We start from the raw sequence: 576,716 nt of genomic DNA on the forward strand, positions 1-576,716 counted from the left end.
GCTGAAGTCTGGCGAGCTGCGAGGCTGCAGCCAGCATCTCAAAGGGATGCCTACAACAGGCAGTCTTTGAGTGTGCTGGATTTCATCTCCAGATGTAACAGATGAAAACAATTACAGATATTAGAAAACATAAAGTGGCATTGAAAGACTCTCCTGAAGGAAAAATGCACGTGGTTGATTGGAGGAAAACTTAGTCGGTGGTTATGGCAGACAGCATGTTGACTACATATAGATTTTAAAATAGGAGCATGTGATAAAATAATCTATTTTATATTTTGCTTTCATGTTGTTCCATTCCCTTATTCATCACATTTATATCTCTCAGCCAGTAAGTTATTTTATTTTTTCAAACATAGCTACTGTCTTGCTGTGGAGTCACACATAGAAGAGAATACTGCTGAACACAAGGGCACTAAGAAACATGATCTTGTTTGTATTGGGGAATTTCTTTGTGCAAGAACGCTATGACTTCCCACCTACGGCTCTGTAACCCACACCAACAAGCATCCAGTGCCATTAAGGAGAAAGATTGCTGTGAGGTCAACTCACTGCAAGGACAACAGCTTACTTGATGCTTTCCTTTGTTTTTTACTGTTGAAACGCAGACTTATGCTTGGTAGTGGGGAAGCTGGCTAGAAAATATTTAAACAGGACATATACAAGTCCATGGCACCTGATGGGATGCACTGTTGAACACTGGGGGAGGTGGCTAACACCACTGCGAAGCCACTCGCAATTATCTTTGGAAGGTCATAGTGATCAGGGGAATTTTCTGGGGAACGGAAGAAAGCAAATCTTCCTCTTCACTTCAAGAGGGGTAACAAAGAGGATCTCCAGACCAGTCAGCCTCACCTTGATCCCTGGGAAGGAACAAGTCCAGGGAAGGGCCAGAAAGATGAATAAGGGACTGGAGCATCTCTCATGTGATGAGAACCTGAGATGCGATTGTTCATCATGGAGAAGGCTCAGAGGGATTTTATCCATGTGTATAAATACCTGACGAAAGAGTATAAACAAAATGAGCCGGATGCTTGTCAGTGGTGCCCAGTGAAAAGAAGAAATGGACACAAAGAGAATCTGGTAAATTCCATTAAACATGAGAAAAGAATCAGAACACTTTTTTACTGTGAGGATGGTCAAACCCTGCAACAAGTTGCTCAGAGATGTTGTGGAATCTCCATCCTCTAAAATATTCAAGACATAATCAGACAGGCTGTTCAGAACAGATATTGTTATGAACAACCTACTCTATAAAGGTCCCTTCCAACCTCAACAATTTTGTATGATTCTGGTTTTCTGTTAAATCTGGACACTTTAGTTCAGACTAGATTATCCTGGTTTTTTTTTTTTTTTTTTCCCTAGAAGACTTTCTGAAGAATTGCAAGTTCTTTTCAAATCTAAGGTCTTCATGTTTGAAGACCTTCGACTTGAAAGGTCTGCATTATGAACTATCATACTAAAGATTACCTTCTTCCAAAACATTTTTTCCATGAACACAGGGTGCACATAATTGCAAGTAAGAAGTTAGATGTGATCTCTGTGGTCTCTCCCTTTCCCACTTTGTTTATTTCTTTCTTCTCTAGACTTTTTGATGCTGTAGTTCTTGCCAACAGTCTCCTAGAACGAGACAACTGAAAGTCCCAGGCTTCTAAAGTTTTTCAAGTGGTCTCTATATAACATCAAGTTGTATAATGACAGGTTATAGATAATTTTTTTTAACATTTTTAACATTTGTGCTCTTTACTGTAATATTCCAGATAGCACAGGGAACTCCGGCTATATTATTTTCTTTGACTTAATATAACATTCATTAATTCCAATTACTTTAAACTACAAGGCTCTTGGAAATTAGCATAACTCCACTGAAATCAGAGGAATTATACCAACTGACTTTAGAAGATGATCTGACTACTAATCCCAGTGCAACAGAATTTTAGGTTAAGATCTGAGCATGCAGGTCTTTGGTGACAGCCAAAAGGAATCTGATTAAAAGCAATTCTGACTTGACTCCAGAGCACAGAACTTTATTTCAAAGACTTCTCGTGAACCTAAGGGCTTATAGGACTACCTGACAGCTCAGTAGTTTCAAATCATTTAAAAATAAATCCCATGAGCTTTCCTTGGCCTTTAATAATATCAAGATCGGAAGTATGGGCTATAGCACCTGACCCCGTTACAAAATCTTTCCACAAAGTGATAAGGCTTTCAGTTTTTGATATTGCTATGCCTACACTACTACTACTTTGAGGTTTTTCTTCTAAGTTCTAAACATCAGTTCTCAGATCCTGCTTATTTGTTTTTACTGAACTGGTTCTACACCCAGCCTCTGTTGTTACCTCACAGTGTATACTTAAGAGAACAATTATTTTGCCAAAGTAAACCAGTTAATCTGCTTAGTCTTCACTTATAAGACAGGTTTTCCACTCCTCTAGTGTCCTATTAGCCTTTTTCTGTACCTTTTCCAGTCGGAGTTAATCCTTTCTGAAAACAAATGACTAGAATCATTCATACTGTTTAAGACGAAGTTAACTTAGGACCCTGTGCATAGCCCCATCACCAGTGGAAAAATACTGCCCAATATTTTAGGTTCACATTAATCTCACTTACAGTGACAGTCATCCTCCAATCAATTAATATATTTACGCCTTGCTTCTCCTTTTTCAAATGTAGATCTCCAACAGTATATAAGAAACTATTACTATTACTAGTCCCCAACAGCACAGACCTATTCTGTGTACTGTGGAATTTCTGTTCACTTTGTTAGTTCAGTCCTTAGAGGTCTCTTGTTTCTCCTGTATATTTTGATCTTCTAAGTTTTGGATCTATTTTCTATGTGTACTCCCACCTACCTATGTCATTAATAAAAATATCAAACAAGATCAGTCCATCTGTAAATCTCCTCTAGCCTTTACTTCCCCCGCTCAGCATAACCTACTGCATTTCACATTCAGCTGACTTAACAGTTCTTGCCCTTGTCCATATCTTCATCATCTTGACTATAAAGTTCCCATCTGGCAGGGCCACATGGGTTGCACGCTTGCTGACACACAAAATACATGTGTGCAACCAAGGAATGAAAAATGATTACCAAAGAGAACAGAATGAAGGCTCATTTTATGTGTCTTATTAGTCATTGTTACTTTTTGGGTACTTTAGGGATGAATATCTGAAGACGCAAATACCCGACCATTAATTTTGGAAATTAGGTATATGATAAAGTTGACTTTGCATTATATCAACCCAACAGTTTCAGCTTTGACTAGATTTATGTCAGGCGTGCCTTTTGCTCACACATCTGGAGGCAAAGACTGAAGAGAAATCACCAAGCACATGAATGGGACTTGGGAGACGTGGCTTCCAGCGCCATTTGTGCCCAATTGATTTCCTTTCCATCTACGTCCAGCCCTGTAAATTGGCAATAGTGTCTGTTAATGTATCATTTGTTCAGTCCTGCCAGAACTATGAATGCGGAGTGATCTGTAGAAAGAACTATATTCTCAAGTGTCTGCTTTTCCCACTTGGACTTAGAACCACTGCTCACATATGACTGCAACAGTGTTAGTGGCACAACCTGGAATACAACATAAAGCATCCAAGACAGTAAATGCACAACATGAAAAAAAAGTGAAGCTCAGCAAATGCACAACATGAAAAAAAAGTGAAGCTAAATTGTATGTACTTCCTGAGTTTAACATCATATATACCCTTGGGATTAATTATTCCTATCTATCTTTTCGACTACCAAATTCATTGTCAAATACCATGTGAAATGAAGAGTGCTTGTGTCCATTTTGTTCACCCTGTCAGATGGTGTGTACTACAGTATGGTGTAAGCTTGCTAGAAACTAAGTATGATGTATCAATTATCATAACAGCAGAGAGGATTTCCTGTGAGGAAGTTCTTCCTGCATCTTTGGCACCACAGGGTCATCATCTTGTCAATACCGTGCTGTTTCCCCTGCACTATGTAACACAAATTTTGTGTGCTGATTGCTGCCTCTAAAGAACCAGAGATTGATACCAGAGGAGAAATGGGAAGAAAACAAAGTGCTATGCTGGTGCTACCATAGCTGCCTGCTCCCCTTACAGAGCACACCCAGAGCAACATGCTGGCAAGGAATTGAGGAAAGCAAGCCTCTCCTTGGTAGTAAGTTCCTCACACTTATCCGTGAAACACCAATTATAGATTCTATTATATCAGTAACAACAGAAAATCATGACTCAGCAAGCTTATTACAGGAGCGACAGCAGACTGAAAACCTATACCACTTTTGTACAGTTTATAATAAACAGAGTGCTAAAGACCTGAACCTGGAAGGACATTTTTCAAATATTTGTAATTTTTCTGTTCTTTAGTCTCTCCCTAACAAACCTTTCAAAAAGCATGAACCAATCCACTAATAACCACTGTTCCAGTATACTGTGCTTCTTTATCAGGTTTTACAGCACGTTATCAGCTTCTTTAATAAGCACTATCATTAAATTGCCCTGCGAACATTTAAGGGCAGCACGTCTCAGAGGTAAATTATGCAAAAGATTATGATCTCTCTATAGATTGTTTTTCTGACCAAATCACTTGGCTGGACGCAGGAACATTCAAGACGTAGGGCTCAAAGGCTCCTGAGGTTGGGCGATGGAGCGGCGGTGAGCGAGCCGAGCGGCGAGGCTGGCGGGAGGGCAGCGGGTTCTCGGCATCTCTGCCAAAGCAGAGAGGTGCAGCCGCACGGACACACCTGGGAAATACAGCCCTCTGCCAGGCTGAGCCCTGAGACACCGGCAAAGGACACGGCCTTAGGAAGCGTGCTTATTATAAACCTCATTCTCTCACATACAGCGCTGAATCATTTGTTAAGCCCCCCACAACAAACGCAAAAGACAAACGGAAACAACTACAGGGCAAACACCCACCTGCTGCTTTTGAGCTGGAAGAAAATGAAGTACTTTGTATATTAAAATCTTTTGTTCCATGAAATAATGCCCTTGTTCTAGTTAAACAATCTACACCTGGCAAGAGCTCATCCCCATTGTTCCCAGCGCTTCAGAGAGTTTGCAGAGTAGAGGAAAAACTGCATCGCTAATGTTTCATTTCATCCCCTTCCAACACATGTTGTGAATGACTAGAAGTCAAACACACCCCTACTGGGTTTAAAAATGATAAATTATTATAATCCTCCTACTGGTGGGCAGAATGGCTAGCAGGAGTGTAAATGATCGGCTGGTACTTTAGCACAGTAAGTAATTGTGAACAGAAGAGGGATGGAGGGTTGTGGACACAGTCACACAGGAAAACGTGCCATGACTGACAGCCGTGCTGTGAAGAAAGAAGGAGAAAGCCACATGCCACCTGGAAGAAATGTGTGTGCTTTTAAGGACTTAAAGAGAGCAATGCATGTTTCTCTTTACCAGCAAAATTTGCAAAGCAAGAAAAGGAGAGCAGCCACTAAGTTACAGTTACAAGCAGGCGATGCATTACATGATCACAATTTTTTTTTTTTTAACAATTGCAGTATTTTTCTTATTTTACTTCTTTTCTGCTCCTGACACACAATAAGTGTGTTTTGTCTACATTGAACATTTTACTAATGCCAGAGTATTCTCTAAGCTCCATGTGCTCAATGAATCATTATAGTGGAGATTTTGGAGTGGAGATTTATTCACAGTAGTTAGAAATCACTCCCCAGTCTTCTCTGGAAGAGGTGGAGGCTCACACGTCCACCCTTGCACAGTGTCTAACCACCCCCAATCTGAAAAGCACATGTTCTGTCAGAGAGCACTTTGCTCCCAAGCTATCAGTTTTCTAAATCAGTTCTGGAGCCTGCACTCAACGGGCAGATACTCCCCACTTTTTAAGCGTGGGTACAAGTCAGTCCTGAGGAGACACTGATTGGACACAAGAGGGAAATTTTTCATGATGAGAAGAATCAACCATTGGAACAGTCTCCCTGGGGGACTGGTGGATTCTCCAACATGGGATACTTTTAAGTTTCAGCTGGACAGGGTACTGGGCCATCTTGTCTAGACTGTGCTTTTGCCGAGAAAGGTTGAACCAGATGATCCTTGTGGTCTCTTTCAACCTGGTATTCTATGATTCAGGCTAGACATGAGGAAGAAATTTTTTTACATGGGTGGTAAAACAGTGGCCCAGGTTGCCCAGAGAGGTGGTGGATGCCCCATCCCTGGAGACATCCCAGGCCAGGCTGGACAGGGCTCTGAGCAACCTGATCTAGTTGAAGATGTCCCAGCTCATTGCATGGGGGTTGGACTGGATGAGCTTTGAAAGGTCCCTTCCAACCCAAACTATTCTATGATTCTATGCTGCTGTGCTTACTTAGTACAGTGCCAGCAAAACCACAGGGTCATTTGGCCTATTACTGGAGAGATGCTTCCCTGTCGAGCCCAGAGGAGAAGCCTGGAAAGGGACGGGGCTGGCAACACAAAGCCTTCTGGGTCCAGCTGCTGTTCAATGTACAGTACAAACCCCATGCATGTTTCCAAGGAAAAAAAAGGACTTGAATAGCCCATGCTCTTGGTTGCCTCTGTAGAGTGCTTCTTCAAAATAAACCTGCACAAGTAGCTACTGAAACCTTTGTACTCATTTTGATGATGAAGTGAGGTAGATTTAGAAACCCATTTATATGCTGCTGAGCAGTTGCCAAGATTCATGTTCAGAAGGGTTTCTTTCCATGGGCTGAAAAGTTAGTTGTTCCATTTAGATGAAAGTTTAGCCTCTGGAGAAGTGGATGGCAGCAACAGAACTCTCCCAGGAAACTACTGTGCTGGCAGCCTTCTCATATTTTCCAGGGCAGAAGGATTTTGCAAGCCTGTCAGAAATGAACTGTGCTTACTACCTGACTTCTAGGTGGTTTACATTTTGAACCCTTTTACACTCAGATGAGTATATTTGACACTGATGCTTTAGAGCTATTAGTAGAGCTCATCAGCACCTATTTTAGTGTTTTTGCCTTTGCTGAGCACAGATCCTACACTGGTTTTTGTGTGCATTTCTGCTCCAAACCTGTCAGAAGGTTAATAAACGCGTTAGCTGGCTCTGATGCGCTAGATGACCCCAGTTTATTTGAGAGCTGACATTTCTCAGTGCCATCTCCCTCCTGCCTCAGGTACCAGATCAAACCAACCAAACCTATTTCTAGTTATGCTGTTCATTGTACTCAGCAGGAATCGGGTAGCTGCTGCTTCTTGCTCATGTCAAGAATTTGTCCACCAGAGAAATTCCCTTCTGACATTTCTCTGTGATAGCCAGCATTGCTGAAGAAACACCACACTAGGACTGTCCCTGTGCAAGCCCACGTTTTGCTGTGGTCCCTAAACAGGGAGAGGAGGCCCATGGGTTTGACAAAACAGTTTCAATCATTTTGCAGAGGTCTAAATCAGAAGGACGCTTCCACAGCCTTCAACTCGAAAACCTTTACATAATGAGGATCTTATTTTTCGGCAGTATGAACTTCAACTACAGACTAAATAAATGTTTGATGAATGAATTTTGGTTCTGTGGGTCTGCTTTTTCTTCTAGATTACATGGATTAGCAGTCCTTGAAACAGTTTATCAGATAAGACTTCAAAGTGGATGAATTGCAATAATCAGTAATTTCAGACACCTCATACACAATATCATCAATTGCCATAAACAATTCTCCTTAGTGAACACAACCTATTTATCTATTTACTTCTTAAGATTACCAACCAAGTAAAAGCAGGACAGTAATATTTCAGAATATTAGCATGTTCTGTTCTGTTACACAAAGCATATATAGTTTGGAAAACTGATATTGTTGGTCTTGATAATAAACGTTGAGAAAGCTGCTTCATTTTCAAGTTTTAAAATTTAGTGAAGCAAAAACTGATCAAAGTGGACTGGGCACTTTCCTCTTTGGTTCTCCATCCCAAATGTCACTTCCATTTAGCAGCCATTCCTGTGACAAAGAATACTGGGAATCCAGCATAAATAATGCAGTCCAGATCTGTGTAAACCAGGCAAAACAAACCAAATATCCTGCAGAGACAGAGAAGACAACTGCTCAGTTTCATCATAGAAGAGATACTACCCAGTGCCTTACATGTAATAGCCTTAGCTAAAGGTTTGCTGTCAGCTCAGCCCAGAACGACATTTAAAATCATTAAGTGCTGGACCTGGCAGGCAATGGGAAATCTGCTAGACAGTGTCTAATGCAATGAAAGGATTTAGTGTGTGTTCTGCATTTTAATTTTTTTCTGTATAAATTCTAATTCTAGAAATAGTTTAATAAAAAAGAGAAATATCAGACATCGCTATGATGGAATAATGAAGTCAAATGAGGCTAGCACAGGCATCAAGAAATGCATATGAAACAGTAACAAGACGCAGTTATAATGACCACATCAGTGTGCTCTGAGAGACAGTTAAGTAAAACCAGGGACACCGATGTTTCTAATTCATCTCACCAGTGGATCCAGAAGCGGTTCTTAAAAAGCAAAGGCCCAGTTAGTGGCCTGCTGAAGCTTTATTACCTCCTTTGCAAGCAACATCCGCATAAGGACCAAACCCAAAGACATTGTACATGAACTGGAAAAACTCAGGATTTATTTCCAATGGGAAACTCCAATATTTTGTGAAAGGCTTTGTTCCGAATTAGAACAACAAGAAGAAGTTTAGAAATATCCAGAACTAAGGACATTGTGGGGGGGAAAAAAGGCAGAGAAGCCAAAACTTTTTTTTTTTAATTTCTGAATGAAACAGAAGAGTTGATTGCTCCCAGCTCTCGAGCGTTTTCTGCATGTTTTCTCACCCTGAGGGACTTTGCAAGAAGTCCTTGTTGTCAGTGGGACCTTACATAGCAAGGGGAGGACAAAACCTTGAACAAGGGCCTCAAAGGTTCTCTGCCAAGGAGAGCAGAGTGAGCCATCTCACACTGAGGCTGAAGGGCCCAGAGCTTCCCATTTCTAGATCCTGCACCCAAGAGCCCAGAAGGCCTGAGGTCCCAAACTCTCAGCAGCCCACATGCAGAGCCTGCGCTTCAACTGCGAGTCCTTCGGCTCCCCAGCATCATCAAGGCAGCAAGAAACCACGTAGTTCTCTATTAGAAACACACGAACATGTCAGCAATAGGTTGTTAAACAGCCAGGTTTCCTCAAACATTTTGGTTTGACATAACTGACATTTTCCAACAAACCCCCTCTCCTAGGGTGGGAAAAAAAAGTTCTTGGAATGTTCCCATCCAACTGTACTTGTGATATACACTTACTGAAATAGCCCTGCATTTAAAGCCATTGCAAGCTTAATTTATATGAACCCTACAAAAAAAAAAGAATACAACCGTATGTGATGAGTGCCTAATAGTATGCAATATCCTCCTGTGAAATAGCATCTCCAAGAGAGTTCAGTGCATATACGTAACATTCATGCACTGCAATCTGTACGTCTGGCTCTTAGTCACTGAAATAACACCTTGGTATTTCATTTTTGTGACTGCTAATTAGAGCATACTACCTTGCTTTGTGGTATTCTCATGCACAGCTTGACATAACAGTGCACACAGATTGCCCAGAGAAAAATCAAGCTTTTTTTTTTTTTTTCAGTGTCATAATTCATCTGAACTTGCCTGCATTCATCTCCCTCAAGATGCTTCAGATTAAATGAATGAGTCTCATAGCTGCAGAAGAGCTGAGTATTAAAAGGATTATGCTCACCGGAAGAGTCCCACTACTCCTACATCCATGATCACTTTTACACACTTGCTATCTGCCTTTCGAAATATGATGTCTTCTCACTAAACGTCAGCAAGTTGTGGAGTTCTACTGAGTTTAGAGGTAGAGATGCACTGACATATTTTGCTCAGTCAGATTGCATACTAAGAAGTACTGTTAAGGTTAGTGACCTAATGGTCAACTGCACAATTCACCTTTGCAGGCAGAAGTAGTTCACTAACGGAATTACTAAAATGACGACGAATTTTGGTCTTTTCCAGTTTTATGCATTACTGCACCTCAGGAACATGCAACCTCTTCCCAGAATCATGACGGGTCATTTACCAGTGATGTTTTTTAAATCTAATGAAGGCTAGACAACCCTTTGTCATTTTTAAGATGTAGAATCACTGTCTGAATAACACTGAAATGATTTTTTTAAAATGTAGGATGGAACTAGCAATTATATCCTCTTAAAAAAAAAAAAAAAAGTCATGAAACAGTAATTGCTACAGGTCAGCAGTATAGATTTTGCCAGCATTGGAGCAGAGGAGATGCTGGCAATGGATCAAAGCAAAGACACCAGCAGCAGGTACAACATCCTCATGGGAGCGGCAGAATCAGAATTATGCTCTTTGCAATGGATGTCCCTCCCTGCTCGAATGGAGCCCTGGGAGCAGACCCAGTCTTGCAGACCTCTCTGTCTAATGGCCTCTGCTCTTTAACCTCCCACCTGCCAGTATCTGATTCAGGCACAACTTCCCTTTCTCAGCAGCATCTCACTCTCTAGATCCAGTCCAGATCTCATAGAATAGTTTAGGAGATCATCCTCTCTAGCTCCCTGGCCAAAGCACCTGGTTGCATTCAGGCCCTTTGCCAGTTGAGTATCTCAAACCTCCCAACAACCCCCACACTGAGCCTGCACTTGAACTGTGAGCCCTTCAGCTCCCCAGAATCAACAAGGCAGCAAGAAAACAGGTGTCCACTTTCCATTACGATACAAGCAATCTCCTTTAGTTCAGAGAGGTGTCCTCCAGAATCTGAATTTTAACTTCGTAGGTTTTGTATTCATACATTCATATTCATGCATTCCTATTAACTGGGGTGGAACATTGTTGAGGGACAAGTCATAAAGTCCCTTGCCAGAAGCTAGGCACAGAAACAAAATAGTCGGGATAAGGATTTTAGCATGCTCTTTACTGCTTAAACTACCCATGAACCAGACAGTTGGTGTTGGGTTACACCAGAGACAGAAAGCGAGACCAGCAAATTGATGGGGCACATCAAATGAGAGACTGCAGAGAACTACCTAGTCACTGCTTTAAATATATGCACTAGATGGTATTTTATAGAGGAAAGTGTTTCCATTAGAAGAGGCAATCAAATCAGATAGCAGAAATTACAGGCACCCACGCATTCTTCTACTGACTTTCCCTATTTGTATGCCAGAAATAAGAGAAAAAAAGAAACCATTTAAAGTTTTCACATATGCTCCCTCCCTTGCCTACATCTCCAAGCAAATGAAAAGCCATCCTGTAGCCACATTTTTCCTGGGAGAGATGACTTAGATATGTCATCCCATCCTTCCTACACACATATGCACACACACACACACACACACAAAAATCACCAAAACTCCCCAGCTGTGGCCACTGAATTATGGCATCTTTGTGTTTACAGCATCCAATTCACCACGGGACCACTCAGACCTGATGGTGCATCCACTCCTCTTTCCACAGGGGAGTCACTGACTCCACAAGCCACTGAAACTCAGATATCTCCTGTGGGACAACAGCACCTTCTTCACTCTATAGGGCAAGTCTGCACAACAGGCAGGGCTGGAAAGAGACCACCACCAGATCCCACTGAAACCGCAGGGGCACCACTCCTACCAGGATACCAAGCACAACAAAAATGACCAGAGTGGAGCCAACACACACACTTTTCCCAAGGACATCATCAGATCAGTATTTGGCTGTAGCACTCAGTGCCTAGAAACGTGGCATCACACCTTGTCCCCCAAATACACTGTAAAACAACGTTTACACTAAGCAGGAGATATTGAATTGAACGCATAAGATATAATAAAATGGGACTGACAAAGGCTGGGGACTACGCAAGAGCACTTTAAAATTTATTGCCTGCATTTTAACTGTATCACCCAATAACCCTTTCTAAAGGGGAATCACTATGGCCACAAAATCAGCACCTGTGTGCATGGGCTGGGGGGAAGCTTAAGTGAGAGAAACAGATTGCTCTTTAAAGCTCTTTTACATAACACAGCTGCAGAATCCCTCAACAGCTCTGAAAAACACTTCAACCAGAAAAACACACTGGATGGATGAGCAGCACAGGGGGAACAAAGCGTGGCTCTATTCCCAACCTGATGTCTGTGAAACTTTTTAGATGGGGGTGGTATGGGAATCTCTCACGCTTGTGCTGTGCATCAAATTCATGATCAGACTCCATGGGAAGCACTCTGTTAAGGAATCAAAAGTATCCAACACCTCCAGTGAGCGCGGGCCAGGAGCGACAGGCAGCTTCAGTATGCAGATTTGACAGTGGGCATGTGTGAAAATTATTTTGGTTTTAATGGGGTTGACACAAGAGGTGACCTTTCGACATACTAGCATTAAAAAACACTGACTGTGTTGACACAAGGTAATGTTGAACTATTTTTTCAAGGCATGGGGTTTTTTTGTTTGTTTTAAAAAACATACGATGCATCGGAAAAAATAAATGCTTTGGGAACCAAAAGCTGGCATTAAAAGGCTATTTAGTTTTTTCCTCTTTGTTTCTAAGGAAAGTTTCAACCTTTTGGTAGAAAAATGAGATGCCAGGTCTATCAGTTTTCCAGAAAGACATTTAACTAGTTCTTGAGTAAATACCCTCTGCTTAAAAGGGAACTCTCCCAAGTGGTTCCTTGCCTGCCTGTCCCACAACTAGGCAAATTCACCTGTAGGTCACTTCTTGCAAGGATGCAATTCTCTGCTGTCTTAAAACACAATCGAGCTGCTATCTGTTCATTTCTCAGTGATGCACTGGATTTCCTGCTCTCTTCTGCTTTTTTACAACAGGCTCCCTACTAGGGTGAAGTTCAAACTGTTGGCTAAGCAGAGAGCAAGGTTGGAAAAACAAAGAACAGGGCTGAAAAACAAAATATTTCAAGGAATGAAAAACAGACTTTTATGAAATCAGAACAAGATTAAAATTGCTCCATTTGAAGTTCTGGAAAAATATAATTTAGCTCTAGTGGTACCCACGTGAGTGTCAATAAAAGCACTCCAATGTTATTTCATACTTAATGTCAACGCGTTACTATTCTTCACGCAGGTAAGCTAGAAAGGAATATTTATGGCCATCACACACTGACAAATATGTAACTCAAGTGAGCTGTGAGAGTGTGTTAGACTTTGAAAAATACAGCATCTAGACCAAAACCAGCCACCCTAGGTCCGTTCGCTGCCCAAACAGGGGAAAATGACTTTTTTCATCGTTGGAGCTGCACGCTACCAGAGAGCTTTGTCTGGCAGAAGCATGGGCTCTGTTTATTCAGGTGGGACCAGTGCTCTTGTACCATTTCAGGAAGGAACTGGCACATTCATTAGTTGCTCTTTCGGGAGTTGCAGATGGCATCCCTCCAGAACAATATGGTTTTCAAGTACCAACATGAAAACCCTTGAGACAAAAGATACATACAGCACAAGGCTAATATCAATAGCTCCGCTTGGGCTGGCTCCAGCGTAGCTCCTTCCAGAAGCAGACACCCTTCCCAACGGGCACCACATCAGGCACAAAACTAGGTCACTATGCCTTTGCAACAAAAGTGGAGACATATAGACAAGCAGAAAAAAAAAAAATCCCACCACAGCAAAACAGGTCATTATTTTTCATTTAGTAACAAAATACTTTGCAGATGGTGTCATCATCACCTGTGGAGAAATGAAACAAACCGTTCTTCTCACTGTGGATGGCACAAACCCATCACCACTGCATGGTTGGGAACTTCACTTTAGCAAAACACACCACCCACCCTGGCCCCATCTCTAACAGCATTTAAATTGTGTATCTGTGCTGCAGGGCCATCAATAGAGCCAATGCACTGGGGAGGAGATGAGAGATTTCTGGGGCAGTGTGGTTCTCATTTTAACACCAGACACCTTGCTCACTACCAAGAGAAAAGCTGGGACATTTAGCTGCTTTAGCTGGGTTGTTTGGCTGTTGTTTGAACTTAGTCTTTGTGTGAGAGGATCGCAAGAAATACACTCGATAAACTCAGGTTGAACTTAGATCTTGCTGTACTCAAGGCACAGTGGGTATACGAAGGCTAGAAAGACAGACCAAAATTTTTGACTTTTCGAGATGCTAAACCAAGCATTCTCAAAGAACTGCCTACAAGTAAAGTTGCAAGCTCTTGTGAGGCTAAATCCCAGTACAACACTTGGCTGAATGTTACTTAAGCTTAATTTATTTTCTTTCTCCAGTTTTTCAGTTCACCTCAGTGGTTTCTCAAAATAACTCAGTAACTTGGATGATACAACAGGTTTTTTTGCTAGTGATTCATATTACTTAGAGTTAGAAGACTCACTAAAGCCACTTCAATGCTGCTGCTTTGATGCTGGGAGATGTCGTCAGTTTAGATCTGATGATTTAAACAATGCAGGGCTGGAGGGGGATCGCTGTTCTCACTGCACAGCAACACACGTGGGCATCAACCTGCCTTTCCGCAGCTGTTATCCCAGACCATCTCTAGTGCAGGATCTACAGCCACAATTGGGAGCCAAAGGGGGAGCACAAGCGAGACGGTTATGCTCTCACTTCACTGTGCAAAAGTAGATAGAACAAAGTAATAAAGCCAGTGGTCCTAAGCCTTGAGTTTTGGGAAGTTCCTCACTTGTTGCTTCCTTTTCTCACGAGCTGTGGCCAAACACCCCTCCTTCTGCATGCAACCTCTCAACGCTGCTCACCCAATTAGTGCCTCTCCTCATTCTCCAGGCAAGCGAGCCACTCCTGCCCACCCTTACAGAAGAAGCCTTTAGTTTACTTCGTGGGTACAACCTAGCAATTGGAGAGGCGCAAAGCAGATCCGACATTTTTATGTAATGGTACATCTATTACTTATCTGCTTTTGTACACGTAGATCTTAGGTAGCAAGAAAACTTGTCCCTACTCAGACAAACCCCCTCAGACTACAGCAAACAGAATTAGTGAGAACTGACTTGCAACACTGGGACATTCTCCGAAAACAGTCTCCAAAGGAAAGGCTTGTTTTCTTGGCAGAGGGGGATGTGGCATACAGAACAGGAGGTCTAGGGCTGGTCTCGAAGTGGAAGAAAAGACTGAAGGAAAAAAATACTAGATTCAACTAGTTATGCAGCATAAATGAAAACACTTCATAAAGACCTCAGGCAAAATAGGTAACAAAAGGCAGACAAGAAAAACACTCATCATGGATAACAGCGTGGCTTATGCGGTCTTCAGAAATATGATCACGTGAATGAAATAAATTGTCCAATATGTTGGCAATTTAAATGAAAAGCTTTGGATAAAGAAATATAGTTTAATGTTGCAACAGTGTAGAATATGTTGTCCTCCGGGCAAAACAAAAGCCAGAATATTTTTCTATGTTTCTGCTTTAATTACTTCTTCGGAAAGAAATGGCCACATCAAACTAGGTCAAGATGACAAATCACAGTAAATAAAGCCTGCCGTGTTGGTTCATCAAAATTAGGCTCTGCAACATGTTCTTGGTCTAATTGGGATTCCACAGTAACTAGTGAACCTGGCTGGGCAGCCGAGCCAACCCGCAGGAGCAGGGCACCAGGAACAGCTCATCATGCTGAGATTTTGGAAGCTGCACTGGTGCCTGCAGAACAAGCCAATTTAGTATTCTCCTTTCAGGGAGGAAGTAAAGTCTTCCCACAGACCAAACTGAAGTGTCATTAACACTGAACAAAAGTACAATAGCACTCTTGAGTAGGAAAGAGTGATTTCACAGCACTTGCAGATGAAAGACAACATGCCCCGTAACACAGCATAAAAATATTCCCAGATCTCCTACTTTACAAAGTGATTCAGTGAAGAGCTATAAATAAGCAGGAGAGTCAGATGTTACAGGGAGAGAAGCTGGTGACTTAACAACACATTAAGCTGATTTGGATAGTTAAGAACCAGTGAGTATGCTCACATTGCAATAACATGAATAAGCAAATAAAAAAAAAAATATATAAGCTTTTGCAGTGGCTCTTGACAAGTAGAGGTAAACAGAGAGAACATTTTTTCTATATACACTGATAAGATTATAAAAATGTGACCAGATGTCTTCTATGCTTCATAATACCCCATGAACCTTTGAGATATCTGTAGAAAATGCTTTGAGGATAATAATTTTGATATGCTGCCTTCTGCTTCCCTTCACTAACATTGTTTCCCTTAACAGTGGACACAGAGATTGACTTCAAGCAGCTGTTCAACCCAGAGCAATCCGATTCTCTTCATTTTAACAGGATAAGGAGGCTACAATAAGTGTATTCACTTGAAGGCCCTAGAGGAATAGTTTCTTGCTTAAATAGTACTCACACTGACAAACAGAATCAATACAAAATTAAAAATGTAGAACCTGCCCCTAACAGATTATGTTTGTATTGCAAGGTTAGTTGCACAGCATCTTCAGAAACTTTCAATATTTTTCAATTCAATATCTTTCAATATTTTTTTATGCTGAGTGGTAGAACTTAACCATCAACATAAGATAATTTTTGTCTTATTTCATCATCCATATGAAGCTAGCAATAAAGCTACGGATGACTTAAGGATTGGCTTAATGTGCCATGTCTGATCCACTTAAACCAATTGCTCATGAGCCACTGGAGCCAAGATCAGTAGTCATCAGACCACTCATTACTTGAATGAGGGCTATGAAAACAGCTATTTGCATTGGTCTGCCCACTGACTATTTGTTGGTTTAATAATGCTATTTTATTTTTAATTTGATTTCAGGTTGTTGCAAAAAGTTTTGGTTTAATTTTCCGAGAAAGCTAAAAGGATTGGAACAAAATATCTGGACAAAATGTCCAGACCTGCCAGAGACAGCAGCACTGGTTCTGCTGAACCCAGATTAGTGTTGCTTGTTGGCCTCTGAAGCAAGCTCCAGAGATTCTACCCCTCCAGCACAGCAGCCCAGGGGCCTGCGGGGACTTCAGCAACTTTTCAAAGACCCAGATAAGGGAAGGCATTTGGCATTTCATGTGTCAGACAGATGGATGGGAGGAGTGGTACTTGGAATTTCAAATAGTGTGAATGAAGCATTTGGGGATGGATTTAAAACGTTATATAGTGAGCATGGTGTACTGACAAAACCATTGGGGCTGGGGAATCTGGCTGTGCTTTAACAGAGCAGCCAATTAGTTAAGATTTTATTTTGGTTTTGGCTCTAGGTTTGCCTCTGTAGCCTTCACTAGACACCATTCCTACTAAAAGTCAGTTGTATTTATAACATGGCTAAAAAACACATTGGTGAGTTGCTAAGGCTCATTTTAAGAAGAACTGAAAAAGTAAGTTTTAACGAAGAGACAGGAGACCAGAGAGAGAACGTTATTTAGATGAATGCGGAGGAGTAAATCTGCATTTAACCCTCAAAAAGTCAAGATAACTTTGCAGTTAAGGATTAATACAAATTCTCAAACTAGTTTTCTGTATATGTCTGTACGAGGAAGAGAGAAACAGGTGGGGTGTCCGAGATAAAATTATTTTCCTTCTTTTGTTTTGCTCTGATTTGAATAATCAAACAAGTGATGAAGATAGCTCAAAATGCACATTCTGCAAATTGCCATAAAAAGGAGTTGTATATGGGACTTTGTGGACTCTTATTTAGTTGTTCCCTCTTGTTTATTGTCTGGACTATTATAATGCAGCTCTAGCTTTCATTAAGGTCTCTCGAAAGTCTCCCTTGACTGAAAGCTTCCTTGCATATTCCATGCTTGGACATTGCTATGAGTTGTCACTCTCCAAACTCCCTTCCACTTTGTGACCATTAGTTTAAAAACATCCTGATACAACCATAAGCATCTTTTTTTTCTTCCATGTTTGCCAACAAACGCACAGTCCAAGTAGTTCTTCCCTAAAACTTTTATTTCTGAGAAGCTGAGTTACATCAGAGAATTCTTCAAGCCTGTGGCACCAGATCCAGGTGAAGACTTTACATCACTGACGTCCAATCTGGACATGCTGCTGTGTCATCACTGCCAGTGATGTCTGGATCAAGGTGGAAAACACCAGGGTTGCCAGAATTTTTTTTTTTTTTTTAAAGAGATAATTACTTTGCCAATGACCTCCCCATGACCTTGCACAAGCTGCTTTCTCTCTGTTTTACTTTGCTTCTACTTTTACTTGGCATTTAATATCTTTGCAAAAGGGACTGTCTGTAAGTAGGCACGGCACATACCACTGTGGATCCCTCATTTCAAAGCAATAAGTGCCAATATCAAACAATGACAAAGGTCTCACAAACCGCAGATAGAAGACATGGTGTATAAAGTACGAGAGAGATTTAGCATTGCTTCGCGAGAATTTTCCTCATGCTAGGTTTAGAGCATACCCAACAGTGCTTTTACAACTCATCTACGCACAAGACAGTATTTTATATTTGCACATGCTTCTGTTTTACCCAGGCTTAAGTAATGAGTTTGTCTGTAGTAAATTGAGGGGGGAATCCTTAGTACAGTGCAATAGTAAATCTTGCAGCCCGTGGGATGGAGGGAGCTGTTTTTGCTAGCAATGCTTTTTGAAACAAAAGTGAAACTTGGGGATAAAACTATAGGTGAGCACAGCAGTGTTCCTCACAGCCAGGCTCTCCCGTCACCCACCCTCCTGCCCTCCAGGAGGGCAGAACAAGCACAATGGTCTTTTTTTATTTCCCAGTAGAAGAAATAGTAGAGTGCAATAATTAGGACGAAAAAAATACATACGTTCTTCCCACTGAACAGCCAGGTAAGGGCTCCTGCCGGCAGGACTCAAGCAGCCACATCAGGCCACCTCTGCTGCTGCCGAGGGGGTAGAGCAGAGGGAGACACAGCTGGAGATCGTTAACCTGATCAAGCGACTGCAAAGTAAGGAGGTTACCCTGATATTCTCATTTCTGAGCTCTGCTCAGCTAAGGACACAACACAGTCAAGTTTAACTACGGCCTCATCAGAGCAGGTAACAAACCGCGCAAGCAAAACACCTCCAGTCAGAAGCAGCCGTGGGCAGGCGGCACAGACAACCGAGCGGCCCTGGGAGAGCAGGAGGCGCGGGAGCTCTGCCCCAAGCAAAGCCCTGGCCATGCTGCGGCTGCTCGGCGCTAACTGCGTCACAACGACGGGGAGGGGGGAAAACAACTCAAACAACCCCAAATCATCACTGCCCGCGGGTGCCAAGGCCCTGGGTGCTCCCCAACACCCAGGTGAAGGGTGGGGGAGCAGCCGCCATTTTCTCAGTGAGCCCCAGGTGTGCTCGTTAGCAGGAAAATGGCGGCAGGTTTGGGGACGAGCCCCAGGTGCCCGCCAGCCCGGAGGCCTTCCCCTGCCTCACTGCATGGGGGTGGAACATAGCATTGTGTCCCCTCCACCCTGCTGTCATGGACACGGGTACATCACAAAGGGTGTGTTTTGGGGCAGGAGAGTTATAGTTGCAGCCGTGATCTGGGCCCCTGAGCTCCGCAGCCCAGTCTGCGCCCTGAGGTGGGAACATGGCCGCCCCACCAAGGCACTTTCACAGAATCACAGAATGTTAGGGATTAGAAGGGACCTCGAAAGATCATCCAGTCCAATCCCCCTGCCGGAGCAGGAACACCCAGATGAGGTTGCACAGGAAGGTGTCCAGGCAGGTTGGAATGTCTGCAGAGATGGAGACTCCACAACCCGCCTGGGCAGCCTGTTCCAGTGTTCCGTCACCCTGACTGAGAAGTTTCTTCTCAAATTTCAGTGGAACCTCCTGTGTTCCAGTTTGAATCCATTGCCCCTTGTCCTATGATCGGCTGTCACCGAGAAGAGCCTGGCTCCCTCCTTGTGACACTCACCCTTTACATATTTATAAACATTAATGAGGGCTGTGTCTGGCCCTGTGTCCCGACCCTTGTCCCTTGGGGACAGCCACCACACAGTGACAGTGCTCACTATGGCCTTCCCCTCCACGTGTGGGGCAGATCTGGCCTTTGAAGGGAAAGCATTCCTTTCCCAGACCCACGGGGAGTGGGTGAAAATGCCTGGCCCGACACATGTGCAATGTTGGTGTCCTGAAAGGAGTGTGCGCCTGTCCTTTGAGGTACCATTATTTTATAGAACATAATACTTCAAGAAGCCACAGAAATGAAAGCATACCTTTCATGAAGTACTCCAGGGAGAAAGAAATTCCTTGCCTTGAAATCTCTTCAGTACTATGAGAGGGAAAACTTACGTGTCTTTCTTTGTTTTGCTTCCCCGCCCTTTTTTTTTCAACATTAAGTGCATTTTTCCTCTTCAGCTGTGATATCAATTTATTCAGTGTTTGCTTTTCTGCTGGCTCTTGTGTATATATGTTTTCTTTTAACTGAATTGTTTCTCCACTGCAGTCGTATTTTCTTTAGTAGACACAAGAGACGTCCAGCTTTGCAAGGAAATTTCCATGTAAGGTCCAAACCAGGCACCTGTGCGTGAGGGACAGGCAACCTTTTTGGAGGGTTGGGACAACGCCAGTCTGTGTTTCCTAACCTATATTTGAGCCCTAAACTGTCACTAAAAACAACCTTTTTCTTCTCCAGATGACAGTCACTCCGATGAGAGGACCACAGGGGACCATTCCAAGGTAGGCCAAACTCTCTAAATGTGTCTTTTATACATAGCAGCCTTAAAGTGTATTCCTGGTAAGCATCAATAGCATCTATACACCTGCTCTATTTAAGTTCCTTTTAATTATTCCAGTCCCCATTGATGTTTTTGTGAGATTTTGTGTGAAAAGAGTTCAGCAAGCCTAGTCCTGGAAATCAGAGAGTTTACTAGGTATTTTTCCACTATCATTTTTCGCTCCCGTTTCCTCAGCTAACCTTTGTTTCCCCTTTATTTGTTCTTCACTTTGTCTAGTCCTTTTGCAGTTGCTCACTGTCTTGGATATCATCTCTTTCTCTGTGTTCATCATCTCCTGTCTTCTTCTCTCAGGAGAAAGAAAATGCCACATGACGCAACAGTCCAGTAAGTTACTTGCAAATAAATCAACTCAACAGTTGCTGGGTTTTTTGAACTCTTTACAGGGGTTCTCTCTGCATTTTGGTCATGAATGAGAGGGTGTATTGCTGAAAGAGCAAAAGATAAACCAATGATATTTAGTTTTCATGTTGCCAATGACTGTTCATTAGTGCATCTGGAGAAAGATGAGAAGCAAGATTTAAGGGGTTTGGTACACGCATCTGCCTTAATATGGAAGTGATCTTGGTCAAACTACTTGGCATTAGAATAACCCTCAGTACAAATTGCTTGAATTAAATATCTAAGTCAAATGTGGACACTTGCACATAGTAGGGCTGCTTAAAAAAGGAAATGTCTGAGGGAAGCCATTAAGAGAGGAAGAGAAGCTGAAAGACTCTAAGGAAGGTTAAACCTCACTAAAGAAAACCTGATAAAATAAATCCTCCATCTTCTCCCCCGCTGCATACGTGGACGTTTGCCAACCCCAGTGGAACATGACAGATTACAAAGGAATTTCTTCCAGAGGGTATCTTCAAAGGATGTGCACAGATGTATTTTAAAATAAATGGGGTGGGTATTGAATTCACATCATTATACTATATATACTGCTCGTTTCTTCCTTAGTGGATGACTCTTGGGGATCCTTCTCTCATTAGGTCCCAGACAGGAAAAAAACCACTTATTCATTAACTGGAGGACTGTGTAATCTGTTTTATTCATTGATCAATTAGTCATCATCCACAAAGACCATAAGCTCCAACAGGCACCACTTTCAGTTTCCCATGGATAGGCTCTCTTTGGTGAAAGCAGGATCATTTTCAAGTGTTCTTTATACAATAAAACATGGGTTAAAAAAACCTTAAGCCTCCACCTCAGGTGATGAGTTAAGTGTACTCTCTACTCCACGTGGCATAATAAATTTGTTCCTCTGTATAATTTGTACTGCAATGAAGAAAGAAAAGGTGAAGCCTAACACAGAACCAAACCCAGTACTCTGTATTCTTGAGAGAAAATATTTACCCTTCAATAACATAGACAATTCAATTCATATTTTTCTGAGTATCATGAATTTTCCTGACAGGTTGTGAATTTTCCTTCATGTGTAATAATATAAGGTGGCAATAACAGGAGTAGAATCTGAGAATGTTTTTGCACTGTAACTGTGACTTCTCTCTGGTGTCAGTGTATAACCTCCATTTTGCTCCATGAATCACATTTTACAACTTCCTGCTTAGCTTACTCAGTCCAAACCTATTTTTTTCGTATACAGGACAAACAAATTAATAAAGATGCCTTTGTGTAGTTTCATTGCTTTATTCTATTATTATGATCTGCTCTTCTTTCTCATTTTTTTCCCCTCTACTCCCCTCCAAGATAGTTTGAAAGCCTGAGGCCAAGGCAAAAAAATGAGGAATTTGGTGTTGATGAATTTAAGTGAGAGCTTGACACTGGGGGAAGGAATATTTCACCTGCCTTACACTGTGCGTACACTCTAGGACCCTGCTTAAGAGCCTAGATGAAGACTATTATCAAAAGTTGGTAGTGTTCTTCCTCCTGAATGGCTTTGTTCACTTCTAGACCTCCCATTAGGAAGGAAAAGGTAGAGCAGATACCAGAGTTCAGAGACAGGTGCTATCTACTGATAAGAGACAGGAGGAAAACTCCTCTTAGTAGAGAACCGAAAGAAGATCTAGAGGGATTATTTTAATGAGAGGCTATTATAAAGATATAATGATTAGGAAATAGCATGCAAAAGGTTAATGAGGATCTGCTGTTATTCTAACTCTGAATACAAGAATAAAATTATTTTCTGGAAGAGGGCTTGGATCTAGCAGCATGGTTCAAAATGGCTAGACAGTTCAATATGAGAAATGGAAATGGAAATGTTTACAAAGCAAAAGGGGTATCAAAACCAGGTTAGGGTTTCACCATGACCCAGGAAAACGTTGTGAACTCTGAACAGAATATGCACTGCACAGCATGGTACAAGGATGTATATACATTTGGGGGACACCAGATCTATTGTCACAGCAAATCCAGAGCACAAAGTTAAATCCTGGAGGTAGATTAAATGTACCCAATGCATGACTGATTCCATTATTCTCCTTTATGGGTTTGTGGGGTTTTTTTTGTACTTTCCTCCTATCCTTCGTCTTTTCTATTTTCTCTTCTGGGATAGGTTATTTTAGAGATGGGCCACCAGAACACCCAGGAATTATAATGCTTAACCCTTCACTCGTGGGACGAGCTGATAACTCTGAGTAATGCCTTTTTTTTTTTTTAGCTCTTCATTTCTTCACATCTATTTAATTATAATTCCTTCCATTTAGTGATTTGCCTTCTTTCTAAACTTTATGCTTATTGATTTCTGAAGATAACCATTAAAGACATGTACTCATTTCCATGTACCATGAAGTCATTTGGGAGTTCTCAAAAGAACATTTGCCCAAGTAATGAGGACTGACAGTTCACTGACCTTTGCTCATGTGACAACCCAGAGTACCATCTTAAACCGTCATTAAAGTGAAGCACCTTGAAGTCATTCATTAAATCACTGCCTGGCTTTGTTCTTAATAAGCGATGAATTAAGCTCTCATATCTAACCCTGAGTCTGTAGCTCAGCCACTATTAACTTTTCTGCAGCCTTGTGTCCCAGTCTGGTTCCCCAGAAATGCTAGTAGATTTTTTCTTTTTTTTTCCTTGAATAAATCCTAGATATGTTAGGGACTATGAGCTTAGGTATCCACAGGGGAGTGTCCATTGTAGCAGGCCATTATGAAACATTCCACAGTGGTTTCCTCTTTTAGCTGTTTAAATCATGGCCACAAGTTATTTCTGGGTGCTTTTTCAGGAGAACAAAACATAAAAAGGCCACAGTGAGCTCTACTTGTCTCACACTGTGAGAATCCACAGCCTTCTACCGCCCAAGGAGCAAGAGATGTGCCCAGAAATGTATAGCAAGGAGCTGCCTAAGCAATGGGAGGCTGAGGCATCTTAAGCTCTTCCACTGGGAGAAAGATCCCTTTTTGGAAATATGTTCTTCCCTTTTGAATTTGCTGTGTGAACCGTCCCTTTGCAATCTGGTAGATGAACCAGCTTTTCTCATAAAACCTTTGAAGGCCTGAAGCAACTTGCTGGTACATACATGTGTTCCTGCACAGCTAGGTGTCTATATATGGAAAGAGAAATAGATAATAACAGCGCAAGGCTCCTGCTGCACTGATCTGTCCATTCGCAAAACAAGCCTCATTTCTGGAGCAGAGCGGAACACTGAGTGACAGGAGGGCGGGAGGTGGCTCCTGGCTGCCAGTGTGGAAGAAAGGCAAAGGGAGAATGACCCTGTAGCCATGCCCTGCATCATCCTGAGGCCACTTTTGACTCCAGTATTAGTATTAGAGTTTGAGGATCTCAGTTTTGGACGTAGCTGCTTACTGGAACAAAGCAGGTAGCACTTCTATAACTAGGTTTTTCAGTCAATATAGGTTTGATGCTTGATATTATTGTGTGTGCTGCTACATCTTTCTGTCTGAATGAAGCACATTTCTAGGTTCTGCTTTGCCTAAGGATGAGTGATTGGGAGTTAGCAGGCAGCATCAAACAGAAGGAATCATATTCCTATTAGCTCATTTTGCTCTGTGCAAACATCGGTCTTGTGCTTTTGACTTCTTTTTCAGGCAAAATAAGCTGCTTCTCTTAGTTACTTGGATATCTGTGGGTGTGAACATAATCTTATGAGTAACATTAGGAAGCCAGTATTTACCAGTACATTTACTTCTGAGAATTCCTGTTCTGCCTCTAAGAAAAGGTCAGGGTAGTTACCACTGTGTAGTAAGTTAGCGCACGCTGATGCTCTTAATTTGTGTTGATTTTTTTTTTTTCAGATTTCACCCATGGTAAATATAATTTCTTCTTTGCAATGAGAAAAATGAAGGCTCTGGGAGGTTAATGAACCTGTTTGTTCACACTGTTCTAATGGATTACATGCCAAAGTAGGAGCCAAAAACATGAGTTCTGATTGTGGTTCTGACATGCACTTGCAATGTAAGAGTACCATTCCCTGAGGTTCATTTTCCCAGACAGACAATGAACTATGGGTCTGTTCATCTGAGGTTAATTGGAGTCTCTGTACCTTTCCTTAAAGAAATGCCCTAAGGAAATTGATGCACTAAATGTGTCTCAAGAAGTTTACATCCAATTTAAGGTGGAACTGAGAAAAGAAAGACAAGTGATAGGTGGTGACCACAAGCTGAATGCATCAGAGAAACACAGCAGTACATACCAGGTGTGCAGGTAACACAGGTACTTGCCAGGGAGAAGCAAAACCGCCGCCACTGTTAGCGGTTTCTAATCCTGAAAGATCTGAGGAAATCCACATTTTAGACCCAATAGGACTAGGATACTGTCTAGTTCTGCAGACCAACTTACTCTCTAATGAAAAATATTGATTTTGCTGCTAGAAAAGTCTGCTCACTTCTGGCTGAGAGAAAAGAGGGCAGACACCACAACAGTTTGTGCAATACAATAAAGGGAGCAGGCTCCTGCCACCCCAGTGCTTGCCTGAATCAACAGATAGCGGGTCATACGAAAAAAGGCCTTTTCTTTTTAAAGGACGGCTCTGAAGCTGAAGGGTTGTTTCAGGTCTAATTCATCCTTTTTTGTTGCTGAGTGGAGGAAGATCAGCATAAACTTCTCTCCCTTCCTTCATGCCCTGTGGGAGCATCTGTATTGTCTGTGTGTACCTTGAGAAAGGGACTGGCAGCTTGCTGCAGGACCCACTGTGAACCCTGGGGTAAAACACTGCACCTTTCCCCCCAGGCAGAAGAGAGAATGATGCCTGTGGAACCACGGGATGCAGCCCCATACAGAATGAGTTTTCTGTCTACTCTGTGGGGACTTTCAAGTTCTGGGTGTTACCTTGGACCAGTGACTGCACAGCCTAAAGTCTGTAAGGTAATGCTGAGTAGCCACTGTGTGTGAATAGGGCTCATGCATCTGGTGTAATCTCCTCTCTCTTGCTCTGGCAAGTTACTTTCATCCATATGTTGTTTTCTTGAAAACACGCAAGATGGGAAAGTAGTAATCTGTAGTTGTAGGACATAAACCTGTAGGTGTAGGACATGGGTTTCCATTGCTTTTGGAATTCCTTCTTTTTTCTAAAGTTAACTCTGAGTCTCCTTGAAGACATGATAAACACAAATAAAACCTGTCTTTTTCTTATATAAGCAGGAGTATTTTTGGTTTGCTCTTTTAGGATGGTGGTAGTTAATACTGAGTTCCTGAGTTAATAATGATTTCACAAGTGTTCTTTCCAAAAAAAGATTGTTTATTTTCAGCTGTAAAGCTGAAGCGTAGGAAGACTTCCTACACTGAAGTCATGCTGCCTTTCTCGATATCATATAAGGCAAGCCATCATTCTGATAAGTCAGTGGTTGTATTTGTAGCTGCACCATATTGGAACCCCTGGGACAAGCTAGGCTAAATCCACTCTTTTTTCCAGGGTTTGGATATGACAAATTCTATATATGTTTCAGAGCCAAACTGACACATTGCTTAAAACCAAAATCAAACATCCAACAACAACAAAAACACGAGGAAAGATTTGGATTTCTGATGGAAAAAGCATCAAAGGGATCATGTACGATTACAACCGCTTCTGTCATTAGTCTAGCAGAAGGGCTAGTTGCTCAATACAATTAAAGGTCTTCAGTCAAAGATATGAACTCCAGCACCACTATTAAGAAACATCCTTGAGGCATCTCATCAGATCTGATGTATTTTGTGTATTTTTGGAAAATAAGTACTGAATCAGGTGAGAGGCAAAGCCTTTAAATAACACTACAAATTTGAACCGTCAAAGCAGCACTTCTTAAAACATCTTTGGGAAAAGAAACAACATCCTTTGAAGTGGAGGCAGGTTGGATTTCAGAATGAAGCAGCTTCACAGATTTAGACACCTGCTTAATTAGAGGATGAATGTGAAATCCTTAAACTTAAAAGGCTTTTATGAGGCAGCACTTCAGAGAACAAGCATTCCTCTAGCATCGGCAGAGAAGAGCTGTTGGCTATTATCTTTGGAGCTGGGTCAAAAATGAATATATTAGCAAAAAGGACTCTCCATAGATGGTGAGATGAGCTGTATGTAATTCCCAGACCTCAAATAGGAAGCATTTCGAAAGAACTGAGGAAAGCTGGAATCACAGATGCTTTAAGAGGCAACACTCAAATCATCATGCAATCAGAAAACAAAATAAGTAACAAAAAACTAGGTAGGTAAATAGCAGGTACGCAGTCATTTAAACACTGTAAAGGAACTTTTTTTCGTGATACTGTTGTGGTTCAGCAGTCTGTCCGATAGTTTTTATGCAATCCATTCGAGAATAATACAAGAGGAGCTCCTAAATACTACCAAACCAGGAAATAAGAGAGAGAAAACAGCTAATGCCTTTCACACCAACTTTTAAGCAGGAAAAAAGCAGCTGTTTTGACAGAGAAGTGCAGAGACACTCCTGAAAAGTAGCTTTAACAAATGCTTATAAGAGCAAAGCTCTCTGCTGTATCACTTTAGGGAATGGTAGAGACACAACCACAATAATCAGCATCTGACAGAAAAATACCAGATTAGGGTTTTTTCCCCTCAAAAGAAGAGAAACTGCAAAGTTCATAACTGAGAAGTGACGAAAACACTAAGCTGACAGCAGGGAGTTTCCTTTTTCTAGTACACTGGCCTACGTGAAGACAGAAAAGTAATGCAATCATAATCAAAACCAAGGGCAAAGCTTTTAATATGGCACATAGTTATTGAAGACCTGGGTCAATGGAGAACTCAAGATATGATTGTTTATGTAGGAATGGACGTTTGATGAAAAAAGTCTTACCTGTTGTGTGGAAGTATTTACCCAGGAGACTGCTGCAAGGATTGTGTCTCTTCAATAATATTAAGAGCTCCCAGAAGAGTCGGTAGGCACCTTTACATCTCACTGTATTTATTGCAAGAAAAGAAGAGCAAGGAAGAAGTTATGTGCTGAAAAAAATGGACCTTTCTTTGCCAGACTATGACCAAAATATTAAGAGTTCCTCAGCAGTTTTCAGGGTCTGCATCCTTTATTCAAAGCATCATCTGAACAGATTAAAACAATTTTATTTAAGATTTTATCAGCTTTGTAACTTACAACAAAAATGGTGAAAAACATTCAGAAAAAAATACAAAAGTTCTAATAGATGACAACGATTTCCTGTTGTGGATTATTTATTTTTATTCCCATTCCTAGTTCACCGTCCTTTACAAAACACACTGTTTACTATAACTTTCGAAAGTAGCCTTTTTCTTCTTTTAAGATATTGTTTTCAGACCGTTTTTTAAAATTGTCCATATCATATTCAATGCTGAAAACAAACTGAAGAAAATTGACAGATTTATTCAATAAAAATAAAAGCAGATATACTGCAAATAAAACACGTGCTTGGGAAACAGAAATAAGTATTAGAGCTTGAATACAGTTTAGGCCAAAACCAATCTATTGTGGAAATTACAATACCCTTGATGCAACTAATGTAAAATACAAATATAAGCAGCCTAATAATTCCTGTAAAAGAAAATGAACTTAAAAAGACTAGGAGGCCATAAACTAATTATTTAAAAAGCTAAAAAAGAAAGCACATATTTTACTAGAATTTCTACCCCAATGTACTGTAAACATTCACACTGTATTAGTTCTGATATCGAAATACAGTAAGTGGTTGTATTATGCAAGGTTTAGTGTGCTGGCTTCCATTTTTATCCTAATACTGCCCCATATCATAAGTGGGATACAATAAACATTTAATACAGTATTGCTGCTACATTAGCCTGCTCCCACATGCAGCTGCAGTGTTTTGGGAGTAGGTTTCAACCCTCTTGTTCATCTCTAATGCAAAAGCTCAAATGTTTCCGTTAAATTCATTTTCTCATGTTTCAGTGAGAACACCACCAAATGTCTTATTACTTTCTTCACTGCTTTGTGGACTTGTCTACAACTTTTGCCTGTAAATGATTTTTCATCTTTGAGCCATAAACTCTAGCTTTTCTCAAAAATAGCCAAAGGGTGGACATCCTCTTTCATGACAAGCAATCTCTGACACCAATATCACTACGTGCCCCAAGAGCAACCCCACTCAGAGGAATCTGTGTCTTTGTGAGGCCCAACACCCTGTTTTGGTTTCATTCCAAGTTCGATTTTTAGCATAATATAAAATAAAAATAAAGAGCCTTCTTTTTGTTTCTGCTTAGAAGGAAATTTCATTTCTTCCTCATAGAAGAACAACAGGCTACATTAACTCTCAAATTCGTCACCACTAATCTGGAAACTCACAGATAATTTTATCTGAAACTGAATGCAAAGATACACAAGCTTCATCTGAAGCAGAATATGGCTGCATGCCTTCTGTGCTGTTCAGACTTCTCTGAAAACATCAAAGCCACAATCAGTTCTCTCCACAGAGTCTCAGTTAGTTTCTGAGGCCAGTTTAAAACCCAGATCCTATGTTTTAACATGAAACAAAAATCAAACTTCATCTGCCTCAAGGCCTGATCTGTATCAACAAAACTTCTCTGAGAAAGATTTTCCACCCTAGGAGATACTCACAGTATGAACATCTCCTTGTAGCCCCAAATCACACCAGCTGCTTCTGGAAAAGGACCCCGCTGTGCCCCTGGAAAAGACTTAAGGTATCCCATGTGTTACAGATTTTCTTGTCAGGCATGAAGATACTATCTGATCAGTGGCCCAGGCAATGTAAAACTGTTATGCAAATTTTGTAATCATTGCAGTTACTCTTGATTTTCTGCACCTGCAGAAAGATGGGAAGGAATTCACATTCTTGGGCTAGATACTATGCTGGGGTGAATTTACATAGTTAAACTGAAATCAAAGGAACCGTACAGATTTGTGGGAGCTGAGGGTCTGTTGCAAGATTTCATAGCCACAGAAAAGTCTCAAACCCTTTTTTGATTTCCCAATTTCATATGTGTGGAGGTTGTAAATATTTGATATTGGCATTCTTGTTAGAAAGTTTTTTTCAGATCTGCTTTCTAAAAAGATCAAATGATCTTCCTCAATATACTATGCATTTAAATAGAAAATTACTATTTATCTAGAAGCTTACTTACGAGACTGAAGCAACCTGGTTTAATTTCTACAATTTTAACATAGTATCCTTGACACTCCACCATAGCAATGCTTTTGATAGTCTCTGATTAGTAAAACTTCTTAACTCTATATGCATATGCAGAAATGTGAAGGTTACACTAGGATCTATACTCTTGATGTCTTATTGCTTTCCTTTTTCATTACTGAATAAACCAGGCTACAAATCTGGGTACTATACTTAATTATGGGAAAGAGTTATCTATTTCCATTTTAACGGAACTGAAAATGCCAGTACCTATTCTAGGTCTAAAAGCCTGAAAACATGATTTTGTATTCCCCTGAAAAGTAATTTTTACAACTGTGTATTTGCAAGGAGTTCACAAAACCAGCGGTGCATTTATTTTTCAAATGAAATGTCCATAGCCTGTAGAATAATTCAAACAGGTGCTAATTAGGTGTACAGAAAGGCCACTGAGGATAATTTATGTATTCCCCTTGCAACAGAAAAAAAAAAAAAAAAAAAAAAAGTTAATTGCTTATATTATGCAACAAATGATTTTTAGGATGGCACTAAATTAGCTGCAAATATTATAATTACAAAGTACTGGGTAATTTACTAAAGATTAATTGAAATGATTAAATACAAACTGCATAATTTTGCAAGGTAGTATGAATGCTTTCTGCACAGAAATGATAAAACCAACCCGTGGTTGTTACTGGCTATCTAATGAAGTACTTTATGCACCCCTTGAAGCATCGGTGGCCTCTCTTTTATGCACCCTTCTATTGAAAGGGTATTACATGATTTTCATGGGGGGAAATCATTGTAGTGTTGATAATAACCAGAACGTCTAAACCAGCCTGTGTTAAGGACTAAGTCTGATCTCAATGACATGGGAGCAACACGAAAATATTGCTTTAAGCTCGGTGTCCAGCAGCCTTTTCTGAAAGCGGCAGCAACTGTGGCTGTTTACTGAATAACAACTTAAGCAATTGCACGTGCAGTTTGAATGCATTCCTCATAATCAGCAGGAGGCGGCCCACTTTAAGCAAGACACTTGGAAATTTGACCACAAAGCACTAGTTTTAATTCACAGTCTCCTGCACGCAGGCTTCATCTTGTGCTGTATGGAGGTGGAAGGGGATGGTGATGAATCTGGAGTGGGGGAGAGCGACTTCAAAAATTGTTTTAGTCCAGGAGGGTTTTCTTAGCTAGGAGTGTGCTCTACTTTAAATGCAGGATACTTTTCTGAGTTTATTTATTACAATCCCTTGGCCAGTATTTCTTTTTTTGTTGTTTTGTTTGGTTTTGGTGCTTTTTTTTGGTGGCTTAATATTTAATACAATTCAAATGTAGTTAGAGAGAGACAGTGGAAACAGAAGAGAATTCAATATTGGGAATAATTCTTGACTTCTGAGGCAATAGGAAGAAGAGATTATCATGTTCTTTTTGACTAACACGTGTCACAGCTGTAATGACACTGACTGTGAGATGTTTCACTTTTCATTAACACACATGCCATATGTCATTACAAGAAGCACTGTGAGTACTGGCTTTCTATAAATGAAAATAAATGTCTCATGCTTTTGGCTAGCTGTAACAGTAAGCACTTATGATGCTGTGATGCTCAATGTGCGGGACACATTCTAGGGAATGACTTTGATTTCTACAGACCTAAATTTACCCATGTGCAGAGACATACGAGAAGCATGTCTATCAATTCATTCCCAAATGGGTAGACTATTTATCCATTTTCAATACAAGGCTGAAATCCTCTTGACACCATGCTAGTTATAAAATTTTGGCTGTCATTTCAGCTAAGCCTTAAGATCTGTTTAATATGAAGAGTCGAATTCAAGAACATAGGGACTTTCTGGATTTTTGTCCTACTCAGTATCTCACTTTAATGTGTGTTTCAGCTCCTTTCACTTGAACAGGTCTTGCTTAAACCTAATCATGTGCAATAGTGAACAAGAACGGCTCGGTAAATCAGGGCAAAAAGGCTCATCTAACATTAAAATGAAGTCTGCGCATAACATCCATTAGAACAATATTGAGAAGACCCATACAGGCATTAGAAAGTCAAATTTAAAATGATGAGATACATTGCAGTCTTGGTAACAAAAGGAAATAGGGATGCATTAAATGCAGATCTGATTTAAGAGATCAAAGAGATGTGAATCGCATAGGCAGATAACCATAAGCAGAGCCTCTGAAGTCAATGCAGCTGGACATTATTATTTGTGTTGCCCTTATCAAGCTCTGGCAGATATTTGTACCTCAAAAGGTTCATTACTGAGAGATCAGAATCACGATTCCTTATGCAAAGTACCTGGCACACTAGAAGACAAGGCATAACACTGGCGATATGCAAGCCAGCAAAAAAGTGCAAGGTTGAAAATGAGAGGCCAGATTCTGTAGAGCATCTGAATTGTAAAGAAAGTGCAATTCATAGCAGGTGTCTGTGAAGCTGCCCGAGAATGCAGTCTCTAGATTCTCTGCTGCTCTTTGTCTGGCCAGTCTCCATGTGTTGATTTGGAGAGGTCTAAAAGCTGCTTGAAGATGAGCTGAGAACACCGAGCTCAGGGCCTCAGCAAAGACAGCTGGAAGATGCCATGCACTGGCACATTGCAGCCATCCGTGCTTTTGTCCACCCACCTCCACCCTTCTCCCAGACGCTTTCACAGCCAGGCAGGGGACAAGCAACACATGAACCTCTTGAACCCCTTATATGAACCTGCCGTATCGTGGAGCCCAAATAACAGTGAAACACCACAAACCGACGCTGCGCCCATGGCAATTTTGTCTTATTTGGGAAGAAGCCTGCGTCACTATCAAGAGAAAATTATAGATGGATTTTACCCACAAATGTACGACAGCAGTTACTTTCCAATGCTGGCATTCACAAATGCTGGCACAGCAAAATATTAAAAGAAAGTCATAGCAAAACAATAAACATTCCAAAAGCAGTGGCTAAATACAATTCATAACTGTTAGGCAAAACTACAGCAATGCTGTTAGACTGGTACCTTATTTTACACTGAGATTACATAGACAAGTTCAAAAATAGTTTGAATTTAGACCTTTGTAATTACATCGTAATTACAGTGTCCTGGATAACAAAATAAGATTTTGTAAAATAGGTATCTTATTCATCTGAAAAGAAACACTTCCTTTATCTGACACAGACGGTTGTTTTTGCCTTTGCTGGTATAAATTTTTGTTTGATGGAAAAATATTTATTTTAATACATAAATGCAACTGATCCTGAGGAAAAAAATCATAAACAATCAGTAAAAATATACTGCATTGCCCTTTAAAGCTGCACCATTTCCGATACACATTATGAACATATTTCATGCTGGTTTGACCAGTAGTACTCTTACAGTGGAAAAGCATATTAGTGTGAAATGCATTAATAGGGGTGGAGTCCTCTGCAGTCTCTTCCCTCATTCCATAACAATTTGCATATATTCAAATACTGGTTGAATCCAATGAAATGAGTTGAATCTACCTTACCAACAATTTGAACTTGTTTGGTTTTGGTACAGAAATTTTAAAAGGGTTGTCTCGTTTAGCTTGAGAGATGAATGCTACATCATACAAATATTTGGCAACCAAACCCAAAATTCAAACACCTGATTTTTCAGAAGTTTTTTGTTTAGCTAGATTATGACATTTAGCAACAAGAAAAAAATCCCCTGGGTGAGTTATTCCATACATGCCACTGCAGGGCTTCTGCAGCTTCCTCTGCTGCAGCTGAGTACTCGGCTAGCTGGGTCACTGCTCCAAGCCAAAAGCACAAGACCTTTTACAGAGAAAACCTCAAAAAGACACCTAAGTCTGAGTATTCTAGTTCCATCTCTGCAGGTGAGATGAACTGAAAACTCCAGGCTGCACAGCTGATATTTCTGGCAGCATCAGAGCCCAGCCCTGAGACCCCAGCCCTGAGACCCCAGCTCCATCCACAGGAATCTTGAAGGAGACTTAAGTGTGCGAACGCAGATGCCTGAATGGTGACTGAGCATCTGAAGTGTGAGAATACTAAGTTAGGGGTCAGGTTCATGACAGCAGGGGGGTCAGGTCAGCAACAGATACTGATTGCTTCAGTGAAGCCACCGTGGTTGGTATTACCTGAGGAGCTGGTGGTAAGTGTTGGCACCTGACGGACATTTCTCTGTGCACAGAGACCAACCTGTCCAACAGCAGCCATCGCAGCTGATCCTTTTAAGACTGCAGTGAATGACAGTGTCCTTTCACTGTACAAATTACGTGACTTACACTCTCCTCAGGTAAAAGTGCACTTTTCCAAAAGGCAGTGAAAATTAATACAAGAAGCGGCTTTTTAAATTACGGTTCAATAGACTGGTGCAGTTCACAAACCCTGGAAAACACAGGACAGCCATTGTTGTACTTTTGGGAAAACCAATTTTCACTGATATGATTGGAAAGCACCACTTAGGGATATTAATAACCTTACCATTTTGAAAATTCAGAATTTGAATATAAAATATTTTATATTAGTATCTTTTCTATTTTATCTCCTTGTTTCAACATTAAAACTGAATGCTCTTTTAGAAAACTTAGCTCCTGCTACTTTAGAGACACCTCCTTTGCAGCTGGGTGCGTTGATGGTTCCGATTATACCTTTATATCTATAAATATGATCTAAGAGCCCAAATTAAAAACAAAACTCAAGATCCACCTCTGCAAACATAATCTGACATGTTCACTAATACTATCTGAAAACATATCAGTGAGTCTTTGTTCACTTACTGTATGCTTGTTCTGTATATTATTGCCACTTGCTGTATAATGACATCCAGTAGTATTACTGGAACATGGCACCTTCTTTGATTCAGGCTGTAATTTATAAAATCAAATTTGCTGATAAAATGCCTGAAGTTGGTTAGCAAGACACAGGGTTCTTCTTTTGAGTTATGTCAGTAGCTGTATAACTCTTAAGTATCAAAGAGGTGTTTTATAAAAAAAACAAAGGCAAGTGTTTTACATTAAATCTTATAAAACTGTACATAATAATAGTCTACAACATGAAAATTGCCATTAAACTGTTGTAGTAGTTATGAAATGTAGTAAATATAACAATTCTAATGTTTCATATATTTATCATATTAATCACTGTATTCATACAGTCGTGTTTGTATATATATATATTCAATGGCACAGAAACACTTGTTGGAAAATGCACATTAACCCTTAACCCATTAGAAGTTATTATAATATTTTTTCATCCAAAAAGTTAACAAATGAAAAAAGAAATAGCCTTGTAATACAATGCACTTTTGGACATAATCTAGGGTAGCAATCAAGATGACACATAACAGAGAATGTTCTAGATTTCAGATTGCTTTACATTTACACCTACTGTCATACAAAATTTTAAACATTAAATGTAATTAAATAATACACAGTTTATGAAACAGTTGATTTCAGAGATCCACAATGCACAAAATCTAGTTAGCGTCTAATAGGAGTTCCCAATAATTTATATCTCTGGGACCTTTATGGAAAATTTAAGTTGGTTTCTCTTTAACATCACATAGGCAAAGTAAGTTTGAACTGTTTGGTTTTTTTTTTCTCTATGCAGAGCTGCATTCAAATGGATAAAATATTACATTTATTTATGTTTCCCATTGCTGGACATTCATCCAGTAAGCCTTGAGCATATGCTTAAGCATCTGGTAATGGCATTTTGTGGGGCAGGGAAACTCACTATCTATATCCCTCAGTAAACAAAGTGTTTCTAATTTTTTCCATAGTTAAGGCAACTATACTGATATATTAGACACACCATATGCTTTTACGTTGCTTCCTAAAATCTAAACAGTAAGAGTGAAAAGAAGTTTCAAACATGCTTTGATCTTCCTAACCACTTAGGAATTGCATCAAGCTGGTGGAGAGTACTTCACTTTTACATGGTTTACAACTGTAGACACAGCTTGTTAGCTGCTCACTAGAAAAATAAAGTATGTATTGGCTTGAATTTGAAGACCGACCATCCACATAATTTATCAGAAAAATCAAACAAAACCAGCCAGTCAAATTCCAGTGAATGAAATTTAGAAAAACAATAACACACACATGTAAAATTTATGTGTTTTCAATTGTTTCTACCCCGTAAGTTAAGCTACTCAGACCCTTGTCATCATTCCCTCTGTATCTTGGGTGGGCTTTGTCAAAGGCTATCTGCAGACACTGTAAGCGATGACACTTGGTATCTGCCAGCTCCAGCACATCATTTAGCATTTATTCTAGCACATCACATAAACTAGAGAGCCATTTACATTTGTTTTCTGTCGGGTAAGGCTGTAGGTATAAATGACAGAACCGCTTGTGTCGTGGCTGCGAGGCAGTGCAGCTACAGCAGGCAACGGCACAGAAATGCCAGTGCTGTCAAACTAACAAGTGAGGAACTCGGGGCTGGACTGCTCCCATTTCCAGTTACACTGTGTTTAGAGGATGACTTGACAGTGCTTGTGGTGGTTGTGGTGTCAATCTTTTTCACAGTTGGTTTTGGTTCGTTTCTGTTTTCTGGATGGGTTTTCTTGTCCTTGAGTATATCTGCAAACATGAAAGTAAACGTAAGATTAATCACATGCCTTGTAAATACTGGCTTTAAATTCTGTCTGTTGCGGGAACATGTTGTGCACTAGTCTGAATGACTGAATTACGTATGGAGAGTGATGGGGCGGCACTTGTGTTAATGTTTTAGTTGGACCTAGTATGGCCACTGGGCCCTTGGCACCCACTGTTGTGCTCAGCAAGTTGTCTCTCACTGGCCTGCTCTGCTTGTGTCCCTGTAGACACAGCCTGAGCAGAACAACAGGTATTCTGCATTGCAGTGGCTGGTCTCGGAACCCAGTTTTCTCTCACAAAACGTACCTTCAGTTTCACCTGGGATGGAACTGGCTCATGCTTTAAAACATGATTGAGTGGTTTTGTAACATGCCCCAGCGAAACACTCGCTAAGTTGCTGAGTTGCTGCAGGAGGAGACTGGAGAACATACCGGCTTAATGTAAGAGTCAACTTCCCGGCTTCTTTTTGCTTTGCCACTACCCTTAACTTTAAAGCAACGTGCGACCCTTGATACGGTAAGACAACCTGGCAAGAAAGATGACATGAGGAAATACATAGGTGTCTCATAGGCCTTGTTCATCAACATGGGCAAAAAAACTGGCTACAAAGAGAAACACTTCAAGTTTTGTTTCATTGTTCTTCCTAGCAAGTACAAGGATTTTTTTGGTTTTGAGCAATACAATATCACTGGCATTTATTTCCCCCTCCAGATGCATTTTGGGGTAACTTGGGGCATTTTTTAATGTAAAGGACTAGATTCATAAGAAAGTATTAGTAGTCCTTTATTGCAAAAACATAGATTTTTTTTTTTTTTTTTAGTGAGAAAATGACTGATAAGGGTCTCCAGTTACCTTGACATTCCCAAGCTATTTGCAAGTATTACTGAGATCATACCGTCCTTGAACCCTCTCATTGGCATTGGGGAGGGGGAAAAGAAAATAATTTTTTTTAAAAAAATCACTATTTCATCTGATGATGGGATGATGATTTTACAGTCAATCTGTAAAAGCATTCCCAAGTGCCTGGCAAAAAAACCCAAAACACTTAACTGGAAGAATTTATAAATTAACAATAATTTTTCAGGTCCAAGCTTAAAGGATTTGTGATACTAATGAATGCAGTGCACATACACAAGAAAGCAAAAGGCATAGCTCTGTAACACAGATGAAACAACAGTCTAATCTTAAAATAAAAACTCTGAATCACAGAAGCAAGTTCCTGGCAGAAACTGGAAAGATGGAAAGTATTCCAGAAATGTAAATGCAATCTGAGATCATTGTCTGCATGCCAGTAGTTCTGAACAACCATCAATAAACTCACTTGATAATAAAAATGAGCTATTGTATTGGGAAAGCACACATTGTTCTTTTGCCAGTATAAACTGTAAAAAAAAAAATGCAACGAGTTCCTCCATTTTATCATAATATCAACATTAATCCCAGAAGCAGCTGTGACTCCTAGGCCTGGCTCAGGGGTGACTGCCAAGAAGGGGCACTGGCTGGCAAGGTGTGCAGTGGTGGAACAGCGCAGCCTGCCACTGCGCTCCAATTTCATTCTGGCAAAATGTGGCCATAGCACCTCTTCAGTTCCAGCTTGGCAATGGAGCTAACAAAAAGGGGGAGAAAAAGCATGCTTTAAATGTTTAGAAATTATCCGTATTCTGAGGACACAAAGAAAAATGGACAACCTTCAGACTGTCATTAAAGTAAATTAAGAATAAATCATGGAAATAGGTGTGTTCTGACACTGCCTGGACTCCTTTCCATCACTGTCATTTTCCTTTTCGACTGCGGTAAGGGCACTATTTCTCTGCTGCCTCTTATATCATCCCAGCCTGCTGACTTCAGCTCTCTGGGGCCAGCTGATTAAATTAAGACCTCACTCAGGTAAATCTATTCCCCTCTTTCAGTTGGCCATGTCCAGCATTGTAACTTCATTGGCCTCTATAAATCCGGCAGACTGAAATGTTTTAATTCGTTTATTTTCTTAATATTGACTTAACCAAAAATCTAAGGTAAGATTTAATGCTATCAGAGAGGCTGTTGGTTTTTAAAAGCTTTCCTCTCAGTGACTGCTTAATGCACTACGTAACAAGCGTTAAATAATACATTAGAAAATTCTGCCTTTATCCTTTCCATGGGAAGGACTACATTCTGAATTCAGTCTCTGTCTTTACAGCAGAGGATCTTCTGATGCTATTCATGGCCAGATCTAATTTGGGATTTAATTGTCCCAAACTGGCATTTCATTTAAAATGCTCTGTTTTCTCTTTTCTTAAAAATAAATAGAAATAGCTTCAGTCCTAATTCAGTTCGAGATCTTTTTCAATCCTATATTTAGTTTTTAAGGCACAAGTTTCAGCAGTGTAAAGACTTCATGTTTTATTCCGGTTTCCTCAGTTCCTGTTGCTTACTCACTTGGAGGTTTTGGCTGAGGGACTCCAAGTTAAATGAGTTTTTCCTCTTAAATCTTTTTCTCAGAGTGAAAGATGGTTATGTTCAGTCTACTACTGACATTCAAAAGCAAAAAGATAGTGAGCATGCTAAAAAAAAAAAAAAAAAAAAAAAGTCATCTCCTTCCTTTCTCCTCTCCTTTCCCATACTCTCCTGCCACAACTGCTTTATCCTCATGGGTGAAAACAAACAGAACTTTCTTCTAACAGCTTAAGACTTAAATTAGGCTATTTCTGAGAGAAAAGGCAGGCCAGAAACCTAGTCATTTTAATAAACAACCAAATTTAACTTTACACAGGACTGAGCTGATAATCAGTTGATAATATCTGAGAGTAATATCTAATTTATAATACTGGTATCACAGATTAGATTTTCCAGGCTGTCCAGTTGATGCACAGGAGAATGCCAGGTCTCTGGCATGTCATTTTTCAGAATGGCTCCTGATAAGCAGTGCTGTATGTTAAAAGCCAATAAACATGCTAACATCTTCTTCTATCTTCCAAATATCTACTGAGCCAGGTGCAGGGGTACAAGGCTGAACCTAACACAGTTAGGTTTAAGTTTAAGTTTAGTGTGAAGACTATCACAGAGCTGAAACTCCAGACTCAACAAAGCAAACCCCAGATGTTCAATACTCATGAATAAAGCCCTCGGAGTATGACTTCATCAAACCAAACAAAGAAACTCCACAGCTTTGGTTTATTCTAGTATTTACATTCTGCATTTTAAAGGCTATGGTTCCCAATTAAAACCTTTCTCCATCACTAGAGCCTTTCTTTCCATCATCGGTCCTTCTCTCCTTTCCAGAAATGGAGCAGTTAGAATCTTTGAAGGTTTCAGCTAACCTCAGGCTAACACGTGTGATGGCCTTTTGGCCACTGGCATATGAATATTGCTCTCCACTGTTTATTTCTCACTGCATCATGATGGTGATACGGCCACTGTAGTAGCTGCTGTGCTGTTGCTGTATCCAGACTCCCAGTGTGAATATTCAAACCGTGCTAACAGGGGTACTTAGCGAAAGCAGCTGACCGCCAGAGCAGCCTTTGTGAACAGCCTTGTGGGACTCTTGCCGAGGACGAGGTCTCTTGGGGTCAGGGGATGGCTCAGAGTCCCTCTAGGCCCCGTGATTACTGTGAGTACAGAGAACAGCTCCATTAGTCCACGGGACTGAGTCCACTTCCTTAGCTGAACCTTCATCCCTGTTCGCTGTTGTTAAGTTCACATCTTGACAACATAAACAAAGCATATAATGAAAATTACTTGACCTCAGTGTTAGAGCATTTAGGATTATCTTCACCTCAAAGATCTAACCACAGATTGCTACGCAGTAATGCATGTGTCGCTCAGATAGCACTGAACTTCTCATAAATACTTACATAGATCAATACTATTCCTCAGAGAGACTAGCTAGGATAAAAGGGAGAGTCAAAACTCATACTATCATTGAATTTAGGAACAGGAAACCTCCCCTGTAGTGAGGGCTGAGCATACACACATTGAATCCTAGAATGGTTTGGGTTGGAAGGGACCTTCAAAGGTCATCTAGTCCAACACCCTGCAATGAGTCTGTCCCCATCTTTCTCACAGGCTCCTTTTAAGTACTGAAAGGCCACAATAAGGTCTCCTCGGAGCCTTCTCTTCTCCAGGCTGAACAACCCCAGCTCTCTCAGGCTTTCCTCACAGGAGAGGTGCTCCAGCCTGTGATCATTGTGGCCTCCTCTGGACTCTCTCCAACAGGTCCATGTGTCTCTTACATTTGAGGCCCCAGAGCTGGACCCAGCACTGCAGATGGGGTCTCACCAGAGTGGACTAGAGGGGGAGAATCACCTCCCTCGACCTGCTGGTCATGCTGCTTTTGATGCAGCCCAGGATACAGTTCGCTTTCTGGGCTACAAGTGCACATCGAGGGTCATGTTCAGTATGTCAGACATAGCCAGTAATGATACAGGGGAAAACTAATGTGACTATTATTTTTTTAGGTTATTACCAGGTTATCTGACACAAGTTGAAGCCATATTGGCACCCCAGCTGTTAGTTCCCCCTCCCTAGCCTAAACAATTTGCAGTTTGCTACTGGTAGGGATTATCAAAGATGTAAATACTTATTGGTGTACTTGCAAGCTATTGCTCTCCAATGAACAGCATCAGCAAGGTCTGCTTAAAAGTCTGCTGAGGTTTCCTGTTGTCCTGCTAATGGATGAACAAGCTCATCTGCTCAATGCAAACTGGGTAAATGCAAGCTGCTGCTGACAGGAAGAGAAGGTATTTCTGGAATGGAAGTAAAAGGCAGGAAGGGAAGGACAGTTGAATGGGTTAATCTCATGTTGGGGGGGAAGCTGCATTAGTTTTGGAGAAGCCTGTGTTTGAGCTGTCCCAGCAACTTTCAGATCCAGCACTTGTTGCCCTTTGCCTCCCATGGCTGAGCAGACTCTGCTTTGTACAGCGGTCCAAACGCTAAGGTGCTTGGGCAGCGTCCTTGTGCCTCAGGACCTCTGTTCCTCAGGCAGCATATTTCTGATTGACCAACAGCCATGGTGCCTGCAGACATCTAAGGCTACAGATCATCACACCAGACGAGTGTACAACCCCTGTGAGGGAATTCTGAATACAAACAAAATAGAGAGATTTGCCAGGCTAGTCCTCTAAATGTTAATTATAGCAGCCCAGTTTCTAATGGAGTGGAGCACTGAGAGCAGAGAACTGATGCTCATCAGACCAGCATGCCCACAACAGAGGGGAGATTTTGAACACATTTCCATTGCTTTTACACATGAACTGCTAGGCAGAACTTTCAATCTAGCTATTTTAGGGACAGACTGGAGGGGAGAAAAGAAGGGGAGATTGTTTATTTCTGCTTTCACACATCAATTACATGAAGTGAGACCTGCCCGTTTCTTCCTTGACTTTCATGCAAACACTGTGCTTTAGAAGGACAGAATGTCAACAACTACGATAGCAAATTAATGCCTTGGACTTCAATGTATCATCATGGTTGTAATGATACTCATAATGCAGGTTTAAAGTGAACCGGTCAGTACCTGCATTTATTCTGCACATTGTAGCTCAGATGCTTGATAAATGTCACTTCGATCCCAGGTTTGGTTTTGGCTGACAGCTTCATAAGAAAATTAAAGCTAGGTGCAACTTGGTGGAACAGGCTCGTAAATTACAGTAGATGCTGCAGTGTTATTATTAGCTTTTTATCACCTCTGGTAGCAAAAGCTGAAATTACTTTTACATATTCAAAGGAAGGAGCTCTGAAATTGCAAAACTGTGCTGTCGCCATAAAATGTACCAGCAATTTCCAAATAATCTATTATCCTGACATTAAGACCAGCACTAATTATTTCCAGTTACAGCTGCAGCAGACAAATGGAAACAGGAATGCTATGGAAATGGGAATGTGCGAACCCCCAAAGTGTGATGAACTCGTGATGCAATTCTGCAAATTCTGGAGTCTGTTATCATCCGGTATATAATACAAGTCAGTAAAAGGCAGGTGTAATATATCCCTTTTTGAGCCGGCAGAAGGGGGTAATTAACAGCTCTGCAGCCTCTCATGTATGAACTGCTCTACTCCTTTTTATTTCAGCCTGAGAATATGGTGCTCATATAAGCCTTTTCCCCACAAACCTTCTTATGGAAACTTGGCTTTAGGAGGAAATATTCTTTAACCAGAAACGGGAAGAACAACTACAGGAGTTACAACCGAATAGATCATCTCACTTAACTACTGAGTTGCATTAGGTTTAGGCCAGCCTCGCCAGAAGGTTCATGAGAGAAGATTACGAGGGTTAACTGATTTTGGTTCTGCGATCTTTCCATTTCTCTTTTTTACGAGTGCATGACTGAAGAGAAGTTGGCCTTGCGGGGATAGTCATGAATTGGGACTAGGATTATCTGTGTCCAGTTTTTAATTCTGCATTAAAATCCGTGTAATTTTTGGCAGATCACTTCTCCCTGTAGGTCAGTGAGAGATCTACTTTATTTTCTACACATTTTGCACACTCTGGATGTAAATTCTTCAGGCTAAGAAGAACCATACCAACTCTCCTCAAGAAATAACATTGGCCGAAACTTTCAGGAACTACTGTTATAAAAAAGTCAAAATGCAACAAAGAAAAAAATGCAATAAAGTCAGGAACAACTGTGAGACAATTTGAGATGTCGGGTGTGCGGAAGCCACACTTACATGAAATGGCAACTCCTCCTCCCATTCCCAAACAATCTTTTGTCTATATACATTTGAATGCAATATATACATACAGAGAGAGAATAGGACATCATCTCAGCCATACTGCTCTAAGGAAACCCGTCACTGTGTTTATTTGGCTTCTGATATACAGCTACCAGAGCAAAGCCTGCATGATTTTCAGGAGCCACAATAAAATTCTATTAGTTCTGAGGGCTACAAAGTAAACCCACACATGTAACTGCCTCAGCTCCTGCCATGGTAAATGTCAAGCTAGAACAATCCATCTTTTCCTTGTGAAGAAATAACCTAACCTAACAAACCTTGTGTGATTCAGCAAGAGCTCCATTAATCAGTCAGTCATTTGCAAGAAAAGGTTTTGTCATTTTGTTTATATTAATACGGGATTTATTCAGACAGGCTACAAGTATAAGCTTAAAACATACCAAACATCTTTTACATTTCCTGGAAACATCTGTTTTTAGTCTAGTCCTAGGCACATGTTTGTGGTTCCATGTTTAAGCTTGTTTAGTTTGCCAGATACCTCATGCATACTGCAGCACAGCTGACACGATATCCTGAAACACAGCATGGAAGTATCAGTAAAACATGATGTTCCCAGTAAATCTGTTGAACTTTTGTTGTAACTTTCTTGTAATGAAAGAAACAACTAAAAAGCTCTGTGACAGCCTTCTGCCATCACTGCGTGGTGCAGTTAATTAGTTAAGTTTAGAAATTCTGTACATGCCTCACTGGTAATATCCAGAAGACCGAGAGCGATCTTGATACCGCAATGCCTCACAAGCTCAGAGCTCCTATTAAACTTAATGGGAGTTTGGGGGGGATGTGAGGAATGCAGGATTGACCTTTATGGTTAAAGATGAATGTGTGCTTGAGACTTCAAAGATTAGGTGCCCCTGCCAGTCTGGAGCGTGCAAGTGATCAGCACGCCAAGTGCCAAAGGCATCTGCTAAATATCACACCACAGCTCAAAGCTGTAATTAAGGAAAATATAAACTGGCTCAAGGAAGAAAAATATTAGTAATAATTGAAAATGCTTTGGCTGTTGCTTTTGTCCTGATGATCTCATTAGTTTTGGTTACAGAAACAGTTCTCACACTGGCTGACGTGGGGCATGCTTTGTTTGTGCTCTCATTCTACCCACATCTTTCCCAGTTAACTTTTATTGCTCAATACAAAGGTCAAATCGAAGGCTTAATTAAATTGTGTATGGGGAAACTATAACCTTATTTTGGAAGGGAGTACAAAAACATTTAAAGCCATCCCAACTCCTCTCCCCCAGATACTCCTTAATTTCTCGAGAAGAAAAAGAGCATGTGTTGTTAGCACTCTTTCCCTTAAGGGGAAACTGCACCTTTTCTTGCTTTAAAATTTACATGTTACAAATAACCAGCCTTTTCATAAACTGCTAATTGTATTTGCAATTGACATTTGTAACCAGGCTTTTAATTTAGCTCTGCAGCTCTGAACAAAGCTCCATTTTGCGAAAAGACTGGCTGTGATCATATGCTAGCAGCAATGTAAATTCAGTTTACAGCAAGGATTTGAACTTCATCTGCTTAACTTTAAACAGAGATTGTACCACCAAAATAAATACTATTTCCCACCTGTTTGAAGTTAGGCATATGTCTTTCAGCCCTGAGGCCTAAAACTGAAAAGCAGTATATGTCTCAGCTGAAAAAACTCACAGGTCATATGTAAGCACCATTTACAGTTTCTCCATGCCATAAGAAGAAAATCACATAGCTTGAGAGGCAGGTCAGGCTTGAGTATGCTGTGCACCAGCAACTCCAATCCACCAGACAGTCTGTGACAAGTTAGCTGCCAGAGTTGAGCGTTTTTGCACCACGGAGATTCTCAAAGCTCCCATTCAGCTGTTGTCTAGCCCTAGGGGCATAACAATTTTCTAGATCCTTCAGTATCCACCTCCAAAAGCCCTACAAGGTTTATGTCTCTGCAGCTGACTGTGTGGGCAAGCCCCAGGGAGCTGTGAGCTCCACGGCCCTTGGGACGCTGCGATGGAGGTGAGGGTGGCCCACAGGGCTCCTCTCCTCGGCCAGACCCTCAGCACAGGCTCGCAGGGTCACACCAAACGGCAGGACAGCAGGCAGGCACCTGCCAGCTAGGCCAGTAGGTAAAATGGGCACCAATGACAGCCAACAGCCAGGTTCAGATCCTCCCTCTGGCAGATTTAGGAGTGGGTCTTGAGCCCAGGTCTCTTGTGCCCTACCCACTCAGAACAGGTATGCAGAGACAGGCGTCTCTGAGACTGATGCAGGCTCTGCAACGTTGCTACACGCTCTAACTACTTGTGTCTACTCTGAGAGCAACCTGGCCCAAAATACCCAGGAAATACCTACTCAAATTAAGTAACAGGGTGTCAGCAAAAAGAGAAGAGCAACAGAAACTGCATCTGTGCCACTGAATGAGGTCTCTTCATGCCTCCACGAGGAGACACCAGCCAGGGGTGGGAAGATGGACTGCCCTCTGCTTAGCAAGCCATACTATGACAATTTAGCATAAACGTGTCATATCTGTAATGAGTGGGCAGGAGAAAATAAACCACAGAAGAGTTCCCCTCCCACCAATGAGCTCTGTGACTCAGGGCAGAGGCCTTTAGCTCACGGTTGCCTTTGTGAGATTCAGCACATGCACTTCAAGCAGCCCAACTAAATCCCTGAATAGAATAACCACAAACAAGGCATCAACTTCCAGCATGGCACACAGAATAACAATCACAAACATCCCTAAAAGACATCTGAAAGGTGCTTTTCACCTTGCAAACATGCTGCTCTCATCATTCCTCACTCTTTAAAAAAAGTCAGTCAAATTCTTCCAATTATTCCCATTTGTCCCTAAGAAAATTTAGCAGATGTGACTCCTGCTGCAAGATTTTGAAGTCACCAGGTACCAGTTTCATTCATACTAATGATAGTGGCTGTGAGGATTTAAGATGTTTCCTGTATTCTGTCATTTCTTGAGCACAGGTAGAGCCCTATACTCAAAATCTTTTAAAGAGATTCTAATACAACATAATAATAACTGATGTTTAGTTATAGAATAAACATTGAATTCACTTCAATCCACATATGATCTGATTTCTTCTAATCTAGATTACAAGAAGGATTAGTTACAGTGCCAAAGGACAGTTCTGGTCCTTAGATCAATCAGTAGGAAGCATTTGTTTTTTGAATCTTTCCAGTATTTCCATTTCAGTCAGAACTGAAATCAAAAGAAACTGTGGCAAGATATTGCCGTAGATTAAACATTTTAGACTTAATATCAAGAATGGTAAAATAAAACATCACAGCATTTGGCTTGCTTTAGCTCTAGTATGGCGAGTTTAAATTAGTCTTTTCTCCTGCTCTAGTTTGGGAACTATTCTGCATACATATCCTCTATTTCACACTGCAAGGTTTATCCGGCCAGCCAGAACCCCAGCTCTATCACACCTGACAGTTATTGACGGAGAGGATGATTAGAGACATCACTCTACTGAGTATCTGTAGCAAGAAGAACATGTTTCATGTGAAAATACCAAATGGCTTAAAAGCATTATCTTATTAGTAGCATGCAGTGAAACTGATGAACCCTTATCACAGGCAGCAGGATGACGAATACCCAAATCAACACAAACGGAAAGGGGATATAAAACCAGGAGTGAAAAATAAACTTTTCTAATAAAATGTCTTACAAAATGAAGCACCACCATTAACATACACAGAAGACTAGGCTTAGTTGATGTTCCAAGCTGTGGAGCAAATTAAAGGAAGGAAATTCCCGTTTGGATCTGGCAATGATCCCATTCCCAAGTTCTGTTCTGAGAGGGTGGGAACTGCTCCTTCCAGTTTTCATGGGAGACATCTACACCAAAACCACCGGGACTGAATTTAGCTAGTCTGCTAACACTGTGGTCTGTTATGGACTGAGGGCTATAAATCTTCCCCCTTGTTCAGGGTAACACCACTGCTAAACTTTACGTTGGCCAGGAGTGACTAAGTGGTGACTACTTTCTTCTCCCACTCGGCCCTGTGGAAAAAAACACTTCTGGCCATAGCCCACACATTGGATAAAAACCCCATGAGGTATTAAATCCATCATGAGAATGATAAAAACACCATTTTGAGAGTGATGAACATCGCATTAGACCTCAAAGGCCTGCAGCTTTCAACTGGCTTCTCTCTACGCTGATACACTCAAGCCTGACTGCTCAGGTGAGACTAGTGACAAAGCCTGCGTGGTTCCCAAAGGCCTTCTCCAGGCACATGCAGCATCCCTCCAACAGATTGTGCTGAGGGTGGTGATAAGAAATTTGGTTAGTTTTAAAGAGGAGGAAGTTGGAGAGCATGAAAGCAGCAGGGTGTTGCTGCGAGTGGACAGCAATGAGAGACTCTAGACCAGGAATGAACTTGAATGAACAATAAAGGACCATCGCTGCTTGTTTCTATGCACAGAATTGGCAGAGACATATGCAGCGCACTTCTTAGGTGACTGAGCACGTGGCTTGATTTCTGTGTGCTTCTACCCAGCCAAAGCAGCTTTGACAGGCACTCAGTCTTCTCTGAGATCTATCAGTTATTGCCAATTTCTTTTTGTCATAAGAGCTCCAATAAAGGGAAAAACCTGCTGGAAGTTCATGAGAGCTGACACCGTGTGCTGCGATGGATCTGTTGGCACTGCTGCAGTCGATTATGCAAATATGCATCAGTGGACTTTGTAAAACATAAATTATGTAAATGCCCATTTAGAGACTCTTCAAAATGCAGATTACTTGCCTGATGTTTGGAGACAATTAACATCTCTGACGTGAACCTGCACTCAGGGACAGCTATGCTACAGCCTGTCGATGTCTAGGCCTAGCAAACCTTATTTTGCATGCAGATTCAATCTTGGTACGATGGACTTTTGCTGCGAAAGTCAACTGTGTCACGATCTACTTAAGCCACATATCGCTGACACCATAGGTTAAGAGACCCTTCAGTTTGCTATTGTAGCAGTGCTCTGAAAGATCAGACCTGGAATTCAGGTATGCACTTGTTCATTTGGGATTACAAAGGGTTTCTCTTTTTAAATAAGACTTTGTATTTTCATTGATGCATGCCATGTACATCTCTGCATGAAGCCACATGGCTGATTCTTCTGTGGGGGTAAGAGCTTGAGTCCTGGTTCTCCATTTGCAATCCTGTTCCTGGCCTTGGGTCAGACTTGACTCAAAGTCAAAACATAACCAGCACAGACGAACAGGACTTTGTGCTACACTACAAGCTCAGGCCACAAGCTTGACCCCATGGATATAGGTCAGTTCCTCAGGGTGCTTAGTACTCATTAAGAAGGCTGGGCTCCCACTCAGGAATTAAATCAAGCGATTAGATTTTTTTTTTAGAGCACAACCAAGTATCTTAGATTGTTCTTAGTAGGCTCACTGCTGGCATCTGAGAGTTTTTAAAAATCTAGGCTAAGCGATATATCCTTTGCTAGAAAAGAAAACATCATCGAGTATCTATCTGCCTAAAGAATTTGCAGAAACTGGGTTTTCAGGAGTAGTAAACTCAGCATCTGTTGGACTTCATTAAATTCTTGTGTAACTTGAGTTGAGATGGGTGAAATGAACCTTTATACCTCAACTGTGCTCTTACTATTTGAAGCAGTTGAATCAAAGAGGCTTACCAAAGGCATCTTCTACTTTATAACATCAAAGAACATTTATTCAGAGATAGCATGTGAGGATCACATAATTGGAACCATCTGATGGAGAAAGGGCGGCATACTGAGCTAGCTAGGGAAAAAAACACCTAATTTAAGGATAGATTTGAGATCTGAAGCGAAGTTCATAAAGACTGGTGTGTTACAAAGCAGAGGTAACAGTTTCCCAGTCTGGTAGAGACAGTGCAAGGTGAATGGGAGAGTCCATCTAATCACTCTTGGCTGAATAGTATTCCCTAAGCAATGAACCCGTTCGTAGAAAAACCAAGGAGCTTAGAAGACAATTTGCAAGCACTTTCTTTACTGGCCTGTGTATGCTCCTCAGGACATGGACAATAATTTCTGTGGATCTACAGTAGCTAAGCATCACAGGGTCATGATCCTGATCGAGGCACTCATGCATACTGTCAATTAATAATGGGAAGGTGCATACCTTGATAATTAGAAGACAGTAAAGAACAGTGGACATTTTTTATTTAATTGAAACCCAACATTTACTGGTATCCAGAACAGTTCCCAAGTTACCAGCCATTTAGTAAGGTTGTGATCAAACCTTACACTAGAAGCCCCACAGATTTATAGCCATCTGGTTACAAATTTAGATTAGAAACATTCAAAATAATCATAAAAGATAGGACAGTTCACTTCACTGAACCATCTTCAACTGATAGGCTTTGGGATACGCACTAAACAACATCCATCCATCACTGACTTGGTACACTCAAGCAATGCAGGCTAGTAACATCTTCAAAGCTTAAAGCAAGTCGAGGCAGGTTGTTGTAATGGGAAATAGAGATACACCTGTGACATGTCACCAAGCCACAAGAAACTGTAAATTCTGACATGGCTATTTCATACAGCAGAAGATACTGTGAGATGATAGCTAGCAACACCCAGAGCATTTATTTCCAGCTATAGTGTGGGAGAAGAAAAGGCAGGAGGAAAGATGATTTTGTATCTGTCTCTGTGCAACAAATTGTTTCACCTTGCTGATTACCAACAGGCAGTTTAGTTCTACCATTGATAGTAAATGAAAAAAATTGCTGTAGAATGACAGCGGTCATGTAACTCTACGCAAGTCTAAACCCATAGTTTTCTTGTAAAATATCAATGGGCAGAAAACTTGTTTGTAAAAGGATTACTGTAGTATTGTCCCTTAAGAGAAAAAAGTCCCTTGTATATGGGCTGATGTTCAATCTCTTCTCCCACCACGACATTTCCACCGGTTTCCATTTAAAAATTAGAAGCAAATTCATTAACTTATAAATTATAATCCTTACACCAAGGCGAGTTTGAAACTAAACTGGGAGCTAAACTAAACTGGAGCCTGAAGCTATCTTTGGACTTTACTATTACTAACCAGATACACAGGGATTTTTTTTGGTAATAGGTTTTGCTTAAAACTGAGCATCTGTCAGAGCATCTGGAAAAACAGAAATAATTTTGCCGAACTGTCTCCAACTAGTGAATCAGAGCGTGGCAGAGCACGGGCAGGCAGGAGAAGAGGTGGCCGCACACAGCTGGGCCAGGCTTAGCCAGACAGGAAAAGCAGAGGTGCAGGACAGTGGGAATGGGGCACATGGTGACAACTAAGAGAGTAAAATCCTCTGCACTGAAACCAGCAGGGCTGTGAGGGGCCACGAGAAGGGCTCAGCACCAGTGAAACAGAGATGCAGGAAAATGTGTGCCCACTGATAAATGAGACAGAGTGACAGAGGGGACAGAAAAGCTTGAGTATTCACCTTTTCTGCTTTGGTTTCACTGACAACATCATTGCTCAGGTTCTTGTGGCTGAGTCTGAGGAGTGAAGTATTACCCATAGTAGAAGAAAATCAAGTTAGGGTGGTGGTGGGATAAGGACCCGTATTAGGGCTGCACAGGCAGCTGCCTATGGGAAGCTGTAGAAACTCACTCAGTGAAGGTATTAAGAACAAGCCTAAGCACATAGGACAGTTTTGGAAGAGCTGACTGGCTTGGAGCACACACACACACACACACACACACAAGAAGCTTCTTCATCTCTTCAATCTTCCCATGATCTGTTCATTTTGATGAATCTATTCCACGTGAAAAGCAAATGAAAATGAACTGTTCAATCAGTTTGTGACTTAATTTGTAACTATCTATAAAAACTGAGGGTGAACATCTTGTAAGAGGAATATACATTGGCAGCTCTTGCTGATGAAGTGCTATCAATAGGCATTAAAGCTGCAAATAGTGAGTTGTTGGCAAAGCAAGAGGAATTGATGCAGAAAAGTAAAAAGCCAATCTGTAGGATGAAAAGAGTGCACACAAAGTAGAGCAAATTACCAGGCACACAGACACGAGAGTACAGAGGCACCGGAGCTGATTAAGAAGCCCTTGTGAAGCAATCTTGAAGGCCGGCCAGCTCCTCCTAATGCTCTGGCATCTGTTCCAGCCGCTGCGCTAGTGAAAAGAGCACTGTCTGTGGTGTGAGCGTGCACGTGCTCGTGTGTGCTGCGGAGACGATGGATGTGCAATGCCATCGCAAATGGCTGCTTGGAACCGCCACCCCCTGTTCAGAACAATCCCGCTTTTCAAAGTCTCAGTAATCTTGGATAAATGCCAAAGAGGGAGACTTGAAAGGCCCGGCTCCCGAATTCCTCGGTGAGGAATAAGCTGGGCGTGTGGCTGGATGTACTGTGTGTCACTGACACCTCGCGTGTGTCACGTTTGGAGGCTCTGCTGCTGGGGTTTTACTTTCTGAACACCTTATCCTGCACGTTTGTAACCTGAGAGAGATGTGATAGCCCTAAGACCTCACAGGTTCATCCACTTCTCTTTTTCCTTAAAACCAGAAGCCTGATTTTTATTTATTTTTCACTTCCTGGGTTTTCTCAAGACATTCCTTTTTTGCATTCCCTTCGAATTAAATATAATGGAACCCTGATATTTAATCTGCTAACTAGAGAATAAATAAATGACTTTCTGAACAAGGATACACATTAGAGACCTGTACCAATTCAAACGGTGGAAGCATCTAGCAGCTAAGCACTCGGGTGTTTTGGTTTGTGGGTGTTTTGATTTTTTTTTCAATTACATAAAAAATATTAATCATTTGAGCTTTGTCTCCAATATTGTTAATAAAGGCTTGTGCTAGGAAAGAATTGTAACTGGACTGGATTTAATGTGAGTAGAGGTTAGCTTACAGTCATGAAGGGACTGATTAAACTCAAAGTTTGTATTGACAGATTATTCTCTGCTTTATCGGCTCCCAAAGAAAATTTCTAGACTTAGAAAAATCACAAAAATGACCAAAAGTCTGATTTATACACCCATTTGAAAATTACTCCTGCTTTAATTCTTCCCTTTTATGAGATGGTCTGGAAATGAAAGTAGTGTAGGCAGAGGTAGCCTGTTAAAAATTCATAACCATCTTTTTGTGTACACATTGAAAAGGACACCTCTCCCCAAATTACAAACATGACTGCTTTAACTGCGGATTCTGGGTGCTGCAGCAATGGAAATAATAAAGCATGCATGAGATTTTGATTGTTGAACTTTCATCAACTTTCTTCACTGCTCTACCACAGAAGTAATACGAAATAAGCAATTGCAAACATGAGACAAATGTTTTTCCAAAGGTGTGTTTAAGTAAGTTGTCTTCTTTTCAGATAAAATGAGCATCTGTAAACTTTCACCAAAATCAAGACCTTGAAATGCATCTCAACGCAAATCCAGCTGCAGTTCTGTAGCGGGACCATGGAGCACGGCTTATCAGTTTTCTGTACAGTGCACCGCCAAAGCAAGGGAGCAGCTACACTCTGCCCAGAAACATCTCCAAGGGGTTTTCCACTGTATCTTCTAGTGGGGCACCCTACAGCAGCTGGTACAGAGAGGAGGGAACACGATCTGTTTCAGCAAGGTCAGTACCTGGAATGGCTTTTCTTGTTGCCTACTGGCGAGAACTCCTCCTGCCCCAGCACACATCATCAGACACACACAGCAGCTGCCAGATGATGAAGGTGCAAATCAACATTAGCACTCAACAACAGCTGTTAACAGCAACTTTTTTGCCCTGCGTGCGTGGAGTGCAGGAAGAAGGGGAGATTGTGAAAGACAGCATAGGGACGGCATCAGGGTGGGACGAAAAGGTACAGCTGCTTTCTGCAGCTCAGCAGTATGACCTGTATTTTTGGTCTAAACCAGCAAGGCACACTGAGTTTCATTTTTCTTTTAAAAAATGCCTGGCTCTTGAAGCGGAAAGCACACTGCACATGCTGCCATGGGGCCCTTTTCTACTTCTTTGCACCATACTGTAGTTACATCTGCCAACTTGATGAAAAACACTGCTTACCACTGTAAGTACAAGGAGAATTGTGTCTGGCTTTGCAGAGCTCTGAATGACTACCTTAAGGTCAAGGCACTGGCGAAGCAAGCCTGAATAATTTTTCCCCTCCCACTTCAACTAGTAAATGCTTCTCTTTGGTTTGGACAGCAAGATGCAGAGGGAAACGGCACCTTCAGCGCTGCGTGCTGCGCCCAGCTCGGCACACTGCTGCTCGAGTGCCAGCTGCATGGCCTGGCACAAACACAGACCCCAGCACAACCAAGGAGACTGAAAGCCAGACCAGCAGATACACCAATATTTACAGGTATAAAATAATTTTGACTGAGGTGGTGTTGTGCCCTTATTTAGCCTTCAAGCCCACAAAATTTAAAAAACCATATGTTTTCATTAGCTCAGAAGCTGTACTGGTAGTATATTACATAACTTCTAAAAGATCTGCCTGCAAAATATGACTGAAAAATGAATGCAACAAAACCCAAATGAACCCCAGCCTCACTCCCAGAAACACTACATCCCTTAAATCCTGGAATTCTTTAGTGGTTAAAATCATACTTCAGTTGAATTCCCAGTATTTGGGTAAAACTTGATACAACAACCAAGTAATATATATTCTTATTTGGAATGAGCTTTGTAAATTCTGCTTTACTACAGATGCCAGGCCCTATACTGTCTTCTGTCATTTGCCAGTGAAAGCTTTTCTTTAGAATTAAGGCATTCAGATGAATCACATTTTCTTTGCATCTTCTTAAAATGAAAGGTTTCCTTGTCTCTGTAATTTCCACTCCCCACTCTCCGGTTTCTGTTGCTTTCACTGTGCAGAGCCAGACTGAGATATTTATTCCCTCACGTAACAATGAATAGTACAACATCTCAGTGAAAGCCCTTCTGAAATCAATGAGACTTTTTATGGAGTACTCATTGTTTTGATCTGGCTTGAAGAAAGATCCAATATGACTTAAGTTGAAATGAATACAGTTACCACTATAATACATATGTTAAAGAGAAGAGACCTGGTCAGATGGAAGACTATTTCAGTAGCTGCCAAATATTTTTAGCCCCTAAAGCAGGTAACAAGGCACCCTGGGAGTTCTTAAATCAAAGCATTACTGTCTTGACACTAATTCCGTAAAAAATAATGGAAGAAGTAACTTTTTACGTTTCTAAAATGTCTCCCATTCCAGAGTCCTAACAGATGTTACAAACAGCAAATGTGGCAGCACTCCTAGGAAGCATTATCCCCATTTTTCAGATGAGATAATGGAGACATGAAGAGGCTAAAATGATCTGGGTGGTGGTCACAGAAGAAACCTGCAGTTACCTTCAGAGTCAGCAATACATTTGCATCCTTTAGTCCAGAAACAGATGCAGCCAGATGTCCTTTCGTTCTAAGCTCAGGCATTTACTAAGAGGTAATTTACCTTCTTTCCAAATTGAAATCAAATGACATAAGTTATGATATGCTGGCTTTCAAGCCTGTAGCTCACATGTAGCTTGTGATTCTCAGCCACAATATTTGGATGAGGGATTGTCTCTGTTCTCTTTGTACAGCTCCAACCATGGTAGTGTCCTGATCTAACACTGGGGCTCCTAGATTAGTGAAAACCTGGAATATTTGGAGTAGGATAAATCATTTACTGTATTTATCTACAGTGTACCATAACTGAATGCCTGATCTTGCTAAGAATAGGATAGGCATCAAACATAGAAAATGTAGAATGATGTTATAGTTCTTAAAAGAAAAAAAATCAGATGTGATGATACAAGTACACAACAGCTGCTGCTGATATGAGGTGCAGTAAATTACAAGTTGGAAGTATCAAAGGCAGTGTTATAATGGGAAAAGCTGTCAGCAAACAGACAGGGAACAGTGAAAGATGAAATAGTCTTCCTCAAATTATGCAGCCTCCTAGAAGTTTCACAGCCAATGTGATACAGGTTACAGTGAAGGTCTGATGAGATTAGTGTACGTGTGTGTGTGTGTGGCGGTGCTGTTTTTTTTTTAATGCTTCCTACAATGGAAACAAGTGTTATCAGGTTCCTGAAGCACTACTTGACAAGCTTATTACAACAGCTATTTAATTCATAAATTCTCAGCTTCTATAAGAAGTCACAAAGCCACCCAACTTGCCTTTAAAATATTAAGTTACCCAATGACAACATATGCCTCAGCATCTGGAGCTTACCATGCAACATACGCATCAAACCTTGCTTGCAAAGGCCGAGAGAGGCAGTAGCTCGCTTTTTGGTGCAAGCGCTACGTTGTTAGATTATCATCCTTGAAATACACTGAATGATTATGTAGAGATAACTTCATGCTTGACCAAGTGCACAATGCAATTAACATTTTAAAGCCATTTGGTACATGTCTAATCTTGCTGCTGTCTTCATATTTTTTCCCTGTTCCCATATTTACTGATATTCATTTATTTGTTTTTGCCTTGGCCTGTGCTGTGCTATCAAATCTCTCAAGTCAGCATAAATCCACAGCCGACTCAGTGGCAAGTAGGAGTCACACTGGTACGAGTGAAGGGTGGGCTAGACTTGGTTGTAAAGATCACCGTGATGGTGGACTTGGCAATCTTAAGGTTTAGGGTTGGACTTGGTGATCTTAGACATCTTTTCCAACCTAAATGATTTGATGAAATGGAAACATCATCCATAAATGTTTATCATATGTTAATAATTTTGGACCAGGTTCTTTGAGACACAAAGAATGAAGAGATTTGGACCAAATGTTCTCTAGAGGGCTTTGTGCTCAGCACGTCTGATCTCACATACCCGATGCAGCCAGAAGCACACCTGAACCTCCAAGACACTCCGGTTAGTATTGTGCTGGATAAAGGAAGAACTGAGGATGACAGAAGATCTCCACGTGCTCAGAGCTGAAGGGGGTGCTTTGATTGCAGCAGCAGTGGGACAGTGACAGTGCTGATGTTTGTACAGCCAAAGCAGGCAGAAAGGGCTTCTCTTGTTGCCATGTGTGGCACAGACCCAGTCCTGCTGTCAACCTTCGGCTTTGCTTCTCTCCCAATCTCTTCACATCTCAGCTGTTTTGCCTTTCACATGCTTGAAATCATGGATGCTTTCCAAGAGAGATGCTGAGGGCATAAACCACTCATCACCCCCAGGTTTCTGGAAGGAAAATGAAGATTCTTTCCCCGGGTGTCTCTAAGCAATTGGTTTCTTTTTTTTTTTCTTCCCTTGACATTTCTGCTTTTCTGTACTTCCCAATTGCTTCCCCTAATCAAAGTGGTGTTTCTCCTGTTTGCTCCAAACATTTTTGCATGCCCTATGTGCTAAAGGGAACAGCACGAGTTCTCTGACAGGTAGGATACAGCCTGACACCAAGTGACAATAACACTGACACAGTAACAGAGCTCAGCCTGTATCTGGGATGTGTTTGCGTAGGGAACTCTGCCGGTGTGCAGGTTCCCAGCACAGAGACACCTTAACGGAGTACTTACATGTAAACCTTTGCACTCATCTTGCATCCAAAACAAGGTAGAACATATAGTCTGACTCCAATTAATGCACAAAAATACAAAGTATCATCTGTTTTAAAAGATTAAGATTTCTGGGGAAGCTGGTAGCCCAAACCTCGCATCAATATCCCCTCTCTGGAAGCGAATTGAACGGGTTTCCCCATATACACGCACCACAGGACGGACTGCCATCCTGTGCAGCCACAGGCACTTTATGGCAGTAATTGGCTCGTGGAAGTGAAGGAATTCATTTGTACACGTATAAATACAGCATTAGGAATGTGCAGTAGCATGCAGAGCAGTCATTTCGATTTTACTTGTTTATGTACCTCTTGTAAAAATAATCGTTTATGGTCATTGTAAAGCTGTTGTAATGTAAATCAAACAAACAAATCAGTATATTATTGCTGTCTCCTTTGGCCCGGTTTATTTGGCAGCTGGGTTTGTTAGCACTGTTAGGCACCAAGGTTGTCAATCACCCACAACCCGCAACTGAAAAAGGCATTAAAAATAGGTGGATGGGACATCTCTTGGTGACAAAGTGGCAAACAAAAGAGATGAGAAAAAAAGAAGCCTTGCCTAAATCCAAAGAGGCTTGATGGAAAAATCCCTAGATACTTCTGGCATCTCAGGATATGAATTACTTACTCTTATTTATACTGGAGAGGTGCCTGGAATAATCTGGGGAGAAATAAGGGCCTCTAACTTGCTCAAAGTTAAAAGCATTGTTGAGAGGAAAGCTGAAGGCACTTTTTGCTTGTACCCAGCAACTTCTCTATGCAGTCTGATGGGTATCACATTGTGTTATGCATGAGCACAAGAGAGAGCACAGAGGAGCCCAGTCCTGTAATAGAACCTCAAAAATAAAAGACTTTTGAAAGGAGATTTTTTTCCCCCTCTTGGAGTAGTCACTATATCTGCTCAGAAGAGTCTCTGTGAGGAAATAAACCTTCAGAACCCTCCAGCAAAAAGTTCCATTGCATTTAATCCTTCTTGAAATATAACCTGGGGTGCCACGCAGGGAAAGAATGGGGACAATGGAGAGGAGAAGTGCACATACCACAATGCCCCTGCCATCAACCCTGGGCTATGGTTGACGAGTTGTCCTCCAGACAAACCTGGGTGGGTTTCAGTTTTCTGTTTCAGTGGGAATGTGCTACCAGGCAGAAAACCCTCAAACTAAACATATTTACAACCTCTACTGCTATCTGATTATTTACCTCTATCAGAAACACAATTTGCACCTGAAACGCTTCTCAGTTCGGCTCAGAAACGAACACATTTGTAAAAGGAGACAGAGTACCTCTCATTTTTATCACCTCTAAGAAAAGATGTTACAAGATCCTGCAGTTCTCTATATTCCCCAGACAACATTCTGCACAGTGGCAGCTCTTACTCAGCACCTCACTCAAAATGAATACAGACAGGTATTTGGTCTCATAATTACCATTTGGTAGTAGGGATTATATTCTGTCCTGAATCTGCCATTTCCCTCTAGAGCAAACTTGCCTGGATAACTAGCGTTCATTAGAAATGAACTTATCAATATTTTGACTTGACATCAATTGTTTCCTCCCTGGTAGTTCATATATACCTTTTCTTTGACAGGATACAATAACTGACAGTGGCGTTTGAAGTAATAGCGTCACCAAGCCTCAGATATTAGCCGGATGCGATTTGTAATTGCCGCAGCAGAACACAAAGCACACGGCGCTGACTGCTGATGAGCGTAACGCCGCACACTTGACCCCGCAGCGGGACATGGTACCTACAGAGCATCACACACCACAGGAGTGGTGAGAGCTGAGGAGGAACAGGTAAGAGAGCTGAGGAGGCACAGGTAAGAGGGCTGCGGGTGCAGCTGATGAGCCACACTGCTCCTTCCTTGTCACTATTACTGCTATGATTCGACTGTAATTTCCCTTGAAGGGAGCGCTCCAGCCTTTTCAAGTCTTTGGGCCCAGAGGCGATGTGAAAATAAGTCCTGTAAATTTGGATAGCAGCATCTCTAGGCGATGCCTTTGTCAGTGCTGTCTGGGGATCATAGAAAAGCGAGACTGTGAGGGATCTCCTAATGGGTGCTGTGCAATAGACCTGCTTACAAAAATGATACCTCTCAGAGAAGGAAGCTATTGCCCAGCACAGACACATTGCCAAGGCCATGCAACGTGCAAAACTACTGCAAACCTGCTGTCCCTAGAAACACTTCTTGTCCCCCAAACACTGCCCTAGACAAATCAGACTTCAAAGCAAAACACAGCATTTTCCCAAAACAAACTACATCCCTAACAAGTGTCTCCTCTTGCCAACTACTAAGAAAATCAGCCTTGCACACAGCCAGAGCTGTTCCAACCCAAAAGTCAAATACCTGAAGGCACATTTGAAGGAACACTCCTCTCTAGGCACGAGTGTATTGAGATAGAGTTTAGTGGCCTGGATGGACCCCACTGTTGCAATTCAATCATCAGTTGCTCTTCTTAACTAAATGATTACACAGTATCTGTGAAATAAAGTCAAAACTCTTCCAACCGATAGGGTGAACATTTCAAACGAGACTACAGGACACGTGCTGTGTCTCACTAGTGTCTGACAGCCACCCACAGGTAGGTCTCAACTTTTCTGGATCATGGGGGGCAAGACAAGTACCCCAGAGCCTGCAGCTCAACCAGAGGTAGCTCCTGGAGTCAGAGACAGGATCTGGCCCATCTCATCTCCTCGGAGTCCCACTTCCGGTACTGTGGAGGGGAATTTACCTTCTGCACAAGGTTGCAGAGAGAATAAAATCACTTTGTAAGTGATAGATGCACATATACTACAGTGATAAGTCTATACAGTTCTATAAGCGTGTCCAACATCCTTTACATAGGAAAGAGATTAATCCTCAAGAACTGTCACTGAAAGGTTTCTGTGAACGATCTAAGAAGTGCTCCTTTTCCTCCTTAAAAAATAAAACAGAAAAAACACAGGAGACATTCTTAGTGTTCAGTGATGACTGACTGGGGTCTTACTGAATCTCCCCTCAAGTTTTTCATGTTAGGATTTGATCAAAGGGATAGTTTTCTCAACTAATAGGGGATAAAGTCTGTGTCTTTTCTGTTAAAGGCAATTCTGGATGTAGGGAGAAGCAAGGAGGGATTCTTCAATGCCTGTGTCAAACTGGTGAGAGAAAAATCCTATTTTCTAGGAATTTCATAAGCTTCAAAGAGATATGGAAAGTTTGGTCCTTTACATTTTTTTTCTTTTTTTTTTTCCCTTTTAATATAGTTGGCCTGACATTACACAGGAAAACATTGCAGCATATTTACTATATACAAATAGACCTGCTCGCTGAAAAGTCTTATCTCTGGAATAATTACTTTCTAACTGAAAGCAAACATTCATCAATACACCCAAAAAATCCCATGAGCTTGATTCTTTATTGTAAAAGACATCAATGATAAACTTGAATATATTAACTAAGGCAACAGAAAACTTTCCCAAAATTTATTTTACAGAGATTTGCTAATGTATTGAAAACAAGAAAATAAATTAAGGGTTGTCTGCACTAAAAATCAAAGAGAATTTCACCACATATTTACAGATATCGTAAGAAACATTTCTTTACTGAAGTTGCCCAAGAATTGGATTTTATCTAAGCCACATTAATGAAGAAAGCATATTTTAATTAAAATTTTTACTGCACCAAACTCCTCAAGTCAATACTTATATCCTAACTAATGTCAAAGAGATGTGCTTCAATGCTTTGCCAAATAGAGATGGTCTGCTGATTTTGGGACTTATCTGCAACGAATCAGCTTCTACCAAGCCAACTGAAATCTCCTGACAGCTTCTCACAGTACCCGAGAGCCATTCAGAAATACGAGGTTACCCACCTACGGCTGTGTTGCTGGAGATGTCTCCACGCAGTCACACTAAGAGCGACTCGGAGCTTTGTCCCACACCTCTGATGGAGTCATGCCAAAGAGCCACCACCACAAACCAGTCCCCCATGTGCCACCTGACTGTGACTGCCTGGCTCCTGGTGAGGAAATACACGGACAGATGTGGCCTCCCTGTGGCTTCACGAATGGAGACAGCCCGCAGTGACAGGAATGACACAGCCCTCGCTCCATGAGAGATGCCCTGTTCTAGAGAGACTTGCATTAAGTGAAAAGGGAATGCTTCATTGGACAGGGATATTTACTTAAATCCATGCAAAAAAAAAAAAAACTGTCTCAGACATGTTTACTTTCGTTTTGTTGCTGACAGAAGACACTGGCAGACACCAGCTCTTAGGTCATCATTAGAAAGCTAATGGATGAGTCTGGGAGTCTCAGTAAGCTCTTAATGAATTAAAGGAAAAAATGGGGATGTATGAAGAAAGTTTAAATTCCACTGAAGAGGCAAAACAAGTAGTAATAAAATGTTTCATGCATAGCTATTTGCATGCCTGAGATTAACTGCTACACAAAAATAAAAAGCATTTAATCTCACCCCCTTCAAGTGTTAGTGCCTATTTGGTATGGCGAAAGGAAAAGAAGAATTGGACAGTTTTAGGCTGAATCGCCTCTTAACTTATTTCAAGCCAGTTTAAATGCTCACTGGGTTCAATGGAAAGACTCTCCACTTAGCTTTCAATCAGAGATTTCATGATTTTCTAGGATCCCAGCACACCTTCTTTGCAGACACTCAACCTTTCTCTCCCCTGTTAGCAACGAGATAGCCGTTTTGTGCCGTTCTGCGAGTCTGGACACTGGTGCACACACACAATGGTTATAACACGACTGTGGTAGCACCAGAACCTTAGGCCAGCATGGTACATGCTCAAATTGGCCGAATGGAATACATCGAGCACGCCTGATGCTGTCAGGCATATTCCTGTCCGGGATATATGGGGTAGAAGCAAAGCAGCCTGTCCTTAGAGGCACTGGCCCCATGGCCAGTGTGGCTAGCAGAGTCCCAGCATCTGTCAGAATTGGGACCTTACATTTTTGAAACACGGCATGCCAGCAGAACGTCTGTATCACATCACTCCTCGCTGCTGGTCTCTAGTGACCTAGCAAGCAGCAGTTCAGAGTTCAGATGCAAATCTGGCAGAAAAGCTGTAGCTGAGTGAACAAGCTGCCTTGGGAAATGGTGCCCATCTGCAAGCCCACGCTGGCGGCTTTTGAGGTGAGGAAACTGTATGGCGCAGTGCAGTTATCGTTGTTTACTTTTATCATCACAAATACAGAGAAATATAACTTCAGTTGGTGAATCTGCTGAAAACATTCACAATTTTCATACCACCTATTTGAACTTAAAATGTACCATTTTCCACTGAACAGCACTGCAATGTGAAGTAATGGTCTGTGACCGCAGAAGCATTCAGGTAAGCAAGTCCTCTCACAAGTTCATAGCAATGCCCTCATCCTGGTGTCCCCCAAAAGTCTATTCTGTGTATGTCTTACTCTGGTAAAACATTTGGAAGAACAGTTTAGTAGACTAATCAATTTTTTCTTGACATGAGATTCTTCATTGAGTGTCCTTTTCCCTTCATTTTGTCTTACAAACATGACAGTACTCTGATAAACAGACTGACTTTGTATAATTCATCAGGAGTTTCAAGCTTCCAGTTCCTTCCTCTTAACCCCTGTAGTGCATTTAAACCAATAACTCCTGAACTACGGAAATTCAAAACCAGATTTTGGTTCACTAAGCTCTAATAAAGTCTCTCTGTACAACATTTATATACAAATCCCGAACCAGACACAAAGTATGTGATTTTAATGGGCTGAGGTCATACTACTGTAGGTGCATAGCTCGCAGTTTACACAATCTGCTGGCTGGCTTGTTTATCAAAATACGTGATTCTGGCTAATTTTGTTTTATATGTCTGAGTCGGGCTGGGGTGAAGGTCAGCTGGAGAAGGCAGCCTGGGGCTGGGGACGCTGTTATGGTGGCGGTTAGGAAGTGGGGAGGGCCAGGAGAAGGCAGCAGGCCTACAGACCTACAGCCTGCGCCTTGGGAACAGTGGCAAAGGAAAAAACGAACAAGGAGCGCAGATGTAGCATATGGGTGAAGGTACAGGAAGCCCAAAGCCCGGGCAAGGAGAGATGTGCTTTCCAAACGCATCTCCTGCAGCAAGAACCACAGCAGAGAGAGCTCCAGGCATAAACAAGTGGCAGACGCAGAAGAACGAACTGAGGAAGGAAACTCTGGGAGAGCACATAAGGCAGCGCTGGAGTGAGAGGAGAAGACCCAGAAGGCAAATGGAGGGGACGAAAGTGGAGGGAAGCAAAAGGAAAAAGGGGGTTGAGAGAGTTGCCAACAATAGTGCAACTGTTGTCACAGAGTGGCAGCTGTGACAGAACCACTTCAGCCTTTTGATCCAGTTAACAACATTTAGAGATTTGTCTTACACAGGCAGAACCGGGCACGGGTCCAGGACAGAAACACGGGGCCTGGATTTGCAAACCTGCCGCGCGGCCTCGCTGGGAACAATGACTGACTATGGGACACTGGCTTGTGGCTTCCACCACACACAGTCGCCTGGCTGGATTTCGCCCTGATGCCAAGTTAACGCCCAAGAAGATGTGATGCTCAGCATCTCTGGAATTAATGACAGATTTTTCTTTCATTTTATTAGATTTCCTTCAGTTGCTGGAAGAGGTCTGCTGTGGATTTGCTTGGGTACTCTTGAAAATCCTATCTGCAGCTATAGAACTCCTTTGAAAACGTGGCCCAGAACACAGATTTGCATGCTTGCATTCTGGCCTCAAAGTTTGACAATGCTGACAAAGTTCCTCAGGGTAGCATTGGGAGACTGGCCTAGCTTCAATATTTTGGAGAATGCTGGCTTAATTACAGTACGAACTTTTCCAGCCAGGTTTAAAAAAAAAAAAACAAAAACCTACCTCCACCTCCCTGCATAATATAGGTTGAAGCACTTTGTGCTGAAAACTTTTCCAGACTAATTCTGAAACTGACAAGCCAGTGCAATGATACACCACATGCTGGCACTGTCATTTCCCAGATCACCATTAGGCTGTGCACGATTTAAACTTGAAATAGGAGGAAAAGATAATAAATTAAGAAAAAAATTACATCCTTATGCATTTGTCTGCAGAGAAGCAGGTAATGGAATTTTGTTTCCTATAAAATAATTTAGTAAGATTCATTTAAGCCAATCTCTAAGACAACACAGCACTGCGAAGAATTACATATCCAATACAATTTTTGCATGCACACACAAATTAATGGTTATGTTCAACAGCTACAAATACTCAGCAAGTGGATACTCTGGGTTTGCCATTTAATACCTGTGAAGATTTACTACAGAATCCTTTTTCTTTCCAAAAATCCTCACGCAAAGCACATTCAAGCCACCTATTTAAAAATAAACTGTCTACTTGAGATAAGCCGCTCCCTACACATTTCTGCATTTATCAAATATGACTTAACAGAGAAAACAAAATGAAAATCTATTAGCTGCAATTCAGAGTTGTGACTGCAGCGTAATGGCTTCATTATGAGCAGGATGATAAACATTCCCGGCCACAGGCTGTTTCAGAAGCAGCTACCAAACATCAACCTACGCTGCAGCAGCCGCAGCTCCGCTCCTCCTCCTGTTTGGCAGCCCCAGCGACACAGCACCGGGCTGTAAGGCAGGGCAGGGACCCCAGGCTGGAATTCCCTCCCCTGCCCCTGAAAGATTTCTCTGTAGCCTTTGGAAAATGAGCCATTTTCTCTGTCGCTTCATTCCCAGCCTGTACATGGGAAGACAAGTACCCTGGCAGAATAAATGCAGAGGACGACTATGGAGTCCTCTTTTCTTATAGCAACAGGCCACACGAATACCGTAAAATCGTAAGGATTTATGCCATAATATAAGAGCAATCCTTGTTTTCCAAGAATTTTTGTTAGCCCCACCATAAGTGGCCTGAAGAGATATTGCCGTAGGTAGAGAAGTGGAGCTGTTTACTCTGGACTCTTGTTGAGAAATGGGAGAGCTGTGCTGCATTAGACTGTGATATGGCCCAAAGCAGGGAGGACCAAAATCCATCCCTTCACCCCCAGCCCCACAAGCACTCGGTTTGCTCCTGGTCTGACATTTGCGAACAGCAAGTACAGGGCCAGAGCCCGATAATGGTTGAGTAATATATTCCCGTGATTTCAAAAGAAGCAGCTGAAGACACCTCATTTGAAGAATATGTTTAGGGCGAGGTGCAAAAATATACATAGCGTTTAGCTGCCTTTAATGCTCTCAGTTTGTGTTTGACTTGAATTAATTGCTTAAAAATCCAAGTATGAATTTACTAATGTATTTGCCTGTAAATTAAAAGCTTTCACAGCAAACACGGGCAAGTTATTTACTACCCACACAGAGCTCAAAGCAGATCTTTAATAGTAGCTAGAAGGCCAACTCCTGGACCAAAACACCACCAAGCTTATGTGCTTTACAATTACGGAGTAAAAAAACCTGCTCCTAATCTGAAGAACAAATAGGGGATTTATTCAGAGAATGCCAGAGGGGCTGTGGTAATTCCAGCGGACTCCTGCAGCCGTCCTTGTGCAAGGTGAAAGTTCAGACTTGGTACACTAAAGCTTGTCGCCTAACTTGGGACAAAAAGAGAAGACAAGAAAAAAAAAGGCAGACACCGCAGAAGGAATTTCAACCTGCATGGTTAGAACTGACCACTGATCAGGCTGCTTTAGGTAAGACTGGCAGAGAAAAAGGCCAAGTTTAGACCCAGTCTGCCCAAAAACACAGTGACAAATTGAGTAAAACCACATTCCCTCTTTGTAATCCTGTTGCCTTCTGCTGTTCATTAGATAGTAAACTGGTTCTGCCCTGAGGCAGCACTTCCCTGGCACTGAACTCGGGCTCGGGTTCCCACCTGCAGATGCAGAGATGCTGTTCCTTTCTTACAGCACAACATCCGACGTACAGGGCAAGGCCTGGTGCTGGCGGGCTGGCCTGACAGTGACGTTTCTTAACATCTCAGAAATTACCAGATTCCCAGTACAAAGATTCCTTTCTTTCTTAGATTAAATATATATAGCTGTCTTATTTATTTTTTGTATGCAAAATACGTATCATTTAAAGTAATTTGCTTTATTCTACACTTTCCATCACTGATATTTTTGGAATATTCCTTTTTTTTTTTTTTTCCAAGAATAATTCCTCCAGCTCTCTCTGTTCCCCATTGACGTGTGGTCAATGACACTAGCCTGATGTGTATGTGTTGGTTAGGTGCACTCGTACAGCGGCGTTACCTCTCAAAATTCCTCATTCCCGCTGCCCTGTGACCGGGGAAGCACAGCCCAGTGCGCTTGGCAAGGAGAAACCCAGCATGTCTCACTAAACAAAACTGATGTTGCGCCCTTGCAATTAACTACATGTAATAATGCAAACGAAGATTGAGAACTCAAGCGTTTAGAGATCAGAAGATATAGACACCAGAAAACTTAATGTCTGGCCTGCAATTTGGGCTTTTGCCATACATTATGATTTCCGTCCAAGAGTGGCTAAACAGGGGAAAAAAGATTAAAATAAAATCTTTCAAAGATACAGAAGCAGCAAATAGCTGAGGAAATCCCCAGGATACAGACTGTGAGAATACACTGTGGGAATTGTTATATGTACACGGTTTTTGTCACAGACAGAATAAAGAGACAGTCAGATCTCTGACAAAATTAAACTACCCTTCTATTGCTATATTCTGATTCTAAACTTCAAAATAAATTTCTATGTTTACCTTAAAAAACAAAAAACAGTAAAAAAAGGACTCCTACACAAGTTTGTTTCATGAACTTGAACAATTTGGGCATATTTGACAGAGGCCACATGAATGCCCTGGAGAACACAGACCTTAAAATTTAGTTGGCACCTTCAGGTAGTGTAAGATCAACTCTCAGAATTTCAGTTCTATTAAACATCTCTTAACTACTTGGCACTAGCAGAATTTGTTCCCATTAAACTTAATTTATGCTAATTAAGTACTGCCTATTACCATTCTCTGTCATTAGGCAAAAGCAGTTTTCTGGGAAAAGTCATAATCAAGAGGCAACTTCATTTCAGAATATTCCAATTTTGAATAGCATTTTGTAATAGAGTTCATTTATAGATCAACTCAGTACAAATCATTTTACAAATATGGTGTGTGGCAGCGGTGGAAATCCCCTGTGTTTGCAGCAAGGGGCAGTGGCCAGCCGGCCTGCAGGACACTCCTGAGAGACAGAGGAAAGAGAGAATGGGGCGGCCCTTTTTTATGGACAAGACACCCGCAACAAAGAGCTTATCTGTGCCAAAAAATCCCAATAAATACAGCACACTTGTTATCAGTGCACAGCTTCCCCCTCGCTCCCCTTAGGTATGTCACAATAAGGAGCTTTATGAAGAGAAAATGACGACGCACAAGTTGTCTCCAGCACGAGGAGCATCAGGGGAGATGGTCTGAAGATGCACATTTGCAGACACAACGGGTGGCTGGACAGGAGCTGCCCCGGCACCAGTGGGTGACAGCCAGCGAGCAGGGCCCCGCGGGGCCGGGGAGCCCCAGCTGGGACCTTGTGAGCTGTCTCAAAGGAGACCCATGTTTTTGGCAAAGGTGCGAGACAACAGGCAGACAGTGAACAAAGAGATGGATGCAGGAGTCACGAAAGAGAACTTGAAGACAAAGCCTGAGAGTGAGTTTGGCTATGCTGGGCTCAATAACCGGATTGAGAATTCCCAGTCAGCTACTGGTATGGACTGGGGAGGAAGATCCATTGGTTACCAGCACAAGAACAAGATTACCACCGCTCTTAGTGCGAGCTCAACTAAGTCAGAACTGCTTGCCCTGGGAAACGCCACCCATGCTGTTTCAGACCACCAGCACCGGATACTGCAGTAATTATTTCTCTTAGTGCCCTGTGGAGTGGCTGTGGTGCTCTTTACAGCAAAATTCTGCCTTTCCGTAAGTGACTTCGAAGTCCTTTAAAGAGTTTTTTATTCTATATACGCTTAATACTTGGTACCTATGACTTTAAAATACAAGTGACTCAGCAGCTGAATTGTCCCCAGCCTTCCTTTTCCTCGTAAGCAGATAGTCATCTCTGTGATCCAGAGTGTGCAGGAATACAGTATTCCAACTCCTTGTCCAGTCAATAAAGTGAAAAATGCCATTCCTGTTTTAGCAGATGGCAGCAGAAATGCAATACAAGGAGCAAGAACACTAATATAGAAATCAATATCTATTACAGTTTAAATCACATTGCAGTCTTGAAACGATAATAGCAATCCTTTAAAAGCTAATGCTGATCCTGTTTGTATTAGAAATCGGTTCAATGTGTTTCAGGTTTTAATTCTGTTACAGAAATAATTACCTTTTAACCTAGACCCTCCAACCCCAGACCCCTCCTCCTTCCCCAGACCCTGTTCCCACAAAGGAAAACCAACCAACCAGCAAAAGAAAAGCCTCCAAACAAACCCGACCTCCTCCTTCCTCACTCTGTGGCCAAGAATATGGGGATGGGTCTTTTATATCAGAGATGGCTGGGAATTCCCACGGCACGTGTGGCATGGCAAGTGCAGAGGGATTACTCAGGCAGCTCTATTACTGTGCAAAGCCCTTCTGGAGAGCTACAAAATATCATGAAGAAGAAAGAAAAAGTGTCTCTAGAAACTGCTGACAGAGCAAATGCTTCCTTCCTTGTGTAAAACTGTAGTCTTTTAATGCTAGAAAACAGTATTTTTGATATAATCAGAAGATCTGTGTGCACAGCAACGTTGGTACACCCAGACTCTCTAAATTGTCTGCATGCAGCCAGTGATTAGCACAATGTGAAAAGTGTTGGATGAATCATTTGTATGATAAATAGCAAGAGTAAACATTGGGGAAAAAAACCCACCATCCTCTGTGTGTGCGGGATGACCCAATAAACCTGACAGCAGGTAAACAGAGCGAGTCATCTGCATGCAGGGAGAGGAACCACAGCCTGGCCGGAGCGTCCCAGCAGATCCTGACCTGAGCATGAGCTTGTGAAGCATCTTCGTGGCCGCAAGGACTGGAGTCCTTTTGGGCATATAGCAGGGAAAAAACAAATAAGTTATATTACTGCTACATTTATTGCCACTACTGCCAGTAAAATACTACATTCAGCATTGGTGTTCACACATCAAGAGAGAGCTTGATAGATTAGACATGGCTATAAGTCATGAGATTGATTAAAGGATGGGAGAACACATCTTACAGTGACAGTCTCAAGGAGTTCAATTTATTTAGCTTATCAAAGAGAAGGTTATGGCATGTCTGATCACTAAGTAAATACTTACTTGGGGAAAGGGAAACTGATAAGAGAAGGTTTTTCATCCTAGCAGAGGTACAATAGTCCCACAGGCAGGACATGAAACCAGACAAGTTTAGGCTGGCAAACACCACGCACTTTGAATAAAAGAGGAACGAACCACTGGAGGAATTGCTGATAATTTTAAAATTATAAATGGATGTTTCTTTAGAAGATATGCTATACCACAAAGTGAAATCTAGGCCAGCTCCTAAAGTTGAAAGAAAGCCTAGAATAAAAGATCGACCTTTTGATTTTTCATTTTCTCCGCTTCTCAGCATTCAAAGGTTGTTTGATGCAAACAACAAAAAATCCTCAATATCATGTGTTGCTTCTACCTCATTTTGCCACTCCAAAAGCTATTCCTTTCTACTTTTGAGTACAAAACAGTAGGTCTTTGCTTGCAGAAATTTATATTAATGTCCTTTATGGTACGTATGTTACTATACATGCTCACATCTCTACCAACATGTGCTGCCACTCTGCATTTCCTTGAGTACTCCTGTACACTCCTGTCCTCACCCACGGAGCAGCAGCTCTGGTGCTCAGCTTGCCTGAGCCCCATTTGCTTCCTCACCACCCCTGCTTTTCAGGCATGCGCCTTCCAGGTCAGCCACAGAAAGATGAACCTTCAAAGAATGAACCTTCCAGATCAGCCACTCAAACACACAGCAGGCAGGGCCTGAATCCTTGGAGAAGTTCCTCCACCTGCGATAAGCCACTATTTGTAGCAGTCGGGAGCAGTGAGCAGAGAAGGGCTTGATCAAACACCATTAAACAAGAGGTTTTTACAAGAAAAATCCAAATCAAGAGAGTGTGTAGGTACCAGTGAAACCCTCTAAGCCAGCTCTCGGAAGGTAGACAAGCTGCTGACCTGCTGCCAGCCTGGGCTTGTGCCAGAGCCAGCGAGGCAGCGAGCGAGCCTCCTTCTCCTCCTCCTCCTCCTCCTCCCCACGCTGCCCGGGCTGCCTCGCGCCCAGGCGCACCAGCCGCTGAGCCGCCCTCTTGGCAACCGCGTTCGGGACCTTTCAGAAGCACTGAAACGCTTCCGCCGTCTGGTGTTTGTGAAATATTTTGGAACTGCAAACCAATTAAAGCGTGTTGTTTGCCCTACTTGGGATGATAGGAGTACTGAGAACATTATTATCACTCCTGCTGCTTTGCTGCCGGGAACCCCCCCGTCCCGGGCAGGCTGGCTGTGTGAGGCAGGCTGCCGGGATGGTGACCGAGTCCTGGCTTGGTTCTTCCAGTCATTTCTGTGACTCGGGGAATGACCCTGTGTTTATTCATGTGAGATGCCACATATTTACTGAACCTACCCACTCATTTTTTTAATTGAATGACCAGTGTCTATTTGCCCAAATAATTCCCTGGGAACAAAAGCAGTGGCCCGGGAGGCCACACATCTGGCCCAGGGCACAGCTGAGCCCCAAAGCCCTGGTGGAGTGTGGGTTCAGGTCACTGCTAGGAGTTGCTGCCAGGTACAAGCCCTGGTCCGCTGCCCCTCGTGCTGCCAGCACTAGGCACTGGAACGGGAGTTACTATACTTGACCAAACCTGTGTTTTGGAGCAGGGACCAGTTCTAGTTTTTCGCTCCGTGTTTGTCCAGTGCTGTGGTCCATGACTACGGCTCCTGTATTTTGCAGTGACAGTAATGACAACAGCACAGCCGCTAGTCCCAATGGCTTTCTCCACAATATACTTCACAACAGAGATCTGAGAAACAAGTAGCCCTTCGTATACATAATACTGTGTGCATATTGGTGCTTTTATATTCACTGCTTTCAAACAACCTAACGAAGTCTCATCATTAAAAAAAAAATCCAAATTTATTTGCTGCAGCCTTAGCCTCACTGAAGTCTGTGGGAATTCTGGGTTTAACTTCATATTTTCTTTTATTGTGAGTTTCATATGGGAGCAGCTGAGATCAGTCAGCTATGAAACTAACACAGCAACTTAGACATCAGCTTTAGTAGCCTTTGGATCAGGACCATAAATAATGATTTTTAAGAAAACTTGACAAGTACTGTACAACTAAAACAAACAAAATGGCTAATAGGTTACATACATCACTTAGTATAATAAACCTCTGGTGATTTATTATGTTTTTAATTCTTGCAATATGCAAAAAGGTTAAATTAATCATTTCTGTAGAGGCATAACAATATTGGGCTCCAATGACATATCTCTGCAGTGCAGTTTGCCTGGAGGACTAATAAAAACTGATCATTAAAACAACTGGATTTGGTTTTGATTAGAACCACCACAGGATAAAGGGAAAAAAGGAATTACAAAGAAGAATGGGTAAAGTAAATGAAATAGACAGACATTAGTGAATACTGTACATTACTATTTAGCAAGGAATTAGAGAGGATAAAAACTTCTAATATGGTCAGCAATGAGGTGTGAAATACACCATATTAACAGGTTACTCACTGCTGCGCCAGAATATAAACCAACAGGATAAGGTGCAATCAGAGGTCATTTCCATCCGTCTGCGCTTAATTACACTCTATCCCATTTGGAAAAGAAAGCTTTTAAACAGAACCACACAAAATAATTACATATACACATATGAAAAATAAAATACTTTGTTAATCAGGCCAGACTGAAGATCAAGTTTCACCAGTGGACACAGCTCCCACTGCAACTGCTCTATCACATTTTTCTGTACATACTGTTTCACAGTCAAATATGTTTTACTGCTGCGAAGTGGCAAATTTCTACTTGAAAAATCACCAGCTGTTTCTCTAGCACAAGTGGCAAAATATTTAACAGAAGATCAAACACTGATTGCTCTTTTTAAAAAAAAATATTTAAATTAGCAGTTCCCCCTTCTCCCTTTCAAATTAGTCCCATTAATATCCAGAGGCAGAGAATATTGCCATTTACACTTAAAAGTTTTCTTACAAAGGACATGTTTCCGGTTCGCATACACCATCCTGTATTAATGTAATACCAGAAAGAGAGGGTGCAAAACCACTTGCTTTGCTAAGGTAACCTATCCTGTTACCTACCTGCAATGAATTGGCTCTGTGGTTCCTCACCCAAATCTGGGATCTCATTCTATCATCTCCAGAAGTCATAACTTACAAAATAAGCATTAGTTTCAATGATTTCAGTATAACTAAGCTTTAGAAGAGGTGATATTTGCATCACAAAATATTTACAGTATCAGGGGCTCAGGGATGCACTAAGAGGCTCATGTTCATAGGTGCCCTGAATACCTCTGAAGGTGCCTCCAGAAGGTCATTTGAAGCCAGGACCTAACTCAGGAGCTCTGAATTACTTTTGGGAATGGAGATTGTCCTGCCAGTCACTGCCTACCCAGGATGTCTAGGGAGAGATGCTTTCCTGAAACGGGCAGTGAGAATAAGTCTTTAATGTGTCAATATGAAAAATAAAGGATTTCACATGCGACTACATGCTGATAACTCTCTTAATAATATTTTGTGGACCTTCCACATGAAAATCCCACTGACTGAACACCCTCCCTATGAAAAAGCAGCTGCATCAAGCTCTGAAGACACAGCGACATCTTTTTAAACTTCTTGAGCCCTAAAGTTGTACAGAAGCTACATTAAGTTTCTGAAACATGAATGTAACTTTGCTTGACTCTGGATCTAGGACAGAAAAAAAAAGGACAAATGCCTCTTTCCTGAAGCAGGTGATTTTTACCAGACATTGGGTAAAAGCAGACGAGGTGATGCTGGTAGCTGGGATGGAGCTGAACCTTGTAAGCAGTAGCAGCAGCATCACCTCCTTCCCATCAATGTTGCTACCAGTGCCTCAGCACTAATAAAAGTAGTAATGAGTTGTTTTACACACGGTTCTCCTGGCAAAATACCCGAAACAGCTCATCAAGGAAAATCAAAACTAGCAGTGGTCAACATCTTAGGAAAAAAACCCCACCCAAAATCAATGTAATAAGCGCAACTCCTATTGTCGGTGCTACCGAATCCACATCGACCAGGTCCTAGCGTTTTGGCCACTTGGGCATACGGTTGAGCTGCACAGCATGACCCAAAGGTTAGTGAAATGTGACCACTTAAGGCTAGGATTGGAAATAACTGTAAGTCACAGAGGTATCTGTTGATGCGTAAACAAAGGAAAATGCACTTGAGAGCCTGGTTTCAGAAGGTCCCTTAGGATATATTGAAATTAGAATCTACATCCCTGTTTTACACTGAGCCATCCACCTCCTCCAGCCCAAGCAGGGACAGCACACAGGGAGCCCAAAAAACCACAAAGGAGCAGCTGAGCCCGAGCCAGTGACAGGTACGGTAAGATACATAAAATATTTTTTATAATATTTAATTGCTTAAGGTACAAGTCACAGATTGGTTTTTGCTGGTTTTATATTTTGTTTCTACTTTCACATGTACCACATTTACCAAAAAAAGTCAACACAGAATAAGAGATGCTACCGATACAGTTATATGGCAACCAAAGAAGAAATAAGAGATTATGAGAGAAAAACATATGCTGAGTTTCAGTGAGGGATCTCTTGCTTCCTGTGATAGTGGCAGCTAAGATGAAACATTCGTTTTCCACAGCAAAATAAAGACTTGCTTTGACAATAATAATCTGTGCAGCATATCCTTCTCATGGCACAGCATGGTGTCAGCTCTCAGACACCAGATTAGATCACAAGGGCAAGTGTTACTTCTACACTACAAGCAACCTGCAAGACTGCAAGTGATGCATCTGATGAAGCTTTAAAGTAGATAAGTACAATTAAATTCAGCTAATATTTTTATGGAAAATGTGTCTTGTCAAAAAAAACAAAGGAAATCCCCTGGTTTCACTCCATAGCAAGACCACGTTTGATGGATAACGCTCATTTCATCATTGTGATAAGCTAAAGTTTTTATATGGGGTTTGATTTAGTGCGGCATAATACTCTGGTTAAAAACACATCAATAACAAGTCAACTGAAAAAATTAAAGTGTTAGCTTGCCAAAGGAGGAATCATTAAAAGATGTTCTTAATGGGATTTCCTAATGAATTGTTACTAGTCTCCCTATATTTTTCAACACTTTCATCTATGCTCTGGATGCAAATAAATTATTACTGCTACTAAAACCTGTGGATAACATCAGTAAATAAAGCAGAAAAAGGGTGGTTATCCTCAGGAATCCAGATCACCCATCTCATTAAAAAACAAACCAAAAAACCACCAACGACCAAACCAAAAAACCACCAAAACTTTAATAGAACCAAATATGACCTTATAAATGTGTTTGAACATGTTAATCATCGACCATCCTGCTCAACATTTTAAATTCACTGCAGTTCACTGCTTCATCTGGCCTTCAAACAAGACTGGAAACATGGTGGCTACTTGAAGGAGAGGACAAATAAAGCAGAGTTTGTCTGACTTTTAAAGCTTCTAATCTTTTATTCCAACATAAAGCATACAAACCCACAGAGAGGAGGTGCAATTCCCAATACCAAAGGAACTGTCACTGAAAGCAATAAATGAGTCATGAAAAATATTATTGCACGTTTCGTACTGTACATTGTAACACGCACATTGTAAACGGCTGCAGTGAATCCTACAGAAGGAAGTCCTTCTGCCTCTCATAATTTGTTTCTGCCTTCTCGTTTGCCTTCTGCTTTCTCGTTACCGCCCCTAGTGAACCTTTATCATCTACATTTGCTGCCCCATGGGAGTATGATCGTGTACTCCTCTGCAATTCAATAGGCAATTTGAAGATGTCTCTTTCCCACTCCTTTAATTGTTCTAATCCTCTAACGAGCTGGCACTGTAAGAGTTCAGCAGTTGTTCTCTGTTGTCTGAAACAAGTACGATAATGAGTAATATGTGGCCTGACTTGTTTGAGAATATAACTGCTACGGAAATCGTGAAACACAGTAAGATTTTGCTCCTATTGCCTTCATTTCCTCCCCTAAACCATGTCTCAAATCTCTCCTCACCCACCCTCATCATCCATTATCTTGTACTTGCCCATGTTGTACCCTCAGAACAGCTTCACTGAATTTTCTGTTGCACATTTTACTTCTGAAAAAGGCCACGTACACATAAGCATGTTAACAATAAATCATAAACACGGCTCCATCGCATCAGCTGCAGTTAGCCGACAGCCAGGTCTCCGGGCTGAATTTACACAAGCACATTTCCCTGATTCTACAATCTCATTTGCTCTCCTGGAAGGCGTTAAGTACAAGGAATTATGCAGACCACAAAATGCTGTGTGAATGGAGGTCTGAGCAGGGAAAGATTGTGTTTTCTTAATGAGCACCTGCTGTAAGAGATGCTGCCAATATCGCGGGCAGATGACACCAGCAAGAGAAAGTCAGTTATCGACCGGTGCCTCCAGGGTGCAGGAGGAATTGTTAAGGGTCTCCTGAAAGCACAACCCACGCTCCTCAGAGACGTGCAAGGTGCTGGTAATAACATCATCCCTGCGGTCCCGGTTACCCAGATCCACAGTGCCATGGAGCAGAACCAGCAAGAGGCTTTCTAGAAACAGAGATGCAAACGAGCATCCCATTTACCCACCCTGTCACTTTAAAGGAGCTATAGATTAAATAAAGTCCGACGCGCTGTTTCTGAGTAGGCAGATTGTTGTGGGTAAGACACTTCCTACTGGGTTGACTTTTAAAATCTACTGGTGCCTGCTCTAAGAGAGCTGAAACTGATTATACTCCATGTGCTAAATGTCACTTAGTCATGATATGTGAGGTTTCTTCCTGCCTCCCGTGGATTGGAAGAAAACAGACTGAGCTATAATTTCGTACCAGTGAGAGAAAGTTCAGTCACCAAAGGGCCAAGAAAATGTTCCCAAGCTGGTGAGGATGGCAGGAGGGGGAGAGAACGGGGAAAGGAAGAAATAATACATACTTGAACTGTTGTGAAAGCTTTAAGGAACTACATTTTAAAAACTAAAGAGATATTTTCGGGAAATAAAACACTTGCTAATGCGATGCTTATATTAAAATTGTAGCCAGCTTGGGTAGTGGTACAAAACATGTCCCTGGAACCAGCATTTCCATATTGTATGTTGCGAATGTTGCCTTGAGGGCAGAAAAAGCAGCAAATGAAACAGGAGATTTCCACTCCCCCACCCCAGCTGAGTTTCACGGAGTTATATCAGCAGACTTCCATAGCAGAAGGCACACTGAAAAGGGGTATTTTTAACTGAATCAATCAGATTCAGACAATTCAGCATTTTTTTTGACTCTACAGTGATAAGATTTTAACCTGAGGAAGGTATTTTTAATTCCAACTGAGTACTGTTTAATTTTGGTAAAATGCTGTGATCTTAAGCACTGCAAATAGCTACCTTGCAAAATGTCAGTAGTATTTTATTAGTATTGGTTGTAACACTTCTCTGGGAGAAGCAGGTGTGAGGGACAGAGAATGGAAAGGAAGGAAAGGCAAGTGAATTTCACAGGAATGAACTCAAAGTGTCACTCCCACCCACGCAAAACAGGTGACATCAGTGGCCCATCTGAAGTAAGCCTGGCTATAATTATCCTTGATTGAGAGTTAAATTGAACATGCAATGGTGTGAACCCTTTGGGACAGGGGTGGTTACAGCACGGGGGCAGTTTGCCACGGCAGCTTCCTCGCATGGAGGTCACCCCTGGGGTTCCTCCTTCCCGAGAGCCCCTCGGACACGGCTGCGGTTTCACACATGTGAAAAGCTGGATCGTGCAATGAGGCAGACGATGCACACGAGTGCTGCGTGTCAGGCCACGAACCAGGGAAAGGCTCTTGTGCAAGACTCGAATTTGTCCCGGGACGTGGCCTGGCCGGTCACTTGGGCACCAACACCTCCCGGCACAGGGGCACACAAAACTTCTCTCCTCCACAATTTAAGAGGATGACAGCACATCATGTAAAGATACCCGAGTTGGCTGCAAAAGAGGTCGCGGGGCAGCAGCGACCACCTCATCAGAGGAGAAGGGGTTTCACAAAGCAGCCGAGCCCCCGGGGGAGGCACACGAAGCCTGTGGAGCTGCGGGCGTGCTGCCACATCACCGGAGCTCGGCACGCGTGTGCTAGACCAGGTACCTTCACAGGGTTTGCAGTCTTACCTGGGGATGACAACACTATCGTGTACTTGGGAGCTCCTGAAATCCTATCCAAATGCACTTAAATCAAGACTTGACATTTTTGCTCATGTCAGGAGAAACATTGCTCCTGAACAGATGTGTGCTCAAGATCCAAATTTCCTGTTTAATCCACATGGAGTCTTAAGAACTCATTAAGAGAAGCACACACTTGTCTTTAATAACCTTTCACCTTGTTCAATCCCACAGTCAGATTTTCTTCACTTTCTTTCAAAAGATATTTATCATAGTTAATTTCTCAATTTTACATCTCATCCTTTTAAAGGTCAAGGTACAATGCTGTATTTATAGAAAAATCATAGTTATCAACAGCTAACATATGGGATGTACTGAATAGCAGGAGTCATGGTATTTATATCATATTTACTGAAAATGTGTTTATAGCCTCATTCCTCTCATACTGCTGGGTGATGCACTACCTTACAAATTAAACATTAACAGCGATGGCAACTGATTTACTAAATAGAAATTATAATGATTCACTAAATTACAGCAGCACCTGCTGTTATTGGCATTTATGAGACCTGTATTGATGAATTTTAACACTACAGTGTGTTAGAGATACCAACTAATAGGTTCTGCACTCAAATCAATATAGCTTATGAAAATCGGTAATAATTATTTTGCCACCTAACAGAAAAGCTTTCGACTAGTTGCAACATTTGCCTTCATGTTCAAGGTTGTATAGTTATGTCAACTAAATTCAGATCAAGAGATGCAACAGGACAATCTAAATAAATTCTCCTGTGAAAGCAAAGCTCAGCAGTGAAGCTGTATTCTATCACGACTTACACTTTCTGTGATGTCTAAGTCCTTCCCGTCTTCCACTGATTGAACAGGAGAGCAACTGCAAACCCCAAACCACTCTTACGTTTGACATATGGCAGTAAACGCTGCAACCTGTCCTGTCTCAGCTTCCATTCTGACGTGAAACAACGGGCTTCTAGAACTGAACAGGCTCTAGAGCTGCCTCCCAACTCATCCATCTGCGCTGCTGCTCCTACAACATACGGCTCCAAAAGAAACAGTTGTTTGGTTTTGTGATTTTTTTTTTTTTTTTTTTTAAAGCTTGGCTTTTTCCCAATTTAAAAAATATCCTTATGGGGTCAGGGTTCCACTGTGACATGAAGTTTCTCCCTTTTGCCCTGTCACCTGCGCTCTGTGAACGAGCAGTCAACAGTACGTGACACCAGGACATCTTTCGCCTCTAATCCAATCATACGCATTGGGTGAGACATCAAATCTCTAACGTGTACTGTCTGGTGGTTCTGCAGTGCCTCTAGGAAATAGATTGGTGCTCTAAACCCAAATACCTCTATTGGGAGAGAAAATACTGTCTGCCTGAAGGCCAACGGCTACTTTTTCCTCTTCCTTAAAGCGAGATCCCCCAGTTCAGAGGAAAGGTTTGCTGGTGAGGCAGTGCGAGAACTCAGCGTTTCTGAGGATATAATAAATGCGTCTCTTCCTCTGATTTCATGGGGTTTCTTTTGATCAGCCTGGGTCAATCTGCCAACTTTCACAGACACTGAGAATCGGATTTGAACGTGCTCAGTACTTACGGGATTGTTCTTAATTGTTATGCACTGGTCTTTTAACCTATTAAAATCTGAACAAAGGGGAGATAAAGCTAGTTATCTCACAACCCTTGAGCATATACATCTGAAACCTAGTAAGACTATATACTGTGCAGAAGCTGCCTATCATGTGCAGACAGACAATAAAGCTTTATACAAGTGTGCTGTAGGAAGTAAAGACACAGCTCCCCCTGCAAAACTGAGAGTCATCAGATGGAAATCTCACTTCGTGTCCTCTGCGCTGCCTCCCTCGGACGTGCCAGCCAACGCTGTTAGATGTGCTCAAGACTGCAGGCCTACCAAGAAGTCTCATAAACTATCGTCTGTCATTGTAATGTAATTATTTGGTGCCTAGACCATTTCTACTCAGGATTGTTTTTCAACACCTGTGGTAGTGGATCATTTACCTAGATGGCATTTTATTTCATTTTTACAATTCTAATCTAATCTGCAAGCCGACAGAATCGTTCTAGCTGTCATGAATTCAGAGGCACGCAGAGAGCTTCATCAGAAATCAGCCTCTTCACTTTGCTGATACTTTAAGAAAAATTTACCAAAACTGAGCACTCCTCTAATTTAATTATAGATTTTCCGATTCTCTTCAGGTTAGACTGACTTAAAAGGATAGTGCTCCATTATCGCAGTACATTTAAAATAGGTATTAAACACAAAACTACACATAATCTTGTTTTATGTTAACACAAACCCAGACCTTTATCAACCTTAGGAATCCTAGATGCTTTCTCAAATTACTTAGTGTATGAATTAAAGAAAACTAATCTCTTCTTATGTCACACCTGATGAGGCAAATGACACATGCCAAGCCCTGGCAGACCTTTTTACACAAGTCACAGACTGGTGGGGACCTTGCCTTTCACCCTCAACCACCTGCCCTCACTCCATTGCTGCTCCCTCCCTCCGGAATGCAGAAACATCCCAAATCTTTAAGAAGACTTGACTCCCCTGGGGAGCTGCACAACCTGCCTGTGCCTGGGGTGACCCAGGACAGCCTTTTTTAAAAGAAGACATCTTTTATTAGCCAAGCAGAGCACAGTGAATTAAAGCCTTGAGGCAGAAAGGGAAAGGGAGGTACACACCAGTGTGGGGATGCTGGCAGCCACACAAAAATCAATACTCCGCCCTAAAATGCCTGGCACTCCCTCCAGCACCCTGCTGGGCTTGCACTTCTTAATTCCTAGCAACGTTTTCTGACAATTTTGTGACCGTGCTTCTCTTTCCAAGCTCTGGCCATGCTTCTCTCGCTTTCTGGCCTCTCCCGGCTGCTCAAGGTTACAGCTCAACGGCCGCCCCACGAGGGACCCCCTGCGCCAGGCTCCGCGGCCAGACCAGGGGGACAAACGCGCCCTCCTCGCTCTCCTGTCTCAAAGGCAGGCTCCTCTTTTCTGCCAAGGAGCACCATGGCACTGAGGTAAATGGAGCAGACCAAGTAATTTCTGCTTTTTGGAAACAAGAGACAGGACTTCCCGCCTCCCGCTACGGTGGGCCATTCCCTATAGTTTGCCTTCTGAGCCCCACACAGCCTCCTCTCTACAAAAGCCAGGGGCCACGGGTCTTCTGCTCAACACAAAGGGCCGGGAGGGGACGTGCCTGCGGTGCTGAGAGACACCTCGTGAGTGATGTTCATCTGATACGGATGTTTCCCCATACTAACAGTGTAAACACAAACCATACACTGTTGATCTTCCAGGATGGCAAGGCTCAGCAGAAGCAATCAGGAGTCCCTCTACTTCTGTTCCGCGGCATATTTGCAAACCTGGCTTTTGTCCGTTTCTGTCATATTACCAAGAGTGTCATGTGTAGCAGAGGAGGCTAAACTGTTCATAATGCTGTCATCCAGTGACACAATTCAGCGCAGAGTGACATTTTTGGTAGGAGTCAGGTACCTGACTGTGAGAGGCTTCCTGGTAGCCCAGGGGATGGCACAGGTAGCCCAGCACCTTCCTGCGTAACAGGGAGAAATCGGTGTCACCCACAGCCACTAAATGACATTTCTCTTCCCCTTACCCCAGGGCTACCAGCACCCTGCCTGGTCTGTGCAGCTCGAGTGGGAACACACTCTGGTGTTATCCTTTGGATACCCAGGGATGTATCCCCTTGATAAACTTCTCAAACAAACCCCCCCTAGTTTATGGATATGCCGTATCAAATAAGAAAAAGCTTGTTTCTTCCATTGAATCTTAAATAACAATAATCAACATTAAGGTAAAAAAAAAGCCAAAATATCCAAGACAGCACTGGTACACGTGTTCACAAAAAGACATCCCCCCCACCTACCTTTACTCTAGTTACAGTACAGTTACATCAGAAAAGTGCCTCTTTCCCTCATTAAACTGAATTGCTGTTTCCCTCCTAACAAGATGATAATGACGACTGGAGGCCCTCTGCCTGCCCCCACTTTCTTCCTGGTGGGAAAGCTTAATTCCCAGAGCCAAGCTCTGCACACCCGTTATCGATCCCAGCCCAGCCGGGCTGCCCTCACAAAGCCTGGGTTACTGAGCTCAGCTCGCAGAGCAGCTGATTTACCTCTTGAACTTCCTGATATTATTGGAACTTCCAGTGAAGACTTGTCAAGAGAAAACAAGGGCAGATGATTAGCTCTTCTGTTTTTCCCCCTAGCTGCGGCTACCCAGGACAATCAAGCACCAAAGCTGGGGGTCATTCCTTCTGCATCAACTCACTGAACAACTTCTTTGAATCACTTCAGATCTGGAACATGGTGAGTGCCCTTCAATCAGATCTAATGCGTTTCCTCTGCTGAAGCAAAAAGCGCCCCAAGAGGCGTTCCACATTACCTGTTGAATTGCTGTAAAATCACAATTTCCCTCTTGTTATCTGTTCGGAGGGGGTCTCTTGACAAAGCCCACTTGGGCAGGGTTAAGTAGTTTCTGATGCCTCCCCTGCGGCTGGGTGCTGGAAACCCAGCCACACACCTGCAGGCAGCATTAATCACAGATGCCAGCCTGACTCCCACAGGCCTGGGAGTCTTTGGCAGCTTTATGAATTAATTGTTACAGCAGGGATCTCATTTCCAGGGAATGATTAAAAGTACTTTTTTTTTTTTTTTTTTTAAGGAACATAGGATCCGGCTTCTAGTATAGCTGATAAAACTCTTACTTGCACACATTTACCTGTGGCTCAAATGTTTCTTCTAAGATGTGGTTATTCGCACCTTTTCTATCATCTGAGTATAGCTGTTTGGTACTTCACAGGAACCCTCTTACCACCTCTGAGTTACAGAGAAAGGATGAGACATACAGCTTTTTGCTTCTTTAAAAAAAAAAAAAGAAAGAACCCCAAAGACTCAAAGTCCATGAAAGCCTTGTCGATACTTTGGGATTGCTTAGTTACTGTCCTCCCAGAAGAGACTTCATATTTGAAATTATGAAGGGCTTGTGCCACTATTGAATTTTCAAGCAATGATCTAACTTACTTCCCTTTTTAATGATATTCTGCAGAGCTCAGGGCACCCGGAGGCACTTCTGATGGGGGTGCATCTAAAGCTGCACAGAGATTCACAGGCTCTATCCCATTTTTGAGGGTTTTTGTTTTGAAACCTCTTCCTACTGGTTTAAGATAATCTTCATCTTATGTTGATGTTATGTATTTTCTTCACCGAAATACGAAGACCTTCAGTTTGCAAGGGCAGACTCACACTGCCCTGGGACACATCTCCCTGGGGACCTCAGAGCTGCTCTGCCCCACATCAGCGGCAGAGCGGCTTTATTTCCCTTTTGTCCCCAGGCAGCCCAACACCCTGCTCCCTCACTTTGCATAATTCTTTATCCCTTTTGTATCCTAACAGATTGGCCTTCTTTTCCTCCATATATATCAAGTAAGGATTCAGGTGTCTTCAGGACCTGCGCTATGGAGCAACGTGAGCCCGCTCTGCCCCTCTTCCAGGCAACCTGTCCCAACAAGCTCTTCCTCCTTTTCATGTTAAGGTGGCCCCTGGGACAGAGCCAGAAGGGAATAAGGACTACAATAAAACTTTATAGCTGGGAAAAGATGAGTCTCAGCACTTCTCCATTCCTTGTCACCCCAAACCATTACTGAAATATTTTTTCTCATTTGTTACTTTTGCACATCAAGATTCAGTGACCGGCATATGCAACTGGGATGGCACCTTCTGAAAAGACGCTGCCAATTCACGAGCTCAGGCACATAAAAAGATCTGGCATCCAGATACCAAACTAACTGCCCTGCAACAATTAACTGGGACAACTTTGTACCTGTTTCCACGGAATGCTGGCTTTTGGTTCTTTCTCAGGAAGAACGCGAGAGATTTACACTTTCCAGCCAAAGCCTGGAGACTCCAGACTGAGTCCTGTTTTTTCTTTCTGAAAACCTATTCACAATTCAACCTATGGCACAATAAAATGAAAAGGCACTTAAGACAAAAGAAAACCATTGTTTTCTTCTAAACGAAGTACTAAGCACTGCAGTGATTTGTATTGCCTGATCCCTTCCAGCATAAATATATGACTTACATATGACTGAGAAAAATATTCCACCATTTCGGTGGATCGGGGAAGATAATTAACAGACGGATAGGCTAGTGTATATCTACACAGAGTAATCTGTTACTGCTAAGGCTACCAAGCCAGCCTTCGGTGTCCAAAAAAGCCAGATTGCCTGTGGATTCTTCAAAATTCCCTCTTGCCTCAGAGAACTGGACCTGCTCCCACTCAGAGGTGACATAAGACCCACTGGAGAGCTCAGCTACCACCAACAACCCGATGACTGCAGGGTCCTCTGACAGCTGTGCCAGAAAATCTCCCCCAAAGGATGCTCTATTCGCAAAGAGTTATTCAGGAGAAGGTTTCTTCTGTTCAGGAATGGGGTATCCACGTAACTGAGCTGCAGGGATCTGGCCATTTTTGTACACAGAAAAGCCCTAAGTTACTTAAAACTTGGGTCCTTCCCTCTGGCTGCATTTGAGGGAGTTCAGTGTCATTTGTCAGCAGCAGCAGACCTAGAAACAGAGACTAGTGTGTCCCATCTTGTAAAAAACCACTGAAGTGATTAATGAAATCCTCATTTTCTCTAATCATCATGAAACACACATGTGAAGAGAAAAAACCATCCCATAATTCTGAAACCTTTAAAAAACAAGGTGGCTTCCTGATACATCTTGAGGGAATGCAGAAGGAATATACTAACAGGAAAAGAAAAAGCAGGTCTGATTTGCACCTGATTTTCCCCCCATTGCATTACCGCTGGAGGCACACGCTGCAGCCCGGAGCCACAGGCGCTCCCCGGCCCTGGGATCCTTCAGCTTCACTCAGATTCATGCAGCCTGTCACAAGCTTGACTTGAGACAACTTCCTTTCAAAATATCCTCTGATTTCAGATAAACAAAATATGACTGATGAGTTACACAACCGCTTGCTGGCACGTTATTTGTTAAAACCCATAAATATAAAACCAATAGCACAACACCGCTCCAAGAAATGCATTGTGGAATATAGTTTCAGGGTAGTTCTTAGGAGCCAAAGTTTTGTGTGTAAACGGGACTTGGAGCGTTCCCACAGTGTTCTCTGCGTCTTGTAGGTGGGAGGCCTAGGGCATGGCTAGGTAGTTGTTTCAAAGTGTGTTGCTGCGAGTGGCAAACAAGGAACAGAAATCTAACCGCTGGTGAAGTCAGGAGGAAGGAGGGGTCTCCTCCCAGGATGCCTTTCCTAACAAGATCACCCCCCCCAGATCAGCGTGCCTCGTCCCTATTATTTTTCTGGACAGCTGTTACTTATACACAGAACACTCCCCGTATTACCAGTCATCCCCAGTCTTATTAGTTGATTTCTGTGCCAGTCTCTTTTCGTAACCACACCGGTATTTATTCACGTGGGAAAAGGCCTGCTTAATTAGTCACACATCAGCGGCAGGTTGCATCCGCACAGAAACCCACGCTGGCGAGGAGCCCGTTAGCAATGGAAGATGACGAAGTGGCAGCGCTGTCAGGACTAGTCGAGCGACACCGGCACAACGGACCGTGCCTCGGGGGTTAATGTGGTGTAACATGTATAACAAGATGAAGTATGCTCATCATTTTCAAAATTAGCATCAGAAAACAAAGTCTAGAGTTTCGATCTAGATTTATTTCCCATTTAAATCTCACCCACTTGTTTTTTTCCCCCCTGAACGAAGCCTGCAATATTTTGATTTAAATTATAGTCATCAATCACTCATTTCAGGTATGACAGTAGAAGTGATGTGTTGTAGAATTCATTCCTCAGCTAACATTAGGGAACTTGATTTTAATGTGTGCGACTAAAACGGCTGCTGCTTTCTGTGCATTTGCCTTTGAAAACACCCCCAAAAATAGTGAGGCTAGAGAAACCCTGTGGTAAATGAAATTGCTTTCTCTGGACTGGTTTCTGGCAGACTTAGATGTGTAAAGGGAAAGACACTGGTTTTTAGGAACTGTCCGTGTTTATGAGGAAGCTAAATATAGACATGAAAAGGCACGCTGTTCCTGGACAAGGAAAGCCAGCATGTTTTCAGGAACAATTTGCATGAGATCTTACCCACTAACCTAGAAAAATAAACAGCCTATTCTAATGCACTCAGGAAAATTAAAAAAACACCCCAAAAAACCCCAAACCAGCAATACACCTTTGTCAAAGAGAGAAACTCAACACATCGTGGAAACACTGTCATCCTCTCCTGTCTTGACATCTCTTCATCATTTATTATACTCATCATAATTTTCAATAAAGTCCTGACTCACCAAGAGGGCAGCAAACGCAGGGGTGGAATACCCAACCTTTTCACGTATGGGTATTTTGTTTCCACGGCGCTTTGAAGAAGGGAGGAGGAGTGTCGGGGTTTGAGGTGAGCGCACCCCAGCCCTCACTGCGGACAGCAGCGAGCGGGAGCCGGCTTGCTCAAGAGCTGCGCGGCAGCAAGCCCACCAGCTAACCCGAGGCAGATACATGTAAGCCTGGATGGATTAATGTTTAATAAATCCTTCCCCTACAATCACAGAAATATTAGGAAGCTGGTTAAAAAAGCAACAGAGAAACTGTTCAGAAAAAAAAAAAAAAAAATCTGTGGAGGTGACTAATTCGGTGACTGAACATAAACAGGAAACAACAGCTGCACGCGGCTTGGTTCAGGACCAGGAAAACTGCTGGTAAGTGCAGTTCATCAAAGGCAATGAGATATTTAGAGACATCAGATGAAGCACTTGTTCTCTGCAACAAGCACAGCACTAGATGAGGGAGCAGCCCAACAGATGTGCTTCCCTCCACGAGCACCGATTTGCCCAGGTACCCTGAGCAAGCTGTACAACCACCCAGGCTTCAGCTACCCTGGCTGACAGCAGCACAGAGCCCGGTCTGGTGCTGTCAGGTCTGCTGAGGACCGTGTCAGGGTGCTCCTGCCACTGACGAGGTTTCCAGGCCTCCTGCATCCCAGCCCTGCAATGTCTGGGGGCACGAGCAGCCTTTGCCTTCCCTGCCGGGCGCCCCGTTGGTACCCACACGGCTGCTGGACCCTTTGCTCTTTCCTGGTAGCAAGAAGGTGAGGAGACACTTGGTTCTGTACCTGAGCCGAACCGGGCTCTAAGGAGGCAGAAGACAGAGGTTATCTCATCCTACGTGACAAGAGCATCCATTCAGCGTCTGTGTGCAGGGTGCCAACAGCTCTAGCGACATTAGGAGGAGATGTAGACAACTATTGCAAATAACTCTGCAGTTAAGAAGCATTCAAAAACTTTCAAAACCTTTTACATATCTAGATATGAATAAGGCTACAACAACTTCATTAGCACTTCAGTGTTTTTATCCTCTATTCTTTGTTTCAACAGAAAGCAAGCAAGGTATTCATTTCAAGCTTGCCCTGATGCCAGTGCCTCGCCAAGAGCTTGGCCACAATAGGAGGAACGTGCTGACAGCAAGGCAGCGATTCTTTGCTGTCACAGCAGGCTGTGAATCAGGCCACGAACCGGGGACACCCCCAGCAGACTGTCTGGGACAACGACTTCTCATCCGTGATCCCCATTACCAGCATCTTGAAAACAAGTCCTCAGACACAGGAGGACGTTACCGTTTTACTGATGGAAAATTGTGGCACCGAGATGTCACCCAGAGCTATGACAACGTTTGCACAGCGGAAACAGCAACTACATCTGTAAAGCTGAGTGGTGTGTCCATAGCCTTTACAATATCCCTGCTTCCCTAAGGCTCCAGCTCTCCCATAGACCTTGGCAGCTCAGCCTGGGAAACAGTCCGACCACGATTCCCAGCAGTTATCTGGTGTACAAGCGTGGTGCAGGTATGGCTTTCCACATGACTCAGAGGCTGTCCTGAGCAGGTCAGCAGCTTCACTGTAAACATGCCACAGCCCTCGTGTTTCCAGTGGCTAATTGCCTATGGAGACAGGAACACCTTCTGCCTTCCAAACCCTAATACTTAAAAACGTTAAGTTCCTTATTTTAAATATCATGCAGAATTTACAACAAAAATACATTATATAATGCATTACACATTACGCGTATTCTGCTATAATATGTATACAGTACATTTCCACTATGTACCTATCCTACTGCATACATTTCATTGGGAAATCATGGCTGCACAGCGAATGAAGATTATTGCAAAGACGGCAAAAATATAGAGACTTAGAAGCCGCACCAAATTTTTTCCTCGTGCTCTCTCCATTTTGCCATCCTACCTCCACCAGCTCACGCCACACCCCCCCGCTGACGGCGCCCCACCAGCCCCGCTGCTGCACAGCTCAGGATGGCAGCAGGACTCGTGGCCACAAGCTGGGAGAGCACAGGGCAGCAACAGGACTTGCAGCGCAGGAGAGCACAGCTGAAGGAGGTGAAGGAGGCGCTGCAGGGTGGGGGGGGGTCCTCACGTGTCACCCCCCAAAGAGGCTTGAAGTGGGCAGCAGAGCCTTTGCAGGAGGAGGTTATGCTACGATGCTGTGTTACAGACACAATCTAGATTCTAAAGAGCAGGTGAAATGCACTTTGGATAAGTCAAACGGTTCCAAGTTCATCTTCCCATGCATCCAGCCATTTAGGTGAAACAGTTCAAAGGCATTTTACACAGCTTGTCCTCACCAAGAGCCTCTTCTGCCATGCAGATATTTCCCTTCCCCCAATCTTGCTTTCATTCTTATAATATTATCACCATCAAAAGCCATTTAATTTCAATTTCATGGCTTGATTGGGCTGAATGTAATGGAACCAGATGCTGTGAATGAAAGTTCCTTCTGTGAACACTCATCACATTTTTGAGCTAAGTGGGCCACGTTCAGCTGCATGCAGGTACTTCATGTGCTTTCAGAGCGTTTATCTGTCTGTTCCAGGTAGGAAGCCAGTCCAATGAGCCGAAACTAAAGTAAAAGCATTAAACTGGCCTTTGTTGTTCCATAAAGAAAATACTATAAAGCTTTAATTGCTAGTTAATCAACATACTCCAAAATAAATGAATCATACGATTTTTCTTGGTGCTTATGTGGTTTAAAATAGCGAGAAAATTATATGCTCGTTTTCCCCCTAGGGTTTTCAGTTGTGGACTATTTCAAAGTCAAAACAATTTAACCAGAACATTTTATTTCAGTATAATCACAAGGCCACTGCTGAATACAGCTGCATAAAAACTACAGCATCTGAGAGTGCCAGTGGCTGGTACGCTGGGAATTTCCTTCAGAAACATGATTTTGCTGAAAAACTCTTTTATGCTGCCTCTACAGTGCTATGATAGGGTTGCCCAATGCCAGCAAGGGAAGCCAGCCTGGATGGGCAATACTTTGGAGACTATTGGAGCAACCCCTGGAGTTATCCGTGAGAGTTTCAAGCAGCATTTTCCCAACTTTTTCTAGTGGCCCTCCAGACATCAGCTGGCCAGCAACAGAGCTCAAGGAACTTGGTGCAAAAGATATTCCTAGGATTCATTCTAAGCTGTCTTCAGCAGCAACACAGCACGGAATTCAGCAAATGAATGAAACATAATAGAACAAAACCACTGCGTTATAGAGGTATTTCACATGACGCTTCCAAATTAATCAATAAACAGGAGTATAAATCTTAAAGTGTATGAATTTTTTAAAAAGTCTAAGGTGGCGAGGTTCCAGCCTGTTGGAGGCAGATCTTACCTAATCTTCAAAATTATTTTGGTGGAAGAAAATGAGTCTCCTTGAATCTGTGAGTGGCAGCCTCAGCACAAACAGGAGCGAGGTGTCAGAGGCCACCATCTCCGGACTGAGCCCTTCCTTCATTAATGCCTACTACAGGATTATTCATCAATATCGAATGGCAAACGTAAATGCCTATAAAGCATCTTAATGTGTACTAAAGAGCTCTGCTGAAGTCTGCTAATCCTTATTATGGTCCCTCTGCCTTCTGGGTACGCACTTTACTTGCTCTGTGCACAGCATCCTGCATGTTGGGTCAAGGTAACGGAGACTCTTCGACTCTGCTAAGAGGCTTCCGGGCTCATGCCCTTCGTATGGTTTGAGTACTAGATCCTTCCAGTTAGTTTTGTAGATTAAGAACTGGTTTAAGTATCCAGATTTAGGAGTAGTGTCATGGAGACATTTGGCCATAGTTGAATCTTGACACGGGGAACCACTGGATGTGCAGTGGTGTTATTAACAGCAGCTCTAAAACATAGTTTAAAGTAGCAATTGGTATGGCGCATCCAAGTGCTTTTTTCGGTGTTGGTCCTATCTTTGCCCAGGGCGAGCACACAGGGCTGAGTGTCACCCCAAGAAAGCTCCTTTTCCCCAGGGCCTCCATTTCCTCAGGTTCTGAAGCATTTCACTGTCCACAGACACAGAAATGAGAATTTTGGGTGTTCCACAGACGCGTGCTGCTGGCAGCAGGTACCCTGACCGGCACTCCAGAGCCGACGGCTGCAGCAGCAGGGCCCTGTGACACCGACCCATTGCACGGACATCACCTCCATAAACACAGAGGGACCAAACACCAGAAAATACTATAAATTAAATCAACATGAAAAAATACAATGTGATATTAATTGAAATAACACTTATTTTGATGGGGGCGGGGGGGAGGTGTTCCAGCTTCTGATGTAAAGTTTGAAATTTAAAGAAAGCCGCCAACGTTAAGACCCCTGCTTTTACTTTCCACAATGACACATTCACTTACAATATCAGCTAATTTTTTTATATTGAAAAAAAATTCTAAGGTTAAGTTCCTTATTTTGAATAGCATGCAAAATTATGTTTATAAAAATTCTTTAGACGGCCAATATACAATTTTTCCCTAAATATTTTTCTGGTAGATGGCTCATTATGGAAAATCAATTATGTTGTTTCTCATTAAGCAGTCCAGCAGTATCATGAATGTTAAACATAATGAATTTCACATTGTAAGACAATTTCCATACTTGAAATCATGAGGTTAGTGACATTATTAGCCTTTTCCCTAGCTAAAGCTCTTTTATTATTTCTGATTTTCTCTTCCTCCTAGGAGGATATAATTTATGAAGGCAACCTACTCTAAAATGGGCTACTTGAATTCTTGCTGATAGGAACCAATCTTATCTACTAAAATAACAGAATAAAATAAAACTACTTAAGTATTTTTAGAGTATGGATTAATTTTCCTCTTGCAAAGAGATGAATTTAATACTACTGGAATATGCACAAGTTTGACTTAATAAATACACCAGGAAGAGAAACTAAACTAATTGACATTCATGGTTCTTGTACAGTTGGACACATAAACCTTTAGCAAGGAATTAAAATTATAAATAGAACATTCTCACCACTGAACACAGGCTTTCTCTCTTCCCCAAGTACATCCACCATAAACGCTAAATGCATAAATAACCTTCACCTTGTGCATTAAAGGATTTCACCGTTTTCAACGTGTAGAAAGCCTTGACCATGATGACATTGCTTGCAGCTGAAAAGAAACTCCGTGCACAGCCCTGTCTGTGATCCAAATGTGTCACCACTCTGACGATCTGACCACAGCAAAAGATGCTTGGTGGTATTAAAAACAGGCTGACCTGTACCAGTAAGCAAAGCTTTTCACGTGAAGCCACACGACTAGTGCCATTTATGTTTTCCAAAACAAATCTCTTAACTGTTTTAAAAAACAAAGTTATTTTGCTCAATATGGAAAGCATTACACGGTCCATGAAGGATCAATAATGCAGTTTCTAGAGCATATCATCCCTGAGCATGCAAAACCAGCAAACACGTGTAACCATTCGCGAGAATGCTCCAAATCCTGGAAACCGCAGTACCAAATCCTGCGCTTCCCAGCTAGGTAAATAACCAGGGAAGCAGAAGAATCCCTCTCCAGAAAACACACAAATCCCAGACACACCAAAGGAAATAGAAATAGAGTACTACAAACATCACTGTGCAGGACAAGCACTCCTGGAGTTCGCAGTGTCCATCCTGCCCCTGGGAGGAGAGCGGAGTGCCAGTTTGTCAGTGTTGGAGCATTTTTTACTGCTGCCTCAGAGCAGCTCCTACACAGAGAAGGATCTGGGTGAAACTTGAGCAAATAATACCTGACCTTCCTTGTGGTTAAAACTCTGCAAAATGAAACTACTGAATTAAAACCAGCCAACTCTGGACTAGGCCTTGCAGCGAGCTCTGCACAGACCGACCCCAGCGCGGATCTGCCGTTGCAGTTCAGAAAATATCCTACTGCCCTTTGCAGAAACTGCAAGGAAGTGGTGAGAGTGGCTGCTTCAGCTGACAGTGACATAAGACAAGCGCTGTGTTATTTCACCCCCACACCTTTTTTCTTCCCTAGGTGTTTTTCAGCTGTGGATGAGTTAGAGGTGGTAGAAGTAAGTAAACTTGCTTTAGGCTACAGACATAATGTCCATGGCTTGCAAAAGCAACAAGGCATAGAGATAAACCTTTCCATTAATAACTGAACGAAAGGAATGTCTTCATACATTATATCCTTGTAATAGCTTTTGTGATTGTTTTTACAGCACCATGGATCGTCTCTCAGTCTCTGCTCTTTATTGAACTTCCAAAACACCTTGCGAAGATGAACAAGTATTTTCTAAGGTATTCCCTCCCTGTAAATATTACAGAGCACAAAATTAACTAAAATTTCAAGTAAGCCCTAGGTAAAGAAGGAAAACAGCTTAAACTTCATCCAGAACAGAAAACAGTCTGCTGTTCATCAGTCACAGCCGGTGTACATCACGGCACTAGAGACCGGGGATGCTTCACCGCCCAGGTTCCATCCTGCTTCCCCAGGGTGTTACAGCCACACGCCAGTTGCCACTTGCACAGATTGAAATTTGGGGACCAGAATACAAGTGAAGCCTGTAGCTAATCCAGGTGCCTAACACAGGTACAGGGCCCTGCATCCGACAGATCTCAGCCAGAGCCTCCTTCCCTGCCTGCCCGTTTCCTTGGGCTTTCTCTCAGAAACACAGTGAAACAAACCTTCACGCACATGAAAAATAAAGCAGTGCTTTATCAGAATAAAGAATTCAAACTGCATGTTTTCTCATCCATGCAATGCAAGGAAAAGTTTATAAAAGGGCAACAAACAAGCCCCGTGTGATACAAAAAAAAGTGTTTTCTTAGGCAGTTTATATCACTGTTAAGTCTGAAGGCAAGAATCTGGTGCACAAGTCAGTCATGCCAATGGAGCCATGATCTCTTCTAGGTACAGGAAAGTTTCAGAGACAGCCGGGTGGGAGCCCAGGTAGTGACAGCCCTGCCGGGTGTGGGGACAAGCTGCAACCCAGGCAGAGGGGTCTGCGGGCATCCTCTTCTGCCAAGAGCTGGGACAGGGAACGCTACCGGGACCTCTGCTGTCTGGCTATTAATGGCAAAGCCGCGGAGAACAAAGCCTGAAGGTCCCATCAGCACGACCAAAAATGGAGTTTGCATTTGTGGTTGGATTCAACTGTGGCTCAGCCATGCTATAACTCACTCTGCAGTCTGCACAAGACAACCTGAGTTAGCTGTGAGAGAGCTCAGCTTTGAGGGTACGTTCACTGCAGAGACCGAGGCTTGAAGGGTTTTTAAAATACTGGTTAGCGCACAGAGGAAGAGGCAGTGAAAATACAGTAACGGGTTTGGGGAAGGATCCTGAGCAATGTTGTTTCAGAAAGCAATGAAAATTACTGAATACAACCAAACTTCATACTTACCACAAGCTGGTGCCACTTGACTGTAATCAGCAGAGGCAGTACCACTTATACCAGACATGAATTTGCCCCAGCTCGTTATCTCTGTGCCGCCTTGTTGCTAAAAGCCACAGTAAGATTTTGAAGTGCAAGGCAGAAAAAGAGAATCCAAATCTGTACTGCTCAGCTCAGCACAGGTAGCATATAAATGAAATATTCACTGTGTGGACTGCACCCCTCATGAATCGTTTTATCTTTCTTCACTTAGGGCATGAATCTGATGTCTTAATTCAGCCCATTACCCATAGTCGGTCCAAGACTGGAAGATAGAAGCAGGTATTACTGCCTTGTGGTTCACGTGCTCAAGAAACTTTACGCTGACTCTTATCACCTTTTTGTTTAAAAACAATAGATTTGCACATCAATCTCGCTTCCCCACTGAAATTGGCGAAACATTGGGGATGAGCCCCAGGGGAAATAAACGTGTGAACGAAGCCTGATGGTGGGAAGGTGATGGGGGTGCTTTAACGACAGGCTGCTTTTTGAAATGCTCATCTGAGACGGCAGTGACTGAATGCAAACAGAGAGCAGGCGATGCCTTGGCCAAAAGTTGAGCAGCGTGGGGAGAAGTCTGACTGGCAAGGGGATTACACTAAATTCATCGAAGGTTTTTCAGTGCAGAGAACCCTGACTTCTTTATGAGGATTATTACATGCACTCATGATCAAAGGCTCTCTTCACAACAAGCAGCAAAAGATCATGGAAAACAGTGTCAAACAGGGTATACCCTGAGGCTCATTAAACTTGAAAAATTCTGTTTACTGGTTGTGTGAACTGTCCACGATACTGTTTCTCAATTAGTGGGTCAGGAATATCAGGCAAGAGAGCACACAAGGCCCTAAAAAGGGTCACAAGAGGGTGAAAATTGCACTACGATCTCCAAAGAGCTTGCTCCTCATGCACTCAAACACCCCCCTGGCAGAGCATCCTCTGTAAGATACAGAGTGCGCACAAGAAAGTAAATTCCAAGGGTTTAACTGTGCAATCATTAAGAATATACAATTCAAGAGTGAGAATTTTTTAAAAAATGAGGAGGAGTAATTAAAAAATATTGAGTTTGAATAAATGACTGGGAATCTGAAAGAGCTCCAATGTATTTGTCTGGAAGAAATTGCATGTGCCTTACTTAACGGCTGCAGAAAGATGGGATGCTTGCTTGATACTGTTCATAGCAGGTAACATGCAAGATGATCCAGACGATCTGCTGAAGCAGGTAATCAGCTGGATAATTTAATATGATTTAAGAAAGAACAATTATGCATTTAATGGCTATCAGAAAAGCAAAATACATCATGATTAAGGTTTTGCTGAAGGAAATGGGAAAGGCTAGAATATGTTGGGAATTATAATACAGAGAAGAAAGATTAGTGCAGTAGAGACAACTTTTTACAATGGGAGACACAAGAAAAAGCTTGCTTTTGAAATAATCACCCTTTTTCATATCAAATAACATACTGCTAGGCTCAGTTTTGATCAGTATTACGTGCAGTGCTAATTTCCCAGTTTAAGACACGTTCATATTAAGAAAGATGCAAAAAGCCCAACCAAGTCTCAATACTGATGCAGGGACCTATAAAAATATTTTCGGGAGGTAAACATAGCAAACACTGATGAACAGGCAACTAGATAGATTTCTTGAAAGCCCAGCATTACAGATTCAGGATGCTGCTTCTTTTCCATAAAAGTTGTTTAAAAACAAACAAACAAACCCCAACAAAACCACAAACATAAAGAACAGGCGCTTTGACTGAGTTCAGCATTGAAAGCAAAATTATTTTTGGTGGAAGACATGGACTTTTCTTTGAAAAATAACTACCACAGCCATAGTCTACCCCAAAGGACAGGTCATTTAGCAAGAGGACAGAGTCTGGTACAACACGGGTGGGAGAATCTAGACCAGCTGCCACTTGACAGAAGGTGAATGCATGAGACACCACTCCTGAGGCACCACAGAACATTTGATATGGAAAGGTTTTCATTTCAGCTTTCAGGGTTTTGCTTATTCACTAACTTAATGAGGGTCGCTAAAGCCTAAAAGCAAAGCCTCTTCCAACAAGCCAGAAGTACGAAACGAGCTCTGTATTTAAAGGGAGGGATACGAATTTTAAAGGAGGTACATGTAGGAAAGACCAGTGAATGTCTTTAAATATACAAAGAAATAGCCAGTTCTTGCTGAAAGTTCAGACTATATGATTTCATGACTACAAAGTGCATCAGCCTCTGTGCACTGGAGGAAGAGGGGAAAAAGCCTCTTTTCCTCAGCCCCTGTGCTGCTGGGGTAAGCACGAGCCTGCAGAAAGGTAGGAGGGAGCCCAGACATGAAGGATGTAGATGGAGAGGTCGGGGATCTCTCCTGCCTGTGCAATTAAGTTTGTGTGAACTGAGACGAGCCACTTTGCCTCTGTGCCTCACTCCACTTAGCTACAGAAAGGAAATTATCACCCTTATCTCTGCTGAAGTACTCTGGCATTTATGAATAAAGTTATGAAGTCTGTGAATTTCATTACTTCCCTTTTTTTGAATAATTTTTAAAAAATCATATCTTGGTAATTTTAGCACGTGCAGAACATCCCAGAGCTTTCTGCTTCTCCAGTGCACTATTTCCCCAACTTTAGTTTCTTAAATACACCAAAAACATGAGTCAGGAGGGGAAGAAAAGAAAGAATAACATTCTTATTACAAAAAGTATAGAAACTAATTCTGGATATTGAAATATACCACAAAATTGGTATACTTATATTTACAGTAGATGGTTATACATGAGTAGTTTAATATCCTTCATAATAAGATTTATATAACAGCATTTTTACACATTCAAAGTCTCTCAATGTTTACTACTCCTCTGGAAGATATTTAAAACAACCCAGGACCTTCAAAAGAAAATATTCTGTAGAAAACAGGACAGGGCTTTTAGTGCTTTCCTTGTGTCCCAATAACAGGACATATATCATTTTTCTAACACTGTACTACATATAGTCCTTTTCCTATTATTTAAAAGCATTAGGGCTGTTAATCTGTAAATGGCAGCTCCAGAGTCAGGCAATAAAAACGCACTTAGAGCTATTTTAGCTCCATATGTAAGTAATTCAAGCTTTTAAATTATTAGAAAAGACACCGACAGTGACAAAACTGAGAGGCTTTTTTTTCCACCGTTCATGCAAAAGAGAGATGCTATTTCTCCAAACCGCTCCTGCCTTTGCGCTGATAAAACTCTTCTGGTTAGGGGTGTCAATTCCCACTAATACAGGTAGACTGGACAGAGGCCCTCACACCATCACAGGGTTGCACCAGCACAGCTCACGCTCCTTTCTCTACGTCAAGACATTATAGTGCACAAACCCCCCTGCAATGGTGTAACTGTTTCCACGAGAGGGAAGGGGAATCATCTTCAGGTGTTTGTGCTTCTGTACCCTCCAAAACAAATGGCAGGGCTCAGGCTGCTGTTATTGCTCCTGCATGCCCGCAGGCTTCGGCAGACGTCACTGCATCATTCTGTACTTGTTGCCTGTTTTCAAGGTCATATTCTCAAACATGAGACAGAGAAACAGCCCCGGGGCTGCGGCACTGACCCCAGCACTTCACACTGGGAACCACGGTCGCACTTGCACATTTGGTTCTTTCCGGAATGGTGTGCAGACTGAAAACCCACCGTGAAGAAAACCTGAGTCGCTATGGAACATCACAGCAATCATTTTTTTCTAGTTTAAAATCTATAACAAGCATCCTTGTTGTAACAGCGTTGATTTTGAGTCCTTTTTGCCTGATAACATCTGCTGGATATTTGACAGTATTTAAGGAGTTAAATGATAGGAAGTAACTTAATGCCTTAGAAACAGAACAACTCCAAGATGCATCATAATATATAATTTCAGCTAACAGAACTAAGCTAATAAGACCAAATGCTTTCTTAGGCGATAATTGAATTTCTTTGGTATAAAGAGCTAAACAAAGAAAATCATCATGGTGACCACAGAGGTAACAAACTTGTTTCTGCCAAACCCCTTGCCAGAATTCAAGCACTGGTAGAACGAGACATGGTTTTGCCTCTGGTCAATGCACTGGAATAATCATCTTTCAGTAGTAGCACGTGTTGGCCCCAAAATCATTCCTGTACAGCAGAGCTTTTCCTCCCTCCTTTGGGCACACCAAGAACAGTAGTGTTTATACATCTGGCTTTGTTAGGAACATAGCCAAGCTACCCTGCAGGTTGAATTTCACTCCTCTCCTGGCAATCAGCAAATCAAGTCGGTGGGATCTCCGTTCCTCCGTGGGGGTGGCATTCCTCTCGCCCACCACTGGCCAGCAAAGCGGCAGCCAGCAGTGCCAGCCCTGCTCGGCGCCTAGGGCACGAGTCACCTCCTGGGTAAGTTCTTCCACAGAGCAAGGAGTAAACTGCCCCTGCAAATACCGACCCCTCAAGGGGAGCACGGGTGTCTACCTCCAAGTAGAAGTCCGATGTTCTGGAAGCTCATGTTCGGTGAGATCAAACACCACCTCCCGCTCTCTGTCCCTGCTAAACCCAAGGAATAGCCCCAGGTACTGACACCACAGCCACATCGCTGCGAGGGCCTCTTCCAGCACCACACACAAGGATTCCCTACCCAACTAAAAGCATCTTTGGTTGATAGTAGTTGAATTCCAATTGGTGCAAGGATGCAATCAGAAACATTCCCTGTCCCTCATCAATAGGAGATTCATCTTATAAACAACGAAAGAGCAACTCGTTAAATAAATCTTCACTGACAGAACTGAAAATGGTTTTGGCACTAAAAGGACAGCCCAGCTGGCTACTCAGAGCTTGCTGAGCCCACACTGTTTAGAAGTTTCTTGGCCATTAAAAAGTGGCTGGTATTTTATTTTGCTGCTGTTTGTTTGGTTTTCTGTTTGTTTGGTTTTCTGTTTTTTAAATGTACTGGAATAGTTTATTTTGAAAGGGCGGCACCAATTTAGCAGAGAAACTGGCTAGAGATCCAACATCCTTCTTATTCACAGGTTCCTAGACCTCCTCCTCCACCGTGGAAACCACAACCTTCCTGGCAACTGCGGGGTATCAGACATCTGAGATACTCCTTGTTCCACCTGCGCATCTGAGAGGGCAAACCCGCACCCAAGCTGTGGCCAGCTCTCCTTGGCCGGTTGGTGAGGGCTCTGAGGGCCAGGCACTACGTTTTGGATGCTTGGCTGACAATATATCGGTATCTCGCTGTGGCATTTCATTTATGCTGTTATTCACGCCATCATTACATCCTAATGGTAATGAGAAATATCACGGCTTCTAACAAGGCTGGTACTAACCATCCCATCCTAAAGGGGTGCCCTAGAGGTTCTGCATTTAGGAATTCAAAAGAACGAGACCAACAGTGTTGCCTACCACTCTTTGATTTGTGCTTCAAGTTCAGCCTTTTTCCCCTTCAGGCTTTCGGATGTTAAATGTGTTTCTTCTGAATCAGCAGAGTTGCCTGTCTAGTCTCTGGCTAGAAACGTAGGCTGCAGACTGAGCCTGGAACACATCAGCAATCTCTACTTGCTCTCAGCGACTGTGGCTGCCAACCAGAGCTTGCCAAGGCAAGGAAAAAGCAGCCTCATTTGCTGCCAGAGTCAGTGATAAGGAAACAAGTCCTGATTAGTTGCACGTTCAAGCCTTGGCCACAGCATCCATCACACAGTCACTTATATTCCTGAGTTGACACAATTCCCAGAAAAACAAACCAAAACACTGCACCATAAGCCAAGCAAGAGGGCAAATGTACTTCAGAAGGAAGGAAAAGAACTCGTAACATATCCACGGATGCTTAAAATAATGATGATGAAGTCCCAAAATAGTAACAAGAACAAGTAGCTTCAAAAGACTTCGAGAACAAGAACTAAAACCTTTTCCCAAATATCAGCTAGTACCTCTGTTGTTTACAAGACCTTCTGTATAATAGTAGCCTTAAGAGAAAAGTCTAGTTTTGTTGATACAGTATCTTCCCAAAACAGTAAAGTCTATCCATGTCTGATAAAATAATTACTTTTTAAACTGAGTCTCTAGAGTGAGCTTTTACTGATGATGAAAATGTGTGTATCTTTTGGGACTGGCTTCATAGAGTCGGTTTGAGTGAAAAAAATAACAGCTGCAACAACAACAACAAGATGACAGGCATATACAACACTGTTGCGTTATCTCCATATCTTTCTGACATCAATTATTTTCCATAAGGAAAAAAAAAAGAACCTTCCTTCAGATGCCAGAACTTATCCAATATCTGGAAAAAGACCAACATAAATTACAGTTCTAGCACTGTTACTTTAGAAAAGCTGAGTCCTGAAAGAAATGCCACGAACCAGCCTCCACGCTAAAAGATATATACCGCACAGGTTGTTTTCATAAATTATCCTTAAAACCAAAGAATACATTTCTTCACATTAGCAATCAGTAAACCTAATTAAGGAACGGAAATATTGCAAATGAAAGCACTTAATTTTGAATAAAACGTGCAGCATATGCAAACTAGTAGCACACTGAATAAATGGTTGGGCATCCTTTTTCTCTGTTCGGATCTCATGAGCTCTGTGCTGAAATTAGCTAGTGAGTCAAAGAAGGGGGAACACACAAATCCTTGCCATCCGGATGTTACAAATCACCGCAGCTTCCTCCCCTCTCTTCCATAGTCATTACACAGGCCTGTACACAAACAATTCTATGATTCTGCTCTGGAGAAAATACCTCCAACACATAAGACCCCATGCCATGGGCTAGTTCAGTGTGGCCAGAGAGGCTGGGAAGAAGGTACAGGGCATCCCATTCACTGACGGACTCCGCTATCATGAATTATCTGATGATAATTCCTCTAGTACTTTTGGACACCCACTTTCCTCCCAAAATATGCAGGTGAGGAGAGTTTTCCCCCTTGCAGCTCAAGGGAAGGTTTTGCCTTGGGTGTCTGACCAGGGCAGAGCTCAGCCCCCCGCACAGCTCCAAAAGCTGTGTAAGTATTAATACATGCAATGCCACAGGTACGGTTCATGTCAGCGTCAAAACTTAAACCATGACCTCTTTAAACATGTTTAAGAGGAAATCTCAAAAAAAAAAAAAAAAAAAAGAAAAAAGTCAACAGCAACAAAACCAGTGACTGGTAGAAAAAAGATAGGCTATGCCTAATACAGTTGAAGAGCGTATATAACCGAAATGGTGATTTGTTTAGTCTGTTCTTTACAGGACCCTTAGACGATGTAACACTGCTTACAACACATCCAGCCAAATATAAGATTATTTTACGTTGATTTTTGTGCTGTGGTTTTTGGTTTTTTTAAACCACTGCAGGAAAGGAACAAACTGGTGTTTATTCACATTAGCTCAACTTAGACAAAAACCAGAATAAGTTAGCAATACAAAACTCAAACAGGACATGGATGGGCCTAAATGGAAGAGCACCTGGAGAAACAGAGCTTCAGGCATCGCCTGTGCCAGAAGCCTCACTTTACCAAGGACGGGATAAAATCCAATCGCAGTGATTCCTGGTGAACTCCACCGCTCCCTGGCTCTGCCTCCCACCCTCACTCCTACACACAGACAAATGGTCAGGGCTTGGCCTTCACACAGACACTCAGCGAGCAGGGCTTACACATAGTGAAATACTGAGACGATAAAAACCACAGACTGGAGCCACTCTGCTTTTGGGAGTGGGACAGAGATGTGCCTTAACACAGGAAGACTTCCAAGCATGGGGCGTCACGGTGGATTTCAGCACTTGCAATTGCCTACAGGGGCCATATCCTTAATCTTGAGCTACCACGGTCTGTGCATTTGGCTGTGGAATCTGAATTTGCTGTTGAGATGGTTTCCAGCCCCTTTGGGCATGCTGCAGAATGTCTGTTAATCAGTTTCATGCTCTAATATAATGAGAATTATAGTATTTGCTTACTGAATTACAGCCTGCAAAACCTTAGATGATTTATTTTACATACCTGATTTCAACAGCACAATGACTTCTTAACTTGAAAGTGCTTCGCAGCACTACAAATGGGCTATCTGGTCCTCCATGTTGCAGCCTGTCAGCAATATAAAGATCTCAAACGATGGACAATAAAGACTGCTAATCCCTGTAAATACCAGAGGCATGGCCAGCCTGTTAACTGGCAACAATCAAATTATATTTTCTAACGTTACACTTGGTGGAAAAGCCTGTCCCAAACAAACACACTGCAGCAGATGACTTCTTCGTTTACTCTGACCGTTACCAGAAGTAGTAGGAAGTGAGAAACACTGCAAAGAATGAAGGGCTTGATTTAGCGTCAGAGAGCCATGGGATGCGTGGTACGTGCCAGCAGTTCTTCATGGCCAGTTTATGCCCTGAAAGCCCAAGAGTGATAGCCGCTCCACAGAAGCGCAGATGCCTGGAAGGGACACTCTTGTTTTTGTTCACTTGTTTTGCCTGGCAGCCTCAAATTTCCTATCTGCTCTAGACAGGTCATTTAAAAGGTGTCAGAGCCTGTGAAGGGTATCAATGCTCGCAGTAGCCCCATATTTCAGGCTTTCCACACAGTTTTCCTATGTCCAGATCTGAACAGAAAGCAGTTATGATAGATTCTCTGTCTTGAAGCTCGAAGTGAAAGGTCTACAGAAAAAGAAAGGAAAAACCAAACAGAACAACAAAACTCCCACAAAACAAATAAAACAAAAGCACACCAGCACAGCACAACCCCCCCCCCCCAAATCAAACACACTATAGAAGAAGTTAAGTCACTATTTGTTTTTCCCTTCCCTTTTCCAGAGAGAACCTATCCTTCACACAGCACAACAAGGCTCAACTCCTTGAAGTCAAGCTGGCACACAGAATACCAAAAAATATTATGTAGGCCAGAGAATCCAACACAAACCAGTTGTTTTTCCCCCCAAAAGCTTCAGAAGCGTTTAGTCGTATGTCTAATACATACCTTAAACTACAAGTTCTGGACGAGTAGTTGTATCTGATTGTACAAACCCTGCCAATGCACACCACTCAAAAACTTGGCCTAAATCATATATTTAAATGGAAGCTTATGCTGTGGAATTCAAACTAATGCACATGTATTCACAACACTGAAAACATTATGCTGCGCTGCTGCTCCTTTGGATTTCTAAAGCATTTGGCTCTGGCCGCTGTGCAAAGGTGGGCACCAGGGGACACTCCGTGCTGATTTCCACAAAGGCTCCTCTCCACCTGGAGCTGCACAGAACTGAGACCTATGCTGAAACCGCTAGGTTCACCTGCTCAGGTTTGTTTCAGCCCTCATCATCTCTGATGTGGATAGAGCTGGTCATTCTGCTCCCTTTATCACGTCTCTCCTGTGTTGCTCTCCCCTCGGTAAGAAACCTTCGGTGATCAGCAGCACAGCGAGGTGGCAGCCAGGAATCAGCAGACCCTGCATCACCAGTCCTGGTGCTGGGAGATGGCAGGGCAAACCCAAACCCTGCGCTCTGACCCCCTTTCTGCTCCCCATCGCTTCAGGGGGGCAGGCCGGGTCTCCCAGGTGACGATGCAGTTCCTCACATCATGGGACTCTGGCATGGATGCATCTTCTAGACAGAATGACAGTGCAGCTTTTAAAAAGCTGGAAAGAGTTCATATAGTCAACATCTGGCAGCAGTTGCCAAAATAAACACAGCATAGAAATATTTGTAAAATGGCTGAGGAACAATATGAATAATGTGGCGTTATACTATAAACAGAGCAGCATATTAATCAAGGAACAATAAAGCTTTTAATTATATTTTAAAGAGTATCACATAAAACCAATGCAAAACATAACTTGTGCAGAATAGCTGGCCTGTTTCCCACTGTCTATTCCAGTTCTCCAGCTCTAAAATTAAGAAAACAAGTCTTGGGGGCATAATGAGGAAAAACAGATGAAAGACTAAGGAGCTCCAACGCAGCCATAACGGATACCACGCAAGTAGGTGAGCTAGAGAAGATTACCCAAGCAATACAGAGTTGTGTTGTTTGAAAGGAAATACCACAAATACAGGAGAGGACTTGGCCGTCCGGCACACGAATGCAGATTTACTAGAGAAGCCAAACACACTTCAGCTCGGTCTCACCTTTAAAAGCCCTCTGTGATGTCCTACCTTCTGTGCTGTACCTAGAGCTACACAGTTCTTTCCTGGCACACCAAACTTCTGCAGCACATCCACACTGCCCACCCACTCACTAGACATAGTGAGAGCTGGGCTGTCAAAATGCTCTTTAAGGTAAAGGCTGTGACACACACCTGAGCTGCACCAGGCCAGGTGGTTTGCATTGAGTACCTGGAACACACATGAATCAAGGAACCTTTCAGATTTAATGGAGCAAAGACTGACAATATTTGCTGGTTTGTGGTGCCAAGAAGAAAGACTGTCATCATTTACTGTCAGCTACGCTACACACATACAGCCCACTGCAGCACTCAGCTCAGCTTTAGCTTCTACCAGGAGAACTATAGATGCATGGGAAGCCCTGCATGATCAAGGTACATCTCCACTGAAATCCATTGCGGTGAAAGAATACGCCACAGGCATATACTGCTCACAAAGACTGAGAGCAAAATAGCCAGGGCTCAGTCAAAGCCAATCGAAAAGCAAAGTGAAACACAATTGATTAAATGGCAGTGCTGGTCACAAGCACTTTGACAGGTTTTTTTGCCTTAAAAAAAAAAAAAAAAACAAACCAAAAAACAAATAAAAAAACCCCATAAAACCAACACTTTCTGTTCAAAATGACCTTTCATCTCAAAACTCAGGATAACCTTAGTTATAAAACAGCAGCAGAGTCAAAGCTGTAACAGCACATTTAGAAGTTACCAAAATGAAGTGCTATGTATGCGCAAAACGAAAATGCGAGTTCTTCCCCGGGTTCCCCATTGCCCAGTGGTTTTGCCTGTTTCTATTAATGAGACTTCAGGGTTCTCTCCCCACAAAGCTCTAAATATTTTGCTGTATTTCCTCATCATTGCACACACCTGAGAAGCAGGATCGCTTTTTGAAGTAAGTGCAAATTTCTTAAGCGTCATCCTAGCCTTTGCAGTCAGCGGTCCCACAGCAGCGGAGCCAGGCGAGCAGCGCAGGGTGGTGGCAGCAGCACGTCCCATCCACGAGCCAGCGATCGTCAGGCAAAGTGACAAGGGCTCCGAGGTGAAACCAGGAAAGCCAAATCACTCAGCTACAGCCCCAGAAGTGTGCCTGGCTCCAGCACAGTTCAAACCACTACTAAAGGCCCAGGCTGGAGCTTAAATGGGGCTCCACAGCCCACAGCTTGGAGGGCGGGAGGGGTCCCAGGTGAGGCTGCTAATGGCAATTAAGGTGCCACCTGAGACTAGGAAGCTAAAAAACCCAAAAATCAGGTTCTGTGTTTTAAGCACCGAGATCATAAGATGTCAGTACTTGGTTTCTGTTTATCAGCACAGAATTCACATGAGGTTGTCAAGGCTCTGCACAGGCTCAAGGACAGTCTGGGGTCACCCAGGAACTGGTGGCAGGACCAAGGGATAAAGATCATCCCAGATGAACATCAGAACTAAGTGGAGTGTTTGCAAAGAATGGAGAAGGGGATGATTAAGTAGATTCTAGTGACCAGAGAGAGTAAGGGTAGAGCATGAGATACCAAAAGTCACGCTGAGACTCAGTGAAAGTTACAAAAGCACACGGCAAAAATGTTCTGTGACTGTATATATAAAAAAAGAACAGTAAAGCAGAAAAGCAGCTGTTCAGTGTCCCTCTGCTTTGCAATTATGCCAGCAAACACATGTAACTGGAAACAGAGACTGAAATGTCTTAGCAGGAAATATATATCTGGGAATTGCCAATGTCACATGTTCTGCGTGGGAGAAGCATTAGAAGACGGTGATTCACCATAAACAGTAATCCTTGCTAATGTCTCTGATGGAAAACCAAAACAGTACAAAACTTCAGGTCTAACTGGGATTGTATTGAAGTCTATAGTAACCTCCGGCTGAGAGCAGAAAGTATCTGTAGTGGAATAAGGGCAGAAAACCATAAGACTGATTTGGTTAAGTTTTGAAGAAGGCCAGACCACTAGAGACAAACATATTGCTAAGTGCTTCTCTAGTACAAACCATGCCAGCAAAGTTATTTTCCACAGATAGGGGAAAGGTGAATCAAATTTCCAACACTGGACAATGAGTTTTTCAGGTTGAAGCAAGCAGCAGAGATTTTTCTCTTTTCATTCAGGCCTTAGTTGCGAATATCCCAAAGAAAAGGTTAAATGGCCATTTATATTTAGAAAGATACAGACAAAAAGAACTTATAATCTGAGTAATACCATATTTGAATTACAGATCAATGACACTGTAAATAACCTGAGTTATGTACAGAAGCTCTCGCAAGGATGGGGGTCCTGGCTGCTGCTCAGTGCTCCGAGCTGTACCCAGCACAGGCACTATAACCACCCTCACATCATACTGTGTGCAGAGTAGCTCACTTTGGGGCATATTTGGTTTTGCCTGTGCAACTTAACCTGGGAATTGCATGTTGCAAAAATATGCATGGAGTTACGGGCTGACTCTGGAATCAAAGCTGCTCTGTAAATTACCAATGCTGGACTTCCTAACACAATGAAGTAAGAAAATATTTGTTGCCCAGGTAAAATGCAGGAGAAGTACACTCTAATGCTGGGACAGAAGATAAGCTCTGTGGAGAGAAGCTGAATTAATTTCATTGTATTGCACAGAAGACTACACAAGGGATACTATTATACAAAAGAATTATTCCTTATCTAATTTCTGCACACCCAGAGGATTGTGTCCACTGCCTGCAGACAATACGTCTAGGTATATTAGCACACACTATCCAAGACACACACTTTAAAGCGTGCTGAAATGGAGTACATTTTCACTAGCGCCATAATTCCACTAGAGAATCTACTTTTATGGAAAAATCAATTTTTCACTTTCAGAGCCATGTTTAAATATTGCAATAGGTATTACGATAGTTTTTTCAATATTAAAAGTACAACTTCAAATAAGACAGCAATAAATATGACACTTGACACATGAATATTATGGCAAATGAAGCGGGGAGAACTTCCGTGCTTAGTTTAAGATAGGCTGATATACTGTGGCTCATTCTGTGGGGCTGACGTACCTGTCGCACTGCTTTTCTCTTTGGCTATTTTTTTCTTTCATAGGCTTATCATTGCTAGTTTTCTTCTTGGTGTTGAGTGTTTCCGAGAGTAGAGAAGAAACAAAATGAGGGGCAGGACGCTTCCACTTATTGCATCTGGCACTCCAGTGACAGCTTGGGAACAACTCTTAATTAAACAAGTGTTATTTTTTCTAAGTTAGAGTAATCCTAGCCTGTAACACGCATCTGGGAAAGCAAATGGACATCAGTTCAGCTGATAAGCACATGCTGAAGATGAGCAAAAGAGGAGATTAAATGGGATCCCACATGAATGCAGAATGGTTGGGGGCCGTGCACACAACGAAAGAGCGGCACAGCCAGAGCTGGGGCCAGAGCTGCAGCTTAACAAGCAGCTCTAAACTGCGCTCCTCAGAATGCCATTTGATTAGAAAATCAGGTGATTTGGAAGGATAACGCCATCTCTGATGCGACATCAGAAGATACCACATCACACCGTGTAGCAGACTGAATATGGGACTTGCCTTAGAGTTATCAGTGCCCAAGTCTGCCTGCTTCCTCGGATCAGAAAAATATTCCCCCTCTCTGTGTCCATTGCCTCTCCCACTTCAGATCAGAGTAAGCAACAGAAGAATCAGTCCCTTGCACACAATAGCTCCCCAGCGGCAGGGAGCTACACGGGCAGGCATCGGGGAAAATTACCTGTGGTGCTCTCACTGCAGCAGAAAGAAACGCTACGAAAATCTGGTGTGATACAAAAGAAAGTTCTGAAGGAACAAAGCTTGTTCTTATCTACTCTCGACCCAACAAAGCAGCTGAGATTAAGCATACGAATAGCCCTAACTGTGAAGGAAGGGGATCTAAGGAACTATTTGCTCTAGTTTTTCCATGGGTTAAAGCCTTTGGAAGACAAATGCCCAAGCACAGACCTTGCTCTCTCGGTGAGCCACGCACAGGGCACATGCACTGCACAATGATAAGATTAGCACCATGTGTTCTCTCAGTGCTAACGAGATGTTATTTCTCTTTTCATCTTAAATTACTGTCACAGAAGGAAAATAACACTGAGTGCTGTTCCTGTTAGCAAGCCTAAGTCCAGAGGAGTTCAGAGCTCCTGCCCTTGGCATGTTTTGCTGCGGATGGAGCCAGCTGGGTGTGCAGTGGGGGAACTGGCAGGGAAGACAGGCAAGACAGGCAGGTGGGGGATTGCATTTGATGATTACATACTGCCAGGTTTTAGAAGCTGGAATCTCTCAAACTAAGGGAGAGGACGGTGTCTGGAGGATGTTGGAAAGCTATTTCTGATTGGCACTGAAGGCTTGCAAAGAATTAGTGGAGAATTAGGCTCAAATAGAGTTACCGTTATCAAATATGGTGCTACGTGTCACTGGGTTGCAGCACTTCCAGGAAAAAAATGTTTCATTAAAGCCCATGTCAGTCAAGCCATGGAGCAGGAGCCCGGGCACAACGAGCAAAGGCGACACTCGCTGTGTGCAGGGCTGCGGCACAGGGAAACTGGGAGCTCTGGGGAGGACGCTGAAGGGCTGGAAACACCAGGAGCAAAGGCTGAGGAGCTGGGGCTCTTGAGCTTGGAGAAGAGGAGACTGAGGGGTGACCTCATTAATGTTTATAAATATATAAAGGGTGGGTGTCAGGAGGATGGAGCCAGGCTCTTCTCGGTGACAACCAATGACAGGACAAGGGGTAATGGGTTCAAACTGGAACACAAGAGGTTCCACTTAAATATGAGAAGAGACTTATTCTCTGCGAGGATGACAGACACTGGAACAGGCTGCCCAGGGAGGTTGTGGAGTCTCCTCCTCAAAACCCGCCTGGACGCCTTCCTGTGTAACCTCACCTGGGTGTTCCTGCTCCGGGCAGGGGGATTGGACTGCATGATCTTTCGAGGTCCCTTCCAACCCCTCACATTCTGTGATTCTGTGTGATTCTGCGACCCGCGTAGCTGCACGAGCAGTAAAGGGACACAAGTGACTTTATTCCTACCCCGAGCCTCTGTTGAATACATTATTATAAAAAATGCCAATATCTGAATCATAAGGCACCAACAGCTTCTGAGATAGTGCCAGAAAGTTAGTGTTTAACTTTTATACTCAGAGGCAATACTAAGGGAATGTTAATAAAGAACAGAGAGCAAAATTGTGGGTTTACATTCCATAGCCTTTCCCTCTGAAGCATTCGGCTACTCTCCCCATGCTCGTGTGCTCTGCTACGAACACTGTCCTCTCTCCAGCCCCTAACCTAAAAAGAAATAATAATAATAAAAAATCTCAGGCTGAAATACTGACCTCTAAGAAAGGTTGAAGAGATGAGAGATCTGAGAAAATGAAAACTGTGCTGATATTTATTCACAGGGCACAAACAATTTATATAGTTTGAGAAAATGCACCAAAGTTCAGACGTTTCTTGTAAGTCATTTCACTGTTTTAAATTGAGGATGTTCACGTATTGTCTTCTTTTAAAATGGAATCATGTATTTTTTTTTTCTTAATTTCAGTAAGTCTGAAATGTTTCATTTCTCAGTCAGAATTGTTAATCAGGAAGATGTGATACAATCTGCTAAATCTCAAGAGTGCTAAGATATGAAGGGCCTTTAGCAGTGGTACAGGTAATTAAATTTGTTATGATTTTCTATATATTCTGCAGCAGAAAATCTGATTGTTCTTTTGGCAAAAGGCCATGTCTGTTCATCTTCAAAGATGACCTGTTTCAAATTTTAAAATAAATATCATTTAAAGTTGGAGATAATTTTATTTTAATACAGCATATAATACCAATGTATGTTCTTCATTATATACAGCAATTAATTTTTGCTAGTATACTACTGTATTGAAAACTTGTGTGATTTTTTAATACATATTCAAAAGATGAAAATACTACAGGCAAGTACTTAGCCGATGTTAACTAAAATGACAGATCCTGTGGAGCCACATTAACATCCTGGCATATTAACAGTCTGGAATTTTTTGACTGACTGTAGTAAAGGGAAGATCTGGGTTTGAAAAAGAAGAGAACTTAGCAAAATTTTTTCTCATTACTTCTCACCAATTCCCATGGGAAATTATGACAAACAATGTCTGAGAGAGTTCTCCCCAGGATTCTTATTAGTTGACAGGTGAAGGAGAATGTTGTTTTGGAAGGACCATGGGGTACGGAGCTCCACATTTAGCTGGTGCTGCAGAGAATACAAACCCTTTGTACCACTGTTTGAGTTCTGCTCTACACTGAATTAGAACTACTCAGTGGATCTAAAAAATGCCTCCGGTGTTTAATATCTGCAGCTACTCTAAGGAGCTAATCTGAAACTCTTATTAGTTAGCTCAAAGGCAATTTATTTAATTAATCAGAAAGACACACACTCCTAATCTTAAGGCCTTGATAGTTTCAGACAGTATTCAAAATACAACCATTCTCAGCGCCATTAATCCACGCATGCTCACTCATCTGGTTCTACCCAACAGACCAAATCATTTTCTCCCTCAAGAAACTCTCAAAACTGAAGCCCCAAGAAAGCCGTGACCACATGTATCTCTCCACTTCTGAGATCCACTCCCACACGTTCTTTTACAAGCTATTAGACAGAACACGAAAAAAAAATGACTGCAGCCACGTAGCTGGTTCATTGTACATACAGCTGGTTTACCAGCTAAATAATACTAAAAGTACATGACCAATTCTCATGTAGCGGCTTTGTTAATTTATATGCACAATTTGGTTTTCTAGGAAATGAATCTTGTCGTTCATTTCGAAATCCTTTTGATATGATCATTTGCAGTATTCTTCGACTCTAAGAAATATGTTAAAAAGAAGCCAAGCAAAATATCACTCTTGGTGCATTATATTATTAACCTGTAGTCATTTAATTTCATTATGTTTGTATATTTTTCAATTAAAATAAGGCAATAATAAAATTAAATTTACCTACAACCTATAACAACTAGTTTTCCTTAGCACTGAATAAGACACGTGCACTACCTTAGCCTAATGAAGAATTTGAAAAGAATATTAATATGGTAGTCTCAAGAAAAAGGTGTGAGCTTCCCGCGGATTCATCAATTATTACACTACCACATACTGCCTGAGAGTTTAGCAGTCATGCATTTGATGATGGGCATTTTAAGGCATTAACGCCGGGCAATTTTCTCTAAATTATTTTCAAGACAAATCTCCTTAAGCTCATAATATCTTAACACCTTCCAAGAACAAAAGCCTTACATTCTAAGACAGCAGCGTTAATGCAGTCTACGTATAACACATTTACGATAACTGTGAATTCTGCGAGACCCCAGGAGAAAACAGATTACACATCTGCTTATTTTGCAAAGGCAAGGCACGGAGACACGCTGCTGCAGGCAGCTGCGAGCTCACCCGGCCGCGCTCCACACCAGCTCGCACGGATGTTGCTGGGGCTCCATAGGCTGTGACCACAAGCTCTTAAGCCTTGCTCAGGGCTAAGATCAACCAGCCCAGGACCACTCAGGCCACGCTAACGTGACTGTGTGGGACCGGTGTACAGGGAGTGGAGTTAATATACGACTACGTCCCAAATCTCAGAAATCAATGAGAGATGGGTGATGCATGTATAAGGAGGGAAGAGAAGAGAATCTGAATGCTTGCTAGGGAAGAATATTCATTTTGACTATTTACCTTCTAAACTTATTTGCATTTATTCAGTTTCAAACAGCTGTGACCAGTATGGAAAAGGGATCATTGCAAGGATTTAACATTAAGGCTCTTTCAGGGAAATAAAGCAAACATAGAAAAGTAATCTCCACCAAAATCAGTGCACGTATCTGCAAAAAATGAGAAAGAACCCTTAAGTAAAGACATGACCGGGCCAGTGTTCAAGCCTTCTTTGTAGCAGGCGGGAACAAATAAAGAATTCCTTTTTTATAAGAGTCTGCAACTCTTCAAAAACTACAACATTAAGGTGGTGCGTATAATACGTAAGTCTGTCTAAAAAGAACGTATGCAGGAGTATGGGATTCTGTTTGACTATATAAAACAAAAGTAGTGATGGATTACATTGCACCCATCACCATCAGCACAATGTTAAGGATTTGAAATCAATAATTTGATTTTAAACAAGATGCAGAGAGTTCGTCCATGGTTAGTCAGAGGTATTGTACTTTACATAAATGCATTACAAATGGTGACACAGTAATTACAGTACTGGGAAATGGCTACTATCTATCCCCTCTGCATTTTACAGACTAAATAGAAATTTCATGCATATTGAATACACTTGTGTTAGCTCAATTCATTTTTTCAATATCATTTTATAAGGTAAGAATCATATAAATTCTAAATTGCTATTCAAATGTTACATCTATTTTATCATGAGTTATATTTTTAATAAAATGCAACTTTACTTGAAGCATACATAATGTTTGCATAATCCGTGGAAGAAAATTGTCAGTCTAGGAACTTATAATTTGCTTATTTCTTACAGACCCTTATTTTAATGCATTCTGCAGACTGATGGGGTTTCAGTGCATTTATATAGATACAAAAATATTTTCCATGGTTGCGTTTTTGCTCCTTTGAGTAGACTTCTTTATAGTTTGCAATATATTTTCATGCAGTTGCAAAAATAAGTTTATGATTTAGCTGCAGTTCAAAAACTTCATTTCAAATCTTCTTTGATACAACACACTTCCAATTTTTGTTGTGACACAGATTATGCAAATTTTCTTGACAAAGAGTATGCAAATTGATTTTAAAGTAGGAAGTTCAGCTGACAGTAGCTAGGCTTCTGCATTAAATCAAAAGGATTGTGGTTTTTTAGTCTCATGGATGGACATTGATTACTCAGGTTTTTTTGGATTAATGGGGAGATTCCCACTGGGCACTTCCTGGGGATGCAGGCGGGTATGGTGCTGAACCACCGTCGTGTCTCCATTAGTGTCATGCATCTTTTTCATTTACTGACAAGCTGTCAAGGATCTGTTGAGATGTCATAGGACCTCAGAATATGATTAAAGGGTGTTTTTTTGATTAAGCTCTTTCCAGTTCATGGTATCCACGTGGAATTTATGACAAGTGAGCCAAAGCGTTAAGACAGGCTGGAGACAGGCAGTGCTTTGCTGCTTAGCTGGGTGGGACCACGTACCCAGCAGATTCACTGGGAACAGGAGATATTCGCTCTCAGATGCTGTTTTCAGAGGAATCTCATGTGCTGCTCACTAGCACAGGAATCCCCTCGAAGAACTGAAGGATGTGAGCCCAAAACAACCTGCTCTATGAAAGCTCCACATTCCCAAGCCCAGGGGATCAGGGCCTCCCCATGGGGGGAAGGCAAGAAACTTCCAGGAAAAATTCCCCCAACTAAGTTCAGTGGAATGAACACAAATCCAGCAGATATTTACCAGACCACCTGGTACACAAGAATATGTTTTTCACACCGTGGACTAAAAGAAAAAAAATATAGTTCCTGGGGCTCTAGTAAAAGATGAAGAGTAGCTGGTCAATTTCAAAACAAACCCTTTTATTTTTTAAGGTGTGAACACAATGTGAATATTTCAATTCCCAGGACTATTCTGCGAATACTTTTTATGATGGGTGATAAAATGTTCCATCTTGGCTACAATTGTATTAAACTGTTGTAATGGGATTCTGTACTTTAACTCGAAATGGGACTGCATCCCAGTTTTGATGGCATGCTTTATTATCAATAGCTGGTTTTGAAACGCTGCCATGACCTCTGTAAATTATATAGATCAGGATATGAGGAAAAAAAAAAAAAAGATAGTGTCACTGTTCTTTAACCTGAAACGATGCCATTTTCTGTGTTTTGGCACAGGCCAGGCTCATCATTGCAGTTCATCCTGTGCAGTGACTTTGTGGACACAAGTGTCACCACTGCGGGACACTGTCCTGTGCGGCGGGGAGGAGGGAGCAGGATCTGACCCGCGCTTGTTGGCTCAAACTGGTATCTCATTAAGTCAAAGGCAAAATTCCTCGTGATGATTACTGGGTCAGAATTAGGCCAAACTCCCTCATCTTGGTTTTTCTGGCCTTTATTCCTCCTCCTGAATTCTATAATATAATGCCTTTAAATCAAGAACTTTCTCGCTGAAAATATCAACCTTACCAGATGGCTTTGAAACCTGTAAGGTTTTTTTCAGGTGGCAAAATATTCCAGCTTGAATCTCTATTTTTCCTTTTGTATTGAAAACCTGCTAAAATATCCCCTCAAATTAATGTTCTTCCAATTGCACGTTACCAAATGTTTCTGTTTTGGAAAATGATACCTTTGCAATACATAAACAAATTTGTGGTTTTTTCATAGGATGAAAACCACATTTTCCCCCATCAGCGCTAATGTTTTCATTGTGTAGGAGATTTATCCTGATACGGCTTAGCCCTGGGCGCTATGCCTCCCCCAGCACGTTCAGGTTAGTGGAAATGTTCTTTGTGCTGGCTTTAGCTGTAGCAGCGTACACCATGTGCTGCGGCAGTATACATATTTAAACAGGCTGTTCCTTTACAAGCACATGTTCAAAAGATTTTATCTAATCAAATTTTAAATAGGAAATTACTTGTCTGACTTCACATCAGAAAGCTATTCCTTTCCCTACTCCTCCAGATTGGATTATTAGGACTTCACTACTAAATGGTCAGCAGTTTGTCTGAATCACCAGTCTTAATTTTTGGGCTATAAATATCAGATGATGATTTATTACTTGGCAGTTTCAGTACTGCAATGGCAAATTCTCTTTAATCTCTTTAATTTGAAATGAACAGCAAACAGTTTTGAAAGCGGAGAATTTCTGAGGTTCTCTGTGCAAATAGCGGCTAAGCCCTGGGCATGCACAACGTAGAATTTCACCCCCTTCATCAATTGATTTCAATATACCTACTTTCTAGCGATTCAAAGAGGGTTTAGTTGCCCATACCGATCTAGTCCTGCTTATCATTTTGAATTAACTGTTAACTGTGGACAACAATTCAACGGTAAATGGGGTAAAACCGTGATTTTGAGAATGTTTAATGATTTTTATAACTAAAGTGAATGAAGTCTGAAGGAGTAGTTATTACCTTTGCATGCTACCTGGATCATCACTTTAAAACTCCTGCTTCATCTGGACTTCAGACGAGAGTTTATGACCTGCACAGTGCCAGAAATCATGCTCCCTGCTAATTCAAAAGTGGATACTTGCTCACCAGAACATATAGTTTTGCTTTTACCTCTTCCAAAATGATAATTACATTTCTTTTAAACAGCAGCAGGCAACTGGGTCTCACCCTTTTCTGGGGAATGCTGCTACCCAGGTAGGTCGCTTGCACAAGGCAGGTTTGGTTGTGCAAATCGTATCTACATCAAGAATGTGCATCCTTTCAGAAAGCATTGCAATAGAAGATGGACTTAAATCTTGCTGAAATGAAGGCTTGCACACTTGACAGAAGTGTTTATTTAGAAGATGAGCAAACTATAATGTAATACAAGATACCTCAAGAGACAAAAAAAAAATTAAAGTTCTCTTAATTTCAAAATATCATTTAGTCACATTCAAAGTTTGGTTGGTTCCTTATGGTATTTTATTTCAGAAGTAATTAAAATTTGGCTTGACAAACTATTAGACATGCACAGAAGAACTAGCACAATGGGGGGGTTGGGAGACTGATTAAAGAAGAAAATCCGTCTAAATCCTAAAAGACAGGATGGACAGAAAACTTTTTCTTATTGTGATATTCAGGGACTTGAACTAGGAATAGAGATGTAATTCAGAAAAAGAGAAGCTTCTGATGCAACTATACATGGTGGGTAATTAATCGAGGCAAATGGAGGAAACCAGACTAAAAATGATATTAGAAGAGGTGTTATAGGATCCTGTAACCAGCTGACTTTTCCGCCACTGAGAACAATGATGAAGACCCTTACTAATTCAGTATTTAGAAACTTTACCCGGTTTGCCCAGATTCACGCTCTGCACTCCAGCATGCCACAGAGAAACAAAAAGGTTTCTAACTTGCCTGTTCTGCAAATTATAATATATCCAGTTCTGGGTTTTGAGGCTGGCAGATGGCATTATAGCCTCCTTGAATCTGCACAACACCCTAAAATGCCTCTGAAAGTTGTCAGCTGTCCATCCTGGAAAGTGTTAAATTTCACGAAAATATTATTTAACTGCTTTCAGGATTGAAGGACAGAAATAAACACTTTTAAAATCCAGTAGACAGGAGACACTGTGGGATAGATCAGATGCAAAATCACCTGCTGAGGAACAATGTGCCTAATCTTTGAACTCTTCTCGAGGAAGGTATTTAACTATGCGCAAGATCATCAGCTGGTCTGAGTTACTGTAAGTATCTTGATCTCAAGGCAGCCAGGTCTAGCACTATAAATTCATAATCCTGTTGATATGTCACATACTTCAGCCTGAAGTTCTGTTCTTCTTGTAGTAAATTGTGTATAGGGTACAGAGAATTTGTACTGTGCCGTTACTGGAAAACTAAACTGTGCTTTCTTTCAGGGTATTGTTTTGATGCTAAATTTCTCAGCTGAGACATTCTGATGGCATATCTGTTGGCTTCAGGCACAGCAGCACTCTTTTAAGGAGTATTATTATACCTTAAAACAGACAATCAAGGAATAGAAAAACCTCAAAATGCATACGTGGTGTACTCAAGGCATTTTCTCCCTAAAACCAAAGACAAAACACCTCCAAAAAATATCGGTTCAAGAGAGGGAAGGAAGGAAGGAAAACAAACCAAAGCAATTCTTTTCTTCCTTTAAAAGAACAGTGACCACTTAAGGCTTTCCTCATGAATCATAAAGCAAGGGAAGGTGGCAGCAGGGAGAAACAGAAACTGGATTTTTATTTGTCAGTGACGTTAAGTTCTGCTTCCACTGCCAAGGGCTCCAGAGGAGGAGGAAGGAGACACCACCAGCACTGTCACTCAGCTGCCACCAGGGACTTGTTCCCTAGTGCGGCATGAAGAATAACTCTCAGATGAACGTTTTCCTTAGGCTTGCACGATTGTTTCGATAACTTATAGCATAATGGCATCAGCATTTTAAACGGAGCTTCCATTAAGTTATACGAGTTATCTATTTTGAAGTAATTTGAAGGACCTTTCATTGTTAACTCCTCTTAACTAATTTTGGCTTTATGGTGTTTCGGGGGCAAATTGCCTTAGCCTTCACATTCATCCTATCGCTACTTGGCATGACCAAGATATTACAGCTCTTAAGTGAATTTCTTGTCAGAAGGATCTAAATCACACAGCTCATGCGAGAATTGGTTTTACTCTCCATTTACCTTGGCCTCTAAACTCTGGGTGCCAGCCTGATGCTTGAAAATGACTTTCACAGACGGAGGAATTAAGAGTGTGGGGTCAAAGTATCTACCTGCAGACTGCTCCTGGCCTGAAGCAAGAAGAATGTTCTGCCTCTTGTGTTTAGTAAGGCAATTTTTCCTGGAAGCTTGTCTTTCTCATAGTTTTAGCCATCACATACCAAGTTGCCTCTTTTCATTCATGCTCTTCGAGGTCTGACTATGTTTCTCCTGTTTGGGGCCATTCAGCTTTGTGGTATTTTTCTTTAAAAAAAGTCAATTTTACTAAAACGTGAGAAATGCTGGTGATCGGGAACTCATTGGAAAAATCAGATTAATGAGTTTTAAGTTTAGGGCTGTTTTGAAAATGTCTCAGAAAAATATGTATGCATCAAGTTGCTCCTGTGGAAAGTAACTACATAAAATATTGCTGACAAAGTTAGTAAAAAATTGTTCTGCTGTAATAAGTGCATTCAAAGGACACAGATTACGGGTAATATTTTTAATAGAAAGTTGGTAAAAGCACGTTACCCTTCAGTGATCTACAATGCAGTCTCTGATGACTGCTTATACAGAACTACTGCAAGCAGTTAAGCCCCAAATGTCTTTATCTTCATCTCTCCAATGCTTAATTTTCCCTTACGGAACAGCGCATTAGAAGGCTTTATACCCTAAGCAACTGAAATGCTTTTACCTTTTAATTTTGTCTAAATGGTGCTAAAATGATCAAAAATGTGCTGTAATTTACATTTCTCTGGTGAAATGCTAAAATTACATTTCCCCAATTACCTTTTTAGAGCTTTGAAGGTACCAAAGATAGTATCAAAGTTGTTCAGAGAGTCACAGAGCTGGCACTAGGGCTGTTATTCCTCTAGCTAGAGTTCTGATTAGCATTAGGAGAAATTCCTACAGGGGACGTGTTTATCTGGCCATGTAGAAAGTCATTTACACGACTTGGCAAAAACTCCCGTCTTATATGGATCCAAACAGGAGAGTTGGTGGTACTGGAACTCTTTCACCTCAGGTCTAGGAGTGAAAATCTGAAGGAACTGAAATCCCTTTCCTTTACACCTCAAACTGTCACATAAATGCTGAGCTTGAGCAAGGATTAAGAATGATTATACCCTTTTTCTCGTATGCATTTCAGTTTAAATTACACTGTGTGATGAAGGACACTAAAATGACATGTAATACCTTATCCCCGTGTCAGTAGATTATATAATAGATTTAATCCGAGATAGAGAGGTTGGGAAACCTTTTTCCTTCTTTCTTCCATCCTTCCCCCTGCAACGATTTCTCTTCCCGCCCGCTTCGCAGGAGCCCCTCTCTGCTGTCTCCTGACCCATCTGCACAGAACCGAGGCTGCGGGAAATGCCACCGTCCCCCAGAGAAACGCTCAGCAAAGCGTGCCCATGAGATAACAGCGTGACAGCTCCACGACTCCAAAGTACCTCATCTCAGGATCAGATCCTACCAAGTGCAACTAGCATTAATCAAAATCCGTACTTTTCATCCCGGTTATTTAGGTTTCTCTGGTTTTCTTTGCTCCCACGTCTCTTCCCAAACTACAACAGAAGCCGAAGCGAGAATTTTGCAGCTGTGAGCTACCACCCACGTGTGCCAAAGGCCTCTGACAGCGTTTGCTTATGCTCCCATTGACAGAGGCTCATCTCTACCACCCCAAATGACAAATAGAAAGCGCTTTGAAACCACTGAGTTTTCTTAAAAAAACAACCTTATATAAAGGCTTAAACTGTTACTGTGCTCTTTTGTGGACGGAATGAGGCATTTACACTAAGGCAATAAAGGAATTTATAGGTTCCCTAAAAATGGAGCTGAAGATAAAATGTCTTGTACAACAAAGGATGTAGAAAAACGGCTGTGCAAGGCAGTGAGCTGGGGATGAGGCATGATGGAGAGATTTCTCTAGGCAGGAAGATGGAAGACACTGAAAATGCAGTATTTCTGCGAGCTAGGATCATCTGTGAGGAAAGCGAAGACGTGTGGCAATGGGAAGCTGAGGAGCGTGGCTGACTGCCAGCAGATATTATGATCTCAGAATATTGATGTTTTGTACTAATAATTACAAAATCAGCAGCTGTACAATTACATATTTGGATAAATACAAGTGTAAGTGCAACCTGTAACATGGTGAATGGAAATGAAGTATGATTAAAACGACAGTTCATACAGTAATATTGATGCCTAGAAAAGACAGACAAGCCAGAAGAATGATAACATAATAAAGGGCAAAAGAATCTTGATATTCAGAAAGAAAACACTGATAATGAAAACATTCATGAGCAGTGAGAAAAATACATTAACTTTCCATAGCTACTGAGAGCAGATACAGATCAGACAGAAGACGTTAAGAAAAAAGAAAATGTACTTGTCTGCACTTACAAAGGCATTCTGGGGCCAAAAAAAAAAAATCATCTTTCTCATATGCCCTGAAGAAGAAATCCACAACCAGGATAATCTCTTCTGATCCTCTGTCTAGAGCAGAAAGGTGCACTGAAGCTATGTAGTGCCTGAACAGCCAAGAAGAAAGCCAAGGGTTGGAATCATGACATCTGAATGTGCTAAAAATGTAAATTTATTATAGGTTCCCACTCGGGCACTGAAATGTGACAAGAAGCAGGATATTTGACAGTGAGATGTCTGAAATCAGAAAGTTCTTGTTACAGGGAGGGAAATTCACTAAAGAATTAGGAAGAAGTACAGAAGAAAACTGGTTTGGGGGTTAGATAAGCACCTGGCAAAAATCACAGTGATAAAGCGCGTCTGACACAGTCATGTTCAAAGTCTGACTGGGACGTCACAGGATGTATTTGTTTCTTGAACGCCTGCACCGACAGACACCCTTTTTAAAGTATTGTTTAAAATCTGCTGCACTCAAGGGTCAGCACTGGTCAGGCGCTTCTTGTTATTCCATGGAAACCCATTGCTTTTGGGATGGGGACAAAGCTGAAGCCCATCTCAGTGTGGAGCAGGCAGCCAGTCAGGGGAAAGGTAAAAGCCAGGTCTCTGTTTCCCAACAAGCTGAAGTTTCGAAGCATGTCAGAAGAAGCGGAGTTAATACATGCCCCATCTGAGGGCTGACGTATTTGACCCATGTACATAGATTATACCCACTATACAGCATAAAATATATGTTGTTCTTAACCTGTGCTGTTTGTCTGCCTTGCCAGCAAGACCACAGCTGCAGTCCAGCACTAGCTACGTTTCCTGTGACTTTGCATGATATTATGTCAGGTTCCTCTAGAAAGAAGATTGGATTAATTTCTATCTTACACTGAATATGCGGAACATACACACACATGTATAAAGTACAGTGATACACACTAGTAAGCAGGCCCAGGAACACCCGTGTGTCCCCACTCGCAGACAGGTGTGCACATGGACCATGCCAAGAGCTGGTGTCAGCACGAGCTTTCTTCAGCATAATGCTGCACAACTGCCACAAAATCCAGAGCTCTATATTGGTGACTTTGAACTTGCACTAAACTCAGGTCCCTGCCTGTGGTCTAAACTTTGTTTAATGGATAATCACCTGGCGGTTTCCCTGAATAGGGATCAAATGTTGGTTAACACTGCTTGGCTGATGCCTCAACACTACATGCGGCTGTGCAGCACAGCTGGGAGTGGGAAATCCCCTGCACTAACTTCCTTCCCCCTTCTCACCGAACAGACTGAAACCTTTTTCCTTTTCTCTGAACAGTGAAGAGGCAGGACACAATATGAATCTGCTCCTGTTCCTGCAAGGGACTGAGCAATCCCTGCCCTTCCCCACACCCACACCACCACCACCACCCTTCATGGTCCAGTATGGGTTTAAGAATAAGCACTTACATCAGTGGACTCATTTTGTGATCGGAGTTCATGTAAGACTCTGCTCACGCAGTGCTAAGCAAGGTTCAGACCAAGGTGCTGCTTCGCGCTTCTGCCTAGAAACCTGCCAGACTGAAGCAGTGCAACTCACAGAGCAACTTCCCCGTCCGTGCTCCGGATTTGTATGGCTTGCTTTCCTCTTCTAAAATCTCTCCCAACAAAGCTTTCCTCAAAGATGATTAACAGATGTTGTTATCAAAAAGTTAGTACTTGCCAACAAATAACACATGGGTCTGCTTGAGAAACAGAGCTGTTTCCACAGCTTTCCCCAAGAAGAGATACTGGTGCTAATTGGTAAGGCCTGTGAGAATCTGACATTTTAAGGTATCTTCCACCATACAGAATTCCCTAAGAGAACGCTAGTTTCCTGAGAATTTGTTTATCTTGTTCATATGAAATCATTTGGATAAACACATGATACAGAATAGATAATTCAGCCTATTATAACTAAAGGAATAAGTGGTGATCTTTTTAGATGACAATGAATTTGGTGAGCAAAGACTTATTTGTAACAAAAGTAAACAAAACCTCTGCACTAAATAATACATAGCCACGTATCTTAATTGCAGACATAAAATTATTAACTGATATGCAGAAATGATTCTCAAAGGCTAGAAGGTGACAAACTACAGGACAGGATTTTACTATGCATTGCAAGGTGACACACAGCAATCCCCAACAAAAAAGAACTGGTGAAAAGGCTACATTCAATGGAGCTTTCTGGAACACACAAGAACAGAATCACTTCTGTGTTCACCTACCCGGTACCCACAGAAATCTAAACCCTCGGAGCCAGGCCCCCTGATCACAATTTGGAAAAGCAAACTGGGGAGACAGCAATGTACCCTGTCCAGGGGAATATTTTAATAGTTATGAACAGAAATGTTTTGAAGATGGTAACCCAGATATTGATGAAACTCCTGGCAATTTATTGTTAATGAAAAGGTAATTTTTTTTTTTTTTTTTTTTCCGGGAGGTTGAAAGGAATGAGTGTTCAGTAGCTTTGCAGAAACTATTTAAAAGCAATCTGAGTCTTTTGCAATGCTCAAAGCAGGTCTCTCAACACATAAATTATAAATATCATTTTCACATGTTTCAAATAAATGACAAATATAGTACATTTTTACTACATCCTAAATTCAGCATTTTAGAGGCTGACATTGAAATCCTTTCTTTTCTTTTCTCTTTACCATGGACCTGCTGTTAAAAGCATGACTGCTCTGCCAAAACGTCTATGTTTTGAAAGGCTTTTATTCCTTTTGTTCTACCGTATGACTGAACACTACAACATGCACTGATGAGATCGCTGGCACTTTATAGCTATCATTTATGTCTCATCCAAACCCGCCATAGTAAGAAAGAATATTCCCACTAACTTCACTAAGCTTCAAATCAGAGTTTTACTTGGGATTTCTCTTTAGCTTCAACTCACGTCTCAGTTCCCTGTGTACTGCAAATGAGCAAGGAAGAGTCAACATCGTCATGTTCCACTTCCACCAAACAGGTTTTAAAAGTTTAGAAAATGTAACAAATTCACAGACTGCAGAATTAGAAACACCATCTTACAGACATGCAGCTAGAGGAAATTCAACTAATCTGATGTTTGTTTATTTCTTTAACATTATATTAAAGCAAAGAAGCTCTATAATGAGATTACTCCATTTTATCTCTTAATTGTATCCAGATATGCAAAACAGATTTACTGCTAGTGGCTTGTATAAAGTACAATATTTTAAAGCTAATTATGAAACAGCAGTTCTATTGTCACACAATGAAACACTTATTCTTACTGTTACGAATCAAGACCATTGTCTAAAATTATTGTAATTATGTTTTTAATTGGATATAAACCCTACTAAATTCTGAAACAGCTAGTTATACGTATGTAATTCTTTCAAATCCAGGATGATATCAGCATAAAATATTTTAATTAAATAGATTGCAAAAAAAGGGGAAGAAAGAGACATTCAGTAGTTTTCCACTATTAAAGCCAGCTGTGAGTCAAGCCTTGAAAGTATTCTTCCCAAAACAGTGTATTAACAGTTTAATTGTTCATTGAAGAGTACTTAGCACCTAGCTTTTGTTTGTATTATTTCGCATACAAAGGAAAGCATATTGAAATATTTACCCTCGCAAATCTCCAGGGCCCAAAACATCTAGCAGTCTTTTCATTGCTTATGTATATAATACAATAGACGATAAACAAAAGTTAAGCAAATGGTTTTAAAATAACACTGCATCAAAGTTCTGTTCAAAAATATTGCTGAGTAGATAGTGAAAATCTTTACTTGATCTTCTAGTTGCAATTATTTAATAATTTTTAAAAATACTGTCCCTATATTATAATACCTCACATCTCTTGATCATACGGCTCACCAACACAAATTAAATTTCAAGTATTTATAACGTGGTACTGCAAACTAAATCTAACATTTTGCACACATTTCAAAAACATGTTTAAGCTGGGTTTTCCTGAACAAATATTCATAATAGGAACAACTGGAGTCTTGACTACAGACTAATCACAGCTTGTTTGCAAGTCTTACTTGAATATGGGATACGTTTTTCCATGCTCCAGTCAGTTTCAGAAGGGGCACTTGGCTATCGCAGCAGAATGAAGCAGCAGTTTAAAACTTACCTGAGTTCCAGCCATCTTAATGAACACTGTTTTTCAACACTATTATACCTGTGTTTCATATACTTGCACATCCAAACCAAATTATATTCACACACACAATGGTAATTAAAGCAGTTACATTTTAATGAGCTGAAATGAATCAGAACTTCCAGATAAGAAAACCCAATAATATCAAATATTTAGATAGAAATATCTTCTTATTGACTTATCGTGGCAAGGACTTAAGTACATATGAAATTGCCAGCATTTTGGTGGAAATTAAGTTAGATTCTGATGCTGACTCTACATTTGATGACATATTATCCAAGCAATTTCATGAATGAATATTGCAGAATGCATACCTGAGACTATCAAGAAATTTTATTTATGCAGCAGCTCACCACTAGGGAAAAAAAACAGTGCTTTGGATGTTTTTTCAACAATATATATTTTGAGAAGCCAACTCCATTCAGATCATCCTTTGGTATCATTATGCAACCGATAAATATTTATGTTAACACTACGCAGAGTCTATAAGGACATTCATTTTCTATTTATTTGAAGAGCCCACATTATCTAGGAGGGCTCTTCTAGTATTTCTGTGATCTAGATTTCATTGCAGATAATATTCCCTCTACATTTAAGTCTTTTATCTGCACATCAAGTGTTAAATTATATTGGGTTACTGTCTGTATCATTCTATTTTTACTGCAGCTCTTCACAGATTAAGATTCAAAACCTTTGAATTTAGTAGGATTTCAACAGTAATTCAAGCAATGCGAATCTTAGTTCTGTCCACCTAATTGTGACATCTACGAATTTCTAAGCTCTGTATGTGCCTATAGAAACTGTATTTACCTGCTGTGTGAATCCTGTCACCGGATCCTTGGCAGCCATCCTCATCGTCACAATCCCCGCTGGACTCCACCTCTTCACTTCTTCCACCCCCACTGCCGGCATCTCGGGAAGCCCATCTTTCCAGTTTCAATTTTGCCTTTTCAGCATCCAGCTAAAATAGAAGCAGCGAAAACCCAACAATGGTCAGAATATTTACACAGTTTGTGCCTCTGGTGACCAAGCTGGGCTTATAAAGCAACAAGCACTTTCTCGTTCATTTTCAAGAACCGCTCCTCAAGTTGGAGGCTTTTTCTGGCAGTGACATCCAAATATTTTGGAACAACAGACTACACCATCAAATTTTCTCCACCACAGATGACCAGGGACACTTATCAACAAACTTTTAACTGAAAACATCACATCTACTAACATCATCAAAGGGACTCTAAGTCCTGCAGCTTTTCCTCTTGCAAACCACAGTTTGGAGATCACTGGTTAATGACGATACAATCTGCCAGCCGACCAAATACTTATTTTGGGTTATTTACAATCGAAGACCACAATAGACTTGACCACCCTTGAAGAGATAAGGGTACTTGCTACTTTTCATTATAGGCTTGGTCACTTGAAAACCTGGGCCCCTGGACATGATTTTTAAGATGATGTCATTTAAGATGCCTGTACCAACTGCAAGTTGTTAATTAAATTTCACTTGGAATATGTTTCTTGGACTAAGCGTAGAATCAGAAAACCTTTTTTAAAATAAATCTAAATGTATCATACTAAGCCACACTTGCCATAACAACATATTTACTACCAAAACTCATCTTTTTGATCTTTAGATAACTCTTTCTCCTTCTGTCATCATGAACAGTTGCTTACTATTCGTGCTGTGGGAAGAAATTGTTTTTCAGTTCACTCGTAGTTCCAAAGACGGAAAAACACCATTTCATTCTTCGTGAATCTAAACCCAGCCTATCCAGGCAACACAGAGAGCAGCACTACTTGGGAAGAAATGAAGTAACCGGCTTAGACTAATACGTTCTAAGGCCTTCGTCAAGGAAAGGTAATTCAGGAGAAACGTGAAGCTGTCCCCCACGCCTGAGGAGCACCCACTCGCTGAGCTATACACCAGCTCTCCTGTCAGAGCCGTGCCCGTTTTGTACTGCGTTTCAGAACCAAGGTGCTGCACGCTCTCCCTCAATAGCTTGTGTTTGCTGTCACCAGTGCTAAGGATACTTCAGGGTTATTAGAGAAGGTGGGATGGCTTCTGCAGAGAAAAGCCCCAACAGCTCAGCTTCCCCTGCAGCCCAGTGACAGGGAAAGCCCTGACTTGGAGTGGATTTTTCACAGCCTGGCTAAGCTGCTCTGGTTACTATCGAGTTTCCATTCCCCCATAACTGTCACTCGCATTTTACAAATGACTACGAATTTCTTTTTTGAATCTTGTTGGAAAATTACACTGGGCATGTTTGTTTTGGTTTTAAGTGGTGGAAAGAGCCGATCCAGTATTTCTGATCACTTCCTTCACATCACTGAAACTCAGCCTACAAGGCACATGAGCATTGTTTTGAAAGGCAGCAGCTTCTTTGTCTTCTTTTCAGAGTTACGAAAACCTTGTTCGTGTTAGCTCTGCTTGCATGGTATGACAAGGTACAATTAGGACCTATTATTCTAGTTCTGTAGAAATATTTTAACCAAATTTAAACACTTCATAGTGCCTCTCCAAGTCAGCTAGATTCTGAATCTACCCAACACACTTCATCACAAGCATCTTCCCCCTCAAAGTACTGCAGATTCATTTCAGGCTTTGTGATCTGCTTTATCCCAGAGGACTACGATTATTCTTGGTACTGAGCAAAATGTATTTTGAAACGTAGCTACTTTGAAGATTTCTGACACATTTCACACTAAAAAGGAGGTGGGCTGGGAGCTGGGGGAGGAATTGGAGCACAAGGCTAATACAACTGTATTAACTGGGTTGAAAGGATGATGACGGATGCAGCAATTTCCCTCTGTGTGATGGTCTCCTTCTTCTTCACAGCCTGTGAGCTCCCATCCTCCACTCTGGGGCTGACTAACACTTGGATCAGAGCAGCAGATCCTGTTCTATGGAACAACAGATGTCAACTTCTATATGGCAGAAATTAGGAAATTTTTCACCCTTTCATTGAAAAGATCTGTTTTCTCATTCTGAAGACACAAATAACTTCATACTGCAGTGGGAAGATCAGTAAGTGGGAGGAGAGGGTATGGACTCTGGTGGGGAAGCGCATTAAACACTCTCTAATTGTTACTGCATGACTGTTTTTTATAAACAAGTTGCTTAATGTTGAGCCTCGTTATTCACAGGCGTAAAGACTCATGTCATGGCAATACAAAACAACATTTTGTTAAACAATCAGAAAAATTTGCCTATGAGGGAGAAAGATAACTCAGTTCCTTCACGGATTTATTGTGTCTTGACTATGTTAGAAAAGACTCATTCATTCTTAGTTATAATCCTTCAGAATGAAAAGAAACGGCTAAGTGGTGAACAGAACAGATGCAAAATTTAATGAAGGCTTTTAATGACTGTTTGCCACTCAAAGCAGAAATGTTTACTGCCTGTTAAGGTACTCCTTTTCAAAAAAATGATTTCATTCATCACTCATGGTCCAATCCTGACCTCTGCTCAAAACAAGTAAATAGCTGAACTAAATGCGTACCGCCTTCTTGGACGAAGACCAAGAAACAAATTCAGCTTTTCAACATGGTGCACTGCAGCATTTTACAGACTTCTAGGTTCTCAGTGCCTTCACTGCAAAAAGAGATTAGCCATAGCCCAGATCTGCATCTCCTGCCCATACTAATGAAGGCTGACCCAGCGCTCTCCTGGCCTTCCAGGACAGAAGGGCATCAAACTACACAGAACCCTTATACAACATTACAACTCAAAGCCAACTCACGTGCAACCTACCAAACCTTTTCCTCTTGTATGCCCTTTCCCAATCTCTTCCAATGACTGTTCCGGCAAATAATTTTCTACCTAGGGCTACCACTCACCTCGACTGATGAGCCAGAGCCCAACTCTGTGCAGAGATAATGGTTTATCTATAAATAAACCCATTCTAGGAGATGAAGGGAGGAGCTCCTCACACAGCGTGCAGCCCTGTTGAGAAGGGCTATGTCACCACTGCATAGTGACTTGTGATCTAACACCCTTCCCTTTTCCAGATTTTGAAGGAACACATGTCCTTTGGCCACCATCACATGACTTCAGTGAGGTCAATGTCTTAGTGCGATAGCAAAGTGTATATCAGCACTTCTCCATGTCCTTTTTTCATGGAATCATAGAAACCTTTCTCAAAGGCCTTTCAACTGCACTGAAATCAGACAGACTGCATCAGGATGGGCTAGGATGGCAGAGCTTTAGAAGAAGACATGAACATAAAGACATGAACCTTCATGTTTTGTTAAGCTCTGCTAGGTCCAGAAGATGGTTGTGGACAGGGAATGCCCTTAATGCTTTGTGGCTAAGGGGCCGAGAGGTCTCCAACAGGAGCTGGAGGTCATATGAAGGTTTGAGGTCTCTTCAGGGACAGCCGTGATCTGCCCAAAAGCCTGAACGATTCTCCAAGCTGCTGCCACCAACCCCTAAAACTTGCAGCTTCGCCACAGATGGCTGTAGAGTCACAGCCCCTTGCCCGTATTTATCAATAGAGATCAGAGATTGGAGTCAGTAATGTCACTTCTATTATTCCTTATAAACCACACTTAAACAAGCCTGATTTTGCTGACTTATACTCCAGCTGCTGATGCATAACCCCATCCAGCCGTTCCTGGCGACTGCTCAACAGCTCCAGCGCGGTGTCTTGGTGCTGAGAACCGATGCCTTGGTTAAACAATTGCAATGTATTTCAGGCTGGGCACTGGAGCCTGTACCTTCACAAAGCAGAAGGTATCTGCTGCTTAAGGTTTCAAAAAACACTGGAATCTTAACAGCTTAAAAATTAAGCATTAAAGTTGTTGCGCATCTGAAAGACATTTTCTTTTTTTTAACTCATGAAAAGGTTATATAAATAGATCAATAAGATTTGTACAGCCCAACTGAAAACAGGCTCCAATCAGGAAATTTCCCAACTGCAATAGGCTTTGGATCAGGTTTATAAACGTCTAAAGTTTTTTTTGAGAAACTATACAGTCTTTCTGTACCTGATTCAGCTGAAAGGTAAAAATAACATATTATTCTTCGGCTCTGAGTCAGATACAGGTGACTATCCTCATGGTTTTTATTTTTTCCAGCAAAGGTGCCAACCTTAAGTGACACTAAAAAAAAAAAAAGTTCCGCTGACGTATGTTTTTGTGGAGAAGAAAGAAGTCATATGAGAAATGTTGCTGTCTTTCTCCCCTATTAATACTTGATGATGTAGCAAATGCATTCCCCGTCACATAGAAGAACACTTCAGACTTCAGAGGCTTCAAAGACTATGTGACACACAACCCCTGAGCTTTCTGCCATGACTCTAACCCTAATTCTCACTCTGACAGCAGATGTGCTGGAATAGAAATTCATTCTCATGTTTTTTCATGAAGCCATGTTCCAGATGAATACTTCCACACATTAATTAAGTAATAACTGTTTAGCTCCATGAAAACTATTCGATAAAAGTGCCAGTTTCAATCCGTCTCATTGATTAGTCTATTTCCTGAGGGGTCATACATGCCTGTATATCTGAGGGGATAGGATATATCCAAGCTATAGGATAATAGTCTCATTTCATCAGAAAATAGGTTTTAAAATCACATTTTGCTCCACAGTTTCACACTTTTCAGGTCAGTGAACACAACGATGAAAATCTAAGAGAATACCCTTTTTGAATAAAGCCACTTAAAAGTTATGTGCTTGGAATACTCAGAGACAAATCCCATACGATAATTGTTTCCCGGGGGAAATCCCCGGGAATTAGTTAATTAGTTTTCTATTGGATGGATTTCAGTGTGAATGCTCTCCCTCTCTGAAGAGACAGCTTTGAGCTGAAATCTGACTTCTGTCCACTCGTCATGTGAGCGCACATATCTGACTTGCTGGAGTTTTCACAGTGATCAAAAATGGCCAGTCATATACTGCGTTTAGAAACTGTAAGCTAAGCATGATCTTTTCTCAAGGTACTTTTAAGCAAGTTGCCTCTTAAAAACTGCTTTAGTGACCATAAATATGATTTGCAGAGACATAGCATTTTGCCAGCTTATGCACAAATAATGTACAAAGCCTAATCTTGAAGAGAGTCATAAATGACTCAATCCTTCCATTCATTTATTTTCAAAAATAAAAAATCCTTTCTAAACCATTATTAGGTCAGAAATTACTACAACTGAAAAAGACAATGCGACTTTGTTTTTAGCCTATTATATACATTTTTTGTTAGGGACTGACATATTGCTTTAGGCATAAAGCTGCATTTTACTGGTGCCTTGTGACTGAGCAGATGTTCTGTCATTTCACAAAACAATAGCAACATAACAAGTTTTAGACATAATTGCCATATATACACTTATTTCAAGAGGGTCTTCTCCTTTGAGATAACATTTATGGTTAATTTTCCTCCACATACGCTCTTAGCTCCTTTTTAAAAAACATTTGGCAGTTGCTTTTGCTGCTTCTTCTCATATTTAGCTAGCATTCATATATTACAGCATAAATAAGCAAAATGAACTTATTTGTCTTCAATTTTGTCATATATTTTCTTTGGGATGTTCTTCTTTTGCCTGTATTTCATAGAAATCCAAAAGGCCTGATGCATTATCCTCATCTAGTTTCTTCAGAAAGTAGTACAACTCACTCAAGGAGGCAGTACCCCTCAATTCTTAAATCCTTTTTTTTATCTAAGAAAGACAGATATCTAACCTTCTGGAGCAACTGGCAGCCCCATAAGGTTTCATTCTGCTGTAGTTATTCAGATCTTTACAATAACCTTTGCTTAACACATCTTGCTTTACAAGTCACCTGTACAATATCAGAATAATTTAACTGAACATCTATACATAATTTATGCAACATGGTTAGGGACAGACAGTGGTTTTAGAATTTTATCCATGTCTCTCCTGACTAGACCTTTTCCAACATGGGAATAGGGCCAATATTAGTAGATTCCTCTGGTTTATGTATTTCTCTCTCCCCTAAGTAGTTCACATTTACTTACACCGATATTTGTATTTCCCGTCTATGATGATGCTTCTGGTATAGGGGAAGGCTCTCCTCAAGCACACGGAAACATGCAGAGCACAAGTCTTGGACTCTGTGTGCCCACAAAGCGGGGGCTGACACCCTCATTTCCTCCAATGTATCTCCACTCGAGTTATACACAGCATTTTGGAAGTTCTTTTTCCATTTTTGATGTGTGGGTTTTTTTTTTTCGGTTTCTTTTGTTCTATCATCAAGTTTCTTAGGTCGTCTGGAAGCACTTTCATACCTGAAATGGCCCATACCTAGAATAACCATGCCAGTTCTGTAGCCATGCAAGCATCTCTCCTTCTGTATTTGTTTGTGACATTGCAGCTCCCCATGGAGCTGTCTTTCGGCTACATTTCTGGTTGAGGTTATCTTGCAAAGGTGATGGAGAACGTACACTTGAATGACGATTTAGCTTCTTACGGTTTCTGTGGAATTTTCTTGCAACCGTTCCTTTTTTTTTCTATCTATAACTTTTCCTCCTAATTTTATAGCCCCAGCTTCTCCACATACGCTTTCCAATCCTCTCTCCTCGAGGTTTTGTATTTGCATAAGTCTGTCTTTACCTGTGATTACTTTTTGTTTTCCTGGTTTATGCAGATTGACTCATTACCCTCTTCCTCATACTTTTATTGCCAGATGACACACTAGATACTTAAGGATCCACACTTTCATTTATCTCTGAATACTTTTCATTTCCCCTTTGTGTCGTTCGTTTAATCTGGCTGTTGATTTCCTGCATAGTCCACTGCAGAGCCATACTCTGCAGTAGAGAAGCTAACAGCAATTGTTTCTCTCTTGATTGATTACAAACGTAGTAGAATTATTTCAGCAGGAATCTAAGATGATTTTTAGAGATTCACCTTGTTATACTGCAGGATTAATGCTTCCATTTTTGATGTTTATGGTTTCTGGTTTTCAACGGCTTATTAAAGGTGAGTGTATTTCTAGAAGAGTGCCAGCACCATGATCAGCTTAATAGTCACTGAATTAAATTACACAAGCTAAATATGTTCTCATATTTTCTGATTACGCTGTGAAGAAGTAACAAGAATGTGCACCTACAAAATCTTATTGCTATTAGCAAAAGCTTCATAATAACAGTTTGGGTAAACTGTCACCCAAAAAGAATTAATTGTGAATGATGTAAAGTGAGAAAAAAAAATTTAAAAATACTTATTCTAGTTAATAATCTGTTTTAACCAAACACAACTGCTGTTTCAAGAGAATTAACAAAATTTGATTCAAATTCAGTAAGTCAGTTGGGTCAAGGAAGCAAGCAGACACCTCGTCTTGATGTCTTACCTTGGTGTTGGGCTGTAACTTTTTTGTATTATGGGATGCACCAAGAAGATCTTTCTGATCTGATATCCAGTGTGCCTCACTTAGACATAGACCAGGGGTTCGTCCCTGCCACAGGCACAATTTTCACCTTTAGACAGTTAGCTTAGCGTAGTCTTTTCCAAAAATAAAACCTGGTTTTTCAATTGCAGTACATGTAGTCTGAAAATAGACCATATGGCTAAAAATCCTGTTGTGCTATACTAAGACTTTCTGCATCTTGTTAAAGTTAAAAAAAAAAAAAAAAAGTAGACAATTGTAATAAAAACATAAGGTAAACATTGTAATTATTGGTGAAGAGTATGCAAGAATTGCTTACAAAAGATCTTTGACCCTTCGGAATAGAACGTTTTTGGGAGAGTGGCAGTTTGATACAACAGGTCCAGAGGCAGAGGGTGGCTGAAAGTGCCAATAGGTGCTCAGAATGACGGTGTCGCCACTTCTTGTGATGTTGCCCCTTGCACGAAAAACACGGGCTGCACAGCATCTCTAGACACATGTGTGCATGCACACGTCGGATGGATGACGGTGCTGTCACCAGTGAGATCTGCACTTATTTTTAGTAATAATCGCAATAATGCCCTAAAGAGGAAGGCATGAGTCTCTGCAAGGGTAAGCGGCTGGGGGATGAGCACACCGTGTCCCTGCCACAGAGGTACAAGGGCACGATGACACCAGAGCTGGCAAGCGTTGCCTCCTGTGCTCTCACAAACGAGTCTGTTCACATTGCTTTCAACACTGATTCTGCATACTTGGGAAGGAGGAGCCTTAAGTGGGATAACTTTTGCAGGAGGTCGATAAAATTATCAGAGAAAGCCAAGGGTATTTTCTGGCAGTCCATGGTTTGCTTTTCCTAGCACAAAGAAAACTGAGATAGTATGATAATTATCTATAAATGTGTCTACCCTTACCCTTAAACGTGGAGACATCTCTGAGAATAAAACTAGCATAGACACAAAAAGAGGGAAAACAAACTTTTTAACTGTTGGCTATGAGTTTTGGGAGCAGCCTCCCAAAAAGAAGATGGTGACAAAAATTCTCACGCATTTGCAAGCCCTGGCTGAATAAATTTGCAAGCAAAGTTGCCCGTGATGTCACTGAGGTATACGTGATATTTCAGAAGGTCTCTTCCAGACTTCCATCCTGTGTCTCTACACTCTGCTAGTTTCTAATATTAGAAAATGGATTTGTAAAATCAAAATCACAAACCAGAACCACTCCCATTAGCCATTAGAAGCGTTATTTCCTTGCTTGTCTGATTTCTGTAAGGGAAAATTGTGTCCGCATATCAAATTATGTCCATTCTTCTAGGCTAAGAATGAAGCCTCTTAGTTATGCCTGAAGTCAAAACGTGGTTCAAAATGTGTATTAATTATTGCTGTGGCTTAACATGGTTTACAAATGTCCTGTTTAACTAGGAGCTCTGATTCATCAGGTTTCAGATTTCTAATAGTAGTCCAGAACCTTCCATCTGATCAGACTTGGGAAGTGTGAAATGAGAAGTGCCTGCAATCAGGAGGCTCGTCACACTCCATCAGCCCTCGAACGGCCCTTCTGATAAGCTATGTGTTTTTATGGGTTAAATGGGTAAACAGTGGCCAGTCTAAATTGTCTAAGAAACAGAGCCAACCCTTCTCCTTGCTTTGTACTCAGACAGCAATTACATTTTTTTTTTGCTAAAGGAAATGTTCAGGATATGCTCCAGTGCATGTTAATTCTGTTTCATGTTCTTGGATAATTATCTGTTTTCAAGCTCTATGTTGGTGAAGATCATTTTCACAGTATGAAAAGTTTGACACTTCATAGCAAAGATCTATGAACAATCAAAGCCTCTCATTATTTGGTAGTGCTCAACGGACCCAGGCTTTGGATTGGATGTTTCATGTTAAAACATGACAGAAGCAGTGCTCTGTTTAGTCTCCTCCAAACTAAATCCCAGCAACTGAGCACTAAAATACAATATGGAATAAAGTACAGAAATCACGGTAAGAAGATGGACAACAATGTTTGTCATCCATTTGACATGTACTGATGTTGCGAGCTAACTCACCAATTATTACGTTAGCTAACTAGCTTTAAAATAACACTGCAGCCCAGACCCACGTTTAAAAAAATGACACTGACACAGTGCCACCAGACTTATCTGAAATCTCAAATATCACATTTCTAAACATGTTGTATTATTTAGAAGGTGCCACATATGCACAGAAAAAGAAAGGATGTGAGCCTATGCTGCTATGAATCAGCAAACTGAATTCTGTGGAGCTGCTCCAATTTATTCCAAATGAAGGGCCAGCCCAGATTTTTTGTTTGTTTGGGAAAGCATGGTGTAACGAAACAGACAAATGCATTTCATGTTACATGAATCTGACAGAAGAAAAGACTCTCTCTTCCCAGATGACGTACTCCCATGGTTTCATGGTAACATTTGAGGACATGACTGAATGCTTTTGCTAAGTCATTTTTATTTAAAAAGGGAAGAAGAGAGAAGAAAAGACACTTCAGTGAGCAGCAGCTGCCACTGAAGCTTTTTTCCTATGGCTTCCCTTTTCATTGGTGGCTTCCCATGGAGGTTCTCTGATGTCTCACAAAGATTAAGTTCACAATACAGTGTTTATACTAGTGAGTCTCTCTCCTCTACTCACAGATCTGTTAGATTCGATCCAAATTGGCTAAAGGGTTAAAAAGATATGCAGGAGTGGCAAGGCTGTCAGGCAGGGGCACAGCAGAGCACATTGTATAAGCTGTGTTTATGAAACCAGGTTAAAATGCAACATAAGGCCAAACAAACACATGGCCTTGGCAGATCACAAGCAACATTTCTGGAGCGCAGGAAGAGTTGCTGTGCCTGACAGCAGCTTTGCTTTTCCCCTCACGGGCTTAAATTCTGTTTGTGCTTGGAATGGGCGCAGTAAGTGGAAAAAGGTCAATGCATCAGTCTTCGTGGACTATCATCTGCTCCTGTTGCCTTCTCAAAAGCCACTGACAAGATAATCTGATCACAAAGATCAAAAGCTCTCTCGTGGTGCACTAGGGAAATTGATAACCACATTCTCCTGTACTGTATATACCTATAATTCAGGGTTGGGAACTGGCCCACATTTACCAGAGATGTAAAGTGGCTTTGAAAGTCTTTCTTTATATCTCATTCACACTACATAAAGGAACTGCTATTTCCAGGGAGAGGGATGAAGTGTTCAGAACAAGGCTCTAGAGCTGTGCTACCAGCACTTCACTGCAGAATGCATTCAAGCAGTTTCAGCACACAGATGAAACGCTCATTTGTCCTGTTGTTTTAGACTTACATCTTACACTTGTGATTTCAGAATGTTTTCTCTACAAGTGACAATTTCCCGTTTAATCAATTAGTGTAATTTTCACTGAAGTATTTTCTGAGATTTCTGAAGTTTTTCCGTTCCATTTTTTCACGTCGGCATAAATTTAATTTTTTATTTAACTAAAATAATCATCCTCTTTTCTCCAGTTATGGGTCTAAATTAAATTCTACTCTTGTACAGCTCTGTAGACCTTACCTTAATTTCAAGCAGTGCTCAAGAGGAGCAAAGAAAAGAGCTCTACTTAAGATGAGAGATCTGGACTGGAGCTGGCTTCTGCTGCGGTGATGAGACCTGGTTTGGAATCGGCAAAACCCACCAAAATGACCTGAGAACTACCATTGGAAGACAGTGTAAAACAAAACATTCTGCTGATATTCTGCTGTCCTCCTCCTGAGCAAGATGCTTTTGCTCCCCATCTCATTTCTGTTTAACCCTTCTCACCAGTTCCTCTTCACCGCTTGCTTGTGACCCACCCATCTCTTTTCTTGCCTTCTCATGGAACGGCATCCGCTTTCCTGTCTACGGTCATCACTTCAGCTGAGCGTGACGATTCTTGGTCACTTCTGCCTCAATGCATTACTAGGTTTGGCACGTGGAAGCTCCTCTTCCACTGGAGGCTGGTCCCCCCCGGACCCCAGCAGCTCTGCCCAACAGATGGTCTTCTCTTCCTTTTGTTAATTTACACTGAAGGCCTGCAAGGACTGTTCAATCATCTCACCTATTTCTTTTCCCTGCCTTAGACCTTCGACGAAGGAAGCTTGCATACTTTCTCAATTTGCTCCCCCACAGCATTTGTACAGCTCTCAATCTTTCATTATGCAGAGGATTCTCAGTGGAAACAAGGAGGAACCAACGCCGGTGATGGTGATCTCACCACTGAGCATCAGCGAGTTTCCCCACAGTCTGGGAACTCCCAGATGAGCCAGTCAGCAATGCATCGCTCTGTATGGGAAACGGAGACTGGAAAAGCTCAGACATCTTCACGGGCAGGTGTGTTATTCAGGGACCACTAAGGTTGTTCCAGAAAAGCTCGTGTTCTGCCTGTAAAGCAGCCCATGTGGACTGCTGGCCCTGCCAGACCTGGCACACCGCTGACTCTGCTCTCCTCTGAGCGAGAGAAGCGACACGATTAGCATCAAGTGCTGGCATTTTATACCAATGTCCTGCTTTGCTCCTATTTAATTGTGGCCTGAAACTGCGACAAGTATCAGTAAATACACAACTGGAGAAGCTGTTGCTTTAAAATTAAAAGCTACAAGTGAAGATACAGGATTTCAGAACAGACAACATACACCCCACCCAGATCAGCATTCTTTCCTGACAAGGAGCTACCACTGAAATGAAGCACAAGTTGTGGCACGTCTCACTGACGTACCAACTCAGGAACAGTCCTGCTTGCTGCACGTTCAAACCAACAAGGGTTCCTGCATTCGCACGCAGCTCTGGAAGGTACAATTATTTGTGATGACACAGGATGATCTAAGCAAACAAAGGCAGACTCCCATGCACTTGTCTTCTCATCCTGTGCATGAGCACTCACATTACGTAGCCTTGATTCTGCCTTGGGCATTTTCCTAACCATGAATCATGAAATAAAAAGCATAAAGAGAATATGAAAAATTTACAGTCCTAGCATACCTCAGCTGCACCATGGGCTCCTCTCCTTCCCAGGAGCTCAGGCACGGCCGTGCCGAGTGCTGCCCACTCTGGCAGCAGCCACACGCGCCGGTGCCACCTGTAACCAAGATGGGAAGCAACACGAGTCCCCACAGAACCTCTGGCATGACTGCTGCATCTGGGGGGTTGGTTTGCTGCAGGCCTTTCAAGTATTTCTGAGGTAATACAGCTATATTTAGCTACTGAAACATAACATGAAGTATAGTATAGCAACACCACCCCACCCACCCCCCCGCCCTGATGCATTTGGTCATCTGATACTAATTATGCAGGAAAAAGAAGAAATCGATCTTTAGTTTAACTTCAAAGCCAAGGCCATGCTTCTCACTGTCAAGCAGGTAGGGCTCACAGCGATACTGTGCGATCGCAGCTGCAGGGGCACAGACCTGGGGGGGAATCTAAGGCAGCTGGAACAGCTCAACAACACTAACGTTTCCTCTCTTTTCTCTGGTTAGTACGTAAGTTATGGGGCAGAGGATGGCTATTTATTCAGATTAGTCTGGTGTCGTGAATAACTGACGACGAAATCCAAGTCTGCTCACTGATTTCAGTGAAGGCCATCTCTCAGAAAGTTTTCCCTCATCAGTCCCAGGACCTTCTGATGCTGCTATAGGGGTAAACGCAGAGACGCAGTCATCAACACACTCACAGATACACAACAAGAATGATCCTACAAACCTATTTATTTAGGAAAGTAGGCAAAAAGCCATTGTGGAAATCATGTCAGGATCTACCTCCACCGTAAAGCTCTCTGTAGTGCTTTATGTCACCTTCCCCAGAGCTTTACCCGGGCTTGTGCAGGGCTGTAAGCTCTGCAGGGACTGCCTACTCATTTCGATTTACTACCATGACAGAGGGCTGTTCTTAGTTGGTTCCTTACGCCTTCTGCAATAAACATGATTAATCATAATAATTAAAAGGATGCCCCCCTCCTTTTTGTTCTTTTATTACTGTACAGATGGTAGTTTGGTTTGGGTTTTTTTTGTATGCTGGGTTTTTCTTTTTAAGTCTGATCTTACCACCTTTCCACTACTGTGTGTGTACACATCAGACAAATAAGTGCAATTTTAATAGAGGAATGCTGCTTAATTGTGCTCACATTATAAATAATTTTTCCCCTTAACTCCCTTCCAGGTAAGTTATATCATGACGACACATACTGCAAATCTTATCGTGAATATTTAAATATATGGTATCCTAACTCTCATTCACTTCAGACGTTTTTTTGTTAAAAGAGATGACAATATGGAACCATAATGAAGGACTTTCCTGTCAAATTTTATCTTCAAGGAGCCTTGGATTAATACGAAGCAGACAGCGGAGGTATCTGTGTTTTGAAGTGCTTGAGAGACTCTTTTTAATTGCCGCAATCTGTTGTGCCTCAGATCTGTTTGTGAAGGTGTTCAGCACGGTGTGTTTTGCTGATGAGCTATTCTTTGTCTTGTAATGAAGAAATGTTTTGTCTTGTGTCAGATACTAGAGCCACTGATATTTAAATGTTTAAGAATGGGAAATGAAAGACTGAATACTAACAAAATAATGAAAGCAGTTAAGACAATGATCGCTAAACATTCTAAGGTACTGTTTTATTATTATGCTTTATCTCTCTTCTATTCATTAGCCAGGAGCCCAGGAGTTTTCTTTCAACAGATCCTCTGTTCTAATACTGTGTTCCTATGGTGTATGTCCATATGTTTTATATATTCTTTCTTTGGATCTACAGTGGATGTTTTACATTAGTGGCCTCTTTCAAAAGTTCCCATCTTTAAGATTTATCTAAACGGTCTTGATGAAGTGGAATATGTAGCAATAATTGATTATTCTCTCCGATTCTTCTTAGTATCTATCAAAAATGAGTGGAACTACTTTTGGAGCAGAAAACTTTCAGAAATGAGATCTTTTATATCAATAATAAATCATACATGTGTTATCTCCCCAGTAATCTACCACTTAAAATAAACGGCCGTATTGTTTGTAAAGAACGGCTGACTGAAGCAAAGATACTTTGCCATAATTTCAGTGAAATCTCCCTTCTCCTTGTTATATTTCTCCCACACTTAGTTATATATATCCTAGATATACACACCAGGGCTTCTCCTCAGACATTCATCCCATCTCTTCATTCCACCTCTGCCATGCTCCCCCAGGGTGCAGATCTAAAGTTGCTGCCTTCGTTAACTTTTTTGTACTACAACTCCCTTTGTACAGTGTTCTAAACAGAGGCGTACCTGATATTTGGAGCATGATTTAATCTCACTTAACTCTTTGGAAATTAGTGCAGTTTACAAGATCAGAACCACTCGCACACTACTCATTTTCAAAGATCATATTAGTTAAGAGTTTTTTTCATTTTTCTCATTTAAGTGCCTGAACAGCCAATGTAAGGCGAGCGATATTGATCTACCTCCAGAACGGCATTCAATGTTTAATAACCCATGATCACTATTTAATTTGGACCAATCCCACACTATATGCTGTAGAGGTCTCTCTCTACTGTTCCACATCTGTTAAATATTTTAGATATTTTAGCTTTGTATTTATGTAGTTGAGATGGAGTATAATAAAGCCTGTTAAAATCAAGAGTGTACGAGGTTATATTGGGTATTCTGAGAAAGACAGATTTAGCAAGGTTAATGCAAACCATTCACTCCTCTGCTGAGATGTCAGATTTGTTTCTCACAGTTTTGCACATTATATTTAACTCAGTTCTTTCCAGCAAAGGCAACTGATGTCTTCTACCAACACATTCAGACATGGCTTCCTTCTTAGTTCCAACTTCTCCAGAATAAATTAATACCACAGACAGTGGCATGCACGCAAAAAGATCATTCCATGTGCAAAATGACCTATCTATAAAAATGTAAAAGAGCACAATTTACTATCTACATATACTGGAATTCTCCTAACTTCCTTCGGGTGATCTCGTTAACATTTGACATTGGGGCAACACATTTCCATTATGGCTCAAAACTCTTTATATGCTTTTTCTAAACCTTTGATCAGTCAGCCATGTCAGGCTGATTAACACCCCAGTGATGTGTCATTTAATGCTCCACCTCATTTTCAGCAACCTATTACACAAAGCTTGAATATCATTAGGTGGATGGAGCATTACAAATATGTCTCTGCATTAGGCTTCTGTCCACAACTCTGTTGTCAATACTTTCTCTAAAATGGAAGGTTTCATCCTGAAGAAAGACTCTTACCCTCAACCAGGACACCTTTCTTTACCAAAGGCCAACCTGCCTAATAATCTACCAGGTGGGTTTAGAGGACTGAAGATCGACGGATCCTTAGATGATCTGGTAACAAACCCCACCGTCATTCCTCACCAACACCGTTTAAAGCAATCTCACCAGGCAGTGAAACTACTGCACTCTATGCAAGTCCTAATGATCAACCTGGATTACACAAACTTGGAAATGGAGCGACACTATAGCGAACATCGTGCACAGATGGCTAGGGGAGTGAGCAAGAACCCATTAAAAAGAAAGAGACAGACATATCTACTATGTCCTATCATTTACATTACTAATCTTTAAACCAAACTTCTACTCTATTTATTTGTGCAATTAAGCACTTTATTTCACTGACTGTGCACAGTTCTTGGAGGATTTAGTGAAGCTCTTAAGCAATTCTGAAACATAGTGTCCATATTTATCTAAAAATGTGCCCTAACTCTATAGCATGGACAGGTAAGAGACTTAATCAGAAAACAAAAAAGCAAACATTAAGGAAGAAATGCTCACATGGGACAATAACACAAGGCAAAAGATACATTACTGATCACTGGATTACCTACACAAGCATTTGCTTTCTTATTACACTGTTAATCTTTGCACGCATGATACAGGAGTGAGCAGCATTAATCCTTTACCTTGTTCTGCAAGACACGAGAGTGCTTCTGTCCCCACCAGCATCTGAGAGCAGCAGTATTCCTGGACTCTGTGCAGGTCAAGAGTGCATCTCTGGTAGAGAGAACAGGATTTGTTCCCCTCTCTCTTACAAGTACCATGTGAGACCATTCAAAGAAACTCACCGGACCTCTTCCCCATGTCCTGAAACTTCTCCTCTTCCTTCCCGTAAACCCAGGATCATCCTAGCTAACTTTGGCTACAGCCCAGGCCTTTGCATTCTGCTCCCATTGGCATCAAGCTTTATAAGGCACTCTCTAGCCTTCATGCTACTGCAGGAGAAAGGGCTGGGTTAAGGAAACGCAGAATTGCACAGGCGCACCCGCAAAATACCTCCCTTAAACAGCCCTCATATTGGTTTTGGTACCAAGAAGAGAATAAGAAAAATATTTTGAATCTTGAATGTATCAAGCACAAAAAGGGGACGAACAGCATCTACACTTGATAAAATAATAAATGAACCGAACTTTTCAAGCTAGAAGCTTACTGAACGCAAAAGAGAGCAGCACACAACACAACCTTCCAAAAAAGAATTGTCACCTCTTGATTTATACTTGCAATGTCATATCTTTCCTGCATGAATTTCAAAGTGTATGATAATGTATTACGAGTCCTCAGAGCCAGAGTGAACTGCTGGATAGCTGGCTCAGGATCAAAGTGATCAGCATGCCAGAAAAACATCCATACAGCTTGAGACTAGGAGTTCATCTACCCAGTACCCCATACCTGACAGTGGTGCAAACCTGATGCTGCTCCTTGGCACTGCAGGTGACGTGTGTTCGTCACCCCAATGACAACAGGCAAAGGACTTCATTCAATCCAGGTGGCTGACAGCAAGTTATATTGTAGTGTGGTGGGGAATGTTGTGGGACAAAGGAGGGACTAGGAGCTGTAGCAGAGCTTCAGGGGGCTCTGGCTAGGAGCTAGAGAGCTGAGCGGGGCTGCAGAGGGTGACAGAAGGGGTTTGGGAGGCTGTGCCTGGGGTGTCTCTCCTTCCTCCCTTTCACTAACCTACTGCTCTCCCAGCAATCAGATCTGGCTGAGGGATTTCTTCCCACTGCGGGACTACAAGGCCGGAATGGACTGGACATGCTGGGTAGAGCTGAAGACCACGAGGGAACCACAGGCTGGAGTGCTCCACCTCCCATGCGGTTTTTGAATAATACAGCTCTCAGAAACCTACACGTGAATACGTGCGCCTGTATCTGTCGCACTGTATTGCCACTCCTCGGGGCATGGTCTGCACAGCCCACCACAGCGGAGACACCCCGACATTCGGCAAACACCTCACCAAACACACTGCGGGTACCTCCTACATCCTTCTTTACAATCTTTAGGCCTGGATATGCCCAAGTCCTGCTCACAGAGCACATCGCTGGGAGCCGGGGGGAAACGCAACAGAACTGTCCATTTGTAATCCTTGATAGTTCACATTAAAAAAATACCACGGGAGTCCAGGAAATGCCTGACTGATAGTGTAAGCACTCATGTAAATTTGTGCAGGCTGGCAGACTGATTCTCATCATTCAGGCTGGCTATATTCTTTGAAGATATGTCACTTCCCTGGATGTATGCAGCTGTGTGTTTGATGCTCACACTAGTTGGACAAAATGATTTGTTCATGATCTTAATGTTTAGCCCTTTCAGGGAAAAAAATTCCAGCACTTCAAGCTTTTGTGAGTCTGAAAGGCTCATTCAGTTTCTAATGATCTGCCTTTGCTTTTTTTATTACAATTATTTATTTGAAGCCTGAACGGGCAATTTGATGAATGAGAGAGAGAGAGAGGGTGGGAGAGAAAGCACACAAATAATATATTGTGTATAGTTTTGCCAATTACCATGGAACAATCCTCAACCAATTGAGCAGATTTAATATTTTTGATATGCTAGTACATGGGGTTTCTTTTACATTCTTGTTGCTTTTCTCCTGCCTTATTATCAATTATTCTATTCAATCTCATCAGATTTTATATTTAGGAACTGATCCTGATGTTCTTGCTTACACAGCAGAGTAGTTACTCTAAGTAGCTTCAGGAAACCAATGCCCTGATCCAACAAAAACAAAGCACTGGGCTCCAGAGCTGGAGCGATATTCACTGCATGCAAGGCTGTCATGCAAAGATGTTGAATTTCTCACCCCTGCTGCTTCTGTGCATACTTTTACAATTTTAACCCTCTGCATATGCACATGCTTGATTTCCTCCCTTGCATCTGAACCAATACACAGTAATTTTAATAGTAAGATAATGTTTTCTCAGCAGTGTCAATAGCTGTCAACCCCATTCTGGGAAAGGTGATGCCTCTCAGTGAGGCGGGTAAAGCACAAACACATCACATCACATCGGCTGCTCATGGGGAGCCCAGAGCAAGACTGATTGAGCTGGTTCTCCATTTGACTCCCTCTGACATAAAAACGCATGGCTTCATTCTTTCCAAGGGGATACACTGAGATGGAAGCAAGACCCAGCGCAAGGCTTCCTTGGCTATACTGATTTCACTCAGAGGATCTGTCTCTACATATCTACAAACCTGCTGACTTCTCCATATGACAAAAACAACATTTTTAGAACACACTTTACCAAAAAAATTAAATCTCAGGGAATCATTTAATAAAGAATGATAATTCTTTCACAGCTCTTAAATCCAACCTAGTCCACAGCAAAGACATTCATTCAATGTTTTGCTGAATTTAAATGCTTTGTTCAGGTCAATCTCTATATACAGCAACATACCACTTTTTTCATTCTATGTTTTCCAGAGGATTGCTGTATGAAGGAGTGTGAAATTTGGGCCTGAAAGCATTGACTATTTTTGAAGCTAACCATAAGCGTCTGGTCTCCTAAATTACTTCTTAAGCAAAACCAGCACACTCTTCATTTAAGATCATTCAGCATCCTCTTGTTTACGGTATGACGTTACTTAAACTGCTGGGAAACTTTAGTTACTCAGTAAGTTTTACACTGATCATACTTTGCCAGTAAAATTTTAAGTATTACATAGTTAAAGAGACATCTTTCACAGCTATTGACTGAATATTAGTATGATTTTTTAATTTCGACTAGCCTCCAGTAGAATGTAACTAAATATTAAAAATGAGCGCTAGATTTTTTTATTCCCTCATCGGTATCACTATCTGACTCTTGAGTCCTGTTTCTCTTTACCCCATTTGTGGTCCTATCCATCTGATTTATAGCACAAGCTGTAGCAGGAAGTGGAAAGGAATTCTAAATCAGCACTCATTCGTCAGACTTCAACACTAAGTGCAAAATATGGTACTAAAGATAGACTGAAAGCTTTCTTCCTTCTCCTTGTAGAAAATACCTCCTTGCAAAGGACTTCATGGTAATCGTTATGAATTTTCCAATACTCAGCTGTACTGCACGTGTGTGTTATCAGTCAGGGAAAAGTTTAAGGCAGGTTCAAACATGCAGAGTACATTCAAGTTTATGACTTAATTGTGCTGAGAACCAGCGCTGTTAGTTCAGATCAATGGTGCTGAGAGGAGCATTTCTAAGTCTCAAAGCTTACTAAACCGATTTGCAATTATCATGCAAACTGTCCACTTACTGCACTGTCCTGTAAGATGATGCCTTTTCCAAGAGACATTAAGGGTTTTCATTTCTCCTGCTCAGCTTTCTTTTCTGTCTTGAAGTTTCAGGCCATTTAGAGGATTCGTGCTGTCTGACATATGGTGCTTATACTATATGCATTGTTGAATTACTGCTTCAAAACAAGACACAAGCCTATTTTAATTAGATTTATGGAGAATCTTCCTAAGGCAAATTCCTCCCAATTGCAATTACTGAGCACACCTGAGATGAAGGGATGGCAGGGGGAGGAACTGTCTTTCTTTCAACATAAAATACAGTTTGTTTGGTTATTTTCATTATCGAAACAGGTTAATAATATTTTCAAAAGAAGCAAAACGGCTCATCTTTATGAATCATTAACTGTTTATCCATAAATATTCACAAAGCTGCAAGAAATAAAGGAAATGAGGTTTCCTGCCCTGGAGTGTACAAAATGATGTTATAGACACACATGTTGCAGCAGCAAAGTACTTGGGAACACGTATCCCTTGAAGCATGTGGACAGAATGAGAGAAGACTCAAAATGACTAGACTGAATTTTTTTTCTAAGGTCTTTCAAGACAAGCAGATGCCCCTGGACTTGGAGACACCAAGCATCATCCTGAACTCCTGGAGATGTGTAGCTGCTCCTGCTTTGGGATGTGTCCTAGAGAAACCCAGCACCTCCACAGCGCACTGGGAGCAGCAATCCTGCGTGAACCTGCCTTCTACCGCACTGCTCACACCCTTCTGCTCTCTTCTGTCCAGGACAGCGTTTGGGGATCACAGCCCTGCAACCCCGACTGTGCTGATCACAGGCACGAGGGCAGGGTGCGGGGGCACAGAGGGAGCAGATGGGATCAGGGAAAAGCATCTGAAGCAAAGACTTTTCACTCTCTTCATCACTCAGACTCGGAACTGAGGGGCCGCGAGGTCACCACACGGAGTCGGTGGGCATTGAAAAGAACCACACGCAAAGGGTTAGATCAGTGCAAGTCTGCTACAAGGCGAGCATCAGCCCTTCGTGCCTTAAGGAAGCTACTGCACAGGCTTTTGAAGGGCTTACCAGAAGAAGCTGTTGTTTTTATCAGTATCTGCAGAAATGAAAGTTGCATTTCATGTGAAAAGCTACTCTGCTTAAATGGAACAGCTGATGAGGAGTAACCCCCTCAAATTGTGTTAACACCTGGTCCATTTAATTTCTGCTTTGAATGAGATTCTACAGTTGAATTCTAAGCTGCTCAGTGAAGGAGGCTGGGAGCGAAATGCTGACACCCTCTTACTATGGCAATATTGAATGGCTTTGCTATAAAAGGTACTGCAATTTCACATTTATGACGTGAGCTAAATGGGAAGTAATTTGTTGTCACTAATATAAACTACATTTATCAGCACAAAAGTTATCTTACAGTTTTAGACATACTCTAAGAGTGTTTAAAATTAACAAAATGCTGGTGTGTGACCTTTAACGCATACTAAGCAGCCAAGATTACAAATAAAGATCCATGGCTACAACTGCATTTTGTTAGATAAAACCCCCTGATGTCTACATTAGAACACTGTAAATGTGGCTTTTTTCTAAAAATAATACATATTAATTGTGGCAGTTAAAGATGCCACTGGGATACCAACCTGAAGAAAACACTTAAATGAAGCTGCCATGTAGCAAACAATAAAACCTCAAATCAAGAATATGTGTATTAAAAATCACCAGGATGTTAAGCAAATCTGGCAGAACAAGGACCCTTGAATTCAGCATCTAGGACAGGGAGAGCTATGTAATGATATAGAACCTAACGCAGGACAGTCTTTCTCTAAAAGTAAATATGTAATATTTTGTGAGTATGAGCTGCAATTGAGCTGCTTATGTGGAACTGTGGAGCATCTCACTCTCATTAGCCATATTAAATTCACAGAAAAAGACATGCAAATACAAATTATTGCTATCCTTTCAAACAGTGTTTTAAAATAAGTTTTCAGGAACATGCCTTTACCCCAGCAGGGAATGGAATGAAAAGTAAACAGAAACACGTATAATCATTCCCTTAATAACAGATTACTGTTCTAATTTACTGGACAGAGAAACTCACTGTCCACACCATTTATGTGTAGCTCCTTGCTGCTGTGAAAGTTCTGACGCACTCTCATCAATCCAGTGCAACCAGCAGTCCTTGACAAGGCACTTGTGAAATCCCGGCTTCTCCGTCTCTCTCCCCAGATCTCTCCACGCTGCGTGGCTGCTGCAGTGACTTACGGTGGGGCAGCAGGAGGATCCCAGAGCCCACATGCCCTGAGAGCTTGAAATCTGCTCTGAGCACTGCTCTGTACCACACAGAAACCAAACAATGCTTGGAGATTCTCCAGTTTAGGAGACGTGGTTATAAGGACCTCTTTCTGAGCTCACTACTGTTTTCACATTCACGACTTTTTGTGTGTACTAGGGATTGCTGGATTACTTTTTCTAACTGTGATGTTCATCCTAGTCCCTAACTTATATTTTTTTTTCCTTTAGAAGCCCTTATTTCTCTGTATAAATATATATAACTTTGGCCCTTAAAGTGTTCTTCGGATATTTAACTGTGAGGATATACCAAATGGAAGCAGAAATACACTTATTAAATATTATAGTGGTCAAACGGTCCCTTGTAGCAAGTATTAGCTTGTTTTTGCCTCAGTCAGTATTTAACTCTTGGCTCAATAAATCTTGATGCACTCCTCAATTCAAGTCAATAGCTGTTTAATATTTCATGATTGAGCTAACCAGTGAGCACCAAATAAATCTGCTTCCCTGTGCTCTGGGAAACACACACAATCTGCATACAGGCCGGGGACGCAGGGTTTGATCTGCCCTGGGGAAGGTGCCTTTTGGATTCACCCCTGCTACCTCCTTGCTTCTACCTGCTGCAAGCCCTCGTCTCTCTAGGTCACTTTGGCCTCTTCCCCCTGAAAAGCAGATGACCTCTCATCATCTATTTGGCTCTTCCTGCCAACATGCTCTCTCTGCTCTGAGTGCTTCAAGTATTTCGCCTTTGGTTTAGCAAAACACAGTGCAGATGCTGGAAGTTCAGATCTACGATCCTGACAGCAGACTCGCTCAGACTGCTGGAAGCCACGGTGCCATTTGAAGACGGATTGCTTTTCTTAAGTGCATCTATGCCTATTACTAGCTGTCACTTGCAGCTCCGTGGGGTTAAGCTGTCATGACTTCTCTTAAGTTGTTTAAGGAGTAAAAGAAAGCAAAGGCCTTACTTCCTTGTCACCCTGCTTTGTCCAGCTGTCCTACAGGGAGGGGGACACCTTTGGGTATTCTCTCTTGCCAGCTGCTAGCCAAGGAAGGCGCTGGAGCAGCAGAGGGAAGTGTTTGGGCTTCGTATGTCACCTATATCCTCCCTTAAGAGGAATAACTGTGTATATGCAAGGAGAGAGTAAGTTGCTTTTTAAAGGCAGGGAAATAACTGCCTCAAAGCAAGGGGAATCATGCTTTAACAATAGTGTGTCCTGTAGTTTAAGTGCTCAAACTATAACTGGTATTACAGCTTTTCTTAGGCATTGGCATGGCTCCATTGCTGCAGAAACACATCACCTCACAGGGATTACTGTTCTTATCTCATGAGATGCACCTACTTGATAAGCAGTGCTACTTTTCAGCGGAAAGCCAGAGAGCAAGTAACTCACCCAAGCACGGCGATGGCGGTAAGACTGAACCTAATTTTCTGAAATACAAAATTCTGTCATTCGCACTTACAGTGCTTCCAACCAAAACCAACCGTATAATTTGATTTTCAGCACGCTTATAGAAAACTTCACTCATTAGCCAGCTGAGTGAGCACAAGTTAAACAAGCAAGCTTATATCCCGGACCATGCTGCCACTATTCACATCCTCTCCAAATTTTTGATTTAGGAATTACATCCCAAAGGTTTGTGCATCTTAAAAAAAGGGGTGAGGGAAAAAAGCCCAAGTGTTGTTTATGCAAAAAGGACACAATCAATCTAGCAATTAACATTATTCGAAGGACTAAAAGTACCGCCAGAATGTGTCTCAGGTGAGCCACACTGCCTGCTCTGAGCAACCAGCACACCAAGACAGGAGCAACCTGCAACAGCCTTCCAGGACACACTGTACTGGACCCAACTGGTAACTCCAGCCTCAGAGAGGCTTCCAACACCAGTAAGCACTGCTGGTAACACCTGCCAGTACTGCCAAGGTATCCTGTCTGCTTAGGAAATCAGAGCAAGTGAGATGCTGATCAAGCTCCGTCCTGGGGGGGACAGCCCAGAGTGCGCAGCCGAGCAGCGGGGACACGCGGTGCTGCCGGCTGGTGCTGCCAGCTCTGCGGGCTCCCCACAGAAAGCTCTGCTGGGAGTGAGACCCAAGGTGCTGGCTGCTGCTTTTAATTACTATGCTTGCAATGCATGGCTGTTCTTTAAGAAACTTCTAATTTCCAGATCAGAACTTTTGTAGGTCTGTCTCATTCCTAGTTCTCATTCCTTTTGAACCCAGATGCCTCGAGGGATGCTTTAAATTGCAGCATTTTGTATTAGTGACAAAGACTTATGCTTTTCTTACTGCGTGTGATCGTGTCTGCACAAGTTGTGGGTTAGACACTAATAAGCAGCTTTATGATTTATTTTGGGATGACAATCTGAACTTGTTAGCTTTTAAGAAAAGCAGAGTTGTTTCAAATTCATTTCTTTTTTATGTTACTGCTTCGAGCTTTGGCATTCAGAAACCTTAGATGCAGAGAAAAAAATAACAAGAGCTCAATTAAATTAGCGGCTCCTAAAGTTCTGTCTATAGCGCTGGCTCTCCTCCTGATCTCCAGATGAAATAAAACAGATGTGAGGGGAAATGAATGGAGCAGCCAAAGTAAACGGTGTGACTTGGTCAAAAGGAACTCCCTTTCCCCCGCAACACTACTAGACTCCCCCTGCACCAAAGCCAGCTAAAGGGATATAAATACTTCGCTATTTACACCTGGTTGAAGCTTTCTGGATTTCATTTCCCCTCTCCCCGCCCCCCACCCCCCCCCCCCATTTTTCCCTCTTCCTTTCATCTCCCCCTTATTCCAGCCATCCCCTCCTCTTTGGTATATATACACATATGTAAACATACACATGCATATAAACACAGAGCAAAATATGGAATGAATTTTTAAAATGCATGATTTGCCAGTTGACATTTCTGACATGTGAAATGCTAAATAACTACTCTGTAAAAAAGTCTAGAGTGAGTCATTCTATGACAATTTCTTGAGCTACAGTCTGGATTTGGAACTCTAGCATTAGATATTAGTTAGCATTTTGTGCAGTGTGGCTTTAAGATAACACTGATTAATATTACCAGCCCTGTCATTAAAATAACTATTTTCTCTCTTTAATATTGCTTGGATTTTTGTATTGCACTTTCTTTCAAACATAGATATAAATTATATATGTATATATACATATATAAATATGTAAAAAGCTACACTTTTTATAATATGAAATGCTATCCATATCTCAGTTTAATCTCGTGCTGCTTATAAACTGCTCCAAAGACATTGGGACAGCAGAATAGATGCTCAACAACTTTTGAAATAGGGCTACCAGGCCAAGGAAAACCATCGTGCCAACTCAGCTGGCAACAAGCAACATGCCACACGGAATGGGATTGCAACCCACTCATGTGCATGTTTGAGGCTCACCTGGTAACAGAACTAAGTTATAAAAGAAAAATAATTTAACACGAAATGGAGTTTAACAGGATGGAGATGAAGAGCCAAGCCCTGGGCAAGCATTTGTAGTGGATTGCTGTCAGGGCTCACCCAGCTGCTGGAAGTGAGAGAAAGCCACTGATGCTCCTGCTTGGTGAAAAAGCCACAAACTGCGCTATGGGCTGATCTAATCCCAAGTATCATGGTAAGGGCAGTGAAAAAAATGTGTAGGCACTTTTATTTAGTTTAAATCTACTAATTTGTCGCGCAAGCAAAAGTGCAGAATGACTGTCCCTAACAACCTGTATCGACCCCTACGTTTGTTTGCCCCAGTTCTTACTCATCCCTGGAGGGAAGCTTTAAATTCCAAGTGACTGCAGGAGCAGTTCTTAGGCAGCCACCTTGGTGCAGAATGGGTTGAGAGGCAGCCTGTACTATGAGAGCACAAAAAAAATAAGACTTCCCGCAGAGATGGTCACTGCTGTCTGCAAAGACCCAAAGAAATCAAAAGTATAATTGGTCCAACAAGCTTAGACCAAAACACAGTAGTCTGGCAAGCACTGGGTGAGCTCCCCCACAACACTGATTTCCCCCCGGCATTGAGATAGATCACCAGTGAGCTGCCAGCTTCCCCCTACTGATCGGGGACATCTCTACCCCATGCACGTAGTCACGGTGCCTTTCCTTTGCACATAACATACGGTGTTGCCTACTACTGGTCTGGTCTTCCAGAAGAAAGAATCAAACATTAACAAATAGATAGACTGAAAAAAATTGCATGGGTGACTTTCCAAAGTATCTTGTTGCACTATAAAACGAAAGCAGCTTCAAAAGCAGCTAATAACCCAACAGCCCCCAATCTCTGGGGTCTGTCTGCAGGTTCCAGGCTCCCAAATGCTCTCGCCGTTCCATCTAGACGGTGGTACCACACAGGGCGCAGCACTGGGAGCACGCCGTGCCCCGACACACAACCTCCGGCTGCTCCTCGCATGCTGTATGTACTTCAGGGTCGTTAAAAAGCCTGTCACCACGTTCCGGCTCAATTAAAACCAGGAAAAATCCACTCGAACCATTTGTTGAGGTAAGTGTTGTGAATACCCCACAAAATCAACGTAAAGCCAACATGAATTGGCAAGGCTTCATTCTCCCTCATGAATATGCATAACTAATATATAAAACGCTAATCTTGCCCTCCTCCACTTCCTTTCTGCCTTCTCCGTCTGCCCCTTTTGGAGTTAAGCGCTTATCTCCTATGTAGTGAATAGGGGCCCATTATGTGAAGGGCTGCAGAATTTTAATGAATTGCAAAATATAGTTAATTATGGAAAAAAAAAGACATCTTCTGCACTTTTTCATGTAAATTAGACAAATTAATTGGTGTTCAGTATTTTTTTAAATGCATGCAGCCCTGGGAGGGAAGAAAAAAGGCTACTTGACAATTCAGCAATGGAGTCGTGATAGAGAAAAGAAAACAGAGAGGGCGTTTCTGACACACTGCACTAATCCAACCTCCAAAGTGAATACTTCCTAATTCCAATCTAGAATCGTGAGAAAGTTATGGGAGTCTGTTCTCACAAACCCGGTTATTAATTTTTTAAGTTTTCACCTATTTGAACTCCTGGATCTCAAGAGCGAATATCAATAGCGAGGTCTAAACAGCGCAGGGCAGGAATCATGCAAGTTTTCCCACAGCGCTCAGCTGATGCACCTCCACACCAACTGCCCTGTCAGATAACACTGACAGAACCAGCTGTTCTGGTCAAACCCTGTCCGCAAAGACGACAGTGGCAAACTGCATAGATTTTAGCAGTGTACATTACAAAAAATGAAATATATTTCATGAGAGTTTAAGTCCTTCAGAGAACAAGATAACATCTGCACTGGTGACCTAAATAAAGGTGTTGTAAGTTAAGCGGAGCTTAAAAACAGAGCGCTCTGTCAGCTGCAATGAAAGAAATGGGTTTATTTCTCAAAATGTAAAACTGACTCTGGATAGTTTCAGAGAAGGTTACTGTCAGAAAACAACACAGCAGCAACAATAACAGTTTATACTAAAATTACTATATAATACATGCTATGGCATATTAGGATTGTTCTTTATAAATAACATTGCACCCTTACATAGCAACTGACTTCCATAAGGAAGTATTCAGGCTGATTTATTTAAATGTAGCATGGCAGTGCTATCACACACACTATATATATATTTTTTTTTTTTTTTAAATTAGTTGTGTTGGAGAAGTGTCCTATCCTGAACAATTAAGTCCAGAATCTGCTCCCATGGAGCACAGCTTCATGTCCCTGAGGGCCTCTAAAGCAAGTAACTCCCACCAGAATCAAAGCAGTGCACAGAAATTGATAGCAACGCTGTTTTCTCTGATGCACCTTGTGGTCCAGTCATTACACTGCTCTTCTATTTCATACATGCATTCTATATACACAGAGAAAAAGCTGTTTTCCCCTTTGTTTTAATATATCGCAACTGACATGGCTTCTACAAGTTCATGATGGTTTAATACCTCAGTGAGGATTAGGAGTGTTTCTCTGGGTGCTGTACAAACACATGAGACAGGAGATGCTCATGAAGACGAAGGTGCTGCTGCAGCCAAGGGAGGGAGCGGCTCCTCCCCGACAGGGAGATGCCGGAGCAGGAACCTCACTCAAAGGGCTCTGAATCTCTCCTAGAATTCCTCTTCCTCTCCCGTAACCCTAGAGGGATCCTAAGGACACTAAAAAGGACTAAAATTGGCCTTTCATAGTATTCCTGTATCTCCTCCTCAAAGAAATTACAAGTGAAAACACCTGAATTGTCTCTAAGTTCTAAATTCGTTACAAATGTTAGCAAAATGAACTTCGTAACATTAATACGAGGTAAAGCCAAGGAAACTTTCCATCCTGTTTTACAGATGGAATAATTGACATTATTTACATGGATCTTAACATTTAAGTTACATAAAAAATCTAAATTAAAAAGTAACTTGACTCTGACAGAAGAATGATAAATGCTGAATGCAATTTTATCAAAGCAAGAGTTCAAAGCAATGCAAACCGCAGCTGATCCTCACTGGCATGAAGAAAGCATGCCTGAGAGATATCAGAGCTTGTTTCAGGAACTGATTTATTTGAAACATGAAACGTTTCTTAGAAAAAAGTTGCTGATTATAATTTTTTAAGAAGCAGTCAGTAAGTCATTCACTAAGTTGGGCAGAAGATAAACTATGTTGTGGGTCATCTGCAGACTACTTGAAAGGCTGAAAGTGCTGAGTGCATTAGAAAGCACTAGTTAACCAACTATATCCATATTAAATGCTTGTGGGAAAACCTGCCTGCTCCTATGAAACATTTGTGTCTTGTTAGGAACTTTAAAAGATTAGTCAGGGTTTACCATCACATTTTTATGTAATGGAGGGAACCCTCTGCTAACCTCTGTTAATATGCCTCATTTTATTAATCATGACTTAAACTTAAAAAAACAGTATTCTTTTCCATCACCCATCTCTTTGAACCATACTAGAGCTAGCTTACATTTTATTTTTAGATAATAGATCTAGGATCAAATGTCCTTTGAAATCAGCCTAGGTTTTTAGGGCTATTCAGATCAGGCAATGAATTAATATTTCAGCACTTGAGTGTCTCCTTAACTGCTAGGCAGATGCTACATCTTACCTCCAGCCACTGATGAAAATTAATACTATTTTAAGTGCTTTTCTGAAAAGAACGGAATGAAGCACCTTCTTCCTAACCAGGCCCAGAAAACAACAGAACCAGCGAGCGGAGTGCCTGTTTTTAAGGATACTTTATTTTCTCTCTGTCTAATAAATGAGATATGCAATTAGCTTAGATAAAAGTATTTGACATAATCACTAGAAATCACCTAAGCATGAATGTATAGGTGAGCTTTGCTTTGCTTTTCCTTCTATCAAGAATTGTCTTGGCTTCTGTTTATAGGGTACCTAATAAAACACAGTCATAACTGAAACCTGTGAAGGTGTGACGCATCTGAAATATAATTGGTAAGTTCATGCTTCTACTACTGTTATGTCTAATTCAAATCTTAAGTAACTCAGGTTTTGTTGTGAACAAGAGTGACAACACAAAATAGCACAAGATGATAAGATCTACTTCAGTAGGTACAGCACAGCTGTAATATCTTGGATCCAACAGGAATTAACGAGCTCTGCTGCTGAAGGTTAAATTAGTCTATGTTCAAGTACTACCCAGTTTGCATTACACTGCAATCTCATCTGTCAGCTAAAATATCCTAAATGTTGCATTATCAATCGTGGTGTGTTTGATTTTAAAACGGTATGAAATTTCAGGCTCTGTTTTTCCACCACTGCAATCAGGAACAGCTTTTGCAGTGACTCCTGTGCGAGGCAGGACCTGTCTGTCAGGGTCCAGCTTCACAAAGCTGAGCTTCCTCAGACGGGATCAATTAACATGAGAGCGGCCTTGATTAAAGGGAGTAAGAGAGAAGGAGCACCAATTTCTTTGCTATACTATAACCTCTGGAGAAGCAAGGGACTGTCAGCTGGAATTAACCTCTGATCCTCGGGTAGCTGTCGATCGGTCCAATGTCCCCATCCGAACATGAGCAAAAGGGCCTTATCCAGAACTCGGATGCATTTCAGTTCAGCCAGGAGGTTCCCAGGTCCCTGGCGGCTCTGGAGGGGACGCACCCCGGTGCTTGGCCACCACACGGCTCCTGAATCAAGGAGGGACGGACACCTCGCTGCCGGCTGGTCTCACTCCCCCGGGGCAGGTGCCGCACCGCTCACCCAGCTAAAGCGCTCACAACATACCCAGCATTCTATACCTGCACTATTACCATTCGCAAAGGCTGGTTAAGAAAAAGCTAGTTTGGAAAAAGTAAATCAAAAGTATATTTTAGAGAACAGAGTCTGTATGATAATTAATGAATTCAGTTATTATCAAGCTTCATTTATATTTGTCTAGATAATGAACGAGATCTATCTTCCTGCTGCTAACAAAATTTATTTGCTAACATATACTCCCACAGTCCAAAGTATTACTAGATGATTTTGCCTAATACACAGACATTATACAAAATAAATAGCTTTGAATGGCATTTCAAAGATATCATTCATTTATTTCTACTTCCTATCTGCCTAGAACAAAAAAAGGATATCACCATGGTTTTTCTTAAATTCTTCAGCTTAGCGAATTTCTTGCAACAAGCATTATCACCATCTATCCTTTACATTATCCATGCTGACATATGCCCTTCAGTTTACATTTTTCCTAGTATAGACAGCACATAAGACCCTCAGTGTGCCCTTTTAAATATATACTCTAGTGCTAAATGTATGTTGTGTACACAGAATGGCCATTGTACAGCATTCTTTCTACCTGTACCATTAAAAAAAATTTGTCTCTTCTACCTTTAATTGCTGACGAATTCATCGATGTCATGAGGAAACTGTGAGATGGTTAAATATTGTGAACTGGCAGTAAATTTGCTTCATGTTCAGGGGACATTTTTCTGTAACAAATCTGCACTTCAAAGTATGTTTTCATAAGAAGCAACATTTTAAAACAATGGGATTATAAAATACTAAAAGCCAATAAAATAGTACAAATAGCCCTCTCCTTCAAATGGTCCAGTGCATATCATAAGTGTACTGTAAATTAGGAAGCCACAACTACTCCTCTAATCCCCAGTTTTCAAGGAAAGTAGCTTGGAATTTTACAAGAATGTCAGAAATTCTGGCAAAGGTGATTTCTATGAAACATATGTCCTCTCATCTGCTCAGTCCAATGTCCCTGATCTATCACAATGTCTGCTATTGCTTTCTAACCCAGAAATAAAGGCAGCCGGCTTTCCAATGAACGTATTATCCTTTACTTCAATCACATTTCCAAAAAATGATCTAATGATCTTCACCATGAAAAATGATGATCCTTAATTCTCTATTTACTCTGGGCTTTTTTTGCTTATAGCTTTTTGTCCGACTTCATTTTTTCCAAAGCCTTCAGTTAGACTGAAGCGATACGTATTTGATGACCCTCTAGAAAAAAAAGCATTTTGCCTGACCAGAGACATTCAAACTCCTGTGAAATCAGGTTTCACTTTCAGTATGTCTCAGGTTTCTTCAGGCCTTAAAAACTTCAATTGCCTTGTTGCTATAATATTCTGGTCATGAACAGTAAAAAGTCTTGTCCGCAGCATCCCAGAGAAAGCAAGGAAATTACACTTCCATCGCATTCTTGTTGTGTTCCTTGCTCCCAGCACACCTGAGAATGCCACCAATTTACACTCACTACTAGTGAGGCTGTTACAAATTCAGCCTAATGCAAACACGGTGGGGAGATTTTGAATTATGGCATGAAGGAGTCTTGCGATCCGTCCTCAGTCACTGCTCATGCATCTGACAGCTGGTGCTCAGACCAGCAACATCAGCAGGACAACCCCCGATACCTGAGCATCTCCAGATCTCCTCCTGTGGTAACAGCTGGTCTTTCACGATCACTTGCCCTAGTCACAACGAAGGAAGGTACTCTTTAGCTGTATATTACAGAATAGGAAATCATGTGAAGGAGAGATTTGTCCTTGGGAACACCGTGAGTTTGACTCCAAGATGTAAATTAAAACTGATTTCTCATTTGTCTTGTATATCCACTCTGAATACTTCTCCATCTCTGCCACGTAATCATCCTTTGCTTCCACCTGACCTACCCAATTCCTGTGAGGCTGCCTTGCTCAACCTGAATACTGAAAACAACACTCATGACTAAACAAATGGACATTTAAAACAAACAAACAAACAAAAAAATCAGGATATTGAGTCCCCAGACTTATTTGGTCGCACTTCCAGTGAATGGGTCGTTATGAGCTCTGTTTCAGTAAGCTGATACAGTATATTTTGTAATAAAAATAATAATCATAAGTTCTTGTGATGAGAAGGCTCGCTGCTAAACTTTCAGCCTTTCTCAGGGACTGGGAAAGACCAAGTGTTTCTGTCTGGATTAGCAAAATTATAATTAGTCTGCTTTATTTACATTTAGCTGCTTTTGCCATCTGACAGCACGATCTTCAACGTGTGAATTTGCTTCAACTGAGGCTTTGTATTTCTTCCTTCTCTCTTTTATACCAGTTGGTACATCTCCTGTACAATACATTTCAAAGTGCCTTATATACCCTAATTTAGGATAGAGCTGTCTGTGCTGAGGAACGGACAGAAGGAAGAAGAGGGAAAGATTTTTGCATCAGGTCGCCCTCACCACTCTCCCACAGAAGGCAGTGCTGGACGAAAACACTATTTCTGTGACTTTTCTCCTTCTGTGGGGCAGGGACAGCGGCTCCAGCCTCTTACACACCCGGGCTCTTTCCACTCCACACAGGAACTGGAGCAGGCAGTTATCGCTCTGGGCAAAGGTGAGGGATTGCTTGATTAATATAATAAAACAATAGCTACCGAAAAAAAAGGAAGCAACTCCCCCTTTTAACAAAACTATATATTTCTCTGAAGCATTTCCTTTTCCTAGGACGAACAATGAATATATTTTCTGAAACAGGTTTAATTATAAGGCTTCAATACCAATGCATCCTAAAAAGACCCCTGTTCCACTGGCAAATGCCAAATGACCCTTAAAACGTGAAGGAAAACACAAAACTTGGAAGGGCTCAGCGTACATATACACCAAAACACGCACAGAGACAACATATGTTACCATTGCTCCTTTTGTGTTCCCTGCTGCTGGAAAACTGCCAGAAACAGGTATCGAAACATCGTGAAGAAACTTGTTTTTACAAGATTTCTAAGACTGGGCTGGAGGTTCAGACACAATGGAGAGTTCCTGCGTGCATTCCCAACGTGGGCACGCTCAGCACACTGAACTCCTGAAACTTTGGCAGATCATTCATCAAAACTCAGTGCTTTTTTTTTCCCCCACTTGAAAAGGATTTTTGTTTCCTTATTTTCTTTTTAAATTTTTTTTTTTTACAACTAACCTTTTGCCTCCTTTTGTGAGGCAGTTTTCTATCCCTGTTTCAGCTCTTCTGCGAGTCTTTACCTTTGCCATTCATCTGCAACAGGCAAACTTGTCAAATGTCACCAACACCCAAAATGTAATTAAAAGCTTGAATTCTCCTTTTTGCTTTTTATCAGGTATGTGGCTCTGACTTTCAGTGTGACTGAAAACAACTCTTTTCTAAAGAAATATCATTCTAAAAGCAAAGCAGCTCATATTATCAGCATTTGGTTTGGAGCTCTGGCATCTATGTCCTAAGCCTCTATTTTAATACTCAGCGGCATGTTCAGAAAAATGGTACAAGAGAATCAGAGTGCAACTTTTGTGGATTCTCAACTTTTCAATATAACATATTACAAAGCAACATGCCACGTACATGTAGCTCTCAGTGAAGCTGTGATTACAATGGACATCTTGATATCTCATGTCAGTTATTTAGGGGGGAGGCACTTTTTGAGCTGTTTTCTGGAACCAGAATTGTTCTCATTCCCTGATCTTATTCTTAATTTAGCCCTGAGCGCAGTAGTGTTAGTTACTTCACTGCCTTCATGAATATCTGCCTGCTGCCACAGACTCCTGTTTTAAGGAGGCCCAAGAAAGCAAGCAATGACTTATTCCAAAGGGTGATGGAGTTTCCCTGGAGCCCATCACAGTGCATTCCCAACTCAGGACGTGGATACGGCCCCCACCAAACCCCAACCCGAGCTTCCTTGGCCAGCAGCAGAGACTTGGAGCCAGCCTGCAAGGGGGACTGGAGGGCTAGTGAACCAAAATGAGAGAGTTGTGTCTTTGGACAACTTCAGCAACAGCACTCCTTGCCACAGTCTCTCTCTGGCTCTGTACAGTGAAAAACTCTTTCACAAAAACTCCATGGGAATTCTGGGTTTCTATGATCAAGCCATTAAATCAGTGTTTAAGAGGACTGCTATGCAAATAACAGACACGTGAACTTATAAAAATAATCATGTTTCAACTGGTAAAACACTCAGGAATATTTGGTTAGACTTTGAAAGCTGCTTCAGACACTTTCACCTTCTTCCCATCTCGGGCTTCTTAAAAATTCTTGCAACTCAGTGGCAGCACAAATCTGCTCCAAAAGTCAGGGAGCTACAATAACTGGTTTATTGAACAGAAGCTCACAGCCGCAAGCAAAGCTTCTTTATATAGTTTGTCGTTGTTGCTTTTGTTTGTTTTTCTCATCTGAACACCTCAGCCTTACTGTAAGGTAGGAACTGCAGTTACATGGAATTTGCTTTATGAAGGACATTTATTTCCAGTGTGTATAGTAATAATTTGGCATTGCCAATTATGGCCACACTGTTGGTCTGTGTGAAAGAGAATAGCTATATTTTGAGAGTTTTCTAGCAAAGCTGTCTTTCATATGAAGCATTAAACAGGCTCTGTGGCATCTGAAACATCAATAATTCAGTCATTCAGTTCAAAAAAACACAACACGTGACTGACAGCTGTCAAGTGTGTGACATCACCCCTTGATTATACAATGTAATCATTTATGGTTTACTGATGTGTTCAATAAAATGAACAATCCACAGTAAAGCTCAGCAACTTTAAGGTGACATCCAGATAACAGTTCCTCCTGAGCTGTTAATTTACATTTTCTGGAAGCACCGGGAATTTGCAGTTCTCAGCATAGCGAGGCCTTTCTGAAATGACATTAACTTTCAGCGAGCAGCCATTAACCACACAATTGGTCCAACATCACATATTAGGTTGCTGTATACTGTGTGAGAAACTCAAATCCTGCTCTGAAAAATACAGAGTTCTTTCTTTTTTCTTTCAATGAGTGAAGCTCTTAATACGTCTTACTCGTTACTGTGTTGGTTATGCAAATACAATAATAAACACATAAATCTTCTATGTTTTGGGCTGCAGATCAATTTACAGTCCCTGAAAAGACAGCAGAAAGCAATGGTTGGAAAGGGTAAGCACAAGCATATAGAGTTTACTTGCTTATAATTTTCACAATAAGGATTGTAACTGTTCTCCCTGTCTGGACTGGAAAACGGGAAAGTTTATCTACAATTTTTATTCAAACTACTGCGTATAACAAGGAAAGCAAAACTGAACACACAGGCACAAACAGAACGAGACGTTCTGTGGGAAGCAGAATTTAGCCTGGTTACCTTTGGCTTTGTGGCCGGATTATCTCATCTGTAACCAGGCATGAGACCTGACTGAAGCTTTTCCTGCAGCAGGGCCACTTGGAGTCCTCTTTGTCATCCCTTCCCCTCAAAGCGGATTCTTTGCGATAGGAAAACACAGCCCACCCAGCAGCCTTTCTGTTAGCGGGGCATTGATCAGGGTCTCACTCTCCCGACACCTATTCTGCTTAAACTCCGAAGGTCTCAATTATTCTTTAAGACTTAAACACTGGTTGAAATGTCTGACAGGCTCAAAAGTTGCAGAGAGGATGACTTGAGCTGTTTACTGACCTGTTCACTCACTCACGGATGAGCAGGCTACTTCTGACCCACCCTGTACCCGAATGCCGGTCCCGTGGAGCAGACACGCTGCAGCTGGACCTGTTCTCAGGCTCCGCGACTGCTCGCAAAACTTGACAGGAGAGTACAAGGAAGTTCCTCTGCTCCAGTTGGAGCATCCGCCACAAAGTCCTCTCTGGCCTATGCCCTGGCTTCTAGAAGAAACACTCGAGTTTCTGATAAATGAATATGCTGAGGGAGCAGCATTTTGACCGGTGAACTTTCCCTGTTATTCCTGCTGCAACTATTTCCCCTCTTTCTAGTTTTTTCAATTGTTATTAAAAGAACACGAACAATGTGCAACTATACATGAAAGAGATTATCTGTTTTCTAACAGCAATTCCACATTTTCTGCAATGGTGAGAGGAGGAAGCCAAACCAACCTGACCACTCAACCCTGTAGCTTGAAAGCTGTTCTGCCTAAAGATAGAACCTTACAATCTGGGGAGAGAACCTTCATCTTCAAAGAAAATAATGAGCTGCAAGATGCCCCTCTTTAAAGATACCACACAAAATTAGCCACACAATTCTGATTTTTGGAGAGGAACTAGCTCAAAGGATGCTGCATTAACCAGAATTTAAATAGCACAATCTTACTGCAGAATGAACATTGAATAGGGCAGGCCAACAGAGAATAGCAAGGAACTAATGTGTAGGCCCCTACACTTTTATAATTAAAAGAATCCAGAACAATAAGTGTGTCTAAAAACTCTCAAGAGGCCTGAAAGAGATACATCCAAAGGACAGAAAGTCCTTTCGAATCTGCACCTTAGTAAAGGTCAGCCTTTGCAAGGCTAAGGTTTAAGTCACAAAAATGTTTAGAAACTTGGCATCCCAGAGCACACGACGACATAAATTTCTGCTTGCAGATTAAAACTAACCACTACCTTTTATTAAAATGCCACGAGGCCAGTTATGCTGAGTCTTCACGCTAGTGGTAGAGAGCACTTGTGGTGCGTATATTAATTCCTATATATATATATATATATATAAAACAGTATTCCGAAATAAAACCCATCCCTCAGCTTCTTCTTTGGAGATGGGGGAAGTTGCTAATCTTTGTGCGAAGGGCCACTTTGAGCCAAGACCTTCTGTCTGCCACTGCCATGTACAACACAGTCTCTCCTATAGGTCTAGATTCACATAACCTTGGCAAACTAAGTTTGGGAAGTTGTGTTTTATCCAAAAAGCTGAATGAACGGTTTTGTCCACTGCCTTAGTCAAGAGCTACGATAATGTCCTCAGCAGCAGCCTGATAACAAACAGATCTGTGTAACCCCACCAGATGCAGCTAAGACTTTTGTCTCAGATCGGAGCAGCGCTCCGAGAAGTGACATCCAGCCAAAACAATCAGTGAGCTTATAAACCTTCAAGATAGGATGTTGTCCTGCCTAGAATTTGAAATAAAAGTTATTACAAACTACATGTGAAGATGAGCACAGGGCAGGGTGGAAGGGATATGATACCTTCTAAGGATCATGTACCAAACACAGAAGTGCAGCAGGCCTGGAGGATTCACGATGGGAGACATCGCTGTCCACAGTGAACCTTCTGGGTGGGAACTAAGCACAGTAGATGACAGAAACAGATATTTTGTGGATGTCTATCAACTTGTCTTATTTCAGAGACAGAGGAAGAAGAAAAAAAAAAAAATCACGTCAATATGACAGTCACAGGTAACTACATCTACCAAAAAAGTTGTCAGTTTCATGTGAGCATCTGACTGCTCAAAGCTTTTGATTGTCTTAAACTTGCAATGCTTAAAATTATATGCATACTCAAATGTATACACACACACACGCCAGTAGATTACAGCTGACAGCTTTCTAAAAGCTACCAAAGTCCAGACAAGACAGAAGCCTGTTCAAGCTGTTGTAGATATTTCATCTAATTTCTGTCACATCTAAAACTTTGTATAAAGCCATAGTAAGGAACAACACCCTAAAATGAAAAGCGGAACTGCCACCAAGCACTGTGGACTTGCAGGTGCTAAAGAATATTTTGGGGTGAGGGAGGGAGTAGAAGGAACGAGACAAACGAAATTCTTCCTTAGTATTACGTCTCCAGGGCTGATGTTGCTATTTTTTGTTTAGTCCTGGACTGGGAAGTGAAAATATGGCATGTTTGAATTCTCAGAATTTTGTGTTCTTTAAGAAATTGATGCCATCTTCCCTTAAGAAGCCAGACTAACACTGCCTTCTCCCACCTCCCTCATAGGGCTTACAAAATGGTGGAGGAAATTTGACTGATTTAACTGCAGCAACATAACTGTCATGTACTAGTAGCTGTGGCTCTCACGGCTTTAATCTAAATTCAAGGCAGAAGCCAGGGACTAAGTGTGAATTTGCTAAATCTCCCATTTGCTGCTCTTCCCTGTGACAGACCCTGAGGTTTCAGCTCACCTAAACTTCCATTATCGACCACTGTGAATGATTGATACAACAGGAACAGAGGGATGCTGAGAAACGCCTTTAGGGGTGACGCTGAGATTGACCGGAATTCTGGGGTTTGCAGGGAAATACCACAGCCCCAAACCCCACAAATGGGACTTTTATCCCACTTAAATCTTCTACAGAGAAGCCTGTCCGCACACTCGCCCACACCCACACGAGCATATGGCCGCTTCACACACGGGGCTTGTGCTCCATCCTTCTCCTGTCACCCAGTTACCACTGGCAGAATTGAATGTTTCATTTACAGCGGGGATTGGGAAGAGGGAAGGAAAGGAGAAAAAAATGAGAGTAGGAGGGAGCCAAAAAGCAAAAAGTCTTTCCAGACCACTTCCCGATCCTCCATAGAAAAAGGTGGCTAAGATCTTCTCTAGGATTCAAACAAACTCCTCGAGTAGTCTCCACAGACCAGAATTTTCTTGGGTTTGAGGCTCCAGCAAAATGATTGTTCTTTTTCTCTCTGTGTACCAGCCAGAAGGAACTAATGCATTTTGATCTCTCCAAAATTGCTACAAGCCTAACAGCAGGTTGCACAGCAACTGCACACAGTTTAACTTCTGTTCACTAGTTTAATCCCAGTTTGACAGTTCATATTGAATTATTTTAGCTAAACTCAGATTACAGTCATGCAAGTTTTCCCCTGCCTGAATGATAAAAAGAAAGCATCCACACATAAAAAACTGTGCTGGCTTAATTGAAACAGTGCAACACCAAGAGTTACAGCTAAAACTCTGCGTACAGGCACTTCCTAACAAGAACACAATGCCCTGCATCCTTTGCCCCCATTTACGTGCTTGGTGCATCACTCTCTGGCACTTCTTCCAAGAATCTTTTCTCAGGAATCAAACTACCATATGTGCTAACATGCCTGAGCAGTCCAAAAACTTCCGAAACAGGAGTAAATCGGCAAGGAGAGAAACCTCCTGCACAGATAAAAAGGGCTACGGAAACGTGGTTGGACTTGATCCCTTTAAAGCGTTGCTGGCGGAGCAGCCTGACAGGCGGACACACAGGACAGCTTAGGCTTCCTCAATGAATAAAGCCAAAACTTTCAGAGCATTTAGAATTGATGTGTTGCACAGGGCCAGTTTTTGCCTCGTTATTACTTCCTATCTAACAGTATACTTTAGCATGCAAGATAAAACAGTTCCTTACTGTCCTTGGCCCTGCCAGTCACAGGTTTTATATCACGCCTTTAGTTTTTCTTCTTGACTTCTACTTGTCGTAATTTTTGCTTTGTACAGCTTAGTATTCCACTTTTGTTACTTCTGAAATTTTAAAGTGTTTTTCGTTTGACACAGAATTGAGATAGTTTATTACCAGCTAATCCCATTTCCTGAATGTGCAACTCATGACTTCCTGGCTTCAACCATTACACTTAGGAGCTAAACAGAAACTTCTTATTTCAGAAAGTAATTCGTTAAGTTTTCAAAATAAATCCAATATATTTAGTTTTGTTTGACTGTCTCAGAATTAACTAGCAATTTATTATATTTTGTTTGGATTATTAGTTAATATATCATATTACCGACTCAAAAGTTATTTTACGTGTCTGGTAACTGGTGTGCAATTTTTAGTCTACTGAGTACTTGGAAGTGATCAGCAAAGCTAGATGGAAAAAAAATCTAAAAAAATATATTAACCAATAACTGAAATAATCTTTATAATAAGAAAGTATAATATTGCTTCATATGGTTCATAAACACTCTAAATGAAGTCCAAAATTGAACTTGAATACCTTAAGTGATTCATTTTACACACCTCAGTTAAAACTTTGGTATCATTCTGCATGACTCAGAAATACCCTCAAGACTAGAACTTCATGCAACAAAGCTCTTTAATATTAAACTTTTATTCAGGTGAGTGACATAAATGGTCAGCTTCATGAAGGGGTTCAAAGTGCCTGCAGCTCGCTGCGGCCCATGGCCCTTTCCCCTCTCTTTATGACTTCATCCAGCCCCAATTATATGGCCTAAGACAGACAAATCTCAAGCTTTCCATTTAGCCTTCTGAAATCCATTTTATATTATTAGATTCTCTTATTTCAAATGCCACATCAAATATGGTTCAGCGTCATTTTACTGCAGTGAAGCACAAGTCATATTTCATTATGTTATCCAATAATTACATTGTTTGTCTGCCAGTTCACTCCCATGAACATGTCATTTTGAAAAACTCTGCTGTGAGAGGCTCCTCTTACAGATACTGAAAGGAGCAAACAAGACGCAGAGCTCTGAAATGGCATTGAGCACTTTTTGATTCTGTTTGTGAGGCTGATATGTATTGGGACATATGGCAGCATTCAAAACACTACATGCCTCATATTGGTAGGCTATGTTCTAGTTATTTGCTTCTGGCTATTAAAAGTTGTGTTCAAATTTGACCATCACTTGAATCCATTTGAATTTGTTATTAGACATACTTTTGTAACTGTGGAGAAGTCCTCATCACATAGAAAAAGTATCTTCCATATCAAAATTATTAATAAATTAGAGGTAGAAACCTTCTCTTCTAAACGTTGGGAACAATAGAATGTGTACATCAGTTTCTTCTTTTCCAGCTACATACACCAAAAGCATGCAGACACCTACATAAATTCATCATCAGATGGGAATGAACTATGTAAGACTGAGGACACATTGTGGTTGCTTCAAAAGAATTCAGTCCTGTTACCCCCATCTCTTTTGGGGACTGTGACGGGGTGTGCACGCTGCCATGAGCCTGGAACGCACAAACACCTGCACGGGAGCACACTCGGCACTAAAGCATCAAAAAAGCACATACCTCTGTACACGCACCTAACAGCTGAGGGACCTCTGTGGTTAAATGCCACACTGAATGAAGGTTCTAGTAAGGAGAAAAGGGGGGAGTAAAGGATAGTGGGCTGGCAAAGGTTAATGCCAGCCTTGCCAGAAGACCCTCCCAAGATTGCCTTTATTATCAATGGAGAAGGGTGGTCTGGAGTTAAAAGCCTTGATGTCAAGGTTTTGATTTACCCTTTTGAAGACAGAATCTTATTCTCCAACAATTATGCAAAGCGTTTAACCTCAGGAGGCTTACATCAGGCCCTGCATCTCTCTTATTTTTGAGCATGGCCTTCACTCAAGCAAGTATATAATTATAATTATACACAGTATGAATAGCCAGTGGAATTTTTTACGTCTTTAAAGTTAGGGACACACCTAAATATCGATTCTAGGCTTAAGCATGGTTATACGTGCTGGGTCTTGTTTGCTTTACTAGGCCAAAATTACCCTTTGTGAATACTCACCACTGTTTCTATATTAAAAATGTTGTGAGCTCTCTGTTGCAGTAAGAGGCAGATAACCCACTTTCTGCCTTGCAACAGGGCAGGTACCTTCTGCAGTTGTCTGTGAGCAGCTCACGCTTGCTAAGTACTGGCAGCTCTCAAATCTTTGGGGTGGGGGAAGCACTTGCCTGAGACTTATGTCATGACAGACTCTCCGTGGGATAATTTTCCTCCAGAGAAGACGACTGTGGTCCTTGCATAGCTCAAAAGTGAGCTTGAGAAAACAATGATAAAAGCGTACTATTTCTAGATGTGAAGTGGCACTGTCTTATTTGCTGCCTCTCGTTTTTCACTTTGCTATTAGTGTTAAGGCAATAGCAAGGCTACCCACTTCTGAAGGGAATCGGTGGTGTCCTGGGTGACTGTTCCGCATAATGACAAGTTCATCTATGACATCAGGGACTGGGAATAGTCAGCCCCTAATAGATCCACTCCCATGTAACTGAACTGAGACACAGATTCATTTCAGATGCATGAAGAAGGCAAGTGAAATAAATGTATTATCTCATTTAAAATGCATACAGTCCTAGCAAGCAGGACAGATTATAAGTGTCACTAAACAGTGCATAGTAAATAAATCATATTTGCAATGCAAGACACTTCAGCTAGCCAAAGCCTGAGGTGTTTAGGATTATAGAAACCGATGGCCTGGAGGTTTTCAGGACTACAGAGCTCAGATCTCTAAGCAGCATTTTCAGCCATGAAATACCAATTAAAGGTTGAAAAAGTCCCACCTATGCTCAAGATTAGCCTACATTTGCAAATGCACAGGAGCCATGGCATACAGACTCTTACACAAACCTCACTGCAATTTATAAGAACAGTAATGAGCAAACGGCTCCCGACCATAACACCCAAGGCTTTTCTCAGCATCACATGCACAGCAGTACGTTTTCTTCCAGCCAGTAAGTGTACGCAAATTCTGCGCTCTGTAAACGAGCGGGCTGCTGCTTCTTAACCAGCATTCTCCATTTATGTCAGCCTTACTGGTAGTAACCCAGGCAGGCTGGACTCGCACATGAATCTGCTTCGTGCAAAATATGGAGACATGCTGTTTACTTGGGTTGTCATTTCCTTTGGATGTTTTCCTATAGGAAGCAGGAACTTCCAGGTATCTCCCTATCAAACTGTTACATAACTGCTCTTGCTTTACACACTGGAACACATTTCACTGTACAAAGGTATAAATTGCCTATTCTGCACCCAAGAACTATTGTCTATGAGTTCAAGCAGGCCCTTTAGAACACTATAAAAAGGAAGAAGTGAGGCATTTAAAACTAGTGTGCTTATTTTCATAGATACGAGCAAGCAAATAAACGCAAAGTAGAAGGGCACCGGAGAAGAGATGGAATCTCCGTTGCTGAAAACATGCAAGACTTGGTTTTATAGGCCCTGGATAACCTAATCTAAGGCCTTGCTTTTAACAGAAAGTTGAGCCGGATTATCTCCATATCGTCCCTTCCAACCTCAAATCATCTACTACTCTCTGGTAACTTTTATACTCTGGTAAACGCTGGTAGAAGACGGTAGAAGAATCAGAATTAAAATATATGCCTTCTTTTGAGAAAAATCCTTAATTCCCATTGACTATTATTTATGACAGCCGTTAACGTAAGTGCTCTGTGGAGCTCTCTGCGTTTTGTTGTTTAAGCACCACATAAACCAGGGCCTACAACGTTGGCTTGGACCTAGACTTTTAAAGAAGGCTGAGGAACGTCACTCAACTGTGTCCGAATTGGCATTTAAGACACAGACACACAGTATTCCCCTACCATTATTTCTGCTAGCATTTCATCTCCTGGATGAAGGAAGCCATCGGGTGTAGTAGTGATAAAATGTCACCTCTCAAGGTATCCACCTGGAAAGGCATGGTGGGGAGAGCCTGGTTAATATTGTATCTCAGACAAATACACCAGCTCTCCAGACAGTGACTGAATATTATCAGAAAACCTTGGGTCTCAGTCTGTGCTAGGCTGATGACAGACTACGTCCTGGTCTCCTATGACCGGAGAAATTACTTCCCGTTCGTTGTTATGCTTTCCCCTTCAGCCTACATGCTGGCCTCATACATGCGCAGGACTGAATTGAGTTAGGAGCAAACTGCACAGACTGTCTGGAATACAATGAAATCAGCTGATATACTCAGCAGAAGAGTTTTCATGGTGCCTTTAAATAATACACCTAACGTAATTATTTTAAAATGGACTTAAACTAGGCTGATTTTTCAGAAACAAAACATTTCAATATAGGTAAGAAAGGCAAGTAAAAAAGTAAGAAAGTTAAAGACTAGCCAATGTTCATAAAAGTAACAGATGGTGAAACTTAAGAGGGCAGTAGGGTTTGTAAAATTCCCACAAAACTTTTCTGTATTAGCTGAACTTACGTTCTTTGCAGATCTCCAAGTCTTGACATACAAGCAAGAAGATAAAAATTAAGAAACAAACAGTTACAAATAAAAGCAGGGGGTTCTCTTGCAGTCAGTGTTAGCAAACAGGCAGGTAAGACTTTATCATGGGAATTCTGATGAGACATGAGTGTACAGGACCAAGCTTTTATAAAGGAGAAAACAGCATGTCAGCTACACAGAATTAATTAATGGAGAAATGTTTCCCTCGAGAAGCCGGAATAGCTATACTTGAGAGCTGGAGGAAGGGAGAAATGTTCCTTACAGGTCCCTCCAACTTGAGATATTCTCTGATTCTCAGTGTCAGGAGGGAAGCAGCCTCCACCAGCACCAGGCTCAGCACCCCAAATGCCGAGATGTCCCGTGCTTTGTGGAACACACGGACAGCAAGGTCAAGGTCTGTGGCCATTCAAAAACTGCATCGTGCTTTCAATAAGTGAGTATTATGTACAAAGAAGTAAAAGACAGGGTCAGAAGCAAAACAGGTCTACTGTAAGACCAAACTTCTTTAAATTGATAAATACTGCTATTTCAGAGTAGTGGTTCTGCCTCAAGCAAGAGGATTGTTTCCTTTAGTCTCTCCTACTTCAGAAATTACTTGTGAATGTCTCCCTAAAGAGAAGTGAAAGGCTATTCCTGACACAGCCTCTCTCCAATATTCAGGCTTGCTTTCTAAATTCCAAAGCATAAAGGAATGAACACTGACAGGAGTGCAGGTCAAGAGCTCCTCTGATGCCTGCTCGTGGCCCTGTTTTCTCCTTTAGAGACTAGAAAGTGACACTAGGAAGTTTGCCTAACCTCCTCACACTGATCACCAGCTCTTCTTTATTTTGTCCTCCAAAAAGTATATGACTGATCACACGAATACAAACGGCACCAAAGTGATTCAGAAGTTTCAGCCTTTCTACACACTGCAGATACAGTGAGGAGACATACTAAAATAAATTAAATTAAAATAAAAAACTGCTTGCCTGGGCAGACAAGTACAAACCATCTCACATTAAGCTGCCCCAGAGGAACCAGTTAAGCAGCACAACTGGTAGGGGTGCAGGTGCTACGGATGACTTGGGTCCCATGGTTCTGGGTTGTGCAGGAAGCACATGATGGTGCCACCAGGCAACCACGGTGGGCAACCACATCAGGCATGCAGTGAGAGAAACCTCTCAGAGGGACACCTGATCTGGGCATTCCGTGGTCCCAGCCTGATTCAACTTGTGCTACAGTGCAACCCAAATTATTGCTGGAACCAAGCTGTTTCCTTTAACTGGGAAGTGGCAGTATATTTCAGTAGTACTAATCCATTTCTTGTCACCAACAGTACAGACTCACTTGAGCTTTACAGACTAAGTTTGGGCTTTAGGTACTCTTTAGTTTTATTCTCTTATACTGCTTTTTCTACCCGTCTCCTCCCTTCAGTAGTGGAACAGAAAGAGAGGAAAATGACCTTGTTCTTCCTTTTGGTCAATTATCAAACAATTGTTTGAAGACCTTTCCTCTACCCTAAAGAAAACAATGATCAACCCATAAATCTCTGCTTTCCTTTCCTATTATACCAAGCTTACCACCTCCAGAAATAAGCACGTTATCCTACCTCAAGAATGAGATCAAAAGTAAATCATAGGATAGTTTGGGTTGGAAGGGACCTTTCAAAGCTCATCTAGTCCAACCCCCCTGCAATGAGCTAGATGAACTAGATCAGGTTGCTCAGAGCCCCGGCCAGCCTGGCCTTGAATGTTTCCAGGGATGGGGCATCTACCACCTCTCTGGGCAACCTGGGCCAGTGTTTTACCACCCTGATACCATAACCACACTTGTAAGGATACTAACTTAAAACAACATGTATGACTCACAATTATTAGAGAGATCAGAAAAATAAGATAGACTAATAGAACAAAGTAAGTATTTACATAAAAGAGAATTTCTAATTTCAGCAGGACAACTTTAATTCAATTATAATTGCTGACTTTCTGACTTAAAAAAAATCAGTTAACATCAAAACAGGCTAACATAGCAGTCAGACCCATGGTTGCTCCTCCGCCAACACCCACAAAAGCGCATTTCTGGTCACAAACAACAACTGCCTGCAGTTGTTAAACACTAACAACAGTATGCCTTTAGGGTAGCACCTTATACCACAAAGACCACAGTTATTAGTGATGCATTTCTCTTGGGGTGCCAAGAAACCCCAGTATTGCCATTAATGGTGGAAAAGTTCCCCGCTAGCTGCCCAAAACACTTCTCGGCTCGTTTATGAAAACAAGTATCAGCTTGGGTTTTGCTAATCAGCTGCAACTAGAACTGGGCACCCAAGCCTAAGGATAAACCCTGTGGTGGGCTTTGGTTTTTTTTGGGTTTTTTTGTTTTTTTTTTTTAAATAAGACTCTTCTTTTCAAACTGTGTTTTCCATATGTGAAATGTTTTGGCTCAGTTATAGATTGAAACAGTAGCTCTTCCCCTCCCTCTCCCCGACTTGGCTCAAGTCACTACTGCGACTCAATATGTGATTTTGATTTATTAAGACTAATTTCCCACAATGAGCAAAACAAAACACATACAATGGCCCATCTGGGCAAATAATTTCTGAAAATGCTTGCAAGACAAATAGCACAGCATACTCTAAGACACAACACATGAATAATAAACAGGCACTTTAGCATTATATATTTGCTAGCATATAATAAGATATGCTGGATTTACACTGAGATTCAGATTTGTCTTATTTTAAAATGCTACATTTTGGTTTAGTTGAGCCAGTATCTCAAATTATTTCTGTTTCTATTGAAAACTTGATGCTGTTTTTAATACTAAAAAGTCATTTATCAATTCTAATTAAAATAATTTAATTATATCTCAAGTCACTACATTTATTTAACAAAACCAAACAAGCAACCTGCAGCCCTCAGGCCAGCAAAAGTACACTGATTCCAGGCAGAGATGATATATACCTCAATTAGCAATAAATTGCAACTTTAACATATGCTTTCCATAAAACAATGCTGCAGTGATGTTTTTTTCAGTGGGACTGGACTAGAACGAGCTCTCCTGTTCTGATTCACGACCAAACTTCTCATTTTGACAGGAGTCTTAATGCCCCAGCAGAACCAAGGTTAGAGCTTCCAAACTCCTTTTCTTTTTAAAACATAAGGGCGTGTGAGAGAAGAAAACCACTGCACACAGCCCAGTGACCCGAAATGCCAGGCCTTGCATGGGGAAGTCCCACATCTCCAGAAGAACAGCCTAACAACTAAAGTATTAACCAGTCTGCTTTTCTATCTGCCCCTGAAGGTAGGCAGACAAAGGGAATCTGAGATTTTCTTCCTTCATGGCCACATGTCTCTATTTTCCAGGAGGAGCGCATCCCTGCCCCTGCACATCCTCCAGCAGCGTCACCCAGGGCGTGCGGGTCAGAAATGAGGAAGGGGTGCAAATTACTCGTCTCAAAGCAATAGCAGTTCGCAAAAACCTAATACCAGAACAGGATTTTGACAGACTTCAGATGCCTCAGCCTGCTATTTGAATATATTTCTTGTGAATTTTACTCCTCCTAATGGAAGCCTGGACAGAGAAATGCTCCTAAGCAATCACCAACCACCCCGTTTAATTGACTGAGAACTACAGTCTATATAATGAAAAACATTTCCCAGTGAAGCATCCCCATTACTACATACTCTGCTATATGTTACCGTATCCCGATGCACAACTGTGCGGTACACTCCTTTGCAAAGAGGGCTCTTTGCCGATTTTTATTTTTCTTGGTAACAAAAGAGCCCCTCCAATAGACAGCAGATGCATTTTCTCAGCTGTGATTGACAAGTCAATGTGAAAAAATGTTACAAAAGCAAAAAGCTACAGACCCAAAGATGGCTTGCTAAGAACTATACCTGACAGAAATCTGCCAGGATCTTTAAAGAAACAATAGAGCGCTAAATTGCTGCTAGATCTTTGTTTATTTTCCCCGGACTGGCAGCATTCATGTATCTTTTCTTGCTTTAATTACACATATGATGAAGTCTTATGTCTCCAAAACTTTTATACAGCGTACATTACATATATTTATAAATATATTTCCTAAGAAACAGAAAACCATACAGAAGACCACACAGAGAAAGACTACACTCAGTCTTTGAGCAAAGTGGATTGTTTCAAGCATTGGGATGAGTTGTTTCATTGCGTATAGATTATGAAAAAGATCATAACATCTCAGAGTTGAGCATTTAGTATTTATATCTGGAAGCAAAGAGATGTCTGATTCTTAGCAGGGGAGAAGAAAAACAGCCCATGAATCTAATAAGATCAAACATTTGGAAAAAAATAGGATGATAAACAAACTATATAAATGATGAAGTAATCTGATATGATAGTTTATTTGAAGATCAGGGTGAACAATTTTTATACAGCAGAGCAGGAAATAAAACAAAACCAACAACAAAAAACCCAGTCCATTTGCTCTTTCCTGGCATTGTAAGACTTTAAACGTAATTGTTTCAGGTTTCATTAATTCTAACTTTATTTTCCTGAACTATATGCACTTCTTGCTGCTACTTATTAATCAGCCAATAAGTTCTGTATTAATTCAATTATCCCTGCTGTTTACAGTAGGAGATTAAGGTGGCAAGGGCTGTTATAGCGATGTGAATGCAAAAAGGACCAACGCAGCCGCAGAAGTGTTTGCTTCAATGAAAATCTCTCTTGTACCTGAATTGCAGACAAGCTGAGGCCCAGTTAATCTTTAAGACTTCCATGACCCAGACCATTCAAAACCTGCCCTGAAGATTCAGCAGTCTCTACTGTGCTAAGGAATGCTTTCACCAGCTGAGTAGGGATGTGGATCCTACAGTACTTGCAAAAGATAAAATTGGCCCCGAGGTCAGTTGGGCGGCATCTTCAACAGGCTCTGATGGTGCATCCTTGGCACGGTGCAGAGAACGCAGCTGCTCACCTTCTATATGGCTGTACAGGACCCTATATGGCTGTACAGGACCCCCATCACAGAAGTACCTGTATGACAGGGTCTGCATGCAATTAATCCTGAAAACCCTGGAGGCGCTACATGTGCACAGACTGTCAGCGCACTGTACTCACGACACAATTAGGACCGGGGCCCAGCCCCTTCAGTGTGGGGTTTTTTTTCTATTAATCCGTGTATCTGTGTTAAATTCAATGCCTCAAATTACAGATCGTCTGCTTGGTTAGCCACCAAACAGAGAAATTAATATCTCTGGGATTTCCAGATGTCTTGCTTCACACCTCCAAAAGTGATACAGAGCACCCGAAATCCTGAAGAGATGTCCAAAGTCTCCACATGCTTTAGACAGAAAAAAAAGAGGACTTGTTTTGGAAATCCAGACATGTGGCAGTTCTGGGAAAGGTGCTCCGTTTTGTAAGAGACACAAGTCTCTGCAGGTTTTGGGAGGTATGTGGGGGGGCAAGCAAGAATACTTCTAAGCCTGTTGGGGCTGTTTAATTCCAAAGTACCAGAAGTAATACAGCAACAGCCTTTCTAAGACGATTACCTTTCTTTCTGTTGGATGAAAAGAATAACAGAATATTTTGAGTCTTAGCCCAAGTCAGCTGCAACTTTGGATGAAAATCAAACCAACTCGTCTCCACTTAAATCTCATATAAAGTCTATAATGCAATATATTTCATAGACGTCTAAAAAATATATACACTTTTAAAGTAAGTAGTAGTTAAATGATTTATTGTATTATTCTCTATTGTCTAAACCAATTAAATTCACATTCGAGATTGAATTATGGCTAGCTCATATTATTTATAAGAACCATCTCAGTGCTGTTGCTTCAAACTTTGCTATGATGGCGTCTTTTGTATACAAATCTAAAAGGAATTCAAGTTACATGCATTTCTTAGTTCAGCTGGCAGATCCATGAGACTTTGGTGGAGGAAAAAAAAGCTATTATGTGGGTCCAGATTCAGCAAGATTTGCTTTGGCATTACTCTCATTTTAAGTGCTAGGATATTGCATTGCCATCTTGAATTACAGCCATGCCATAAGCATTCATCTCTGACTGACAACAGCAAAACACGCTGATTTTCAAAATCTGTCAAATTAGATATAGGCTGAGAAAAGACAAATAAGTTAAGCTTGTACAATACTTATTATATTATAATCCTTTGAGAATGTCCATGCAACCCTACTAGTAAAGTTATAGTCAAAGCTTTTTTACTTTTCCCTACCATTTTCATTGCTTTTCAATGTAATTGATCCTTCAGGATTTTTAACCTTGGCCTCGGAAACATTTCTGTTTGAACTGTGAAAAGCATTCTGCTGAAGAAAAACATGAAAACATATTTAAGTGCAATTATGTGGTGAGAAGTAGTACTTTAAAAAGGCGCAATGGAGGATTTTATGTTTATTATCAGTTGCAGTTCACATCTGCTCTATTCACAAAAAGGGGGGAAGAAAAGATGTTATTTCTAACTGCTAGTTCTTCAAAATGAACCTGGGACTTCACTTGATCTGTTCTTGTATTACTAAAAGTTACTATAAATTGTAACTCAGTAATTCTACTGCTGCGTGAATCAGCAGCTACAATAAACCCTTCTAATGCCTGATCTGCCAAGGATGCAAATAACAGCAATTGTTGAATAATATTCTCCAAATTTCACTTTACTTTGGCTTTGCAAAGTGGTTATGAAATGGCCTGCTATTTGCATAATCATTTTTTAAAAGAATGACAACTATGTGGTGAGGTATTAAGTCCCAGATTTAAACAATGAGGAACCGCTAATAGTCTCCGATGAACTGGCATTTCAGCCTAAATGACAGGCAGAAAGGGAAGACGTCTTGCATACAGATTATTTGCAACATGCTGGAGTTGGGATGCACCAACTAGAAGAATAATACATCGACAAGAGTCCATGGGATTTGGGATCAATGAAGTTCTGAATCTCTTGCATTTGTGGATAACTCAAAATAAGGACCTAACACAGAAATGGCTGCTGTACACCAAAGACTGTCAGGTATGGATTTAAATGAATGCCCAGGACTGCCAGCCCAGGGGAAGGAGGAGCGATGAGGGAGAGCTGGGGTCCGGCAGCAGAGAACAGGAGGGGGAGAGGAGCTATCGAAGGCAGCAGAGATTAGATTTGCTCCAGAAGTGGTGAAGAATTGCTGAGCTAAGGTACATCTTTTAGAAAAATGGATCCTGTGGATCTGAACGTAGCTGTATTTGACAGTACTGCACCACCTCAGCAAATTTATGTAGCAGTGGATTATCCTGATTTTCAAAAATACACACCTTTGCAAAACAGAATGAGAGAAAGACACAAAGCCGACAGGTCCAGGCTCTCTGAGGGATAGATTGCAGCATGGCTGGAACTTTTGTCGAGACAGAAATGCTATTTCTTTTAAAAATCTCAGCGCATCTTTCTCTTACACAAGAACATGCTTTCTTCTGGGTACTATTAGCAATATTACCTAACTGGCAGAAGATTATTGGGGTCTAGACACATCAAATCACCTATGATGCACATTCTGTGCATTTGTTGTCCGCTCTCCAGGCTTCCTGCCTCTCTAGGATCGCTTCTGCAACTACTGCTTAAAATGGTATTGAAAATGTCAAACACTTAAAAAGATACACAGATATCACCTTATGACTGTTTAAACTCCACCTTACATATTGCCTCAAAAAAAAATGGAATTCTGTATAACTCTTACTCTATACAGTCTACACACAATTGATGAAACTAACTCCTGATTTAATCGGCTTTTCAGTGTCAGGTCTTATTTGTATATTAATATCACAACCAAAATGAAAATTCAAGAAGTAAACAGCTACATGTGTTTGATGATGTATGTGAAAGCCTTAGAAATTTAGCAACTTCTTTGATGCTTTGATCTCTGAAGAAATCTTACTAAAATTACAATCAAAGGAATTTATATTATACCAAGTACTTAAGAACAAACCATCTTAGGGCAATAATCAGTATTCTGTTTAATCCTTCATCCTTGGAATCCCTTATTGCTAAGCACCTCAATCTGATGGGAGTTACATTTGCTTAAGGATGATATTCTCCTAAACCAGAATTAAGTAAGTACCAGAAAGCAGCACTTCCAATTTACAGAAAGAGCTAGGAATTGGGGTTTATTCTTCTGGTTAAAAATGGTCCACTGAAGCTGTTTTTTAAACATACATAAGTTAAGAAAATTGGTATGCAGCTCACTATGAGTCTGTTCAGATTTTTATTTTTCTACAGCAGACAAAGAAATAGAATTTCCAATACACAGCTACTTTTAATTTAATCTTTTTCTAACTATTTCCTGTTGTCAGTGTTTATAGAAGCCTATTAAACAGATGGGTATATCTAATATTTATAAAGTAAATTAACACTGTACTTTATAACATGCAAAGGCAGATAAATAATGAATTATCCTTTTCATCAATCTGCCCACATAATGTCTATTTCGCTGTAATATTAAGCACTGCATCAGACTGGTTGTTGTAATCCCCCATGGCAAGTTAAATCAAACACTGCGATATGAAGAATCCCTAAACTACAGCCTACAGAACAGTAGAAGGACATTAGAGCCAAGCAAGGTTTAACAAAAACACTAATTACTGGTTAAATTATGGATTTACCACCAGTGGTTGATGAGAGGTAAAGGAAGGTTGTACTTTTGCAGGAGCAAATGAGAGACCAAAAACCACGACTCCCAGTCACAGCCACAGTCTCAATCACCTCCCACATCCTGACTAAGCAATTCCTCCTCCCGTTTCACCTGTGCAGGTTATTTTTCTTCCTGCACACCCCACGTGCAAAGGTGAAGTTTAATCTTACAGCGGTTTTCTACTATCTATATCCCTGCGCTCCACCACTCTTTAACGGTGAAAGATTATGAGCAGACTAACGTGCAAACACATCTGACTCCAAACACACTGTTGGAAGCATTCTTGCAAGCTGACAAGAAAACATGCCTACTTTAAATGAAAATCAATCTCCGTTAAATCTGTTAGCTCCAGCTCGTTTGGACTGGCACGACTTTGCGAGCTCACAAAGAGGAGTGCTGGAGCAGTAATAATAATAACAATACTAGTAATACCAGAGAATTGTGCGTTCAGCTTTGAAAGGTGGCAGATGCACCAGGCCTGCAAGTGCATCTGAGGGAACCCAAAGAGATGACAGGGGCAGACACAGGTTAATCATGTCTCTGACAAACTCATTGGGAGGTTTGCTTTCCTTTTGGGCTGAGGGGCTGGAGTATAAGGCCTGTCAAGGCAACATTCTCAAAGGCGAACAGTTAATTAATCCTGGAGAACATCCTGTCCTGACTTCAGCATTCCTTACACCCTTATAGACTCGTTTTGCCTTTTAATCTGTTTATGTCTACAACACTGAAAAACAGTCAGGAATTAGAGCAACTTCCAGAAAAATAATTTTGCATCATTAGAGTTCATAAACTGGCTGGCACAATGGTATCTTCAGTTGCCTTTAGTACTAGACCCGCTACATGGCTATTTCAGGCCTATTCTCCTGGGAAAAGTAACACGAGAAGCAGTGCCACCCAGTAATTTCAGCTTCAGCTCTGCTATCAAACCCAGTGATAAAATGCTAATATCTCTAAAAGTTGCTTACTTGATTAAAGTGCTGAAGTTTATCAATTAAATTGCTGATGAGTGGGTCCAATCCTCTGACTTTCAACTCTGGATTATTAATCTGTGCCTTCAGTCCATTGGAAACAACTCTGCTGGTGTAACTGAAAAAGAGAAAAAAAAAAAGAGAAAACATCAGTGACTGGCACCATACCCATCAGAATCAAAAATCATATTAAAGGAGACTTAGAAAAAGCAAATATTTTGCAAATGGGAATAGAAACTTGTAATAAATATTTATGTTTTTAAATACACCCAACCAGAATAAAATCACAGTTTCTTGCAGTACCATTCATCACTTCAAACTATTCCATGTCATGAACTGACAACAATTTCATAAACCACAGAGGTTCCTTTCATTCATATTTTAATATTTTAACCATTATCAGTAACATGCTCAAGTTCTTCAATGCAGCAAAGCTGATAGCTTCCAGAAAATCATTCTTTCATGATTACAGAAATCCAGAGAATTTAAGACAGAAACTAAATATTGATATTGAAGTAAAATCCCACAAAACAGCAGTCTGATTTTTAAAATATTTTTAATCCAAGTGTAAGATTGGACTTCTCTGGCTAGACTAGCAGGTTATAACCAGACTATCTAGAGACACTGTGAAGCAGCACCTGCTGTTCTGCCAGGGCTTCTCACACCACGCCGTATCCATGGTACCGACTCGCTAGCCAGGGTCCATGTACAGGAATTCTCTCTAACCAAGTTGTGCCTTGTTTGAGGAATAGCAGCTGTTCTCTTATCAGCAGCCTTCGGATGGAGGGGTTGGACTAGATGACCTTTGAAGGTCCCTTCCAACCCAAACTATCCTGTGATTCTCTCACCAACTGTTGACTGAACTGTTTCTGCTAGTCTTTCCTGGAATACAGCACAGGGTACTACCAAAACCAAATTGGTTTGGGGCTCCACCGATGTATCCTGACGGGACAATTCCAGGGTTGTGCAGATTTGGTCTCTACTTCTGAACTCGTCTTTACCAAAGTCGAGGAGGTGAAGCCATCAGCACATATATGCTGTACACATATATCCAGTGCTTCCTGGATGCATTCGAACTGCACATTGGCCCCAGAACTGATCTCTTCATGCATCATTTAAGTTCAACCCACCTGCAATCCACTGCAAATCCCACAGAGATACAGAGCAATTTTTTTTTGGCGACTGACACTTTTGAGGGTTCTATGTAGCTGCTCTCCTTAGTTCAGCAATTATTTTTCACAAAGCGAATCACGGATATTTGCATGACCATTTAGGAACTCAACAAGAGATTGTTTCCAAACTAAACTTTCTGAAAGCCACACACGTGCCTGCGGGGATCTCAAGATGCCGTGTTGACGCCCTTATAGACTCAGGTAGTCACCGGCTGGGCTCCTTTGGACCGAGACGTCAAGAGAAACATCCACCTACATTTTTCACTTTGATCGGACGTAGCATGATTTTTCAGGATTTTTGAGGATGCTCGAAATACAAGCTGTACTCCAAAAATAAGCTCTAGTTACAGTTCATTAAAAAAGTCAATTGAAATAGTGTCCAGGCAGCTATACATGTAAAAAAGCAAGCATCTTTTGAAGCAAAAATTAATATAAGACCCTGTCTTATTTTCAGGGAAACAGGGTATAATCCAGGAGAAAGAATGCAAAATTGCTTCCCCTCTGGCTTGGTTAGGTTGTGGGGGTTTTTTGGCAAATGATACTGTTTTTTTTTCCCTGTGAATCACAAGCCTCCATTAATGCCTCTAAGTGCTATTACAACCCTACAGCACTGTATGGAGTTCGCATAAACACGACCAATTCAGGGACATCAGCAGCATTAATGCCAGAGTCCTCAAAGGGACTCAAAATGTGGAAAGTCAGTCTCAGTCAACTCATATATATTTCTGTTGCTAAATACATCCCCACTTTTACATACATCGTCATCAAGAAAACAGGACCATTTGGTATAAGTGAGTTCACAGTCCACCAACACAAAGGGGACACTCATATCCTTCAAGTCCCATTCACATTTAAGGAAACACTCTTCAGAGCTCTAGAGATAGACACACATTATGCACAGACACTTCTGTTGCCCAGACTGCTTGTAATTAGATTCATAATGCAGATTACCTAAATTTCAGATGCCAGGGAAAGCGTGCACGAGCCGTAAGAGTCCTGCACGTTTCCCCACCTCCCTGGTGTGGCACAGCTCCAGTACAGCACTAACAACTACATCTCACCACGAACGTGAGGCGCCAGCACACACGACCTGGTCCAGCCATGGGCTGGAATGTGACCTGCGTGACTGGCAATGCCCAGAAAATCAACTACAGTCCTTTGGTGGAGGTGGAAGGCGTGATGTGCTGAATGAATGGTGTAAAAAGCTGACGTGAAGAGAGGCAAAACACCCACCTGGAGTGTACAACAAAACCATCTCTTGGGTTTCCTCCTGACAACCTGTAAATTCTGCGTTCTTACTGAGAGATCACTTCTATAACAAACCCAAGACTAGAAAGACTCAGACTAAAATATGGTGAGTTCAGAGAAGGTGGGCTGCACCCCTCGAGGAGAAAGAGACAGAGCAGAGAACTGAAGAATTGCAGAGAGAAAGGAGAAATTCCTCCCATCCACCACAGCCGAGGACCAAAGGCTGTACTACAAAAAGATATTATGTCCATTTGACTTGAACTACTACCCTGTAAACAACGAATTCTTCTACTAGCTCTGTATCATGCTAAAATACCTTGAAATAAACACTAAACATTTCCTGAAAGATAATCTGATCACTTCTTTGCACTATCTGAAACATTTTTTTTGTTGACATCAGATCCTGAATTACTGGAAATGTACATTAAGTAAGATCAGAAATTGGCTTGCTTTATTTAATAACCTGCAATTTAACTGAAATATTGTAGTACAGAATTGTTAACTCTGGTTATAGCTCTAGGAACTTTACTCAAACCAAACCCAGAAGTATCAGCAGGAATGGCCAGGACACCTGTATTAAAATATTGTTACTGGAACAATCCTGAAAGTAACTGTTACATGGAAGACCAAGGAACAGTACACACAGACAGAATTTTCCTCCAGACCTCAAGCCTCCTGCCAATGTTATTCCACCAATTGTATGGGCAAAGCTATGATACTTTAAAAAAACCCCAAACAAACAAACACACAAAAACAAATTATAAAAAACAACCCCTCTAACCTCAGATTTACAGTATTTCAGAACAGTAATGATTATTTTAGATCTTAGTTAACACAGGTCATCGCAAGTTTTTAAAAAGGTAAAAATTTAAATTATGTTTACACATGGGATTGCATTTCAACTGAAGGCAGACGCATTCATTTTCTATGTAGATAAATTAAGATATTTGAATCTAAACACTTATTTTAAAGTAAAGCCAGATGCTATTCTGAAATGTGTTCTTTTTAACTTCTCACATGGAAAGGGATCAAGGTGCAGAATTCCCTTCAAAGACAAATATGCCTTTTTAGATAGCTCAATACTTCAAAAACAACATATAAAATAGAAATAACTTGAAATTCCAGGCAAACGCCTGCAGGAGCTGCGTTAGGGATAGATCTAACTAGGAAACAGGGCACTGTTTTCACACCACTCTCTCCCCTCCTCCCCACATCTTATTTGCTGAGAAGGTTCTCATTTGTTAACCACACTTTTTAGAAACATAACAACATGCTACATATCACCGCAGCAATGATTTTGAACCATAAGTATTTTTTTGTAATCTGCTGTGCAGTTTTTAATCTTTTTTTGTTGATACTGGCTGAATAATTCTACTGTGATCAACAGGGGCTAAACCAGCAACACCTCTCTCAGCCATACTGACAAGCTCAAACTTTTCGTGAATGAAACTCCACTCGTTCTGAAAGTCACGTTTAACCACTCGCTTCTTTGGCATTACAAAAATGTGACTGTCCAGTTTTCTGTACAAATGTATAAACGATTCTGTAAGGAAAAAGAACCCCTCTCCTCACGACAGGAAAACACGTTAAAAAAACTGCAGACTGGACCACCAAAAAAAGAAATGTTTTCTCAGCCTTCTAAAAATTCAGCAGCTGTCCAGCAGCCTGCTAAATGCAGAAAAGTCTAAAGCAAGCAAGCCACTGATTTTATAACCAACAAAATCATAAAACCGTTCAGACTAAGGTAGACTTTAGAACTAACATTTCACATTCAGCTCTGCTTTTTTCATCTTTATGCGTAATTTCTTAAACAGGAAACAATCCTAGAGATATATGTTGCCTATAAAACCAAACCACCCAGAAGTAGATAGCACTATGCAAATAATAACTACAATGAACAAAAATTATGTCTTTTTAGGCGCATGTTTGAAAGTCAGTCATTGACTGCAGGCTCCTTTTTGCTGAAAAAATCCTGAAGTAGCCTGTTTGTGTCAGCAATATACTCACCACACTGTCAGAGCAGACACCACCCACCACCACTAAATGACTCAGAGGTTAAAGGGTTAGTGGGGGAGAAGGACGGAAAGAGCTTTGAATGTGTCATTTAGAAAGCAGCAGTGAGAAATACGGATAAGCTATTAAACTGGCCTTCAGATCCACTGAACAATTAATTCAGTTACATTAGGTATAGTTCACCAGATGGTGTATTTTGTCTCATATTTATTCATAATTTGACCCTTGGTCTGGAATGGTTTGCCTGAAATTCAATTATGTGAATCCACCGCTGATCGACACCAGCCTCTCGTGTCTTCGTATTAATAATTTTTGTACGTTACTCTTGTAGTTTTTAGATGCAGCCCTTGGTGCGTGTGACACTCTGACCCACAGGGCTCTGCAAGGAATGGTTTTCTCCCAGTTCGAGGAGCACAGAATCATGCACTGGCCAGTAAAAGAAGGGATGTGGTTGCAACCTATGTGGTTGCAGGATTTGAAATATTTCATCAAGATTGTCAGCTTTGATCTGATTAACCCTTCTGCCCAGTTCTTTGCAAAATGGAAAGAACAAGCAGAATATATGGCAATTTTATGTCCCTTGCCTGGTGGTCTCACTTGTCATTCAGTGAGTAACTTCAAGGAGGCAAAGCGAATGCCATTTTCCTGAAGCGTTTTTGATGCTTAAACATAATCCTCAGGAGGAGGAGCCAGCCTGGGTGGGATCCTCCTTTGGCTCAACTGTCCCAAAGCTGCTCCACACGATGAGACCCGCGGCCAGCGGGTCCCCCCACCTCCTTCCAACCCTTATCATTAAACCGACCGACAGACAGAACATGCTTCATCCCCGAGCAACCCCCACAACAGCACTACCCGAGAAATGCCGCGTATCCCACTCGTCATTTCTGTAATAGTTTAGCAAACCCAGATTAGTCATTGAGCACCTTTGGCTGAGAGGTCTCAACACAAGGAATGACCAATCCATGACCAGTGCTGTTCTCTAGGTACTAAATGCTGTTTCACCAAGCTGCCACAATAAACAGTTTGGGGTTTTTGGTGTATGTGTGTGTGTGTGTTTTTAAAACAAACAAAACACAAAACAAAAGAAAAAAAATCCCGATAAATTGACTGTCAGATAATCAGCAGCCATGAGGGAAAACCCTGCAAATGTCTGCAGATTTTGGGTTTGTTTTATAATTCAGTTTATTTTCATCTACCCAACTTGAATATTCAGTGTGTAAGTGGTTTTGTGGAAGACTTCATGACTGTAATATTTACTCAGTTGGCCTGATCCATTAGGTCATTCTGCAATTAGCTCCATTAACTGAAAAGTTTCAGCCAGGCCTCGACTCAGAGCAGAGCTGCAGGCCGAGCAGCTGGCAAACGTGTCCTCCGATGAGCAACATCCCACACGCAACCCTGTGCAAGGGCGCATGTTGGGACATCTGGAAAGCTCCAGATGTTTACAAGCCCTTGCAATGCAGGACTGCAGGCTTCTGTGTGATTGCTGAAAGTCACGTCTTACAACTACTTGGGTAGCCTGAAAACTAACGCGGCGTTCTGTTTGCTTTTAAGGAAAAAACATGTAATTTATGCCTGCGTACGGCAGGAGCAATTCTACTGAAGTCAGTGGAGACATACTAGGGTAAAATCTGGATACATCATATTAAAATCTGACCCTCTGTGCACAATGGAAAAAAAATTCACATGTTCTACAAGCACAATCGGAGCAATATTCTCCAAGAGAAAGACTTATCTGTTTAAAAGTACCTACGTAAAGCATTCATTTTGACATCATTAAGTAAATGCCAACAGACTACAAGAAAGCTCAAGTCTAGCACATAATGAGTTTAGCTGCCCTGAAAATTTTGTGAAGCAGAACTGACACGATGTGAATACTGTCTCTGCCAGAACTAGTCCAATGGGCTTCAGTGAAAGTTTCACAAATAATCTTGTTTATTAGCAATTATGGGAAATGATGAGACAAATACAGTGTGCTAATGGGATAATTAACAAAAAAAAAAATCACAAAGCCAAATAGCATTTATAATGGTCTTTCTCTACTTCTATAGGGCTAAAAAAGACCTCCTGCAGTCTAGATTATAAAGACAATTTTAAGACTGAAGGTAAAAAAATCAAGTTACTGGCAGACTTCAAGTGACTGAATGATGCCACCCCATGAACACACTGAAAATCACACTGAAAAAGAACTCAGGGAAGGAGTGTATGTGTAAGAGACCTCACCATCACAAAAGATGTGTTCATTAGTTTTTCCAGAATCACGCTGAAAACGTACTGACTTGGGCTCCAAAGAATACTTGTAAAATGTTTGAAAGATGTTGTAAAAAAGTTATTACAGATTATAGGTGAAACAGCCTACATCCTTTTCCAAGGTATATGAAAAGTTAATACTACCTTCAAGGCACACCGAAAGCACCAAAGAAATCTGTAGAAGTTAATTGGACAGTCTTTATTATACTGAGGGAAGGAACGTACTTGCCTGGAATAACACCAGATAGGTAAGTTCTTCAGTTTAAAGTGGAATAAACTCTATAGGACATGCAAATGATACCTCTATACCCATTCGAAGTTAATATAATGAGCAATGAAAATGATACAAACCCAAAAGCAGATAACCTAAATAGGAACTGGGAGCATGAAGACCATTCCCCAATAAATGAATCTGAGAAACAGAACAGAAAATAGGACAATAAACAAACAGTATATATTTATCAAAGTAACATCTGTGCCATTCCTAGGGGAAAAAGTAAAGCTGATCTGAAACACCTTTTTGTCAGTAACTCCTACACCAGGGGAGAGCATTCTTCAAGTACAGAGAAGAGAACCGAGCCGAGTGAAATCCTGATGGAGAGAATCTGATTCTGCACTTTGTGGAGACCAGCAGTTTGTGCCCTGCTCTGGGGGCTGTGCAAAACAAATGGAAACATGTGAACACCTAACTTTTTAACCTGCCAGATGGAAGACACTATTAGAAAACAGCACTGACTCAGCAGAAAAGAAAATAGAGTCTCAAGGGAGGAGAGGACTCTTACAAGAAAAAATAAAAGCAGACTAGCGATAAACTTCACAGCAGTGGAGAAAGAATGAATATCAAGGAAGGGCTCACAATATTCGGTTGACAGGACTTCTGGCAGGCCAAGATGGCAAGGATCCAATTCCCTCTCTGGAAACCTTAGTTGCCGATACTTAAAAACTAGGCTTGACAGATGACCACAGGTATACAAAAGGATATTCTATGATCCCAGCACAGAAGTTTTTATGAAGCAAAATGGAGAATGCCTTAATTTGCACAGTATCGCACATATGTCACAGGGAGAAGACCTTGCCTGTGGCTCATTAAAAACAAAACAAAACATAACAACAAAAATACATTCATGCTAAGAGGTCAAAACTCCAGCTTTCCTCAGAAGTCAGTTTCCCCAAATACACATAGATACACATGGGAGATTAACGAACAGCTGACAATAATGAATCCATAAAGCACGGCTCTGTATGAACTCAGCTCAGGACAGAACTCTGCCCGCACACAGTCTCAGGTTAAGCCCTGCTGCTTCCACACCCCCTGCCACTCTCATTGCCCCTGCCCAGACTGCCCTGGGTACGTGCCACATGGGCCTGTTATTTCCACAGCCCAAACTACTGGGGAGCCTTAATAGTGCAGGATACCTGTGCTTGAACATCACTGCTCCTGCAGCAATTTCAAGTTTCTTGTCTCCATTTTTAATGCTTTCCACAACTGTGATCCCCGTGCTTATCTTCATGTCCCTGCTGATTATGCCAACGGGAACTCGGCTTTGCATTCTTCATTCTAAACCCTGTTCTTCTCTCTCACGTCAGCTGGAAGTACCTTCTCAGTCTCCTCTTTAGGGTGACTCACTACCTGCCTTCGCTCCTCCCTCAACACCTACATGTGACGCAATGCTGACAAAGCCACCAACTACACCAAAGCTGTTGCTCTGTGATGGAATGATGCACTTAGCTGGTACTTACTGGACGTGGGGAGCAGCTCAGACATTGGATTCCTTCCCTTCTCATGTGAAGGAGGCATCCGGGTAGTCCAGGCCCACTTTCTCTTCCAGGCTCAAGTACAAGGCAGCTGAGATTTGCACTTTCTGAACCTCTGTCACTTCCCATGGCTATTTTAGCTCCTTAGGGGTGCCTCTGGCCATTTATGTATTCTAAACAGGCACTAATGCAAACACATTCGATTTCATTCCCTTATGCAGTTTTTTCAATATGTTTGTGCAGAGCTATTCAAGGCAATTCTTATCTGCTCCAGTGCCTTCACTTCTGCTCAGGTCTTAATATCTTATAGTAGGTGTTTGGTCCTTTAGCCACAGATGAAAGAGCTATCGACCCTTTCTAGGCAATCTATTCCTGCTTCCAGGTTAAAAACTTTGTTAGTAAGATGGTGATGCTAAATTTTATGTAAGAAAAAAGTAAATAAGAAGCCTTAATGTTGTATAGGAAGAGATCAGACACTAAGACTTCCAAATCTCTTGACTCAGAGTTCTTAAACTCCGTCCCTTTTGCTTAATCTTTTCCACCAGCAAGACAGCTGAATTCATCACCCCAAATCAAAGTTTTATTCCTTACAGAGGAAGCAGTATTTTATTGCAGAAGCTGTGAGTTACCTGTTCAGCTCACCAGCAGATCCATAGATTTCATCCAGCTCCTCCTCTTTGCAACTGCCTAATTGGCATAGATCAGCACAATCAACATTTATCATTCCCCTAACAGTAAAACACCAACAGCCACAATGTCCTTGACATATTCTGCTGCCACTGGTTGACAGCTATGGGCACCGGATCAGGCTTAGCCTAATTACTGTTATCCTGTAGGCAGCGCCCTTATTGCTTAGAATTCCTCACAGATACACCAAAGCCTCTGCCATACGAGTACCACAGGGATATGTTTTGTACACGGACTTTTTCAGTGCCAGTCACATGGTTTGGAAACAGTTTAGGCAGGTAGCAGTTTTAATTTGTTGCTAGCTTATATATACCTGTTTGATGCAGTAGTTCATGATCTAGCAAAAAAAAAAAAAATCATTGCTTTTATCACTCTTGATAACACTGCAGAAAATGTTAGTGTTAGTAGAGCAAAAGCATGGTCTAGTTATGGAGATTAAAATGTCTCAGCACTTGTCCAAGAGAAGTGTTTAACCAGGTCAAGGCTGAAGAGCTTGAGAGTTACGTGGGAAACGGAGTGGCCTCAATTCATGCTTTTGTCATTAAATACAAAGCATTGTTTTCCTTTGCTTGAGAGTCTGGTACTTCTCACAAAAATAACTGCACTAGAAGAGAGGTCAAATGTAGAAAGATTTCCTTGTCATCACAAATTTGAAATAGAGAATATTTATACAAAAATCAATTTACTTGACCTATACCGTACAATTCTTCTGCTAATACCACTGAAGATTTATGTCTGGTTAAAACTGTTCCCTTCCACAATTTAGCTTCTCTCCCACTTGATTTTGCAGTGCGGTCACAATCCTGAGTTCATGATTTTATACTCTGTTGCCACAGGCACAAATAGCAACACAAATTCAACACGAGTTCACTGCAGGATTAACTACATCAGAAACAAAACTGTTAGGGGAAAGAACATTTAAACACAAATACAGACACACCCAAAAGCAGAAAAATAAAGAGAGAATAATGTAACATAGAAAGAAATAAGCCTAGCAGTGCATTATGCTAAATGCAAAAGAGAAAGCAACTGAAATGTACTCAAACGAGTAACTGATGTCACACTGATTGCAGGGACTCTCATGCAGCCCTCATCTCTATAAAATCTATGCTGACCTGACTTTTTTTTTTTTTGCATCTAAGTATCTTCACAAATAATCTGTTCAGCAATACCATGCTACTATTCTCAGTTTATGTTTAGGAGATGAAGTTATGGTGCCTTAAGCAGAGATCCTAAAAGGACCCTGGCTCCATCCAGTTCCCATTGATCATCTGGGCCTGAACAACTTAGGCTAACACTTGGAAGATGCTAATGACCACGGAATCAAACGCTCATCTCGCACAATCACCCACCCACTGCAGCCTTCTTGATCCTCCCTGGTTTACAACAGCAGGAATAAATAGGTGTCTCTTCCAGCCTCCTGGATAAAGGCACATTTATCCGATCAGTCTGTCACCAACTACATTGCTGGAACACTTGCCTCCAGCTGCAAAGGCACACTTGGGCATTTTTCTCAGCCCTCTTGGCACCTTGGAAGGAGCAAGATGCAGTCTCCATTATTGCATTCCCAGCACAAGGCCAAGGAGACACTTGAACGTGGTGAGGACATACCCACGAGCTAGGCTGGCATGGCTAAGGCAAGAAGAATCCTCACTCACCCACTGGAGAATTTAGCAAGCTGCCTTTTAACACACGCTCCCCAGAGAACATGCACGAGCACTTCACTGCGCAGCCTCAGCACTTCTCACAGGACAGCAAAGAGGTCAGGACCTATCAAGCAGCACGGTATTTTTCTACAGATGTAAGGTGCAACACAAAGTACTTCAGAACTTGAGTGTGACCACCCTCAGCTAAAAAAGGAGTTGATAGTTTCAAGTGGTTGCCATGGGCCAAGCAGACACAGAGCTCTATCCTTAGTTGCCCTGACCTGTGTATTTTTCAAGGCTTTTCTGAGAAGCAGAGAGCTTTTGCTCACCACACACACCCCGACAGCCCTCAGCACGGGAAATGTGTACCCGCCTTACCTGCCTGTGCTCAGATATACGGAAAGGCCTACAAATACCAGGGGAAAAGAAATGACAAGAGGACTGTTTTCCTGCTAAAATCAGGAAAAGAAAGAAAAAAAAAAAAAGACAGGAAGTCTCTTCTTTTTTTCTTTTTCCTTTTTTCTTCTTCCCCCCACTGCCCCTACTTTGTAAGATGTGTACAGTATTAAAGAACACAGAGGACCAAAGTCATTTTGAATGCAAGACAAAAGGAACAAGAGAATAGCTGGCAGTTTGTTGTGGCACAGCTATCAGCTACAAAGCACCACTTGTTATCTATGTGCTAAAAATATTATGATGATTAATGGCAAGGACAAAGGAAAAAACAAATAATAGAGGGAAGAATAAGTGATGTAACGATGTTAAGAAAAAAGCATGTGACATTTCAACATTTACAATAGGATCTGAATAAGCTTCACTTGTCTATAGCATCATTCATCTTTGAGGTATCTTGAAGAACTTTACAAAGAGGCGGGTTGGGCTGGTACTACTGTGACTCTGACGGCAAATGGAACAGGCATTAGTCACAGAAAACAGCCCACAAACAAATATTAAAGCTGGTTTTCAGTATGTGAAAAAATTTTGCAAGTGTACACAGTGAACACTGTTGGATACTTCATTTCTCTTTTGAATAGGATGGCAAGGAGAGCGCAAGGACACTGGTGATGGACAGTTGTTCATTGTGAGGTCATGGGCTCAAATTCTTCAACACTGAGTGTTTGCAGCGCTCGCTGGTTATTCAGCAGCCCAGGCGAACGCTTCCTTGCAGACGGCTGCAAGAAACACGGGAGGGCACGTTCTTGCCTGGGAAGTTTCAGGCAGGCTGACTGCTGGGGTGTTAGCACCTTTTAGCAGGGAAAACGAGAATTTTTGTCCTGTTCAGGGCACTGAGCTCCTTTAATTATGGTGTAGGCTTAAAGGGAAAGGGCTGAGCAGAAGGAGGTGATGGAGATGGTACGGGGTTGGCATGGCACCAGTGGCTCTGAGCTGTGGGAAGGTGTCCTTGTTGGAACGCTTGGGCACAGTGGCACTAGCTCAGCCACCGGCTGCTGCAGCCGGAGCAGCAGTCAAGTGACAGCAGGGACAGTCATCTGTGACACTTCCCTTTCTGATCAGCTGGCAGAGACAGATTTGTATTGTGACACATCACAATGAATACCATGACGGTAAACGAAGGAACCCAGGCTCGTTTGCAGGCTGTTTGTGCATCCTGCCCTGTGCCCTGCTCTGGATGCAGCACAAAGAAGGGACAGAGGTCCTTCCTCAACAGGCACAGACCCAATCCTCTCTCTGTAACAAGTGCGAACCAAACCCGGGGCCGGCCGGGCTGCAGCGGGTGTGCTGGTGCAGTGCGGCTGTGCATCAGCAGGTGGCAGGCCCGGATCAGTCACCCCACGCTCTTAGTTAATGACATAAAGCTAATGTAATAGGGTCAGACTTAAACCCTTCCAAGCTTTTTCAGAGACTGCAAGAAGCTTTGGATCACACACAGACAATTTAAGGCAGCCGGAAAACTTACAGCTAAGACCGCTACACCCACAGACAATGCTCAGATCTGAGGAATACACAGCTGGAAAAAAAATCTTGTCTGAGAACATCATCCTGCACAAGACCCTGATGTGACAGTGAACACGAAAATGCTCTGTTTAGATAGCAGCTTGTGAGTCTTATAAGTATGCCTTCATTAATTTAAAGGTTTTCCCCAGTTAGAGACTGTCTTAAAATCTGAACAAGAAATTATGTCTGAATCTGTTCTGCAGTGATTTGAAGAGGAGAGTGAAATTACTTTATGCACGAATCCACTGGCTTTGAAAGTTAGGCTGGAAAGAGGCAAGAGGAGGGAGAGAAAGACAAAGCATTCATTGTCACCAGTGCACAGAAAATCTTTTACCAAAGTAATTGGCTAGAAAAGCTATGAACCAAGTTCTGTTGTTTTACTGACTTGCAATTAAGTGTCACCTATCAGAAATGGCAAGTATTTTCTGCAGACGTTTATTAAATGCTTCAACCCTCTACTTTGAGATTGCATTTTGAAAAACAATTAATGAGAAAAGGTTTTTAAATGAGATAAAAATTAATCAAAAAAAGGCATGTGGGGTAGCTTATTGCTTGCATTTTAGATGAATCACCTATTTTTACTATAGCAAAAATTAACCAAAAAAATTAGAGATCAATTTGGCCAAATGTAATTTTTCTTTTTTTTTTTTCTTTCTTTCTTTTTTTTTTTAGTGTCTAAACTAAAAAAGTCCATTAATTCCTGAGGTGTACAAGATATTCCAATGTGTCTGTATAGTTTTACATATACTTACAAGCTCCTGTTTGGATCTTGCCTTAGCATGAGAATAATTACTATCAAAAATTAATAGCCTCCGTGTAGACAGTTATGCTCAGCAATAATGATCTCTAATCTATTTGTCAGAAGCATCTCTGAAACTCAAGTGACAGCTCTCTCTCTGGCAACTGCTGCAAATATAGCAAATTACTTGGGGAAAAAAACCATTTAATCGATGTTTTACTAGTTTTCATCTTGAATAGGGCAATATATTATAGACGTGAAAAGATAAGACATAAAACTATCAGAAATTATTAGATTATTAGCTTAGCCCAGTCCAAATGTATTAGGCAATCAAAACCCCAGGCTTAATGCCACTGCTCTAGAAGGGATGAGTCTGGAACCTGTAGAAACCATCAGGATGCAGCCGTCTATCCCACTTATAAAGCACCCACCAAAAGAAACTCCAAACTCTGAGCTAGAGCTGTGAACAAAGCAGACTGCATTTCTTTGCCCCTGTGCAGCCAAGTCTTCGGTCATCTCATTACCAGAGACTGGTTTCCCAGCTGATGATGTTCTAATGCAGGCTCACGGCTTACAGTGCAGGTTAATGAGGAACCAAGCAGAGAGGTCTGTACTGTGTTTCTGAGAGGTATCACTCCCACCTTTAACAGAAAGCGGCCTGGGAGGATGGGCCACGCTCAGGCTGCTCTCAGCTGTCTCCTGTCAGCAGCAGTCCAGAGTCTCTGCTGAATGCTCCAACCAGAAACCCTACCAGGTACCACAACACACCCCTCCATTGATCAGTTCAGCCCTGGGCACGAGAGGTACATGAGGAGGTGGTTGCAGGACTCCTTGCTGAGGGGGCAGCGTGAATTTTTACACGTGCTGGTCTACTGCTTCACTTAGCACATGGAGGTCTGGGGAAGGCATGAGAATCCCACGTCTTGTTCTCCTCTTCCCCTTCTACAAACTACATGAATCGATCAAAGGAGAAAAAAGACTGAACAGGAAACAACTAGTTTAAGAAAACAAATGAAAGCCACCCAATAAGTCCTGCTTACTCAACCCATCCCACGTAAAGTTGTATAACTTATATACCATTACAATTTAATTGTAAACTTGGGTAAAGCAGAGCAGCTGGAGCCTATGACAAGTCTGCAATGACACAGGTGATACTGGCCACAATGGGAGAATCCCTCCAGCCCACTGCATTGCCAGCCCCGCTTTGCTCTATTTCAGGGGCCCTCAGGTTTATTTGGCTCTTGGACAATTACTTGTCACTATTGCGAAAAGCTTTGCAATAGAAATATGTAGAAGCAGCAGCTCCCAGTAGTAGTTTTCCATGCAAGATAACAGCAGCTCCTGCAACACACGGATGGCACAGCAAGGACAGCATCTCAAACACTTGGTGGCTGCAAGACACAGCAAAAGGCTGAGAATCAATGACAGGGTCTGAGACCTGCCTGACTTCAGCTCCTGGAGACCACACCAACCTCTCCGTTTCTGTACCTGCTCCACATAAGCATTTATTTTAATGCAGAGCAAATATCTTTTATTCAGGAGACCTGTCTCCACTTGCCTCGCTGAAAATCTTCAGCTTCCTTCAAACTAGTCAGAACAGCAACCGCAGGCTGTCAGCACAGCAGGTGTGGGCTCTGAGGGCTGATACATAAATACAGCTCCAAGATGTCCCAGGGCAGCGAAGTGCCCCTCGTACCACCCCCGCAAGTACGCACCGAGACCACGCAGCCCTGCAAAGACCCTGTGGCCGCACGGATCCCCCCAGCAGGAACCTGGGCTCACCGGGAAGGACCTCAGGAACAGAAGTGCTATATCTTCAAGAAGCAGCAGTGATTAATCACGCAGCCGTATGCTTGTGGGAGTGGAAATGAAAAGCCTTTTATTGGCATTCTCATTATTTAATGATAATTAGAGCACAGTGTGCCATAGGCTGCCCCCAGTTTTTATTTTTACAAATAGGAAGTAAATTCATTGCTCCTTCTACAGAGGTCTTAAAATCTATTCCATTAGCTCTCGAATATAAAGAAAACTGGAAATGCAATGGCATAGTTAAATCCAAAGAATACAGAATTAAACAAACCTTTACCCACCCTGTGCTTTGGAGGGGGGCTGGGGAAGGGAGAGCTGTTGCTTAAATTATTTTGCAGCTTTACATGGTTAGTCTCCAGCAGCTCTAATCAGCCTCATTTGTAATTGCTACCAACTGCAGGAGGCACATTGGAATTGCCAGAGAAGATCAGCTCACCAGCACATTTAGCCCTGAATTCCAGCCTCTGGCAGCTGCCTAACTTTTAACGCTTCAACAGAAGATAAAAAAGAAAGTTTTCACCATATACCTAACAAGAGATATTTTTCTGAACCATGAATGCGGGTTGTAGCCTCAAGTATGAAATTCGATTACTTAAGTTTACATCTTTCTCCAGCTTTCTTCCCAGAGATATATTGTCATTTACACTCTATTTATGCTGGTGTATTTTCCACTGTCCTTCCAAAAAACAAGACAGAGAAGGAATTTTTGTCCAATAAGAGATTTTGTGAGGCAGATGCAAGGGTTCAAAGAGCTGGCATGTCTTCTAGGAGTTACATACAGCCATCAAGGAAAGACCCAGAGCCTGTAACTGAAGCTACACCTACAGCTCTAATTATCTACCAAACTCCTCACCTTGACAATATTTTTAGATAAAAGGAGTGCATTACCACATTTCTTTACAAAGCAAGTTATAATTTCTGATCCCAAATAAATCTGTAAGCTCGGCAAAAGCCAAATAAAAGCCGCTGCTAGCTTTTATGACAGAGCACCAAGGCCACTTCCAAAGGGCACAAGGCACCTTGAGAGGGGCAGGGACGGGAACTGGTTCTGTTCCCTGGACGCTTGTGACATTCCCGGAGTCACCACAGAGATATCACTGCAAACACGCTGCTTTTACTTCAGCACGTGGCAAGCGAGTGAAGAAGCCGAGTACTGATAACAATTAGATATCTATTAAATTCTGATTTTTGGTATGAAAGAAGCTCAAGAATTTTCAGTTCTAATTGAAAAGCCGATGCAGTAATTTTCTGGCATTTCGCTGGGCTCATTTGACATGCCAATCACAAAAAGTAACCCGTCAGGAACCGCATGTCCATTCTAATAAAATTTCAAATAATAACAGCACATCTATTGCTGAAGAGCGATAAGTACCACTACTTCTGTTAAAATCTAAGTGGCACAACTTAACTGCTGAAGCTCATCTGTCTACTAAAGCTTGTGGGGTGATTGCTCCTACAGACTCTCAGAAGTTACAAAACTGCACTCAGTGAGCAGAGAGACTCTCTGCATGTCATCTTTATGGCTGAGTAGGTTTACAAAAAGATAACAAACCAACCAACAGCCAGTTTGCATGGATTTTACTGAAAATATCAAGTAGCTTTGGTTCCAGTGATTAAACTGCTACATTCTTGGAAATCACAATGTTATAGTTAAGTCTAATACACTGAACAATATAAAGCACAGAATCTGGCTAGAGGATGTTCTGTACAATGTTATGAATATTCAGCAGCATTTTGAACCTTGAGCTCCCCCTTGTGCTAGATAACTAAATTACAAACAGAATAATTTGGTTTTTCTTTACCGGCTCCCCTGATGGGGCTTTTTCCTGAGTGGATCCAAGGACGCTGACGGACAACTGGAAGCCACTGCCTGGCCCAGCCCCACACAAGTGTTTAATATCACATATTTTAATGCAATGTAGCCCCTGGCTGGAAAAAAAGATTAAGGGTATGTAAGCACGAGGGTTTTTTTACTTGTGCTCAGCTCATGCAAGTATGAATATTTCTTAACCTTACTGACACTCATATCAAAATGCAGCTGCATCTTAATGCATGTGATACGTGTTACATGCAAAATATGGGATATAGATCCACTGCCTTCAGGGATTCCTTTACTTCGACCAAAACACAATTTTTGACGTGTTTTTCAATGAATATTGCTTTTTCCTTGAGCACGTATGGAAACGCCACATAACCTGAGGCACACAGCCCAATGCAAGAATGGTCTCAGAAAAATCAAATGTCATCTCTAGCCCTAGCATAACTGTCTAATGTTTTGAAAACTGAGAACACCACGAGCAATAACTATGTAGACAACAAATTAGACTGCTTCCAAGGACAGTCTTTGAGGCCAGTCATTCTAACCCCTTATTCAAGATTTACTCTGTTATTCAGCTCATCTATAAATTCATAAGGAAAAGACGGGTTGCTTACATTAGTTCCACCATGCTGTGGGTAACTAATGCTGACACCCGAGTACCCCAAGAATGACAATTGTCCACTTCAATAACAGAGAAGTGTTTCTTCAAGCAAAGTTGCCTGTTTGAAATATATTATTCTTATAAGGAAAATCTATGGCTGTAACTGAGCTGGGCTTATAAACCACACACAAATAAAAACTTCCTGAAACTGACACTGCTTAAAAAACAAAGTAATGCACACATAAAATACATCTTAAAAATGTATTACAAACTGCCCTTGCACCAGACATTACATCAAGCCAAACTACTGGTCCCATTAAAACCAAAGAGAAATTAGACTTGCTGAGAGCAGGACAGGACCATGGAGTTGAAGACCCTTTAGAGTATTTTAAAAGCTGTCATTTAAGTAAGTGTTTGAGGGTGTGAGGCACTATACACAGTCTGGCAGGTGTTTTGCCAGAGATATTTTTAGATTTTTAGAAATTGCATTTGCGCTGGAATATGAAAGAACTGTGTTTGTTAAAAGCCTGTGGCCTGATGTTTTCCTCTGCAAAGTGCTGCTGTAAACCTGCTCTGTCAGGGGTTTATGTCTGCTCCCCTTCCTTGGTTTCTGTACCAAGGGCTCTCAGCATAAGGCTCTGTAAACATGTGCACCGCAAGAGCAGGCTGTGTTTTCTTCTCCTCCGTCCACCCCAGGCTCTGCAAGCCCAGGCAGGTTGTCGGTGACACACGACTCACGGTGCTGCCCCTCCCGGGCTGGCACAGGCGCCATGGACCGGGACCCCCAGAAACCAGAGCCCGGCTTGGAGCTGGGTCAGCAAGGCCCACAGAAATACGTCTTTAGCACCAGCGTCTACAGAGGAAAGAGACTGCACGTGGTACGCTGTGCAGAGTAACCCCTCAGACAGAGCTATGTCTTATGCAGTAATTTCTAAGATTAAAAGCACACTTTAACCGACAAATTCTGGTTTTTCCAATGTAGATGTGTGTAAAATAAAAGCCGTGCAGCAATCGCTAGGAAAACTGACTCCTGGATAGATTTGAGACAGATACAGTGAGACAGAGCCAATGGGAACATTGCCCATTTTGTGGGAAAATGGAATTATCAGTAGATAAACCAATATTTACCAAATCTGTTTCTTTAGGGCAGTACTTACATTTATTAAAGTGTCTGCAAATTTTTATCAGTCGCACAGCTCTCCCAGAGTTTTCTATTGCATACTAAACAGGTAGCCAATTTTCAAAATATGACTAGTCTTCAAATATCCTCCTAGTTTTTGAAGTGTTTTGTTTTTAACAATTTCACAAATTTTTCTGTCATCTTCTATGATATTTAGTTCACATTTTCTTCCCAGACGCAGGTACTGACTTGCACGAGGCTCAATGCAGATCCCCACGGAATGAGTACAAATTAAGCAGTCTCATCAGATCAGTATTCCTTTTTTCTTTTTTTGTGATCTTTCAGGCAGTCTTAATCCAGTGGATATGAACAGTGCTGATTTAATAATCACGCATGGTTTTACTCAGAAAGTTACCTGGCACTATGTCAAATGCCTATGTACATCAACAGAGTAATCTTTATCAAACTTTTGTGAATTCCAGCTAAAATCCAACATCAAGGTTGTCTGATAAGATCTCCTGTCCTTAAACCCATGTTCCCTTGAATTATGTTACCACTTTTAGGTTCTTTAGCAATTAGGTCCCATATGACACTTTATAACAGCAATGAACAAACTAACCAGTCTTTATTTGCTTGAGCCATCCCATTCCTGGATTTTGAAACAGTGACACATCATGAGCTTTTAGTCCCAGGTTTTCTAAGCAGTGTTCAAATAGGAACATTATTTCTGCGTCCTTACACAGACAGAAGTACGTGCAGACAGGATACGCAATTGCCGCCTGCCACAGCAGCGCATGGAGAGACACCAACGCACCCGGTTAAGACCCCGGCTCCACGCTTCAACAATTCCAAGTGTACTTAAACTTCAAGCCTGAGCTGTGCACAGACTATGCCTATGGTGACACCTTTTGTGGGAGAGCAAAGACATCGGGTAAAACCAACCACTGTTCTTGGCAACCGAACGCCAGCCTGCGTTCACAGCAACTGGGTTCCCTTCCATTCACCTTTTCCACTCTTAGCAAATAAAAAACCTCTCCTGTTAGGACCACATCTACAATGAAACTGCTGTTTTCCTTTGTCTTGTAAAAGAAATTTGTTACAATTTTACAAAATAATTTAATTTTAGCTTAACTCTGCTACTGCAAAAAAAACCCCACCAATGGCAAGACATGCACTGATATCAGTAGGGCACCTGTCTAAATCTGATTGATTTTACCACTTTCTCTACTCCTTTCTCTGGGATGAATGCATTCAAGCCTCTGGTCCTTAGTGGGGAACATCTAACTGAAGTTCGAATGTTTCTTTTTTCCCACATGCTGTTTCCAGTAAGGATCAGGACCAGGCAATCTCCATTTCCTAAGTACAACCATTCTTTGGGTGAGGTGGTCAACACTGGAAGACACTCCAAAAATAGATACAAGTTTCAAAAAATTTGGCCAAGCGTGCAGATTTAAATATTGCACATCATTCTGCCATTCACAACTGAAGTGTACCCATCCCTATTTATAGCAATCAGGGGGATACATGTTGAAAATAAAGACTTTTTCAATTTTTTTTATACTATATATATTTTTCGTCCTTATTTTCCATAGCATGCAGAAAGGGAGAAAAAAAAACGTGCTTGCAAAGCCAGGGAAAAATAAAGTTACATGAAAATAAAATTTTTATTCTCTTTCCTCCACTATTAAATGACAAATCAAACAACCACCAAGAAACTCCTCACGGAAAACTCCAGATACGGGATTTTTTTGTTCTTCTTGTTGGTTAAGCTTGTGTATCTGTGAATTATAAAGAACTACTGTTCTGAGACCAAATTTATCTCCTTCTGTTGAAGACGTGTGTTAGTTATCAAACATTTGGGTTTTGATTAGAAAAACCCAAACCAACACATTATCAAGGGCCCCCCGCTTTCTAGATGGAGCACAGCTGACCATTAGATGGCCTGTATGCATACTGAAATTAAACTTGTGAAACTTCAGCCTGAGAATGTGTGTTTCTAGGAGATAAACATGTAATACATTAGAACAAATTAAAGCTATTCTATTGTTATCTCTGTTTTATTTCATCTGCTCTCTGGATTAGACTACACAGCTTCACTGCCATGTACTACGAATAGAGTAGATGGAAAATCTTTTTTATTATTCTTACTTTAAAGAATCCGTTTTTCAAAGCCTGATTATAAATCCTTGGTTGGCAGGAATTACTATCAGAAGTATTGTGTAAGAAATATATTCCCAGCACAATGCAAGAGGCTTTCGTCATGGATTTGAGGAGGGTAATGACGACGATCACTAAACCTGAAACAGGGCACACGCGTTGCACTTTTCCACATCAAGCCTAATAGCTCACTTTCATATTTGAATATTGTTTCTTATTTGACATTTTTAGTTGCAGAGCAGGTGCTTTTAGACATATTTTCAATACAACTAAATATTTCCGCCTTTCATTGCCCGGTATTCCTTTAAATCTGAAAAGAAAAATGGCAATAACTATACATTGAATCATTGCACATGGAACATAGAACAGTGGTTATGTTGCCTTACTGTAACAGAAAACAAGGTTAAACAGCAACTCTGACATACTTGTCCCAAACCAGTGAATCTTACCCAAACCGCATGGGCAAAAGGGCGTAGAAAGGCAAGTTCCCTGCCTGTGTGCAGGATGCTCCCGTTCATACACCTCTCTCCACAAAACCCTATGTTATTAACAGGAAAGATCGAACTGCAAACTGTGTGGCTGGGCCAGCACATCTGGGAGACTCCAGCAACCCTCAGCCAGGCGACGATGGACTGTCCCACAGGACAAGGATAACAAAGATCACTGCACAAACTGGCTCTGCGTGCGTATGGACCAAGCTACTGAGTAATGGCATGCAGGGGTATCTTGGTGGCCTGTCACTTTGTGCTTTATGTCCTGCTGCTCGACAACACGCAATGTTAAAACTGGATTTAGCATGAACTGACAAAAAAGCTAAAGAAACTGGATAAAAAGGACACAATCCACTAAGTAATTGATACTAAATGGAATCTTTTGCTTTCGTTTATTAATTTTCTTCAGCCTTCTCTCTCATTGTTCTTGGTCCTTTTGTGAACTCCTCTGGACTATTGCATTTCATGATACCCGCTGATAATTGCAGGCAGTGATGAAGTCGAGTACTGCTACAAAATGGTATGTTGGCTCAATAATGCAATTTCAGTTATGGACGAACCCTAAAAAGCAATCTATCAAATGAAGAATAAGCCTCCCCTTTGTCCCAGGGGCAGAGACAAGGTTTTATTAAAAAAGGAGGAGGGGGTTATGGGTGAATGTCTTTGTCAAGAATTTTTACAGTTATATTTCAGTTTTTCTCTCAACACTAAACCGCCACTTGCTCCCACGTCTCCTGGCTGTTTTGCCTGTATAAACCAACAAAATGCTAATAGGCCAGTTTTAATATAAAAGGCAGATCAAATAAGGGATGACCCTTAGGCTGTAACCTATACGGCAATTATTAAACAATTTTGGGTTATTCTAAAAGGAGCTTTTCCACTGAAAAGAATTCCCATTGAACTCTCGAATATACCCTCCAATCTTGCTGAACTCAGCAAGCTTAGCAGGAAACCACCACACTAAATGCCCCACAGTAACATCATTAAATTCTCTGGAACTTGGACATGTATTCTGTATGTATAATAGTCTATCATATCCAGTGCATTAAATGCTCTCTTAGCAACTAAATGACCTCTACCACCAAAATGAGCTCACTCATATTCTTAGACAGAAAACCACAGACGCCCATGGGAGAACATAATTCACAAACAACCACTGTATCTCTGACCTCTTGCCCCTTACGAGGGATCTTCAAACACAGTTCTAAAATACAAGCCTTGGAACTAAAATTCGTAACTCCACTGGACAATAAAAAAAAAAAAAAAAAATCACACTCAATGCATATACTGGTTTCAAAGCATGTTATATTTCTCCATGACACAGCTAGTCCCTTCAGGAGCTGCAGATGACAAACAACCCGTCCCCCTTTTCTCTCTCTCTGCCAGAGCCGTCCCCAGGGCTAACCATTCCCTCCTCCGCCTTCCCCAGCTCAGAGCTACAACCTTTCTCCCAAGCAGTTTAGCTGATTTACATAACAGAGCGATTGTATAATGACATTTTGGACCTTTGTTCTATTTAAGACAGTTACCCAGGAGCAGCAGATCTTGCCCGTCGAATTACTCTGTAAAATAATGCATTGATCCAAGCACAGGTAACGGAGATCATCTTGCACTGCGTGTCTTTTGTTTGTTCCTTCTCAGTCAGTCCCACATACAGGCCTCTTTTCTAACGAGCTCTGGGCTCAAAGCAGATAAAACACGGCCCTGTCTCCACCAGGCCTCAAAGCCAGGCGCAGCAAAAGCAAGTGAGAACAACCACCACAGGCGAGCTTCACTTTGAGACCAATTCCATCTGAAGTCAGCGAGCAGCATTTTGGTGCCATTTTAAATTTGACTGCATTGCACCCTGAGCAGCTTTTGCCATTTTCAGGGTTACCCCCTGGACTGAGTTAGTTGACCTCTCTCATGCTACCTTATTTTCCTGAAAAAATAATTGTTCCATCTCCTTTCTTGTCCACATTACCCATGTGCTGACTGGCGGATCGAGACAGTTTTGCATCAGAAACACATGCAGCATCTGCCTTTCCAGATCTGTATCAGTAACCACTAGCAAATAACAGCAACTGTTGAAAAGAACATCCTCTGACTGCTGATAACCTCATCATTAATTGCAGTCTCAAATATCTTATTTAAATTGCTTATTTTCATTTACTTAATCACCCACTGTTCCTACAGGTCCAGTTCAGCCAGGTATTTCAACGTACAGTCTCATTACCTTGACACAATCCAACCAAATACCTCCAGTGACTTGATAGAGTTAGATAATTGCAATGGATCACCGCCGAAGAACTTGCATTGCTTTTACTTCTCCCCTTCCCAAATGAAATTCTACCGAAATCACCAAAACCCAATGGAGGACAACAAATCTACACATGCCCCTTCTCACGATATGCTCTCTTAGCTCAAGAATATTCCTCCCTGAAATTTGAAATTATATGCTAAAATTTATATCATTTTATTGAGGAGACAAATCCAAACCCAAGAATCACTAACAGCATGGGGGGGTTGGGTTGGTTTGTTTGCTTTTTACTCATATCCTCCACTAGAAAAGGGAAAAAAAGCAGGAACTGTAAAGTAGGTAAATATTATACTCCATTCCTCCTCTCCTTCTGAACTTGGAAAGTTAAGAGAAAATTGTTCTAAGATATGGAGAGCTAAAGAGAGTAATTATTTTCTTGGTCAGTTGATATGATTGCAGCACTTACCATGTCATTCAAGATTAACAAAGTCTCGGCACACAAGAATGCGATAAGCCACGCTGCCATTCAAGTAGCCGTGTTTGTTCAAGGATCCATATTTCTGGGCTACCTTCTCATGCCAACTCTCAGCTTACTTCCACATGACTCCCAAATTCATACCCACTACATTTCAAAAGAGATAGAATTCCTCTTTTATTATACTATTTGTCTCCTTCACTCAGCTTATCAGCTCAAGATAGAATTTATTGCAGTTTAATGTTGTATAGCATATGTTCAACTATAAATTAATCACTGTCAGATAGGAATAAAGATAATTAGCTTCCTAGAGTACATATTTTTCTTCAGTTGTTCATTACCTATACAGGGACCTCCACCTTTCACAGAGTCAGCATAATCAACAACATCAAAATGGCATAAATCAATCTCTTTCTAAGAAAATATTAACCATCTTTATACTTAAGCAGCATTGAAAGTGAATGCAAATATCTAGGTATTTTAAAGCTGATGAACATACTATTATATTCACCTTTAAGTAAAAGGAAATAAACAGGTTATCACGGTATTCGAAGCAGCTAAATGACCACATTATCAGGTTACAGTAAAATGAGAATGACAGCCATTGCAGGCAGACCACAGTCAGGGCACCTCAATCCCACTTTCAGCTTTACAATGGTCATTTTATATGACTGCCTTTGTATTTCAAGCACCTTCTTACAAATTCAGATGACACTTACCCAACTTGAGCAGAGCCCTGTAACTTCTACACGTGAAGTATAGAGTTTTGCACTGCGTGCCTTCTTGCTTAGAAGAAATTGAAAACAAGTTGGTTTGAAATTGATTATTTATAGAGATGCCTGGTTAAAAAACGAACGTATATTTTCTACTATGCTGTTCAGGGAAGAAAAAATAAAACCCAGCAATACATAAGTACAGCAACTTCCTGTATTATTATACAAGAAATTATTTTTTGAAACAAAACTAAACAAAACCCCACACACGACCACACCAAAAAAGAAACCCTCAAGTCCAAACAAACATGTAACATTTCAGTTTTTTCCCCATGAAACAAGAACTTTTCCTGCCAGCTTTGAATTTTTACATGCATCCAGTAAGTGGACTTCTCCCTGGCCACAGGACCAGAAACCTGAGACACAGAAATCTTCCCATTTCCTGAGGGTTGGTAACCTAATATCTTCGTACCTCAGACTGAAATAAATGACCCAGGGGACAGAATTTCTCCCGCTGTCTCACAGAGAAGCCCAGCTCTGCCCTGGCCCTCCAAAGGCACAGTTGATCCCTACAGGCCCTTGTGGGAGGAAGAGAGCAGCGGCTTCACGTCCAACTCAAAGTCCCTGCGAGCACCTACAGAACAGCAGGTACCTTTCAGGAACCCAGTGGACAGGATGGAGAATTTGCACAAAGGGAACATCACCCCATTTCCTTCTTGGCTGCAAGGAAATGCCATGTCCTTGGCTGAGTCTGGGAATGCATTTCAAGGAAGCTATCACTATGTAAACTAACCATTCCTAAACTATTAGCTTCAAAGGTGAATGTAATTAGTAAGAGGACACCCTGTTATTGCTTGGCACACCTTGTATTTATAAAAATTCTATACCAATATCAGAGAGGGCAATGGAAAAAGGGGGGTATGGAAGGGATACCTCTTCCCAATGACACTCGTGAAGACTGAAGGCACCTGTTAAAACAAATTACTAAGATGGAAAATGAAGCATGAAAAGCACACGACACTTTCCCTGACAGGAACACATTGGAAATCCATATCAATAGGCGTTTGAAAGCAAAGCTCCTGCAAAAAATAAATGGAACGTAAACTTCGAAGTTAACTTCAGAAAGCGTGCTTTCTCCCAACCTGAGACACTGTAATGGTTTCCACCAAGAACTGGTCTGAATATTCTCTTCCCTAACTGCCAGAAGGTGGTAGTATTTCAAAATATTAGTATTATTTATGAGGAAATACATGCACTGTTCTATGCGTTTTGGTTGTCTGCCAGCGGTCTATTATTGTATTCCTAAGAGTTATAGGTCAGCATCTGCGCTATGCCATAATCTGGAGACTTGGGTATCCAGAGGGGCTGGAAAACATACTGCAGAGTCTCGTCATTCGAGACAGTTTGTTCCAGGGAAAACATGTATTAATACCTGCTTGTCATTGGGGTAGTCTGACACAGTATCAAACATCAATGATATTTTCTGGAATCTGAAAAAAAAAAAATTTGAAATATTCTCAGGTCTGAGAATAGAGGTCTCTGGCAGGATCACTTGAGGCCAACTCTCCCAGTCGAAATGAACACCTCTTTACAGAGTCATTAAAACTTCCAGAGCTTTTTCTGCTATCTTCAAAAATGAATTACCCAATAAGGACAAAAGAAATTTTAGGATGGATCTGTCATTAAATAAGGCTGCCAAATAACAAGTCTGGCTCATGTTAAAAGCCAATTCTTGGCCTACAGTGTCCGAGTATCTAACAAGGTAACCTAAACAAAAGCCATTCCACAGCAATGCTAACAAAATAATTCTGAGCATTTTTTTGTTCATAAATGAACAAACTTGCACAAATCTTCAAACTAGGGTGAAATTCTTGTAGCCACATAAATATAGTGCATGCTGCTTAGACCAGATGTGGTTAGTCAAAGAAACTGGTTATAGCAGACAAAAGCCAGATGCCCGAAACAAATAAATTAAATCCAATGCATTTTTATAGGTTACCATAGACAGAAATGGCACTGCTAGCAGTTGTCTCTGACCACCTCTGCAGCTCCTCATTAGTGCTCTCAGGATGAGCGAAGGACAGGTGGCACAGGAAAATGGTCTCTTTGAAAAAAAGACAAGAAACGATCCTAGTAATTCTGCCAAAACGGACCCGCAGAGCTGTGCCCGCTCACTTAGCACATTACCACAGCATCTCTGGAAGTCAAACATCTTCTCAGTGTGGCACACTACACCAAATTTTCCTAAATTTCTCACGTTGGTGGAGATGGATGGGATGAAGGAGAGAAACAAGGACAGTGGCTGTGCCCCCTCCCCACGGAAAGCTCCTTCCACCCCGCAGGTTTCCCCAGCAGCCCCAGCTCTAATTCACAGGGCCAGCCACAGCAAAGGAGGCAGCGTGGCCTCAAGTCACCGCTCACCTCCTCTCCCAGCACAGAGCCTGGAACCTTCAAGGTTTTCCCACAGAGACCCAGGAAACATCTCCGCTGAGAATCCCATTCCTGTGCAGGTTTGTGGGGAGCAAATAAGTTATTTCATCACGAATCTGAGTAAAGCTGCGCGGTTTGACCCATAAAACCAAGCATGCTGCGTACTACTGAGAGGCTCTCACTTTACTAGTCATTTGTTACATGCTACGACATGTAAGTTATTCTTTGCATAGTTAATCTTTCTTGAAGACCTAATGACACTCATTTTATAATACCTCCATGTATCTACCTACTGGCAAAAGAAGTGGAAAACCTGTCACACTCCAGAGTTGCCCACATTTATGGTCAATAAAACACTTGGTTGCAACAACTGCCTTGTGATTCTTGCACTTTTATTTCATCCCTACATCTTTAAGAGGCAAATTTTGGCAGAAGCCACCTTTAATATTCAGGAGGGAGAAAAAAGTTTTTATGATGGCATCCCAGCGCCCAGAACAACAGTGTTGCTTTTAGTCTGATGTGATCTGTGCAGCTTGAAAACATACCTAGAAAACCCAAGTGCTATTAAAAGGGAAAGATCTTTTCTTGGGGAAAATAATTCCTTAGGGCGTGATACACAGAAAAACCAAACCACAAATTATATGAATCTTGATTACACTTAGAGAATTGCTTGCATGCTTCAAACTGTAAGCTCAGCTCTGGTCAAAATCCAGTCAGAAGGAATGAATCTGAAAAATGAAAAGCTATGTGGGAGATCCCTGGTGAATCACAAGCAGTCTTGTTCCAGAAAGTGGGAAACAGCCACCCTGGGTCTTGGCTTCCACCACAATTATGTGATGGGATGTAATTTAGGAACAGAGTATAATGGTTCAAGACTAAAGATGGTTGTACACAGTATAAATGTTCGGCCCTTTAGGCATGAAAGAGCATCCCTGCAATTTCTAGGAATTAGAAGAAAAAGACAATGCAAGCATAGTAGGAGACAGACCAGCTTAGAAGGTCTGATGTGTAACTCAACCTGGCATTGTCACCTGATGGAATCCTCAGAGAAAAACTATTAAGGGAACATCAGGTAGTAATTCTTTTTTTTTTTTTTTTAATGTGTGTTCAAATACCGTCTTCTGTTGACTTTTTTTCCTGGGAAACAGAATTTCTAGTGATGAGCTTAAGTCTGCCCTGCCTTTTAAACATACGCAAATAAAATCAGCCACAGCTCTATGGTGTTGAAGACAGATTTTGGGTGCTCCACCCAAAGTAGGAAACTGTAAAAAGGAATAAGAATCTCACAGCTTTGCTGCTGGCTGGAGTCAGAGCCCAAATGCCTCCTCTTCTGCATCCTCACAGAGAATATAAAGTGACGACATGTTCTGGACTGGATTTCGAAATGTCAGGCAATAAATACACCGCAAATATTGATTTCCCTGGACTCTCTGAAGGATTGGAGAGAAACTGAGACTCCCTTATTATCAGGAGCTTACTTTTTCCACACCAATGTCCTGTGAAAAGATATTTATTATATAATGAATTGCAAGGGGCTGTCAACTGAAAGTGATCTCTCATGCAAGCAAGTGGTCATGCTAGGCAAAATTCTATTTTGGCCGTTTAATCAAAATCAAGGAAATGAGTTTATACATGAATTCTTCATATAAATCTCTCGTCCACTGTCTGTTTCCTCTCTTTCAACAATTTAGAGTAGAATTTCCAAAACCATCAGTAATTCTCAATGCTCAACCCTACAGCAATACACTGTTTAAACATCTGTAGCTCAACCTTAAACTGCATTCCTTGAAAAGATGCTTTAAATTCTTATTTCTAATCAGAAAACACTGTTAGTTGGCCGCAAATTTATTGCTTTCTCCAAGCACCTCTTCTCTGTACTGTAAGCACTTACGAATGTTTTTCATTTGTTTTACGGTGCATTAGCAGAGGGAAACACTTAAGTAAATAGAAACCTAAGATGAAGCTCCTTTCCCATGCTGAGTCTGTCTGCCAACTCCCTATATCGACATTTCGACATTTTAAGGGAATAAATGTGAACACCAGAGAGAGTTCAGTCCTCATAGAACTCTCATTTTTCTGACTAAGAAAGCCAAGTGCCCCAGGCCGCTAAATATGCTGATTCAGATGAGCGCAAAAGACACAGTGGGTATATTACCTTCATATAATGGATAACAAATGAAGTGTACTGCTTTTATCCCTGCTAACGATGCTGACACCTTGAATAGCACCACACTCAAGCAAGAGGGACCTCCCTGAGAGCGGAGGCAGCAGAACCTGCTCAAAGACTCATATAGATAGGGATGCTCATGGACACAGCCACATAATCAGCACTTAGAAGTCTCTCCTTCCACCCAGGTGCTGGTGATTCAGAAACCGCCTTTGCTCCTCTGCTGTTAGGGACAAGAGAAAACCATCTGCACTACCCCTCGACAAGGTCTAGAACATTACTTTATTGCCTCCCATCGCCACACACCTCCCAGCTTTTTTGAACGTAGACAGAGCAGGGAGGAACTCCAGAGCTGCTCAAGGGTTGACTGCTCCCTTCTCTCTCACCTCATCCCAAGCTGGAAAGCAAATGCCACATTCCCAGCGCACCTCAGGAACTTCTGGAGTCCAGAAGCTGCAAGACAGACTTAGTGGCACAGCCTTACCACTTGTTGCCTCACACACCAGTCATGGACATTATGACTCTAAATAGCTCAGCAAGTGTTCTTGCCACCTAAACAGGTATTTCTGTGAGCAACAGAACTAATGAACCTTTCCTTTGTGAATTTTTTCATGTCTAAAAAAGCTGAACTCACCCTGCAGGTTTTCACTGAATGGAAATATGAATGCGGTTTCTCTGTTTCCCATTCTTACAGGAGTTGCAGAGCTAATGTTGTTGAGACCTCTTCCTTTCCCTCAAATTAGTTGAGGATGGTTCAAATTTCACTGAAGTTGCCCAAGAAACGAAAAGTTAAGAGCAGACAGATAGACAAGAGAACACCGTGTGATTGCAAACACTTTGTTTCTGTAGGAAACTAAGCCAAAAATAAAAGAAAAAAAAAAAGTTTAACTGCAGGGAAAAACCTAGCTCTGCACAGGATCCTTGTAGATGCCTGGCTAGTTCTGCTCATATTTTAAAAGTGCATTTGTTCCAAATGTTTAATATTTTTGAGACTGTCAGAATTTCCACTTCTGAAATATTTCATTAAAGATTTTAGTGTCTTCAAGCCAAGTCAAGGAATATTTTGTGAAACCAAAATATCTAATTTACTCTCACCCAGCAGGGACAGTAACTTTGTGGTCAAAGCTGCATTAGCATATGGACATTTTTAGCACTTTTTAGTCTTGGTAAATGATTTTAAATGAAAGAATTTGCTTGTACCTATCAATGAACAGGAATTTGAAACAAGAAAACCAGTAAGAAGATGGGATAACCAACATGTGTGTATGGGGGGGTATTCTAATGCCAAAACCATTTTGGACTAAAAGGGAGGTAACTGCTGCAATTTTTAGCAAAGCACCATCCCATGTACATATTACATAAATGACAGAACCACTAGGCCCTCAAACATTGCATATGCTATACAACAAAATGATTTTTTAAATGAAAATAGGTGGCTTAGCCCTTGTATACCTGTTGTAAAAGTGCTCTCACCTGAATGTTTTCAACATAAAGGCTTGAATAATTTAGCTGTGAGCTGCAAAATTCTTCTCAGAGCTGCGGGGAGGAGGAGAATGGGCATCTGAATGAGACTGCACAGTGGTGGTGCAGTATAATGCTAATGCATCTGTTACGCCAAACATGACCATCAGTCACTACTACTCTACTTCTTAACAAAGGACAGCAGCACTCAGAAGAGAAAGGCGATTACAACAAACACACACAGACACACACACACAACAAAACCCAACAAACACGGTGCAAGGCAGCTCCTCTCGAGACTGTTGCTTTTCTGGAAGACAGACAATTTTTTCTTCTCTCTGAAAGTCTCCATTCCTCCTCTTCACATACCCTAAAGCCATTTCACGCAAATGAGTCCTTCCCTGTGCAGGCTGAGCTGCTTGTTCCTCCTCCCATACACACCCCCTGTATATTTAATGGAAGCAAGAGGCAGATGAAAAAGCTGGCAGCAAGTTCTGCCAAAGCTTTTTTCCCTTTCTCTTGAAGAATGAGAGAAGACTAAGGTTGATCTTGGGTGAGAAGTGTATATATATTAAAGAAAATGAGAAAATCAGGATGATGGTGAGACAGGATTTATGGGCTTGGGAGGGAAAATGGTGGCCAAACTGCTGAACTGGAATAAATGATCATAGCACCATTGACTGTAAGAGTTTATTGGCTTTCCACCAGCTGGGGAACAGCAGTACTTGCAGGGAGACACGGGGAGCGGGGCTTGTTTGAAAGGGCTACAGCTTTCAGGGAGTGATCTAGGTCAAGTGGGCTCAATCTGCTCTCACCACAGTATTAAAAAACCCCATCTTTCCCAGCCACCCAAGTTATGAACTTCTGAACTGGCTTTATATAACAGATGAAGTCATGTAGCTAAGTTACATTTCAGCTATCCCAGCACATATTGAAGGCCCCATTCCCTCACCTTGTACCACGTGTAATCATTTATGCTCCTCCAAAGTGAGGTGAACGTGCAATTAAAAAACTGCGGCTGCACCTTGTGCAGATTTTCTGCTAGCATGACTGGGAATTAGCCTTTTCCTTCCTTTCTCCCAAGAATTAACAATATTGTTTGGAAGTTGTACTGAAGTCACAGAAGGCAAGTCATCATTAGACTTCAGAAACACACCAGAAGTCAGAATTTTAACATTCTTTTTCTCCCTGAGATGACAAAACAGCCTACAACACAGAGATAGACCACACCAGTGATGCAAATGCAGATTGTTCACAGGCTCTTGCTGATGTGCAGATGGATGAACAGAGGATAAGCTCGACAGGAGATGCAAGACACCAAAGAGTACGCAGTGCTCCTAGGCGGATTCATTACAGCCCTTCCCAAAGCAAAGGTGTTAGAGCGACTGATCGAAAACACACGCTGATTCTGTGTTGGCAGAGTTCGAATAGACAGCATGAGCAATCTAAACTAGTGTAATGCACAGGAGAAAAATTAACATATGGCGAGGCACAGAGACAGAAAGGGGGAAAAACAAGCACCTCCAGCTAGGCACAGAGCTGGTAATTCAACCCTTCGGAAGAAAAAGTCCCCTGAATAGGGAACAGCAACTTACACTTAGCATTCTTGAAAAGGAGCACGAATTGCTGGAGCAAGTTTATGGTCTGTGTGCTGGCTCAGATGACATGGAGAAGCATGTACTTCAAAGACACGTCTGAATTGGAAGAAAATCCTGTATTACTCAGTCCTGGCAACAGTAAAGTCCTTTAACTTTAGGGGAAATGGAAGCATCTGAACAAAATAAACCAGCAAGGATACGGACAGGAGTGCGCTGCTTCCAGCGGTGGGTTCCTTGCAGCCTGCACCTCTCCTGCCAGAAGCGACTGCTCTCCATGACCGCAGCACCGTGGTTGCTGGTGCCGTCACTGCCTGAGCTGGTTCCCATTGCAATTCATTCAACCTCATTTGGACCATTCTGCCTGAAATGGTTTAGGTGGCAACACGGACCAAAGGTGGGAGAAAGGCAGGGTTGTTATGCTTGTTCTACTGATAGGGATTGGGGCAAAGGGAGAGTAAGTCGTGTTTGCGAGCAGGAATAGTAGCTGGAGTATATATATATCCTCGGATCCACACGGTGCTTTAAACATCAGACTTTCCACACCCTCATTCTTTAATCCTTATTCATATAAGAAGAAAGAAACACAAACTCCTTGACCCAGGGGAATTATCACTGTACACCACTGTTTCTCCCTCCGTCCCTTTGTGCCTTTTCTCTACGCAGGCCAAGCTCCACACACCACGAAGTTTAATCCCCCAGCCCCGCTCTGTGCTCACACATCCTGCTGAGTGTCAGCATCAGGCCCTGGATGACAGATTTTCCTAACAATTGCGAACAGATCACTGCGGCACAGGCTGCTGCAATGTACAGAAATTAGACTTGGACAATTAGAAGTTTAGCAGTTCAGAGGCAGCTGCACATTGTAAAAACAAAGCCAAGAAGTTAGCAAGCAACTGCTGCAAACATCCCACGGAAGGCTATATTGAAAAGTCATTTCAGTCTTAATGCTGTTATGTGTCATCATAAATTGAACTCTTTCCAGCCTAACAACGGGCTTTTTTTTTTTTCCCCCCTCCTAGGATGATCTTAGCCAAAAGTCCTACAAGCTTTCTCAGAATTGTTGCTTCATTGAAAAATAATATATTTTCAAGCAATTTAATACAGTGATTGTATTAAATAAGTACAGTTGAGCTTGGCCTGTTCACTTCAAGAGAAGTGGCGGAGCAGAAAAGTATCTTGAATTTTAGTATGAGCCAGGTTACTTAAGATTTCAGGGAAAAAAAGTATATTTGAATCTGGTATACAACTGCATTGGTGGCACAACTTTCAGTACCTAAAATAAGATGACAAATTTGTACATTTTTATTCAATAGGTCAAAAATTCCAAAATATTTTATAAAAATAAATAAGGCATAAATGTTTATATTAAGGGAGAGAAAGAAGTAAAGAGCTGCAGAATATGTTATCAGTATAGCTTCTGCACTGTTCTGCAGTCTAATGATGTGACTGTAACTGATGACAATGGTGACAGCAATACACAGCCAAGCTCCACTACCTATACAACAAACGGTGATTTGAGCAAAAGGTCAGATATGTGAAATATAGATTAATAACTCTATTATGACTTACACTAATGAAATGCTAAGACGTGTTGTTTCTCCTACCTTGATGCTCCTGGCGGAATATATAACAGATAGAAAAGGGATATGCACCATAAACCATGCAAAGTAGCCAAAAAAAGTCTCAAATTCTTTCCCACAGATGCTTGTAGAAGCTGGAGATAAAGATCAGAGAAGCCCCTGGCACTTAGATGCATTAATTTTACCAAAAATACTGAGTAGCCTTAAATACTTTTAGAAGAAGTGAGCTGATTTCTTCAGGTCCTCTGCCAATCCCATTTTCTTCAGTTCTACCTGTGGTAAGCAACTTTCAGTAGGAGTAGCAGCTGTTTTCCAACTTAAATTACAGCCAGAAGATATTTTATTCCCACAATATGGCATCCTTAGTTGTTTTCAGGTTCTCACTTTCTCCACAGCTCTAGGCAGCAGCTCTAGCCCCTAGAGAGATGAGTATCTGAGACAGTGCTCTGAGACACAGCCATTGCTTTCCCACCAATTCCTCACGGAAGCACGAGGCAGAGCCTTCGGTGGATTCACTGCTCACTCAAAGCCTGCCTATATGGAATGAGATGATCCATATTAAAACTTCAGGACATAACACAATTTTAATCTGAAGAGACTTGGTCTCTCTACCAGCTCATTAGTGGGCATAAAATGGCACAAATCTGTGCCTGTCAGTGGAGACAGATTAATTTATAGTAGTTGAAAAAGGGCTCATGACCTTCACTGCAGATATTCTTAGTTGCCACTGGCGCAACTGAAACAATAACTGAGCCCTTTGAGAACCAAAATCCGCAAGTGATTCCACTGATCCAAAAATGCCTGGCGTTCCTCCTTCACCATTGTTATACCTGGCACAGATAAAGTATGCGTGCAATATAAATCTTTTTCATTAATGTCCTTCAGGAATAAGGGCTACTGAACACTAAGGAACATGGTAGCAATCACGCAGCCCAGGGGTTAGGGAGGAAAGGTCTGTTCTAATGGGATAGGGCCCCATGCACGACAGCACAGCTACTTGGGCTTGCATGGAAAAGCCCTGCAAGAGCAGAGGGCGAAGAGTTCCCTCTCTCAAAAACCTGTTTCCCATGTCCAGTAAAAACTTCAAAGCTCTAGGGAGAAGGGAGTTGGTTATATCGTTCAGGCTGTGGTTAGGTTGCTGGGATTTGGTAAATAAAAACATTTTTACAGCTCATTAAGTGGAGCTTTGGGAAATGTTCTCATATCCGCTTTCAAGGGGCTGTGGAGAGCTTGCCTTGTGCGGTGGGTCAGGGAAACAGCTATTTCAAACTAAGGGCTCGGGGGAAGCTGTATGTGCTGGGCTGAGGAACACTGCTGTGCAGCCTTCTTATTTTACTGCTGTGGTGGTTGCTAACGTGTTATTGCTTTCCCTTGCTAGATTTGACTGAAAGGCAATATCCTATATTGTTTAATGAAAGGGAATCAAACAGCCTGGGGGAATGGGACAATATAACCGGGGCACTTTAGCTCATTCTGCAAGACGAGTGAATTACTGTCATATTTTCTCTATAATATATGAAAACCATTTTCTATGTGTGTAGCTGAAATTCCCAGGTGTGCTTCAGGAGAGTGTTACTGGCCTTGCGGGGCTTAAGGGACAGCAACTTTTGCATTACTTCTTTATACATTCTCACTAAAAAAACCACACACATCCTCTTCCTAACACACACACAGCATGTAATGTGGGCCATTACTCCAAAGCAAGCTGTGCCCATGGCTCAGAGCACCTCTCCACAGGACTCCTTCAAGCAGGGAAGTCCTTCCACACAAGACGACACAGATGTAGTGGCAACTGTGGACATCTTCCCATTCCCCCCCCAAGAAGTCTCTTGCCTGGGGTCACTCCTGACTTAAGACTTGATTCTGTACCACAGCAGTCAACTCAGCCCTTATATGCTGAAGAACTAGATTGTAGATGGGTATAAAATTAGTCATATAAACAAAAGAGATTGGAGCATCCCTTTTCTGACCCATTTGTCTTTAATACCAGTAACACCAAATCCTGAATATTAACTCACTGAAGAAATGTTAATGGCTACACTTTGGTCTAAAAATACTCCTAGAATTTATGAGGTTGAGTAAGTTGTTGTCTTTCAAATGGAAAACCATACTGTAACTACATTCGAATGTCAAAATAACAGATAGTTTAGAAGAAAGATACTAAACTGGCTGAGCAAGCAAAGCCTGACCTGTTACATGAGCAATTCTTAATCCTGAATGGATTTCAGTTTCTCAGTGATGTGATGATAGATGGGAACACTGATCCCACTTTCAGAAAGGGGAAAAATCAACTCCTTTACCTTCTCTGCAAGTGACTTGCCATGGTGACAGAAGCAGGCTGAGACAGGACTGAGCGATGTGAGCCCTATGTTCTTAGCCAGTATTTCTTGATTTTTTTCAGGATGTCAATCCTTATTTGCAGTTAGCAATTTTCATGAGCTTCCTTGCATTTACTTCAAAACCATTTTGAAAGCAGGCAAGAAATCGCAAGTGAAGGTATTTGTGTGAGATTTAAGAGGCTGATACAAGCACTTGATTGTGAAGAATATCATATGCCAGAGTGAGAATCAACTCTGCATAAACCTACTAATAGTTTCCTTAGATGAAAAATTGTCTGACCATCCAAATACGCTGATCACCAGTTAGGAACTGCTACATTAGATCAGCCTTACCATACTGCTAAACCATAAAAGCCTGGATACAAAGTGTTCTCACAGAAACCAAGACCCACATACACTCTAACATACACTCATTTTGATCACACCGAGGGACGCTCCAACATTCATTTTCACAAGAAAAAAAATACCTCTTTGGTCCTAACTGGAGTCTTTCTCCCAAAACTGTCCAACTAGTCTCCACCTGATCTCATGCCAATAAAATCCAGAAGACTATCACCCAAGGCATTCTTATGATCAAAATCTGAAAGATCCTTATGAGAAACTGCATTAACTGAGACAAGTGCTAGAACACTGTAACTAAAGTCCAACAGTAATTAGTATCTAATAATCTAATTACACTCTCAACCATCTTTTTCATACTGCTTTAAAGATCATAGAAATTGTTTGAAGGCTGAAACACAAAATCCGTAATGTTGGTGCAAAGAATACCCCTTGTCCCCACCTCTGACATATTTATGGTTCTGCCCTCAGTACTACAAGGAAAGTAGAAAAATCATACCTACATCTTTACAGTATGCGAGACTAACCTTGGCCTTTCCAAGTGTAGAATTCTGCAAAAAAACTACATATAAAATTGAGAGTTCACAGGGAAGTAAATAGATATTCAATAAAAATGATAACTTATCTCACTTATAACATTTTAAGGAATTTTTAATTTCCTCAGTTTTTTTTTAAACAAGAAAAATCTTATACATTACAGTGAAACACTTTTTTATCATGAAACAGCAGTTCATTAAGAACCCTGCAGGAGTGCCGAAACATTCAAGAATTTGCAAATATGTGAAAAGGTCCTATAAGGAATGCACTGCATATAATCTCAAATAATGCAGTGGACTTGAAAGCTAGCAAAATGTCCATGTAAAGTTGTAAGTACTTTTTAAATTCAAAGTCCAATGTTAGTATTGTGCCTAAAAGAACAGCCAGACCAACAGGGTGTGCCTGGAATTAATTTATTGGAAGGAAATTTGCTGATTGGCAGCAAACAGGATGAAGTTGACAGCCAAACATTTTCTGGGGTTGATTCAAAGAAATTATCCAGAACGTGGTTAAGAGTCTCCCCAAGGAAGAGCCTGTCACTGCTGATTAGTTATCAAAACGATCCTGTTTCATTGGGTGGAATGAATTTGATTTATCTTTAAATTTGGTGAACACCCCTTAGTACCTTCCTTTTCTCAGCACAGCGTGCCATGCACACGTGTACCTTCAGAGAGCCTTCAGGTAAGACGAGACTTAATTCTTCAATGTTGTTCTTAATTCTCAATTGCCACAACTCCTTGTAGCCCAGTGCCAAGTCAACGGGCATCAGAATGTGACACAAATGCACTCTCGCCACCTCTATCAATGCCACCTTCTGTTATCTACCTGCTTGTGCCTTTGTGGGCTGCCTGCTCAGCCTTCTAAGGCTATGAAGCCACGACACAGGTCACACCGTCAGCTCTCAAAACAGCGGAAAATGTTACTTAACAGACATGAGGGAAACAGGAATGTGAAATTTATGCCCCAAAGTTTTAGGGTATTTCTCCTCCCAACGCACAACTTCACTGTTCGTTCTTCTTCCCACGTACATGAAAGTAGAAAAAGAATGTTCTAACAATTAAAGGATGCTAATCTTAAACCAAGCAAAATCGCCAAACAAATAAAAAGGAAACAACTGTAAATCATTTTAAAGGTAACTTGTGTGCAAAACTGCAATGACACTGCTGCTTGAGCACCAGTTCCACACAGATCTCCAGACTTACGGGGCAGGGGGGAGCATGGAAAAAAAGGTAGGAAGTCCCAGAGCAAAACAGGAGAGAAGTTTGGGTTTGTTTGGGGTTTTTTTTTAATACTTTTGTCATCCCTTCAGTGGAAAGTAATCAATCTTCTGAAGGAAAAAACTACTTGCTGGTATCATTAAGAGACTTAAACATGGCAGGATAAAACTCCCTGAAGTCAGAGCAGCTACTTGTGTCAAAGAAAACAATACAGTAATTTATATTTCCACTCCCAAGCTTTATGTTACTGCAGAAAATTTGGTCCTTTAACAATTAATCATAAATCAAAACACTGACAAGATATTGGTCTCCTATTCCTTTGAGAGAGAAGTGGAATGTATATCAAGAAGCAAAAATAAGAGCTTGCTTGCCAATGCGTCAGATGGAAGCTGCGTTAAGGGGATTGCTGTATTTTTTACCGCAACAGCAGTATAGAATTTCTGATTCAGCATTAAGCTAATGAACTGGATGACCAAGCTTCAAAATCCACAGACTCCATTTGAAGCAAGCTGCTCTCTTAGAACGTTCAACGAATGCAACTCAGTAAGTGCTGGTCATGGAATGTCGTTGGTTGCACTCTTTGTTCTGCAGGGAGTGTCAAGGGAGATGAGTGGAGAAGACTTTATGTGTAAGTGGGGAGACACAAAGCACTGATAACTCCTGAGGGCTAAAGCATGCGGCAGAGTTTAGGTCAGTACCTGTCCCTTCTGCAAAAAATACCTGGAATTTATATATTGCTCTTAAGTAAATTTGTTTTAGGCTTAGGCTTTTTTTTTTTCCTCCCCTCAGAACTGATAGTTTTGGTTCCCTGAAAAAAACCACTGCAATTGTGCACATCCTGCAGGAAAAAAATTCCAAATAATGTTAAATTGCAAGATCCGTGGTGGGAATAAAGTGGGGAAAAACAATCTAAACTTTCTAACTACCCTTCCTTTGTAACAACATCTTCCACCAGCAAATAGTTTCTTGTTTTAAGGCAGCACATTCACACAACTCAGGTTTGAACACTTAACACCAAACACACACCTAACACCAGTAGGAAATATCGCCGGCTGCCTCATCTCCAGAGTCTTCCCATACCTAGCGACTCTGGTGGGATTGCTGAGCTGCTACAGAGCTAAGAAGTACAGAACTAATGCATTAGCTGCTTCTTTCCAGTGGGATTTTTGCACACAGTTGTTCGTACAGGTTCTCACAAAGCAAGCTATAATTTCACTATTTCTGTGAACAAGGAAACAAGGAATAAGAAAGCCTTATTGCCATTTCTGTAGGGAGTGCAATTTAAAAAGATTGTGCTTACTTTAAGTAACTGCTTAATATATTAACTTTCAATTTTTTATTCCTAAATAATTTCTCACCAGAAAAGGAGATCACGTTTGAGTGATTGGGAGTTTTAGTGGAATTCAGCTATACCGACAAAAAGTCATCCTTTTTTTTTTTTTTTTTTTTAAGAAAAGAAGTCCATAGCTAAAAGCTTGGCCATGAGCAATTAGAGAGATGCAGACAATTCCCCATCGCCATACCACGTCTCACCGCTCGCCATTACCCTGCTCAAATTATAACACTGAGCTAATCTTAAATTTGCATCTTTGCTCTCTTCACTAATAGAATATATTGCTGTATGTAACTGATGATATAACTTATTATTCATTGTGCAGTAAAGGTTCCAAAAACATATTGCTAGCATCCATTAAATTCTGCTCATGGTTCAGATATTTTCATGCAATGTGATATTATTTGTGGAGGATAGGATACATTTTAATGAACTGAAGCAAAATGGAAAAAAGGTATTTGACAGTAAGAAAATATTTTAAAATATAAAATGTATTAAAATGGTGATATGTTTTTGTTTCTGGTCTTTTGGGTTGTTTGGTTTGGTTTGGGTTTTTTTGGTGGTGTGTTGCTTTGGTTTTTTTGGGGTTTTTTTTCCCCTCCATTTCTTCTCCTGAATTGTCTGAAGAATTAGTGTGCTTAGACCAGAAAAAGAACTAAATTTACAACAGGTATTAATGAACTTAAATGAGGAAACCAGCTTTAGTCTCGATGTGGAAATGTTACAAAATATCTAAATCCCCCAGTAAGACGGAATTTAACACTGGAGTCTCTGAAATTTATGTTTAGCTTGGTAATTTGATTAAAGGCTTCTACTTGAAATTATATTTTATGGTTTTCAGTAAAAAAGCTTCAGATTGCTAATCTTACTAAAAATGAACATTAAGAACATTTAACATATGTTAAGGATTCTTCTACATCTCTCAGAGTTATGCCAGCAGTTGAGGCACATACACTGCAATGGCTAAAGACAAATCTAATGTTTCCAAGTGTGTTGGGATGAACAGCAATTAGAATATAGAATAGTTCTTAAAAAGACATTCGTTTTCTTTACTTCTGTTTATTCTATTAGATTCACCCCTTTCTACAGCTTTACACAGTGTTAAGGAGCCCTTCTCACTTGACTGAAATCCACCTTGTTATATTATTACTATTACAAATAAAAGTTCACAGGGAGAAAGGCTGAAGGGACAAAGAATTCTGGTAACCTTTCTTTATCAGTATCTTTTACCTGGACCACTCATGGTCTAGCATTATACTACTTAGTGACACTTATTTTCCTCCTGATTTGGTCATCCTCACTTTTCTAAACTGCATTTGCACACGAGTCCACATACAAGAAGCTAAGCTGGTCTCTGCACTGCTTTTTAATTCACAAGCAATCATGTAAGCTGGAAAATAGAGAGAACTGAAGTTTCCTTTTATTGCCTAGCAAAATAAGATTCACATTTCAAGAGTGGCAATTACACATATTGTACTTGCAGAAAAATACTGCTCTAATTTGAAATGCGGTTCAAGCTCAGAAATGCTTTGCGGCTTTATAACCATTTTACAAGTCTGTCTTGGATATTTAAAATAGAGTGTCTTTCACATAACTAACCCAAAGAGGCATCTCCTATTAGACTGGAAATTATTACAAGAAAGTTTATTACTCATCTTTATATGGTTAAAATTAAGTTCTCATTTAATGGACTCAATTGTCTAAATTTTGGACTATCTGCTAAACTTCATAAGAATTGAGGGCTGATCTCATGATAATTTCACTCTCTGCAAATGGGCCAGACCTCCCTGTGCAGGTCTTGGCATGAGAATGAGCCCCATGATCTCCATTTCTCTACCACAGGATTATACAGGAAAGGAAATGAGCTTCTTCGTACACAAATACCTTGTAGAACTCATGGTCACAGAATATCGCTGAGGGCAAGAGCTTAGGAAGGCTCAGACTGAGATAAGACATTTATACAGAAATAGAAATATGCAGTTACAGCAACATATCTAAAAAACTAATAATGAATGGTGCAGGCACCCTGGTGATAAGCTTATCAGTAAGAACGTCCTACAGACAGCTCTATGTGACCATCCACAGGTGTATGTGGTACATGTTACAACCTTGATATTGGATTCATTACATTAAACTGGATTTAACAATGCCTATATTTGAGCAGATATATGTTCATCTAAACACAAAAGAATAAAGCTCTAAGTTGTACAAGAGAGTTCACTGGCCTCTGTACTGTTAAAATACACAGTCATTATTTGTAAACGGAGAGTATGCTTTTTACGGTTTTCTAGCCTGAAAACACACTTAATCTTTTCATCACAAGATAAATATAATCCTTCCCCTACTTTCCTTCAAAATAAATCTATATCAAGCACTTTCTGAAAAGTCACAGAAATGTTAAACTGTGCGACTGCTCTGGATGGACTCACTGTCATGTTCAGTTTATTCAGAAGAAGATTAAATTGCAACAAAAAGCAGAAAACATTGAAGAATTTTGCGTCATTTGGCATACATGCAAGCGAAGGAAAAGGCATGCCACACATCTGCTTCTTGTCATGATTCAAGCCAAAACGCATGTGACAATTGCTTTGCTTTTTATTACCACGCATACCATAAAATTCTGAGCCTCTCCCTCCTATTATGGACATAGCAGTTTCCAATCTATCCACAAATATGAAGTGTAGGATAAAATTCCTAGTTAACCAACAATTACTTATGAACTGTTAGGGAAAAGGGAGGGTAGGTTTCCTCCAAAGAGCCTTGTGGAAGGGTCGCAGTAATGCATAAAGGCTGCTAAAGGGTTTCAACAAGGGTGGCTGATTCTGCAAATAACAAGCAGAAAGAATGTTTCAAACTTGGGCAGTTTCTGTGCAAGGGCGTGTGTTGTTTGGGAGCTAGGACGGAGAAAGGCTTAAGTTCTGTGGATTTTAGGGTTGAGCAGGCAACGAGCAGCACTGGTTGGTGGTGGTGCAGTTTGTTTTCTTTTGTAATACCAGGCTACCTTACTGTACATTCCTGATTACCACATTTCCTGAACTCATGAGAAATGCAAGGAAATGGAAGGGGTGAGGTCAGCCTGTATTATGCCCAGTGCCTGTTCTGGCTTTGATGTCCCACCAGTAACTCATTCTCCACAGCTGTGCATCAGATATTACACCTAAAAACCAAAATCACAGAATCATAGAATGATTTAGGTTGGAAAAGACCCTTAAGATCATCAAGCCCAACCGTTACCATTAACACTACTCAGTCCACCACTAAACCATGTCCTTAAGCACCGCATCTACACTTTTAAAAATACTTTTTATACACCAAGGAGGATCAACAGAAAAAATAATCTGATTTGAGTCAACATAGCACCAGAGACTATTTGCCCAGAAATCAGTGTCCTGGAAGTGGGAAATGCGGTGCTATCAGCACAGAGGAGACAACGGGAGCTTTCATGTTGTCCGTGGGCCCCATCCCCTCTGCCCTGCCTGGCGCTGTCACTCGCACGGCAGAGCGGAACCCAAAGAAGCCACGGGGCTCACGCTGCAGCTGGCCCAGCCACTCCTGACACAACCCTGTACATCAGCATGGAAACAGCTATTCCACCTATCGGCGTAATTATGGAGTTAGCCCTTCCCATTGAAGGGCTCATTAACTCCTGAAGAGCAGAGACTGTACAGACTAATACCCCTAAAATTTATGATCTGTAAGAACTCACACCCAGATCTTTTTAACAATATGCAAGGATGCTTCATCAATAACCAAGTCAGCTTTGGCCATTACAAAGCCCTCTACCGCACACCCTGTCTCAAGGAGCCTGTGCCCAACCTAGAACACACAGCCGAGCAGCACTGATGGAGGATGAGCTGCTCCCTCGAGGCTCAACAGCATGGAGGGCGACTCGGGGGATATGGTGGGGCATGGGGAAATTCACCTTCTATTAATTTCATTTTATTTGTCCAGTTAAGTAAGTTTTTCCAATCTATAATTTATAGTTTTTAGCATACGTTTTAACAATAAGAAAACTGATAAAACTGGTTTTAGTGCTAAGGTAGTCTTACGGGCAGCCTAAGAAGGTGACAAACAGAATAAAAGCCCATTTTTTAAAAACTATAAAGTTAGATGCAGTATTATGCATCAAAATAGGCCAGGGAGTTCAGTCTCCAACACAAGGTACTCACAATCTCCAAATGCAACCTAAATTCTGCATTCTCACAGTGGCGTGGAACCCACCAGCCCTTTGGGAAGGTCCTGGGGCCAGGCATGCACAGCCTTTCAACCTGGGTTTCCTCACCGAGCAGCCCAGGCTGCTGCTTCTCCTCTGCTCCTCTCCAGCTGCATCCTCCCAACTTCTCGCCCCAACTGCCTTTCATAAGGTAAAGTCAGATCTTGACACTAAACAAATTTATGAATGAGGATGGCAAAATAAGAATCTTTTCCTTAACTGCACTTAATACAGACCCACACTGCCAAATGACTACCAACGCTACAGTAAATACACTGTTCGTAAGTACTGAGGCTAAACAGAACAAACCACAAAAGCACTAGGTCTGACCAGTTCACCTCTGAATAGTTCGTTCTAACATCGCAAGTCTTTAACTACTGAATTCTTAAGAAAAGTAAATAAACAGTAAAAAGCTTTTCAAATTAATTGTGGTCTATTCCCCCAAAAAAGAGAGGTATTGTTTTTGCTCTAGGTCACCCTTGACTATGGTCAAAAAGCAGGCAAGCATTAGTGCAGTCTCCTTGCCAAATTTTCTGAAAAACAACTTTCACCTTAAAGGCCAACATCCCTGAATGGTATAAAAAATTATGAGGCTTGATACGACTAGACAGATTTTCTGGCTCCCCAAGCACAACACTGAATACATTGCCTACCCAAGAAGAGCCCAGACAATCAGGCTTTAAAGTTCCAACATTCTCAAAGAAAGGAAGGCTACTTAAAGTCACTGTTGAAAAACACTGCTCTTGATTTCAATCTTTGCTGCACCTGATCTCTGCCCAGCTGGGCTAATGAGGTCATGTTCCCAAACAAATAAATCAACATAGCTGTTCTGAAGTGAGCAGTGCAACATTGATTTACACCAACTCTTGTTTTGGGCTATGGAAAATAAACTTTTGGCTTTGAGGGCTAAGTAATTCTTGCTGGTGAAATATAGAAAACAGCTACAACAGTATGCTACAAAGATTTATCCAACATTTCATTTGCAGTGAAAGATTCATGCATTGCTTTCCAGTTCACAAAATAATATGATCGTTTTGAACTCTGCTAAAATATATTTAAACCAGCTGACAGTATTCTACAAGCAGATAGATGGACAAAGTGATGTTTTGACATCTTTTAGAAGATTAGTGAACACTGAATAACCTAAAACAAAAATCTGCTTTGATATTTCTTGTTCTTAAAGTCTTTGCTTCTCTCCTTCACATTCACAGATGAAACATTTCCAGCACAGAAATCAGCAAAACGGAATGAATTACAGCCTAACATTTATGACTTCTTAAAACACATCCAATAAAGCTTGAATAGTTCATTCTTTGGAACATTTTCTTCTGAAAGCTATGATTTGACACTTTAAAGGATCATCTGTTTCTCTGTCTTCCTCCCTCATAGGAGCTGAACTAAACACTTAAAATGAAAAAGAACCCCCAAAACACTAGGGAAGGTAATGCTTTCATTCAGTCTTTCTGAATTTGTGACCTGCTTCCAAGACTGAGAAAAATACTACGGCAGTTACTGACTACCATTAAACAATGCTTTAACATGAATACTTTTGTTACTGCTGACTGGGGATATGGATATTTCACCTGCTCAGAACCATTGCCCTCCATTCCTCCTCTTACAGACAAACCCCAAAAGAAGTGCAACCGTTTTGTGGAAGCAATAAAAACCACCAACTGTACTCAAAAGATACGATATGCATTTAAGTTCACCTGTGCAGAGTAAGTCCAGAGACCCCTTATGACCACATGAGGCATTGGGGCAGAATTGTGTATACATACATGAAAATTTTGAACAAAGGGTTTTACTGTGAAGCACAGTTAGGTGATTTTTTTGGCACATCATACCCTTACCTGTCCAAGGAATTGACCTACAGGTGTCATTTAGCGGAGCAGAACTGATTCCACACAGTGAAGAGAAGCAGACACGACCTCCTGCCTACTCTTTACAGGAGTGTTCAGTTATCCTTCTGTTAATCTAATACAAAAGTCTTCAAGTGTAAAGTATGTTTCTGTTTTGTCTCTGGAACCTATAACCTTACCAAGAGAGAATTCCAGGAATTTTAATTAGGAGTAACTGAAAACAGGTTTTAGGTTGGAATTTAATATTAGCATATGGATTGCAACCCAGGATTGTGGTACTCTGCTTGTGCAGATGAGCCTTCAGGTAAAACGGGCCATAATGAAAAACTGCTCTCATTTAAGTTGATCAAGTAATTAATTTCTGATAACTTAATAAATTAAACTGATTCCCCTGCTCAGGGAATATCTGCGAAAACATCACCGTCCTTTTAAATCTACTCACTCTTTGAAAGCACTGTTCCATGATATATGTAAAACTCTATAGATTCAACATAAACGGTAATTTTCTACAAGTATTTCTCTTCGGGTCCTATAGGTCATTCACAAATGGGCCTGTTCATGTGAGGCAATGCCTCCATTCCCTGAGTGGATGGTCTTAAATAGAGATTCTAAAATTGTGGTTCATAAGCACAGCAGACCCTGGGCGGGGGGGGGAAGAGACGACAAATATTATTAAAAAAAACCCACAAAGAAGCAATTGCACAGGTCAAACATTTATAGCAGCATTTTTTCTAACATTTTTCTCTCTCTCCTTGCTCATGCTAGAAAATCAAAAGTAAGCCAGAAAACGTAAGTTAATGCCAAAGTTTACTCAAAGCAAAATTGATTCTGTTGCAAATGGCCCTAAGATGTTGCTGACAACAATAACAATGATAAACCATATTGACAAAACATGTTGAAAGCATGTGTTCTGCAACCAGATGACACAACTTCTATATGGACTGGAAGCAAAGAGCACAGCAGACTGACGGAAGAAAGGAAAACAAGAAACAAGAAAAAGGAAACAATGAAAATACAAAAGCAGCATGGATAAATGTTTTAAGGAGTAAGAAACCTTAAAACAAGGCACATTTTTCCCTAAATACACAGAAGCTTTGTAAAAGGAAGCAAGACAGTCTAAGTGTATGGTGCACCACAAAGGTGCCTGGAAAACACCTGAAAAGCATCAGGACAAACTACCACATTCAGGCAGGTTCTATGTTTCGAAAATCTTGTTGGAACTGCTGAAGTAAACGTAAGTCAATTTATGTTTGTTTGCTCACAAAGATAACGTGTCTTGCTCACCCAGAGCTATTACTAGTATATGTAATGCAAACAATAATCCAGCTTTTAAAGAAAAATATCCAACACAGCTGGGAAAATGTTTGAGGACTTTTAAAACTGTTTCATGTCTCTGAGAGAATCAAGGGCAGGTACAAGCAAAAAAAAAAAAAAAAAGAAAAAAGAAAAAAAAAGAAAAAATAAGTTGAAAGAAACAGAGCGTTTGTTCTCTTTTCCTAATGTTTTATAATCCTCAAGATACCCTGTATTCAACCATCCCCTCTCACATACAGCAAAAAAGGGGCAAAAGTAAAGTATTAGATATATGAAAGGAAGACAATTCTTGAGTGCTTTGTTAGCCAGAGCAGAGGACGACTCTTACCCTGTAAGAGCAGTCATACGGGAGGGTAGGATGAAGCCAGTGAAGAAACAGACGCTGGCTTTTCATTTAGGACAGGAGCCATTTCTGGCAGCCAGTGCAGCCCCGAGGGGCTGAATCACCCACCCAAACTGCCCAACTCTCTCTGCTGACAGCAAACGGAGACCAGGGCCAAGAGGCTCCTAAATTACTTGCATCACTTACATAGCTAAAATTAGGAAAGGGGAATTGAGGCTGCATCCATGGATGGAAGAATACTGCTAGTCTTTTGGATAGGAAACCTGGCCTTGCATGGCACGAAATGATGGCAACAATCCCTTCCTGGTTGCTGAAATATTCCACGCAGATCAAGTCTTCAGTCTCTTCACAAGGAGGCAACAGCATGAAGCACTGGACAAGCACATTTGATAGTTATGTCCATTCCCTCAGTCAACACAAAAAGGACTGTGGCCACTGGAAAAAAAAAATCTGTGCTGAAGAAACTAGGGAGACAGTCATACAAACCAAGCGTTAATAACTCCAGTGGTCCAAATTCTGCTCTGATGGTTGTGTACTGGCAATATCAATGTCCTCAACCTCCACCCACATGGCAGGAGCTACCAGTGCTTCGTGGCATTTGCACAGCCTGCTGAGGGCAGAGTTGGGGCTTGTTGCTCAAAAGATGAGTTCTTATAGCAAAGGGATTTCTTTTTCGGGGTGTGAACACAATGGGACATGTAGCACAAGTCCTTCAAAACGAAAACGTGTTTGAGTGAGAATGAAAGCAGGAAGATGCTGGTGGTAATGAGGGAAAGAGGCACTAGGGGCTGGAGCATCCTGGGCCAGGGGGCTGCTCATTCCCACAGCCCGGAGCTGTGCGAGGGCTGCAGCACTGCGCTTACCGGCTCTTCTGCATCCCAATGAGCCTCTGCCATCTCACTTCAGAGACATCATTGGGTGGCAGTTTCTACACACACCATTTTGAAACTCCAGTTTGCTCTTTTGGTTGGCAGAGCCCACAGAAACTCTCACTAGGAGGAAAAAAGCCTGTCAGTATTTCCCATCAGATCTCACTTGACTCCTAAAGTACAGTTATTTCCCTTTTGAATCTGGCATATCATTAGTGCCTAATATCATGCATAAAAGATTTTTGATAAAATGATCTGGCCTGAAGCATACTTTTATTAAAAGGCTTAACTCTACTATATTCACAAGCATTAATAAAACACCATGTTATAATTAAAATTAAAAATAAAATAACCAAGTTTTTTCAATATCCTTAAAACTGCCACACAGTTCTTTAGTTGTTGTTGTGGGGTTTTTTTGTTTGGTTGTTTAAGAACTAAAGCTGTCCAAAAGCTAGAGAACTTCCACCACTGCTTTCTCATAGCGACAGCAAACATTTTCCATTATCATACACATCTTGCCTGAGCTAAACTTTTTAACTGGAAAAATGAAGAATGTTTATATTTGTAAACTTGTCCAAACACTGCTTTTTCTAAGGGTGGCTTAAAACACCTGTCTCATGTTTCCCCCTGGGACATCTAGACTGCTGGTCTGTTGGGACAATGAGAGCTGTAGTTCGTTTGATCCCTTTCCAGACAGGGTATCCAACAAGATGCTACTATTGCCCCAAATCTAAGGAAAGCCACCTCACAAAAAGACGTGTAGTTCATTTTGACAACTGATATCAGGATTTTTTTTATGCCACAAAAATTACCATTTCTTCTGAATTTTTTTCTTCCCAAACCCAGCTTTTCGATCTTATTTCAAGTAGAGTGTTGTTCAATGACCCAAGATGACAGCAGCTCTCTCTCTGTGCAGTACTGGCTCAATCAAAGTAAAAGTGTTAGTACGGATTAAAAGCACATGGTGGACCAGGAACTTCTGTATTTTATATCTTAGGCCAGCCACTTCATTGGTCTTAATAATACATTGCACTTAGAGATGAATCAAGGCTATTTGGTTGTGCTTCAAAGGACATCTATAAGGTGAAAGTAACTACCTCACATTTTACTGGGACATGGATGTTCTCAGAAGTTAAGGGACTTGCCCAAGGCTACACAACCATTAGTGCCAAACCAAGGGTTAACATCAGCCATTCCTGCCAGAGAAAATGCTCAGTGCTGTATTTCTTTGAAAGCCTGAGGTTCATTCTTCATAAAAAAGGGGTGAAATAATTACTTATCTCTAAGGGCTCCTGTGGTCTGTAAATAGCATTTGCACATCGCTATACTAAGAGCAAGCCTTGTCAAAGGCAGTAGCGCTCCTTCTGAAATGTCAGCTGCAGAGCATGAAGCCAGAGCACATATGACACCAGCCTTTGTGGGTATGGATGTTGCTAGTCTAGCAGAGGTATTTTTGCATTTGGAAACATTCAATATTAACAAAATATATTATGGAAGGACAAGTTCAGATTATTTTATAAAAACATTTTATTTTCTGTAACTTTTCATAGACACAAAAGTGTGCAGACCTTTTCCAGAATTCACCTTCAGGCGAATGCCATTCAGTTTCCAGCATTTCACCTCTCATACACCGACTACTAGCCAATACTGTCAGATTAAACCTTTTTGTACATTTCATGCCATTTACAGCATTTTTCCTAGTGTTTTAGACTAAAAATCACACTTTAACTATAAATGTGCACCTGACTATGATAGAAAGAGGAAAATAACACTTTTATTTTGCTGAAAGATTCCCATATAGACAGACTCTTGGTAGGGGTTTGCTATGAGACCCTCCACTGTTATTACTCTCTAGGCTTCTTAGTAGTCACAAGTCCAATTAAATCAATCTTCCAGAAAATTGCAGATGCAATACTGTCTTGCTTACACTGTACAGGATCATAGTGAAATGATAGAAAAAATAAACCCCTCAATTTCTCTTCTGCCAACTGCACTAAGGAAAAACAATATACCGACAGAGACAACAAGGAAAAGTATGAAAGGATCATATGTGCATTTCCAGATACTGTTGTTTCTTGTGGGGAAATAGTTTCATCTAACGAATGTAATAAAATAACTCATTCAAATATTTCCTGCCAGCAATTTCTTACATTTCATAACTGAGTTCTAAACTGTATATTTAGAACCGTAGAGTACCCCACAGGTACTTATATCTAATTAAAAATAATTGAAAATAATAGAAGCTCTTTTTGTGTTAATCTCCTACAAATTGACACAGCTGAAGCAGAAGAGAGTGGCACACATCTTTCTGTGCTGTTCTTGTGTTACAGCATGCCCAGCATTTGGAGCTTTTCCTAAATCACTCTGAGAAGTTTTTTTAATTACTCCATGCTGGTTCCCTCCAAACAGTCGGCATTTGCAGAGCAGCAAAGGTGCAGCAGGGCTCTTAAAAATCACTCAACTGAATCCCAGCTGGAAACCTGAACACCTCATCTTTTGCTAAGCCTACTCTGCTGTGCAAAAATTCTGCCAGTATAATTACCTATTTTCTTGTGTGTTGACACAAAAGTATTTTCAGACATAGTGTGAAGTGTTACAAAGCAGCATAAATTTCTTCAGAACAATCATAGGCTTGAGTAAGGGAGATTGATACTAAGGATGCTTTATTAAACTCCACTCTTGAGCTCACACATAGTCCTTGATCCTACAGGAACAAAACGAACCAAACAAAAAGAGTTCTGTCACCAGTTCCTAAACTACTATTCCATTTACTAAAATTCTACAGCCTTAAGAGAAAACTAAATTTTTATACACAAAGTTTTTGTGAACCTCAGAAGGATGCAATAATAGAATAGCAAAGGCATCTTAAGAGATTTATATTGAAGCCTTATGAATCATTGAAACTCTAAGTAGCAACCAGAGCAACAAACAGTCGTCTAGGCAGCTGAATGACATTGTTCTGGTTTGGAAGCAGAGATTTTTAGATAATGCTCCACTGTAAGTTTTATTGCCAGTCCTAATAGCAGTAATGCATCACTTCTGCAATGAGCAGATGCTATCAGGAAATCATGGCAGTACTTTATAAAGCACAGTATAAACATGTTGTGGGAAAAAATACATAAAAAAAAAAAAAATCCCTGCAGGCAAAGCTTTGGAGAAGAGAGAAACATATGAGAATGAAGGGATTTGACTAAGGTGACAGCTGGGTCAGTGGCAGAGTCAGGAACACAACAGAGATCTTTTCTGTCCCAAAGGGCCTACCAGTGACAGGACAGAAGCATAACGACCATTTTCTTTGGAAAACATACTATGAATCAGACTGGATTTCATTGGATCTGACTCCCTTATTGCCTCAAGTACATCTAAATTTGGAGCCACAGACAGCACAACCACTCATCATTTTCCTTTTTCTGTTTGCTCATTTTCTGTGGAGAAACTGCATTAGTTTTACATCTTGCCTCAAATGATAACACTTCACTGCCATTCTCTGGGATGCTTGTCTGTGTCTGGTTGGGAAGCCCTGTGCCTCTGTCGCTGATGAATACTGGGAGCTTACCTACAATGGCATTAAACTTCCGTGTGAAACATCTATCACGGCTATTACACTCCAAGTGGTGCCAAAAGCTTCTGGACTGTGATCCACCCAGCCCCAGCACAGAGGCACACAAAACTGAGAGCCCTACCTGCTTTTTTCTTTCATGATTTATCCTTCCAGTGACACGTGCCTCTCTTTTAGAAAGTTTATTGCTATTTTCACTAGGATCTCTGTTATCAAAAAGAACAAGCACCACACTTCAGAACAACGCCCAATAACCATCATGCAGATATTTTCACATGTTCACTCCATTCAGCTTAACTGCTTTTAATACTATGAAAAAAACCTACAATCAAAACCAAAAAGGTGGCACAAAACAAACAAACGATCCACACCTAATGACTGTATTATAAGTGCCTCAAATTCATCATCCACCTGTCGGGTGGGTCATGAGAAAAGATTTATGTCCAAATAGCCATAACTGCAAGGGAGCGACATGCAGAAAGACTATCCCTCTTGGCTGGGAAATCTGAGCTTTACCAGAACAGATTCCAGTAATAAATGCAGTTTGGGCAAATTTAATGGTCTATTACTTTTGCATTTCTCATGTTCCTACTTCTTTTTTTGCCCGATTTTTGAGGGGGTGTGTGTTTTGTTTCTTGGTTTTGGTTTTCTCTCCCCCCCCTTTATATTTTATAGAAGCAGCAAAGTATAAATATAACTGGCAGAACATGTCATCTCATTTTCTTTTCCATTCAGCTGACGTGCTAATTCTGTGTAACACAAGAAATGAACAGCACTTTCCAGATGTACGAAATTTGGTCTTAACAACCAAGTAAGGCGGGAATTTTTTTTTATGGGATCGCAGTTTCCTCAATTAAATTTTAAGAGAATTCAGCTTTGGAAACACTGAGTGCTGTATTTTACAGTTCTCTGTGGGCAAAAAAGTGAGGTGGGAGGATGTATGTCTACTTTCAAAGTGCAGACAGTTAACAAAGCTTTACTTTAAATGCAGTAATTTTAAAGTCAGTTGTTCATGTCTGCTTAAATGCCTGTGTGTAAACATGCTGAGGTTTGTAATACACTTCAAATGATCAGTACTGTTACGACGCTCTTGCAATTACTGCATTGCTTAAAAGGTTAAGACAATCTTTAACGAACAAAGAAAGGAAATCTCCATTTTCTGTCCGAAACAGACAAATTTTCAAGTTACGATCCCACCTAACAACTCAAAATGATGGCGGTAGACTCTGTCCTGAAGCTGCCCTCCCACACAGATCATACAGCTTCTACAAGAAGTGGGAGTTCAGCGAGCTTGTGATGATTATAACCGCCCGATGGACTAAATGAATCAAGTTTGTCTTATAAGCAGCATCCTTGGCCATTCTACTATTGAGAAGCTGAATTTCCGAGACAACTTTTGGAAGAAAATTGCATTAAAGGCATCTTCTAGAGACTATTTGGATTCAGACGAAAGTTTTTTAGCTGTTTTTCTGGCTTTTTGTTAAGCCAGTTATGAAAAATACGCATGCAAATTTCTTCAAGTGAGGTAACAGTTTCTTGAGTTACCCTTCTCCACTGAACACAGGCATCTGCCCACTCACTCTCAGTCCTCAGTTCAGACTTGGGTCACTGGCACTGACAGCATTTTCTAACCATAGAAAATGGCAAAACTTCCCTAAGCGACACCATCTTTCGGTTTACCAATTTCACAGTTAATTATTCTTGCAAAAGAGCATGGGAGAAATGTGATGGATTAAGTTCAACATCAGCAAATGCAGATAGAGAGAAGCTGTCCTAAATACCTACACACAGGGGAGCACACAATTAAACACCGTCCCTAAGCAAACAGATCTGAGAACCATTACAGTCAATTTGAGAACGTCAGCTCAGTGTTCAGCCATTGCCAGAAAGTGCAAACAATTAGATTTCTTCCTCCTTTTCCTTCCCATAAAAAAAATAATATTTTTTTACCACTACAAAGCCATAGTAAGCCTGTGCCTTGAAGACTCCTTGTAGTTCCAGTTATCCCATCTCAAAAAGGATACAGCCAGAGAGGTACAAAAATAGCAATAAGTATGTTAAAGATGTGGGCTAGCTGGAATACTAGGACAGGCTAAATACATTAAGGTTTTTTAATGTGAGAACTAGGTAGCTGTGGGTGGTATGATTAAAGTCAGTGAAATAACAAATGCCCTGTAAAAGAAGGAGGAAATTTGGTTTTTTTACACAGTCTCAGGGTGCTCATAGAGGAAAAGGGCATTAAACTATCAGAGCGCTGGGTTAAAATAGGAATATACTTTGTTATACTGCATCTACTGGCACCACTATTACCTCGTAGAGACCAAGAGAGCAGGTAATTCCTAACACACAAATGTATCAAAGACCACTATAAGCTAAAACCCAAGCACTCAGGAGATACCTCAGCCACAGAGCGCTGCAAGCTGGGACAGTATATTTGGGAAATAACCCTCTCAAAGTAATTACACTCAGGAACACGATTGTATTTGCAGCATGTAAGCAGATACCATCAGTGTTCCAGTTGTGCTCAGGCTGACATGCCAGGTCTCCTTGCAGAGAACTGCAGGCTCTGGTGACCATCACAGGGAAAGCATCCTGAAGACACTTAATCTGAATAACTGCACTTAGACTTGGTCACAGAAACATACTTTACTTCATAGCATCATCAGTACATCTTCTATTAAGAACACTCTCTAAATTGCAGTTTACAGGTTTATTTAACAAGCCAGCTATGCCTGTATTGAGTTTCTTTTAACCTTCAACATGAATTCCAGTGGCTGAGCCAAAATAAGAACTGCCTTTTTTTTTTTTTTTCAGTGATATTTCTACTCTTCTACTAAAAGTCTAGCTTCAAAAACTGCCCCCAGGCGATGAGGCCCCATGATGCAGATGGCAAGCAGAAGTCAGTCAGACACCCCGATGGTTGTTCTCACCCAGATCAGGGTTCACCTGCAAAAGGAACAAAGCTCCAGCCCGCTCCTGTGCAGCGCAATCAAATACCATCTCCCAACACACACAGCTAGTCATTATAACACACACGTATTTGTGTGTGTTTGCTAACAATAATGCTGATTTTCATTACATATAACTATAATAATGGACCAACTGATATTTGACAAATCTGTGTCTAGATGCTGTGTATGTACTTGTTTCATCAACCAATCTAACTACCCGCCTGTACTCTAACTTCTTAAAAGAAACTAGAGAAAAAAGTACAAGCAAACAGAGCATCACAATTTCTACTGTATTCTAGCCAACTCTTCAATTCGAATTAGTAATTAGTACATTAAGGTGACATACTACGAAACCCAAGAGAATTAACTCTATAAATAGATTAGAAGGCTGACTTCAAATATCCTCTTATAATTAGAAGTCCACCTGATCACTGAATCATTGAACTACCTAATAAGCAGATCCTGTTAAATCTAAAATAGATATCACACTGTGCCCACACCAATTTTCCATACTAAAAAAAAATTTAAAATATCACACCTTTCATCTTAATAATCATCAGAATCTCATCTAAGAACAGCCTGAACATTTGTATCACTACTTCAAACATGACTCAGTAGCGTAATTCATCTTTTGACAATAGTAGATCAATTAGAAAGCATCAATTATAGTTGGTGGCAAACACTGCTTATTAGCTTAAGGCTCCTTAATGCACAGCCCTGAGATCTACACAGCACAACAAACACAAGTTGCATAATGTTACCAAACCAGGCAGTGCAATCACAACACAATAAAATCGTGTTTTCTTCTTGTTTGTGTTTGTTGTGGTTCCCCCTCCTCTAATTTAAACTGTATAAATAATAATTTTTTTCTGCATGAGATAGAACAGCTATTTCCTTCTGGGAAAAATTGCCAATGAAGACATCAAACATAATGAAGTCTCTTCAACTGAGTCATTTGTGTCAGCACTGCTTTCCCCTCTCCGGCCATACCTCCAGCAGAAGCCAGCTCAAGCAGTGAGGTTCACCTGAGAGAAGCCTGTCACTGTAAACGCATCCGTGCTGCTCTGAGAAACTGATTGAAGTCCAGATTTCTCAGTGACCTCCGAGTTAGTTTGTTGCTGCAAACTGACATGGTTTCTTCCTTCCCTTTTTTCAATACTTTTATTGAAATTCCTTTTAAATGCAAATTCCTTTATCTGTTTGGATTTCAATTTACACAACAATACCTCGCTCACTAGGAAAAAAACCAAGACAAGTGTGGTTGGATTTTTTTGGTTTTGTTTTTGTTTTTTACCAGGGGAACAAATGTTGAGCAATGTGAAACCATGGTAACTGTCAACTTCCACAAGGTTGAGCTATAAAGGAAAATGAATTGGAGCAACCATCTCTTAAATATTTCTGTGGGTTATCACCATAGTAAATCTAACAAAAACACACTTCATCTTATAACTAGATTTTCATTTCAATGAGGGAAACCATTGATCATTTTAACCAGCTATTTGTGATCTACAGTCACCAGCTCCCACAGGAAGCAAATCTGTGCTAAGGGGAAAGAAGGGGAAATGTATCTTTTTCCGTGGTTTCTCTTCCAGCAGCACAGGGCAAGGGTTGGCAGCAAAGGGTGAGACTCAGGGGCCCTGGCTGGGACAGAGAACACTAGATAGAAGCAACTACAGATTTCTTGCAGTGCAGTAACCTACAGAAACATTAAGCTTTATTGTTCTTTGAGCAAGGGAAAAAAAAAAAAAATCAAAAACCATGGAGGCCAATTAACTACATGGAACTGCTGAAGCAGTAATAAACAGAGAATAAATCCGAGCACAGTAGAGTTGGTGCTAAAAGTCTTCCTGTGACGATTTCTTGGTTATTAGACCCCTATAAGGCTCTATGGCGATGGTCAGTGAGATCCCAGTGGGTTTTGTCTTACATCCCTCCTCCCAAGCCAGGATCTCACCTTCCCTGCACATGAAACCAGGGCAGTGGATGAGATCAGGACTTGAGTTCCACCAGAGTAACTTCAAACCTCTGTTCAATATTCCTTCTAGGACACAGGATTGAAACCAAACACTTGGGCCATAAGGTCTAGTCTTTAATCCATGCTTAAAAATGGTTCATATAAAAACAACAGAGGTTATTTGTTGCTCACTACTTGTGTTGATACACTGTTTCCAGCAGCTCAGTTTTCCAATAGACTGACATCTAATTCCCAGACTAAATTTATCACTGTTCAGTTTACACCCACTTACATGCCTTTGCCAACAATTATTTTCCACTTAAATAACTCTTCTCCCTCTATGGCAAGGTATTTACAGAGAGCAATCACAGCCCCTCTGTGCCTTCATTCTGTGAACCTAACTAAGCCATTCTCTTTCTGCTTCCTTTCCTAAGGCAGACTCTCCCGTTCTGTCCTCACCTCCCAGCCTGAACTGACCCAGAGCTACCCGCCAGCTTTCTCAGCCATTGAGTTCTGCCCTGTGTCCATGTCCTGTAAGGGCCTCTCTGTACTATCTTCTCTTGCTTCCCCTGCATGCAGAAACCTCACCAAGTTCATCTACACATTGCCAAGCTTCACCACAGGTGACCAGAGCTCTAATGTACAATGCCTTCCTACCAGCTTTACCTCGATTTCACTTTCCTGAGCAACATCTGCTGCTCTGTCCCATTTCTGCTGTATTAAATCCACCTTCACACACACCACTTGTTCACAACCCTCCCGGTTTTGTTGCCCAGGCATTGCATATAAGCAGTTCATTAACCCCTAGCTGAGTTAGGCACTGCCCTTCCATTAATTATATCACTTCTGTAACCACTACGTTCAGCAGTCTTAGGTTCAGTTATGTGTATTGACATGTGCATATGTTTATGCATATGTATTGATAACAGCTAATAAAGTAGACACAATTTTTAACTACAGATGAACATGAATGGGGTGTTTGAATCCTATTTTTAAGACAAGTTTTTACCTAATGTGCCAGGCCTGACACATCCAGTTTGTTTCCTCAGACGAAACAGGTTGATTTGTAAAAATAGTAAAATACTAGTGATGACACATTTCTGATCCACTAGGAGAGGTTATGGGCTTTTTGTTTGTTTTCTTTTGCTTTTATGCAGCAAGTTCTCTCTAGATAACGATCACAGATCATTTTTATCATATTTTGCAAAATAAATGTGGCAGCAAGAAAAGTGAGGACAATGAAAAAGCAGACTGCGATAGCTGTAGAATCCAACACTGGTTAAGACAACGACAGTGAAAAACTGTCGAGGATATAGCCTTTTAAGATCAGACCTTCAGAAGTCAGCCTAGTAAATACTGGCACTACGTCAGCCGTACACTTTCACCCAAAAGACAATTATTGTAGCCCAGCTGAGAACCTGGTCACGGACTCTCCCATTTCAAAACCCTAAAGGTTCAAATGCGGAAAGAAATTTCATGTGGAGCTCTAGTACCAAACCCACAATCCTGGCCCCAGATTCGGACAAAGTACTGAGCAATTCAGCATCACTCCCATAAGCTGCAAGAAACACAAAGAGTGTTTAGAACTGCTGCTTAGAACAAATTTCACCTTCCCCAACACAGTTTACAACGGGAGTGAACAGAACACCAGACAACCATTGTTAACCAATGGGCATTCGCAAGAGCATTGGTGAATTTTTCAGTTAATTATGGCAAAGTAAAAACTTTTCTAGCAACTTTACTCTGTCCTCTGTGCACGTGACGAGGGCTGGGAAAGTGAAGGAACATACTTTATTATTCTTTTCAGCATATCAGGCAGCAGGTATTATTTGATCTAAAAAGCGCTCGTGCCCCTTTTTTTCTGAGTCACTTGCATTTTCCATTGTATTTTTTTTTTTAATTTAACTGATCAAAACTGTGACTTATTTCTAAAAAATGCATTGAGATTTTGAGGCTGCATGTTAGAGTATGGCAATATCCATATATTCAGCTATGTTTCTTCTCCCCCAGTAAACTGTTTAACAGGTCTCATCGTTTCTTTTGATAGCGGCTTGGCTAAAAATGTCTTGCAGTTCATTGCATAAACTCTGGTGCATTCAGGGGCAAGAAATAAAAGGTATTCACTAGACTGAGACTTCTTACAAGATTACAGTAACGTCTATGAACAGAAGCAGGCAATTCAGAAACTACCATTATGGGACCAGACAGCCAAAATGGAATTCTGCAAAGACTTAGAACTCTGACTCAAAGGTTTATGAAGAATGAGCTGCAAAGAAAGAAAAAGCTTTGATTATACCATTTTTTTAAATTAGAGAATGCCAAAATAAGCCAAAATAAAAATTTAGAGGCTGACTTTAATTTCTGAACCACTTAATGTCTGGTTATTGAAATGAAGCATTCTATGTCACTGCTTTGTAGTGAAGTACGTATTTTGAAATACTTGGTAGACAGCCGTCAAAACAAATAGCTACTACATAACAGCAATCACATTAAAAACCACCAGATTTTCTGCTGGTATGAGATGGTGCAGTTCCTCTGATGAGGATGCTGCAGCGGCTAAAGTGACAGAGACAATGATGGACAGTTTCTCCCAAAAAGCTGTAGCTCAGAAACATTGTAGAGAGCCTTCCACATCAGATCAAGCCTGTGTTGAAAACTCACTGCTACTTCACAGATCGTATTGTAAATAAGGTAATGAAAGTAAATTCCAGTGAAGCCTTTGGGCAAGCTGAAGATTTATTAATGTAATGTGCAACACAATGTGGTTTTGACACTTACCTAACTAAAACTACCCTACTTTTCAGGCCTTCTGGACCATATCTTCTTTTTCTGCTCATACACCTGACATCCTAAGTATAGAAATACTTTCCCACTTCACTGATGAATGCTAAGACTCAAAAATGTCCAGTGATCACACACAACTGAACTCCCATACATGGCTGCAGATCAAACATGCAGCACAGGTGCATGCTCTGCAGGCACAGATCTGCACACACAACCTGTCCCGTGCACAGGAACATGTTGTATTTACTGTGCACAACTACACCATGAGCAGAGCACATTTACACTAGGGCTAATACATCCTGGACCTAACCGCAGGGGACTGCCTGTCTCAGAACAGTGGAACACTATGGAAGCTTCTGCTCACGCACCGTCACCATCACTGAAACTGTGGCACCCTGGTGACCCTCTGCCCTTGGGCTCCCCGTCGAGACGCATTTGCCAACTTCATTGAATTGAGTTTCTCAGCACTGGGAATACGTTCTGCTATACAAAACAGGGCTGTTTATCAAAGATGTGGCTTTAAACTTTCAGTAATAAAATAAAAAGGGTCAAAGGCTGCCAGAGAGAATGTTATGCCAAATATTTTTCAGCATTTTTTCAAACTCAAGTATGATTTACTGGTTAATTACTGAGAAGAGGGATGATACCATTCACTTTTACAACAGATAATTTAATTTTTTTGTTCTGGCACAGCAACTGGCATGAATCTAAAATAGTTTCAATCAGAAACCCTTTTAAATCCAAGAATATAATTTACAGCAAATGTTGGGATGTAATGATCTATCACCTAAAAAAGGCCTGCAGGTTCATATTATATGGCAAATTATCATTTGAATCTTGCTTTTCCACGGCATTTCGTTCATAAAGTAAACTGTGTTTTAATACGTGGCCACTAAAGGAGCCTTAAAAAAACCCCTCTGTAATACTCTAAAAGGTTCATCTCCATTATATAAATAAAGCCTTTTCAATACCAGTAGAATAACATAGAACAACATAGCAGTAATGGGAAGGGATGATCAAAGGACACTTCATGCCACAGTTAGAATCACTTAGAACTCCCTCTATAACTACAAGCCACATTAAGTGATTAGTTTAAGAGAGCAATTGTTCCCAAGTAAATGAATACACTGACCAGCCACTAGAATAGCAATTCTTATCAGCCACTGCAGTTATACATGGCATTGCCTAAACTGATGTTTCCCAAGATACTACACATCCCTCAGGCAATATTTAAGTGTCCAAATAACCCCTTAACTTCTACAGGCTCCTCACAAGACCTTTAATAGACTGCACCTGCATGACCTCTTGTTTTGGCACCAATGTCAGCTTACGGAGCCATTGTCCATCCTTTCCCTTTTCCAAATTATTTGCTTTTGCCCACGCTTTCCTTTAGCTGTGTCGCGGGGCCGTGGTGCACATTGGGGTGTGCTTTGACAGAGCCCAGCTGATACAACGCCGAACTGCAGCCAGCAAACGCGGTCCTTCTCCCTCCCGCGCGCACCCTCACTGCCGCCCTTGCTTCCCTCCTGTGCCACTTGATCTGAACCAGCTCATTGTGCAACCGCAGAAGTGACAGATCTGAAGTGAGGGTGGAAGAGGGTAGGAATCTATAGGCAGGTGCAAGGGGAGCGATATTACCTTTCTTTTGGTGGCAAGTAACCACCAGAGCAGCAAAGCTGTCAAACTGCACTCGGGCCAGTGGGTAGATCTGGATCAGCATGTTGTTTTAGTTTGGAGTCAGGTAGAACTACACCCTTAGCACAGGTTTAAGCACTTTGCTGAGCTGGAACCTAAATTTCCATCAACAACTAAGTCAATGCTCAAGTCATAGACACAATGCTTTGAATAGCAGCATCTAATCTTGTGTCTATTAAGACAGTAACTTGCAGAGAGTTGTGCCCTTTAGTTTCAATAGCAGGGTGTTACCGGCATTGCATAAAAGCCCTGCTTTCATCATTAAAAGCTAACAAAGAAATTTTGCACTCCCACTCCATCTTATAATCAGCTGCCTCAATAACTTCAAATCCATTATCCTGTATGAATGTACTGTTAGCATCATCTAGCATTATTGACACAAATACTATTATTTGGAGGAACAATTTATGCTTCAGTGCTATTAATCCTGCCACACAGAAAAGCTGTAAAAATTATTATTACAATATGAGCAATTTGATTAATTAAAAAGCACTGATTTACACATCATAGAATGTTCTGTAACTATTCAGAAACCACACCCACAAATTATCTAGAAACTGAATACAGTTTTATTTTTAAGCTGGATCAAGTCCTACTACCTAATGCGGGCCCTTATATAGAGAATTTCTATCGACTCTGTAAATGATTCACATCAGTCTGTGAGGATGCAACTCAAGAAGATCTTCCTATTAGAAAGGAACTTCATTATGTTCCAAGTCTGCTTGCAATCGGCAGTTCTTTGTAGGCAATAAGATGGTTTAGTTCCCTTGCCAAGTCTGAATGTGTGGCCAGTCCATAAAATCGACTAAATCAATGCACTTTGAATTCTCAAAATAGTTTATTTTCCAAAGAACTTGCCTGATTCACATATATGTATTTAATTCAATGTGTATATAAAAAAAATACACATTAATTTCTTTTTTTTCCTTAGTTTTTAGATCTATTCAACTTAATTCACATTCAACTTCTTGGTATGTAAGCATCAGTTTTGCTCGGTGCTAATTCCACCACAGGTTGTGAAAGGCTATAAAACATTTAACTCGCTGTTTAACTCAAGTAATGCCCAGCAACGTGTATTCTAAAGGTTGCTAAGTCACTTTGTAAGTGCTCACCTAGTATTATTCATCACCATTCTCTTACAATTGCAGAAGACATTTTATAAGTTTTCCGAGTGATCTCTATTTCTGTTTATACGTTTCAAAGCTCTAGGTCTCTAGCAACTTATGTGAGCATTACTATTACAACGGACAACTTGTGATGCACGCTGTTCACCTGACTTGTATGCTGTTGCTTGTGCTCCCCACAACCTTGACAAAACAAGTGTAATGGTTAGCGGACAAGAAATATAAATGTTCCCAAACCCACACACTTGCCTGTTCAGGCACTCAAGTGCTTGTAAAATCAGAACTCCCCAAGGCTGAATCATGGTCAGCTCAAACAGCTGCTCCAATTGCTTTTCAGCCCTTGAGCAGCTGTGATTTTCTTCATGTCAGTCCTGGTGGGCTGAAGAACATGTAAGTGACCCCCCAGTCAACAGCCCCCTGAGAGAAAGAGTCCATAAGGCAACAGGGAATGCTGCAAGGAAGGACACCCAGGGATCAGCCTGGGAAAGTTTTCATATGGTTTTGTGGATCACCAAACAACTGGGAACATTTCATAAACCATACTCGCTGGTGGCAGAGAAAGCATACCTGATTTAGTACCCCTCACTGAAATAGGCTCAACATTGTAATCTTTTGGAGGACATGCCTTTGCACCTAGCATGCTCAGATACAAATGAGCATACAGTGTTTCACCTTGTCTCCTACTGTTTTTTCAATAACGTTGCTATTCACATTTTTACTTCTTACTGTTTTACAATTCATGACATGCAATTCATCACATGACAGGTGATACTCACAGTTTTGGTACGTATGCAGTAAAAAGTTGATGGACCTGGCTTGTGACATTGCTACTAAGCACCTTCCCGGCAAGCAACATCATTGACTGAGGACTGGGAGAAACTTAGTACCATTTTCTCTAAAATTTGGGTCAGAGCCATGAAAAAAACCCACACAGTAGTTCTCTGTCCAGCCTGTTTCCAGTCCATTCCATCTCACCATACATTCTGATTAAAACCTCATGGGGAGTTGCCCAAATATGCTTTAAAATTAAAATAAACAATACTGAATGTCAGATAACACCCAACTTTTTGCTATGTTACCCGATGAATAATAGAGCGCTAAGCTAAGGCAACAGACTAGGATTAGTGGAGAGATGTCTCAGCGTGACTTTGGATGCATTGGTTAAAAGACTGTATCTTGGTTTTCCGTCTCTGGGAAACCAGTTTACCTTGGCTTCCCCGTGTAGAACATAAATGTTTTAGTGGTGCAACTGTCCCTTGCTCTGCATACACTGAGACAGCTAATCTTGCTTTGGTCAGAAAGAGCTACCACAGGAGCACAGTAACAAGTAGTTCAGTAAACAAGTTGGCTTTTTACAACTACCTCCAAGTTCAAACTGTATGGAAGCACCTAAATCCTCTACAAGAATGGCTGGTGTTCCCAATCTTAACAAGTCCAAAAACAACAGCAAAAATATGGAATTAATACAAAACAATCTCTATTCCAGAATGAGTTTGTTGATAGATGCTATTTTGCACAACACTAGTAAGTTTACCCTGCTACCCTAATAAGCCAGTATTTGAGTTTGTGAAGTTTACTTTTCAATCCCACAGGAGTTATTTTCCCTTAAAGTTTTTGCTGTGAAATAAGCCTTTAACACAATCATGACAGCTACCTAAATCAGGCAGCTGTTGTAGGAGACATTTAATACATAGCCTTTCACCTGGCATTTTAGAGCATACTATTGTATTTTGAAATCTATTGGAAAGGCTTTCTACACAACTCATTGCTGATAAAAGAATAACAAAGGAACTCAAAAGAATACATATTAAATGAAGTTCCAAGAATTAATAGGGAAAGGATTAAAACATGGCTGTAGCCCAATGCAGTTTGTAATTAAACCTGAATTCTCAATTGCAAAAGCCTGCTTATTAATGTTAAGGAAAAAAAACACACACGAAACCAACCCACACAACACAACCACACCACACACAAAAAACCAACACCAAAAAAACCCAACAACAACAACAAAACCCAAAACCACCTCACTTGAGCAGTCCTTTATCTTCAGGAAGAAAAAATGAGACAGACTAGCCCTACAGAATCAGCCAGAAAGCATTTTTCTAGTGGTTTTGATCAGCACAAGCTACATTAGTTCTGCCCAGTTTAAACTAGTACAGCAGAGAGTTTTAAAAATATACTTCCATCAGAGAGCTCTGCATTTTTATATACCCACTGACAGTGCTATAGCAACAAAGGGGCAGCACCGGCCAGTGATACCCTGTACACCCCAGCACATGGGTACACTTTGAACACACCGGGAATAAACGTTCTTCCCATGAACCATTCAGCTCAGCAATGTTCTCTGCTGAATCCTCAGCTGGAAGGGGTTCAGTAGGAGCTGGGGTTGGGCCCAACAGAAACATGCTGGTTTCTCAAAGGAATGCAGAGCTTTCACTCCAAACGGACCCTACCCTGTTACCGATAGATGACTCCATGGCAGGATGGGAAGCAGAACCCTTCCCCAAAGCCATCGGAAATTTTTCGGTAGTTACATAAAACTGATACAGAACTTAGATCTTAAGCTTAGAAAGATTAGTCTCTGCAAAGATTTTCATTAACAGAAGAATTCATTCCTCCAGGTAAGAGATGGCTTTGCTGTACCTGTAGCATGGATCGTTTCAACTCGGTGTTTCAGGAGGGCTGTGCTTTTGGAATTATTGCACTAGAAAGTAAAAGTCCTTAGGCATGAGGGCATTCCTTCCCCTCTGAAGAGTCTGGTTTGCTCCAACTCTGCCTCTATGACACCAATGAAAGCAATAACACGGTGCACACCTTTGCAGAGTCCTGGTGGCTCTCTGCAGATACATTTTGCAGTAGGATTAGTATTCAACTTCTTAACCTCAAAGTGTCACCAACAGGAGATTACTGCCATTTCACAGCAACTTTACTTCAGAGGTTATCAAACCCTCCTTCGTGTTCCCCAACATCTGAATTCCTGCCTGCAAACTTTGAACTTGGGGTTTTGGGAGCAAGACGACACTTTGACACATGCCCTGTGTTTTTTGCTGACGTGGGGTCAGATCCAGCTCCTTGCTGTACACTTGAACCATCCTCCCAAGGACCCCACATAGGTACAACTTGGCCTAACAAACTCTTGGAGGGATTTCCAGAACTGAGTGCTCACCACCCAAACCACAGAGGTGTTCGGACAGGCTGCTAGGCAGCATCGCACTATAGCACAGCAAAAGATTTGCTGTTGTCCATGATCTGTTATATCTCTTAATTTGCCATATGAATCTCTGAATTACAAATTTCCCTTTATTCTCTTTTCCCTGTAGTTAAGTTCTTGCTTACAATAGCAAGGTTTGTACCACCCACTCAAACATTTTGGGTAAGCTAAGCTATCTGCCACCCCACAGTCCAGCTGCAAATAAATTTACCCAGACCACCACAGAGTTTACCTTAAATAAGAGCAGCCAAAGTGTCAGAGTATGCCCAGGGGGAACCAGCTATGCCAGGGAAACAAATGTTCTTGAATGTCTGCTGTACATAACCTAACTTTTTGAAATTTATCTCTGCCAAGGATAATACTACACAAAGGAATCCATTCTCCTATTTGCTTTTAGCACGTTCCCAGGTTGTGCAGCCACACAAGCCTTCTTACCCGGCAGAGTTCCCCCAGGGAGGTGGCTGTAGGAAGCAATGAATTATTATGGATCAAATCTGTCCTGCTTTAAAGTGGCACAGCTCTATTAAAATTGCAACAGCCTAAAGTATGCCTTAGAGTTTTGTATTGCAAACACAGCAAAAGAAAATATGTGACTGGAGCAGCAATAACTCCAGTTGTTCCTTTCTTTTCCTTTTGATGCTGTTACAGGCTTTGGTGGCAACGCTTTTCCCTCACCCTGGTAAGCTTTTGCAGCAGTGAATCGTTTATTATCTTGCCTTACCTAAGGCATTTTCCCCTTAGCTAATGAAGACTCCACCATCACAAATCAAACAGTAGCATTTAAGATAATACAAGGTCTGCTGGTTTTCCTTAGCGAACTGGATTTCCTAATGCATATACAAAATGCCAAAACACACTATGAAATTTTGTAGTATTTCATGGATAACATTTTAAATGCATTCATCAGCATAAGCCTGCTGAGCCTGATTCAAGTCTTATCTCTATGTTCCTTTTTACTTCTGAAGTACACCAAGTGAATTTCTAGTTTTAGACAAAGGGCCTGCAAAAGTTAGAGGTCAACACCGAATGTGGACTTGTATTTTTTAAGTTAGCTTACAAACACATTTTTTGTCCCAGACAGTCTAGTACAAGTAATTTGAAAGGACTCTCACAGCTGGGCAAGTATATACATAATTTTCTTTAAATTTCTGTATGTAGAAATAATCGTTTATGGTTTCAATAAATATACTATTTGCTTTTTCTAAAGTTCCCACAAACATATTGTTCAAATCATGCCCCAAATTCTTCCATGGAAATGAACTGCCAAGTCCTGGGTATGAACAGAAATAACAGCTGAATGTTTATAGATAAACACTGTATGTAAATAAATGTATACATAACTATTATCTGGACAATGACCCTGGGAAAATTACCAGGTCATGATTCCAGCCACTGCCAGATTATATTACTCGCTCTAAGGCTAATTCATTCTAAAATTAGGGCATCATGAGTTGAGAGACAAAGCAAACCCCTCTGTAAAGTCTTGAGTTTTAACATTTCACTTACCTTTTATTTTAAAGTGTGCTTTGAAGTGACATTATTTCAATAAGTAAGAAAAACCAGGATAGTCAAAGATATGCCTTTATCAACATCTATATATCCTCTGTTAGTGAAGTTTGCCAAAGCATCCCAAACCGTCTGAAATATTGGACTAATTTTCGTAATGCTAAAAATACTCCTGCTGCTTTTTTGCATTTATCGAACATGCACTTCAATGTTTAATTATCTGTAAAAAACAGTTTATTGCCCTGTAAACTCATCTGACATTAATATTATCCTTTAATTAAAATATATTAAAAATATTTGACAATCTGTTCAAAGAATGAAATAATTTTAGGAACAGTCTCAAGAATTCTTTCATGTTCAGTAAAGAACGTATGTGGTACCTATGGCCTAGAAAATAACATAGTAGGGCGTTTCGTTGGTTTTCAATTCCAGCTTTGAAAAGTTTTCATCCTGCTCTAATTTGCTTTTCCAGCAACGGCATAGCTTTCAAGAGCATTTCAAATGTTTCTACAACAAGCGTTGCCAATAAAGACACTGAGATATTTGCAGACCCTGTGTTCCCCTTCCTCTGATCAAATCAGACTCTAAGTAGGGCTGCCAGGAACGCCTCTGCAAACAGAGTTATTTCTAAACCAAGTAAAGCAATTCCTCATGCAAAGAAACGCAAATCCAAGTCAAGAAGAAAACAAGCGTCGAAAAGAACTGAGAAAGATGTAACATTCTCTTCCTTATCATTCTAATAAATTAATTTAAATCTAGTCAATGCAAAAAATGGTGTTGGCAATATTCTAAAAAGTTGGGTATCATTTACAGATACTTGTGAATAATACTGATAGATTAACTAGACAATTACTAAGTTGTGGACTACTTGCAGCAATCACTTTGACAAGCTGGGTCTCATTTCTGTTAATTAATTGATCCATGTAAAAAAATTACTGGATCACTAAGAGCTCTTATTTGGTCCATATCTCTGGTACCACCTGGGGTGAGAAAAGATTTTATTTCAATGTAATCACAGTTCATCCTCTCCACTCAGCTTAGCTGGCTTGGTCAAACAGGGGAGGGAAGCTCAGGTTCAACACATCAGCTGAGCCACTCAAAACTGCCAAAATACACCCAACTCTGACAGCAGAGCCTTGCCTGTAGCCTGCTTTCCGACTTAACGTTGTGCAAACACAAATCATTAAAACCTTTTATTTCCTTATAAAACAAGCACTGTGTCTGTGCCTTGGGTAGAAAATGGGGAATTATGTATAAATCCACCACTCTGTTATGGCTGTGAAGTGATATTCTAGTTATAATAGTCTCTGCTGATAATTAGGACCATAAGCAATTAAAATAGCATTATATGAAGACAGGGACATGACAAAATACATTGTGTAGGTATCAGGGAGAGGCTTAGGTTATTCACTGCTGGCAGGGTATCCTCTTCCCGGGAAGGCATCTTGGCAGAAGTTAGTCACAGAAATGGCCTGAAAGAAAAGCTATCTACAGGCACACTGGTTCCCAACTCCCAGAAAACCCGACTACACTGCTTAATTAAAGAAGGTGTATCAACTGCTGGATAGAAATTACTTTTACTGCTACAGATTTCTACTAGGACATGGCCAAAATAAAACCATCCTGGATTTAACTGAACTGTCTTTACCTTGTCAAAATTATTCTTTTAAATAATAATATAGACATGGATTTGTAATCTAAAAATATCATCCAAAGATTTCTAGTGAACTTTGTGCTTCTGAGAGAGGAGGAGAAAAGGAAGTTGAGATGTCTTGCTCTGAGATTTAATTTTACTAATGAACATTCCTTCACCACACCACAGAGCACAAACCGGACTGGACTTTCTCTGAGGCTTGGTTCCCTTTCACCATGCCCAGAGACTCCTAGAAGCAACCAGCCAAACCTTCTCTTCGCCTTTTTTTTTTTTTGAGAGATCTTTCCCAGTTGCCTCTGTTTTTCATAAGCCTCGAACTCTGCTGCTGAACACTGCTCCTGCTCCAGCTGCTCACCAGTAAATCATCCGCACCACTTTGCAGGACAGCAGCTTTTCAGCCACAGAGAGGCACATCTGCAAATATAGCCCCTTAACTGAAGAACATATCATGTATAACACCAATTCTGTAAAAGACATGAAAATACTTTAATATGTGTGCAGGAAGATTAAGTCTGTGACTAGCACATAGCTCAGTCCTACCACACTTTGAGAAATATACTATAGCTGCAGCTGTATTTTACTATTTCTTCACTTTCATTTGCTCGGTTTGTATCATCTCTTCCCAACTATTCATCTAAGTGATCAAAACAGCATTATCATCATTACCATTAATTATTCACATCAAAGAAACTCAGCCTCAGTTCTCTGAATAGTCGTTTTCCTGTCTAACAAAGAAAAGATCATCCAATTCCTACCCCTTAGGTGATTATGTTCTAAAAATACATTGAGACAAAGATGTGGGAGAAAAAAATCAGCAGGAAGATGTCAAATTAGATGTGAAATTATTGTGTTTAGTACAATAATTTGCACGTGGTCACATACGAATAATTTTGCTAGCTGCGTTCACTGCTCTAACAGTATTGCACCAGTAAGACAATAAAACTACAGATGGTTGAAAAGCAAGGTTTCTGGGCCACAGAGAATTCTCCTCTCATCTTCACTACATCGATTCAAGTGCGATTCAATCCTCCACTTTTTTCATAAACTCAATCCTGAGCTGTGGCACGGCAAGGGGGAGCACGCCATCTCTGTTAAGCCTGCCATAAGACAGGCTTAGGACTCCTTTGTTCTTGCTGTCCACCCTCTGGACCTGCTGGCTGTCTGACTGGCTTCTGTTCGGAGCAATCAGTTGGCAAAACTCAAGCGCAGGGCAGTACTTGCTCCATGGGCTACAGGAACACATCTGCCTTAGTCCCTGAGGCTCTATGAACTTCAGCACACTTGGCAATGGCAATAAGACAGGGATCCGCTCCAGCCAGCATGCCAAGGTCTTGCAGGACCCTTGGGCAGAGGCAGGAGCAGAGCGTGTTCCAGAGGAGACACTCCCAGGGGTTCCAGACCCCCTGCCCTGCAGAGCCACTGCGGACAGAGCTGCTGCTCCGCAGGACCAGCCTGTCCCCGGTACCAGCACGGGAAGCGATGGGACACACACCACGACAACTCCAGCACTGCAACGAGGCCAGACTAGTTCACGTGCAGCACAGCAGGCTCAGAAAATCAGGACACTTTGTGTGTTTCCAGCTAAATCACTGACAAGGAGATGATCTCCGCAGCAGGCGAGGGCATCGTTAACATGGTAGAGGCTTAGATTGAAAAACTTCTCAGACTCTGCACATCATCTGCATTTCTCTGAATTTTATGCCAGTTCTCTGCTAAAGTCTTAGGAAAAAAAAACACCAGAGAAATCTCTGGCTTCTGGGCTTAAAATAATTTCTCCGGGAACCTTTCATAATTAAAGGGAATGCTTATTGTATTTTCTTTTTTTTTTTTTTTTTTTTTAAGGATACTTCCTAAAACTTCACCGGACCTGAGGAAAGCCTCAAAGAAAGAGTTCTTTTTCCACTGTGACCCTGATGTTACCCCAGCCAAACAACTTCCCTTCCAGCTCAACTTTCATTAAGTGCAGTTCTACTCACAAACATAAAAACATGTCCTGCAGCAAGTGCCCCTTCCTTAAAATGTACTTAGTCCCCACAAAAATTCCTCTGTTATCATATCCTTCCACAGAGGAAGTGACCAAAGCCTTTTTGCCCTTAAATTGCAGCTCTGAAGTTGATGGATTTTGTCCTCATTTGAAGGAGGTGAAGGTGTACGACACTGCCAAAGGAAAGATCTTGTATCAAACTGCTTCTCCATGCAGGCCATGCCAAAGGATTCTACGGCAAAGACACTCACATCCCAGCACGTTTCCTCTCACCATCGCTCCTGCGTATGCCAGCTTCACAAGCACAGGGACATTCCCCAATGCACAGATGGCTTCAGATTCAAGCCCACCTGCAGCACCACCAGAGACAAGCAGACAGCAGTGAAGGAAGGATCAGCTGCACCATCCACAAGTACCGCAGAGTATGGCATATCCGCATAATTACTGTGGATCAAGTACTATACATAAATTGCTTTGAGGCACCAGCTTAACCCTATGGAATTGATAATAAGAACGTATTTTGGGCTTTCTCACTACCCTTCCATCAGACATCATTTTTTTATTCCATGAATCCATAGGGTTCTTTCAGTAGCTGTATGGGAATATTTGCATTTTAAACTGGCAACTCTCAGAACAGAAAAGATCATCTGTTTTAAGAAGCAATCACCACAGAGGTCAGTGAAAGTACACGGCAGACAGGGAAAGCTACAGCAAGATGGTTTTATAGCAGTAACATAGAGAGGTTGTGTAATAAACAACGTATAAATTAAACTACTTCTAAACAACATTTAACATTTGTTAAACTGCCTTTGTGTCTGCTCATCTGATCTGCTTCTTATAGGCAAATCTTCCTCTCAGCACAAGACATGGCTCTAAATACTGTTGCAGTCAGCAGACATGCTCAGATAACCATGTTTTCCTGGGGGGTCAGTTTCTGGGACAGAACTAGGCAGCAATGGGGTTTTTATTCTGCCAAAACTATCAGCGTTTTCCGACATTGGATGCTACCACACCTTGCTACAGCTATTTTTGTCTAGGAAGTTGGCTGCGACTGGTATGTTAAATCATACACACATTATACTAGACAAAAAATATTTTGCCAGCATCTTCCCGAAGCATACACAGGGAATGGAAACCAGCAAAACAGAGATCATTTTGGTTTTTGACATTCAGGCTTGGATAGTACTAGAAGCAGACTTCTAACCCAGCCTCCAAATACAAAGCACCTGTAACACAAAACCAACGTGAAGGCCTAATTTACCTTAATGACAACTTCCAGGAAGATCATTCCAGCACAGTAAAGCCTGGGTCAAACTGCCATATGGATTTAGTTCAATACAGACCTAATTTGGTCCGACATTGACTCACATGCCCACAGAGTGATCAATTCTCCTGACCTCCGAGATCTCTCCGGTTGTGGCTGCTGCTGCTGCAGTGGTGGCATCGACACAGGTACCATGGCCGGACGCAGGACGGCTTTGTGATGTCAGAACAGTGGGTGTGCGAGGAACAGCATCGCTGCTCTGACCAACACATCACTGAGCATTGGAACAAGGCAGCAAGGGGAAAGCAGGGCTGGGAGCTGTTGCAGAGCACGGTAACTATTTGCACCTCCAAAGGGAACAAACCAAGCAGGCTGACAGCAGCTTCACTATTAAGTAGAGATTTTTTGCATTTCCACTAAAATATTTTAATTTAAGCAACTGCAGGTTTTATCACAGCAATCCTTTTCTCAAAGTATGCACTTTTGTTTGAAAAATTAAAATTTCTTATCATCTTATTTGATAGGCTGTATTAAAACAGTGACTGATTCCTAAATGCCTACTTCAAAGTCCAAATAATTGAATGGGGCTTTTTTCCATTGAGCCGCTTGTACTGTACATAGTCTACAAATGCTGTTTTCATCACTGCTGGGACACAGGACTAGTAAGGGAGAATGGGAAAATTCACCTCCGAATAATTTTTTTTTTTTTAATACATTGTTAACTTTCACATCTTCAATTTCTTCTTGAAATAATGTCAAAAATATTTTTACGTACACCTGCTGGTATTTCTCTCACGCCTATCAAGACAAAACATTCTAACACTTAAACGAAACACTACAATTGGTAGAGCAAATTCTTTTAGATACAGCCATTCTGGTAATACAAAGCAATAGTAAGACTTTGTAGGGATTGGTCTGAAAATTTATAATTCTTTGTATTAAATTGAACACTGCTCAGAAAAGTAGTGTGCTCTGGCACAGCACAGATATTCAATGTTCCGAGAAATGCCAAAAATCAAACATCATACATGATCAGTTTTCATCCAACAGGCAAAGGGACCAGACTTGTGACTCTACCCTATAGTTTCAGGGGAAAGGAGATGGTATATGAGTATTGAAGCATTCTTACTGATACCTCATTTAACTGATATTCTGAAGAATCCATTTTCAGTCTAATATCTCTAGGCTAAGATAGGATTTCAAGTTTCTTGTTGATACTAGCGTATTATGTATCCAAATGAAATAAAATGAATTTTACTTCTCTATCGGAAGAATCATTGGCTAAGGCACACTGAAGGATCAGATGAAAAACTTTCTCTTTCTACCTTTGCAGTGGGACTTCGACTGTGACCTTTCCTAATAGGAATGGGTAGAAAGTCATTATGTTGGACTCTGCACAAGAAAATAAGCTTTATCTTGGATGTTTTCCATAGACTTTAACCATGTCTGGATTGTTTTTGTTAGAAGAGTTTCAATGACTGGAACACTACCATATTATTACTGTACTATTCTAATTGGAAAGTTTCAGTTTTCTAAGTAAGGGCTGTTATTTCCTTCTGAAGAAAAGTAATAGGAAAAATAGCACACAACAGAAAGAATACTTGCCTTTTTTTTATTATTCTTCAATAAAGAACATCCCAAAATGGCTAAAAGAGATACTATGATAGTATCAAATTAGCCCCTGTTACACATTGCATCTGCAAAATACTGCCCCAATGGAGCAACCTAGATGACTATAACAAGATTTATCATTCTGTGTATTCTGCTCAACGTCCTGCCCCACAGAATATTTAAATCAAAAGGAATAAGTCACTGAGTAGATACCAAATTCACAAGTGTCCCCCAAGAAATGTTGAAACCCAGTATTATTTGTATTCAAATCCCTCAACCTGAGACAAAATGCTTAATGTTACGACGTTAAAAAGAGGCCTTCGCAAGTCAAATCTCAATTCGTATTTAGAGAAATTGTTTTCCAAACACTGACTTGAGCCATCACCAAATTACTTGGACATATATAAGTAAAAGTATTAACTAGTAAGGAGAAAGCCTACCATTACCACTGCAAGAACAACAGGAGTGTGATTACGCAAAAAAAAGAACTGTTTCCAACAAGCAGGTCATACTTAACCAGCAGTGGGCATGGAGTCACTGTCAGTCCATCCAGAAAACTACTTCACATCAGGGTGAATTTTGTTTTCAGGACTGAAATCCTTAACATTATCTTTCCTTGATCATTGCATTAAAAAAAAAATATAAAGTCTTAAAGGATACAGACTTATCAGTTTCAATTGCAAAGATCAGTGCAGAGCACATCCAGCCAAATGGGCTGCACAGGTATTCATGAGGCAGCTGTCAGGTACAGACATCACTGACTTCTGTCACAGTTCTTTACACACTTTTTCAGTGTGGGTCATAGGAAGACATGCCTTGAGCTTTTCAAAGTTTGTGGTGAGGAGCGAGAGGACTTAGCCTATATTCCTAATAGAAAGCCTCACCAAAAAACATGATTTCTGGTCAAAACCATAAAAAATGTATTACATTTCAGACAAAACTAATAAATCTTTCCTCAACAACAGAAACTCAGTTCATATTTGCAAACCCAAACATTAATTTTCAGAAGTTATACAATCCAGGGGCAAATAATTCTTTCCTCATTTAGTCAGGATTCTGCTACTTAACAGAAAATCTTTAAATAAACGCACTGAAGCGCCAGAAGACGCAGCTTTAATACAAGGCTGCAGATGTATATTCCTTCCCTCCAGTGGCTGGCTGCACAACGGAGGGGGAAAGGAGAGTGGGTTTGCTACTAAAATTAATTATATACACTTGTAAAAGTTTCTTTTATAGCATAAGGAGAGTAGGTTGTGTATCTATGCAGTGTGTAAAACAATACCTGTTTTCAGCATATGGCTTCAACCCAGCCTGTACTTCAGGGTGTTGTTGCTCATATCCACACCGCATGCATAGTCACACAGCAAAACCTGAACTCACAAAGCTGCACCCATAGGCTGCGGCATCACAGTTGCAGAGGGTTCTTTAGGGGCAATCTTTCCCTTTTACAAAATTCTCTCTGGAATTCAAAAGGTACCAGGTCTCACTACAAAGTCCAACCACTGTGGGACACACTCTTTTTGATCTTGATGGCTCTTTTCCAGCAGAGGAGGTGCCTCACTCAGAAGTATTCATGGGACACATACACGGTATTTCATGACCACTTTTCAGCTATGTATCCTGGTCCTTTAACACATCGCAGCAGATGGACCCAAAACCAGAAAACAGAACAAAAAACTGAACAGAAAATTAAGACCGAAAGCCCATGCCTGACAGCTTGGTCTTGTGCAATATTAGAAATGGCCCTTGACCATAGATGTAAATGCATCTTCCGAATTTGTGGAGAAAAATAACTACTGTGGTAATCAACAGTAAACTACATAGTCATCTCAACAGCTGGGGAAGTCTGATGAGCAACAACAGCTTTCAAGGCAATCACCCATTCCTGTTGTCCGTGTGTTCAAAAAGTATTTACAGTGCTGAAATTCATTAGGTACAATTTTACGAGCAGGAAGCAGTTTTCTTAATTCCATTTTTTCCCCCATTCTGTGTTTTAGAGTGATACTGTCATCAAATATGGCTAAGGAGGTTTCTGCAAACTATTTAACGGCATAACAACATGTCTGTTAGAAAGACAGTCCCCTGTTCTCTCCCACGTGATTAAAGATGTAACAGCTCATGATTTTTATAGATCCAGAACTAGAAGCAGAAGAGGAATCTAACCACAGGATCCTACATGGCACTAATCTTAAATCACCCCAGAAGATATTCCTTTCTACATATGTATATTCCCATAAACCCCTGGGAGATGTTTTAGTGACATCCTTTCTGGCATTAAACATGCAATTCCTTCAATTACTATCAGTTTACTATGTTAGTCTCCGTGATCTCACAGAAGAAAAACCATCTAGGTGTTACTATATGGCATTTCTTGCAGATTGAACACATCTTGTTAGCTGAATTTATGTGCTTCTTTTTCTTACGAAATATCACTTGATATGGGTTACATACACGCAAAACTGCAAGTGCTAACCAGTTATTTTTCTGTTCGCTAGTACTGATGAAATGCACTGAAACAACCTTACTTTCACAAGGTATTACAAATTCATTTGGACCTTATTATCTGTTCATAACTGAAATCTACCTAACATCTCTTTAAGAAATTCTCTCTAAAACTGAACTGAAATTGAATTTATTCCTATTAGAAACACAAAGGACAAATAATATCTCCTTATTGAGGCATTTATTTTCTTAGCTAAATAGATTTTGCTTTGTGAGCATCTCTTAAGAACCAGTACAGTCCTCTGTGGTGGCACTATTCATATTATAGGTATTTTATCTAAGTACTACAGGTTAGTGACTGGGGGTAAAACCAGTTCTAATCTCATTCTGTGCATAATGCTCTGCATTTACAATATAATTGCTTCTTTTCATCATCAGTGAAGTCTCTCACCTTGTAAAAACAGAAAATAACACAGGTTGCTCTGTCTCTCAACGCATCTGACAGCTATTAAGAGAGTCTCCTAGGCACTCTTCCTCTTTCCTTCATGTTCTGTGGCCTGGCACTGGCACCACATGGCCGACAGAGCCAGTTTTGATCTATTCGCCTGAATCTGACCAAACTCACATTGATACATTTTGCAGGGCAGATAAGGTATGTATGTTTTTAACAGAAAGGTAGACAGTTTCTATATGAAAACCTTCTGCAAAATGTTTAATTTTCAGTGATCAAAAATGCAGGACTTATTTTCCCCATTTGGAAAACAAGCGAACTGGGACAACCAGGCCCATTGCTGTCTTTTGCTGCTTTTTAACTGATTTGCCTTCCTGAACAGGGAAGATACCAATTCAGACAGCAGAACACAATATCCTCAAACACATGACATACCCCAGCGAAAGTCAATATATTCTCCTCCTAACTAGTCCAACTCCATATTTTTGCTTCCTCACATGAAAGGGCAAGCTTTACCAACAGCAAATTATCACGTTCTATCCTTAAATGCATCACGGACCTGCACATACAAATTACACACTTCAGTATTCTCAGAGCAGTCACTGTTCACTTTGTGAGATGGACATTAGGAAAACATCAGCCAAATTCAAACCTGTGTCATCAAGTCTGAGTTCACCAGGATGCTTTATTCATGTAGACAGTTGGCTTACAGGAGACCTGCCTTCATCTTTGGTTTCCATACTCACTTCAGCTGTTCCAGGTACTCACCATAACCTGCCTGGGACCAGCTGCCTCGATTTCAGAGATCACCAATAATGAAGTAAAGGGTTTCTACTGGAACCGCACAAACATTACCTGTCATTTTTCTTGCCCCACTACAACTTGCTTGCTACTGCATGTGGCAGCAGAAAGTCCCTGAACTGGAGTGCCCTGGCCAAATGATGAGTTTACATGTGGTGGGGTGGGGTAGCTATTCAGCATTGCCATCTCTCTCCTCCCTGTGATTGGGGATGTGCAGGAGGTAATTAGCAGCCTTATTAGCATTTACACGCTTGCATGGTAGTGAACTTTTAATGCTCATCCCTCATGCATCCTGACAGAAGGACACATAATATGCCATACAAAGCCTGTCAGAGCTCTGCATCGTTTGGAAGGGTAAGCTCAGGCAAAGTTACATCTTAAACAGTCACTTGCACCACAGTGTATTTGGTTTATTCCATAAGATCAAAAAAACCCCCAAGCAAACAAAAATCCCACCAACAAAAACAGTGCAAGTCCTGGAAAACACCCTAAAAACTGGAAAATACTGCAAAAAGATACAGCATTTTACACTCCTTACAACTAAGTTTTATCTCCAGAAGTTGTTTACACTGATGGCACAATAATAACAGAAGCTAAATGCTTTTTAAGTACACTAAGGCTAAACGATTACTTCTGTTTTCCATATCCAGATGGCTGCTCGCTAGAACCTGAGGAAATGAGAAAGGGGACAATGAAAGTGCTAAACTCATAAAAACTGAAAGTCTCTAAAGGAAAACATTTTGAGAAAAGGAAGTCGCTGTGATTTGCCAATTCCTTTCTCAGCAAACTAGCACAGGGCCTGAGAGCTCAAGCCTGTGGACAGGTGTCCCCTAATCCCTCCACTTACTGCAAAATTCCAAGAAAAACAACTAAAGAACCAAAAAAAAAAAAAAGAGAAAGAAGGAAAATAAGTGTGGGTTCCTACTGGGTGTTACAAAGCATACTTCTCTTGTATTTCCAGTGATCTGGTTTAAAAGGCATTTTTATATGCAAGTTTTTAACCCCAAAATGTTACACTTGAAATTTCCTCAGAAAGCGATTCCCATCTGAAAAGCACTTGCTGTAAAAGAATCTCCCCCAGCCCCTCCATACCACGTCAGGGTACTACAGGTCAAACCTTCAGTGATAGGAACATGTTTTTACTACCTTTTACTCCTCATAGCACTACAAAACCAAGGCAGATTTGGAGAAATGAGAATGAAGACTCTAGCACATCTCAAAGGTTTTAATGCACTACCAATGACAAAGTCTGGCGCATTCAGAGAAACCCTTTCCACATAAAACCCACTCATACACACCTAAAGAGACACATCTGAAATGCTGATGGGGCTGTACCTGTGCAATGGAAACCTGTGTCTGACCAGCAGATTCTACTTCTAACATCATTAAGACTATTTCAGATCAAACTAACTGGCCAAAAAAAACAACCCACACACACAACACCAAAAAACGAACAACAACAAAAAAATCAAACACCAAAAAAACCAAACACCACAAACCACCAACAGAAACCACCACACACAATTCGTTCAGAAACTCAGAAAATTTCCGCTTGAAACTGAGAGGCAACAAACACAAAATTCCCTACAGTCATTTTCACAACTGTTTTTCTTTCCCCACTCCAAATAAAGCTAAATCTGATCTTCTGATCCAACAACTATATAGAGATTCCAACTTGGTTAGAGCTCAACAGCTGTTAAGCCTGACAGATGGGAAAAAAAAGGGTAAATAGACAGAAAAATAATAAATATTACAGCAGCTAAAAGCATACTTACATCTGTTGTTTCTAGTGCTAGTTCTAATTCCTGGTTATAGATACTACCTATCCGCACAAATCTTTAGTTAAGAGCAAAAAACAGTGACAGCAGTTGACAGGGATTTGATGGGACTACCAGCCACGTGTCCAAAAGTGCTTTACTTGCTACAAATGAGGGAAGATGATCCCTAGCAACAGGCAAAAAAATTCTTCCCCTCTTTGTCTCCTTTTCCAGTATTTTCATATTTGAAAATATTACACATATGGTCACAATTTCTTCGTTTCTCCTAAAGCTGTGGATTTTCAGCAATATGGAGAGTTGTCTTTGGTTTGTGGGCTTTTTTGTTTTAAAAAAATGGGATTACCCAAAATGGGGAAACTGGGCTGCAGAGCAGATAAGGCTACAGCAGAAACGGCATGCTTTAAACTCAATAGTACACAACCTGTTTGCACTTGTAACTACATTGCAGTACGTACTTGTCTTGCTTGGAAGAAAAAAAGAATAGAGTATGGAAGACTGCTTTTCTCAAAAGTATTCTGAGAAATCAAACTCATATAGTCTACTTATGTCGTACAGTAAGGACCTGACCAAAGAAACAGCTCAGTGTTCAAAATGTAGTTGTACCAAGTAACTACATGCAAAAACCTGGAAGGAGAATGAGCTTTTCAGGTTTATTTGTCCTCTAATTTATAATCCAAGCAAACTTAACAACTATTTTGCTCTTTCTGTGGTGGATAAAAAAATACTAGCAATGGCCTTAGACTTCAGTGCAAATAGTGAAGACTTAACAGAGATCTCTCATTTAAACACAATGAGCATAATAGATATTTTGGTCTGAAGCAAAGCATTGCTCTTTAAGACACAGACTTCCCAATTCTGTTCTTACAGGAATACACACGTTTATTTCAAATGAGGAAAGAGCGGTCCAAGATATCAGATTTACAACGAGAGATATTAGTTCCAAAATATTTCTGAAGACCTAGGTCAGAACATGATGAAATACTGAACAGCCATCCGGATTTAAGGAAGCATTTCATTTACTTTGGAAATATTTTGATGACTGTGGCAAACAAACAAACAAAAAAATCCCAGCAATGCTCATTTCTTCTTTGTACAATCTACTATTTCTTCATGACTTCACCAAGCCATTTGAGAAATGCGGTAGAGATCAGTGGGCCACGATAACCGCTACAACTGCTCTGTTTCGCTAGAGACTCATTCCATCAAAATCCGTGATGGCTAGTCAACCTGGTGATTGGCTTACAAAAGCTGAAAATACAATCAGAAACAGAATTGTTTTGATTTGTTGAGACATTAAAACATCAATACACACCGTTTAATAAATCTGCTCTTCCTTTCACACATTTTTAACTCCCAGGTTTTCAAAAGTATTCTGCCGCTACTGGCTTGCCCAAACTCCTGTTAATTGACCTCCTCTTAACTCTGACTTCGCGGGTAAAAAATTATACATGTGACATGAAGAGGAGCCTGGAGAAAGAAAAACCTCTGAAGCAGCTACCAATCCTGTCACTCTAAAAAAGAAAAAATTGTAACATCCCTTTCTTCAGCCTCCTAATTCCTAGAAACTTCCAACCTGTTCCTCAGTTTGGCATCAAGCAGAAATAGCTCCCAAAACAAATTGCACATCTCCAGTGTGATTCTAACTTGTAAAATCTCTCATTGATCCAGAAGTGTCATAACCCTTTGCTCAGAAAAAGTCACGTGAAGCTGTGCAACATCCTTGGTCTTCCAAGGAACAATTTCTCTGCCAAACTTTTGAAAGCATTTTTTTTCAGAGTCAACCTGAAGGTTGACACTGTTCTAACAGGTGGGTTTGGGGCTTTTTTTTGTAATGGAAAATACAGCATCGAAAGCAGCCAAGAGCCTGAATTGAGGTACCTGCTGTGATCTCATTAGGTTTCACACATCAGGCAGGCTGGCTCAGCTCTGGGATGGGACACCCCTGCTGAATCCTCCATCAAGCAGCAAACCTGCGAGCCAGCCCCGCGTGAGAGCTCAGCAGCTCTCCACCGCCTCACTGTCAGGGGCACTGTGCTACCAAATTGTCACCGTAGACTAACTGCATCAATAGATCACATTGATACAATTTTGTAACAAACTTCTTGTTACAAAATATACATGCTAGTTGCAGCTTCCAAGTACTTATTATTTGAGGCAGTTAAAGTTTCAGACCCCAGGTCTCCAAGTGACCACCAGGTGTGTTTACATTGTCATGTTAGTTCTGACCAGGTTTATACTTTTCAATTAACCCCCCGAATGTCACCATTCCTCACTCTCCAGCTTCTATTGCAGAGCAGTCTCAGAACCAGATTCTTTTTCAACAGAACTAAGGATGCACTTTGAGGATGCTGGTGGCATTCAGTACCCAGGAATGCACCAGAGCTAGTCTGAAATAAAATCTACGAAGTACACATAGCATGGGGCACTGGGTTATCAGCACCATCTCTTTCTCTGAAAATGCATGCCCACTGCGCACTGGAGACACAGCCTAAATATCACAGTTCAGCACCTGAGAAAAAGAGGCTTTACCACAGAGATCCCAAGCATCCACCACTGCTAATAAAGCCAGTCACTTAATTTTCTTCATTACCAGCTCACATTTTCCTACTATAAGACAAGCTGGTTTTTGCTTACTGGAACATCACAATAGAGATGGTGTGCATTTTAGAGCACAAAGTAATTCTAAGTGCTCATTCCTTGAAAGAAAAAGATTTGAAATGGTAGCAACAATCTTAGAGTTCTCACTAGCATCTGTCAGCCTCTAAACTTCAACTCATTAAATGGCAACACTTTCTGCAGGAGCAACATAAGCGGTTTTAGTGTCTATTCCTCTGTGGGACAGTCCCCACACAGAGCCAGTCATGAGCAGACCTCTCAACTTTCAAAAATTCTGAGATCTTGACATATTGTTCATGTGCCAGGAGCGTCTTTGAAATGGTCATGCTAAAGGCGTAGGTCCATTTATGTGATAATAACTGGGGAGACCTGTCTTTGGGGGCTGCCCTGAGAATGCACCTTCTAGTAGAGCTAGGCAGATGCGGAACAATGCTGCAACGTCGTCTTTGTTTCAGGATTAGGCCCAAACACGCAAAGGAGGATGAAAGTCAATGAATACAGTGAAAAGCAAGTGCTGAGCTTGCTGAACATGCCCCTGAGGTACTTTCACACCCTAGCCCTGAGCCCAAGCAGAGCTGCGAGCACTGCAGTTGGTGGGTTTTGGATGGCAAGCAGCCTCTTTCTTAGAACAAAGGGCACAACCATGGGGAAAGAGAGGAAAAGTGTATGCGGTGCCTAGAGCTGGCTATGATGAATGCCAACCACACCCGCAATGTTTTAATTCTTCTGTACCCAGATTACTGCTTGTCTATTTATTATTTATGATGGTTTCATCTCTCTTGAAATAGAAACTGCAAGAAATAAATAGGCACACAGACATGGAAAGACTGAATGATTATCAAACTTTAATGTAGTACTCACAACCCACTGTTCTCTAAAAGTGCTACTCCCAAATTAGGATTACTCATCTGATGCACACATGCACACCCCAAAGCCTGTGAGACCACATTTCCCCTTCTCTAGCAGCAGGAAGAGCTGTCTCTGACAAGGCTACTCTACTGCAGCTAAGACTTCACAAAAAGCCAGACTTCATAAAAAGGAGTTCTAAAGGGGAACACATGTTTTACGTAACAATATAAACCTGACATCAACAGCACATCTCAAGATGAGCTTCTGGGAAAGTCCTAGGGCACTGTATTGTACTAGTCTGCCACATAGGAGGCCGAGACCTGAGACGGCAAATCCTGTTTAGCTACCACAGCCAGGGAGAATGGATCAAGTGATTTAATAGAAGTATTTAGCTTAGTTGAAAAGATATTCCTGAGGAGAAGGAGGTTCCTGCAGTTTAGCCCCCACAGAAAATAAATCCACAGGAGCAGCTGTAAATCTTTTGCCTAACCTTTCGCCTCAGCCCTTAGAGAGAGAGAGAGAGACTTGGATGCAGTACCTGATTGCCTCCTGTCTACTCAGACAGTCATTTTACAACTTGCATTTCTATGGGCTGATGATAACCTCATTAATTCAACCATTTTTTTTAAACATCCAGACATCCTGAGGAAAGAAGTTTCATAGCTTAACCAAAAGTTTAGCAAAGGAATATCTACTTCTGTTTTCAACCTATGACTTATTAATTTAAGAAGATGCCCCTGTTCTTGTAATGAAAGAAACAATGAAAAACAACTCCATATTCAATATTGCCATGACACATGATTTTTATAGGCCACTATCACATTCCCCTTCTACTTTTTTTGTGTCAGGCTGTCGTGTGTGCCCTTCCACACACAGAATCCATATCATGCCCTTCATCATCCTCCTTGTTGCTCCCTCTATACATTTGCAGTTGTACTCCATCTTTCTGAGCTTGAGGGACAGCAGAACTGCCTGGAGCAGCGAAAGCCACCTCAGTACACGCCATCCTGTACATAACATTTGGATTGTTCTTTTCATGTGAATCACTTTACATTCGCCCGTGTTGAATTTCGTATGCCATTTTATTGCCTAGTTGTTCCATGTTACAAGTTCCTCCTGCAGTTAACCACAGCTGACCCTTGTCTTTTCTACCCAGGTTAACTTAGTATCATCAGCACATGCTGTCACCTTGGTATTCATTCCCCTTCAGAGGTCTCTCATAAGAGATGAACAGCCAGGGTCCAGCACAAATCCCCATGCACTGCCACTGGTCATCTCTTTCCACTGTAACTTATGACCATCTATTACCTACCCTCCTTTTCACCTCTACCAGCCTTGTATGAAGGACCTTATCAAATATCTATCAGAAATCCAAGCATACCATAGCAATCTACCCTGTCCACATGCTTGTTATGATCCTCTAAAGATGCTCAACATGTTGATTCCTTTCCGTAAGTATCATATTCATCTGATTCTAGTTTCTACAGATTTTACTGTTACATACCAAGTTTACCAGCCACACCTTTCCAAAACCCTTATTTTGCTAAAAATACAATGATGGCTTCACATTTCACATCTTTCCATCATCTGCTATTGAAATAGTCTTACAAAAATACAGTATCACAATGAGTAATTCAACTGTTTAACCCTTTAGTCTTTCTAGATTTCTTAGGTGAATAGTGTCTGGTCCTGGCAGTGCATAATGGTTCATGCTGTCAATTTCTGCAACCTCTTCTACTGATATGGTATTGAGATAATCATCCAGCACACTGCCAGGAAAGAAAAGTTCCAGGAGAGAAATTTCTCCAAGCTTGCTTCACTTTGAAAAATATTTTTCCAGTTTTTCTGCTCTAGCCTCATCTTCTCTGAGCATTCTTTGTATACTCAGAGCATTTAACAGCCTCAAACTATTTCTTGTATGAACTCTTGTTCCAGGAACAAGTTGCTCAAAAGAGTAATGAAGAGAAAGACAGTACTCCTGTTGCAAGTGTTTGCAATGTCTTCATTATAATGAGTTATAATGAAGCAAAAAGTCATCAGATCCTCTGACAGACCTCAAGTGTCCTCTCCACTAATTGAATGCACAACCCCCACTTCTGAGTAATAATTTCATATTGTTCCAGGTTGCAGTTGTGTGTCAAATTGTTTTTAAAGGTTAGGTTTGTTTTTCCTAAAGAGCTTGCATGTCAATTAGCATGCAGCATAAATATTGACCAGCTTTTAAATAGCATTGTGAAATCAAAGAAGCATCAAGGAAACAGGAACCGCAGCTTTTCCCAATTCCACAGCCTGAGTAACCTTCAACTCAGGTTCACAAGAGATCCACTAGATTAATTGGGGAGATCTATTTTCTGATACAGAGCTAAGAATAAGGCTCTATTTTGAGTTCAGAGCTGTTTACTACTGCTGAGATTTAATCATCTGGTCTCCTGGGAAAGCAGAAAGAGCAAAGAGAAATGCATCTTCAGGCACCACCAGGACAGGTTTATTTCTCATGCAGGGAGAGCTGATGACAACAGCAGCCTATAAAACAGATGATGAAAGGAGCAAAATTTGCCAGCAAGCAGGAGCCACGTTTGTGTAGCATTGCTGGCAGTGCCGGCTGCCTGGAAAGTCTCCTCCTTTTAAGGCAATCAATAAATACTACAATGGAACTAACAAATATCTACATATTGCTGTCTGATTAAACATGTGAATTGGAACTTTTATTTTCCAACTTGCCCGTCTAATACGTTAACTATAAATATTTCAGGGTTTCGTGGCAGGGGTTTTTTTTGGTTGATGTCATTATTGGGGTGTAGCTTTTTTTTTTCTTCGTTTGTTTTTGCTTTTTAATTAAAAATATGAGGTGTCTTGGTCTTTTCCTTGCTACTTTTCCCAGCTTCCTACCCTTTTTAAACCTGAAACTTTTCCGCATATTTCCAGCTCTGGGAAAGTTAGAGACTGGCAAAGGAAAAAGCAACAGCTTTTCCCTTCATGCCTTTCTAAAACGTGCATATCAGCAATTTAAGCAGCCTTTTCAAAAAATAAAACAAAAAAATTAAATTTTGATTTAATTTTCTATGCAGAGAGTTGAAAAAGAAAATGGTTTTGTTGGTTTTGCTTTTCTTTTTCTTTTGGCCAGAAATCCGTTTGTTCTAAAAGCTAACTGCGTATCCAGCAACACGTTACCAGCAAAAGGTACTATGAAAGGGAAATACCGTTTAGAAATGCTGGTATTCACCCCACTTCCTTTTCATTAACTTTCACAGTAAAAACTTCAATCAGTATTACAATCAGTATGCATTAATATCTAGAATACTCATTGTTGCCAAATCTTCAAATACATGCTTCTACATTTGTAATGCCATATTGAAATGTAATGCAATATGAATTGTAATGCAATATTGAAATATTGAACTTTAAAGTTATCTCTGAATGTGTTAGACGTGATGTATTTATCTCTGAATATCTCAGACGTAATTAAGTTGAAGTTATTTACGCATAAGAAATCTAAGCAGAGCTGTGTAGGAGCCAGAACTCCATTTAACGGGACAGCCTATAATTGTAACCTCTCTCTGTTCCACATTGGAATTATTAATGATTTCCTACAAAACCATTTTCAATTATGAAAATGGTTTTAAAGCAAGAAAAAAGAAAGAAAACTTTCTTTTAAAACTGCTATAGACCACAAAATACACCTCAATAACAAACATCATGAAAGCCAACACAATTCCATGGACGTCTCTGTTTTGACAAAAAGACATTTTTGGAAAACATTCACTGGCACACTTCCAACCAGCTCTCACTGCAAAAACTGATGTATACTTTGACAGTGATGGTAATAGATATAGTTATATTCAGAACACCTCTTTCTCCTCAGGGCAACATTGTCTCCTATTATACATAGTAAGAGAAATGACAGCAAAAAGTCTAGCTCATGGAGAGGGCAAGTTTATTTTCCAGTTTGGATTCTAAAGGGTGATGGGAAAGACTGTGATAAAATACAGAGAGGAAAAAATTTAGCTGACAAACTAGAAATATCTTTTCACCCTACAGAGCTTCTAGCTGTCTCTATCCACATGGAACAGTGCATTTATTAATTGTTATTTTATAAGAATTCCTGCACAACATGCTCGGGTAAGGGTGCTGGGCAATTCCAAAACCAGTAGTTATTCAAAATGCCATGCCAGAAACTTTGAAAAGAAATAGCAGGGAAATCCTTTAATGGTCCAGTCACTATATTTTTCTGACACCTCTGCAGGAAGATCTACATCTTTTCTAATTATGACCAAACATGATGTTCAGCTCTGCACTAATGACCTCCAGTCAGTCATGCCTGCTAATCACACTTTAGAGCAGGGGGGTCAAACTCATTTTCACCAGAAGCCACATCAGCCTCGCTGTTGTCTTTGAAGGGCTGAACGTAATTTTAGGACTGCATAAATGTAACTGCTCCTACCTTTAGAGGGTAAGATCTCTCCACAGACCAAGAGCTGTCTTGCTATAGTGAAAGAAAGGAACTCTTCAAAGCAGCCCTTCAAGAAAGTGTTCCTCTGTATCTAATACAGGTACCTAAAACTCAGTATTAACAACCTTCTATTTCAGCAAAACCCTTGCTCAATTAAGCATCAAGTTCACCATGCAAGAGACACTTGACGACTACAATGTCTCAGAATGCTTCTGAACCATCCGAAGGATATGAAGTCACCTTTTTACCATTAAGGAAAATTTTTACTTGTAACTTTACCTTTCTACAACATCCTCTCCATTCCAGCAGGTCGAGCTGTCTCTCATCACCAGGTCTCCATCACACAGCCTTTCTGCTATAGAGGCATAAAAGGTTCGGGATCGCTTCATGTAATTGATGAACTCTCTGTAACATACGAAGAACACATTTAACAACAGAACAGCACACTTATGGTTTAAGCCCCCAGCAACTTAACCCTCCACAATGTTAAGAGTTCAGAATCCTTACAGAAATTAAGTCATCCAAGTTCATTAATTTCTGTTTCTAGTGTATTTCTACTCCTACATATCATCCCGTCCTACCTAGTCCAGTGTTAATACACATAATTAGATACAAAGTGTGGTTTTAACAAATTACATTAACACATTCATACAAAATTTAAAAAGTCTACACCTACTGTCTCTGCATAAACATTTTAAAAAATAATGAGAAAACCATTAAAGGAGTGTGCTTTTTCTCTGTTACTGGAAGCATTTGTCCATTTGGTGCATATGTGTGAGATGAATTAAGAACCCTATCAACAACCCCGTGGGTGGAAAAGGCTTTCTAAAGCTTACATCCCATCATAAAACCTGAAACATGCCGTAAGTACCCCACAGATGCAACAACAGTACAGAAAGTCAACTCCTTGAGATGTGCCAGGGCCAATTCCTCCCCATTGTCACTATCCATTTCATATTCTTATTAAGAAGAAATTTCTCTCTCACATTGTCTGGCACCTCACACCTGTTAGGAGGAGGCTGTGCCTGCTGCTTTGCCAATTACACCTGGCCAGAACAAACAGCCAATTTCTGATCACGTATGTATGGAAAAATGCCTTGTGAGCAAACTGCTGTCTCTTTTATAATCAGACTATACTTATAACATATATCTGGCTGAGGTAGCCACAAACTGTAACAAAACAAGTGTTAATTCAGCAGACAACTGAGAGCACTTCAGAATGAGGAACTGCCCAACCTCCACAGCTTTAGAAGCTCCTGTCTGATACAAGATGTTAAAGACATCGAGAACAAGATGCAGGACGCAAAAACGGTGCTAGAGCTGTCACGGAGCTATGTGCTTGTCTCAGAAGTCCCTCAGCAGTCCCACTGGAAAGGACAAAGGACTCATTCTGGTTCATAATGTTTCTGCCTGGCTGTAAGAGGACACTGAGGATACACCTGGATGGAGCTGGGCACAAAACCAGCCAGGATTTATGATTCTTTTGGGAAGCAACAGGTGTTTCAAACAACATCCAAGTCCACTGCTAGGTATCAGCCTCTACAAGGTTTAGGCAGTGGTCATCTCTCCCCACAGCTCTCTTTATGCTTTCTCGAAAGCATTTAACCATCCCATTTGTCCTGTGTGTGATGAAAGCCTGCTCTAGATTCATTAGTCATCACATGGTCCTAAGGAACCAGCCCTAACATTGCAGGAAAGCTGACATTTTAAGCAAAGAATTTTAGGGCTTACAAAGGGAATCAATTTTTCTACCTTTTGACCACTAAATTATGAATATGAGCTCTAAGTATTCATACAGTAAATCTACGCCCAGCCAGAAGGCCACCTACCTGACAGAACAGCCTAGAAGTATCAATTATGAAAAGTGACACAGATGTTGAAGATTTTACAGATTCTAAAATAGAGTTTTCTTCAAAGGAGAAAAGGAGCACCCTTCAAAGAGTCTAAAGATTGTCTTAGCTTACTCCAAGAGGCTTTAACACCCTTACATTTTCAGCAGAGTGGGGCTCTGACATTTCAAAGTAGCATCTTGGCAAATGCAGAATTCTGTGTCCAATTCTTAATCTTAACAAGTGAAAATATTTACTTTTCAACAGTATAAAATTAAACACACTCAGGACTCAGGTAGAAAAGTTACAGTTTCCCAGTGCCCCACAGTATAAATTCCTAGATTACAGTTGAAACAGCAGCCTACAATGGAGATGAGCTATGTGTAGAGGCAATGAAGTACGTCATTGTTTTCGTTCTTACCGAGAGATTTTTTTCAAACTTCTTGATTTGTCATTCTTTGAAGCTTTCAGAGGCAGAGAACTGGAATAGGCCGGGGAGAATAAGCATCAATCAGGAGAGGTTGGGGAGTAGGGAAGAAGCAGGAATTCAGGCAAATGAGGAAAAGAAATGAGAAACAAAAGAGAAAAGTAAAAATTATTTGAAAGAAAGGTCATCAAGCACATGCATAGGATAATACAAGAAAACAAATAAGGAGGAAAATTGTCATGAGATTTTTCCAAAGCAGAGATGCAATTTAAAATGTCAATGCAATACTGGAAAAAAAAACACAACTGAGATTGTTTCTCCCAATCTTTTTCGAATGAGAGCACAATTCCAAATGCAGTACACATAGTGAAAAGCTGAAAATAAATTCAGTGGCACTTAAATTAACTATAACTGATACCAAATGGAAGAACTGTAAGTATATGAGGCTACGGAAGAAAACAATGGCAAACAGTTTAGAATGAGCACCATGGGAAGGGGGATACACACAAGTAGCATTCATTTTCTGGTACAGTGAGCAATTTGCTGTCTGCTAATAAATAATGTGAATACAGATATATTGTACTATTCAATTCTGGTCAGATTCCACCACTGAAAAAAAACCCGCCCTTGCAAAACAGGAGAGACAGGCTCTAAGGTTATATTGGAAGAAAAACTGCAGAAATAACTCTGGTAATTATTTAGTGCAAATGCATTTCATGGCACCGATACCCCAAGGTCCCTCAATTAACATTAAGCATTGTATTTCACATTATCATCACAATGCAATTTTTTCCACTTTCATGATTTGATGTCACATTCAGCTTTTTCTTATACCCATACCCTCATATATGATGTAGTGACCACAGCTGGAACAACGCCTGCCTGCAAACAGGTTCACTGGTACTTGTCAATCCAGTTAACCCTTACTGGAGAGAGCAAGCACCACCTTGACCAACTCTGACAGCGGTGGCTTTGCCGTGGCACTTTCTGGAAGCTAACAGCAGGCATGGCCACAGGAGAGGATGGACCTGCACTGGTCATCAGGTGAGCATCACCTGTCATCACCGAAGCAGTTATTCCAACACAGCCAGTCAAAAAAGGAAATGAGAATTCGTAACAAGGAAAATCTGGATCTGCTGAAACTTACGCCCTGGCCAGTCACTCAGAAGTGTTTGGTTAGTTTCCACAGTAAGTTAATTTGTATCTGACATGAATAAACTGGTTTGTATTCCCAGTTTAATACTCAAATTTTAATAATATAATGTAATGCCTGACCCAATAGGTAGTTCATTTTAAATAAAATCGATACCATTGTATTAAACCTTCTCAAAAACCTCAAAATTCTTTAAGATGTATAAGAGATCTGTAAGTTCGCAGTAGAACAAAGAAATCCCAACAAAATATTATTTCAAAGTCTGCCTCCACCAACCAGGGACCTAGTGTCATGCTATAGTTCTTTGTTAAACATAACACATTCTTATATCCAAATCTGTAACCACTCTGTGTTTAGTGGTTTGAAGTATTACATGCAGCAGACATACTAAAAGGCAGGTATTCAACATTGCCAGGAGTCCAGGCTCTGATCAGAATAGCACTTTGTGCTGAACTCAGCAATAACATTCCAATTTACCAAGTGAGATTCTGTACAAGCCGTGTACATGCCCGTACCGTCATGTGGTTTCAATTTTCTTGTCATCTCTACATGTTATAATAAATTCCACATTAAAAAACAACTACAGCAGCAATCCTGCCAGTTTCAATTAATCCCTGAATATTATTGTGAAATTAAAAAAAAAAAAATTACTAATCAAATCTATACTTTTCAGCTTAATCAGAGGAAAGGGTTTCCTGCAACATCATGGAACATTTATTCAAATTTCAGCTTCTCACACTATTGTCTCTGACGCTTAGTGTTGCATAACAAAAAATATGCAGGCATGGAATGCAGGGGAAAATAAAGATGGGAAATCTTTCAGGAACCCATGAGAATAAGAGGAGCAAAAAAGGGTTCAACTACTGCAAAAGAGGACGCAGCTGCTATGTGAATTCAGGGACAATGCAGGACCAGGGTGTGCGAGGGGTCTGCCTGCATCCAGACTCAGACACCACACACCCGGGGGAAGGACCAAAGACACCAGCTTAACAGTCCCATTTTTCAACTGCACAAGCAGCCTTGACTCTGCTGAACAGCTGAAACCAGAGGTTCTCAAACTCTTTTTAAAAGGAGCTCGATTTTGTAACTGGCCTTGCAAAGATGCAACACCTTTGGAGCAACCACACATATGTAGGTATAAGTTGATTCACAGCAGGCTTTTAAGGGCACGTCTAATTAGGTAGGGCAGAAGAGACGAGAGGCTGCTTTACTGTGTTTTCTTCTACAGATGTGCCAATCAGATCAGTTCTTCTCTTTGAGTTTGGGAATATTCTGACACATTAGGGGAATGAGCCACAGCTTTTCTGTTCACTTGGGGAGTGCTGGCTGATTCCTTCTCTTTTTCTTTCCTTATTCTAAAAGGTAGGAGTCACATTCCATAGTCCCCTTGAATTAAGGATTATTTGGTGGGATGCCTACTGCACAGACCAATAGACTCAGTGGGGCCTATTCCCTGTGTGACCTTGTGCCTACGCTGACAGACAGCTGACATTACTGCTCTTTCATTTTTTAAATGGCCAGAAGGAATGGCACCAAAAAGGATTCACATAATTACTCTCATAATCTTTATCCCCTGAAGCAGTTATCTGTCATTCTAAGTACATTTTAAACAACCCACTGCAGGAATGATTTCACCCATCCATTATAAAATTTTATTACCTAAAATTGCTTTTTATTGATATCATATGTGATTAGATGATAGACGATGAACACCACAGCGATGTAGCCAATCACTGTGTATTTCAGTCTATTTATTGTTTCTCAATCATTTCCAAGAAGCAAAGTACAAGCTTCATGTCATGTGTTTCACAGCAAGCTGTGGAAAATTCAAAAATATTCTCCACTTCCAACTATTACTCCATCATTCATTTTGGGTGCATGGGTTCTCCACAATAATTATCAACACTGTATTTCAGTAATGTTTTATGCTAATTATATAAGGATGGCCTCAGTTTAGATTTTTTAGATAAATTAATTTTCAGTGCTCAGACCAATTTTGGAAAACTGTATTTTAGCATATTTTCTTTTCCATCTACAGGTCTTAAATTTTAAAAGGTCAACATCCAAGTAATTCTAGCTGATTAGGAGTGGGAGGAAGCAGATCCTCAAGTCAGAAAGAACTGCTGTCGTACCATTAAAGACAACAATTTGCATCAGTTTAAGAAGTCACCTGTTAATAGGTTGGTAATTCTGCCTTTTTGGTTGCCAGTGTACAAGCCCCAGTGATGTCAATAAGTTATACATAAGACAGCCTGGGGCTCTCTGTTTTTAAAAGCATATTTCATTAATTGTACTACAACTGTTCTTTGGATTATTACAGTGGAATTTATTAATTTAATTTCCTTAATGCTCTTTTCTCTGATTTGCATGGTAAAAATTGATTAGCTCCAAGCACTAGCACAAATTCGTGTTTTGGTTTTAAGTAACAAAAGGATAAAAATATCGCTATCACTCTAAAATAGCTTACTGCTATTACTTTTATCTGTTAAAGTGGTGTTTGTTTCATTCATGCAAGCTTAAATGAGAATTAAAATAGAAGTTGATAAAAATCTTATCTTCACAACTCAAACTCCAGAATCCAGGCTACGGAAATTGTAGCATTCCTGTCCATCACCTATCAATCCAACATCTAGAGATACACACAGACTCCCTGGGCAGATCAGATACTGTTCTCAGACAGAGGCACAAGCCCAGCACGATTCCACCCCATTTGCTGAAGTTATTCCAAATGTATACTGATGTTACAGAGAACAATATGCTAGCCAGAAATATGTCACTGTGATTTTGTGGGCAGTCAGGTCTGACATCTACTCATGTATCACAAGTGGCAATGCAAAGGCATCCTTCCATCCCCACTTACCATGTACAGAAAACCAATCCAGGAGCTACACGAGGGGAAGTACAAAACAGTTTAGGAGATCTGGGAGCAGGGACATGCCAGGGCCAGTGGCAATAATTCAGCTGGCACACAGCTGATGAACAGAAGCCAAGATGGACACAACAAACGTAAACATAAATGTTTCTGCTCCTGCTCTGTTACATAACAAATCAAAGCACTTTCAAGGGATCTTATTACTCTTCTCCAGCTCCATGAAATGAGGGACTGATTTTGTGTCAGGCAATGAATCTTCCCTTTTCATTCCTTCCCACGTCTACCCCTGGATAAGCTCAAGTCCTTAAAGACCCGGGCAGTTGCATTTTAAGTAATTTAGACTCAATTGTGGAAATTACTCAGACTTTGTAGAGGAAAAGCTTTCACCATTTTCACTGAAATGATGAAAATTTTCTGGAAATAATGAACACCTTTGTGCTAAGTAATGACATCAAGTCTGGCCCATAAAATGCTTTTCTTGGAGAGACCTGCCATCTAATACCACAAACACATCTGTGCAACTATCAGTGACGACAACAGCTGGAGAACAGACAGGGTGACAAAAGTGTGGCTCTGGCTCGAACACTATGGTGCAAGGAACTATTAACAAATTGTGAGGCAGAGAGTTTATTTCAAAGCAACTGTTGCTTAAGGTTACCTTCTTTTATTGTTCAGACTCGCGTGACCCATCACAAATGTCTGGATTTCAGTCGCTTCCTTCACTGGCACTATATTGTCTGGCGACAGGTTCCCTTCTTGTTGTTTGGGCTGTCCACACACTTTATCAACCTGTATGAAAGGAAGGGAAAGGAAAACTGGGTTTGAATGGAGAAACTGATTTACAATTGTCCCAAGGTCAGCTTGTTCCTTGTGGTCGGTGTTTACTGCAAAACAAGGTATCTGGGGAAGAGAAAGATTCTTCCTTCCAGGACCTAAAAACTAGTCTCCTGCATCAGAATGACCCAATTAAGAGGGAGTGCAAAAAGCACTGCTACCAGAAAGCCAACAGTCATGGATTTGTCACTGGATACCTGGACTATAGCACACCTGGAAACAGGCTGAAACAGTGACCGATAGAAGTGTTGCCAACTCAAACTTTTATTTAGAAACATACCCCGCAGTCTGTAGGCTCCGCAGATTTTGGTGGAATGTCTGCCCTGTATATAGACAGCAGAGCCTGTTTGGTGGTTTGAAGGGTTTTGTAATGAAGACGACAACTGAGTCTTCCAGCCCTTAACTAGACAATGTTTCCTTAAAACAAGGAAATGAGTAAAAGAAGTCAGCATCAACAAATCACTGTCAATGAAGTCTTTTCTTGGACAAAACAGAATGAAAAGAGAATTCCCAGCCCTGTGAAACATCAGTGCCTTGGACCCTGGGTTCAGAACACTAACATCACTCAGCCATTTGCCCTGATTGCCCTTCCTGAAGCTTCTCACAGGGGATTTAATACAAGACCAGGAGTAAGAAAGCTTGTGTTTATCCTTCATGCACTGTGGATCTGCTGCTGCTCCTGCATCCTGCCACATTTATTCGCTCTAACAGCTTTAAGTAACAGTAAAACCTCTTCCCTTTCTAATCCACAAATAAGTAATCTGTAATGTTTTCACCTACAATTAAATCCTCAAGCAAACGCGAAAAGACGACAAAGGAAATCCTACCATGGGTATGGTACCACCAGAGACCTTAATCACTCAAATCCATCATCCCACACAGTACTGAATTTGGTTTCCCTCCTTCAAGTTTCCCATTATAACCAGGGTAAGATGGATTCTTGCTGGTCTCTGCATTTTACTGAGTCACAACTGCCTATCTGCTGAATATTTCAGACCACAGATGACTTTGAATAATTTTTCTGCCCCTTGGCACCACAACATTGTATATGCCAGCAAAGGTACAGGCACGATTTTCTCTACCTTAGTCCATTTCCTCCAGGAAAACTACTGCTGTGTAAAGCTAAGACATTTTCCTCTTAAAAAATAAGCAAATCCAAGATGAAAAGTTGGAAGCTGTATAGACATGACACTTAACATCAACTTCAATTGTATGAATTATGGCCTGGTCCTGTATAGTACACTGTGAAGAATCTAAAATTGTAGCAATTGAATGAGAACATACTGGATTAATCCTGACATATCTCCAGCAGCCAGAGCAGGATCCAGCTGCCCCACTCAATGCCATGTGCTGTGTATATTGTTCTGGTCTCACCAGGGACTAGCACAGCATTACTTTAAAATACAACTTTGCGAAACAAAATAGTCTCTTTCAATCCCTTCTGGAAAGAAAAAGAAACACTCTACGCAAATGAAAATATAAACCAAAACTGCCTTTTGAACCCTTTGGATCTGGACAGAGGGTACAACACAGCTGGAGCACATTTCTGCCCAGGACGCCTCTCTCTCCTGTGCCCCCCGTTTTCCAGGTCTCCCACAGCACGCAGACCCAAATTCCCAGCACAGGTTCCTGCAAAATCCATCTTAGATTACATCATGTCACTGAAGTTCACGTCTTCAGGTTACATACATCTCAAATCTAGTCACTATGGATTTAAGAGTTTTAACCAACTAGCACCAGAGCGGTTTGGAAAAGCAGTGTGGTTCTCATATACATAAGCAGTGAAAAAATCCAAGTTTTTTGCTTTTCCTGTGAGAAGTTTCAAAAATATGTAGAGTCATCATTTTTGCTGCAAATCAATAGTTTAAGCATCCAAATGAAAATAATCACTTTGTTTTGATTTGTATTTTTTTATACCATAGAAATAAAATTACTCTTTAAATTGCAAAAGTTTCAGTATTTTCTATGCCAAACCTTAACTTAAGGGTTTTTCTTTTTAACCAGTTTCCTGCATATCAAGCAAAACCACTGTATTTTAAAGAAAAAATATTTCTCAGTGGAAAATTTTAACCAGTTCTACTCCATTAAAAATAAAGCAATTCATTAAGTGAAAGGGCAAATCACGTTCATGCTTTTTTGTCCAATGGGCCTTTTAGTGCCTTTCTTCTCACTAGTATGCTAAAAAACACTAGCAATGCTTCGAAATTTAAGCTACTGCACAGGCATTTTAATCTGAAGTGAGATTTAACAAAAGGAAAGATAGAATAATGATATATTATTTGTAACATCTGTAGCTCTTAAATGTCTCAACTGAGATACACCCTGTGTTTTACTGTGAAGAAAAAAAAAAATAGCGTGAGGCAATTCCTGTTAAACAGCATCCGACACTTAAAGGGACAAAACATGCTGGGAAGTTGGTGCAGAGGCACAAAGTGACTTGTCCAACATGCCAGCGGGGCCCAGAGCAGAACACAGCCAGCCCCAGGTGACTAGGATTTTAAAGATTATTTCTTGTGTGTGTGACTTACTGCGTCCAAGTTCTCCCTCAAACTGAAAGTGAATTTTTTATTTATTCATTTTTAAACAGAAGCTAGTATTGCTGACACTGGACACTACAACTTGATGCAGTAACAAAAAAAAAATCAAACATTGTGAAAGGCAAGAGAACTGTAAAATATCAGCTGCAAAAGAACTGGAGATATCTGTGATATGTTTTAACAAAAATTAACAGAAATGGAAAATGCATTGCTCTTTTCCTAAATTCAATTTTCAGTACTCAGAATAAGCAGGAATCAACATAAAGAATGACTACGTTGATTTATTTTATTTTTAAATTTTAAAATAAGCCTGATGATCTTAAATTACAAACAGACGGAAAAACATCTCTCACTAACTACAGTAACACTACGAACATTCGTCTTGTCTCTTTGATGACATTTAATCAAGTCTACCTTCTAACAGTGAACATCTCATACATCTCCTCATACCTCATTATCTTCTCAATTATCAATAACATTTCACAATTCTATATACTTTTCTTTGGATTAAAGCTTTTCTACTTATACACCGATGATTCTTCTTAAATATCTGTCTTTCTAACAACCATAGCTACATTTCTTCTCCTGTGAACATCCCTTTGTAATGAAATACAGAGTCATATATATATATATGGATTACTTGACCTCTTACTATTTGTTCTTTAAAAGAATGACTATTTACAATTATTGCAGAGGCTTAACAAAATAAACCAAAAAAAGTCTCATCCAAAATCCTTTGAACTCTTGCAGCTTGAGCAACCTTAAACATTGAGGTCATATTTAATATACCTAATATAATCAAACAAGGGAAAAATGTCATGCCCTTCTGGATACCAAGAGAATCTTATCTCTCTAAAGCAGGAGACCTTTCACTAGTACAGAATAGTAATTTTCTTTGATTTTTATAATGGGAAGCTTAGTATTTTAAAATACAAGATTTTTCTAGTGATATTGCTTGGAGTTATTAAAATGCTGACACATTTTCCAGCAGAATTCTGTTTCCCGTGATCTGAACCCAAATTCAGGTCTGGGGAAACCCACCATGTGGGTGAACCCCTCTGCCCAGATACCCGCTCGCTGGGCAGGCGTCAGCACAGCCGTACCCCACAGGTGTCACAAACATTTCAAATCACAACTGGAATCGGCTGGTCGCAGCTGCCAAGTTTGAAGTGAGGGAAGCAAGAAACACTGAGTTATGGGGAAACCGGGTTTGAATTTTCAGACTTGCACCTTCACCACGAGATCTTGTTTCCTTTGGGTCAGACATGGCCTTATCACTTGATTACCAACGGCACAAGACACCAACAGATACCTTGTCCTTTACTGTTGACCAATCTGCCAACACAAGTTCATTATGTAAACACAGAATCCGCTCCTTTGGAGTGGCTGTTACCTACCACTATAGGATTGCTGCAAAATGTTCATTTGCAATGCTCAAAAGATAAGTGGGTGCACATCTGATAGAATGTAAACCAAGGCTTACAGCTCATTGCCAATGAAAAGGCAATAGCTAAGAGAATAAGAAAGATCATTAGGAGAAAGGAGCAAATAACCTTTGATTTTGCCTTCTTTTAAATGTTCTCTCTCTTATGGAATATGTTACCTATTACAAAACCCACATCTTGCTGGTAGCAAAGTTCAGCAACACATAAATGAAGTATGAGATTACTAGTTCATTTTCATACAGGAATGTGTTGTAGTTCACTTGGAGGGGAGCGTTCTCCTCTCATCTTGAATCTATCGGACAACTTAATGTAAATTAATTTCCTACAAATCTTCTGAAAATTGGCAGTTAGAGAACTTGACCATTACTAGACACTAAAGATTCCACCAAGAAGTGTGGCATTATGAATTCCCCAGAGGCAGAAAAACCTTCTGTCAGAGTTGACACTTTGACATCAAAGAATCCAGCCATGGAACTTAAATCCATAAGAAATGAGGCACAGCCTTTCAGGCATCAACGCCTGGTGCACACATTGGCCAAATTCTGCAGCAGCTACTCAAATGAACCAAATTCTACACGGCTTTCTCCCAAATTAAAAATACAAATGATTAGTAATGTGAATTTGGAGCCTTATTCTACAACATCCTTAAGAATGGTTGGATAATCTGTACTGAGTCAAGCAACTGGGCATGCCATGAAGCCTGCCTCTAAATGCATACATACAGCTTTTGTTCACAGTATTTGAGGATTTCTGGAAAAAGATAAAAGAAGGAAACGCTTTACATGATATCAGATATTTCAAGAATTCTATACATCTTATATTTAACAATTTTTCACTGTAAATTACAATGATGTCCTTTTCTGATCTCACCGGCTTTTAAAATTGCATATCCTGGTCAGGATAAAGCTCTCCACAGTTTATCCCCCTGTGTAAAATCTTTTAAGCACACAAGTCAATAATTTCATTAGGATTTTATAAGTAATTTTTGTTCAAATTGTATATATATTTACCCAGCTGAAAAGAGAAGTGGTAATCATTTATAAAGCCAAACCAAAATATAAACAGCTCCTGAGAGGTAATGACAGCTCCCCTCCTTCCCCCAACAAAACCCCCCGAGATTCAGTACTTATCTTCCCTGACAGTCAGTCTTTGTTTGTGGTAACATTTGTCCTTGGATATTGACAACCTAGAAAGGTTAAGCTCAATTTTATAATTACAATAATCTGGTATGGAAGGAAAATTCCGTTGGGAATCAATCCAAGTCAGTCACTTCAAAAGCTCTCAGAAAAATTAGGTAACTTTAAATATAACACAAGAAGAAAATCAATTGCAATATTTTATTCAAATTTCCCTTCTATCACTTTTCAAATTCATAACAGTATATTAAAATGCTATTGCATGTTACGTGTCCATTATTTATTCCCATCCTTAAGCGAAAGCAATTATCAAAGTATTACTGGAATTTCTTTTATTCACTGCAAGCTTAAAATGTAACTAAGAAAAACCCTTCGTAGTTTGTTCTTCAGAGATTCAGTAACCAAGTACAAGCATCAATACTGGGGTTCAGCTGAGCTCATGGGGCTCATTTTGAGCTGACTTGGTTAGAGATGGCTCCAACACCAACTGCGATGAGGGCTGGCAGCCCCTAGCAGCAGGAATGACACCTGAGAGCCAGGCAGGTCACCAGCTGGCACAAGCAATTCTGGAAAAGAACATCTTTCCCTAGACTCAGGTACCACCCAAGAGCTCTCCGTGACAAGATTGGGGCCCTTTTCACTAAACGCAGCTAGTTTGATCACACCACCGACATGGTCAGTCCCACTGGATATACTGAGTTTCAGGTACCTGGTAGCAGAATTCACAAGATGGCCCAGTGACAGAATGAACCAGCAAGCAGGGGAGGCTCCTGAAAGAGGGAGTGTTTCTCACTAAACAGCATCTCCTTTTGGTCTTGTCCAAGGCAACCAAGTAGAACGGACCATTCGTCTGACCCAGCTGGAGTCCCATGTTCCTCTATGCGCAGTTATTGCAACCATAATTACAACAGAATTGCAGGAATGATTTTGAATAACTGGCCAAGTTGACTGCAAACACTTGCTCGTCATACATGAACAAATAAAAATTCATAACGAATTACTAGGAACCTGAGCCAGATCTGATGCATAGATAACTTAAGCACATAATTCTCTGAGCACAGAATTCAGCTTCATTTTCAGTTTAACGCACTTTCAGAGGTGGGCATGGGCGTTACACTCAGGTATTAAGGCACAAGCCAAGACAACCAAAACAATCATCCTAACAGGCTTTTTGGTGTATTCCTTCTGAACACAGCTTTCAACTGACGCATTTTGCCTCCAGTCTTAATGCAAACAGAATTGTTCCTTAGTAGTTTTCATGTGGCTGGCATTATGCAGTATACCCAAAAGAAGGTAATGAACAGTAACACAGAAAAATATTCATTTTTGCTTACTCTGTGACTTACACAGATTCAGTGTCTGTAAAATATTACATTAATCAGATATCTAATTATGCAAATAAACTACATAACAGCTTGTGCTACAGGCTCTTGAACAATTTGAAATGCTTCTCAAAACCATTGCGTATTCTGTGTGGGTCCCTCTTCTTCTGCAGGGTGCTTGAAAGCCAGGTTCACGAGCTGGGGACAAGCCCCAGGGTGGCAAAGGGCCAGGCAGAATGTCCGCACAGAAGAGAAGGGACCTCAGGCTCACAGGCTTGACTGCTCCTCGTGAAAATCTCCCTTTTCTCTGCAGGAAGATGTGTCCTAAGAACTAAGTTTCAGGAAAATGAATGGAGGAAACTTTCCCTAAATAAAAGAGTCTACTGCTTCCCTTACCTTAAAATGACACCTGAGTAGGTTCAGGGGGATATTTACAGGGAAGAGAGCACCCCTATTAGGGCTGGCTAATGCTGCAAATCTGATGCAGATTTTAAGATACAAGGAGGCATGCATATCCTATATATTTAAAAGCACTGACATATCTGCCCTGTAAACATTTGCCAGAAGTGGTAATCAAGATCAGGAAAACACCAATTTTCAGCAAAATTTTTAAATCCTTTAAGATTTGTTTTCCCTGTTCATCATTACTGCAAGGATTTAGTTGGATAAGCGAAATGCCTGAACCTTCTCTTCTAAAAGACATTATGAAAGTGGCCTAAGAAAAATATGTAGATCAGAAGGCCATTATACTTTCACAATGTCTGTTTAGCTGAAATAATGCTGTAAGTTTATGCAATCACTAAATGAACATGTCAATAACAATGTCAAGACCTCCAAAGAAGGTCAGAATGACCTTCCATTTTGTATATAACAGGAATATAATAATTAAAGAGTGGTAAACACATCCAATTCCGTTTTTCATGAGACATCATTTCAACTTCAATTTGCTCACAGTTCCTGTCAAAATCAGCATGTTTTCTCATGCCTTTTTCTTTCCAAACACAAATAAGTGATTTTAAACAACACTGAAGACTTGAGTAATTATTCAAGACTTGTTGCCATAGTATGTAGCATAATTATCAACGGCAGCAGCAGCCCTTGTCTAAAATATTTGGAAGGCTTTCACATGGATACAAGTACATTACATTTCTAAGCAAATTCTAGGACTTCTCTCCCAAGGAAAGCACTTCCAATGCTGTAGTGATGTGCTGCTTATGGTGGGTACCAAACTAGCTGGCTTTTCCCTTCACTTTATGAGGTCAGGAAGATGTTACTAGAAGTTTTAACTATTAGAGTGGACCGGCACCCTGTGCAGAGGGCAAAACCTTGCATCTCCTGGGGGCCTGAACCATCGCATCCAGTGGGACAGGACTCACTGGCATCCAGAGGCTTTTGTTTTCTAAACGTGTGGCAGGCAGACCCCACCTTGTACCCCCAGTGAAAGGAAGGATGCTCTGAGAATTTACTGGAGTGATTGATTCACATGGATCTATTATTAAATCACTAATGTCATTTTACTGGTAGGTACTGAATCTGCAAGTTCAAGTGCAAACAGCAGATGAGACCTCTAATATTGTACCTTTCAACTTCATCAGGACAGATATTGCTAGCAAAACATAAAGCACAATTTATTTACTAGCATTTGCATCCTGTTTTCAACTCGAGCCAAAGGCCAATTGATAAATAAAGGAAACTCCGTCTCAAGAAAGCACTGTCTGAAACTGCCTGCTCTCCACAGAATTCGTTTTGCCTGTGCTCAGTGCTGGAACGGTACCATGACGGCAGTTTGGTGTCAGGGAAGAGGAACAGCACGGAAACAGAGCCAAAAATCTTGGACTAAAGATTCTTATAATAGATCCAAGACCATGACGTTTCATTTATGGTTGTCAGGCCTTTTTCATTGCAAACTTCATTTCTGATCCATGTTTTGCTAAAATAAAAGCAACAGAAAGATCCACTTTAAACCAGTGTACCTAGACAAGAAATCTTGGCATTAGTTCTTAGTCTAGAAACCATTTTCTCACTCATGGCACACTGACATTTCTGAGATCAACTCATGTCCTTGTCTGTCCCATTTCTGATGAAGTTCTGCAACAAGAGCAATCAGAAAATAGCCCTTTGGGTTTGAAATTTCTCGTACTTTGTACAAAATCTCAGAGAAATAATCCTAGAAAATATGAAAGAAATACAACAAGGATGTTTTCAATACAGAAAGTAATGAAAACATTGACTTTTGAAAACACATCATGTAATCCAAAATAAGTTTCCTTTTTCAAAGCAAATTCTTACTCAAAGATTGACAAACTCAAGCAGAGACATCAGGTGTAGTCAAGAAGTTACACAATCACTTCAATAAACTGTGGCCCCATCCATTTAACAAAAACTGATCACCTTTTGCTGGTAACTGACTGGATTATGAGTTACCAGCTCTAACAATATGCTGAATTAGTGTTAGCAATGCTGTCAAGAATCAATCGTGCTTTATCAAACACGCAGCACTTTACGTATCATATCACATAAAAACAGCACAGTGAACATGTGGTGTTTGAAAGCCCATTGAGTATATGCAGAAAGGTGACAGGGATAGGGATTAGCAGCACAGAACCTGAATTTGCATGAGAAAAATCCCCTAAAAAATGTCCCAAAAGGACACAGGATTGGGTATCAGAAAATTTTAACTGAGCCAACAACATGCCCTATGGGTGAAAGCTAATGGCATCCTGGACTGTAACAGGACAAGTGGTGATCTGCCCTGCTATTCAGCACTGACAAGGCCACATTTAAAATACTGTGCCCAGTTCTGGGCACTAGGTGACCCTGTTTGAGGAGGATGTTTGGGCTACATGATGTCCTAAGATCCCAACCTCAATCTGTGATTCTGAGAATTCACTTTTTTATTACCTTTGTGACTTCTGGTAAGTCACCTAAGGGTAAACAACACCCTCCTCCTCCCTAAAAGACACTTCAGAGTGGGGAATTTAAAATTCTGATGTCCCTGCTGGACATGAGGATCCTTAATCACAGCACAAGAAATCTCAGAAAGGGACCCAAACCAAGCAATCACCCAAAATAGGAGAAATCAAGAAGTACGTGAGAAAGACTCATCTCACACCTGTTGAAGTCAACAATACGAGATTAAGATTTAATGCTTTTGTTTGCTACCTCTAAACACACATGGGGCTTCCCTTCTTATAGGACACCGAGTGCTTAAGCCATTGTATGATGCTGAAATAACAGATAAATTTGCAGGCAATACACGTACCAAGACCGACGGAAACTCAGTGTAGTCAAGTTGCTATCATTCAATACACATTCTAAGCACTTCAAAAGAGAATAAAAATAAATTTGAATTTCAGGAGAGAAAATAACCAAGTTCAATTCAGATAGCTCAAGAACAACAACAAAAAAGCACAGTAAAAGTTCCCAGTCAAAACTTGCCTATCTACTTGCAAACCAATACTAGAGCAAAGCATTAATTGCTTTGAACAATTATGTGCCCAGTGATATTATTATGATTGAGAAGTATTCTGCTCACTTCTAGCTACAGTCTTGAGTGGCATTTATCAAAACTGTGACGTTCCCATCCTACAGCCCTCACCTCACAGCAGGCGGTAAGTCTTTTTATTTTTGTCCCCATTTTTCAGACAAGGCTGCTAAGGCAGAGAGATTAACAAATCTGAGAAAAACATGGAGGATAGGCTTGGAACTGACCAAGTCCTGACAACCAATTTAGTTTCCTGACAACTAACTCACATTCTGAGTTCAAAAGCTCTGGCAAAGGGCCTGCATGATTAGATACTTGCCTTGCCTATGTAAAACTTGTGGATTTGCAGAATTGGGTGACAAATCTCACCAGGGCATGGTCTCACACACATCCTAGTGGATCCAAGGCTTCCTCTGCAGACCCAAATGTACAGACAATTCAGGCATGATGGGCCCAGTTAATGTTCCAGACCACCCAGCAGCCCAGCATAGCAACAGGATTTGGCAGTCATCAATGGAACCCAACTTAATTGTTTAAGGCTGTAATTAAACTGCCCTGAATACACAAACTTGTTTCACTCAATAATTGTTTTACTTGCCTAAAATAGGAACTGGAAGCAGTTGATTTGAGCTATATGGTCTGTGCTCATCTGCTTTTCAAAACGCGTACCAGAGCTTTTCATTAATAACATGCATCTCTTTATTTCCTTCAGTGCACTAGAGAAGAATTCAATTTCCCTTTTTCTCCAGCCACAAGAAAGCACCACTGGCTCAAGTCAAAGCTAAATTAAGCCACTGGTCCCTTCAATGCATGTGCCAAGAGACACTGCCCTCAAAAAGCATGCTCACAACAATGTAAAAACAAAAGAAAAGTTCAAAATCATTTACTGTTTGGGTTGCTTATCTTGAATACCCATCTCTATTTTGCAGCTCAGCACCCTGCACCCACCTGCACCTGCAGCCTCGGACCCGCTCTCAACAGGCACCGCAGGATCAGCCACTGAGAAGAGCCATATATACAATTTTATTATGACAAAACTTTCTAGAAAGCCCATAGCATGAATGGGTATCAGGACCAAAATTCTTTCTTTTCATAACTATTTAAAAAATATATTAAAACCGCAGCAACCTAATGAAATATATAGGAGGTTAAAAAGCAAAACTGGCTTGTTTCGAAAACTGGTCTTAATATAGCACATCTATAACAAAGAAAAAGGGTAAAATGAAAAGCACACCAATTCCTGTTATTCTTTGAGTCAGACCATGCCCTTGGGTAGTATACAAAACCCCAGAAATGCAAAATATGAAATTAATAAACATACAATTGCTCAGAACTTGATAATGATCTCTGTGAAACAAAATCTGAGGATTTCTGGTAGGCTTTGATGATTCTGAACACAGAATTAAGCTGAATGTATTTTAAATTAAACCTAAAATAAAAACATCTGCTAGAAAACATGCATGACCAAATTCTTCATCTGAACATGTGCTGCTTTTGGCTATTTCCTTTTAGATCTTAAAACTTCACTGGCATTCTGTATATTCAACTCCAGTACAAAGCAAAGTACAGTAGCTACTGTTGGCATTCAGTTAAGCCAATCTAATTTTATAGATGTTTGTCTAACAACTCAGAACCACTGCTGCTTCCATCAGTGAAGAATTACACCACCAAATAAATTTATACACTGTGGTAGCTGCAATTCTACGTGCAATGGAGCCTAAGAGATATACAGTCATCATTTAGGCTCACTTTGAGGGTTGCCGCTAATCTGTTGGCAACCCTCAGAGGCTAATCACACAGAAAGAAGGAGGACTCAGTAATTTTCCAAAGAGTTAATTTTAAGAACAGAACAAGATGGATTCCTAACTGGAATTCTTCTATATGAAAAAATACTTATTCCATTAAAAAAAAATATTTAGACTGCTTGAGAAACAGAGGAACAATACAAGAGAAAGACACAGGAGAAGAAATTAGTCACTTTGCTGATACAAATGAGAAAGACCATCCCACCGTGGCAGGCCAAAGGCTAAACTTAAGATGTACAGAATACACTTCCGCGTGTGACTGAATTACCAAAAGATATTCATGTCACAGCGGAAATACTCTAATCAAATAAATTTTGAAATACCATTTATTTGGGAACCTGACCTCCTATTCTCAATTCTACAAAATTCTGTGGAAATTCAAGAGGGCTACAAAACATAGCACATTCTGCATTTCTTTGAATTGAAAAACTTTCATGCTTGTGATATTTTTGTAGATATAAAAAAGCCCCTGTAAACTGCATATATGTATAGTTCCCATTGTGCTTGGTAGGATGACAGGAAAAATCTAAGCAACTCATTTCATGGTGCATGTCTAAAAACAGTTGTCTGTCCCATATTCACTTCCCTTTAGAACTTGGAGGTCCTAAAAAAAAGTCCTCAAAAATTCCTGTGAAACTGTTTCTCACTTGATTTTAAATCTCCTTTTAGCATCTGCATGTCTCATAGAACTCTTCAAAGTGAAAAGTCAGATGTTTTCATCAGTCTAAAAACTAAAAGCCTATAACCAGTGCCAAAATAAGGCAATATTAACTCTAAATACAACAAGATAACTTTTTAAAAAGCCACCCATAAATCTGAAATATAGACAGAGAAAAAGATTTCAATGAATTGGTTTATGCATTCTGGAGGAAAAAACAAAAACAAAACCAAAAACCACAAACAAAAAAATACACTGAACAAAAACAAACACAAACCACCCACAAACACACAGAAACAACTAAAGCACACACCACCCAACCCAGCCTACGTGCTCCACTATTGATATGTCCCACTACAAAGATAAGCTTCCATTGTTTTCTGCAAGGCATAACTGTCAAGGGTTTCATGTCACCAAGCTATGCACAAAGCTGCCAATAACAGGCATGGCACATGATACAAGACAAGAGAAGAAATGGAGCTTTATTTGTTCACAATCCTCAAGAGTGAACACTCCAGTTCTAGCAGCTGTCTGCCTCTTCAAAATCCCAGTGTCTTCACCAAACTTCACTACAAGAGGATGAGCTGGGATTGATCTAAATCCAGAGGTTCAGAATTACTCTTTCCTTACCCATGAAGTATTGATTTCACTCTTCCTTCTTTTCCTGTAGGCACCCTGACTAGCTGAAGGGACCCACTGGCCTCAAACTGCTGCCACAAGCCCTGGCTCTGCAAGAATATCATCAGGTTATTTCAGGCAACAAGAAGAATCTGACGAAAAGCAATTACAAAGGTCATAAATCTAAAGAATTTAACAAAGGCTGAAGAAATGACACCAGTGAGTACGAAGAAAAGAAGATACAAACAATCTTAAAATATGTAAAAACATGCCACATGTAAGAATAATCTATTCATTATGTCCTTAAAAGAGATGCTTGCAAGTAATAACAAGTTGCAAGGGAGATTTAAATTAGAAATTGAGAAGAATTTTCTTGCAGTAATAAGAGAAAAACTTGAAAAGGCTGTCTGGGAATATTACAGAATCTCCATCATCAAAGGTCTTCAAGAAAAGTTTTAAACACATCTGTTAGGAATGGCTTAAAGATAATTATTCTTTCCTCATGCAGGGGATGGGTTACGTGACATGCAGAAGTCCATCTGCCAACTCTATTCCTATATGATTAGAATATTTATTTGCTGCGGAGATGAAGCTTTTTGCATTAAATTCTTGCACAGAGGACAACAGTGAATACCAGTGTGAAATTATACCCACAAGCCCCCAAAAGGATACCATTGCAATGAGACTGACTTTCTCTGGTAGGAGGTCTCTGCCTCTTCCTGAATCCTCAGACAACAAGGATTTATTTTTTTGCATATGCCAAGTACTCAGGACCAGTGGTCTCAACTCTCCTGAATGTGTTTTCCAAGCATTTCTTTGTTATAGGATAGGGCACTGTTTTCCCCGTGAGGTTTATATATTTGCACTTTCAAAGATGTTGTTGGACTCTACTGTTACTCAGCTGTTACTCTTCACAAGAATGCAATTCCAGAATTGAATTTTAGTTGAAATTAATTTGAAAGGTAAATAGGATAACAGGTTAATATTGAAGAACCAGATTGAGCCTGCAGTACTATCTGTACAGATTTTTTTTTTCCACTTGGAAATAGAGCTGGAATACTGTCAGAAAAATGACAGCCCAAAATTTAGAATAGCAGTCAATCATCAGTTTTCACAAATGGCCTTTTTACTCTCTCCCATGTGGCTGTTGACATTTTGACTTGCATGAATGGAAGATGTTCTCTCCAGCCCTTGACTCCCATAGCCCCAACCCCTGCAGTAAGCAAGTTTTCAACAAGAGCAGCAGGCTTCAGGACTTGCCACTATTAATTATTCTGTATGAAAAGAAGCGAAACTTGCATCATTTGGGAAACATTCTCAAAGCTTCATTTTTTTAAACAACCCAGGGCAAAAGAAAAAAAGCATTGTTTAAAATTAACCTTTCAAATAGAGACCAAATAAATAGGGGGCGGGGGGAAGTGGTGTGCACAGGAAGAAGCTGTAGGACGACCAGTTTTCAAAACAAAAGTCACAGAAAAACGGAACTATGCACTGGAAATAAGCAGCATGCATGTAATTCAGGCTATATCAACCTTGAGTTTATTCCTGGTCTTCCTTGGCAGTCCACTTCAACATTAAAAATTTTCCTTCACTATTATTGCTTCAAAATTGAGAATTCAAAAAGATCTGTCACTAAGAGGAAAATGGACATTGAAACAAATACTTTCTAAATAAGGATAAATCTACTCTCAACCTTGAAAGGTTAACTACAACTAAGACAACAGGTGACATTCTCTCCAGTCCTGCCACCCAGGCCTTCCACCTTTGACAACTAAATATTAAAGTCACCATACACAGCATAATCTTAATGTAGCTAGTGTTGGAGTTCAGTCCCAAAGAAGGGAGACACGGTTGACTAAACTCTGCCCCTCCTTGCAACCACATGGAGATTATAGAGCTCAGCTGAGATGCCACAGCAAATCCGACCTTCTTTGTCATTTTCCCAAGTTTTTCAACAGTTCATTATGGGCATTTTATTCCATTTTCATTATAAGGATCAATTTGCTAAATAAATTCTAAAAAATGTCAAGGTTGTCAGGAAATCTGACCTTGGAACCGAGAGATCATAAATTTTCTTAAAGCAGTGAGTAAGCCAGTTTCCAGTAAGAAAACGTGCAAGAGCAAGATAGTAGCTATTTCAACACGTTTTATTATGAACATATTTTATGTTGTTCTTGACAAAAAGATGAAAGATTGCAGAAAAATGAACACTAGTTCTGCTTTATAAATATAAAAGCGACATGTTTTCTCTTAAAATATCTTCTCATTCAAAATAGTTCAGTCACTCCTTCTCAAGTATATAGACATAACATCTATTTTGCAAAAGAGAATCTAGAAAAGTCACATAAATGTCAAACTAATAAGTTACACATAAAAATGTGTGTTTGATGTCACATCATCAATATATCCCAGAAAACATGTTCACCATGGATCCTACCGCTGGAATTCAACAGACTTAACTCTTGATTCATTATCTGGAGCACAGTCAGGACCTAATTTAATGGTTGTAAATAATATTACATCGATTTCCAATTTACTGCTTAAATATGACACATGCACTTTAGGTATATCATGATCAGTGCCACACTAAAGACCGACTGCCGCCTTTAGAAAATGTGTTTGAAACAGATCAAAACTATAGAAGAAACAATACTGTTATTTAAACAATCTCAACTTTGTAGTAAACTATACGAATATGGTCTAGCATAACTATGTTCAGTATGTTTAGAGAGCTTCTGTATTTACACTGGACTATCAAACGAGTTACTGCCACAATTTGCATTTGGATATTCCAAGTCCGTAACTTTGAATGTGGATTGCACTGTAACAAAATGTTTTGCGTCAGAAGAATGCAAACTGCACACTCACAAGTAAATCAGATGGATATATAAAAATGTGTTAGATACTATGACTTGGAGGCTGAAGAAACCTTCAATCACTCAAAGTATGGCAATACAAAGGAATAAGAGTATATTTTGCTATGCAAATCTCAGTATTTTTTTTCTCTAAAGAGAAAACTTACTCCGTAAGTAATTCACAATTAATAGACCTGTTCTTGCCTGAAAATGCGTATCTTTTTTAAAAGGATGAAAAGCTCGTTCCTTTTAGTCAAGATGATTTAAGAGTTTCCAAAAACTCTAAGTGGCATGAGCACTTCTTCAGAGGTAATTCTCAGAGGTATAATCTTACCATTTTCAACAGGGGTCTGTTAAAAGAATTTATTTGTGAAAGGATAATCTTTTGCAGTTTGAACTTTCTCACCATGCTCCCTTCTCATTGCTATGCGGTGTGGGAGGTAAGTCTGCTTGCAATGCTGGCCATGTCTATCGAATCAGAACTAACCTTTTGTTCCAGTTATTTTCTTTGCAACTTTTTGCCATCAGTAACCACCTCCAAAAATATACTTTTGAAACCTTCGTGTCTTTTAGGTAATTCACTTCCAAAATGGTTCAAAACAGGTAAGTTTCACCATTTTACGTAAAGCCAGTCAAGACTTTTTGCAGAAGACAGAAATATGTGGCCTTAACTTTGCCACCTCTATTTTGTGCTTGCTATTAATAGCTATATAGAAATACAAAAATAAAAAGGAACATCGCCTAAGACACTCTAACACTAAATTATACTAATGTCCAAAATTACAGACCAGAAGACTGATTTCCATTACTTATAAATACCAACAGAACAACATGATTCAGAAAGTAAATCAGTTTCAGGAAGGAAAAAAAAAAAACCATAGTAACAACCAGTACTAGTGATATTTGTAAACACACTAAGGACATCAAAGATTGCTGACTAGAGTATTCATTTCACTTCATGGAAAATAAACATTTATTGGGGAATAAGCATCTTATACGACACACATACAAAAATATGGTTTGTTCACCCAACATTATAAATGCATATAAAACCTTAAAACACACATACAAGTATCCTGCAATGCAAAATACAAATAACCTATGGTCTCTGAAGGAAAAGCACACAAGCAAGTAAGCATATAAATTAGAAAATCTTACTAAGCAGACACTGGTCATATATCAAGAATGCAGCTTCATCGCATTCTTAAACCAAAAAAACTTGATATAAAATTAATCTTCAAATGTGTGTATGGTTTCTCTTTTTTATTTAATGTTCTGTATCACATTTTCAAAGTATTAAAAAAAAAAAATCTTGGTAAAAATGTGCCGTAGGAGTAGCACTGGGGACTTTGGTAAAGGAAAAAAAAATAAAAATCAGTCTCTTTGTTAGCCAAGCCACAAAGCATCTACAGAGCCTAATTCATCATGAAAATGCCAGGATGCCTGACAGCTGATTGACAGATGAGCCCTCTACTCATTCCCTCTCCCCTCACAGAGGAGCCCCTTTGATACGACACGTCTGTTCCTCCTGGACAGAACAACTCATGTGCAGAGCGGTTATACGCAAGAGCTTAGCTCAGGAAAAAGACAGATTGAGCACAAAAGCCTTCCCAGGACAGCTGGGAATTTGCTGGGTGGAAGAAACTTCTTGTCTGGTGTAAGGGAACATTTCCACACATTTGCCTTCCAACTCCAGCAAAGATTGCTGTGCCCACCCCCCAGGCATGCAGCCTCCGAGCGAGGTACCGGGCTTGGGCAGCACCCCCTGGCACGTCCCCAGGGGTCTCCCAAAGCCCCCGGTGCTGCCACCCAGGCCTGGCCCTGCCATCCCACCTGGGCACCTGAGGACCCAGCCCTGGCTGTGGCACAACCGCGCGAGCAACCCAAGTCCTCCTCCATTTGTAGTGGTTTATGGGTTCAGCCTTCCTAGGTGCCAGTCAATCTGCTACTTGCTTTAATTTTAAGCCTGTGCTTAAGTGCTTTATGGGACTGGGGCCAGAATACTCAGTTTCTCGCAGAATTGAGCCCTATGTTTTTCTGTCCATAACGTTAGCTTGATATTTCTGCCAAGCAAACTTCTTTTCCTTGAGTTTTGTTTACTTTTTTAGGATTGAGCTCAGTGAGGGGTGGGGGTTCACCTGAAGTACAGGGGCCTGATTGCCATCTATGTTGAAGGCACTTTATAATGAAAGGAAGCTATAAAGTATGCTCACTTTATCGGTCCTTAACTCTGCAAGGAACAAGCAAAGTAGCAACCAGGATAAGTGCAAGTAAGGTTCTTCTACTCAATCTGTGAAAGAATAGATTATATGTAAATGAAAAAGTGAAAATAATACCAAGTACAAGTCACATGGGACTGGATAGTTCATGCTTTCAATATATACATTTTCTCGCGTATGTTTTAAAAATATGTAACTCTGCAAGATGAAACAAAAAAGGAAAAGGGAGTACTTGCAAAACTACTTCAGAAGCAAACACCTAAATAAAAACACCCTCCAAATTACTCAAAAAATAGAGATTGTTTTTCCAATCATTACCAATGTGTTGGTGAGAAGCAACTCTAAAATGACCCTAAACTCTTATACTCAAAGACTATTAGCTTCAAAGAAAACAGGAAGAAATTGTTTAGTTCAGGAGCTCTGTGGGAATGTGATCCATCTCTGCACCACCTCCGCTCCTTCACAGGGGCAGGAGGACCCGGCTGGGACAGCACGGCTGCTGCGGCCGCACCGTGACAACGTGCAAGGGCAGCTGGGTTTCCCTTCCGCTCTTAAAGCCAGCATACTTATTGGAGAATTTCTCCTCAGAAATTAATTTCAGAAATGTGGGGAAAAAAAACAATGAGCGATAACAGAACAGAATTTACTGTCTTTACAGCTTGACTCAAGAACATTCAGATGCTACGAAGCACAAGCGGCCATGAGGTCTTTGGCAGCAAACCAGTGCAGCACAGACTTGCTTATTCTCTCCCTAACCTTTCATAAAACATTTTACAAATAGACAATGTACACAGGGAAAACTGGAACCACTCAGACCTTGCAATGACAAGCTATTATTTACAGTCTTAGTCTCCACTTAATGCACAAACCTCCCACAAAAACAAACAAACAAACAACCCACCTACACGCGAAAGCAAAATAGAACTTCTTTTGTTGGCTAGTAAGCTGGTTTTGTCACTTGGATCACAATTTTTTATCTGTCTCTCCCAGGCATCTCATGGGAGAAGCAACTGTGATCTTAAAGGACAGACACTTGCATTCCCTCACTAGACATCTGTCGTCTCCAGAGTATCTTTCTACACAATTCTGTATTCGCTGTCACTGTAAAGATGTTGTTTTACTACATGGCTTAGCCTTAATTCTCTCTGCTGAAGTTTGACCATTCATAGTCAATGAAAAAAAATTAGAAACAAAGAGCAGAGTCTGGCGGTATTATCCTAGTTTATATAGCTGCATCTAGGTCCTTGTGAGGGATACATCTTCAGGGTTTCTGGTATGAGATTGGGTGCCTGATTTGCAGAGTATTTGGTATTTCCATTTTCATCTGATCTGTCCCTTGAGGGCTTTTGGTGTCATCCATGCTGCCAGGTAAAGCAATCCTGAGTCAAGGCAAAACATTTGGTTGAGATTTTGACATCGGTGTGTGGGAATAGATGTTTTCTATGCTGGTGAATCAAAACTATCATAGATTACAGCTATAATAATGACAGTTTGAGTATTACTAGAATTGACAGGAAAATTTATCCACTGTCTCCTGGCAGGACAGAATCATGACCTTGGTCTCTTCCTAAAGCAAAACGTTAGACATTTTATTAGTATATTGCCAAGAGGCTGGGGGTTATGAGACCCAGATGAAGATGATATGGGGTACTGATCTTATAAAGGACTGTTTGTGGTTCCTTAAATAGTTCTTTTGCAGTAATCAGTAGTGGAAAGGCAGGTGGGGGGCTTTTACCTCTTAAGCTGGCTTGTAATCTCTGGCTCCGACACACACAGAGTGGTGCTATCTCCTAATGCTCAAATAACGAAGGGGAAAAAAGATCCAGCATACTATTGCTGCAGATAATGAATTCAAAGGGAACACAATCTCTGAATTTTGAGATTGCCAAGAGACCTCCCCAACCAAATACAAAGATACAACTACATCTAGCTAAAAATTCTGTATAACTCTGATTAAAACTCTGTACACCTTATGGCAACCACCAGGTATCTGCAACTGAATCTACCAGAAAGTATACACAGTCAACAAATAAAACAAGTTCAGTTATTCAAGAATCCTACTATGTATCAGACTAGAAGCCGTAAGTGATCTAACATGGGCATGCAGCAATGTCTCCTGCTTCACAAACACTATTTTTCTGTAGTCTCAAAAGACCGGAGGAGCTTTTAGTGTTTAATACTTTTCAATATGCCCACATAACTCTTAGGATGCAACGAAACCTACAGATAAAGGAAGGGAAAAAAAAAAAAAAATCAATACCATTCTGCTTGAATAGATTGCAATTTTAAGGTATTTGTAAAATGGGAAAAATCAACTCATTTTTTCTCATAAAATTGCTACAAGAAAAATTAGGGAGAAAGTCGAGATGGGACCTGTCCGATATTTGATGGCTTAATTTCTGACTCTGCAAGAAGTATCTGGTAATAGTTCATAACTATGCAACTTCACAGTAGCATAAACCACCACCTATTTCTGATTAATGCTCTTATCTTTTAGAACCAAATTAATTGTAGATCTAGGATAAGCATTTAGAAAAGCAGACTGAAAGTGCAAAGCAGTCCCAGAGAAAAAAAAAATACCAAAGCCCTCTCACCAGTGACACAAACCCTCTTTCTTCCCTGTAATTCTTTCAGAGTAGTTTTCTAGTTCTTCAACAGTACAAGACACAGGCTGATCTCCTTCACCACCTCCTCAGACTTCCCATCATGCCACCATGAATCCAAAGATTAGTTTCACTGTCTCCAACTTCAGACAAAAACCTTCATGCCTTTCAGCTAAAGACTCATTTCTTTTTAGACTGTATCTTTCTGTTTTCTCTAGGAAGCTGAAATTTGATGATAACAGATCCTCACCCCTCTTTTCTTGCTCAGCTTAGCACTTCCCTGTAGTACTTTTGACTTTTGCTTTGGTTCTGCATCATTAGTATTGAGCCTCTTCTAAACAAAATTAAAACTGCACTGTAGGATTAAGCAATTAATAAATCATGTAGTTACCAAAAATTCAGAGAAGCGCCACAGAGCTGATAAGCTAGAGGTAAGAATGAAAAATATTATTCATAGATGAATTCAACTTCCAGACCAGAAGTGTGAAAGGAGAGGGCTGTGACTACATAAGTACGGTTTATATAAATGCAAAAATGAGAATGATGCTACTGGCTCTATCCTTTAAGTCAGATGGTCAAGGTTAGTTAGATGGACTGGAAGAGATGGATATAAGAAGAGTAAACAGAAACACAAAAGAAATTAACCATTTCCTGGTAATCTGGCATCAGCTCCCCCTAAGTACTATTCTAGGCCATTAGATAAGCATCATAAAACAAGTAAAAACATAGCTGATCCTTCCACTAGACTAGATAGCCTCTTGGGATCTCTTCCAGCTCCAGCATCATGTGATTCCATTCAATACATTCTGTACTAGCTGTGGAAAGTACCCCACTTTCAACCCATTGTGAACTGCATCAGGGCAAAGCATCTCAGAACTAGGAAAACAAAGTCTACCACATTTTTTTCATACTAAAAAAAAAGAGGTCTGCCATTTTCAGTCCTGCTGTTCCATCACTGATCCCACTGGAGACACTGAATTGGAGCATATTTTATATACAAGACAAATATTGACTTAGAAGACTCAATGTGAAAACCTCCCCAAAGCGTGTTGCCAGTTTTCCATGCACCAAAACATCTGACAATACAAACCTAGCAGAGAGCAGCTTGTTTCCATCTCTGCAAAAGGCTGAAAGGGACAAAATTCACATCAGGAAACGTGTTTATTTCTGAACATAAGTGAGTCAGGTTTGGCATCTACATCCAAACACTTAGCTGACACAGACACTGTGATTTGTGACACACAGGAGTCATTTCTACAACAGATCAGCAGGGCTGGGAAGTCAGCAGATTCTTTCCCAGGCGAACCTCACTGTGTACGTTATTTCTTCATGCTTAATCCAGGCACTTGCAGTTTGGTTATAATAGTTCAAGGGCCTGAAAGCACATGCAGATGAACTGCATAGACCAAACTCTCAGCTGTCATGACTTGGCATTGCAGAGTTTAAACTCAGATGACTTGTACTCGCTAGGAACTGGCCACAGCAGTTACACATTCTCTAAGCACTTCACAGCACCATCGTCAATCTCCTAAAGTGTGAAAGATGAACAGAGACAGACTTAGGCTTAACCTGCTCTGAAAAACTTAGCTGCTGACTAGCCTCTTGTTTTTAATACAACTTTCTTTTCTCATGTCAAAAAACCCAAAATTAAACTGTGAAGCAGCGATGAAAATTTTTCACAGGTTCATATGGAGTGGGAAGGAATATGGAAAGGCTTTTAAAAGTGCATTGCATTTGTTCTCCAGAGGAGTCTGTCCACCCCAACAGCTGACGTGACACCCTTCCCCACGTGTGCAATGCCTGCAGCCTCACTGGAAAACCACAGCACTGCAGCCACCCAGCGAAACCACTGACTGAAGAACAACCACAAAGGAAAAACAGAATGTTCCTCTGCTTCGGCGAACTCGCATGGCCATGGCCAGCACCACGCAGACTGACATGCTTTCATCCAGATGCAGCACAGCTGTGTTTACATGACACTATTCATGGTGCTAAACCTGGTTGAGAAGACCTGTAAACATGGTCATGCTGGTCCTGGCTGTGACTCATTGTATTAAATGTCTTTGTCTCAGAAAAACCCATGGAAAACCAGCTTGTCTTGCTTAGTGGCTTGTAACACCAGCCAGCTCATGGCATCTGTAGGTACCTGCCTACAGTCGGTAAGAAATTACCATTTTTTTTGTCTCAAAACACTTTGCAGTTCTTCGATTCTTCAAGGTGCTTTTTCACTATAACTGTTTTTCTAGCTCTTTTCCATATCTTTTGGCTTAATTTCCTACCTTTCTCATTGCTTTGCCTCCAACTTCATGTTCTTCTAAATCTCTTCCTATCTGGTCAGCTCTTTTACCCTCTCTTCTTTTTTCCCTTCTTTCTGCACAAATTAAACTCTTCCCAAACCACCACTTGTCCCACTCTATTTGTGATAAGCTTGTTTTATAAAAAAATGCAGTCAGATCCAACAGATGTTTTCCCTTTGCCAGCAAGCATTTCGTTTTATCTTCCTTTGAATATTTCTTTAGTCTTTAAATGGGAACAGCGTAATGGTTTTTTCAAGTCGCTATTTCAGTTCTTTGTCCCCCTGTTCCCCTTCTGTCAGAAATACAAGTGACAGATTCCCATCACAAACCAGGGCTTTGCTCCGACATAAATTACTATTTTTGAAAGTCTGCCTTGTTTAACCGCTTACTTGAATCTTCCACTTCCTAAGAGAGCTGGTCACCAAGCCCGGGCTGTTTCTCCTGCTCTGTTGGTGTCTGCACCGGGTGCCCACGTCCTGGGCCACGGGGTCTCTGCTAGGAGAGGGGGGCTGCCCGAGCCCTGGTTCCACCCAGTTCCAACCGGTTCCGTCCAGTTCCAGCCGGTTCCACCCCGTTCCAGCCGGTTCCGCCCAGGGCTGGGCCAATCAGAGGAGCCGGCACTGGAGGTGTGAAGCTGGGACTGAGGACAGGGTGGGAAGGAGCCTGTTGGCTTCTGCTTCACACCATCCAGCCCTATTTGATTGGAATAACTTCATTTTTCCCAAGTCGAGCTTGTTTTGCCTGTGACAGTGATTGATACAGGGTCTCCCTGTCTTTTTTTTTTTATCTTGACCGAAGAGCTTTTCCACCTTATTTTCTCCCTCGTGCCGTTGGAGGGGGTTGGAGGGCACCTTGGTGGGCAGCCGGCCAAGGTCAACCCACCACCAATATCCTTCTCTGATTTGCTGTCAATTACTTGGAAACTTGTGTTCTCAATTTTGCTGTTAGCAACTGAGTTCTAAATTTCAGTACAGAAAAATCAGTAAATAAAAATCCACTGAGCTCTTTAAGTTCCTGGTCTAGTGTCATATAAAAGTGTAACAGCAAAGGTTCATATAAAAGTACTAAAAGATTATTGCCCTTTGCCTCCACAGAAGGAAACAGTGCCACATTTGCTTATTGGAAAAAAAGGGGGAGAAAACATGCAATTAAAATGCTATATGAAGCTTATTTAGAATAAAATGAGAACCAAGGGTAAACTCCATATATTGAAGTAACAGCAGTGATTCAACCAAGGCATGTTATTAAGTGAAGATTTTAACAAAAAGTATTGACTAAATCAGAAAGCAAATCAAAGACAGAAAACACAGATGTCTCCCCGAAAAGAACCAACAGACTTTTCAAGCAAACGTGCACATCTTCGAATACTTCTACCGTGGCATCACGTGAGCAAACAGGTATCCTTCAGTAAGGGCACAATGATGGACAGAAATAGCCAATATTCTCTTCATTATCCAGACAGACTTCTGCTCCTCAGATAATCTTCCTGTACATCACATTTCCCTATTGCCTCCTGACACAAGGGCCCTGTGCTCATCTTTCAAACTGCAGTCCTGACTCCACTCTGGCTATACAGAACAAAGCAGGGACTCAAATACTTGATAAATACATTTGAAGGATTATTATATATTTTTCTCTTTCCCATATCCTCCACTCTTTATTAATATTTCCAGTACTAAATGACCTCTAAGGAACTCAGCAGCTGCTAGGCTCACCTCTGGGAAAATGAGGATTCACATGCTGTCATGTCTCACAATAACATGAACTATAAGTCTGCAAAAAGAGCAACACAAAATTTGTTCAGAGAGGATTAAAACTACTTGGTCTTCCAGAAAACGACTACAGGGGATGGTGTAGAACAGAGCACATTTGCAAAGGAATAGAGATTGGGGCCACCAATACCTGCACTTCAGTTAAGGAGAACAGAGGCTCTTACCTTTGTAAATAACAAGCTTTGGAAGTTGTCCCTGTGACTGCTAGTAGCTCAGATGAAATACACAACTGTCAAAATGCTCAAGACCTGTGCTGACTTGAAAAAAAACAGATATTTTATGGTATTTCCAGTTGGGAACATAGATAAGCCAACACTTGACGTAGCTAAGCCACTGCTTGAAGTCATAGACAACAGAATTTGTGCATCTTTCCATACAAATGCCAAATTTTGCTCTGAGTAGAGTCCCCTTAAAGGGAAAGAGATTGCTCCCTAGGAATGAAGTATCTAAATGAAAAGGTAGGTTTCTTCTAAATACAGGTACAATAAGTTAAATAACTGGGAATTACCATTCCATTTCTCCTTACAAAGACTGTGACAACTTCTCTAGCTCATATAAACAGAAGACTAGAGAAAAAAAAATTGTGAAGTTAAGATTTTGTGTAGATTGACTAGAAGAATAAAATTCCCATTTAAAATAAAGCTCCATTACAGTCAACAAAAGTCTAGAGAACCACAATAAAATCACCAGGGACTTTCACCTCATCTACTACAGAAGGGAACACATACCCTGAGTCACCAGGATCCTGTTTCCAAGCTGTGCCCTGGGTTTCTTCACACCAGCTGACTATTTTAGCCCTGATCCAGTCCAGCCCCATGGGCTGATGCTGCTGGCTGCCCAGTGCCTTCCTAGCACAGCTGGGCCAAATGCTGGCAACGACAATTTTATCTCAATTATTCCAGTTAATGTTAGCCCAAGTACCTCATTCTTGGGAAAAAGATGCAAATAGGAGAGGAGAGGAAAGGAAAAGCTCTTGCGTTATGAGACATTTGACAGTTGATGACACATTTTTATGTTCTTTCAAACACCGAATCCACATTCTAAGCTATTCAGGAGAATAAAAAAAAAATAAATGACTTAAAGTGAGGAAACATGGAAGAATGAAAGCACATCCTTTAGCCGGAGATGGAGAAGACAAGTTAAGTCCCCAAGCTACTTGTAAAAGAACCCTGTAGCACTAAGCTTGTGTGGCATTTCAAAAGCTAAAAGATGAGCAGGGAGATGAAGCGAAATACCTACAAGTTAATAGACTAGCACCTAAATGCCTTGTTGATAGAAATAGAACTCAAGTTTCTTATAGAAAAATCATTTTAAGAAAAATGCTTGAAGTTACCTTCTAGTTCAGTTTTTATATTCAAAGAAAGGTACCATTGTTAAATGTACACTTAAGAGTTTTGGTTTGGTGGTTTTTTGTTGTTGTGGTGGGTGTTTGTTTGTTTGTTTGGTGTGTGGTGGTTTTTGTTAGGTTGGGTTGTTGTTTGGTGGGTTTTTTGGGGGGTGAGGGGTTTCCAAAATCTAAACTATGCAAAGTCAATGAAAAGCTTTCGTAACTACCCTTAAAACATTAAATCAATCTGGGAATATTTACTGTTTAAATTGGCAAATCCTCTACTGGCAACCAAACAGTTAAAGAGAAAAAAAACCCCACACAACTAAAAAAGAAAAAAGCCTTAAAAGACTCAAGAGAATTAGCTGTTGCTAAAACAATTTTATGGTCCTTTCCACTTCACTGGAGGTAGTTTGTATGGCTGACTGGAATCTATTCAACGCTGTCAAACATCTAACACTCCCATAGCTGGACGCCTCACAATGAATAACAAGCAGCCTAGCTGCCAATATGCTGGAGCTGCATTTTTTACCAGGGACTGGATCCCAACCCAGCAACACTCTAACTTCATTGTTTGATGCCTTGTTAATTTATAAGACCAAAAATTAACCACAACAAACAAAAGTGCCAAAATTCTAAAGCATCGCAGCTACAAAATCTATCATATTTAATAAGCTACAATACAGAAACTCAGGTTAACAAAAAACCCTGCACATCCAATTTCCCTTTTGTAGTTTAAATTGATTCTGTAATAGAAAACAACACACAATTTCAGGAGATGACTTACACATTCTAGGGAGGCTTTCAATAGGTAACCAGAATAAAAAGAAAAAAGTAGAAACAATGAATGAAGTGTACACAACTCTTGCTGAAATGCTAAGCATATCGGCTGCCATCTTGAGTATCATCATTTCCGTAAATATTATCCCAACCATTGACTGTCTTGCTCAGTATTGTGATCCAAGCAAAATCCTGGACTCTTCCCATATTTACATCCTTCAACTTTCAACTGTAATAATAGTGCAGCACCAAAACCAGAACCATATTCCAATAAAGACAGATAGGGCTCAGTGACAACACTGCGCAGTTACGACTGTGCTATCCTGGCAGGTTTATGATTATGGCTTTGGTAGAACTTCTACTCTGTAACTCATATCCTGCCATCAGACCCACACGGGCACACTGTCCTCGGCACACAGCATCAAGTTAAAGTCAAACACGCCACAGACATTATGACTTAGGGCGTACTCTTTAGCACTTGCAACTTCGAGGTGAAAACGACTATAATTACGCAAGTTATGACTTTGGGTTTTGCTTTTCATTATCATCTTAATGAAGTTAGGCTTGGCTGTGTAATTCCCAGGAACTAGTTCTCCAGGAATCAAAAAGCACTGAAAAATATTCGAGCCTCAGTCTGGCAAATAAAATGAAGCAAAGCAGCTGTTTTGAGAAAAAATGATCATGCAGATACATGAACATCTGAGAAGTAGTAAATTCAAATCAATAGTATAATTAACAAGCTCATTCCCACTAAATAAAAATAGATGCTACAGGAACTAGCATTTTAGAACTCCATTGATTATCCACACCCTAGAAAAGATGCAGCTTCACTTGAAGCAGTGAAGAAAAGCGGTGGGGTGTGTATGTTAATGTGTGCACATGCGCTTGTGTCAGACTTAACAGCACTTGACATCACGGAGGGGCAGGTTTAGCGCTCCTGCAGCGACCAACGACCCCTGCTGCATCAACTCTGCACTTCTAAGCATGTATCTAGAATTACCATCAATGGTGTATCGTTGTTCTGACAAAGAAAACCATGAAGTAATAAAATGTACTTTTCAGGAATTTATCACCTTTTAAAATTATTTTCCCTAAATGAGGATGGTAGCCATAATGGAAAGTTAATAATAAATAAACTTTTTACTATGCTCTTTAGGCCTCTTACTCTGAAAGCAAGTCACTATTTCTTGGCTTTACATTTAACCCGCTACCTTTACTCTCTACATTTGGATAAATTACTGGTCATACACCATATGTTAGCATATGCCCACACAACTTAGAAGAAACATCAGAATCATGCAGAATTTCATCTGTTCTGAACCAACACGTATGGAAAAAAATCTCCTGAAAACACTCACCTATACACAAGTGTAACAGCATTTCTGGAACTTCAAACACACACAAATACCTGTGTGTGTCCAACACCTTTTCCACAAACACTTTGGCAATAAGACCAGGCCAAACAAGTGGGGGAAAAAAAGAATGGTGCTGTGATCCTTCTCAAAGACAGGAATCTTTGTCAGAAGGCAGCAGCCTCAGATCACTACCATTCCCATAACCTTAATCACAATAATTAACTACAAATGGTTAATCACCAGAGGTGGTCTCAGATCAAAAGCTGGTAAAAAGCTACATCCATCAATTCATTGATATGACTGTTCAACATAAAACTTTCAGGTTACATGTTTACACAAAATACAAGATTTAGGGAATGGAAAGTAGAACTTGAATACTGCTCTGCCAGGCAGAAAAAAAGCTTTTTATCTTACTAGAGATTAATGACTTGTTAATAGTGTGGTTAGGGACTATCAACAAGCCAGCAGTCCGCTGGGAGGTAAGCTGTGACTTGCGATGGAATGCCTTTGGGTACAAAGAGACATGAACATCCAAATGAATCACGACTTCTGCAAAAGCAAACTTAAAGCTATACAATTTATGTGAAATCGAATCCTTAGCTACACGTTTAGTCAAATAACATGATAGCTAGATAATACCAAATAGCGCGCTCTCAGAATCAACTCAGCTGTAATTATACAGCATGTTTTTATTCCTGCTCTGATTTCTAATAATTTCAATTTTGGAAATACATGTATTTCATCTTGACATTATTCTCTACATAAACAAAGTTCAAGCAGTTCCATCAGTATAGATAGATGGTCCTTAACACCAGGAAATCAGGCTACTCTCTGGTATCAAACCTCTGCAAGGAAGAGAACTGTCATTAGCCAACACAGGCCAGAAAGCTCCTTGCAGCCCCTAAAAGAGCTGCTCGACACTCCACAAGCTCTAATTCTCCAGAAGACTTTTCTAACAGATGGGAACGAGGCAAATGCATTAAACAATTCAGATTATTATTTCCAGAAAAACTTCTACAGTACTCGTGTCACAATGCTTTTAAATCAAGAAAATAGCACGTGGCAGGACTTAAAAAGCTCACTACTAGAATTAGATGCTCATACTCCATGAAATTCAGTTGATTCCAGATATATAGTTCCACTACTTGTTTTTAAAAATTCATTCACGACTGACCATAAGATGAGAATAGTATCTTAAAGAGTATAAAGGCCAAGGGAAACAACATTTTAACGTAGATGTATTTTTATATCTTACATGACTGTGAAAGCCATTCTTTTACTTTTTGCACAGAAATGGGTCATTACATTACAAGGTGTCCCTTCAGCGCAACTCACCAGGTTTCTAAAAGGTCTCTTCCTGTCCTTGATTCACAAAGGAGTTGAACTGGATGCACATTCATGTAACTTAAGGTAATGAGAACAAAATATACAAAGTCATGACTTCAACGTAAGTGATCGTGCCATTCAAGATCACATCCACAAGCAGCACTACTAAGCTTCGATAGGGTGACCATTCTGGTGCCTTCAAGATCTTTTACAGATACCTCACCATGGCCAGGCATTTCTTCAGTTTTCCATTTTCAAGGAGGTTTCCTGGTTAAGGTGCTTAGAAAAATAAAAATGTCATTTTAAATACCATTTCTAGTGCAAATATTGCACAAACATAGCTTTCACTGTATGTTTTTATTTATTTTCAACAATCAAACCACAATTGAATATACTGCTTTAGCCTCTGCTAAGTATGGTTCTTATACTTATTGACAGCTGGTGTTGAACATCTGAACTGGAAAACTTGCAGGAAGTAAGCACCTGAGTTCAGCTCTCAGTGTTCTCCAAAATCTCCAGGAGTGTTTTATGATACTGTTCAATGTCTTTAATCAAGTAGCTCATTACTAGCTGGCAGAAACTCTTTGTTGCTGTGAACTCACTCAGCACAAAGTTGTTTTGTTCATAGTACTGCCATTTCCTTTTCAAATTTGAAAGGTTACTGTGCATCAATCTCCTGCTGCTGTAAGGTTGGCAGTCTTTTCTCTAAGCTTTTATTTTCCTAAAGGTGACCATTTTAACAGGTCTCAGGTCTTTTATTTCTCAGGATTTTTTTTTTTCTTCTCCATTCCTAATGATTTCAGACAACCTAAATTATTTTCTGTAAGCCTTCCATACATTGCTGAATTTTAACCAGAAGATTTGTGGCAAGATCTTAATTTTCTTTCCAAATCCCCCCCCTCCCAAGTTCTGGCTCAATCTCTCCACAGCAACACGGGCATTTCGGGTTATACCAAGTACGTTCTTTCACAGGCAGATGCCCCTTTCCATCTTCAAAGTGAAGCCAGTAAATATCTCTATAGTTTGCTCGTTCAGTACCAAAGGTGTTATAACTTGCTTCTTAGCAGGGATTACTTGTTTCAGCTAAATGCAACAGTAATCAAACCTCCGCAACTTCCAGTTGGCTAAAGATACGTGTGCCTGTACAGAACACTGGAAGTCTACTCGCCGATGTCTCTAAAACTGAGGTGCTGTCAGAGTACCATACTAAGAACTAAAAAAAAATTTCCTCATTTCTAGTTCTACCTCTATCAATGAGTTTTTGTTCAATATTACAGAGCAAATCGCATGAGCTCCCTCCCTTTGTTTTTCAAGATATGACGAGAGACTACAGCTCTTTCATACGCATAACGGAAGAACCAAACTAGCTATTCTTTCAGTGCTTCTATAAACACAACACTTTATCGTCTTAGACTCTGCAGTGCCTCCCAGCTCTCTCCAACTCCTCCAGCCTTCCCAGTCATACCCACCTATAGAACGAATACCTCAGATAACTATAGGCCTTCCTTGAATTCACCTGCAAAGCAGCCCCTCTCCTTAGTGCTAAGTACCATGCAGTGGTAAGCAGCAACAATTTCCAACTCAAAACATTAACAATCATGTAATACACAAACAACAAAATAAATGCATTTTGAAATGGCTCCAGGGAAGCAAGTCTAGAAGACAGTGGAGAGTGATGGGCATGCATTGTAAAACTACCTGCTTTGCAACAGAAATACAATTTTTAAAACCACTGATGGGAGGAGATTGATGGAACAGCCACCAAGACTGACCATCTACCTGTAAGTATTTTCTGTTGATTTTTTAAATTGCTCTAAGTTCTAATTTGCTGTTAATTCTACGTATTTTGCCTCCCCAGCTCCCAGTTACATTTCTAATTGCAAATGACCATAGCAGAAGTCGTCGGGCAGGCACAGAGAGCCTAATTGCTTTGTCTGTCTTGTCTTCATCACTAAGACCAACAGTCCCTGCTACCAGCTTTCACCTTCTCGTGCCTTCCTTGCATTTCTCATGAGCAACACAAAAATGTTAAGAACCACCACTCAAATGATCTGCCAGAAAGAGGCATCAGATCATCCCCTTTCATTACAACCTTAAGCCAATCCCCTTTAAAACACCAGTATTTTGTAAATCTCTGCTCAATATCACTCATCCTTCTCCTTGATGTCTTCACAACTTGTGAAAAGACTGTCATTGATTTCTGTGATTTTGATCCCATTTTTTTTTTCTCTGTCACTAACTCTGTTCTTCCTGACACTCCTGGAATTCCTACTAGTATTGTGCATCTTAAACATTCCTCACCTCCTTTCTTTCTCCTGCCTCTATCTGCTCCTCTTCCAAAGTTTATTCCTCTCTCACTTTTTTTAATATCACTTTTAGCACATTAATTGGCAAGCTTGTATTCAAGAAGTTAAATGGCTCACGGCACAGATCTTGCTTTCTCCTGATGCCTGATCTCTGATCATATCTAAGTTTTACAATCCCCGCCTCTGTCAAGCCTTCTATTAGCTTTTGCTTTTATTACCCCTATAATCAGGAAACACAATATGTTGGACTTTTGTCTTGTATAACAGTTGTGCATTCTAAAAATATTAGGTCTGTGGGTTTTTTACATTCTCCTCCTTTAATACATTTTTAGCCATTATAACATTAGTAAGAAGTTAAGTACTTTATGCTTATTTACTTCATGCAGCAAGAACACCACAGAGGAATATTTGCCTTCCCATATTCTAAATATTTCTGCCAACACACATCACTTTCCATTTTCCACTATGTGGGCGGGCAGGCAGGATTCACAAGAAGCCACATGCAGAGTAGAAGTTGTAGCAATACCTGGGAAAAATGTTCAAAAAGAACAACAGGTAATTATGCATTCAAATTCTGTTGAGCTGAAGTGGAATTCAGACCATATAGTGTTTCTTCTTTGAAAATCTCGCCTCTGCTTTGCCCTTGACAAATGGAGCACCGGTACATAGCAGCATTAGCAGTACAGAGTTTTGCTGTTCTGAAGAGGTATTTCATGTGGCCTCCCTGCCCTTTGAATTAAGGCATAGAGAAAAGCACCAAATATCAGAGTTGGCGGCCTCACACAGCTCACTGCTGAAGCGTGACCCACCAGCGGCAGCCGATATACACAGTCCCTGCCAGGCACCCACCTGTGGAACAAGGAACAAATCGCCATTTCCAGAAACCCAGAGGGGACCCAGGATCACAGAGCTCACCCATGTGGGCAAAAGCATCCTATACATTGAGATAATCTAGCAAATGAAAGATTCATCCTAGTGGGACTAGACACCAGGGAGCACAGGCACACACAGCATTTGTTACACCACCTGCTCAAACACTGACCTGAAGCGCCGGTGGCCACAGCACGCACCCCCAAACCGCCTCTCCTCCTTCCTGCATTTTAGTTGAGGGTATTTTACTTTTGCTTTGAATAAAAATATTTTTTTTTTAAAAATCAGGAATGATGCAGACTTTGGAATACAGCAACATAGTAGACTTAATACATGAAAAGTGAGACCAGTTTTAAAACAAAGACACAGAAGGAAACAAACTACCAACCACACCACACACACCAAGAGAAAAAGTGTCAAAAATAAGTAAGGGTGAACAAACTTGGTCTCTGTAGCTGGCCCCAAGAAGCAGTCAGGACTCCTACCAATACACAAGACAATTAGATTCCAGCAGACAAACCAGAACGCAATGATTGCTGATGCTGCAGCCCCTGGCTGGCTGCATTAGGTTAAGTGAGCTGGATGCGGGCCAGTATCATCAGACAAATGGCACGGCAGGTTCTGGAGGAATCTAAGGAGACATTACTAATATCTTAGAAGTGACCTTTCACGCATGCTATCCTGGCAAATTGGGCAATTCTCTTGGCTATAATGGACAAGATCAGCAGAGGCCAGTCTCTTGAAGTGATGCACTCATCATACAAATAGGATTAAAAAAAATAATTGTAATTGACTGCACCTCATTTGAGCAAAGTACCCTAACTGCTTCATTGGTTTATTTCACCCTTTCCTCCTGTTCTAAAGAAAACATTATCCAACTTTCCATTATTCATCATCATCCAGGCAGGTAGCAAGCTAAAAAAGAACGCTAATATTTAGCCATATTGTCTATTAAAAAATGTAAAACATTTCCTAAAAGGGCAGGTACAGTAATTAAGGCTGCCCCAGGATAAATGAAAATTACTAGGAGTGCTCTGCTTTCCTGAATGAGTTTTCCATAGATTATTTATAATTGAATGAAACCAATTACAGCATTTGTAATGGAAACTGTACATGAGTTTAACATTTCCACTTTTGCAGAACTCAAAGAGCATACGCATGAACAGAAAAAGGTCCCTACATTTTTATGAAGGGATAAGAGAAAGTATCTTATTTTCTTAAAGTTTTCCTGTAAGTAAAACAAACAATAAAGACAAATCCCATCAGTGTGGCCCAAAAGGGTCCTTGTGTAATTGAGAATCAGGCCTCGGATTCCGAGAAGCCGCCTCCCAGCCGGAAATCCCCAGGCTGCAGATTGAGCTCCTTTCCGCTTCTTCAGAGGAGGAAATGCAGCTTAATTAGGCTCAATTTTCTAAATAATGGTTATCCTCTGTAACTAATCAGCAAAGTTTTAAATCAGCATCAGACTCAATGCTTGCTCAAATAGTCGAACACGCTCAGTCTTCAAAATATAATCTTACCCTGCTGACAACCGAAAAAACTAGAAGACTGAAGATAACACAAACTGGCATATTTTTTTTATTCTCAAACAGAAAGCATCATTTGCTACCCTACAGAGCAGTACCTAAAACAAAACACAATCTTTCTGTGCACAGAGATTTCACTAGTGAGAGAAACCAACGAACTTTAGGGGAAAAAAAAGAACTAAGGTAATTTCAAACACAACAGTGCTTTCTGAATTCAGTCTGAATGTAAGGAGGAAAATGTTTAAAAGTTACTGCTAGGGAACTGAGAAAGACCCAAATAAAAATTATTTGAATAATCATTAAAGAAAATCCTCCGCCTGAAAGACACTTCAGAGAGAATTCTACTTCCACATCAGCCAAAAGCCATACGCTCATAGACTTCATCTGTAATGATCTGATGTTCACCTGGATTATGAATTTTACCCTGGCAGTAAGCCGAGCAAGTGCACATTCATCACAGGGCTGACAAATGGCACGCAGAATTATGTTTTAGCATTTGGTAACATCCTGCATATATTGCAGGAAATATCAGTCAGCCCACTTTTGCTGCCAGTAGTCAGAAAGCTTAAGTTTATTCCTAATTACTTCTGTGTAATCGGTAATGAAGCCATCTGATGATTTAAGAGGTATCTAGCTATAGTCAGACAAAACTAATATACATCATAGCGTACTTCGATTTTCATTTCGCTTCTAGATTCACATAAAAATAACATCTGATTGAAAATTAGAGCAGATGCAAGATGATGGTTCATTATGTTTTCTAGCTTTAACACTGCTTTATGGGATACAATTTATGACGCTGCCAACTAGATATTAGCATGATGAAGACCTGCTGTCCTGCAATGCATGTAGGCTCACATGCCTCCTGGGCATCATCCAATAACCTGAATAAATATTTTCTTAACTTTCCATGGTTATCCTTGCATGTCAGATAAACTGGCAGACTGATGATGAAAAGTAAAGGAGAATGAGGCAATGTGGACTAAGATAACTACAAATATCAAGTGAAAATTCTATCAGATCACTAGAAATGGTTTGGGGGTTTTTTTATAATCTACATAGTATACTGACTGTAAGTCTCTGGTTCTGTCAGGTGTTCTAAATTGAAGAGAGCTGTGATATTAGCTATCTTGGAAGGTTACAAACATACAGGCGTTTTTCTCCTACTAAAATACTTCCCTAGTTTAGAACATCCTCTGCCATGGCTTCTTTCTGTAGACTCTTTGAAGTACAGGATGTTTCAGAAAAACGGACACAATTTGAAATCGGGTTACTAAATAATTTGGTCCGTCCTTTTGAAACACCCTGTATTTCTCTTACATAATATTGCCACCAGAGTTTAGCACAAACTAAATTTTTATATCTGTGCTTTTCCTTCTCATTTCTTCTCAGCAAGAATTCTTTTACTCTCGAGACACAGAAATCTGTGTTTTTTAGATTAGTCTTTAGACGGTTTAAGGTGACACTGCTACTTTTTTTGAATTGGCAGTCATGTTAATCTTCATACAGATGTAGTCAGCTGCACCGTTAGTCATTTCAATAACTTCTGGTCTAATCTACAACACCTTGAGAAAACACCTGCCAGTCACATGCTACTATTTATGATACACTTCCACCATCTTAATTCTTTACTCTTCAACCTACCACTTACAAAAATGGATCTACTTTGCATGTACTTTTATCCTTTACTTACAGAAACACTGCCAAGTTTGATTTCTTTCATGCTCTTTTTCCCACTTTTGTACTCATAAACCATTACCACCATCCTGATGTCTCAAGTCAACACAAAAGTAAAGGGATTGTAAAATTATGAAACAGTTATTGTCTTTGCCTTTATTTAGGAGACAACTCTTGTAGGCCCTTATACCGATTCCAGTGGAGCGTGTCCACATACAGCCCCGGGGAACACTGCTCCTACAGTTACAGGATCAGATGGTTTAAAGTATGAAAATATACTGTTGATATCAAGTATAATGAACCCAAATTTTTTTTGTTTAGAAAATCCTGCAGACAAGCCAGAGCTATCTGTTTTACAGGGTTGCTTCTCAAGGAACAAGCTTCCCCCCCAACCCTTTCGTTTCAAAGTAGACTCTGCTGAACCCCACCATAATTACCTGTAATGTTTTCACAGACCATTAAACAAAGATCTAGTTGAAGACTAAAAACTGACGCAAAGACAACATCGACTTGTTTACATGCTCATTCATCAAATAATGACAGTGATAAACGGGAGCAGTGAATAATTAGAGAGCACTTACCGTAGCGGAGAGCTGAGGTCCGTTGAGCTGCGCGTGCAGGATGGCTTCGTTGATGGAGTTTCGGACTCCCGTCAGTGCAATTTCCAGATCATGCGAGGCAGCCATCTCGTTCGTCAGGTACTCCAGTGTGGAGATGTACTCCCTCCACTGCGCATCCAGCTCCGACACGCTGGCCAGGCAGCCCCGCATGACGTTCAGACAATACCCGGCGCAGGGTCTGATGAGCGTGAGGCCCTGGCAGTGCGGGCAGTACTGCATCCTCACCAGCGCCCGGCTGCACTCCTTCGTCAGAGCCGCGTGTTCCGTCGTGTTTATCACCTCGATGCCCAGGCTGAGGGCCTGGCTCAGCATCCTACTTGCCCAAAGAGATTTCGACAGCTCTGTAACCATGTTTTTCGAATAGCGTCCAAAAGGATTTATGTCTTGCCTTGTAAGCCGTAGACACTCTGTATAGTCCTCTGATAAATCTGTAATTCCTGGGTTTATTAGCCGGCTATACACCAGAGGAAAGAGACTGTCAAAGAACCGTAATACTGCGCTTTCCACTGTAGTCTCTGCTCCCAGAATGTAGAGAGAGATGTCTGTAAAAAGTTCTTTAACAGGCTCTGCTGCTTCTTTTGCCATAGGTCTGTATGCTGTCTCAAACAGGGAGCTTGTGCGGTTTTCAGCAAAGCGAAGCAAAGACTCAAAGGCCTCTAAAAAGGGGCAGGGGAGAGAAAGAAATAGAGGTTAATAAGCAAGCACCTGACATCTTAGTCACAGAACTGATATTGTCCTGAACAGCAATATCAATAGTTACACAAAATCTGCAATATGAATACACTAATAGTTAATACAGCTTTCATCAGTAATATTATTAAAAAGACACTTAAATATTATGTGTCCATATTAAAGGCAACACATAATACACAAACATTTTCTTAAAAAAAAGTATGACTATTCTCAGTAGCCAGACCCTGACACAAACTCCGGAGGGTGAATGCAGGGCTCCCACAGACTCCAGTGAGCAGAGGCAGGGACCGAGATGGCTTTTGTAGCTAACACTGCATTGGGGCAGCTCAACCAGATATATTTCCAAAACATCCCTCTACACACAAGTGACATCATTCTCAGTACACACGGAGAACTGCAGCATTTTTAATGTTCCTGTAGGACTCCAGAGAAGAATACTTGAATAGGCAAAATTATTTATGTGATGCAAGTTCTGGAACTGTGAGACAAAAGAGTAATAGGACTGAATAACAATGATAATATATCCACATTTAATAAAAGCGTTAAAATTCATGTTCAAACTTCTTGTAAAGCTATAAGACTACACTGTGTATTGATATTAATGTCAAAGAATAACATCTCATCAATGCACAGAAATACTGACCTTCTTTCATCAGCTGTACTTTCCAACTGTAACTGTTTGAAATGTTTTGATAATTTAATAGTTTATGAAAATAGTATCTTGGTAACATAATGTTGTATTAGCTTTTCACCTCAGGTGATCTATTGCTATGAAATCATGCATCAAGAATGGAAAAAGTATAAGGCAGACATGTCCTACAATCGGTCTAGATTTCTAGAACAGATACTTGTATGATTCGGAGAGCTGACATGCAGAGTAAATACATGCTAGAAGGAAGGACTGGACAAAGCTGACACACAAATAGCAACTTTAGATAAGCTCCCAGACAGCAGCTCAGTGAAGGGTTTGAGATATCTGAATACAAACACAAGCTGAGGCTTTTGTTTCGCAGTGCTGTGAGTGGGGGGCTGAGAGGCACTGCCCACAACTACAACTTGAGGATGAAGGAGAGATGCTATGTGAATAAATTCTCTCCCTGTTAACATCAGCTAGGTCTGGACACCAGGCAATGGTTGGGCAGAACTTGACATCAAGTCTGCTATGAACCAAAACATAATTATAAAACCAGGAAAACAATATCTCCTTTAACAATGCCATTTTTGAGTGGCTTAAAAAAAAAAAAAACAAAAGAGTGTAATGGTTAACATATTTCTAATCGCAGAAGGTAAATGTTCTACACCCAAAACACTGACTGGGATGCTAGAATTCATAGATGGGGCAAGGAAGGGATCGGTTCCCAAGCTTATTTGTAATGACACAGAAGACAGTAAAGCACACCATTCCCAGTGCTGTACAACCAAAAGCCTCTGACATAAATCGTTCTTGCACATCTCTGGGTGGTATGTAGTTCCAGTCAAGGCAGGAGACCTGTCACTTTGTACCTCCTGGGGTCTGGACAGATCATGGGTTTTCAGTCTAATCCTACTCTGCATTCATCCAAACATCACCATGTGATTCCCTGCAATGTAACACAAACCCAAGTTAAAGATCAGCTCAGCCAAGGAGCAGATACAACGCTGTAAATCCAGATTAGCATACACCGCAAAGTTTTGTAGCAAAGCCGGCACAGTGCCTTCCTGTTACATCTCCCTGGGCAACTAACTCGCTTGTTATGATAAGCATTACAATCCCTCTACCACAAAGGGTGATTTAACTAGAACAGATAGATAATGCCACATATCTCATTGTACATTAAATCATTAGTATTTTACACACACACACCAGAGAATCACTTCAGCACTCCCACTGGTTTTATAGCAACCAATACTCTGGAAGTGCTTATAATATCCTAGAAATTAAGAATTCAGATACGCTTAAGTTGAAAAAGAAGGAAGTTCATTCTCAGGCATAGAAACAACTTGTCAAGTCTCTGACTGAAGCAGCATTTTACCACTGAAAAACTCTGAAAACCGGATGTATGGTGGAAATATTGACACAACCTAAACTGTAGTGCAGTTAGCTGTGTGCTACTGCACTATTACAAATTTTTTGTTTGCCACATCACTCCCACGTATTTATTTTTATTTCTAGGGGAAACCTAACCACCATTTTTGTTTATCATACTAAAAAGGCAATAGAAATATTAAAAACATTTAAGTGTTAGAAGTTTCCTCCTTCAGCTACACAGTCTCTTTCATGGATATTCAGCTCATCCCTACATTATAGGAGCAAGGACTCCAACAACACCAGTCTCACACTGTTGCTTTACCTTCCACACCCCTGAAGGCAGCACTGCAGGCATCATCCTCCTTATCCAAAAGCTAAATTAAATGCATTTCTGAATGTGCGAGCCTCCTTATTGTCCTGAGAAATAACAGCCCCAGTGAAAGGTGAGAGCGGAACAGTCAATGGCAACATACACCCCACGGAAACTGATTTCAGCAGTTTCCTGGGATACTGGGTTGTAAACTAGACACCATGTAGCACTTTACTTTCAAACCTTTTAACCGTGAAAATTCTACATTCAATTAAATAAAATTCTGCATTATCCTGAGACAAGCATGAAACAAAAATATTTAAGTGTCATTTATTTTTCATCGTACAAGAAAAAATTGTGATGGTATAGAATAGTTTCATTCCTCCTGCAAAAGGGCCCAAGCATCAGAAGTGTAGTACAAAAAAAAAGTCTCCTGATTGTGTGCTGCAAATACCCATAAGGTGTCATTTGTTTCCTTATCACCACTAGAGAGAAAATAAATGACTGGTGGTTGCAGGCACTTTACAATGATGTTTCAGAAGGAAATATGTAGCATTCCTTTCATTGTTATAAGGCATTAATAGATGTTTGAGACAACCTAATTTCTGGATCAGCTGGATGTTCTTAGACTTTTGTTTACATATAACAGAGCTTCACATAGGCAAATGATTTTGTAATAATGGACAGCTTGCGTTCTGGTTGTACAGAGCAGGCAACCATAGCATTATGTTTTAAAAGTAATTAATTATACGCTTTTAATGCACCTTGTATAGAGTTTCTAAATCCCAAGCAAGGTTTGCCACTATCTGAAAAACCACATGCTCATCCGTACAGTCAAATACAGCAAACTTCAGACATTTATGAATTCGCAAAAAGCTGAATTTTAAGGCTAAGCACACACTGGGATAAACATGTGATCATCTTTCACAGCCTTTGGCTTCCACCCTCCCACCAGCAGCATACAGTGTACTATAAATTGTGAATACATTTATTCTGAACAGAAATAAAATTTAACAAAATCATCCAGAATTTGATGGAAACATTATGTATTTTGTCTTCCTTTAGTATTGAAATAAATAGGGAGGTGGAGAACGAAGTTTGTTGTCAAGTTCCTCAAAAGCCCTCTTTTGATTTAAGACTACAGCTAAAGCAAAACAAAGCCAGCTTTGGATTTTGACCTAACATACCAGTAACTTCATCACATAAATCAGGCAACACCACCTTCCACGGGGAGAATTTTGCTCAAATCGTTCATCATGCGCTCACAAAACATTTGACACTACCACCGATACGTTTGTGACAGTCAAACGCAGCTGATCAAATACAGCTCACCTCTGGAAACTTCCCACCTCTGCTGCTGTTTGAAAAAGCAGCTCCTGGAGCCCAGCCCAGCTCTGGTAGATGCCACGCTGGGTTTGCTGCTCCAGCCGTGGCACCGAGCCGGCCAGGCCAAGCAGCTCACCAGTTCACATGCTGGGCTTCCAGCCTGGTTCCCAGCATTTACATACACTAAAAATTGTTACGCTCAGTCTAGCACACACAGATGGGAAAACATTGCTTTGCACACATAGCATCCATGCTTATTCATCACAAGCGTGGCACAGCTTGCTTTTGAGTGATGGCTTCCTTCTGACAGAAATACATTCATCCTGACACAGAGGATGTTTTACTTCTCTTAAACCAGCCAGCAGCTATGTTTTAGATACCTAATGCAATAAACATCACAAAGGATTCCTGACTTATCTCAGACCAGCTTTTCTACCAGTGTAACACCACTGACTTAGAATCATAGAATCATTTTGGTTGGATGAGACCCTCAAAGATCATTGAGTCCAACCATAACCTAACTCTGGCACTAAACCATGTCCCTAAGAACCTCATCAATATGTCTTTTAAACAGCTACAGGGATGGCAACTCAACCACTTCCCTGGGCAGCCTGTTCCAATACCTGACAACCCCTTCCGTGAAGAAATTTTTCCTAATATCCAATCTGAATCTCCTCTGGTGCAACTTGAGGCTTTGACTTCAGTGGGATTTGATTCTGATTTAAGCCCACCGTATGTCAGAAAAGCTGCAGAGTTTAAGTGTTTCTGCTCAAGAAATCTGCTAAAGGACAGTGCTACAGGGAGAAACAGATTTAGGAGGTATGTATCGGTCTGCCTAATACTGGTGTGCCAGCATTTTCCAAATATTTCTTCTATCATTTCACCACCTGGAGGTCTTTTTAGGGAAAGAACAAGCAGATTTTAAGTAAGAGTACAAAGGAAAAATATCTAATATTGTATTATAACTACAGCTTTGATGAGTTCCTCATGTCATGTAAACACTGCATTCAATGACTTACGCTAACTCACTTCAGCAGGAATAGCTTACGTTTTTAAATCGCTGTCATCTCTTTTTTAGGGCAGTCAGGTGCACCAGCTCCCCAAATCTGTGTCTGGGCCACTGCCCCTTCTGCAGCCCTGTCCTTAGGACAAGAATCAAAAATGCACAACTGCCACACATAGATTTGCCACTTTCAGCCACAAAAATCTTTCATGCTGTGTTCTGAGGAACTGGGGGGTTTTTTCCAGGCTCCCAGATACCTGGCAACGCAGCCTCAGGGAAAGACCTCAACGAAACGACTCAGTCAGGTGCAGGGCCGGTCTGCGCACACACGGTGGTACAAGAGCTGGCATTCAGCGGGGCCTTCATCTCATAAACCCCACGTTTCTCACAGTGCACGAAGGCCAGCAGATGTGGTCTCGGGAAACACACACAGATAGGAGTTTTCCAAGAAGACTTGGGCTGACATATGACAGCCATATAGAAAGTTCATTTGCTTCCCTGTGCTATACCAGACCTTCACAAGCTACTGAGATCCTCATCCTGTAAGCAACTGCAGGGCCCAGATGGGGAGCATTAGAAGAGGCCAAGCAACTTCTCACTTGCTGGACTACGAATCAGTCCAAATCCGCACACTTTTCTTTCCACAGGTCCCACACAGGAATGTTAGCATGGGAACCATTTTCCCAAAATAAAGTCAATCTAAGCAGCAGACACCTCTGTGCACAGAGGACCAGTTCTGCCACGCAGCACCTGAGGCCGAGATAGAGTGGGGCCATTGTCTGAGCCCCCACGTCTTCAAAAACCCAAAGTCATAAAACTGAGAGCAAACCACGAGGCGCAGATGTGAAAGGAAAGTTCCTGTCACGGCCACTGCGCTGCTGTGTGTGACTCGGAGCTGGCGCCCTGCCCACAGAACCGAGAAGGTGAGACCACCCTGCTAACGCGACGGCTCTCACTGCAGCAATAATTCCCTACGCTTGGCAATAATTGAATGCATGCTGAACTGAAATTTTAAAACCCCACAAACTTCTAAAAAACTGAAAAAAGGAAATCTTTATATTACAAACATTACTGGACCGATTTAACAATGTTCAATAAACCAAAAGCAGAAGCAAACACTGAAGCTATCTATACAGAAATAACATCTGCGTACATTTCAGATTTGAATGTAATCATGAAAGAAGAATGACAAATTTAAGTAGCTCCATTATTTGTTTGGTCTCTTAGGACCACACTAATATTTGGCTCCTTTCCCTTCAACATCTTGCATTTATTAGAGAGTTACAGGATGAATGAAAGCTACAGTTTGTTGAACAATAGCCTCCTTCAGTGCTTTCAAGTCCATTAAATCTTCTGCATCTTTATGGTTTGCCAAAATAAAGCACAATATATTAATATTTCGCAGCAGTAAAATTTAAGTACATATTATTTGCAATTTGATGCATAGAGAACAACGTAAACAGCAGAAAATCCCACCCAGACACACATCGACAGGAGACACAAATGATAAAATTCAGAGTTCTACTTTTTTGGATAAGCAATGATCTCTAAGCATATTTAAAATAATAAGAACGAAGAATGCTCAAAAAGCATCATTAAACAAGATGAACAGGTGAGCTGGTTTTTTAGCTCTTAAGATCACTTTTTAAAAGAATGGAAGTGCACAAAAAAACCCCACTTGTGTCATGTTTGCAAAGGCAGAACCTGAAATCCATTCACTAATTTGCTTTTGAACACAACTACTTATAACTTTCAGCTTCATTTCTATTTTGTGACATTTCACTAATAGCAAAGAATGCAAAGCACTGGAAGTTTCCTTCCGATTTATCCTGAATCATTCTGCTGAATGTAGGGGGCCAAAGCTCTTTATTAATACCCTGCTTTTCATGTGTTTTACTGTTTTTAGAATGGCAGTTTTCCTGTACATAAACACATTTGCTCTTGATGAAGCTGACGAGAAATAACATGTTAATAAACATATCAGCAGTCTTACAAGAATATGATGTGTCTCACATTGTAGTTGGCACTACAACACCACTCTTAGGAAACACCGCAAGCTTGCTCCAAACCATTTTCGGTCAGAGAAAACCTGGAAGCTCTCAGAACCTGGGGCAAGTGGAAGCATCTCTCACTTTCTACTCACCTCTTGTAGCTACTTTACACGAGACAATACAAAATGGGTTCAAAAGCAAGAAAGCAAAGTCAGTTTTGGGAAGTGAAGTTTGAATTTGCTCACCTCGACAGCAAGGAGAGAGCATGATGTCTTTAGAGCTAATCAGTCCTTCAAGAATATAGGTCAGACAAAAAAAATCAGCTTTCCACTACTGTGCATAGGGGCAAGGTTGTTACCTAACAGTCTGTTATGAGTTTGTCTATGTTGGTGACACCAGGTAAATATACCATCACATACCTGCTGATTGAAATTCCTGCCCAAGCTGAAGTCTGTGCCTCCTTCTCTGTCCATACCCAACAGATATGGGCAATCACAATCAACCAGAAATCAGTGGGTAGGATTATTTATAAGCTACTACCATCATCCTTTAACCCTCTGCTCCGCTCCAACTGTAATTTAAGACTGTTTTTAACTTAAGAAAACTTATGGAAAGTTGCAAGGTCTTTACAAAATTCTAGCAGCGAGACCTCCAGAGCATAAGAATACACGGTGTTTCCTTAGCAATATTCTCCTGTGCCGGGAGCTCGGACAGCAGCTTGCCACGTTGATCACTGGCCATGAAAAAGCCTGAGGCGATTTGAGTTTCGGAGCAGATGACCTGCTATTGCAGTTTGGTCACGTGGGCAAAGCTCAGACACTTCGGAAAACCAATTTCCAAATGGTCCCTTGGAAGACTGACTCCCAATAACAGCAATAGGAACCAACACCATTAAGTACCATCTGAAAACTTCTAACTTGGCAGCAAAATTCATCTCGTTTGTGGTTTTCATGTGCACAAACCTATTCTTTCAGCCTTGGCACAGCCCCACAATTACCTAGGAAGCAACCACCCCCTCCAACTGCTGCTTCAGCCAGCAAACCCACACTCTTTTCTGAATCAAACAGTCCTACAGTACACTTACTACTACTTTTTTTGTTGTTTTGTTTGTTTGTTTTAAACTTAAGCTTCTTTGCTATACACTCTTGTACAGGAAGACCGGGTGGAAATATGCCGCTTCTATTTTGGTGAGACTGATGAACATTAAAAACACTAAATTTGGGTTATTCTGGCGAGTTTTGGATTCTGGAAGCATCAATAATAGAAGTAACATCACCAAGTTTAAAATAGGTTCCCTGCTTGACAGGTCAGTGATACAAAGGGAAAAAGAGGCAGCAAATACATAAGCCTAGGACATACCTTAACAACAACAGAACCATCCAGCAAGGAACAGCAATCTTTTGTTCTGCTCTGGTCATTTTGCCATGCAATCAAATAATGATTTCTGTAGACTTTGTGCTGGAGAACATCCCCGAATTGCTGAAAGTAGTAATAGTAACCACAGCGCACACATTTTTCAGTCTTAATGGTGTTGGCTTTATCATCATCAAAACAACAACGTATACAAAGTTGCAATCAGCTGCAAAAGTATTTATCAAAGAGACCAGAGAAAGCTCTGCAGTCTGCTGCACTAAACCATATCTGCGCTTTTAAAAAACAACAAAAAAACCACCCACTATAAGGAATAGCTTCTAGAAAATAACGATGTTGTGCTTCACAAAAACAGCTACAGTTTGCTAACTTGATTTTGAGCTGCTTGCTATTTATTTCACCATCAAACATTTTGTGAATACAATGAATGAGCTGGTAATTAAATTTAGTTGTTTATTATTTCCGTATACTGCATTTCAGTGCAGTTGTACCTTATTTTATACACTGTAATTATAGGATACAATTACCTACTCCTTTTTAAAGCAAGTAGTCTCAAGTAAAACTAGACCAGTTGACCAGCAGAAAGCTGGAGACCAGATGTGGTATTAACCTTTTACGACACCACTGGGCTTCCACTGACAGATGAATAAAGCAAATAGGTTTTTGGGAATATCTGTGCAGTAGAAGGTTGATGGACATCCAGCATCACCGCAGTAAGATGATCTAGAAGAGCAGTAAAAGCCCTGAGGACTGTGGCTGGACTTTTATAAAGCTGTGGCCATCAGTATTACTCTCCTCCTGTCAAAACAGAATTCCAAAAGATGATTCATATAATTCACATCTGCCAAGTTCAAACCTGTCAGCTATTATTTATTAATATCAATTCACAGTTTTAACAGGAGTTGGGCCAAAACAACCGAAGAAAGAACTACGGCTGTGCTTCAACAACATTACTTATGCCTTTAATTTGCTTTCCAAGGACAATTAACTTATAAAGACAGAAAGAAAAAAAAACCACACACACACCACACGAGCAGTTACACATCTGTAGATAGCCAGGTTCTTCACATAACTATAACTATCTCTGAAGTTCTTCAGAGGTTTAACAGCCAGAGCAAAAATGATGTTATCTTATTTGATCAGTCACTAACATCAACAGTGATGACTGGCTGCAGCAAGTAGCACACAATTCCCAAGATGGATCACAGCACAAAGCACTTGCAAAGTAGCTTTGAATGACAACTCTGTAACCATCAACATTTCTTTCAAGATAGACCTAATTTAAGCAATGTAGGTTGTTTCTGTGGATCTGATCTAACTGTTCTAATGAACACAGTTTCTGCCCCATAAAAAAGCATCTGCTTTTATTTTTCAGGCTAAAAGCCTGTGCAGGGTTGCAAAAACGCATAGTGAACAGAAAAGTCATCATTTTTTTCCTTAGAAAATAAAAAAGCTTTCCAGTAAAAACGAACAACAGCTTGAACGGGTTTTTTTGTTTGTTGGTTGTTTTTTTTAATTCAACTCTGAATCATCACTTTATAGGATGAGGTAAACCCTCACTATCTTTTCAAGTAAAGTTCTTGCTGTGGGGTCAGTTTGTTTTGGTTTTTTTTCCACATATTTGAGTACTGTTGTAAAAACGAAGTCATCCCCAAAAGTTGTGTTGGCCCAGCAATCCAAGGCTTGCATGGTGCTAGCCAAGATTTATACTGGTCTCTGAAAAGCAGACCGTCCTCAGTTTGGTCTCTTCAGAACAGATACTTGGTATATATGGCTTCAATTCTTTTGTATGAGCAGAAACTTCAGTGCCAAAGTCTTGGACACTTTCGACAATTCTCAATATGCGGCAGTTTGGTTATTAAAGCAACTGTGCACTTCTCAAAACTCACATGGTTGTTACCAAAATCCAGAACGAAAGCTGGAGCTCAAGGTAGCTTTAGGGCATGCCTGCACCCCAGGATGGCCAGGGAGGTACCTGGTCCTGGTGACCACACGTGTCACATGCTGACACACAAAAATGCCACTGTCATTGGGAGACGGTGCAACAATTACCTCATTCTTTCTCGGTGTCCATAGCAATTACCTTCCCACACGTGTAAGCATTTTTCAGTGCTGCAAATCACTGCACTGCGCACACTTGCACGAGGCTGGTTTATAAATGAAGGTAATAGCCCATTGCAATCTCTAGGATTGAGTCTTTCAGGTAATCTCTTCCCGCAGACTGCTGGACGGAATAAAAAGGTGCCGCTTTTCTTTGGATTTCCCAAACTACTTTCATCACAAGCGCTTTTGGAATGAGATACTTAGTGCATACAGTGCAGTTTCCAGAACTAAAACAGACTTGTGGAAGAATCCCTGTGTATTCACAACCGCAGTATGGGCTGGCTTGAGGGCCTGAGCCAGTGTGTCATTCATCATTGCACTGATTGCCCTGGGTCTATACAGAGTGAAAAAAAAACCCTCTCAACTGGAACCTATACCTAGGTAAGGACAACAGTTAAATGACAACATGTGTAGTACATATACATAAATGTATTCAGGAGCAAGCAAGTCATACTAACTGTGGACTACTACCACATGAAAACCAGAAAGTCCAAAATGCAATTAGCAACACAGCTAATGTACAAGTAAAACGCGGCTATGTAGAGATAGTGCTGTTTTACACTGCTTGAGGAGAATAATTTTTTTCAAAAAATATTTCAAAAAATTTTTTTCAAAAAAACAAGGCGAAAAATTGTTTCTGCAGCCTTCCTGCAAACAAAAACCATAGAGAAAGTAAAAGCTGTGCCCATTATGCACAGCGCCTGGTACTAGCACCAGAGCAGGACAGATGCCATCGTCAGAGAAAGGGAGGGCGCTTGCGCTGGTGGTCTGCTGGAGCTCAAACGCTGCGTATTTGACACAACTGGGCTTGGAAAGCAAGCAAGTGGGGCTTGCCAAAAACACCAGACTTCTCTCTGTTGCTTGACTTACACAGTGTGTCTAATGATGATGATCCACAAGGCACTGAGCACTGGGATGTTACCTACGGAGAATTATAAAATATAACACGTACAGAATCCAGATGTGTTCAGAGTACCAATGACATTCTAAAACTTGTCTCTGGTACATTGCTTCACTGCATGTTCATGTTTCCTGGCAGGGACACACTTCAAGGTTGCCAATAACTTTGGGACATGGAAGAAATTGCAATATTCTATTTATGTATCGCTAGCATATTAAGTACTATTCAGAAAGAAAAGTATAAAACAGTTTTAAAGACGTGCATTAGTTAAGAGAAAAAAAAAAAACTTTAAAAAACCACACGAAAAACCCAAACCAAACAAACAAAAAAACCCACCACACAACAAAAAAACCTGAGTCAATCAAGAGAAAGCCAGAAGATGTAGAAGTCTTTTCATTCTTCTGGGAATCTTTTCATTAACAGAAAAGCAATGAGACAGGAGTCTCTAGAGATAATTTTCTCAACACTGATTAAGGAGTTCGAGTTGCAGTAGGAAAACAAATACGTTTGTTCCAGAAGGTCATGAACTATTTCATAATTTCCAGCTGAATTAGTTAGGTGGTCCATTACAACCTGTTTCTAAAAATCTAAGAGGAAAAATAGCTACAAGAGGCAGGATTAGCTTCACAAAGATGAAACTGGTGGGGGGGAGGTTGTTTTTCTTTTTGTTGTTGTTGTTTAGGTACTAACACAGAAATACAAGAAATTACATCGGATTTCATTTAAAGAACTAAGGTCACAAATAAGACTTTAAAAATCCTCCTTTTAAGAAATCTAATTAGATCTGCAGTTATTAACAGTTTTAAAACAAAGAAAACAGTCTGTCTGTGGCGGACAGCAGCAACACACCCCTGTGCGTTCTGCAGTGAGGACTCTGACCCGCGGCGCCAGCTGGAGCTGCTCCTGTGCCCGCACCCCGAGCTGCAGCCCCGGGCTGCCAGGGGAGAAGGTTCATCACTCACCAGGGCGGTCAGACGCGGAACGGCAGCTTCACAATCCCTCCGTACTGCTCGTGTGTTCAAATGCATGGGCCACGCAGCCTTTCAGCTGGTTCTTTTGATTCTGGATTAGGTAACATCAACCTCATTTCCCAGTACTGCGAACCTACTAATAATGTTACCTACCCTTCTTTCTCAGGCTAGTGTACATTCGGGGGCTTTTGCAAACTAATCTAAGGAAAACACAGAAGTCCAATATGTAAGTCTTGGTGCAGAGGCAGTCTTTCACACAAGCTATCTTCTGCAAATTCAGTGACTTTTGCATTTTTTCAGATCCTTGGACAACTATCTACCAAAACTAGTGACATAGCAACATGCAGTATCCTCACCCAAATTTCAGCTCTAAACGCCCCTTGGTATCGTTCCAGAGAGCAGCTGCAGGCTGCTACATGGTTCGGGTACGGTCCCCAGAGCCACTGGGCTCTGCCATCGTGTACCGAAAAGTATATAGTCATCTAGCTTAAAGGCAAAGGCCTTGGATAAAAGATCCAGGCAAGTAACGCTTAAAAATCAAAAACTTTTCCTGCAACATCTATATTTGGCCCTCTAGTCTTATAGATTATTTTGCAAACATTTGATACCATAACACCATAAGGTAATTGAAAGAACATGTTTGCTTGAAGAAACTAACCTGGTTCATAGACTTTGTATTACACTCCAAAGAATTTCACTAGACTACTGAAGAAAAATAGTAGAAAATACTTCCATGACTGATTTCAACAGACACTGAATCCCAATCACTAGATATTTAGGAAAATATTCTGGATGTTTCTTTTTAAAGTTTCACATGCTTACAAAGCCTCTCTTGATGGGAAAATTAAAAGGTGGATCAATACTTAAAATAATCCTATAAAAATAGAACGTATTTTTCTTTATGGTGAAGAGCTTCTCCTCAATTTATCCTCCAAGTTCCTTCAAGTAAAGCAGCTGGCATGTGTTGAACATATGGGTCAGCACTGGCAGCAGAACAGATGTTGGTGATTTGATAGCTAACCAGATCTTTGTGGGGACCTAGCTCCGGTTATTCCTAAGGGAAAGCACATAAAGTCTGTTAGCGCTCCCAAAATTCCTTCCTTAAAATACATGAAGGTAAGTTTTTTCCAATGAGCTGACTACAAAGATTTTATAGGACAAGTCCCAGACAAATGAAGACCAAAGGCCAAATAAATGAAACTTCTTACATGCAGAAAAGTGTGCAGCCCTTGATCAAAACAAAGTTACTCTCACACCATATTTCAACGTTGCCACACATACCCAGACACCTTCTGAGACGAGCAGGGCTTCACAAGATCACAGAATTTGTTTAATTCGAGAAGTTGCACAGTTGCAACTCCATGCCTGCTGATTCATTCCCTAAGTCTATTGGTGCTCGGATCACAATTCAGTACATCTTTTTTCTGCATGAGTAGCAGCAGCAGAGGCATTTTGTAAGAGAGAACAAGTACAGGCTAAAAAAAATTTCTGAAGAATTCATAGACTTGCTTTGTTCATCTCAAGTTCCTCTGTATTAAGCTTTCTGGCTTGCATCTAAGAGACCTGACGCAAGGAGCAGCCCAAGTCACACAACCTGTTAAGAAGCTCCCATGAATAGTTCTGAACTTTGAGTTTCTGGGGACTTGCGAGGCTGTTACAAGTGAGCAACTGTTTCCCCTCTGGGCTTGCTGACCTTCAAGGACCACTACCAAAAAAAAAAAAAAAAAAATCTATTTGTGATTTTGATTGATGTGGTATCTTAAAGAGTTGATGTTAATTTCATTAATGGGGGCCTCCTAAGATCACTTACCAACAAGAACAAGATGAGATGTTAATCCCCACTCCAGCAAATTGCTTGTGTGCCCTCACTTCCAAAACATAAGAGACATGCATTATGTGTGACCGTTCTCTGAACTCAGAGAGTTTTCCTTTCTCACAGGACCTGTTTATTCCTATATGAAAAAGTGCATACAACTGATTTTGTCCGCTTTTCTGGCACCCTTTTTCCTTAGTATGTCCAAACTCTCAGAAAATGCTTCATAAAGTTCTCACAGAACTTTTTTGCTCCTTTTCAGTGTCTTCCCGCAAGAAGGAACAGTCCTCTCAATTTTTATGCCTGAAATGTACATTTTCAACTTGGGCCATGATCCACAAAGGTATCAAAGCATAAGCTTTACCTCCCGAGGACCACTGATGTTCTCAGTTATCCCAGTGCAGGCCCAAACAGAAATAGAGGGCAGATTTTTGTGAGAATGCGTTATAGTTTTCTTCTCCTACTTTCTCATGTTGCATTATTGAAGTCATCGCTGTATTGCTTCCTTTATTGCTTACAAGTATCTGGTACATTACATTGTATACTGTGTTTTGGTTAACCATGGGTCAATAGTGACAGAAACTCAGCTACAGAAATATTATACTCTGAATTGAGGGTCAAAGATTCTATCACATGCGTCTGTCATACTGAAGTTTTAATATGAGATTGTTAAAACCTCTCGTATATATGCAGCTTTTACAGTTCTGTTCTAAGTTTTGCCATCTTTTACTCAACAACTTTGGCAAAAATAAGAGTTGCAGATAAATCAATCTGATAATGAAAGCAAATTGGCCATTACACTACAGCAGGCTTCCAACATGAACTAGGGAACTGAGACTGACTGCAGCAATAGAATGCTGTCCCTAATTACATGTCAGATCTTCCCTTTCCAAATAGCTTTAGAGGGAGTTTAGCAAACAAGTATTCAGAACCAAAGTACCGAAACTGTGATAGACGTAAGTAGTATTGAAGTCTTAACAAGCCCCGATTAAGCCAGCAGTGGCTTTTGGGAATGAGCCAGTCTCACGAATGCAAGAAGCACTGCAGAGCAGTGGTACAATGAATCAGAAAAATGAAAATATTCATAAATGAAGAGGTTGACTGGTTAGAAGAGGTTGACGGGTTAGAAGAGGTTGACATGCAAAGCTCAGTATACACTACAGGAAACACTGGACACATCTAAGAAAAGTATTTGGCTTCTATCACATGCCCATTGTGAACAACCTGTCTAATATTACTCAGTGCTCTAGTTTGCAAAGAAGTTTGGGGAGCTGCCTAAACTGGAAAAGAGCTGGAAGGCATTTGAGACACAAGCATCCCTGATACAGAGGGACCAGCTTACGACAGATGACTTCTGCAACTGTAAGCTGCAGCTATAAGTCACATTTTACTTTGCCATCTGTTACCCCTGTGCAACTGCCTCCATACTTCCAGATACACTCAGGTAGAACACTTTATTGCCAGCTTGCTTTCTTCAGTCAGGTATGAAGCCCAAAATTTCACTTCAAAGCTGTGACAGGAACACATGTTACATACAAAAAGAGCATCGCGAAACTATTTCAAATATGCAGCCATTCACTTCACTATAGCAAAGTCCCAGCTTTTTAAGAGTACATTGTTCTAACACATTCAACTCCATCAGTTACTCTTATTCTCTCATAACATAAAAAGTTTAATTTTCAACAGCAAGTACAGAGAGCTCCACAGTTCCATAGCTTTCTCTTCTGTCCTACAAATTCAGCCAACTTTCATCATTCAGTTCTATCCTAACTTTGTGTCATTCATATTACATTAAAAACACTTAACATATGGGGAGCAAACAGATGCTTAACTAGAAGAGAAGGTCTATGAAGAATTTATCTTCTTAAAATGCTTATCATCATTTCAAGGTCATATGGAATCAATACAAATCAATTTTTGCATGCTAGTCATTTAGGTATTGCATTTTCAGTCCCTTCAGGAAAAAAAAAAAGTAGATATGAAATTTTAAAAGGGGAGGAATCACCACTGTGAAATGTTCTGACAGCAGTCTTGTTGATTTTTTTTTCAGGAGAAATTACAAGACTTAGCAATTTTCATGATCAAGTAGATTCTCCACTTTTTCTGGCTCTTTAAATTCATTTCAATAGACACCTCACACTGTTTAAGTTCTACTCTCTGAAGCCCCAGAACTGATTGCTTATTTTAAGCAAGACCCTTTGGCATGAAACTTTATCTGTATAACCCCGTGATGGGATCAAACTCTTCAGAAGTGCTGAAAGTAATCAAGAGAGGACCAACCAAATAAGGAAATCACTGGTAGACTGAAAATGAGAAGGTAAGAGAAAGTGTAAGAAAATCTGAGCCCTGAAGAAAAACATATTTGCTGCATTTTACACCCAGTTCAAAAAAGCATTTTGGCATACACAACGTTTATCCCATTTCTGCAATACAGTTCTTAAATTACAAAATCCCCATAAAACTTCAGTGCACACTTTAGTTTTCTGCCAAGGAAGTGGATTTCTGAAACAGGGTCTTAAACTTTGCAAAATCATTTTAATTCTATAAGGCTACTTTAATGCCTTTGACAAATCTCCTGCCTTCTCATTCTGCAAATGTCAAATTGTTGAAGAGTTTTATCTTGTCTTTCAGATCAATCTCATATAATGACATTCTTCATAAGATCACAGAAAAAAATGTTGACTTGACTAATCTATTCTGGGAAAGGTTATAAACCAGCTCCTTGGGAAAACATTAGACTATTTCAGTTGGAAGGGACCTACGATGATCATATCTAGTCCAACGGCCTGAACATCTCAGAGCTGACCAAAGTTAAAGCGTGTTAAGGGCATTGTCCAAATGCCTCTCAAACACTGGTAGACTTGGGGCAACAACTACCTCTTTAAGAAGCTTGTTCCAGTGTTTGACCGTCCTCTCAGTGAAGAAACGCTTCCTCGTGTCCAGTCTTAACCTCCCCTGGAGCAGCTTTGGACCAATATTCTGCCTTGACCAATAATTTTCCAGTCTTGTTGAAATATCGTGCCCTAACACGTTTGGTTTCGCTTACTCCATCTCACCATCTGCAACAGCACTCCCCGGCCTGCCTGTGTCACTCCACTCAATGCCTGAACACCATCTAAACTTTAGGAGGACATCATGACCACCGCATTCAAGTTTGCCACATTTCACCACTTTTAGTGCAGAGACATTATTTGTAACTACCTGCAAATTCCTCTATAAGTTTCTGTTCAATACCTTTTTACTGGAAGACCCTCCACACTAATGCCAGCAGCAACTGCTGGTTCTGGGCAGCGTTATAGGTGGAAGCACAGTCTGTAGTCTAATCCTGCCAACCAAGGGAGATGTTACAACTTGGGTATCTCTGGGATAGCATTATTCCTACAGACATGCCCCACCTAGAACAAAGATTAAAGGGGGGTAGATGCTACTGAGGCAATTAAGGATCAGGAAGAACTTTCTGAAAATTTATTTGAGCCAGAAATGACTTGAAAAACCCTAACCAGGTGCCATTCCTACCCTTCCTTTCCCCAGTGCTGCCCTGGCCACAGGATCCTGCAGGAGGCCAGAGAAGGGAGCTCTGCTCTGAGCACCTCCCTTCGAACTTCTCAACCCTCACGCAACAGAAACACAGGTTTCATGACCAGACAGGTAACAAACAGATGTCCTGCTACCTGCGGCTTTCAAATGGGAGCGTTTGGAGAAGCAGATACGCACCACTTTGAAAAACACCCCCATCCTCATGGAGGGAAGTTCTGTAAGAACCAAGAGCTTCCCAATTCAAGAGACTGTCAAAGTGTCACAGAAATGGAAATTCACCAATTCTGAAAAGCCTGCACTGCAACACACCAAGCAGTAATTTAGAAAAAAAACTAACAGAGCAGGAGACACAAGCCACTAAAATACAAGTGGCAGCAGGTGAAGGGGTTTCCAAATTTAGAGGATATGACCTTCAGGACTGGTTTTCCATCTTTCCTTCAGAGACCAGGTACAGATCTGCTACTTGGGGAATTTCAGCATGATGATGGAAGCAGAGAGCTCAGCATGGCAAAGGAGAACTTCATAGGAGCCCTTAATCTGATCCTGAACAGAACAGAATAAATACATATTTACGAGCCTCATGAAATTTGGAGTTATTTAATATACTTGAGCTAATGTTGATTCTTATAACAGGTTCATGAACATTATACATTTCTCTACAGCATCTGAGCACTCACTTTCCGATCCCAATTACACTATTCAGACACAGTACAATAGCCAAGCAGTCTGTCACACTGGCCAAGACAAACATCTATCTACATCTTCCTAGAGACTAAAGGCTTGGTATGACAACAGGACGTTGAGGTTTGCAAAAGTGTATACCCACTGGTCCTCAAAATCTGACATTTGATTTAGCTGAAAGCTGCTAAAATACCACAGAAATATCCAGGGAGCCTTCAGAATATATTTTTGGATCTTGTGGTTAACTGGGACGGGACGGCACGGGCTTCTGGGACAGCAAGCAATCATCATGAAGGAGCTGCCACACAGGAAAAACTGGAGACTGATCCAGTCCCAGGTCCGATAGCACAGAGCAGCATCAGATGCTTCACACAAAGCTACATGAAGCCCTGCAGTTGACAGCTCCAGGGTATAGAGTAACGGGCCCAGGGGACCTGCCCAATCTCTCAGAGTCTTTCCCATCTTTAATATACCACAAGAATTTATTGTTTGTTTTTATGTCTTTGACTCTTTGCTCTTCAAATTCCATTTGAGGCTTTTCAGTTTCCTTCTCACACTTCCTGCTCTGGACTGCGCCTCTGTCTTTAGGATTCACTAGTGTTGGATTTCCAGTTTCTGACAGATACTTCTTTTGCTCAAATAACCTCCTGAACTCTGTGTTTAAGCATATGGATTCACTTGCCTTTCTGCTCCTTTTCTCACACAGTGCTATTCCTATTTGCAGTGACAGATTGTGGTGTGCTTAAGTAGCTACTATGCCTAAACTAAGATTTTAATTTCTATACTTCATCACAGCCATACATTTAAACAGTGTTCACATTGTTCTAGTAGTCAAGAGAGGATGCCAAGCACATAGGTCATTATGTTTTCCAGTCTCTATATAATCTAGGCTGAAGTTCAACTCTAAAACTCTACTGTATGAGACAACTTGCACATTTAAATTCAAGTCTACATAAACCAGACCCGGTGTTCAGCTAACTGAAGCAATTAAGGTGGACAATAGTAGGATCTCTGAATCAAATATACCAGTGGCATATTAAAAGTCTCTATTGCATGGATAAGCAGTGGGTTGGTTTAGTTACGTATTTTTGTACAAGAGTGCAATAGCAAACCTTTCAAAAAGCCCTTGGCTCAGCAATCTGCGGCATCTTTGAAAATACTGCTTATTAACACTTTTAGGCAAGATTTGTCATTGAGATCCCAGAAGTTTGCATCTAAGTGACAAATACAACCTCAAAAACTTCCTACTCCCTGAAACGCTGGCACACAACTCAGCCCATAGTACTTAAGCATCTGGGACTTGTTTCCCATTTCAACTAACCTGAGAAAACAAAGCAAAAATTTATTACAGACTGAATCCCTTGCTACAGACATCATCCCGTTCTTTTCAGTAGGGCAGCTCAGAGAGGAAAGTCCTTTTCCAACTAGGAGTATTAAAATTTGTCCCCCAATGAGATGCTCTCCTGCATGGTTTCAGGGGTCTCTCTTGATCAATAAACACATTATCCACAGATTAATGGCAAAAGTAAATCGTCATATATCATCCCTCTCACATCTTCAGTATCCTCCATGGATTTGCCTCCTTCAGCCTCTATGAATTAATCTCCTCCACTCTTGCAGACCATTCATCATGCTCTTTCCCACTCTAACTCCCTATCTCCTTATACCACAGAACGTCTTTCATCTCTGTTGCAGTCACATTTTGGAACAGCTTTCTTAACTCCATCAATCCCTATCTCAAGACTATTCTTCTTACAGCCATATATCCTCCTCAAGTCTTTTCCAAAAAGAACAAAAACATCTTACCACCCTAAATTTTGTCATTTCCCATTCATTTGACTTTAGCTACTGAATAATGCAGAAGTTACAAATAAAAAAAAAAAGCTAAATTCATACTGCTTACACCACTGAACTACACAGCTGGAAATAGATTGAAATCCACTAAATGAGGATTAAACATTGTGTGAAACTTGTAAATATAAAGGTAATTTACCATGCTATCTTTAAAATGTACATTTGTTTTTGAAAGGAATTTGGAATACATTAATCAGCACATAAAATAACTAAATCGTGCCAAAACTTTGAAATAATGGTCTTCAAGATTCAAGGAAACCATAAAATCCCATTTTATATCAGCATTATCTTTGTAATATTTTTTTACCATTAGTGAACAGCATTTGATAGATTTTCACTAATCTATTGAACAAAGACAAAAATACTGATTCTTGCTAAAAATATTAATCAGAGTGGTACAGCCTATTTCAGTCTCACATATAGATTAATGTAGGAGGGAAAGGCAGCACAGTTATAACAAAGACAAAGATGCAAACTTGTGAAATCTTGTTAATTTTTCTACTCTCCCTTTACAGCTACCTCTGAAAAAAAAGATTTTTTCCTGCAACTTAGTGCCGTTTACGGAAGAAACAAATACAGTTGCTTGCTAAACACACATGACAAAGTTCTACAGTGATTAATAAAGACTTCCCACACTGTACTGTAAAAATAAAGGATCTTCTATTGAAAGACTGTCACACCCACCACCAAACACAAAATGTCCTGTACAAGGGCCATACGAGCCATTGGTGGGGCAGACAGGGAAACAGAGACACAGGTTTCCCAGTTAACAGCTCAAACAGCCACTGGTCAGGAACACTTCAACAAGCACAGAGCAACACCAGCACTCGACAGTCACGTGAACGCCTACAACCACATTTTCTGTAAGATTTACCCTGAACACCCAGGATAAATTTCTCAAGAATACATCAAATTTTGGAATGGGCATCTAAAATAAAAGTCACTGTAAACTGCATTCTCTTAGGTGGCTTCAAAAACAATTTCTGCAGTTACAGTTTTTAATGAATTGCTGGCTTACTAATGTGAAAGGAAATTATTAATTTAAATAATGGAATTTATACAATAAAATTCTTACATATTACTGCTATGGTTTTATATAGGCAGCCTACACTTCCAACATACAGACTGCATGATACTTTCACAATCTTAAATACTGCCCAGTTACAATTGTTTTCAGGAAAATCAAGGGCATTTAAGCCTGTGCATGTACGAAGGGAGAGGGGGAAGCAGGGTGTCCCAGAGGGTGTTGTAAAAAAGCTGCTTTTCCTCCTGTGTGCTGTTCTAGCTGCTTCCCACCGTGACCTTGTCTCCCTTCCATCAGGAACTCTGTTGCAGAGAGGCGTTCCTGGAACACTGGTCTAAACCTTCCTGTCAGGTTTGTGGGACGGATTCTCATTCTGCTTTTTCTGTGGATAGACCAGAGCTGAATATACATTTATTTAAAAAAAAGTTTCAACTTTCTTGAAGTGTCCAATTCAAAGATCATTGAAATCAGATGCTGGAATATCATTCCACATCTCTCCAGACGCTTCCTCTTCCTTAGAAGTCTGAGTTTAAGAGTTGCAGATTAGTCCAGATTCTTTTTCCCCCCACATCTGGTATCTAGCAGGCTTTCCTCAGCTGCTAAGCAGCACAGATGTATTGCTGCTCAGAGCTCCCACGCATGTGCAGCAAACTAGGTCACTGTGTGCAATAACCCAGCACTTGCAGAACACTGCACTGGGTGCTGCTCTGCTGAACAAGAAGGGCTAAAACTCCTGCGAAGCGTTCGACATTTCTAAAGTCATTGCTCTGCAACCGGCCCAGACATTTATAATAAATGACATTTCCCAAAATATTCAGGACTCCAGGAACAGGACATTTGTTTCCAGGCACAGGAGTGTTACCTCTGAGTTCAGCCCCAGAGTTCAAACAACATTCTCAGGAATTGGTGAGAAATCAAAACTGGCTTTGGGGATAAAAAATGGCAATGTCTTCAAAGATTCTAACAATATTTCTTTTTCCTGAGGCATTCCTTGAAAGCCTCATTCAAAAACACAGAACTGAACTCATCTTCTCCCACAAGCCCATAAAAATAAGGCAGTAGCACCAGGTTTAATAGAGCTTTCTATCATGTGAGCTCCTAAATAGCACCAGGACACCACAGAACAGTATGAAGGGAGTTTGCCAAAATGAGCTTTATTAACACATGAGCTTGAAACTTCTGACCTTTCAGAAATATCAGACAGTGATAAAAAAGCCTGACAACACAAATAATTTTATGCTGCTTACATCAAAACAGGTTTTTTTCAAGAATAAGGAAACAGCAACAAAATATGAACTACTATACAGAAGACACTTTAAGAAAAACAAGCATCATCCTGGAATAAGCTATCGTCTGTAATCAACTAATCATAATCTGCCTCTTCAAAGAGCACTGTCTTTTACGGGAACAAGATCACAGCTCCTTTCATGTTACCCAGAGTCAAGCCAATATACCAAGAGAAGCAGATCCCACTATTTAAGCATTCCCAAAGATTCCCATTAATGTGGCTACATCTGTCCTTGATTGACGTGAAATACGATTCCAATACCACGTAAGGAAAGATTTTTTTGAGGGCAAGTATCAAATTCTTATCTGGCCACACTGAATATTAGCTAGCATTTTATGAGGTGTTTGTTATCTACGTTGGCAGAATGCAAAGCCTTTCGCCTGCAGAAGTGTTTCCACATCACATAGCAATACACAATTCTAGTCTTCATTTACCTACAAATTTCCAACATCTTCCTTGTATTTCCTATGCCTTGAGGTCAGAGCTTCCATTTCTTTGAAACCTGGGGTAAAACACCTTTTTCATCTTTTAGCTCAGGCCTCCCTCTATGTAGCAGAGTACCTTATACTCTATGTTGACTGTGGTCTTCTGCACAAATTTAATGAACAACTATAATGAGTTAATGTTCCCTTATTGTAAACATATACCTATATTATATGGTACCAAACTGTAACATAAAAAAAAATCTTTAATCAAGTAATTAAGAAATCAAGCCATTAAGAATTACTTAAGAAATTCAGCAATTGTAAATGTATTTATAGTTAGCCTTACAAAACCCAAAGGGACCACTCACATGCACGCAACTGAACACGTTTATGCGTACTTCCATGACTTGGACTCACACAGCAAACACTTAAGATATAAAACTTGAGCTCAATTTCTCCTTAAATGCTTGCAAAACTAGTGTAATTTCACTGAAATCAGCTACTGTACAGATACAGAACATTACTCGGAGCTTTCCTTTATTTTTTTCTGCATCCTTATTCCCCTACCACCAGCTTCGTGACAAGTGAGACTTTTCCACTGACAGGCTAGCAATTAACCTGCTGCCACAAAAGAATAACAAAGAGTAAAACTAAATGTGAAAAATGAAAGATTCATCATAGGTATCACAGAAAAATCTAGAAATAGCATCGTTTCAATTGAGGTTCTTTTCCCTGTGGTCATATAGTCTCCCCTGTACAAATGCAGTGTTGTTCAGTTATTACTTCGATTTCAGGATTTAATTTCCTCCTCAGCGCTTGAGATGCAAGTAGGAAGGAAAGCAAAGAATGAAAAATTGAAATCAAAGAAAAAGCCACCACACAAATCTTGTACTTTACCTCTGCTGACGAACCACGAGCTGCAAAAGATTCAGCTACTTTCCTCACCTCCCCCCAAGCGATCCTGAGGCAGTTTTAAAATCCCAGTTGTTTTTTTTCTCCTCAAAAAACTGAGTGGTTGGTGGTGGCTTTTGTTTGTTTAATTCCTCACTAACATGTTCTGCCTCCTCTATGAAAATTAAAGCTCAAAGCATTTCGTAAGATTTCAACAGAAATTGTTTTGGCTTTGCAAACACTTATGTTTGTTAACATCTTAAGAAGAAAACAGCCCTTTCACATTTTGATTCAAATGCCACTGTTCACTGAAAAAAATATTTTGACAAAAAATCTTGATGCAATTTATCACTCCTCCTACACGCTTTCCTACTTCTGGAAATGACTTTTTGTTCTACATGAGCCACGAAGATGCTGAAGGGAGTGGAGCATCTCCCGTGTGAGAAAAGGCTGAGGGACCTGGGGCTCTTGAGCTTGGAGAAGAGGAGACTGAGGGGAGACCTCATTAATGTTTATAAATATATAAAAGGTGAGTGTCACAAGGACGGAGCCAGGCTCTTCTCGGTGACAACCAATGATAGGACAAGGGGCAATGGGTGCAAACTGGAACACAGGAGGTTCCACTTAAATATGGGAGGAAACTTCTCAGTGAGGGTACCAGAGCCTGGAACAGGCTGCCCAGGGAGGTTGTGGAGTGTCCTTCTCTGCAGATGTTCAAACCCGCCTGGACACCTTCCTGTGTAACCTCATCTGGGTGTTCCTGCTCCGGCGAGGGGATTGGACTAGATGATCTTTTGAGGTCCCTTCCAATCCCTAATACTCTGTGATTCTGTGAAGCCTCCCATCTGAGCACCACACATGCCTCCCAAGGAGGAGGGCGGTCTCTGCCCACCGGGCACCGTGACCGGGGACGGGGCAGCTGCACTGATGGCGCCGAGGAACCCTCACGTCATCCTGTTGGAAGCTCCCAGCCTCCCGGAGCGTTCCTCAGCACCGCCACAGGGCCCCAGGCAGGATGGGGCACTCTGGTTATGTGATGTTTGCTTTTGCTTCACCCAGCTCTAACCAAAATTCACATATTTTACCTGCAAATAAGAATAACTTAAATTCTCAATAAGCATCTCTGTACAAATTAAGAAAAATTCTGGGCTGAGAGTCACCAAAGCCAGTCTCTGGCAGATGCCAAAAATACATCTCTATATATATTGATATATGCAAGTTGAAATTCCTTGGTGAAACCAGCTGGCTTCCTTCGTGCCATCTGTGAGGTTTAAAGCACTGACCACTCAAGCCACAAATTAAGGAACCTTAAATGTTTTAATTCCACACTAGCTCTCCTGAAACTAAGAAATACATACCAGCTTGAACGAAATCAGTCTCCTAAACACAACAGACTGCTTTCAGGCAGAACAGGCACCACCACAGGGACTACATCAACGGGAATGTTCACCTGGAAACAGGTAAGGCACAGGCAAACTCTACACAAGGCAGGAGGTTCAGGAGGCTAAGAGGTTGACCAGAAATAGGCCAAAAATCTCCGGATCACCCTAAAGATACACCAGTCAGATTTTACCAAACACACTATATTAAAGCAGTTGTCCCCATCCTGTTCTCTACCCTGTTGTAGAACATCTGAGACACAGGAGGCAGGTGAACCTCACCCGCACAAACTGTGTTTCAAGAATGCAACGTGATTTCTACCTCTTATAACAGCCCAAATAAAAACTCCCCAGACACATTTATCTACAGCAATAATTTGTATAGATCCACAGAAAACTGGAAAGGGGGGAAGAGAGGAGAATCAATGAACCAGTTTCAGGAGTCCAAAAGCTTAAACATGAAAAAGTCTATTATCAGAAGCCTTCAACTCACTATTCAAAGAGCTACACCTGCAATAGGGAATTGTCAGAAGTGAGAAAAGCTTTAAAATTACCAAGTTAATGAGACACAACTGCCATTTACAAGCCCCTACTAATCCCAGTGGTTTAATCCCAGTGGTGCTCAGCCAGTTTTTACTTAATGCATAGCTAGTCTTTCTTTCCCAAATGAAATTAGTCAAGCTTTTGTGAATAAAGATTAAGTAAAAACAAAGTTATGACTTAAGGAATTGGCCCCAGGATGCCAATTCACTGCCATGAAAATAAAAATTGGGCCCTGTATACACACAATGCTTATTGGTACTACTAGTAGTTGCTGTTGAATAAGCATGTAAAATGCAGATTTTTTTTTTATTTACTTGTGTTTAGGCTGCTATAATGAAAATACCATTAGATAAATTCTTTGCAGAACTACGAGTGGGCAAAACATCAAAGAAAGCTACCAAATGTTTACACATTTAGGGTAATAAAAATTTGTAAAGGAACAAGCACATTTCAAAAACATTGGTCAGGTAACTTCCTCAGCTTGTGACATAAGATATTTCCAGGAATTCTCACCACTAAGTGAGTTTGTTACCTGGAATGCCATGCACAAAGTCTTGAGCAATGATGAAACTGGGAACAAAGACAGGGGCCTGCACATCACATGTAGGGCAAGAGAGTGAGATGTCAGAGAAACTCAGGGCTGCACCAAGCCAAGGATCTGGAGGAGGAAGCCCACATGGAAGCCAAGCAACCTGGAAAGGGAAGAACAGGGAACCAAACTGCAGCCCCTGGGAAAAGCAGCGGCCGGGCTGGTACCAGGACCCAACTGCTCAAGCACAGCCTGACAGGGAGTAACACTGGTCATGAAATCACATAACAGCGAGGGACAGGAATAACCACAAGTCAAACCATAACTCTGATTCTACGGGTAGTCCCGTGGACATTCACATCAAGTGCTCTTCCTCATGGCCACCATACTGGTTTGTGACACCGAGAAACCATTCTTTTTAATTTGCTTAATTTGTTTTAATTCATATAGAAATATATTTTGAGGAAGTACTTCGATGTTGAGAAAAACTAAATATTTTGACAAGTGAACATACTCTTATTAACCAAAAAACTGGAGAAAATGCTATCAAGTACTGAGATTTACAGGAACTTTAAACCGAAATATTAATATATTTTATTAACTGCTGTGTTTTTTCACACTTGAGAACTAGACTACAGAAAATTAGGCAACTAAGGTACCTTTCTAAGCACGCTTGGACAAAAAAAGAAAGAAAATAATACTGAAGCATCTCCCACAAAAGTACTTTAATTCTTCACTAATATATAAAAATTACACATCATTTATAATTTTCCTGGTAGTTTGTTAGAGGAAGCTCGGCTGCCATACTTTAAACTGGTAAATAAATGGCTATGTTCTAATTAAGGTAAATATTTGCCATCTGTTATGTAACTAAAGAATCAGTTAAAAGAATCATGTCTAATTTGATCAACCTCAGCTGGCCAGGTTAATCCATGAAAGGTTCCAAACAAATGTATCATCTTTTCTAATCACTATTGCATTAACTGGACTAATCCAATTGGATGTATATAGGTCTTACACCACCACATTTGAGTATTCTACTGTTTGTTTGGTTTTGTTCATGTTTTTATGTGTTTTGGTTTGGGTTTTTTACCCTTTACAATCCGTATCAAATTACTTAAGAAAAGGCTTTCCAAAGTTTTGGCATTTTCTTATTAAATGAGTAAAGTCATCTAGTGAGTAAAAAGGCCTCACAGAAGATAACTCTTTGGCACAGAACACTCATTTCCCCTTCGGTTCTCCACTGAAGAGTGGTAAAACCTCACTATGAAAACAAAACTGATTCTTATGTTACGGAGACCTGGAAATATGTGCTTGTTTTAATTTTGCATCAAAACATGTTTGAGAAACACAGATCAACTACAATTAATCATCTTTCCCAGCTATAGATTTTTAAACCTGTACAGTAGGCATCCTCACATCACCTACTGATATTTGCTGGGCAATTCTTCAGACCATATGGTTTCTCTAATTCCAGGAGGTCTCTAACCTCCCCAAACCCATGAAGTGGAAGAACAGGACCTCCCTTCCATCTGTAGTTGACCTGATTATTAGTATTGGTTTAGTTGTGTTTTTCTTCCCAAGTCACATGCACTGCAGGTGACTCCCCAGCGACATTCTTCAACCAGGTCCACATATTTTCTCTTTTCCACAACAATGCTGGACGAAGGTGTGTCACAAATTAACAAAAAGTATACAAGTCTGGTGAGAAGAAAATGAAATTTATCTTAGAAAATTAAGGTGGAAATAGCAATAGTTGATAAAGGCAAGGCTGACTAAACTTGAAAAGAGAATGCCACGCTACCTGCAGTGACTTGTCTACTCTTTTGGTGCCCACTACAGTAGGGTAACCAGTCCAAGGAGTACAGTAAGCGTGGTGACTGAAATTCACTGCTCTTGCAATAATTGTATAGTAACCAAAATGGCTTCTGCAAACTGTAAATGGAAGTTAGCTGGCAACACTGGGATGCAGGCACATTTAATGCATTTGGTAAATTTTAATTGGACTATTTAGACTTGCATCTTGCTTTCTTCCCTTCGCCTTATGAAGCACATCAAATCCAACCCTTCTCTAACTTCGGTGATTTCAGTCTAGGAATTGGATTACTATTTTTTTTTATCTTGCATTATCAGTGTGGCAATGAGAGTCACTGCACATTCCATCCTGCCCTTATCATTCCATTCTCCCTGTTTAGAGGAGGCTTCTCATCATTTTTTCATCCGCTAGCACATTTTTGTCTTGCTTTCAGTTGTACCAATGCATGCAACAGCAAAGGTGTTTTATTTACTGCTATCAAACTAACTTTATTGATTAGAACAAACTCCAAGACCTAGGGTGCAAAGTGAGTGCCAAGCAAAAGGAGATTATAAACCCTTTGAATAAACACTATTTTGCAATTGAATTAAAAGCCTTCAAGAGAATTTAAGAGAGTTGTCTAGGCTTCTTGGTTAGGGTTATTTAAAGTTGACTAATGGGACTATAGGCACTTAATTCCCTTAGGCTCTTATAAAAAAAAAAAAAAAAAACACATTAATTATTCTCACATAGACTTTACCTTTCCCAGAATCTTGTCCTCAGTACATTAACATGGGAGCGCCAGACTCAATTAGAACAACTGCTTGGCACTCTGTGTCTGTCTTGGTAGCATCACTGAAGTGAGGTCAACTATCCTAAACTCCCAAGGCTTTAATCCAGAAATATAACTGCCATTGTGTACCTAAACACAAGGACGACTCAGTCTCCTCAGCATATGGTTCAGTGCCAAATCGCCCAGCACTGAGGCAGCCCATAGCAAGTATCCTGCTGCAGAAAATATTGTCCTGAGCTCCCCAAGCTCATGGGAACCCCATCGCTCCTCTGGACCAGACTATGAGCGTACACACCTTGGCACTGTCATCTTGATAAGCCAGTTACACCTTCAGAAAACTTCTGCTGTAGAGGAGAGTTCACTTCTGTTTGTCCCTTTTTCAGATTAATAGTCTGTTTCCTGACAGTGTACCCAGTAGACTGCTCCAAACTGTATCCTGAAGGATCAGTTCCACACCAATATGGAAAATAAGTACCTAAATAGATGAATTATGCCAGAGAAGCATATTTCATAGCATTGAGATTAGGGCTACATAGATCCATTCAGCTACAAGTAAGCAACAGAAAAGTAAAGATCTGAAGCAACAAATCAGAGATTCCTGTTCATGTTGTAAAGCTGACATCACACAGCAGAGGTAGTGAAGTACTGCCAAATTAACATATTTTAAGTTTACCAGATTTTACCCATACAATCTTAATATTGTGTGAATACGGTTTTCTGTTTCTATTACAGATAATATACTTCTTAATGGGGAGAAAACCTGAAAGGAGCATATGTAAAAAAAATAAAAACAAACAAAACCAAAAAACAAGTATGGCATGAGTACTTCACAATGTTATTTCAGATATATTGTAGACCTCGGCATGACCCACTTCCAACCGATCTACATAATACAATAAACTTTTAATTTCCTCCTACAACATTTCCCAGCATTGTATCATTCTTTCCCATCACCAACAAGCACAGCAAATCTCTAACAAATGACCTAGAGGGTTCTACAACATTTGTTGTAAGTTACTTAATAAAAATGTTTCATTTATAAGTGTCTAGAGAACTGTATGTTGATAGCCTTAAAAAATGTTTAAAAATGCAACCTGGATTTCCTAAGGGTTTACATTGAAAGATCAACATAAATGGTAATAAAGACCCCAATTTACAACACACGTAAGGCAGGTTATATATAAAAGTTTCAAAGACAGAAAAATAGTCGTTCTTAGATTGAAAAAGGGGAGATTTTGAAAGATGAAGCAGTTAAATAAAATGTATTGGAAGCATGCCTAGTTTAAAAATATTTTTCATTTGTCCTGTTTCTAAAGCAAAATACAAACAAATCAGTTCTCCTAATTGAACTGATTACGTCAATAATGCACAATTAATTCAGCTGCATCTTGAGCAAAGATGAAACCTTCCTATTAATCCTAATCTCATCTGTTCTCCTTATAATTATACAAGACCAAAATTGAATGTACCTTTAGAGTTTGGGTGTACATTTGCAGTGGTAGCAAATCTGCATGGCAGCACCGATTTCCATGGTGCAAGGCTGATCTGCACCAGCTGAGGGTCTGGCTTTTGGCCAGAAGCTCCATTAGGCTGGTATAGAACAGAAAGCTATTTTGTGGAGACACCCATTTCGCTTGTCCCTTTTCCTAGCACCTCTCTCTAAATTCAGGTATCTCTGGACATGACTTGCACCGCTTATCTCTACACCTCAATACTGAATGCATAAAAAATAATTGCTGAATTCAACATAGTCTCCCTCACTATGCACCTTGTCTTGTTTTTGTATTTTTCCCCAAATGCCAGGGCAGTACCAGTATCCACAGCTCAGGAAACACAGCAGATGCTCTGTTTGGAGGAATGTCCCTGTGGGGTGTACACTTGTGGCACGCAGGGATCTCACCTGTGAGCAGCTATGCGATGATCTCCCATGGTGACACTGCTCATTTCAGGCTCCTCACTACAATGCTGTTCACATTATTACATTTGACAACATGACACTGGGCACATTACTCTGCAGCATCATTTAGTGGCATCGCTGACATTGAATGCTTATTTGGAACAAACCGAAAACGGCGTGATGAAATGCTGTAATTTTTTAGCCAGGAATATTAGCAGGACATGAAGCTCTGCTGACAGGTGTCTGAAAGGAGGCTCAAAGGATGTAGCAAGTTCATGGGATACACCAGGCAGGTTGAGGGCATCAAGGAGACTTCATACCAAATATCTCCAACAGAAATAATGAGACATGCATTGATTAAAGACAGTAATTCCACAATGATCTCAGCTGCCTGATCTTTGACTATTCATCAAAATCTGTGTCTGCTTAACTGTAACTCTCAGATGAATAGGCTTCTTATGAATATGGCTTATGTGCCATAATCATAATATTCTATTATCTAACCATTTCTACATCATTTCCAGCCTTCATGGCAATAAAGGACAGTCCTGCAAATGCTGTGAAGAGCACACAACTACCAAATCTACACACAGCCTGACGCAAAGGCTTCAAGACAGTAATTTTACCATCTTTTCCATGGTCTGCAGCAGTAGTGCTGAAGCCTGTGACAGTGTTTGAGTGCCAACACCATTAACATAACCACTTTTAAACAGACAAGACCATGGACCAACACTGTACAGGCTGAGAGTCAGAGTTGTCATAAAGACAGAAATAATAGGGAAAACAACAAAGGAGATTCACAGAGACACAGAAAAGGAGATAAGAGGATAGAAACACAGGACAGGAGCAACAATTGCCAAAACCAGAGCATGATTTTCTTACTAAGGGGTAATAAGGAAGACAGCACAAAATTTAATCCATGCATACACAACATATCCTTGGCAGGTATCCACTGCAAAAAGCAAAGGCCTAAAATAAACTCCTGTTGGCAAGGCCATAAAGTTGGAAGAATTCAGGTATTTATCTTCCCCTAAAAAAAAAAAAGTATTTAAAAGTCATGACTTAAAAATATTCTACACAAAGGAACAATGATGGTTCTGCATAGCAGTATGCGACTGCAGGTGTCCATCCCACCCTGCTGTGCGCACGCACTCCCAGCTTTACATTCCCCTTCACAGCCCGTCTGCAACGTGCTCTATCTGAATCAACACACTTTGCAAACCAAATCTTGCAGTTCAAGTGACTGCATGTCCTAGCCTGAAGAGAATATTTAACATCAGCTGACAAAACACTGAATTCAATCAACTAACACCTATGTAATTTTAAATTATCGCTTTAAATTATTTTGAAGTTTTGCAAAAACTAATTAGAAAACTGATGGTCTGGGAAATCAAGATTAACCGTTACAAAAGACTAGCTTATATTTCATCCTGCTCTTGTTGATCAGGCAGCCCCATAAAGCTTTTAAGTTTCCACAGAGGAAAAAAATTGGCCTTCAATCATCCTTTGGTGGCTTTTCAAGGTTGCAGCTTCATCATGCCAGGAGCGCAATGACACCGAGTTAACTTTGCACGAGACAGCTCATGTCTGGAAGCAATACAGCTGCATTTATTTTGTCGCCATGCTGCCAGAATTACTCTGTCAGGTCAGCACAAGCTGAGAGATCCCTGAACCACAGGCAGCCGTGTCACTGACCTTTCTTCTCTCCATTACATCCTCAGTGGAAGTTCTCACAACCTAAACTACATGTGTTTTGAATGACCTGTTCTATCTGGGTTATAACATTATCCTTTTACCACCTGGGATAATCAAGGCAATCATATTCAGAATTGAGGCCCTGATCTTAAAAGCATTAAAAAACAGGTATTTTGTTCACCTCCACACACACACACAAGCGCATATGTTTCATAAGAATGCACAGTAACTGGGCTAAAATTATAGGCATTAAAGTAGCATAAAATCCTGTGCTTTAAAAACAATTACTCACTATTACTTGTGAAAAAAATTGCACTGAGGAAAACGTCATTGAACATATTTTTAGACTAGACTGCAATAATTGAAAAGAAAATGCATTTTTAAGATAAGCCTTGACATCTAAGAGAAATTTTCAAAATCATTGTATTGATTTATGAAATTCTTAAAGACCACATACTGTAAATCCTACCAGCCTTCTTGGTGTATGCTGCCTTTCTGGATTATACCAAGTATTTCAGGAAAGAATGCTGGCACCGAATTAAGCACGGGCTGTTGGATGTCAGTGATCATGGCAATAACGTTAACGAGGCTCCTGGCTTGTCTTAACAGTGACATGAAGATTTTATGTGCGCAAACATTCTTAGAATCCCTCACGTAGGTCACATCCAAAGCTCAACTAAACATTAGAAAACTAAGAGAAATAAGTTCAAACTATCCTACCTCAGCTGTTTGAGGCTTCGCAGGCAAAAGCTGGCGCACAGCACGCTATAGTGTGAATCGAAGATGCATCAGCCATTGTACCTCAGTCTTCTGAGGGGACACTCAGAGCATCAATTACACTTATGCACTATTAAAAACAGGTAATATCTCTACAGAAGTCTTTCTGAAAGGCTGAATTTTAATCCAAAAACCTAGATACTAGACACATTCTCTTGTTTGTTGATTTGTACTCGCTTAAATGATTTAAGGCAACATCTGTAAATGGACCTTCTTGTTTGCAAAGTGTCACTAGTGAAGAACAACACTTTAGGTCATTTTGTTGAACATCTGCTGTGTTGGAAAACAACATAGTGTTGGAAAACAACACTGCAAGGATATTTGGAAGAGGAAGTAATGTTTGTTTTTCTGGGAATCCCTTGAATGTTTGAACTCAAGTCGTATTATGGTCTGAGTCTCACAGAAAAATATTATGGAGAACAGAATGAATGCTTGTTTATTCCTGTCCATTTATCAAACCCATATGTATACAACCATCTTCTATTCAGCTACTGTAAGTACTTAAGTCTCTCACAAATAAACTGTGTGCACAACCCAGAATACATCTTTTAAAAGGAAAAAGAGACCAAGTCCACAGAGTAATGAACTGTACCGGGACAAGACTGATTTCTCCTAATTTTAGCTTTAACTTGGGTCAAATTCTTGAAGCTTGTACTTAATTTTAAGTATGCAAATGATCTATTGGAAACCAATGGAGATACTCCTGCTTTAAACACACGCTGGATTCTGTTGGTGTTTCAGGACTGAGAATATTCTGTTACCGCTTTTAGTCCGTGCCGTTTCTACACACAGACATTTGTGAAACCAATTTGTACAAAACAAATTTGTGAAACAAATTTACACAGCTCAATACCAAGTACAAATTTATGCCACATTGGATTGTTTAGATACCTAAGTGTGTTACTCTACATAAAACACAATTCTTCAAAGAATCACTACAGATTAAACTCAAGGCTTTCATAGGCATGCTTCCCCTAACGATACTTTTGTATTACAATAGTTGAAATTAATTTCAACAATATCTACTTTAATCATATTTATAATTCATAGTTGTTGCCAGGCTTTCTAGTATTTAGCAAAGATGATTTTGACTAAGACTTCTAACATTTTTAAGAAAAACCTGGAAGAAAATGAGAAGTATCTGCCATAACATCCCGCCTGAAGCAATTCTTTGGCCTCCTTGAGAACGTCTTCATGCTCTCCTAGTTCCTCAATGACTTCCCATGAAAATATTTATTTAAAATTTTAAGCCACTTAATTTAAGGGGAGGAGGGATAGGGCTGCGGGGGGGAATCTGCTGCACACACTATACATGAGAGGAGACTCTGTGATACTGAGCACAGGGATGAGAGACCAAGGACAAACTGTTGCTGAATCACCATACAGCTGCTGGCACTCTCCGGTTTCAGCTCCCCACCGTCAGTTCCTGCCTCTCTACACTGATGCAGCTGTACAGCTGTCCCCATTTCCACCCCCCCTTTCCTGACCACAGTACCCTGGCTTCATATCTGCATTCATGCCCCACTTCCATAAGGGAAATGCATCCTGGGATCGTAAACCCATTTATGACATGCTATGATCTCTAGTCGGGAAATCTTTCAACATTTCCTACCACAATGCAATCTGTTGAGAGGCACATGGCAAGTGAATTGCTATTATTACAGCCCCAAAAGCCTGGGTTCTTCCCAGTTGGGATCCTTGAAGTTAGGTTTTGCATTTTAGCGTTTAAGTCACAGTCACATTTTTGGAGGTAAGCTTATTTCATTTATTATACACCTCCTGTGTGCAGGCCTGTGATACCTTCACATGATGCTTCTGAACAGAGTAATAGGAAACAGTGTATTTTAGTCCATAAAGAAAAAGGACCAAGAACATGTAGTTCAAACCACACAGGTATTGATCCATATTAGTGTAATTTCTTTTATTTCTGCATGTCCTCACCTCCCCAGCACTAGGTACTAACCTGTCTTGTTGCCATTAGCTATACCCCACTTTTTGCCGCTCTGATTTTGATTATCAGCCAAAAATTACAAAAGGAACGCCAATGTGGACACCAACCAATACTGACACCACCAGCATTCAGTGTGATCACACCTAGATTCTGTCCCCTCTCCTATGGATCTGACTCTGCTTGCCTGTCACAAACATCATAAATTCTGCTGCACGTCTCAGCTGCAGCTACAGATGAAGGGAATGGCACTTTGCTAGTGCTTTACCTGCCATATATAGCTTTTTGCACACACTTTCACTGGAACCGCCAAAAATACTCCCTTCTGCCTCTTACAGTGGAAAAGACTACAAGACCCTGGCTTAGCACATCATGACCACGATCACCATCCTGGTAGATACAGAGTACTGAGCAGAGCCTAAACCAGGATGCTCTATTGACTTCAAACAGTTTATGGTTTTTTGACTTACAACAGTTTATGGTTTGGTTGGGTTTTGCTTTTGGCTGGTTGGTTTGTTGTTGTTGTTGTGTTTTGTTTGCTCCCCCCGCTTTTTGTTGTTTTTGTTTTTAAAGATTTATAACACAGCTCTATTACAATGTACCCATCATGACCATTTCACAAAGCCTACCAAGTCACCCTAACATTGTAACACACTTAGATTGCTGGTTATCTGGTCTGTATTCAAACACAAAACCCAAAGATTTCAGCCTAATACTTTAAAAGGCACTAGTAACAGTTAAGGTCTCATATTTCCAAGCACATTGATTTCTCCAGCTGACATGCACATCGTTCTGTGTACATTTATCTTGCTGTGTCACACATCTAAACAGCCAGAAATAGAAATATGCAAAATCATTTCAAAAAAATCAATATAAATATCTTACTACTAATAAATCAAGCACTGTATCATCTCTACAAGGATACAGAATGAATTTTTCTGTGTTTTAGGCCTGCACTTGCAGCTCCTCAACAATATTAAACACAGGTATGCATTTATTTAAAATGCATTTCAGAATCTTTTTTAATAAGCACTGACTCCAAATTATTCACCCTCAACCTTATCTTAAACTGAAGTAGCCCCATTTTTTGCAACCTGTTCTGCTAAACAGATCCATGACTCTTCAATTTACAACACAGGACTTATATCATAAAGTTGGAATACATGTGGATATGTATAAGTACCATGAAGCACAGTGCTGTATTAATGTTTCTTCTATTAAATTAAGAGTATCAAGAGACACCAATACTTCCTAGAAAAAAAAGCGGTTTCTTACAAAAGAAGTGGATTTTAGCCATCAGCCAACTGCTTATTATTTCAAAGAACTCAGGGTTGCTCATATTATAAAACTACCAGCTGCTGGCCATCGTATCCACATTTCACTGTAATTTCTTTAAGCCTCATGCTATTTCATTTTTTGCATTACCTTTGCAAATACAGCCCTGATTCTGAAATGATTTGTTCCTGTTCTCTACAAGGAGCCCAGCAGAGGTCAACAAATCTACATTATCACACACAGCAAGAGTGGGCAACATCAGCATGTAGTTTACTGTAACAGAAGAAAATTCAACATTTTGAAATCTCTACTTTCTGCACATGAAAGATTAAATAAACCCTGTAAAATCATTTGGAAGTCTTCATTAATTACAGATACCCGGCAACCACAAAATCACCCCCAGATTATTTCATTAAAGCATACAGAACAATTTACTATACGTCCTCCATGCTATTGCTTCCTACTCCAGGGTGGTACAGGCATGTTTCCTAAAATTGCCATGCGAGGCAGTCACCTCATGTGCTATTTTAAAACATTATATCAATATGTTAATACCATTGCAGATTCTCAGAGACCTGAATTCTATCCAATAAAATAAAGCTGACTTTGCAAAATTGGAAAGATTTTATAACAAATTTAATGCTTAAGATCAGGTTTTCCATACTTGTTTCCAGTCATATCTGAAATGAAAGGAACTAGATTGCTTTGACCAATTTATCAAAACACATGCATATTCCATATACCACTGAGCAGTGGAACAGACTTCAACTTAATAAGATAATATAAAAGCTAACTTCCTCCCAAATATATTTTAAAAAATATAGTTTGCTCTTTGGTCACAAGTATCAACAACAAAGGATCTTATTAGTAAATGTTAATTGTGGGAACATACATCGGATATTCCATTTCAAACTTTCTGAAGAGAAATGGCAAAGTCAGGCTTCTCTAGTGATGCTAAAGCTTCTGATGGGTATCAAAACGTCCAAATGCCCCCAATGCACTCAAATATTAAGTACATGCCACTGAACACACTGAGGTTAGTAAGGCTAAGTTTGTTCACATTTGTTTGACTCACTAAGGCATGGTTAATATTGCACTTATTTCAGAGTATCATGTTTATAATATAAACACAATTTAATTACTTGTCCTCTGATCTCTCAACTAGAAGACAATTCATTCCTTCGTGTTTCTAGGTCTAGTGATTTGCTCAGTTACAGGATGAATGAGGTGATCTATTTGCATTTTACACTTTTCAGGTCCTCAGAGAAGATGGTTATATAGCCTCCTATACCTGGGGTATAGCTGATGTCAGAACAAGATTAAGAACCAAGAATGCTCTTTACAATTCCACAAATATAAAATCAGATTTGGGCAGTTTAGAAAGCCTACCAATGGAGACAAATAACTAATAAAGCCTACAGTACTACAGGAAAAGGTCCTTTTCTTTCCAGGACTTAGACCACTTTACAAAGGTTTGCCTTTAATGCAACTGCAGGAGTTTTATTGCAACTTCTGTAGGTAGAACTCAAAGATACAACCATACAGGTCAGAACACACAACAGCAACAGACTTTTGGTCACTAAGTCATATCCCTAGCACCTGAGGCAGTCAAATAATCTCTTGCATAAATGAAAATAAGATTGTTTTACTCTCGTTACCTATTGGAAAATGGTTTTGGAATAAATGCACACATAAAACACTAAGTATTTAAAAAACAGTCAATCTACCCTGTACAGAAAAGTTAAAAAGAAAACAATATATATTGATATTACTTATAACTCCCTTAAAATATGCAAAGCAGGACTCAACATCTGATACTCAATACACTCAGAATTGCCCTCATACCAACACACACATGCTTGTCTCAAGTTGTAGAACACTGTCAGTTCTCTTAACTAGGACATGGCTTGTGTTGGAGATATTCCTTGAAACTCAGCCCTATGGACAAGTGAAAATGTGAACTTTCATCTCTTTTTTTCAGCTTAGTTGCAAGCCCTGATGCCTGCAGTGCAACATGAATTCTCTCTCAAATTCCAGCTCTGTGGAGAAATAACGAGTTCCAACTGCATAATTACTAAGCCAAGCTCCTGTCTTAAGTTTTATCCCTTGGGTTTGAAATGTCTGATTAATATGAAAGCATACTTTCAAAGGCAGGAAGAGCAGGCTCTCTCTGAGTGTACTAGCCAGAAAACAAAGATCATTTTTCAATATAAGGCAGCTGCTGAGGGAGTTCTCTCCTTGTCTTTAGGCAAGCCAGCCACATTCTCCTAGGTGTGAAGAAGGATAATACAACGCTTTAGCACCTGCACGCATACCTGAAGTTTTCAACTTTTCCTTCTAATGCCCTGTTCTTAAGATTATTGGTCTGATCAGCAAGCATTCAACTTGCTATAACAAGAAACCAACAGCATGGTATCGAAGTCTTAATTTTAGTAAAAGAAATCATCCAAATGGCTCATTACTTTTCAGTTTTGTTGCTTTGAGCGATTCACTGCATAAAGTAAATGATGTGTAAAGCAAAGAACAGCTCAATTTCTACAGGCTATTAAAGCAGAAATATAGGAGGCTGCGAGTAGGGAAAATGGTCATGCTGCAGTGGAGTGCTGGTCCATTTAGAACCACTTGCACATGTACAAGTTTCTTTACAAAAAGAAGAAAAATTAAATTGAAAAATGAACTCTTTAAAAATGTGTTGCCTATTATAAATCATGTTCTGCAGGTTATACAGCATATGTGTAGTCCTTGTCTGAATTATAATAAGCATTTGACTTTACCAATAGCTTGACACATTTATTGCCACAAGATAACTGGTTTTTTTACAGAAGAACTTTAAAAAACACTGCTTTCCAATATAAACTGTCCCTTGTTTTAGAGACAAGATCGGATCAATAAAAGCACTTGATTTCCCTTTGGTGTGTAGCAAGCATTGAACTCTCCTAAAAGCAAGACCCAGGCTGCATGTCAGTGATGTTCCTCAGAGCATAGGGAAAGAACTGTCTGTCACTGCAGGTTTAAAACCTCAGCAAGGAACTGGAAAGACGACTGGTGTCACCTTCTCCATAGGATATGGGCAAATCATAACTATAAAATGGCAACTTTACCCACTCAAGGGAAGCTGTCCTGGAAATGCTGCTCCTTATTGCTTGCTATTTTAAATCTTCTGAATATTCACACAGGAACCAAAGAAGTTTGTTTTATTTGTACTTCTCAAGTACAGTCACTGAAAACCAATAAGTTGATTTTTGGAATAAAGCATTAGTAAATAACAAAAATATTAGAAAATAAGGGATATTGGGTTCAAAAGAGAAAGAAAGAAAAGTATAAGTGAAGCTACCAAAGACTTAGACCACACCACTTCTTGTTTTATCATATTAATGGACCATTACGACAAGCTGCTTTTTTTACTCTCAGAAAGTACCTAAAGATAGACTCTCAACCAAACCCACAGATTATTAAGTGAGAAAAACAGATTATTCCATTTTTGGAACATTTTGCTAAAAAGGCTGGTGCTCGAGTCTATCTTCTCACACACAATGATTACTAAACTAAGATAAGTATTGCAAACCTCATACCAATTTCAAACACCTCATGCTCCCTAAACATTTGCTGCAGTGAGCAAAACCCTTGCACAAGCACCAACTATTCAACCTCTCTGGACTGTAAAAGTTTTTGGATTGTGACTACACAAAACAAATATTAAAGTCAAGACTTTAATTTGCCTTCTGACAATCTTATAAAGTCAAGCAGAAATTCTCTAGTGACAAAGATTCATTAGAAAACTGTGGTTCAGACAATTGGGGCTGATCGTTCACAACATCTTGGGCTTGACAGATGAGATTCTCTGTTACCTCTGGGCTGCACTGAGGTGTTAGTCACAAACAAGCCTCTGACAATATCCTCTCCTTCATCCACACAGAACTGATCTTTAGAGGACAAACTCTAATTATATCACTTGAAATCAAGGTGGAATATTCATTAGGCTATAAGAGTACTACTTGAGCTGCACCTTATCAAGAGAGAAGAGCCTAAACCCTTTACACTCCTATCAAAACTCCATGCTTCAGAAGTTGGTACCTTCCTTCCAAAATCCCAGCCTCCTTGCCAGGAAGCTCTGACTCTCGAACAAGTTTCTGAATGAGGAGAATGGGATTACTGCTGACTTCCTCTTCCGGGACATCATTAACACACATATCAAATCTTTCCAGCTTTTTTTTTTCCCCTCCACAATCCTCTACATATGCAATTGAAAACTCCTTCCCATCTGCCACAAACTACAACGTCTTCAATTCCTGTGGAGTCCAAGCCCTTCTTCCATCTATTTTATCCAAGGCTTCATTAGGGAGATTTTGGATTTCTTCCTTTTTTTCCCTGCAAGTTCAAAGTGTCAGGCAATCCCCTCTCCGTCCCAGAAGTCACTAACAAACTATGTTGCCGTGAATGGCCACTTGCAAACGCAATAAATCTGGGGTGCTCTGTATGATTCTAATGCACTCCTGGCACTCTCCAACCTCCACATACATGACTGAAAACAGCCAAAAACTTCTCTGCTGCTATAAAACAGGATCTTTCACTACCAAGTAATTTGACCTGGAAAACCTAAACCAAAGACACATGCTATTGACAAGGCACATGGAAAACCTGGAAGAGGTAAAGCTCTAAAAAAACAAAAAAAATCATTCCACTGAGTACTTCTGAGTAGATGCCTTGCTGAGCATTCCTTAGGTGACCTTAAGTCACCTTTTGTTTCAAGATGATCCATAGAAAAGAGGTGTGAAGTCTGATGCTCCTCACTGCCAACCAGTAACTTCATCCAGTTTAGATACCCTGTTTTAACTGAAAATTCAGAATTAAGTAGACAACAACAGGAACAGACCTGTTGCTAAAATCCTGTTTCTGAAGTCCTACATGTGTGTTCCTTAACTTTGCCTTCAATAGCACTGTGTCTTGGCAGTATCAGTCTAGAGGTCCAGCACAAGGTCTCTGCTAAGAGTGTGTGCCTTGACACACTCTTTCCATATCTGTGTTTAAAGCTCTGTAGCTTAATACTACTGTAATAATTACCTTATTGCTTGACTTACATTCTCCGTTTCACTGGGCCCTAAAAAGTTAATTGTTTTGTTTATTTAAAAATACACTTCAATGCTTCTGAAAACAAGAGAGACATTACTGTCTTGTCTTAGAAGCTGTACTGAATTTGTCAGAATGCACTAAAAAACACAAAGAAATCATCAATAGGCAATATGAGTTACCCTGCTGCCAAAAACACTAAAACCAAGCTCGTGCAGAAGCCTCACCAAGATTTATTGGTTTAGAAAGAGTAAGGAGCCTCTCAAGCCAAAAGATGTTACTGCATTAAGAACTGCACTGGATGAAAACACTAGATAAAATTTCACTATGGGGACTCAATGAAAAGCATTGAATTTACATGGGTTTTCTTTCCCCAGAATATATGAAGTCAGCATCTGGCTTCTTATATTAAAAGTATCTTTTTTTTTTTTTTAAATTTTAGAATAGCTCATTGTTGTGCTGTATAGCTGAAATCAATTTATTCTGCAGGCAGACACGTTCAATATGGATTTAATAAGTTGTATGACTGGGAAAGTATTTAACAAATACTTTCATCAGGAAATTCTGCTGCCTGAAGTGAGAAACTATCCCAAAGTAGTTCAAGACATTTGACATGTGCACGTAGACTCGCACACGTGAACATATGGGGATGTTTCGGGATGGGCTGGGGTACGGTTTTCTTAGTAACACGCCACTGAGCACCTTTGTCTTTTGATACCCTAATGCAACAGCAGCATTTTGATTTGAAAGCACAAATAACCATAAGTGCAGCTAGTACTGACCTATCTGGAATTTTTAAATATATTAATCTGGAATTCTAACATTATCAACAGGAATCTTTCAACCAGAGATACAACCGCAAAGCACACTGTTTCTGTTCTGGGGTAAAACAGGTTCAGTTACTCAGAAATGTTCAAGAACATTCACAGACTTGAGATTCAGTCTAGCTCAGATTTGAATCAAGTCCATGAATTGTAAATAGAAACACTCTAATCCCACACAGGGACAGCAGGGAACTCCCAGGGCCCCCATGATGTGCTGAATGGGTTCTTTTGGAAAGGACCGCTACACTTCAAGAATGCTGATTGAAAGAGATTTCATTTTCCATTAAAAAAAAGAAATGGGAAGAGGGTTTTTATTTTTTTTAGTTCTCCCTTGCACCAGCCGAAGATGTGAACATACACTTTTGATGAATTCTGTTCCTCAACTTATAAGCAATAGTGTCCACACTGCCGTATCACAATGCGTTTTTCCAGCTATACAGCATATCGTACAAAGTCATTACTCAGACCTTAAAGTGGCTGCATACAGAAACCTCCTTGCATAAATGAAATGAAATCACAATGCACACTCTTTGTCCTACAGGTTATACGGGTTCAGATTTGCTGGTGCACATCATAATCAGATTTTCAAAACAGATCTGAGGCAGAACATAAGTGATTCTCTCACTTGTTTTTATTCTTCCAGGAAAAGAAAAATAAATTAAAAAATTTTTTAAAAATTTAAAAATAATTTTTAAAAGGCTGGCACCATCTCTAATCAGTCACAGATTACTGCCTCTCAGTAGTTTTGTTTGTAACAAGGTTTTCATACATGGTTTAGTGATGACCCCACCATACATTCCAATTTGATCTATACTTTTGGTGTTCACTGCATGCTATCCTAACTCAGAATATTTTTGAAATAAATTCTGGGACTTGTTCTATGTCATGAGATTAGAAAAAAAACAAAAGGCAAACCTGATTCAAGTCTGGTTAAAAAGCATACGGCTGAAGTCATCACATGGTTTTCCACTGTAAAGGCTATTCATGCTACTTATCTTAAATTGCCACTTCTAAAACATCACATACAGATCTATGCTTTAACCAAACAAATCAAATCGTCTTCAATATCACAGGTGACAGACGTGATGCAAATACAAAAAGGATGACATTTCAAGCAGCAGAGTTAGTTTTGCTCTGTAAAAAGTGGAACGAAAAACATTCACGGCTTTTTGCTTCACACACAATGTACACATTTAATAGATTAATTATTTTAAAAATTGAAGAGTAAACATCTTTAACACCTAAAATCTCAGGACTCTCCCCTCCCTTGGAGAGAGCACAACAGAAAATACATCCAAAGATTGAATCTAAATCAGGTCCAAAATTGAAAATAAAAGAATAAAAACATCTACGTCTCTTTATGCTTTTAAGTCATGCTGAAAACTAAACAGGAATAGCATCCAAGTACTAACAAGAAAAGAGGCTCTTCACACTTACAGCTCAACGCAAACATTAAAACAGTTTCAGATAAAATTTCATTACCAACATCATGGATCAGCAACTGCATAGGTTTTAAATAGCAAGCCAATATGAAAACGTCCAAATTACTCTAAAGGTCATCATAAAGGTTTAACTCCATTTTTATATCCAAATTATCAGGCATGTGAATCTGAGAAATTCAAAGGTTAGCATTTAAATAGACTTCAGTTACTTTGTTCAAAATCCCTCAGGCTGTTGAAACTCATTTCCTGGCAGACCACTAAAACTCGTACAAAATCAAAACGGTTGATTTACAGAATAATGAGTTCTTTGGTCCCAAACCAACGAAGAACCTAAGCAGGTGTCTGTCTTGAAAACACACGAATCTAGGGCTAAACCTGACCTGTAGAGTCAGCGAGTCACCATGAATGGCTGTGGAAGGAAGACGAAAATGAGTTGTCATTAGGCATCAGGAAACTTAGTTGGCAGAACAAGAATATATTCAGTGTTTAGATTATTCCTTAGACATGCTGTACAGCATGGCCACCTTAATAAGTTGGAAGACCCCAAGCATCTCAAAAGCTCATCTGGCTGCTAGATATTCCAGCCCAGCAAGCTTCCATCTGTGCTGACAGCTGTGAGTGGTTACACAGAAAACTGGACATCTAACTGGGAACAGTCTTAGGAGACGGGGAACAAAACACAGCAGTGCCTCCACAGCATGTTGTGAAGAGGAGAAATGCTCCGCTCCACGGAGAGGGGATGGTCAACCACACACTCCTTCCACTCATCATATTAGCTTGTGACCGGACAGCACTACAACATCACAGTTTACTGTGTTAGGATCAATGCTGGTTTTAAGATGAGTGCTCTGCTGCCTAAACGCACTGGGATATTCACTAAAGAAAAGGAGGCTTTACAAATCAGGAGTCAACAGACATTAGTTATCACCATGCAGCTGCCTCTTAGAAAGGAATGTTGCTTTAATACTCTGGAAAAGCCTCAGGTCTTCTGAGACACTATCCAGAGTGGTGTCAGTGCAGGCAGCATCCCACCAAGAGGAGTGTTCTCTTCAGGAGGTCACCTTGTTTTGACATTATGTAGTGGTCTTTGGTGCAGGCAAGAAGGAAACTACTCAATTGTGTTGGTGATGCTGTCTGCAGAATTTCAACAAACAACTTGATTCTTCTATCCCAGCAGAAGTTGCAATTAAGCCAGTGTTCCTGTGAAAGCTGGATGAAGTCAGAACACCCCTCCAGTCTTTTTGTAAAGGGGGTTCTTGCAGCATACCGTGCACCCCAGCAACAGCGGGGTAAAGCTGCAGGAGTCATAGGGCAGGCAGGATAGAGCAGCAGGCAACAGACAGCTGCGTTCCTTGAGAGTCACGGAGGGGGTTCCAAACTGTTCCACCTGTAAGCCCCATTTTTGTTAGGTTTGAAACAAACACAGCTGTTCAACTAAATTTGTCTCGAGTTCCCAAGCCTATTAAGTAGTAACAATACAGCAACATCACAGCCACTTCTTTCAAGAAAGGACATCGAAAGACAATTTATTCTGCTTGCAGCCTCTTCCCTGGCCTGAATGTAGATATGTTATGGCTCCCCAACATTTCACACATGAGAAAGCAGTTGGATACTCAGCTAACAGAGGGGACTACCTCCTCACCCTTTGCTTAACCAGCAGCTTCATCCACTGCAAATGTATGACAGGTCTTCAGAATTTTGAGGTAACAGATGACGTGCCTTTCCTTTATTATATTCTTCTTAAGCAAAGCAGATACGTATATTCACGTTCGACTGTGTTTTCCATCTGTCAGGCCTGTAATCTCACTACATGGATTCTAAGAAACACACTAAGGCCAGAGCAGCTCCATTTTGGTCCCTGCATAAACAGGACCTTGTGGTGCAGCACCAAACACAGCACATACTCCGGTGGCACTTCATAGGACAGCGGTCCCAAAAGGTGTGTTGCCGAGCGTGCGGTGGGAAGAGCGGGTGGGCTGGAAGCACAGTGGTTTGTAAGCCTGTGTTTTGCTTTTAGTATTTTCGTTTCATTGATCTTGAAATAAGAAGTCACTAAAAACTGCTCCAAAACCCATCAGTCATGAAACAAGATCAAAAGCAGGCCTACAGAAAAGATGCCTGCTTGAGCAGAGACCTTGAGGATGGGTTCAGAAATACAAGAAAGCACATCCTTAAATAATGTTTATAGCTTCAAAACCGCTCTGTTCAGACAGATTATAAAATTAGATAAAACTATCTATTGCCTTGAATGATGACAGGAAAATGAACGTTTCATCCTCTACAGAACCAGGAATCTTCAGGTAAGATTTGCCTCTGCCATCACAAGATAAATCACTGTGGGTCTCACGCTGCTGTAATTTACACCAGTTACACCTAGTTAACTCAAAAGCCTCCACTCAAGTTACTCTGTCTTCAAGTAGCTACAAGGAGAATCAATTTTCAGATAGAGAGAGATAAAACAAAAGTTCTAGAAACCTTCATTAGTTCTTGCATTTTCCTTGAAGTTGTGCCATCCCTGGGCTTATTTTATCTTTACTATTCATCAGACCGTTATTTCTAAGCATGCAGCGAGCAGACGCATAGGTGAGTATTTCTCTCCATGTAGTTTTTTCTACATGTCTTATTTGTCCTTGAATTTGCAGGTATTCCTTTTTGCAATATCAAAATCATCGTTGAGGCTAATATTCTCTCAAACGTAGTGAATACACTTAGCAAAAACAGGGAAGGAAGATTTGCAAATACTAAAAAATAAAATACTACATATTTTATATCCCATTAGGAAGTGTCTAGATAACAAAGCAAAAAATTAAAACCAATTCTGATTTAAAGCACCACAATTACATTTCCTGTTCTCCAGATGGAAGTGTACCTGACCCACTAAAGAAGTCCACTCCACTCTGAAGTCAACAGCACACTCAGAAGAAATTACAGCTTTGTGCTATCAAATGCCACTTGTGCATGGCATTGGTTAAAATCTGCAAGAAAGAGAGTGACTGAACCTCAACATGCACAAACACACAGAGCTCCCCATTGGCAGGACATTCTGCTCCCACCTTAAACCAATGCCCACAGCTCTCAGAATTATCTGTGGGAAGTAGAAGAATTCAGAGAGAGAGTTCCTGAGCTTGTACGCTCTGCTGGATTAGTTTGATGTCAGGTGTGTTACTGTACAACAGCCATAAATGCCTCAAAATAAATTTAGTATTGAACAGTAATAGCTTTGCCGTAGGGATGATAGACTGAGGATATTGGAGAATGAAATGTTAATAGGGAAGGATGGCATCTGTTACTAGATGAATTAATTTGAACAAAATATATCTTTTGGACACAAAAGTCCTTCAGACACAAAACTCTGAAGGACTCTGACCAAAAAATTGTCTATTTTCCTTCCCAACTATATTGGCAAATCTAGTGAAATAAAGTACCTCACCTCCTCTCATACTGTTTGCAGAATTTACTCTATGCAGTTGAATATCAAACTGTTGCTCCTCTTCCTCCAGCTTTTCCAAATTTTGCTACCAAATACAGAAGCAGTAAGAGTAAGGCAGGTGTGTCTGATCTTCACAGTCTTAGAATCGGGAGGGGGCTGGTGAAAGCTGCTCTATTTAGCATGTAAGTTAGAACATTAAAATGTCATAAGAATATTTGGCTTTCAACAAAAATTGACAACACTGGATTTTGGTTCTTTGTACATTTAGTTTCTCTGCTGGACTCAGTCTCCACGGATTGTATTATTAAATCCAAATGAAAAAGAGCACCTACCTCTCTCTCTATGTGTATACATCAAAAATTTTAAGTACTGCTATCTCGTATGTTCTTAAGACACTTTCTGACTTCCTCCCGCATCCCAGCAGGAGCGGATGAATGATCCTTCTCACAGGAATCCTCTTTTGTGAGCCGCACTGCGGGTTGCCAGGAGGAGGTTCTTCAGTAATGAGTTCAAGCTGGCTCACACCAATTGTGGTTCACTCGTTTGCCACTTAGCAAAATATTCCATGGCACATCCCGATAAAGTAATCTTCACCCAGACAACAGAAGCATCCCCCTTTCTTTGGCATCATAATTTAAAAACTTTAGTTGCATTCTATCCTTGAAGTCAGGGTCCAAGCTCATTTATTAAATCAATTGAAATATTACCAAGGATTTTAACTGCTTTAGGACCAAAGCCAAAGTAAATGCTTTATTCAGTTTTGTGAAGACGACATAAAACTAAGTCAAAGACGACCCACTTCTCACTCCTGTGATTTCAGGTGAAGAAAAGTATTAATCTTGGTAAGACCTACTTTGTTCCACACTGGTAGTATATCCACCTACTGACATCTGCCATCGCTATTCAGGACCTTGATACTCAAGAGACAGAGCCTGCCTGGGTGAAAGCTAACATCTCAAACGTATGTAAATCCTTACAGGGTGGCAATGGCTTCAGTAGGTACTTCTCAAGCAAGCACTTATGAGTCACTAAAATTTGTTTTACTTCCAGTGCACAGATTGACTCATTGTTCTAAACAGTACTGAAATAATTTACATACATGAGGACTGAGTTATCACTTTATGCTGTTTTCTCCTCCGATGGCTTTCTGCCTTGGGTCTGACCCTTTGCTCCAGGAAGTATGACCAAGACTTCACAGCAATACAAAAAGCAGGATGGAATGAAGGGCATGCCTGTCAGGTTGCCTGTGATGGGCCAACTTTAAGAATCATTTCACTAACCGAAGTACATGCATATATTTAAAGCCTTTGATCAGCTTTTGTACATTGGTAGAATCCAGTAACAAACCAGACTCTGAATTACAGCTTCTTGCTGTCAAAGATCTTGGGAGTTTGCACAACTGTTTTTTTTAGGAAGCAGAAATCAATCCTAAAACAACAATTGTCAACACTGCAGAAAAAAAAGTAGGAACCAGGTAGTGGCAGTAGAGTCAGACATATCCCTGGGGGAGTCCTAGATACATTTTGCAGCAGGAAGTACAGGTAGAGAGGAGTCCATATACAGAATCACTCAAGTGTACTTTTGTACCTCTGCAGAGTCATCGCAGTGACAGTAGGGTTGAAAAAGCATTCCACGCATCCCCAGCACAGCACACTGGAAAGCAGTGCCTTTGTTACAGGGCCAAAAACCACGGGACATCTGGAATATTGTGTCCAGTTCTGGGCCCCTCAGTTCAAGGAGGACAGGGAACTGCTGGAGAGAGTCCAGCGCAGGGCCACAAAGATGATGAAGGGAGTGGAGCATCTCCCTTATGAGGAAAGGCTGAGGGAGCTGGGTCTCTTTAGCTTGGAGAAGAGGAGACTGAGGGGTGACCTCATCAATGTTTATAAATATATAAAGGGTGGGTGTCACGAGGATGGAGCCAGGCTCTTCTCGGTGACAACCAACAGTAAGACAAGGGGTAATGGGTTCAAGCTGGAACACAAGAGGTTCCACTTAAATTTGAGAAGAAACTTCTTCTCAGTGAGGGTGACGGAACACTGGAACAGGCTGCCCAGGGAGGTTGTGGATTCTCCTTCTCTGGAGACATTCAAAACCCGCCTGGACGCCTTCCTGTGTAACCTCACCTAGGTGTTCCTGCTCTGGCAGGGGGATTGGACTAGATGATCTTTTGAGGTCCCTTCCAATCCCTGACATTCTGTGATTCTGTGACATTAATTCATTCTTAGATATACCCTAAGTACATTGGGCCACCCACACAACAATATTACACCCATTTAACTTAAGCCAGTTCAGGAACTTATTTTCCAAGTTTCTGAATTCCACTGATGCTTACCAAAGGATGCAGTTTGCCTTTATTTACAAAGAATTTTTGAAGTAGTTATGAGTTGGTCTACTAATAAATAGCCAAAATAAACAGCAAAATAGTCTGGGCTAAAAGGATTCACCCTCCTGTAGATGGTCTGCTGTTTCTTTAATCTCACATTCACTTGCTAGTGGCCCTAAAGCTTTTTTTTGGGCAATAAATTTGGGGATGTTTACATTTTATGACCATTGCTTTACAGATGACTATATCTGAAGGAGTTTTTCTGGAGCATAAAGTTTTAAGAATTAAAAATGAAAAATATTCCATAATTTTTGTGTGTATAGTTTGTTTGTTTTTTAATATTTGCATATTTAAAACTACCCCAAATTGTGGGCCATTATTTTGTCTGCAGTGTTAGTGTTTACACTACACACTTTGTTTACAACAGCATATCATATGCTCCTTTTCCACTACATTTACTGAACAAGGAAGGATGCAATGTGCTACAGGAAGTAAGAGTTCTGCCAAATTCAGACAGACTCTTTCACCCCACACACCATGCAAAAATATATACCTTGGATTTAAGAGTTTGTAAGAATGTATTTCAGCAAGAGTCCTTCACCTTCCTTTACTTTTAAAACAAAACCTAAAAATGCTCACATTTAAGTGCAGGCCTACATGACTGGCTGCATCAAAGTTGTACTATACTTGAATAGTTTAGATCCTTCAGACACGGCACCATTGAAAGTACCAAGACTCCCTCCTACCCCGGCCCCAGCTGACCACAGCACAAATACAGACCTTGTTATCAGGAAATAACCTGCACTTCCTAATGGCAAAAAAGGTGCAATTTTCCCTCTTAGCTAACACACATAAGATCTGCATTTATCTTGTTATACGAAGAAAATGATCTATTGTTTAGAAGCATCTGAAACATTCTCTGTTGAGTCAGGCACAGAAGCAGCCCTGATTTGTAGAGGGGGAAAACACCAGCTCTTTGCCATATGCCATCACATTTCCTTAGAAGATTCTTTATGGAAAACCTCCTGTTTCTTCCCAGAGACATTAGACAATATTTTCTGTTATGAGTTTCACATAACGACCTGGGCCAAAACTACCAGGAGAAAAAAGCAGGATGGAGGAACATGAGGAACTGATTAAATGCATGTAGAAAGGAAGTTCTAGCTTAGATAACTAGTTTTGGGTGTGCTGGTCAGCTGTATTTCTCAGAGTGCTCTTTATGCACCCACAATTACCACCTATCCAGCTGCATGAAAGCTGCTTGATGGTTCCAGAGTCCAAGAGACCTGTGCAGCTGGGCAAAGGCAAGCTAAGCCTGAGCACAGAGATGGAACAAGAAGTGGTTTCTGGAGCAGCGACTCCTGCTCGAGGTGCCAGTGGGACATGGGACCTCAGGCATTCCAAGAATCACTTGTCATGTATGGAAAACACAGAGACTAGAAAGCGGCCAAGGAAAGGCCGCCACTAAAAGAGGAAGAAAGATCTACAAGCTCCATGTTTCTACATGTGCACTTCTAAAATCCTGATAGAAAATACATGCCATTTATTTTTATGGAAAGTCACTATTCCTGTTCATAGTCTTCTGTTTACAGTGACTATTACAAAACCTAACAGCAGCAATTATAGGAAGTGTAAATAAATTAAGTTTCCTACAAACATCTCTCTTTCGAAGGGTTATCTAAAAGTTGAAGGAAGCTCTCCCAAGAAATTGACAGCACAGATCAGAAGATGTTACACAATTGCAAAATAGTTACAGTAAAAAATGCAAGAAGTGTTAAAGCTCTTCTTTCTAATAAGAATCCACTAAGATTTGCATCAGCACTTCCATTCCAAATGCAGACATCTGCAGAGATCCTAATTTTAGTATGGTACAAAGACAAAAGTCTTAATAGAGGAAAAAGCAGAGAGCCAATCTCTCAAACCTTTCCCTTTGCGATTAAAGATTCAGAGCAGACAGTTATCCCCAGCAGAACAAAGCTGCTGGATCCTCTAAAGTCTGACACAAACCACCCTTTAGTAGCTGTGAATAAGTCCATAAGACCAGGGGAAAGACTGGGGGGATGTGGGGAACGCATGACCCATAAATTCCTTACTTCCAAGTCTTACTCGCACATTGTTGCCTAAGTCTGCAGATATCCCAAAATTTTGGTGACTGCCAAGGCAACCATTAATTCACTTCTGTCCAAAAAAAAAAAAAGTCCAAAGCCTCCTGGATCAACAGTTTTTTGAAACAATGCAAGACCTGTGATGCGGTGCTGGAACACGCAAGTGGCTGGAACAGTATCTCAAAACTACTGCTTGCCAGTAATTCAAAATAAGGTATTCTCATCCTAGAATACAAACACACATATAAGGAGGGAAGTGGTTTGGGTTCACACCCTACTCTAACCCAGCTGCAGGTCAGCCTTATTCAGACAAGCTCCACCTGCCCTTAAACCCTGTTCTCCCACAACACAACCATACAACTTCATGTCAACACAGCCTGGTTAACCACCAAAAGGTAATGACAACCAAATGTTAAAAGCACCATGTGTTTCAGCACATTTTCAGTGTGTCTACTGAAACACCTACATTTGGTTCTGAGACAAAGACGAAATGCTAACAAGCAGTTAACAGGGCTACAGTAGCAACTCAGCCCTTCATTTAGACAGCAAATTAGACTGGAAAAGCGGGCAGAAAAATCCCTCCTTTTAATAGAAACAGCACCGGTGGCATAGAGGCCATCTTACAGAAAATCAGTAAGGCCTTACAGATCATCAATAGCATTCAGCTTCACTCCAAAAGCAAGAACTCAATGCAACGCTTAAAGAACAGTTAGAGTCAATGGGAAGCTGTTAGGTAGCAGCACTAGCTAACCATTTCCCAATAAAATGGATAGGAAATATGCAGCAGATTGTTTATAACCACACAAGTCGTCTTAATTCCTAAATATAAAAGATCTGAGTTTAGAGAAAACATGTTAAACTTTCTGCAAGCATGATGATCATTACAGATCCAGTACTTCATCAAGGCAACTCCAAGTCCCAGCAAGATAGCAAGCAAAAGGCATAATCTGACAGCTACATTTCCAAAATATTACACTCCAGCTGCATGGCCAGAAGTGTAGAAATGCAATCCAAACAGATGTCCATGATGAAGGCATGGCACAAGGAATCCATGCTAACTTTGAGTCTGATGTATTGCACATACCACTTCACAGAAATTTTTTGACAGATGATGAACAGCCCTTTCAGCTTAAGGTCAGATGGAGGAGCAAGTTTTAATGAGAATCGTGCCCACATACCAGATATCTCCACGTAGTTTTAGCTACAGTTCTAAAAAGCTTTGAAAATGTTCTGTCTGAAGGTAAATGCTCACATGAATAAACTACATAAATCAAGTACACCTCTTTTTAAACTAAAGTATCCTCTAAGCCTATCTGCTTCAATCACAACACCCTCAACTGGTGGGCAGCCTAAGAAGCCACAACCACCTTGAGTAACAAAATTGTAACAAGCAAATTTTGAACTAAGATGAAGTACAGAAACTGTGCAATCTGACCTAAAAATCTCAACATTATAAATGTGCTTGTAAACAGTAAGACTACTATCTCTTACACTGAAAAACATGATCCTATTGCCTTTACACACCCTCATCTGTCTATTCCTCTGTCTCTCATATTACAGTAACACTGCAATCTTCCTGGACTGGCACAGTTTCTTAAGTTTTTATATCCAGCACAGTGAAGTCCTAGCCCATAGATAAAATACCACATGGCAGCAACAGCAATAAGTCATTTTCTATTAATAAGTGAAAGAAAAATATTTTATCCTCACTTTTAACAACTATACACACCGAACAGTTTAGGTTCAATAATGTATTATTACATAGCATTACTAAAAGACATATATACAAACTCCTCTGAAAGTAAAAAACAAAATACATCTGCATTACAGAGATGATGAATTAATTTTTCTGAAAAAATAATTCAGAAGAACCTAAGACATTCCACATTTGCCTCTTAAAATAAGGTAAGAAAGTGATGAAAGTGTATTTCTTAATGCCAGTTAACCTGACCAAATTGATTTTATTTTCTGAGTAAAATTACCTTCATCCATTGAGAGTCTATAGTTGGCAAATAGAGCACGCTGCAGACTGAGATGCCACACTGCTATTACTGGGCCAGGGAGCTGAGTTTTCAATCTGTTTTCTCCTGATACTTGCTTTCAGATATCTGCTCTCTTAACCTTGTCAGTCTCACTCATTTTCTTTCTGAAGTCTGAAAATGCAACAATGAGAATAAAGGATTTCCTGCAAATCAGTCCTTTTGCATGCAGTTTGTCATCTCCAACATTTTTTCCTCCTATTTTTACTGAATTGCTCAGTTTCAGTGTTACAGTACCTATACTCTTTCTCAAAGAACTTCTAAAATTTTATATGTAGAAATGGCCTAAAAGAATGCCTTTCCTGTTTTCAATCTCACAATACAAGGACTAATAAAAGAACAAAAGGAAGCTAAAAAACCATCATCTTTAGGAGAAATGGATGTGTAATTTAAAGCTGAATTATAATTGAAATAACTCCCCCATAAATTGAGAGGCAGGCAGTGATCCTCTATTTTTAGGCTGAGAAAGTTTTGTGCAGGAACTGTGTTCATACACTCACACTCCTGTTAAAAAAAAATTTATCAGAGCACACCACTGCTCAGGTCTTCATCCATTTTTTCACAAAATGTCAGACTAACTTAAGCAAGCGGGAACTTGGACTTGATTGCACTGAGAACAATTTCATAAGATTTACCGAAATATTCACGGAACCAGCAGCAGAGTCACTGGGATGGGGGTCGTCATATAATTAGAGACTGAGCAGTAAGACTATCTGTATGGAAATGCCATGCCACAAAAAACGTGAACTAGTGGCAGAAAACCACCCACCTTCTAGTCCACAGTAAGGAGGCCACTGAAATTTCACAAGACAGTTCTGAAAAAAGTGTGTAACTGCAGCAGAAAAAGACACTGAAGGAGATTCCAGAAACGCTGTCACAAAAACATTGCCCTCACAGCAGCAGCTGTGTTAAAGCCTCCCCAGGTCGCCAAGCCCTCAGATTCATTTGTTCACTTGGCTTTTGCAGAGTTTCCTTAATTCTCCTTTTTATTTCTTTCAGGAATAAACACTTTCTGTCCAGCTATCTTTGTGTTTTCTTCTATCTGGATTTGTCATTGATTTATTTCGGCTACACTTCCACTATGATTTTATACTCTGGAGACACAGTCAACAGCCTGACAAGGCACGGGGAAGAACAAAGGGAAAGAAAGATCATTACAACAACAGACAGGTGAAATATGGACACAGACACATAAGATGACTAGATGTGCATGTTCATTAGATTTCTTGTTCTAGCACCAATACGCCCTACCCACATTGCATGAACAACAGTTATAAATAGATAATGAAGAGACTGTCCCTACCCCAAATTGCTTACATTCTAGGTATCAAATGACAGTCGAACCCAGACAAGCTCAGGGAGCAATTTTACACAGTGATTATAAAGGCTAAATGGATTATATCTTACCTAGATTATTTGCTGTTTCCTTTTAAATGTATTTAATGTACATTTATCTCGCCATATCACAGGGAATTACACCATCCCTTCAAAGCCTCGGGCCAAACAATTCTGTAAAATCTGTATTTAATGACTTTTAAAAGTAACAAAGGTATCTAAACAATATAACACTTTTGCTAAACAATCAAAGCACTATAATTCTGGTAACCAATAAAAAACTCTGAAACTCATAAGTATACAATGATTACCAATGTAAGCTTCTGGCAAGACTAATATCCATTTATCCACAAGCACATTTCTGCGTATCACTTTCATGAAAAACAACTGCACTATTTCCTAAACCAAACCTGCACACAACATGCAGGAACTCTCATAACAAGGAACTACTTGCAATGCTGGTGACTCTACAGTGTCACTGTCGACTGCTGATTGACATAAGGCCATTTCAGTGTAATAAATAAGACTTGATATAAGGTTTTCCAATGTTTAAGGAGAAATCCACTATTAACAGAGTTTGGGGACATGACCTTTGTTACTAGATATGGTTTGCAAGGTAGTAATTTACATTCCATGGCTAGGATTAAGTGTTCTTCATAGGTTGTCATTAAATTTCCCACTTGAATTTGCTATTTTGAAAGCATTAAGTAATCAGAATTTTCTGATGAAAGATTGTGATTTCCTCCATTATTCCTTCCTTTGACTTTTCCTGTGTTCTTTTAAATTTCTTTTAATTTCTTCCTTACAAGCTGCCCAAAGGACAAGGTGCAGCAAGGGGATATCTCAATACAATCAGAAACACACAAAAATTACCCAGATCAACAGGTATTTACATTATTAAAGCAGTTAGGGGTGTTAATAAAGCACCAGGATCACAGATGCTGTAGAGATCCAAGATAAAGCACGGTGCCTGTCTCAAGAGTTCCCAAGAAAAGGCAAGGCAAACCACAGCCGATAGGTACACACACAGGGGAGGAACGACAAAAGCGCGACAAACTTTGTCAAGACAACAGGCAGAGGATTCAGCATGTTTTGGGTTGAACTGTCCCAAGTGTTTTATCATGACCTTAAGGAGAGTTTTAAGAATGGAATTTTAAGGAAGACAACAAAGGCACAGAGGATGCTCACAGCACACACTTCTCTAACATGAAAGACAGGCAGGAAAAACAACAAAAAAGTATCCACTGCAATTTTGATATTCAGTGAATGAAAATGCTGGTATTACCAGCCTGTGACAGAAACTGAGATTTAAATTATGAGCCACAGGTGACTGGCAGCATGGGATACACTGGAAAACACAAGCTGAAAGGCAAGATGCAAGAAGGCAGCACTATCAAGGAAACAATGTGATCGGGAGTTTAGGGAAATATTTTAAGCAGGATTCAGATAACCTTGAAAAAAACAGTGAAAACAGTAAAAATCATTGGATACCTGACTTTCATAACACATACTATGGGAGATGAAAGAGTATGGGAAAAGTCAAGAGACAGAGTGTCTTGGAAGACATGAGAGGTTGGGATCAACTTCTGCACACACGCATTTGTTTAATACGCACTATAGAAAAATTTTAAAAGGGGAAGTTTTATTTGTTCGGGGTTTTTTTCTCCCACATTTAATTTTCAGCTTGTATGTATACAGAAATAAAGCACATTCCTTAAATTCTTTATGGATAGTAGATCATATTGATTACAATTTCTATGAAAAATGGAACAATACACCAGGTAAGTAACACTTTCATTCTCTTGTAATCTACACCATGAAAATGTCTTTCTGAACTGATAATCTTGACCAAAGCCTACACATAACTCGTGAAAAGCTATTACTGCAAAGGATCACAGGTAATCTTTCAGCCAAAAAAAGAATACTTCACACCATTTGAAATGCTTAGAGATTGAACATACACAAGCTGCATAGTGAGGTAAATAATCACCATTCACAATGTAACATTAATATTTACTCACAATTCCTGGCACACCACCAAGATTTTATTTTAATTTTGCACATTAAGAAGATAAAAGGTGAGAGCATTAGGGAATATCGCATTGCCAAGTATTATTATTATATTTTGCCAAGAAAAGGACAATTACAGGAAATAATTTAACACTGCTTCCCTCACCCCACATGCAGACAAAAACTGAGGCCTTAGCAAATCTAAAACCATAAATGGCATGTAGAAGATAATTATACTGGCAATAACTATACTTTTACACAATAAAACTTAAGAATCAAGTGACACAATGGAATTAGTAGGCAGCATGCTTGAAGTAAGCAACCTGATGCGTAATCAAATTCTGGGTCAGCTTGTGTTTAACATTGCCAATTTTTTCGTGGTAGCCAAAAGATATCCTGGTAAAAGAATTAATGGACAGTGGGTACAACAATGGATAAATACACCAATGGATAATGAATACATCTCAGCCTAACCCAGAAAGCTTTTGAAGTATCATTCCCCAAGAAACAGTAGGTACAAAAATGGAAGCGTGTGCATATTTCTGATATATTTCCTCGTTCATTCACTGGACAAGACTGTGTTACGTGACCCTGCAGCTTCACCCGGTGTGGCAGTATCTACGTGCAGCGTGGGGAACCACAGAGCAGTTGCTGACATTTCATCAGTTGAGATGGCACCAATAAAGAGAATAAAAATAGGATGGCCGACTCAGATCATCCCCAAAAAAGGCATTGCTTCACTGCTATCACTCACCAGTTTCTTGGTGACACTGGCTACTTATTTCTAATGGACTCTGGCTCTCTTGCCCTACAGTTAATCTTTTCTTGCCTCCACCCACCATAAACTGTTTTACAGTGGATTGCAAACCAGGGGAATTCCTACATCTGAACTGATGGCATGCTAAGCACACTGAATTATCAGCTTTCAGGTAGTACCAAAATACAAAGGAGGAATTGAATCAAAAACTTGATGGAGAATAGCCCTTCATCACACTGTGCTGCTCTGAAACACTGACCTGTCCACAGACAGGGCAAAGCAGCCCAGCTGTGCCAAGACCAAGGACAAAATGAGCATCTCTGTCTTCCAGCAAACACTTCAGGAAGCTACAATCAGACAAAGCTCCCTTCCTCTCCAGGGTGTCTAGAAATCACAAGTACTTTTTTAGAGGGATCAGAAGAGGTCAAAGATAAACTAAGTTGCATTCTTGTATATATGTATGTATATAGAAATAAAGGACGTTCCTTAAATTATTTATGGATAGCAGATCATATTGACTACAATTTCTATCAAGAATGGAGTAATACAAGACATCTTTAGGAACGGCTTTTTGCCTCCCCATGCCTTAGTTTATCCATCTCTATCACCAATACACCCACACTGAAGTCCCTTCCAAAAGTGCTCAAGATCTACGGACAGAAAGCACCCTATATAGAGCTACATTTATATTTCAACAGAGAACAGCAGCAGCCAAAGCAAGGGCTGGTTTTGTGATAAGGATGAAGACAGTCTTCTCCCAGCCAGAGCCCCACACAGCTGATAGCAGGGGTCCACATGGATGCAGTTCACACACGCAAAGCTACCGTTAAAGAGGAATACTGCAGCCTCTCTTGGGCTGCATACATAAAATGGGCTTTCACTGCAGCTAGAGAACACAGATTGTTTGGTGCATCAGAACAGGAATGAACAGTATACAGGGAGTGGACGGAAATACTCTAACGGAGCCTCTCTCTCCTGTCTCTCTCCCTCTGTAGGGAAACACTTTTGTATTGAGCCAAAACCAAATTATACATGTCAGCCAGCTTTCAGCTCCAAGGTCAGCAGAGTACAAAATTCTTCTTAGCAGGGTTATACAAGTAGAAAGGGGTGGGTAACAATTCGACTGAATAAAAGACCAAGTACTATGAGATTACAAAAAAAACCCCAACAACTATTTAAAAAACAACACTTCTGCATTTCTATAATCCAGAACTACATAAAGGAAACCAGAGGCACTGTTGGTAATGGCTGAAAGGTTTCTCTTGGTAATGGTTGGCTTTTTTTTTTTAATAGCTCACTGATTTTGGACTTCATCCATCTCCAGCATCGTGACTACACTTCATATAGTAGTTAACTACAAACCAGAGTGCACTTGTCCAGCCAAGGCTTTTTTGTTTTGTGAAATTCATTGCCCTTCAACACTGCTAACCAGCCACTCCTATTTCAAGCTGATATTCCTAAATTCAGTAAAAATAAGTGTCAGCAAAGGTGCAACTCAGACAAATTAAAATGGAGAATGTTTTTGACTGTGTATGGCTCTGAGTGCCAGTGTACTACATTACTTATCTGGGGGAAGGCTCCAGTCAGTTGATTACTGGGCCCACTAACTGTATCCGTCCCAAGACCCACAAAAGCCAGTTGACCCCTCCCATTCACCAGGGAGGATGCCAGACCAAAAACTTTGTGCATAAGGACTCGTTGGATCAACTGGGCATTAACTTTCAGGCATTTTACTGACAGTCAGGAGTCTGAGCTCCATCCTTGCTACAATAGTTTCCCCCCTCTACTTTGTACCATCCATGTCCTTCCCAGTTGCCTGTTTGGATCAGATGATAACAGGGCAACACAACAATGTCACTTTAACTCCTTCTATTGGAAATAGCAGCAAGGAGCTTTCCCAAATAGCATCTCCCCATTCCATGTAAAGCAGAGCATAAGCACAGCTTTGCCAAACCCCTCAAAAGTTAGGAAAGGAATAGAGTGCTACAAAGCTAATCTACCCTCCTACAGGTGGGAGAATATGGGAACACGTAGTCCTGCCATTTGACCCCCACAGATGAATGCTGTTTCAGAGAAACAACACAAAATTATTGTTTTACAACCAACATGCTTTCATTCATGAAAAACCTCGCTCTTCAGAAGCTGAGTGAACAATTCCTATTGCCTGCTGTAGAAAAAGTGCAAAGAGGAGTAATTTTTTAACTGCTCAGCTCAAACGAAGCTTTACTCTGTACCTCTGATATCTGCTAATTTGGTGACTGAAATGTGATGTAGGTTAAGTACCTTGTTCTGCTTCTCTGCAGAACAAAAAAAGCTAGAGTTTCAATTCTCATTACCTCAAATTAACTTCATCACGACAGGGGCAGAGCCAAGCTTTCTGGGGTCCTTACGTGGCACCTGTTAGTGCTCCAGAAAGGACACAGACAAGGGACGGCAGGTTTCTCTGCTGTCTGCCCACAACCAAGCGTTCCTGTTAGGCTATTGACACCTCTTTCGACAGCAACTTTCACCCTGCACACCCGCACCACTTTTAATCCACTAACAATGGACCAGTTGCCTTGCTTGGAAGTGTCCCCAGGGAGTGCAGGGACTGAATGTGGGGACCAGAGGGTGGGGAACAGAAGGATGACTGTGCCAAGTAACATGTAGTACCACCACCAAGACATAAATCTAAGCTAAAACATTTGTTTACATGCAAGCCTAAAAAAGGTTGGGACAGAGAAAACTAAGTTCAAAAGAGAATCTTCTGGTTATCAAAGTGGAAAGCAAGTCACAAAATAAAAGCATCCTGTTTGATCGTTGATTTAAATAGTTCTGCTGGGCATTTCAGGCTGCAGCCACAGGAACAAAGAAAAAAAATGGGCACTGACCCACTCCAAAATGCATCCAAATCACCGTCACTTGTGAAGAGGCAGAAGGTGACATACTGGGAGCATCACAACAGGTACGTTCTCCTCTGTTATGCTGTTCCTATTACAGTCTGGCACACTTACATGTCTCATCCACTTACTCCACCTTGCCTTTGAATCCATTTGGAGCAGCGAGCCATTAATAACACATCTGTAGTGACTAATACCATAGTTATGACTATTAGGCTACACCATGGACCAAAACATGAAGTGAAAGTGGATCCAGCAGCTTTCCATGAAACCCTCCTCCAGTGCCTGGTGACATTCAACATGCCAAACACCAAAAAGATTTTGTGACAGTGACTGATTTTGCAGAAGCTGCGTCTGATGCCACAGTTCCCCAGCAGCCAGCCGGCCCTTTCATTCCTGCCTCCCTCCCTCTCTCCTCTCCTGTTACTCCAGGTAGGGTATTTCACAGCCCGCAGCCAAAGCCAGTGTGCCTCCTCCTACTCAAATCAGGTGTAACAGCAAGAGAGACAGGAGTTCAAGCAAAACACATCCATGCAGAAGCTTGATTTATTAAGTGTTTGAGCAAGGACTGGGTTGCTAATATTGAAAACTTTAAAGGGGGAAAAATATCAGGACTGCACCATAGTGCTAAGGCTGTCCATATGTACAGATTGGGCATAAGCCCAAATACAACAAGCCTGCTCACAGCTGTGATATATTTAATCAAGTCTTACAGACTCATTATTCTGCACAACCAAATCCAGCACCTGTAAAATTGTTTTATTTCAGCTGTGGGCAAAGCTACTTAAATAACATTTTCAATTTAAAAAGCAGAAACAAAATGTCTTCAAGTCCAAAATGTCTACAGTCAACTGCAGTAACCAGGCAGCGTAGAGGGAATATTTAACCAAGTTCCATGAACTCCTACTCATATGATAAAGCTTTTTGCTATTAATACTTATGGTATCTAATTGCAGGTCTTCAGAACCAAGTGTCTTTTGACTTCCATTACAGAAAATAAGGAGATGAGAGCTTAAACGCATTCTCTGTCCCTCCACCCTTCAAAACCAGCTCTTTTTTCCCACCAAAATTTAATTCCCATCACTATGTTCTCAAAGCTGGACTTCTGAAAATCCATTTCTTATACTGTATTAGTCTTGAAAACTATTTAATCAGTGTGGATATAATATTAACAGTACTGTATGCTAAAAGTGCATAAAAAGCAGCTTTCTTCTCCTCAGCAGCAGGCAGCAAGGCTAACTACTGCTTCGCTTTGACTACACAGTACTAAAAACATTTATATATAAAAGAAAGGAAATTGTGCATGAAAATTGTACAAGTAAACACCACCACATATAAATGAATAAATTGCTATTTTTTTAGCAAATCAGAGCCAGTTCTCATTGCTGCAATATACATGACATCTAAAAGGCAACTGAAAGCTTTTAAAATAAGGATATTTCTTTTCTGAGTCTTCAAAAGTTCTTTTGGCACACTCACACTTTATTATTCAAAATAGCAACAAACCAAAACAGACCCAAAGGACAGAGCTAATCCGACGCAAAGATCTTCCCTCTCAGTAAATGTCTCACACAGCACTACTCTTAGCAACAGAATGTTTATACAGCACCAGATGAAGGGAGAGGTTTTTCCCTGACACCTGGGACAAAACCAAAGAACAAAAGCAGCCCCCAATGCAAGACAGAAAAGTTACATTTTTCAAGTGTTCCCACCTAACATAGACAGAAGGCCAGTCAGAACAAGTTACAACCAACCTATTTACCCACTTTCCAGAAAATGCTTGTAAATTTAAACTGTGTGAAACATCTAACTACCTCTTTCATTCCATCAAAAGGCTTCATCAGCAATGGACAATAAAGCCACTGCATTGACCTATAGAGGCTGGTAGGTTAATCTATTCTGACCTTATCTTTATTCAATCATGAAACTGAAAGATTGCCTGAATAACTTACCACCATTCAACAATGCCAACAGTCACTCTTTCACTGCATTGCTCCTCCAAAGTGCCCTCCAACCTAATTTTTAAATTATGGGGGATATTTAAAATTTTCAACTATTAATTGTAAAATAAACCAAAACGCCACTTCTCATTCATCGGTACAGAACACAGGAAAGAGGTAAACAACCAAAAGAAGAAGAAAATTTGTCTTGCCCTTGCATATCTCTTTCAGAGTTTCAACATCACTTACTGTCAATTTTAGACAATATGCTATCTCTTATTAACTGTCAATCACATCTTTTATTTATAGTATTTTCACTCAAATAGAGGAAACTAGACAAAAAAGATACTATTCGATAAAAACTGCCTTGTAACAATACATTTAATCATACAGACCTTAACACTTTGTATTTTAATAACTACTGGCTCGTTCTCAAAACCCATTCCGTGAGGGTGCTCAGCACTAAAGATAGCAAAGCAGAGAGTTGAAATTAAGCACATAATTAGGCCCACAGCAGCCAGTCAGCTGGAGTCATCACTCAGTGATTGATTTAATCACTCAGCTCCCTCATATTTAAAGTTCACAGCCTATGCTTAAGTGTCCTTCTGCAGAAAAGTCTCCCCTGCTCAACACCATACAGCACACAATCCTACACGAGTATTTTCCTGCCTTTAATAGTAAAATAACCATCCATACAAAGAAACTACACAGACTTACATCAACCTGTTATAACAAGGCAGCTTTGAGAAGAGCAAGAGTTACAAGAACACACTTTCAGCACAGGATCCTTCGTGCATTCATGTTTAACTGTGTGGCTGTAATTCTTGAAAACAGATCACTCTTCACGTGACCAGTCAGGTAGTGAAACAAAGACAGCGCTATGTTCTCATTTTAAGTATCAGTCAGAGCACTTACTCTTCAGCATCAAATAAATGGATTTTCATTTAACTTGCTACACGTGTAAGTGGGTTGGCAACAGAAGATAATATCACAGCACAAACCACCATCAGGCACCTAAACTGAAATCTGAAAATGCCTTGAAAAAGCACCATGCCAATCTCTTTTTAAAATGATCCCAGGAACAAAGTCTAAGCTTAAATCTATTCCTAATTAGATTTAGGCAGATGCTTAAAATACCAGGCAAGATTAAGCGTCATCACCTTTTCCCAAAAGCAGGATCAAAGAACAGAGAAGTAAACCATAAGCCAGTAACTACAACATGCAATGCAAGATAAATGGGAAACAAAGGAAGGAGCTTTCCCTTTTGATTGCAGAAGATACTTACAAACTACTCATAGGACTGCAGTACCTCAAAGGTTCCTACCTTGAAAAGCTGTGATATGACCAACGATCATGTACTTCAGTTCGAAGTTCAGTGCCTGGATACTCTGAGTCCTCTCCCTTCGAACAGCTGCCTGGTAGCTTTCTTCCATTTTTTTGGTGCAACACGTTGGTGCTCGATGTTGACAGATCTGTAAATCTGACTCTTAAAGCAAACAAGAAAAACACAATTAGAAAACCTTCCCACTTCGACCATAAAAATAATGCTTCTTCATGTCAAAGCAACCATGTTTAAAATTTTGAAACAAAAAACAACTCATAAGGAATGACGTTGCAAAAGTCCATTATTGTCTCAAGAACACTAATTTATTAATGTTTGAGCTGAATTTGGTTATCATCACATTAATCAGCTACTAACATGTTTTATACTGTTAAGAGCATTGGGCACAAAATCATCTAAACAGAGTCAAGGGCACAGCAGAATCACTGAATATGCGCAAAGGGGAAGCATTCCCACTGCAGACCTTGTTCTAAGGGCATCATAACTTGAACATCTGAGTGAAAACCATGCCTCAAATTAGGATGCAATATTCACCTGTGTAGTGCCTCAAGGAACCACTTATTCACCTCTTACACTTGCGGAAAGCTCTCAGAAAAATCTTTGAACTCCTAAGCAGCTCATTTCCCCCCCGCCCAATAAAAGGCATTTGAGTTTTTCAAAAGCTATGGTAGCTGAAGTAGCTTCCCCCCCTTTTCTCTCTAGTTTTAACACATTTAGTTCCTTTCTGAATCAGATTTCAAAACAAAACAGGCAGCAATAGTTGCCACAAAACCAGAACTGATGCCTGATTCTGCACCAGCCTCAGTTTAGGAGTCTATGGCCAAAGGAAAGGAATTGACTCCACACAGAGACCCAGAGCTACCTGCAACCCCTGGGAAGTCAGAGGCCGCTATATTTCAACTTCTAGGCTTAACTTTCACTGTAAGTCAAAAAGTATTTACCGGAACTAAAAAGAATTGGTTTGAAACTTAGTAGATCTCCATCTACTAACCTCCATCAAGTACCCTTGAAGTTTTTGAAATTTGTCTACATCTAAAATAAAGGCAATAAAATCACTCCCACCTCAGAACTACAGAGAACATTGAAAGTCAATGAAAAATAACAGGGATCTCTGGATTTAAGTTGCTGTTAAGTTGCTCCCCACACAGCAACAACAGGACCAGAAGGCACAAATGAGTGGAAACAGCCCTGATTCTCCAAAGGGCCATATTCCTCCAGAGGATTCCATATAGGCTACCACAGAGCACCTGAGACCAGGTCTCGGGACAGAAATATTAATGAACAATTATATCGCATTAGTCCTCATCATCTGGCCTCACAGGTTCACACATAGCAAGACCCCACATGCAGTTGACAATGATGAAAAACAAGAAGGTACAAGGATGCACCAAAAAAAGCAATAGAGGAACACCCAACCAACCAACCAGGCTCTGCTCAGGGCCCGCTCAACCGCTCATTAAGATCAAAACTGCAGGGAGGAGTTCCAATAAATCTCCCTCGCCAGGAAAACAAAACAAAAAAACCACAACACACCACCCAAAAAAAAAACCCCACAACACTGAACTGGTTGAAATGTCTCATTTGACTTGAAAGTATTGGTTTGAGTTTACAATAACTCTCATTTGAAAGTACAGCTAATTTACATCAAAAAGGTCAAAACCAAAGTGAAATATTTCAATTCACCTACATTTTATATCAGTTCACACCAAAGCTGTCACGGGCTGGGCTGACTCAGGATACCATTTTGGAGGTGAATTTGTTTCATGCTTTGATATCTCAAAAACAAGAAAAAACAACTCTGCCCACTCAAATCTGAGGTCCGAAACCCAGCTGAAAGCCCTTGAGAGGAGACCACCACACACCAGCACAAACCAGCAGGCTGCTAAAAGCAGCGGCTCATCACCGGCTGGGCACGCTCGCCTGCTCTCCTGTGCCAGAGAAGCTGTCCCAGGTTGAAATTAGCTTCTTGGCCAGGCTGATTTTAACTTGGATTGGTTCCCTGATCCAGCTCACCCCATTAACATATGTTTGTTCTGTCACAATGAACTGGGGGTTGAGGAAGGACCACTTCTGAGTTGCCACCACAAAGTATATGTGGAATTATACTACAGACCGCTAAGCAAATAACTCAGTTTTGCAAATAAGTATCTGAGCAGAGGGGTTGTAAATGTTACTTAGCATCTACAATGCCACACTGCTGTTACTCAGAGCATTTCTCCTTACAGCAGCCCTCTGAATTTTTGTTTGAAAGACTTTCGTAAAGCTCAGACCTGTAGCAAAAGGGTGTGAAATACAGACTGGTCCATGCTGCCTACATGCTGGTCCTCACAAGAAAGCTCCACACAGCAATCAGTGCTGTGCATAGCGCTCCCCTTTGAACCGCCTCACCGCAAGAACCTGCATCTCCTCCAGAAAGCTCTGAGAATACGGCTGTCTCAGCTGGAACTGCACTCCTGGGATTCCCCACCCAGCTATCTCCTCCAATTAATACTCCAAGAGCCTGAAGATTAGTTTTTGCTGGTCCAGAGCCAAAATGATGCAGAGGGCACACAAACAGAAACAGCGCTGAGCCCCTGACAGTTAAGGAGCCTGATGTAAAACACAGAGCATTAAAAGACTGGCAAAGAGCACGCCCCACCACCCCAGCCGTACTATCAGGCCAGTGCTGTCGTGCAGAGAGCCTGGCAATTTCATTTGCTTCAATACTAGCCTGGGGGTGTCACTTCTAAGAAAATTATAGAAACCTAATAAAAGTTTTCAGTGCTATACATGCCTGGGTGCTGAGATTAAATTAAAACCGCTCACTAATATCTTGAAGTCTTTAATAACTCTGATATTAAAATTAGTTTATCTCATCTCTTTCATCTTAAGGTAAAATACCCTCTACAACAGAGAAAGAAGTAGGGAAGAACCGTGACCCAGTGGTGACCAAGCAGCATGTTGCACAAACACTGCCGGGACATGGGGTGAGCACCCCAGCTCTCCCCAAAACACAGCACCCCCTGAGCCCCACACACACCCTCCTTAGCGCAGCACCACCAGTCAGCAGCGGGGAGACCACCTCATGGGCAAACTCCTCCTCAGAGCTCAGGAACAGAGCCATTCTATACACCAGAGAAAAAGCACCGCTTGTGAATGAGGGAAGAAAACTTACCAGCAGCAATATTTCTCTCTGAGACCTTCTTACCCCAAGCTGGTCCCCTTATTTCTCAACTAATAACTTAGTTTGGAAGGAACTTCTAGTTCGACTTTCCCCTTAAAGCAGGTCAAACTGCATATGGGCTTTCTTCAGTCAAGTTTTAAGCATCTCCAAGGACAGATCATCCCACAACTTCTCAGGGCTCCTGTTCCAATATTTGACCACTCCAGTGTTAAAAAAGTAAATTAAAAAAATTGTATCTAGTGAGAATTTCCCATGTTCAACTTGTGTCCATCACTCCTCAGCACACCACCATGTGCCTGCAAGACTCAGGCTCCACTTGCTCTATTTGCTCCTAGCAGACAGCTGAGGACAGCAGGACATTCTCCCTCCATCTTCTCTTCCTACAACTGAACAAACCCAGCTCTCTATTCCCACACATGCTCCTGACCATAATGGGAGCCCTCCGCTAGACTCTAACACTATGCCACAGATGTGAAACACCTGCAACCCAAGACACCTCTTTATTTCATTTTCTTACGCATGAACTTATTAACAGAGCAGAACACCTTCCACTGTACATGCCGGGGCTTCAATTCTAAGAGGTTTATAGCTTTTCTAAAACAAATCAATTTTCTGCTTCAGATCAGATGGAAGGATTACTCTGACAATTGTACATTATTTTTCCATTCTAGTCTGTTTTTTCCTTGAGTAGTGGTTAAAACTGTGGCTAAGCTTTTTATTTTCTAAAGTGGGAAAACCATAGACTTTACAACCTTACTGTTATTATAAAAAACAGGATAAAGTATCTTGCGCCACTTTGAAAAGAAAAGGCACATTCAGAAGAGCAAGAAAAATTACACTAAACTGGAGTCTAAAGCATGAGTATTTTGGAAAGCAACGATGATTCTTACTCCAAACTCCTCTGCAACCCTAAAAACACTTAATACATGCCAAAGGCATCACTTTCAAACACCTCCTTGTCACAATTATAAATTACTTTAGGTGCTAAATGCACAGAAAACTACACATCTTTACCTGATGTCCATCTGGCCCAGCTCCACCGAAATCAGCTGTAGAGTATTATGCTGTATGTTGCTTGGGGATTTTTTTGGTTTAGATCAGCAGGGGGGTTGGGTTCCATTCTGAACCTTGGTACAAATAAAGTCAGAGACTTTGGCCATTAAAGCTAGCTGAATTAGTATAAGTTCGTAAAAGCATGGAAGCCTGTTTAGCAAATAAAATTAACTACTTTCAAAAGCTACATATATATTCATTTTGTCAGCTGACCAGCTATAATTTAGCAGTTCTCCTAACAGACGGTGGAGATGTCAACTGCTCTGCACTGCCTTTAAAATGTTGTGCGCACTCTGAAAGCTATACTCTGAAACCAGAAAGCAAGACTTAATACATGCTAATTGATCTACCTTCACCAACTTTTTCAAAGATAGGTTGATTTATTTTTTTTTTTTTTTTAAACAAGTTCAGCCAATAGCTTCCACCGCACAGAACACTACTAAGCAAGCATGATCAGAGAGCAAGCTCAGGGCAATCTGTCTTCTAATGGTTTTTATTCATTTGTATTTTGACAAACTTTTCAACAATGTTTCCAAACAAAGCTTTAGTCCAAAGCCCAAGATTTTAAAATTGTACAAATGTCTTCAAAGACTCCAAGATTGATTATATCCCAGTAACACAGAGGAAGGTGCCAGAAATACCTTGCATTGTGTCTGGCCCAGCTGAACAGGAGCCAACCCTTCTCTTGAGACCCATCTGTCTGGTGCAGCTGCTGCCTCAGCTAGAGGAGAATTCAGCAATTAAAACCCAACTAATTTAGGGGAGGACACCAAATCAAATTAAAAAGGAACCAATTTCCAACCAAGGTTCCCCCTGCAACTACTTGGTGCATGAAGAAAGCTCACATTAGTACAGCCACACCAGGGCAAGGGAATCCAGCTACCATAGGCTACCAGAAGTTTGTGAGGTCCATCCTTATGTGGCCCGGCAGTGCTAAAGGCATCATTAGCTTCAGCTTCATGGCTGCTGTCAAGAAACACTCATCCACAGAAACATAAGCCATTCTCACCTAGCAAGGAACCACCTCACACCACACCTCACTCCCAGTGCATCTCAAAATGTTTTCAGCTAGAAAGACACACAAAGTGTATTAAATTCATTGAGCACAAGGTGTGCATAGTCAAACAGATACTATTTGATTTACCAGCGTTTAAAATATGGTAGTTACTACGCTTGAAGTAGTGCATGCCAGGAATTACCAGAAAAAAAAACAATCCACAGGCAAGTGGAACGGACAGATTGGAGCACAGCGCTATGCACTGGTGCAAATGACTGTGGAACGTTAAATAGCAACTAACCCTATAAACCTTCTGCCCCCATGAGCAAGGGATAACATCCAGGCAGCCTCCAGGGAGCAGACTCTTAGTCTCTAAGTCGAAGGGAGGTGTCTGCTCTTCCTGCCCCAAGTAACCTGTGGCCAGGCCTTCCCACACACATCTTCTGACTAGTCAGCAAGAACTTCCCAAGCTGTTTCTAACTCTCTCTGTTTTGTTAAAATAATCCCCACTATCATCTTTAATACAAAGATTATATGGACAAAAAGTATGTTAACAAACAAAAAGCTCACCAATGCAAAGCCTGAATTTGTCCCTTCTATATAGCTTGACAGGACGGTAACTTACAAGTGCAGTTTGGAAAACACAAGTCATGAAAATTTCATTTCCGCCCCCAATCCCTTGTTCCATATTGTACATTAACAGAGGTATTGTTTAAGTTGATCAGTGGACTTTGCATTCTCACTGTTATTCTAAAATACACTGAAGCATCACTAAGGCCATGACCAGACGTGCTATCCCAGTTGAAATAATCACGGCTAAAAGACAAATCTCCAGTTTTAGTAGGTCAAAGTGATGCTTGATAATGTAACTACTAGCATGTGTAGCTACTTCAAGTCAAGGCAAATAGCTTGTATTAACTCAAGAGTTCCTAAGTAGACCTAAAAAAAAAAAAAAAATTATAAAACCCCACAAAATGGGAGGACCATTTTGATTGCACTGGAATTATGCCAGCACATTCAAGGGTGTGGAAACCTTGAATAGGAAAGGGGAATGGGAACAGCAAGAGGCACTAGATGTCACAACTGCAAAGAGCTGGCAGCATCAGCCAGTGCCACAGCTTGCAGGACAGCTGGAGACCATCAGGCACTGGCCCTGGTCAGCTTCCGGAGCAGGAACTCTCCAAAACACACGAGTCTTAAGGGCAGCATCTGCACAACGCAGCATTGTTAGGCTTGTTGTTAAGTACTTTTTGTCTGAGTTTTTCCCACTTTCCTCTGTTGCTTGCCTGGTTCTCAACTGCTCTTGTATTTTGATTTTTGGTCTAGTTTCCAAACCACCTTCTGCCCCACACTGTGGGTTTACTGCATGCCTGTACTCATTAGCTGTTTCACCTCGGCTTGTACCCCACAGAAAGTACTTCATACCTGGACCCGAGGATCAGGACGTGTCTGACTGTGCCCTAAACTGAATGCCCTCCCAACTCACCAAAACCTACACAACCATTAACTAAGCCCCTTCCTCCCTTTACTCCCTTGACTCTCTCTTCTGACCACTTGTCACTCTCCTCAAACAAGATCCTTTTCTACTCTTCTTCCCCGCAGCCACCCAGCTTCCCTTCTGCCTGCCCTCCAACTGTTTGCATACCTGTGGGATGCTCTGGAGAAGCAGAGCGGTTGGAGACATTTCCAGTTCATGGGCCTCAGCTTCCCTGGAAGGAGGAGCAGCTGTTGCAGGGAGAGACTTGCCCATGCCAATCATCTCCAGGTTTCTCAGATGTTCCTTGGAAACTGTACCTGGGAGGCTGAAGGCAAACAGCCAAGGTAGCAGTCACAACTACTGTTGCTCATCTCATGCCTGTTACAGGACCTCTGGCGTGGTTCCTGTGGGCACTCACCTGGATCTGCCCCAGGCACCTTCAACCAGGTTGTTTTTAACAGATGACTTACTTTAACTGGTCTAATCTCAGGTGGAGCAAGGCAGGGAGCTCCCACAACATACATACACATACAACATATAGCAACACATGATGCTGAGCAGCTAGGGGCTATAAAACCCTCCCTCACTGACACAGTTGGCTTACAGGGGAGGACCTGATCTTCAGTGCTGTATACTGGAATAATAAGAGGGGATGAAACACGTACACAGGAGTGGAAAATTCTGTAACACACCTACCAAGTACCTACAATTAGAGACCTTTCAGTGGTTCCCAAAACAGCCTGGTTTTCAGTAGGATGTCAATGCCAAATGGCCATAGCACTACTGCTCCTAAATACTCTCCTTAAGACACAAAGAGTAACTAACCTCCCACAGTTCACTATTCCCTCCTCTTGCCTTCCTCCTGCCAGTCCTAATCTCAGAAGCAGCATAATTTCAGCAGAGGGCAAGAAACCCACTGTATACAGTCTTAGTCCAAACTGTTAATGTTCAGAACTGCAGGGCTGAGAAGAGGCTCTGAGTGGTAAGTGCAGGTGCAGAGCAGGGCAGGCACTGTGGTCACTGCCTCCAGATCCGGCACTCCTCTAGATGGGCGATAAATTGTTTAATCCTGATCAAATGAAATAACTTGACATCACTCTAGTGCTAAGTGAGATAAATTCTCTGCATGTGGGCCTATCTGGGAGACTTCCTGAGAGTAAGATCGTGAATGCTAAAGGGCTTGCTGACTGTTCATGGAAATTCAAAAGATTTACACTCTTGAGGATCCATCCTTCCCTTTCCTCCCAAAGACAATAAAAAAGCATGAAAACTAGACTCATGTACATAAAGTACATTTTAAAACAATCTAGGCTGACAGAGGTCAGTGGGTCTACATCAAGGGGGTTTCTACATTAGTTACTGCAATGCCAACTCCCTCCTCAGCTTCCCCGGGACAACACGTATAATTGCAATACAGAGGCGAGACAAACATTACCAGATCTCATGAATTTAGAGTCTACATGACTCATCTTTCATTATGTCTCACCACATTCGCAGCAGAAAATCCTATACATTTTGTTCACCAACAAGAGTTGAATACATACAAAAATATCTTCTAGAAGAGCCTAGAGTAAGCCTTCCTGCTCTGTATCATCCAGGGACAAACAAACTAACATTTCTGCTCTCCAGTGGGGAAAGCATTTCACTGCCACAGAACTCTACCTTACTGCACCTGAAGAAAGTGCCACAATGCAAATCAATACAAGGCTGCCTATCTAGTTCTCCAGGGAGATGAAATAAAATAGCTCTGATAGTTGGGAATTGCCTCATTCATCTCAACATCTAAGCCTAACGACAACTCAGATGTTAATGCCAACTGTTTTACCAATGACAGATGACTCTTTTTTTTTTAATAGGAAGTGCTTCCTAATATGCTTTACCCCCTGCATAAGAGCCATATAAAGGTCACACAGCACAGAAAACTTGCAAAGATATTAATACTTTCATGTTCAATTGTATTTCTTATTCTTTTTTCATTTTATCTGTCAACAAAAATTTGTAAGAGGGTTAGACCGGAAGAAGAAACAAAAGCAAAGAAAAATCTAAAGAAATCAAGGGACTATTAGATCTTTAGGCCATAGCCACAGAAAGGGAAATTGCAAGAAAACAGTACGGGAGAAGTGAGGAACAACAATTCCTTGACCCTTCCTTCCCCCCTAAGATTTGAATACTTCCTTTTTGCCATCTCACTTAAAAGCCATACATGAAGCCAAGTACACAGACACGTTCTCCTACCTTTAAACATAGTTATCAGTCTTTCTGTGAAGCACTGATTTTACAGTCCAAATCCCAAACCAGTTTTGCCATTTCTCATTCTGAAGTCACAGAAAGTTATACCCAGGCTTACCAGACAGTTTCTGTTAGAGTTTTCACCACTATCCATACTTATTTCTTTATTTTTAGGGAGAATAAAGAGGAAAAACCTGTAAAAACTTGGGTGAAAAGCCCAAAACTTCTATTCAAAGGACGATGAGCTCTCTATACTATTTACATAAAAGGAAGAGCAATCATTTACAGACCTGTACCAAATTTAAGCAACTGATGACTAGACAAGACACCTCTCACCAGGGCCAATTCTCCAATTTCACCACCTATAACACAGTAATTAATTGAAACAGGCAACAGCAAGGCTATAGGTCTCTGCATCTTGCTCTCTTTCTTCAGTTCCTTGTGCAGATAATTTCAGTCCTGTCAGGAGCAGTGACACTGATGTAAAACTAGAGTTTGCTGCCACAAATTGGACCCACAGGCAATAGAAGGCAACCCGCAGCAGACAGAAAAGAGCCCAACATCCATGACAATCTAACTAGACATAAATGCTCACTCAGCATGAGCATGAAGAAGTAGTAAAATTCGCAAGTGCTGTCTCACCAGCATGGGCCCACACGTCCACGCTCTCTCTCCCACTGCACATTCACGCACCCCCCAGGTACGGCTGGCGGAGCTGGATGCTTGTTCTGAGTTGTGCCACATTGAAAAGTACAGGACAACTGCACTGTGTTTATGGGTAATGAAAGCAGCCTGCAATGACCACCATTCACCACATCCCAACAGCACCAGCTGACAGCCCCACAGGCCACATACGAGAGGCCAGTAGCCTGTTTCTGAAGGTCTAGGCTGAACCTAGATTTATACTGAGATCGCTTCCTCCATGCTAGACTACATAAGTGATATCTTGCACAAAGGGCAGGAAAAAGGAGCAGTAAGTAATACCAGAGGGTTTGGTTCAGCATCCCTGTTCTCAGTGAAGACACCCGGTGGCATCAGTCATATAAAAACCAGCTAAATATAGTTAAAGACAGAACACAGCTTTATTCTGAGGGGATTTAGTAGTTTGAGATTAAACACAGCTCTGAATTTGACAGGCTTTGGGTCAAACTCAAGTGAATCCTGTTCTAAGAGCACAGTCAGGAAACCACAGACAACTTCCCATGATAAAAAAAGAAAAGTCAAAATTAACAGAAAGTCCCATTTAAAAAAAGGTCAAAATTAACAGAAAAATGAAGTTACGAAGAATTCTAATTTAGAAACGCTTAAGTTACCTTAGAGTGACATGCGCTTGATTTGAGAAAAGTATTTGTGATTTTTAGCTGCTTACATTCAATTAAAATCAACTGAAGGTCAAACAGTTAAAATCTAAACACATCAAGGTGTTGGTGACAGTATTAAGTGGTCCAAAAAGCAGCAAGGTCCCATTAGCAAGCCAATCTAGCCCCTGAAGTCAGGAGGGGAAATAGCCATCTGCCCTTCCTCAATTGTTTTTGCTTTGCTTTGTTGTTCTGTCCACCTAGGTCATGGAAAATGTTCTGGCTGTACAAGGAGCAGACTACCTGGTGCTCCCTCAGGGCAGCAGCAACGAGGAGAGAAGAATTCAGTTAAAGAAGGTCCACAATGAAATCCCACCCGAAGGGACCATTCCCCTGTTTTCAAGTACCAGCCGTACTCCCAAGCTGGGAAGCAGTCGAGCTTGTTGCACGTGACACATCCCACCACCCCTCCTGGACCCCAGCAGGAGGTTCCACAAGATGGCCTGTATCTTGCTGGGACATCTTGAGCCAAGATATGGATTCTGAACAGATGCAGCTTCCCAAAACCAGAGGAGAGGCAGGATCCTTTGGAAGATGTTCCAAAAGTCTTTAAGCTGCAACCACAGACTAACAACTTTTGAAAACCAGTGTGAAAGCCTTCAATAGGCTCCTAGATTTAGCAATACAAAAATGTATGTTTGACCTTACCCAAGTCCCTTAGTCTCCACATTTTGTTTCCAACATGTAAAAGAGGAGGATACTTACCTTTTGTTTGCTCAGATTACAAGTAATTCCTAGTGAAAACTGCATGTTCAGTGTCCTCTGAGAATCTGTTTGATTTTGATCCTACTTTCTTCCCTTACACCACTAAAAGAAGGCGCCATTCACAGTACACGGAACTGACTTTGTTTCCCTTCTTTCTTGCGTTATTCTGTTCAAAACTGACAGCATGACCAATGCTTCAGAGCTAACCATTCAGGACAGACAGAGCAGAGCACCGTGTCACGGAGCAGTTTGCAGCCAGTTCCCCAGCCAGGCCAGCAGCGCTGCCTGTGCTCAACCCACATGTGCACAGGCAGGCGGAAAGAAGCTGGGCTGAGGATGGCAGCGAGCACAGTCACAGCCAAACTGACACGAGCTGCCCCTATTCAGCCCTTGCTACTCAGCTCATGTTTTGGCACCTGTGATAGTGACTCTGGAATAAACTTTCCAAATTTAAGCCAACAGCCCTGCCAACAGACAACATTGACACTTTTCATCACAGTTGGGGTTTATTTCTATACGAGAAGGACATAGAGTGCGGCAGGTCCATGCCCAGCAAAGGAGATCTCCCAGTGAGCTTTAGATCGCAGCCAGGTACAGCCAAACCACAGCTGCTTTTTGGGGAAGGCAAATGTTTCTATTTCCTGACATATCTAGGGCAAACGAGAGTAGGAAGAGTAAATTTGATTACTGCAGTTTGAAATTCAAAATGCAATACTTTAGCCAAATACAACTTTTGGCTGCTCCAAACAGTAAGAGTTACATTTTTTTTCCTCAGACTTCAAAACTATGATTGGGAGACTAAAGTCAAGCCTTCTCTGAGCAGAAGTTTGAAAGCCTTTCTGCAAGAGCAATGTTTTCAATTTTTTTTTTTAAAAAGTCCTACTCTGTTTTGTGAAGTTTTTTGGTTTTTGTTTTTGTGTTTTGTTGTTTTCTTGGGTTTTGGCTTTTTTTGGTTTTTTGGTTTTTTTTTTAAATTTCTACATATGCTTTGTTCTCTTGCCTTCAGACTCATTATACCTCTCCTTTTAGCCGCCCACGTAAAAAATAGAAGATAACTAAAAAACGTGCTATTCTGCACTTCTGAAAAACAATTCATCTTGTATGTTGCAAGGAGGGAATATTCTGACTGCCAACACAGGGCAGCTACACAAGGTCCTGGGTGCTGCTCCCCAAATATTACTTAGCAAGCCTCTGTCCCTTCTAAAAACATGACTCAATCCTTCCAGTTCCCACCTTTTGCATTTCATTATGGAAGGGCAACGAGGCAGGAACACGAGACAGAAGCATTTGAGATTTCATCCTCTGACATGCTCCCAGGACAAGTCATGTGGAGCACAGCCCGACATATTTTGCAGACAGGCATTCATGCTTTGCAGTGGCAAGACAAGCTCTAATCTGGGAGCAGCAGAGGATGATCTGAATTCAGGCATAGCATCATCCAAGGTACAGCAGCAGACTGGAGCTATTTGGAACATGCTGGAGCAAGGCCAAATCCACCTGGAGACAACAAGCATAAACAACCCCAATCTCTTTGAGCATTGTTTTTTCAGCCATGAAGAATAATTTCCCTACATCAGTAACAAAAACACATTGCTCAAGACTGAACATCCCAAAACTGTAACAGACTGAAGAACAGAGGCTTATGGGCCAGAGCTATTCTTTACCTGGAAAACTGGAGATTGTCACACTTGCTCTAGAAATCCTGTTTCTATTTGCAAGAGACCTAAAACTTTGGCCACCTTCCTCTGTTTTCAGTAGCCTGACTTCCAGCTACTGGTCTACACACCTGCAATATAGTTAACTACTGCCAAAGTCTAGGATAAATACATTTTTTTTTTTCAAGTTAGGTGCAAATGCCCTACTGCAGCCCTGAGAGATCCTACTTCACATACGCTTCATGTCCCAGGTATCTCCAACACTGCTGTGCTATGACATGGCAGTTTTCCACTAGCAACCTTGCAACTCAGTTGCTCTTCAGAGTTTGATCACTTGAAAACTGACTTTTCTGCATGCTCCTCTCTATTACATGGCAAATCTATGAATTAGTTATTTTGCTTTAATGAGCATGGTACTTGATATCCCCACACTATGTCTGCTACACAATTCCTTCTTCACAATACTCTAAATTTAATTTACAACAGAGGAAGAAATATTTGGGCTCAGACAACAAATCAAGTTATGATGCTTAATGAGTCACCGCATCTTGAATTAACTTCATTCATTCCAGGTTACACTAGTGCACTTTGTCAAATTTATTTCAGACTCAGAACACATGCGGTTAGTTACAAAGCTCATTGGACTGTGTGTGTCCCAAAATTAGACTGGATTGACTTACACAGAAAAAGCTTAATGCTATATCTGTCACTAGTGGAAATGCATCAAGCACTGCTTCAGAGCAGAACAAGCCAGGGCAGTTATCACGTACATGAATGTTACTGCAAGGAAGGTGGTGTTAAGAATATGACAAGTGAAAGGTCTGTATTTTAGCAAGGGAGAGTTAGGTTTTGCCTTAGGAAAATAGCCAAAGCAGCAAGACAATTAAGCACTGGACTAAACAGCCTAAAAATGCTGTGATCTTCTGTCACTGATTTAAACACAGCTTATCCTAGCTGCAAGTAGCAGGAATGGACCGGATGAACACTTCAGGTCCATTTCAGCACTATTTCCTATTATTCTATTATTTCAACAGCTCTCAGCAGTGTATTTTTCTAATTACACCCAGTTTTCACCAGATTACTCTCCTTTTATTCACATTTCCTAGCACAAACACCCAGGGCAAGCTGTTCTGGACACTAGCTCCCTTTGCCACTATGCTGCTGCACCTTTTGTGAGGATTTGGCCCTTAAGATCTCTCAAGAGTATAGCTTTAATTTCACAGCACGGATCTTGCTCATTTTACTCCATATTTACCGAGAACAAAGGGAAGACTATGCAAATGCCCTGCTACTTAGACCTGAACAAAGTGGAAGCAAACATGTAGATGTGAATGGGAGACATAATGGTATGAAAAAAACATCCCTTTTCAAAAGTAAAATGACTTTGTCAGGGTCCCTTTGCACTATGTGCATGGATGATTAGTGACAAAACAAAAAAGTGCTAGCCTAGCACGTCACCCATGTCAGAGATTAGAGCACTTCAAAACCCTCAGTACTTCAAGCACTTTCTGGAACTTGAAAGGCTTTCTTAGGCAATGCTTAGCTTCTTTATGGCTTTTACACGACTTTGATGTGCACCTAGGAGTAAGGAATCTTAATCTGAAGGTTTTCTATGGAAAATACCCATATTGTATAATAAATCACAAAATCTTGTCACCCTGATTAACATGAGTCAAAAATTTGCAAACTTTGTGCTTAAGTTTAAAGATTCAGAGTCATTATTTTGATACTCAAGTGAGAACCTTGAATTTGAGCACTTAGTTACTTTCAACAGGCTTCTCTAATAATAGCACCGGAGCAATATTTGTAATCAGTGACAAAGTATGGTGTGTGAGGCGGCAGTCAGTTATGCAAGTGTCACCTTTTCCCCCGTTCTCATTCCCTCTTTAAAACAGAGATTTAAAGGTCCTTAAAGTTAAGGGATCTGTCCAAACACAATCAATTTCTCATGTGTTACAAAACCTCTTCTCTGAGTGCAAACATGGATGTGTAAACATAAGCTTCGGTCTCCCCCCTCACTATACACACTTAACCCCCCGTAGCATTAATGGGAATTATGCATGCATAACGAGCAGAGAATAGTCTCCTTATGAATAGGGCCCTTGTTGGAACAATGAATACATTTAACCATTAACATCTAAGGATGTGCTGAACTATCCAATTTAACTAGCTGCCAAAGCTACCATGACCTATCTGATAGTCAGGTTCGGAAAGCGGCACTCTGAAATTTGTCTCTCATTTGTTTTTAAAGGACTTGACAGCGGCCTGCGCAGCAGAGCGGGGGCTCTTTGTCAGAATGAGCCCCTCGGAGAAGGATGGCCCTCCAGAACGGCCGGCACATCCACGCCGTGATGGAACAACTCTGGAGAGAGACAGACCATGACCCTGGGAAACAAGCATAGTCATTAGAAGACCAAAAATCCATATATACATGCTTCAAATGCATATATATGTTGACCATCAGTATTAGCATAAATCCAGTAAGAACACAGGAAGGCAGAATATGGCACAGAATCATATAAAGCAGGCTAAAAACTACATATCAAAAGAAAAGGGGGGAAAGGCTGATTAAAGACAACTTCAAGGGGAATAACTTTCTGTCTTCCACAGCTCTGAAGTTCCTCTGCAATTGCCTGGCTACACTTGTGCTTTATTTCTAGGCTTTAGCTATCAAAATGCAAGAGAACCTGAGGATATTATAGGCATTAATGATACTTCCTGGGACTTTTGAGTCCACAAAATAGCAAGTAAATTTAATAGTATCATCTGTGATATTTAAAATTCCTCCATTGTCTTAAGTTCTTTCTGTATTCTTTGGACGAGTGCCTTGAAATTTCACAAGTAAAAACTCTACACACTAATCATGCATGTATGAATACACCAAGAAGGTAATTAATTACCATCCTTTAAAACTGATTACTGGAAAGAGTAAAAGAGATGGATTTATTCTCACGAAAGTATATGCATAGTGCTTATCTATAATAAGAGGCAAGGTTATCGTTGCTCCATCATAAATCATTTGCTAAATACCGCTAAGGTGCTTGGTGCTGTACAACAGCACTCAGAGCCCCAGGGAGGTCCAGGACAGTCAAGCACTGTACAAAATTCGTCTGTAAAACTGCCAGGGCAAGCCCTTGGCATGCAGATACCACGTTCACCCAGAGTGAAACTGTGGGTGCCACCCCACTACAGAAGTGCAGAAGCTTCTCACCTCAAGATTAAACCCACCAGAGGTAGCTGAAGTGTCTGAAGAAAACCATGGAGCATTTCTAAGCTATGTAGGTTTACTTGATACCAGATGCCACTAGACTACAGGACTCAATATGGAATTGGCAAGATCTTCTCAGCCACCCAGGTTTCATCTGACACCCTAAAATGGGGGTGGAAATATTGTCCCTATGTTCTTCTACAGGATGGTTGTAAGGAGCAGCATTTGCTGAAGGAGTTGAGACACAAAGGGCTAATTCCAAGTATCGGCATTGCTACACAAAATATTTAGCTCTTGATACAGACAAAATGTGGCCATAAAAATAGTATTCTGGACACCTCTTGTCTTTCTAAGCAGCAGAGCAGTACAGCACACAGTCCTACAACCCTTAGTGCACACACCACAGGGGTCAGTTCCCTGTCCAGACCATCCATAGTCTCCAGCACACCTGGATCTAAAGAAGACCACGCTGGGTCATGAAGGACACATACAGAGAGAAAACCCTTGTCCTGCTAAGCCTGCACCATGTAATGCTGTGGACCCAGCTCTTAGCTTGGGGCCCAGGTTACTTTTGCAATCCAAACAGATCAAGATCCAAACAGAACAAGATACCATGCAGAAATATTTTGCATTTTTCCATCAAATAATGTATTACCTTAAAAAAAGTAAACCTTAAGTGCTTGGTGGAAGGCAGAAACAGACTTGCTTCCTTATCTTTTTTATCCTTAAGATAAATTGTTAAATGGTACCTCTTTTCATCCACTGGTGCTGCTCAGAAGCTACTTTAATGTGAATGAAATGAGTATCTGTAAATATCTCTTTACAGATATCAAAATAATTCTGTCATATTAAATAGTGATAACCTAACCAAATTGACAGAGATTGAGAGGCCAAGTATAAATTCTGTGTCATAGGCTTGGCTGCTGATTAGAAATTGATTCTGATCCATCAAAATTCATATTTTCCCCTAGAAGCAGATGCTGTGCTCTCAACTGGTAAGTGATGAGTATGTGTTTGAAGTATTATTAAATATATGCTTCTTTATCTCATCATTTTATGCTTTCATGGGAGAAAGATTAAATTAGAAAGACTTTGCAATACTTGGAACTGCAGCTCTAGTTTTATACCACCTAAAAGCAAAACCATTTTTAAAAAGAAATCTGTTTTACTGCCCAGGGTACATTTTATGCATATCCTTGCTTTTTACACATCCTCAAGGTTCATGCCAGTTTTCATGATTAAATCTTTATAAAACCTTTTACTCATTTTGATTTATTGATTTATATAGTGATGATCATGCCAACTTTGTTTCCACTTATCACATTAATGCCTTTCATCTGTACTGCCCTTTGGTTAAGGACTGACTGCTCAGCCCTGCAATACTGGAGTGGGAGTGTAGAAAGGATATTTTTCTATTACTCTCCAATTACAATCTCATGGCAAAACTTCAGTAGCACACAAGGTGCTAGCACAGGCAGCTCTTGGGAGCCATCAGTATTTTAAGGATAGATAATTTCTTACTAAGCTTGTTCTCCATACCAAGACGCAGTTCAACACCAGAATTAACACATCCTGGGCTGACCATCAAAAAAAAAAAAACCACCAACACATACACATATATATCACTACACAGTCTTTTCGGCAGAGATTTTTGAGAATGAATGGACCGTGTGAATTGCAGGAATACATGGCTCTTTCCCTTGACTCAGTTTGATAACATGATTGTGTGCTGGGGGAGAGTAGGTCCTCTGTTGACTCTTGGATTCCTTCCCAAGCCATTTACAGGAAAGGCTGATCTGAATAACTAAACCAGTCTTCTACTCACCTGGACCAAATGCTCACGCAAGTCACCAATGACACTGCTTTTTCTGATGCTCACGGATATGAGAACTACAGATTTCCATCTGGCAGTGGAACAGTGATTCCATCTTTATGAGGCACTAAGTAAGTTTAAGCAGACTTTCTGCATATGGATTACTCCCAGAAGGGCATTACAGAGTGGGCAGCTGGTCCCATGTCAAAGAGAAATTTAAGGCATGGGAAGAGAGGAGAAAGATATTACTGCTGGTGTGAGTCTTGCCTGTATCCACAGTCATCAGCAGCTTTAGACTGTCACTTCTGGAGACAGTCTGAGCCTGAAGAGTGCTATAAAATCCTGAGATTAATGGAGGAAGCAGCCTTACTCCAGAGGAGCTGCAGGTTGGAAAAGCATAGCTTTTCTTCTGCTCAGAGCACCCATGGCAGCAAGTGCCGAGTACAGCTGTGACTGCTCAGATGCTGGAAAGCCTGTGGCCTCCTTAGGACTGCCTCTGGGTGAGACAAGTGCAGCAGGGACCAGCTTTCGGTTCAGCTTCTCATTCATCAGAAACCAAGGTAGCTTCCTGCCCTTTTCCTCACATAAAGAATTAAGTGGAAGCGAGCCTGAAAAAATGAAGATATAACTCACTGATACTTTGGCTGCAATCTACCTCTTTCATGGCAGCTCTTCTTCAATACCCCTCAAAATAACATTGCATGACACAACCTGCAGAAACAGAAACTGAGGCACAGTTGGCCTTGTTTTAGGCTATTCAGAGAGTGAGAGACGGGAACAGAATCCATCTCACAGTGGACCACCCCACTCCCTCCAATGGGACAGCTCTGTGGTTTAAACCACCAAGATGCCTGTGTGTCCATAAATAAACAAATACTGAGTGTACTAAGAAGAAAACTTTCAATTATAACAAGTCACAAGTAATGCCAAGAACATTTCACAAACTTCTTATAACAATCAGGATTTCCTAAAAGAAACCTAGTAGAAAAAAAATATTAGTTTTTGTGCCTGTTCTTAAAGTTTTGACCACCCTACACTGTTTCTAAGTATTAACATGACTGTGCTCATGCAGCAACCCTTTCTCCTGGACATACCCTTCATCCACAGCACTGAGGGCAGCCCCACACAACCACACATGCAGGTGAACAGCAAACCCAAGTATAAACTGCAGTTCACGCCAGAGGATTTTAGTCACTCATTCTGATGGGGCAAAAAACTTTCCAGAGCCAATAAAGCAAGTACATTTCACATCTGGCACACACCAGACTTACGAGTGACTGTGACAGAATGCTGCTGTGAGCAAAATATGTTTCAGCACTGCATCTTTACCAGGAGAATTACAATGTCCTCATTAAAATGATATAAATAAGGAGCTGAGTGGTAATAAAAGAGGAAAAACAGGAAAATAAAGTGTGGCATGACCTATTTAATAATAAAATGGCTGGTTTAGTAGTTATTCTTGGACATATTCAAAAAGGGATCTAGCTCATGCTCCTTTCTCAACACAATGGGAGCTTTGCCATAGGCTGAGGTGGGATGAGATCCAGCCTAATGCATGCACCACATGCAGCAAGGAGCTTCTGATAAAGAATCTAGGATTTCCCTGTCACTATTCAGAAAGTAAAATAATTTAAGTGTATAAATTTCTAATGCATGTCCAGCTCTGCTGTGGGATATTCAGTATATACATGTGGTAATGAACAGTTCTCCTGATTTAAGGTGCAGAATGACAGTAATGAAGAAGCTTTTAATACAACAAAATCTGCCCTTCAGAAGTCAGTCCCTGAGCACAATCTGGGCAGCTTTTGTGCTCTTTGTAAAGCAGCAGAGCAGCAAGATAAGAAAATCATCCTTTTGGTAGCCCTCAACAAGACAATTAATTTAGAAGGTAAAGAGTTCCCAGAACTCTTTCAGAAGTGACCAATATTTTCTTTGCTTACCAGAAGTAAGCCAAATTCTTCTATCTCTACACTTATGTTTTCAGACTTTTTTTTTTGCATGACCATACATGTCAATAAGCAGAGACAGAACTGAGTCTATATAAACAGAGAGAATGTTCTCACAGTTACACAATTAGCAAAGGAATCTAGAGGGGCACTTTTATTCTGGTTCTGCTACAATTCACTGCCTGAATGTGGACAAGTCACAGACTCCAGTTAGATTCATTCAGTTTTCCTACTGTGAATTTGGAAAGCAGAGACAGCCACCACTATGCTCCGTGCCACGGAAGAGCCTGTGAATAAACAGAACTTTAAACACAGTCCATGTCAGTGGGCAGTTACGCTGTAATACAACCCAGGGCTCACAGGGTATCACTAACAGCAGCCCCGTGTTGGGGGGAATACCACACGTAGCAGTACACATCAGATTTTAGGTATCTAGACTCCCTGGAACCAAAGGCTTAGTCCCCTGGCAGGATTAACACAGCCCTTCTCCCTTGGAGACAGCATATAATTCTCTCTCATCAAAATGTTAACCAAGGAGCTCCTACAAAGACATCCCAGCTCTGTCTGTGATAATCAAAGTACAAGAGCAGGAACATATTACCTCATTTTCCAGTCTGGGAGATGACAATAAAAAAACCCTTTCCTCTGAATAACTGCCAAGGCAGCAGTACCCTTACTTGACCAATCTGTTTGCTATTTGCAGCAAATTAACCTTGAAACATCCAGTCTGTTCCAGAAAAGCAGCCTACCAGGTAGCAGCACAGACTCTGCCAGTGGAGGAGAAAGTCTTACAGGCAGACCAAGGAGATTTGCTGCTCAAAAATACCTGTTGTTTGGGCCTCTTACCCATCTTGTGTCAAAACACTCTTCTTCCTTAGTCCTCCACTCATTAATGGACCAGATTTCAGAATGGAAAATCTCAAATCTTTTGCAGGAAACCATGGAAGATTAAGAGGAAGCTCCTGGGCATCTCAAAGAGCACAATTCAGAAGGTGGTTGTTTTCAGAAAGGTTGGCAACAGATTCATATCACACCTTGAAAACAAAAGTTCTTTTTTTCCCCCCTCACCCAGGAATCTTCCTCTTTCCCTTGCTGCTACATTTTATAGGAGAGGCTGGCGGGTCCTGCCCAAAGCCACTGTCCACCTCACTGTAGGTCACAATGACAGCCCTTCTACCCACTTGGCAATCACAGCAGCCTGTCTGCAAACCATGTGTAACATGGGGAAGGCAGATACTAGTCCCCATGAAGCTTGTATCCAGGATCCGTCATTGTATCTGGCATCCATCAGTGCGCGACTTCAACACTCCAACCACAACTAATACCACAGGAGGGTGTAGGCTGCAAACCCTCCCAAATGAGTTAATTTTATTACAGGTGAAATGGGCACCACCCATAAGGAGATGGAAAATATACACCAAATAATCTGGCTGCTGATCCCTCACCCAGCACTGGGTTGGGCCTCTCTCAACTGAGCTGTTGATTTTCCCAAAGGTTATAAGAACTTAATAATCCTTAAGACTTTAACCTCTGCCAGATTTGTTGCATTAGCCTATAAATACTGGCTTGAGGTCAGCCAAGGGCTTTCAACATTTTTGTGATCGAAAATATCTAGTAAACAGACAACAGGACTGCAAAAGTCCAATTTTCTAGAGAAAACAAGCCAAAACCAACATGCAGACAACTGAGGAGCACCCCAGTGCATGTGCAGAAGCCAGCAGGAAGCTCTCCACAGGCTTCACTCCGCACCATTCAGCTGAGCACGTTGCTTCCCAGTGTCCCCCCCTGGCTGCCCACCACTGTTCCCTTCTTCCACTTTAGCTGACAACCCTCCAAAGTCTTCAGGGAGATGCTTCAACATTTTGCTGTTAACATGCATAATAAAATGAACCTCAACGTCCTAGAGAGAAAAAGAGAGTGTGTGTATGTGTAGGGGATTGTATTAAGATATTTTCACTGGTAATAGCTACCAGGTAAAGACACTGGAAAACACATCCGTACTTAATTAAAAGAGAGCACAAGACAGGAGACATTACTGCCTGGCAAGATATCATTAAAACACACAAGCTTTGGTAGAGCTGAGTACACTTAACGAATAGGAAAGATCAATATGCATCACTTTTCCTCAGCTCTCCTCTGCTCCAATCATCCTCTTCAAGAGAAACCTTTATGAACTAAAATTTAAAAGTATATTACCCTCCCTCACCTTCTCTCATGCTATTTATTTGCCGAGAGCTTGTTATTCAGGTTCAATATGACACAAGAATGCAATGAAACATCCCTGAAGCACCACAGCACCTACATCTTCCTTCTGAAAGTACACAGTTTCCCCAAGTTTCATCTACAGTACTAAAATTATATAGAAAGTGTAAAACAATCAATTTAAAGTTTGAAGAGTTTCTTCCAGAAGGAGCTCAGGAGAGATGGTTAAGCATGCATCAAAATTGATGAAAAACCTTGTTTTATCTCTTTTTTTAACGGCTTTCATATTAGCTTTCAAAGACAAGTGTGATCTGATGCCTCTATCAGCACAAGAGAAAGGTACCATAATTCAAGCTTCGAAATACTATTCCTGCAAACCTTTTCTTGCCACAGAATAAGGAATGATTCCTTGCTTACAGACAATTTTACAGCCATGTATCATCTCAACTACTTTATGTAAAGCAAAGGTAAAAATCACTGGCACTGTGCAATCATTTACAGCCATAAGAGTTACCAAAAGAGGTCAGCCCACTGGCCTATCAAAAGTCATCCCCAAGACAGGAACTCATGCCAGAAAACGTAACCAAAACTCATTTAAGATAAGTCTTGCCATCAAACTCAGGCTTTAAATTGAACTGCTTTAAAACAAATGTGAAAAAATAAAGTAACAACTGAAACTGACATACCACCATGCACCTACAGGCAATTGTGCTAGCATGAGGCAGCTAGAGATTGTTTTACGAGACTGACAGTCTTTGCTTCTATATTCCAGTTCTTGTAAACGTTTTCTTAAAACATGTAAGAGTCAGGGATGTGACTTCATTATCTAGATAGATACATGGTCATACAGAAGAGTTTGATCATGTTTAGACATTATAATGTACTTTATCCCCTTACAATGAATCGTACAGGGTAAGTGTATAATATGAAAAAAACTATTTTATGTGTGTTACTTTTCTACTGCATTGCTGTCACATAATGCTCAGAAACAGTATGAAAAGGCAAAAGTGAACACCACTCTACTTATCAACTTCCACAAATATTAAGACCACAGACTTACTGCTTAACTAAGCAAACGCTAAGTTCTGTGGGCTGTATCCCTCTAAGATGTTACCTCTACCTTTCCTCATGACAACGTTCCTGAAGTCATCTGCAAGATAACTCTTCCTAATTCAGAAATCAACAACGTATTCCCCAGCCTGCCCGAGGATCCCCACATCTGGTCAGCAAAACGAGCGTTCCTTAATGACTCTGTTACTAATTTGCCTTCTAAGAAGGGGATCCTTTGCAGAAGGAAGCCTCTGCTTGAAGTACTTAGCAAAGGGACCACACCGGTCGTAAACGCGGGGGAGAAAAAAAAGCTCTGGTGCTTATGGTGGCGATCAACAAGCAATACCTGCACAACGTAAAAACGGAGGAGTCATTCTGGTCTCTCTTAAAATTCTTTTAGTAAGGCGCGTGCCAAATCCGCGTAGTTCCCCGCTACCTGCGACCGGCAGGCAAGCCGGCGCTGGCCGAAGACACCCGCGGTGCCCCGGCTTTTGGCAGGCAGGCGGCAGCCCCCGACAGCAGCACCGGGGCCGTGGAAACCCCGCGGGTCGCCCCGCAGCTCCGAGCCCGCCCGGCACGGCCCCGCGCCGCCCGCTGCACCCCCCGGCGCGGAGCGGCCACCCCGCGGGTGGGTCGGTACTGACCGGCCGTGGGCACGTCGGGGACCAGCTTGAGGGGCCCGATCTGCCGCAGCTGAAACGCCGTCCGCACTTCGTGGCAGCTGGGGGACTTGCCCGCCGCCACCCCGCCGCACAGCCCCGCCGCCGCCAGCAGCCACAGCCCCAGGACCCCGCGGCTCCCGTCAGCGGCCATCTCGCTCCCCCGGCGGCCGCGGGCCGGAGCGCTGCGGGGCGCGGGCCGTGTGCCGGGCGGCGGTGCCGGGCGCCAGTCCCGGCGGCGGCGCTGCCCCTGCCCGCCTCCCGCGCTCCTCCTCGGCGAGTGCGGCGGCCGCCGCCCGCCCCCGCCCCTCCCCGCCCGCGGGGTCCGAGCGGGGCGCCGCCGCCCCCCGCCCATTGGCTTCCGCCGGCGCTGGGGAGAGAACGGAGAAGAGGGGGAAGGAGGGAACCCTGACGGGCGGGTGCGCTCACACCGCGCCCGCCCCGGCCCTGGAGCAGCGCTGATGGAGAGGGGGTGCCGGAGCCCTCGGGCGAGGCACAGCCCCCCCGAGACCCACCGCGCCGACCCACGCGAGGCAGCGCAAGGCAGCCGTGGGACTGCCGGCGTCCTGCTGCGCAGCCTCCCGTGAACTTGAGCGCACAAGTTGTTACAGAGCCAGAACATCTGTACAGTCTCTGCAGGGTAGAGTCCCAGGCAGCAGGGCCGGGTCAACTCAAGTCACTGAAGGGTCGCAGGAGAAGGGACATCTATACCGAAGGAGACACGCACTCAGAGCAGAGAGGAATGTGGGTTGTCAAGGAAAACTGGTACAGAGTGGAAACAGAGCAGTAGATATAAAAACCTTCAGCGCAGCAGGTTGGGAAATCATGCATGGTTTGCTTTGATTCTGAAATTCCTAGCAGATGCCATGGAGGCTATTGGAAGAGTCTTCATGAGACAAGTGTTAACTCCAACCAACAGTCACTGCAGAGACTCGAAAAAACTTTGCACCAGGAAACACATCCTTATGTACCAAGTACACATATAAATTGTTGCTTTGTATAAAAGCCAGCAGCAGTTCCATCCTATATTGTTTGGGGCAACACAGACCCCTCCTGGGGCTGAGAGCATTGGTGTCACCATCAGAGAGGTCTTTTGCAATCTTTTCACTGCCCCAAGCATGCTTCATTATCAACTGCTTTACCACACATTTCAACACAAAACTATGCTCAGCTTCCATAAATACTTCCCATTTCACAAAAACACTCAAATTCCAGATAAGCCAAACCCAAGAAGTCTCCCACAAACAGCCCTGTTTGCACATTACCTTTCAGGCATATTGAGCACATTATGAGCTACAAGAATTACTGTTGTTTGAGGCCATTGTATCTGATTTCTTTAAGGTTACTTGCAAGCCTCAAGATGCTTCTAATGTGCTCCTGGAGCAACAGGGGAATGCACCTACAGCTAACCTAACCATTATACGGTCCTATAGGTAGTAATGAGAGGCTGAGCTCAGTGCTGTAGATAGTTGCCTCAGTTGTATTTTAATAGCTAGAACTGGAAATCATTTAAGCAATTTGCTTGTATTAATTTTGTTCCTATCAAGACAGCAAGATATCTTTTTTTTTTAAAAAAAGAAAATAATCCAATTTGATTTAACTTGTAAGTTAAAAAAAAAAAACCAGAAGAACAAACCAGCCATGTAACCAGTCTTCTACATCCAAAAGCAGAGAAAAAGTCATCTTAGAAACCTCCTGCTCACTCAGGTCAGAGCTGCACTTCTTTGCTCATCCTGCAGCTCTCAAAGGTCATGCCAAGAGCCCAGACAGTGCACCCCAAAGGGCTGACCCCAGGAAGTCCAGAGCCCACAGACGCTTATACAGCTCAACTTGGTTTTCAGCTGGATACAGGTTGTACTGCCAGTAAGGTTTCAGTTCCATACACACATGCACTAACAGGGTCAGACTCCAAATCCAGGTGGCAACAGGTAGATTAAAGAGATACAAGTGAATAAAAGGCATCAGTGAAAGAACAACTAGCATTGTAAGGCGCAGCACCCTGGCTGCCTACCTATTGTCCAGCATGTGGTTTTATGAACCCAAAGAAGAGGAACAAGTTGCCTCAACTGCATTTTGTGTAACCTTGGGTTGAATCCTTAAAGCCTTTATTCAGACAATACTCCCATTGACTTCAATGGGAGTTCTGCCAGAAAAGAAATGGCAGGATGATGGATCTGGTGAATAATTTACTTGACGAATACCAGCATTATTTGGCATATACATTATTCTATAAATAACGTCTAATCAGTCCTGTGTAAGCACCCGAGGCATTTAATTCAGTGGGATTTTTGCCATTGTTTTCAGTGGGTGGCAAGTTCAAATCCCAAATGGCTAATCCTTTTCTAACATGATTTATTTTAGTGTCTCATCTTCATGTGATTAGTTTTCTATTTCTCACCTGTCTTCTTCAGGCTATGTTAAATCATGTTACTTATCCATTTTTTTATCTGGTCCTCATATTGTTAGTAGAAGGCAGTCCACTGTGTTATCTCCAGTTCCCCTCCTCTCCCCAAAATCCTGCTAAGAAACATGAATTATATACACACAAATACAACAAACTACTCAGTGTCAGCGTACTGGAATGTCCACATAGCACTGGTTACTTTAATACATAAGGAAACATTTATGTTTCTAATGGTTTTGTAATACCTATGTTGAGAAGTATGAATTAAAGATGGCCTGCTAGGTTTTTCAGGCTGAAGTCTGAATTTCCCCCCCACCCCCGTAAAAAAAAGTACATAGACTCCTGCACACTCTTGAGACATAAGTTTTCGTCACTGATAACATTTTTCTCTTTTTTTTTTTAATGTAGAGCAGGTAGGAGAAAAGGAAAAGTTTGAGGCTAATTCAGTAAATGTGCGTTTCTTGATCCCTGACATATGAATACGTTTAAATATGCTTTTTCAGTTTAAAAAAGTGTTCTAGAACATGCTACTTAGAATCACCCATAAGATTGTCATTATCACCTTCAGCAGTCACAGGCGATGTGCATGCACACACAGCCCACAGCTAAAAGCTGGCCTCCCCAGCCGCCCTGTACCTCTCAGCCAACACTTAAACCATCGCACCACTTTCCTGACTCTGCTTTGGTGACAAATTGTAACCTTATGGCACCAATGAGCATACAAGATTGCTGCTTAAACCCACTGACAGTACAAAGTGACAAGCACCTTATGCTGTTTCTCCCTACAAAATGCTGATCAGATCTAGTGGTGTTTGCGCACAACTGACTTCTGGGAGGATCAAGAACACACACCATAGGCAGAACGTGGTGGACCCCAAGTAATTTGGGTCCTATTTCTCCAAAACATGTGCTCTGCATACAGCAGAGCAGTCGGATTGACTTTAGTGGAGGTGGTCAGGTGCTAATGGCAAACACATGCCTAAGTGCTTTGCTGGAAGAAGGCTACAGATAACAGAAGAGCCATTTAACTAATTATTGTACATGACATTTTACCACACTTCAGCAATTTGCTTGGAACAATCAGAGTTTACCTTGTCAACAGGTGTCTTGTTGTTTTAACCAATGAATATTTATTAACCATACATCACTGAGAACTGTATCAGTACTTCTTACAATGAATAGCAATATAAATCTGCCCAAACAATCCGCTCAGTCTTAATCCTGCTAAAGTGACCACAATACTCAGCATGAGCTTTGGATGTGTAAGAAAAGCTGGGATCAGGCCTAGGAATAGGGTTTTGTATGCCTGTTGCCTCAGCCCTTCTCCTGGAGCTTTGCCAGCAATTTAAATGGAAGCTGGACTAATTCCCTTATGTTTAAGATAAGCTTATCTCCAACACTGGACTTTCCAGCCAATGGGACTAAATGGGCACAAGGTCTGCACTTGCCAATTTGGCTGCCAGAGTGAAGCCTTTCTCTGTGTGTCTCAGCCATTCCAGGAAAGCCAGTAATCTAGTATTTAAAGCCTTATCTTTAGAGGTCAAATTTTCCAAGGTACATGTCTCACTGGAGCACCTGAGGAACTCTGCTGCCTACTCAGAATTAAAATTAAGAGACCTGTTTAAGTCACTGGAATGAGTCCAAACTACATGCTGATTTTCATTTAAAAAACTTAATGCCTCAAAATCCTCTGTCCAGAAGTATCTTTAAGACAAGTTTCTTTTCAGGTTTTTTTAGAATTTTCAGGTTTTTCTTCTTTTAAGAAAGTTAAATCTTTTTTCTGAAGACTACTACGTTTCAAGTCAGACCAAACTTTAAAGCAGAGTATGAAATTTTAAATATAGATTTTAAGAGTTAAAAAAGTCATGCATGAAGTATGCATAACTATGCCAAGACTAAAAAACTACTAGAAAATTATTTCTGGTAATTTTACTCAGAATGTTCTCATCCTGCTAAAATGATGAACACGATGAAACTATTAATAATAGAAAAATTACCAGAATAAGCCTTTCATTTTCCCTCTTTTTGTTTAGAGATCCCATTTCCTTCTCATTCACTCAAAAGTACTGAGCACAAGGAGAATAAGTGTCCTGCCACACCATTAATTGTTACCTGTGCCATATCTACTCCACATGGAAAAAATGCATGCAGACCTTTTTGATGGTCAGAATACAGTATTCCTGTACTGCCTCATTATTTCATGGATATTTTTCACTTTACCGGACCTATTCAAATTCACAGTTTAAAAGTGCCTGTTGTACTTTTTTTTTCCCTGAGAGAAATAAAAGTTATGACCAAAAGGCACAGCTGTTAACCATACCATAACATTCATTTTTAAAAAGTTATTAGACTAAACAAAAGATCTATGAAAGAAATACAACTGATGCAACAACTCATCAGAACAGCCACTAGGTTAAGAGAAATCCTATGGACAATGCTGAAGAGAAAATGGCGCAAGAGTGGAAGTCTTATTTCCTTTAAGCAGTGTGAGGGCAGTTTAGTCCAGACCAAAAATCCTCTAGCCCATTGATTTGTCTTCTCTGGCAGAGATCAGACCTGCTATGTTTATTTAGAGATCACCCCACATACAACAGAGTTCTCCCTGTCTAGATCACAATTTCAAATCACACCCTGACCACCAGAGACCATCCGCTGAGAACAGTCTTATCCCAGAAGAACAGCTTTTGTTTTGTCATAAAAAGATTGGCGTGAGAAACAGGCATCTTTAAATCTCACTGGAGATGTGAGGAAAAACCACACAGACTTTTCTCAGAAATACAGCATCTCCCAGGGCTGATAACTGATGCATGAGGAACATGACATGAAGGTGACCGCACGGCAACAGTTTTCCCACCTCGGTAGTACCAGCTCGTTCTGTTTGAATTCTTCTTCCTAAAGCATCCTGGTCACTGAGCAGCTGAGAAGATGGATATAACTCTGCACTTATCTGCACAGCTTAGCATACAAATTAATTTAACTGGGACAAGAAAAAGGTTCTGAACTTACTCGTATGAGAAGCTTCCACACAGCCCAAGGGAAATCAAGTAGATTACTCAAGTAAAGGTTGCAGAATGTAAGAAGTATCTAGCTCTAGTTTCACATACTTCAAAAGAATAATAATGGAACTAGGTTTCATATTGAAGCAGTCAGTAACTTCCTGTGTGCTTTTCAGAAGTTCCTCCTCCCAACAACATGAGTAATAGCACAGTGAACACCAAGGATTCACAGCTGGTTCCACAAACACCAGCACCAGACACACAGTCCTAAGGGTTATTTTATAGGGACATCCCCCTCACAGTGCAGGTCTGAAAATCACACAGCACAGCAACAAACCTGCAGCTACTGAGCAACTGTACAAGTGTGCTGCTGTCCTGGGCCATGTGGTGGTCTTAGCCTGGGTCAGCAAGAGCCTGAGGTTCTTTGCCCTGCCTTTCCCACCAGATGCAGGCAGGCACAGAAAGACAGCCAGGCAGAAGTCTCCTTAACAGAAACCCATGGATATTGTCAGGATGACCATCACTGCTGTGCTGTTCTTGGTGGAACACCTCTGAGTACCACATTCTCTTAAAACACTGAACTTCATAAAAATATGTTGCTATAAGAACATTAACAGAAAGTCATGTTTTGCTCTCCAGAATGGTCTAACAGGCTAGATGGATATGTGGACACTGCTGCTGGCTGTGGTGGGACGTACATGCTCAGTTGAGCAGTTGTAATGCAAAGCAGCCACCCCCTTACCTCCCACAAAATTGGTGCTTAGGGTTCCCATAGTGACAGATGTACAGCAGCACATTTAGAGTGCTAGATATAACCTTACACATCTGCATGAAAAGCTGCCTGTAATTTCTGATAACCTTACAAGAACTCCTGGCCAGATCCTCCCTGGCAGGGGAAGAAAAAAAGAAAACCAAAAAAAACCACACACACAACACAACCCCAAACACCACACACAACATGCTGGACTTTGTTAATCAATTCAAAGCTGGTTTTAAAAATTCGATCTGTTTGTCTATGGAAAACAGTGCCGTTTTTCAAAGGCTTATGGTACAGAACATGTTGGTCTTCCAAAAGTACTATTTTATGAAAAAATTAAAAAGATTACATACTTACAATAGAAGTGTGAATAGCATCATTATAATACCTGTAGTAGCTTTTTCTAGCAGGACAAAATGGCTCAACTTTCATTTGGGTAGCTGGGCACTCAGAAAAGACTATGTGTCAGAATTTGAAGTTAATTAAAACTAATTGTCCACTGTACTGTAAGTGATGCTACTGCATTTTCAAATAGCTGTTTCCAATCAGATAATTTACTTACCACTGGTGCCTCTCATTGACTGAATTCTGGGTTTTTGCCTTATTCATATTGCTCAAGTTGTTTATCTTTCTGCCTTGCAGCTTTACATGAAAGGTCATAAATAGCAAAATTCATAGCTAAGATTGACACTTTATTGACATGAGAAAAAGCATCCTAGAATATAAACTAGTTCATCAAAATAAATGAACTCCTCCAATATCTCACATTACTGTTCCCACTAGCCACCATTTTCTGTCCTCAGAGTGTTTAAATGTTCATCTTCGTAGCAAAACTTCATAGCTCAGAACCACTGTACTTCTTAGCTGGTACAGCAGCATTTGTTATCTTTACCACATGGGTGTGAAGTAAAATAAATCTCTTTAATGAGAACAAACATACAACCAGACAACATATCACTGCTACTCCCATACATCGCTAGCCTATATACAGACCTTTTCAGCTTTGTGTGTCCCGAGTGCAACTCTCCACACGCTGGATCACAAAATGGTAGCACCTCCTCCCTACACCAGGAGGGTATGAAGGATGCAAACCCAGGGTTAAATAAGGGCAAACACACCCAGGGACAGGTTTCTGCAGCTGTCATCCAGCTAGAGGGGCTGAGGACTGCAGCAGCAGATGGGGGTTATGTCCAGAAGGAAGACAGGGCTCTGGATTTCTAGCATGACACAGATTGAGTCTAGTGAAAAAGCAGGACCCTTCCTGGAACTCTGACAAAAGCAGGCTGGTTGCCACCATACTCACGTATTGCATGGCAGGTTCACATCACCTGCTCACTTTAGCTTATGGATTAGCACATGTGCCTTCAGCTCACCTCTCTTCCCCATCTGACACCTGCAAAGGGTGCTAGGACCAAATTTCTAAGACTGCTGCCAGCCTCATGGCATTCCACCTGCAAATTCTGGTGTTGGTAGTAATGCAGGCTCCCACAAGAAGCCCTTGCCATGGCATGAGAATGTCCTTTCCCTACAATTTGGTTGTAGGGGTTACATGGGAGGACCCAACAATATACCTGTGTGAAGTTTACCATGCAGCCAGCATGCAGCATCTGCCTTGGTCAAAACATGCTCCAGTCAGCACACATCATCATAAGCACCATAAACCAGCAGAGAGTCCAAGTAGCAAAAAAGTTAGCTTCAGGACCTATCAAAAAGGTATTAAAGGGGACCAGCTCCTGTATAATTGTATTTTCTAGCCTAAGAACATGCCTTCAAACTTTAATACACACGCAAACTTGCCTCATTCCCTGAAGTCAAATCCTGCCCAAACCCATCCCAAGTGCAAAGAATCCTGCTGAAGCGCAGCTCCACAGAGCAGGTGGTAGTCAAATGAGACTGACAACTCTCTCTGTGGGCAGCCATCAGCTTGCCTTACACTTTTGGGTAAGAGCCTCTGCAAAGCTACTCAGTACAGGTCATCCGAAAGTTGCATAAAGAGACCCACTGGCTATAAGAGCTGCTGTAGGAGAGGACTGTTAAAAAGATGCTGGTCTGGAGATAGACCATCATTCACCACTAAAATCTGCAGTGGTGAGAGGAAAAACTGACAGACATGAAAAAAAGCACCACATTTCACTAAGTCCAGCTTCCAGATGTTAGATCCATACTATACTTCTAGTCCACTTCATAATGAAGGGCAACAGCAGCTTGGTAGCATGGAGGCTGGAACGGCAAAAGCAGAACATGCACAAGTCACTGCCAAAATATGCCTGGGAAGTTCGCCTATGCAGTTTGAAACACATTTGTTTAAAATACGCGATTCATAAAAAAATACATGTTGAAAAGATCTTTTTCTAATTGGCATACAATGTTGTCGGTTGTAGACAAACACCTTAGATAAAGATCTCAGTGCTGAAGAGTCTATGATAAACATTTCCAATAGGAGAATTCTGGATAAGAAATCTGCACTTCAAGAAAGCTGTGAAAAGCTTTCTGGTTCTGCAATGCCGGGCAAGTCCACTGTCCTCAGTTTCCCTCTGGTTCAGCAACTGCCCAAAGCGTTCATTCCAGATGGACTTGTAGAGGTGTCCCCCAGAGCAAGAGCTGCAAAGGGTGGAATTGGGCAGGTCTCTTGCCTAACTCGGGCCTGCAGGATCTTTGTTAGGGCAAACACTCAACTTTGCAAACTGAGCAAGTGTGGTACAGAATCAGAAAAATAAAAAGAAAGCATGCTGGGCTATATTTTATGTACATGTTAAACATAGCATCACATTAAAAGCCCCCACAACACTATATTTAAAAACTGATTTCTTTTGGTTAAATATTGAAAGTCATCTTTTGCTGATTTTTCTTACACCTTAAAGTGACTTTTAGATCTAAAGCAAAGAAGAAAATTGGAGTGTTTTCCAAAGTGAGAGAACTTGAATGCAACAGCTCAGTTAAATCTGTGCATCGGTGCAAATCTTTCCCTGTTGGTTTTGTTCACGAGTACCACAGCAATCGCTGCAATTCTTTACGTAAGTGACACAGGGGAATTTGACTCCTTAGCTCCAGCCCTGCTGTGGGACCAACTCTTACAAAACACCACTGATTTCATTATTCTCCCCTGCTCCCATTGCAACAGGTCTATATTAGTGGTTCTTGCCAGCAGATCAGCAGTTTAAATTGCAACTCATTTGGGGAGGCATCTCTGCAGCTCCTTAGTGACATGAGTTTCATGGTGCTTCCATTAACTGTAACAAGCACTGACAAAACACCTCTGCTTGGAGGTCAGTGTTCTGCCACCCCTCCCTCAGCACACGTCGCTCTCCAGGATGCCAAGCAGGTCCTGGCTTCGTCTGCTAGACACTGGATTTTTCATGTACGTGACTGTAATATCTCTAAGATACGGCAGGAAAAAGCAGATGAGCCCTGAGCAAGTGTAAGTTAATGCTGACATTTGCTGGAATAACGTACTCTCTTGAGCCTCTGCATCTATGACGCCAACAGAGGCTGCTGGCGGCATGAGTTTGTATGCATCTTTCTGCTAAATCAGAGCATCATCTGCACAAATCAAGCACTTGGGGGACATCATGAGATTTGCGATGGTCCCTGGAGGACTCCAGGTCCGTAGGGCCATAGCTGGATTCTGAGTCGTCTATTCTCATTGACTGCTGGGATTTTTTACAGGCAGTTTTTAGTGACAAAACCGAGGATAAATATTACCCATATTTCACGAGGTAACAGGCGAGCTTTGTTTGACTTTGAAGTAGAGATTACTCAGTGGTGATAGCACTACCTATTATACACAGCTCATTTTCTTTCTTCGAAACTGAGTCCAGGGCTGGTTATAAGGTTTTCTGCCCAGCACGGTAATTCTGCAACAAATGTGGGCCCCAAGACAGGATGCCTGTCCTCCTCAAGTCCTTCACACAGTTGAAGAGTCAAGTGTATTGGGATTTGTGTACCTGGTGGCAGATGTGTGCCTGATCCAAGACTCCTCAAAAACAGCACGAAGCTCCTGTGACCCCAGTGAGCTTTGGGACAGGTCAGCTGTGGCCTGGTGCTCCTGTACACATCTCATCTCTGACCTTATAGAGACAAGGGCTCAGGCCATGCTGTAACTCACACAGATGACACCCACTTTCTGCTTTGTTTTCAGACTGAACCTTGGGGGGGGGGGGAAAAAAAAAAATCTACAGGAAGCCTTGGCCTCCCGATCAGCAGTTCCAGCTCACCAGGAAAACTTCAGCCTGAAGCTGGGAGTGCTGGTGTTTTTGTGACAGGGTTTCTGTACTTCCACCAAGCAATGTATTAGCCACAGCTCTCCCCACTGACTGCAGTGGCACTGTTTGGGAAGTCAGCATCCAAGAATTCAGCTCTTTAAGACATAGAACATCTACTCAAAAGAAAGCCTTGAAAGTTATCAGTAAACTAAATACTAGGACCCAGTATATACTTACAACCCAAATTTGCGCTTAAAGATATTGATATGTAGCAAGCTTCTTCATGAAGGAACAGGTAGATTATTTTTTCTTAAGCTCTGACATGCCACTTCAGCTGTGGTATCCTTAATTTATTTAAACAGAATATAATACGTCTTTGTATTGAATTATACTTGGGTTGGTTATTAAATTAAAACTATTATTCCATTATAGCTGTAAGAAATGGAAATGCTGCATATGGCTGCGTGCAATCCATTATCCAGCTTATGGAGCCAAAGACCCTTCAGAGACCATTACAAATCCATCTGATGTCCCTCTGCCAGATTTTACACACCAATATCTGCAGTAGATGCAAGCAGCATAAGACTGTATAGAATCACTATTAATCAGGCTTTATATGCTGTTCATGCCAACAAAGACAAAAAACTCTGATCATAAACTTATTCCTTGTGTATTGTTCTTAGATAAGTGTGTGATGCATGGAGAAAAAAACTATTCTAATCAAAGGACATCATGTTAAAGAGTATTTACAGATAGCTGATTTGCATCAGTGGCCAACTTAATTTACCTCTTGCAAGGCAGTAATTAACCTAATACAGCTCTACTTTGGAAGGAAAAAACACCTGCACCTTGGGGATATTTTCAAAGGCACATAATGGGAATAAACAGGAGAGTTGCCTTAACTGACTAATAGGCCTTTGAAAATCTTCCCCAATACTCCTTCTGGTATATGACCTTTTTTATGAAGCACGCCATTTTTTGTGTGCAGAACCTTTAATATTGGAATTATTTACAATGATTCAGCATGATCACTTGTTTGGGCAATATTCTGAAACAATCTGATCATCCAGCTCTGAGTCTGCATGACTCGTGTTTTAAAAAAGGTCATGTTTACAGTGTGAAATCGATCTTTTGTAATTTCCTTGGTATCATCTAATGTGGGAGGGCAGCTTGGATTTGAAATGACACAGAGATAATGACTCAAAAGAGATACTAGTTAAAAAGCCAAGGTTTGGCCTGAGTTTCAACTAGGAATCTTTTGCTACCCAAAATGAGTCTTTCCTCTTGTTTCCATATTGCTAAGAGAATTTTCTGAGCTGTTTGATACAGTAAGTTCTCTCCTTTCTCAATTATCCATTACATACTTACCGATTCACATAAGTACTCTGAAAATTTTATCTGGAAACGGTTATCCAAGAAAGATCTTGGCTACTCTTCAGAGTGAAGGAATGGATTGACAGGACTGATGAACATGTTATACAGAAGCTACACAAGAAATGGTTCATCACCAAAAGAGGGAAAAATGCTCCAATAAGAAGCCAGACATTTTGCACAGAGCAGCATTCCAATGAGGATAAGCACAGAAGAAACACCCTTTTAAAAGGTGAGTGAAACAGACCTAAGCCACTGAAAACGGACAGCTGGCTCATTTTGACACTATTCAAGATAGTGCTGAGCATCTATTTTCTGATGTTCAGAGGCCCTTTGGAGATGCAGAAAACACATGAGGAAGAATCAAGTTAAAATTGTGAGGTGCTTGGAGAGAACAATAGCATCACAGTCTGGTATGTTAGCTCTTTCATTGCCAGAGCTTTCAAATATGTTTTTACTTAAGACAGACAAAATCCTATGTAGTTAGTACATTTTCTGGCAATAAAGTGAAAGCTGATGTACTAAAAATGCATGACTCATGCAGGCTGTTACATTTCATTTCCTCCTGAGTAAAGACAACTGCTGTCATCTTTGTCTTAGGGCCAACATTTTGGATAATCTACCTTTGACAGTCACAGCCCTAAGCAAGTTGAGATTTCTCTCTGGGCCAGTTCCCAGCCCCTCTTCCAAACCGAACACAAATGCAAAAAGCTGATGTGATTCCCCAAAAGCATGAGGCAGCTACGCAACGGGTGTGGGCTGCCTTCACAAGGCATTAATTCATTATCAAATTAGCTGATCTGAATCACTACCACCATGCACACAGGGATCCACAAGTGAGCTGTGACAATGAAACATCTTTTTGGCAAGCCTGTTATGATATCTCATGGCTCAGCGCAGAAGTCAAAGCCCCACCTGCAAAATATCCAACCTGCCTTACAGGAACTCTAAACTACATGAGACAGAAACTCAAGGGTTTCTTTTTTTTTCCTATTTTTGTTGACCTATTATTACCAGGGGCAGCATTAATTTAAGGTACAATGCACTCCACCACCAGGAATTTTCCTGTGGATTTCTTCATTCAGAAGAGCTGAGAGCAGCTGCTTGCAGAGGTGATAGAGGAGGGAAACCTGCCCAGCTTGGCAAAGTGCAAGAGCATCTGGTGGTAATAACACATCAAGGATTGCTATTTGATTTAAAGAGACTCTCTTCCTAACACAATCTTCTACAGAAAACTCTTCCCACAACTGGCTACAAGATCTTGACAAATTCCTTTTCTTTCTGTTTTTTCCCCACTCTTCAATACCATGCCAAACTCATGGCCAAAAGGGGTCGTCCTCCTGCTCCTCATGGGTGAAACACAGTGGGGCACTTGCCCTCTTTTTTTCCCCCCTCAGCAGCAGTGGTTTTGAAGAAAGGAGAACAGCAATAGGAAATAGGAGAGACGAAGTCTCAGAGCAGCTCAGAAAAACTGCTTGGAAAATGTGCTTGCTGGAAACAGGAATGGAAGATAAGCCACCTTGTTCATGGCAGACATGCTCTTTCTAGGCACATTTAAGGTCCTCCTGATATCTAATCAGTCCACGCTCCCAAGCCTCTTCCTTAGGAACTCTTGAAAAAAAATCTAAATGTATTTTTTAATGCCCAGGCTAAAAATCCAGTCAGCTGCAATCATACCCACTCCAAATTCTTTTAATAGAAGAATTTATTTTTATGGGACAATTCAACTCTATTGATACCTCAGTTCACTCATGAGAAAACAGGCATGAAAGCAGCACTTTTTCCAGGACAAGAGTATTCTTTATGTCAAGCTGCCTACACTGAATCATTTTTTGTAGTTTTATTTCCTTTCTGGGAAGACTTTCTTCCCAGTGCTTGTTTCATAACAAGAAAGATGAAAGTATACAGAAATTTGCAATCAGGACTTCCACAGCTGTTCACTACAGTAGGGAAATCATACAAATGACTCCCTCCTGTGTCCCTTGCTTTGCCACCATAAATCTGCATTCCCATTTCCCCTGGCACAAGCACAGCCACATTTACTGAAGCTGCCAGAGTCAAGAGAACCAGCTCTCATCCTTATTATTGTCTGACTGCAACGAAACAAAACTGCTGTGGTAGAGCACAGAGGGTTTGGAGGTCTCTTTGCATAGAGCCAGGCAACTGTGGAATTGCAATTAGCTGTCAGAAGCGGGCACACATGGGCTGCTTCTGGTTTTCAGGTAATTGCTTTCTTCAGAGGGAGCCTCTCTCTGTTAGGAAGCACCCTGCAGAAAAAGGCACTGTCACTAATTTAGAATTCCACCTGAAAAATAGTAGGAATTCCACATGAAACCCAAGATTTAAGCAAGTTGGGGCAAAGCTCCAGGGGGAGGTGAAAGTTCAAACAAACATAAAACTTGCTATTAGAAGGCAAAGCCAGTTCAAAGTATTTCATATGCAGAAAAATTCAAGCTGTAAAAAACCTGGATCTTCTGGGGACCACAACCCTCTTTCAATTATGGCAGCAAAAGGAGAAGGATGCTCTTACTCCTTAACACTTTTGACTAACCTAATCGGTTGAATCACTTTTTAGGAGGGCAGTTTCTCCATGCAGTAACCAGTCCAGCCTCAGCTCTCAACCCACTTCACTGCCAGCTGAATAATAGAGTCTACAGCAACAGAAGCAGAACTGGACTAGAGTCAAGGCTCTTGGTACCACAAACTTCACATTTTAAACATGGTATATTTTAGTGCTATTCAGTCATTTAACAAAATAGATTTGCCTGTTTTAAAAAACTAAATAGTAGTATCTCTAGTAGAATGCAACGCATGAATTCTTGAGCATCTCCCATTTAAAGAACCACTGATTTAATGTTTTCCCTTTTTTGTAGTTACAACAAAATAAACCTTTCCCTTCAAAAGCCAGACCTTCTCTCCAGATGACAAAAGCTGTAGCTAATGAACTGAAAATGATATCTAAGAAAAGCCATCTCCATTCAGAAGAGTTATTCCAACTGGTTGACAAAAGACATTCTGATATAGTCAAGTTTCGTATTAGAAATAGGACAGAATTTCTGCTAATAAGAAAGTTCTGTACTAATTACCATTAATTTCAGCAAGGAATTTGCATAACAATGCTTTAGGTTAGCAGTATAGATATATATTTCCCCATTAGATCTAGTAAGTCTTTTTGTGGGCACCAAGGTGATGTAAAACACAATACACAAATCAGCAGAAAAAAGAATTACCAAAAACTTATTTTCATAATTTCTCCAGGGACACATTTCTCATTAGAAGAGGGCCTGGTTGCAAAGAACAAATCCATATAACGAATTAATATACTGTTGATCAAACGTGGAATATATACGCCAGGATTATAAATATGGATTTTATGCATCACTATACAGAATATGCAATGAAATCTCTGCTTCTCACAAATATAACAAAGGAATAAACATGTTGCAGGAATGGATTTATTGCATGAAGTTCCTCATTTAAGAGGTCTCCAGGGCAGTATTATATGCTAGGTACACTCTGATTGATAGCAGCTTCCAATACAGGTCCCTCTATCCCCTAACATATTTTACTATCAAAGCTACAAACCATTTTTTTTTCCTGTTTGTCTTTTTCTTCCATTCACTGACAGTTAAAGTATTTCTAAACAATGACAAGAAGTTTCTGAAAACCCTTTTTCACTTTAAAAATGTTATGCTTTCATGGATTTCTAAGACAACTTTGCTCATGAAGTGTACTCGGGCTCCATCCACCAGTAAAGGAATCCCACACAGCAGGAGAAACCTGAACACTGTCTTTTGAAAACCAGGTTGGATGCAAGGAATCATAGAACAGCCTCTGATCCAATGCCCATTAGAAGTCATGGAAATTTCTTTACCAGGTCCCACAATCTCCACATCACCTCATTTTCCTTAAAAGAAAAGGTATTGGGGGTTGTCACTTAACCAAAAGTTACCAACATTCATCTTTTCCTAAGGAAAAAGGATACATCCCCTATGACTCCCATTAAACCCGAGTTTCTCCAGGAACCCTGTTTGCACAGAACCATTAGGAATAATGGTGAGAAGCAGGTGAGCAGCTCTGTGTCACTGTTGTTAAAGTAAATTTTCCTTTTCAAATTCCTGACACACAGTAAGTCACTGCTATCTGTACAGGGGGTTATGGGGTTTGTACTGTTATTTTTTCATGCAGTTCTATTTGAAGCTTTGCTAAAAATCAATCTGTAATGCACCTTTACTGATAACATGAGCTCATGTATTAGTGTAAAAATTAAAATCTGTCAGACACCTGGATATATGCTCATTGAGGACCCTGTTACTGCCTTTGAACACTATCAATGCTTGCAAGGCTGAGCATAAATTCTCTCAGCAGCAGAACTGGAGCCTACAGAGTGGACAAATATACACATAGTGGCTTTCAGACACACTGCCAATTTATTCACAAGTCTAAAGCAAAATCTGTTCTAATTGCAGTGAATCAGCCTCACTTCCTTTGAAGACACCAGTTTTATGTCAAACCCTGGTAAATGAACATTATTTGTTTGTTGTTCGTATTGAAATGAACTGCTAACTAGTACATCTCCTGTTAAAGAAAGAGTGGCATTGAGTAATTCTAATCAGTTCCTTTATGAGAAAGTCTGTTTCCCTTCTACCCATGGTTGCTGTCTGCATGCTAATTCACCCTCACTTAAACATGCAATACTGTCACCACTTATCCAAGTAAATCTGGAGGTTTTTTTAACCCACATTAAGACAGGTGTAGTAAATGATTTATGCATCTGGATTTCATTGTTCCTGAGATAGAGAAGTACATATATATAAATACCCTCATGAGTCACAGTAAAATATGTACTTGCTTTTTAAACTATACTGTACAATTACTTATTTCCTGCAGTTGGAGTAGTTTTTATGCATTCCGTCTATCTTGTGCAATGCTGCCATTTACTAAGTTCACTAAAGAAAATCTATGGCCTACTGCCCTACATTAAAGCCCTGCTAATTAATTACAGATTCTTCCAGGACTGCGTTCTGGATTAATGGAAGAAGAAAAAAAAAGTGTCCCATACTTTCTCTTTGTTTTTATACTTCCACACAACAGCTAATGGCTCTTGTATTGAAACCCTATGCTGAATGTAATGAGATGCAAGACTCTTCCACATCCATGGTTACTATTTACTAACAAAACTGATCATGTCAGGAATTTAATTAGGTTGTTTCTAGCACAGAAATTTTAAGCCATGAAATCATTAGTGTCTAATCTTTTCTTTGTTTGGATTTTATAAAAAAGTAAACCCCAAACTAAACACCATTCCTCTGTCACAGAAAGCTGAGCTTCTCAGGGTTTGCCAGGCATAACACACTAACAGGTTTAAGAGTAATTAACACAAGCTATTCCACACACAACTTCTTCAAGCCACACCACAGCAGCAACTGCCACTAGCAGTGTTGTGCTTCAAGGTTGTACTAGTGGTTTTTTTACAAACCCTTACTTTCAAGACTTAGAAGTTGGCTGTAAAAGTGAGCTTCAGGCTAAAATTCAGCATATATACTGAAGCAATTATTTTTTAACACCACAGTTGTTATAAACCAGCATTCAGTTGGGATACATTGGGGTACACCCCTTGTCCCCACCACTCCAGAACAAAGTGGGTGCGGGGGCTGTGGAAGTGTTCCATGTGTCTCTCAGCACAATCTGGCCTTCATCCATCTAACCAGGGGTGCTCCTGTCCTGCTGAAGCCAGCTGCTGCCCTGGGCACCTCCCACACATGCCTCCCCTACTATATCAAGGACTAAACAGCCTTTGCTGGGAGCAACACGTTTTCTTGGCCTGAAAGGAGATCAAGGCCAGAGGTCAGCGCATGGAAGGACACTGATCTCCTGTATATTCCTGCCCAGGGCAAGCCGTTTCCAAAGTCCAGCAGTTCCTTAAGGAGCCAACAATGAAGCCACCAAGTACAAGGCAGACAATTTCCAGAATCCACCTCACCTGTGATTTGAGCAAGGTTTGCTTTCAGAGCATGATGGAAAAGAAACTGCAATCACCCACATACTTTTATATGTGTATATATATATTTGTCAAGTCCTTGCTGGCCTCAAAGATCCTGTGGCCAGACTAAGCTGGTGTTCAGCAGGACCATCACCCTGTCAGGGTGCTGCTGCAGGTTAAAGAAACAGGGACTTCCCACCCCTGGTGACCCCTGCCAGCTCAGCTCCCAAACCTGGGGCCACGCGTTACTCCGGGTGGGATAATCATAGAGCTCTGTGCAGTAGAGATGCAGCCTCTGTTCAACCAGTGAACATCTATAGTATTCCCTCCAGAGAGACTACAGGATTACCAATAAGCAAGAAAGTACATGTAGGTAATAGCCGTTACATTCTCTGTACTAATCTAAAGGAAAGCAGAGAAATCAGAGCAGCACCAAACATGGTCTTTGTACCTGTTTTATACATTAACAGCACCTGTAACTCAATATAATCAGAAAACTTCTCCCTTGAGCAAGGTTTAGATAAGAAAACATCTTTTGAGATCACTTTTTTTTTTCATGAAATCAATATAGTTTCCATTTGCTGCACTGAAGGTGGGCTGGAAATGCTGCTCTTTACTACCAGCATCATACTCATATCCAGCTCTGGGCCACCTGTTATGTCTCCTGCTTATGCTGATCACCAAGTGAATAGCTTAGCTATTCATTACCTCTGCAGGAGAGCCATCCTCTGCATAATGGCATCATGGTCCCCCCCAAGGAGGCTACTATAGTACAGACAAGTGACAAATGTGAGGATTACTGTAATACCCTTGGGAGAATTAGAGCATGCCAGGAAAACTCAGTCCTGTTCATCTCTACAAAAGGGATAAAACCCGTTCTTTATCACTGTTACCACTGAAGCCTCTTAATGTACAAAGCCAGAGGTATTCTGTCAAGAAGCAGTAGGATATCAGACAAACTAAAGAACTTCATTAACCCCAAATTTCCCAGAGTCATATTTCTGGAGTTTGACAGCTTTGTCATCAAGAGTAGAAATTTCATGAAAGTGAAGTTCTAAGTGACAAGAATGTGATCACACTTAAGAGTAAAGAATAAAAAAAAAAAAGTATGACTCCAAAAAAAAGTAAGCTAGAAGTCAGACTCAAGTAAATCAACACATGGAGTTGCTAGAGGCCCCAGAGAATAATTTTTCTGAGCATATCCTTTTGAATAGAAAGCTGTTGAAAGGTAGATTGGTAGAAGATCATTGCATTGGAGTTTTAAGATAGTGGTTTGGCTTTGTCATGTGAGACAAAAGCAACTCAGATTTATTGCTACTTCATGTAGTGAGATTCTCATGAAGTTCAAGATAAACACTGAAGAGGATTACAGTACAGAAGGAGGGCATGGAGGTTTTTGTTTGTTTGGTGGGGGGAGTTGTTTTCTTGTTTGTGCAGGTTTTTTTTCTATTTTCCTTCCTTCTCTTTTTTCGAATGATTAAACTTTTGCTGAAAAATGCTAACGTGGTTTTGTCAAAGCCCTTTGTTAATCTTTGCAAATTTTTTTGGTTGCAGAAGAAACCATAACCTCAAGTTTCTTCAGTTCAAACTCACTTCTTTTTGTGTTATTTCCTAAATACTTCAATCTTCAGTTAAAAGCTTATAAAAATTTTTCAAGTTTGTTTTTTTTTTTACATGACCCCAGAGAATGAGGCTGAACTAAAGTTTGTTGTACTTAATTTTTGAATCACCAAAAACATTGGTAGAAATAAACTGAACCAAAGATATGATCATCCCACTTCCCAGAAAGATGGCAGAACAGATACCCTCGAATAACCCAAACTAGCATGTTTAGAATGCTTTGCAGCCAAGTTTGGACCAGAGGATCTCCCCAGGTTCCTTTGTCTAAATTATTCTGTGAACCCAGCTCTCAGTTATTCAGAAAGGTCTGAAGATAGTTCCCATCTCTGTACAGTTCAACCTTTAGGTTTATGGTACCAGCCAGTCCCTGGCAAACTCAAAATCATTCTGTTGAATTTCTTAACAAGCTCATTCCAGTTCTCCAGGAAGGAGGAGGAAATAATCATTTTGTCATTTCAATTCTGCTTCCCAATTTTCCAAGGTAAGACTCATGGAGTGAATGAAGGGGACTCCATGTCCCCATTTGTGAATGGGACCTCACCAGGGCTTCAACTAGACAGCTTTCCACATTTCAGGGGTGAAGCTACCAAGGTGTTCTAGGTGCAGCTGGAAGTACCTGTGGGCAAAAGACTTTGTGATAATCACTTCTCCAGGATTGTTTTAAATAAAGAGATGCCTCATAAGTCACCTTAAAGCAGCAGGCAGAGAGGACATTGAAGATGAATCCATAAGAGTAATTGTATTAAGTGAATGACAAAGGTTGTTCTGAGCATTTAATTACTTTGACCTTGTATTAAAAAGCATCCCCTTTATTTTTGTTCCAGGTTTATATAATCAGTTTCTTTCCCCTCTTTGATCACTTAACAAGATGCCTTTCTCCTGCACAGAGTTGTGCTATTGTTCCCATCAGATTCCAGAACACAACTGTGCACTGTTATTGCATAAAAAGCAGAAACAGCAAGCGTTGGCATTCTGCCACTGCCATTTCACTTATTTTCATCTTAAGTGCAAACTATTCTTTGCTTGGCAAAGAATAAGATGTACATGTCACAGTGGGGAAGGCAAAAAATATGAGCTGAAAGTCAAATAGGGTGCATTCTGCTCACCATGCTGTTTTTTTATGGGCTGAAAGTCACCCATGATCAGCTGATCTAAGACTCACCATGGGAAAAAAGTCACATAGAAGCAAGTAAAACCCTTGGAGAAATCTCTCCTCAATACATGAAGATAGTCAAGAAACAGCAAGATATCTTGGTCTTCATTTACCATTGGAGACAGATATTTTAAGCACTTGGTTTGTCAAGGGACATGGGAGAAGGCAGAGCAGAGTTATCAGAAGGACAGGCATAGCTCTCAGCATGCTTGTGTTACCCACTACCTTCCACCACAAAAATTATGACATGAACATATGCCAAGCTATGGGATGAAAGAATAAGGGTGAGCAAAGAGATGGCTTAAATCTGTTGTAACTGGAAGGTCCTTAAAATGACTGCTTAGCTGATGTGCTCAAAAAACACAGCACAGAATAAGGGCCTCAAGTCAAGAGGAAGGAATACAGCTTGTCCCATCAAGCAAGAATCAGAGACTCCAAGCTTTTCTATGTTGGGCCATAGTAAAAATGGCAAGTATAAAAATGCTGCAGATGCATGATCAAATGATCACATCTCAAAAGTTCAAATATTTCTTCCACTAAAATGACAGCACGAGGTAAGGTAGACAATAGTTTCAGAAAGTAGGCAGATCAGCTGCAATTCATTTCAGCAGCAAAAAACCCAGTAGTTTAAGACCAAAATAAATACATTTCTCTAATTGAAGAGTCTCTGGAGAAGCAATGTCAACATAGTCCAACTGTGGCTCAGAAGAGAGAAAACCGATCCAGAAATTCATTCTAGGAAGATCCTAAATGAATGAAATATCTTTTAAAATATGGCCTAAACAAAAGCTTTACAATAATCAGGGGCGGAGTGGGGAACAATGAAACAAAACAAAACCCCACTTATTTGGAAAAGTTCTCTAATCAGTAGAAATTATTACCATTAGCAGTCGCTGCCAACTATTTCAACTGAAGAATATTACAAGTCTTCATCTGCTGACATTAAACAACTACCAAAACTAATACCCAAGCCTGGAATATGCAAGATCTGCATTTAGTTTGTGGCACAGCAACAGACTTGTGGTCCTATTTTATAGAGGTAATAAAGAAGCAGAAAAGGAGAGAATAATATCTTCAGCTATGACATAACAAATTGAAATAAACCTTTTAAGTTTAAATATTTTAAATCAAATCTATACAAATCTTAATGGGGATTTCAGCTGTTATAGAAAACCAGCTCTTTTTCTGCTTGTGTCATCGTAAGTTATCACTACCCTCAGTTTTTTGGAACATCTTGTCTGTCTGTGAAACGGGATCAACAGATAACAGTTCTTATGAGTCTGCTCTTTCCTCACCAGGCTTTGCAGCACAAGCTCTATTCCTGACACAAAGCAGCTCTGAACTCATCTGAGATCATCAGTAACATCCACAAGACAAGCAGCAGTAACATACCCCACACAAGCAGCCTCTAGAAAGTCTGTAGCTGTACAATAAAGGTAAAAACAACCCTCCCTTCTCCCAAAATGCAGAGACAATAGTTCATCATTCTGATGGGACTGTTGCTCCAGATTATTTATTTAAACCAAAAAAGTGGTTTATTATCTATTGTTGGTTCTCATAATGAAGTGTGTTGGACACTGTGTCCTCCTTTCCTATTATAAGGAAAAAAAAATATTGTATCAGCAGCCTGACTACAAACTTTCTTCTTCAGGATGAACTGCTCCCATGTTATCAGGACTGACCTCTACCTGAAGGTACCCAGACCTCACAGCATGTTTCACAGTAACAGCATCTGCAAGGACAGTCACAGCTACACATCTGTGTATATCTAAAATGAAGGGTAAAGTGCTTGAAACCTTTAGGAGTAGGGACAGGTTGAAGTTTGTCCTGCTACAGACTGTCAGGCTGACCTGGAGATCTGAGTCTCTATGGTCATTTATAGAATAGGAAAAAATACACCTCCTTTTACAAGTCTGCCTTCACTTATTTTGTTCAGACCACACATTCCATGTTAAGGGTCTGACTTACTATGTAGTATCTAGTATGAGAAAGATGCTTAGCTCTGGTACTCCAATGCAAATTAAAATACCTTATTTCTTGACACATCCAGTCCCTCACAAAGGTTGTTCAAAGAGTTTCCAGAAACACCAAGCTATTTATTTTCAAATTAAGGCTTCATATTAGAATGCAGCAAAACAGATGAAAAGAGAATAAAAATGCCCCTGTATCTAGAAAGAGGACATTAGATTTCTATGAGGTTTGGAAGAACTCGGATTGCTTCTCCATGTGACCTCCATATAATATAGTACTTATTTCTTGCCCCCTTAATCAAGAGCATGGTCTTTCCATAAGTCATAATTTGACTTACAGATGTTTCTGGCCCTTGTGATGCCCAGAGTAGCAGTGCTGGTGGTTGTTATCTCCCTGTTGGTGTGCAGCTCTTGGGAACAGACACGGAGTGAGAAAGATCACAGGGAGCTTGCCATCCTCATATCATGCAACTATGAAGAGAGCAAAATTGAAAGCCTTTTTTGGACTAACTTCAATGTGGGAAAGACTTGTGAAGTTGGTTTTAACAGGTGGAGCAATTTCTTCAAAATCATGATGACCCATACCACTCAGGAGCACTGCTTTTATTAGGATAAGAAAGTTTGCTGAACTTCAGAATAATCTAGCAGAACTAGGAGCTACATTCATTTAACACTGGCTTCTCCCAGGAAACATCACACCTACACTTGACATCAGCTGGGGCTACCTGCATTTCATGTGGAACATGTTTCATCAGCAAGTTGCCAGAGGATTCTGCTCTGATCTGTAGATTTCAGATGGTCACTTGGCTGTATATTCTTACAGACTAAGTGATTTGCAAGCAAGCATGGCAAAAATCAACATGGACACACAACATGCATGTTAAAACACTGGCAATATGCTTCTTTGGAGACCGCTTCCCTGCACAAATGACTAAGGAATGAAATGTGTCTTAAGGCTTGATCTCATTCTGCAGACCTCAAGTTTTCACTTGCAGAGAAGCAGCATAAGGTACAGAATAAGATTCTCAGCTTCCTCCCCACCCCAACGTTTTGCCTGGCTGCTATTACTTAATTTTGATCTGTCAATATCCCATCTCTGTCCATGTCACTCAACACCTCCTAAGTAAGGTGTGCTGTAGCTACCTAAAACCTCATTGCTTTTGGTTAAGAGTCTGCTGAACTGGTAAAGTGGAAGTAACCTAGAAAAGGGAAATATACATAAGGCCCAGATTAGAGATAGATGCGGACCAATTTTGGTTTTATGTCAGCATAGCCTATACTTAAAATGGAATTATCTTTGATTTACAGCCAGAGTGAGAGGATTGTTTAAATGGGCTCAACTCCCTCCCGCCTCAAAACCTAAGTATGTTTACTCTCCAAGAACAGTTCCAAATCATGCCTTGCACATCCTGCTTTCAGATAAAAACAAAGCATAGAATAAGTAGACAAGGGAATTTTTGTAACATTTCAAATTAAAGAAAGGTTGTTTCTTTTGTAGTTTGTTTTACCTTTTTTTTTTTTTTGAGTTTAGGTTCTTGACAGGGAACTTTGTCCAAGAACAAGATCTCCTTATCTCATGCATTAATCTGAAAGTTCAGCAGGTGCTAAGTTACCAAAGAGATCCTGACTTTCACTTAACTGGAGATGATTGTGGAAAACCAGGGAAGATGACTACAAAACTGCCCAGCATAGAGTTGAGTCCAAATACAAGCTGCTTACCAAGACTCATTTGCCCCAGTAGAAATTTCATTTAATGGGCAATAAGCTCTATCAGAAACACAGAATTTGAGCTCTTAAATATGAAACTTACGAGTGAAGACGTTTCAAGTTATTTTATATGCCAGGTTCCCTTCTATTTCAGAACCTAAAATACAGATGACCTACCCTGACCTGTAACCTCAACAGCTCTTGTCCTCAGGCATAAAATTGAACTCTGAGCAAATACAGTCAGCATCTGCATTATTCTACTTCTAGTAAACAAAGTGGTATAATTCTCACTGATAGGGTGTGGTGGTTTGTTTTGTTTTGGTTTTTTTTCCGGCAAGAACATACTTAAGCCAAAGTCACATTCCAAGGATCTGGCTGGCAGCAGAAACACAGCAGAAGTCCTTGGCCCAACCACCTGGGTGCAACTCATCCAAAAATCAAGTAAAAGCCTACAGGGTCAGCCTCCTCTGAGCTCTCAGCATCACAGCTGGTCTGAACAAGCTGGGTTTAGAACTAGTTTGGTTGTACATACTTGTGATGTAGCCACACAGCAAGAGGGTTGTACCCAGTGACACTGAGGACTTCCCATTTCAAAAAGCAGCAAGGGCATGGCTCAGTAACTAACAGTTCCAGACTCCTGGTTTATGCCATTGTGCCAGGGTGAAATACAGATTCAGAGCCGCTTTTCTGTTGACTTTCAGGAGCTTTTTGTTCAGAGCCTGAACTTCAAAAGCTGCTCGCTGACCTCTGGTGAAATACCTTCTGACTCTGATCAAAAGCAGTTCAGCTAATTTGAGGTTACATCTAAAAACTTCACCCACCCCAAGTACCACCTGTAGCCATATGAATGGACAACCACTGTCACCAAATGCTCAAAACAATTACTTTGCTACGTGTTGAAGTTTAAATGCATTGCAATAGGACTTCTTCCTGGCAGCCCCGATATTATCAATTTCTTTACAAAATAGCTAGAAGGCAGCTTTGTAAAGCTGTCTGTAAAGTTTCCCAATACTTCACCTACAGGGTTACACATGGCCTGCAACCCAGATGGGTCACTGCAAGTCTCAGTGAAACATGCCATTAATTAGCTGCTGACAGCATCGACCAGATTTAAATTGTACAATTTGGGGGGCATGGAGGGACAAGGAAGAAAACAAATGAATCTGATTTTCAATGGACAAGACACAAAAGTAACAGATGCTGGTATGCCATGACCTCAGTCTCATCACTGTTCCTGCAGGACTAAAGCAAATACAATTTAACAACCAAAGAAAAAAGTGAGGGATTCATCTGTAATAGCTACCAGATATGCTCTAGCAGTTCAGCAGATGGCAAAAGCAAGAGTTAGCTCCTCAGCCTGAGTACAGTAGAGCCATACCGAGTGCCAGATGAGGATCTCTAAGCACCAGGGTCCTCTCTACAACTGAGACATGACTCAGCTGAAAGCCAGCACAGCTCTAGCCGGATCACTTGTGAGGATGGGGCATCTCATTCCATCTCTTCCACAGGTGATGGACACCACCAACTCAGAAGGAATGAGAAGACAGAGTGCCTTAAGGACATTGAACAGTCTCTTAACACTGAGAGAGCATACAGTTCTGTAGTACATACACAGCCTCGAGTGTGACCTTCATCATCATCAAGAAAAGTACACACAAAAGCATCCTGTGCCTCCCTGTAACAAGTCAGTCTTGAGGGTCAGATACAGATAGCACCTAATCCTTAAGTTTCTGAAGTTCACAGAACAAAAACCAGAATTAAAAGCAAACAAGCACCACAGATGACTGCTCAGACTGTAACTGCAGCAATGAACAGCTAATACAGAAAGCTGACACTGAGTGCGGTCTCTACATATGCTCTGCACATACAGGAATGCAGACATAACTCCACAAGTTGACAAACAGCGAAAACATGCTTAGGACTTACACGACCCCAAGAACAGCTGAGAAAAGTGGCTGAAGAACAAGAAGAGGCTAAGAGCCATCAGAGGTCTCAGATCAGTGGAGGAAGATATGGGAGACAACAAAATACCATTCAGTTAGCAAGAAGGATTTTGTCCTGCTTCTCTGCCCATCCTGGCTAATTTATGACTTCCATGAAACATGGCTCATCTCTGAATGCAAACCACACTACTAAGCTGAGTCCTTCAAACAGGTCTTTTAAAAGTAGCCATGATCAGATCTGTAAGACTGAGTATGAACAGAAAACCACAGCACTCCAGTTTGTTCTTTGTCCTGTACTCACAAATTCCCTTTCTTGTGACTAATCAGACTGAATAAACACACTCTTGGAGCTGGATATCACAGCTGACAAGTCAGATTATTAGGCACAAATTGTGCCAACTGATATCAGGATGAGCTGATCGCTTCTGAATAGGCTTTTCTTTATTCACATTTGGCTCTTGTGATGCATGCCCTTTACTGGGAAATGGAGATGAAGGCTTCTTCACACCACAAAAACTCTCAGCAAGAGGCAAAGTAACTTTTCTGATGCTGAATTTATTATTCTGCTCTTTGGCTTTCTTGCTGACATGCAAACATCAAAAGTTACTTGCAGGATGAGATCATGTCAGTGATCTCAACCTGAATGTTACCATATGGGTTAATAGCTTTGCTGGCTCCCATGCTGGAAGTGGTTTAATTTTTCCACAAGTTCCGTGCTCCAATTTAAAAAAACAAAACACTCCCAAAACTTGAGACATTAATCTTGGGTGCAATTCCAGTACAAGCAATGGAGCCACAAGATACAAAGAAATTGCCAATTTTTTTCCATCTCAGACAAAACTAAGGTTACATGGGCCACAGATAGAAAAACTGTCTGTTTCTTCCAAGTCAAAAATGAAAGTACACATTTGACAAAAAACCAAAAACATATAATCCAGTTCAAGCTAGGTTCAAATGCCACAATTTAACTTATATTTGTCAACAGCTATATTTCATATACATCAAGGACACAATGTTTATATGCTGTCAATAGAACTTTCAGAATCTCTTTCTTGCTCCCAATCATGGTCAAATTCAGCTTGTCACAGATGTAGTCTGAAGGTAAGGGTTTCTGGATGTGTGCATATATGCACACAGATTTTTTAATGTATAAAAGCTGAGATCTAGAATTTGCACATATGTACACATGAAGGATAAATAGCTTACAGCAATAGACTCAGTTTATGGATAGTAACAACTGAGGTCTGGGATCCACTTGTATACACATATGTGTGTGTATATATGGGTTATATGCAAAAACTGAACAGAATACCTCTTGATCTGGAAGTCAAACTCACTTCTGAGAACTAGAGGGATCAAGCCTAGATTTTCCAGAGTATTACCTAAATATATAGGTAAATGCTGAATGGATTTTACAAAAACACTCACCTGAATGATCTAAGATTTGCCTCACTGAAAAACAGCCTCCTTTGTTAAATTGTGCAAATCCCTGATAGGAATTTACCCACACTTAGCTGCTCCAATAACTTTATGTATCTGTTTTGTTATCTTCGCCCATTACATGCATTGGCTCAAAGTCAGCAGCTGACTAATGGGACATGGGTTAGACACTGGCTGAGGACAATGCCTCATTGTGGTAGAGGTCATTGCATAGCAAGTTCACAGCAATTCACAGTTCAAAATGTCTCTCACAATTGATGCAAATCAGAGTAAAACACCACTCAAAATATAAATAGGGCAAACAACTTGTTGATGGATAAAGAAAGTGATTATTTGAAGAGAAACCAAACCATTAGTGCAGATTGAATAAGCACGTAATGAAGAAATAGTTAGAAATATCCTCAGCACAAAGACAGTGGAGCAGGTAATCACCACAGAAGAAGGCAAGAAATACGATTGCCAAAGCTAACATTGTGACATGTGGCTTCTTCACACATTAATAACATGGACCGCTAAATCACCTATACACATCCTGCCTGCCTGCTCAATCCTCTTCGTGCAATTGATACCAAATGTAGTTTATCACTGGTCCCCATTCATTTGCTGCAATAACAACTTCCCCCCCAAACCTGTTTTAATGAAGTTTCCCTATAACACCCTGACACAGCAGAGATGAGTCAGGCTTCTATGCTGCTCATATGCTCCAAAAACAGCTTCAAGTTTTTATCATCCACTCAGTTCAGTTTTTAGGTTGAGGTATCAGCAAGATGACAGACTTACCACCGATCTCACATTGGATTACCATCTGCAGACACCTAGTTCCCCTGTTAAGGCTTAAGATTCATCCTAAGGCAAGCAGGTGAGAAACCAAAATCCAGCTCTTGCTTAAAAATTGAATTTTCAGATCTCAGTGTCAATGACCAAATAAGATACAGACCTGTTCAGGACAGGTTTACAGATAACTAGAAAATGAAATAAATCATAGTTAGAGCTTCTGAGCATTTGTGTTGTATTTTTTGGCTTCTCTGCTTATGCTTCATTACTAAAAGGAGGAAAGACACTAAAATAGGAAACCCACCAAATAAATGCTTTTGCAAATGAAGAAAGTTATGAGATATACAGAAAACCACTACATTAAACCAAAAGAAACCCAGCTTTGTGCTCATCACAAGGATTTCATCAGATACTTAGATAGGAACCAAAATACGCAACTCCCTATGTGGGCAATCAGGTATTCAACTCTCTGGACCTTTACCGAAGCTCCGACACTGCCCCTCTGTCCACTGCCAACAAAGTGAAAGAAAAAGATTTAGTTACTATTAACTGGGAAAGGGGGCACCAGTAGGTGTTTCCTCTGACTTGGGTCTCATTGTACCAACAGTCATTAACTGGGATGCAATGGAAAGTTTACATAACACCCAATAGGGCTCTAATTCTCTTTCCAAATTAAATTTGAACTTGTCTTATGATGACTCTTTGGTCACCTTTGGGAAATAAGGCAGTGATCTCAGTCCAGCTCTTAATGAGAAGGTGTCTGTGCCACCAACAGCTTTACAACAGATGTTTGCAGGTGTTATGTTTGCAGTCTCAATAATCAGGTCAGGAACTGACACTAAAGCTGAGCCCTCCAGCTCTGAAGGGAAGTGAGACCAGCTACGACCTGTGTGGAGCTACCACACACACATTGATGTCTAACATCACATTATGTAAATTAGTAATAAAGTTACTGGGAAGAAATCCCCAGTTTAGCAGTTTAAATTAACCTCTAGTACTCATCAAACAAGATGGAACAACAACAATGTAGGAAATTAGATGCAAGGTAACTGGGGATGCCTGTCAGAGTACAAGGTCTTAGCCTGTCACGGAGCCTGGACCAGCCCAGGAAGGATCTGGTAAAACCCAACAAAAAGCAGGGCAGGAGCTGTGGATTTTACACAGCAAGTTCTAGGGTCTGACCTAACATATAAGCAAAACCATTTGAACAGCCAATGATAATTTGATTTAGCTGATTAACAAAAAAAAAAAAAAGCAGGGCAAAAAGTGATGGTGGGGAAGATTGACAGTGAGTGAATCTGCAACACACCTACTGCCTGCAACAATCTGGCTACTCATTATTAAAAAGGAATACCATGAGGAACTCTTATGTAAGATCTTGAACTAAATGACAGGAAGCAACTCCCATTGAGGGGGAATAAGTATGATTAACATCTTGGAGAGCAATTTACGCCATCCTTATTCGCGGTGTTTCCACTGATCTAGAGGAAGCAAACACTAAGAAGAGCCTCAGAATTTAACTAGGATTTTATCATCCAGTAACTTTCATATTTAAAGTAAATGCATCTGTTCAACTTAGAAATGAAACAGAAGGAAAAAATTATGGGGAACTCCATTTTGCATATAGGTTTTGCTCAATAAACAGAACAGCCCAACTGGTTGCACTGAATGGGCTGGTACAAGGTTTATTTGCCAGCTTCTCCTGTGATGTTATATAGGCAGTGTTTTGTCAGCAGAATTTGTTGCTTTTTGCAACACAGAGAGAAAACCTAGCAAAACTAGAACATGTCCATTAAACAGTAGCTCAGCTTGCAAAGTATTATCTCAGACTCTCCCTCATGCTGGTAAAATTTACTCCAGAGAAACTGCGACAAGGAAAGAGGTTGATATTTACATTAGAAGCCTTGCTCCAAACACAAACTAAAGCTGAAGAAAAATCCAGAGCCATATAGTTTTTGAGGACTAGGTATTATCCAATTAAATTAGAGTTTCCTCATCTCTTTAAGAACAAAGCACATTTCTAGTCACAACTCCTCTTCAGGTTTCATAGCAGCAGCATCTGTTCTGCTGCAGCACGTGTACCTGCAGGCAGGGAACTGGGCAGAGAGGAAGGTGTTCTCTGAGCTGGAATATTAATAGCCATTTTGGAAGGCTGGTTGTGCTGTAAGTACCTTTGGTGCCCTGACAACTCTGATAAAGCAACAACAATTAAAGTGTTCCTAAAATGATATTTGGCTCTACTTGTGGGGATGCCAATGTATTTATGTACAAAAGGTAACAGCTCTGTTATGGAACACAGCCCTGATAGTTTAAAACTCCCATACAACGGAAAAAAATTAACATCCTCAAGGTTAAATGCCATTTCACTCCTATCATATCAAGTGCACAACAATTTGATATAAAGACAAGTTCCTCACCTGGTGTAAAGCAGAATAGCTTCTGCATTTATATGTATTTAGCTTTGACTTCATTCCAGATCCTCTGGAATCTGTAATCTATTCTATGTTTGGTAATTCATAAGTTACTCCCCCTGACCTTGCTGCTCATTTTCCAGGTATTATATTTCTTGGTTTTATGCTTGCAGAGTCCCTTCTACTTTGATTTGCCTTAAGGCAAATGTAACCATGCCATAACCATGTGTTTGCTTACTGGAGCCACGGTAAATCTTTAAGGACTGAAAATTTCCTTGGAAATGTTGTCCTGCCTTCCTAAAAAAAATAACCAAACCAACAACCAGTGTCCTGACAGGTTTCTAAAGCAAGTGCAGATGGACTAACTCTTAGTGGGAATTTTCCTTGGAGGAGTCTGGCTTCACTTCTAAAAATTTGTGCTGGATGCCTCAAAATGCCTCCAGTTTCCAGGAGCAGGAATAAGAAGAAAAAAAAGCAAAGACACAAGAATACAAGCCTACAGAGAAGACAGAGGAGATGATAGTTTCCCAAGATCATTTTGCCCTTCTTACTGCATAAATAATCAACAATTAAAAAAAATCAAAATTTATCCTGCACGCAGTACTAATTAGAAGATACTTCAATAAGACTTGAGTGCAAAAGTATTTAACTTCAGCCACATTATTATTTCTGGAAACCTTGCATGGCTAATGCCTGATATCTTGCCCTTCTACTGACTAAAAGTGAGTACATGATAAAATAGAAGAATTAAACATTTATAGGTAACAGATACCAGATTGGAACTTCCTTATTTAAATTATTTTTCCATAGTTAACTCTTGTTACTAATTTTATTACATGTGGCTTCACAAAGAGGAGTTGGCAGTATCCTCAGTGCCCACCAAGTACTGTATTGCATATTACACACATGGAGTCTAAGGCAGACAAAGCCGTAATGATCTGGGCACTTCAGTCTCACATGAAGAAATGCTCTGGCATTAGAAAAAGATGAATCGTTCAGAGATACTAAGTATCAGAGCTATCAAGCCTAACATGTTTGAACAAACATCCTCTCCCAACTTCAAAGTCTCCTAAATAGGTGGAGGAACATGTGCTATGTAGCTTTTTCTCCCTCAAAAACATGCCTGGCAGGAAGCTTTATAGAAGGACTTCAGCCTCTGCCCAACGTAAACTGTCATGGATTTTAAAACAATTACCTCCTGGCCTGTAACCTGTCCTGGTCATATAGGAGTGCTGTGGCTTTCTTCATCACCAGGATTGTTTTATTGTCCTTGAAGGTATATTTTGGAACCTACAGATGAGATTCATTACAATTGATAAAGAAGTGATGGCCCAGCACCTGAACCACTCCTTACTGTGGATCAGGGAAGATCTTACAGGAACAGAAGCTACATTGCAACTAGGTAAAAAAATTAAAAAAAAAAAGCTCCATATCATTCACTAAATTTATTCTTATCTCTAGCTGAAGCCCCAGAGAGAACTTGTCTCAAGAGGTTCATCTTAAAATGTCACTAGGAGATGAGACACTTGAAATCTGGCTCCAGTATTGCTACCTCAGTAAGAAAGGAACATTTAACAACTCAAACCCCTCTTACTATGCTTTGATGTCCTTGCACAATTTCAGAGAGCTCATTTGAAAAACAAGGTTATTTTGCTTCCTTCCTCCTACCTTTTGTATAAGCTACCTAAATTATGTTCTTTATTGAGCAGACCTTCTGTTACAGTCCTAATTACCGCACAGCAGACCTGTCTCTGGGGCTGCCTCAATATATAAACTGCCATGCAGAGAAATGCCACTATGAAAACCTGAATTTTTTGTTTCTTGACCCAAGTGCTCAAGAACTGTCATTTTACTGTCATATTTCACAAGATTTTTTTTTTTTTGCATATAATTCACTGCATAGCTTTCTGGACAACCAGAATCCTAAAGGACTGAAATAACTTCTCAGCCTACAGTCTATATATAACACTACAAGGTAATGTGATTTTAAATCTGTAGTACTGTACATGAGCAAGTAGAAGAATTTTTCTCCATGATTAGATGCAGTATTTTGTGCCAGGTTAAGCTCAGTGTCCATGAATAATTCCCATGGTTAATATATTAAAAGCAACAACCGGTAAGATAGCTCACATTTATGTGTACATCAGTTGCCAACCATTTCATAAGCACTAAAATATGAACTATCTTAATTTTAAAGGATAACACAGTATTTAGCTTTCTCAGACTTGTATGATTCAGTGATCAGGGCAGGTGTAGGTATTTCAGTACCCCAGAAAGTGAATGCAAGGCCACTATTCATTGCATACTAAAGGACTGGCTGGGTTAAGCTGCGGAATTAGTTGTCCTCAGATGTTACCAGTGCCAGTCCATCATGACTGCGCCCTGCTACAAAGGGGCAATCTATAAAGTACCTCATCTTCATGCTTTTCACATGCATTGTACCAAAACATCTACCCAGGCAGTTTCCAAAGGACCAGTGCCTATGGGAGACATGTGGTTTGTGCTGTTCAGGACCTGACTGTTCAAGACTGGACACTTCAGTGACTACAGTCAAAACCACAAAAGGTACATCATTTGCAGAGGGGAAATGGATCAAATTTGAAAATGAATCACTCGCTAACTCAACCTGAATATAACTTCTAGGATTAATCCGCACTTGGTTGATTTCCATATCATATATTACCACATTACAGCAGCATTTCCATACCAAGGTTCTCCCCCTCTCCTGCATGGCTGGGCCTTTGTTCAGTGTAAAATGCACTCCAGTGGGAAACATCCTTTTGTTGCAGCTGCACCCAAAGGCATCGGTTCCCCTCTAAGGGCATGTCACACCCAAAACATCAAGCATTGGTCTTATAGTATGTCTAATAAAACTTCATCTTCTTAACCAAACTAGTGAAAGCCCTGTAGAGTTTTATGGCTATAAAATCTAAACTCAGATGACAGTGTCCACACCCTGTGAACCACAGCAGGCAGCCCCTGGCATGTGTGGTCAGTGAGTTCTCCTTCAATCTGCCAACACTGCCTTTATTCCTACCTTGCCCTTCTCTCAGCTCAGAGGTGGAATTTCTCCCTGCAATGTAGGACATTAACCCTGTCCTTACAAAGCTGACACTAAAAGATGAACTGTGCACTACTTCACTGAGAAGCCCCTTTTAAAAAACCCAGATGTTACACATCTGATCCTTAGCATGCACCCAACAAGAACAGCCCAGACTTCCAGCACAAATGCATCAGATTTCCTTTCATTTAGAAGTTAACATAGGACCTGTGAATAAATGTGCTTGTACTCTCTGAAGGAGGATTAAAATGGGCTTCTTTTGAAAATTTGGTAGATAGCCTTTTTACACCTTACAGTGCAATTAGAGTCAGAGGGAAGCTTCAGAAAACATCTAGTGCCTCGGTGTTGTACACAACATTCCATTTATTAATATTTTAAGAGGAAAATTAGAGTAGTGCAATGAAAATATTTTACTTCTGAGTTACTAGGGTAACCCAAACCACTATTCCAAGCATTATAAGTAATATATTTCAAGAAGCTACTAGGTGCTAAAACACAAAACCAGAGAAATACACTGGATACTGGTACACAACTGTATGCATCCATACAACACCCACATTTTGCCACATACTGTGTCCTGAGATGCACTATAAAGAATGACAGGTTGAATTCTTCTTTCATTTACACTGGCATGACTGTACTGGCTTCAGTGGGACTAGACTGGCACAGAAAATCGGTTCTTCCCTGTGATCTTTTCCTCAGAAATGCAGCGATCAAGCTTCCTGTCAGGGCAGCTGACTGCAAAAACACCACAGACCTGAGTTTATCTGGAACTATCAATACATTTTTGTGAACAAATCCTGAAGAATGTTCATGTTTCTCAACCCTTCATGCTTCAAGCAATTTAACCATTGGAAAGAACATATTTCTAAGTGAGCATTTTATAAACATTATTTTCCACAGCCATCTGCATTTTTTTTCTGCTGTAACCACACATACATAACTATGACTCATGCCCATAACAGGAGCCTGGAATTCCTGTGTCCCAACCTATAATCCAAGACAGCAAGCTTTCCAGTTTCCATAGTCTCCTCCTGCTTTCAATCCAGCATTTCCTCTCACCAAAACCTCCCTTCTGTGTAGTATTTTACATTCCAAAAGTTTTACAGGTAGCCTTGTCCTCCTCTTCTGCTTATACAGAGGAGAAACTGTGGCCATCCAACTCATGGATTAATGACCATACTTCAAGACAACTCAAAGCTACAAGGTCACCCGAACTTGTTTGTGAAGCACCATAGTTTGCAGAAACTATTTACATATCTAAAAAACCACTGCAACTCTGCTAATATCTTGCCATCTACTATTCCTGGCCAAACCTGCAGTAAGCTCTCTGTTAGCTCATTCCTTGTGCAAGGAATTCTGCAAAGAACATGATGCATTGAGTATCAGCAATTTATGAGTATCCTCTAAAAATCTCTGCACATGCCTCACAGATATTGCACATTTCTTTTGTTTCACTGGGCTGATATTCAAACAGTTGCAAACAGCATTGGCTGATTCTGTACTTGAACTGGGAACACAATTAGTGTCATTGACTGTTAATCTACATATAGCAGGGACCTGAGACACATTCTCAGCAGGCATGCAACCATGCAGCTCCTCTGACCTCGGAGGATCTGTGGTAGCTTACAGTAAGGCTAAAACCAAACTGTAGTGCCTGGTGCTTTTGTTACAGCACTCACTGCTCTTCTTCCCCAAAAGTGAAAAAGAAAACTGGAGATGAATTACAGATGCAGACAAAATCTTCCAAGCCACATTCAATTTGGTTTCTTTATCATCACTTAGTCCAGATACCGTGAAATGATCGACTGCACGAAGGCGCAGACTCAGATGTTATATATTAATGTTATCTATTATTCTCTGCCTTTGGGAAGTGGGGGGGGAGTTTTCCTTCTCCCAAGCCACATATTTTTAACATCTGCTATTCTAATGCAATTTTTAAAAAATATTTCTGAGCTCTGGAGCAAAGAGCTTATTGGACAGCAGAGTCCCACAGAGCCTAAATTAGGTGTTTCAGGTCACAGAAATCTCTTATTTCAGCCTTTTTTTATAAAGGCACACAATACCTGGGGAGAAAGTTCTGCTTGTTTGCATCTAGCAACACGCAGTGTAGAAGAATGAGGATTTATTCAAAGCTACATTTTATACACTTTAAAGAGAAGAGATGACTGTTTAAAGATGTTGAGCACTGAACTGGGTGTGCTTTTAACCCCTTTCCTTGCACGGTGGAGAGGGATCTCTGCCAAATGCACCAGGAGACTTCCACGAGGAACACTCATCTGCCCTGCACATGGGGATAACAATGAAATTTGTGTCCCAACAGGCACTGTACAAAGGGGCAGGGAGGGAGAAGGAAAACCCCTGTCTTGAGCTTGCACACACTGTTTTGGGTTCTCACATCAGGTAAAGCCTCTATGGGAGCTGTATCTGCACAAAGGAGCAGAGGTGCACCTCGCGGTGCCGGGTCCACCAAGGACATCTTCACATGCCCGGGGATTCCCATCCAACTGCCCCTCCAGCCAGTGCCTGTCTCCCAGACACCGAACTGGGGAGATTTAGCTAAAATAGCCCCATCTCGTGACTCATTTTAGTATTACACAGGACTATGCAAATAAGTGCTTTGTTTCCATTTTAGTTCTCTCGAACCAAGCAGTATCATGTAAGACTCTAAGAGGTTTCCCTTACACTTTTCATCACAGAACAAATACATTTTTAGCATACGGCTAGCAGATTAACAGGAGACCACCACAGAAGAGATTCCCAAAGTCGCAGATCCCTGTGGAGCTCAGGCCATTGCTTGCAGCCAGAGCTGCCTCCCACATGCCTTTTCCTGTGTCTGGAGAATGTGCTCCCCAGCCATTGTGGATAAATATCTCCCAGGGAAAGTACTGGCTCCCTGGCAGACAAGATCAGGTCTCAATAACCTCCTAGTACACAACTCTGTACAAAACAGGGTAGGGAAAACCGTCAAGTCAAATGTAGAGAAACAGTGGCTTAATAGAAGGGGGTCACCAAGGCACGAACCCTTCCCAAACCAGTATACCCCACTCCTTTCAGGACCAGTCAGACCTTGCACTGCAGCAATGCCCCCTTAGAACAGAGGGCTGCCTGAGATGCTTGACTGCATTTGCCTTTTGTCCCAGAAACATGGACTTAATAATGAAAATCTGACACGACTGAAGTCAGCGGTTTTGATCTCATGGATTGTTTGTACACTTAATACAAAAAGGCTGCATCTGATTTTCTTGGTTCCCACTAACAATCAGGGCAAAATGATGCTATCTGAATTCTTTCCTCATTACATCAAACTTCAGGAAACGTGCTGTGGCAATTTGCACTTGTGACATAATGAGTGTCAATTGCTACAAAGGAAGCACAGACAATCTGAGAACTAAAGGATGTGAGGATTCAAGTGATTCTCTCAGACATCCACTTTTATCTTAACTAGGAGGAGTCTTGCTATTACTCAGTTGGTAGCAGTGCCTGATCTCCCACATGTTTTCCAGTGCAAGGAAGCATTAAGAGGATCTGGTTCCCCTTAAGAAAGCCACAGGACTGTTGTGTCCCTTTTCAAATATTGACAGTGACCTCCCACATACAGCATCAAGGAAAGCTTGAGTCACAGCTTCCCCAGCACACCAGTCTCCACCCTCAATTCATCTCTGCTCTTCCCAAGTTCCCCACTACACTTTTTGCATGCCTCAAAATTCCTAATTGTCTTTGCATAAGAAACACCCTCTTGACTATCTCAGAAGCACCTCTTTAGGCCCCCCAAACTCCCTTCACCCTAAGGCTTATGCAGCAATATCCCAGCCCATCTGTGATGGGCCAGATGCTTTGTCACTGCTGTAAAAACAGCATCATGCCTTTGGTCCAGACCCGGCTCCCAGTGTGAGAGGATAAAAGAGCAGTGCTTGTTTTGTCTGTGCTGCATCTCACGTAGCAGCACAAGGCTCAGGATGGGCAGAAACCCTACACATCTTCCAAGAAGCTGAGAGCCATCTGCAGCCTGTGGTGTGTCCTCACCTGCCTGCTAATGGCCTCCAAAGGAGCTCATCTAAAGCTTGTTTGGTTAAGTATAAATTGTTTAGTCTTTGCAATGTAGACATGCCTAATCCACAGCAGCATGGAATTAGATCAAACACTTGTTATTGTTTTGCTATGAGAAGCAAGCTTTTTTAAGTGTGGTGGGGGGGAGGTTAGAAACCTGTGTTATTTCCAAATGGACTGCAGTTACTGATCTCAACTAAATAAGAAGGTTTCCACATTTTTTCCTGTCATCTAATTTCTGGTTTGTTGCCTATTTTGTTCTCTTGTTACTACTTGAGACTAAGAGCTCTTTATGCGGAGATCATCGCTTTCAATACATTTATACAGCACCCAGCCTGAGAAAACACTAAACAGATGGGCCTTTAGCACTGTCAAAATATAGATGCATAATCATATGCTGCATCTCTAACCTACAGGGAGCACATCTGGTACAGCACGCTAAAGTCCTGAGGCAGGACTCCTCTTTCATTCTGCTGCACTCCAAGACAGTGCAGTAAGCTATGGCCTAGAGTTAAGCTTTTACATTTTGGAGCTACGTACTTAAAAACCTTACATCTTCTGACCTGGAGGCACGGGCCAGGTTGGCTGCAACTTACTGAAGTGCTGTAGCTGCAGAATGTTGAACAGTAACTGGAGCATATACTGGTCAAGACCAGATACAAGTGTTAAAGTGGTTATCCACATACTTTTTTGGTCCCTGAAGTCTACTTCAGCTGGTTGCACTTCAGTGTAATCACCTTGACATACAGACACAAGAAGAACTTCAAAGAACTCTTCTGTGATAAAACAGCAGGACTTGCCATAGCTCAGGCAGGAGCCCTCAGCTGCAAAGGTTAAGCAGATACAGTTGATGTCCCAAGTGAATAGAGCCAAAAAAGACTGAGTGCAATTGCTCTTGCCTTCCTTCATCCTGTCCCTCAAATGGACTAAAGCTTTGCCCTGTCAAACTCTTATAAACAAGGTGCTCCATCTGTTTATCTTATCTTGCTGCTTTTCCTGCAGAAGTTAGTACAGTGGCTTTCCAAGATAAAAATCAAGGCCTCCAGGATCCCTGATGCTCTGAGTTTATAGGTAGGGAACAGACAGATTAAACAGCTTGTCTCTAAACCATTCAAAAGCCCTTAGTTGAGCCTTGGGCCAACGTCAAGTCCTGTCTCCCAGCCAGACCTTCAGTCAGACCCACCTTTCTTCTCTCAAATAGGATCTGTGATTTTTCCATAGAAAAACTGTAGAAACTATCTGTTACTATTTCTGCACATAAATTTCCACATATGAGGTTGAGAGAAGAAGGAAGAAAAATAAGACAGTGGGGAGTAAACTCAGAGGTGGTAGCATACGATAGCTGTCAAACTGTTCAGAGTTGAGATTCCCAGGTTTACACATCCAAGAAATTGAGTCAGCTTCCTCCCAATAAATATTTATTGGGACCAGTGACTGCTTCCAAGGTCAGCATGTGCCAGATACTGACCTTAATTATAACAGCACAAACAGCTTCTAGCAATCATGAAATTCATCATTCTCCAGGTGCTGATAAGCTTGTTCCCAGCCCTACTCCAACTTTGTTATTTTTAATAACTTATTCTGGAAGGATTTGGAATGTGAATTCCCTTTTCCATTCATTCCTTTCTGTTATTACAGTCAGGGATTCCAGCATTTGGTTTCAAGTGATATTTACTGCTAAAAGCCTGTCAGACATGCTGACTGGTAAATATTCATTACACTGAAAAAAGAAACCCCTCTTTCTGTTGATGCACTGGATTTCTGCACTCCAGGTGGTCAACTTCACACCACCCAGACAATTTCATCCCAAGGAACAATTTAGTTTTGAATTCTGAAACTTCAAACCTTAGTAGCAAAGAAAAAAAGCACAAAAAATGATGTTTTCAGTGACCTATGTAACTTCCCTCAAACAGCCAATGTTCCTTGCCAGTAAATGCTCTACTCTGTTATATCACATATTCCTGTTAGGCTTTAAAACAAATATACCACTCCTTCCAGTTCAGTCTTGCTGAGGAGATACTGCACTGGCACCTCAGGAGGAGACACTGGGCTCTCAGGGACTTGTGCTGGTTTATCACCTCTGCACCCCCTTCCAGCCCCTGCTTCCTCTGTAACCCCAGGATTTCCCAAGGGGAACCTTGGACTATGGGTTCCTATGCAGACCCTCAGCTGCAAGAAACCTTTGAACAAACTGCAAGGCTCCAGGAAGACCTTTTCAGTCTTTTCACCCTGATAAAAGGAACCATTGAGGTAAGGGTTCCTCAGTTCTTCTCTCATTCCTCCAAGTTTCACATTGTTGACAGAAAAGGAAAACTCAGCCTTGTGAGATTTTTGGGGCATGTCTTGTGTACGCCACACTCGGGTTTTCAAATTGAGGTCTGAAAGACTTTCAAATAGGCCAAACTGACATCAAAATCTAGTTAGTGGCAGTAACAGATGCAGCACAGGGTCTAGACTACAAAACAAGCCCACAAAGTTTTCAGTAGTTCAGATGCAGCTCATCTGTAGTACATACTGTGCAGAACTATCACAAAAACATCTCTCCAAAAGCTCTTCCCAACATCTGCACTTCTTAAAGTCAAAATTAAGGGCTGCTGAAGGTTCTGTTCCTGCCATTTTCCCCCAAAATCATGTCTTGGCACATAAACCAATGTTACATCTTTTCTGCTGCAATGTCTTTCCTATACCAGCTACAATGCCAAGCACTATTTATAGCCTCATAAAACCAGAATGCACTTACACAATTGTCTTACTAAACCCAAGTTAAGGAGGAATCACAAACAAATCAGCCTGTTTATGTAGTAAAACCATTTGACAAATATAGGATCTAGAGAATTGCAAGCCTGTATAGCAATAGAAAAGTTCAACAGTTGAGTCCTGTTGTACTCACTTGAGTAAGGCCAGAGTACCTGCACCAGCCCTGTAGTCCTTCAGGAAAACCCCAGGATCTGTCACGGCTGGACCACTGCTGTTCCCCATGAGGGATCAAAAATACAGGCTGTCAAAGAGGATAATTGTTTCTGAACTATCTCAGCTCCTTTGCAGACCCTTTGTAGTGGCAACAGACACATTTTGCTATTTTGTTAAGCTTAATTCTCACTGATGTTATCCAAAAACTGACAAGGACAGCAAGACTCTTTTCTCCAGTCCCCACACTTCATACAGGTAATGTCCTAGTCTCTCAGTCTCCATTAGGTGTCCTTCCTCTCTTAGCAGATGGGACAGGGCATGCAAGAGGCTGGAGCCTCCCCTGCTCTCCACCTGACAGGAGGAGGGAGAAGAGCTGGGCTGGCAGCATACCTGCCCACACTGCCCAGGACAGCTCTTGCAGCTGTAAGGCTGCACAGTTTTGAAGTCCAGCCTTCCACAAAATTAACTCTGACCTACACCACTGTAGCCTCATTTACAATCAGACAATTATTTCAAGGTAACACAGCAGCAACGCCTTGGAAAACAGAGCAAACCAGAAATACAACCTGAGGGACGGCATCACCGAGAGCTAAGGAGCAGGTGATATGACTCACCCCATTGCTGCATGTTGGGATGCTAATTATGGGTAAAGAACAGCAGTGAGATATACAGGTATAGAAAGTGTGAAGTCTGAAAATGGTGGACACACTATGAGAATGAGACCTGCATTAGACTGCAACATGAGATAATTTCAAAGGGATCAAGTGGAAACACTGAAAATAACGGGTGTCCTGCAATTACAATGTTGTCAGCCCCCGGTGTTGTTTCTTTGAAAAAGTATGAGCTTTTCTGTGTAATGATCAGAAGGAGGATGTATGCACACATATGTAGGCAAATCCATTTTTAAAGCCTACTTTCAACATACTTTTAAAATAAAAAAAAACCCAAACAAACAAAAAACTCTCATAAAACCACAAAGCGGAAACTTCATATTGCAACAATCTTCCTTCAAGCATGCTTCAGGGTTTTCACAATCCTGAACTGTGGTGACTATTCAAGCAAGGACACAATCAAACATTTCCTTCCCTTAGCTGAGGGAGTCCATCTCTCCTCCCCTGTTGCTGGAGGGACTGCAGTCTTCAACTAATTGACTGCCCCTTCTTCCCCAGGAAAGGACCCATTGCTACATATTGTACATTTGGCACTCCCATGACCCCATTTGCTCGACTCAGACCACCTCTTCCTTCTATTCCATCTCAGGAAGATCCCACAGCATCCATAATTGGCACACAAGTAGAGTTCAGCCACAAGACATCCATAAGCTCTCTCTAACCAGCACAGCTGAACAGCACAGCCCATGCTGGGGTACACCACACTCCACAGCTTTTTTCACACATCTGACCACAACACATTACATGAAAGACTTTACCAGCAAATTTGTGTGATTGCAGGCTTACCTGAAGTTCTTAAATTATTGCTGTGTAGGTTACTGCAATTGCCCTGTAATGCCCAAACTTCATGGTATTTGCAAATTAGAGACAAACTATTTAGACTAGGATTTTTGAGAAGCACTGAAGGATTGACCGTCCCTATCAAAAAGTCCTTAAAATCCTTCTGGAAATTGTTTCTTCACTCTATTTTAACATCTCTATAGAAGTAACACATCTAACTGGTGCAGAGATGCTGAACAAGTAATGAAAAGGTCAAACCTAACAACTAGAGCTATTTCACTAGGAGGTATTATACCATGCCCATCTATATTAAAAGAACTTTAGCAAGGTTGCAAAGCCAGGTGTTCAATAGTTCAGAGATATCTGTTGAGCCTTTGTGTTGCTTCCTGAAAAGCCTGTATTATGATACAGTCTAATTGCATGATCATATCCTATTTTTCCCTAGAAGATGCCTATCTCATTCAAGACACAGAATAAATGACAATATTCTGTTTCATCTTCTGTGACCAGTACTTACCCCATGGTCTTATTTACTGCACACTGTTCAAAGCACGCACAAAAGAAAAAAATGTTTCTTTATGGCCTTTTCCAGTGTTCAGCACTCTTGCATTCAAGCACTTCAGACATTAATGAATATCTTTTCACAGTAAGACAGGGAGATGAGGTGCTTTCACTATGTGCACACAAAAGAGACTCAATACCTAAGATAACACACTCCAGACCTTCATCTCAGCCAGCTAAGACCAATTTTCAAAATTCTTGACATTCTGCTTGGTTCTTAACATACCTCAAACTGGCTTAAGAAACTGTTTGGGACTCTGGCACTGGGCAAAACTGACTCCAAAATAATGAATTTACAAATAGCAGATGCTGATGACTCATTTCCACAGCCACCCACAGTCGGCACAGATAAACACGTTTGAAAGGCAAGGCTCAAACTCCCCTTCCACAAAGCTTGCCTGTTCTCCCTGCAGTTCTCAGCTTCTCCTGGACTCTCCTTACCACATGTCCACATGGAGGTTCAGGTGTGAAGCAATTCTTGCAGCAGAAAGACCAGCCACTCTCTGAGCCAACCGGGCGCAGGGAAAGAGTGAAGACTCAGTTGGAAATGGTACCCCGATCTTGCACCCAAAGGGCCAAAAGCTCCCTAGGCAGCCTTTGTCTCACCATGTAACACACTGCTTTCTCCTTTGAGACCTCACCATTTCACCTGTTTGTGCGCAGTTGCCTAGACTTGCCTGTTTTAAAACTAATTATTGTTCCATATCCAAGACTTGAGACTCTTCACTCCTAATTCTTTTCCTATCTCTGTGGCCGGCCAGCCACATTCATCCTTCAGCTCCTGGGTGCTACATGGCCACCAGAAAAGGATGCGGAAAGCACACTGAAGTTTCTGCTCCCACTATGTATCTACTTTTACAGCAGGTATCCAGGCAAATGCTGATGCACCCCAGGAGCTAAGCTCAGTCATATCTAGGATGAATTGGGAAGCAGCTACTGAACAGCTTCACAGCCTGCAAGACTGGAGAACATGTAAAACCTCTCACTTGGTCAGGTTTGGATGGCTCTTCCCTCCGGGAGCAGAGGCCATCCCATTAAATCAAAACTTTCTATACTGCAAAGTTTAGTCTATAGCCCAGTAGTCTTAGACATTTACAAAGGAAAGTTTATAAAAATAAATGTTAACAGTACCTGTATAAATACATGCGCCATTCTTCCTGAATCTTCCCCAAACATCCAGCTTGATGCAGATATGCATCAAAACTTCTGATGAAGTTTGAAAGAAAGGGGTAACAGGTCACTTTGCCTGTTGCTCCAGCTCTACCTGTAACTCTGCAGATAATCGGTTTGAAGTAGCTGCTTTAAACCACTGAAGTATGACCAAATGAGCACAGTGCTTCCTGGGCAGGCCTGCTGCTGGCTGGGGGGGTCAGCCCCAGGGTCCCACGCTGCCAAGAGCTGCTCCCAACTGCTGCCTGGGTGCAGTTGGGCTGGGCATACAGGCCTGACCTGGTTGCCATGGATACAATGGTGATGTCAGCACTATGATGAAAGAGGGGCTGAAAGGGAGACCAATGAACTCAAATTAACATCTGCGCATGGGTTGTGAGCAACTGGATTCAAGAGCACTGATATCTCACAGGTTCCATTTGTCTACTGTGCATCTAAAATGAACTTGCAAACTCTTAGGTTTGAACTGAAGGCTTTTGATGTTTCCAACACCCCTTTACTATCCTGTGCTGAAATATGGTTGAGGCTGTTCTGTAGCAAAATAGGTAAAAAGTAACAAACATATAAAAAGCGCTTCCGCTTCCACTGCCACCTCCCTTCCCACATGCACAGTCAGGATAGCAAGCTCTGCAACTTTCCCATAAACTAAAAGTAGCAACATTGGAGCTGAAGTATTGAGTGTCAGTGGTGATGATGAGAAAGTTTTGTCAGGAAAGAGCAGATACCATCTAACACATGCAACAGCAGCAGTAATGTGGAAATAAGAAACCCAGACATATGCTTTCTAAAATTATCCACGAAACTAAAGCAAACGACAACATACTTAAAATACTCTGACAGAGAGCCCGCAGACAGCCTGCATGTGCGCTGCAGGACCACTGTGTCTGAACGGGGTTCACAAAGCTGCCTCCCCTGTGTTGGACCTGAGTCTGCCTTTGAATAAGCACAGATTCCAGCATTAGCCTGTCCTTCCCCACATCAAATACTGATGCCTCTGGTGCTACACAGTGTTATAACATCACTAGCAAGACACACTCACACATACCTTTGGTAGCTCTTGTTTCATGCCAGATTGGTCAAAGTATTCCACATTTATTTTATTGCTGCCTAATTGACTTTCCTCCCCCAGGATAGCACTAAGCACAGCCAGAACATTTATTTGTTTGATGCATTGCGATTTTCAACCAACTGCAGAAAAAGTTGGCTTCCCAGTCAGTCTCTCAGGGACAAAAGCGACACTGAAGACAATATTTATCTGAAAATAGCCCTAGTTTCCTCTCACCACAGCTAACCCTGGTTTGCTGCTGCTCAGTAACTTGCCATGCGCTAGCAGAGGGCAACACGGCCCATCCCAGCACACAGCAGTGCTGAGCCAAAGGCAATCGCATGCAGAGAAGGCAAAACATGGGCACTGGTTAACTAGGACAGTGTTCAGGGGATGTTAAACTCTTGTCTGTCACAGCTTCCCCCAGGGAGCTTGTGGCCTGTCATGAAATATATCTCATCCCCACACAAGGAGCAGACAGGATCTCTAGATCTTTTTGAGGCACAGAAGACAAAATTCTCAAGCATCAGTAAAGCAGCATGAGATGTATCAACCATAAGCTTTGCAAGTTTCTCTTTTTACCAGCCATTCCCCACTTTCCCCTCACTTTATCAAAACCTCCAGTTTCAGTCTCCTGGTGTCAAACCAAGAGACTTTGACACAAAACCATCCAACAGAAGTGCTCTTGCCCTGCGGTTACCTTACACCTCTTGCACTCCAGTGACACAACCCACTGAAATCAGTGATCCTATTTCTTCCCAGGGCTGTTGCTGTTCTGGGGAGCACAGCAGGAATGCTGTAAGCCTCACATCAGACAAGGTCAAACGCAGCTCTGGCTGTACATGAAACAGCCAAACAGCAAGGAGCTACAGGAAGAAGCTCATAGTAAGAATGCAGCACTAGGAACAGCCCTGCTGTGGGCAACCACAAGCAGGGGAGTCAGTTCTCATGCTTCAAAATGACACGAGCCACCCCACGTGCATGTGTGCATGCATGGGGAAGAGAGATTCAACACTACCCGCAAAGATCAAGTGTTTGGGACAGGATTTTGATGGTGAAAGGAATGACTTAATAGGGCACATCATATGAAAATGCTATAAGACTAGAAACAGTAGCACTTGTGGAGGAAAGAAAGATTAATAGAGGCATTAAGGATGGCATAATTAGCCTAGCAGAAGGAAGAATAAGCAACCAGGCTGGGTAAAAACATGTGGGAGTTACATAGGTAGTCTGGATAATCAGACGCCATATGGTCAGTTTGAGAATGAAGCTTTCATGAGGTCAGCGAGGAATGAATTCTGCCACAGAGCCTGAAAGTACAGAAAGGTTATTTAAAAGGATAGACAAACCCCAATAAGTTATATATATTCTTCAAAAACTAACATGCAGAAGGCACAACATAATTTCATGCTAAGATTGTAGTCAGCTGCAACTGGGATTAGACCCTTAGCCCTCACAGTTCAGGTTACATCTATTTTGCTTTGGTGTTCATGAGCACAAATACTGCATTTGTCCTGTGTGCTCAGGCTGTTAACCTACAAGAAACTGCCGTGATCTTTACTGATAACTCCACATTTTGTTGGTGCAAGAAGGTTAAGGAGTAGGATAATGAACTTGTCCTGACCCTATACCCTCTAAAACAGCAATAATTCCAAGTAGGTGAGGTGGGCTTAAGCAACCTGGAAACACAAACAGGGAAAGTGCTCCCTCTCTTCAGAGGGAACCTGATAATCCTGCAGATTCCTTTCCCCACAACTACTAAGAATGTTTTATCACCCTGAAGTAGCAGCTTGCATAAGGTAATAAACTTCGAATATTTCAGGTTAAAACCCATCAAAAAGTCAAGACAAAACTTACTCTACACAGTGGACCCAGCTAGAGCCATGCATCAGTTGCTCAGCAGCACATAGGCTGGGCAACAAAGTCAGCCCAGAGCCTTCACACTTATGAGTGAGGCTGCTCGATTCAGGACATCTGTCTCAGTGTGTCACTGAATAGGGGTATCATCCCAGGGATGTCTCCTTTCCAGTAGTGTGATCAGTTGTCATCCTTACAGTGTACAGACAGGGCTCTTGCCTGACAGCTGCAGTAAGGAAACTCTTCTTAATTTTGGCAGGGACTGCAAAGCCTTTGCTGAATGAAGACAGTATGCATTTTCCCTCTTGCAACCATCAACATAAATATGACCTAGTAAACACCACAATTCCTTCCCAGCTCTGCTGGTTTTACACTGCAGTAAAGACCCTTGGAGCCTGCCATACTACATAATCGCACCTCCTGCAGTGCTGGGGCCTTGCAATAGTTGAAGTGCGTCCAAAGTCAGAAATAGGATTCGATTCCTTTAAGATCTTGTGGCTAATAAAGGCCAGGAAAATGTTATGGAAGAAATCAGGAGCTGTCTCAAAACTGAGACACAGGTGACAGGGAAAAAAAAAAAAAAAATCTTTCTCAAGCTCTTCAGCAAAAGTCGATGTTTGGGTTTGACAAGAAGATCTCAGGTCTCATGGAGATACTCAAGGCTTGGGCCAAGGTCAGGCAAAATACAAAAGAAAACAAGTAAATATTCATGCCTAGCTTTATTCCTCTTTATGAAAACCTCAGTCCTGCACCAGTCCTAATTTTTTTACAATTTCTCAGAATTTGTCATCCAGTATGAACTATGTGCTATTGATGTATGTGTCCACCGTAAAGATTAATTGAAGAACCACAGTTCAGGAGGGGTTACTTTAATTCCTTTCTGCAGGTGTTCTGCAGTATTTCACACAACTTGTGGCCAGGAATATTTTATTAGTTGCATGCAAGAGGATTCATAGTAAGTGCTATGGCTCAGCCTCAGCTGAAGCTGCTGCCCAAATTCCAGATCACAGAAGAGGCTGGGGAGGGGAACAGATAAGAGAGGAAAGCTGGCAGAGGGTTCCTCCCAGTTTAAGGACAGAACACAGAGGCAGCTCTGATATACCAGGATGATGGGCAAGTGCACAGTCCTTTATTTTAGACCGAGAGAGATGCTCACAGCAAGAGCTGAGGCAATAGTGCCATCATTGCTTTTGACTCCTAAGATAGGAAAAAGCAGGGTTTGCGGGGTGGAATTTCATTCCAGTTACCTCAGTGTTTTCAAGAATAAGTGCTAAGCCTGATATTTACCCCTGGTTTTGGGAATAATTATCCGGCAGCCTGAAACACCACCTAATTAGGAAGAAAGGAAAGCAGACTATCAGATTAATCCTGCTGGTATAAAAACCATTAGACAAATGCATTAGTAGAAGTTGTGCCACTACTTGAAGCAGACAAAGATATCACAGAAGATAGTTCTTACTCCGAGGACAGGAGACGAGTTCTGCAGACACAGAAAGCTGCTTGTTCAGGAAGCTGCTGACTTTTCTTCATCCCTGCAGTGAAAAATAACCACCTTCTGGAAGTTTAAGTGCTCAGAACACTTTGAGACACCTGGCTGGAAGGTGCTGTCCAGGAAGCAAAACAAGCAGCTAAAACAGTTGCCACCGAAGTCAGAAAAAGGGCAGTATATTGGTTAAAATAGAAATTCAAACAAAATACTCAGAAATAGAAAAACACGTCCAGAGAGGCACTCTGGCAGCTGGCAATCAGTTTTAGAGTTTGACATCTCTGAATAAGAGGGTCTACATAAATACATTTTTTACACTTTTTAAAATCAGCTCTTAAACTCAGACCTCTGTCCTGTAGCTGATTCAGAGCTCTGCTCATGATGCAGAAACTTTTACAGGTCTCACCAAGATTGCTTTTGTAATTTAATACAAATACCAATTTCAGCATGCAAATTAAATGAGGCTAACTATTTGAAGAGCTGGCTATCCTCAGTTCCCAGTGAAATCAAGGAGAGTCAAAGCATCCATAAAGGCACAGGATCAGAGTATATTAGAAAACGGGCAATTACCATGTTATGAAATCCTGATACATTCGGCTAGTTAATGCTTCTGAGGAGAAGGGTAGCCAATAATAGGAGCTAATAGTTCATTCCAGATAATACAGGAAACTATATGCAGTCAAATTCTGTATTTCAGCCTAAATGTTGTCAATGTGTTTCTAAATAGGTGGGCAAAAAAAGAAGGCAGTTTTAAGTATTCTGTACAGTAATTAAGCCTTTGCTGTGACATCTCCGTAGGCATTTATTTTTCATTAATAGAGGATCCAAATTACAGTTTAATTATTCATAGAGTTCTAAAGAGATACTCTGTTCAAGAAGTCATTGACTGGGTTACAGGAAAAGTCCACCAAGCTCCCACAGACCTTAATAAGGTGAAGGAAGAGACACAAAGGGCAGGCTGAGGCTGCAGGACAGAAAGGTGGCAGGACAGCACAGCTGGTGGCAGTGAGCCCCTGCTCCTGGCAGGGAGTGTTCCCCGGGTACACATCTGGGGTCACCCTCACCTGTCCTCTGGGCATTCCTCCACTTTCTGCCCATGTGTTGGCTCTACATAGAGGTGAGGTTTCACGTGAGCATCACTACACTGACATAACACAGAGACTCAGCCTGGGATTTCCACAGGGGCTTACGAGACACAGCTCCCCTCTGCAGGCAGAGTTCATCTCCTAGTTTCTTTGCAGTTCTTTGAAACTCTCAGGCTTAAGCTCTGCAGCACTTTTATCATGCCTTCATACACAAACACCAATTCCTGAAATCTACGTAAGTCAGATTACCCAGTCTCCAGGAACTGTAACTTAAACATTATACAGAAGCACTCACATTTTCTGATTACATGTACAGTCACACTCCACAAAATCTTGCTGTAATAGGGAAGGTTATTCTTCACTTGCGGAGCGGTTTAGGTCTCTGCAGGGACACAGCACTGAGTGCGGGGTTGTCGCTGCTGTCTGGTGCCCTCTCCTGGCACCAACGGTGACACGACCTGGTAAATCCTGGCTAGATAGTGAGAGCCAAGGAATTTCAGCCTCAACCGTTATCTTCACCACTATGTGTAAAATAATTAAACCATACACTACAAAATATAGTTTTATATCAGATGAGCATAATGTACCAATAGAATAACTGGTTTTACCTCTTTCCTTGGTGGACGTTTCCTTAAATTAACATTTTGTGGAAAATAAAAGCTTCCTGCTCTGCAGAAGGACAGTTTAGTCTTTGTTACATACCTTTTAGCCTCATGAAAAACAAATACTTCTGTGAAACGCTTCTGATTAGAAAAAAGCCTTTCAATTCATTTAGAACTTCTCAATCAATGAGTCACGCAAATAAAGTCCCCAACACCCACAAAAATTTCTCTGAACCTTTCTTAAAAAGAGAGAAGTCTCAGCCTGGTAACTTTTCCCAGAAGTGGGAATTAAATCTCTGAATTTGCTAAATATTTTTAGGACAGGTAGCTGCAAATGATGAGATTTAAAATAATAGAAGATGTACATGTTACCCCACACAGAATCATACTCAAGTTGAAAGTCTGTAAAGAAAATTACTGTATAAAATATTGGGATTTTGACCAGCTGATCAGTACTGGCAAAGTCCTAGTCTGGAAGGCACAGAAGGAGCTCAAAGATATCCCTCTATAAAGCAAAGCCAATTTAAAATGCATCTCTCTCTAATTATTTTTAAGCTAGCAGAATTTCAGAATTAGACTACTTACTAGTCCCTTCTGTATGAATTATATGGACGTTAATTACACATTAGCTCCACCACTGAATACTTTTTATCTTATATCCACAACTACGCAAGCAATTGGAAGCAAGACTTCGCTCCAAGTCAGAATTCTAACACATCTCTTGCATAGTTGTTGAAAAAACTACTAACAACCTAGATTACCAGCACAAAATTTTCTCCAAATGTGTTAATGAACAGAAAGTCAGGAGGTGAAACATGGCAAATTCAAAGTTAGCAAAATTATATTTCAAGGAATCCACAATTAACTGGCTGAGCTGTTTGTCATGATCAAGAGCTTCACTGGGTTGAGGCACTGATAATTAACAGCCACATAGGCCACCAGAAGCTACATTACACATATCTATTTGGAAGTTACAAAGGAAGTTTTGAAAGAGAAATTCCACATTGAAATCAGCTTCCAGCCATCAAGCTTAAAAAGAAAAATACCTTGATGCATGCTTTAATGCCCAGAATTTATCTCTACCTCTTCCTCTGGAGTGCTGTCTGAGCACACAGGACCAGATCCTCCATGACTGCTCACGTTTTGCAGAATCACAGAATGGTTGCGGTTGGAAGGGACCTCTGGAGATCATCTAGTCCAACCCATAGGCTTAGCTGCAACTCCATGCCTTGCTGTCTCTCCAGAGGCTTAGCCTGTGCCCAGGAACCCTCTGGACAAGTGCTGTAAAAATAGAAGATGGCAGACAGTGAAAACAGGAGCTTAAAACATTTTACAGCCTGGCCACTTCATCATATGCTCACTACATTGCTTTAGCAGCATTTCTCTTTCCAAACCCAGCTTCTTTTCAGGCCCAGCCATTACAACCTTGCAACATAGAAGGCCACCTTGCCCTGCCAGGGCTTTATGGAAAATAGCCCCAAGGAGTCTGGGCCAGGGACAAGACAAGGAATGATACAATGAGGAACTGCACACAAAAAGATTCTGGGGGCATTCTCCATTTGTAACTTGTTTTTTTACAATCTTCTCTCAATCCCAGGTGCTTCTGACACTATTACCTTGCTGGTTCATTTTTTTTTCCTTCACAATTGATGCGCCTTATCAGTTCTCCAGCTGAACAGGCTGTAGTGAAATGGAGCTTAACCCAGCCAGTCCCCAGTCACAACCACCACTCCAACACCTTCCCTTTGGCCAGAATAGCTGGCATTCCTCATATTCCACAGCTCCTCTGAAAGAAATGCCAGTTCAGGGATACAGTAGGCTACAAAGCAGTAGCAGTGACCAGGCTCCTCATATTTTGCACAGCTGAACTCCCCAGGAGCGTGGGGAGCAAAGGCCTAACTCATGCTCAGGCCTGCAGATCCCCGAGTGTAAAACTAAAATAAATCGTTTAAGGGAATATCTTCTTCTAGATCCCATCCCTCTAAGTCATAATATATGTAACAATACAAAAAAAAAAAAGAGAAAGCCTCGGTATATTCAAACAGAGCCCAGGCCGTGCGCCTCTCTCCAGGCCTTAGGAAGTGGCCTTCCCCACTGACAGGAACATGGCGGCCCCTGCATTCCCACCAGGCCCACGGACAGCACAGCAGGGCACCTCCTCACAGAGGAACTGCTCTTACAAACCAGACCTTGAGAAAGCTTAAACATTTGAGTCATGATCAAGGGACATATGGTGAAGTCTGCCAGCCTTTAGACCAGCCCTGCCCTCAGCTCACTATACCACATACCAGGAGAAATTAAGGGAAAAATAAGAATAGCAATGAAAGCCACGTGTCACAATGCGATGGCAAACAGGCAAGGAACATCCCTGTTGAAGGGACACAAGTGTCAGCCACTACCAGCTCCAGCAAACTGGGCAGCTGTGCTATGACACTGCCCTGGCAAGAGGGTCTGTGATTTCAAAGACCTTGATGGAGGACATTTGCTCTTTCTCATCTTAGAAATCACCCATAGCCACGTGCTTTAGGACCACCCTCCTTGATGAGTACGGCCAGAGATATTTATTAAAGAATATTTGATAAACATGGGGAAGTCACAGGAGGCTGCAGCTTGGTGAAGGGTTAAAATACTGGAATGAGATTTACTGAAATTTATGAACACAAAATGCCAGACCTCCCATGTTTTTACTGCAGACTTCTACGAAAAGAGTCACTCCATTAGTCTCCACCAAAAAATATTTCTGTCTGTATACTAAGATCCCTCAACAACATCTGAGAGAGACCTCTCACACCCTGGAAATCAAGCTGGGCTGGAATGCAAGTAGGTGGTACATGCGGTTTGTATTTGTATGTCTAAACAAAAAGGTGTCAAGCATTGAAAGTCATCAACTGAAAAATATCTTACAGTTTAATTGCAAACACATTCCTTGTCTTTCATTAGAGATACTTAAAGCAATAGTGCATTTGCACAGACCCAGATGTAGTCCTTTTGAGAGTACCCAGAGTTACTGACCCTCTCAAAGAGCAATCCTGACTTTGTTCACATGGTGCTGCAGTTACACAGATGCCTGACTTTACAATCGAGTTGTCCATTGTGTGGAACAATAAACATGCCTGTACCTGCTACCCTTAGACGTCTGAAATACACAGAAACCATTTTCTGACACAGTTCACAATTAACATAATTTATCCTCAAAAGTGTTTGTCTCAAGAAAGGTCTGTGCCTAAAGTTTCTGCACCCTTATCTTCCTTTCTTCATGCCCAAGTTTTCCTTCATACTTCTAATTTTGCCTCTAGTTGAAGACAAATGATGTTAAAAGGACTACTTTGTTCACATCTTTGAAGACGTAGATTTCCACAAGCAAAACCTTAATTTAACTAATTTAGCCACAGAACTTTAATTTGGAAATGTCAGTCAGTTAACTATGGGGAACAGTCTGTTATGGCCACCTTCCTAAAATACAGTGCTTCCCCAGGGTTGCAAGCTTACATGTACACCTACAGTAACTGCCCACGTCGGTCTTTCCTTCTGACCTTCCTGGCTCCAGGTCCTCTTATCCAGCTTTCCCCAGCAGGAACTGAAATCAGTTGCCCTGAAAGTATTGAAGGCACCCACCTCTTCAGGATAATCATACTCAACAGTGCTCTTCAGGGTTGTACAAATAGTCTCACTGGTTTCACAGTATAACTGACTTGCGAAGTAGAAGTTACCACAAGCAGTAATAATACTCATCTAACATATTTTTTGTTCTTAAAAACAAGGACTGAACAGAAAAGTCTGAAAAACATCATATCCAGAAACGTTCTTTAAAACACTCCCAAATAACAGACAAATCCCTCCTTTCCTTCTGCTCAACCCAGTAATACCAACATGTGGGAGATACCCGCCTACACCACATATACCCAGGGATTAAAGCCATGGGACAGAAATAACTAAAGCTTTTGGCCGTTCAGGGTTCAAAGTTTCTCTCTTTTAGAAAAAAATCCTCTTCAATACTCACATAGCATAGATGAAGACCCCAGAAGTAGAAAGAGACCCTTTTTTCCTAATCCTGCTTTTAAGGGCTTGCATTCCCAGCAGCCCTGGGGCGTAATCAGTGCTAATTAGTAGAGGCACCCAGGGCAGCTGCACCTGAAGCAACACCTGCCCTTTAGCCAGTGTCCTAGTGAGGACTTAGTAAAGGTAAAAACCAAAGATATTAACAGTCCCCAAACAAGGATCAGGGAGGGAGGTCCATTGCTTTGAGCTGACCCATGGCTCAGCGTGATCCAGGGGCCTGTCAGCCATGGTCACTACACACTTCAGCTCTCAGCCTGCTACAGGTGAAGCAAACAAGACTGGATCACCAAAATAACCTCCTTGTTGTCAGCTGTACCTTGCTGTGGAGGAACGAGGCGGGCATCAGTCCTGCCACCCCGCTATCGCCGGAGGGCAGCCCTGAGGCACAGACCACTGCAGCTCACACAGTTCTATGTTCTGAGGGTGCCCAAACACGTGTCCTCCACGTTTCACCTCCGGCACCAGAGGCAGAGGCTGGAGGGATGTGTCGCAGGGCTCGATCTGCTCAGGGCAGCAAAGGGCTGCCCTCAGGGCTTCCCGAAACCCAGCCAGGGATGGCTGGGGGGTTATGGGGCTGGGGAGCAGGAGGTTTCCCAGCGAGCAGCTCGGGGGGTCATGAGAAGAGAAGAACCAATACATATCCAGTCTCCTCCCAGGCTATTTCTTTTTCCTGCTCAAAATCAGCATCCCTCAATGGGGCCGTTCTTGTGACAGAGGGCTGTTTATTTTCATGCTCACCACCTCATGGTTTCCTATCCCCCTTGCCTTTTAGCCCTAACTGCAATTATCTCTGCCCTACTCTGACAATGCAGCTTGTGAAACCCATGACTGAGATATTTCCAGGTCAGCTGAATTCAAATTCTCATAGGTCAGCTTTATCCTGTGGGATATTTTCTGTATTATTCACATACCAGCAGTCAGTTGTGATTATCAGAGCAGAGGACAGAAATACTGAGCCACTGTCACAGAAACATGTATTCCTGTCATACCTGTACATAGAAAAGTATCACTTCCAGATTCTGCAAAATCAACAGGTTTCAGATGACCTGTAGGACATCTTGATATTCTTGTTGTATCAACGGAGCCAAAATTATACTTCAGTTCTTTAACTGCATTCATCCAGCCTCTGAAGTTCATCGTGGAGAATTGTTACAACCAAGGCCTGGACCTTGTGTGAATTATGCCCAGAAAGACTGTAAGACACATCTCCTGCTTCAAAGGCTATTTGCTGTCCGTACTGACAAACAGAGCACTTGCTATCCCCGTTTCCCAGACAGGGAACTGGATCACAGCTAGACTTTTGCCTGGAAGCGGAAGGAGAAAAGATTTCACCCCCAGCTTGAGTTCATTGGGAGCAAATGTTGGCCATAATGAGCCCAGTGAGGATGTTCTGGACACCTACCATGTTCTGTAAAGGGAGGTGAACAGAAACGCAAAGCCGTGACCCTTTAAGAGCACCCTCGGTGCAGCGCATATCTGGCAGGTGCCCGGGCTACAAATGTCTCTGCAGGTACGTGAAGGGAAACCTACAGAAGGTGGAAATGCTGGTCCCTCCTGTGTCAATGGTCGCATGCAGCAGGTTGCAAGGGGCTTTGCTGTGCACAACTCCTTCTTTGCTATCAGCGGAGCAACAGGTTTAACCCGTCTGTCCCCATGTTTGCCTCTCTCAAGGGGAATGGAAAACCCCAGTGTCTGCTCGGGCACCCTGCTGTAAGCCTGCCTTAACCACCATGTACTGCCTTGGAAAAAAGGTATTTTCTGAGGCTCAGGGGAAAAAACAGTTGCCTGACATGCATCTAGGAGAAAGGGGACTGTACACATCTGGCAAATATAACTGTTCTCCGGTCTCATTCTTGCTGATCTAAACCAGTGTGAATTTGCACTGAAAATGATGAAGCAACGCTAGCATGGAGCCAAATATATGTGAGGGGAAACTCCAGCCTCATGCCTCCAGCTTGTATTTAAAACACATTGCCTACATGGATTGCTGTGTATGACATAATTATGATAACACATCGTATAGTGCTGGAGCAATGTGAAACAGTGCCTGCCCTACCCGACCTTTCCAGAGTTATTGGAAGCTCATTTGTACCCAAAGCACATACAGACTGAAACAGCAAAAGCAAGTGCACTGCTATTCTCCTGTCTGGGCTCAATTTACTCCTGAATATTGTCATCTACAAAATATTGCTGAGCAGGAGAACAGCTTAGGTGCTAGACAGTACCTGACCATTTTCTCAACTTGGCTTGATAGTTACAGGCTCTGGTCTCAGCTGTTCGGCATTATGCTTCTGTAGAGCTTCCACTTTTCTCCCCAGCTCATCCCATATGAGTTCAGTAGATCTGGAAGCTGGAAAGGACTATAGCTATATCTTTACCTGCTGTCTGTTGTCTTCTTCAAAGAACAGCCTTAAGCCACCTGGAAGAGTCTCTAAATTACTGCTCCGTATCACGCCAAAATCAGCAGATCAGAAGAGATGCTCAGAAGTGCATGTCCCCAAATGGTCTCAGTTCTGCAAAGACTTATTCATTGTCAGTATTTCTCTGCATTAATTTTTGAAGTGTGTAAAAATCTTTCTCTTTCATCCTTTGTTTCTTCCTTTCTTCCTTCCATCAAATCATAACTGATGATGGGAAATGCTTTCCCACAAATATGACCTTCAGGTTTAGTGTCCCACATAGACAGGGCACAGCTAGAATTGTCAGTGGCAAGCAAGGTAATGCAGCACATTTTAGCAACTTTCAAAATGTGTCTCAAGATTGGGATCTACGATTGTGGCAAATGATACTTGCTCTGATGACAGGCCAGGTTACAAAAGTGCTTTTCCTGGGAAGGGAAGTGTACAGAACATGGCACTGCTACAGCCCAGACCAGGGTCCCTTCCAGGAGAGTCCTACCACATGGACACATGCTCCAAAGTGCATGATGTCTGGGGCAAATTGCCAGTAGCTGATGAAACCTATAACATTCTGTTGCTCTCAATTCTTTTTTGTTTAAGCAGAATCAAAGCTGCAAAAGATTTTATTTGTATTCAGAGATGTATATTTTTTACATCCCCGAACAGTTGAATAAGAACACGAAGCATAATGATATCAAGAAAGAGAAGCAGAATGCAACAATTTAGGTGAAACCAGGGAAATCAGTCTAAGTTCTGCATAAACACATTGACAGAAATGAGCACCATTTCTAGACCTAGGGAGATGACTAAAGATAAAAATGCCTTTTCTATCTTTTAATATTACAGTTATTACTATTTAAATTAAAGCAGCACTTTGGTCTACAATTTCCCATGGTTACAGAGAGGTGCTTTTTTATCTTGACCTGTGCTTTGAGGAAGAGGCTTGTCTCTTTTCTATTTAGTATTAAAAACAGGAAAATGTGTATATTAAAAAAATATTTTTGAAGCCAAGTTGTCAAAGTTTCAAATTTCTCACTGTGTAACCAAATCTCACAAGATCCCAGATCTTGGAAATAAGGGTCAGAGACTTTTGAGGTTTTCCCACCCTTAATATTTACATTCACAAATGCTTCACAGTGTAAGAATCAGACAAGTGGTCAAAATGATTTTCCCATGTTTGTTTATCTCCGTTGACACTGTGTCCAGTTAGCTCATGAAATAATAATGAGGCTGTTTTGGTGTAATACAGAAGAAACTGCACTTTTCCTATAGTTCCAAGTCAGATGGGACTATTTGTCATTTTTGTAGCTGAGCTGAATCATGTTGCTGCAATTTTAAACTTGTATTACCTTTCCCACTCTGAATTGCATTATGGAGTTAATTTAAATTGCTTCAGGAAACAGAGATGGCACTGGTGGTGCTTCTGTTGATGAAAGTGTACCTTGGAGCATTAGCCGGGTTGCAAACTTACGGAATTCAGCATTAGACTGATACAGAAGATGAAATCCTGGCCTCAGCAAGGTTAATGGCGAATCTCCTTTTGACTGCAGTATGATCAGAATTTCTGTCTGTCCTTCAGAGAATGAGATAGGAGGTAGTAACAAAAATAATAATGTGCTAAGTCCTGAGTGCACAGTCCCCAGTGTAATTGGTTATGTGGTGGCAGCAAACTTGAGACCTTCACGCAGCCACTTCTTTTGCGTCATAAGTTTACCCTTTTTTCTGCAGGTCTTATGCAGAGTTAAGGTCTGAAAAGGGGTTTCGATGAGAAGAGCATAGCAATATGTTGAATCTTGTGAATAAATCATATAAATTATTTCTGAAAGTACTCTGCCCATTACCAGTTTCACCCACAGACATCATGACAACATTCGTTTTTTTGGTCTACAGCCAGCACCTATGAAATCAGAGACCTTAGAAAATGCTCTGTGATTTATGTCACTCATGCAGACGATGCAGGCAGCAAGCTACAAACGGTCCCTGCCCCGCACCGTGGGTCACTCAGACAGCAGGGCAAAAGGGCTGCACAATTCTCTGAGGGGATGAAGAAAGTGGGATGACAACACAGACTGGGGTCTCTGCCCTGCACTAGATGCCCATTCTGACTGGTTTTCCATATTTCCCAAATTTGTTCACATCAGCATCAGGAGGACAAAAGCGAAAACAGAAGTACTCAGTATTCTCTAACGGCTGAACCAAATAATGAAATGCATATGTATTCCTGTTGTGAAGGTTCTCCCCGCCTTCCCTAAGTAATTGATACACCACTTTTTGCTGCTATGGCTCAGCAGCATTTATGGTAGGTTTCCTTTTCAACTGTGCTTTCATTTTTCCAATTTCCTGCTTTTAGAATCTTGTCCAGTAAATTCCTTGTTTGGGTTTTATGGACTTTTTGATCATATTTCTTAGAAGATAATTTTTTTGGGATGTCACAGGCGTGGAGGAGATTGAAAGAATTATCATTGTCGACAAGATGTTTGACCATGGACAAGTGTTCTTCATTAAGAACAGGTTCTATTTTCTACTTATAAAAATAAACTTCCTGCACACTCCAGTTACAAGGAAATAGCCTTATTTTTATAAGGACATGTTTATGTTTGAAGCCAGCAAGGGGCTTAGTCCTTCTCTGGCCTTTTATCACGTTCATGCTTGCCTTCCCTTGCCCTTGCCGAACTTTAAAGAAACTCCCCTCAGTACATCGTCAACCCCTGACCTAGAGCAACACAAAAATACCTTAAAAATTATCTTATGTTGTTGTTGCAGTCTGGCACAGACTGCTGAGGCTACCATACCTCCACGTCAGGATGAGGGCAAGAGCCATCCCACCCATCCTTGGTTCCTGCTGGCTCTGTCCTCGCCTTGTGTTATTAATAATAATTCCCAGCTCTTCTGCTATGTTTATCGTCTTGCAGCACTTACACCGATGTGGATCTGATGCCTAGAGCAACAGCATGAACTGCCTGTGGTTACACAAGAATGCCGCCACAGAGCTCTAAATACAGCCTGGATCTCCTGGGTCTCATCTGCTTTTTTTTTTTCTGCTTTTTTTTTTTTTTTTTTTTTTTTTTCTTTTTTTTCTTCTTAGTGCCATCTTTACCAGCCTCCCAAGCTCAAACTTGGCACAGCTGACTGCAAGGAGCTGGCACACAGCAGCGATCCAACCAAAGTGAATGGAGTTGTTGCAAGGCTTAAAACCAATCGTCCGGATAAGTTACCTGATGTCTCACAGGGTGAAAACAGTGCAAGTCTAAAGACTTTAGTTGTTTCTGGCTTAAATCCTGGCACAAGCCATGATTCAGTAGACATTAAAGCATGTACTTAATTAAAACACCCAACTTATCCCATCCCTGGTCAATAAGGCATGTGAAAGTCTGCTTAACTTACTTTCTTTGCAGTATTGTCAGGAATAGCTGTTAATTGCCCTGTTACCGAAGGTTAAATACTCCGCACACTTTCTGCCTGGCTCTGGCCCACTGTGCTGCTGTTTCCAGGCAAAACAAAGATTTATGGCCACGCTGCAATGGGAGGACTCGGAGTCCTGGCCGTGCTGGTTGGAGCCTCTCCCAGTTCTGGCAGCAGAGCCCCCCTCGCCCTCGGGTCCGTAAGCCTGGGCATCGCCCCTGGCTGCCACCTGCCTTACACACTCTTGTGCTTTCAGAAAGCTCTCACCTGCTCATAGCAAGGCTGCTGTCCAGGGATATAGAATCTTTGAATGTAAAAACCACAAACTCCCATCTTTTTTCCTCTTTGTTTTCCATAAATCATTCTCTGAGTTCCCTGTGATATAAACACAGGGCACGAAAGCGATGGTGTCTTGGCGAAATCTTAGTTTACTTTTGCAGCTTCAGAACAGTTGAGGATAGTCAAAGGTTTTACATTACACCCAGTTTACGTCCATTGTAACATTATTTCTCTTTAATCTTTTCTTTAGGAGGAAGAGAAGAAGCCAGGGAATGGGAAGGAGGGGGAGCACAATTAAATAATTTCTATTTTAAAGCTTTAAACAAGGCTTTTATTTTATTTAAAACCCACAATCACTTCACCCTTAGCAAAAAAAAAAAAAAAAAATCAAATAACAGAATTTCCCACAGAATGGCATTTCCACATTTCGAGCAGCTCTGACAGCGCTACGTACCTCAAAGGGGCATTGTTAGCCTGAATTAATTATGGCTCCATCCTCACAAGCACGGGGCTCTCTGGCCCCAATCCAGCAGAGCACTTAAAGTGTGTGTTTCTTGCCAGGCATGCGAGCCGAGACGCTGGTTTTGCTGTGTTCCTCTGCCTGTGTTTAAAGTTAAGCATGTGTGTAAGTGTTGTGCTGGAGCAGGGTCAAAGGAGGCAGCACCTCGAAGGCTGAGCCCTTCATATCTCTCAAGCATCTTGAGCTCTTCCGAAAAAAAGCACTGTACCAATGAAGCATATCTTTACACACGGAGCTGTATGTAAACGTTAAAATGTAGCCATATGAGCCTCCATAAATTTGCTGTATCCACACTTTTTTAAGAAGCAATATTTAAAATATTAGCTGCTTCACAGCTGATATAAAAATAACAGCTGTGTTCCTTCCTGGCGGGAAGAAAGAAACATGTAAATAAGCTCTCACACACACGCAGAGTAAAAAATGCTTTATAATGAATGATTTATAGTCTGTATTTCTGGGTCCTCTGATTTCATACAGATGAAAATGGGCATTTTATCATCAGTGTGATGATAAAAGCATGAAGAGGCATATGAGAACAAGAAAAAGGGAGAGGTGGGCCTAACTCAAAGCAAAGGGAAAAGGCACTGGCACGAGGGTAGGCTCACAGATGATGGCAAAGGTGCAGCAGTGGGAGCTGTTTGGGGAGCAATATTGCAGGTTCTCACTGAGCGGAGCAGCAGAGAAGGGAGGTGTGTGTGGTGGGGACAGTTGATCGCGTTTGCAGTGTTTTGGCAAGGCCAGGAGTGGATTACGTGTGTCAGGCTCCAACTTCCCTGGCATCTTCAGAGGCATTAGGAACAGTGCTGGTTCAGGCACTGGGGAGGTGATGGGACTCTCTGTTATCTCCCGTACATGGGTTTCCAGTAATGAGAGGAGGAAGGACACTGGGGATTGGAGAGGATAATGCAAGATCTTTGCCCCTAGGCTAGGTGAAAGGAAAGTTGCAGAGTAAGCTGGGACATTTTATATTAAAGGTGAGGGATATTCTGGCAGCTTGTTCAATGGGAGTCAGAAACTAACCTAGCAGGTTGGCTACGATGAAAAAGAGAGGTTTGTGGTGTAGAGTAATCCTTGCAATACCTGCTGGTGGTCAGCCTTCCCCACAATGGGAAATGGTGAAAGGAGCAGAGACACTGATGAGGTCATACAAACACCAGGAAGCAAGCAGTTTACAGAGAAGTCTGTGCCTTGGGCTAGAAATTGGGAAACAAGACTAACTGATAGAGATCTTGACAGACATCCCCATTTATTAAGAAGTATGGTGAGGAATGGGTTCAGTAGCTTGTTTCTTTTCCCTTTGACAGACAGGCACGTTGCCAGGGCCCTGAGGGCGCTAATAGTCCTTAACAGCGCTGAGCAGCTTCACCTGCAGCCTCCACCCACACCTCTGCCCATGGGCCCAGAAGCCTATTTAAGCTCAGCTCTGCCATCATGTGCCTGACTGCAGATGTGGGTCTTCCTTTGTGCTCTTCAGGTCTATTCCTCAATGCCCAGCAGAGTACAAGTTTCCGGCTGTAATGGCACTTGCAGGTGAGTTACAGCCCAGCTCTCCCCATGGCTGAGTGGGTACAAACCTGCAGCGTGGTGTTTGTGGTACCATGGGAGATGAGGCTACGTGCTGAGACAAACTGGGACTCTTACAGTTCTTGGGTTTTTTTCCTACCACTGATCAGGCTGGGTGACTGTTCAAAGCTGTGGTAACATCCTGACCCTATTTGTAGCCTTTACGGAAGGCTTCTTTCCCTCTCTTGCAGGACAAAGAACACAAGTGTCTGAGTCTCGTCCTGGAGGAGCACTGTCCTACCTGGTGCCACTGCTTTCTATGCTGGAAGGTAGCTCTTCCCTGGTGCATTAATGTATTTGTTAAACCTTTACAAATTGAGCTTGTTTCACCAAATGCTGGAAGGCTGAGGGGAGGTAAGATGTGGGTGCTGCTTGTAGTGCTGAGCAGCATTTCGAGCAGTGAGCACATAGCATGACTGCTCTCTTCAGTCATATCATCCAGATCAATATATTGAACTTGATAAAAGCTGCCTCCTTGGTATTTTTCAAATGTAGGCATCCCCATTTGCAGCTGCAACAATCTCCTGACAGCTGGATGGTCTCCCTGGGCTAATGCCCCACTCCTGGGTAGCCAGGTCATTGCCAGCATGGCGGGGGACCATGCAACGCTTGTCCCTTCACACGTGGCTGTCAGTCTGACAACTGCTACAGTGATACAGCCCCTAATGCGGTCTCATTGATTGCTAGTATCAAATATACTGGGAACTTGCTCAGATTTCCTTGATGGATTTTTTGTAATCAAGCCCATCTCTTCATCAATCTGTTTTAATCAATTTTGTTGTCCATAGGGCAGAGCTGTTTGTGGGCAGGTATGGCTTTAGTGATATTGAAGCAGCCTTGGAGCATGAATCAAAGGGAAGAAGAGACCCTGAGTGTAAAGAAGCTTCTGTTCATCCTACTAAGATCTTAACATTGTTTGGTAACAAAATATTTAATGCACTTTTATTTAAAGAAACACCTCTGTGAAATGAAAGCAATAAACAGCTGCTGATGGCTTAATAGCTTAAGTGTACTGGGGCATTCAATCAATCTGAAAAGCAATTTATTGTGTGTATATTTCCAAATGGTGGAGGTTATTGCTATGATACATCTAACCATAATGGCAATGGGAAAAATATATCTTCTCCTGAGAGGTCTGAAAGGGCTCAGTGACCAGTTTGTTAGATTCCCTGCTGAGTTCACAGTCATTTGTGGCTGTCCTTAATAACTGAGTATGGCTAAGACCAGGAACTGACCAATTTCTCAAAAAAGGTGCCTTGGAAACAAACTTAGGCCTAATGTGGGTGCAGGAAGGGAGAGGTAGCTTTGATACCAGATTCTGGATAATGCTGCTTCCCATTATCCCTGCAGCAGAGCTGCTTGGAAGCCAACACTCCTCACTGCAATGCACCTTCTGTGGTGCTAACAGGCATTGCCAGCTTATCTCCTGAGGAAACAAGATGTAGGCAACTAAGGGGACTTGTTGGGTCTAATATTCTATTTTGCCTACAGCAAAAATAGTTTGAAACCAGTAGCAAATTCTAAGCCACTTTGGTGGTAGCCTAGATGTGACTTCTTGTAATTCATGTGAAAACTTGCAGATAAGACTGTAGAGAAAATGTGTTGGTGACAGGATGGGAGAAGTTGGCCTGTAGCTGTTGTTTGCTTGCCCAGGAGCAGCTGTTTGAGTGGTGAGCAGGTGGTCCAGCCTCCAGTGTAAGCAGCCTTGCATGGACCCCTGAGAAAGACAAACCTGGTGCTTGGAGCTGGCAGTGCCCCTCTGGGAGGGGAAGGGATGGGAGGGAGAGATGAGAGCCCCTTGCAGGAGCTGAGGACACCAGGGTGCTCCTGGGGAGAGGCACTGGAGTACCTGGCAGGAACATCTCATCAGGAGCCAAGCTGCACCAGTCCTGCTGCCAGTGGAGCTGCTCCTTGCTTTGGTATCGCTGCCTGCTCTCTGTGAACACCTGGGAACTCATCTGCATCTACAAATAGAACCTTTCTTCAGACAGAGGTTAAAATGGTAAATTGAAATATATGTGCACAGATACACTTTTTTGTTTGCTCTCAAGTCTGATTTAAGTGTAGAGCTACTCCTTAACTCTATGGTTTGTAAATCTGACCTTCACCTTGACAGTTAACTCTAGCACATGTGAAAGTGGCTCATTTTAACCTGGCTATCTCTAATTGCACTATGGTTATTCTGTTAATAGTTTTGTAATTATCAAAATCCATCTGCTGTATCTATCTTCAATTGTCTTCAGGAACTCCTGTAGTCAGGATGATCAAACCAGCTGCTGGTGGGGATAAATTTCTGTTCACGAGAACTGGAAATATTTGCCATTTTGGGCAACCCAGCATCAGCAGATAATCTTAGGGCTTCTGTATTCACAAAAAGCAAAGCAGTGTTTGAAGGAAAGAAAATGAAGCTATGAATGCCTGAAAGATCTAGGGCAATTCACACCTGAGCACAGCATATCCTGGTCACATAAATCTCCTTTTGATCTGTACTATTTGGACCAAATTGCTGGAGGAAATAATCAAATTTTTGTGCTTACCTGGTCTATATATCACTGCTATTGGTTGTTTCTGAGATGCAAAATTGTTGCACACCTATAGAGAACATTTTGTTGGCTCAACCCCAGGGCAAAGCACTTCAAATGCAGCTGTAAGTGCCTTAAATAAGTTCTAACAGAGCTCTGCATGCATGTGCTTTTTCCTATTGATTAAACAGAAAATAATCTGTTCTTTAAAGTGATATACAGGGGTTGTGGTGGGTTGGTTGTTTTTTTTTTTTTTTAGTGCCTGGAGGATTATAGAATTTTGTGTGTGGAATACCAGTCTAGTATAGCTATTGAGACAACGAAGGCATCAGTAAGCTTGCTTTTTCATATTGCTTTGTCTTTGTTTCTAGTTAGTCAACAGGAAGAGCTGAATTTCTCTGGCTGGCTCTGTCTCAAGCAGTCCATAAGTGCTGGGCCCACCCGAGGGCAGGCTTGGGGGTGGTTGCTCCAGGGCTGTCCCCCACCGGGGATCAGGTCACACAAACAACGGTGCTGCCCGAACTGTGCTCCCCTGTTCCCACGGGAATGTCCTCTATACTCCAATTGATTTCTGTCTCTGAGAGAGCTGCCTGTATGTGGGGTTTTTCTGGCCTTGAGAGCCCATCTGCAAAAAGCGTGTATTGATTGGATCCTCCTGGGACAGGTGGGTGGGATAAGCTCATTGCCATCAGCCCCTTCTGTAATGTAGCAAAGCTTTTATGAGTCAGTGGCCTTTATCTAAAAAACCTTAAGCAAACTTGGGAATAAGATACCTGAAAATCTTGCTGCCAGCAAATGAGTGTTTCGAACTAATGAGCCTTTCTGGAGAAGAGTAAGGCAGTGAATTATTTTAAAAATGAGTATAAATTAAAATACTGGACTCTCTCAGCAGCTGCCCTGTTAAGTGCTATATTATCTACTGAAATGTGGTTGCTGCTGAGCCGAGTTTGCATTTGTGGGCACCAGGGCATTGCCAGTCACTGCTCAGCAGTGAAGAAGCCTGCAGGGCAGTGACTGTGGGTGGAGGGCTCTGCCAGCTGCTCCACACCAGCACTTATAGTGTTGGGTACTGTTACTTCAACTGCCTTCTGCGTGGAGTCTGAGAAGAAGCGAACGGGTCCTAGAGCAAAGAGTTGAGGAGATGGAATGAACGTGCTTGTGGCTTATTACAAACGCTGCCAGTCAGTGCACACAGTGTGCTTTCGGGCTGGTCCCGGAAGATGTGGTGTTCTGCCTGGCACATGGAGCCCACCACGCACAGTCCATTGAACAACTGATGAGAACTCACCAGTTCTTCTCCAGTTCAATGTTGTGTTTAAAACAGACCTGGTGGGGGGAAGCAGTCATGTGCAGTAACAGAAGCCTTGGTAGAAAAGGGATTAAAATTAACATTTAAAACAACTGTGTCTCTTGGCTGTCACTTCTGGTATAACTATTTAAAATGCTAATTCTCATCTTTTTATAATTTCCTAGGCCTCCTTTAGCACAGAAACCCCAAGAATTTATTTAAATCTTCAATCTGTGCTTTAGCAAATGCAGAACTTTGATATGAGTTAAACTGAAAGCCTGTAATGGCTGGAAGACTGTCACACTGTCAGAGCTGTGCTCCTCCTAGCTCTGGAAGCAGGTAACTCCAAGCTTCAAAAGACAAAATAAGCAGCTGTAAAGGAGGTAGATGTAAAGGTGTATGTCAGCGTGAGCCTCAATAGTAACATGAATCCTTCTAAGATCATCCAGTGTTGTAGCAGACTATGCTGTGACTCAAGTGACCATGAACCTGATAACCTTCGTGACTTTGCCGTCCTCCTTTAATGCCCAGGGGAGAGCTGTGGGATGTGGCTGTGTCAGGAACACCATTATTCTCCTTTCTCACCACTCAAAGCACGCTGGCTCACCTCCCGCTCGGAACTGCACCTCCCTGATCCACTGCCAAAACAAAAGCTACTGATGGATGTGCACAGAAGCCTCTTTATGTGAATTATTTAATTACAGCTAATGACTGATTTGTGTGTGTGTTGGCATATGTCAGTGCTTCTCATAGTTTATTTGAATAGGATATACAAATGAGGCAGTGAAGTAAAGTGCTGTTTGGCTTCGTAGGGGGTTCTGGCAGGGGCACCTGAGTGCTCAGCTACACCGCAGGGCTCCCCTGGGCCAGGGAAGGGTCATGTCCCACTGGCAGCTGCCATAGCCCTGACCAGTGTGCACAAGTTCCAGCAGTACAGGGCTGACGCAGGACCCCTCCTGCAGGCTTCAAAAACATTAATCAGGAGGATTAAAGCCTTTCAAAGATGGAATAGCTTCTGCTTTCATAATATTTTTCTTTTCAGTCTCCACAAGAGGTTGGCACAGCTTGGTGTCCTACAGAGCAAATTCTTTTTTCCTCTCCCTTTCTCAGGATGTCTTTAATTCTTGGCAGGACTATCTAACTCTGCTTGTAGATAGGAATAAACTCCAGCAAAGCTGGGGCCTCCTGCAAGGCCATTTGCTTGGGTCTCTCTGCTTCAGGACTCTGTGTGAGTGCACAGACTTTCCTGGTGTGATGCTCCTATGGCAGACAAGTGGATGTGGTAAAGCAAAGGCACCAGCATCAGGACACACACACACACACACACACACAAAATTAGGAAATGCAGGTGCCTAGAATCAAGATAGATAAATGTAGACCATCAAAGCAACTTAAAACTCACAGCTGAGAGTACTGTACACAGCAACTGTACAGTCAGCTCATCGCAGTGTGAACGTGAGCAGCGAGCTCTTCACCAGAGTTTCAGTAGCTCCTTTCCAGAGTAGAGCCATCTGGAAACGGCCACCAGGTTTGGCAACACGACCTGAACAGCCACGTCTTCCAGGAGTATGGACATTTCCACATCTCCTCGTGAGCTGCAGAGAAATTTCTGCTAAGCCTTAGTCCTTGACCACACCTGCTGCCACCAGTTTTGTGCTAAGAGATTTGATCAAGACGTACACATTGATTGAGTGTTCTCCAGACTGTGTCTTCTCTCCAGGCGTCTTGTAGTGCTGCAGCCATTCAGCAACCTGCATAGGGTGGAACCCAAAGCACCTGCTTGGCATTGGGAGAGGAATTTTTCCAGGAAGTCAGGATAATGTGAAAATGCATTTCAATGTACCTTATTGACCTTCTTGGAAGGCTGCAGCACCTGCACCATGACCATGGCTGAAGTTATGGGGACCTGCTTTTGCTCAATGTAAGCCACTTGATTTCAGTGAGCGCTTGGTGACCATGTACGTGTTGAGATCTAGATTTTAAGGATCCCAAGTGAAAACATAAATCAGTGTCAAGCGTTTGTGGGTTTTGTGGCTCAGCCAGAGAGGGAACTCAATATCCTCTTAGCAATTTGCTCAAATAATGTTTCTAAAATCTTTTTCTGAAAGGGGAGAAAGAAAGAAAAGCAGGAGGGCAGCAAAGGTAATAATCACTGAATTTGCTTCTGGATTTTTCCCCCTCTGTCTTCAGCGTACAAAAGTGTAACTGCCCAAGTTGATTCCGATTTCTTCTTGGAAAACTGCCCACTGTCTTTTTCATGGACAGTGCTGAAATATAATGCAAATGTGAGCAGTTAAACTACCTCTGCCTGAAGGTAACAAAATCAGATTGGTGTGGTAACTCAGTGACGTTTCTCTCTCCTTTTCCCCCCACCCTTCTTTAAACAGCGCTGCTATTTTACAGCAACATAAATCCTCTCAGTGTTTTGTAGCTGACTTGGAGCTACAGACCTTTACTACTGCAAGAAGAGGAAAGAGAGGTAATTTCTAAAGTGAAATCAAATTAACCACAAAGTAAAACATTTCCAAAGGCATTTAATTTAATGTCAGTTCAGAGGAGCATTTTGGATTTATGCCACCTAAAAGTATCCATACTCACTTCAGAACTCTCGTTCTTTTAATACTCAGTGTTGGAGTTTAGAAACTGTAATGAAATGTAATTGGAACTTGTTGTGCCTAAATTAATAATCAGAATCTGTTTTGGAAGATACTATACTAATAAAAGAAGAAATAATAGACTTTGCATAAATATTAATAGCTTGTAATCCTCAGGTGAACAGATTATTTTTCAGAAGCACAAGCAGTATCTTGAAGAAAAGATGACATTCATTTGCTTGCTTTTCTTCTTTATGCTGACGAACATCTTAACAGGTAAGATTACCGCCGAACTTATTCTTTATTTTTTTTCAAGCAGCCAAAAATATTTTGTTACTAATACAGTATATTCTATCTTGTATCAGATATTGCTCATGTATTAATCACAACTGCTCTGGCTGTTAGTTAAGAGTATTTGGTTTGTAACACTGAGTGCAAACAGGGAATTCCTTATTCAGCTGTTCAAGACAGAAAAAAGTTTGGCTATATAGAGGATCCTACATGTGCATTAAAGAATTTATTGGCTTCTGGCTACACAGCAAACCTTTTATTAACAGAAAGTCCTTCTGTGTGGGAGCTGGTACTGATGAGTTTCCTATTTATTTACAGGTGCGCGATCAATCCATGATGGAGATGGTAATTCTTAATATCGTTTTTTCCTTTGTATCACTAACAATTAGAAGAGTCATTTATAACTCCCAGACCTGATCCCCAGCAGCGATTTTGCCAGGAACACTTACTAACCTCAGTGGGCTGTGGAAATCCTTTCATCTAGTTCTGGTGGAGAAAGAAAAGTGAATTTTTAGAAATTTCTTTAAAATTTATTAAAAGCTGACATGTTAATGTCTAGTAATAAAGCAGATATACTTCCAGTCTTAAAGTAAAAATGCCTTACGGTAAAGTCACTAATTCTGTTGTATGAAACATAACTGGAAAGCACCAGACTTATATAAACGTATTAGACATCTGAGGATTGTCTGTCCTGAACAGTAATACTATATGTGTGCCTAGTTATGGACGAGAAATACTGACTTCTATGAGAAAAGCTTCAAATTTACCAATTGCCACAAATCCAATTAAATAAGTGTTGGAATAAATCCCTTAGTGCAGCTATCCGGTGGTTCGTGTCACCTTGCGTGATTAGTCCATTGGATTAATATTTGCCTTTGATTAAAAAAAACCTTCAGCATCCTAATGATGTTTACGCTGGCTTACTGATGACTATATTATTTAACCGCTCTTTGGTGTTTTCAGACAGAATTTTTTCTGAAAACGAAGTTGCATAGAAGTATCTGCGATAACAAGGTACTGCTATTGCTGGTGTCCATCTCGGTTAGTATAACCAGCAGGACAGCCAGCAGCATCCTGAGTGTGCAGATACGAATATGCACAGAGTGTGATAACATACATGGCAAGTAGAAATATATATACAGAATAAGGGCTAATATGATTACTTTTCATTCTAAAGGTTTTCCGTACACTCCGTTATATTTTCTAACAGCTCTAAAATCTTTTGAATGCAGCAGCTGTGTTTTCACAAGTTTAAGGGCACTATTATATTTGTGTATGGCAAATATTTCCACAGTAACATCTTAGTCAGGAGAGTGTGTGTCAGTCTGAAAATAAAACCTTGTTCAGGCAGTATCCTGTTGCGCTCATTACCAAAAATTACGGTTTCCTTTCATATTGGGCTAAGCAGTAGGCTGCAAAGTGAATCTAAGGTCAGCTGGTATAAACAGTGAATACCCCTCTGCAGACAGCATTTGGCTCATTCATTTGATTTGTTATGTGCCATCTGTGCCTGCATGCTGCAAACTTTACTCTGTAAAATTAAGGTCTGACAATAGAATTGTTGAAGGCTCTTAATTCCCTCTAAAGACCCTGGTCTCAAGCTGAGCCTGGTGAGTGGAATGGCTCTCATTTGTTTAAATGGGCTTTAAATAAAATCAAAATACTGGGTTTAGCTTTGCACAGAAAGACATTTGTAACTATGTGGTCTCAGCAAGTGTTCACATTTTACATATAATTCTGTATTTGCCCAGATTTGGGCCCAAGGGTGGTCAGCTCCTGCATTTTCAGAATCGATTTTGGTTTTCCTTTTACTGCTGAATTTGAAATCTCGTTTCCATGAGAATCTTGTGCTTTCTCAGATACACCTAGAGCTGGCACAAATGCAAGTGGCAATGCCTTTCTTCTCCGTTTCCTCAGCCTGTTTCCTACGGCTCGCTGAGAAGGGGCACGACTCTGGGGTGCTGGGGAACAACTGCCCGGCCATTTCCCTGGCAGAGCAGGCAGCTGCAGGGGCACAGCGCAGATGATGGTGTCTCATTCCTTATATTTTTATATCAGGCAAAGGAAATGGTGTGGATGAGGAATGGGGAAATATGGCTTTAAATTGCAATTGTGCCTTGCTTTAAATACCCAGCTGCCTTCTGGAAATTAAAGCAGCCCCGGGAGTTCCTGTCTTGCCCCAAATGCTCGTGGCATCCCTTTGTTCCCGCTGTCTTGCCCCAAATGCTCGTGGCGTCCCTTTGTTCCCGCTGTCTTGCCCCAAATGCTCGTGGCGTCCCTTCGTTCCTGCTGTCTTGCCCCAAATGCTCGTGGTGTCCCTTCGTTCCCGCTCTCTTGTCCCAAATGCTCGTGGCGTCCCTTTGTTCCCGCTGTCTTGCCCCAAATGCTCGTGGCGTCCCTTTGTTCCCGCTGTCTTGCCCCAAATGCTCGTGGTGTCCCTTTGTTCCCGCTGTCTTGTCCCAAATGCCAGTGGCGTCCCTTTGTTCCTGCTGTCTTGCCCCAAATGCTGGTGGCATCCCTTTGTTCCCGCTGTCTTGTCCCAAATGCTCGTGGTGTCCCTTCGTTCCCGCTCTCTTGTCCTAAATGCTCGTGGCATCCCTTTGTTCCCGCTGTCTTGCCCCAAATGCTCGTGGTGTCCCTTCGTTCCCGCTCTCTTGTCCCAAATGCTCGTGGCGTCCCTTCGTTCCCGCTCTCTTGTCCCAAATGCTCGTGGCGTCCCTTCGTTCCCGCTCTCTTGTCCCAAATGCCGGCGGCGTCCCTTCGTTCCCGCTGTCTTGCCCCAAATGCCGGCGGCGTCCCTTCGTTCCCGCTGTCTTGTCCCACTCCGTCGCTCCTGGCGCAGCTGGAGCAGAGGACGCTGGCTCCATCAGGGGAGGATTCACCTTCTGTGGAGCTGGACACGAGGTGCTCGGTGGCTCAGAGGAGCCCACAAGCCCTGCAAGGGGACATAGGGTGCCAAACCACATTGGCTCCTAGGCCCAAGCTTTCAACAAAAATTCTTTCTAATATAGTAATCTGCCTTCTTTTGGTTTGTTTGTTTAAATTTTAGCGCTCTACCGGGAGTCCGTAGCCCTGCCCTACTGGCCCTTCTCATCCAGCGATTTCTGGTCCTACGTGGAATATTTCCGGACTCTGGGAGCCTATGACAGGATTGAAGAAATGGCCAGGACCTTCTTTGCCCAGTTCCCGTTTGGGAGCCGCCTTGGCTACCGCATGCCCGTGGGCCAGCACTAGCCGCCGCGCTCCTGCTGCTGAAGCTGCCGCCGGGCGTTTCACTCAGCACGTGGCTGCTGGCAAACGCGCCTCAGCTGCCCCTCCGTGACTTATTAAGACAGCTATAGCATTTCACGCTTTAAATTTGCTTTATTTTTTTTTGTGATTTACGCTTTTGTGTGAAATCAATAAACTCCTTAATTCTGTTGTGCAGTTTGGGGAGATCCATTTTACACGTAACATTTGCAGCTTTGATTCAGGAAACTGATCTCTGTATGTACAGCAGACAAATACCAGTCCACCCAGTTCGGTGACTGGAAGGACCTCCAGTATAACCCGCGGCCACCTCCCTTGCAGGGTTACTCCTCCCGGCTCCGCCATTTTGTACCCGGCTCCGCCATTTTGCTGACCCCGCCCCCTTCGCCATGGCAACGGCGGGACCCGGGGCCAGGCTACCATAGAGAGGAGACCTCCAGCCGCGCAGAGCGGCACACCGCTGGCCCGCCTTATAGCGGAAGTCGGCGCGGCGCGGCCGGAAGCGGCGGCGCGAAGGGGCCGAGTGGAGCTGCAGTCATGAAGCCAGCGGTGGACGAGATGTTCCCTGAGGGAGCCGGTCCCTACGTGGATCTCGATGAGGTGAGGGGGTGTTGGGGGAGCTGTCGGCGGGTTTCCTAGGCCTGGTGGCGCCGTGCTGGCCGGCCGTGGCCCGGCGGCGCTCAGCGCCTGCTTTCCCAGGCAGGGGGAAGTACGGGCCTGCTGATGGACCTGGCTGCCAACGAGAAAGCGGTGCACGCCGACTTCTTCAACGGTAAGGGCCTTCAGCGGCGAGGGCCGTGGCGTTCCGGGAGCGGGGGGTGAGCGTTCAGGTGGCAACGCCTTGGGCCTGCCTGGTACCAGCTGCAGAAACGGGGGATTATTGCAACAAACCTCGCATGTGCCTCTCTAATCCCATGTCTTTGGTGCCTGGTCGTCGCTAACGTGCTCACTAACCACACTTGTAGCGAGCGCTGTCATAAAAGCGCTTCGGTGTTAAGTGATGCAGATGGGAATGATAGAATGTGTGTTTCTCCGCTCCTGAAGGTTTTAGGCGAATTGGCATGTTAATCACTACAAGAAAAAATGCCTTCATCTGATTGCATAACAAATAGCTTGTATTAAGCAATGAAAATACACGTAAAAACATGGACAGAACTTTATGAATTGTTTGTGGGTTCTACTACTTTATAGATAATTCTTTAGTCTCTGAAAGTATGCATGCATATCTATCCAAAGCAAAATAAAACTTTGGGTTTTATGCACGTTTTGTGTTTGAAAGTCAACTGTATGTATATGTCCTCTTAGGGGCAGAATATAAAACACCTGGGGGTTTTTATGCTTTATGCTTTTAGACATTTCAACAGTGAGTTTCAGATGTGTAATTAAATCTGATTGCTGATGTCACAGAAATCGTGTTGCTCAGAAGTCAGAATACAGGAGAAAAGGAAGTTCAGTGTTGATCTCAAGAGTTGTGAGGGACCCAGCTCTTGGCTGGAGCCAGCATAGTCTGAAGTAGGTATTTCCATAAAGTTCTACCATTAAGTTGTGATATTATATCCTGTTGGTAGGACTCTTCTGAATGGGGATTAATCCTCAGTTTATTGTATGGTACTTGTGCATTACCTTCTGTAAGAATAAAGATTTGGTTTCAGTTATGTTGTCAGTTTATGCTCAATATACGAAGAAGATACAAGGCCGAGGAGTTCCAAGTGCTTCCCAAAGGTGACTAGAACAGCTGTGATTAACCGGCCACATTTCACTGGTCTGAGTGAAATGAGTTTTCTGAGAGAGGAATGTTATTAGCACCTCCACAGCAATTAAACTTTTTTTTTTGAGAAGGGGATTTTTAGCAGCAAATCACAAATGCAAATGTCAATCTGCAAAATTTATGACTCTGTGCCTGGATACTACAACCTAAAGCCACAATTCTGCGAGAGTGGCTACCCCTGAGACTTGCTGCATGCGTAAAGCCAGTACTTGTTTAGTTCTGGAGTCTGTGAATTGTGGCTGATCCACTCTGAGTGTGATGGCTACTTAAAGCATTTATAAAAGCCCCTCCTTTGAAGCTTTGCTTTTGTGGATTTAATTGCACAGCTTGTATTGTACAGGTGAAACAGCTTAATTTATGTATAATAGAGAACATATCCATGGGTCTGCCTGCTTTTCTTCTCTGTCTCTTCCTACCCTGCTGTTACATTTCTAGTAACTGATGGTGCAGTAACTGTCGTTAACTTAATTCACCTTTATTTCTGTCTTTAATCCAAATAATGAAGAACAGTACTTGAGTATATGCATATGTAACAGTTGAAACTTTTAAGATTAATTTTACCTTATCTTATTTTTCTGACTAGATTTCGAAGATCTCTTTGATGATGATGACATCCAGTGAACTTAGTTGTCCTGCTATGCAGTGCCGAGATGTGGATTTTTCTCTAGGATCACCTGTGGTGTCTATTATTTATTAAAATAATCAAAACAGGAAAATCACAGAGGGGGAGAAAACCTGCATAAGCTGCTTGGGGAATATGAAAACCAGATGGTTAAAGACAACTAAGGAGGGAACTGTGGACTGTTATTTGTTAGGAAGCTGTGGCTAGATTTTTCTTAAAATGTTACTTGCTGATGTGCTCATTCAATAAAGTATTTAAAAAAAACACAACACTCTCTAGGATATATTTGGAAGTAAATATTGCTGTGTTCTGAGTTTCCTTAGAGAATGCTTTTTTTTGTTAAATCATTCACTGTTACTTTTGGATATTTTATAAAGATACTCGTCAGGGCATATTCCTGCCTAGAAAAGTCTTGTTTATCCCACCATACAGGGTTATCCAAGGCTAAGATGGTTGCTTGTTCTGAATGGTCTGACTCTAGTTTGCCAGTCACAGTAAGAAGAGTGCTTTGTCTTCTGTGTCAAGATAGATACTCAGCTACCATCAGTACTTAACTTTTAATCCAGGGAGCACGGGAAGAACAAGTAGTTTTATCTTGATATTTTAAGCAGAGAAATGTTCTGGCCCTGGGAATTGTTTGATTTAAAAATCTAATTTAATTCTTGAAACTGTACGCTATAGAAAGCAAATAATTTTGGGATTCATTTCTCCTGCAGCAGGTAATGTAATCATTCATACCTTTATGTATAGTGTATATGAATCAGTCAGATATTAATTCAGACTTTGACACAAGTTTTTAGAACATTTTTAGAAGTGTTTGATTTTTGCACCCTTCAGTGACCAAAGTGACTCTCAATGCAAGGAACAAGTGAGGTTTTATTATGTTTCAGAGTCGAGAGTTTAATCCTCTCTGATCTTAAATACAGTCTGTATTCCATAAATTGATCACAAAAATAATACTGTGATCTTTCTTTAAAGACTTAACACAATTTAAACTTCATCTGGAGTGAAACCCTTTCCTCTCAAACTTCTTTCATGTGTTGGTTTTTTTCCTTGGATTTGCCTTAAAAAAGAAAATTTTAGATGTAATAGTAAGCATGCTCGTCCCTGAGCTTAAAAATATAAATGCAATAAAATCAGTAAGACTTGGGTGTCTCTTTATTGTGTTCCTGTGGATTTCTCAGCATCCTGGGTTTCATCGTGCAGCATATGTTAAATCTGCATTCTGACATTTACTCTGCTTAGCGTCTGACATTACAGAGAGTCCCCAAAGGAACAGTCTTACTGAGACAGTTGCTTTTTTAGTGCTCACTGTGCTGAAACAGGCATGTTTTTAGCTCTCCTCCTTCAAACCAGTGTAAACAGTTTGACTGAGTGGTAGCAACTGCATTTGGGCTGTTCCTAGCTTTGGTGCTGTGCTTTCTCCAAACTGAATTTTGAGAAATGAGCTGTTGCCAGTAAATGGAGGCTGCATTCTGGGCAGGTGCAAAATATGACAGATCTAAGAAGCAACACTTCCCTCCTCTGTTCTTTTAGTGACTTTCTTTTGCTGATGTCCAGATTCCTCAAGATGGTCACCTTGGCTTCGGAATACTTCCTCATCATTGTGTTATACAGATTTCTCCTTCATTTTTCATTTGCCTGCCTTAGGTTGATCACAGCAGCAGGAGTATATTCTGTGATACCATGCATCTTGAATAGTTGCTCTTCAATATTAATGGTGTTATAGTCCCTTCCACCTTCTTTTTAGAGATGTTCAAAACCTCAGCCAAGTGTCACTTCGGAAGTGCTAATGGTGAGTAGTTCTAGTTTTGTAACATCATTTCACTTGATCAAAACATGGAACCTGTCTTAATGAGATTGGGTAGAGGGCAAATAATCCTCATGGGTCCAGCACAGCCTAAAGTTCAAGAATTTTCATCCTGGGTAGGCTAGAGCTGCCTGTTCAAGGTGGGTATAGCTAACTCCTTTTCGTGAACAGGTCTAGAATCTCAACGTTTCATGTGGAAAAGCAGCATAAATAGTACTGATGGCACCTGGGAAGTATGGTATATCTGTCTGTAGGGAAGGAACTTTATACAGTGTGTAAAAGTTTTGGTTAGTAAAATTCCATTTGAGGAAAGCTGCTCAGTTTCATGACCTGCTTTGGTGTGCAGCTGATGCCACTCTGGCTGTAGCTACCACGAGAACCGAGTGGTTCTTGGATGTTTCTTCCCAGGTGCTAAGCTTACACTTAAATCCGATAAGTGCCATGGGTTTGTTCTCTCGGGAGAGAACATGACATGACAATGAACAGGAATGTTCTTTAGAGTTGGAGTGAGATGGTGTCAAGGTTATGCATATTGTAGCAGTGTGGAGTCTAAAGTTCTCTCTGCAATGAGCCTGGGTGAGGAGTGTGTATATAGCTTCCTCATTCTAAAGAGGGCTGTCAATGTGTAAGAACTTTCATGAGGAACTGTAGTGTGTTTGGGTCCCTTTTGGGACAGTATTAATATGGAAGGGCTAATCTGAAGAAGAAAATGCCCTTCAGCTTTAGGTTTCTTCTGTGTTACCATTTGTCAAGCATTTCAGTCTAATTAGTCTTCAGGCAATCAGCCTGTTGTCAGGAAGTAATAACAAGATGTCAAAAATCTCTAATAAAAAAAAAAAAATCTAAAGGGCATTTGCCAGCCTTGACTGTTTCATTTACTGAGCTTTGATTCCCATACCTTTTGTGGAGACTGACACCACTCGTAATATGTGTTTCTGAATGAAAGAATGAGCCTGTTCTAGCAGCATTTTGCACACATTTAGTCTGATGTATATTACTTTATAAGCTGCTGGGTACTGCTCAGTATTTCAATGTCCAAATTAAGGATCTAGTCTGAATAGACTTATGGAGGTACTGGGGTTAGTATTGCGAATTGTCCCACTGACTGAAGTGGGGCAGCTGGCAGTGTATAAAGCTGATTTTCTACCCGAGTCTTGGCAGGATGAGATCTCAAGTACTAAAATACTGTATAAGTGGTGAGGCCAGTTGTGCAGCACAGATGAAAAGGAATGGCTTCCAAACACTGAAATGTCAGCCCATTCCCTTCGGCACACTCACAAGGCCAGTTCTCTGCAGGAAACTGCTGGCTGTCACAGTATATTCTTAGGAATTAAGAATGTGCAATCTATTTTGAGCTAAATATAATAAAGTCATTGTGAGGGAGAAAGTCACCATGCCAAAGGAAGCACAGTTGTCTGTGCTTAATATCTCTGCAGAGCCTTTTCTGAGCTGGCTAGCAGGAGAACCCAGGGCTCCACTGCTCTTCATGTGAGCGAGAACAGGTGAGCTCAGTGTGGTAGCAGTGGGATTTCCTTGGTTCTTTCGGATTTTGGGGAGTTTTCTTAGTTAACTCCCAGGGAATGAAAATAAAGGGTTTTCATTTCAATATTTTTCATCGATAATTGAGGTGGAAGGTTCTGTTCTTAATAAAGAAGGAATTGATTTAGATGAGTAAATGGAGTTCTTCCTGCTTCCCCAGGGTGTTGGGAAGCTGGCAGGCATCTTCCTGCTCTCAATGTGCGGTTGTTCAGCAGATGGAAGCCCGCTGGGCAGATGACAGTGCAGCCCTGTTCCCTGCGAGTCCCCCTCTCGGAGATGGGGCTGGAATGCGACTGTCACATCAGGGCTCTTGGAAAAGCTCTAGCACAATGCAAGTCAGTCCTTGGCAGCAGGGGTGGCTTTAAGGATAAGGGTTTGCTTCCGTGGTTTTAATTCCAATTTTTTTATCAGTTGGCTTTTTGTATTTGCTCCAGTTTGTCTTTGTGAAGCATCAGGGTGAGAATCCTAATCCAAATTATAACCTTTTCCCAAGGTACTACAGGGACTTCAGAGCAGAGGGAGAGAGGAGCAGCACCTTCTAAAGCTTTTAAAACTGACAAGTAGGGCCGTCTTGGTGAATACTTTTTTCTTATTTATGGAAAAGTTAGTTTGCATGTAGCAAGTTTCCAGTCACTCTAACTTTAGCTGTGTTCACAGCACCTCGTCTGAAGCTTGAATAATCCTATGTGAACCCATGTAAACTTACAGCCTCTTGAGAGAAAAGACCCTAGTCTGTATGTTGTTGTCAGTAAACAGATGTACAGCTGAGAATGTCGTGTACGAGGTGGGCGACTGAGCAAGGGAATATGCATCAACAAGGGGATGTGACGAAGTGTCCCTGGTACAGACAGGAGCTGCCCTCCCCGGGGAGTCCGAGCCCAGCTGAGGATGCCTCTGTGAGGACACTTGCAGAGGGAACTCCTGTCAGGGGACAGGGACTCCATCCTGTCTGACAGCCTCCTGTGTGCCCCCACTCCTGGTTCCCAATAAAGCTTCCTAAGGAGGTCACACAACTGTCCTTAAAGAGCAATGGCGTTATCCTGGGATGGTTTCCTGGGATGAGCCTAAGGATGAGCTGAGGGCTTGCTGACTACAGACCCACATCTAGTACAAATGTCATAAAAACATGTGCTGGCCCTGCTCCCAGCTTGGGTACACTCAGGATTGGTTTCCTACAGAGTATTTCAAAGGATAAACTTTAAACCTGATGGCATTTCCTGCACGGGAAGTACAATGGCCGATTACCTAAATGTAGGGCTTTTTCCTAATCCCTCTGCCTTCTTCCATGCCAAACAGTCTCCAGTGAGTTTATACTTCACAAATAAATATGATACAGTCTTGCAAGCAATTTATCTCTTTCTTGTTGCTCTTCATGGTTTAATGCAGCTGCTATTTGTATTGTAATTAATTACTGGCACAAGCCATTACATGGGGTTGAGGCACAATTAGGCTTAGCCTATAATTGTGTTTAAAAGGGCCACGGATGCTTCCACAGATGGTTTACCTGCTGTACGGGACTGGCCTGTCTCTCCAGCTGTAGCCACGTTATTTATCCCTAATTGTTAGTGCAGTGACTTAAAACTTTCTTTGGGGGGTGTTCTTGCGTTCTGCTATCAGGAGAGCCTGCTGCCTTCCTGCTGCCTTTCCCCGAACAGCAGTACAGTGAGGGAAGAGCCAAGCACAGCTATGAAGATCAAAGGAGCCAAGTGCTCTCTTTGTAACCTGCCCTAATTACAAAGGGGCAAATAAGACCTTGTTCGTGGTGTCTTCATCATATTGGTTGCTATCTGATAGGAGCTGCTGGCAATGTTTATGCCCAGAAGCATTTGTGCACCTGCAGCTGCACTTCAGTTTCTGAAGGGAAAACCAGCCATTTAAACCTGCCACAGCTAGAGTGGCAGCAAGTAGTGAGACCTCACTGTGTACTTGGCATCTATTGTCAGAGTTGGTTTAAAAAACAAACAAACAAAACCAACAACAACAAAACAACCCCAGGCAAAACGTTTAAATGTGTTGACAATTACGTGATTCTGTGCCCTTTCAGCATGCCAGTGTCGTTATAAGACAATACTGTGTTCAAAGCACTGTGCAGTCCTTAGGAGCCAGCCCACGCCTTGGATATGTGCCTATTTTGGCCAGGTTTTCCCAGTCCCCAGGTTTATGAAGTGCAGAGGGAGAGTAAAACCACAGCAACTCAGTAATGGAAAAAAGGCTGGATTCTTTAGGAGCTGCCCCGCTCTCATCCCCCCAGAGCTCCTTACCCTCCCAAGCCCTATTTGCAGCTCTCCCCTAAAAGCAGAGTGGGGCCAGCATGGTGCTCTGCAGCTCCTTGCCTTTGGGCCACTGTGGGCAACCTGGGAGTGTGCCCTGGCAGGGCAGAACCAGGGAGGTGGAGGTTTGATAGCCACATGCAGGGATATGGGTGGTTCCTGGGCTATAAAGGACTCCTCTGGGGCTCACAGCTTGGTGGGGTAGTTACTGGCCATGCTCAGCTGCTGCTCCTGAGGCTCCTCAGTCCTTTTTTGGCTCATCGAGACCCCCCCCCCCCCATGCAGACACCTGCAAGGGCTGGGCAGCCTCAGGGGGCAATAGTGGAGGTGCTAAGGGCAGTTTTAGGGTTTGACCCTGGCTGCAGTGGGGTAGGGGTCTGCCTGCCCTGCCCCACAGCTGTGGGTGCTTGGCTGATGGGGTGAGCCTCTGTTGGGAGCATTTGCCCCAGTGGAGAGCTGGGAGGGGCCTGATTGCTGCTCCTGGGGGTGCAAAGTGGCTTTTTGGGTGGCTGGTGGCTTAAACTGGGATTTGGTGCCTGCTAGGGAGGTCAGTGTGTGTCTCTAGCTGAGCTCTGTAGAGCAAGAATCTTACACAGATTTGATGTGAAAGACTTCAAAAACAGTCCAAATCCCTAAAGGGAAGTTTTTGGCCCCTCTTTCCATGCAATGGGGCCTTGCCTTGTTCACAGCCTACTGCCTGGGCTAACCGGGGGGGCTGGTCTGTTTTTTGCTGGTTTTTGAGGTGTCTGGTAGCGACAAGCACTGTGCGATGGCAGGTACGCTGCCTGGAGCATCCTTGACGCAAGTGCTGGGAGGAAGATGGTCTCTGCGCTCACATCCCTGAGGGTGAGTACCCTGGTGAAACTGCGTTTCAGTATTTATACCATGATAAGGGAGAAAAACCAGTACACAGAAAGCCATGATGTCTTTCTTTAAAACTTCCTAAGTACTGTATCTTATTGTGTTTACAGGTTTTTTGTTTGTTGTTCTTTTTCTTGATAAAACACACCATTAGCATAGGAAGGGTGTGTAATTGGTGAGTAGAAAATCTCTGCTTGATCAGGATTTTAGCCTGGGATTCAAATCTTGAGGTTTAACCCTTTAAAATGTGTTTGAAAATGTCCTGTAAAAGACAGAAGCCCCTAGTGTGCTTAGGCAGAGGGGAGCTGAGAGGAGGTTTGTGCTTTGCTGCCTTCCTGTCCTGGGCTACTGCATAGGCAAATACTCTTTAAGGCAGATCCTGCAGGAGCTGGGCTGCCCTCTCCTTTATGCATCCCCACTGCTTACAGAGGCAGCAGTACTTGTGCTCCTTGTAGCATACGTTTTATATATTACTTGCCATGGTTGTGTTTGTCGTGCACCAGTGGGAGGAACAGAAATGGTCCCGGTGCCAGCCCCCACAGTGAGAGTCTGCGGGATGGCTCGTAAGCCCAGTGACTGAGGAGCAACTGGGGTGGTTTCAAGGGAAGCCGTGTTTCTGTTTTTCTGCCTCTATTTTTGGCGAAACATATATGCCCCTCAGCAAGCAACCTGACTCCTGCCCTGACGGCAAGGTGCTGGCCCTGCAGCTCCCTGGGCTGGAGCCAGAGTCCCCAAACACCTCTGGTCCCAAACCCTTGCTTGCTGCTCCTGGGGAACAGAGCCCTGCAGCCCCCTGGGACCCTGGTTTTGATGTTCCCACACAGCAGGCAAGGAGGCAGAAGCCTGCGTGTGAGGCTGCTGTTTACAGGGGAGTTTGGAAAAGCCATTTACAGGGTGATAAAGAGGCTACGTGTTTAACGATTAAATAAGATAAAATATCTTATATACAGCATTTTTGTGGAGCTTTGTTATCTCATGGTTTGTGATAATGTGCATGTGTGTGCATATAAGATATATATTCTGCTCATATATGAATGTAACAGTGACTGCAATATTAGGTGAAACTTCTCAGGGCTCTGTATCCAGAAGGAGCACCCTAACGGTGGGGACAGGCGAAGACCCAGGACCAAAACCAGAGCCAGGCTTTGAAACAGGGACTTCCAGGCTGGGTCTCTGCTGTGGGGCTTGTTTAGGTTCTTTGTGTAGCCCCCAGCCACCCTACTGCCATGGTGGCCAGGAGGCTGCCCAGGAGTCAATGGTGACCCTGGGCTTCTCCTGGGGTGCTGGTCATCTGCCTTGAGGTCTGAAGGCACCTGTGAGCATCCCAAACGGGGTGAATTGTGGTGTGGGACGATGCAGAGAGCTAGTGACTGCGTGGGGTTCAATGAGCCTTTCCCATAAGGGCCGTGTGGCCTGAGTTTCTAATACATGTCACGTTTCTCAGGCTACAGCCATGGTGACTTGAGATGGGAGATGCTGCTGGCCTGGGTGGAAGTTGTAGCAATATGGGTCACACTGCTGATGGAGCCATTGCAGCGGCTGGTCAGAAATCCTGGGCTCTGCCCTGGCCCAAAGCACATGGCACCGGATGTGTGTGGCAGTGCGAAAAGCCATGTCTGAGCCTCTGAGTCCTGGGTGTGGGATAAAACTCTATGCATATCCGCTCCTGCTGCGTAGCAGCAAGGAAGGGAATAATTTGTTTTGGCTGCCTCTTGGGAGCTAGTCTTTAAATTAGTAATTCCTCCTGGGCTTTATCCCAAAAGTTTCAATTTTCCCTGTCTTCAGAAAATCTACATGAAAATATTTGAAAAAAAAAGCAAAACAACCCCAACACCGCAAAACCTCTGACTTGCTCCTTTCAGTTTAAGCCTCTTATGCCATTTGATTCAGCAACTGCTGCATTTTAAAATCTCCATTTGTTTATGGATTAGTGGTTTTGAGTTTTTGTGTGTGGCGGTGTTGTTGTTTTTTTTTCTTTCCCCATTCCCTTCCCAATAATTCACACAATAGGAGCAGGGTTTTTCCCAGCTCTCTGAATTCAGCATGACCAGATTTAGCATCAGTTTAGCCCTTGCTAAATCTAGTACGCCTGGATCCTCCTGAGCCAGCAGAGCCACTCTGGCTGGTTTTTGGGAAATAGTCTAGAAACCAGAGCACATCTTATCCAAAGGAGGCAATATAGCATGAGGTGGTGAGATGCTGAAGCCTTGATGAAAGCTAGAGGGTTGGGAGTTTCTTGGGAAAGCAAAAGAGGGGTAACCCTGTGTCTGCCAGGGCAGCGTGCCCCCACCTTGCTGGAAAATGAGGCTAGGAGAATGTCCCTTTCTTCAAACCCTTCCCAACAGCACATACAAAAAAAGCGTGAGCATTCTGAGTGAGTTTTTTATTGTCGTAACTATTTGTAATGTGGTAATGCACCAGAGTGTAGAAAATACTACTGCTCTTGGAAGTAATTTCAGTGGAAGCTCTTAATGCTGTTTTGTGCTTGTAATAATGCATTAGCTCTGATCTGGTTTAGCTTGTTCTGAAGTTTAATGGGAGTCTTCTTTGAACATATCTGAGAAGCCATCAAATCCTCTTTTAGCTAAAAGTCAAGCAAGCTCCTTGGAGAGCAGTTTAATGGGATTGCTACTAATCTCAGCCTTGATACTCTTCCTCCATTGGGCTAAGCTTGCCGAGAGCTGGGGCAGGTCCTGGGGGTGTTCAGCCCGGGAGCCTGCTCAACACAGGAGGTAGCACCACCACCTGAAGCTCTGCCCAGCTGCTGTGCCAACCAGTGCTATTGGCACGCTCATGGCATGGAAAAATAAAAACATGGTAGCTAGCACTCGACTTCTGGCTGTGCTTGGGAACTGTTCTGAGGGGAGATGGGACAGGATGCTGCCAGCTTGCAGGTGGGAACTGTAAGATGCTGCTTGTGTGCACTGTGCTGATGGCCTCTGGGCTGAACAAGTACTTGTGCCATCGCTTCCAGTGCCAGGCGGGTGATTTGGGAAGGCACATCTCCATCCTGAGGTCCCCTTTGCCCAGGAGCCTTGAGGGACATCCTGCTCCCCGCTCAGGCAGGTGTTTGCAGGGGAGCTGCTGGCATTTCCGAGCATCAAAACTGTGAGGCCAACATGTCCGTGTTGTCCACTTCAGGACCCCCAAAGCCACATGGTCAGTGGCTGCTTGCATAGCCTCACCAGCATTTGTAAGGCTTTTCAGATAAATCAAAAGAGAAGATCCCTGCCTTAACCAAGCATGCTGTCTATATTAGACATAACGATAGGGGATGAACATAAAAGGAAAATCAAAGGATTAAAATAAATGAAAATTAATAATCTGAATATATTTAAAGATCTGGGCTAAAGAAGAGAGACAACAAACCATGGGTAGAAGTCAAAGATCATAATAAAACAGGGAGTTATGATGGAAAAAAAGGGAGCCATTTGTTTGAGCTGAAAACAACAGCAGTGGTAGCTTTCGTAAATAGTCTTCTTCCTCTACTACTCAAATGTTAAAATGCTGGCTGATATGTGTGCCATTGGTTTAAATGAATTTAACTGGTTAAAAAAGGGAAATTTAGAATATGATATTTAAATGTAGCAAATTTTTCTCCTGTTGCTTTTAAATTTAAAAAACGGCTAGGCTATCTAACTCTTTCATGATGCAGCAGGTGTGGTGTTCGACTTTGGGCCCAGGTTTCCACAAGGAGAGCAAGAGCAGAGGTAGGAATGAACTCTTGGTCCCGTGGAAGTCACTTGTGTATTACCTCACTGACTTTTCAGGTAATAGGGTCCACCCTTGGCAATTGTTGCCCCTGCAAAAGGCAATTTTCTGCTAAATACAGTATAGCAATAGCGCCAGTGCCCCAGAATGCTGTCCAGGGTCAAGCCACCTCATTCTCTCCCATGCAGCACCCGCTGCTCTAATGGACATCCAGGTCTGGGTACAGAAGGAAGCCCATGAAAGTGGAATCATTGATGTTGTCGGCGTAGACGCCGTTGTTGTCTCCCTCCCCGTACACCTGCAGCCAGACCTCATCCCCAGAGCTGAGGTGGAGCAAGACGGAGCCACTTGCTTGGTCAACGTTGTTCTTCTGAAACTGGTCATAGGTGAAGATCACCGCCTTGTCCTTCTTGTAGAGGCTAACCTTGACGTCCGTCAGGTAGACCGTCAGGTGGTAGGCGAAGTAGTACGTGCCAGGGATGCTGCAGAGGAACTTGCCGGTGCTGGCGTCATAGTGGTTCTGCTCATTGTAGAAGATCTTGCTGAAGCGGATGGGGACATTGGGGTGGGGGGCTCGCTCCGTCAGCCCCACGCTGAAGGCGGAGCGGTAGACAAAGCTGCCTTCACCCTTCTCCCCTTTCTGCCCTGGGTATCCGGGAAATCCCCTCGGCCCTTCCCGTCCCGGGACTCCCATTTCGCCTTGGTCGCCTTTGGGACCTTGCGGACCTGGGTGACAGAGTGGGGACAGAGAGCTGTTTGCACTGTGCCGGCAGCCGCTACCCACCGGCCCGAAACGCAGAGGGGGCTGTGGCATGAGGATCTGCTTGGCAGCGTGGAGCAAGAGGAGTCCCCTGAGGAAAGGCTGGATGACCCCAACACCCACCATGAGCTGAGACAGCGAGCGGAAAGCCCGCTCAGCCCCCAGCCATGTGCGGAGCTGCCAAGAGCAGCACGTCTGAAAAAACATAATTAATCGGAAAAACAACCACCAGAACAAACTCTTTGACTTGGGTTGTGGGATCTCCATCCCTGGAGATATTCAAAAGCCATGTGGACAAAAATCAGGCATGGACCCACCAGATGTGAGACCTCCTGAGGCTGGCCCTGAGTGCTGGGGCTGCCCAGGGCTCCAGCACCGATGTACCCCTGTTCCTCACCAACCTTCCTCTCCTTTTTCTCCTTTTAGTCCGTCTTTTCCATCTTTCCCGTCCCTGCCGGGGAGCCCGTTGTGGCCGGGATAGCCAGGTGCTCCTCCCATCCAGTTGGCACACGGCGTTTTGGGGTCGGGCTGGACCTCCTGGGTGGCCACCTCTGTGCAATGGGGGGCCACCAGCAGCAGCGAGCAAAGGAGGAAGCTTGCTGGGCCACTCATCATTGGTTCCTGATATGGACAATCACTGTGTTAACTTTAAAGGTTAACAGGAAAAAAAAAAAAAAAAAAAAAGAAGAAACCTCCCACCTTTGAATAAAGAGGAGGCACAGAAGGCTAATGTTTGAATTAGTATATTTGAAGGAAAGAAATTCCCAAGGGCCTCTCCTCATCCAGCATGGTGCTGGCATGAGCTCCATGAGCCAAACCAGGATGGGGCTCCTGAGAGCAGTGTGGACCTCAGCCCGGGAGCACATCCAGCACAGAGGGGAGCAAACACCAGAGTTACCCCCAACAGCTCGTGGGCCCTTTGCGTGGGCACAGACGCAGTTTGGCACAGAGCATGGCAGATGCCAGGGTTGATTTTGCAAAGCTCTGCTCAGTTAGCCACGACATGCTTCAACTTCTGCAGCTGATGGGAAGTGCGGGTCTGGCAAAGCCCGTTTCAAAACCTCAGAAGCCTTTAAACTACCTGCTCAGCTTATCACTGCAAATCCAGCCTGCTAAGCTGAGTCCATCTAATGTGAACAGGAACTACAGCCAGGCTTTCCATCTCCTCTGAGCAACTGTATGAAATTATGATACTGTTTTTTTTCCACCCAAATTATGGCTTTGGATTACAGGAAGACAAGTTGCACGGTGTTCAGGCACTGTAGGGTCATACTCTCCTTTAATCTAGTTTCCTTGCTAGTCAGAGCAATTAGTGCAGCTCCTCAGAACCAGGTTGGTGGTGACACCCTGTGACCGGCCTGGAGCTTTATTCTGATGCTCCCAAAAATCAGTGGGACTGTGGTGGGTTTGGGTCAGAGCTTTAGGAAACAGATATTTAAAAATTACTATTGTGTGATACTGCTCTCTGGGCAGAGTTTATACCCTGGAACAACAAAGGTATCCTGTTAGGAGCATTGTAAGTGGCATAATAGGCAATAAAAAGTGAGTAACAGCATGGCCATTAGAGTCCCTTAGCTCTGTAATTTCCAAGAAAAATAATAGTTGAGAGCAATTCCTTTGCAGGGTTGATTTTCCTAGGCAAGCTATTTAAATGTCAGATTTTAAATAATGTCGTCTTAGCTCTCGTGTAATTGCTGAAGCAATTCCTTTGAAAACGAAGCTAAATAACAAAGAGGTTACCATGATTTCAGCTTTCAAAGAAAACTTCAAAGCTCTGCCTAATGACTTTGGTGGGTAGGAAAGATCAGGGAACTCCTAAAACCGTACCCACGCTACTGAGCTCCAGCAATCCAGCAGCAATGCGGCACCCTGCGATGGGGCCGGGGCCCTGGCTCAGGGACATTTCTGGGGCTGAGGGTGCCATGGGGTCCAGTGATCACCCACAAACCCGGGTGGACGAGTGAAACAGATGTCTATAAATCCTAAAAGTGGCTTGGTTTGGGAAACAAGGGTATGTGTGTTTGGGCGCATTGTGGCCACTTTGCCGTGCCCCGGTGGACGGCACTAAGTGAAGGGACCTGCGTCCCCCTGCCTGGGTCCCCTCCAGGTCAGCTCCATGCGTGCACCCCTCCAAAATCAGCACAGGCGGTCTGGGGACATCTATAATAACTGCACGAAAACACACTAGTGTTCAATAAAAATCTGCCTCAAAATTGCATTTCTTGAGCTGCGTTTTGGTGCTTTTGTTGGGGCTAGTTCTGCTTTCTCATATGCTGCCTAGAACTCAAATACACTACAATTTTAGTGACATGTGATCAACAGACAGCCCAGGAGCCAGGTCTTCTGCTGGCGCAAAGTTAAACCCTCCTTTAAGGTGAAAAGTGGTGCAAATTTGAGGCAGCCCAAAGCCGGGCTGCAGGCAGCTTTCCTGGCAGAGTCCGTGCAGCTGCTCCAAAGGGCTGGGAGTGATGCCCGTCCCACACAGCATCCCTGGGCAGCTCTTCACAGCCGTTATGTTAAATGATCTGGTTTTTGCCTTTCTAATGAGAAAAGCCTTGTGATATGTAAATATAAAGCTACTTCTATTGCCACAGTTTGACTCAACCACAAGTGGTTTGCTTGTTTGAGAAACGCAGCAGTTCTCTGGCATAGGTATGTCATACAAAGGGAAAGGTTTAAGTTGTGTCTGCCAGCTCCGAGTTTAAACTCTGGTTTAGCTATGATATCCCTTCACTAGATCTTTCCCATTTCTTTTTGTCTTTCATTTGATGCTTGGCAGTGCGACCTGAAATAATCTGCTACAGTACACTTGGTGGCTTTCATTTATTGCCCTGGCAGCTACTATATTAAAAGCTCATATGCGTTATATGAAGATTATTCATTTAACAGCAGAAATCAGCATATCATCCATAAGAGCAATGCCATTCATAAGTGCTACATAGTGATTCAGACCATGATTCAGAATTTAAATTTCACGTAACACTATATAAATATTATATATGTATATATATATTTTTTAAAACCGCACACCTCTGTGTACAAAACACAGAACAAAAAAATCCATCTCTTTTTCCAACTCAGCATTTTCTTCAAAGGCTATTATGCAGGGGTTTGGCTCATGTTGGTCTTTTTTTCTTTTTGTTATTGCTTGTATCATAGTTTTTGCTGTTGTTCCAGTGGTGACTTGCTCCAGGGGGCTCACACCTTAAATCTGGGTGGTGCAGGTTCCTGGTAAGGAGCTGAAATGACTCAGGGGAGATTTGGGGAAACCAAATATTCCCAGGAGTCTTCAAGGAAAGAGGTGAATCGAAAGATGCAAGTGCAGTATTCACTGTTACAGCCATGTGGGTTTTCACTGTTGTTCCTGACTACTTTTGATTTAGGAGTTTTGATCTCTAAATAGTGTTTCCAAAAACAGGGGTATGAATCTCAGGGAGATCCGTTATTCTTGGTTTAAAATACTGGCTGGCTATTCTGAGAATTATTCTAAGAAAGGAAACTTCTCGCAAATAGAAAATTCTGTTTGTCTGTTTCAGCCCAAAAGGAGAGAAAATCCTGAACTTAGTAAGAGGGGAAAAAAAAAATAAATCATGCTTACCAGCTGCTTTGAGTCCTGGTTGGCTTGCTGCAGTCTCTTTGGAAATGAAGCCCGGCTACCACACAGCTGTCCCTAAGGGCGCGGGGAGCTGTCAGCTCAGGCACTGCATTTTCCATTTGCTATTGCGCATGCTGACCTAAAGTTAGGTTTTCCCATTAATTTTTCCTGGCCATCACTTAACTTTTGGACCACTTGTATAATCCGGTGACACTGGGATAGCTTGAGAAGACAGCCTTAATGGGGAAAAGAGGGGTTTGGGAATTGGCTGGGAACTGGAGGAGCAGTGGTTTGCTGGAGAAGCCCATGGGAATGCCTGTTCATCCAGGGCTGCCTCGTACAGCACAAGCTCCTGCTCCCTGGAAACTGGGAAATGTTGTCAGCAGCTGATGGAGAAAGTATGTCCACAGCCTTGCGTTAATGCACTCAAGTGGGATTTTTTTTTTTTTTTTCAACATGTTAGTAAATGAATGATTATGTGAGAACTTTTGGCTTCTCCTTTTAATGGCAAGAGCCATTCCTGCTGGGAGGCTGCTGCCGCACCAAAGAAGGACAAAGCTGCCTGAGGAGAAGGGCAGTGCTGGGGAAAAGATTTGTCTTAAGCCAGCCAAGCTCATGCCAGTGCTATTGTAAATCATGAGAATAATTTCAGCTCTACGGATGGCTTTCAACCTATCACACATTTTGGCTTTAGGTCAAAACAAAGTCTGTTTTTCCCTGTGTCTCGCTCCTTTTAAAACAGAGGATGAACCTTGGAGAGAGGAGGCTTTCCCTCTCCAGCCGCTCCAGGGCAGTTCAAGGTTAGTTAGGTGGGACCTTGGCAAACCTGGGCTTGTAAAATCAGACCAGGAAAAAATAGCGTGATGTGTGTTGTTGCAATTGGGCTTAGGGAGCTGGTGTCCTCGGGAGAGGGGAATGCTAGTGGAACAGTATCCTGAATTACTGAGTTGTTGGCTATCTGAAAAGACTAAAAGGATGCATAAATGAACACATAAATAATTTCTTATACGTAGAGCTGGCAGTCGGCAAGGGTGAGTTTTGAAGTCATGAGGAAAAGGGTGCAGAAGGGAGGAGCCGCAGGATGGCTGCTTGCTGCCTGCCTTATTTTGGTCAAGCCCTTAGTCCAGCATTTGAAGAATTTGATTTTTTTTTTTCTGAATGATGGTTTTTCCATGCAATGTTGAGACTTAAAAAATCCCTTGTGCAACTCCAGAAAAATATGCCAGAGATCTAGTTGGATCTGTTGTTGTCTTATAGTATAAATGTGATTTGCTAGAGCCCTGTGTGTGTTTGTGTGTGTGTGATACCAATGTATATGTCGAAGTCTCATCTCCTGAGCAATGAATGGAGGAGCACGATCTTGGAACTGAAATAGGAACTTTTTCTGCAGTGGAGATGACAGGTTTTTGGCTGCCTCTGCCCAGGGTGTGAGCAAGACAAGGCTGTTTTCCCTGCCAGCTCTTGGCTTGAACCCCAAAATGTATCACTGAGGTATTTATTAGGCTGACAATATTTGAAAATTGGACCTGATGTGTTCAATAGGTAATGCTGCAATTACTGCACCACCTTTCAGCTGTTAGGAAAATATCACAGCGAAAAATCTTTCAGCAGTCCATCAGACAGCCTCCCAGATGTTATCTCTGCCTCCCAGGAGGCAGGTGGAAGGCAGCGCTGGCTGCCTGGCTTATCTCTGGGGATACAAACAGCTGATATGACCCTTGTGGTTATGTTGTCATACACACTCGGTTTGCAGGTTGGTGCTGGCTCCTGTTCCCACTGCAGAGGGAGATATTGTACAATCCACTGAGCTATTTCTGGCTGTGTGATAGGAAAACATTTAAAATGCCCTTTGCTTTGCCTGCTGACAAGCAAAATCTGCCACCAAATGCGGACTGGACCGGCAGTGCCTGCCGCTGCAGCGCTCAGAGGCAGTAGCTCTGGCTGGGGCTGAGGGGGCTTTTTGGCACAGAGAGAAAGCTGCTGTCCCCAGGTCCTGCAGGACCTGCTCCTCTTTGTACCGCGGTCACCAGATCTCCAGGGCAGGGCACACTGCCCGTACCTAACTTGGCTACAAACCTCGCGCTGAGCCTGAGCTTGTTTTCTCTCTTGAATGTGATGCAAGCCTGTAAATATGAAAAATACAAACCCAATTTGATGGATTGTGGATCACGGTTTTCACTAGGAACTAAAAATAAGCAGAAGGTTATATTTAGCCATCTATAAACAGGAATAAAATAGAGCAGGAGGCTCGTTATCAGCTGTGCTCCATCAGTGCGGTCACGGTCCCCAGTGGTGCGATCCGAGGGGTGAAAAGCTGCCTTGGCCATGGGGAGGTCGCGGTGTTGGGACGGCTGCCTCAGGAGGAGGTCAGGGGCTGCCCAGGCCAGCAGGATCCATGCCGTGTGGCTGGGGGAAGAAGCCCTTGCCTGCCCACCGTTGTCCCTCCCCGGCGGGGCTGAGCCACCACCGTGGAGCCCAGCCTATGGGAACTGTTGTCCCCATGGTCTTCACTTCCCGAAGCTCCTGTGCCCCCCTACCCTGGGGCTCCTCCGCCGGGATCTGGCCCCTGCCCTGTCCCGGTTTGCTGTCCCTCAGGGTTGCCTAGCTCTTCCCTCCTCTTTCTGCTGGCCTTGGATACCGCACGTCCCAGAAACAACACACATTCCCCACTTTGCTAAAAATGGCAAAAGCTGCTTATGCCATTTAGCAGGCTGGCTGGGGGCCGTTACAGGCTATTTTGGTGCTGCTCGGGGCCGTGCACAGCAGAGGGACCGCAGCCTGTGTGCCAGGGCGCTTCTGGCTCCGTCCCTGGACACCGCCAGTGCCCCTCGCCAAGCTGGCTCACTCCTCTACTGCAACCCAGCCAAATCTGCTTACAGACCCCATGCCTGCCTCCGCTGTCACCCCACGGGCACCTGCGTCAGGTGCACAGTGGTGGTGAGCACTGAGGAGCCAGCTTCAAAGGAAAAGTGGCATTTAGTGCTGGTGCCACTGTCAGCAAGGACCCTGGCCACACATTGGAATTCTCTGTGACCCTGGGCATCGTTGTGTGCCCAAACCCTTCCCTGTACAGCATCTCTTTTCCCTCTAGTAGCTAATTATTAATTGGAAAGAGGAGCTTTCTCCTTGCGGGGGTCTGGAGGGTGTCAGCCTGGTCCTGTGTGCCCTTGGGGGCTGCTCAGCCCCTTTTCTGGCAGCCTGGCTCCCATGAGGTCCACCATGCTGGTAGGTGCACCTTCTGCAGCATGGCATTGGGCTGCTGTGGCCATTCACATCCCTCACAGTGCCAGCGGGGAGGCACGAGGGCATCAGCACAGCACGAGGTGCAGCCGTGCCTGTCACAAGCCCACGGAGCCTGATGTCCCCAGTGGATTTTCCTACATGAGATCAGGGAGGCAGCTCAGGTGCAGGGACGGGCAGAGCTGGCAGCGGTGGCCAAGGCAGGCTGTGCGAGCACGATGCAGGTCGGGTCAGCCCACAAGAGGGCACAAGGACTTTATGGGGCTGTGCATGGTGGGTGCTCACCCAGGGGGATGAAGGGGACAGGAGCCCCAGGGGTGTGTGCCATGGTGGGGATGCTGAGCCAGCATTTGGGGACCACCAGAAGCGAAGAGGGCTGCCTGATGCCTTTGCCTTCGCTGGATGAATCCGGTCTGCTTCTCGGCAGCAAGGTTACCGATTTCTCGGCCCGTTTCACACAGACAAATGAGCTCTTTTCTTCCCTGCAATGGGCAGCTCAGGCAGAACAGCTCCTTGACAGGCTTGGGCAACAGCATGTTTTGCTTCTTGGTAATAAATGTCCCCAGCCTCAGGGGATCCCCGCTTGGCTGCCAGCAAGGGATCTTGGCACAGCAGGATTTCTCATGCCGAAAGGGCCATTGAGACATATTTGTCCAGGAAACAGAGCCCTGTAAATATTACTCAAAGCTCCTTTATTAATGTTATAGGCATCCCCAGGGCACTTGTTTCTGCACTGCAAATTAGGGGTGCTGCTTTGGCCTTACCGGGCTGTGCGGGGGAAACGCAGCTGAGGTCTCGTGCAGGGGGTTATGCATGACTGTCCAGCTCCCCTCTGCTCTCGTGCCAACTCGCAGCTAAGACAGGTTCTGGCTTCTTTTAGCACGGGCTGGTCTTGTTTTGGGGCTCATTCTGGTCTGGGAAGAGGCTGTGCTGGGAACAGGATAACAATCTCAGTGATCTGGTATGTGGAGCATCCCCCTGCAGCATCACCTGCTGAAATGTCCTCCCCAGATTTCACTCCCAGCAGTGGTCATGTCTTTCTGACAAGGCACCTGAGAGTGTATGTGCCTCTGCCTGGCTCTGCCCTTCAGCTTTGCTGCACAGACTGACCTATTAATGAGGTATTTAATGAGATTTCTACTTGCCCATTAAAATGAATCCCTCAATGCAGGTGCAGAAGGAGAACTTGCAGCTAATAATCACACAGCCCCCTGAAGCCTACTTGCATTCACTGAAAGCACATTTTTACAAAGTAGATAAATTATTTATTAGGAAAGCATTTCTGAATAATTCAGGCATGGAGAAGAGCGGTTTCCTTTGTACACATGAATTTCCTCGTTATCCAAGCCAGCCAGGTCCCTTGGCTGCAAGGTTTGGACAATAGATGGAGCTCACTGCCCAGCACCACCGAGGCCAGGGGGACACGAGGCTGCCTTGCATTGATTCCCTGAAGAGCCATCACTCCGGCCAAGAGCAGCAGAAGAGTGTGTGGTGGTTTCCCTCGGGGGTCTTGGACAACATGGTGCCTGCCCTTGGTGATACTATCGGCAGAGATGCTCCTGCAGTTCCCATCTGCTAGGTCCAGCCAGGCTCTTTACCCCACTGGTGTGTGTGCTGTGGGGTGGAAGGGAGCCCCGACCCCAGCCAGCTGAAAATTGAATGGAAGAGAAAAATTTAGGGGTTCTTTGGGGGGGCTTTGTGGCATTGGTGCAACGTGGTGGATGTAATCCCAGCTCAACTACCTTGGGCTCTCTGCTCCACGTCACTCTTCCAGCCTTTTCAAAGGAGTGTTTTCCACCCAGTCCCCTATTTTTCATCACTTTTGGTTGCTGAGAACCCTCACAGAAGGGTTTCCTCTCCTTCTGTCTGTCCTTCCCTCTGGCTGCTCTCGCTGCAGGCAGGTGCAGGCAGGGCTCCTCTTGGCTCTGTAAACCACAGCCCTCGCCTGCTGTGTTTGAAAGCACTGCCTGGTGACAGCCCAGTGCCGTTCATGTGCCCGTCCACCCCACCACTGGGCTGAAAGCCAGGAGCCCATGAGCGAGATAACGCCCTCCCATCACACTTTTCTTTGCATTGTGTAAATGCATAAGAATATTTTTTGACCATAATGGTTTTTCCATTCATTGCGGTATCGATTCAGAGCCACCAGCTCTGGTAATCTCTGCCGTGCATTAGCTGCGTCCTTGCTGTTTGCAGAGTGATGGATGTGAAGGCAGGGTGGTGGGGCAGGCGGGTCTGTCTTCCCAGTACAGGACCCTCCTGGACTGTCATTCAACTGCCAGTGACAGAGTCACTGTACCCTCAGGCCAGGTGACAAGTCACTGCGTGCCTTGCAGAGGGTGTGCGCTCAAGCTCAATAATCTTTGCTTCAAAACAGCAGTGAGATGCTAAGGGATAACAGTTTGCTTGTTTCTCCCATTGTTTATAAAATGAGATCACTTATGAGCAAGGACATGATTAATTAAAGGCATTATGAACCTTACATTAGCTATAGAATGAAATATCATCATGGAAATTGAGCCATGCATATTTCACCAAGAAACTGTAAATCTGATAAAAATGGTTACTATATGTTTTTACTTTGGGCATTTCACTGTATAAATCATCATAAAGTGCTCTTTGGGAAGTTGCAGAGAATGATACATCTGCGACACTTTCACTAGGGCATTTCTTTGTGCTTAGCAGGAGGCATTTATGCCTGCTGTAGGGCTAATAAAAGACTTATGATGTCTTCAATTATTCATTTTTATAAGTGCTTGTTCTCCTGACCTGAATAGCCAAAACCACACTGTGACTGGTTTTAGCAGTAAATTGTTGTGGTTTTTTTTTTGGAGTCGAATGACTTTGCCTCCACTGCAGGCTTTGCCTCTCTTCCACGCGCAAGACAACAGTTCACTCTCAGCTGTCACAACGTTTTATACGTTTCTCACTTTGGGAAGCACCTTTCCGCCTGGCAGCGCAGGAGGCTCTGGCTGCCCCAGCAGCCTTCGTTCCCACCTGGGCTGCAGCATCTTGCCTTGTGCCTGCCAGGAGGTTTATGTGTGAGCCGGTGAAGCGGATCTGGAAGCTGAGAGCAGACCAAGGACCTCAACGCGCTATTGCTGCAGACATGGTGAGGAGCTCTGCAGGACTGGATGTGATGTACTCAAAGCGCTGTGTTCGCTGTGGTGGTCTGCGGCCCCTGTTAGAGCTTCCTCCCTCACCCTTATAAGTCAGCCTGGGCGGAGGAAACGCTTCCTTTTGCTGCAGACCTGATGTTTTACAAAACCTTTAAAAACGCACATGCAAAACACGCAGTGGTTTGTGTCAGTGCCCCTGAGTGGCTGCTTTGATGGTAGTTGGATGCCCGGGACTCTGCTCTGGATGGGGCACAGGAGCCGTGAGACCCTTTGTGCTCCTCGTCTGGGCTTGAGACGGCCGAGTACCCATGCCCACATCGAAATCCTGCAGGACTGGGCCCCCAGACACCAAACTCACAGGCAAACGAGATGTTCCGAACCCTCCTGCCATGCCCCCCGGGCTGCCTCCCCCATCCATCAACCTCGGGGTGCCCCGGTGTGCTGGGCTGAGATCCTGCCGCCTCGGCATCACGAGAGCCTGCTCCAGCAGAAGCTGTGGAGCTAGACAGGCAGGCAGAAGTGAAAGCTCTTCTATATTAAACCACATTTTCTGGTGCTCCTTTATAGGTTTTTAATGTGATTCGTATGTCCCTGCCTGGCGTGTCGCCCACAGCCAGGCGCTCCCCATCCTCCTGCTCCTTGATGCAGTGTTTTCTGTGGATTAGGTTCAACTGGATAAATTAATCTCCTTTTGTATTTATAATCCCTGTGAGGGTGGTGTCCTTAACAGAGACTGTGCCTTCTCATTGCTTTGGCAAAGCAAGTACCAGCTCCCCACTGTGTCTCAGATGACACAGAGGTTCTCTGAATAGCAAAGAGAGAAAACAAAAAGGATCTAAGCTGGGTTTGTTTGGTTTGGTTTGGGTTTTTTTTCTTTCTCCAGGCAGCTACACGTATCCATCTCATGGAAAATTGCCCCAGTGTTTTACTTTTCACATGCTTGCATCCTTGCGGCTCAGTCTGTGAAGCCTGAGCTTCACAGAAGCACACTGCTGACTCGCTGATGGAGATGGGGACATCAGAGAGAGTCTCTTTGACAGGAGCAGTGAGAATAGGGCTTTTTCTGCCCCACAGGCAAAGAAAAAAGATTAAGGAAATTCAAAGAATCAAAATGAGGCATGATACAGGTATTCATCACAGGATACACCCCTGTACCTGCTATCTGGGACTGCAATGGGCCTGTACTGACCTTACAAGTGGTCCAGCTAAAAAGTGTAATTTCTGTCACGGCAAAAGCCATTCCTGTGCCTGATCAAGACTACTGACCTGAGGCGGGAATGAGGACTTGTGGCATTGTCTCATTTTCCCAAGGCAGGGCAGAGCACCGGTGCGTGCTGACCCCGGGCTCTCTCCCAGCCAGCCGGCTCTCTCAGCAGGGAAACCCTTGAGCGAACTTTCCGTCAGTGGCTTCAGAGGGGACCGTTGGTGGCACATGGGCGCTGAGATGTCACCCGCGCTGCGTGGCTGCACAGCATTACCCCACCTTCCAAAAACAAAGGTTTCACTCGCCCAAGTTGGCACCAGTGTGGGCAGGTGGCACTGGTGCCATCCCTGTCTCTGACGCTGTGGCACAGGGCAGAATCTGGCCGCCGAGCCCCACAGCTCGTTTGTTGTCTCTTGGCTTGCTCTCCACAGATATTTTCGTCCGGCTGAAGCATAAATAATCGCTTACAGCTTTGCTGTTTGGGTTTGTGTTGAGCCTGGAAATGCCAGCGTGTGTTTGCTGGAGATAATCAGGGCGCTTTTGTGCTCAGTGGCCCTGTCATCTCTCACTCCCTTGCTTCTGTTTCTGCTCTTTGTTTGTCTCCCACCTTCCCTTTGGTGTGCAGTGCTTTTTCTGATGCCTCTGAAAATAATTGACTTCATGTCGTGGTAAATTTTTCTATTTATTTCTGAAATGCAGGGAAGTGGCATCTCTGCATGCGTTCCTCAGTGATTGCTGCTCGTGCAGTGTGTCGTTATGATTCAATTAAAAATATTACAACATTTCCCCAGCAGACCCTGCCACCATCCTGGCAAAGCATTTTCGACCTTGATCGCATTGTTCAGTTTCCGAGTGCAAAGTATTATAACAGCCTTTCCCTTCGGGACAACATGCTCGAGCTGCATTGTAATGACTCCAAAATGGAGAGAAAGAGCAATGGAGAGAAAGAGCAGCCCTAAGGCCATTGCTCAGGCTTAGCGTTTCTCTGAGGCTGAGATTACTTGCTTTTTGAAGTGAAATACATATGACTAAGCTCACCACAGTTCACCTGCTCCCTCAGCAGGCCCCTACCCCCTCACGCATGACATTCGGGTTCCCTTGGCTCTATGGGTTTGTGGTCCCCAGCTCTCCTCCTCCTCACAGCAGCTCTGTGATCTGCAGGGGGGTTTCATACACACTTTTATTAAAGAAAAGCATTGACCATGTAGCATCACCCTAAAGAAATGTTCTTTCTCTGTTATGTTTATTTTACCTAGCTTTTCTGAATTTATTACTTTTCTTGCTGTCTTCTACACTGTTCACCTGATATTTGTTTCCCCCACCACCTCCTGCATGTTCAGTTTGTTATGTGCACATGTTCCTGAGCAGAATACGAACCCAGCAACATCTGAATTTTATTTTCTGCTGCTGATGTTGGAGGGCAGCACAAGTTGGCCCTTGTAGCTAATGATGGGGCTGTGGTCAAGACCTTATGTATGACCAGATTTTAATAACAGGCGGGTTGGGAAATGCTGGTGACCAGAGGTGGTAAAGGAGCGTGGGTGGGAACCTGTCCCGGCTGCAGCTCCTCTACATCAGCACATCCCGAAGCTGCTGCATGGTGGCCCCTCCTTGGGTACAGAAAATCTCCTGCTTTTTTCCCTTACAGAGGCAGGCTGTGAAACCCAGGGGCTCAGCGACCTTCCCAGTCAGCCGGTGAGTCAGTTGCAGGGTGTGGAACCTTTGCTGTATTTTGGATTTGTTATTGCTCAGCTCCATCCTCTCTGTTTTGGCTCTCTGACCCATTGGCTTCTCCGCAGCCTCTCTTGCTTCTGAACTTGGGAACCTGCTTTCCCAAGAGTATCCCCCGTAACATCCCCTCCTCTTTATGTGGGGAAGCCAGTGAGCGAGGAGTTGCAGCAGAGAGACTGGAGATGTTTCATTTCTCAGCAAAACTCTCGGTTCCTAGTGAATCTGGTTTTGAAGGGGGAGACCTATTGCTAACTCCTTGCAATAGACAGGAATTAACCTGCAGTCCCTGCTTGGTTACTCTGTTCTCTAAGAAGGTTGTTAAAATGCTGCTGATGGGTTATAAACTAGAAGCAGTCTTTTGTAAACCCAGTGAAGTTTTCGTTATATCCTCTTGTTGGCATTTCAGTATGTCATTTATATGAACCTTAAGGCTTTTGGTGTCCATTATAGCCACCTATGTATGATTTGGACACAGGATAAGGTCCAAATGGCTGTCTCCTAAATCAATGCCTTCCTAGGAGCACGGAGAGCCTAACTGGGGTGAGGTTGGTTGTTTTTACCCCCAAGAGGAAGTCAGCTGAAGCCTCCAGCATGGAAAATGGTTTGGCACTTGCCTCATCACTAGGGATACCTCTTATTCTAAGCATAGGGAAATGTGTCTGTTTTGCATACTTGTTTAGCTCTGAACACAGGCAAAGGACACATCCTTTTATTTTCCATAGAAAATGAACCTTCTCTGTTGTCTCTGACTTTTCTTTGAGCTGTGTATTTTAATCGTTCCCTCAGGTTATGTCTAGGCACCAGCGAGACGTTTCTCAGGGGCCGTGCGTATCAGGCAGGCTGGGTAAGGTCTCTCGACCTTCTCCTGTCACTCAGGAGACCTGAGAAGTGGCACCTGCACTGACTGCCTGGGACAGCCTGTGCCAAGCAGGGGGGTGTCAGTGGGGCTGTGGCATCTCCTCAGCACCAGACTCCCCATTTGGAAGCTCCCTTTGACCTCATCTCTGTAGGTATCAGCAGGAGTTATCTCCAGTTCACATTGTCTAAGGATGAGTGGTGTCCATCAAACCTTGGCATTGTCTCCCCTTCCCTTGCCATATTTAAGCTGTGCCTTGCTCAGGGTGGACACCTCATTGAAGGAGGCAACCTCCCCTTGAGCAAATCTCAAGGAAATTTCTTTTGCTGTTGGTGATACCCGTCTCCCCACTCATCCCTCCTCGTACAGAGCGCTACGAGACTTTTCCCGGTGTGCTACATACATGTGATTTATTTCTTCACAGCAAAATTCTCTATTTTGTTTCATGTTTCTGAAAATCAGCCTTCCAGGTGGGCTCTGCCTTGGCCCGTCTCTGTTCCCACCATCTGCACGCTCCTCCTGACCACCTCCTGCCCTTTTGCTTGGTGTGGATTTTGCAAGAAGCATTTCCTCAGAGCTCCTATTTCTGCCCTCATTTGGCACATTCCTGTGGTTTCCCTACCAGTCTGCTGCGATATCACACTGCTTTCCTACCCAGCCTTGCAGCCCTTCTCATTCCCATGGTGTGGATGCTGCCGTGTTCCAGCTGTGGTTTGCTATACTCAGGAAGGAATATCCTGGCAATCTCTTCCTCCCTTTCACATTTCCGAGCTCATTACAGCTCGAATGATGGATTCCCCTGTCCTCCAGAAGAGCATGTTTAATTTGGCTGGCTCTGCGCTGTGTATAAAAGCTTCTGCACAAGTTTCCTGCCCCTTTTGTTTTTCTTAGATTAAACTTTGAAAAATGTTGAATTTATGAATTCTATATATTTAAAATCTGTGTAGCACAGTACAATAACCTGCTTACTGTTCTCCACTTCTAAATCAGAGGCAGTAGGCCTGTTCAGAGGTACTAAATAAAAAAATGTGGCTTTTATTCAACTTTCAGGCTCCATCTGCCTCCTTGAAAAGCTGTAGTTTCTGCTTGAATCCTTTCCAGCTGTCACAAGTATTTTGAGGAGGTTGAGGTAGTTGGGCTTTTATAGCTACTCTCTTCCACGTTCTGCACCTGCCACCTCTGCTCTTCCCATCTGTTTCTATCTTCTGTGTTTAGACCTGCACCTTGAGTACCGTGCAGCATCAGTCACTAGGAAGGACTTTGCAATGTGATTAGGATGAGTCGTTAATAGAATATAGCGAAAGATTTGCATGTTTTTCTCAGGCTTCTGCCACTGAAATAACAACAGCTGCTCTAAACTCGAACCACTTTCCAGCTGGAGCCTTCCAGCGTTTGCAATCCAAACCCCTGGCAGATGGGGCTGCAAACAACAGCCCCTTCTATAAATCCATACATATGGATCTCTGCTAACCCTGGCCCTCTCGCTGAGCTCCTGTGAGTAAATACACATGCATGAGGGACTAAGGCCAACAACTGCAAGTGGCCTTTTGCCGACACATTCAGAGAAGACTTGAGAAAAGCTTGACCTTCTTTTCAAGGCAGGTGCTGCCAAAGCCAGATCCCTCTTTCTGCACGGACATGTGGAGGAGGCTGTAGTGCTCCCTCTGTATGGCAAAGGCTGCTGACTGGGCACCTCGACCAGGTTGCTCAGAGCCCCGTCCAGCCTGACCTGGGATGTCTTCAAAGATGGGGCATCTACCACGTCTCTGGGCAACCTGGGCCACTGTTTCATCACTCATAATAAAAAACCTTCTTCCTTATATCTAGTCTGAATATATCCTCTTTTAGTTTAAAAACATCATCCCTTGCCCTATACTCCCTCTCTCCCCCCCAGCTCCTTCTTTTCCCTCCTCTCTCCCCCCATTTCATGTTCATGAATTTGTACTACTTCTATGTCCCAGAGAATTTCTCCCTCTTTTTCACTTCATGTCAATTTCAATAGTGTGGTGTTTGCTAATACAAGGAAGTTCAACAGAAGAAAGACTTTGTCTAATTCTCTTCTGACCAGGCAAAGTTTGGGTCAGGTACCACTTCCTGCGATGTTCTCTATGCGGTCAATAAAGTTACTTCTACCAGCAGCAGAATACTGTAATTACATAGAGACTATGACAGCGACATGTCATTTACCCAGGATTCTAATATTTTCTTTCTGAACACTACGTAAAATGCACCCTTTTGGCAAACTAAAGAAAGTCCTATTCATGGACTAATAGAATTATAGAATGGTTTGGGTTGGAAGGGACCTTAAAGATCACCTTGTTCCACTCCCCCTGCCATTGGCAAGGACACTGCTGTTCTTATCTAACACTGAGTCTTTTTGCTTACTATGTTATTGTAGGTAATGCAGAATTTGTCTTCCTTTGTGAACCTCATTTCCTTGAGATCTTTTCTCGATTTACAGCTTCCCCTTTGCACGCTTTTATGTCAGTAGCTCTCAGGTCACATCCTATGTTGCAGTCGTGCCTTGGAAAAGAAGAGATGCGGGAGACGTGGGCTGAGGGGGATCAGGGATAACTCCTGTTTAGAGCTGTGATGTTTGTGGATTTGCAGTTGGTGTCCGTATCGCAACAGATGGAAGGATAAAGCTCCAGAACAGGTGGAGAGGACAGTTACCAGGAAAGAAGTCTCATCGGCATCGGCTAGCGTGTCAAGGGACAGCGCCTATGCCGAGGCCAGCACACCTCACCGTGCCAGCGTCAAGGGAGTGGGTGTTGTGCACCCAGAAGGACAGACAGCTCCTGTGATGGGTCTGTGGGCTTTGCAGGTAGAAGGACACCCCTAAGGATACCCTTACAGACTGGAGTAGCCAGGCTTGGGTTGAGTTTTTTTCCTGTTAAGTGTTCAGAAGCATGTACTTTTTCTTCTTCTCTGGCCCAGGGGATTTCTAAGCAAATTAAGGTGATGGAGGATGCAGGACAAGGGAGAGCTGTGTTCCCTGTGCTCTGAGCTGGGCAGGCTGCAAAGGCAGATCTTCCGCACCTCTCTTCTAATTAGAAAGTTAGTCTCAGCACTACCTTTTGAGGGCAAATCTCATCCGTGGGAGACCTGTGCTTGTGCAGATGTGCTGGAAGCATTGGTGGGGAGGATCTGCTTGGTGCTGGAAAATTATGTGGCAGGGATTCTGCTCAATCCCAAATGGAAATGGGGCCGTTCTGAGGCTGAAACGGGCCACGAGCAGGCAGTGAAGCCAGCCTGGCAGGGGGGGTGTGGGCAACGTGCTGCACAGGGCAGCGGAGGAATCGCCAAGGAGCTGCGGTAAAGCGCTTCAGAAAGCAATGTTCACAGCTGAAGGGGTGGTGAGAAGGCAGGTGTTTTTGCAACATGGGGAAGGGTTATGTGGTATGGAGATACAATCAAGTCACAAGCAGTTGAGAAGCTAATGGTGAGCAAGTCCAGACAGTACAGGAAGAGAGCAAGTGGCAGAGATAGGAGAAGCACTTTGCAAGACAGTGCGGGCACGGGAGCTGGAGCATCCCTTGTTGGAGGAAGTGGAAAATACAATAAAAGAGACAGGAGAAGGCTACTGTAATACCTATAGAGACAATTAAGGTGCCAAATGCAGGAAAGACAAACATCAACATGGCATTAAAAATAAAATGTATCAAGAAAGCATGGAACAAGCAGGCAGTACCAAAAAAATGGTGAAAGACAATAGATCCAGCAATCATGAAGAAATATGGCCCTATACATCCAAATGATGGTAGAGGAGTAGGGTTATTATCAGCACTATGAAAAATTAAGGTGAAAGTAAGTGGGGCCAGTCTTGCAGAAAGCCGTGGTTGAGACAGAGACTGTTTAAAGAACAAACAAGTTCTTCTGATGGACCATTCATGCTCCAGTGGCTGAAAAGCGAAGTAGGGTAGGAAATACGCAGGGAATTGAAGATGTTTGCCATCCTCCTCAACCTTATAAAGATCCTTCTTTGGCTTTCCAAGGAAGGATTAAAGAAAAAGCAGCAACATGGTGCTCCTAGTGTGATAATTGCCACCAGAGATGTGCAGGGTGGGAGGCTCCTGCAATGCTCAGCAATTTGGAAAGGGGGCGATAGTTTTATTTCAATGCCAAGATGAGCCGGCATCTTTTATTTTCCAAGGTGTGTTTAAACCTTCTGCGTCAGGTGGTCCCTCCTCTATATGAGGAGGCGTGAATAAGGTAGCTTTGAAAAGCCTCCTGGTAAGCAAAGGCAGCTTTGTGCCCTAACTGGCCACACCAGCACTCTGCTCTCCTGCTTTTGCTACCATGCTGGCAGAATAATGGGGATTTTGTTTGTCCTGCACTTCAGTACTAACTGGAAAGTTGTACTTCAGTTTCTTGAGCATTGTGCACAAAACTAGTGAGGCATTAAGGGCTACCAGCTGACAAGATGCTGTGTGAATGCTTGGGAGGCATCCGCAGACCCTTACTTAAACATTTCTATAGCAAACTAGAGCAAATGGCTTGGGCAAGGTCTGTTTAGGAAGAGTGAAGGCTGTGTCCCAAATGTTTTGCTTGTGACTCTATTTTTACACTGGCAAATATATCGGAGCTGGTACAAATAATTTCCTGGAAATTCCTGTGTATATATTATTGACTGGTGACATCTTTGTCCCAACTCCTTGTTTATCTGGGATGTCAATGCCAGAGAAGAACCTCCTATGTGTTTTCCTTCAGCAGCATAAACATCACTTTTCTCTTGCCTCAGCTGCATACTTTCCAGTGGGCTGTGGGTCGCCTGAGTAATTTTGGTTCTTTTAGGGATACTCCGCTTTACAGCAAGTGCTCTGGTGCTGATGCTCGTGCCACAGAGCAGGGTTTGCCATCGGCAGCATTCAGCAGCGCTGCCCTACACCAGCTGCTAGAGCTCTCCTCTGTGCCTTGAATGCACCTGCAATTCTCCTGTACCGGCATGGGGAACAGTCCCTCCGGCGCTAAGACAGCCTGGCTGCAGCTGATGCCTCATCGTCCTCCCCCGCAGCATCCCCTCACCTCCTTTGGGAAGAAGGGAAGTGTGCAGGGATGCCGGAGGACCGAGGCAGGGACAGCCCGGCTCTCAGCCTGTGGTGTGCAGGGCAACGGAAAGAGTGAGAGTTTTTTTTTTTGATCCCAAGTGTAACCTGGATTTCAAATATTTCAGTTACTTGGGTTAGCTCACCTGCTGGTGTCTCAAAGGGAAGCGCTGAGTATCTGCTGGGTCTGTGCTGCACCAATTGTATGGTGGTGTATGGTGGGGCTACACTTCTGACAGGGGGATTAAAAATCTGTCTGGATATGGGGTTTTTTTGCTTGTTGTTTGGTTTTTTTCCCTGTTTTTTTCACCTTCTCTTTCCTTTTTTTTTTTTTTTTTTTTTTTCTTTTTTTTCCTGAGAAACCCAGCAGTCACAAGTGCTATTGGGTGAGTCCATTGTAAGCAGGGTGAAGGACTGCTGTTTCTCTAAATAAGCATGCAGGCTGTGAATTTTAAAGAGAGAAAACTTTAATTATAGTTGTCATATAATGGGCAATGCTGGGGAATTTTCTGGGCACGGTGGGCAGGAAGGGCAGCCCCTTGCAGCAGAGAGGAGCCTGTTCCTTTTGGTGTAAGAGGATGGCAGAGCCTGGCTGCTCCCGTGGCACCGGCCAGGGAAGTGCCAGACCCAAATTGGCTGGTGATGCTGTGATATCAAAATGGCATCAAGGCAAACCCTGTATTCCCTCTGCTGCTGGGAGAGGCTGCAAAGGAACTGCCATTGGCTTAGAGGATGCTGCTGCCTTGTGTAAATCCGCTGCCATTTGTCTTGCAGTCTTAATCAGCACTCTACAGGCAGTGAACCCCATGGGAGAGGGGGCTACCAGTGGCTGGGAGGGTGTTCGTGTGCACAGAGCTGTGTCTTACAACCGGGCTGGGGCAGCAAACCCGTCTGTAGCTGCAGAGTGTTTATTTTCAGAGTTGCAGGAGTTGCATGGTTGCCAGTCACTGGAGCGACTGCAGACTTCTGCCCTTGAAGTGTTTTGGAAATCAGCCCTGAAAAAGTGTATCTTGCTGTTAAATTACAGTAATGGTCTGGCAAGCTGTGCTGCAGACCTCCATGCTGTGCTTCTAGGAGGAGAAAAAAAATCTTGATATTTTATTAAATCACGTGGTTGCAGGGCTCAGGGTGAGCATGGTGTCAGTCCTGGTCCCCAGTTTGTCACATTGGGGCTCATTTGGAGTAAATTCTGCTGTGATGCTCCAAGTGCAACCAAGTGCCACGAGCATCAGAGCACCTGGAAAGTGCCTTTCCAGGCACTGCTGAAGTAGGCACTGTGTGAGCTCTTTTTAATCCTGTTTTGGATGTAGATTTCAAAGCCAGCAGGCTGAATAGTTGAGTCCTATTGGATACCTTGCCCTTCCTACTGTACTTTCTCAGCAAGGATTCAAATTACCTGTCACCTTATGCATAACATGGACGCAGGGCATGCTGTAATCAGCATTTCCAGCACCTTTACAACCACCTCTTCTTGCACTTCTTCAGAAAACCAACGTCAAGGCTGAACATGAAATAATTTTATTTGCAGATCTAACCCCCCTCCAAATAGCAGGCTCCAGAATCAGAGTGAAGTAAACTTGAGTTTCCAATGAACCATCACAAAGTGAGAGACCAAAGATCTCTCACTACCTCACCAGTTCTCTGGAAATCTTAAAAATGCAGAATCTGTGGCATGTCACTGTGTTCAGCAATATCTTGCTGTGACTGTGGCCAACCACGCGAGTGTGGGTCAACACACATAAGGGCTGTGAAATCTGCCCCTGAACTTCCACTTTTGCAACTTGAAAATGCAGCTAGCTAGTTTGCAGATCAGTTAAGGGTCTCAAGGGGCAAAGTGTGTTAAGGATGCAGATATAGGTCTGATAATTGAACTAGACGCAGGAGGACCAAGGGGAAATTGCTGACTTTTAATGTGAATGACACACGGCAAGAACATCCTGCCGCCTCCCTGCTAGGGATGCTGCAAGAACTGTATCCTTTCCAGCACAGCACTGCACAACATCATGGAGCCGATTACTTTAGAAATAAATTTTACACTTTCATGTACTCAAAGCACAGTTCTGGATTTAAAGGAAAGAAGGGGTCATAGAGTTACGCAGATTTTGTCGAAGCAGGCAGGAGTGGCATACATTTGGAACTTTTAAGGTCTGTTGGCTCGTCATGAGTTCACTAAAAAGGAAGGGAAGCAATAATGTCTTTTCTTAAAGCTTGTCTAACACATCCTTTAATTTTGTCCCTGCTGCAGGGAGTCAGACAACTTGATTAATTGGCATGAGAACACCCTGCAGAAGTACGCAAGCCTGTGTAATGCCCCTCATCGCTGCTCTCTTTGCTATGGACGAGGAACTGGGAGAAGCCGATGCCTTCTCGTGAGGAGACCCCAAATCTCTGGTCCAACCCAAAGCCCTCCTTCTGTACACCGTGATCGCATGGTAGGTACAAAAACACTCTACGGTCCAGATGAACCTGAGAACAGCGGTTTCTGCAGAGGCTGCCGTGCTCTGTTCCGTATGTGCCGAGTTTTGATGTGTTTTTCAAGGTTTCTTAGATTTACTGCATTGAGTTAGATCAGATAAGCTCCTAATTCTTCAACTCCGCACATACATGCAGCAGGTGGAGTATGAAGTAGCTACGCTGGATCCACTGTTTCTTATTCTGAGCTGGAACATCTCCTGTACAGGAGGAGGCTCATAGAGCCCCATTGCAACTTGTCTGGGACTCTGAGAAGTGGTGGTGAGTTGTATGTCATGATGAGAACTCCTCGAAAATGTTTTGTTGAATTTATTTTTCAGTTGACTAAGCTTTTTCTGAGTGTTTTGGTGTTGTGGTTTTTTCCCTTAACGAACTTAAGAAAAATATTTTTATTAAATTCCATCAAGAAAAACACTTCAAATTGAGTGGTTTCCATGTTGGGGGTTCTTGGGTTTTGTGAAAATGTAACGTTATCACTAATGGCAGGTGCTGACAGGATTGGCTAAAGTGTCTGATATTTTTTTTCAGGGATCTGACTCCGAGTCCATTGTAATGAAACGGTTTAGTGCACACAGTTTAATTACTATAGACTGACAATCAAACAGGATGACTCAGCCAGCGTCAGACCAAGCGCATTTGATTTTTGAGCCATGTGGTTTGTTTGTATTTCACAAGGGACAAGAGGACAAAATTAAAACTTGCCTGTAAAAGCAGATTCTGGCTCAGAATATTCCTCTGGAAAAGAAAAATAGACCCTGCAAAACTTCTGACACAGTCACGATGCCCTGATGTGCTTTTATCTTTGACCTGTGATGCTTTAGAGCTCAGAGAGGAGCGGCAAGGGGTTTGGTGCTGTGCAATTCACCTTCATGGGGAAGACTGTAATCTCCTCCCACCCAAAAAAACCCCCATAACCAAACACTAAGAAACCCCATCCACTTATGGACCAGAGCCTGTGAAAGCTCTTCACTTACTTCAATGCAAACTCAGGCAAATTTGGGCTGATTTTGCACAGAAGAAAACCAAGGGCTGCTCCCCCGGCTGGGCCAGGGAGGTGGGCAGCGATGGATGCGGGTGGGCAGTGATGGGTGCAGGCAATGATGGGTGCGGGCAGTGATGGGTGCAGGCAGACTGTGGGCAGCTCCTTCTGGAGCAATTACCTGACCGTGGCCTCAGCCATGGCCTGCTGGAGCAGGGAGCAGCATGAGTGACTGCAGAAATTAGTACGTTATTTGCCAAAGTCTAGATTACTGTAACAAAAGCGAAGTTTTGGGGCTAGCTTAAAGCAAAGCCTGACTGGGGAGCGCTGATGGTCAGATCTCATATGTGACAGCTGCACTCCGGTGTCTGCAGAGTGATGGGCAGCTCTTCTGCAGGCAGGAAATCTCTAAAGGGTGGCCACCAACATCTGTTAACCCAAAGGAACAAATAAGGACCATGTAGCGGCTGCAGGCAACCACACTCTTCCTGCTGGCCTGGAAAAACAAGCTTCCATGAGAAATAAAACAGAGCTTTCCAAGGAAGAGTCTCTTGCCTGTGAGTTTAGGCTGGGGAATGCGGCTCTTGTCCAAGGAAATTCCTCTTGCTCATTGTTGACCTCCCAGACTGTTGGCTGTGACCCAGGGAAGATCTCCTCCTCCTCCAGAATGTTGATGGGGCTGTGGTATGCCTGACCTCTGGGAAATGAGTTTGTGAAACATCACCCATCTTTCCCCCATCCCTTTCTGCTCAGAACAGATACGCATGGGAAAATCTGATTACCTCCTGCTGCTACCCTGGTAGGTGTATGGCTTGCAGGGCTAGTGGGACTGGATTTTCTTCCAGAATTATGATATTGCTCTAGATGCTTAAGAGGTAATTTTAAAGATGTTTCAGTTGCATTGTGAAGTTTATCACTACAAATTGGTTTTTGGACCACAGCATGTTCTGTAGAATGAGTAAGGACCTCAAGTTCCCCAGTTGGGGTTGTGTAACCTGCGTGATTCTTTTCTGCAGAAAAGGAGTTCCTTGTTTTCCTAGTTAGAAAGGCTAATTTATCTTTTTTTTCCTTTCTTTTTTTTTAATCAAGATAATAAGAATGGTTGGGGGGAAGAAACTTAATTCCTATAATCTGGTTTTGCTAAGCTTTAAAGTAGACGAATCCCTCTCTTACCTAAATAATGCTCAATGTCATTTTCTTCCCCATTTTATACTTACAAGGAACTGAAGACATTAGCAGCGTACGTAATCGTGTTCAGGTGTGGATTGCAGGAATCATTCTAGGTGTTAATTGTTCAGACTTGAACCTTCTCTCCCATGTGAAGAAAACAAAGCAAATGCTACCCACAGTTGAGTAGTAGCTATTTTTAGGTTGGCTGGAACAAAACAGCAAAGGCAATGGTGTGATTTTTCTTTTTTTCTCATCCACGTGTTGCTGTGCATCACGATCTGGCTCTGGAGCAACCTCCTCCTGCGCCAGCCTGCGAGGAGGCTGAAGGGAGCGGGGCTGGGTTACCTGTGTCTGTGCGTTCTCTGCTCCACCCCGCTGCTGTACCTACAGGGCTGCTGGAAAATGATGATCGCAGCCCAGTCAGATTATAAAACAGAATACACGGGGCTGTGCTGTGCCCAGGGCACGGCGTGAGGCCCCGGCAGCAGAGGAGTGATGTGGTCAGTCACCCTGACTAAAACCACACCTGAGGAAACGCCAGCCCCTGTGACCCGCCACGCTGGGCTTTGCTCACACCCTTCATTAGGGGCCAGATCTGGCAATAAATCCAGTGCCTCGCCAGACCCTGGTAAAACTCTGTGTCTGGACAGAGCAAAGAGTGAACGCTGCCTTCGATATGTTCCAGGTATTTAAACTGATATCTTCCCCCATGCTTTGAGTCCCGCTGTGCACAGCAGCAAACCTGGACTGCTCCCCAGAGCAGGGTCCCAGATGAGCTACGTCCCGGTTTGGGATCTGGCCCCTCTCCCTTCTCTGATGGATGAAAGGAAGATGCAAGCTCACAGGCTGTGGTACCATCCTAACCTCTCTACTTGTGTGGATAGAAATTGGAGAAGAAAACGTGGCCCATAGGCTGCTGAGGTTTGTGCTAACCTATTCCTGGGCAGAATCCTGTCTCCAAGTGAGATTTTGCTTTCTTCCACGTGTGGAAAATCAGCGACACAGAATTTTCCAGCAAAAAAAAATGTATCTGCCTTTTTTAGCTTGGGCTGTGTGTGGATTTGCATTTGTAAGGTTGTCTGCGACTACAATCTGAGACAATTAAACATGCCTAGTTGTAGCTGTGTGCATATGCTGCATGTGTGCCAGTGGGGATTATACATCCTTCCTCTTGTTGCTGTTGCTGCCTGGGGTCTGCCATTTCTCTACCAGTTAAATATGTCTTATTTTTATTGAATAGCAATGTCCCAACACTAAAAAGACAGAAATACAACATGGGCATAATGAATCATGGGCTCTGGTAGACTTGCTCAACTCCAGGAGACCGTCTGGAGCTGGCCAAAGGATGAAACACAGTGACCTAACTCTTGTTTTTCTTCACTTTTGCCTGGAAACTGCACCCACGGGAATTCAGAAAACAAGACTCATCCTGCCTGTGCAAGAATCCAGGATCCCAAACGGGCCAGGAGGAGGAATGTGCCTGGGAAGGCAAGGGGGCTGGGTGGCCTCACGCTCCACTCTGCCCGATGTCCCTCTCCGAGGACGGAGCTGGCTGCTGCCGCTGCCTGCGGGGTCTGGCGAGGGGCTGGCTGGGTGCTGGTTTTACCAAAAAAGCCTTGGTCAGTGCAGTGTGCGCCAGGCTGAACACAAGCAGTAACGCCATCGCGCTGCGGGAAGAGCAAGTGACATGAAGGATATGGACAGCAGTGCATGTATGCGCCATGCAACCCTTTCCCTCTGCTCAGGGCGGACTTCAGGACAGACATCAGGACAGACATCAGAGGTGAAGCCTGAGCGTCGAGGAACCAGAGATGGGCGGCAAGGACTGGAGAACTTGGAAACATGCCCTTTGAAGGCAGACTGAGTGAATCGGCATTGGCAAATAGAAAGGAATGAAGATTAGGGAGACGGGTTAAGCCTCTAAGTATACGAAAGGCCACCACAGAGTAAGGCAGTAAATTGTTCTCCCCCTGGGAATAGGGGAAAAATGACAATAATATTTTTGAAAAGACATTGAGAGAAACTTTCCAATTACAGGATAAATAGGCCCTGGAAAAGACAGAGGTTGGGATATCTCCACCAATAGATGTTTTTAAGACCAGGTTAGACAAACCTCTGTAAAGAATGCAGGTTTGGGCAGCAAGGACGGACAATGTGGATATTTGGGGTTATCTTAATTTAAATATTTTTTGTTTAATTGTTTTTACTGTGCTGAAGCCAGAAACTTCATGAGAAAAATTCTGCCATTGCACAGGGTAAAGGCATTAATACACATCCCAAGTGTGGTGGGACTTCTGTGAGACTGGTCTGCCCAGCACATAAAGTAAAGGAGCCTTTGAGAAAGATTCCTCTTAGCAGCCCCTTAAAAGCATTTACTATTGTTCCTGAACTTCTAATATTAGCAGCCATGGAGCATAAATATTAATCACTTCACTGAGCGGCTGAGTGCTTGTCTGTAACATTTCCAGCAATGCACAGGTAAGTGTGCCCCTTCCCTGCAGAGACAGCCATAAGCAGAAGTGGCAGGAATGTAGCCACGGGGGCAAAGCTGTCAGCCAGCAGTCTGCAGACCTGCCTGCTTCTTTCCCCTAAAGCCACCGAGGGCACTGGAAATGGAACCTGATGGAGAATTGGTAACACTGGGACATGCAGCAGCAGCTGCCAATGCTGGGAGTGGTACAAGGGTCCCTAAACTGGCCTGGGACGTGGCTGGACAAGAGCATGCTAGGACAAAAGCTGCCTTTTTGTGCTGTTCCTCTTCAAGGCTGCCCACCTCTTTAGAGTGACAAATGGAGAGGAGTGACTATGACTCCCAGTGTTTACCCTGTAACTGCTTGTTCTTCTGCAGTGTAAGGAAAAAAATTATTTGGATGAAGATGCTGACACCAGCTTTGTTCACCAGAAAGCAGCATGGCCAGAAGGTAGGAGTCATGATCCTGAAAAAGCCAGTGCAGCTCACGACATCCCTCTGGAATTTGGATGCTCTCCCTTGCTCCCCCTGTGGTCTCCCTTGCTTTCTGCTCAGAGGCATGGCAAGGCAAGTGGGTGAGGTTCACCCTGCGGAGGATCCTGGGCTCCAGCAAAGATTGCTTTGGGTTATCTGCAGATTTTGCAATAGTTTCCAAAGGTAGGGGAAGGTTTCCCTCCACCATGGGTGATCCCTCTTCAGGCACTGTCATGATCTGAAACCTTGGTACAGCAAGAGGGGAGGGATGAATGGTGTCAGGAGGTGAGGGGGGAGTGCTTACAGTGGTTTGGGGTTTGCTATACCAGTCAGGCTGGTTAACTTGTTAAGTTATGCTCCTTCCTGCAAGCAGTGCAGCACAAGGGGAATCTGAGATGGAGCTGAGGACCAGTGAGAAGGGGACTTCTGTGAGAGGAGAATGGGTGGAGGAAGAGCCAGAAGGCGAGCCTGTATATTATTGACCTGCAGCCCCCAAGGAGGAGGGCAGGAGGCTTTTGCCAGCGCCTTGCACTGACAGCAGGTACCTACCTCTCTGCAGTCTAAGTGCAAAAGGACTGGGAAGATGCTCAGTGAAGGATCTCAGCCCAGGCTAAGACCTTTCTGAGCAAACATCCACATAAACATATCACAATTAGTGGTAAATGTGGGCTGGCCAGCTGCCCATCTCACTTATGTCCCTACTCAACAGCTGTGCAAACTCATCCTGTCTTCAGGTTCAGCATAAGGTTTAACCAGCTTTTAAATGGTGGGAAGTGCCCTAAACCATTTTGTCTATGTAGAAAAGCATCTGCCTGCTGTGAAAACCCAACTCTGGTGCTGGTGCTCCAGGAACAGTGCTCTTGGCCAAGGGTCCTGAAGAACCTGGGGTACCGTACAGAAACCTGAGCCCCCTGCCCCAGCCTTGCCCAGGCAAGCAGGTTCTGTCTCCCCACTTCTCCCAGGCTCCCATCACGCTGCTTTTGAGGAGCACCCTACCCGGCCCCTCTGCAGCAGAGGAGAGGCACCAGGAGTCGCCTGCACTGCACATGAAACCTGGGTGTCCCCCAGGTGCGTGGCTCTGACTGGTACCGGCCGTAATGGGAGCAGCTGGAGGGAGCACAGTGTTGCAACGTGAACCTGCATTCTGCAATCGCGCTGTGGGTTGTTTCTTTTCTGGGGGTTTATTTCAAAATATTTTATAAGTCCTTGCAGATGTTTTACCTCCTCTGACGTCAGAGAGCCCTTGGGAAGACCTTACTTGGGTGGGAGTGGAGAGGGTGGCGTGCAGGGCAATGTCACCTGCTGCTGAGGTGGCAGTAAGGCACAGCGAGATGCCAAGCTTGGGCACACACTTAGAGGAGATGACCCCAGACCAGAAGCCAACTCCTCTCAAGGTAAAAAAACATTGACACACCTCAGAAACTGTTTGCTTGCTCTTCCCAGTTGAGCAGTGAAGTGCAGCAGCCAGGGTAGGTACAGTGTACTATGTCCTGTGGCCTTGGTTTTCCCTCATGGGGAATAGCACCAATTTAAGCAGGACCCTGTTTTGGCTTGCGTGGGCAGGGCCTCTCCTGTTCCAGAATTCAAGGTTTTATGATAACTCTAATCACATTACCTTGCCTAATTAGCACATAACTTGGCAAAATGTATTTGTTTACACTGGTCCTTGCTCATGCTTGTATGTTTGATGGAATGATGCACGGAAACAACTTTACAACCTATAAAATCATAAAACTTTACAACTCACAAGGTTATAAAGTAGGTATGTTTATTCGATGATGTCGGGCGCATGAAGGATTGTTCCTTTAATCTTGCATGTGCCTTCTAAAAATAGGTGTGCTTAAATACAGCAAGGTGTTACATATTCATGATAACCCCAGGAACACCTATACATATTCATAACCTTTCCTCGAGAGGGCAGCTCTTATTAAAATGAGTTCCAGGACCTTGGCCCTCCCTGTTGCACCTGCACGGTGCTACCTGGTGATCATGAACTTTTTATCTTTGGCTTAGTATGCTGAATTGGCTGGGACCCCAACTGCTGAGTCTGTTAAAGTATCCTCCTTTTGCAAAATCTTCATTATCTTGTCTCCTCAAGGATACAGCTGGATGCTGTAAAACTTATTATCTTTGCATTTAATGAGGCCCTGTTTCTTAATATAATACACAAAGCTCTAGGCCCTTGCTATGTGGTTAACCCTTCAATTGTTAGCTCCCTCTAACAGGAGAAACAGAAGAGGCTGAAAGCAGTTAAAGGCTGAACCTAGTTTAAGCCAGAAAGTAGCCGTGAGCCCCGTTTTCTGTGCTCTGGGCTGCGGGCAGCCCTTGGCACACACCCTGTGCTGCTGGGACGTACGGGCGCTGGGGTGGCCCCACGGGAGCCGTGGGCCAGCAGGCTCTCCCGGGGCTGGCAGTGACATAAGGTGCCAGGGGGAAGCTCCTCGTGTCTCGCTAATGACATACTGCTATGTCTGCGTCATATATTCAGAATAAGGCTGTAGTAATCAAGACAGATGGCAGTTTTGTCGGAGTTCGTCTCTATCTGTGTTTCTAATAGGGGTAAGATGTGTTTATAATAGGGGTGTGTTTCTAGAAAAAGGCTCCCTAAAGGCAGGCGGGCAGGGAAGGGCGTTGTGCGCTACTGCTGAAAGGCGGATGGGGAAAGTTTCTCCCAGGCAAGTGCAACACCGAGCAAGACCCTCTTCCCTGGCACGCTCCTCCGTCAGGACAGTGTCACCGGTCACGCTTCGGCCTCGCTAACGGCTCCGCGGGGCGAGGCCACCTCCGTTACGGCGGGTACGGGGAGGGAGGTGCGGGTGCGCAGGCACCCCGGGGGAGGCTCGGGGTCTGCTGCTCATGGGCAGCGGTTTCTCTCCTCCGCAGCTCTGCCATGGCGGGAGGAGGATGAGGATGCTCTGGAAGCCGCTGCCCTGCTCTGAATGACTGGTTCTTTCCAGGGAAGCAGCCGCCCTGAGTTTTTTGACCAGGCTTTAGCGGTGCCATCCCCCCGGTACCGTTCACCGCCTAACAACCCAGGCGGCCGCGGGCAGCGCCCGCCGGTGGGCGGTGGGGCGGGCACCGCTTGCCCCCCTCCCCGCCGGCGGCAGCCGGGCGGGCGGCTGCGGCGCCACCCCCAGCGCGGCGGCCGCGGCCCCCGCCTCCCCCCGGCTCAGCGCAGCGCCGCGCCGGGGAGCCGCGCTTAAATGCCTCGGCCACGGCGGCAACAAAGGCGGGCGGCGGCGGCGGCGGTGAGTGCGCGGGCGGCGGGGCCGGGGCGCAGGTGCCGCGGCGGGGCGGGAAGGGTCTCGAGTGAGCGGCGCGGGTGACAAGTGCCAGCTCCGCTGCCGCCTAACTTTATTCATTCCTTTTTTTTTTTTTTTTTTTTTGATTCTTACAGCCCCATAAACGTAAACTTTTAAGCGGTAGTTGTTCGTGGCCGTAGCTGCCCGGGCATTGTGTCTCTTCTGCCGCTGCCAGACCCCCCGGTCGCTGCCCGGGCTCCGCTCCCCGGGAAGCGTTGCGGTCCCGGAGCCGCTCGGCGGGGCTTCGCCAGCAGAAAACCCGGTCGGTTCTGGCTGGGGAGCCTGCTCGGGTGCCTCCGAGGGAGGTTGGGCGGGGAATGAGGCAGATAATGCGAACGAAAAACGTACCCTGTTCCTCCAGCCCCTTCCTCTCCTCGTATTTGTGTTTGCTCTCATGTGAATTTAAGTGATCTCTGCTGGCGTGGGTCAGTCCGCACGGACCTGCAAGTTGTAGCAAGGGATGTACCCTGTAAGTAATTTTAGAAGTAGGTAGATTGGTTTTTAATAGCTCACAGCAGGTCAGACTACAGAGAAGAAAAATAATGTTTAATCTGTTTTCTGTGTGGCCATACACTCGTAGTTTGTTTTTTTTTTTTTCAGGGCAAATCTTGTTTGCTGTATTTACAAGTCCCCCCTGCCAATCAGAGCAATAGAAGGAGAGCTGGGATGTAAAGGAATGGGAACTGCTGCTGCTTGATGCTCTTTCCGTAACTGCTTGCTGCAACTGGATCTAATCACTGACAGTGTCAAAACAAAAATATCTGAGAGCGAGAAGGTGCCATTGCAGGGCAGCTGGATGTAGCAGGAGATTTTCTTGGCTGTGAGGGAGTGAGAAACCAGAGCTGCCTATTAATGTGCAGGGAATGAATATAGCTTGCAATGTGCAACTCCTTCTTTAGTGGCATACTCACTGGACTGCTTGCCTAAAAGGTTGGTAGCTAATTAACAGGATTTTATAACTGTCCTTACACAAAGGATTGTGGAATGGTTTTCCTGAGCTGGGATAACCTCAGGTACGTGAGAGCACTGTGATGCACATCTGTACCATGCTTCTGCTCAGAGGGGAGGCAGAGGAAGGAGACCCCAGCAGCGTGGGATAGGCTTACCTAAAGTATGTTACTGAGGGGGAAAGGGATGGCTTTCTGGCCTCAGCTTTTGCTGCAAAACCTGGTTATTTGCCTCGGTTGCCTGTGTCTTGGAGGGTTGTCCTCATCGGCTACAGACCTGGACAAGATGAGGTAGTGAGCACACATCCCTCACACTTCATAACCTTGCCTTGTGCCTGGGTCATGGTGTCAGGGAAGGTTTAAGTGAAGCTTTGAGTAACTGAGGAGTTTGTATAGAGATGAGTGATGCTGAATGTTCCCCAGGAGGAAGAATAATCCCAGGAAAAATCTTCCCCAGAAGGCCCCTGGGACAGAGGCCAAGAGTGTCTGATGAGGCAAGCTTTTCCTATTAGCTGCAGCTTTTGCTGTTGGAGAGTGAGGGCTTGGGTGGCTGGAGTCAGCAGACACAGGGACCTCCGAGGGCAGGCAGCCTTTCTCCACGTCTCCTCTACTCTGGGCAGCCGATCTCCTCGCCTCAGCATAAGCTGCTGCTTTGGAGGTGATACAGGTGCTGAGTCTAGACAGATAATCAGTTTTCTTCTTGTTAAGCTAATAAATGGGTTTGCTGCTGCTGGAGGTGATCGCACTACAGAGACACGCAGCTCCGTGGCGCTGAGGGGTGTGTGTGCTCGGGGAGCTCCGGTGCAGCTGCTGTGGGTGCTGAGGACAGGACAGCCCTGTGGGGCTGCGGCTTGGCTCCAGACAGTTCTGTCCCCTGGCTTGCTTTCCTTCATTTTAGAGTTTCTTCTCTTAGGTAGGCCAAATACTGTGGAAGGAGCTCTGGTCTGCGCTGTGCTCGTATGCAAAGCTGTAACTTAGTGTGGGCTTTGTGGACGTATCGTGGAGTCCTCTGCCTGTGTGCCTCCGGCAAAAGCTGTGGCTGGTCTGAAAATGGAGAGGGACACCCCGTGCAGTGAGCTGCCACAGTATCAGCGGTGCTGCACTGCTCCACTGGGTGCGTACGCATCTCCTGCTGTCAGCAAATGCAGGGTTAAATTTCAGAAAACAGGAGGAATACACATGATCATCTCTAGTTAATTTCTGTGCAAACAAATATTTGTTGATGGGGCTTTGATAAGCAGGTAGCTTGCTCTGGTGGCTACTGTTTGTTTGCAAATACTCTGTAACTTGGTTAAAACCAAACCACGGAAATGGAGGTACATCGTTGTTTGCTGAGACCTAGTTTGCTAGGGACAAAATTAGCAAATACTAAAGTCTTGATTTGAAGCGGTTACTGGTAGGGTCCTCTATTGCAGGAGCTGGAAATGCATGGGAGGAATTGGAGGTGCCTGTACGAGATGGCCAGGGATGGTCTAATGAATAGCAAAGTGGACACAGCCAGTAATGGTTCATATCTTTAACTCTGTCCTTGAGACTGTGATGCAAGAGGAGCTTGGCTGCAGAGCAGATTACTGTATGTTCAGAGGCTTATTTCTCTGCCTGCCTCTGTCAGAGGATAGGTGGTGTGCTGAAGGGCAGCCCTTTGCCAAAGGTAGCTGGTGTGTGATGTTGCCACGCAGGCATCTTAACCGCAGACACTTGGGAACCGCATATCTCTCCCTGCTTCTGTGTTGCTCCAAGAGGCAGAGAGTGATAGTGGGTGCTGGCCAAAACCCATGTCAGGTTGTCCTGCCCTGTGCTCTCAGGCTGGCTGGCATGGAAGAGATGTTCGACCTCAAGTTCTTCCACCTCTTGTGCTTCTCCAGACCCACTGGACCTGTTGCATTGCCAGCTTTTGAAAGGGCAGAAATGATGCAGCAGAGTCGTGGTCCTGCTCCCTTTGCACAGGAGAGGCTAAGCAGCTTGTGCAGCCCTTGGTGAAAATGTAATTTTCCTGTTCTCAGCAGTCATAAAGATCACGATAAAAGACCTTACAGAATCGTTTTGATGCTCTTTTCTGAAATGCATAGACCTTTATCATAGCCCTCGTATTTTGCTAGGGTGATGTAAATCACAATTCTGCACAGGATTAGCAATCAAAGAGTATTATGAATCAGTCTGATACTTTGTCTTAACCATAGCCCTTCTTAGATTGCTGACCTATATATTATAGCTTTCGCTGGAACTGCTTTGCTGAGGATGGGCTTTGCTTCCAAGTGTGAGATGGCCCAGCTGCTGGAGATCTTTGTGTTCAGACAATATTTTCATCGAGATTACATAGGGATTGACTGAAATTCCTGATGACTTCAGATGTGCTTGAAGTCTGCACTGCTTCACTGGTAACTTGTCTATGAAGTGTGAAATATAAGTATACTTCCTTTGTATGTTCTTTTAATTATAATTGTGCTGATTGAAAAACTAGAAGATGAAATGAGATGCTTTCAGTATGAAGTGCTCTTAGATGTCTAGCCAGCAGGAAGCATTGTTATCAGATTCTCTAATCACCTGTGTGATTAAAAACCTTGGAAAAATGAAAATATTTGAGGCTCTTGCTTACAGGTAAAAATCAAGCTTTGTTGCCTTTCTGAAACGTGTGTGTTCCCTGGTGCCAGGGCTGGTAAAGGTCCTTTCAAGTGGTGTGTGTGTATGGCAGCATGTTCACCTGCAGGTCTTGGGTATGAAATCCAGTTTGGTCTTTGAGCTGCTAGGAGCTCATCTGGAAAAGAAGTAATGGGGCTGTGTGATGGAGCACCTCTGTGCAATGTGGGAGGTCTGTCCTCTAGTTTTTTTGTTTCAGCAGGTCCCAAGTGGTGCCTTTACTTAGCTGGGGTTTGCTGGCCCCTCAGCAGCATTTGGGAGCTGCGTGCTGAGTTTCTGCCTTGGGTGCTTGGCTTGGGGTGTCTCTTGAACTTACAGTTCTGCCAGCAAGTCATCAGATGATCTTAAATATTTGCTCATGATCTGTTGCTCAACAGTTACCACAACACTGTTCTCAAAGGTTACACAGAAAACAGGAACACAGGATCTTGCTTATTCTTACCTCCTCGTAGCTCAGAAAGTCTGTTCGTGAGAACTTTATTTAAAATAGAAACAATGCAAAGAATATTCCTGCCTTTTACCAACAGGATGCTGAAGGGCAGGGAGGCCTCTGCTTGTTCACTTTTACTCCTGCGCCCCGGATGCCTTTGCTTGGGCGCAGTACGTCTGTGCAGGCAGGAGGGCAGAGGGTTACCAGGCTGTGCTAGCGCTTCCCTCTGCTCCTGATGCGTTTCCTCTGGGAACTGGCAGCTACTGAAAACCAGCTGAGCAAAACTGCTTGCCGGTGTGTACCCATGTGCTACTGGAGGGAGCAGAGACCCTGAATGCACCCAGCACGGGATGCCAGTCTGTCTGTCTGTCTGTTGCATGCTGATGTCCGTTCAGCAGCTCCTGTGGCGCTGGCAGGCGTGTTTGTCGTGGAGCCTGGGCTGTGCCTGGGATTCCCGGGGCTAAGAGAAACTGGGAACAACCTAATGCTCCCGTCATAAATATTGCATCCATTCCTGCTTACGATGCATGAAGCAATTTGCCTTTTCAACTGTAAAATTTTGCAGAAAAATATAACTTGTTGACAGCAGTGATTGATTACTTTTTAAAATTTTTAAAAAATATTATTATGGCTTGCCCTTTTAATCTTTGTAACACAGCATTTGTCGATTAGCAAATCAAAAGGGTTCAAATCAGCCTGATCGTGTTCGCTGGGTTTTCTGCAGGTACCCTGCCAGCAGAGTCCCTTGTCCTTGAGGAGAATAGGGTGACACTCAGTGGGGTGACACGACAATAGAAATTGTCCTGGCAATCTTGCAGCAGTGATAGCTACTTTCTAAAGTGGATCTCCTGGGGAGTAAAGGAGATCCACAGTTATGGTTTCCCCCTGCAGATGACTAATCTCAAGGAGCTACTTTTTATCTCAAAATAACATTTAACTCTCAATACCAGAGTAATGAGTTTGTTTTTTCTGAATTTGTTTGTAAGACCCTTAGGAAACTCTGCAAGCCTGTGCCTTCTGGACAGAGTGGCTTAGGCACAGAGCATCTCAAAAGCAATTAGTTTGTATTTTAAATAAATAAATAAAAAGAAATCTTCCCCGATTGCTCAGAGAATATACCTTCATGCTATGAGTTGCATTGCCTAGCAAGACTGAAAATTTGAGCATGATTCTTTGTTAGGTAAGTTGAGATGTTATATTTCTTTATTTGCTTGGTTTTATTTTTTATTTTTTTCTCCTGCCCCCAAGCTATAGTTCTGCATAATGTAAGTATTTAGCTTTGGTCCAGGGATGGATAATCAGTGTGTTATTTCTTGATTGTCCCTGTGATCAGACTGCAATTCTGCCGTTCTTTGTGCTTGCAAGGGGTTTGGATGTACAAGATGATAATTGTTGGGATCAAACTGTGTATCTTTTTGTTTTGTTTACATTTTTAATATAAATTTATATTAATACTCCACCCAGCTGTTATTTCCCCAGCAGAGATTCAGTATAAGGAATTGTTGGGGAGTTGGGCACTTTAAGTGAGGTCCTTTAGCAGAAATGGAGCAGAGATGGAAACTTGTGTTCTGGCTCCTGTGTGCTGATTTTTCACGGACAAGTCTGACTGAAGTGCTGTATACGTTTTAGGAGACTCTGGTAGGTCCTGGATGGATTTTGCTTTCATCCAGGCAATTGCGTCTGTGAATTTGAAGCTTGTTTCCTATTAACAGCTGTTCTTGCAATCCTGAAATTCATTTTTCACAAATGCTCCCGTCTGTGAAAGAGTGGAGCTTTCCTGGGAAGATCATAAAAGAGTGACCAGTTGTGCCTTAACAAATTCCTTCCAGGGCTGGCTGGCATGTATTTTATGGAGTCTGTAACTCTGCTTAGGAAGCTGCCTTGTGCCTCCGAATGAAACACATCCTGGAGGGGAACCTCCTCTCCAGTAAGTGACATGCTATGGGTTACCTCCAATAAATGCTGCAGGGGCTGGTTTTAGTGGAGATGGGATTCAGGTTGGATGAACTGGGAACAGAGCTGAAGGAAATAGTCCCAAGGATGCGCTTTTGTGTTAGAGGCAGGGAGATTCCCGAAGACAAAAGTGGAATCGACAGCAATAAATATTGCTTGCCTGTAACATGAAAGGGTATTTTGAGAGACACGAGAGCTGGAAAAGAAAGAAAAGCGATGCTGGAAGGACACTTCAATTCAAGAATGGCTCGCATGATGTGTTGGTCAGACTTTCTGCTCCCAATACAAAGTGGGGACTGAGGGTTCATTGGCATTTTCGGGCTCTTCAAATTTAATTTAATGTGTGTTAAAGAACAGTCATCTTGAACCTGGCAAAATGAGCAGCTCATGTATGGATTGAGGAGCCTGAAGAGGCAATGAGGACTTGGCATTGAGCAGTGGCCCCATGTGTGATGTGCAGGGACCGCTGCTGTGCTGACCATGCCAAGCTGGCAAGGCTCTGTATCAGGGATCTGGAAAGCGCAGAGAGCTGGAAGGAATCTCCTTTTATTTAGATTTATCTGCTGGTTTTCAGAGCCCTCACTACTTGCTGTCTTCTATTGAATTCTTTTATAACATAGTGTGGGGGTGGACAGAATATTTTAGGTCCTGTGGATGCGGCTCAGCAATTTCAAATGTGGTTAGGAGTGCATATTTAAATTGAGGGGAACTCCTTCAAGCCTGCACCTGGGGTAAAAATCAAGTTAATTTTCAAGTGTGGTGTAGCTCCCTTCTGCCTTTCCTCTCTCAATTTTGGAAATTTCTTAGTGCTTTGTAAATCACTTTACAAAGCACCTATCTCTTTCAGATGGACAACACAGATGCATTTCAATGGGCTACATGTTCTGAGGTTGAGATGTTTTCCTAGTTAGTAGGGGAGTGCATTTGAATAAATATTTTAATAGATATTCATGGATTGTACAATTAGATGGATAGATGACCATATACTTGCAATCTAAGGAGAAAAACTCAGAAAGGTTAATTAAGGATTAGTTATAAAAATGATGTCAGAAATGGTATTAAGTTTCAGCATGGGTACTCTTGATTAAATTTAGTTTAATTTGTGCTGAAAGTGAATGGAAATGAAGGAGATTTAAGCTTGCCGTAGCTACAGATGTGAGGATGTACCAAGGTCATTAATGCATATTAGCTCATACTTTTAAAATTCATGCCTGCCAATGATTTGGCTTGATTTTTCCCATGTGTCTCCATGCAGACAACACTCTGGAAGCTTGACTTTTTTTGAAGTATTGCAGAAATACCTTTTTCACACCCCTATTCCTTTCGCAGCCTCCGAGCTGAGATTTTTTGCTGGGTGAGGACAGCGAGTAAAACACTGCAGGTAATCACAGAATCACGGAATGTCAGGGGTTGGAAGGGACCTCAAAAGATCATCCAGTCCAATCCCCCTGCCAGAGCAGGAACACCCAGGTGAGGTTACACAGGAAGGTGTCCAGGCGGGTTTTGAGAAGGAGACTCCACAACCTCCCTGGGCAGCCTGTTCCAGTGTCTGTCATCCTCGCAGAGAATAAGTCTCTTCTCATATTTAAGTGGAACCTCTTGTGTTCCAGTTTGAACCCATTGCCCCTTGTCCTATCATTGGTTGTCACCAAGAAGAGCCTGACTCCATCCTTGTGACACTCACTCTTTACATATTTATAAACATTTATGAGGTCACCCCTCAGTCTCCTCTTCTCCAAGCTAAAGAGCCCCAGCTCCTCAGCCTTTCCTCACACGGGAGATGCTCCACTCCCTTCAGCATCTTTGTTGCCCTGCGCTGGACTCTCTCCAGCAGTTCCCTGTCCTTCTGGAACTGAGGGGCCCAGAACTGGACACAATACTCCGGATGAGGTCTCACCAGGGCAGAGTAGGGGGGCAGGAGAACCTCTCTGACCTACTAACCACCCCCCTTCTAATCCACCCCAGGCCTTCCCGGCCACAAGGGCCCAGTGCTGGCTCATGGTCATCCTGCTGTCCCCCAGGACCCCCAGGTCCCTTTCTCCTACAATGTTTCAAATGCTTAATTCAGTTGTAATGTTTCAAATGCTTAATTTTTGCACCTAAACATCATCTCGCTGGTGCGAGCGTTTCACATCTGTGAAGCGTTCTCATGTCACGTCCTGCCGCACGCGTGCACCCAAGCAGGCCGGTGTGGCGGCTGCCTCTGGGGCCGCAGGAGCAGGCAAGGGCCGGCTCTATCACAGCCGCTTCTGCCCGGGGCTCAGCTCCACCATCGGCAGGGTTTTAGGCCAAGTCTTAGACCGCTCATCTGTCAGAGTGTTTATCGGGCAGTGCTCAGCCTTCTCAGCACCTCGGCGGTGGTCGGATTGGCAGCCGAGCTGATAAAACCGATAGCTGCTGTCAGGAGATCTCAGGTCTTTCTTACCAGCTTCCACCCATGCAGATCTCCCCTGGTTGCCCAAGCTCCCTAATCTGGAAGAAAACAAATCCGGGGTGTGATTAAACACTACACAGGGCTCCCAGTAAGTGGAGGGAGCAGCTGCGAGTGTGGTGCCAGCCCGCCGTGTCCCCTGAGCCTGCAGCCCCAACATGTGCTGTCCCAGGGGCTGCGGGATGGTGACGATGCCTTTTGGAGAGCCTGGCCCACCATTTCTACCCTAAGCTCACCTGTCAGGATTTTGGTAGCTGCAGGCTGTGCTGGTGGTATTTTCATGGCTAGATTTTCCATCACTGGCAGCTTTTCTAAAGTGAAACACGCCGGTTGGGCAAGAAGGTAATCTCATCCTGCTTCTCCCTGTCTGAGATTGCTCCGCCGGCTATTGCATGTTTTAATGCTGTGTGTTGCAATCTTTCAGTCGTTTTAAAGCATTTCTTAGATGGGCAGCCTAAAGAGCACCTTGCAGGTATGCCCAGAATATTGAATCCACACACCTTTTCCCATGGCCAAATGCCTGGCTAACCATATGCTTCAAGAAACCTTCTCCTCCTTCCACTATTGCTCCTTCCAGCCCCTCTCAGCTCCTGCCAGATTCCTAGCAGCCATCTCCCAGAGAACTTTGTATTTCTTTAGTCCTTGAGCATCTTTGAGCCCCCCAGCATCCTTTGCTCTTGTTCTCTTAGATTTCACGAAAACAAACTCTGGAATTGAAAGAAAAAACAAACAAAGGGGAGGAAAAAACCAAACCAAACAAAAAAACCCCAGACAAACCAACAACCAAAAACCCCCCCAAAAAACACCCAAAAAACCAATCAACAAAAAACCCCCCCCAAAAAACACCCAAAAAACCAATCAACAAAAAAACCCTCCAACACCAAAAAAACCCACCCAAACCAAAACCCCCTCCAAATGTCCAGACACGTTCTGCCTCTCTTCTCTGTAGTTACAGTTCTTGTCTTTCCCCAAACTGAACTTAGCTGTTGGTTTTATCAGTAGTTCTAATGAAAATTTTTACGGCCACTTACCAGGAAACTATTAGTTATGTGTTTGTATCAAAAAGTGTACTGGTTCAGAGCAGATGAGCTGCAAAAAAACTACCCCCTTAAAAAAAGCCTGGGGGAAGCTACTTTGGTGTTGCTCACTGGAAGAAGAGCAGTTATTCAGCTCTGGTTTGGGGAGGAGGATCAAAGAAGTTGAGTTTATCTCGAGCAAGATGGGTTTGACATGGAAATGTTTGTGGTAGGTAGGTGTGGAAGAAGGATCCTGCTGAGGTATTGCCTGGGTGAGGCTGCTGCTGGGTGGAAGAGATAGGATTAGCCATAGTTTGCACAGCTAATCTTTCTTCAGGGCCATGACATAGCTCCTGCTGGAACCATGGCTGTTGTGTGGGTTGGCTGGGTCTCTGCTGCACTGTGTCCTGGTGAGGTGTGGGGAGCAGAAAGTCCTGCTTGAACTTGCCTTTCCACAGAGGAGTTTCCAGCTCTGTTCATGGGAAGGCGATGTGACAGCAGGGGACTTCTTTGCCAGCATATCCTGGTAATGTCACAACTTGGGCATGTGTTTCCCCAGGCGTATGGCCAGGACTGTGATCAGTAACTGCATTATCAATTCCTGCCCTTGAGGGCTCTAACCCCGATCCTGGGTAGCAGAAGTTGAGGTCTGGCAGTGGTTGTTGCATTGTCCCCAAATCCCCACCAAAGGTGTCACCTTAGTACCTTCACTGGTCTCTGCTTTCTTGGCCGCTGAACCCCTCTTCTGCTCAAGGTATGGTGTTTCGTGTCCTGTGTCTTCTGCAATGCCACTGAATTTGTCCAGTGTTCACAAAGACTTGTTCTGGAGTCAAGTTGCATTGCCTAAGCATAAACTAGCCAACTTCTGCGTGTACCTCAAAGCAACTGCAGCAGTAGCCCTAGGCTTGTCCTAGAAGTTGCTTTAATAAATGTGTCTTTAATGAAAGTGGAGGGACTTTAGCATTTCCCCTGGAAACTGCTGCCTTCTGCTCCTCTAGCTTCAGCAGCGGTTGGTGTCCAAAGTCTTTCTCCTGCAGTATTGTGAAGCAACTGAATTGAGTAAAGGTCAACGATAGCTTGTTAGGCTGAAGGCTTCAAAACCAGACAAAGCTCTGTCCCATCAAAATGAATGTTACTCATGGAATTCCTGTAGTTCAGACTATGTTCATGCCTTTGATGTTATTTTTTATTATAATTTATTTATAAGAAAGTTCGATTTTGTAGCAGAGGTGTATTCTAGTAGCATCAACCATGCCAAAAAAAATGTATAAATGCAACAGTTTACGCTGTAGAGATGGCAGGTTTATCAAATATTATCGTGACCTTGTGGAATTGTTAAGCTCTCAAACTGGGCCTTAATAGCAGGAGGGAAGGGTTGCAAAGCCAGGCTCTCAGAAAGCAAAATAGTGTTTAAGTTACTTATATAGCCCAAATTCGACTTGTGTGTGCACTGCAGCTTCTGATTGAATGGTTTCACAGCTTCTTCCCAGTGTGATGCTGCCTTTCTTGTGCAAAATGAATGTGTATTTGTGGCTAGTTTTGTTGCGTTTTTTTGCTGCTTGAGGTTGTGCTTTACTTGTTGTGCACTTAAACCCTGCCCTGAAGACAGAAACCAGTATGCTTCTCTGTCGTGCTCCTCATAAACGTCTGAGCATCTGCAATTTGCAATGCATTTGTTGGAAAACATCTCTGTATAATGGGGATGTGAGGCGTGCACAAGGTACCCAGCCAATTTGGGGTGTTCTTCTGGGAGTTTGCCAAGACTTCATTTCTCCTAATAATTTCTGATGCCCGTGAAATGCTATTGTGGTGCTGAGAACACAGCCCATGTGCAGACTTGGTCATGGGTCTGACCTTATGCAAGGATCTGGCAATAAGGGATGTGAAAAGTTTATTTTAAGATGTTTGTTCGGTTTCGTAGCAGCTTTAACAGAAGCAAGGCAGGAATCACTTCTCTCTGGCAGCTTTGATTTACCTCTCTCACGGTACTTTTTCTGGCCTTTGTGCCTTATTTACAACACCCTCCCCTTTTCTTTTTTTTAAACTTATTGGAAAAAAACCAAGGCAGAACCTTGTTTCAGTGCTGTCATTCAGAGTGCTTCTGCTGTGCGAAGGAAGTATGCTGTGACAAAATGAGGTGCAGGATTATATCATCTTTTTTTTTTTGATGTTTTGTGATGTGTGAGGAGAAGAGAAGGCTGTTCTGCCAGGGGGTGGAATCCTCAGTCTACCACACAGACTTCTGCCACTCAAGTGATCAGCAGATGGTAGTAATGAAACAATCTTATCTATGGACCATTGGTGAGGAGAGTAAGATATTTTCACTGATAGGTTGTGCGGAGAGGATTTGTTGGCCATCTGGCACTGGTGACCTGGGGAACTGTGGGCTCTGCTAGTGGCCCAAGAGACAGGTAATTGCTCCAGCCGTTGCCTCTTCTTCAGCTTATTCCCAGACCTCCTCCCGGTCCTTGCCTTAGTCTTCTTTCTTGACCAGTCCTGGTCTGAAGCTCATCAGCATCTCGTTCCTGTTCCTGGCTGAGCCCTTGCTTGGCTTCACATCCCGTTCTCCTGCATCAGATAGACCTGTCCTACCCAGGGTTCTTTCCTCCTCCCATCATCTCCTCACCCGACAGACGTGAGCAGTGGGTGCAGCTGTCTGCTAGTGGTGGCATGTGCTTGTGTCCCTGCTCCCCAGCAGGACACCCTGCAGCAGCATGTGTCGGTGCTGGCACCCTGGTCTGAGCTGCTGCACCACGTGGCCTGGGGGCACTCAGGGATTTTACGCTGCTCCGCAGTGGTTCCGTGATTTTCTGTTTAGCCGTAATTAACCTGACAGGCAGGGTTTTGATTATTATGTTGTAGAAGAGCTGTGGTGGCAAGATTTCTAATTTGGGGATGAATCAGCATTAACAATTAAGCAATAAACAAATACCATTTCTTTTACAAGAACACACACAGCAGGATGTTCTCCTCTGCCACAGCATCTGTCGGGCAATCGGTTATGCTGCAGCTGGATAAGGTGGGAGGAGAAATAATTTCTCATCCATAGAAAGAAGATAAGCCATATGTCTCTGCCAGCTGCCGTGGGAGGGGTGCTGGATGACAGCGGAGGCTTGCAGCCTTCTCTCGCCTCCTTGTCCCACAGTCTGTGATTCCTGACTGTTAGTGCACATACCTTCCATACTGGAGCCTGGATGTTACTAGGGTATTAATTAATTTCCTTTAGGCAGATAAACTCACCTGGGCTGGTACTAGACCTTCAGCATTCTCCAGTATCTTTCCATACAGATCCTATGTCTGAGGAGGAAAGAATAATTAATGATAAATTAATGATAATTTTTACAACATTGTTGTGCGTGAGGGGGTAATTTTGGGTCATTACTTGGTATCTTCCAAGGTATTTTCTCTTCCGGTAACTCTCTACTGGTTTTCCTGGCGGTGCAGATGCTTGCCCTGTAGAAATGCTGTGTTGCTTAATCTGTCAAACTCAGGCTTGACCAGAAGGCAAGGAGGCCTGATCACTCTCATGCTCATGGCTTGTAGGATGAGTGCTGAGGGTTCGAGCTCTGCTGAGGGATGCTGCCCACCCTGCAGCTTGTGGCTCCCAGCATGGGCTCTGTGCACATCTGGAAGGAACTGGCCCACCAGAGATGCTCCTGAGCAGGTGATCTCACTGTCCTGCTGTGGTGAGGGTTGCATGTCCCCTCCACTCTCTTACCTCTCAGAGGTGCTGGTGGGTATTTCTGAGCACCGTGTGCCCCCTTTGTGGGATGCAACAGGTGGACGGCTGAGCCCTTGGTCCCAGCCTGGCTGTTGTAATCCCTCTCCCAGCTCTGTGGCTGCCCCAGGCGCTGCTGTGGCAGAAGGCACACACCTTTGGTGGCATCTCTGGGTTCACTTTTCAGTCACATATAAAGGCAGGCTCGGGAAGGGAGCGGGGAGCCAGAGGTGGATTGTCATACGTTTTTAAAAGTGGTGTCCCTGAAGAAGTGCTCCGTGGCTGGACAACCTGTATGCAGGGCTTGCTCAACAACTTGTGCTCTTCTGCATCCCTTTCCTCTCTTGCTTGCATAATTTCTCTAGCTTAAATGTGCCCTTACTGCAGGCCACAAAGCCTGGTGTGCAAGGACACTGCTGAGCTGGCTGGCTGGGGATTTCCTAGCCTGGCATGTGAATGTGCCGGGGCTCAGGCTCACCATTACTCATCCAGCCTTCTTGTGCTGCAGTACAGCTGTCCTGTGGTCTGCCTATCCAAATGTCATCCCCCGAGGGTGTCCTGCTGTGATTGCTCGCTGTGATGGCTCACCCTTGCTGGGTGAGGTGGCTCTCAAAGGGGCAGCTACACCGAGCTATCGCGGCTGGGAGAAGCAAAGAATGTTATTTTGCAGTGTAGCAGCCAGCTCTTTCTGTTTTCCTCCCCTTTAACCTAAGCCTCAAGTGGCATTTTAGTTTCATTATTTCTCACCCAGAAAGAACGTGCACCAGCTGGCCCTGGTGGGATCTCAGCGTCATGGTAAGGCTTTGCGTGCCAGTGTTGCTTTGCACCGAGCTGCACCCCTCTTCTTTTTTCTACCTTCCTCCTTTCTTGCTTTTTATCTCTCTTTTTTCTATCTTCCACCCTTTCCTCATCATGCAAACTTTGTAAAGCTTAAGCTTGCCTTTTCCCACTGCATTCCCTCCCCTACCACAGTGTGCTGCAGTGTGTTAGGGTCCTTGAATGGTGCGAGCTGGCAATAATTTGGGAAATCAGCATATTAGGGTCCCTTCTGAAGCTGTGAACACTTGGGTTCCCTGCTGAGAGCAGAAAGCTGAGCTGCTGGACTCAGGGGTGAAACATATGCCAGGCCATGCACATACGCTGGAAACTTGCCCAGGGCAGGATAATTATGGGAGGCAGCGTTTTCGAATGTGCTCTCACTTGCTGAACAGTCTTGTGATTAATATCTTATTTAAGAGGATTTTAGGACACGTGCTGCAGTTACACTGAGCTTCTTTTAGAAGTAGGGGAAAGGTTAGAAAAGTAAACTCTGTAAAGGCTCTTTTGTGTTTCCAGCAAGGGTCATCAGATAAGTGCAGTGCATCACTGCTCCCTTGCATCAGCACAGGCAGGGGGTTTTGCTATTAATGGTTCAGTGGCAAAGGCATCCCCAAGAGGGGCTTTGCACATGTGTTTGTACAGGCTGCATTGCTGAGATCTCCTTAGGGACCCAGATCGCCAGTGCTGAGGGCAAGTTCTGCCCTGATCTCAGCATTGCCAGCTCTCCCTGGTCTGGCGCCTAGTGTTAGACTCTGGGGTGTTCTGCAGCCAGCAGGTCTTCACCAGCCTTCAAAATAAGACTCTGTGTGCTGTTTTACTTGAGCACAAGTAATGTTTAAAAGTGTTGGTGGCTCGGTTGTTGGTCTTACCCAGGACACCCTGACCTGTGGTGTGGGTGCAGTAGCATCTGCAGGCTCTGGGCATTTCTGCGTCGCTGCTCTGTGGTGCCAGCAGGCAGCTGTAGTCCCCAGTCTGCTGGTTTCTGATCAGTCTGTGGCTGTCTAACGTCTTCCTCTTAATTTCTTTCCTAGGCTAGAGAATTCGATTAGAAGGGAGATGGGAGCATGACGAATTGTGTGCAGAGCACAGATGTGCTCCGCATGGCAGCATCTCCTACACATCTTACCTGTCAATCTGCTTCTGCCTGGAAGGGTTTAGGAGGAACTGCTGTGGACTGCGAAGTAACCTGGAGATGAAGGTGATGACTCTGGTTCTTTTCTCTTCTCATCCCTTCCCAATCTTTTCCTTTTCACATGCCTGCAGCATGAGCACGACTGCTGTTGGCATGATGAGGCTACATGCATTCAGAGGCACTGCTGTTTACACCAGGGCTGTTTTGTGTTGCATGCAGGGCTGGGAGGATGGTAAAGAAAGTGGGAAGGGCCCTCTGCCATTCCCCTTGCAACTATCCTGTATTTCTCTTTTAAAGCAAAATAAAACATTTTTCCTGCTTCTTGTGGGAGCCCATGTTGATATGTATTGGTTATGCTCCAGAGATACATGTCTAAGATCCAATGATTATTCTGACTTGCATAAAATTAATATAAGATGTACGCTGCGGCTCATCTCAGGGCTTTCCCCAGAAACCCTCTGGGGACATAACTGGTGGTGCTTAGTGTAATCAGCCAGCTGCTTTCACAGCTGACCTCTGCTGAAGATGCCTGAAGTGCTTGTGTTGTTCGTGCCACTACTGTTCCTTTCTGTCACTCTTCCTGCCAGCATCCTGCCCCTTAACACAGCACTGAGCTGTTGGCAGCTGCCTCCTGGGATGACAAGCTAGTCCCAAAGATCTGTATCACGTATTGAATATTCCTAGAGCTCTCTGCTTCAATTTTGGGCGTAATTAGTCCAGTATTGTGTGGTGGTTGCTACCCTTTGACATGCAGTTACTGTACACGATAAGGTTTTGATCATGCAAAGCAAGACTCTTGGGCAGCCTGAGCTGTTGCAGTGACTGGGGAAGGTGGTGCTGCCGGAGTCCACGTTCCCTTGTGCAAGGGAAAGCAAACTTGGCAGGGGACGTTTTTAGAGGTGACTGCATTGCAGTACTGGGTTTATGCCTGTTCTCATGTGTGAAGAAGGTTTGGGAAGACCTCAGTGTATAGCTGCTGCTTTATATCCTTAACTTGCGGGCATCGAGTGCCAGATGTTGCTCCCCACTTCCTCCTCTGCTGGAAACATGCTAATCTCGCCTCTCTGCTTAAAACCTGAATCTTTAATACAGAAAATGCACCACCCTTTCTTCCTTTCTGGCCAAGGAATGCTTCTCCCTCCCAGTGTTGTATTACCTTTAGCATTGCAAACTGGAACACTTGGGCTGGGCTGGTGGAGCTCCAGCAGCCTGCCTGCCTGGGGGCCGCTGGATTTCCATCCCCAAATTGGGCAGAGAACAGCCAGAATTTGCATGGATATCAAGATGGAGCAGTATGGGGCCTGGGGAGTGTTGGCTGGAGGTAGGTGAGTGGAAAAGAAAGAGTGTGGCACGTTGCCTTGGGCATCTATGGCAGCTGCTCTTTTCATGGGGAAAGAAGGAAACTAAGCTGGAGACAGCTTGACTTCTGGTTGCTGGATTTGGGTATACAACAGAGGATCAAAAAAGCAGGTCAGCAATGGAGCTCCACCCCTGTAAAACTTTTTTTTTTGAAACAAAGGTGGGTTTTAGTTTTGTTTTTCTTCCTTGTTCCTCTGTAGAAATCCTCTGCTCGCTGGACAAGGATGTGTCTTGCGGTGTGACCCCAGGTGGGCTGGTGAGATAGCAGTATCTCGTGTAGACGTGGAGTCAGCCTCTCCTGGGAGGTGTGGGAGCAGAGGACAGCTCTGTGTGCATGTTCAAAGTACAGATAGGCAGCAGTGACACATTACTCTTATTTTGGCCTTGGTTGGATGCCAGCCTTTGGGACAGCTGAAATCCAAGGCCAAGCCAACCTCTCGAGCATAGGCTCACCCTTAGTGCAGAGATATTCCTTCTCTTATCGCGCTTTGCTAACACTGAACTGAAGAGTTACTTTCCATTTGTGCCAGGACAAAATCCTCAGCCCCTTTTGAAATGCTCGGAAGCCTTCCTGTTGAACAGCCAAACCCAATCCCCTGTTACAAAATACGGTTTCAGGCTAGTAATATGCAAAGGCTGCTGGGGGAGTTGAATATTTGAAAACCAGCGAAGTGATGTATTTGTATCTCTGTCTGCCCAACCCTCTTGTCAGCAGTTACACTACTTAATATGTTAATATCTGAAATAGAGTAGGACCTTTTCTCTTTCCTCCTTTTGGGCATATCTGAAATAGGGAAGTAAAACCAAAAATAGGCACACACACCCTTTCCCCCCCCTCCAGTGCTCCGTGTAGCTGTGTGGGAGCTTCTGACTGCTGCTTCTATAGAAAGGGACTGGTGGCTGAGCAGAGCCTGCCTGTTGGAGAAGAGGGACTGCTGATGTGGTGGGTCTAGATGGTTGAAGGTGGAGAAGGACAGGGATGTGTTTTGGTGTGTTGCATCCAGGTTTAGCAACAGTTCTCCAAAGTGGGTGTCCAGAGTGGTGGAGCATGCTCAGCAAAACCTTGGACCACACACTAAAATACAGTTCCCTTTAATTATAATAGGATGATGCATATGTAATCGTATCATGTAAGATTAACAGAGTAATTAATTCTGCAGACTTGATGCTGAACTGCGGTGCCAGCCCATCTGCTTGTGTTCGTTGCAGTTTTGCACATGCTTTGGAGGTGGTCCCACCAGCGCTATCGGTTTGGGGCAGCTTTCTCTATCAGGAGTTGGCTGCTGGCACATGTGGCTCTGCGGCCACTCTGGTGTCAGCCTCTTTCTATATGTTCAAGGGCTTCTGCTGTCTTGCATGCACAAGGTCCATGCTGTGGTACATTATGGCAAGAAGACACCCATCTCAGACATTGCTTTGCACTTGAAGCATCCTGTGGGACATCAGCTCTGAAGCACCTTGGCGAGCAGAGAACATGAACCCAGAACAGCTCTGCACACAGGGGATCTGGGAGAAAAGCTGACAAAAAATGCGGATAAGGAAAGGACTTCCAACAAGGAAGGTTTGAGGAGGGCTGGAGGTAGGATACGGATCTTGCCAAGGCAGGAGGGCAGCTGCCTGCCACCACTCCGTGGGGAAAGACTACAGAAACTAGAGCATCCCCTCGTGCACTGCTGATGCTGGAAGGGCTGTGAAGAGCAATAGGGGGGATTTCCCAAGAGGAAGAGGAGAGTCCTGGAGATGCAGACACAGTAGGAAGGCACCAGTTCCGCACAGGTAACATGTATATCCATCTCCAGCCCTCCTCCCCTCTCCGCGCTGTGCTGTGCATCCTTGATCTATTCAAAACAGCTCTTTTAAGTACAGCTGCAGTCAGAGGAGTGGTTTTGCCAGGCGCTAACCACCAGTGCTGCCGTGCGAGGGTTTGATCAGACAGTGTAGAGCACAGGGCTTTCATCTCCAGCAGCAGCAGCACCCGGCCAAGTCAAAGGGTTTGGGAGAGCCGGCGCCTCTCGACAGGTGCGTGGGAGATTTCCGCTCAGCTTCCTTGCTCTAACACAAACGGTTTGTCGCCTCTTTGGGGTGTAACCTGCCGAGGTCTCTGAAAGGGCTCTGATGTTTGGTTGTATTTTAAAGACCTCCCAAAAAGGGCAGAGGAGGTTGGCTGCACACGTTAGCTGCAAGTGTGCTCATTTCTGAAGCACTGGTGCTCCATCTTATTTGAGATGGTTACAGATAAAGCCTTATGGAGATCCAGACAAGATAAGGCTTTATACACAACCCAAAGTGAGAGGAACCTAAAATCCACTGCAGGCTTATAGTTTTTACCGCTGTGCTTTGGGGAAAAAAAATTGAAAATTATTGTTCCTAACAGACTTAAAATGTTGATCAGACTGATGCATTTTTTAAAAATAGTGTTTTCTATATTTAGTAACTTCAGAAGTAGTAATCAAAATTCAGAGAAGATGACTTGTAAAAGTAATTTCCCTTGACAACATACAACTCTGACCTATATGTGTGTTGGACAGCTTATAAAAAAGCTTTTATTTCAGCAATATCAATTCCTTATTGGTATCCTGGATGTGTTATTACTTAATTTAAAAATAGGTAGAAATAGGTATAGAAGTACAACAGTATATGTATTTGTTATATATTATAGAGAGATACACACTGTAAGCAGAAGGACCTTAGCTGAATTGGCCTGATTCTTGAAAATAAAAAAAAGAGCAAAACCACCAATGAAACGCAACTTAATAATCCCAAAGTAGCATGAGAGGGCTTTGCAAGGCTTCTCTGTTGTTTTTCTTCGCTTTGAAATTGGAGTGCTGCAGCTCCTTCTACATGAGAGGAGATACTCTAACCAGCATACCCGGGGCTTGGGGGTTTTCTGCCAGTTTTGCCTCAGGGGCTGCTGGTATGATGGCGTGAGGATGGAGAAAAAATGGTGTGCAGGAGACCCCAGGATGGCCAGGACTGTGTACCTTCAGGTGCCTGTGCAGGTTTAAAGTGTGGTGTGGTCACAGCCGAGCTCCCATCCTGGGAAGCTGGAGGGGGAGATGCTGGACCAGAGCGCAAAGGACACTGCAGGTAAGGATCCCTTTAGCAAGGAGAGGGAGGAGAGTGGAGACAAAGGGTCATCTAGGATCTGCTCCCACGAGACTACGGTGTGATTCCCCAATAAAAAAAACCTGAAAACTTGTGACTTAAAGGCATACCAGAGTAGAAGTAGGCAGATTTGTTTAAATACAATGAATGAGTACCTTTTAACCTAAAGCTTGATCTGAGCCAGATCAAAAGTCAGCCTTGTTTAAAGTTCAGTGAACTTTAAGTACTTTTCTACTCTGAGCTTGGATCCGATGTTGAGCGGCAAGAAGAAATGGCTCGTCTCAGGTAGACGGGGCATGTGCTGGAGGTGGCACGAGACCACCCTCGCAGTCCTGAGCGCCCTGCGGGCTGTCACGGAGTATGAGGTCTCTGCTGGGTGGAAACACCCTGTTTTTGCTCTAAAGCAGTTGGGCTTGGTGTCCCCCCGGCATGTCCTGTGCGTCACACCAGCAGCTGGCAGCCACTGCCATGCATGTAGAGCATCTCGGCTGGATTTTGACAGCTTCCTTGTCTGCTCAGAAGCCTGTCTGCCGCTGGGATGTGGATCGTTTGGGCACTTGTACTGACCCGTGGGGTCCATTGAGGCACATAATTGTAAGAGATGACTGTAATTAGTGTTCGCTGAACAGCCTCATCTCTGAGATAAGTTCTGCAGTGTTCTGCCCCTTCTCCCTGGTTTGTAAAGGTTTGTTTCAACCCAATATCAAATGTTTGCTGCATCTCAGTTTCCTTCTTTGGGGTGGGGGAAGCCCCAGCAAAGTTGAGATGGTACTTGAAAGAATTGGGTGGATTTGGGGATTAAGCTTCCTGAGTGAGAGCGGTGCAGATTTGATTAACATTGAAGCTGAGGGCATCTGCTTCAGTGATGCAGTTTGAGTCAGGATTGCGCCATTGAAGCTGACCTCCTGATCACCCCCACATATACCATGTTTCTGTCCGTACTGGGAAGCAGTTTCTGACTGAAGAGTGTTTGAGTCAGGCAAAACCCAACAAAAAGAAGTTTTCCAGTAATAGCCTAACATCTAGTGGTTGCATCAGCTACTTGGGTTACTGCATTTTCTAGCAGCAGGACACCAACAGAAGTCGTAAGGAACACCCTGTCCCATCCCCCTGATTTTTTACATGTGCTTTTTTGAGCTTCAGTATTTAAATAGTACCAATTGGTGAAGTTATAAAAAGAAAAATGGCAAAACAGATAAACTTGGGTTTCTCTTGGGCATCAACTCTGCGAGTTAATGCTGTTACATGTGTGCTCATCTCAGGGCCCTCCAGCTCTTATGTGCTAGGAAATGGCTCCATTTTCAGAAGTTATGTTTAGAAAACAAGGTGAGGAGGTGAGGAGTGGAGTGTTGCAAATAGTAATGGAAATTATCCGTGGTTGAGAATGACCTCCTCCGAAGCCATCTGTTCTATGCATGACAGATGCCCGACTTCTATGTTTGGGGAGAGTTTTGTTCACGAAAGAAGTCGTCTGGTGTCTTCATGGCCAGATGGCACTGAGTGGACCTGCATGCTCGTGTGCAGGAGTCGAGCTCTCAGCAATAACCTCCTCCTCCCATATCTCATCCCTCCTCCAGCATCTCATCCCTTCTTCCAGCAAAGTGCTGGCTGGTCCTGTGGGGAGACAGGGGCCTTTCATTGCTCTGAGAAGCTCAGAGAGCTTTTTTAGGCCATACAAGAGCTCTCTAAGACTGCTGAAACACGTTGTGCTAAAAGCAGTATGAGAGCCAATACTGAATGGAGGAGATACAAAAACGTCTGGGGCCTCCTTCACTGCTTTAGGGAGAAAGTTATGTTTTTGTTGGAATTATCTGTCTAGATCTCTTCCTCCGTGCTGTAAGTTGCTACCTGGCTTTAATGAAAAACACATTTGAGCTGAGATTCATTGGATGTCTTGCTTTTTTTTCCACTTTCCCGGCCAGCCTGTTCTCTGTTTCGTGCAGCTGTTTGGGCTCTGTGCAGCGAGCCCTGCACGCTCAGCCCGTCTCTGTCGTGCCAGTAACTCGGGTCTGCTGGTGCCAGCGAGGCAGTGCCACGGGGCTGGCAGGGGGGGTTGGCATCCTTTGTAGTGGAGGTGCAAACTCACGTGTGCGTGAAATTTCTGTGGCCCTAAATACCAGAGGGGAGAGAGCAGCCTGCTTCAAGGGGAGGTTCAGATTCGTGGTGGATCCATCTAGTTGCCATCTGCAAGCTCTGCTGCCAGGCTTGTTTCTGAAGTGTCAACCGTAGGAAGCAAGCGATGTGTTTGGGGATAGGAGCTGGGTAGTGCTTTCCAGGCTTTACACCTGGTTTTCTGATAGAGGAACAAGCAGGCTAAAACCACTTTGAGTTGTTGGAGTGGAGAGACACTAAAATGGCCTTTATTGCCTTTTTGGCCACTTTGAGCCTTAGTAAACTTTAAATGTGTTTCCATTTCACAAGCATGGTGTTTTCTTCCCTCCAGCAACTGTGTAGATTTGTTGCACTTCAGATCGCTTGATACCATGCCCATAACCTCACAGATCTGTCACTGAGATGCTGACAGGGTGTGCAAGTGGAGAAGAAGACAGGAATTCTTTGGAAGGTTGTACCTGGCACCATGGAGCTGCCGGATGCATGGCACGCTCTGTTTGGGATCTTGCAGCTGGAGCAAGGCTGTGCCAGGTCCTCCATCCCACCAAAAAGTGGACACTGCATGCCGTTTTGAGAGAAGCCTATTTGCTCCTGCAAAAGTATTCTCTGGGTAGGAGGAACCATCGAACCTGTTTTCCTTTCCTGAGCATCTGGGGGGGATGCTGAGGGAAGAAAATAGCAAGGAGGTTTTAAATGAAGGCTTTATCAGGAAGGTTTCACGAATGTTTTTTATAGATACACATGTGAAACTTCGAAGGAGGAGGAGTGTCTTAAGCTCTTTAAATATATGTAGGCACCCAGATTTTGTGCTATACTTTTATATTGCCTATGACTAATAAAATTGAATTTTATTCCAGCAAGGTCACTTCCCTGGGGATGCTCTTGTGGGCTTATTGATGGTAGATAGATTTGAAATGATACTACAAGGGGACAGTGTTACCAGATAAGTAAATCAGACTTGTATTTAAAAGCCAGGGCAGCACTTACTGTTATTAATGTCTGAAGTTAGGTTAATGTATGGTTAAGGTTAGTTTGAATTAGGTTTACGGTTGGACTTGATCTTGAGGGGCTCTTCCAACCAAAATGATTCTATGAAGTCCGGCCACGCCATGAGCTCCCTGTGTGAGGACATGACTCACTGATGTGTCTTGGCAAAATGCACGTTTGACATCTGCTACTGCAAATATTTTGACTTCTGAGAACCCGGCTGCTGCCTCAGCAATAAGCGATATCTGAGACTTTGGGGTATTTGGACTCCTGTGTATCTGCTGCCTCAGCTGCTCTGCTGCAGCCTGGCACTGAACTTGGACCAGGGCTTCCTTGAAAGCTTCTGCTGAGTTAAACCTGGCTTTCCTCTGGTCATTTCGGTCTCAGTTTAACTAGTGGAACTAATGGTGTGTGGCAGAAGTGGTATCAATTTAGCTTACTGAACACTGTGGCTACGGGGAGTGAAAGCAAGTATTTTTGGTTTGTGGAAAAACATGATTATTGTAAGATGTGGGTTTTTTTCCCCACCTCTTTTTCTGACAAAATAGTTAAAAGTGATTTTGATGTTTCCATTTGTCTTCTGTGCTTCAAGTTCCTTGCATGGAAAGGAACTATTCTGATTTTTGCCGGATAAGTAATTGAAGTGCCTGTTAAATACTTTTTCTTACAATTTCTGTGACAGTTGTTGGATTTGATGGGCTCTAATAGATGTCCATTCTAAAATTCTCTGTATTGCTGTCGGGATGTGCCTTTTTTCTCAGCACCTGATACCTTCTGATGAAAATTCTTGATATCTGTATGTCTCTCATATGTTATAAAGTGGGGATTTCTCAATGAAAACCAATCTGTTTTAAATGTAATGCAAGAAGTGTTTTGTTTAACAGAGAGGGGTTTGAATAGTGCTTTCTGAAGTCAGTGGCCAGAATTGCCGTTTTATGCCAGTCCTGCAGTGAAGTTGGTGTGGTGGAGAGCTGCTGTTGAGCACCAGCCCTGCCATCCCCGACAGGGGTGAGCTCTGGGTATGAAGGGAAGAACCAAATCTCAGTAGTGCTGCTGGACCCAAAACTAGCAGTGGTGGGTGCACAGTCCTGCGAGTTTATTTCCCTGTCTTAGTTCAAACTGAATTAGATTCTTCTCTGAGCAAGTCGTAAAGAGTTATTGCATTGTCCTTGAGGAGATGGAAAGACATCACGCCCACCTGCAAACGGCTGGTGTCAGAGAATATTATCCTGAAGGGTAACATAGCTGCAGCTGGCACAAAGTGTGTTTATTGTCCTGGGGCCGTGGAATACCAATTACATGTCTCTGCATGCAGGGATATTTTCAGAGGCGTTAAGTGTTGACCTGGCACATGCTGCTAATTTAAAATAAAGAAGCGCTCCCCTCTCACTTCAAAAGATAAACATCCTAGAGAAACACATCATTGAGGGGGGAACAAAGAAGTGATTTGTTTGATCTGAAGGTATAATGTTCCATGTAAAGTAAATAGTCCGAAATGAGTTATCGCACCCTGGTCTTTAAAACTAGGGGGGAATTTTTACTGTTGGCTTCAGTGTGGGAACGGTTATGATAAAACTGACTGATAATGAAAACCTCACTTGTAAAGTCATGACGCTGGAGGGTCTGGGTATGGGAGGAGAAGCAGAGCTTTTGAGAATTGGTGCTGTTCATGCATGGTATGATGCACTTTCTTTCTCTTTTGAACATGAAACTGGCAATCTTAGAAATTGAGAAGGTTTGTTACCAGCAGTGGTCTACAAATATCTTACTGGTGAGGCTCCCCTGGGCATGTGCCCGTAGTGGAATGGCTTTTGTGTTGGACTGTGTTCTGAAAGCGCTCGTGGTGTCTGGCTGGCCGCATCCGAGCAGGAACACACAGCCGGAGCCCAGGGCTTGCCTGGGGCATGCTGGCACCCTGCACAGCTGGGGTCTCTTTGCTGTCCATTACCGTTAACAAGGAATATTCAGCAGGTATCTGTCTGTGGGGTAGGAAGCGGGGTTTTGTGATGGGGAGGTGCTGGTCACACCAACCGAGAGCTTGGTCCTGTTCTGGAGCTCATGAACATGCCATCCCTCTGGGTGAGTAACCCACCAAGCAAGGAACATGTATGTGGTTTTCTGCACCATGGCATGCCTTGATAATTATTTTTTCCTGTCCTAAGTGTTAAATTGTCCTTCCACCTTCATGTGTCTGCAAAGGACCCTGCAGCAGCCCATTTCTCCCTGAGACAGCAGGGTCAGGGACTCTTACTGCTGGTCCAGGGCGATGGTGAGAGCTTCTGGCTTTGCAGAAGGCGAAGATACACTATTTGGTGTTCACCACTTTCCTGACAGTGTTGGAGTGAAAGGAGGTAATGTGATACACTTGTCAGAGCTGAAGGTCATTGCTCTGTGGATGCCAGTCTCTGAACAGGCAGGCAGCGGGACAGCAGGACCGTCCCTTTGACAGTCACCAGCTATCAGAGCAGTGTGGCTGTGCTGTGACACTGTTTATTGAAGCCCTCCCTTCCTCTCTGCATACATTGGTGTTGAAGATGGTCTCTGTGTGTGTGTTTTTGTGTTCACTCCCAGCCTGGACAGGAACACAAAAGCAAACAGAAGCTCACGTCTTGGGAAAGCTGCTCCTCAGCTCCGCAGGTGCCGCTGGGCATCCCGCTGCTTGCTGCTGCCAGAGCCGCTGGCGTGTCATTAACTGCATGGGCTGCCTGGTTCAGGTGCCCTGGAGCAGATTTGTCATCACATATGTCATACTTACTGATGTAAAGTGGATTATTAGAGCTGAGCTCCGACAGCTCCAAACGTGTGCTTTGTATAAGACCGTGCCCTGGTGCTGTGCGGGCATCCTGCCGGGGTGGCTGGAGATGGGGAGCCAGGACCGCGTGGGTCACTTCTTGCCGTGGGTCTGGGTGGCCGATGGTGACTGCGGTTCTGCAGGTGCCTGGCGGAGCATCTGCGGTGAGCAAAAGCAAAATTGCTGCTTTTTAATTAGGGCTGTGCGCTGCTGTGCAGAGCCACCCTCCAAAAACAACATGGGACCTCAGAAAAGAGGAGGAATAAAGGGCTGACACAGCCAGAAATCAAGGCTTCTACCTTTATTAAATCCCAGTGTTTGTTGACAACACAAAACCAAAATGAAACACATGCTTAAACTTTTTCATCCGTGCCGCCCCCCTTAAATCTGCCTCTCCCATTTTCCTGGAAGTTTTTTTTCAGCTGTGACAGCAGCATATTTTTTCTGGCACATGCAGAGATTTTTTTTTTTAATGCAGCCAAGGCTAGTGGAATGATTTATTTCATTAGCAAGTGACCTGTATAGCTGCTCCTCACTGCGTTGTTGGAAATGTAACCGTCTTCCTCACTGAAAACACTTATTTTTCTCATTCTCCACATAAAAATTCCTCATTCTCCACTTTTTTTTCTTGTCGTTGTTCTATTTGGTGGCATCGGAAGTACGTACTTAAGTGTATGGCTCAACAGAAGTTTTAGTATCACAGCACACTGGTAATTTAGAAAAAAAAACAAGAGTTGCTATAAGTGAGTCTTCCCTGTTTATATATTTACAAAATTGAAATACACACAGTTGAATTAACAGGCCAGGCTAAATAAAATATCAGAGAGATCTTCTGAAACTCAGTTCCAGAGGGACAGATCTTTAGCTTTAATAAATCTATTCATTACCTTTCGTCTGATGTACTGAATATATGAAAAACACAACTGCTTCATTTGCAAAATGGCATGATCATAGTTTATTTAAAACTGTGAAGTTTCTTGAGAATTTTTTTCTCCCAGGACAGGAATAGGGAATTTTAAGAGTGAATGCAAATTCAAGATTACTTCTCAAATCTCAGGTTTTTTCTACTTCGGTTTCCTTGGGTATGTTATTTTATTTTGAATGGAGGGATTCCTGCCCCACACCTCCATGTCTTTCCCCTTCAGGTACCCTCTTTTCACACACTTTCACGTGAACTCATTCTGCCTCTGCTACCAACCACTGTTCTCTTCACAGGCACTTTATAGAGGGTGCTGGGTGGAAGAATGGGTCAATACTGAGAGAAAATGAACAAAAAAAAGAATAAAAAGATGTAGTTGAAGTATAAAATTTTCAGATGGGGGAGCATAAAAACATTCAAAAATACACCAGCAAAAGCTGGAAACGAAGCTTTAGTGCTTTGTATTATATTTAGGTCATGGCACAGTTGTGGATACAGATGGAAATGCATAAATGAAGGAAACCTGGAAAGAAGTGAAAATGCTCTAAGTTTGAATATGAAATCATTATCACATTACCCCCCCCAAAAAAGACTGAGGAACAGCTCTCTACGGTAAAAAGCATTAGTGCATACATCAGAGGCAAAAAAGCAGCGGGTGAATGATGTTGATGTATGAATGGAGGGACCAAGGAAAGGCCTTGTAGAACAGGTGGATCTGATCCCTGCATGTGCCCATCCCTGGGCGCTGGATTTCTGAAATCATCACGTAAATTAAAGGTGTTATTTGACATGATTGCCAAACCTTTTAGAGACAACTGGTCTGCACCAGCAGTTTTAGGGAGGTCGGGTTTGGTAATCCTGAGTTATTGCAGTGTGGGACCTGTTCACTTCAGGCTCTGACCCAGAAAAATGGAAGGAGGCAGACACGGTGCTGGATTTGCTGTGTTTCAGAGGGACTCACTCTGCTGGGCCTGTTGCTTCAGACCAGCAAACAGAACAAAAATAACTACCACGTGTAGAATGCGTAAGAATTAATGGAGAAGTCTCATCATCTGTTTGCAGAAGACAGTCACATTTCAAATCTATCTGCTTGATTCCTCTTCTCTCATTTTCAGAAGCCAGCAAGCCTAGAGAGGGGAAAACAGCATGCCTGAATTTTCAAGTTTTTGGTGAGATTGTTCGCCAAGAGCCTCAGAAAAAGCCTAAGCTGTTGTGGGGTGAGAAAGTTCCTGTCCTGGATTAGTGACTGCCTGGCGGGTAGGCAACGAACCGGTCAGGTTTCACAACATCACACAAGTCCCACAGGGATTTTCTCCGAGATCTCCAGTGTTGAGCGGCGATAACGGATCTGCAACGGTGAGGAGGAAGGGTGTTAGGTGATGGGCTTGGCTGGCTTTGTCTTCAGAGGGCTGCCGGGACCTGAGAAAACACCGAGCAGCTACAGAGGGGTCCGGCGATCCTGGGTGGCTGGGCAGCACAACGGCAAAGGCAGGCTGTGCCGGCAGGGGTAGGGTAATGCTCTTTAGTCGTATTTTATTCCTGCCCCTCCGCCCCATGCTGGGAGAACTCTCGGTGAGTCAGTGCTGCTTGCAAAATATCCCAAAGTCATTACTGACAGCTTAGAGCTCAGGGCTTAGAAGTGGTCAGGAAGGGAAACAGAAGTGGAGGAAGTTTTTTGGAAGGAGAACAAAGCAGCCCCGTTGTTATGTTGCTGCCAGACCACGTGGCCTGAGCGAGCGCGGCTGGGGTGTCCCGGTGCGCCGATCTTCACCGGCTCCAACGGTCCCCGGGAAGCTGACCGAGAGAGTTGGAGGTATGGAAAAGCTGCTGTGCAAGGAGCAGTCGGAACAAGCAGGATTCAGCGTGGAAAAGCAACCAGTGGGGAAAGCAGAGTGTTAGGAGAGGTGGTGCAACCACGAAGGACGTGCAGACAATGACAGCAGAAGGATTACTGTCGGTGCGATCAGGTTTGCCAGCGTGAAGCCAGGAGAGGAGGGGTTGTCTCTGTATGGTGTGCGATTGCAGAATTCATTGCCTCAGGCTGTTTGGGAAATGCGAGTGGTTTCAAGAAGCATTTAAACAAATGTGCAGAGGATGGGCATTGGTACAGCTGATGACACAGCTTTTTGGAAGCTGTGTGCTTTTACTGGAAGAGAAATATATTCATTCCTTTCTCCGTACCTATGTGGTTTATCTGTGTATCCACTGTCGGTCGCTATAGGAGACAGGTAAGGGCTTGGCAGACTTTTTGTTTAACGAGGTGAAGACACTGTTGTTAGCAGTTTTAGGGAGAATCTGCTGTGGGTTGTGGAAGCGGGGTTTGCCCGGTGTTCTCTCCCTGCAGCTCCGGGGTGGACGGCAGCGCCTGGATGTGGGAGGCGGCAGGACTTTCACACTCTCCTCTGCTTTGATGATTAAGACCTGAGTCCAATGAGATACTTGGACAGCAAAGGTTAAGTATAAGAGTGTGTGGAGATGATATAATTCTCTGATTGTCTTGAAGATACCGCATCACTTGCTTGTTCTCCACACAGGATTAATTTATCCCCGGAGGACTTGCTGTGTGGGCTCAGCCTGCCAGTGCTGCACCTCACAGCCATGTCCAGCTCTAGGTTTCAAGAAGGCAGCAGCTATTTAAGTATTTTTGTAGGTTTGGGGGATTTTTTTTTTCTTTTGTCCTTTCGTCTTTAGTATTCGTAGCTGACACCTTGTGCTGTGTGTAGGTGGTAAGTTTCTGTCACTTCCTGAAGAGCACGTTGGTGCTAACTGCTGCCATACAGAAGTGCACACAAATGACTTACGGAATAAAGGTGTGGAAAAGAGCCCACTGAGTGAGGGCTGTCCTGCCTTATCTGGAATGGTAGCTGCCTTGGTGCTCCACCGTAAAGGTTCGGTGGCAGAATGCTTGGGAGGGACTTTGCATTAGGACACTACTTGTGCAAATGACATAAAATCGTATCATGTGAAGTAGTAGTAATAAACTGAACTGCAGTGAATCCGTGGTGAGCAAAAGGTGCCTTAAAATGTTGTGGCTCTGCTAAAATGTACTTGCTTGCAGAACCTACTTTCTCAAGTTACAAATTGAAGCAAAGTGACTGTTCACGTTGCAGCAGCGTGCACAGTAATCAGAGGTGGGGATCACATTGGGCAGAGTGCTGAAGGTGAGTTGTCCGGGTCCCTGTGTGTGGCCTGGGGAGGAGAGGAGGTGTTGCGACTTGTTGGGCATCCTCTGCTTTGTGGCCTGGGGAGGAGTGTCCCAGCAGGAACTTGCAGTGAGCTGCAAGGTTGTTCTACTGCAATGAACCTGCCACTCCAGATTATCCTAGCCATGCGAAACGCAAGCTGATGGTACCGAGATGCCTCCGCTGTCACCTGCACCTGGAAACCCCTCAGGAGAGGGGCCCGAAGCGAAGAACTTTGCTCTGTGGGGCAGTGGTGTGGAGGCTCTGTTCTGCCTGTGCAGAAGGTCTTGGCTGAGGTTTCCTGGAAGCCAGACCCTCATCTTGTGTAAGGAAATACAGTGTGAATAAAGACAGATTGGGGGCTGCACAAAGTGTGGTTGGAGGGTGAAGACCTGTGGATTAAGGTAGAACTTTTCATATGACTCGCTTGCTCCAAAAATAAGGTATTTCCCTAAGAAAAGTTAGCTTTTTCTTTCCTTTCCTCTGTTCATTATGTTTAGCATCAGCACTGGGAATTTTCCTTTGCATATTACGGGTGTATCCACTGCCCAGAGTGTTCTCCACGGAGAAGGCTGTCGGTCTGGCCGGAGCATAGAGCCAAAAGCCTGCAAATGGGTGCCTGCTTTAGCTGAGAGTAGAGTTCAGACTAAGAAGGAAGATGCCCATTTTAAGTAGGCATTTAAGCGTGTAAAGGGCTTATGTGGTGTTAATGTGTTTGCTGCTGGCCCTTCCGTGCCTGTGTAACAGCTTTTCTGGTACTGCAGGGTTCTTCCATAATAGTTTTTTTTCTTTCTTTTTTTTTTTGCAGGTGTTTCTTGAACTCTTCAGTGCATCACAGAACTGTCATGTTTTGAGATGTCCTGCTTAAACCCTCAGAAGAAGATCTGCAAACAGCCAGAAATGACCTGAGCTGGAGGGCTGCTGCTGTATCGCCAGGTAGTGTGTCAGTAGCTCAGTAACTTCTCAGTGCCAGTGCTTGCTTTCGGCAAGTTGCCCAAGGAGAGAGTTGTCCTTAGGCTCTCTCTAGGATGGGTGGTGATCTGCATGTGTTTGTCTCCTGAGGAGCACTGAGGCACCTGCATCTCTATACCACTCTGGTGTCCTTGGTTGCATCCCAGAGCATCCACGCAGGGACACGAGCAGTTGCCCTCCTGTCTTCTCTGGCCCCTTGTGCCACTCACGAGGCGTTTATGCCTCAGCACATGTTTCCTTCACCACCTCCTTGTGTTGCCTAGGTTGAGCTGCCCTTTGGGCACTCCTCCTGTTGACTTGCCCCCTTTTATAACAGGACAAAAGCTGGAGGGGTCTGCTAATATGAGACAGTGCAAAAGAGGACAGGTACAGTACAACAGGGTCTGGCTTTTCTTTTTCCAGGGGTAACATACCTTGAGTAGTGTTTCTCAAAGTGCATTTATGAACCCAAACATGCCTCAAATGCTACTGTGGATTAATTGGGTGCCAGCAGCTGTTAAGTGAGGCTTCACACTGGGAGAGCCCTCAGCCCACCGCAGGCATGCAGGAGTTCCCTGGGAAGTCACCAAGCGTGTCGGTACCAGGCTGGTGAAACTCCTGCTATTTGTGCACTCACAGCTTTTATTTCAACAGTTACATGCCTCATTATGTGCTTTGTTATTCTTCATGCCTATGGTCAAGTAGAAGTTCTGTTCTGGAAATACTAGTGGTGGGATTTGTATATCGGCTGGCTGGGATGGGAGGTGAAGGTAAGTGGAGACTTGCCATGCCGCTGGTATGATACTGTCTAACAAGACTTGACTGTCACTTGTGGAAGGGAATAGAGAAAAAGTTTGGGTGGCAGTGGGCTCAGATCACTGTTACATAGCATATGATGGCCAACAACCAGCTTACGTCTTTCTGTGTGATGTTCAAGGTGGTGAACTTTCAAATGAGATCTTTAAACAGCCTGAAATTTTAAAATTACTCCTGTGTTTCCCCTCTCCCCTCCCATTACCCACACGCTGAAGATTATAACTGTATATATACACATGCCTGTGCACGCAGCCCTGACTGAGATGTGTTCCTCCCCACCAGGACCAGCTCCTTGCCCCGTGTTCAGTGTCCCATCTGGTTGCACTGTACACTATGGTTCACATCAATGTGTTGAAAAAATTGATGTGTGTTCTTGTGGTGATCCTGGTAGCGCTGACGGTGTGCCTGTGGAGAGAGACAAAGAGAAGCTACTATGTTCCTTTCAAGACCGAGAACGATGATTTGCAGGTTCACAGGACCTCGGAAAAATGGACCTCGCTTAAATCACAGGGCCTTTTCCGTGAAGCAGTCAGTGAATTGGGTCAGATACCCCAAACATCATTTGGTAACCGCAACAAAGTAAAAGGCAGCACCTCTGGAACAGCCGAGAAGTCCAAGAAAGCAGCAGACTCTGTGAAGGTATGGGATAAGGACAGCTCATCCAGAAATCTCATACCCAGGCTCCAGAAGGTCAGAATAAATTACTTATCCATGAACAAGTACAATGTGACTTACAACGGGAAGAGGAACACTGCTAAACTCAGCCCAGAGAAGCTGCTCTGCCAGCTACGGGACAGGGTGAACGTGACCATGATAGAGAGATCGGATGGTCCTTTTGATACCTCTGAATGGCAGCAATACATACCAGGGAAAAGCCTCAATGAAACAGTGGGCCGCCTGGGTCGCTGTGCTGTCGTGTCCTCGGCAGGGTCTCTGAAATCATCTCATTTGGGACAAGAGATAGGTTGGTATCTTTGCATTAGCATAAAGTCAAATGACATTGTTTTATAACTTACGCGTTTTGTCTCTCTAAGCAAGCAGCATGCAGGGCAGACCAGCTCTCCAGCCTTCAACTCAGGATTCTGCGCCTGGCAGGAAATTCTTATGTGCCTGCAGTTCTCTCAACTTTCTTCATTAATTGTGGTTTGAGGCTCCGTTAAGATGCACACTTTGCTAACCTGCAACTTCACTGAAGAAGTTCTATAGCCTAGGAGTTTCTCTCCAGTGGAAATAGTTTGCAGACTTTGGTCTGTTTGTAAGTTATCTGTTGGATCAGATCCCTTTGGCCTGCACTAAGCTGCAAGTAGCCTCCATCCTCTGAAACAAGGAGATGGAATACATTATTCATGGACAACTTGGGCAAAGTCTTCAGAATCGTAGTTCCTGGGGGCTCGTGCGAGGGTCAGGGTTTTGTTCTGGTACTTGTTTAGATGTTCTCCCCCAGACTCCTCTATGCTCCACAGGGCAGGTAGGCATGTGCTAGAATGAGGTGGGACAGTCCGAAGTGTATTAAAATGCTATAAAAGATGGGATGAAAAAGATAGTGGTGGTATGAACTAGAATAACATTGCCTCCTGGTAAAAATTACCAGTGGGAGTTGGTTGATGTAGTTGTTTCTGCCTATTAGGAGTGTTTGAGTCCAGAGTGGGTCAAGACTTAAGCCAATTCTGACTTTTCCTCTGAGTACCTGTCTTGGCTTGTTCAGGTGCCTCCTGAAGTTCAGTAGCTAAAGGTTTCCATGGAAGTGACCCTCTGTAGAACACCCTCCCCTGAAACAGCTGGCGTGTGCCCAAGGGCGTCTTTGTTAGACTCCAGCACACTGATAAAACCACTCGCTCCTCCATAAAGAGATGCTCTTGAGAGCTGAGGGTGGTGTCTATGGGGTGTTATAACACAGTCCATGGGTTTGGTATTGGAGCAGCCAAGAAGTGTGATGGGCTTTGCTCCAGCCGTGGCACAGCTGAGAGGACGTCATTGTTCCTACAGCCGGTCTCTGAGCCTGTCCCCAAAGCTGAAGCACCAGTTTGTTCCAGATCACAAGGGATGGAAGCTGAAAAGGTCACTTTGTAATTAATGCTGTCAACCCCTGCTGGCATCCCTGGCTTCCGTTCCTCACGCCTGGGTCCCACGCTTTAACCTTTCTGCTCAAGCAGTCATCTCTGCTAGTGATTCTGCAGAGTTATGGGCACTTGCAGCCTTGAGCTGGGCAGGGTGAATATCGTTGGAGTATCCAGTGTATTTATGCATGTTTTCTTCCTGGTTTTCACCTGACATATTGCCTTGTAGGAAAAGCCATGGTTGTCTTGGAGGAAGATGCCATCTGACAGGCTTAAAATGAGGCATTTGCATGGGTGAACATGGTGGACTGCTGAATTATTATTCCTTAAATGGCCAGGAAGTATTTGTTCTGTGTAATCGCGTTAAGATATCAAGTGAACAATTAGTCAATGTGAGGGAGGCTGGCAGAGCAGAACAGGGAGAGGTTCGTAAACAGGCAGCTCCTCTCATACTGGGCTCTTGGTGTTATTGGAGGTTATGAATTGCCAGTAAAAAAATCTGATCTGGGAAATAATGAGTGCAGCACAACCACCTGGAGACAGAGTGCTTAAGAGCCAGCTACTCTGCCTGTGCAGTCATTAAACACCCATTTAAAATGCAAATTTGGGGCATAATAATGCTTGGTGGCTGGTTGAATATATATAACGTGGGGAAATTCTAGACCTGTACTCCCTTGATGCAAGGTAGGATGTGGAGTTAAGGGTTTGTAGTGGTAACTACAGAACTGCTTCTCAGCATGGACACTTTTTTTTTTTTTTTTTTTTTTTTTTAAACATCACCTCTCTGGGTTTTGTGTGTTGCTTTGGAAGGGCTCTAAACGAGATCCACATGTCTATGAGAATAAAGTAGCTGAGAAGCTAGTCTTTGCTGCCAGTGATCACTGATCTTCCAGCATTGCTTGTGAGAACACCCCTCTTTTCGAGAAAATGATCTCAAAAAGTCCCAGTTCTGGACCAGGTGAGCCCTCCTCCCCTGGCTAGCGACTCAGCAGCTGAACACCTCTGGTCCCATAACAGGTTTCCTATGCAAATCTAGCCATTAGGTATGGAGAAGCCATGGTGCCAGGCATATATGCCACAGCAGCAGCCTGGCTCTGTGCCATTACAGCAGCATGGCCGGCCATGCAGGGCCAGAGGAGGATGCTGGAGGAATGCTGTGCTATCTTCAGAGATGATGCCAGCAGAGGAAAATGCAGTGAATCCCAAGGCGTGTAACAAGCTGTGCCTGTTAAATGCACAGCGGTGGTTTTATTTCTGTAATGTGGGAGGCACACTGGCAGGCTGAAGCCAGCTTTGTTTTCCACTGTGGTTATTATACATGTTTCTCAGGCTGATCAGCCTCCAGACTGCAAGAGAGGATGCTGGCTCACTGTTATTTCCTAGTTCCTTAGTTTGCAGGCGGCCACATGGTAAATTATTTGTATATCGCTCTATCTCCTGGTTAAGTGTTTGGAAGGAAGAAGAGGAAAAGGGAGGGAGACGCAGCATTCCGCTGTGCAGGGCAAATGCTAGGGCTGCACTCTCAGCTTGCAGTGCATCGTGGTATAAAAAATTGGATTTTTAAAAGTTTATTTATCATGAAGTTGGACTAATGACTTCTTCCATAGAATCTGGCTTGATACTTGTAGTTGTTACATGGAAAGCCACGGGCTAGCCAGAGTTTATTAGAAATGGAGGAGAATAACTTACTACACATTTCTTCTGTCACTCCAAAACTGGTTGTTAGCTCACAGGTTTTTACTCTATTTTGATTTCAGACAGTCACGATGCCGTCTTGCGATTCAACGGGGCTCCAATCAAGGGGTTTCAGGAAGATGTGGGGCAAAAGACAACGATTCGTCTTGTGAACTCCCAGGTAGGTCTAATGAATATGTGCCAAATGGACCAAGTGAGCTGTGAACCTCCTCATACTGCCTGGGAGCAGAGCTTCTGGCTTCATCTGCTGCTGGGAGGTCTTTAAAATGCTGCTTAGCAAACCAAGCGGTGCCAAGAGATGAGTTGCGCCTGCCCCACAGATGGGTAGGAAGAATGAAGGGAGTTTATTTGGCTTCTGATAAAAGAACAGTTCTTCTTTTCTGCCCAGCAATGCTGCAGACTGTAGATGACACATTAACCAGGACTGTTAAATGCCTGAAGACTGTTGTCAAAGGACCTACCTTTAAAGCTGTATCCTGCACACAGCCAGGAGAGGGCATGGACTCTGGTGGGTGAGTCGGAGGGTCCAGAACCTCATTGCAGAGTGTGACAGAAAGTACCTTTAATAAAAGGCATTGCTTACCTAGTTAAATTTTCCCTGACTCTTTGAGAGCTCTTTCTAGGTATGAGGCTGTCCTTCTGCTGATTTTCTTTGGAGTTCAATAGGCTTTGACGCAGACTCTAAATGGTTAGGACCACATCTAATAATACATTATCAGAGTTAGGGTGCCACCTATTCAGGAGCGGAGTGAGACCCACAACAGAAATTGTGACTGTTCTAGGTACATCTCAAGAGAGTGTTTGCATCCTCCTTCCATAGAGCTGTTGCCTTCATGTTTGCCCCTTTTGGGGAGAGGAATTTTCAAGTGTAGACATGCAAAGAGAAGAGGAAATCTCAGTAGCGTGTGCTGGTGAGGGAGTGGAGTGAGGTAGTAAAATACTGAAGAAGCCACAAGTCATTGGATGCAAGACATGGTGCAGCAATGCAGAGCAGAGTATGGGCACCTCCTTGCCCATGAGGAGGACGAGGCTGTAGGTACATGAAAACTGATGGAGTGAGTGATGGAGAGATGGGGAACTGAAGTGTAGCTTTTGTTCTCCAGAACTGTTAAGGCAGTTTCCTTTCCTCACCCCAAAGCTGAGATTTATAGGCCCAGAGTTTTCTCATCTGCTCTTGTGTGAGAGGTTCGTGGGTGCTGCGCTGTAACAAGATTTGAAGTTTCTCAAAGCAGCAGTAGGAGCTTGGCCATCCTCTTCAAAGGCAAGATATGGAGCTAGCTTTCCCTAGTTCATTCTGCATGTCTTTTGAAGAGTGTTCTTGCTTCTTTAGCAAATGCTGTTGCTGCCTCTTTCTGCTCTTGGGTCTCGCCTTTTCTCCTTGCTGCCGTACTCTGTTGTGCTGCTTGCTGCATCTTAATTTCCCTGCCTTAAACCACCAGTCACGTGTGGGACTGTTTCTTCTTTCTGAACCAACGTGTTTTTAACAGACATATCTGGCTGCTGACATCCTCCTTCCTCTGCCCTGTTTGACCTCTCTATTTTTTAATATTTTCCTTCCGTATGTATTTTTATGATGTCAGATAGGTGTTATCACTTAAAAAAACTTTCCCTGGAGGATGTGCTTGTTGCCAAACTTACTGTGATATGAAGTCATTTACCAGCAAAACCATGTACATGACCTGTGTGGTACCAGTGTTATCTGCACAGGGAGGAGGGTAACCATGTGATTGTACAGCTGTGATACAGCAGTAATAACTTCCTGTGTGGATGCTCTTATTTTGGACTAAGTGTACCTTCATAGTGCTTCTGTTCTCCATGCAGATTAGCCTGCAGCTGTGGGTGACACTTTTCATCTGCTACCATCCCCTCTGAATGGAGACCAGCTTACAAATTTCAGTTACAGAGAGAGCAAAATTATTGTAGCTTTTGAGACTAAAAATGCAGTGGTGATCTAGCTGCTAAACGGAGCAAAAGATTCTCTCCCTGTGAACAGTGCAGGAGTCTCTCTTCTGGAGTTTGTAAAATGAACAGCTCTAATTGCAGTCCCTGTTATCTTCAGGGATAACTGGATTGGGAGCCTGGTTTTCCTCTGTGTTTTTATATGCACATTTAATGGTTCGGTGCTGTTCTAGTCATGGTGACATCATCTTAACCCTCTTGTTAGTGGGGTTGCCTCGTGGCATTTTGTTTTCAGCTGCTTGCAGGCATCAGGCGCTGGCCGGACAAGCTGTAGTTTGTTCTCGTTCTAGGTTTGGCTTTTCTTATGTACTAAGTGGTCACTTGGAACAGGGATGGGATTGTGGCTTAGCTGCTCTTGTTTTGGCTCCTACTGTTGATCAATCCTCCGTCTATTCCCAAAATGAAGGAAACGGGATCTCCTGAGTCTAATCTGTCAGAACTAGTCTGTATTGAGTGGTGTCCCTTTGGTGTGTCTGGCCAGTGGCCATAAGTTCCTTAATAACTATTTTAAGATATTTTTCTGTGATTTGCTGACCAGTCTCTAGCACATGTATAGGGGGTGGATGGTTTTAACAGTGGAGTGGAGTATCTTTTACATCTGTGTGCACAAGAAAAGATTAGTAGATTGATACTGGCAGGGGGGAGAAATGTGAAGATAGGCTTGTAGGTCCACAAGCTTGGTAGTTGTTCTAAAGCAAGATATTCTTTAACATTGCCTTGCTTGTTTTCTTAGACCTTCACTGGTTCATCAGTACCACATCCTTTAATGGCATTTTTTCCTGCAGTCTTATGCAAGACATCGATTTGCCCTGGGAAAGCGCTCGCATCTTGCAAAAATAAGGGCTGACGAGTGTGCGGGGGGAGTGCCAATGTGGTTCTGTAGGACACAGCTCCCTTCTGCAGAGCTGATGGAGGACCAGAGTTCCTCCCAGTCCTTGTTTATGGTTCTCCTTGGCCAGCTTCTCGCTGTCATGGAGAACCCTTTCTGCTTTGGCTGTGTTTGCTGTTATTGGCACTAATGAGTCTGCAGGGAGGAAGAGAAAGGAGATAGCACATCGGTGGAATAGAGTGAGATTGTGATGGGAAAGGGGAGCACATTTAGATTACAGGGAATTGGCTGCGGTAGTTGGAGAGAAGAAACTTATTTTGATAAGGTCAATAAACATACCAGGAGGGTAAGAGCTGTATTAGCAAGATACTTGTTAAATGGTAAATTGGCTAAAGAGCAAATTAACTAGGAAATCAATAGATCAGTTAACTAATTAGGATCAAAAATCTGAGCAAGACAAATAAGTAATGTAGCAATTTACATGGATTTAACTACTTTGAAAGAATCGGTCGCTGTTAAACAGAACAAATAGTCACTAAAGTTATCTGGGGAGCCAGATTCCTCCAGCAAACAGGTTATGTGAGCAACGGATAACTAGTAGTGCCAGGACCCAGCTCTTGGTGTTGTGGAAGGAAACAGCAAACACGTTGTGGTTGTCGGGTGCTCCCCACCTGGTTTCTTACCCTTGGTTTTTGTGCCTGTCACAGCTCTGTAGGGTTTGTGTGCCTCTGCCAACTCACATGGCTTTGCTTGGCTGACCTTTGCATTCCTTGATACTCAATCTCTCTCGAATCCTCCTTTCACATGTTTCCCATCAGAAAAGTTCCTGAAAGGTTTCTAGCCTTTAAATAGAAACAATGGAATGAGAATAAATTGCCACTGTTCCTTGCCCTGTTCCTGTCCCGTTGGGGTGCTCCGTCCCACCGTACCTGGCATGGGGGTGGCTGGTACCACCTGCCATGTCCTCTCCTTGCTCTGCTGTCTGGGGATTGAGCAGACGTTCGCATCTGCAGCCTCGCACGCTCCAGCTCGCAAGTGGCCCAGATGTTTTAGCTACTGTAAGGAAATGAAGCCTAGGCAGGACACGTGGTCAAGGCCAAAGCCTAATCCCACAGAGTTAAGAACAGATGCGCGGAGACCCGTGTTGCTTTTGGAGTAATTCGCATCTGGGCTGGCAAGAGTGTCCTTGTGCTCTGGTACGGGGACAGCCGGGAGGTCAGCCTGCTGCTGGGGTACTTGGGGATAAACCGGCTGGCTCTTAATTAGATCCATGGGGAAAATCAGCACAAATGGGAGCTGGTTTTTATGATGGTGCTTTTCTTCAGCAGATGTTTACAAGCTGTGTCTATACGGGTTATGCCTTTGGGTGGGGAGGACAGGAGATCAGTCCCTGTCTCATTCGATTCTGACTGCTCGCTTCTTGCTGCAGACCCGGGTTGCCCTTGGGTGTCACGGGCTGGGACAGTTGTGTGCAGACTGTAGAGGCCAACTTCTGTGATTGAACCACCTGGTTTGGTTCATTCGGGGGAAGCGTCTGGTGCAGCAGTCTCTCTCTGCTGATAGTGTCTCTAGCCCATGTGCTCTGCTGTTGTGCTGCTTTCCTTCACAAGACTCCAGCCTCCCTGGGCTGAGGTGCATCCCAGTGCTCTCTCCACAAAAGCCTGTGCTGCTAGATAGGACTGGGATAGCAGTTGGAAGGACATCACTGGGAGCTGTGTCCTTGCCTGCATGCAGGTAGGGGATGCCCAGTAACCAGCACTGGCGTGGCTGTGGCTGTGTTCAGGTATGTTTTACTGTCTGGCTGCCTGCTGATTCTGACAGCGTGTCATATATTATTGTATTTGTTGTTGTTACCCAAGCTTGTAACTGTTGAGGAGCAGCAGTTCCTGAGAGAAGAGCTATATAACACTGGAATCTTAATTGTCTGGGATCCAGCACCATATCATGCAGAAATTCATGAGGTAAGGCTGAGTTTTCTGTAAATAAAATTAGATTTATATGATTTGAAGTGCATCTGTTAACCTGCTTCCTCCTAATGTGAGCAATCACTCATTTTAAGGCCATTCTTGATTACCTCTTAGTTATCATGGATGTATCCTTGTGTACCTCTGGGTGCTCGTGCATGTGTGCTCCTAGAGAAACACTTGCCTGTTCCCAATCCCTGTGAAGAGCCCCAGGCCAGGTGTAAGGGGTCACCACCTTTGCTCTCCCTGGGGCTGATGCTGCAGGGAGGTCACTGCTGGCTGCAGCAGTTGTCATCTCTTCAGAGGACGATCTCCTCTTCCTGACAGCTGCTGTAAGATTTGCAGATGGTCGATGCTTGGATATTGCAAGCACCAGCCAGATATGAGATATACTCAATGCATGATGAATGGATTGGGAAACCCTCTGAAGATCTTCGCAAACGTCTCCTCTCTGTCAGCTGGACTCTCACTTGTGGGTGTTGCAATCCCTCTAGCATTCACTTTTCACGTTGAGTACAAAAGGGTGTTATTTGATAAGTGGTGAGCTTTGGAGGCTCAGGGTGAAAGCAGGTAGGAGTGAGCAGTCCGTTCTTTTATTTTAAGCTCTGTAACTGAGAGGTCTTTGCGTTCCTTTCTCTGGACTGCATTTCCCGTTTTCTCACTGATGTTTATTCTTGTGTCTAGCCCCACAGCTCCAGGACACACGAGGGCGTATGCACAGCATGCTTACGTGTCAGTAAAACCAGAGATATTTTAAGCATAGGAAATAAAAATCTCAAAATTACGTTAAGGAATCATAAACGTTTCATAAGTGTTTTTACTGACGGGAAGTTTTGGGATGCAAATCAGCTCAGCCTGTTTTAGGAGGCTATGCTGAGGACACCTGCCTGCAGAATAGGATGCTTCGCACTCCAACACACAGAAGGGTCAGGGTCTGTAATGTTTCAGGCAGACTTCTCAACATTGTCTGCTATTGGGGGGTGCAGAATGAAATTATACAAGGTGGCTGATCTCATTTAATGGTCCTTCACTGCCAAAGAGAGGAGATTTGGTTTTTATTCCTGCTCTGTTCACTGAGTCAAGTCACCACAGTTGACCCAAAGGGCAGATGTGGTTGTGGAGGACAGAGGGTGGGTGTGTGTAGGTATAGCAGGACCTTTGGCCCCTGGCAGAAGCAGGTTGACTTGTCCTCATTTCCTGATGGGTTTGGGAAAGAGTGGGCTAGAAATAAAAAGTCTGACTTCTTGTTTCTATTTTCCAGTGGTACAGAAAACCAGACTATGACTTTTTTGAAAGCTATAAGTTGTATCGTAGTACACATCCAGAGCAGCCCTTCTATATCCTGAATCCAAAAATGCAGTGGCAACTCTGGGATATTCTGCAGGAGAATTCACTGGAGCCTATTCAGCCTAATCCACCATCATCAGGAATGCTTGGTAAGAAAATTGCCCTCTAAACTTCCCAGTAGGTTTGCAGGAACCTTCCAGGATGCCGTTTTTCCAAGACAACTACAGATTTCTTTTGCTTATTAGAGTTGCTTTTACAGAGTTTGTCTTATGCCAAAATTTAAGCTTCCTGTCTTTAAAGCAGCAGCTCAGTTGTGTCAAAGTAAGTGGTTTGCAGCACTCCTCTGGAACAGCAGTTATAAGCATGGCATGGTTCCACGTGGAAACAGGAAAGCAGATTGCAACATCGAGATGTTCTCTAGGATTTCTCACTTCTAGCACCAAAGCAGTTCCCATGGGGCGTGAGAGGAAGGATAAGGCTCCTGCAGGCTCAGACCTTGTCAGGCAAATAAATCTGGTTACTGGAGATGAAATCTCAGTGCTTGCCTATTTTTAACATACGTATGTATGTATATTTAAAATATATAAATATGGAAATATAGATATATGGAAAAATATATATAGCTAAAGAGTTATTGGAGGGTTGGGGATGGTCAGGGGAAATAGCTGTCCTGAAGAAAGTTCAGTTGTATTCCCCCTTATTCAGCATGCTAATGTCTTGTTTGTCAGCATGCTAAATCCAGCCTCTCAGCAAAGGGGCTCATTTTTCATTCTGCTGTTGCAAAGCTTTTCCTTCTTATCGGAGAGCAGATCTCACGATCAGCTGAATAAAAAGGAGTGAACTTCTGGGGAAGTTCACAGCTATTTGAAGTCGCAGCATGGGCGTATGGCTTTGTTTGCCATGTGGATGTCCAGCCGCTCTGCTTTATCCCTTCCTCAGCTCCCATCTCTGCTCCCATCGCTGCTGGGTCACAGGTGCCCTGCTATGTCCATGCGAACAGAGTCACTTCTTATTTTTGCCACCCAAGCATCTAGTTTCCTGCCACAGCCTCGCTCTTGCCCAGCACCTTTTACATCATTACTGGGGTACGTGCAGAACAACTGCGTAACAGCGTAGTCAATGACTTCAGCAGCAAAATTGTTGCTAACTGGAGTTCAGGGCTTGAAAGCAGGCACCGGGCCACGGCAGACAGCAAATTCCTCTGTGGCCTAACTTCAGGACAAGTTACTTGCTTTGTAAAAGAAGTCACCTCGCCAGGCTCAGGGGCACAGACGAGTTCCAGTTTGCACGTCTGGGTTTCCTTAAAGGCCTAAATGTGAATGAAAATTGTCATTTGAAAAGGTGGATGAAAATGTGTTTAAAATGCACCTTGGTTTAAATAAGTGGTTTCACGGATGGGTTCTTCTAACGTTTTGTAAACCGTGTTCCTCTGATCATGCACGGTCCCCGATGTCTCGGATACTGCATGAATTTTCTGTGATACACATTATGTGCTGCTCTGCTGTGGGGCAGCTGGGGGTCCTGAGGAGCGGAGTCTGCTCGCTCTGGGTGAGCGTCTCCGAGCACGGTCGCTTTTATAGCCCCTGCATTCACAAGAGGAAGGTGGGGAGAAGGTGAAGGTCTCATTGCTGCTTACCCAGGCAGGTTTGAGATGGGACGTTTGGATCACCTAATTGTGGTGCATGGTTGACAGACACACAAGTTTCCATGAAGGTCACAGAGGACGGTTGCGCTCTTAAAAATTGGCTTTTTGGCATGGCTGTCGCTGTAAACAGTGCTGCAGTCAAGTCACAGAATCACAGAATGGTTGGGGTTGGAAGGGACCTCTGGAGATCATCCAGTCCAACCCACCTGCTAAAGAAGGCGGGTTGGACTAGATGCTAAAGCAGTCGATCATCTGCTTTGCAAGAGAGGGCTTCAGAAAACAGCCCTGTCTGGCCAGACTTGTTTTCTTGTTTTCTCTTGTCTGTATGTTCCGAAAGGCAACCCTTCGCCTTTGGGCTGGGTGCTCTTTGCTGACCACCTGTCTCGCTGGGATGCTTGATCGGTTCCCTGGTTTGACATGGGGATGTCTGCTTTCTCTCCCTCCCTAGGCATTGTGATCATGATGACGCTCTGTGACGAAGTGAACGTGTACGAATTTCTCCCTTCCAAACGGCAGACGGACGTTTGCCACTATTACCAGAAGTTTCACGACCGTGCCTGTACCATGGGAGCTTACCACCCCCTCCTGTTTGAGAAAAACTTGGTGAAGCACATAAACCAGGGCACAGATGAGGACATCTATACGCATGGGAAAGTTACTTTGCCCGGCTTCCGAAATGTGCATTGCTAGCAGATCAGTTTTTAGTGTGTTTAGGAATTTTTCTTGACTGTCAAAGCACTTTTTTTAAAATCAGGGTTGTCAGTTTGGTTAGGTCTAAGCACTGGTGTGTTTTGACGGCTCTTCCATGTTGCAACACTTGCTCTTAGGACTTTGTTACCTAATTTCTCATAGCTGTAAGGCGATCTTAACACATTGTGGTACATCCACGCGGTATCTGCATGAGCCACTGCAATAAATTTACTCCTGATGGAGCTGGGCTCATGCAGCATGTGGACCAATCTGTCTTCATCTCAACCGAAGATGGCGTATGGGAGATGCAGGAGATACTTTCTAAGCAGAAATTGCACAAGTTGGGATCAAGTGCTGAATATAGTTCAGTTTACTTCAAAGGGGTTATGACAGCCAAAAACCTGGTGCATTGTGAAACAAGAAAAACAATTTAACACTTCTTCCCATAGTCCTAGGAGCTCTTTGGATTTATGGAAATACTGTCAAAGCTGTGTACTGATAAGCTAAACTTTTAGTCCAAGATATTTGGTTTTATAAACAGTTTGTAAAATAACCATGGGAACTTCCTTTCGACTTGTAAGACTTCTGAAATCATTCAGGTGGCATTTTTGGCAAAGGAAGAGGGAGGCAATTCACAATTCAGTGATTCTTGCAAGACTTTTTAATCTTTTAACTTTTTTTTTAATCTCTTAAAATAAATTTTAGTAAACATTTACTTCTCTGATACAATGCTGTGCTTGGTACAGAAGCAGCCTTATTTCAGAAACAGTTTGGGGAAGATGCTCTGAGGCACAAACTCACTGGCAGTCGGTACTTCTTCCCAGCTCTCTGCTGCTCTACCTTTGCAATTATTGGCAAATTACTTGCTGCCTCGTCTCTGGTAACAGAAATGCCACGTAGCTCCTGGCGAGCTGACCTGCAAGTCCCTGCAAGCTGACCGAGGTGACCTCCCGGTTGCTGTGTGCTTTTGAAATAGGTGGGGAGCGGATGCATTGCCCCCGCGCTTCAGGAGCGGCGGGGAGGGTGGGTGTGCTCTGCTTCTCGTGCTGAAATGGGCAGAATTGGGGAGGGCAGCTTTCCCCTGCCCAAGGGGTCTCTTCCCATAGCAGTGTGGTAGAAGCAGTAGCTCTGCAATCTCTGTCTGTCTGTGAGAACACCTTCCCTGTCCTCTTCCGTACCGGTGTGTTTCATGATGTCAGTAAAGAAAGCTTTTTCTTCTCCTGTTTTGAATAAATCCCGTGAAGTCATTGGCCTCTTCTTGCCTCGGTGAAACCAGTGTAAATGTCATTGCTCCGCGGCGCTTGGGACGTGTACCAGCCTTGCAGCCGCGCAGGCAGAGCGGGGAGGGCAGCTGCTCCCCTCCTGGTTCCAGTAAGCACACAGCTCCTGCCCAGTCTGGGTGAGAGGGCTGCTGGGGAGCAGTTCCTCGGCTCGGAGGTGGATTTCTGCACACCCATCCGTTGGGACGCGTTGGATCTGCCCGTGGTTACAAATTGTATATTGTGTCATATAGAAATGTAAAAAACCTCAAGGCTTTACACGACTGCTCGGGGGCACTAGGACAAGAATGCAATGAAGGCCATGAGCAGTGGTGTCTTGTTAAGCATTCATTTTCACTGATAGGGAAGGAGAGCTTACCGTGGAAAAGCCAGCAGAGGTTGTCCGGGAGACCCATAGCGAACCTCTCTCCATCTCCGCTCTTAGTTTGTGACAGTCCTGCCTCTGGCCCTTGGATCAACGAGTTATCTGCCACAGCCATTTGCCATCTTAGTATGTGTTTAGTTTGGATTCAAATAGCTTCTGCCTTTTTTCCTGGGCTGTCTCGTTTGTTGTTTCTCGCAATGTTGTTTTCCCCGACCTGGGTGACTGGACCAGCACCCTCCACCGCCTGGGCCCTTGATGGGTGGCTGGCACCTTGCCGCAGTAGAGCCAGCACAGCCCGCCTGCTCTTCACCTGGGGGTCCCCCAAACCGTCTCCTCTACAGTGCTCCTGCAAGAAGAAAAAACATCCAACAGGCTTCCCAGGGTCTTCCAGAGTCCTCAGTTAGTGATGGACAATAGTGTTGCACTGGGTGTGAAATATCAAGCATGATGCTAACAGTTTTAGCTAGATCCAGCATGTGATTCATTTACAATCTAGACAGGGTTTTACAGGAATTATGACAGAGCTTAAAATAGGCCAGTGTTAGCCATCCTTTTATTTGTCTCTTTTTGGCTGCATAGATCTGAGTCAAACACAAATTGCAAATAATGACAAGTCTGGTATTTAGAAGAGCCAAGTTTAAGTTAGTGGGCAGTCATAGCTAGACTGTAACAAAAGCCTCATCCCTCCCGCAGTCTCTAACCATTTCCAGAGTGTGAACAGCTTTCTATCCATGTGGAAAGCGGGAAGAGAACAACACGGCCCTTTCCGGTAAGCCACTGAAGGGCCGAGTACTGGGAAAAATCCTCCATAATGAAAGGCTGTGGGGGAAGGTCAGCAAGTCTGGGGAGGAGGAGAATGAAGGGATTATTTTAGGTTTTGATGTAGGAGAGATCTCTTCCCCTTGATTGTGCTGTTATTTCTATTTCTGAATATTGCTTAGAATTACTCTTCCTTAGCTGTAACTTCGTAACTCCTCCCTGCAAGACAAACTAATCTATAGCACTCACGGAAGCTACAGTCTTTGGGGTGCTGAAAAGAAAGGGAATAAGAGGGAAATACTGGGAGCTGTTGAGAACTCTACCTTAATTTCAGAGAGATCACCCTTGAATGGTCCTGACTTCAAGTTTAAAATTTGTATTATCCCGTATTCCATCTATTTCTTCATCTGTGCTGATTAGTTGGCAAAAAGTATATTTTTAGTATGACAGTGGATTGGTAGATAAACACTGTCAAGATATCTCGTTTCTAAGTGTGGGCTCCTGGGAGCACATATCGGTCCTTGCTTGCCATTTTGAAAACCTAGCTGATCCAGATTTTAAAAATAGCTTTAGAGACCTAGAATTCCCAAACCGAAGACAGTTTCTGGAGGAAATCTCAACCTTTGATAAGACTCGTGATAATTGAATACTAAAATTTATTTAGGCAAGGCGATAGAAACTGATTTGTGATGTTAAGATAGTAGGAAGTGAAACAGTTTTTTTATCCACACTATAAACACACCCACCTTACAAAAGAGTCTAGTCTTAGATGTATTAATGTCTGATATGGAGCAAAGATCGGTCTTGATCTGGCACTCCAGCTAGAAAGTGTTTCTGCCCTTTGGCCTTTTGGTGCACTAGAGAGCAAGGGCTGTGGGTGTGGAGAGATTATTTGGTGGGGCGAAAGCCCAGAGGAGGCAAGTCCGGCTGTCAGGGTCTTATGGTTGCATGAGGAAATATTCGGGCAATGTAAAAGCAATGATAGTTGACGATGTCCCTGCTCATTGTAGGGGAGTTGGACTAGATGAACTTTAAAAGTCCCTTCCAACCCACACAATTGTATGATTCAGTGTTACTGGCAGAGGAACACTGGACTTCGTTGTCTCTGAAGGAGAGCTTTCATTGTCTGGGCTGACAAAACTGCCTGTCGTTTGTTTTGCTTTCACTGAAGTCCCAGAAATTCAAATTGTATGCACCCGAGTCAACACACCCTTCCTCACCTCCCCGAGAAGAATAGAGTAGTTGAGAGGGAACTAGATCTGACAAGGCACTAGTCTGTCAACAGCAATGGTTAAAATGGTACATGCTGGCAATTCCTGGAGAGAAACACAAGCCACCCCAGCCAGATATTCTTTTAATTCTCTGTGTGCACCCAACTAAAGGTGCTGGCACAAGCAAGATGGCTTATTCTTCTCTGCTGTGTACCATGAAGTCTGATGCTCTTGTCCAGCACTGCAGGTTTTTGTTTTTACTGGTGAATTGTACCTGCCTTGCAGGGAAACACGTTGACTTGCTTTGAGTGATGATACAAGGCACAGTGCAGAAGCATCAGGCTTCATTTTGGAGCAGTTAATTTTCGTGTGCATGGTCATACATATCTCAGATCCTAGCAAATGCTCCTGAAACGATGTGCCACAGGGACATTATAGGGGGAGATGGAAGTGGGAAAGAGCTTGTGGGGTTGTGGGTGTAATAGCTGGTGTCCTGGGAAGGGAAGCTGCCTGCAGTCACCACGTTCAGCATGGTGTCACCTGGAGGTAATGAGCTCCCTGGGAAACGCGGGGAGCACAACGTGACTCAGCTGGCTTTGTGCCTCGCTCCAGGTGAGAAGGAGCCACAGATCAGGACTCCATTTTGAAGACAGAACTTGCCAGGAAGAGGATGTGCTTGTTTCTAGCTTGTTTTGAAAATGCACATGAAAAAAAACTGGTAAGTGGCCCTCTGCTCTATAAGCAAATGCTGCTTCTCTTTTTGAGTTAAACTGAACAAGCTGCTTAGCAGCCTCATGTTGTGAAAGTTAGGGAAAATGGGTTCAATACAGAAGACTGTGACCGAAGGTGAGGTGACACAATAGGATACTTACATCTTCACATTCTGGATGAGTTTGTGTCTGTTTGTTCACTTGCTTAAACTTACCTTGCAGCTCCATGTGCGATAAAGGGAGAATTTCATATCAATTGTATCTTTTGACAGCTAGGTCAGACTTGAAGCTAAGCATTCTACCATTAACCTGTGTTCAGTGTACAATGAACAAAACTACTTCAGGCAGAAAATCTAAGCAACTAGGATTTGAAAAATAAAATCCTCTGTCCAAGGCATGTTTTGGGAAGATGCATGGGTGTTTGCAAAGGCAGAATGGAAGGTGAACAGGGGAAAACAGACCTCTGAAATGGTTTGGAAAAGTGTGTGTCTGGTGTGATCCAAACAACTCTGAAAGCCAGAGAAGGGGAGGAGCAGAGAGAGTCGACTGAAAGTGGTTTGGTTTGGTGCGAGTAACTTCTGGCAGAAACAAAATTTCTTCAAACAGAAACAGATACTTCCCGAAACGCGGTGAACGCGGTTTGCTGTCTCCACGCCAGCTCCGAGCGTGCTGCTGGTTTGAAGGTCAGTGTGCACTGAAAGCTGTGCCTCTGCGAACAAAACCGACTCGGAATATCTTTATTTCCATTCATGCAAACATCTTGCAGTGCTTCTCCTGCCTGTCCCTGGTGTCCTTTACAAAAAACAGTAGCGAGGCACTTCCATGAGCCCACGCCGTGTCAAACCTGTGACAAACCTCTTCTCGGTAGGTGCCGATGGCTGTTCTGCATGTCAGAAGAAGTTACGATTTTAGCATGGGGATGTGTAATTTACAGTTTCGAGGAATTCTAGAACCTTGTGTGGGTTTGCGTTGGCCCTGGCTCTGCTGTGCCAGCAGCCATCCTCTCCACGCTGGCCACCGTGTCCCTGCCATGGGGCACTGGGGCGAACCGAGGGATGAGCTTCTACCCCCTTCAGCACAGGGGACGCGCAGGTGGCCCATGCTGGTATTAATCCTTCCGTGTGTCCCATTGTGTCGGTGCAGGACCTCAGAAGACAGGACCTTGTTGCAAGGTGATTAAATCAGCCAAGATTTTGCTAATCCTGCTCCAGAACAGCTCTCTGGTGTGTGTCTTATCACCAGTGCCAAGCCTTGTGAATTCACACAGAGCCCTCGGCTGGTGCTCACCTTGTACCGCTCTGGTGGTGCTAAAGTGCCCCTCAGGTCTATAAATCTAACCTGTCAAAATGTGGGATATTTGAGTCCTTCTCGAAAATTGAGAGGCTAAAAAGAAATGCAAGGCCCTGGATGGTGAAAATGGTACTAACATTTGTAGCACTTATTTCTGTTCCCAAAAGAAAATAAAATCACTAATGTGTGTGAAAGTAGGCTGCATTTCATTAAAAGCCAATTTCAGGTGCATCCAGCACCATAAAAATAGGAAAACTGATTTGCACGCTCAACATGTGGTTTATATCTTACAAAATTGATGTTATTTATGGTGTGTGAAGTGTCATGTAAACCCTAATCTTAACAAGCGTACAGAGGAGGATCTAACTTAGCTTTTCCATGCTCGGCTGAGTGCTCCACATCTATTCGTAAATGCATTACTGCTTAAAATACTTCTCAAAAATTGGGCCAGATCTTTAACTGGAAAAAACCAATGAGGTATCCTGCCTTTGTGGAAGCTGTAAATCATCTTCACAAACTGAGGATCTCTTTCCTCTCTGTTTTCTGGTTTTTCCTCAGCTGTCTTCATGGACATTGTCCTATTTGATTCTCTCTTGGTTTACCAAAGGTATATTAAAGGCCCACGTTTCTTAAGAAAATGTGTGGTTTAGGGGTGTTTGCACTTGAGTTTAGAGAGAAGGCTGAGCAAGCAGCTAGAGCTGGACCTCCTGTGTCTAGGACAGACTGCAAAGCAATTTTTTGTTATAGGAATGTGGTTTTCTAGGCAGTTTCAAAGGTGCTGTCTTGTCCCAGCTGCCAATTCCATGCTATTTGTATGTGCTCTGTCAACTGGGACTCAAACAAAATAAATTAAGGAAAATTATGAAGAAAACTTATTTATTTGTTAGGACTAAGATGTTCAAAGCAGTTTTAACAAGAAGCAACTTAATCTTTTTAAAGTAGGACTGTCATGGCTAATAATTTGAGCCTGACCAGGCTAATTGTGACCAGTAGTTTAGAGAAACTCTTTCCTTATTTTTAATGACTGAGTAAAGGTTCTAACTTCAATAAGTAAGCATAGTGGTCTCTCTATTTTTCCTAGTTCAAATTCTAGGCATTGTTTGTGTAGGAAGATTAGTGAGCAACTCGGGCAATGCTATGGCAATTTTGCTTTTTCTGCCCAGTTATTTCCAGTTATTTCCAGGCTTCCATAGTCTTGCTCAATAAGCTTTGAAGCTTGAGCTGTCTTTGAGAGCGCTTGGGCTGTCTTTGGGCTCACCTCACACACGAGATGAGCTGTTGCATCTGTGTCCTCCCTAGCTGTGTCCTACAACTCCAGATCTCAGATCTCAAGATATGTAAAGCAGATGAGGGCAGAATGTGTGAATGTGGGTGGATCTGCGGTACGTAAGGACACCCGCAGCTGGAAGCTGGGCTTTGGGGCGGGTATCGTGCTCCAGGTTTCAAGGTGACAGTTTCATCCAGCTCTGCACGCAAGTCCCTGCCCTCCTGACATCCTCCCACCTGTGTGCACCCAAACCAGTCAAATTCTCATTTGCTCAATGTTTTAATTTTGCTCTTTTATTTAATAATAAAACTTGATGGTGCTATAATACAGCACTCTCATATGTAGCAGAGAATGTACGTTTTTTTACTCTGGTGGAAAAAAAGCACAGATGAGTAGCCTTGGTGTTATGCCTGAACAAGGAAGTGGTATGCCAAGAAATCAGCTATTTTCATTGCAGTTTGCTGCAAGATGGACAATACGGGACAGACCTTTAAGTTCAATTCCTTTTCAGTTCTCTTATATAGCTATTAATATTAAAGCAAAGCTTGCATAGTCTCTTGCTTCCCCTCTTTCTGACCAACACCTGTCAGCCCATGAGTGGGAATGGCTGCGCTGCATCTCGTGGTCCCTGCGGGTGCCAGGACTCCTGCCCCACGAGGAGCCGTGTTTCACTCCACCGCACCTTTCCCTGCCTTGGAAGCTCTGTGGGGAGTTGGAAAGAGAATGGTGAACGTCCTGGGTGTGTTTTTCCTTTATGAAACCTGTGTGTATGTCGTGGTCTAATCCCGTCATCATTTGCTATTCATCCTATGTAGTGAGCAGATGGTTTCTGTAGATCCGTGTTTGACACTTCCATAGCCTCAGCATTATGTGCATGCTTTATTCAGTAATCCTCCAGCATAAGCAATAAAGCATCTTCGGAAAAACTGATACACAAATTAATAGCAGCTGAGCTGGTAGCATCACCTGAAGTCGTGCTTTGTTTTCGCAAAGCGTAATTTGCCAGCATACCCCTCTGTTAGCCGAGGTCTTAAATTCCCTGCTGTGCCTAGCTGTAACTGTGAGTGGGTGGTCACAAGGGAGTTGCTGAAAGAAAAAACAATAAATAAATAGAGAAGAATTCTGAAAGCGAGTCTAGGAAAGGTCAGCCTCGTAGCTTCATCTGCCTCAGCAAACTGAGGTGGTAACACAGTGAGATCTTTATAAAGGGTGGGGAAAGGGTTATGACTGTAAATGGATTTTTTTCGAGTACTGAGGAAGAGGTATTGGTTGTGCACAACAAATATGCATAGCAGCATCTGTACCCTGCTTGCAGCATAAGGGAATTGTATGCAAGGGTAGATTTTTGCATCTCTGGTACAAACAATATGGCAGTGAATACAGCTGTCTGTGCCAAGGGTTTTCTTACAAAAGCCCCATACTACATCATTAGCTTCATCACTCCAGGCTCCTCAAAGCAGTTGGGAATGCCTGACTACCTTTTTGCTTGAAGTTTGTGGTTTGTGATGAAGTTGCATTTCAAAGCTCTTCTCTGGATCAGCAAAAAACAGGAACACTTTCTGTTTGCTTCCAAGGAGAGCTGAGACTGCAGGAACTTCTCAGTACAACGTTGGGAATTGCAGTGCTTGTGGAAGCGTGGAGTCTGTGACATTGGTCTGACCCCGTGCACAAACGAAGACCCATCAGGAGTCATAGAATTTGTTTGCTCAAGTTGTGCTCTGGAAAGTCCCCCATCACTGGCTTGCTTGACTTCCTTCAAGTTAAAAATTTGCTCTGTATTTATTTGCTGATGTACCTTTTGCTTTAATGCATGAAGACAGTGATCTCTCAGAGCTGACTACAGCAGTTTCCAAGAACATAAGCCTTAAAAATATATCTTCCTTTGAAGTAGGCATTTGCTCCACCAAGGGCAGTGCTTGGCACTTGTTCATTTGTCAAACACTAAAAAAAAACTTCATACAAAACTTTAAAAAACCTGAGAAACAAACACACACGCAAAACCAGCCAACCGACAAACAAAAAACAGGGAAAAAAATCCTATTGGCCGTATATCTAATGGGAAAGTGATTGACATGCAACTTTGTAGCTTGACGCTCTGAGTCCCAGTTGGCAGTCATGGGGGTCTTAAGTCAGTGTGATCTTGCTGCAGTATTACAATTTTAAGGCATTTCTATTGGAACAAATATGCAGGCGCACCTCCGAAATCCTGTAGTGCTACAGAACCTGTTTCCATTTGCAAACCCCAATAAGCCCTTGCCTGGTGCAGAAACTGGAGCGATTCCCCTCATGTAACTGATGTGAGGACCCGCTGCTCCACGAGGAGACTGCAAGAAGCAATTTTGTGCCAATGTGCTGGGCTGCTTCTCATTGAACCAGATTTATGACATTTAGCGTGATTTAAGAAATCTCTTCTTGTACTGTTGGGACTGCTGACTTTTATTACCATATGGTATATAGAGAAAGCTATATGTATATGCACTTACACTTGCACAAGGGAAAAAGGCAAAAAGCTGCACAGCGAAGCAGCAGCGTGTTAAGCAGGAGTGGCAGTGAGGGGCATTCCTGGCACAGGGGGTAACTTTTGGGGTCTGCAGGGCTTTGCTATTGTATGTGCTTCCTGCAGCATAAGTTTCGCATAATATTGCAATATGGGGCCAGATTGCGCTTCTGTATTATACTTGTGATACTTGTTAGACTGGTGTACATTTATATTAGAATGCTGAGATTTGGAAAAGGTCATTAATCTGTCTCGATAACGAATAAGCGCCTGTGTGCTACATTCAGACTCACAAGCTGAAGGGCTGTCATGGGCTGAGATTCTCTGTGGTTTATGGCAGTGTGTTGTCAATACATAAGAATTTCTATTTTTGCCATGCGTAGCCTCCCTTTCTTGTCTTTTGGGATAGGATGGAAGTCTCCAGGTGTTGTTCTCATGTGCAGATTCAGTATTTCATTATGAGGATGGAGCACAAGTTGGAATTTGGGTACTGGAAACATTTACACACGTTTAAAATGTAAGCAGGTATAATCAGTGGGCATTTTCACACTTAAACTAAAAGACGTGTGAATGAAAATTAAGTTTCTTTCATTCAGCTACTATTTAATGAATTTCGCTTGCCTTAATTGAGTTCCCGATGTCAGTGCTTTTCAATCCAATCAGGTTGTCATAGCTTGGTTGGTGCTTTCACTACAGCTTCGAAGACTGTTTAGTTTTGTAGTGTTTGAAGTCATTGAAGTTGCTAGTGTGGACTAAAACTACATTTCTAGTGTCTGTTACCACAGCAGTTCCTCAGTTTCTCTCTGAAGATTGATCATTTGCTGCTTTTCTAGCTGGAAGAAAACTCCAAAGCAATGGAGTAAATATATCAAATGGGATAAAACCACAGTCTCCCCCCACACACAACCACAAGTAGATACTTCCCACAGAGAAAAATAGTATTTTAAAATATTTTTTTAAATGAAAACAGTCTCTGATATCTATTACAAAAAGTTTCACAGTTGCCACTTTCTCATTACAAAGCTAAGGAATCAAGTATTTAAAATGAAGGGTCGCTTGAATTGTTTGAGAGCCTTGAAAAACCTGGACCCTGATGGTTTTCTCTTCTGAAGAAATTTAGCATTACCTCAGAACAGCAGGTGTGCTAGTTCGAGGAATTTGCCTGTCTCTAGTTTACTAGTTTTAGTTCAAATGCTGAAATCATTGTAATCCCAATTGGTGGGAGGAAATAACACGCCGTGGATTCCTCTGCATTCTGCCGTGGGAGAAGGGGGTGCAGCAGGGGAGGTGCTGCCCCCCGCCCCCCAGCCCGTTCTCCCCCGTCTCTGGGGCAGCGGTCCCGGCTGCAAGGGGCCGTCGGGCCGGGGGTTCCCCTCTGCCTTGCTGCAAGTACACAGGAGATACTGACGTACAGGGTCAGGAGTCTCATGTTCCTGTCTATTTTTAACAAATTGGGAGAAAGCTTTTACCATTTTAGTATTCATCTCAGCCATTTAAATATGTGCACATGGCTCTCCCCCTCTTGGATGTTTTCTTCTAATTATAATTTTCTGACATACTTTCTTCCTGGAAGCCACAGTTATTAACGTTTATCCTCCCAGGACTGAATGCCTCTGTTCATCTCTGAGTCACTTTTCCAATTACATATTAATTTATCCAGTGTTGCTCTTTGCTGCTGTGAGCAGTACCAAGAAACACCCAAGTCTCAGACCAAAATTTGCTGAAGGGAAGATGTAGCACATCTGTGGTGTATATTTGGAGTACGGCTTCGTGAGGGGTATATTTATTGAAACATGCTGGATGCTTGGGAAGGCAATCAGGGGAAATGCAATGACTGATGTACCCCAACGACCTTTGCAGTGTGCAAGTGGGAACTCCCCCGGGCTTTGGTGTGTGTCTTCTCCCCCTCGTGTTCCTTCCTGACTCTTGGGATGCCAGCTTTCAAACTGGCCTTGGCTTTCCCCCTGCTAACCTATTCAGGAGACGATACAGATTGTTAAAGGTGTCCAGTGCTCTGATTTACATATTGACCACAAACTTGCAAAAGAAATTACTTGTTATCTGGGTAGCTTGAGATCGTTCTTTCCTGGTTATGAAAAAAATGCAAATAGTTATCTGTTTGTAATTCAAGAAAAGAAAATGCTGCTAGAAATAAAATATATAAGTGGAGAAAATGAAGGCTCAAAAGCTTTAGTAGTTTCCACTGTGTTGAAATCTGCCGTGTCTGTAGCCCAAACCTTGGCCTAACTGACATGAATATCTACTGGAGCAAGGGAGTTGGCTGTCCTGAAAAAGCCTGTGGTGAGATCATATGCCTTTATTTGTTAGGACTAAGATGTTCAAAGCAGTTTTAACAAGAAGCAACTTAATCTTTTTAAAGTAGGACTGTCATGGCTAATAATTTGAGCCTGACCAGGCTAATTGTGACCTTTAGTTTAGAGAAACTCTTTCCTTATTTTTAATGATTGAGTAAAGGTTCTAACTTCAATAAGTAAGCATAGTGGTCTCTTTATTTTTCCTAGTTCAAATTCTAGGCATTGTTTGTGTAGGAAGATTAGTGAGCAACTCGGGCAATGCTATGGCAATTTTGCTTTTTCTGCCCAGTTATTTCCAGTTATTTCCAGGCTTCCATAGTCTTGCTCAATAAGCTTTGAAGCTTGAGCTGTCTTTGAGAGCGCTTGGGCTGTCTTTGGGCTCACCTCACACACGAGATGAGCTGTTGCATCTGTGTCCTCCCTAGCTGTGTCCTACAACTCCAGATCTCAGATCTCAAGATATGTAAAGCAGATGAGGGCAGAATGTGTGAATGTGGGTGGATCTGCGGTACGTAAGGACACCCGCAGCTGGAAGCTGGGCTTTGGGGCGGGTATCGTGCTCCAGGTTTCAAGGTGACAGTTTCATCTAGCTCTGCACACAAGTCCCTGCCCTCCTGACTAACTGACATGAATATCTACTGGAGCAAGGGAGTTGGTTGTCCTGAAAAAGCCTGTGGTGAGATCATATGCCTGAAAAAAGGGGAAATGTCATTTGCTTTGGGGTTGTCTGCCACCACAGAGCAATCTCATGAGTCAGTAAGCAGATATCTGTAGGGCATTGGCACGTGAAGCTGTGGTATAGTCGGGGTTATCAGTGAAAAGACATAACCAAAAATCCCTTTGGGGTCACCTGAACTCCAATGAGGATGATCCCATGATGCGGTTGCACATCACTCAAAGACAGAACGGATGTCTGACCTAGGGAGCTGCTCATTGACAGCTGATTGTTTGGGAAGCTGTAGTGTTGCTTGCCTGGATCTTGGTTACTCTGTAAATAAACCTCTGCCTTGACACGTGGGTCAGACCTGAGTTCCTAATTGATGGGTTTGGGTCCCTTCACTGGGTTGCACCCATTCAAGAGAAGCACAACCTTGCAGAGCGTGTTAGTCACTGTAACCACTTCCCTCTTCTGATCTGGTCCAGCAGGTCTAGATGAATTTCCTCTGTCCCCCATGTCTTATTTACTTCTTATCTGGACCCAAATTTGGAGAAGTACAGCTAAAATAAACATCCCCTCTCTTTTCTCGGAAACACAGATCCCTGTTTGTCAGACACGCCTACGACCCTCCAGGTTAATGAGCAACTTTCTGATGCAGCGCGGGAGTAAACCTCTCCTCTAGTTTGCTATCAGATGGAAAGTTCATTAGATGGAGGCATTTCCCACTGAGATGGGCTTTGTACAGCCACGAAGAGGCTTGATCCAGGTGTTTGCATCAGGCAGCTGTGTGGGGCACAGTGCCGCGGTGTGGGGTCTGGGCAGTGATGGGGTGAGGGGCCAGTGCCCCCTCCAGGAGCGGTGAAGTGTTGGTGCTGAGCTGGGTCATGACATTCGCTCAGGAGCCGGTGCTCCTGGTTTCATTAGCAGTTATAGACTCAGCTACACGTATCTCGGCACTGAAAAGTCTGCCTTTTTAATTTGTTTGTTTGTTTTAAATGGAAAGTGTCATCTATTTAGGAAAACGATATTAAATATGTAGAAGTAAGATTGAATCAAACTCTTCCTGTTGCTTTGATTAATCAATCTCCCTTTGTTCCATAAACATAGTTTTATTCTGTCATCTTCTATGCTTTTTTGCAAAGTGAAATTATTTTATGATAAATTACTGTGCTATGTTAGGTAATTCTGATAATAAAGAACTCTTGCACTGTTAGTCATCCTGACTGCATGCTCTCAAACATTATTATATTTTTCCTTAGACCTTGGATATCTTATGATACTCTTTTGAGATGTATCTTACGTATGTTCAATAGAATAACCAGCTATTAATAATTATAAAAGATGTGGGGTTTGTACTGCATTTATACCAATCCAGCTATCGAATGCAATGATGAGAAGGCTAATGTGGGCACAATCGCCCTCCTTTTTCATGCTTTGCAGTAAAAGAAGCAATGCTTTCATTTAGTACAGTGAAAGATAGTAGACTTCAACTTGATCAAACAGAAAGACTTTCCGTTAAAAATTAGCTGCACTGAAAGAAAGGCTGGAAAATGATGTGGATAACAAGAATATATTAAGACTTGAATAATTTTATTCCAAATCTTTTTATTCCGTTTTGCTTCAGGAAGAGCAGCAATGTCTGGTAAATATGAATTAAGAAGAAACTGCCTATAGAGATATCTGAAGTGGTGATGGCTCGCTCTAGGGTTTCTCCTGCATTTTTCTGGAGTTGTTAGAGAAGTCTGCCTCCAAACAAAAGCGGTGTTACTGAATGCCTTGCTGCTCTCAAGGAACATGGCAAGTCAAACATGGGGCTTTTATAATAATACTGCACCTGAGACCAAATCTGCACATTCGGTGGCTGAGCAGGCTCTCTTTTGAGACCTGGTGAGTGTGGGGCAGTCTGGTAGGCACTTTGCTTTCAAGTTCAAAGCCTGAACCTGATAGCAAGTTTTAGAATAGGCCTTAATAAACGAATCCTTCCTGTTTTCTGCTCCAGTAGGTGTTGATCAGATGAGGCTACTTTTGCTATTAAGATGTTATGTATAGTAGTAGATTAACCCTATGCTTTTATTCTGGTGTTTATAACTGAATGTGTTTCCATGTTTTGATTAAACAGTCCAAGCAAACAAGTTTTATCTGAGCTTACCACAGGTGACCGGCGAGTGGAGTGGCTTTGACTTGTAATTGCTTTAACACCGCACTTCCACTTGTTTTTAAAGAGAGTGATTGTTAACAGGTTGAAGGAAAGCAACAGCTTTTGTTATATTGGTTAATCAAATGCTTGCTAAAATTCAGGGAGCCACTCTGGTAGCAGTAGAGCGTTAGTTATATTTCAGTTATTCCTGAGATTGTTAACAAGGGTAGAAAATACAGAGTCCTTCAGCAGACACCTGCCTGACACTTTTTTCTCAGTGCTTTTGTTGGTAGTCCATAGACAGTCACCTACAAACACCATTAATTTTCCCTCAAGCACAGCTTATTTGGAGGTGTTGCTAACAGCTAAGCCCTTGTTCTCAAAGATCATACGAACAAAAATGCATTGAGATTTTTTTTCCCCTTCCTACTCTTGAGCCTGGAATTGGATTTCATGGGCATCTGAAATCCTGCTGTAAGAGTTTGCAACAGTTTAAAATCTAATAAAACTGTTCTCTAACTGACTCCTGGGGTGTTTGGAGACAGCTTTAACAGCAGCCCAAAAGAGTTAGACAGTACTGGGATGGTTTCAGTAGCCTGGGATCAAATGGGCTTACATAGTAAGTCATAAAAGCCTCTTATAAGACACGATCATCCCTTTGGAAGGAATAACTCAAACTTCAATTAAAAAAACATCTTAAACTCTCATCTTTATTAATATTGAAAATAAAGCTGTTGTTATAAGACTTTTTCAACTTTTGGATTGAAAGAAACATTCCTATTATTTACCCAATAATACCCAGAGTTATCTTGGCTTTTTCTTTTCTGTTTTCCTCTACTTCATTTGTATTTCAGTTGTCAGATAGCTCTTTCAAGCACAAAACCACGGCTGATGTTGGGGGCTTGACTCTGATGTGACCCAGGAGTACCCGCTGTTCCCTGTGCCGTGCACAAAGGGGTCATTTGGACCTTGGCACGTCGTGCCTGCAGCTGAGTTGGGCGCCTCGTCTGAGCCCAAGGACGATGCCGTTGGTGTCCGTGCTGTGGCCGGGAGCAGAGACCTGGAGCTCATGGAAGGGCTCTGCGGGGAGGTTATTGTAGGTCTTACCACAGAAAACGATTGTGAAACTTTCTGCTGAGATATTTGAGATCTCACTGTTTTTCGTGCTGATTTTAAACTTTAAGATGTTTCTCATGGGCTATTTATAGACGAGATGGCTCTTCGAAGGCCCAGAGGGACTTCTTCTGTAGAGCAGGCCTGAGAATTTCACCCAGGGAGACTGGCCAGGAATGCAAGTCTGTAATATTTTTTTTATATTCAAATGTACGGTTAAGCAAACAGGCTGGATCCTGCACAGGCTTAATGCAGCTTCTTAACTGAACGTTCTCAGGCTGACCATACTGATGCTGAGGAAGCTGCTCAAAAGCCTTCAAGCAAAGCCATGTATGTGTGTGGGACTGGGGTGAGAGATACTGAGAAACTCCAGTACCCCTAAATCCACACCCTCCGAAAACGAGGCTGTTGAGTTATTTCCTGCATGAAGATCTCCAGCTGTCATGCTCTGAAAAGTTAGGAAGAGACCACACACATGCTCATGGACCAAAACCAACTTATGCTGGAGAAGTTAGTTTTCATACCTGACCTACTCAGTATGCAATTATTTCCTGCTTGGTTTCTGTTATGCTGAAGAAGTTGCAGCATGGCTGGATCTGAGGTTTTTGACCTTGAGGCTGAGAGTTAAATCCTTCTTCTGCTTGGCAGCGCACTTGCAGAGGTTTTGTAGTGGAAGCAAATGCTTCTGCGTTGTGACAATAAGCATCAAGGGTCAGAAATAAATATAATTACTATAAATAAATGTAAAAAACCCCAGGCAGTCCTGTCTATTAGGTCATTAAAGAAGGCCATATACCTCAAGTTACTGACTGTTGTGCAGATGAGCAAGATAGGATCTTTTTTCCTCTTTGTAGGGGTTACTCCAGTTTGATGTGAATTAATTACCAAATTCGGGCAACTCCCCAAAGCAAGGGAAGTAATTGGTCATCTAATGCTTGTATAAGTCTATTCCCACTTCTTATGATGAAACGGGATTGTGTGCACTTTGACTTTAATCCTCTTTTATCTTTTATTTTGTACCTTTCTTTTTATAGATGCTGAAATTCTTGCTCCATTGTTCCTCCAGTTTGGGCTGTGTAACTGTGTCAGCTGATCATTTAGACTGAGTGAAATAGGATCCTCTCATGTCTCCTTTGAAAAGATGTTTTTCTTCTTGGATCACAGTGACTGCTGCCAGAACTGTTTGTGGCTGGCACCTAGTGCATTTTTACTACAAAGCGTGACACTTGAATGAACCCTCATCAGTGGAGCTTTTTTCCATGTCTTTGCCTTCAAAAGCACTTCAGGCTTTTAGATCTCATACCTGGGAGATATTTTGCAAGGGTTCATTAGGCATGAGCAGCAGGCTTTGATTTTATTTGGTGAAAACATGGCTATCGTGTGTAGTGCTGGCTGCTGTGCAACTGAAAGCAATGGTAAGTCTCATCTTTTAGCAGCATCAAATGTGACATGGCAAATGTGCTGCCGTTAGAACATAGCAACAGGCATCCTTTGAGCTTTCAGTTCAGATCTGTGGCTTCGTTTTCATTTTTAATTATAGATGTGGCATAGAGCGCGGTAGGCGTGCAGCTGGGTCACACTGTCTTCTACAGAAGCCATCAACAAATTCGTGGTGGTACATCATTAAGGCTTTGGGGGTCTGGGGCATCTCTAGCAGCTGGGGCAGGCCAGTGCTGCCTTCACAGCTCATCCCGTCCCACCCCTGCCATGAGCAGGGACATCTTCACCCAGATCAGGTTGCTCAGAGCCCCATCCAGCCTGGCCTGGGATGTCTCCAGGGGTGGTTCATCCACCACCCCTCTGGCCAACCTGGGACAGTGTTTCACCACCCTCAGTGTAAAAAATGTCTTCCTCAGAAGGAGCTGGTGAAAGCGGAGGTCTGTGACGGATACGTGCCCTTCGACAGCCCTTGATGTGTCCAGAGCTGTGGTGCAATTTGCAGATTAATGAGCAGGCACTCAGGGCTAGGTCTAGGTGTTAGCAGGGTAGGGACTGACTCTGTTGACAGTCCAGTGTTCGCTCTTTGGAGGACTTTTGGCTACGTGAGGATATTCAGGAAAGCTGGACCGAATTAACTTTTTATTATAAAAGCAGGTCGTTTAACTTGCATTAAGCCCTCGTGTGGACTTGGATTTCAAATAGTCTTGCTTTACTGTAATTTACCTCAGCTTAATTATATCTTGAAGTAGAGTAAAGACTGCTTATTCAGAATTAAAGCAGCTTAATGCAGATTAAGCAATTCACATTAGATCCATACCTATTAGTTAACTCAGACTGATTTCCCTCTGTCTCTGAGCAGGCAGGTCCAGGCCCCAGTGTCCTTTAACATGGCACTTCTCCCCCAGCAGAAGCAGCTTTTAAGTGAAGGACTTTTATGGCCTAAAACTGCCTCATCTTTACTTTTTCTCTTGCTGGAAATAGCCTTCCTCCCTGCTGAGGAACATACATTGTACATTATGATCAAAACCACCATTATAAATAGAATATTATGATCAAAACCACCATTGTAAATAAAACTGTCTACAAGACACGCTCTGCTAATGCCTCCACTTATAACTGGAAAATCCTGTGGAAAACCCTGGAGAAGGTCTCAGTCTCTGTCATCTCGGTGACAAATTTCACCGGCAGTCTCAATGCTGCTGCTGCTGTGTTACTTCTATGTTTGAATCACAACTGATAACTTACACTTTACACGAGAGACAGCGGGCTCACACTTATCTCCATGTTGCTGCCAAGCCTTCTGACAAAATGCATAGAACTGGGAATATGTTTTAAAGTGAAATTACATGTAAACACTGCGGATAAAGCAAGAGCATTTGATGCTGCCTCCTCTTTCCTTCTATGAAAAGATAAGAAAACTTCTGCAAGAAAACTTAGGGATAAAATAAGTGCTGTGAAAAAGTCAGCCACGGACTGCAAGTCTGACCAGCCCTGCCAGCAGCACTTGCTGGGGCTCGGTCATCTCAAAAACAAGGCTCTGTTACTTATCTCATGAAAAGAAAACAGGCCACTTGGTATATTCTCTCTGCTCTGCTTGCCAGAACAGCACAAAACCACTGCAGAGCCCTTTACAGCCTGGTTGAGGTGCTGGTGTCATTCTGCTGTAATTTGTCCATCTACTATTGAGTTTGCTTATAGCTTGATAGGCAAAAACCAGAAAACTTACAAACGTTTTCTAGGAACTGGGTATTATTGCCATTACCAGCTGTGCGACCAAAGAGCACTGCTTTTTTGGGTGTTGTGCTCTAAGGCCTGTAGGAGAAAATAGCCATCTAGACCATGTAGAAGACAAATAAAAGCAGTCACTATAGCAACTGAAGTAAATGTTAATCACACTAAATATAGCTCTCCCCTGGCACTGTGCAGTGTAAAAGTAACTTGTGTGTCAGCTTGCTACCTTTCTGGGTGTTGTCCTGTTTGATTCCCCCACTGACCGAAACTGGCTGGTTTCTTATTGCCATAAAGTCTGCAGAATAACTCGCCAGCGAGCACTTGGTGCTGGCTGTCCCTTCTCGCTCACCACCAGTAAAACCGCATTTCCATGGGAGATACCTCTGTGCATCTCCTGCAGGTCTTCATCCTTCTCCCAAAGGACTTCTGCTTTTTCTGCTTCTAACGTGGGACCTAGGTCTTTTAAAGCTAAGCTGGTATTTATGTTTAATTCAAGGTGGGAGAGGGGGCGACTGAGAACAGATTTGCTTAAAATTCAGGTGCAGACTATGGGCCTGAAGCAAGTCCTTTTATAGTTGGTGAGAAAATTCCCATCAGCTGAAGAGACTTCAGCTCAAGCTCTGTCTTTCTTCCTGAAATGGGCCAACACTCAACCCAGATATTAAAGGGAAGAGTATTTAAAAGCTTTTTCTCTAATAAGTACGATGTGATTTGTACCTCTGGTGGGTGACAACTGATGTGTCCCATGGGTCCACGCAAGGCTCATTTGTGTGCATGCTGAGAACATGGTGTTTGTGCTGCAGGTACGTGCTATAATAATCCCTCATTATTCTTGGCTAATGCTAAGAAGAGAGACCTCTAAACAAAATAGGGCTACTTGGTACTGTTGCATATTGATTTCCTCTTGTATCAGTTTAGTGTGATCCTAACCTGATTCTTCGATTCATATTCAAATACTATGTGAAGTCTCTCTTGGGATGTCCTAGGGGTTTAGTAGAGATTGGCTCTACATACAATGAAATGCATAATTGCAAAGCTAGATAGCTTTTCCTTATCACAACAACAACAACGGACGCAAAATAGTTCTAGGAGCAACTTTTCAGTCATTTAGCTATTGTTCAGTTGTTGGAGGTGCTGAAGAGCAGATAAGAATGAATACTTCTTGTTGGACACCCCGCAATACTGCTTGTCACACTGTTACAATGCTTAGGAAAAAATCCCAGTAAATTGTTATGAAGTGTTTTAACGACAGCTGTTGCAGATAGCAAATTTACTTTCTGAAATGAAATTACAAGCTTCTCATAAATACTGGAAAGCATAGGGCTGTACACTCTCCCAAACAGGTGAGAGCTGTACCTCCTTTGATGGAGAAAAATCTTATACCTCACTTTAGAGGTGTAAATTGTAATCTGGAGTTTTTTGTTTCTTTCAGGTTTTGTGTGGTTTTTGTTGTGGGTTTTGTTTGGTTTTGGTTTTTTTATGTGTGTTTTTGTTTTGGTTTGGGTTTTTTGGTAGGTGTGTGCCTTTTTGCTCTTTTGTTTGGTTGTTTTTTGTTTGGTTGTTTGTTTTAAATAAAGACTGTATTATCCAGCAATTTGGTTAAAGTATTAGAAATCCAGCTATTGGGCAGCCACCATCTCTCAGGTGTCACGCACGGGGAATTGTGTGGAGGCCATGGTAGCCAATGATGTGATTGAACACTTCGATGTGCAGGGCTGGGCTCCTGCTGAATTTCTCGTGCTGCTTCACCATAAACCAACCATACCAGGAGTACCGGTGCTGGGCACAGCCCACGGCCACCCAGTTAAACTACTCTGGTGTGCGGTGCTGCAAACCCAGCACAACCCTTCCCTTTCCCTTCCCGTGTGCTTGGAAACCACAAAGGGCAATGCAAGTGTGTTTAACAAACAATTTGCATGGTCACTGGACTGTGCTTAATGCATTTTCTGCCAAAGGGGGTGTGTGCATGAAAAAAACATTTTGTAGAAGTACAAAAAACCTCTGGAACCTGCTATTAACCTGGGTCATACCTGCATGCGCTAGCTGATATCCAGTGCCACTTATTCCATATCCATAGCACTTCCTTCTTCTATTGAGAGGCTAAATATCATTAAATTAATGCCAGATGTAGACAGAGAAAGCTGAATCGTTTTCTGAAAGCAGATTTTTGCTGTGACTGCACCCAACAATGGAAATTTATTTCTGCCTAAGTTTTGCCAAAATCTTTGCCGGGGAAGAAAGCTGAAGCCTCCCAAATGTTTTACAGATATTCTTTCTGGAGTACGCTGAGTCGTGGCAATTCCATTTCTCAACTTGATATTCCCACTACTATTGCTACTGTGAAACTCAGCCTCAAGTCCTCCCTCAAACAGCTTACCTGTGAAAGCATGGAGAGACCAAGCTGTTCTGCTTGCACATAAGAAATAAGGCCAGCAAGGTGCAGCACGAGAATATTTTTGTTTACAGCTACAATGCCCTGCTTGTTTCCAAACAGCTCAGTGTAGCTACAAGCTGCTTGCTGGAGCAGAGTTGCAAGTGGCGTTTGACCCAGGTTACAGGGATAATGGAACTAACCATTTGTGTTGAAAACATAAATCTGTGTCCCAAGCCACATGCCGTTTAACACTTCAAAGTCGTGTACCAAAGCCAAATTTGTATACTAAAAGAAGATAGAACAGATTCTTGCATATATGAAAATCACCGGTCACATAGTTGTTAAATTAATACTAATGTTGAAACACATGCTGAAATTGGATAATCCACCCAGAGACAAAATCAAGGAAAGGAAAAAAATGAGCTGAAAAATTCCTGCCGTGCTTTGTAATCTGTAAATAACAAAGCACACTATAAAAATGTGTGTTTGGGAATAAATAATTTACGTGGTATATTCATAGCAATAAGTGCATCCATTGCTTTGATTTCATCCACCAATACAACCTCAGCAAAAGCCTCACTTCATGGGTTCAGCTTCTGTATTGGAAAACATTTGGTGTTATTTAGGTTATTATTACAATTGTGGTTTAGGTATAAAA

The 576,716-nt window shown here is 42.2% G+C and overlaps 5 protein-coding genes across 9 annotated transcripts; 3 read left to right on the plus strand and 2 right to left on the minus strand.

Annotated features, from left to right (window-relative positions):
• Nucleotides 1-27,997: 27,997 nt before the first annotated feature.
• Nucleotides 27,998-396,666, minus strand: LOC135991313 (glypican-5-like). 2 transcript variants are annotated; one of them, XM_065639811.1, is made up of 9 exons: nt 396,294-396,666; nt 372,776-372,937; nt 308,438-309,132; nt 271,763-271,893; nt 267,074-267,133; nt 265,103-265,228; nt 177,648-177,768; nt 123,671-123,821; nt 27,998-36,587 (listed from the first exon to the last, which is right to left on the minus strand). In XM_065639811.1, exons 1-9 carry the CDS (start codon nt 396,661-396,663, stop codon nt 36,385-36,387), a joined length of 2,019 nt encoding a protein of 672 aa, XP_065495883.1. In that variant the 5' UTR covers nt 396,664-396,666; the 3' UTR covers nt 27,998-36,384. The 2 variants fall into 2 exon arrangements, with proteins under 2 accessions (XP_065495883.1, XP_065495884.1); XM_065639812.1 differs by lacking the exon at nt 267,074-267,133.
• A 68,501-nt stretch (nt 396,667-465,167) lies between these two features.
• OTOS (otospiralin) lies at nt 465,168-468,468 on the plus strand. Its single transcript, XM_065640519.1, has 3 exons — nt 465,168-465,219; nt 465,553-465,579; nt 468,284-468,468. The coding sequence occupies exons 1-3, from the start codon at nt 465,168-465,170 to the stop codon at nt 468,466-468,468; spliced, it is 264 nt and encodes an 87-aa protein (XP_065496591.1).
• A 502-nt stretch (nt 468,469-468,970) lies between these two features.
• Nucleotides 468,971-471,142, plus strand: COPS9 (COP9 signalosome subunit 9). The gene is made up of 3 exons (XM_065640243.1): nt 468,971-469,083; nt 469,183-469,255; nt 470,835-471,142. The coding sequence occupies exons 1-3, from the start codon at nt 469,021-469,023 to the stop codon at nt 470,870-470,872; spliced, it is 174 nt and encodes a 57-aa protein (XP_065496315.1). The 5' UTR covers nt 468,971-469,020; the 3' UTR covers nt 470,873-471,142.
• An 8,579-nt stretch (nt 471,143-479,721) lies between these two features.
• ADIPOQ (adiponectin, C1Q and collagen domain containing) lies at nt 479,722-485,667 on the minus strand. Its single transcript, XM_065640513.1, has 3 exons — nt 485,423-485,667; nt 482,226-482,445; nt 479,722-481,790 (listed from the first exon to the last, which is right to left on the minus strand). Exons 2-3 carry the CDS (start codon nt 482,437-482,439, stop codon nt 481,264-481,266), a joined length of 741 nt encoding a protein of 246 aa, XP_065496585.1. The 5' UTR covers nt 482,440-482,445; nt 485,423-485,667; the 3' UTR covers nt 479,722-481,263.
• Nucleotides 485,668-510,720: 25,053 nt separating this feature from the next.
• Nucleotides 510,721-556,147, plus strand: ST6GAL1 (ST6 beta-galactoside alpha-2,6-sialyltransferase 1). 4 transcript variants are annotated; one of them, XM_065640409.1, is made up of 8 exons: nt 510,721-510,738; nt 526,464-526,630; nt 541,828-541,955; nt 543,069-543,750; nt 546,601-546,698; nt 551,186-551,287; nt 552,552-552,726; nt 554,671-556,147. In XM_065640409.1, exons 4-8 carry the CDS (start codon nt 543,120-543,122, stop codon nt 554,910-554,912), a joined length of 1,248 nt encoding a protein of 415 aa, XP_065496481.1. In that variant the 5' UTR covers nt 510,721-510,738; nt 526,464-526,630; nt 541,828-541,955; nt 543,069-543,119; the 3' UTR covers nt 554,913-556,147. The 4 variants fall into 4 exon arrangements, with proteins under 4 accessions (XP_065496481.1, XP_065496480.1, XP_065496479.1 ...); XM_065640408.1 differs by lacking the exon at nt 510,721-510,738 and adding an exon at nt 510,896-510,975; XM_065640407.1 differs by lacking the exon at nt 510,721-510,738 and adding an exon at nt 511,353-511,427.
• The last annotated feature ends 20,569 nt before the right edge of the window (nt 556,148-576,716 follow it).

This window comes from Caloenas nicobarica, chromosome 8 (assembly GCF_036013445.1).
Source record: "Caloenas nicobarica isolate bCalNic1 chromosome 8, bCalNic1.hap1, whole genome shotgun sequence".
NCBI lineage: Eukaryota > Metazoa > Chordata > Aves > Columbiformes > Columbidae > Caloenas > Caloenas nicobarica.

Coding starts and splice junctions, on each gene's coding strand:
- LOC135991313 (XM_065639811.1), bottom strand. CDS start 396,663: ATGGGCGGGGGGCGGCGGCGCCCCGCTCGGACCCCGCGGGCGGGGAGG. Junction 309,133..372,775: donor TCATATCACAGCTTTTCAAG/GTAGGAACCTTT, acceptor GCCCCTTTTTAG/AGGCCTTTGAGTCTTTGCTT. Junction 36,588..123,670: donor TGACAGGATTCACACAGCAG/GTAAATACAGTT, acceptor TCATGTTTGCAG/ATATACTCAAGGACAAGAAA.
- OTOS (XM_065640519.1), top strand. CDS start 465,168: ATGACATTCATTTGCTTGCTTTTCTTCTTTATGCTGACGAACATCTTA. Junction 465,220..465,552: donor GCTGACGAACATCTTAACAG/GTAAGATTACCG, acceptor ATTTATTTACAG/GTGCGCGATCAATCCATGAT. Junction 465,580..468,283: donor ATCAATCCATGATGGAGATG/GTAATTCTTAAT, acceptor TTTAAATTTTAG/CGCTCTACCGGGAGTCCGTA.
- COPS9 (XM_065640243.1), top strand. CDS start 469,021: ATGAAGCCAGCGGTGGACGAGATGTTCCCTGAGGGAGCCGGTCCCTAC. Junction 469,084..469,182: donor CCTACGTGGATCTCGATGAG/GTGAGGGGGTGT, acceptor CTGCTTTCCCAG/GCAGGGGGAAGTACGGGCCT. Junction 469,256..470,834: donor GCACGCCGACTTCTTCAACG/GTAAGGGCCTTC, acceptor TTTTCTGACTAG/ATTTCGAAGATCTCTTTGAT.
- ADIPOQ (XM_065640513.1), bottom strand. CDS start 482,439: ATGATGAGTGGCCCAGCAAGCTTCCTCCTTTGCTCGCTGCTGCTGGTG. Junction 481,791..482,225: donor AGGAGAAAAAGGAGAGGAAG/GTTGGTGAGGAA, acceptor TCTGTCACCCAG/GTCCGCAAGGTCCCAAAGGC.
- ST6GAL1 (XM_065640409.1), top strand. CDS start 543,120: ATGGTTCACATCAATGTGTTGAAAAAATTGATGTGTGTTCTTGTGGTG. Junction 546,699..551,185: donor TTCGTCTTGTGAACTCCCAG/GTAGGTCTAATG, acceptor TTGTTACCCAAG/CTTGTAACTGTTGAGGAGCA. Junction 551,288..552,551: donor ATCATGCAGAAATTCATGAG/GTAAGGCTGAGT, acceptor TCTATTTTCCAG/TGGTACAGAAAACCAGACTA.